This window comes from Semicossyphus pulcher, unplaced genomic scaffold, assembly GCF_022749685.1.
Source record: "Semicossyphus pulcher isolate SPU_LCO1_2020_fin unplaced genomic scaffold, fSemPul1.0.p SCAF_17, whole genome shotgun sequence".
Taxonomy (NCBI): Eukaryota; Metazoa; Chordata; class Actinopteri; order Labriformes; family Labridae; genus Semicossyphus; species Semicossyphus pulcher.
Window position 1 is genome coordinate 20,441,449 of NW_027211681.1, and position 511,273 is coordinate 20,952,721.

Genomic DNA, 511,273 nt, shown 5'->3' on the forward strand with positions numbered 1-511,273 from the left:
TTTGTCTGTCCCTCCCCCAGTCTGTGCCTCCCCCCCATTCACAGGGTCTTTTTTAGGCTGTCACATGCATTTGAGCGGTGTGTGTCTTCAGACTTCAACTCACATTCTGCTCACATCTTGTGTAAATAAATCTATGCTAACCAGTGATTCCTAAAACAACGTTCAAGCTCTGGTTGTTTCTGCGCTCCCTCCCTCTCTCCTGAGACTCTCAGTCTGTTATGTATCAGAGCTCCTCTGATTAAAAGCCAAAGCAAAGGTCAGACTCTGCTGGGTAACGGAGATATCGCCTGACTCCAGCTTTACTCTCATACCCATCGCTCTGATAGCCCTGGCTGATGAGCCTCATGTTACATTATGTGGAACCAGAGTGTACGCTTGGCCTTCAAGCTGTACATCAGTCTGACATAACTTCGATCCTCTGCTTTGCAAGAGGCCGTCTCGTGTTCGTGAAACTGCCCCAGGACATCAGAAGAGCATGTTTGGATTATTTCCCCCCCACTTCATTTTTTAGATTCTCCTCCATCTCCCTCTTCTTCCCCCTCTCTCCGCTAATCTTCCAGCTCACAAGGTCTCGACCCCTTTGCTTTGCAGTATACACACTCAAACACACACAGGCGCCCACACTGAGAAAATAAAGAAACAGCATGTCAGCAAACGGCAGTGTATTTCACCACAGAGCACAGAGCCAAGGCACTGGGAAACAAAAAAACATAACAGCAGAAGACCTCCCTCTTTTCATCCTCGGCCTCCATCCTGTTCGACTTACAAAGTCAGCCGCCTGTTTATTTGTTTCTTTGCCTTTTTCTTTTTTCCCAGACTTCTTTTTTTTTTCCTTTTGTGGTTCTTTTCTCTCCAGTGCAAAGACGAAACTTACAAATAAACTTGTGTGAGTGGAAAAAGGTAGGTTAGTTAACGACAGATGCTGCAGCGTCGCTGCAGTTACAGTGGTACTGTTAGACAGAGTGGTGTTTGTATTGTAAGGTTACCACATTACACACAGTGTCAGTCAAATACTTACAGTATTCTATGTACAAGATGTATAAACATGCACAAAAAGTCAGTATGCAAACACAAACACATACATATTACACAGTTTAATACAGTATGATAATAAGCCGAGTGGAAGTGCTCATGAATGGAGGGGGTTCTTTATATTCAGGGTGGGGGGGAGCGGTCAAGCTGTGTCCTACTGCTGCGTACCAGAATGCTCGTTGGGAATGACATCATTATTTTCACTTAAACATCTTATTGAGGAAGAGATCTGAGGAAAGGAGGAAGCACATGGGTTCAGATTCATACATATGATTCTGGTTGGCGGGCAGGTATCCGTTATAATCAGATAACAGTTTAGATAGTGAACGGTTTAACCACCATCATAAATCAGTGCGTCGTGGGATGTTAAACTGTATCTTACTGAAGCCCTGAGCGGACATGCATCCACACATTGTATTTACTCTGTTTTCCCGTGGTGACGAATCTCGACGCATTTATCTCATTATCTCGAGATAACAACGCTAGTCATCTCGTGATAATGGATTTATTTCAAGGCGATCCAGAAAACGAAATAGTCACTGTGATGTCACAGACCACAACATGCCATGCTGCCATTTCCCACGCTAATGAGGCATGTTCAGCCTGTTTCTATATTTGTTTTGTGCTTTGTGCAACTCTGGAGATATGAGTTCTGATCATGTGACGTCACAGTGGGGCAGCGTGAGATAAATAAGTCGGGAACTCGAGCAGACAACCGTAAATTATTTCGGATTACTGGAAAACCGAGTAAATAAAAGATATGGATACATGTCCGCTTAGGGCTTCCGTAGTATCTAACCAATGCAGCAGCACTTTTTCTTTATGCTACATTGCCAGCTAACTCTCACTGTAGAACTAGGGCTGCAGCTAGTGATTATACCGGTGATTTTTTAGCCACCTGGGGGCATTGCAACAAGATGTAAACAACACTGACATGCTGACAACTGAATCTTTTCTGCACGTCTGCAGGCTTTTGTGCATGGAGTTGCTGCCACATGATTAGCTGATTAGAAATATGCACTAACAAGCAGGTGTAAAAGACCTAATTAAGTGGCCAGTGAGGTTTATTATTAACTTATAATATGGATAATAATCGAATTAGAAAGCTGCTTCTTATTAGTCCATGTGTTCCTGTTCACCTCATGAGTGTTATATCAACATTCACACCACTTTTAGATGTGGTTTGTACTACAGCAAGTTAGGGCCATTACAGGTAAAAAACTAAAACAAACATTAAATAAGGAGGGGACGGGATACTTTAAATAAAAACGCTGTATTTTGGTAACTTTTTGAGTTTTTACGCTACATATTACAACCCCACCCGGATCATTATTTTATTGTTTGTTTGTTTTATTTTACCCACAATGGCCCTTCTACACCATAGTAACTCCTGAGATAAATTACTGGTTCTCTAACTGCTAAATTCTCCAGCGTTTGCTGCTGGACAGGGAAGTGTGAATTATCTTCGTTCTGAAAAACACTGCCTGCTGCTTTAATGAACTATTTTTAGGGGCTGTGCGACCAAAACAAAGAGGTGAAAGATACTAAAACAGTCTGTGTGGCTGAGGGGAACTGAAGTGTTTATTGTCAATCCCCTGCAGGATCATCACCGTGAACAACCCCTTTCATATTAAACAGTCATCCTATTAAGTGTGACACATTTCAGTAGAGACGATGACAGCTTAAAATGAATTTCCCAACAAATAGTCGGAAAATTCAAACACATTCAATTCACAATGATGTAACTCAGGAGAAAAGACAGCAAGTTGTCTTATTTTGTAAGGGGGGGCCTGCACGTTTGTTGGATTAATGGCCATAAAACGACTTTAAAAAATGTTGCTAATTAATTTTGTGGATTTATAGATAGTTGTTGCAGCACAGAAGATCTAATCTGTGGTGTAACTGACTATAAATCATACCTAATACAAATGGATGTTGATTTATTATTAGAGAGATACTTCCAGAAAATACAGGAATAACAGTGCATCATCTGCATAATGCTTTAGTTCATTTTGGCTTGTTTTGGTCACTTGCTGCAGTTTCGTTTTAGTTTTTTACTTCCAGATAAAGAAGTCCAAAATAGCCGCTGGCAACATGACAATAAGGTAATTTACAGTTCAACCCTGCCGTGTCCCCTTCACTTTTACTGCAAAAAAGAAGAGGAACAAGTGGTGTAACCGAAAGCCCGAGTGTAAAAGGGATATTTATGATATGGCTAAATTTAAGGCGAGGCTATTGTGGGTACTTCTACTGATGGGAAACTGAGAGATGGACCACAATTCATGCAACAACAGGAGCTGTGTGTGTCTGTGTGTGTGTGTGTGTGTTAAACTAAAAGAGTCTTTAATTTAAGAGTGTACTGTTTCAGCTGGAGAGAGAGGAGAGGAACAATCCGTCTATTGTGCCCGAGAGGGGGAGAAGGAGGACTTGTTATCTGCAGCTGTTCATCTCTTGTACGATGGCAGGGGAGGAGAGGTAAAGATAGAGAGAACGGCGAAAACCAAAAGAAAGATTCATCTCTTTTCTTTTTTAAAGTTCACTGACAGGAACACTTGTGCAACCTTATCACATAACACAGCATATGACCAGTCTGAGCCCAAACCCTCAGCCCTCTGCCGCGATCACGTGTACATCGGGACAAGGCATTCTTCTTCTTCTGCTCGCTCCAAACTTTCCTTTTTCTTTCTTTCCCTCCTGCTTAAACCGGCAGCAGTCTGACTTTGTTTAGTGACAGGGTTGTCATTAATATATATATATACATCAGAGAAAAACACACTTTCAGTGCTCAGGTTGTGTATTTGGTGTTTTTCTCCTTTCTTTCTTCTTTTTAAAAACATTTTCTAACCTGTTTACAAAGGCGATGACACGTAAGAGCTACAGGAAGAAGAAAGAGACTGTCTTTCCAGCATACACACATTTATACAGGTTAAACGCAGGGTCTAGTCCTCCCTGACCCTCACAGTTTCCACAGGTAGGCCAACAGCGCCACAGTTTTCATGGCTCCACAGGTTCAGAGTTCAGTTTAATCCACACTGTATGTCGACTCCACAGGTCAGTGTTAATGTGCACTTACGAGCTGTAGCGTCAGAACGCAGCAGGCCTGCTCTGTAGTCCTCCAGGCCCGCATTCATGGCATCGTTTCACAGTTTAAAGAACAGAGTGAAGGTCACTGCAGCATGATGTCTTTGAGGTTTTCCTGCAGGATGGTGTCCTTGACGGCGTGGAAGACAAATCGGATGTTTTCCGTGTCTATGGCGGTGGTGAAGTGGTGGAACAGCGGCTTCCCCCGGTTTCTCCTCTTACGGCTGAACGACTGCACCAAGAACGCCTGGAAAGAGCAGAGCAGGGACACAGACAGTTACTTACTTTCTATGGTCATCTGATTTCTTATCTGAAGTCATCTTGTATATGAGAAACCCTGCCGCTATAATCAACAAGGAGACTAGACCAAACCTGGTTCTAACTGCCAGAGTTTTTCCGTCCGTCTCTTGGCTGAGGTTTCTAATCTGCTCTCAAACTTTAGACAGAGAAACAGTTATGTTCTGAATATTTCCAAATAAATACAAAAATAGGATTCTTATAAAATGTAAATGAATAGAAAGTATTTTTTCTTGCCTATTTCATGTGAACTCTCCGATACGTCAGAGGTGTCATATTGTGTCATGGCATTTAAAATGTGTAAGAAAAAGATCCCAAGCAAAGTTATGGCCTTCTCTGTTTGTACACATATTTGCCGAACTTAGTTTCTATAAGTCTGTAAATGTGAATCAATTCCTTTAAATCTTCACATTTTCAGCTGCGTGCATTCCTCACAGCATGTTCGGTGTCATCTTATATACATCCCAATCAAGGTGATGATCTAATTCAGTGTGAAGCAAGACACACCCAAAGGCGGTCTAAACTCTCGCATGGGAGGGGAGGGGACAAGATCTCCACAACCGACCAAACCAACCACATTTTTACTCTTTTGCTGTTTAGTCTCCGCACTAATTTTTGAACCCCGAAAAACAGAAACTTTTGGAAGCTTTGCTAAACCCTGTTTCAGAGGCTAAAACTGAGACTTTATAAGCTGATGATACAGACATCCAGCTTTGCGTCCTGACATGTACTTTCCTGATTTGTAGGCTCCTATCATGTCACTCTTTCCCGGAGGAAAAAATCAGCCCTGATTCCAATTACACCATTATGGATAACAATTTACAGGCATTGCTAACCTTGTTGTATATGTTTGCAGCTTGTTGTACAGTTATATTCTGTGTTTTATAATGCTACTGCTTTCTACCTGTACAGCAGGAAATCTTTTATTCACGCAATTTGCAAATTCCCATGTGCAGCAGTGTTTTTTTGTTTTTTTTAAAGATTCTTTTTTTGGCTTTTGACTTTATTTATAGGACAGCTAAAGACAGGAAGTGTGGGAGACATACGCCACGGAGGACTGTAGCCTCTAAACCAGCATGCCATGTGCAGCAGTGTTATTCCTGTTTAAACCAGCAGGTTCATGCCCACTGTATGAGAAAGGTTATGTTATATGATGGACATATGATGATTTTGTGCATAAAAACATACCGACTGTGAGCCTCTGTGTTTGTGTGTGTGAAGTATTCATGCTCAATTACTCAATTACATAACGTATGTGCGGTGCATGAAAGCACACTGGGTTCATACAAAGTAGGGGGGAGTAAGACAGTGCTGTTTTCATTGTGTGTGTGTGTGTACCTGTACGTCCTCTAGCCTGCGCGGGTCTCCTTTAAACTCGGGAAAGTACTTCCTGATGTCCACCGTGCGAATCTTTTCCACCAGCAGGTCTGTTTTGTTGAGGAAGAGGATGATGGACACGTTGAGGAACAGCTTGTTGTTGACGATCGTCTCGAAGATGTTCATGCTCTCCACCAAACGGTTCGTCCTCCGGTCCTCCATCAAGACCTGGTATCACACACACACACACACGCACGCACACGCACAATAGTCAATGTTTTTATTCAGGTTTTATCTGCACCAATTACTGATTCAGTCGTCATCATATGACTCTTGATTTGAACCGCGGCCACGACTGAGGGAACAATCGAGTTTCCACAACCGACCACAAAGAGAGCTTTGTGTGGATCTCAGAGGTTGTTTCTTCCTGATCTTTTTAGTCCATTTCGTAACTCTTTAAGCGATTATTGATCAGACTGCGTGGCCAACCTTTTAATATCTCAGCCTCACATGATGAGAAATGTTTGTGTGCTTGAACGCTACCTGATCGTACTCCGACGACGAAACCATGAAGAGTATCGACGTGATCCCGTCGAAACACTGGAACCACTTCTGCCTCTGCGACCTCTGACCTCCGACGTCCACCATCTTGAAAGGAATCTTCTTGATGATGAAGTCGTGCTCCACGATGCCTTTAGTGGCCTTCCTCGCAAACAGAATGTCCTGCTTGCTGGGGATGTAGCTCTGAAAACGGAGGAGATATAAACAGTTTCTCATAAAGATGTGAAGACAAATGAAGTGGACTCAGAATGTAACTCATCGCTGTGACTCACCAGCTGACCGAGACGATCCAAGTTATCCAGGAAGTACTTCACCGACTCACTCTGCAGACAGGAAAAGAAAGAAATCATTACACCCACAGAATAGGAGTGAGTCATCATTTATATCTTACATAAATCCAACATGAAAGTCCCAAATAATCAGGCTAAATCACTTCATTGGATTATCAGAACCTGTTCTTTCCTTGAATTCAGTTTCATGGAAGCTTCATTCTGCGGTTACTGATTTAATAAAGCATCAGTTGTTGGTTTCTCCCAGATCAGCAACAATAAACATGAGATCAAACACAATTACATCATCCCGTCATATTTTTTAACAACAAACTCTGCGACTCGGTAAGTTATTACACGGACCGGCTTCACAAACAGAACAGTGTTTTGGACCGAAGCGACTAAGGGGACATAAATGATCATAAGTGGATTCTGTTTATGTGACGCACGCTTCATAACCACATCTGCTTTACTTGTTTGTTTATAGATCAGCTTCTCTCAGTGAATGCAGATGTTAAAGCTGCATTACTCAATACTTTTATACTGAAAACAAATCAAACACGCCTTTAGTAGTTTTATTTTACAAGAGAATTAGCAGCCATGGCGGATATAAGTGAACTATTTTGCTTTAACGGCGAACAAACTCTGCCTTCATCAAGCCTGTTTCACCAGCATCGTTTGTTTTTATGGAATAACCTCAAATAAACCCGCTGTACTCTGCCAGTGCAGCGCTAAATAGCAGGATGACGGAGCTAGCAGCTAGCTTGTGAACATAACGGAGCACTTAGCAGCTTAAGAAGCAGAAATTTCCCTCAGGAGTGGAACCAGGAATAAAGTGAAACATTCACAATTCATAAATTCATGCAGGGAACACAACCACGACTGTCTGCAAGATGTGTCGATATGCAACCGTTAGCTAACACCTTATAACTGCTTTATAAGGTGATAATATGTCATTGTTCCACTGCCCCAGAAGAAGAAGAAGCCAACATATATTTATGCAGGGTAATAAAACCTGCAAAGACAAGACATCCCACACATTACATACAGATTATTATAGTCCTGACAGTAAGACAGCTGTTGATAGATCAAAATAAATAATTAATAACATTTAAACATTAAATATGGATGAGATGGTGAATGGAGAGACACTGCCACAGAGTCTGAGAGCTGTAATTAAAGCTAGACGTGAGGAAACTTCAGGTCATACTTCTCTCACTGCTCAATATCGACAGTCCTGATTCAAGTCACATGTTTATAATAATCTTTATGATTACAAGCAGCAACTTTACCAGGAGGAAATCTATCAAGATCATTAAAACCCCACGCATCTTATGATGCGGGCTGCACGGTATCGCCTCACAGCTAGAAGGTTCCTGGTTCGAATCCCGGTTCAGATGAAGTGGGCCTTTCTGTGTGTGAGTTTGCATGTCCTAACCATGCTCGGGTACGGGTACTACGGCTTCCTCCCACAGTCTTAAGACGTGCTCATTAGGTTCATTGGTGACGCTAAATTGCCTTTAGTTCAGTGTGAGCGTGAAAGGCCGTCTGTCTCTGTGTGTCAGCCCTGTGATTGACTGGCGAGCAGTCCAGGGTGTATCCTGCCTCCCAATGACAGCTGGGACATGCTCCAGCCCCCCAAAGACCCTGAGCAGAATAAGCGTTGTAGATAATGGAGGGAAGGATGGATCTTATGATGTTATCTTCTGAGTGTCTGCATCTTCTAAACCAGGCTGAACCAGACTCCATTCAGCTTGTTTGGATCCGTTCCGACACCGAAAATGAAACTAAAATCAGCCCAACATCTGTAATGGGTGTCCCCTGAATTTCATCAATCAGCAGACCCTCATTTTAAGCTCTATGAATGCCCCACATGTATGTGTTATGTAATATAAATGTCAGAATAGGCTCTTTAAAAACATGGTTTTACACTGATGTTATTTGCATTTGTTGGAGATGCTAAAAGAAAAGCCCCTCCACCGAAACCTCCACTGAGTTCATGATGAAGCTAGCCAGCTACCCCAGGTTATAGCTGGTCCCCAGGGCATTAATAAAATATAAGCTGTGTGTCAATTCAGGGGCTGCATCCTTTGAAGGATGCGGTCTATGAAGGATTAGTCATTTGTAAACTGTGTAGACCGCTAAAGCCAACTGTAATGAGACGGTCTCGTCTACAGAGGATTTCCTGTTTGCATCACCAGCTGATCCTTACCCTTGCTGCTCCCGTCGCCTAGCAACCGGTAGCTAGCTGGCTAACTAGGGAACCTAACTAACAACATGTAACTTATCCTATTATATCAAAGATCATTTGTTTCAAGGCCCCTTTTTTTAAACATTAGTATCGCAAGCAATTCGACTGAGTTGAAACCAAAAACTTTTACAGTTAAAAGTTTATTCCTCTTCCTCTCTTCACGCTTGAGAGTCCGCCATCTTGTTTGAATTGGCGCGCAATGAATCTCGGGATACGTTGGGCCACGAACGATGCACCTGATGGATCCTTCGTGGCCCGGGAAAAGGAGGATGCATTTGTCGGCGGCATCTGAAGGAGCCTTCGAATTGGGACATCCTTCGACATGCTGCTGTGAGGGATGCAGCCCCTGAATATGATGGTATGCTAGCTAACATTAGCTTGATAACATTAAGGCAACCACAGTGTAGGGTTATCAAAATGTTGCTATTAAAACTCAAATTACTTGACACCCTCATTAAGTTTAACGTAGCCAAAGCACAAAGTAGCATCAAACTCGTGCATGCGTACACAACAGTGGTCTGCATTTGTTGGTTACAGCTTTTTAGGGCTGTGTTTCTTATTTCAGGCAGAAGTTAAGTTTGTGTTTATTTCCTTACAGTGTCCTTACAATTAGCAGACTCTTGAAATCTGAGTTATGTAATTCATCACAGTGGGTAAAGAGTCTATATTCCTTCCTGTTGTCTATTGTTAAGCAGTAATGTGGTTTTTACGGCAATATTCTCTTCACAGTAATGGATCCCACAGCTAAGAGATGTTTACAGAAGCTGCTAATTGATTTTCATACTGTTCAGAAGAGAAACGTGGGAGCAACAACAGCGGCAGCAGAGGTCCGCACTTTAAAGCACGGCAGCAGGATGTACACAGCTGCTGCGGGGTGTGTGTATTTGATTAGCAGTAAAAACTGGTTCAAGCTCAGTTACACCTCCTCTTTATACTTTTAAATCCTGATGATTCACATTCAAACTATAAAACAGAATCTCTCTCTTCCTCCCTCTTTCTCTTAAACACACACACATTGAACAGGAAACAGCTGTGTGTGTGAAAACAGAGGGGAGAGACACGGGGGAGGGAGGGATTAGCAACTGGGACAGAACACAGATCATTTTATCACACACATGCACACATCTGAAACTAACAACAATAAACCATTATTCCTCTTTAAACCCACAAGAAAAACAACTTCTTCCCCCAAACTCTGCAGATTTTTAGTTGCTCCCAAAGTAACGGAACAAACTCTTTTCTCGGGCTGCGGAATAAATCTCTGTCGGCCCTGACATGTCGCACAACAACCAGGAAACGAGACCCCTGTGCTGGTGAGATGCGACCCCGTGACCCCGCCGCTGACCTACAGTGTCACCGCAGAAGGAAACACAAAGCCGGGGCGCTCTGATTGGCTCGGCTGGACGTGGACAGGAGGAGGAGGGGCTGGACGGAGGGAAAGGCAGGGAGAGGGGAATTCCCAGAGATGAAGGGATACGCAAACAGAGACAGAGACACACACATGTGAGCACAAACACACACAGATCCTTTCCACAGAGGCTTTAACTGCCATCAGCAGAATTTAGGAGCCTGATTAGTCAATGCAGTCGAGTCATAAAGCTGAATATCAGAATAAATTCATTTTATTGCACCAAGGATGAGTCTTAGCCCCTTGTTATGCAGAATTATAACTAGTAAAGTGTAGCTCTGTGTGTGTGTGTGTGTGTGTGTATGTGTGTGTGAGTTGAGTAAGGCAGGAGGAATGTCTCCATTCATGGCGTGTATGGGCAGATTAGGGGCTTTATCACAGCAAAGACCTGAATAAGCTCACATTCTGCAGTGCGTGTGTGTGTGTGTTTGTGTGTGTGTGGCCACAGGTGTATTGGCATGTTTTCCTGGGTGTGCCACAACTGTTTGACAAGTGCAGTTCAGAGCTGACATTGGTGTTGTTGTTCAGGTGAGGTTCTCGTGTTGATAACCTCTGATATGTTGACAACCTCTGTTGCAGGTTACAACAACGGTTGCATGTTTTACGTCGTCTTAGAGTCAATGGCGTCGACAACGAATTAATGATGATATTCTATCAGGCAGTGCTAGAGAGTCTAATCAGGTGCAGTATCACAGCTTGGTTTGGTCACCTCTGGTAAACTTATTCGATTGATTCACACTGCATGGAAAATCATTGGTGTTAAAGAGCACTTATCCATGCAGAGTATTTATCAACAGGCTACTTTTGCGAAAAGCCAATAAGCTCATCAGTGGCACGTCTCACGTTCTGCAAAGGGAGTGTGAGCTGCCACCCTCTGGTAGAAGATTTCGAGTTCCTCGCTGCAGATTAAACAGATTCAAAAATTATTTTATCCCCGCGTCGACTAAGCTTTTAAACAGTGGCAGATAAAAGCCCGAAAAGGACAGAGGGTTTCACTGTTGCACTTGATGTTGCTCATTATGTATTTATCTTCAGAGTTGCTATTTGGCACTGATATTTCTTATTAACACCAGGGTCATTTTGATGCCTGTTTTGTTGTATCATGTGTATTCTGTTTTGTTGTTGTTCTCTTTGTTTATGGCTGCAGCATGGGTGATTAGCCCAAGATAAATTTCCCACCTGTGGGACAGTAAAGTTTATCTTGATCTTTTATTTTCTGTCTCTAATTTAATTACGAAGCTTTCTGCAACTTCTTTAAGTTAAGAACCAATATGTGATCAATCATACAAAGCTTTTAGTTCTTAAATATTCTTGAAAAAAGTGGGGGTTGGACCTGGCTCCCAGCCTATAAAAATCAAGGTCATTATAAAAGAGACAGGTAGGCAAAGCTTACTTGGAGGAAAACATGAAGAAAAACAGAAGTTTTGACCCAACCTTTGACCTTCTTTATGTTTGATCAGCAATTTGGGTGCAACCACTCTGTTTTTTGTCTTTAAATAAACTCTCTTTTATTCATTATTCTCTATTCAAAATGTTGTTTTTAATTGCTTTAATTAATTGCTATATAATTAAAAACAAGTTTATTGTGATGATTATTATTATTAACTAGGTTTTAATAATCTGGCTAAGCTACTTGTACTTCTTCAGATGTACTTTTGTTGTATGGATTTTTCCAGTCAAGTGATCACTTTTGTGAGAACAATGATGTCAAAACTGATAAAAACTGATGATAACATGAAAATAAGACCAAAAAGGGAACAATGTTTCCTCCTCCATCACAGATTTAAACACGTATCTCACACGTGAGGAAGCTAGGAAAGAAGAACTTCTAAAGAGAGAAACAGAACAGCCAAACCAAGAAACTAGAATATACAGACAGATTTTTCCACTCTTCAAACACTCATAGATAAAGTTACATAATGTATATACATTAGAGCTAACACAGCGTGCTACAGCGGCAGACTTCCAGGCTGAAATCTCATTTACTCAACCACATGGGGGAAGTGTGTGTGTGTGTGTGTGTGTGTGTGTGTGTTCCAGCATTTATAGCCTCTTTACATCTTCGAAGGGCTTCAAAGTTCCCTTTACAGTTACCTTAAACCTCCTTCACTCAGGATGTGTGTGCAGCTGAAGACAACAGCAGCAGCTTACCGTCACAGCGTGACACACAGGCCTGATTTTGGTGTTTGTATCCTATATCAAACTGTGTGTTATCTGGGTGTGGTGGGAACACAGAGAGGCCTGCGAGTAAACAAGATTCTTGCATGCGTTTGCTTTCGGTTTGTTTTTCCGTCCACTATCTCCTTCACTACGTTTTCTCTCTCTCCGTCTGTCTCATCCCCCTCTTCTTCTCTACTTTCCACTCCATCTCTCTCTTTCCCCTATCTCCCTGTCAGCCTGTGGCCCAGCTCCAGCCGTGCCTGGGAAAAGCTGACTGTGGTATCCCCGGAAAACCTCTCAGAGAGCAGAGAGAAGGGGGAGGTGGAGATATCTAACTCAGCACATTTACACCACAGTAGACATTTTGGTTTTCTTTACTTTGAATGGATAAGGCTGATGTTACAGTTTATTTTTCTTATTGTCAACAAGTCCAATGAAAAAACCAAAACCACCACTTCCTTGGTTCATATATCCCTGAAGAAAATGTGTTCCCACCGAATTTGTAAATCATCAGAAAGTGTTTCAAATAGCCTGTACACTTTACTTAAAAGGAGGGGGAAGATGTAGTTCTCAGCTAATAGGAGCAACATAAGATAGTTGTGAATTTTTGGGGACTATTTTCACATTCAGCGAAAAAGGGGAATTCTTTTATATTTTAAACTCTGCCTTATCAAATTCAGACTCTATGTCATGCTTTCTTTGCTCTTGAAAAACATGAATAAAGCAAAATAATGAATACATGGGCCAACAACATTAACTTACTATGTATTTTTCCAAATAGATGTCCTAGATATATAGATATATCATAGATATAATAGATTCCTGTTTTTACAGGAATCCAAACAAAAGCAAACACAGAAAGTAGACCCAGGGTTAACTATAATCTTTTATCTCTGTTTTTGGACTCCCCCAGCTCATGAGGGAAATATCTGACTGTTTATATGCTCCTTTATGCTAACCAGCTAGTTGCTAGCTGTGCCTGTCTGCTGTTTGGTGCTAAGCAGGTAGTTTACAAGGGATTATTTTAGTCTGGTGGTCAAAAGGAACCTAAAGTCAAACAGTCAAATTGGAGCGATAAAGAAAACTATTAGCTAATATGCTAGCTAACAGCAGAACTGTGTGCTTCTGCGGCATCTTGATAGCTAACGTATCAACTTCTTGTTGTTCGTAGCATGTATAAGTCTGTAATTCGTTGTTGAGTTAGCATGTATGAAGAGAAATAGTAGTTAATGACAGATCTTTTTTTACAGTTTTGTCATCGAAGGGGATTAAAAAAGAAAGAAGAAATGAGTGCAGTAGCTTGTTAAGGGCTTGTCGTGATACATTGTTTAGCCTTAGTCACATTTCCTTTAGCTCTATACAACAACAGCAAGGTTAGCATGACATGCTAGTCAGTAAAAAGATTCCCATGTTTCCTGGGTCTCATATTCTCAGGTAAGGGCTGACTTTACAGTTTTGTAAAGTACATTTTAAACTGTTCAGTTAATGTTTTTGATACTGCTGCCTCCTGGTTATTTATTAGCATTACCTTTTAAGGAGAGACCTTCCCTCAGAACCAGATACACGTGGTCGGGGACAGGCTGCTTCTGCTTCTCCTGCTGCACACTTATCTAACTACATTGTTGCCTTGGACACTGTTTGTCTCTAAGTACAAGACTTCTTTGATGTTGGAGATGAGACATGATTCCTTACATCTGTTATTTTACGAGGTGTCAATTGGTAGCTAGCAGAGCTGTAAGCTAGCAGTATGACTCAGCATTTTCAGTTATGTACATTTGTGGGCTTACATTGTGCCTTTTTGTTTGTAGTTGCTTTTTATTAAATAAGTATATACTTTGTTAAAGTTTTAAAAGTGTGAAATTCTTCAACAAATATTGAGAAGTGTTCCGCTTTGTGCTTATTAGAGGGCTTACAACCGTTAGCTAACCGTCTCGCTTTGAATATCAGCAATTCAATGCATATAAAGAAAGGAAGACATAAAACCCTTTAAAAGGTCTTCTTTATTTGATATATAAAGGGTATATTGAACCGGGGAACATAGAACTCTGGAAAAAATATCCTTCCTGATTTGTTTTGGTATGTTTTATTTGCTTTAAAGAGCAATCGTTAATCCCACGACCACCAAAAAGTAATAAAGTCTTCTGGGTCATCTCAAGTCAAAAAGTTTTAAAGGTTGAACATTTTCCTTTAAAACAAATTTAAAGTACTGTGGCCAATGTCGCCAAACGAAACAGTGATGTGCTTTAAAAGTTTCTTATAACAACACAGCTCTAAGGCACAGGGGAAGAAGATATATCAGGCTTTGCAGACAATACTTGAACTTAATGTAGCTTTTGGTTTTAAAAAGAATTTGATGACGATACCAAATAAATCTGAATATCACCAGCCTTATCCTTTAAGCCACGAAGATGTCTGAAAGCCTGTGCAGCTGTGCCATTGGAGCTTTATCATACGGCGACTCCAGATAAGACGAGGCAGGCTGCCCCGGAGCTGTGCACTGACGTCTCACACACACTTACAGTATGTTAAGTGAGAGCGAGCCCGAAGTGGCTTCAGCCTGACTCCAGATTGTTTTGTCACTGATAAATGTGGTCAAAGGTCAAACGTTCAGCTCTGAACAGAAAGTAAATCTGCTGTGTCACATCTAAAACAGTACAAATAAACTATCTGCTGCAGCCAACACAAGCCGCTCTAATGACAACACCAGCTGCTGTGAGACATTCGCTATGTTGACAATGTGGTTAGTGATCATTCATGACATTCTGTTGAACCATTCGCTGTCATTAACAGTCTGTCTGGCCCTTCGCAGCAGATTTGTGGACTTTTGTAGAGTTGCTCGTGATACCAAGTGGTTCTCCAGCTGCTCTGTTGTTCATAAATTGTTCTTTGAGCCACAGTAAGTGGCTGCTTTGAACAAATAGCTGTTTGTTTGAGGCAGCAGAGAGAGATGAACTCAGATATCTTGGGGGGGAAAAGTAAAGCATGGTCTTGCTTTGTGCCTGTTTTAATATAGATTTTGAAAGTGAAGCTTCTGCTTTTACTTGCTTGCTATTCATCGAAATATGTCCCTTTGAGTTTCCTGGCAATGTCCTTCACTTCCTGTTTTTCAGGCATGCCACTTATCTCACACATGACAGGTCCAACCAGAGATGCTTTTAAGATATCAGCAAAAAGAGCATTAAGGCAATGAGCTGAAAGATGCTACAAAAGAGCCTCAGAGCTGATGGAAACCACAGAGAAAGTGATCATTGTCTGCTACGAGAGATTCCTTTCATATTCACACACAGTCATTTGATCCATTGTTAATACAAAATATTTACAAGCCCAGCTTTACAGCTACACCAAGATTAAATCATGGAATATGCTTCTCTTATTGGCCTAAATTATAAACTGGCACAACAGCAGAGAAAAGCTCTCACAGAGCAACTCACATGATATAAATTTGTCCCTTTTGATCTACTAAATTTTCTCCTGCAAAAATAAAAAGCAAGGGATACATTGCAAGTCACGGTGTGCTCAATAAACAGTGAAGACAGCACTGGAAGTAGATGAAAATTATGTCAGGCTTTCTCACCTTCCTCTGATCTTTTTCTAAGTGAAAATGTCCTTTTATCAAATCCTGCTTGAAAGATTCTTTGGGGCATTTTCAATCAAAAACGCTGCCTTTTGTTTTCCGTCTGCTCGATGTAAAAAAGAGTGCAATGTGACACGGCAGATGAAACTCCACAGGGCTTCGCTTCACCGGCTCCACTTCCAGTCAAGAGAAAAATAATTACATCTTTGGAACGTCTCCAAACAAAAAACGTGAGAGATAAGTTACACGATAAAACAATAAATAGTTCCACAGGCTTCACTCAGAGAGCTGTGACCTCTCTCCTCTTCATCTCTGATATTAACCAGTTACTGTGATTTTTGTGACTCTTGATCTGGTTAATTAGTTACTATGAAGACTGCAAAAACATTTACAGTAAATGGCTGCTTTTTTTGGCATCATTTCCCAACTGAACTTGAAATTCGACTTAATATTGGAGAGTAAGAATGTGTCCCAAACATGTTTCCTTTAAAGAAGAAATGTTTAACTACTTGAGAAGGCCGTTTTAGATTTTCACACCGATAAATACGTTGAGTCATGATCGGTCACTCATTGGACGCTCTTTGGATACTTTGAACAGTTAACTGTGAAGCATCAGGTCAGCCGGTGAGTAATCTATGACTGGTGATGACTCCTGGTCAGTGAATAAACGGGAGGCTGGTTTTTAATGTGGACAGTCATGGGGGGATTAAGGGTAAGAGGTTCATTTAGATTTATAAAGACTTTCGGGACATGCGGCGTAGAGTAGTAGGATTCCTTCAACTGCTGCATGAGCTGTGTAAGACGTTTTTTAAGGATGGTTTGTTATTGTTACATTTTTCTGGCATCCCATTATCCTTTAAGACGAAGAAATTCATTTATCATTCCAGATGCGGATTTATACAAAAAAACATCCCAAGGCACTGTCAGTCATCCACCCACATTATTCTTAAAAGCAGGCACCATAACAACCTCTCACTGTGCTGCAAAACTTTGTCCAAAAACACCCAAACTTCTGCCTTTTGGAGAAATGTATAAGAAATGTGAGTATAACCTTATACATCCTTAATACAGACTTGGGAGTTGGAACACACTGATACTGAATCAATATATTGATAAAGATGAAATAATGACTGATTGTTTGACCTCCAAGCTACTTAAGGGTTAAGAGTTGTTCCGATACCAATAACAGTTTTAGAGGTGCTTCAGATACAGCCTGAAATGTGAGCGTGGGTATCAACAACTATGTTAGTCTATGTGCGGATCCAATACCATAATACACCATAATGACAGGGCTGTCAACAAATATTCGAATATATAACCGAATTGCACTAAAAAACGGATATTGGATTCTTAAAGTTAATATTCGATGTGGGAAAAAATCAGCACTACCGCGGCTGCCTCGCGAGCTCTCTCGTGTTCCCATTTGTACTTGTACGCACTCTCTTGGTTACGGAGCATCTTTGAATGCACACAGCGTCACTTTATATGTTAATAATTAACTTAATTCTAGCTGAAACGAGCTAAAACAACAACCGCGTGGCGCGTAGTAATGATGGCGGAGGATTCAAATCCCAGCAAGGCCAGCGAGAGAGAGAGAGAGATTCTCACCCCCAGCAAAACAACCATATTTCGGAACAGACATGTTTATGTTTAATAAATACACCTGTCACAGCACAGCTCGCTTGGAGCGCTGAGTGTCTGTTCAACCGTAACCTCATTATTTTATTTGTTTATTTTGCAAGGTGTAGGAAGCCTGTGTTTATCTCTTGTTTATCTCTTGCATGTTTATGTTTAAATAATAAATAAATAAATATATCTTTGCACGCAAGTTTGTCTCATTGTATTGGTACGGCCTATTGTGGACATATTGCGCAAAAAGAGATATTCAAATAGTTCGAACCTGTGTGTTTTTTTCAGAAGAAATAACAGAACGTCATCTTTTGACAGCACTAGTGCAGATCCAATACCATTACTCAGCAATAATACATAGCAAGGCTGCGACTCGCAAATGCTGTTTAAGAGTTACGGAGAGGAACTTACTCCAGGTAAATCATCACATGGGACATTGGCAAACCTCAACAGCACAGTGCTAACAGAGAGGGTAACCTAAGTCAAAGCTAGCAAAATGTTTGCAAGCAATTTCCCCATGGTAAATGGACTGTACATAGATAGCGCTTTTCTAGTCTTGCGACCACTTAAACCACTTTTACACCACGTGTCACATTCACCCTTTAACACACTGATGGCAGAGGCTGCTATGTCAAGTGCTCAGCTGTCAATCACTCATATCCTTCACACAGATGACTATGCCACCGGGAGCAGTTTGGGGTTCAGTGTCTCGCCCAAGGACACTTTGACATGTAGACTGAAGGAGCTGGGTATCGAACTTCTAACTTTCCGATTGAAAGACGACCGACTCTACCACGGAGCCACAGCGACCCCATCACACATTTGAGGTTGTATTTTTTTCATGTAAAGTTTAAAAAGTTACGTTAAAATCAGGGTATCTCCAACGCTCTTTGGCGGACACATGACGTAAAGAGAGGTTCTGGGCCCCAGCTACCGCTAACGTTAGCTTAGCTTGTTTCTAAGTGAGCCGCTTTCAGTTCAATTTAAATAACTTCATTTATCCGTTAGGAACTTCGTCAGTGTGTATACAGTTCACGTCTTTCAGTGTAGTAAGCCAGGATATTCAGCAATGATAACAACCATATCACATTCATACAGGTCAGTATACAGCACTAAGATAATAATATATCGGGGTTTTATCACACTGGTATTGGAGGGTTACTCTACATTGGACAAAACTCATGTCTAGGCAGCAGAAATTTGTATCCAAACATTTAAACTGAAAGGGAAATAAAGGGGGAAACTGTGTTATGGGTATAATCTCACCAGTTGGAACTCGGAGCGTCGTGCGTAGGCCTCCTGTATCCCCGTGTCCGCCCACAGCGCGCTCAGTGCCATCACATACAGCTGGAACTCACTGGGCTCGACCCCCGAGCCGCCCACTCGTCCCTCCCACGACATCACCAGCATGCCCTGCTTCTCGTTCTCACAGCTCTGCCAGCTGATGCCCAGCTTGTCCCGCGCGTCCACCAGCACGCGCATGCCCTGCAGAAAACACACAAGCAGAGCACATGAGCCCGGGTGCGGTGAAGGGTTGTGACAGCTGCGTTTTTTATAATGTCAGCAATATTCACCCACCACACAGAGGGAGAAAAAACTTATACTGCATGTGCTGCTTCCTGGGGAAGTCTGGCGTTACTGGTAAACATGGAGTAACACACACAGACACACGCAGACATGTGCGTGTGTGTGTGTGCTGGTGGTTTTCTGAGGAGAAACATGTGGTCTGATCTGTGTGGGAGGTCTTCATTTGAGTGTTCAAACTAACCAACTTAGAGAGGGAAAGATATTGAATGTTCTGTGTCTGGCTCTCCTTTTCTGTCTCTCTCTTTTAATTAAACCTTTTAATTAAAATTTGTTCCAGTATAAAATCTTTTGATCTGATGGGCAGAAAATTTGGTTTAAGTCTTTCTTAAATCAATCAGACAATGAAAAAAAAATCTTAACTTTATTTATCCCACTAGGGGCTGTTGGATTGGAGCAGCTTGTACATAAAAAACATGAAAATAAGCAACATACAGACAACAAATACATTTCATATGAGAGTTTAAATATGCAATAAGATCTTAAATTAGTAGTGACAAATAAATACACTGATAAAAATTTTGTGATCCTTCCATCTATCTTTATCTAATTTCATTTATTTACTCCCTCATCTTAAAGTTGTAATCTCAATGATCTCAGTTTCATTCTTTTTGGCGGCACCTATGGCGATGAATGGTAATTGCGGGAGCACACTTCAAGATATCCAGACAGTGTTTCATGTGTGACGTCCACGGTTGGCTCCGGTTGTAACTCTTGATTTTCCTCGCTGACGGTCGCTTTCCTTTTTAGACTGTTTGCTTCATCTGAGCGTCGAGTTTGTTTCTTTTTCTTTGGATTCTCACTTATTTTTGAAGTTGTATCTGTAGTCATCGATCTTTTATTTGTTTGTTCAGCCGTAGTAGATTACTGTTTACTCGCAACACTTGCAGAGAGCGGAAAAGCAGCCGCTTAGCTCCGCCTACCCTCTCTGGCAGACCAACCACTGCTGGCTGATGGAAAACGCGTCACAGACACCCAGTCTGTAATACTGCAAATGCAAAGGCTTCCATGAGTGGGCCATAGGCTCAATCACTATTGTGTTACCTCATTAGGCGATAGATAGTGACTTAACAGACATTTATTACATGAAAATCTTCGAGATTACAACTTTAAAGTTCAAAATCTGCTGTTTTATTGATCCAAACAACCGAGGCCTCAGCAGCAAACAATATCAGCAGACTGCTTAGTGTTTCAAAGGTCACAGCAGGTCAAGGCTTCTGAGTATACGTGTGTGTGTGTGTGTCAGTGAGTCACCGTCAAGTCTGCTCAAGTTTATTTGCACAGCTTAATATCCCAGTCAGTGAACTTTACAGGCCCAGCTGCCACCCCGAGCTCAACCCCGTCGCTACAAAGACGAACCAAAGAGAGGAATAAACGTGGAAGACGCCTCAGAACAGCTTCAGACAGATACGACAGGCGCTGTGGGTGTGAAGAGTCAATCAGATAAACATAAAAGCAAGTTGTAACGGATGAATTTCTCACTAATGCAGCTACTATGTGTGTGTGTATGATGCTCTTTTGTGACTAAGTGCGTCTGATCCCTCATTTAAGGCTTTTTGGCAGACCTGATGGATCTTTGTTTTTGCAGTAGAGATGAGTAAAGACTGACAAACCAAACCAGCGCTGAACACAAAGACACACATGTAGCCGTAATGTGACACACATGCAGAGAGAACAGCAGCATGTGTGCGGTAACAGAGAGTCAGTGTGAGTGCGCTCTGAGTCACATGCACTCATGTAATCATCTACAGTTCTTGCGTCTGTGAGCAAACCCTGAACCTTATCAATTTACCAATCTGTGTATTTGTTGCATAATCCTCTGTCGTTTGTCTGTCTCTCTTCCTGTGTGCCTGCATGTTGCTCCTACTGGTTAGAGCAGCAGAGGAAGATACATCGATTCATTGATTGAAAGGAAAATAATTGCAAAAAGTTTTGAAGATTTGGGACCCAGTACTTAAAGACGAATGTTGTGTGTCCAGTGTTAACCACCTTGCTGCGTATTTCCTCCCTTGTTTTTAACATCGATATTCATTCTTTGGGTCTGGGGGCGGGAGGGTTTCTCTGCTGTGTTTGTTTTCTTTCTAAATGAATGTTCTAATAAAGCAATACACGTATTTAAAAAAGCCAAAAATATCAAACCTTTATTGGTTTTAGTCTCTTAAATGTAAGGCTTTGCAGCTTGTCTTTGTTTACACTGTTTGTCGGACAAAAAAAGCATTTTGAAGACGTCACTTTGGGCTAAGATAAATTGTGATGAGCAGTTATTTTTACTCTTTTTTGACCTTTTATAGACCAAATGATAACTTGCTTAATTATTCAAAGAATAGGTAGGTCAATCGTTAATGAAAACCCACCTTGTCGCTCAATAATAGTAAGTGTCAGTAAGTGTGTCTGCATTTCTACAACAAATACATCCATCCATCCATCGTCTATACCGCTTATTCTTTTCAGGGTCACGGGGGGGCTAGAGTCTATCCCAGCTGTCTTTGGGCGAGAGGCGGGGTTACACCCTGGATTCATCGCCAGTCAATCACAGGGCTGACACACAGAGACAGAAAACCTTTCACGCTCACACTCATGCCTACGAGCGATTTTAAGGTCACCAATGAACCTAACGAGCACGTCTCTGGACTGTGGGAAGAACCCGCACGCTCGCACGGGGAGAACATGCAAACTCCACACAGAAAGGCCCGCTACGTCCGGACCAGAACCAGGAACCTTCTAGCTGTAAGGCGACAGCGCTAACCACCGTGCAGCCCACACAACAAATACATTAGAACCATAACAAGGTGTGTACTGTCCTAAAGGCCCCTCAGACTGTTGGTAGGAATTCAGCCTTCTTGTGCCCATGACTGAAGGATAATACTGGTTTTCCATAATAGTGTATGAATCTGGAAATTATTTTTTATTGCCGCGATCAGGTGATCCTTGTCAACTTATTCAGTCAAACAACATCACATGTCCGTGTCGTATTTGAGAGGTATTTGCATCCAGATTGTTAACAGTCATAAATATCTCACCTTAAACTATTAGACTGCAGGTAAATACTGAAAGTCTATGCTGTCATTTTGCTGCTCTACAGCTCAAAGGGCATTTTATAGATGCTTTTATGTTTGTTATGGTGGAGTGTTATCAGCTGCCATTCAGGTGTTAAAGTGCAACTAAACAATTCCTATTCCAAGCTCAAGTGTATCTTCCCTAATCCCAGTTTTCCCCTTGTGTTTACACTTAAATTATAATCTCCTTGAGGAGGACTCAGAGATGATAAACATGACAAAGTTTGAATTCACAAGCTGATGAAACCGCACAAATGCTTTGGTCTCAGTGAGCCTGTAGGTTTGCCTGACTTTCCTATGCTCCAAAGGGACATACTTATGAGGATTGTGTCCTCTAAAAGACACAGCCTCTCTCTGTAAAGGGCTGGGGATGCTAGATAATTTGTTCGTAGGAGTTGTGGCATCAGCATGTTTTATATCAAAAGTTTTATGGTTTGAATACAGTGTTTCTTTTGTGTTGAAATTGCCAACATGATGCTGGGCCACAAATTAAGAAAGAGAGACATAGAGATATTATTATTGCTTTAAGAAGGTTACCGAAATGGTCGGACACAGTGCAGTGCAGGGCTTGAATGCTTTCTGACAAGCACCTTTAAAAGAGCACCTTTAAGCAGAGCGATGCACAGGCTTGCAGGGGAAACAGACTTTGAAACAGGACCTCCTCTTGCCTCAGTGTCTGACCACATGAGGCCAGATAAACATGAACATCTGATGAACTCACAGTCATGATGTGTTTAATGGGATTATCGTAACGGCAGTCGACAAATCACAGCTCTTTTTAATTAATAATCACTATTTAACTGATACACCGTGCCTGCTTTAAGTCCACTCAGGACATTTAGAGACCGAAAACATCCCTTGCTTTCCAGTGCACTGTCACACAACAAACAGAAGAACAAACCTCTTTGATTGGTATGTTTAGGACGCTACAAACAGTGTCTGATTTATACTTTATCACAACTTTATCTCGTCCTAATGCCTATGTTTCGAAGGATGCCAAATCTGCTGAGTGTTCAGGCTTCAGTAGCTAAATGACAAGCATTAAGAAGCTTCTAAAAATGGACCGGATGAGTAAGTGACGGAAAAAGTGTTGAAATAAGAGGATTTGTCCAACCTGAAGCCAAAATGACAGGAAACTGGAAGATAAAGGGGTGAGAAACATCAGTAAATTGTCCTGTTTGTATAAGATTAAGAAGCTGCTCTAACAGTGAACTTGGCTAATCCTCCTTGATTGATTAACGTTTGGGGAAAAACACTTCATTAAGCATTAATGAGCAACAAACAGGGAGAATTAAGTTTAACAGATGTTTTTAAGTTCCACTTTAACTCCTGAGAAATTAATAATCCCACTTTGAAAAGGATTATAGCAGAGATTTGTCCGTTACTGGAGGTATAATAACTGAGCTTCAGAGAGCGGGACCACACCTGAACTCAGCCTGTGTGTTATTTATTTTTATAATCCTCATTATGCTGCACACCTCTGTGTTCTCTCCCTGTTTAATCCCTCCTTCCTCCCTGCTTTGTTCTGCTTCTCTATCATTAGGCTCCCATGAAAGAGGGGGAGTTGTCTACACCTGGCAGGTGAGGCTGAGCATCCACCAACGTCTCAAAGCACACACACTGCTGGTCAGGTTATATCCCACATAACAGATCCCGGCTTTTAATCATGATAAACGCAGTTTACTTTACAGCTGAATGAGTGCTGCAGCGACAGGTGTGCGTAGAACCCTGCGATGAGTCAATAACTACAACCCCCCTGCTGTGCAGCCAAACATTGTGCAACCCACATTTCTAGATGATATCAAATATGTCAGGTATCACAAGATACAACTTGTATTCAATGGGATGGTGCAGCCTCAAATATACACAGTCTTTGTGTTGAATAATTTACGGATTTATGGATACGGCAATATATCGTCGGCCTGACTTGTGTAATACAATAATCGACAGGCTGGCACCAAATATCAATATTTTAATTTACAAATATACGGCGCTCTAAACAGATTTGCCTGTGATTCTGACTCACCGCGTCACTACTTCATGACTCCTCGGGGAGGCGCTTATGACATGAACGGCAAATTAATTGGCAGAAGAAGAAGCTGACAGCAAGATACAAGAAGAAGAAGACAGCTGGCTCATGTCGGACAGCAGAGAAGTTAAGAGATGCGCCAGCCGCTTTCAAATCCAAAGTCCTAATTTGTTTACAGTTGTTTAACAGTTATGTAAATTCAATTTACATATTGAATTTCATCTCAGTTTATGTCAAATTCTGGGAAACTGACACCAAATTGCAGTGAATAAAATCATGAATCCTGGACTTTTTTGTATTATTCAGTTTATCAGATATCCTGAATTTCCCCTCTGGGGATCAATAAATCATTATCTTATCTTATATCAAATCAAAGTTTATTTATATAGTAAAACAACCACAGTTAACCAAAGTGCAGTACAGGCTTCAAAAACATATCATTATATATCATATTGTTATGTAATCATCTTGAAATATATTAAATATCGCAGAATCGCTGTATCATGATATTATCGTTATCGTGGGCTGCGCATTGTATCGCGAGTTACCCTGCGATTCCCACCTCTAATGTAAACATCATACAATACATAGAAGCTTCCAGTTGGAACAATCTGATGCAGACTTTATCTGACTATAGAGGTCTGGTTTCAGCTTGTCTTCAATTTCAGTGACAGGAAACAGAATCTTTTGGGGTTTTCACAGTTGATCAGACAGTCGGCACGACAAGCAAGAAGTCAACTTCCTATCTGGGACATTGTGATGAACCCTTTTATATTTTCTGATATTTTATAGTCTTAATAAGTTAGTCCATAACATAATCCAGTAATCAGTGATGGAAATAATAGTCTTAATGTTGTTTGATGCTTCATCATTTGGCGTTTGAGCCTCTTGATTAAATAAAACAAGCAAATAGAAGACGTAAATTTGGACTTTTTTCAAACTTACTGACAATTTAAAGAGTGCATCATTGTTGGACTACGATTAACAGACCAGTTAGTCGTCTATAACTGCCACTAGCAACCCTAACCTTTTAAGGCTGATGAACAACATTAGGGAGGGGATGATTCAAATGCACATTTCACTTTATATCTCTGAATGTGGGCAGGTCATGAGATTACTCGCAATGTTTGCCTCTCCTATTTCCTCCTGCACATGACGCATTGTGTATTTTTTTCTGGGGGTCAAGTGGTGGTGAGATGTGTGTATTGAGGAGGGGCTTGTGTTCGTGATATGGGCCGAGACAGCACCGCCACTGTATGCTGGTATTCAGGGGAGGCTATTGTACACTGCTGCCTTGTCTGCGCAAGAAGTGCAGCTCTTATCATCCTCGTCTGGGCTGTGTGGCACTCAGGGCGGATGTGCTCATCCCTCAGGAATAGTCTGGTATTGTTAGCTGGTGAAGGAGGCCCAGCCATGACAGCAAACAAAGGGACTGCGCGCGCACACACACACACACACACACACACACACACACACACACACACACAGAAATACACATACACACCAGACTTGTGGATAAAAATATGTACTATGTCAACAAACTCCTTTGTGTGTTTGAGTGAATGTGTGTGTGAGTTAGCCTCAACTGTGGGATAAAAATGTCAATATTAGAGCTACAACTAAATTTCTAATTATTTTTACTATAGATTAATCTGCTTGCTATTTTCTGAGTTAAGTATCGATCGCTTGATCTAAGAATGTCAGAAATGATGAAAACTACTCATCAAAGTTTATGATAGCTTTTGTTGATATCTTCTTGTTGGCTTACATGTTTGAAAAACAGAACAAAGCGCAAATATAATATGTTTTCTATCATTAAAGATGAAGAAAAGTTGGCAACAGAAAGGTGGAACTCAATTCCCACCCAAATCAGAGACTGTACCTTTTTAAAACAAAACTTAAAACATGGCAAACCAGTCATGTGATCACTGATTTTAACCTTAGTAGGGAACCGTCCTCCAACATGGTTAACTGTTTGTATTGTAATGTGTTTTTTTGTTCTTCCTGCCAAGGGACCACAGATGTAAATTAGCTATATAGCTAACTCTGGCCAACCAGTTGTTTTTGTGCATGGCCCCTGTCAAATAAACGAATAAACTAAACTAAGAAATGCACAAAATCTTCACATTTCAGAAGCTGGGCCTGATGAATTGTGGCTTAAATTTCTTTTAAATGTGCTTAAATGGTTAATTGGTCATGATATTTGTTATTGATTACTTCTCTAATTGGTTAATTTAGCCCTAGTCAATAAACTTCCAAAAACTAATTGATTAATCGGCTCATTTCTCAGATCAGATCTCATGTCAGTAAATGTCAGTTTCTCACACATCCCTAAGTTTAACATGAGTTATTTATCATTCTTAGATAGGTTTTATAAGTTATCAACAAGTAAATTATCACTTTAAACACAGCAACAATCCGGAAACAGGAGTTGACAGCAAAGATTTTCAATCTTGTCCAAACTTTGGACTCAGGGCTGTAAAAGTTGGTCTGCAGGCCTCATGTTGTTTATTTCTCATTAAACATTGTTCTTACCTTCAGTATATTCTCATAGATGGTGTCCCTGAAGTCCAGAAGTGCTTTTTTATCAAACTCTTGCCCGTTAATGATGCGCATCTGTTTGAGGAATGTGGACTTTCCGCTTTCTCCTGCCCCGAGCAGGAGGATCTTCACCAGCCGGCGGACGGCTCTCCTCTCCCGGGCGAGCATCGCGTCTATCTCCCGGCTCCTCCGCTTCGCCTCCCGCTCCTCCGCCGCGTCCCTCTCCCGGCTCCTCTCCTTGCTGCTGCCCGGGTCCCGGCTGGCCTCGGCCGGGAGCAGGCAGCGGCTCAGGGTGCGGACCACTCCCGACATGGCGAGTCGTGGGAAAAGTTCACCGAAACTTCTGTGGGAAAATGTTCATTATAGGATGTGACCTCTGGGGTGGAAAAGACCCAGTCCGGTTACATCCAGCTGATAAGTAACACGTTGAGAGCGGATAGTTTAACAAAGTCTACATTTAAATGTAATGGGAGAAAACGTTATCTAGTCTCCAACCGGCAGACAACCCGAGTCCATCTTGGTTAGACCGCGCCATCAACAATAAACAGTCTGGATGGAGGAAACAAAGCCGGGAAATGTTCAAAAAGTTGAAAAAGTTCAGATGTTTTAGTCCGTCCAGACCCGAGAAAGAGATAACAATTTGTTCTGAAGTCTCCAAAGTGAAACAAAACTTACGTTACCATGTAAAGACATACACACTTCACCAGCCCAGCCAAGCTCTCCATACACAGCCAGCGGGTTTGTGAACTTGATCAGCGGAGAGAGAGCAGCTCCTCCGGGCGGAGGAGGGACGGCCGGGCTGACGGAGGGGGCGCCGGGGCTCTACCCGGGATCACTGTTAGGGGGCGCCAGCGGACGCAACAGATAGGGAGTTACAATCTGGAGTGAGAGAGAGATATGGTAAATTTAACCCTCGTCTTTCCCCTGACAAAATGAGGGGCTGATATTTTGTTTAATTGTTTCTGTCATTAAATCCTTGTTAGCTTCTGTCACAGCAGCAGCTAATCTTCTAATGGGCCAGACATGAAAAAAGTCAAAGTACAACATTAATAGCAAGTTTCAAACGAAAAATGTCATAAATAATAAGCAGCTGGTGTTCCTTATAAAACAGAACCAAATTAGTCACACCAAACTGTCAGTACATGGTTAAAAATATCAAATGTAATAAACAAAGTAAGAAAAAGGATGCTCAAAACAAATGAAAAGGCTACATGTTACAAGGCCTACACAACCATACATAAAATCATGTCGACATGATATTATCATAGTGTTACTACTTGGAAAGTAGAACATAAATATATAATTTATTTACATAGTACTTGATACAGATTCAATTTTGGGTTAGAGACCATCTCAATCTTGTGTTTTGGTCATGGTCCAGAAACCGGTGCCACTGAGCTGGGACACAACCTGCCCACTTTATATGCAAGCTGTGATTACATGATCAAACATAAATAAAAATACTCCAACGTAGCATAACATCAACTGAAAAATAAAAGGTAGAAAAACTAGATTTTGACACAGGAGCAGGGGATTTACTATTAAAGTTTGTATCACATTACTAAACACTTTTGCAATCCATCAAATTACCACAAAGCAAGTCTCACATCTTGGGCCCCAAGTGGAAGCTGAGCATACGGGACCTCCTAATGCACTTCGTAAACCACAAGTAAACTCACACAAGGGTGATAGACATGACTCTCAGTTCAACTACTTTGACCTTAAGGCAGCATGTGACCCTGAATGCAGTAGCAGTGCATGAAACTTGCAGCCTTATATAACCTGCCTCTGGCCCTGACCTCGGCCACTACCAAAGTGTAGGGAAGTCTGGCCTTAAACTTTGAACAAAACTCCAAAAACACAACAAATTACTTACAAATAAACATTCTCACTTCAAATATAAGGTACTTTTATTATTCTATTTACATGTCAAATCATAGGAAATCTGACCATCATATTAAATAACACTGAACACCCCTCCACTAATTACTACTTGGTATGTTCCAGAACTTTCAAATTGGGTGGTGGTTTACCTGGTGGAGTCCTTAGCATGTTGGAGGGGAGATATGACAGCAGAGGTAAGTTACATGAACATATTCTTTGTCGCACAAACTAACAACTTTCAACATTCAATCATTTTATCATTAGTTAAACATAAAAGTTAAAACCCCCCATGTTAAGCTAACCAAGCTAGCCAAACAATTGTGTGTTCTGGCTGAGAGGTAGCAACCATGTCTGCAGAGCAACACACAATACAGATTAAAAGTTATCATCATTGTTAAAGGCACGCATGTACTCTATATATATATACATATACATATACGTATATGTATATATATATATATATGTGTGTGTATATATATGTATATATGTATATATATATCCACCTTCTTCATGCACGTTAAGTATGACATTAATCAGACAATATTTATTCCAGAACTATTGTATTCTTGATTACAATCTACAACAACATCGACATGTGTATAAACATTATACTGTATGTTGTTGTTGTTCATTGCTGCTCTTTATTTACATTCTTACAGTTAGCTGCTTGTATGAACATCATAGTTGAACATTTATGTTTATCCGTCTTTCTTCAGCTTTGTTGTCCTTTTTGGCTGGATGTCTATTTCTATCTTCCTGTAAATTGTTCTTTGTGTATGTCATTCAGAGCAACAAAAAAACATGCAGATATTCCTTGTATGTGTGCACAGACACATGATCGGCCAAAAAGATGATTCTGAAAATGCTACAATTCGAATCAATCAGAATCTTTTTTTGCCAAGTAGGGGTACACAAACAAGTAATTTGTCTCTGTGTTTTTGGTGCATAAGAGTAAAAATGGAAATAAAATCGGAGACTAAGTTAACAGATAAAGTAGTCCTAGAGAACCTTAAATAAATAGTATAATATAAACATTACCATATAAAGTGTGTGCTATAGAACTATTTGGTGTGTGAAAAGAGCTGTTTAGTTTGTACAGGAATGCGCAAGATGTTGCTAAAGGATTGTGCAAAAGTTTAATGTATGAAATACAGACAATGTGCAATGAGGAGAGAAAATGACACGGATGTGTGTTAAAGTAACACATTAGTCTTATGTGGATGATAAAATACCATTAAACCTAAATCAAATTAGATCAAATTGACTTTAATGTAAATTGCAAATGCATGTAATGTGCTGCTAATCAATCCATATAATCCAGGCAATATACAACATCAAATAGACTAAGAATCAAGAGGAGCAGCAGCTCAGCCTGGGGTTGTACTTGGCGTTTTTCAATGTGATCAAAACATTATCGAAAAAGAGAGCAGCACAACCAGGAACTTCCCAGTTAAATAAAGGTTTAAATTAAGGATAGAGTAGTGATGAGATTGGCATAGTCTGCATATCTCTCCTGCTGGTTCCTCCACCAATTGTCTCATTCAATCATCACAATGCCTCCACACGGTCTCCTCTTCTCTGTCAAACAGCCAGAAAAGCCAGAGCATCCGTTCCTGCACAAACCGATCCGTGTCCCTGGGAAACTTCAGCGTCTCAACCAACGAGGCAACAGGAGACGCTCGGCCTGCCAGAGGAACTAAGCCTCCACAGGATCCAGGCTGTTCCCGGGCCAGATTCACTACAAGAATAATCTGCAAGTCTCACGCCAGGCAAGTCTGCAGACCCTAAGTACTCCAGCAGACCCCCTTCTGCCCACCAACATGTCTGCTGTTACTAACATGGGGACTGCGAGCCAGAGGAGGTGGTCCCTGCAGAATCCAGCCAGCTGGACGAGGCGCCAGACATGGAGGTGAGGCGGTGTGAGGGGGGAGTAAGATCCACCGGCCAGAGTCCATTTAGAAACATTTGCATGGCTGCAATAGACATTACAGAGACGCAAGCCTAGACGTCATTTCATATCAAATGATGTGAAGGAATAAATAATCCAAAAATATGCTCGGTCGTTGGTCAGGAAAACAGATGTCATCAGAGTTGGAGAAAACACAGTCCCTGAATACCAATTACTCAGCCATTAAAAATGAACACACACTGGATTTAGATGGACTGTTGAAAATTACCCATTTTTTTCTCCCCACTATTTCCTGTCTCACTTAATCACAAATGTTTCTTTATTGCACCCAATCAGCAGTGAAAGTTTGGGGGTTATAAAAGAGTTTAATGCATCCATATTGCAGTAAATGGATTAGTGTTTATTAAAAGATTTCAGGTACTATCTTATCAAACCTGCTCTTTTTCTTTGTCAGATAAATGAACTCTTATGTCAAACAATTGAGAAACTATAGCCACATAGTTGTCATTCTTTGTGACCCTTATTAAAGACATTTCATTCTAAAAGTCAATCATGTGATTAAAGTAAGTCTAAACTCCTTTAACTGGAAAAACAGCACAACTAATATATGGCAATGCTAGAATCGAGTTGTTTGATTGCGCTCACCGTAGACACTCTAGCTGTGTCCCAATCCAGCGGCTGCAGCTTACGAAGGCCGTATTTGAAGGCCGATTGCATTACAAAGGCGCGTCAAAGGCTGTGCCAATTCGAAGGTTCCTTCAGATGCGGCCAACAAATGTGTCTTCCTTTACCCTGGGCTGTGAAGGATCCATCGGGTGCATCCTTCGCGGCCCAGCATATCACGAGATGCATTGCGGGGCAATTCAAACAAGATGGCGGACTTTTAAACGGCCCAGGTATACACTTTAAAATGTAAAAGTTTTTGGTTTCAACTCAATCGAACATCGACACGTTTATGAAAACGAAAGGGCCCTTGAAACAAATTATCTTTACAATAATAGGTTAACTTATGCAACGTTATTTATGCTAGCTAATTAGCCCGCTAGCTACCTGTTGCTAGGCGACAGGAGCAGCGTTTGGTGACACAAGGGTAGACCAGACTGTCTCATTTGAGTTCGGCTTTAAGTGTCTACGCAGGCTATGAATGGAGCATCCTCCGTGGACCGCCTCCTTCGAAGGCTGCAGCCCGTGGATTGGGACACAGCTTCTGACTTGTTACAGTTGAAACTGAAGCAACTTAATGGAATTCAGCCTTCATAAATTCTATAAATTAAAGGTGAATTTTGGACCTGTGCTTTTCAAATTATGAAATAGCAAGATGTCATGAGTTAATAAGACTAATTATTTGTCCATTTTAAAAGCAATTTTTGACACACCAACTCTGAAAATAGATGCGTTTTTAAATTTACCACTAATGACTTTAGTTGGATTTTCTGTGTTTTGTTTTGAGTGTTGTCTGAAAGCACCTCAAGGAAATATTTTGAATGCAATTGAAAAAATTTGGATAGCAAAAAAAGCCCATGCTTTTCTGCTAAGATTTGTAAAGCATGAGGAAAGAGGAGCGAGAATTTGTCGAATGAATGTTTCGAATACCACAAATACAAATAGAAACTATTTACTGACCCATTGTCCCATTTTAAACGTGACCAAACAAGCCCGGGCTCAAAAGGAAAGGAGTAAGAGAAAGTCATAACAGGGCAACTTTTGTTTTAGTAAAGATTTTATTCAGATAAAAGTATTTATTGTTTGTCTTATGGTTGACACCCCACAAGCTCTAGTCGCTCAGCATCTTCTCTCCTCCATAATCTTCACTCCAGACATGTTTACATTTAGCTTGAAGGCTCGTGTTTAATATGATATGTACATATTGTACACGTGTATAACATTTGGTTCCGATTTAGTAATCTGATTAGACAAGAGGCATTCCATGAGGGGTATCACTGGGACTAGTCACTCTGTGTATCACTCTGCCTCAGCCAGGTGTTCTGAGTACTGTTAATTAACATTACAGCAGACCGTGTATGTTAACATTAATCAAGCTGGTACCTCTGAATCACACAGCAGACTCTTATATCACTGGCTGATGATAAATTAAAACAAACAGATAAATGTACATGATAAAAAACTGCCGATCTGTGGTAACCTGGAGATGCAGAGTGCGGGAGAATGCAAGGGAGTGACGTTGTACTGAATATCATCACGGCTGTTATTTGGTTGTCGGCACGAGGCTGCTTATTTTATTGAATTGTCTGTCCTGGAGGAGGGATTCCTCCTCTCTTTCTCTTACTGTTGTACTTTTGTTATTACCTAGTCAAAAAAGTTATTTTAGACAAAGGCATAATTTTGGGGTAAAAAACTAAATAGAATTAACCTAATCTCACATTGTCCCCCTTGAAAGTGGAGATTAATGCTTAAAAAACATCCAACAGTTTTTTCTTTTCATTTTTGAATGTAAAAAAAAAAATCTTGCAATTCTAACTTTGTCTCGACAGAGGGCGCTGTTAGATCAGATTTAAAAGCAAAAAACAATCTGCTGCCTCTGCCCAGAAAAAGTCTCCGTTTTAACTCTCAGTTAAAAATAAAAGGAAGTGAGTGTTGTCCAATGAAATGCACCGTCAGCGTGCAAGCTTTCAAGAAGAGTCCGTTAGTCACGCTCAGAACATCATGTTCTTTATTGACTCAATCATAGTGTTGTGCAGGACGTGACCGCACACACAAACACGTGCAGTAAGAGCGAGTTATTTCATTAAAATCCCTCGCTGATTTAAAAACCCCACAGCTGCGACAATCCATTGTGTGTCTGCACATAATATTTGTGTGTGTGTGTGTGATGAAAAAACAGATGTAAGATTAAAATTCATCCAGACAGCGACACACTCTTCTCATGTAATTAGCCTAAAAGCCTTTTCATCAGGCCTGGAACAACACAAATATACACACACACAATAATGGACACCACCGGAGTGTGCTTATACACGCTAATATTCTACACTCACCTCTTAACACTGCTGCAGAAGGCCTCCATGTAATGGTACTACTGCATTTGCTGTGTGTTTTTGTGTTATTTAAATGCTAATGAATGTGGAAGGGCACGTTGAGTGGTGAGAAAGTGTTTGTGTGTGTGTGAGCGGGAGAATAAGGAAGGAGTAAGCACGGAATGAGGAGAACCTTGACGATGTATGCGTGTTTTCTCTCTGCAGCTTCATCCCGAAGTATGTTTACCCCTCCTCTTCCTCGTCCCTGTTTCTCCCACTTTGCTCTGATGAAATATTGTTATTCAGGCACACTGTCTGAATGCCTGTCTGACTTGAAGTACTTTGGCACCAAACACACCTTTTTGTACCTGACTGAAATTCCAAATGCAGCCGTTAGAGGTGATTGACAGGCCTGCACTCCAGTCAGCGCTACATGCCTCTCTTCTCCCCTCTCTAATGGCTGCTCGGTGTCGGAAAGATGAAACCCAGTGGGCTGAGTGGCAGTCAGCGCTGACGATTTGAAACTTTTGTTTGTGTTTGAATTTGATTTTTCTGGTTTATAACACCCTGCCTCTTATTTTGGTAGTGTTTTCTACTATAATAAACCTGTAAACAAAAAGTTAGAGTGGCTTTAATCAAGACTTTTAAAATCACAAGTGACTGTGCAATGTCAGTGTGTCACTCATAGGAGCTCCCCCATTTAGTGTCTTTCAGCTCTTGTTTTGGTTCACTCTTACTGGTCTCATGCTTCTTTTTTACTACCACAATTTAAGCTAGCATTCCTTTTCCTTTCCCATACTCATTCTCTCCCTTAACCAACAGGTTGCGTTATAAGTGGGTGATAGGTGGTGTCCAAGGCAACCACTTCTGTTAAGGGATGGTTTCTCAAGCTTAACATACTGTAGATGGCTTCCTTGACACCTCTTTCAAACCAGCGGTCTTCTCCGGCCAGGATGTGAATCTTGCCGTCTTCAAAGGAGCGTCCTTTGTCCTTTTTAGATGTAGGTGGACAGCTGAGTCCTGACCTGAGGAGCTGGCTCTCCTATGCAGTCGTTCTGTCTCCCTGATTTCGCTACTTTAATAAGTCAGTCAAGAGGAAATAAATAATTTTGGACAATCTTATCTATGTTTAAGTGTTCATCAAGCGAAAATGTCAGGCATTTAAAAGTTACAGCTTATTAGATGAGAAAATCAACTAGTTTGAAAATCTGTTGAGCTTTTTTTGACATTTTATTAATAAATGGTCGTTGATGAATCTGCAAAGTAATGGACTGATGAGGTATGAAAGAATCTAAAGCTGCAGATGATTCACAGATGGTTTAGTTTGTGGCAGACATCTAATTCTTTTATGCCGCTTGTGGATCTGCACTGATCTATATGTGTTGATATTATAACTAATGATCCAAACATCTGAACTAAACTTTGAATAGTTTTCCAGGTTTGGGTCCATTGATTTTCTCACAGTGGAGCCAAGGCTCTGGCTGGTTCCTCACATTAATACATGTGAACACTGTATTTCAAAACCTCACCACCCACCAGGCTTTCCCCTGCAGGCCAGAGTTTCCCATTTTTACACTTGAGGCATTAAGCTGGCTCTGATTTAGAGTGAAATAGCTTTGATGGAACGGCAGAGCGAGCACCAGATCCTGTTTGACTGAAATTATAAGCAAGAAAATATCAGGAATGTAAGGTCAGAGCTTTGTGCTCTTTCCATGCAGTCTTCTTTCTGGCTCTTCAGACATTGTGTGAAGGGTGAAGTACTCGAAGAAACACGAAGGATTAATCACAGAAAGTCAATAAAAGGAGAACAAAGCAAATGTGATTCAGTCGGGAGATGTTGGTGTCAAGTGTCCTCTCAGGAACTTGGCTTTTAGTGAAATGGAGAGTCACTTTGCAGATTTGAGTGGTGAGAGAAGATAGTTTGCACCATTAGGGAGTCAGTAAAAGAAAAGACTGGGTGGAGCCGATTGATTTACAGGCAGGAACTTGAGACAAGGAGCTTAGCAAAGAAGAACAGCCTTGTTTTCCCCTCTAAGAAGAGAGAGAGGGGACAAAAAGAGTGAAAGCAAAGACTCCAATAGAGCTAGATTTAAAGCCCACAGGTGTTTCCACTTAATGTGACTGATTGGACCTCTTTCAGGGCTTTGTATACAGACGGTTCTTGTTCCAAATCTCCATCAGTCTCTTCTCTTGTTAGTTTTGTTGCACCTGTTTGAGGCAAAGGAATGTCCATTTTTATTATTCTTTCAGCCTCATTATGCCCCAAATAAACTAGGTCATATGACATGTTGCCCGTGTCTGAAGGCGAACCTGTTTATACCTGTTCGAGTGGCTGCACTGGAAGATGAAGGGGAAATTGGAATCTTAATCAATCTCTCCCAGAAAATTGGGTATTGTAGACGCCAAGTGATGATTTATAAAGATGACTTTAATGGCACACACTTTTTAGAGAGTCAGTATTTCTTTTAAATTTACTTTTGGTGTTAAAGTCAACGGTAACAACAGGAAAAGGTTGGGTGAAGAAATAAAAATAGCTGACTGCTGCACGAAGTGTCTTTTATTGAGAGTAACCAGGTTTCAGACACAGTTAGAAATCCAAACAATCTCTTTGTTAGGGGCAAATTGAGGCTTTCGTTTTACTTCAGAAAGTTAAAACACAGCTGTAACCAATAACATTAATACTACCTGCATTTAATATATTTGTTTAAATTCCTGGTATGGCTTTTTTACAACAGGAATTTGGTATGTCATGGCAAGAAAAGTTCAAGTGTAATTTATTAAATAAATAAACTGAGCTCATTTGATTGTTTATCATTAACAATTAGATTACATGTGCTTGTCAAATGTCTGCTGGGGTTCTTCTAACGCCCTAGCTTATTTTAGCCTATTAGTATCTGTTAATTTACCATGCTTGTGATTTGTTAAGCTCTAATGCATTGTTTTTTAATGTACCTTATTATTTACAGTTAAAGTAATGCAATTTCCTGATGCCTCTGAATGCAGCTTATTGGTTTACTTATGATAACGTTGTATGAAGTCACCGAAGTCACCCTCACGCACATACATTTTTGCATTCTGCCCTTTTCATTGGTCATTGGTCAAGTCAAAAACAGTTAATGACGAGATGTACTGTATGTTATGGTTAGGACGTGTATGTTTTGACCGTCCATGAGGGTCTCATGTCTAGAGAGGAGCCCTGTCTCAGTTAACACTTTCCAGAGTTTGTGGATACTGTTCTGTGTAGATTTGACAGTTTAGCCAACAGCCGCGCAAACGCAAAACTAGCTCGTGCTCGAACGTTGGAGTGCTCGAGCTTTGGTAGCAGTTAGCATCTCGGCTAACTTTTTTTCTAAGCTAGCGCCCTGTAGAACGTTGGCGCAGTAAGTAACGGACTTTCTTCAACCGCCAAGGAGCTGCTTGTGAAGGAGGATAAAGGACTGTTAACAATCAGACTGTTCATGGGTGAGTTGCCAAGTTTTGTTCCCATTAACTGTTCTTCATATTCAGTTTTAGCTTTTATTATTTAAATTGACCACATTTTGTTTGGATTAATGGCAGCGTTATTAGTTAATATCCTGATGAATACCAACATCAATCAATAAAGACAAAATAATTGTGATTATATTTTTAGGACGGAGATCAAAAGTGACAGAATTAATGTTTAGATGTAACAATTTTCTTCCAAAGTCTCTTTTTACTCCATATTTTTCGAGAAAATTATATTGTTAAAGGATGATTTAACTTGACTAGGAACCAAAATCTCCCAAATTGTCCTCCAACTTGTTTCTACATCGACCCAAGAAAATTGAGAACTTTATTTCTGTGACCTTCAGGTCGCTGCAGTGTAAGATAACATGGAGGGAGGCGTGGAGAAAATGTGAGGGAAATGTGGACCATGGAGAGGTGAACAAGGAGGTGAGTGATTACACATGAGGGAGAGACAGAAGGTGAGACGGACAAATGACGTTTTTTATTTTCACCTCAGAGAGTGAGAGATGGAACAGCTGGCTCCTTGCACACACATATGCACAGACACTTTTCTTCCCTGTTTCCATCAGTTGAGATCATGTTGAGCACTGAGCAAAGAGATCAGGATTTTTGTGTAATGGATGTATTTGAAACGCTGTGGGTGAGCCTGTGTGTTTGATTAGTTCTCTCACTACGCTTTTATACTCAAGATCATCACTGTGACACTGAAACACACACACATCTCTGTCTGTGTGGTTGTGTAGTTCTCTATGTGAGAGTGTGGTAAGTGTGTTGACTTGTTCCTCCATTGGAAATCTTATCTCCATTTACTTACCTCTTTTATTACTGTGTGTATGTGTGTTTGTGTTTACTATGTGCTTCCATGTGTATGCCAGTGTGTGTTTGTGTGATGAGGAAAAACTGCCATTTGGGGAAAACCAATTTCCCCAGGTAAATTACATAACCCGCTCGCTCTGAGATTTAGCCTAACAATGAATTTATAAAGAGGAAAAATCTCCTCTTACACTCACACACATTGACACACACTAGTTATAATATCCTTGTGAATATTATCCATTTTCTCTGGGAGGATCAGGAAAGCTTGTGTGCTGTTTGGGGCCTCCAAAAGTCCTCACAAGTTTAGATAAACCTTAGCGTGTGCACCCACTTTCCCCTGGGACAGAGTGTAATTATGAGTTTGGCTGGAGCGGTTTGTTACCTAATAAAAGGAAGATTTCTGGGGAAAATAAGGAGTAGAAAATTAAAGTGCTGGAGTGTACGAATCCTAATTAAAATAATGGAGTGTTTATGGTGTCTAGGACACACAGAGGGGAGGACTGGAGGGGAGGAGAGGGGGGAGCAGGGGATGAAGAAGTGCTGGCATTAGAGCAGGGAGGGAGAGGGGAGGGACACAGTGGCTGAGGAGGGAGGGTTATCATATTTTCACAGGAGTTTCCCCATTTAAAATCTTCATTAGGCACGCCCTCACTTTATATTTGTTCTCAGCTCCTCCATCACGTCGCGGCTGCCTCTGGTCCTCGGCTGTGTGGAGCGATATACTCCGCCTCAGTGTGTGTGTGTGCGCGCGTGTGTGAGTGACAGTGTGTGACAGAGCGAGCAAAGCCTGCACGTCCAAGTACGAGTGCGTGCTGGCTCCTGATTATCCTTTTGAGTTTATTAATTACAACTCTTTGTCATTCATCCAGGTTCTATCTGTCGCCACACAGAACGCCCTCCCCGCTTCTCTGCCATCTCTTTCTTTAATTCCATTACCTTTCTGTCTCCACTTCTCCTCCTCCTCATGCTCCTCACCCTCCCTCTCATGAGAAGCGCAAACAGCCCCTTTGCATCAAAGAACAAGAGACTTTAACGCGTGAACAAATAATTTGCTCTTCTCCACAGTCTATCTCTTGCCGCTGTCACTCCCGGACGAGCCTGTTGATTTGATCATCCTTTCTTCTCGGTAAATAGGCCTGTCTGACTTTAATCGTTTAACACACATAGGCAGAGATATAGATCTTAATCTGTCTAATCCTGGATTACAACTCGGTTATCAGACGCTGTGAGTGAGCGTGTCTTTGTGTGATATTTGAATAAGTGAGTGTGGATCTTTTTCCAGTGCATTAGACTCTTAGGCCTTTTTTGTTTGGATCCCGATTGCTTCCACAAAGTAGTTCATCTCTCTGGGGGAGGGTCCACATCAAATTGTAAAATACACATGAACAAAACACAGAACTTGAAATCAAAACAAAGAGAAACCTGACATATTGGTATCATAAAATGACCAATATACCTATTCTCCTGACAAGCAACCTTTTGCTGTCAAGCAAGAAGCGACTGTTGTCTCTCAGAAAAGACAGAAATAGCGTGTTGTTAGGGCACCACGTAACCTCAGGAAAGAGTACAGAGTGGATGGTTTTCTTTGACACAGAAGAACCTGGTCTTGTTCCTACCTGTGTCCATGTTTGTGTTTTTCCCATGTCCTTTGCTAACCTTAATCAAGAAGTTTTTAGTTGCTTGAGTGTATGAGTAGTTTTTGTAATGGTCACATGTGTTCCTCTGGATGTTACAGGAAAACTACATTGCTTTGAGATATAAGGAGTTGTAGGAGATATTCCTTAGAGGGTAAAATAAATATTGAATAATAGAAACAAACTTAACGGTGCAGGTTATGTTAACGATCAGGACAAACATGCAGGTTACGTGATAGACATTCCTGCAGATGGTTTTATACTAATTCACTGATCAGCAGTGCCATCATATGCACTATCAAGTTGGCAAAGGCAGAAAACAAGAAGATCGCAAGCTTATTATCACTGATATACATTATGCTAGACTTAGAATACTGATAATGATTAATGTTTTATAAAGAAGGAAATGCATTCATCGGAGGATTTGTTAAACCTGAAGGAGTGGGTTTGAGTTTAGGGAGTTACACTGAATGTAAACATAAATTCTGATTGTTTACAAGAACAACTCCACAGGAAACTTTAATAGTTAACAGACCTGTTGAATATATTTCCTCCCTTATAAAACTTGTGATGCTATTATTATGTTTCCATGTGGTTAGACGCATGTTCTTATCTGGAAATATCTTCAAATTTGAGAGAAAAATGTCCAGTAAATTTGGATTCTACGATAAACATTTGGATTTTGGTGCTCAAAGGTGAAGTTCACTCTGACCTCACATTCGTTTGGGCCATACCTCAAGAAATTGTATCCAATATGATACAATGATAAGCTGATAAAATGTTTAACCTCAAAGGTCAACTTGACTGTGACATGAGTATTTTCTCATCTCGAGCTTGAGGTCTCATTAACCTTTTTAAGGGAAAATCTCTCTGATTGGACTCAAGAATGAACTAATCAGATTTTGGTGGTCACATTTCAAGGACACTGTGACCGCACGTCAGTCCCATCATTGTGAACACAATATTTCAGCAGGCCTGGAGGGAATGATTTTACATGTGGTACATTGGGCCTCCGGCAGCTGTTTGTTCTGCTGTTTCCAGAAGGGACGACTGACAATCACAGGCTCTGCAGAGAAACACTTCAAGAGGTGTTCTCTACTCTCTGTGCGAACTCTCCTGTTTAATGCATGCCTACGTATGTCATTGTTTTGTTTTTAGGGTAGTGTAGTCTCTCAAATATTTTTAATACAAATATCTCCCCTGCCCTGGCCACAGGCACACTGTCATTCTGTGGGAAACACTGATGGATCAAAACTGCAACTGGATCAGTTGGAAAGAGGCAAACAACGAAGCGATGTTTTTAATATTTTAATCCTGCCTTGTTGACATTAATGATCAATGGCTCGCAGTCTTTTTCTTTCTTGCCTTAGTTGCAGCATCTCTGATCTCCTTTGTGTGTTACCACCACCAACTGTGGGTTCACAGAGAAACATGAAAGCAGCAGCAGGATTGTTTATCATGTTTCCTGCAGGAACGTGAGACAAAACAAGGTCCCACTGATAAAAACACTGCTCCCTAGTGTTATTAATGATCAAAACTCCACACAGTAACTTTAATAAAGTGAAGTTTGCAAACCCCAAAGAAAAGTTATTTTAAAAATGTGAGTTGACTGTTACTGTTATTTAAAAAGTCTTGAATCTTGAAGTTTAATCATACAGAAGAGACTTCGAATTCCCACAAACTGTCAGCACTCACTGGCATCATGCACAAAAAAATGATCAACATTTTTATACTGAAGGCTGAAGCAACCAATCAGAAATCAAACCTGTCATTCAAATCACAAACACTTAAGATGATTGCACCATCCATAATTGATGAAAAATATCTCTAAAATTAGACTAACATTGCGTCTTCAGATGCTTGTTTCATTTTCTTGATGTTATTTTAATGAACTATTGACTTGTAACAACATATTAAAAATGTATCAATGTTACTTTCAGTGACTTTTTGACAGAAAATCTATTTCTGATCTGTTTTTAATTTGAATATTCCAGGCACAAGTAGCCCCGCAGAGAAGAGAAAACAGTCAATTAGTGTGTTTACTTGAAAAAAACCACAGTACTTGACGCGTGTAATACCAATGACATAAACCAGTGTGGACTAGTTCTTCATAAAGAGGTGTGCTGTCCTATTCCAGATGACGTTTTGCATGAATAATATAATTTATGTAAATGTTAATTATGCCTCCACAGCTATCCATAAAGGTTGTTCGCACACACACACATTAGCACAGAGAACAATGAAGAACTAATGTGGCTGACTGTTAGCTAGTCTGTGTGCGTGTGCAGTGTGTGTGTGTGTTTACATCATAAGTAATGTATGTAATTTGGCACTCTATGTATTTGTATGGATGCAGTGTAAAGATATTTGTTTTCATTAACAGCTCTGACATTTTCATTTTGGAGCTGAACAAATCAGTCCTCTCTTCCTGCAAACTCCTCGTCTCTGACAGCCCAATATTTCACTCTGATAACACTTTAGAGCGCTCTTTGTGTACATTGTTGAGGCATTCATTGTGAGTGCGCTTGTTTGTGTGGAACTGCTCGCCACACAAACACATGTATGACCTCTTTCCCCTGTCTGTTTTGCAAAGGCTTCAGCTTTCCTGCATGACTGAACACACACAATGCAGCTGTCCAAGTAACCCGCAACAACCAAAACACACCCGTCTCTGACCCACATGTCTGTTATTGGTGCCTGTCGCCGACCAGACAACACACACATTCTCACATGTCACTTCAAACGTGTGAGAGGTGAGATATTTTATAAGTAAAACATATTAAAGAAGTGACATCAATTTTTCAACAGGCACTTTTGTCCCTTATTTGGAAAACAGTCTTATGGAGTAAATTCCCTCCTCTTTTCACCCATGTTTATTGCCTGACATATGCTTTAGGATCCTCAGGTTGATCTTGAACCCAATCTGCCTCCTGATAATCATTTAATACCAGCTTGAAACTGAAAGTGGGTCACTTTTGTTTTTTATTGTCTCAGATAATTTAAACTCTTTACACATGCACTCAGCCCAGTCATGACAAACCCATTTTTGACGTTATGTATAGGACAGCTGAAGAGAGACGGAACATATTGGGAGAAGAGAGTAGGGAATGACACACAGGGAGTCGAGCCTGCATCTGATGCGTTGAGGACTTTATCTTCTGTATATGGGGCGCCTGCTCTACTGACTGAGCTAAACCAGCACCCCTTGAAACCCTTTTTTTTATAAGGGTAACCCCAAGGGCCAGATGAATAAAACTCAATTCAGCAGATTCAGGACTAAACTGTGTGTGTGGTCCAAGACAGAAGTATTCATTTGCTGTCTTTTCTGGCAGATTTAAAAAGCTGCAGGTATCGTAAAATCCGTAATATAAGACGCAGTCTTTTTTTGGGGGTATCCCAGAGGGAAAAATGGTTTTAACGGCTATTTAGTAATGAGTTATTTCAATGTATTTTCATTTGAAACGCATGAAACACACACAAATTAAGGCCTACAATCTGTTTTGGCCATGTTGGGTTTACAATCCAGCTAGCTACCGTTGCTATAGTTGAGCTCAGCCTACGGTAACGTTGATTGCTGTGAGGGTGGCGGCTACACTGGTGATCACGAAGGTGAATGTCTGTGAGGAAACTTGAGCTAGCTTATAGTGCCATTGTCTAGGTAAAACATCGTAACACAATAAAATACCTCTCACTGCATTTTATACCGTTATATTGGTCGCACCGGTATACAGGAAGCAGCCCGCTTTTTAGATGAAAAAAAAAAAGTATTAAAAGTGCGTCTTACACATTTTACGGTATGACAAATTCTATTTAATAAATCTGAAACTTAATGGGACTGGAGCCATGCACATAAGCCATTTGCCATGAATGGATGCAACACTCTTCAACATCAGTTTTCATATCAATTATCACCTTGTGCCTGTTCCAACCTTCAATTATCTTGCAAGGCAGCTCAATGTCTGAGATCACCGGAAATTCAGCCTTGATTAGGGACATAGCCTCCCTCAAAACTCCCTGCCTCAAATGAGTGAAGGACAAAATCAAGACTGACAATATACTGTATGTGACGACCTTTAACTTATTTGACATTGTTAGTTATGATTTATGTCACAGGGGGAATCACGTGTCCTAGCCAGTAGACAGATTTGATACAGCTGATGGAGGCTTGTATCTTCACCCAGCAGAGTTGAGCCAAATGTAATGATTGTATCATTTTGTATTTTTATATTCAGCATATATTACCATATATTAGTACTTTTCATTATGACCCCTGCCCACTCATTGCTGTATTTTACTGTTCCTTAACCACCTCTGCATGTTTAAGTTATCAACAGATACTCAGTGACAGTGCATACTGGATGTAGTCACGTTGTACGTGATACGTATATCACGCTGTATTTTATAAAGACACTATAATTGAAAGTCCCAGGGTGCTAGTTAAAGGCAGGTTTTAGAGTTAAATACATTGTGGATGAAGTTCTTCAGTTGTTATCACTGGAGTCAGACAAACACTAATGAAAGGACTCTGATGTTATATAAAGAGAAAGACCCCTGCTGCTGATATGACTTTGCTGATGGGAGTTGAGAGAGACTGGAAGCTCTGAAATAATGGCCTTTTAAAAACAAACACAACAAAGGTTAATATTTCTCTTCTTTCTATCTTCTCGAGACTGCACTTACAGCCTTACATCCTTTTCACTGTGAACGTATCCCTATATATAGACACTGCCCAAGCCTTACCTGCATCTCGCTTTCTTCTGATTCAGGAGGGATCAAAAATCAAGCTAGCTTGATTGTTCAGAGCTGGTGGAGAACAGGCCCATGTCAGTCTGTCTTTGTAGTCAACTGAATGTATGCAAAGTAAACTCAGACAGCAACTCACTGTCTGTCTGTCAGTGCGTCCACTCCCCGTTTTTCTCTTCATGTTTTAATGAGTTAATTAGCGGTGGAACATCATGAGGACTGTTGTCAGGCGGCTTCAGGCTGTATAAACACCACCCCGAGGACTCCACAAAACCACATACACTCATTCTAATGCACATTCACACATAAGCATCAAATTAACATTTAGAAAGAAAAATATCAACAAAACCAGGACAACAGAGCGTGGTGCCGAGCCAAAGTCTTCAAAGTCGACTTCTGACAGAATAGTTGATGAGTCAGAATAAAACGGCACCAAAATGAGAGGGTGAAGGCAGAAAAACAAGAAAACATTCTCTCTCTCTCTCTGTCTGCCTCTGTGTGTGTGTGTGTGTGTGTGTGTGTGTGTGTCAGCCCTGGCTTTCATGTTCACAACTATGTCAGCAGTAAAGAAGAGGGGGATTATTCTTTCTAACTTCTGTGATTAACCAATAAGGATTGAGGCTTTATGTTTGTGCATGTCTGTGTGCAGTTCTTTTAATAAAGAAGCACTTAAGATGTTGTCTTTTTGGAGTTAACAGCTGTTTTTACACTTAAGTGTGTATATGTTGTGATAAAATAGCCAACAATGACTTTCATTGTTTGCTAAAAAATAATAATTAAAGTGCATTAAAAGCTTAACTATGAAACAGTCTGCAAAGCAAATAATGGACTGATCGCCAGTCAATCACAGGGCTAACCCTTAGAGACAGACCTTTCACACTCACATTCACACCTACAGGCACTTTAGAGTCACCTCTTAAGCGGGGTACACACTACAAGATAATCGGGACGATTTTGGGCCCGATTCCCCCCCTTCCGACAATCGTAAGCAAAGTCCCGATTTTTTGATGTTTCTAAAGATTATCCCGCCAGATGTTCCTGTGGTGTGATGGATGTTAAGAGTGATTTAACTTGCCCCGATCTGCTCGGAAGAACATCATGGCTGCACCGATTTCAAATCACACGTTCAATATTTAGATCCGTTATCCTGCTGTGTGGGGGGAACCCAGAGGACAGCCAAGCAAGCACTCTGTGGAGTGTCACGTGGAATGAAACAATAGCCATTGGGGAGGCAAGCTGGCTGAAGGAGGAAGCACAACAGTCGCAGCCATGGCGACAAAAGCAAACGGGGAGCATAAAGTAACATGCACCACTTCACCCACAGTTAGTTTCTGGACTTTTTATGGAAAATTCAGGAAGAAAAAATATTAATCATCGCCTACTCTTCCTGCCCATTGTCTGCCATGTTTGTTTTCTCTCAAGTCTTGTTTGACCGCAAGGGTCAAGATTGCAAGATTTCTAGTTGTGAAAGTCAGACTCTGGTTGTTGGTGAATGGAATCTGTTTAAGTGTGTGGTATGCTGTTTTGGCGATTATATATCATCATTTTCAACATCTGTTAAGATTTGAAAAATCTTTCACTGTGGACCAGGCATTAACCAAACAAGCATGTCTTTGGACTGTGGGAGGACGCCGGAGTACCTGGAGGGAACCCACGCATGGACAGGGAGAACGTGCAAACTCTACACAGAAAGGGCCCCCAGCATCCAAGCCTGGATTCAAACCAGAAACATTCTACCTATGAGGTGATGGCGCTAACCACTGCACCACCATGCATAATGTAACATAATATAGTATAATATATATACCGTATATATAGAAATGACCCCTTAAAAAAACAAATATGGCATGTATCACATGCAATCTAAGTTGAAGTAGTTTCTTTATTTTGCCCAGTAAATGTGTACATATCTGAAACCATTGTATTTTATGTCTGCATCAGCCTGTAGGCATAATAATATAATCATTCCACTGAGGGAAGGACTTGATGGTCTCTGTAATGACGTAGAAAAAGTGAGTGCATATATCTGCATCTGCAATTGGCAAAATCATGTTATTAGATATCAGATATCGGCAATAGTGCATTATTGTGGGTCCTAATGGCCACCACTAAACCTGTCACATCAGACACATTTCTTACATCGTCAATCCTTCTTTTTTAATATGTGGATTTGATTTACATGTAACTACAAACAATGTAGTCATGTTGACACTGTAGTTCTTTTTGTACCCAAAAGCAACACAGTGAGACAGTCGGAGATCAGTTAACCAGTCACACAGGCAAACAAATCCCAAATCAGGTGAGCAGGGTCTGAATTGGCAAATCAGTTATACAAACTCGAAAACGCTGGAGAGCTTGGCAGAAACACGCGAGACACTCTGGCAGAGAGCAAGTGAAAGTGGAGTGGTCTATATACTGAGGGACTAATGAGGGAATGAGCTGCAGGTGAGGGGATGGATCAGGTGAGGGGAATGAGCTGATTGCCAAACCTAAGAGAGTAGCAGGACCTGAATCAACAGGAGTTAGTGATAACGCAGGACCGAATTCAAACAAAAAAAGAGTTGGTGGAATGTGTGACACTTCTGCCAATTCCAGACTCAGAACTAGTCAGAGTCAGAAGCTGAGGAAAGGTTTTGTTTTGGCTGCTCATTTTAATTGTCTGGAATGACACAATGCAACAATATACCAGCCTCCTTCCCATTGCTGTTTGCCAGATTCTCTATTGTGCCAGTGTAACCAGTGTTCATGCCTGTCATTGTTTCTGGCTGCTTTTGGTCTTTGCCTGCTCCCTTCTTGGGTTTAATTGCCTTTGCTGTCTGACTGACCATTTATGACTTTAACCAAGAACCTGTAAACCGTATTTACGCACACACACGCTCATTCCTGCTTTTGAGTCTCACTGTGGCTGGCAGAATTGTTAGACAGGTGCTTATGAAGGATGTTTGACCTACATGACAAAACAGAATCTTCTAAGAATTCACTAAATTTAAAATGTAGATCCATCATCTTTCTTGCAACCTTGAACTTATTCCCCAGCATTGATCATTTTTTCATTTATTTGTCTCTCCGTTTCAGTCTGTACATAATAACAATTTGTAATTTTAAGGGATTTATGTGTATGTAGCAGACACTTGACCGAACCAATGACTAGATGGACGACATGTCTCCATCTCCTCTCGTTGTACAAAAGTGAAGCCAAAACACCCCCTGAAGTGGGCGCTGCCATCTTGTGCATTTGGAGCCAGAGTCTGGACCGTAGAGGTCTGCTGGTGGAGCCTCGGTATTGATGTCCCGCCCATTCCACCAACCAAAATACACATTTAACTTACCGAAAAAGCAGCAAAGATCCCTCATGTTGGCGTATTTAGCAGCAGAACAACTTCTTGTGTTGGTCTGAAGCAGATATTAAAGTTTATGTAAGCTTTAATAACTGTAGTGATTGTTTTAGTTACGTCTCCTCTCAGGTTCCTCCTCTACTCTGCTAATCCGGAACAGATCGTCTGCAGGAGCCGTATTTGTCAACAGAGCTGTCAATCATCCTTTTTACAGCATCAAATAACTAATTAAAAATAAGCGTGTCAGGGAAATGAACACTTGGACATAAATCAGCATGACAAGAACTAACTGTAAGACAAATCATGTTTGAGAAAAATGTATTTGACATGTATTTTGATTTTATAGTTTGACTCATGTCCCATCTGTTAACATGGAGGAGGCGGGCTTTATGAGCTATACTGCAGCCAGTCAGTAGGGGGCGATAGAGAGGGTTTGGCTTCACTTTTAAGGAGCTGTCATGTCGTCCATCTTTTTATACAGTCTATGTACCAAACACAGAAATTGACCTTTTCCCTGATAAGCCTGTATTTCACTGATGAAAACACTTATTTTGTCACTGTCTTTCTTGTTATCCGTAAAGATCACCTTCCCAGACATTATTAGGCCTCTAGTGTTTGTCCTCTTGTTAAAAGAACCTTAGATTTTATGAAAGTAGACCTTTTATCATCCCAAACAAATCAGTGAGATGCTGAATTGTCTGCCATTCGATTGCTGTAGAGACACACAAACGCTGGACTTGTTGACGTCCCTCAGAGGTTTCTTTTATAAAAACTTTGTAAGGAATCAGTCTCTGCTGCAGCATCACATATGGTCGCATTTCTGTGTTTATTCCACATCTTGTTTTAGTGTTTATATGCTCGGTTGCTCCATCATCGGTGTCTGTTTCCAGCGTTTTGAGTACTGCGGGTTTGACAGACATCACGAAACCGTGTTTAGTTATTTATATGCAAAGCAGAGAGAAGGAGTAAACATCAACCGGAGTGATACAGTTCGCAGGAAGGGATATAATTGGACAGAAGGCTGCTGCTTGTGGATATGCAAGATTGCTTTGCCAACAGAAAACGAGAGACGCGCACACGCATAATTCAGACACCTAGACAAAGACGAGAGACCTTATGGGAGCTCTTTAGCAGAGGTCGAAGGTAAAGCTGATGCTCAAAGAAGTCTATTCATCAGAGCTGAGCGGGGGCTCCGCTGTTCCTCCCCTGCAGGCCGTATAAGAGGAGGAGGCGGAGAATCGTCTGAGGAGGTGAAAAGAGCGCGTGGTTTTCTGTTGCTGCAAGTTTGTGCGTGGATGTATGCACAGGAATTATAAGAGCATTATTTCTTGGCTGTATTTGCATATACAAATGCATTAGTTTGTGTTTGTGTGGGATAGGAAGGAGAATTTGCAGGTATGTGCAAATGAATGTGTTGGCGTAGAATAATGGTTGACCGTGTTCGGTGACAAGATCATAGCATCATAAAAATTTCCATAAGTCCATCCACTTAATTTGTGTCTGCCGGCATATCTGAATATTTTCCCTCAACACAAAACAAACACAGCAGCTGCTCAACCCAGAAGGAAAACTCCGACGTTTGGGTGATGGCTAAGATTTATTTTTTTAGGTTCATAGGATCAACAAGGCAAGCACGGAGTTAGCCACAGCAGTCCTGTCTCAGCATCCACCCACACATTTGATAAACTGGTAGCAATAGTGGGAGGTTATTTAGACACATACAGTAACATATTCACTTTGCTGTTGTAGTAAAAAGTTGGACATAAACTGCGCTAATTTGTAAGAAGGGTGAGTTGGATCCAGCAGCTGTGGCCGTACAGCTTGTTGATCCTAGGAACCATGGGGTAAGTAGATAATGTCTGCACTTTAATCCTGAGGTACACCATTACTTTAAAAGTTGGTATTTTCCCATCAGAGCTCTACAAATGCTCCTATTGACACAGTCTGTTCCGTTAGAGATGTTCCATTAGGGATGCACTATTTTGGTTTCCCACGATGAAATAAACATGATTGACGGCTACATTGACGTTTAAAATGCGTGCTCCGCCCGTAGAAAACTCTGCTGCATATCACATTAAGCACTCCCTAAACTAACAGCCACTCCTCCAGGGGGCGATTAAGAGGTTTTGGCTTCCCTTTTTAGGGAGCTGGCATGTCATGTCATGAGCGTCTACCTTGCAGCAGCAGTTTAGAATGGATGAATAAACTAGAGAGACGGTTGAGAGAAAGTGAAATGTCTGGAACAGAAGACGAAGAGCTGGCTCCGCGAAACGGCTCGTCGTCGGTTGTTTGGATGTGTTTCGGGTGTATAGGACGAAAGATCAAAAGAGCTTTTCTGTCAAGCTGTTTCTCCAAGGTGGCATTACGTACGGTGAATGCAAAATGTCAAGTAGAAACACAAAATGGTACTGAAAGCGTTGCTCTGTTTATTTATATGTGAAAGTACATTTAAAAAAATGTTGTCCAAGGGTGCTGGTTTGGCTTGGTTAGTAGATTGGCACCCCTTGTATAGAGGCTACAGTCCTCGACACACTGATCGCAGGCTTGACTCCCGGTCTGCTGGTCGTTTGATGCATGTCATCCCCCACTCTCTGCTCCCCACATTTCCTGGCTCTCTTCAGCTGTCCTATTAAATTAAGGAAGAAGCCAAAAATAAATAAATAAATGTTGTCCCTAAAAATCATGATTAATAATCGTGATCTCAATCTTGATCGTGATTATATTTTTTGGCCATAATCATGCTGCTCTATGTACCGTATCATTTCTGCCTTCCATGTATCGATTCCAATACCCGAATTTGCGAATCAGCCAATACCCATCCGATACCTGTGCGATGGTCTGACAGCTCTAAACAATGACAGCACACAGCAGTAGTTGGTTTGCCAGAGACTTGGCAGAAGCAGTGTACTGTTTTCTCTCGTCTCTGCTTAGTAGCGAGTGCACAGTTACTATGGCACAACGATGGATCTCTGTCAGTGAGGTCCAAAAACCCACCTTTAATTACCACTTATCTTTCCTCATGATTGCTACCTTACTAAGAATAGTGAATGACATTGATACAGCTCATTGTAGGATAACCAATAACATACTACAACTGTTAAATGTACGTTTCTTTGAATGATATTAAATACTAAGTAAACCTTGCTTTTCAATGTTTTATCATACATATGTAACACAAGGTTAAGAATGACTCATTTAGTGTTCTTGGCAACCGTCACCGCAGTAAAGCACACACTCCAACTTAATTATAAAGTGAAATGCAAATGTTAATTTACTCTGATTATCAGGGTCATCGTATACATACCATTTCTGTACAGCTTATCTAAAGAGCTTATCTTGCATTGCATGCAGACCATGAACTACTCAAGATGCTGAATATCTGTTTTTTTTTATCATGTCAGATTTCTACTTCAAGTCACGCAATTTCATCATGTTCAAAGTTGTTGAAGCAGTGAGCGAATAGCGGCTTCATGCTTCAACAGCACTCAAACATCTTTAACCTCAAAAACCCTCCCCAGAATCTTATTCTCCATTATAGCATGACCCCTCTGTAAGGCCAACCTGTAGTGCAACAGAGTGAATCCCAGCTCTTTTCTGTATGGTTGCCCCTTAGAGTTGAGCAGTGTCTGCTTGCCATCACAGGTTGAAAGTGTCTAATGAGTTGAGAGCACTTGAAACAAAGAGTGATTTTCTCATTTAAACCGCTCAGATTGCTTCATCTGAAGTTCGTGTTGGAGGTTTAACATTTCCTCACCCCTTCCCGTCAACCTAATTTTCACTCGCTCTTCCTACCCAGCCATCCTTTTCTGGCTAGTTGTGGCAGCGCATTTAAAACGTATAAACTATGTATAGACTTTAATCCTAGAATCTGTTTCTCGACAGATTCCACTTCCTGGTAAACAAGGAGGAAAAAAAACACTAAACATAGATTCAAAGTCGGCTTTCTTTGGTCGGTTATCCTCCGATTTCAAAAACACAAAGCTTGAGCTGTCAACAGCAACTTCCATTCCCTCTTCTTTCCTCTTTTTATCTGGTACAAACAAACACATCAGCTTTGAGTGCTCCAATCATATCCAACCAACACTGAGGGAAGAGAGAGAGAGAGAAACATGAAAAGGGAGAAGATGGAAACAGAGTAACGCGCATACACACACTTGGGCAGCGGAGAGTGAAGCAAAGGAGGCTCTGGATCGAGGCTTAAGAGCTCTCATACATCATCTCATTACCTCTGCTGTGTGCATGTGTGTTTTCACAGTTCTCGCGCGTTTCTGTGTTTGCTTCAGCTTGTTGTTGCATGTTTGTGTTCGTGCGAAGATTTGTGCACGTCTTGCATGAGTAGCCAGCAGACAGATGCTATTATTTGCATGTAAATGTTTCCCCTGCTGAATTTACAGCTGCCATCCATCATCAAAGATTCACACTGTCCTCTATCGGGCAAACGCTGGTCTTACTGCGCATTCTCGCACCAGTGGACTGGTATCAGGATGAATGTTGTCAGAGACTCAGAACAGGGCTGCTGTGACAACGTGGAACACTGAGCACTAAAGATGACTGGATGAATGATGGGGGGACACGGCTGCAGTTGGAGACAGTGGTCGATAACATAATACAGAACAGCTGACAGCAGTGAGGTCGTCCTGCCCAGTCTGCGTCAGGGATGATATTGACAAACGGTCAGACTCTGTTCCAAATTTTCTTTTGACAGTCGAGTTAGAAAGCATCTGTGGTTTAAAGTTTGACAGCTCTGAGGGTGAGAAGTCTTTGCTTCTCTGTTCAGTGCTTGATGTACGTTGACAATGAGAACTTGCTTACACCACGTCTTCCAAAAGCTTGATCCTGCCACTCAGGATTATTTTATTAGTGTTATATGTAGTAGAACTTTTTCACTTTCACCATCTTGTGCAAAATTACTTTTTATTACTATCATGTACAATTCCGTTTAGGGCGCTGGTTAGCTGTCGCCCCGAGCTAGAAGGTTCCTGTTTTGAATCCCGGGTTGGATGTAGGGGGCCTTTAGGTGTGGAGTTTGTCACAGACAATATACAGTGAAGGTTCTCAGTCATCCAGGATTACTGTGATTTTAACACGAGTTTGTTGTTCACAATGTTTCATTCTGTATGGGAAAAATAAGGCTTTCCTTCGCACCTAGTCTGCTGCTCTGCTCAGCTGTGACGCGCCATCATGCCTGCCGCCTAGTGCTGACTGAGTTGTTCAGTTTGCTATGTTCCAAAAAGCAATGGATAATTTTTGTCCGTCTTAATGTGTCTGTTCAAAATGTTCTGCTTATGTTGGTAATGGTCTTTTTTGTGCTGGTTAATAGGTGTAACCACGAGTGAGGTGGCTGTTACATTTCTTGACTCCAGCTGTATTTTGGTAGACCGACTGAGAGCTCGGCTCTCATGTTGTCAAAAATGACTATACTCTGTTTGTCAGGAGGTGTAATGACTTTAATATTGGAGTCTATCAGAGTACATATACACCAATACCAATATATCTGCAAAATTCTAATATCGGCTGATAAAATTCGCTGACCAGTAAATTGGTCGGGCTCCAGATACAACTGTAATCTTATGGCAGACTTCTTGTCTATGGCCATAATCTGCAAAGCCTTTCCATAATCACACAGAATTCTAAAAGTCCTCTGGTATGTTGTCATACACTAGGAAAGACTGCTTTTAAATTCTTCGCACCGAATGCTTGGAACAAATTACAGTGTACCTTAAGGTTCGACACTCTGGTTCCAATGGGTCAATTTAGTAATCTTGCCAAAAGTCTGACTGATTTCAGTTGTGATTTTATTTTTAACTTCTTTAACTCGTTTTAATTGACCTTTATTATTTTTATGGCTTTCATTGTATTATACCTGTTATGGTCATTTATTAATTGATATTGTACATTTAAATTGTGTGTATTATGTTTTATTGGACTATTATGTACTCAGGTCTCTCATGAAAATGAGATCTTGATCTCAATGGGGCTTACCTGATTAAATAAAGGTTATAAAAAAAAAAAGAGCTGCAAGTCCGTTTGCATTTACTGTAGTGGCTACTTAAGCGCATATGTAGAAACACTCTGAACAAGGCCACCTGTCTAACAGTAAGAGGAAAGTGCTACTACCAACTCAGTGAATGTAAATAACTGTCACCTTTACTGCCTCTTCATTGTGGATGTCACGGATTACTGTGAGCGTGACCAGACGGCAAGTTTTCACATGTACAGGTTTTTTGATTTGTACACGTGCTCGGCTCTAACATATTTCTCATGTACATAACAGCTTGGCTGCGCACACGCATGCATGCACACGCGTACGATGCAGAGGTGTAATATGTCGTGACGTGTTTGAGTGGAGCGCAGAGGCGGCGCGAGTGAAGCTGGGAATGTCTTTAATGTAACACCTACTCGTCTACATCAGAGACAAACAAGTGGAAGACAACACTGCTTCAGACAGGTTTACAGACTCACTCACACCACCTCACAAGTATAACAGTATAACACAACACAGAAAGTCAGAAAAGAGAGCAATGCCAGAGGAGTAGACTAAATATTCAGCCGTGATCTCATATTCCGATACTGAATAATCATCAAAAACAGACATGGAGACGATTTAGTTATTATGTGATCGTTCCTGCTGTAGGAATTAATATAACACCACCAGTGGAAAGTAACGCATCTAATGGACTGTTTAATCTTTGCAGAACATACAAACACAATAACCTAACTTTTACACAACATATAAAAAACTACTTAAAACTCTAAAAAGCTTCGTCTAATCATTCTGTGCCACAAACTTAAAAGCCCTAAAACTTTCTCCCAAATGTCGTGCAACTTCTAACAATCCGAGAATCTTCTAATAGATTATTTGGCCTTGTTTTTGTTTTGTCAGCTTACTCCCCAGTGATTGCGGATCATTACTGCAGCAGTGGTTGGGACTGCACACTGGCACCCGGGGTCAAATGAGCTGTTGTGCAGAGTGAATGGAGGCGCTGCGATCTGTAGAGAGTCAATGAGATGACACAGGCTGTAGAGACAGAGTGAGTGATAAGAACGGGATGCTAGTACCCTTTTTCCTCTCCTCGCATCTCCCTCTGTTTCCACTGGAGCTCACGATGAGTCTGTGAATCCTTTATATACACTCTGCTGGTTCAAGTCTCTGAAGCTGATTGGAAGGCTACTGGACGACTGAAAGGTCAAACTATTGATTGCCAAGACTAACTGGGGCCAAAAGCTGAAAAAGTACAAGTTCTCAACTTGAGGCCAACTTAAACTTCTAACCAAGAGTCTGAGTTGTCTTTAGTCTCAAACAAGTTAGTAGTTGAACATCAACCTGATCTTTATGTCACCCTGCCTATCCCCCAATGCGTGGTGGAATAGGCTGGGATATCAGCTATAGATCATGGGTGGATGGATTCTCCACAACCAAACGACCTAGGGAAGTGGTTTTATAAGTGGATGGCAAAAACTGTGAGGCAGGACTAGTTAAAGAGGGGGCATAATCCTGTTTCACATTTTAAGACATATATGATTTTACAATGTTGGATGTTCAAACTAAACGTGGGTGAAATTTCAAATCTGTAGCTAAAAGTATGTTGGAGTAATCCCCTGCTAAAAAGTCTGCAGGCTGCTGTGAATGCCAAGTTTTAGACAGACTTCTCCAGACGCTTCACTTTGTGATGTCACAAAGTGGAGGAACTCTATATTTTGGCATCTGCCCGAGACGCAGCAGAACTTCCTGCCCATGGCGCAGTTCAAGGACAAGCCCATCTAGCACTCTGCTCAAAGGCTCTGCTCGTCAAGCCGGATAAGAATGTCTTGGAGAAAGTGTTTCTTTGGCTGTGAAGGAAAGACATCAGTGTTTACTTTCCCAAAGGACAAGAGCACCAGTGTGAGAAAAGTTAGGATTTTTTTTAACTGTCAATTATGCAAAGTTACGCCACAGGTATCAGTGAAATATGAAGCTTGAAATTAGCATAATACCCCCCCTTTAAACTAGTTAAAAATATTGACACAAGCACATGAATGATTGACGAGAACGAACTGTACTCCCTATATTAGCATTTAGTATCTCCGCTACAGATTCAACAGCTGTATCCACTCCCTGTTGTATTGGTGGGGGAAAAAATCCGTCTTTAGATAACCTCAGTTTCATTTCCGCCTGCCATTGTCACAGGGATTGAACCTTTAAATGGCTGCTTCCTTCCACACACCGCTTCCTAAAGTAGTCACACATCGGAGGAGCGAGTACTCGGTATGCAGCTCTGAGACGGAGCCATTTAAACCTCTTCGACATCTGGAGAGAATGTGAATCAGTTTCCCCCTATATCATGGACACAGATACTACTTTAAGTGAACATTCAGTATTTGGGTTGTGCTTATAGACACATGTTGCTTATTAATAAGAGGAAGTTGAATGTGTGTGTGCAACAGAGAGAGAGAGAGAGGAAGTGTGTGTGTGTGTAATTGGGGATTCTGACCGGTTTGCTGGATCATTCAGCGGCAAAACAACTGCAACGGCCGGCTGAACAAACCCATTACTCTGGCTCAGTGCTTCTGACGCACACACACTCTAACACACTCGCACACACACACACGAACGATGACCCGCAGTGACTTGAGAATGCCACATGACTTGTAACAGTACACACTCTGTGGGAAAGGGCAGGGAAAGAAAGAAGAGGTGGAGTGGAATACAGAAAAAAGTAGGGAAAGGAGCGTGAGGAGAAGTGATAGTGGATAGTGGAGGTGGAGAGAGATAGAGCGTGTGTGTGTGTGTGAGAGAGAGCGAGAGAATTTATTAATCCTCTGTCTGTGCTTTGTCACCAGAGGGGGGCAATATAATATTTCCCATTCACTTTTCGTACACACAATTACATGCAACCCTTCCTGCCCTGCACTATCATCTACAGGTGTATGTGTGTACGTGATGGTTGGGAAGGTGTGGGCATTAAATTGAGCGATGGAGTGCTCTTATTGATTTCCACAGTAAAGGAAAAGTAATCTTCTCTGGGCTGGGCTCAGTGTGTGTGTGTGTGTGTGCTGTATCGCTCTGTGATTGAAACAGTGATCAGAAAATGGTATTAAAGATTTTATAGGCTCTCCCCATAGATTTATCACTCAGAAATCAGTTGAAAGCAGATTATAATTGCAGCAATAAAACCCACAACAGTGTCCGTACGGTCCACGCAGACGCCTCAGTGAGCGTCTCGTGCTTTCATTTGTGGGGATACAGAAGGTTTCAGGTCAGGTTTCCTCAACAGCTCTTAAATTGCTTTCCAGTGTGTTGGTACATGACATTTTTCAACCCGTAGAAAGCAGAAATACGTCGTCTGCTTCAGAGAGCAAGTCGTACGGGCGAGTGAAGCGTCATTGGCTTGTGAGACTCGTAATGCTCTGTCTGCATGTGAGAGACATTTTAATGTATTATACACACTTGCAACATCCTCACGGCCTCTGCCCCACACAAACACAGACTAATTATGGACTAATTATTCTCCCTCTAGACTGTTAACAGTCCATCTCTGATGCAGACTGTAGCTGTGTCCCAGTTCAGGGGCTGCATTCTTCGAAGGGCGGATTTGACGGCCGATTGCGTTCAAGCAGCTCGTCAAAGACTGTCCCATTTGGAAGGCTTCTTCAGATGCGGCCGACATATGCGTCCTCCTTTTCCTGGGCCACAAAGGATCCATCGGGTGCATCCTTCGTGGCCCAATTTATCCTTAGATTAATTGCGCGCCAAAAACGAGACGGCGGACTCTTAAGCTGCCGAGGAATACACTTCGGTCGAGGACTGTAGCCTCTGTACATGGGGCGCCTCCTCTGCAAACTGAGTTTAACCAGCACCCCACTTTTAAATGTAAAACATAAGAAATTATCTTTAAAATAATAAGTTAAGTTACGTGATGTTACTTATGACCTGTTGCTAGGTGATTGGAGCGGTGTTTGGAGAGGCAAGGGTAAGAGTGGGAACAGCTGGTGACGCAAACGGGAAATCCTCCGTAGACCAGACTGACTCATTTCAGTTCGGCCTTAGCGGTCTACGTGGGCTACGAATGACTCATCCTCCATCCTACGAAGGATGCTGCCCCTTCGTGAGTTATTAAATCACAAAGATATATGTTACATTTTTTTATTATGGACAAGGGAAAAATCATGCCAATAGCCTTTCCCCCCAATATATTGTATTTTGAAGGAGTTAGTTTTCCATCTTCTCCCAAGGAGAGAACGCATTAAGTGAATGGATTACCGCATAAATATAGACTGTAAGTGCAAATTAAACATCAATTTAAATGAAATAAAGAAGATCAGTGTGGCTCTAAAAAAGGACAGATGTTATTTCAGTCTCCCTTTCCACCGTTTCAAGTTTAGACAAAAAAACAAGGACAAACAAAGATACTAATATTCAAACGATTCATTGTTAGGGATTGGTGCAACAATTTAAATGGTTCATGCCATGCATGAAAGAGTTGCAGGTCATTTACCACGTTACAAAAGGGGACGCAAAAAGAAATAAATCAGGCCTTTTATTTTTTCTCAATTCCAATGAAACACAGAGGACCTTAGTGCTGACACATAACCAAGGTTAACTCAATGTAATCTGTTTTATGTGTGATTTATCTGTCTGTACATAGTGCAGACAGTCTGTCCAGAGATATTTGTCTTATTGATTTAACAGCACATTGTTTCTGTAATGGATCAAACGTGAGAAAACTCACATTGTTTAGAGACATGAAAACATATAAATCTCCTTATAATGGATAGTGCTGATGGGTGAGGGTGATATACAGTGTGTGTGTGTGTGTGTGTGTGTGCGCGCGCTGATGTTTGGACATGTAGTCCCATCGAGATAAAGAGTTTGTTTTGCACAGAGGGAAAGTGTATCAAGATAAACAGTGAAGCATTAAATGACATCCGATAGATTAGAAAGTAATTAGCAGCGATCTTTACTTCAAACAAGTTAGCAAATTACCTGAAACATATTTCACTTAAATGCTGCAAAAATCAATGTTTTCATATTACGAACAGATCAAATGACGAGTGCTCATAGTGAACTATCACTGACCTTTGCAGGCCCTCTCAGCTCCACAGAGTTTCAGTATCTATAAGAAGATTATTTACTGTTTTTTGCATTCCTCATCAGCCTCACATCCAGCAGCCACAGGAAGTGATTGTCAGGAAAAATAAAGCTCTAAAGACCCACTTAACTCTACATGCTCGGCCCCACACAGCAGACGGACTCTGTTGGTTTGGTGACTATTAAATTGATATTCCACGCGGCTTCTTTCAGACATAACAGCGCATTTATGTAAACATTTGTGTGCTTGTGTGTGATGCAGAGAGCAAGAGCAGGTTAAAAGGGACATTTTTGAGAGAAGGAACACTGCTTTGTGTCCGCACAGGCTGCACCGCTGGATTTTAAAACATCATTTGCTGTTGTGGTTAATTAATGACCATAATGTGTCTGAAGGACGTTTTCCCTGCTTTTAACAGTTGTTCCACAAAATGTCACATCACATTTAACTATTAACATGAGAGCTCTTTCTGCTGCCTGTTTCTTCAAAGTCTGACGCGCACAAGCATTAAATGACACCCTCGTAAAATGTTTTACTGGATGTTTGCACATAAACATTGACAAGATTATGCTGTCATTAGAGTCTAAAAGTGGCACATGTCTACTCGCCAAATATAAGTTAAAATCTAGATATTAGGGCTGCAACTAATGACTATTCTGATCAGCCAACTAGTCATCGATTATTGAAACGTTTTTGTCCATTTAAAACCACAGACAGACCAAGTGCTGACATAAAAAATAACTCCTATTACTGACATGCTTCCATGATAAACAAATCTCGCTCCTTTTCTTTGCAGCGTAGAGTGCGAGACGTTTTAGGACGCGATGGTGTTGCATCGGCCGCCACAATTCTGTTATGTTTTGTTTACCTGTCGCTTCCTGGTCGCTGTTTTGCATGCGCAACTCTCAGCAGAGTTACTTATGTTGAAACGTTCGATAAGGGCGACTACACTGTACGCTTACAGAAAAAAAGCTCATCCCATCGTGAAACTTAAGTAGCTAACGCTAACCACCGTTAGCCTAACTACCTTAAAACGAAAATTCCTTCAAACAGGTGTAACATTTGGTTATTTATTTGATTAAAATCTACACTTCTTGAATGCAGTAGGCGGTGAACACCTGTCACTTCCTGTCCTGCCAGTGGAGGTGGCCTGCCAGTGGAACCTGCAAAGGAACCGGCCTGAGACTGCAGGTCTGCAGCCAGACCCATCTCCACCCCTCAGCAACTCAACTATAAGAGGTAAGCCACTGTTTTTGGTACCAAAATTCCCTACAAACTCTTATCATTACAAACCATACTTTTATTTATCGTTTTGTTTTGCATTGACTCTGCACATTGGTGCCAGCATGTAATGTCAAAAATGTATTGCAATTTTTGATCGAGCTACACTCTCCACCATCATTACGCTTAGCTTATTTTACTAGCTAGCTAACTTAATGAGCCCTCAGCAATTATAGAGAATTCCACGCACATTGCCGGAGTAGATGAACCTCAAATGAAAAATGAGGAGCACAGACCCTTTTCATGCAGACAAACTGTAGCCCTCTGACTGCCTCGGAAGTCTGAGACCTAATTTCATGCTGCAACGGTTTAAGAGAGTGAATAAAATGTGAATGAATGACATTTAAGTCGTATTTGGTTGTGTGGATGGTATTCACACACAGTTAGAGTTATAGAGTACATAGAGTTAAGACATTAGGGTTCATGCAGAGTGTGTGTGTTAGTCTGTGTGCACTTAATTCATACTGGTGTTGAAATTATTACACAAGTGTGACCAGGTCTGATGATGGCCTTCGTGACCTTTATGTAAATGTGTTGTTGGTGTGTTTCCAGACATGCAAGCATCATGTTATATTGCTGTTAGATTAACATAAAGGGCTGCATCTATGATTTTAGCAGCCAAAAGACCTAACTTACATGGGGCGAAACTTTTGACACTGTACTTGTGTCACCAAGGTTTTGCTGGATGTTCATGTAAACATCCAGGAGGTGTATTCTTCTCAGAAAGAGGATATCACATTATGCTTTCATGAGGGTCCAAAAGTAGCACGCTCCACTCGCCAAGTGTGATTTAATATCTACATAGGCAAATAGAGATATGAGTCCAGCCACCATTTGTGTATTGCTGTTGTCAACTCTCATCATTACAGACCAAAGCTCCGTTGTGTATTTGTTGAGAAGACTTTTTCACTGATCATCTGTGGTCTCAAAACAGTAGGATGTTCTGCAGAGTTTGCCAGATGGCTTGTAATATCTATCTTTAGGAGTTAATAGTTCTTCACAGGGTTTGTCTACAGACCTTAACAATTCAAATTATCTTCTAGTTTTCATCATGACCACTCTTGACTTTGTTACAAAGATGTTGATATTTTTTTAAATGATCATTTTGCACAGAAAATGCAATAGGACTATCCATCCATTATTTATACTGCTTTTCCTGTTCAGGGTCGTGGGGGGGCTGGAGCCAATCCCAGCAGTCATTGGGCGAGAGGCGAGGTACACCCTGGACTGATCGGCAGTCGATCACATGGCTAACACAAAGAGACAGACAACCGTTCAAGCTCACAATTTAGAGTCACCAATTAACCTGACTTGGATTATGGGAAGAAGCTGGAGGGAAGCCACGCGTGCACAAGGAGAGCATGCAAACTCCACAAAGAAAGGTCCTCTGCTTTCAAGCTGGGACTCGAACTAAGAACCTTCTCGCTGTGAGCTGCAATAAGACTTTATTATACATGGATATTGGTAGTGTGTAGATTTTTTTTTGCACACCCATTACAACATGAATAATCTGACAAAACCAGCTGTGGGTGGGAACCCCTTTACTTCAGGACTAATTTTGTGTAGTAGTTTGTCATTATCTTGATTGAAATAAGGGTCCAATTACTTTCAGCATGATACCTCTGATGCAGCAACAGCACAATGAAGAGTAATAGCATAAAATACTTCCACAATCTGCATTAACATTTCACCTTGATCTTTGTCCTTCAGAATCACAAAACAGCTTCTTTCAAGGCTCACTGTTTTCCATATCATCACAATCATACAGGAAGAATCCACAGCAGATCCGGGTGACAGCGTGATGCAATAATATGCAGATAAAAGACATTTAGAGTAAAACCGGGGGTTCTCTTTGATCGTCGGCTAGACAAGTTGACAGCGTGCTCTCAGTGTGACTCCTCGCTTCTGTGCTCTGTTCCTGCATGTGTAATCAATGGAACTGTCTAATTACACCACACTGTGGTTCAACAACTGATTTCATGTGTTGTAGCGACACATTCACTTTATTGTTGATTACATCTGCTTTGATTAGTCAGCCTACAGTTTACCTGCCGCGGGGAAGCAGGTCTCGTTTGTGTGATTACCAATCAAACAATCAGAACAGCTATTATGAACAGCTATTATGCTATTATGAATTATTCCTATTCCACTGTCACTCTCTCTGTTGTTGGTTTGACAGGGAAACTTTGTGCTCTGCAACAGTGGAAATATTCCTACCACCTGCATGCTGGTGACGTTTTATTTAGAGTCTGCAAACTGTTTGCAGAGCTCATACTGTGATTCGCAGCATGAGATCATCTCCCTTTTGCTCCTTTTGACACATTACACTATTCAAAACAAAGCCTTACTTGTGACGCATGCAAGTCCTTGTAACAGGTCTGCAGAACTAGCAAACTAATTAGCACTTTGTGATTAACAGTGATCTGCGTAATGTGACACTTTCAGCATTTGTGAGCTGAATGCTTGTGAATCAGTCCGATGATCAAATATTCCTTCTGCCTCTCACGTTCTGATCTTTCAAATGGGCACATTTCATCAGAAGCTGTTTTTGTTTTGGACAGGAGGATAATTGAAGATGACACCGTGGGGTTCCTGAGCTGAGGCTCTCTGGGTAGTCGGAATATATTTTTGGGAAGTGAAGAGGTGAGAAAGTAGACGAGGCAGTCTGGGAAACAGTGAAGCTCATTATATTTAAAATATTGAATTTTACAATTTGCAGTGATGAGGAGCTCTTCTTAGTAATGGTCCAGCATTACTGGGAAGAGCCTGGGTCAAGAGGTTCAAAACTGGATTGGTCCTCTGTAAACACACCTGAGAGTGTGGAGGAGTTATGCGACAGATACTCAGAGGGGTTTCAGCCCAGCCTAGGAAAGGTGGCAGGGATCAAAGCTAAACTCCATGTTGTATCAGGGGCCATGCCTAAGTTTTGCACTTGCTACAACATAGGGGAGTCTGTCTTTGGGATGTTTACAGTTGGCGTGGCCCATTCACTATAGTTTGTAATCACCCCATCTTCTTCCATTTTGCTTAGCTCTGCTTCTACTTCCTCGCTAAGTGCATAAAACACAGATCAGGGTTTGCAAACCTTAGGCAACTCCTCCACACTCTTCTCTTTGCACATTTGAACTTCTACTATTATTATGAAATTACCAGTTGTGTGTTTTTTAACAACCAGTTGGCTAATTCTCATGTTCATATTTCGAATAATAGTTTTGTCTTAACTTTTATGAGTATATGTCACTGCAGAAAATGGGATGGGATTTTACCACAACTATTCTGATGTTGTACGTTCTGTTTAATCAAAGCATTCGTGTTAACACGCTCGGCTTCCTTTTAAGCAGCTTTCTGCTTTGATGTAAGTCTCTCACTGTCATTTATCCATTTGTTGCAGTACTTCTCTGCTGTGTCAGATTTAATTAGACACCCACATGAAAGAACTATTGTACAACCTGTGCTTGAAGAAGTACAGTCTGTGTCACAACAAAAGGTAGTACATGTTTGTGTACCAGAGAGGGAGAGGCACAGATGGAGAGTGGTGACAGCATTCTTTATGTTAAAGTCTCGAAGTTCTCAGTTTAGTTCTCGTTGGTAGCACCTATGGCGACATAACGGTAATTGCGGGAGCACGCTTCCCAGATATCCAGACAGTGTTGCATGTGTGACGCCCACGGTTGGCTCCGGTTGTAACTCTTGATTATCTGAGCGTTAAGTTTGTTTCTTTTTCTTTGAATTTTCACTTCTTTTTGAAGTTGTATCTGTAGTCATCGATCTTTTCTTTGTTTGTTCAGCCATAGTAGATTACTGTTTACTCGCAACACTTGCATAGAGCGGAAAAGCAGCCACTTAGCTCCGCCTACCCTCTCTGGCAGACCAACCACTGCCGGGTGATGGAAAACGCATCACTAACTGGGCGCCGCTTATGATTTTATTCGGCGCCACAGACACCCAGTCATAATACTGCAAATGCAAAGGCTTTCATCAGTGAGCCATAGGCTCAATCACCATTATGTTACTTCAGTCAGCAATAGAATAACAGACATTTATTTACATTAAAATCTTCAAGATTATTACTTTAATGTGCATCTCTATTTGGTGTTCTTAAAGGGACAGTGCTCCATTCATAGAATGTATAACTAATATGCAGCATTTTTTCTTGTCATGATAAATAGAACCTAAGAGTTTGATTGATAAATCCATAAGTAAAAGATAAAGTACATCATGGCAAGTTGATTGGGTTGCATGGTGGTGTAGTGGCTAGCACTCACAGTTAGAAGGTTGGAATCCCGGCTCGGGAGTCATTCTGTGTGAAGTTTGCATGTTCTCCCCGTGCATGCGTGGGTTCCCTCCGGGTACTCTGGCTTCCTCCCACAGTCCAAAGACGTGCTCGTTAGGTTAATTGGTGACTCTTAATTTCCCATAGGTATGAATGTGAAAGATTGTCTGTCTCTATGAGTCAGCCCTGTGCTTGACTGACAGGGTTTTTCCCCTGGACTGGATTCTCGCCCAATGACAGCTGGGATCGGCCTCTTTAATTGAACGAATCAATGCAGCAAAACGCAGCAAGATTAGACTACAAAGAGAAAAGAATACATTAAATATATATTTGCCTAATTTATACCAGACCTTGGGAACAGATAATGAAAACAATTTCTGCTCCGTTGTACAGTCATTTCAACTTCGTATTGGGCCACGAGAGTTTAGATAAAAGTGAAGAACTGAGCGTGCTTCTAGATAAACAATGTACAAATTAAGAAACTCATAGAAAAGATGCGAGTGTGAGTGTATGCAGGAAGATAAAGAGGGCGTATAGAGGTTGTCTGATATGGAAAATGATTTGATGCAACACACACGAAAGCATAAATATTCACCCACAGCTACTTCACACTCTCGCTGACCTGTGGCATCAGCATTTCATCAGCTTGTCTGTCTGCGCTACAGTGAGTGGACACTCAGTGGACGTTATTTTCTCATCACCCACGCAGTTTGTTTGAGTTCCTGCGGCTGTAAAAGCGATGCGAGACACTGGGGACTTTGCAGATCTTAATAGATTAAAGGATGACGCACAGCAATGAACTCGTGGAGAATAAAAAACGGCACATACAAGTCATTAATGACCTGCTATGACTGCTGTTGCACTGTGCTGCTAATGTGTGTTATGCTATTATTTGTCTGATCCCTGATTTAATTTCCAGCGCTGAAAGCTTCCTAACACCGCTGTCACTTTGTGCGTAGCAGCAGCTCTGCTAATTTCCCTCTCTGTCCCCTTTGTGTCATGTCTCAGTATCAACTACTGTGACACACACACACACACATGAAAGCACACACACAGCCACATGCACACATCCCAATAGCCCGAGGAAAGCCCGGAGCAACTCCAATTAACAGCAGCGCACACTAAACAAAAAACGCAAACTCCTCTGTTCTGAAGATTTTGAAAGACTTTTAAAAGAGGTTTAGACTTAATTCTGGAAAATTCTCCCTAAAGTAACATCGCACAGAACACACACACTCACACACATGTAAGCACACACACACTGCCACTGAGAGACGTTTGATTAGTGTCTTTTTGATGACTTTTTATCTTCATCACTATCGTCATCATTCTCACCTCCGCTGTCATGAACACCTTGCCCTGGAAAGAAAACACACTTGGCACATTCAAACAACACACACACACACACACACACATACAGAGTCTAATGGAAGTTTGAATGTGGGTGGATGAGAGGAATAACGTTGGAAGGGAAGACATGGAGGGCCGGATGGAGAGACAGAGGAGAGGCGGAGGGAAGATTAAGGATGAGAGGAAAATAAGGAGGTGGGAAACAGTGGCAGGAGGGCGTGAGGGCGGAAAGGGAGGTGCATGGTGTTTGGAGCAAAAGATGAAAGCGATTAAAGAGTGAGGGAGTTAAATAGGAGGAGGGACGAGAGCGACTGCGGTTAATCCATCTGAATTGGAAAGTAACAAGTGAAGGAGGGAGATGGGAATAAGATAGACAGAGGAAGAAGCCTCGAGTGGTGCCGGTGATGTGCACGATGAATAATGGAAGGACAGAAGGTGCATAAGGAATTGAGATGCTAAGTGACGGGAGCGACAGGCGGGAGGTGGAGAAGGGAGAAGGTTGAATCGGGATTAATAAAACAGCGAGAGCATCTATCATCCCACTTATTCCCAAAGAGTGCAGAGAGAATGAAAGGTATAGAATAAGGAGGACACAAAGGGACGGGAAACACAAAAGAGCGTTCTCGGAGAAGATTCAAATTAGATCGAGCGAAGAAAAAAGAAGTTTGACATGAGGGACAAATCTTATTAGGGTACGACTATTGTCTAATTGGACAGGAAGTGTAAATACAGCTGTCAGGCTAGTTTTTTGTTAGGCCGCTCTAACAGCTGATTGGTTGCAGGCTGTTTTCAAAGATTTCTTAAAGGACTAGTTGGGAGTTAAGATCTCCAGGAAGGTTCTCAGTCATCCAGGTCACGGTGTTTCAAAGTTTAAATCCAAAAGGCAACTGGTTGAAGTTCTTGAAGACGTGTGCCTTTCATCCTAAAGACGGAAGAAGCCTTTCGGATGAGAGGTGACACGTCTTCAAGAACTTCAACCAAGTTGCCTTTTGGATTAAACTTGGAGATACATTAATAAACCATAAAAAAAGGCCATAAAGCGCCACAAATAATAATAAGAGTCGCCTTAAAGCCGACAGAATTAACATTAGACAAGAAAATCCACCCAGGCCTACCCAGACAGGTGGTAAGATCTGGGTTCTCCCCCTTACCTTAGGCAACAGTAAAACTGAACACTAACGGATATAAGTCTGTGCAAACAGCACAAATGGACCCATCAAACAAACAAACATAACAGTAGCAAAAATCTTCATCAAGTCCATCACAGAACACAAACTGCTGAAGGTGGTGGAGAGGGAGAAGCTGGTCCTTACCGTCCCCCCTTTGCAGGCACAGAACACAAGACATATGAAGAGTCAAAATACCTAAATGAATTATCATTACCAGCATTGGAAGCGTGTAACAGGGCTAATATACTTATTTCTGAGGGCCTTATAAAAAGATGAAATAACCTGTCTTTGTTTGAGTTCTTGTGTTGTCCTTCACTGGCTTGAGAGTACTATTGATCTAATATCTCATCAAATTCTAAGAAAGAAATGTCAAAGACACATCTTCTGTTGGTTTGCTTTAACCTTCTCTCAAAGGAATTGTTGGGTTATAGTTCACTGAAGCAATCATGTAGGAAGTGCGAGTAGAACTGGGACAAGTACAGTCTTTAACCCTTATGATAGACTGTGTAATGTTATCTATTTTCTTTTCTTTCTTTTTTTTTACAGTAAGACAAAACTAATGAAATGCAGGTTGACACTAATGACAAACATGGTTGTTATTCCAGTTACAGTAATTGGTGGTTTCATTGCGTAGTTTACAGATGTTAAGTTCAGTAAATTCCTTTATTTACAAAGAGTCTTACCTGCCGTGGGAATCTTGTAGGGGGGGCCGACCCCAGATTAACTATGTTAATTTAATTGTGACAAGTCATGTGAAATGATTATGTGTTTAAAATGGACATGCGTTATTTGAGTAAGCTGTATGTTTTACAGATGTTAGCACTTAATGTATCCAAGAACACTGTCAAGCCTGATGAGTTAGTCAAAACTCAAACCAGTTGAAGAAGCCTGACTCTTTTATTTATTGTACCCAGTGGCAGTACCTATTCCATTCAGTGTATTGAACTTAAAATGAGTGAGTATTTTGAATTACACACTTAAGTACGATGAACTTAGTTAAGTAGTTAATCACAACTTAAAACTCTCCTGTGTCGACTCATTTCGCTTGAGGAAACCGATTACCTTAACATTTTTAAAGTTGCAGTAACACAAAACAAATACCATAAAACTCGGTGTATAAGACGTACTTTTAATACCTTTTTTTCATCTGTTTATAGAAACATTAGTTGTTTTTTCAATATTAACATTTTGATGTAAAATTTTATGGGGTTTTTTTCAATTTTTTTGTCATGATTGCCATTGCAGCCGCCACCCTTACTACAATCAGCTTTACTGTAGGCTGCCAGCTACCGCTAGCTACCACACCTATTAGATTAAATAAGTTGATGCAACTAAATGTAATCAATTACTGTTCCAAAAATTAGTATCACTTTAAATGAATGAGTAATGAGTAACTGATAATTCATTGGGATGAGTTGCGTCAACTTACTTCTTTTATTAAGATAGACCCTTCTTTTTGCCACCCCTTACCAACTTTGCTTAAAGGGGGGTATTATACTAATTTCAAGCTTCATATTTCACTCTGTGATACCTGTGGAGTAGCTTAGCATAATTTACAGTTAAAAAAAACTCCTAATTTTTCTCACACTGGTGCTCTGTGCAGGCCCTCATACAGCCTCTGCCTGAAACGACTCAGTCAGCTCTGTCCCTTTAAGAAACCCCGCCCCTACTAGTCTGCTTTCTTCTGATTGGCCAGCTCTCCGAAGCCTCCAAAACCTGGCGTTCACAGAGAAGCCTGGGCATTACTCCAACATACTTTTACCTACAGATTTGAAACTTCACCCACGTTTAGTCTGGACATCCAACATTGTAACATTATATATATATGTCTTAAAATGTGAAACCGCATAATACCCCCTCTTTAAGCTCCAAACACCTACTCTCTGGCCGCGGTCTCTTCCACACAACAGTGAAAAGCCTTCATTGAGTAAGTTGAACTCTAAACTTAAACCGTGAAATTGATCAGATGTGACAATACGAATGATTTAATATATCCATATAATGACGCCTTTTCTGCACTTCCATTAGCCGTTGGAGGGTTCCCTGCATGAGAGGTGACACTTAAGTTAATTAAGCAGCCTTATCTGTGGTCCCTGCGCTCCCAGAGAAAGAGACCCCTTTGAATTGACGATAGCTACGTAATTACCCTTTATCTCCTCTTAGGGAGGTTAGGAGTTCTTTAATGAAGAGCAGTTTTGTTTAAGAGAAGTGGAATATAAATGGTGGGTGCAGACATGTGTGTGTGTGTGTGTGTGCATGTATAATTGATATGTGGGTATTCTCCACATGTGTGAGTGTGATCGGGGTGACTCCTTTAAATTTTAATTATTACTGTCCGGTGCGATCATTGTCCTTGAGCTATGAAATTAAATTCTATATACCCTTCCACACAAATATCACCAGTCTCTCTCTCCAAAACACACACATGCACACACACTTTCCTTACATACTTCCCCAAAGGCAATCTGTGCTGCTTCTTGTGATTTCATCAGCCATCTTAAAATCCGGAAATTATACACAAGATTCGGCCAATGAAATGGAAACAATACCTCTGAAACATAATCCATTTTTTTATATTGATAGCCTGCTTTGTAGTGTCTGTAAGTTTGCGTGTGTGTGTGTGTGTGTGTGTGTGTGTGTGTGTGTGTGTGTGTGTGTGTGTGTGTGAGTTATTGCCTCAGATTTGCAGTGTTTACTTCAGTCTTGGGAAGGACGCCACACTCCTCTCTTAGCCTTGTAATACAGCGTTTGGCTCGTGCAAAGAGAGCAGCCTCATACATTACAGAACCCGCCTTTGTCCCCCTCAGATCAGCTCTTTTTAATGAAAAGGCAGATTGTGCCCTGACCAAAGAGGCCTGGCAGCAGTTATGATAGACTCAAATTTAAGCTGCCGACAGAATCAGAATCATTTAACAAAGAAAAACAGAATTTGTGTCGGTGCCATCACATTATTCAGTCTGCGGCTTGAGCTTGTCACTTTATGCTCTCCTCTTGAATGCTGCTAACTGAAAGCTGTTATCTACATTTTTCCCTCTAATTGTTTGGACATGCATTCTACTTTTCAAATGTATAATTCTAATGATAGACTGGCTCAATGATATATTTTGCATTTTTATCTTTAAAGTGGCTGTGAGGAGTTTTTCACTGGCTATAAAACAGTCTGTTTGCTTTTGTGGGTCACATAGAGGCATCAGTATCAAATTGTGTCTATCAGCTACATTATTAACTGTTTCTATAAAGTAATAAAGACGAGCCAAAACAGCCTTTATTTAAAACATTTTCCACTAAAAAGATTCACAGTGAGTGATGCATTTGACTGTTTAAAGACAGCAGGAGATTTTTCATCAGAAAACACGACTTCCACACGTACAGGACAGGTGTTGCAAAGAGATAAGAGGTACCGCTTTTGTCCACTGGGGTCACCAAGATTGAGAACACATGAAATATCCTCACAGTAGCTTTAAATATACAGTTAAATATACATTGTTGGACTGTTGACAGTAAGGTGTCGCCCTGAGTAGCTGGGGTGTTTGAAAACTAAGCCCTCCAGAAGCAGGACCAAATGAGGAAAAGAGGAAACGGTATTATAGAGCAACAAAGTCAGGGTAAAGAAGATGGTTGTGTTGAGGATTGACCCATCCCTCAACTCGAACCTTCTCTCTACAAAGACGGCCAAAGCCAACCAAATGAAAACATGGTGCCCGGAGCATGGAGAACGAGAGGGAGAGAGAACCACACGCTGGGGATGCCAGGCCTTAAACGCACCTGTGACTGTGCAGGGAGGCCCTGCCTACTAAAGATCTACCACAGATAAGAGAGACACAAAAAAAGAGGAACATCGTTTTTTTTTACGAATCAATTCTCATTTGAATGACCCAATATTCATTCATAAATCCAGAGATTGATCTTTAAAAAATGTGTAAAAACTTGTCTGATCACTCACGTTTCTGAGCACTCCTGAACGCAGCACGACTCAGCGCGTCCCCCCGAATCACGGCAGTGACGGAGACAGGCCCGGACTTGTTTACTGCACCTACTACGGGGACATCAGTGATTGTCGACGGACTCTTTTTATCGTGTGTGCGCCCATGAATATGTATGTTAGTTTTACACTGATGTTTATGTTACTCTTTTTTAGCGTCGGCTTTGGCCGCGAGTGTATTTTTGTTCTTTGCGCTATGAGATCTCGTGGCCAAATCTCACGCAAGATGAAGCCCAGTTAATCAAAACCATGAGCCAGATGTACAGGCTTAAATCGGAAACTGGAAAGAGACAGAGGGTTTCTGAGAGGGCATGTCAGTGTTGTAAAATGATTTAGTATTGTAGCGATACTTTTGCACTGTACAAATAGTGATATTGTGTGGATGACACACTTTAACAGGCAGTGCTATAAGAGGAACCAAGCACATTTGACTTTCCATACTAGATGTTATTAAAGTAAATGTCACATTCAGAAATACAGCATATGTTCAGTCAGGATGCTTTCAGACTGACACATAAGACAGCTCTTTTGTTGTTCTGTAGTGAAAAAACTAAATGTATCTGCTTTAAGTGAAAAAGAGAAGAAGGGACGGAGAGGAGAGAAAAGTAGTGATGGGCAGAAGACAGGAGTGCAGGAGGAGCTGGATTGAGGGTTTAAAAGAAGAAGAGAAGTGAAGGAGCCTTTGATCAGCGGGGGGAGATGAGAATAAAGTCGCCTCTGTTCCATTACAGCCCTGTTGCTGCGAAAGTGTGAGTGCGGTGTGAGACTCGGCGGGGCTTTGTCACACGCTGAAAGGCCTCGTGGCTCATCCAGGAGACTTTAAGGAGTCCGGGCTTTTCAGTGAAGCAGGTTTGATATCGACACGGTGGTGAAATGGACCCTATGATTTCTTAATTTCTTATTCTCTCTTATTTTTATGACGGAGTATCTCTGCAGAGACACATTTGGGAAATAAGGAATTGAATTGTGTCATTTAGCTATCAATGTATTGACCTCCTTCACTATAAAAATGAAGTTTGTTACAACGTTTCAGGTTGGGGTATTATTTTCTCAGAGCAGCACTCACGTCAACAGAAATCAATAATGTTTTCTTTCACTTTTCTCCCTGCTGCATGTTAAACAGTCCGTTTGGCCCATACACTCATTATTCACTCATATTTGTCATTTAGCAGTTTAACACACACCAACAACCTAAAGTTACAATCCTAAAGATCTGTGTTTGTTATCTTTTAAGGAACCTAGGATGATAACTGTGGCTTTGCTTTTTCTACTTTCTTCATTTGAACCTTAATTCGTCTTTGGATTAACACGTGTTTAAGAAGTTTCATCGACTGAGGAAATCTTTTCTTCGTTTGTTCGGCCATAGTAACCTTAACCATTCTCTATTTTAGCAGAGACCAGAAGAAAAAGTATGCTTCACACTTAATCGAGTTGAACAGCGAGTCAGTTGTGTTAGCTCCACCAACTACTGCTGGGTGATGGAAAACGCTCCGTTAACGTTTGTGCTTCTCAGGGGAAAGATGCCACAGATACTTATTTTGTAATGCTGCAAATGCAACGGGGGGTGTGGCTAAACCATTATTGTGTTACTGTTGGTTAGGACTACACGATTATGGCCAAAATGATTATTTTTGATCAATATTGAGATCAAGATTATTAATTATTTAAATTTTAGGGACACATTTTTTTCACATTTTGGTACTAATGTAGCATCAAACTAAGATTTACCTGAATTTGATGGCTCTTCTAGAGGCTAATAATTGGTCATTTCGGTCTGTCTTTGGGAGTTGGGTGGATAGGGTGTCATGCTGTTGCGGGTGTCTGACATGATGCTGGACAAGGACGGGGTGTAGGAATGTTACTCCTCCTGGCCTTCAAACTCTCATCATACCGCACTTTGTTGTGTTTTTTCAGCTGGTTGAACAACTTAGTTGTTTTGCTTTGCAGTGCAGACACAGGTTTCATGCACTCTTTGCATATTTTTTCTTGCTTAACATCACTCGCCCTGAACACGAAACACCTCCAAACAACCGACAACAAGCCGTCCAGCTCTTCATCTTCTGTTCCAGATATTTGACTTTTGCTTCTCCCGACCGTCTCTGTTGTTTACTCTTCCACTCTAAACTGCCCCTGCGAGCTAGGCGCTCATGACCTTACATTCCAGCTCCCCCAAAAGTGAAGCCAAAACCGATTGCCCCCCCGGGGGAACCAAAACAGTTTGTGTTACAAATGAATAATTTCCAGCCTCAAATTAATCATTCTTCTACATGATTTGTGAACTTTTTTTCTTTGCTATTTGTTGATGGCATCGCTTCCCGACCTGGAGCTCCAAAAACCCCAATGGGTGACAAGATAAACCTGATGTGTTCACAAGATGAAATACGTTTCTGCTGCTCAAATCCTTTTTGATTAACTTCTCTCAAACCTTTGCTTTTCTTTTGTTGCATTCTGAAGACATTTGTACAACATGTATTTATGTAACAAACAAACAGAAAAGGAACATGATTATGTGCTTAAAGGTGTCACATCCAGAACATATCAGTCTGAACCTGTGAAGAGGAGTTGTGAGCACTTCCTATGACAAACAAGGTTGGGAAACTGATGTTTAGAGTAGGTCTGCACAATACATCGCATTTATGGGCATTCGCAATAAACACAAAGCAAAAGTCTTAATTTATCGCGGTGAAAAATTATTTTACATAAACAAGCCACAAATGTTTCCTATTAGATGGAGCCGTGGGTATAATGGCCGTGCTTTCACACCATTTTGATGCGGGCAGATAAAGCCCAAGCGAATCAGCAGCCCTTAGATTAATTGGTGTTATTTTAGTGATGAAATAAAAGCTGTTATTTGACACAGAGAGCTGGGTGAGTTTGTGGTGGAGGATTCCAGGGATGATGGTGTTGAACGCCGAGCTGAAGTCCACAAACGGGATCGTCGCGTAGTCAAGGCGATGCAGGATGTAGTGCATGTTGACCGCAGCATCCACTGACCTGTTTGCCCGGTCCAGCAGGGGGCCTGTGATGTCCTTCAAGTGACTCAACACCAGTCTTTCAAAGCGTTTGAAGCAGGAGAGGACTTCACACATCCGGGTGAAGATGGGGGGGCCAGCTGGTCAGCACAGACTCTCAGGCAGGAGGGAGACACACCGTCAGGTCCTGGAGCCTTCCTGATCTTCTGCCTCTGAAAGAGCTGACACACATCCTCTTCACAGATCCTTAATGCAGGTGAGGATACATCCAAAACTCTACTAGAGATCACATCACCCCAGTCCTTCAAAACCTCCACTGACTCCTCATCCAGCATCAGAATCCCTCTCCTCACCTACAAGGCCCTCCACGACCTAGCCCCCTTTTACATCACTGACCTCCATCACCAATACACTCCCACCCACGACCTCAGATCCTACGACGCCAACCTCCTCACCCCTCTCACGTGATCCAAGCACCGGACTTGTGGGGGCCAGAGCCTTCTCTATGCTTGAGCCCTCTCCCCAACACCTCAGAAACTCTTCCTCACTCCCCTCTTTTAAAGCTGCACTCAAAACTGACCTGAACTGAAATCTGCTTTAATCTGTGATCCCTCATTATGTTCTCAATCACTCATTATGTTATTGTTGTAATGGATGCTTTTATATACACCTATATTTAACTGTAATTCCTGTACTCTGATTGTTAGGTCTAGGCTTAGTTTTCTAATAGTGTGCAGGCCTAGTTTAGAGCAGTTGTTTTTATTTAAATTTAGTCTACTTATAAAAACCTGGTCCTCTATCTGCACTTCTGCAGCGTTACAGGAGCTACAGAGCAGCGGATCGGGTGATGAATCGGAGATCAATGGCTCCTGACAGCTCCTCCACTAAACAAAGGGGAACTCTTGTGCTCCGTCTGTTTTTGTTTTTGCAGAACTTGTAAATGTTTCAGCAGTAATCTATATGCCATGTACGACACGGTGCCTCGAGCAAAGGTGGAAAAGCTACAACATGCACTCGGACTGTGAGGTGAAGTCATTATGTCGTGATCTGTCCTGCCCACAAAGACATTACACCAGACTTCTGCAGGATTTCTCTTTGCAGTCTATCCGTCTCCCTAACATACTCTCTTTCCCCCTCTTTTCCGTCTCCCACCCATCTATCTCTCACTCTGTCCTCCTTCCTCTTGTGATTTTCTCCTCAGAGGCCCAATAATCCTGAACTGGAGGATTTCATCTTTTTTACGCTCTAACAACAGCATGAGATGACACCAAAAATATGAATGGGAAGATATCTACTAAATCCGACTCTATCTGTCTCGCCCTCTATCATCCAACTGTGCGTGTGTGTGTGTGTGTGTGCGCATTTTACAGCAGTGAGTACAATGCTACGGAAACAGAGAGAAGATTGAAAAGGGGATGATGTAAACTAATCTCTGTTAGCGGGCTACCTCTCCCTGGAGGCAAGAAGTTCATTTCACACATACTCAAACTGAACTCTCTCACACACACACACGAACGCACACCACATAAACACAGTATGAAAGCTTTTTATTACTTCTAACAGAAGATACATTTAATAACTTACTAACCAACCCATGTGTTGTGCGTGTACAACAAACATTACAGACCCTACATTCAATAGAGGAACAGATGAAGATATTAACATTGCAGTCCTGAGTTTGGTTTGAATGTTTCCTGTTTTATTTTGTAAGTTCTTGCCCCGTGTGTCTTGTTTTACTTCCTGCCCTTGCATGTTTCCCTCCGGTTTGATTGCCCTCATTAGCTCCACCTGTTCAGCCCGGGCTCTCCTACTCACACACCTGTTGTTCATTTCCTTCTCCAGCTCCCCAGCATGAAGCCAGATGCTGTGTCCGAAACTAACGTACTGCCTACTACATACTCAAACAGTATGTACTGCATACTGCCTACTAACCTGACTATTATGATGCCGTTGGCATCATACTCAGAGCCGTCTTCTCCGTATCACGTGACTTAATCGTTTACGTATGTCCGGTCTGATCTCCGGTCCATCTCTGCCATAGTAGAAGCTGAATAGCCGCAATGCTTTTTGGGGCGGTTGAGTACAACCAGTGAGCTCCCGTCTCATACTCAAACATCCGGGCCGATCTAGTATACATCCAGGCATTTCTCGCATACACAAAATTGCATACTATGAGATGGGAACGCATGACAATTTTACGTCACGGTTAGTATGATTAGTATGATAGTATGCGGTTTCGGACACTCTGAGACTCTTTTCATAGTTTCTTGGCCGGTTCATTGGATGTGTTTTCCATGGTGTTAAACTCTAGCTTGTTCTCTTTCTGTCCCAGGATCTTTTTCATTCTCCCGCCTGCCTATCATACCCGGACTCTGTAAGCCTCTTTGTGTTGTCATTTAAAATCTCTTATTTTTGCATCAGCCTGCCTGCTGGCCTGCCTGGTCACTGTATGAAATTTGGTCCGGTTTCTCTGCTCTCGTGCATTTCGTGACAATAAAATGCCGTTGATAATGGGCTTTAAAAATGTCGGGATGTTTATTATGAAGAACAGTGATACACATTGTTTTGCATTCCCAACACGATCGATGATTTTCAAATTGTTACATTAAACAAATGTAAGAGACCCAAGGGTGTAAAATAATCTACTTTTTGTCAATGAAAAAGAAAAGAGACAAAAATATGAATCTGTTTTTCCCATTTAAATATCATGTTTAACATCCCCTCCTTAAGTTTTGTTTTTATGCTACAAATTTGTAACATAAAAAAAGCTTTATTAAGATGTTAATAAATCAAACATAATGCCACAGCATTCTTGCTAGCAGCCAATTTTTTTAAAGAGGTATTCATGCTGAGCCTTGAGTCTCAACCTCATATCAGGACCAGAGGGCTTAAACGCTGCATTGTGTGCTTCGCATTTCAGTATTATTGCATGCTCCTTGTGAAAAGTGAAACGCTGTGCAGGTCTTGCAAAATGTTCTTTCATGTTCTGTATTATTTGTTTCCCCTGTAATATCTGCTCCTGTAATACAGGATTCATTGGAAGCAACCACAGAAAACTTTTAGTTACAGATATTTTTAGGTGCTTAAAACACAAAAACAACAGTTGCATTTAGCTTTAATTTCCAGAACAAATAAAGTTAGTAAATTGTGATATGTGGACAAATTAAGGGAAAAGACTGAAAAAAATGGTTGGGGCGCATTGTACTGGCTAAGGTTGGGTCCACATGTGTTTTAGGAGTAAGGGTGACTGCAAGTTAAAACAAGGCTATGTTGAGTTATAGTTTCATCCTCCAGGATGGCAAATCCCACTACAGGACAATAACCATCTTACTTCTCCTGCCTGATGGATGAGAGCCCGGCCAGGTCTGGCTCCATCAGGTAGCCCCTTGAGTCTTTGCCTCAAGTGAAGGAGTTCACGTATCTCGGGCTCTTGTTTACGAGGGTAAAATGGATCGTGGTTGGTGCAGCTTCAGCAGTAATGCGGGTGCGTTGCATCAGACCGTCGTAGTGAAGAGGGAGCTGAGCTTGAAGGCAAAGCTTTCAATTTACCAGTCGATCTACGTTCCTCACCTTCACCTGTGGTCATGAGCTTTGGGTAGTGACCGTAAGAATGAGGTCGCGGATACAAGCGGCTGAAATTAGTTTTTTTCCTAAGGGTGTCTGGGCTCAGCTCAGAGATAGGTTGAGGAGCTCAGACATCCGGAGGGGGCTCAGAGTAGAGCCGGTACTCCTTCGCATCGAAAGGAGCCAGTTGAGGTGGTTCGGGCATCTGATTGGAGGATTTCTGGGCAAGTCCAATTGGGAGGAGTCTCCGGGGCAGACCCAGAGCTCGCTGGAGGGATCTGGCCTGGGAACGCCTTGGAATCCCCCAGGAGGAGCTGGAAAACGTTGCTGGGGAGAGGGATGACTGGGTCACGTTGCCACCACGATCGAACAAACTTTCTCCATCCACAATATTGACTTCTGTCTGTTGAGTACCAATCTAAAACTCTCTCTTTCCCTGGTTCAAAATCTGTTAACCTTGCTGCGCACAAGTCATTGGAAAAGTTTTCATTTAAAGTAACAGGAGCCTTTGTACAAATGTGGCATTTAAATCTTTCGTTTCCCCCTCGAGACTGAATGAAGTCCACCAGCTCCACATCCGTCTTATGGTATTTGAGAAACTGTCTAACGTTACCTCTCGAATCGCAAATCAATACTTTTGGCCTTGTTAAGAAAGTTATGTGTTGTTCTGAAGTGAAGCAGTTTTCTCTTGGAGGTAGGCCCGAGGGGATTTCGGCATTGTTTTTAATCTGGTAAAAACAGAGCTGAAGTCAAGTCAGCATGTTTTCTAGTTTGGCAGTTTTTTAGATGTTTATCTTCTGCTTTCAAGTCTACTTCTGTTTTGGTGTGTGCCTCTGGTTATACAGCACATCACAGAGGACAATACACCAAAATACATGCTGGGAAAGCACAATAGGCTTTCATAGTATTATAGTCCCTGAAACTGAAGCAGCGAATTAAAATTCAGCCGTCCTTTATTTTCTTACTCACACCTACTCTTACATGTCAGAGTGTCTTCTGTGAGAAGGCGCCGTTGTGTAATGAAACAGCATCTATGGTGGCCCGTGGTCCTCGAGTTCCACATCTCGCTTTGTTTCCTCTCCTGCGGACAATCTAACTCCATCGTAGGTGTAAATGAGGTCCTGATTGGACGGCTGGAATGGAAACCAGCTGGGCTTCTGTTCCTCCATGTTTAAAGATTGGCCTGTTACATGTTAGAGGGGAGCGACGGAGATTTTAACCGCTTAAGCAAGTAAGGGTGAAAGGGAGAGAATTATGTATAGTGAGATAAAGTGTTTTCAATTGAATTCTCAACCAGTGCAGCTGAGACCACTCGTGCACACACACGCGCGCACACACACACACAGGCTTACACACGTCATTCTCCAGCTGCATGTTAAACCTAAATGCTTGTTAAAACCAAAACCAATCAGATCTCCTCCTGGGTGAGAGGGCAGGTGTTCAGCTGTGGTTTGCAGCTAATTTGGATGCTTGTAGGTCTGCGCATGCGTGTGTGTGTGTGTAGTGGGAAGTCCACCTTCCCACGCATGATGATCTTCAGGGTCAGGTCGTCCACTGAAAAAAGGACTGATAGATTCCCGTAAGCTTGCGGTGCTTTGGTAACCCAACGCACACACAAACACTCTATTTACTGGAGGCCATCAGGTCCTACAATGTTACAGCATTAGTCCCAAAATTATGATTACTACAAGAACCCAGAACAAACACACACTTTCCCTCTTTGTGCTTCCAAAATTTAACACTCCACACTGTTTTTTTTAAAGGGACACATTTTTATAGAGACAGACCGTCTGGCCTGAGGGGGGCAGTGTGGCTCTGTGGTCCAGTGGGAGACGAGAGGAAGAGGAGATAACAGATCCTCACCTTGTATCTTTAACCCCTTTTTCTTCGAGTCTCAGAAAGCTTTGCCTCACACACACACACACACACATGCACAGCGTCAGAACGGGACCCATGTGTCTCCCTCGAGTCCTCGCTTTGTCGTTATTGTTGCTGCTGCCTTCAAGGTCTCCTAAGTTCTTTTCTCACACAGTGAAGTGAAGGGATTAACTTGTTGGGCTTTCAAGGACTTATGGTCGAGAACAAAAAATCCTAATGGTTGCGTTCAGATGCGTCATGGTTCAACAACAGGATGACTAACAGCATATGGGGAATCTAAATCAATACCACACAGTCATAGTAACAAAAATACAATGAATCATTGTGTGCTTTCATTCGTGTGCCATTAATCGGCAGGAGAAAACTGTCTTATCTCCCTTATCTTTACTGTTCACTTTGTCAGGCATTGACATGTGCTCGGCTCCCAGCAGATTGTTTCTGACAACTGCAAAGGCAGCCTGTGTGTGTGTGTGTGTGTGTGTGTGTGAGCGATGTGCGTGTATGTGTTTTTATGTTTCAGCAGAAGAGGAGCAGACATGTAGAGGGTAGAGGCAGGAGAAGAGGTGGGGGTGACATGGCGCTGTGATGTCAATATGTGACAGATGTGCATGTAGAAGCATGTCGGGGGGGTGTACACGCACCAGTGACCAGCTCGGCCAGGTGCATGCATGTGCACTGTTAATATGTGTGTCAGTTGGTGCGTGTGTGGTGTAACCCTCAAGTCATGCCTTCACGCATGACGGTAAAAAAAGCGTACATTTGTCTTCCTCTTACACACACACACACACACACACAGAAATGCTGTTAGACTAAAGGGAACAATGATTATTTGCTTTGATAAAAAAGTTGAGACTCTAGCATCAGTGTGTATGAAATGAACAGTAGTTTAGCTTAGCATAAACACTGCAAACAGGGAGAAACAGCTAACCTGGCTTTCTCTAATTGTAACAAAAAAGCAAACACTAGAGGACCGTGTATTAGCAATAGTCTGCCGATACCATTCGATCACGATACGATGGTTTTGATTAAATATATTGCGAAGAATTGTGATACTGTAAGCAAAGCAATTTGTATGTAATTTTAGTTAAACCGTCATAGATGTTGCTCTCTTTACCTGTCTCCATCCTGCAGCTCCCTCTATCCCATTTTTGGGCAGATGTCTGTTCAACATGAGCCTGGTTCTGCTCGAGGTTTCTACCTGCAACTCCATGAAGACCACTTCTGGCCGGACTTCTCCGGACAGTAGATGGGCGTACCTTGGTCCCACTGGTTTCTGCCTGTTCTGAGCAGACGGCACTGCTGGACATCTTCCGATTTCCAAATAAGCTTGATGTGTTTTTCATCTGCTGCACTAAGTTTCCTTGGCCGACCACTGCGTCTACGATCCTCAACGTTCTCTTTGTGCTTCTTCAAAAGAGCTTGAACATCACATTTTGAAACCTCAGTCTGCTTTGAAATCTTTGTCTGGGAGAGACCTTGCTGATGCAGTATAACTACCTTGTATCTTGTTGCTGTGCTCAGTCTTGCCATGGTGTATGACCTGTGACATGAAACTTCCACAGCCTCAACTTTTGCACAGTACTGTATATCTATATATATAGATTTTAAATTTTGCCAAACAGACAGGTTGCCAAGGGTGATATATTACAGTTCATGTGTTATCTGTAGTTAACTTTCTGTCACAAGCCACTGTCCCAATAGTCCCCATCAGCAGGAGGAGAGGCTGGGAACACACCCCCGGCATGATAATCGAGTAGGGATCACCTCAAGTCCATATCGGTCTCAGTCCATCTCATCCCCAGGGAGAATTTGATCGTCTTGTACATGACATTTACACAGCACATTTATGTCGATGAAGTTTTTACAGCTAAGCGAACTGCAATGCTTGTCTTGTGGCTTGTTGTGTAGTAAAGGTATCTCGTTTCACAACTTCAGTATGTGTTTGAATGAAACAATATCTTCAACCTTTTGTGTTCATCACTTTGTTTAAAGCAGTTCTCAGCAGTTTAGGGAGGTCGGTGTGATGGTGCTCACCTATCTTTATGTACAGCTACTTCCTGTTTGAAGCGCTCAGCTGCCTCACTGATTGGCTGCCAAATACAACGGGAGATTTGGAGTGGAAAAAAATATATTTATATGTATATGTTTTATGACCTTTGTTTCCATCTGTTGTCTGTGCAAACACAAAACAGTGTAATAAGAGCCTCCGCTTGGGGCAACCTAATTTTCGTGACCATGTTTTGTTATAATTGGTGCATTGTGTTTTTTTCCGGCTCTATAGTTCTTGCAAATAACCTCAATGATTGGACACCAACAGCTTTCTGTTAGCATTCATAAATACATATTGATAAGCTGTAAAACTATACTGAAAGGTTTTATAGCTCATGTTTGTGCTACAACGTATTGATCGGAGCCAAACAAAAAATAAAGCAAAATAAAGATCCACTCTAATGAGAGCTCAGTAATTAACACTGTGCAAATGAGCATCTGTGAAACTGATGGCTGGGGATCAGCGATTAAAGGTCAGGGCGCGGAAGGACTTCTAACTCATCCTGGTCGTCTCTGTTCTCAATTCAAGATCCTTCTTTTTGTGAAACCAAAATAACACAACTTTGCTTTCCTGACCTCAGAAATAGTTTACCTGATTTCTCCTCTTCCCGTGGCTCACTGTTGATGACACTGTACCTGACACAAGGAGACATTAAGTCTCACTTCGCTTATAATGTGCTGTATTTAGAAATGTGTCTTTGTGCTATTGAATTGTGTTTCTATTCCGAGGTGCGTTTGATGTGTATTCCTCTGCAGAACGAGCACCCTACAGAGAGGAGAAAGTCAATAACAGTATTTTTAAATCACAAATGGAACACTTAGTACAGTCCATGTGCTCGCTTATCAGTTTAAATGCACTTTATACTGTGTATCATGTGTCGTTAAACCTGTTTTGAGATAAAGAGGAGGTGCAGGAAATGGGGAAAAGGGGGGAAAATGAGGAGGAAGATTCTGTTTGTCATCCCCACAGGAAGGAGAATATATGTCTTATATGGCGGAAAGATGGAATTGGTTGAAAGTAAGAAAAGAAGCAAGCTTGCGGGAGGACAAGTAAAGGGCAGCAGGGTAGAGAGATAGAGGGAGAAATGGCTGGATGGGAAAAGAGGGAAATTAAAGCTCGTGGTGTGTTTCCCCTCAGGGCACGGCATCACTTTTCTGTGAGATCACTGCAACGCCATCCACACCCTGAAGACTGGAAGAGCCGGGAGTGAGCGCCTGTGGGTGTCCCCCTTTACGAGTGTGTGTACAAAGACATGCTCTAACAGGCCGGTGGGTGCAAGCACAGGCATGCACACAAACACTAATTAAGTGGTTGTTTATGTTTTTGCAGCCTCTTCTTTTACTTTTTCGAGCAGTTTGAGTTCTGTTTTTGTGTTCCTTTTGTGTTTGCTTTGCTTTCATGTGTGCTTTCTGAGTGCACAGTGTCAACTCCATCTCCTCCTCCCTCCCAGTGTGACGCCGGGTATCTGTGTGTGATTACAGGTGCAAAGAGCCTCCATAGCAGCCCGGCACTGCAACTCTCCGAGACCAGTCCCGATGCCCTGCAGTCAGGCCGGACCCATGAGGAGCCGGGCAGCGTGAGGCGAGGCGAAGCTCCAGATCCGACGTCTTCTTTGTTGCTGCAGGGATGACACGCGGCGGGAGCTAAGAGATCAAGCACATACACACACAGAAAGTAAAACAAACAAAAAAAATCATAGACCCTCAGACTCATCCACCAGCGCGCAGCATGAACATTTCATTTAGTATTTCTCTCGCTGCCCATTCCACACAGTGACCCTGAAATCATCAGCATTTTCCCTTTTCCCCAACTTCAATAGCCACACTCTCTCTGCTCCCTCACTTACTTTTCTTCCCTATCCCTCCATGAAAGAGCCCTGAAAGACCAGACTATGATTTTCACACCCCTTTCTATCCACTTGACTCACTAAAAAGGGATCCCTCTCCACGGCGATTCCTTCCTTTCTCCCAATGGTGTTACACCGATCTCCACAGCCCTCCCTGCCTTTTTGAGTCCGGTACAGGTGTGACCTAAGTCCTTACAATTCCCTTTTCATTTTATTTTCACTCCCTCCCTTTTTTCTCAACATGAAAGGCTTCCTGCTACCCTCAGATCACCCTCATCCCCGCTCTTTCTTCTCAGTGCACCCTCACCCGCTCTTTTAGCCCCAGGAGAAGCTTGGATAACAGGTGGAGACACTGGTTTTCCTGGATCAAGTTACCATCTGAAATGCAAGAATGCAGCATCACCCTGGGCTACTATGAAACCAAACAATAAACCGCACAGACGCACACAAAGGGAGACTTGGTGAAGCCATTGTAAGTGTTTCTCATGGAAAAGTTTAAATCTGTTGATTTGCTTTTTATTTTGCATCTTTCTCTGTAAATATTTTTCTCACCAACAAGAAAAGGAAGTAAAAGAAAACTGAGTAAGACACGGAATAATTCCTGTGTAGAAAAAGGCATTCAGGCGCACAAGCATGAATGGACAAACTGTAAACACACACGCTCACGCAGAGCTCATTTCACAATGAGTGAGCATCTTAAGGTTCCTCACAGCCTTGGCTTTACATTACAGCAACATGCAAAGCCTCCACACAAAGGCCTCCATATTGGCCCATTTATGTTTCTACGCACAACAGAGGATGTATGTGAAATTGATGGCCGCTATTCACTCAGCCTAGGTGTGGCACACATGCTGCGTCAAAGCTTGATTCATGTCCAGCAGCCTGCGGCAATTACATGCCAGTGAAAGAGCAAAAGAATAACAGCCATTGTGTTGATGGAAAACCGGAATTCAAAAAGCCACGAGAATAAGCAATTTATGTTGATAGTCAATGTCCCACTGCTCTGCTTTAAAATCTTCGTCTGCAACCACTCTCCCCTATTGTGCGTCTCTTCCCAGCACTTCACTGCTATGACAGGTCAGTTAATATTGACATTATCTCCCTCCACCACCATGACAGCTCAAGCTGCAGGAAGCAGCTCATTAGCTCTGCATGGGCTTGTACGTGCGTGCATGCGTCGGTGTGTGTGTGTGTGCACGTTAGCATGGTTGATTGCAGGACTGAAGGCATTAGCCTACTCAAACAGGTGTTAAAGAGACAGGGGACCGTCCCAGTGTTTGCCTCTGAGAGAATAACAGAGATTGGTGTCATCATTCAGACCGATCATAGAGCCCCCTGCGGAGGTCATCTCGTCGCTGCACTTTGAGTCTGTTGGAGAGAGAGTGGGAGTACTGTGTGTGTTTGCGTGTGTGGGGTTCAGAATGCAGAGTGAGAGGAGACAGATTTGCCAAGCAGATGACGTTCGATGCCGAGATACCGTTTTTGTCTATGCACGTATCAGAGGTAGATATCCATTTGAGGTGGACTAACATGATGACTATTGTGTGCACAAATGTGTGTGTTTGCAATTATATGTGCATCTCTCCCTCTCTCGGCGAGAAGCCGTAACAGGATGCTTTGTTGATAGAGTGCAATAGATGGACTGAGGGCAGAAAATGCAGTGGTAATTGTACTGGATACACAGGTAATTGGAAGCTAAATTGGCTTCAGAATATGAACCTGTGAGCGCTCAGTCAGTCTGTGTATTGGAACGAGATAACCAACTGTGTGTGTGTTTGGGCACACAGAAGGGGACACATACAGACTTGAATGATTAATCAGAACTGGACACGTTACAGAATGAACTCACTAATGTAAAGCAAAATGAATGCTTGGAGAAATGATTACACGCTGCTGTGAAAACATTCAGTTTTATTAAATCTGACATTTACTTTATTATTTATCATCTATATTTGTTTGCTCCCATGAGTCATTATTAAGGATGGTGGGTGCGGACAATATGCTGATGTCTTCTTCTATTAGTGTGGTATGTGGAGTTATGTGCTGCATGTTTTACATTCAGACAAATACTTAATATTTGCACTTATGTTGTTGGATAGTTGCAGAAATTCTTACTATACTGATATGAATTCCACCAGTCAAGCCGTGTGGTGGTAAAACAAAATTTTATGTTGAGAATTTTATGGAGTATGGAGGTTTTTCCACAGCTTTTGATAGTATCTAATGTCTTTATTCAGCATGGGGAACCTGTTCAGGCGTCATCATGTGACCTAAATAAGGAACTTTGGTCATGTCAAATTTATCCTCCTAGTTCCCTTTGCCGAAGAAAACTCTGAGGCTAATGCCCTGAAAAAGCCTAGTTTGGGAATCTTGACTTTATGATTTGAAATCATAGGTAAGTTCTTTATTATATTTTTTTTCTATGCAAACTTAATTAGTTTAGTTTATTGTTTAGTTTGTCAGGGACCATGTACAACATACATTAGTCTCACTTAATGTTAGGAGATGCATTGCACCAGATTTAGCTGATTAGCTCATTTCCATCTGCAGTCCCTGGGCAGGTAGACAGGTAGATAATTGGCTTATGATTTCTTTTATTGTAACACTGGTTTGTCATTTTTTGCATTGCTTCCCTTCCCGTCCCACCAGTGTTTCCCAGATGCACCATAAGAATCCCAATTTGAACTGGAAACCATAATATTACTGCTATGATAAAGGCAGAGTTGAACAACTGGTAACATTAATGAGGAGGTAGGTTTTGTTATTTAAAGGGAGGGTATCATGCTAATTACAAGCTTCATATTTCACTCTGTGATACCTGTGGAGTAGCTTAGCATTATTTACAGTTAAAAGACTCATCATGTGTATCACACTGGTGCGCCGTGCAGGCTCTCATACAGCCTCTGCCTCTGAAACCTGGTGTTCACAGCAGCCTGCAGACTGAGCTGAGAAGCCTGGGGGTTACTCCAACATACTTTTACCTACAGATCTGAAACTTCACCACGTTTAGTTTGGGCATCCAACATTGTAACATTATATATATGTCTTAAAATGTAAATCCCAAATTAATGTCAGTTTTAAAACCTCTTGTCCTACAGCTCTCATATTAATGCCAGTCCGAGGTTCACTCTTACTTGACCTTATTTTTATATCACACTTCTCTGGTTGTGCCATCGATGGCCATTTCCTCTGCAGAAATAAAGCCTTAATTTCCTGGGCCATTGTATCCAGTGGCAGACAGAATTGCAAAGTGAAAGCGAGGCTTATAGGAAACCAATCTAACGGAGATGGTGCCATTATTCTGTAGCCATTACATTCTCCAATCAGCATTTATTTTATAAGTTAAAGCAGAAAAATGTCTATAACCACTTTTATTTAAAGATTACAGTGAATAAATGATCCTTACACCAATCAAAGATTAGGCACATGTAACTGGATCACTTTAAATTGTCCTCATCCCATTTATAACACTAGATTTAGGATTTAGGTAGTATATCAGCACGTCTTGGTGTATCACTAAGCTTTGGATAAGTTGTTCCTTTTTATAAATAGTCATTGGGCAGTTAAATCTCGTATGAATAACTGAGCAGTAATTTCAGACTTTCCTTCAAATCACTACTTTTTACAAGGTTTTTTATCAAATAAAAATCTGGCCCGATTCACCAGAGGGTAAAATATGGACAACTTATTACGCTGAACATTTTCCTTTATGAATTTAAAGGCCTCTTTCAATTTACAATTCGGGTCAGTTCTGGAGAATATTTTCCCCCGCAGCTAAATGTGTTAAAATGCTGCTAACATTCAATCACATAACATTACTGCAATATCCATGACCTGCCTGGGCGGGAACGGGACAGAGAGCGGAGGAGAGGGGATGACACGGCTGAATTAGGAGAGTGGGCTCATGGAGGAACAGGGCAGGAAATCTGAAAAATAATCAGGAACAGTTTGAGGTAGATAAAAAATAACAGGGTCAGAAGTGAGCAGGAGCATCATTGTGTTTCGAGCATGGTAATTTATTCACTTTCATCAATACTTTGCACCACCTCAAGGGCACCGCAGGGAGTGGGAGAGGGCTGTTTAAAAAGCTTAGAAATAAAAGCAACTCTGTAAAGTGAGACAGAAAACATAGTTGTTTCCAAGTGAAGATGCTGAAAATTTGATGGTATCACAGCAACTGGCAGACATCCAAAGTTAGGACGGTCTGTCACTGTCTCCAAACACATTACTGCCTGTCTGGTGTGGACAGAGATGGAGATGGGTGACTGAGAGGGGGAGGCGGGAAGGGGGAGAGCCAAAGGTGCAAAGTGTACTGGCCAGGCAGGGAGGGTGGAAAAGGTCAGCAAGGTGTGCAGCTGCTGAAGTTTTATCACCTTGTCGGTGAGGAAAAAAATCTCAGAGGAAAAGACATGTAGGGCTTTGGCTTTTTGTGTTGTGCAGTCGAGCAGAGACATAGAGAGGACCCTATGGCTGACACATAGACAGCTATTAAGGATTTTCTGTTGTATTTGTGACAGAAATACTGTTGAGTGACAAAACCAACTTAAAATGAAGGTGGCATAGTTTCTACATGTTTCTGGGATTTTACTTTAGCTATTAACATCATTCTCACAAAAGTTATCCGCTTATTGACAGTATTGACGGTGGTAGAGAGGACTGTCACTCCAACTCTCGCATAGGTGGTAGATGGGGTAAAGATCAGGGTCCCCTATTGATGAAACTTAAAGTGGTTTAAAGATCCAACTTTTTCAAGAGTGCAGGTTCTTTACAGAGTGTAAAGAATAACATTGAGGTTGTCTTTAAGAGCAGCTTTCAAGTGATCTCATGATAAATCACATTTATCTTAAGAGCAGGAAAAGCCAATCAGAGACAAAGATTTACTCTGCCACATTTTTCATTCTTTAAAAAATCCTGGAAATAACAATCTAGTATAAACAGATTAAAAATTGTCTGAAATGTTCTAATCAATTGCAAAAAGTTGCAAAAACACATTATGTGTCATGGTCAGGGTATTTTGTACTCTCAGTGCAGAAGATGTTCAGGATCTAAAGGAGCTCCCTTACATTTTTTACTTTTATTATCTATTTGTGCGAAGGGCTAAAAGTGAAGGATTTTTATTTTACCTGTCAAAACTTTGAATGGAAGTGGTTGAATGAATGTTATGGTGACTGGCAAGGCCAAATCATATGATTAACATAAGAGGCATTTTCAGGTTGTCCAATATTCTATTGAAAATGTTCCCATTGTGAGCCCCCTGTATAATTATAGTCTAGTTCTGGTTGCAGTTTTGAACCAGTAGATGGGGATTTTGGTGTTTTAATGTGGAATCCAGAGCACCGTCTGAGGTTTGGCACGGCACACTGAGCAGCAGGACCTTTTCATGGAAACTCCAAGCAGCATCATCGCTGCTTCACTGGAAACAGAAAGTTGAAAGCCAATTGCCAAATGAGCCTTGATGGAAAGATAAATGGATGAGCTAAGGTGAAGGTGGTTAAGGAGAATGTGTTGGGGACAGCTCGAGGGTGGAGGGAGACTATTTGGCCACTCAGGGGATGAAAAGTCTGCCTCTGAGGATTTATTGAGGCAATAAAAGATAAGGTCACTGTGTTGTAGGCTTTAATATTAATGTGCCATTTAATGACCATCACCATGGAAGAAACTAGGTTATCGCCAGTGCTTTTGATAAAGCTCGGGGCAGTTATTTTGTTTGGAAGCAAGTGGTTGTGTGTGTAGCTGGACCACCAGTGGGACTTCAGAGAGTTCCTCTTCAGTAAAATAATATACACTCGAATCTCTTTGAAGTTTGCAAGCTGAAAAATCACCAGGCTATGTTTTTCTCATTGTAGTCCTGCCTTCAACTCCCCCTACTATTTTGTAACACAAATTCTCTTTTAAGTAAAATACAGTAACTAAGCTAATAACGTTAAGCCCCTTACATTATAAATGGTAAACTGGATAGCTATTTTTGTGGGGGGAAAAAAGTAATTTCGTTATTCAACTTTGTGGGGGGTTGGGGGGCGCCGTCCACCGCGCTCTTAGTGCTGGCATTACTCCCGCCCCCCTCGTTCGGACTGTCCAATACAAACAGTGAGAGCTCTCAGCTCGACCAATCAGCGACAACGGATGATAGTGAATGGAAGTTAAGTTTTTGAGTTTGGGATAGATAGGGAGGGAGATTAAACGGAGAATGTAAAACAGAAATGGGGATATAAGCGGATAAAGTCAGATTCGACTCATAAATATTACCTTCCTGCTTTCACACAAAACTGGAAACGCAGTAGCTATTTGAATACGGCTAAACAAGAGCCCCCTCTCTCCCTTAAGTCTGTGTCGAAGAGGGTGGCAGGTGTTCAGTTGAGGGAGACGCATCGCCTCGGACGGCTCCCTACAAGCCTCAACAGTGTGTTGAGACGGAGAAAAACGGCTAAAACGAAGGTAGTTTTGGACTTACACTCCCGTAAGTGTAAAGGAACAAGGAAACAAGTTGAAATAACCGTTTCTTTCCCCCTGTGGGCTTCTTTGTAAGGACCGTTGAAGACTGGATAAAAAAGCGAAAGGCTTCAGTGTCGCAGTTGCAGCGGTGAGTAACGGCTGGCTCGTGCTTACTTTTTGGCTCGTGCTATCTCCACTTAGCCGTTCTATGCACAACAAAGAAGGAAGCATAAACTGCCGGTTTTTGTTAAGAAACTTGTAATACGTTAATGTTTTTGCTAACCTGTTGTGTCATTTATCCCTGTAATTCGAGACGCGGAGCATTAAGGCAAGTTACCCTCTCTGGTATCCGATGTGAGAGTCCCCTTTCTGGGAGAGTTGTGGATCATTTGGCCCCGGGGGTTAACCGATAATGAGGATATCTTACTTTGTTTAACAGACTGCAAACCACGCTTCTCCATCCCCACTCCTGGAAGAGACTCCGAGCTGTCTGTCAAGTTTGTTTGCAGTCAAAAAAACAAGGATATTCATAGAATCAATTACCGGATTGATTTTTTTAAGAACATGGATGCATGGATGGATAATTTAAGTGTTCTTTTGCTTCCCTGTTAATGCGACCACTGTTTAAACAGCCGAATGATCCGCGGGACAAATCCCCGGTGAAGACATCAAAACAAGCGCGGATTTGATGTCGATAGCAGGAGAATAAGCCGATAAGTCTAAAACACACTCAAATGTATTAATTCCTTGCTCGGATCAATCCAAATGAAAATGAGGTACCGCAGGACGCAGAAACACGCGGACTTCGTCACAGCAGAGAGAGATTATCGTGTCGTTACACCGTGAAGCCTGACTAGAGAGGGTAAAGTCTTTCTTTTGGTGAGGCAACCCTCACCCCACCACCCCCTTACTCCTTCTCCAGCTGCCTACTGAGTTTTGGACACCGGAGTTGGAAAGTCATATCGGGGAGACTATAACGACCGGGGGCAGCGGTGGACTCCCGGAGCTCGGATCTTTGCTTCAGCGGGGACAGCGCGGAGGTGCACCGGCGCAGAAGCTCTTTCCTCTCCGCGTGCACTTCTTCCCATTCGTGCGCAGGGCAATACGAGAGGGAGAGTTGCAGCAAAGGAAAGCACAAGCGGACCTGGGGACAGCAGGTCAACGCCTTCCCGCATGATGAAACAGGGAATTTTGTACTCTGAGGAGCCCCCGGAGCCTACGACAGAGGGACCCTCAGAGGGGAGCCGGCAGAAGATGATGGGTACAGCTACGACCCGAAGTAGGAACCGGTGTCCGCCTCTTTTTCTCCTGCTTCTTCTCGGCAGCAGCTGCCACATGTTGCACGGCCAAGGTAAGAGATTTACTCCCAAGAGACCTGGGTTCAAATGTCAGATTATGGACAAAGGAATGTTTCAACATAGATATATCCATCCTGTGGATGTTTGAAGGGTAAACTGTGCATGGATAAGTACATAGTCTGAAAACACAAACTGGCAGACTCGTTTGTCACTGGCACCATGGTGAACGGGGAAAGTCAAATGACTCCTCAGCTGCAAACAAGGGGTGTGATTTATTAGAGCAAGTAGCAGTTTTCCCCAATTTTTTTTGGATGTCTGTGCAAGATGGGAATGAAGAAGTGTTTTTATTAGGCCAGCAACAATGTTTTTGGATAAATTATGTCAGATTGATTGCTTGTGTGAGTGACACAGATTAGGTGGGAGGTACCTACTACAGTGCATTTATAACATTATTGTTATGAATATGCATAGATTGTAGGATTAAGGTATTGAGGATGCGTATGGGGAGGGGTTGTTGCAGTTTCCAAGCATTGATAATCCTCCTCTTAGTCAATGACCTGCTTAACTACATCTCCTGATTGAGCACAAATGCACAAACACATAGACACATTGAGCTGTGCAAAGCGTATTAAGTGAAGTTGGCTCCTATTAGTCCAGTGTCATTGGCCCTTTAGTGCTTGCAGGTGCCCACATTAGAGTGTGACTTGTGGCTGCAGAGGGTTCAATGTGTGGAGTAATTGTTGAATACTGGGAAAAACTCCAGGCAAGTATGATGAGATATTGATTCTTGACCAGAGCTGTTTGTGGAAATTGTGCGTTGCCATGTTACATGTATTTAGGTGCCTTTTTTCTTTATTTGTAGCTATAGAAAGAGCGATGGAGAGAAACTGTGGATAATTGTCTGAATCTGTGTGTGCTTGTGTCTTTGTATGTGTGCTTGTGTCTTTGTATGTGTTCACGCACCTCATGGGATCATGTCAGAGAGGCAAAACAAAAGCTCAGAAAAGGTCAGGCTGGTGTCGGCTCACAGTTTTCTCTGGGTCACAGATGGCGTGGTGGGCAGAATGTGCGGCTGAGACTTGGGGTCATGTGGAGGAGGGGGTCTTAGGAATGTCTGTGCCTGTGTGTGTGTGGGAGTGTGTGTCAGAGGTTGGGGTGAGCTATTTGTGATCGCACGGAGAATTTCTGTGTGCCCTTTAAGTAAAGGGAAAGTGCGAAAGAGGGAGCACAGGTAGGTGTAGGAGGAATGACGAGGGAGGCAGCGTGGCGACGAGGAGAAGGAGGGGGTGTGAGAGGGGAGCGGCACGGAGGAAGGGGTGAGGATAAAAGATGGAGTGAGGGGGAGCAGAGGGGGGGAATGCGGCGCACCATGCTTGTCACTCAGAACGCCGTGCCTGCAGTTCAATCGATGATGACGGCATGACAACACCTCTGTGTGTGTGTCAAAAGTTGCTCTCCTCTCCATTCTTTCCCCACTCGTCACTCTCTCCCTCCCTTCTCCCTTCCTCCCTTTTAGGTGTTGAGGAGGAGGTGGGAGACGGAGGGATGGTGCGGCTGCAGAGTCAGCTCCTTCCGTCCTCCCTCTAATGTCAAGGTCTCAGCACCAAAGTTACCACACCACCCCTCATTCCCCACCCTCTCACGCACTAGTGTTCCAGCTGTCTTAACTCGAGGGGCGGGGGGTACCCGGCTGCAAATATACCACAGGATAACTGACAGGGGTTGTGTTTGTATGCGTGCAAGGGGGTGAATAGGAAATGAGTGAAAGAGATATGGGATGGGGCTGGTGGTGTAGGTGATGACGGGGTGGGGTGGGGTTATTGATTTGATAATCTGTGCCAGGCGGCCAATCAATGGCTGTAGATTCTCCAGGTTCCAACCCCACTATCCTGTGCATTTATTAGGATGTTTAATTTTAGTAGAAAAAGGATGAAATTCATGAGCCAGTGTTGATCCCTCTGATCTCCTCCTGACTCTCCCCCCCTCCTCCCCCTCTCACTCTTCTCCCTCCTTTCTCTCTGTCAATCGATGCCCTCACCCCTCCTCATAAATGCAAGGCTTTATATGAGCCAACTCTCGTCTCTGGGAGCACATTTAAATAAGCTCATCGATCTTTCATTTTAGAGTTTAAGTGACGGCAGCATTTTACTGTCTCTCTTTTTTCCTCCTCCCCTTCCTCTCCCCACTTTCTCCACCTCTCATCTGCTCACCTCTCCACCCTCCTTTCTGTATTCATAACTTATAACTCAGCCCAACCCCCCTCCCCCTCCCCTTTTTAGTGCCTCCCCGTCACTGAGTGGGTTCTGCTCCACAGCTGTTTGACTGATTCACATTTCCAGCATGGAAACACAGAGAGCCTCTTTCTACACTTCATATTCTGACTGAGGTCACCATGGGTCACATTCATAGACTGTATAAATAATGGACGTAGTCTCAGTGACGTCACCCATTGGTTTCTGAAGAAGTGTTTTGAAGCCCGAATTGCGCCGCCACTGGGGGTCGCCATATTGGAAATGCCAGAGCCGGCTAATCCAGAGGCAGGCAAAGAGGCGGAGCGCGACCGAGCTTAAGCCTATGGCTGAGCTATATGGGCGGGCCACATGAATCAGCCAGCTACGGCTATGAAGCTAGGCTACATGCTCCTCAGCGTAGCTAGCGGTTATTATCCATAGACTGTATAAATAATGAATGAGCTAGTTTGACTTTGCCAGCAGGAGATTCTGCCAATCAAGTGATCCGGCACCTATGATTTAAGGCTTAATATAATTAAAAGGAGTGTGTTATAAAAAAATTCACCCCCCATACAGTAATCTTGAACAATAAAATTAGCTATTTATAACAAAACCGTTTTTTGTACCAGGCTGTAAACATGTTTATTTCTGCTGTAAAAATTGGCATTTTCCCAGCTGCTGTAATGTTATTTCTTGCTTTCTGGAGCCAGCCTCAAGTGGCCACTCGAGGAACTGCAGTTTTTTGCACTTCCGCACTAGCTTCACTTTTCAACACCGAAGGTTGCCACTTGGTCACATTTGGTGTCCTTCAAAATGTAAATCGTATTCTATAACACTTACACGGAGTCCACAATGCCTTTCTATCCTTCATATAGTTGCCTTCAAATGAAAACCGTGCCAACTCCTCAGCGTTTTCAGTAAAAACCTTGAATTCAGCTGTGCATTTTGGAGATTTTTAACATGATTTTCAAGCTTTTTAGAAACAGTATTCATAGAGTAGTATTGAATAACCTTAAACGTATGAATGTCAAAACTCAAAAGACGCCAATGTAACAACAGAGATATGGACTGTTAAGTTTAAAATGCCTAGTTTATGATATTGCCCAAGTTGCTAATATGGATAATGATCATTGTAGTAGTACACAGAAGTACACAGAGTCTAATATAGAAAATACAGCTTGTTGCCACTAAACTTGCCCAAAGGTAATTGCAGTAAGATGGGGCTGGAGCATCCCAGTTATTAAACTGCACTTCTTTCTAGTATTAATAATTATTTGCTCATCACAGTTTTTAGCTCTTACTAAAATTTGTGTCATGCTTTTTTTTCTGATTCATCTTGGCCAAGCAAAGACTTCCGGTGTGGATCTAAGTGAATCTATCAGTGTAATTAGGTTCGGTATGACACGTTATTGGCTCAACTGAGCGGGAGCTCGATCCTGATTGGACGCATGCTTAAGCAAATTTAGGTCACTGATAGGACTTTTGTGTAGTGGGCTGTGTGTGTGTGCAGAGTTCTAAGCGTGGTGGTAAAACCTAAATCAAAAAAGACTGGCATGCAGTTTTACACATGTGCACACGGCCACACACACATCCACACACAGTCCTTCTCTCTCATCAGTGTCAAACAGTGAAAGCGGACTTGGAAATTAGCTTAACCACCTAATGAGGAGAGGATGAATTAGAAGCCTTGTCTAACTGATTATCCTTGTCTCTGCTGCAAAACCTCACCTTGACTCTTTCACTTCTCTGACACTCTAATGAATCTTATGTCTGTTAAGGATTTTTGTATTGCCTTCTAATGAGGGTGTCACTTTTTCTGCAGCAACCTTTGCTTGCAGATATAAAAACAATATATTTTAGACCAGTTACAGAACAATTTGTTAGAGGCTGTTAGCCACCGGATGTGTCATAGCAGGCACCATTTCTTAAGCATGCAATCTTGATGTTTTTTCTAACCAATTTGTAACAGTTGACACGTTCTTTCTGTGCTCACTAACACAAATGTATTCCCTCATTTAGAATTGCGGAGGCTTCAGGAGAGACTTTTCTGTTTGAATTGTGTGAGTGTGTGCATGTGCATATGTATCGGAAGAGTGAGCGGCAAAGGAGAGGACAGTTTTATGTGTGTGTGTGTGTGTGTGTGTGTGTGAGAGAGTCTGTGATAGACGTCAGGTTAGTCAGGTCTAAGAGGAAGTGAGGTCCCTGGTCGGCTTCCTTATTTCCTGTCTGTCAGGAGAATCAAATCACCACATTTCTCCAGCCACCTGACAGCTTGTTGCGTGAGTGTACGGGCCTGTGTGTGTGAGAGGGACAGCGCATGTGTGTGTGTGTGTTGGGGGGGTCTACCTGTCTCCGTGTGCAGACCTGGTGAGAGATTTGAGTCTGACAGGACTGCGGACTACATACAGAATGTGTTGCCAGCAGGTCTGTGTTTGCGTGTGTGTGCGTGTGTGTCACATTGATGCTAACCCTCTCTCAGCCCTAAGTGTTTTCTTCTCACAGCAGAAGAAGTGGCAGCCAGAGTCTTCTAATGGAAAATAATCACCTGTGTGTGTGTGTGTGTGTGTGACATAGAGAATGAGTGTTAGTGTGTGTAAAGGAGTGCATCAGTTGCATCTATCTACATGTGCTCACACTAACTTGTAGTAAAGGTTTATATATATTTATATTGAGCCTGTTGCTGAGGTCATTAAGAGGTCAGCTGTTCTTCTCCAGTAGTTTTTTTTATTGTGGTCAGTTCCATGTTATATATTGTTAATATAAAGCTTTAACTTTGTGTGCGTGTGTAGTGTTGACACGTGTGTGCTTCTGCCCAGTCAGAATGGTTTCCTATCTTTGCAGAAAAGATGCAGTTTAAGAGAGTTTTATTAAAAAAACAGCCTTCAGAGCCTTGCAGTATGAGCCAAGTGGGATTCACTGTTATCTCCATTTTCCTTCCTCTTTTTGCTTCTTTTTTGCTCATCATTTTTTTATGTTGCTTCCATCAGTTTCACTCTTCCTCTCTTTTGCTTTCTTCTTCTTTCTTCCCTCTTTTGTCTCGCCATGAGGGACTAACGAATCCATTGCTGCAGGCCACACAGGTGGAACAGCGGCTGTTTAGGCCTTTGTGTTTATTATGTAAGATAGGGGGAGGAGGTTGTTATTGATCTGTCGTCAGTACATGTGTGAGGAATGAGGGGGGCAAGGGGGGGATTGCACAAAAGCTTATCTTGTACTTTTCAAGATGGTTCTGCAGCGAGAACTTCCAAGTAAAGCAGAACGCTTGCAAAACATGAACTCTATTGATTGACTGAACAGCAAGACATCACAAAGCAAGCAGACGAATATTGAGATTGGCAGGCAACAGAAAGATAAGCAACTTCACATGCACACACATACACTCACCGATAAAACTTTGTTTGTTAACGCAAGCTTAGGTGAAGTGTATGTCCATGATGACAGCACAGTGGCTCCACTTAGACTGTTGTGAAAGTAATGGATATGACAGAATTAGGTTTCCACTTGGTATTAAGTTCTGTCTTGGATGGCTAACAATTCTGGAAATATGTGTATTTACAACTGAAACGCTTAGTTGATTGTCCAGAATCATCACATATTTTGATTGTGCTTGAGTCAACTTTTAATAATAAGCAATATACATAAATATTAATTCATCTATTCATTAGCTGTTCTACTTTTCCCAGCTGACATTGGGCTAGTGGCAGGGTACATCCTGCACAGGCCAGGCAGTAAATCACTGGGCATATAATCATAAACACTTTCAAACTCACTGACCCTTTTTTTTTTAATGTCAATTAAACTCTGACTAGCATGTCTCTGGACTGTGAAAGTAAGCCGGAGTAACCAGAGAAAACTCGTGCAGTCAAAGGGAGAATATGCAAACTCCCCGCTTAGTGATCAAATCCAAGGTAATGCGATGTACAAATGCTCTGAAAGGGGAGGCAGAACCTTGACGAAAATCCTTTATTCATTTTCTGAATTGTTTGTTTTCGAAGTGAATTATGTCTTATTGTTCCTGCTTGGCACCTTTTTAGTGTATTGTCGTCACACAGCATTCAATGTAATCACAAAAAGTTCCCAGAAAGTGCAAGAATAAACCAAAGTTACAAAACACCTTGTCAAGTGTTGAGGTATGATAGGATATAAGTACTAGAAAATGCCAAACACCCTCAAAAACGTGACACAACAGGTTCTTTACTGTGAGAATATCTTCATATCTCACATTACTGCTTTGTTCTGATTTTTAGATAAGCCATGGATGATGAAAAGTTATTTCCAGTGTTTTCAAATGAGCTGCAGCCGGAGAAAGATGAGACCAGAACTAATAAATGAAACCAACAACCACCGTGACACTTTCATCATACATAGTACTTTTTATGGGGCTTAATGTTATGGAGAACTTTGAACCCAGTGAGGCTGAAAAGCAGAGCAAAGTAGTGCACAGCCGAGTGCCTCTAAAAAAGGAGCAAAGGCAGCCACATGAGGATTTATCTCTAATCAAGGCTATAATTACATGGCTCCCACATGTGGGAAAATGTTTGTGAGACTCACTTTGCCCTAAATACTGCAGGTTGTTTACTGTACAGCATGTTCCATGCTTATATTAGATATAACCATGTGACTTTTTTATCACAATATTTCTCAAGAAAAACACACCCATGGGAACAGTTTACTTCCATTTTTCCAAGTGGAAAGAGGTTCTTACTAAGTAATATTTTGTAGATGGTCTAAATTATATGGACATCAGGGAACATGCCTTCAAGAACATTTGAATGAGCATTTAATGCATGGCATTAGTGGATTCAAGATACAAGAGTTAATTGTTAAAATAAATCACATTTTATTTAATACAGACTTCTTTCATTCTTTGTTCTGCTTTAGTGGCTTCTTTATGCAAGCAAGGCTATGTTTTTCTTTTCACATCCCTCACCTCTAGTAGAATTTCACTGTTCTGGTGCTATAGCCGCGTATTTAAGTGTGTTGTTGTAAAACAAAAAAATCATTTTCAACAGACCCCAGTCAAAGGCTGTTTTTCTTCTTTCTGAAACGAGAAAATCAGGTTAGGAACAGGCACCATAACACCAAAGTGTTGTGTCATGTTGTGTTTTTGCATTCGGGTGATCTGGTGGGTTGGAACGGAAAATGTTGGCATCATGGGTCACATTTTTAAGAAATAACTGGTCATAAATGGCCTTTAAACTGGTCCGGAAAATCGGAATGAAACGTAGCTAAATCCTGAAAGGTGCACTTATTATCATTTTGTACATAATACTTTTTTTCAGCAGATATTGTAAAGCAGATTTCACACACTGCAGGCTACACAAAAGAAAAGTACTTAGCTTTGTAGTCACTATCCCTTCAACTGGTTACAGCCTGTGATATTGCAAATGTGGTAGTGGTGTGATAGCTTACAATATACTCATGTATGTTGTGTATGAGCACTGCATTTACCACTATATTTACTACTGTATATACCACTGTATACCAGTATATTCAGATGCATTCCACACATATTACATCTTATCCACGCATTACAGTTCATGTGATAAACTGTAAGAAGGGCATATTTACTTTACGAGTTCAGACTCAGTTTAAAATGGTTTCAAAATGAAATATCTCAGGTTTGAGGTGCCTGTGACAGACATGGGAACAGATTTTTCTATTTACAGGAACAACTGTTGGAAATAAACTTGCAGGTGGCTGGAGATACATCAGAGAGACACGCTCACTCTCTCTCTCTCCTAACACCTGGGAAATGCCTTTAACACCCAAGCCTTGTACTGCCAGTCATTTAGTGGCAGCAGTAGATTAGTTGAAGGCTCTTGAGCAGTCTCACAGTGGGGTGAAGAATGTGACTCTCTCTTTCCTCCATGAGAATATTTCAGTCAGTGTTTGGATTCGAACTGGCAACCTTCCACTGGATCATACCTCAGGCTGTCTCTCTTTCTGTCTCCGCTTCTTGCAACTTCTCTGTCTCACTTTTCTTCTGTGCTCTCAGTTTGCTGTAGTCATTTCATTTTTACTGTCGCATACGCACTGTGTGAAGTGATATGGAGTAGAGACTGTTCATTTGAGGTAATTCAAATGTGCCCCCTCCCCCCACCGTGCTCCCGTGTACCATGCACCTGGCCGAGGCTCTTAATTTGTTTGTTTTCATTGTGGTGCGGCCATCAAGCTATTTGAATGGGATCTTTGCATAGGGAATCTCCAGTCACGGAACATTACTGAGGTCAGGCTGGGTTAGGTAGAAGTGCAGGAGTGAGCATCATTGTGTGTGTATCAGAGCAGCATGATTTACTTGTTCAGCGCAGGAGCTTTACCCTGCTGCAGGTGTGTGTTCTCATCTTGCTGCGTTTGATCTGCCACAGGTGTTTGAGAGACAGTGTGTGTGTGGGTGTGTTTGTGCACACTTATATGCGTATGGTGATTTATGCTATAGGCTTAGAGCAAAAAAAGAGCCTTTTTGATCTCATCCAGGAAAAGGCAGGAAGTACTCCACTGTATGTGTGTGTGTGTGTGTGTGTGTGTGTGTGTGTGTGTGTGTCGGGCGAGAGGTTTTTACCTTAGTCCTTTGATCCATATTAGAGGTGGGCTCTGTGAAGCCGGCCAGCAGGATTGGCCTGTGCTACAGATGTGTGTTCACATGGGTGTGTGAGTGTATGTTACAGAGGGTCTTGGCCTGAATCAAAAGGTAGAGGCTCGTGTTTGAACTGCATGCATATGTGCATCCATGCGTGCGCAGCACACAGCTTAAATCCCTGCTGTTTTGCATGTTGGGATTCGCTTCATCAATGATTTGATGTCTTAACTCCCCTTAGTCTCCACACTGAATCACAGTGTCTGCATTTTCCACTGCTTGTTATCTCAAATAGCTTGAGGGACATAACGACTTATTTGAATGGCTAAAGAGGGCAGACTTCAATATCCACAAAAATAATGAGCAGCACTGAAAACAGCACTAAATCTATTGTCTTCTCATTTTGTATAGAAATCCTGATTTGATTAGGTCTCCCTGTTGGTCTCAACTCAGGGACTTAAATGTTCAGATTGATATCCTGTAAGGAACTGGGAGTGCTGCACTGGTTACTGAATACTCTATATATACTGTATATATTCACTGTGTTGCAGAATAATTTAAAGCGTACTTTAAAACAGTATACTGATTTAATTCCATCAGTGGTTTAAGTTTGTGCAGCTGCATTTGTCATTTTACATGTACACCCCAGTGCGTTAATTCCATTTCTGGAGCTCCATGCAGGGATAAGAGGCTTTCCACAAAAATGAAGCACTGCATTAGGAGCTGGCAGAGCTCTGAAGCTGTGCAAACCATCAGCTGTATGACCTCACTCTTACAATCCGTAATCATATTTGCACAAAGCACCAATCATTTTCCATCAAGACAATTAGGAAATCTTGACAAGCTCTCATTCAGATTTGGATCATTAATGAACATCGAGGCTGATGGTTAAGCTGTCTACTTCTATCTTCTGCTTCTTTCCCCTTCGCTGGTGTCATTTCTGATTTCAACAGAAACTGAAGTTGTTTATTACCCCGCTCCACAAGAAGAGGGGGGAATTCCTTCTAGTGCAAATACAGGAACACAATGCCAACCCTAAAAGTAAAAAAAACGATCCTAAACACGGCCACTCTGTACTCTGTAAACAAAGTTTGCAACAGGAAATGAACTCATGTGTATTACAACAGCTACATCAGGAAGCAACAGTCCAAACGGAGCAAAGTATGTAAATCATGTTCTCAACACAACAGACCCACAGAGCTACAGGATCATGAAAGGCGGGAGACTGTGTACTTCTTTGTGAATGTTTGTATGAATGCAGCGTAACTCTTTGTTCTGTGTAGCTGCATATTTCTGACAGCTGTAATACAGAGTGTGAGCGGTTACACTGACACCTCCAATGAGGTATTTATACATATTAACTTGTTACATACCTAACAAAACCGGCTAGTTTTGGTCTCAGTTTGTGTTGATGTAAACACAGGGAAACATCCTCTGTATCTGCCATGATATCAGCCAGGATTTATTTTTACAACGAGAAGTACTCGAGCCACCTAGAAATGCATCAGCGCTTTTGATGATGACTTTCGAGCAGGTTTAAATTAATATTTAAAACTGAATAGCTTAAATATCCCTGATGACTCCAATGTATTTTTCCTGCAACCTGAATTAAATGTTTGACTGACACGGTGATGGGTAGATAATGACTAGGATGAACTTTTCGTTATACAGGAGAGAAGAATGGTGATGTTGATTGATGGAGGAGGAAATGAATGGGTACAGATAGATGAAAAGTAATCAAAGTAAGTAATTCAAAGGGAAAGTAGATGGAACGAGAGAATAGGTTGTCAGTTATGGGGTCACCAGAGTAGATGGATGGATGTGAGAAGACGGCGCAGAAACGGACAGACTTAATCAAAAGAGAGTCTAGGATACTTAGTCAAGACGGATGAAGTGAGTTCCACAAAGAGAGAGAGAGAGTAAGAAGCGAGAAAATGGTTTGTTGACTAATGGATTCACTTTAAATATTTTTATACCATTCTTCTAATTCCCCTCTTTCTCCGTTGATCTTTCTTTCCAACCTCTACACATCATTCTTTTTTTGCATTCCCTGCCTGCGTTACATCTTTTTCTCCTTTCTACCACTATTTCTCTCCTCCACTTTCTGTAATTGGGAAGGGGCGGTGCACACACATTCATCTCATTAAGTGCGTATACCACACACACATACCATTCTCACAGACACTTTGTTATCCTGTAGTGAAATGAATCTGTGTGTGTGTGGATGGAATTGCAAGTCATCTCTCACAGGATTCACTTTATCTTGTGAAAGTGGGAGCAGAAAGAGAGAAACAAATGAAAATAAAATGAAGGCATTCGAGCGGAAGAGAGAAATTAATTATCCTGTTTGCCTGTTGATGCAAGGACTTCAATAGTAACCCTACGCCATGCTGCTGTCGAGCACACACAAGTGAGCCTATCAGGAAACACGCGCACACACTCGCACACAAAGATACAGACCCTCTCACACCCTCAGTCATGTTGAGTTATAGTCCAACCTGGAGGCTCAGCTGTGTTTAGTATGGCGGCCATGTTTGACTCAGCAGAATGTTCCTGACAGGCAACAATGCCACTCAGTGCTTAGTTTGAGTTTTTAACCTGTCATCACATTACTCCACCGGACATGACATTTAACTCGGATATTTTTTGTCTGCAACAAATCAGCAAAGTAAATTGTATGTTAAAATAGAGTAATAAAATATGCACAAACTTGATATTTATAACTTTTATGTGCTGCACAAGTTACATACATTGGTACTTTAGTTTGATAGAACCAGCATTATAATGGTTAAATTACATTGTTCATGCAGGCCCTCCCTAGATTACACCATGCATCTTGTGCTGCTTTCACATGACAGCGTAAAAACAATCCTTAATGAATTTTAAGTTTAATTATCCTCTCTTATTAAAAAGGACGTGAAATTTATCAGATGGATCACTTGAGAAACAAAAGACTGTAAATGAGCCAATTGGCTTGACAGGAGCATTTTTTAAATGATGATAGCCACCCAGTGTTTTCCTGAGAATTACTTTGTTCTCCGGTGGCAGTGGGAAGAGAGCCAGGCTGATGTGTGTGGACGCTGCTGAACCCTGCATGTTGAGCTGTGAGTCAAATCTATCAAAAGTTTATAGACCAGTCATTTCCTTATAAAAATGGTTCTTGGCCAAAGTCATGTGTGCCCTGTAAAGAGTTTCACAGCCTCACAAATAAGCTCAGTCACTTGGGTTCCTACATTTTAAATAATCTATTTGAATACTTTTGGGTTTTTGGTGAAGCTTTTTTCAGCACATTGAAAATGTCACTCTGTGGAAATATGTAGAGCTGTTCCGAATACCTTTTTTTGGGGGCGTCGAAGCTTTGGCAGCAATAATTTTATTGGGAAGGGAGGGGGGGGAATTTCATAATTTACTTACACTACATCCATGCCCTCCGAAGAGGTTGAAGTGACGGGGCTGCAAAGCAAGCGCTTGGCTTCAGTTGCCAGCTGCGGATAACGCACGCATTTCCTGTCCACCTTTTTGGAGCTGTCCATTTCTGGCTCTTAGTAACTTTTAGTCTCCTTTTGTTGGAGCCATGATGAAATTTTTTGTTGGTTTTATGTTTAACACCGTTGACCGTGTATTATCCTGCTGTTCTGATAACAAACACCAGGTGGGGCATCATGTATAGTGACTCTGTCTTTTGTTACCGTCAGTGTGCCATGCCTGGTCGGTTCAGCTTGCTTTATGTTTGATGAATGAAAACAGCGATGTCATATCATGGACATTGAAATCGGCCATTGATAAAGTTGTTTGAAGGCCAACAAAGAAAGGTGAATAAATGGATCAGAGAATGGAAAGATGAACAGCGCATGGACTAACCCTAAACCTAACCCGTCGTCCACACCTCCTCCTTATTTAGGTATTTAGGGGTGAAAAAGGGGGGGGGAAATGATACAGATTTTTGCCGTTGATTACCATGACGATGATTGAAGCATTCGTGTCAGCCCTAGAAAGATGTATTTGTTGTGATATCTTTATTTGCAGTGTGTGGCCTAAATGAATCATTTAGTGCGAACTGAATAAATCCTTTTAAACCACTTATTTTAATGTAAGTCATGTTACTGTAGTTGTTGCCAAAGTGCTTTGACGTAATATTCTTCTAATTTACTTTGACTTCAACTGTGCTGGAGTTTGATGATTTATTAGATGTAAATTCAGCTAAATTTTGTTCCTTAAAGAAGCCGGCCTTGATGCCTCTCCTGGCCCATTAAAAGATCTGTTCCTTGTAAAAAGAGGATGAGAGGAGCTGATGTGATTGGCCTGTATTGAAACGAACACCAACTCCAACTGCTGAAGCTGCAGTCTTCCTACTAATAATAATCAACTCGTCCTCGTCCAACACCTTAACATTTTTACCCCTTTGTTCCAAGTCTGTGCTTATACTAAAAGAGTCTATGTGACACAAGCTTTTACCACCAGGTGCGCAATTAGGAGTCTTGGTTAATTGTGAAAGCAAATGAATATTGCTGAATTGAAATGTCCTATTTCATAAAGACAGCACGAGTGGGACTGTCTACAATGAGAGTGTACCTGTATTGGGCTTGAGATGGGCTGATATATGTAAAAGAACAAAGCTGCTCAACACACCTAATCAGTCACGTTGTAAAACATTCATTCATTGCTCAAGACAAGACAGATTGGCCATAGTCATCATTATTTCCCTCAGGATAACCAATGATAGATATTGTCAAGGGGATACCATATTTTGCACTCGGCACTATAAATGGAAATGAACAGGTTCTGTGGCTCTCAATAGGACTACCTAACTCGTCCTACAGTCTTCCAGGCCCCTGACATGAGATCTTTTAGCTGAAGCCATGAGGACTGTTTACAGCTTAGCTCTGCTCTGTTCTGCATTCACGGGCGGCAACCCACCTGCTCCGTTTTGGAGATCCAATTTGTACCAATCTATGCTAAGTGTGTCACGTAGTGGCAAAAACAAGATATGACTTGCACACTGAAACCACAAATTCTCATTCGGCCGCTTTACCATTGGTATTAAAACAGTAATCTATAATAGGTCTGTGTAGTAATATCATAATGTTGTCTGAAAGGCGCTGTGTGGGGTTTTGCTCCAATAATCCACTGTTCTAAATGTCAGTCCACGGCTCCAGGCAAACATTATGCTGATTACTGCAACCATCATTTCTAAACAGCTCTTCATGCCAGGCAAACACACCTTGAATGGCCTCTGTGTGTGTGTGTGTATCCGTATGCGTGTGTGTTAAGTTTTTTGCTTGGAATTTACTGTTCATGTAGTTCTTGGCAAAAACTACTTCATAATGTGCTTTCAGAGTCACTTTATCTGACACAGTGGCTTATTAGGATGTCACTTGCTCATCAACGCGTGTGTGCGTGGGCTGTGTTTGTACCTTGTGTATTTGTGCATCAGGTGTGCGGATAATTACAGTGTGTCTGTGTGTTAGTGTGTGTGAATGGGCTTCTAAACCACCTGCTTTCAGCACGTTTGACCCTATCACCGCTGCGTTTTCGCACCTCCCCATCTCGATTCTCTCCCTTCCTGTCTCTCTCTCTCTCTCTCTCTTACATGTCTTTCTGTCTCTCTATCTTTCTCTGTCTCTCGCTCCCCTCACTTCATGGTCTTCGTGTCCATCGCTAGAATAAATCTAATTAGCTTGTAACATGGATGTATTAGGCTTGCATAATGACACAGCTGGCCCTTTCTCTCTCTCACAATCACACATTCACAAGCACAGCAGATTAGTCGCTCACCTGTGTTATTATAAATGAATAGAGCGCGGGAGATGGGGTGCACTTTGTTTTAGGTGTGTATTGGTACAAGGTCAATTTATTTGTGTATATTCATATTTCCACAGAATGACTCCGACACAATGGCGAGCGTATTGAGTTAATGCATCTCAAAAATGAAAAGATCTTTTATGACTAAGATAACTGTGAGAAAAAGTAGAGCAGCAGCTATCAGCTATACAGATGGAGACACACAAAGTCAAACGCACGCACACACACAAATCAGGAGCCTATACAACCTAGCCTACGCACATATGGGTTTAAGAGGACTGTATGGATCCACTTGGATGGAGAAATACACTTTATTCTTCAGTTGTTCAATTTTCTGCAGCACAATTCTGCTGAAACGGTAAACTGGGTAGCATTGCAGACACACACAGAAACACACACACACACACACACAAACAAACAAGTAAACTAAGCATGAAGCACACAAACCAATACAGGTTTTTATGCTAACTGAAACGCAAGACACATGTCTCCGTGGTCAGTGGTTTTTCTCATGGAAGCACAATAGTAATAGTATAAATTTTTCATGTTTTTGTCGGAGCACACAGGCAGAACACACACCTACAAAAATGTGGTGACAAGCATTACGAGGGAGAGGGAGAGAAGCTCCATGCATCACAGCATACGCAGTTTACACTCCAAGTAGGAGTTGTGCAAATCCTTTTTCCTTTTCCCCTCTCTCTCCTGTTATTTGTCATGCTCTCTCTCCCCTCGTGGACCGTTTGTGTCTTTCCATGCTGTCACTTTCCACCCTCCCTCTGTGGTGTCACATTACAGTCAGTCTGCAGGAACTTTCCTTTTTCCTTTTTCATTTCTCCAACTCCTCTCTTCTTGCTCCGTCTGTCACCTCTCTCCCCCCCTTCCCTTCCCCTCTCACCCGCCCCTATTTCCTTCCCTTTAATCTCACTTCTCGTTTGTCCCTCTTTGCCTCTGGGTCCATACAAGGGGAAGGAGGTGGTAACCCATCCCAGAGGGGGGATCCACTAACTGCAGCCTTTGGCACCAGCTGTCTGTCTGAGGCCCGGTGTATCTCGCATGCTTCTGGGTGACGGCTTTTTTCCTTATGTGTGTGCGTGTGAGAGAGAGAGAACGAGAGAGAGTGAGTGAGACAGAGAAGAGGGTGTTTGGTGAATGTGGTCGGTAACTCTATCTTTGAGGACATGAAGCTAAAAGCATTAGGTTATAACAACTGCCAGGCCTGGCAGCATTTGACAGGGCTTTGGGTAAGGATAGAAGGACAAATGGGGTGTGGTGCCTTACAGCTGCGTGTGTGTGCGCGTGTATGTTTGTAGCCCATTCCATCAACGCCATTCCCTGTGTGAGCACTTAGTGATTACGGTGGCCCAGAGTTGTTAATTTGTGTAATCAGTGTTTAATTGGCATTGAGGAAAACACATTAATCAGAGCAGAATAAGTCTCCTGCTTCTTCACGCAGTCATTCATTAGTCTGCTTCAATCAGCCAATCACGGACGGCCTGAGAGCCTGGCACTCTGGGCTGCAATCACAGTTCCACTAAGTCAGAGGGATGGCATCTTATTGGTCCCACCATGTGGCCACAATGCTACTTAGTGAGCACAATTACTAAAGTGCTAAAGCCTGTGTTTCAGTGTGTTTCTTCTGCAGTCAGCACACTTATTGCCAATAATTTGATGTGGGAGTTTGTTTTTCATCTTCATTTGTTGGAGTGCGTGTGTGTGAGAGAGGCGCGTGTGTCTCTGAGGTATAGAGGCCTTGAATCTATAATGCTCTCCAGTGTAAAAGAGCTTGTGTAAATGTGGGTGGGTTTATGTTTTGTAGCACTTTAATGTAGACGCATGCTGCATTTATAAATGTATCTTACAGGCCGCAGACAGAACGCACACACACACACACAAACGCACAAAATGAGAAGTCAACTGTAAACAGGCAGGCTATCAAAACTGTAAAGCCACAGCAGCGGGAGCGATGATAGACGTTAGATTCCTGTGAGCAGAGAAAACTTTTCTCACTGTGGCTCTTAAATCCTGCTGCTGTCCTACAACCAATATGTTTTACCAGCTGTTGTACAAACACACTCAGACAAACACACATCACACTTCATATAATGTGGGCAGGATTTAAACGTCTAAGCTGAGAGCCTGGAGAATCAGAGGGCTTTTCCTTCAACGCTACTTCATTAAAGTAAGGGAATATTTCTTGTAATTTAATCGTACACTGCGTGTCTGTTTCTGTCTGTCTGTCTGTTTTATTTGTACAAAGAAGCTGGCCTGGTTCTCTTAAGCATTTATTATTACTGAGGAATCAGAGTCAATACAGGCGGCACAGGGGGATGATGTTTTCGGAGAATTCAAGGATAATAACAGTGCATGCTCTATTATATGTTTGGAATGCACTGAATGCTGCCATACACAGCAGTTGTTTTTTGTGGACTGAGCTGAATACAAAGCATGTGTTTTGTGCTAATTCTTAGATTTACTGCTTTTGTATCAAACCATAGGCATCTAGATTTGCCAGTTCTCCCTGACAAAAAAAGCCCTTATTGCATATTGCTTCTGTGTTCTTACACCTAAAAGGAATTGAGCCACTTTTTATGTAGATGTCCAATCAGTATTGATGGTAAATGTAGTCAATTGAAGCAATACATTCCTCAGTGGGTGCTTTACTGAATGAGAGGTGAGTACTTACTAAAAGGTGAGTTCTTCTGCTCGCAATTCATGCCGGCAGTGTCTACATCATCGTTCATGTGCGGTTCACCAACTAAGTCAAGTGCTGTTGGCCGGAGGAAAATTAGGTTAAGCTGTTTAATTCCCCACTGAAAGTGTTGCTCGAGTTTTATAATGCATCTTCAATTCCACAAAACTGTGCCCTCTAAACTCATCGTTGTCATCATTGTCTGTTGTTGGCTACAGCAGCTGTCTTTACACTACCACCCACTTTTATTGACCAGTGTAGAAAAAGGGCTTCAAACTATTGCAAAAAAAGAATTATAATAGAACGGTGTGTGCAAATGGATTAGGTAGAGGCTATGTTCAGACTGTGAGGAAACTTTCCTGAGCGTAATATTGCCACTTTTACGAGCCCTCCCCTTTGCCCACTCAAGTGCAACAGAAACACTTAACATGCACCCAGGATCAGCAGTGGGTATTTGCTAAGAGCTCCTTATTTTCCAAAATTATAGATTGGACATTTCAACCCAGGCAAGCCCTATTGTTCCAGCGAGCAAGCCTGAGGTGGAAAAAATGTGTTTTTGTGAAGGCAGCAGTAAGTGTTGAAGAGCTGCAGACTGAGGAACGCAAGAGGAAATAATTTGGGTTCTTAGAAATGCAGTTTAACGTGTCCTTTCTCCACCAAGTTGATGAGCACATCATAGGAACACACTGGTCCTTCTTGATGCTTATAATTGGACGGGGGATTGGATTGTCTGCTATCTATCAAGCCAGTGAAGCAAAGCCATTGTAAAACTTTCAAAGGAGGCTGTGCAGTAGGGGCTTGAAGAATTCGATAACAAATATGAATGGGGTTGAATGATGGTGCTGACAAAATGGAGGTTTTTATGTGCCTCTAGAGGAGCGGGGGAAGACACAGGTAGGATGTACTTACTGCTTAACAATAAATACCTCTGAGACTGAGGGAGGACTCCTTTCCTTTCAGTAATGATGGGATTATTGTGACACATTCAGGCATGTTTTACAATCTGTAGCTAACAGTCCAGAGTCACAGGACATGCAACACGACAGGCTTTATAAACCTCAATGTCTTTGTCTTAGGAGCATTAGTCGTTTTAAGTCGGGTTGTTTGTTTGCGTGGATCAGCACGGCACGGTTTGTCGACTGCTGATAAGTAATTGAGTTGAAGCTAAGGATGGTGACGCTACATCTGGTTAGCTTAAAGGGCCAGTACGCTGATTTTCAACATCAGTCCTATCATGCTTTTATGAGGAGCGAATGCCATTATGGTAGAAAAAAAATACAATTTGGCTCTGTGTATTTGGAGGACGCTATGAGCCCTGGAAAACAATGCCACCTACGTAAAAAGTGTCATCTGGCGGAGGCCAGGGAGCTTGCTAAACTACACTTTCTCGATGTAGTACAGCCGCCTCCGAAGTCATGTCTCGTTCAGAATCGTCAGGTTTGAAATGTAGACTGCAGACCTGAAGGTTTTTTAGATTATCCAACGATATATTCTCGTCGTATTTCGGATTCTGTACTGCTCTGAGACGTTGCCCGCAGCAAAAACGGTATTATGTCACTCTAGCGTCTCTCGCTGGGCCGTTCCTGTAGGAGGGAGGGGCGCAATGCATGCTGGGTGTTGTAGGAATGTAGAATGGGCGAAAACACAAGCTTTTTGTACAACTTTCTACACAGCAATGTCGCCAATTTCAAGTATCATTGCTTCTATTGATTACAGAGAACACCAGCTTTGACTGACAGTGGCTTTTGCAGGGGCGAATTGCTCCTTTAAAATCTCACAGGGATGAGAGTTTTCTCTGCTGTGAGCCACATTCAACTCTAAAAAAACTGTTTTTTTTCCTGTTTATACTACTACTTCTACTACTACTACAAAAAAAAACCTACTAGATAATCGCATGATGATCTTAAATAATAAAGATCATCATTATCTGTGGGTGAATAAACGTGTTTTGCTGCTGAAGGAATAAGCTGCTTTTTAAACAAGGTACCATTTGGGAGCAACATCCCTGTGAAGTTACATCTTCATCTTTTTGTTGTAGATTATATGTTTGCATTAATTGGCTGCTACACACAGATAGGATTTTGTTTATAAGAACATAAAACCAAGGCTATGACACATACACTCCAGTGTATATCAGTACTTTGTTTCAATACACAAACATAAGATGTTGAAGTATTTTTCGTACCACTCTTTAACGACGTCGACTCAGATGATTAGTAGAGCTTCAGCTATCTCTAATTTAGTGCTCCTACGTGTGTGTATCAATGTGTGTGTGTTTTGGCCTGCTTGTTAGCACCATGCGAGAACTAAAGTGCACTTTTTAATTACAGCTCTCAGATAATTTAGAGAGGAGGGGAGAGAGAGAGAGCTCAGGAGGGAGAGAGGGAAAGTGGCGGAGGAGGGTTGGTTTAATCTCACAGTTCGTTTCACCCGTTGCTTTTGGTTTTATACTTCCTTTTAAAGACGTAAATCGCTGATCATCCTCTAGAAAGGCAGAGAGAGGGAGAGCGACTGTTTAGATTAGCGGCAGGAGTTATATAATCATTTAATCAGATTTTAAGGACATTAGCCATCATTTTCCTCTCTGTGATAAAGAGGTAAAAACACGAAGGAGTACACAGGGAGGCCTTGCAGCCAACCATCCGTACATCTGCATTTCAACAAATTAGGTCACAGTAGCATGTATGTGTGTGTATGTGTGACTGTGCTTCAAGTGAATAACTTTTTATGCTCGTCTCGTAAGTACATCTGCTCTCAAAGACTTAGCAGTGTTTATCAGATGCGCACAGTTGGAGTTTTCCATAAATAAATAACCCATGAATCCATTCATTTAGGCCTACATGTACTGTATGTCTGACTATCTAGCTTCAATACTATGCTGATCTTTGTGTCTCTATTTGTGTCACTGCATTAATTGTGATACATCATGTGTTTACAGGTTGAGGGGAACTGTGAATAATTTCTGCGCTGCTCGTTTCGAACGAGTCTCGTAGGAAAATGTGAGAAAAAGGAGAAAGTAGAAAACAAGTGAGAAGCTCAAAACTTTCTACTTAGAAAAAGGAATAATAGATGGAGAATTTTCCTGTCCTTTCCAGGCCAGTAATTCCCTAATAGGAAAGCAATCATTTCTGGGGATTTTTGCCTCCCAAATTTCGCTGGAAAGAGGCATGAAATGAACCTGCAAATTAAAGTGTTGCCAGTTATTTATACACACAAATTGAAACTCTGCACTCTCTGTCGCTGTGTTTGACTTTCCCGACCTCCTCCCTCTGCCTATATGGGAAGTTGTACATCCACGAAATGTTTTATGGAAAGAGAAAGAGAAAGTGGGGATCATTAAAAGAAAAAAACTTTTTTTCTCTATTCATGGAGAATGGGAGGGTAGAAGAGTCAAAGATCTAAAAGCAGAGGGGGGAATGCTTCTTTGTGTTCCCATACCGTGTGGGCTGCAGGACTTTAAATAGACACGGATATGCATCATTGACTCCGGGCTCTATTCTGGTCTTTCATGTGCGGATGGTTGTGGGTAGAATCTTGATTGTTGTGGAAAAGGTCGGCTCTGAACTTTTTCTTCTGACAGTTTGTATGTGTGTCTATATATGGGGATAGGGGAATATGTATAAGAGTGCGTGCCTTCGCACCTTGGCCACAAACAGGAGTGTTAAAACCTCTCTGGCGGTGTGTGCGGACAGCATTTTCACTCCTCTCTCCTCCCATCACCTACCGCCGCTCTCTCCATCCTAGAGGACATGTTCTGAGACATTTACACCCTGGTTCTGTCCGTGTGATATTTTCTCCCACCCCCATCCCCACCCCTGACGCCTGTTTTCTCCACCTTTTCTTCTGTTCCCTCTTCACTCAACATGCCTTTAGACACCCCGCACACTCCCACCCCATCAACTAACCCCCTGCCTCCCCCTTCTTCCGCCTCCTCTGCTGTCGATCCCTCCTTCCCTCCTGGGTTCAGGTATGTCTAATCAATGTCTAAGCTCTTTAATCCCCTCTAGATGCTGCACTGCTGTGTGTGTGTGTGTGTCTGCAAGCGCCTGTGTATGCGTGTGTGCTTAAAAGTGTTGCCCTTGTATTAAATGCAGACACAGAATAAAAATAAGGGAAGTCGAGGTATGAAAGCAGAGGGTAGGACTGTACTAACCTCAGTAAAGAAGCGCTGTGAATGAATTTGCTTGCAAAGTAATTCATTTGCTAGAAAGAGTCACTGTATTCCAGTTATCCATCTTAGAAGATTTGGTTCAAACCTAAACATGGTCTGACAGTTTGATGTACAATTCAATGTCAGTGTGATTCTGCTGTCTATTCATATCATTGGGTGTATATATATATATATATATATATATATATATATATATATATATATATCTATATATATATATATATATATATATATATCCTTATGAATAAAAGTGCTTTAAAAGAATCATGATCAGAAATAGAAATAGAGTTTCCTTTACACTGTTTCTGTTTGTCTACCAGCAATATCGCTGTCATGTGATGATGTGACAATGTAAGACAGGGCAGCGTGATTCCAGTCCGTCGGCTGCTCTGAAGCTCTCTGCTCCAGTGGTGACTGTCAGTGAAATTAGCTAAACCGCTTTTGAACCAGACGGTGGTGCGATCACCTGTTCTGCTGTCCGTTGTGATTGATTCTTTGGCCGACAGCGCTGTCGGCAGCCAGGGAGGTGAGACGCTCTGTGGTGCGCTATAGGATGTAATAACTGAAATGAACACGCACATTTACTTTGTCTGTGTAATAATGTGGTGCTCTTTGCATCGCACATGACACAGAGAGACAGTAGAACTCTAACGAGTCTAAAGATAGAGGAGCTAATTGTGCTGCAGAGTTGAAAAAAAGTCGTGGGTGTGTGTGTGTGTGTGTGTGTGTGTTTCATGCATTTTATTAACACCTGGCAAACATCTGAAAATTCAAACACCTATATTGGCTCCAACAAGCAAGACCCTATAACCTCTGAGTTTAATGAAATGTCCGCCATTATAGATTAAGTGGTAGAAAAGCTTTGTGAAGTTTGTGACAGCAGTCTGGCAGCAGTTGGCTGTTAAGGGCTTAGGGGTCCTGTAGTTCTAATAGCTGGGTTTGTAGTCTACTTATCCAAGTCAATGACAAGGTCATCCAACGCCCGAACCATCACTTTCTCTCCCTTACACTAATCCGAATACTTTATACTGATTTATTAATCTCTCTCACGCTCCCTATCTGTGTGTGTGCTGTTGAGGCCCAGGGCAGAGCACAAGCTTATATGTGCTTAACTATGGTCTCAGTTCAACTCTACTGGATTAGCTCCTGTCCTCTCCTCACGTCACCCCTTCCTTTCCTTCTCCGCCATTCCAACATTTTTCGCTTAGCCGAGACCACATCTGTTTCTGTTGCCATTCATATGTATTTATTCACACTTACTGCAGCAAACAGATTTTTTTTTCTCTTCCTCTCCACCAGTCTTCTCCCTCTCTTCCTCCTCCACATCCTCCTCTCCCTCTCTCTGACATATGGCAGTGTGATATCCACAGCCGCAAGGCTGTAATTTATTTAGCTAACGATCTACACCACCTCCCTGAATAGAGAATGAAGGTCTTGTCTCTCCTTCCTTCCTCTTCTTCCCCTCACCGTCTGTCCCCTTGTCTTTTTTATGATGTGCAGCACTGTCTCCCTGCCTCACCTGTTGTTCTAACCATGTAAACCAGCACACACACACACACACACACACGCACACACGGACACACGCAAACACTAGCACACTCTTGTTTAATCTAATTAAGCAGGAACATGTTTTCTCAAGCAGGCTGTAAATACTGAAACTGTATTAGTGGAATGGAATTAGGAGCTGCTCTGTGTTGGTGTGTGTGTGTGTGTGTGTGTGTGTGTGTGTGTGTGTGTGTGTTTATGAATCTGTATATAATGATTCGTAAAAATGCATGTATGCATCTGTGCATGTACGTAGGTTTGGTAACTCGTGTGTAAGATGTTAATTGCTACAGGGTTTTGTACTGGTTACATGACGGAACTAATGAATGCAACATGAAATCATGTCACTATCCCTGTGTGCAAGAGTGTTTATAAAACATGCATCTGTGTGTTATTTATGTGTGCATCGGTGTGCGTGAATAAGCGAATATGCTGTGCAGCATTGCAGTATTTTTGGCTAATATAGAAGGATCAGACCAGATTTGGGGTTTTGTCTCTCTGCTTGGCTGCCTTTTTAGCAATTTGGCTTTCCCTCTCACTCTCACTTCCCCTCTCTTACATTTACACCTTCACGCGCACACTCTCGCACACGTATCCATTCTCCAGCTCTCAATTTAATCCCTTAATTTAACATTGGTGCGTAGCAGACACACACACCTCGCCTTCATTAGACCCAGGCTAATTTCCAGCCGCTCTCCACCTCCGGCCTGTGGGTTAGGGAGAGGTCATAAGAAAGTTTCTGATCCTCTTCTCTTGGCAGGTTTAGCAACAGAGCCTCCCTCAGACTCAGCTGGTATGTGTGTGCAGGGATGGGAATTGGTTGTTAGTGTCAGTTTGGATCACATCAAATTATAACAGACTGCAAGTTTCATTAGTGGCTTTATTCAACAGATTACTGATGATGCCCTTCTGGGAGCACTTTAAGCATTATGCGAGTCCGTGTTTGTATAAACGTGTGAATGGGTATTGGTAAGAAATAAGGAAGTGTCTCTCCTCTTTTGTCTGTGTGCATGTATGTGTGTGTGTGTCTAAGTAGGCCAGTGAAGCAGTTTAGTTTGAGTCCTGCTCCTAAGAGGCAGCTTAATAAATTGCTTTTTCTCCGAATCAAATCAGTGGAGGGAGATTTGATTGGGATCCATTTCTTGACTTTGTGCAAGACGGAGTGTGTGAGGCGTGCATGCATGTGCGTGCCTGCGTCTGTGTTGTTTGTGACAGGTGCTGAATTGAATTGTATTCAGCCTGTTTTTATTCCCTAGACCAAGAAGAAAAAAAAAACGGCTTCAGAAGGAAGTCAGGTGTATATAAAGCTCTCCTGTAAGAGGTGAACGCCTTTCTTTCTCGCTCTCTGAATGAGTGAATGTGTGTCCGTTTACATTCACGTGTTTTTAATGTCATTTAGGGCCAAGCTGAAGTCAAACTGAAAGCGAGTAATAGCTAAGTGTTGCATTTACTCCCAGTTCAACCTGCAATCATTTTAATTTGCTTGTCCAAACCGGGCAGCATTTGTTTGCTCTTTACTAAGCAGTCCTGCACATTTCTGCTCCGTCTGTGTGTTTAGTTAATGTTTGTTTACATCCCTAGCTTCAAATGCGGAGCATATTTCTAGCGTGCATGTCTTTGTATGTGTGTTATGTCTACGTATGTGTGTTTGTGGGCGAGTGTGTGTGCATTTATCTGCATATCGGAGTTGTGGAGTTCATTAGCTATAACACTTTACTTTATGGTTCGCTCCCCGGCTGTGGACGGTTTTATTTCAGAACTAATTGGCAGTATAGATAGTGGTGTGTTTGTTATTTAAAATCATGGTATTTCAGTGTATTACCCCGTGTAGCTGATTGACTTTCTCATTCCCATGACAATTGCTGTCAGAGAATATTGTTACCGCTTTATTGTTTTTGCTAGTGTTCATGCACTTATATGAGTGCTCCTGCAGGGGGGGAGCATGTGGATGTGGGAGGGCATGTTCAGTCAGAATGTGAGGCAGGCCATTGCAAATGCAGATCAATGCAACTATTAGCAGTTATATTGATCTAGAGCTCTGTTAAGCCTACTAAACGCTGATCAAAAAGTCCTCCAATACGTTACGAGCCCATAACCCTCCCCCATTCCCAATCCTTTTACTGTCCCCATCACTCTCCTTATTATTGCTCTGAGTCGGGCTGAGATGGGAATCTGGAAGCTTCTAACATAGCTTGTATGATATAACTGCAGGAAGGTGAAATATTATATCAGTACAATAGCTTTTCCAATGATCCAGTGATACAGGGCATTTATTTCAATTTATTCCAGACAAGGCTTGCTGCAGCGTTGACTCAAAAGTTGCTGAAGTTAGTTTGAGTTATGGCAGCTACTGATGTGTACAGGTTTTGGGTGTTCTTCCTTGCAGAGGAACGAGATTACAATGGCAACACGCACACAAACATTAATACACACAGACACACATGCACAGCCCAACCCCTGGCCAGGGTCCCATCCAAGGTATTAGGGGGTCTTAAGAGGCAGAATTCACTAATGACTTCCTTTATCTCCTACACACAGCTTTAGACCTGATCGCTGAGGCTCTGCACCCTGCTCCCAAACACACGCACATCCCAAAATACCATGGGTGCATAAAAACATAATAGCAGTGTTGGCGGGTCGGAGTCTTTCTGCTCAGCTTTCTTCTTTATACTTTTTGGGATATGTTTGACTGCGTATTTGCACTCTTATGCACCAACTCACACGCACACACAATATTTGCACACCATATAATATCACATCTAGCGAAGTAGTGCTTTTAGCTGCAAATCTGTTTACCCTTATGGCCCCTCTAATGCTCCTTTTAAACTCCACTCGACAAAAAAGTCTCCTCTCCTCTCCTGCTTTGGTATTGGTTGCGACTTTTGTTTCCACTGCTCTTCAGTTTGTATTTTTTTAAGACGCAAACTAATGTGCCCTTGTGTAGGTACAAGCAAGGAAACACACACTAACAGCAGCAGAGTGGTGGCAGCCATGGCTTTTATTTAAGAAGCTAAGGCGAGGATTTGGGGTAAATAAGTCAGGTTGGAAGATGAGATGAGTTGAGATGGGGAGAGAGGAGTAGAGGAGATTTGGGGGGATGAAGGAATGAGGGCAGCTAAGCCTGGTTGCTCATCTAGCCAGATCAAAACATAAACACACACACTCAAACACACACACACACACACACACACACACACACACACACACACACACACACACACACACATACTGTGGACATAATTCCCCAAAAATACTGTCATATTCTATCCCCTGGACATGCTTAATGATTTGTAACCATCAGACTTCATGGGCTGTGTGTTAACCTCACACCTCTTTTGTTCAGGGAGATCTTTTCTCTGCACTCCGAGGAATCACTCTGCTGCTACATGCCACTGCGGGGGCTTACATCAGATAAACCTTCTGGCTTCATATCAGATGTAAACATTCCTGTGTGGAGGAGTTCAACCATCGATATCTCTTCATCACACAACGGACAAGCTGAAGTGTGTTGGGAATGAGTATCTCCCGCACAGTAGAGAGAACTGTCTAGATGGTATGAAGACACCTGCTCTCAGATTTTACTCTTTAATCGCACCACAAATACCATTCTTCCCTTTAGCGTACCTTTTTTTTGTAAATGACTCTACTCTGGTAATGTGAGCAGGCTTCTGTTTGCATGCTGGCAGAAAATTGCTTGATATGGGCAATCTCTAACCAACTTCTATCTACGATTTGGCTCGTCTCCCTGATCTCCGTGTGTAGGGGTTTGCTTTTTGGCACATGTAGCCCCATGAGCCAAAAAACAGACTGATTGTGATGACTAATGTATGACTGATGAAACTAAACCAATATCTGTCTGGCATTTCTCGCCTGATGCCTTTTTTGGAGACATGTCAGAGTCATATCTGCGTACAAAACATGGTCTAATCCTGAAATGTTTGCTATCAGGGGACTAATTATTCTATTGTGTGTTAATCATCTCTGGAAGGATGTTTGGCAGCACTTGTTTGGCATAAACCTAACTTCTTATCATGCATATTAAAAACACATTGGCTCTTTATTTACTTATTAAAGCCTTATCTTGCATGACCATACTCTTACTATCTTAATTTGCTTTGCTCAGTATTGGCCTTGTAAGATGGAAGTACTACATCACTGAGCAAAGCATATTAAGATCATAATTCATGCACAACAACTTCCTTACTTTCCATAAATAAGAGGTAATAAAGAGAACATTGTGGGGAAACTCTTAGTTAATGGCTGAGTAGTTGTTAAATCTGGTAGTGCAGAATAAATCATTAATAAGTAGGGGTGGGACAAAATATCGATACGGCAATATATAATCGTCCTGACTCGTGCAATACAATTATCGATGGGCTGGCGCCAAATATCGATATCTTTACTTTGGCGCTCTTTACATATTTCCTGCGATTTTCTCTCACGCGTCACTACTTCATGACTCCTCATGGTGGCGCTTATGACATGAATGAGGGTAATGTGAACAGAAATGAAGTGGCATCATTATATGATTGTCTTGCTATAAATCAATTATAGCAGAATCACTGTATCGTGATAATATCATGGACCACGTATTACGTATCGCATCGTGAGTTAACCTACGATTCCCACCTTTATTAATAAGTGTTTTATAATGACTAATAACAAGCTAATATGTAACTAGTCTGCATGCTAATCAGAGACAAGTTAATGGTTAAAATGTGCATCCTAAGGAAAAGTGTTACTGGATATTTTATGAAGCTATAAAAAAGATTTAAATCAAGTTAGAGGTCAATGAGAGGTCAATGGGCTCACGTTTCCACCGTCCTCTTCAGGTAACACCTCACCACCCGCGAGATTTCAGAGCAAGACTTCTGTTTCTGGTTACACAAAAAGGATCTTACTCTTTAAAAAAAGGACGATCTTTGTAGGGATCATATCCGTACTGTTGTTGGACACCTGGAGTAACAACCTGAGTCAGTTGTAAAAACAAGCACTTTTAGTGGACGCACTTTGATCGGGCGCAGCTGCCCGCGGGGGTTTACTTTGCAGCCATTGCGGTCGTATTGCGGCTATGGTGGAGGCCATCTACTGGACCGATTCCAAAATGTTTGTTCCTATGAGTCATTTCAACTCCCAAATTTGTAAAAAAAAATAGGGCCCAGGTTTAAAAATATCGAACTTCTCCTTTAACAAATATATTACTTTAAATGATAAGTGGATTAATTGATGAGCCAATTGAAAGATTTCGATTTTTTCTTATCAAGTCATTATTCAAGCAACAGTGCAAAAAATCTGCTTAGCTTCTCAAATGTGGCCCTTGTTTTTATTTCATTGTAGGACTGTTGGTCAGACCAAATAAAAAACAGTTTGAATGTCATGCTGGGCTCAGGAACTACGTGATGGGTATTTTTCCACCATTTTCTGACAGTAACAGACTAAGTGAGTAATTGAAAAAGAATTGCTAGTTGCAGCCTCAGGGACCGTTTAGGCATGCCATCATTCTCATCACCCCACATTTTCTGTCTCCTCTACACTGAGTGTTGAATTTCAGACAAAAAAGACCCCCCCTAAAGAATTTCTCATCCAACTATTTCACCTGCCTGTGTCTCTGTGTATGTCTGTTATTCATTTATTCACTCGTTCATTCACTGATAATTGGTGTTTTTGAGACGAAAGGCAAATATTGTTCCGCTTCAGCATTTAAGAGCCACTTTAAAAAGAATGAATATCAAAGCTTTTGTCAAGGTGAAGTTGAGATAATAATACGATAATTCAGTCCTGTCTGTATGTTTATTTTCCTGTGATTGTCAGAAGGTAGTTGGCTTTGTATTCAGATGTCACATAGCAGTAGGGAATGTGCAAAATGGGCTACAATTGGAAAAATGAGCTCTAAAAACAGCTCGGATCAGTAGCCGTCCAGCAGGGTCGGGGAGGCCAGCCTAATTAGATATTGGCTGAACGTTGTCAGCCTCAACATCCTTCATAGTCATTATAAACTCAGCAAGAGAGAGCAGCTGTTACGGCTGACAGTTCTACAATGGACTCGTTTTGTGTGTGTCGAGGTTCAGAGGTAGCTAAATGTGGGAGAGTTTAAAAGAGCTCGGTTAGTTACGCGTGCACCCCAACTCCCCTGTGATGTGAAATAGAAAACTGTGATTCATGCAAAGGCTTTCAAACTTTCCTTTCTCTCTGTGTGTCTGTCCCTCTCTCCGGCTCGCACTGGCACACGGCCTGCTGAGAGGATGGAAAAGAATACACACACTCATACACATATGCAGTCACACAGAAAACTGTGAACTCCACTTCTGCCATTTTTCAATCTCTCTCCCGCAACTCTTTAGTAGACTGGGTCCAGGACTCGCAGCCCCAGGGTGCTTTTTTATAGCTTCAAACCTGGGCTGGTTTGTGTGTATGGTGGGGAGTTTGTGTGAGTCTGGGTCTCTGTGTTGTTGCAGTGTGTATGTGTGTTTGTGTGCACGCACACTCCAGGAGCACTGCTATCTGATCCATTGAGATGAATGGCCTGTCTGTATCTCCTCTATACAGCTGACACTATCAAATAGCTGCTGCCTTTCTCTCTCTTTTACCCTCTCTCTCTCGCTCCCTTGTGTAACCCTTTCGCCCAATGGTCTCCTCTTACTCTATTGCGCCCTCATTTGTTGTTTACAAGTAGAGCGAAGGATGACTGGCATTTTATCTCGCAGACGAGAGAAGCTACAAAGATATAGGAGACAGAAAAAAGAACCAGAGAGAGAGAGAGATTCAAAGACGAGGAGGTGGAGGAAGTCTCTGTCTGCTAGCATCTGTTGCTGCAGGGCACAGACAGAGAAGTGTGTGTGTGAATATGTGTGTGACAGTGAAAGGTGTGATGGTCAGGATTAATTCAGACAGACCATTTGATGCCTGAGTGATCCTGGTGATCCTGTTTCACCTACAGATGCGTAGTCTTTCTGATCCTCCTTCTCCTTCTCTCTGACTATTGCATTATTATTATCAGCTTGATGACTCTGTTTTTAGGGTCACTCGATGAGGTGTTGTATGTGAGTCAAACCACTGGCTGCTGTTTTGTTTTGCAGTATCCATGGTGTTCTCATTTTCCACACCTAGCAGCATTTTCATATTTCCTAAAAACCCAACTTTATTCAGAAAGCTTCTCAGACATGAAACACCATTTATGATTTACAACACAGCTAAAACAAAGCTGATTAATTTAACATCCTCTGACTCATTGTGCTCATGGAGGCACTGGGAGATGTTGTGAATTCAAATCACGGAGAACATAGTCGCCCAAAGGAACACAAACGCACCAGTGTGTCTGCGTTTTATGTTAAGTGTTAAACCCACTTATCATCTTTGTTAGAACGTTGTCATTCTAATGAGCTGGTATTTAATTCTTTATTTCTTGTTTCGTTGCCTTTGCCCCAGTAGCTGGACGCAGGTCAGCTCGGTTCACTCATTCGTTTGTGTTTGTCGACAGCGATGCAACGCTGGCTGTCTCCAGTCTTCTACATTACTTAGCCCTTTTGTGCAGAGTTGAAGGCTATGCCTCATTAGGAAACATTAGCAGCTCAACTGGGCCGTAATAACAGCTCCATAAATCACACTGTTCCACCATGTAGGTCTTACTAGTATTACGAACCGGTATGAATTATATTCCACAGGTATCGCTGCATGTCATTACACTGGATTCAATCCAGTGCTGTTAACAACAACACATGAGTGACCGAGTGCTTTGTTTGTGATGGACTCATTCAGTGATGTTTGGTTTCACACTCCTCATGCTGCTGCAGGCTGTTTTCCCAACTCCATTTACTCTGAACTCACATATCATGCCCTTACAAATTACCCACAGTCTTACACATTGTGTGACTCAGCCTCATGTATGTTCACAAGTGTGTGTCTGTGGGCTGATTTGCTGTACTGTACTGCGTTGGTGATAATCTCTGGTGTTATTTCGGGTGTTATACAGGGACTTGAGTTCTGTCTCTCCTCTTATGACTGTCAGACACTCTAATCCTCTTTCCTTGTTATGCACTCCTCTCCTACTCAGTCCCCTCTTTCTTTCTGTCTCTCTGTCTGTTTCATAAAGATATATTTCAGAGTGTTCTGTCAGGTTAGGCCTGTCTTAATAATCTAAATACTCTTAGATTGCTCTCTTGCAGGGAAAACATTTTAACCGAGGCTAACTCAAAACTAATGTTTCCATTCATTTAAAGCCGCTGAACCTCAGCAGGTAAATTCCCGGGTAACTGATTTGTGCTGGAGTGAATGACGCTGAGTGGTATTGGTTGCTCAGTCAGCCATGATTGTATTTACATATTTTTAATTACCCCAGAATTCGTAGCAAATTGGTCCTACTTAAGAGAGTCAACAACAAGACAGCTTTGTGAAGTGGATAATATATATGTGAGGTCTTACTATTAGTGAAATCTAAGCCTTTGTCTAAGTTGATGTCAGCCAAAAGAATTAGCCTTTGTCTCTTTAACAGCCAGTATTGTATCATTTCATTGCCTCTTATTATTTTTGCTGAAATCGTTCTCTCACGCAGCGTCACTCACCTCTCGCTTATTATTCTCTCCTTCTGATGTAATTAAAAAAACAAAAGCAGTTTTGTCTTTTCGTTGTTGGTTGCACATTTATTAGTCTTGCTCCGTGTTTTGTTTTATTGTGAAACTGGGTGTGTCTGTATGACAGGCGCCTTATTTGATGTTTACCTGTTGTGTACTAATTACTCATTCATAAAGCAGCTTGTGTTTTTTAATTAAGCTCGCTCTCAGAAGCTGTTGTCACAGTTGCGCCTCTCTGACTCTTTAAGAAGAGGCACAAAAGCTTCTCTTTCTCTGCCACCTTCCTTCTCTCTGCTTTCGATCTGTTCTGCAGCTGACAAGTAATTTATGAGCGAGGGAGAGAGAAAGGAGGGGGCTGCTCTCTGACACAGACCTGGCGTCAGCAGACACACGCGCACGAACAGACACACACACACATGCAGGGGGTAAATCATCACCTTGTCTGTGTAACTGATGGTTGAGTTCAGAGGTCAGTGACCAATACCTGACCTTTCTTGATACCACAGATGACGTGTGTCTCAGTCTGTGTGCGTGCACGTGTGCGTGTGTGTCTTGCTTGTAAGTGTGTTTATGTCTGCCATCTTTGCTGGGAAAGGGTAATCAGTTTCCTTGTAGAGGTGATTTAATCTGTTGGTCACGTGCACTGGATGGATTCATCACAGGATAGATAGATCACTGTCACACACACATACACAGACTGAGACACAGACACACAGAGCAGGTAATTTATATGAGGTTAAATGCTGGGTCAAACGGCAGATCTCTGGCGCTGACCTTGAGGTCACTGGCGGTACTTCCACCTCCTACCTTCTTCATCTCTCTGATAGTCCTGTCATTACTCATCAGTCCGGCGTAAACAACGAATCCAGACACACTTCCCACTGTTTCCTTGTTGCGGCTCAGTTTTAAGCTGCAACTTTATCCCAGTGCGTTTGTGCTACTAGGTGTGGGAGGACTCCCCTCTCTTCAGGGAGTGGGACGAGATTGTAAAACCATAAAAAAACCAAGAAGGTAAAGGGGGTCATGTGTTGTCTCGTTTGTCGTCTTTGTTTTTGTGAAGGCTTGCTCAGCTTTTGTGTGTGTTTTGTGTTCTCTCTGATCTTGCTCTCTGGGTAGTTCAACGCACAAACACTGTGTATTTATGTTTTCCTAGCCTGTGTGTGCATTGTGCTTTAAGTATATGCTAATGTTTTTATCTCACTGCATCCAATCCTATTTTTTTCGGAGCTGAAACCTTCTGAAATGTATTTTTGGCTTTAGTTGTGTGGTAGCATGTGTTTGTGTGTGTGTGTGAGTGTCAACTCAGAGATCTAAGCCCTAAGTCAGAATGATAGAGTACAATAACAGTCTTTGTCTCACCAAATTATATGGAAAAACCCTCAATCTGCATTTGTTTGCTGCTTTCTCATCTCACTCTTTGCACTCTTTCACCACACAAACACACACACACATACCGACACACACAACCTGACCCAAAAAGCGAAGGATAAGAAGTTCCGGATTGGGAAGAAGTGAAAGGAAGAAGCTTTTTTGTGATGAGTGTGTGGATGTATGGCTGTTTGAGGCGGTTTTGTTCTTTATTTTTCTAATTATAGGCCATTGTACAATAACGGGATTGCCTGCTGTGGAGCTGTGTGTGCATTCGCTTGCTTTTGTGTGTGTTCATTTGTATTTCCTCACACACCAACGTGTTTATGTCTTTTTGTTTATTATCTGCATACGCGCCATTACATTGCATATTTAAATGAACATATATTTTTTGAAGAGTATTCACCATCATGTGTGTTCCAGCTTGAGCACATTGTATGTGTTAGTGTATAAGCATATATATGCATGTGTGCTACAAGCAGGATGGATCGCAGGCTCTTGACTCTTGCCATATCAGGCGTTCAACCTTCTTTCATGTCAATTAAAGCAATTAAGGGATTAAGTATGTGAATGGAGATTAGCATGAATTACCATATCTAAGAGAGGGACAGGATTACTTCTTCTATTCCCTCTCTTGCTTTCACCCCTTCCTCTGGCTGTACCGTATCTTAAATTCTCTCATTTCTTAAAGGAAAATCCTGAATTATAGATCAGGATTTATTACAATTTCACACTGTGTTTCAGCATCATTACAGGTCAGAAATACTCTCAGGGAGGTCCATACAGTATATCTTTTTAGATGTTTTAAGGGATTAATCATTCATCTATCCATTTTCTATACCACTTATCCTGTTCAGGGTCGTGGGAGGGAGGGGGGTTGGAACCTATCCCAGCTATCATTGGGCGAGAGAAGGGGTACACCCTGGATTGATCGCCAGTCGATCACAGGGCTGACACATGGAGACAGACAACCTTTCGTACTCACACCCACACGCCACCAATTAAACGAACGAGCATGTCTTTGGACTGTGGGAGGAAGACAGAGTACCCGGAGGGAACCCATGCATGCGCACTGTGGTTCGAACTAGGAACCTTTTAGCTGTGTGGCAACAGCGCTGACCACTGCACCACCGTGTAGCCCAGGGATTTATCAAATATGACAAATTGATATGGAGACGTTGGACACTTTGTTCGTATAAAAAGGAGATTTTTCTTTCTTAATAAGTAAATATATTTAGTTTTTGCAGTTTGATAAATGTACTATTGAACAGTAGCAGTGGTACATGAAGCAGCTGAATGTCATCCACTTTGCTGTGAGTCTTCCAAGCCCATCCCACAGTGTCTCCACATCACACGTCCTCACCGACTACAACTGGCTCACTGTCGACAGCCTTGTGGTGTAACGCACCACGGCCTGCATCACACTTTCTGAAAAGGAGCGGGATACTTTTTGCTGCTTGTGCAGAGTTCGTGATCATTACTAATGATGATGATGATGTCAGGGTATTCACACCTCACCATGTCAGCTTCTGCCGACATGCTGGCAAGACTGCAGTTAGCTTTGATCACAGAAACAGATTAGTGCTCTGAATCAAACTCGGGGAGCGCTACAGAGGAGCAGATTCACGAGGTAACAGGGTCAAATGAGGACGAGTCTCAGCCGAACATTACCTGCCTGACTGATTGACAGCGGCTATATTAGCTTTGTAAGTTTGAATATTCTCATACTGTGGCTATCTCTGGACTTTCTCCAAGTTCGACCTTCAGTAATATCGCCACCTCTTTAATTACACAGCTATCTACGGTTAAGGCAGGCATACAGTTCTGCAGCCTTGTTCATTTGTTCTCACAGCAAGTCAAAAGTTTGCATCTGCATGTCTTGAATTCATCCCTCGACAGTGATGTGATCAGTAGTGATAGTCTGAGTCTGACGCACGTTTTTGTTTTTAAAGCTTGCTTGTGAAAAATCACACTATAAAACAAAGAGCAGCCCTGGGGCAGTGCTAATCCTCCCGCCTGTGAGGCTAAAAGTAGAATGTGACAAGAACAGGGAGAATTTCACAAGCTCTTGCTGGAGCTGAGGAATTGCGTCTACTTTATGATGTCAGCAGGCTGATTAAATGCTGGAAGAACACAACAAAACGAATCAGCCCAATAACCATGATCTTGTGGATCCCAAATAGTAACTGGCACTTTGCGAGACACACACATGGCTGCACTGTGTGTTGCCTCAGGGGAACATCGGCTTTAAACAACATGCTTACATTTCTACTACATCTGAAATGTAGTATAACATATGTTCACCTATTTTGAGTCTTTCAACAAAATGTATCACATACAAAAGTTTCTATAAGGCAGATTCATGTTTTTATGTTCAAAATGTGTCATGCCAAATAACACTGACATCTTTGTTTGTGTGGATTAACAAGAGCAGGTCTCATACAGTATATAGGGCTGGGTTTAATTGATTTTTCCAATTTGAATCGATTCTCATTTGAGGACCCAATATCGATTCATAAATCCTGAGATCAATCTTTAAAAATATGTCTAAAAGCGTGTCTGATCACTCACGTTTCTGAGCGCTCCTGAACGCAGCACACAGCCGAAACACGGCAGTGAGGGAGACATGCCCCGACTCGTTTACTGCACCTACTACAGAGATATCAGTGATCGCCAACAGACTCTTTCTATGTGGGTGCGTTCAAGTTTTGCACTGATGTTTGTTACTTTCTGTTAGTGTCAGCTTTGGCCGAGAGTGTAGCATGTTGTTATACAGTATCCCTTTCCCCATAACTTAGTCTCATGTGGCTTTGTTCTTCGTGCTATGAGATCTCGTGGCCAAATCTCGCAGAAGTTGAACCCCAGTTTGTTTAATCAAAGCCATGAGCCAGATGTTCAGACTGAAATCTGAAACTGGAAAAATGTTAATAAGCTGTCTAATTCATTTTTAATTTTGTGTTGACTGCTGTGTGTTTGTCATGTTAAAAAAAACGTACATGATGTAGCTTCTCTGGGGTCAATTCTAATTGTAAACATTAAACATTTTGCACCAGGTTGTGCGTTGATATTGTAACTGAAATACCTCGAACCAAAAAGATATCGAATCGGATCGGATCGGAAATTGAATGGATTCGGGACCTTGTGAATCAGAATCGAATTGAGAAATCCTTACTGACCAGCCCTACTCATATGCATGTGCAAATTGGAGTTAAATAGTCTTTATAAACCTCTGCCGCTTAAAAATAGTGTTACAATTTACTTCAGTTGCCATTAATATATTGTAATTGGGAAGGTCTCCAAAGTACAGCATATGTATGGAAAACACTCCATTGATAACTGTGAGCATAATGACCTCTGAGCTGAAGCTAAAAATATTCCAAACATCACTGTCATTAAGAGGCACAGCCCTTTCATTGCTCTCTCCATTTAATGAAACAAATCATTGAGGGACTTTGTGACTTTGCTGAATGCTTCCACCTCTCAAGAGTTCTTCACCAGAGAACGTGCCGACATCTTTAGAGGATCACCCTCAGTACTTTCCCATCACCCGCACTGTCTGGCTTTTTTTATGTTCTTTTAATGAAGCATCTCCAGACTTTACTTTTGATGATATCACAGACAGCAGTTTGAAGTTCTCTTGTGTTTCTAAGAAAAGAAAGATGCGCTCATTTCCACAAATTTTGACTGAACTGACTGAGCGCATTCCTTTCATCTTTAGACTGCCTGTTTCTGTTTGAGGTCTGTTTCTTTACCCTGTGCATCTATTCATCTATTTTTCCTGCTTGTTTTCCCGCTCAGCTGAACTGAGAGCTGAAGCGCTGCTGTCGAACTAAAATAGAAGCCAGAGAAAGGTGGTTCACACCTGTCATAAAGGAGTTTTTATAGAACCTCACATAAAATGTAGATTAAAAGTGAAAGGGAACGAGGGGCAGTCCGAGGAGCTCGGTCATTTTAGCACATTGTGACCGTCTGAGTCCGGCTATTAAACCTTAATGATTCAACGACTGTCCCTTTGGATGACTGAGACGAAAGGAGAGGACACGTTGGTCATTTTAGCACTTTCTGCTCTGTGCTCCATCTCTTAGTAATGATCTCTAACCTCAATGATTCATGGCATATACAGGGACACAAACAGCACAAACTCGCTTGCATACAAACTTCAAACACCTCAGAGTGCTTTCACCTGAGAGGAGACTCCAACAGGCCTCTCCCTCCCTCTTTCCCTGGCACTTCTCTCCTTCAGCCTGCCATCTCGCACTTTCCTTCCTCCAACCTATTATTACATCATGAAGTAGCCTCTGACAAGTTGAAGACACTCTTTAACTTCAGTTGGCTCTGACTCCTAGAGGTGATTCTTAAAGCAGTGTGTGTGTTGGTGTGTGTGAAAGAGAGAGAGAGTGAGAGAGAGAGAGTTGCTTTAATGGGCATTTTGTGCAGATCTCATCTCCTAATCGCCTGCAAAATTGATTGTGTTGCCTCTCTCATCCATCACTTCCTGGACTACTTTGACCACCTTTTTATTAGTATGCATATGCATATGAGACATTTCAATGATGGGCATGTATAGACCCCTTTCCTGTCTGTCTATAAGAATCGTTCACACACATCATGCACATACACAGCTCGCACAATAGGTCTGCAGAAAGCACTCATCCACTTTTATTCAATAACACATGCTAAAATGCATTAATTATGCCTGCGCATGCATTTCTTCTTGACGCAGTCCAACAATGCAGCATGAGTGATGACGTGTTGGATCATAAATCTGTAGCGCTGGATGAAATGTATGTGTGTCGCTGAAGGCTGTACCAGCGAGGACACTGGATCTTTCTCTGAGTAGGGTAAACATTGCTGGAGGCTTGACACTCACCCCCCAGTTCCTGCTTCCTCTCAAGGCGAGATAAATTGTCTGGCATTTGAAGCCCCCTTTGATACAGGCCGTTTGGGTGGGGGTGGGGGGATGGGGGGAGATCATCAAATCACAAACAAACAAATACACTCTGACAGATAGAGGGGCAAACCCTCGTGCGAGCCGCGCGTCTGTCCGTGTGAGCGGTGTTGACGTGCAGTTGTGTCGGCGATCGGTGTGATTCTGATCCACATCCTGTCTGTTTTAATGCTGGGGAACAACTCCTGCTTACACCACAATCACATCACATCACATCAAATGTCATTACATCTCTTCTGATCGAGGGCCGTCATCACAACACCGCCCATGTCACAGACTCGCTCCTTTTGTGGTCTTCTTCTTCATTTTCACTGTCCCTGCCACACTTCCTTATCACTGCCTACATCCTCCACATCTGTCCTCCATTATACCCCACTATCTTTTTTTCCTCGCTCACACTTATTTGATAGCTTTACACACACATGCATTCTCATAGGCACACTCAGGGGAGCAGACAATAGGGTGATAGACTGCCAATTGAGTAGTTGGAATAGCTCCCCGCTGGTTTGAATGTGTTTAAGTTCTTAATAGCTGCAAGTCAGCATAATCCACTGAGATAAGCACTGCGTTATATAGCAGTGCACAGAGACACACAGAGCACTAACACACAAACACACTCCTGTATACGTCATGCACATACACACTCATACACAGGGGGGTTTGTACTGCGTGTAGAATAGCATGAGCGCTTAAATTTGCCTCAGCACTTCTCAACCTCCCTCCCTTATTTCATACTTTCATGCCTCCATCCGCCCCCCTCCCTACAACCTCCACCCATCACAATCTGTCTCGTATATTTTTTTTAAATGTCTCTCCTGAGTTTCAAGCAGCGTTTTTTTTCACACTGCCAGAGCGCTTTCTGTGACTGTTTTGTATTTAGGGAGGAGGAGGAGGAGGAGGGGGCGCTGAAATGAACGTCAAATGCTTTTTCAGGCCGCCTGTGCTCCCATCCAGAGAGCTGCCTAGACTGCTTCTTCCTCAGCCACTGTGCGTGTGTTCCAGTGTGTGCTCACTTACATTTTGTCACTCTATACTGTAGCAATAACCCTGACACACACACACACACACACACACACAGACAATTTCAGCACAAACAGGCTGGTAACATTCCTTAAGGGAAAAGGCTGGCGTGTGCTTGTCGACCTCATGCGTTCCTTGGGCTCCAGGAAAATTGTGGTTTTGGGGAAATTGATATGCTGAAGCGTGACTCTCTGCATGTGCTTGTGTGCGTGTGTGTGTGTTGCATGGCATGAGAAAAAGATGTCATGATGCTGACACTGTCTAATGACACTGTCACTCCTTCTATCTCTTGGAGCTGTCACAGACAGAGGCGGTCTCTGAGACAAAAAACAAAAAAGAAAGCCGACAAGATGTTGCAGCTTTCTGGGAGTTTTCAGCGCTTCGCTGCTGTGCAACTACGTTAAAAATATGTGTTTACTTCTGTGATGGGTACAGAGTTCACTTTATGCCTCATTAGTGAGAGAGAGGAAAGATTGGGGAGTATCTGAGGGAGAGTGAGTGTTTTGAGACGTGTGTGTTTGTGCATGTATGTTTGTGTCCAGCACCAGATAGCAAGTGTACGAAGCTGATAAACAGCATTTTTTTAAGAAAACTTTCATCAGCTTCTGTTGCTGAGGAGGAGGGCGTATGGTTTGTGCTGAAAGAGTGATGTGCGATTGATTGGAGACAGGGTTTCTCATGAACTCTGATATTTCCGAAGCATGCTTGTTAAAGTTGTGTTGTCGGGGGCATGTTAGTGTGAAAAAAATGTGTTCTTTTCCTTCTGTGTATTCTGGATGATAATCCTTGTGTTGTGCAGGATTATCTGTTTTAGCCGTCCATGTGGAAAATACATTGTTCTTGTCCAAGTGCCACATGCTATTCACTTTGAGTAACTGAGGCGGTGCTTTCACTTGGCCCCACAGTAGCTTTTGTACGCTTTTATTTTGACAGGATTGTTTGTAGAAGGGATTCTACCGTTCACACAGTGTTCACTGGCCCCGCAGGAAGTCGGAGGTTGAAAGCATATCCAGTTTTTCATGTGTTTTTTTTTTACCCGGAAAGATCTTTATGTGCAATATAAGTAATATGATATACATTTATTGCTGAACATATTGGCTGTCCATGTCTTTTAAAAAATGTGTGTGATTTCTGTTTATGTTGCCGCTGTTGATAAAAAAGAGCTTCTTACGCTTCCTGCTGAGATAAATATGTATTTCAAGTCCACAAGTGTATAGCATCTCCTGGGTTCATTGCCCCCTAAATGTCTCGCTCACTCAGTTGCTCTGAGTGAGTATGCTGATGAAACACTCGAGAAAGAAGGCAAGTTATATTTTGCTTGAAATTATTTGGATATGAAATGCCACTGAGATGGGTTCTCTTCTTAGCTGGAGGTTTGAATGCAACTTTCTGACATTGTGTGTCTGCAGACAGACATCCTTGATTTTTTTAACAGCACGTTGTCTGATCCTTTTTTATAGAGAGATAACAGAAGACAAACATTGTCATGACCCCCTTAAAGTTAGTCTCAGAATTAAAGTGACAAACTGAGCACCACATTTTCCAGTTAAAAAGTTGTTCTTGGTGAAGACAAAGTAGCAGTACAAAAAATGTATGTTTTCTGTCTAACAATTGCACGTTAGTCATCAGCTGACATTGTGCATAAGTTAAAATAAAGCTTATAGTAATGAAGGGCTAATTTATCAGACAGGTTCTGGTGTTCATATCTTACTAACGAGAATATGTAGGGCTTTATGTGGGGACCTGAGTGCACATTGAGTTTGGAAATTATATCTACCGTGCGTGCATCGTAATGCCCCTTTCTTTATACAATAGAACATATTTTAACAGAATAAAGTTTCCCGGCTTAGTGATAATACATTTTTTAGTCACGCACATCCAGCATCTGTTAAAATTGAGCTATTCCCTTGATTAGGATGTCCTGAGCTAAGAGTGTGACCCTGTTTAAATGTTCTTGTTCTTTCATATCTCATTTGTTTTTTTCAAAAGGTCTGAAACTAACCGAGAAGAAAGATGGCAGGTGCAGATTCATAGCCTTTAATCTCCAAACCATCCTAATTGAACATTTGCAAAAAACAGGCTCTTAAGTTGAACATGAATGTGTGTCACATAATGGAAGCAGTTATAGCGTTCAGGCTTAACCTTCAAAATCCCATCAGTGTAAACAGCAACAAAAAAACACCACTTAAGCGCACTTTAGCTGTGTCTCAATTTAGGGGACGCATCCTTTGGAGGGCATATTTGAAGGCCTATTGCGTCACAGCGGCACGTCGAAAGCTGTCCCAATTCAAAGGCTCCTTCAGATGCGTCCTCCTTTTCCCGGGCCGTGAAGGGTTGCGTCCTTCGCAGCCCAGGTTATCCCGAGATTCATTGCGTGCCAGTGCAGACGAGATGGCGGGCTCGTAAACAGTTAAAGTTTTTGGTTTCAACTCATTTGAATAGCTAGCGATACAAATACAAAGACCAAAGGGACCTTGAAACAAATTATCTTTAAAATAAGAGGCAAAGTTACGTTGGCGTTATGCTAGCTAGTTAGCCCGCAGCGTTTCGTGATGCAAGGGGAAGGGTGGGAACAGCTGGTGACACGAACAGGAAATCCTCCGTAGACCAGACCGTCTCATTTCAGTGCAGCTTTGGCGATCTACACAGGCTACGAATGACGCTGCCTTCGTAGACCGCCTCCTCCAAAGGCTGCAGCCCCTGAATTTGGACACAGCTATGTCGATGTTGGACAGCATTACTGCTTCAAATGCTGAAGTGATTATTTACAGCTTTCATGAAAGCCCTATTTTCCGCTCATAATGTTGTATCACCAATAGTTACACTTGAATATGAGGAGGAAAAAGTCCTGTTTAAGAAGTTTAGTTGATGATCATACCAGATATTTCCTGCTGGTAGACTTGTGCTTAATGGACTTAAATGTAAAATGTACATTTTTATAGACATATGTTTTGAGTTTAAACTCCTTGTACAGCACCTGTTGGTTTGAAAGGTGATTCTAAAAAGTTTCTAACTTGCTCCTTTTGAGGGGACGACAGGTACAGATAAAGTCATCATGGACCAAAAGGAGAAACCGTTCATGTCTGTTAAAGGGATCTCTCCTCTCAACCCTGCTATTTACTGAAATGCACTTTGTCTTCTGTGCGGTTTGAAAGAGGGAGAGAAGAAGTAAAAGTACAGCGGGTAAAATGTGAGCCTTTCCTTGTGTTTAATTCCTTTCCTCATCTTCTGCATGCTCTTGAAGTAGCCCTTACAGCAGCACAGTAGAACCATTGAATATTTACTCATGATTCCGACGTTAAACTTGACACAAACCTTTCACCGTAATCTCTCCAAATGATACGAATGACAGTATATTTTGTGATCGAAAGGGGCCAGGGAGAAGAGAGATCACAGCGAGAACATCAAAAACTCAGGCTCCTTATTAATTTCAATGAGATCATAGCGACAGCGAGGTGCCCCCACAAAAGGCTCTAACTTACTCCAGCACAAAGTTTATCCTGGCTCAACTTCTGCTGCAGCACAGTGCAATGTCACTTGCCAATGAACTCCATCGCCCATTTAAATACCTTGTCCTGTGGTATTAAACTTTTGGAATTGCAGTCATTTAACTGTTTTGCTTATGAGCAAAGGGCCGGAGGAGAAAATAATTGCTGCTGTAATAATTTAATAATAATTTTAGTTTAACAATCCTGCCTCAGATGAAAAGACTATAAAACCCCTGTGCTGTCTGGGTGATTGATAAGCCTTGAAACTTGATTTAAACATGACATTAAATTATAATAGAGTACTTCAGTACTTGCAAAAATGAGGCGCTGGTTTGCCAACACTTTGTTAATGCTGTTTTCAGGGACACAAGCACTTAGTCTCTCCAACACCCCCCTCTCCTCCGTGGGTGCTCTCAAGTGCACTGCTCTGCTTGTGTCGTGTGCTGGTTGGCAGATAGAACAGCCGTCTTCAACTCTCAGTTCTCAATGAAACGGCAAATCACTGTTACATGTGACTCTAATAAGCACTGTCAATGAGTCTGTAGTAATACCCACCTTGTTGACACTTTGCAGATTAGCACTCAAGTTCCGGCGCTTTCCACATTAATCTTCTGTGCAGTCGTTGTTGATGCTCGCAGCAATGGTAGATTGTACTACAGCTCAACAAACAGCATCAATTCGCCTCCTCCATAAAGCTTAAGTTCTGATATAGGAAAGTGTCATTTTACAAAACGAGTACAAAACATGCCCTCCCCTATCAATACAGCATATTTCCCCATTATAAACTGCAGGCCCAGACTAATGGTCAACCAAATTATAATTAATAATTAAATCTCGTACTGATTTGTTAAACCAAATGGTTCTACACTACATGACACATATACTACTACCTGGTTTTATTACCTTCCTTTAAGTTTATTCTGAGTGACTGGAGGATTTTAAATGTCAAGTTAGAGTGGTGTTAATTCATCAGAGTCAAAAGCTTTTTTCTATTTTCAGGATGTAGGTTTGTCGGGTAAGTGCGTGTCTAGCTCTTACTCTTTCATTCAGCTGGCTCCAAGGCCACAGCGCACAAGGTGCCCCCTCCCTCCCCGTCCTTGTTAATGGTTGTATAAGTGAGAAGCGGGAGCCGGGGAGGCGATTGTCATATCCCAGCGGGCTGAGCAACAGATGGACCATTCCACTACCCACAATGCCTCCCTCATCCCCACGCTGACATCGTTGTCTTCATTAGCCGCCTCACAGGCTACGACCTCATCTTCTCCTGCCGCGCTCCCGAACCGCTCCCTCCTCACCTCTTGCCATCCTCTTACCCTCTCGCCCATTTTCTCTCACCTCCTCTCACTTTCTCCCTTCACCCTGCTGCACCTCCACCTGTCCGTCAACCCTTCATTCTCCCATTTGTCGCTCCTCTTAACAATCTATCTCTGTCCTTTTCTCCGCTTACCATCTTTCTTTGCTACCCCTCCACGCCCTGCTGCTCTGCCCCGACTCCCTCCCTCCCTTACCTGTTGCTCCCTAACCTTTACTCTCATCTGTGCACCTCCTTCCCCCTCTCTTCCTCGTCCCTCCTTCCCTCTCCATCTGTTTTTTGCTACCAATCCAGCCAAGTGACCTCGTTCGTGGTATTATGGGGTTTCCCTGCGGGGGTTACCATTGTGGTCTCTGACAGGTGTGTGTGTGTGTGTGTGTGTGTGTGTGTCGCCTGCAGGCTTTCATTCAGCATGAGCGATTCGTGATAGTGCAGACAGCCATTCAGGGCAAATGCGTCTCCTCTGTCACTGACTTGGAATACAGTACTTTCATTCAATGATAACCTTAACCTTGGCCACTGTAATGTGTGTGTGTGTGTGTGTGTGTGTGTGTGTGTGTGTGTGTGTGTGCATGAGACAGTGTGACTATGTCCATGTGGTTTGGAGGGGCATAGAAAATGAGCTGCCATAACTGGTTATGTCTCATTATAACACGTCTTTAAGGCCGCAGAGCCACAAAATGAGCTATTTTAGCACAGTTGGCCTCACTCTTCCCGAGAAGAATGGGACATTAGTGCACCGTCACACACACAGATACACATCCACACACACACACACACACACACACACACACAACGCAGACTTCAACTGAAGGACTCCGGAGCTGTGTGTCAATTATAGTGATTTTGTTTGTGTGTGTATTTTGGTGTGACAGCACTAAAGACAGTATTTAAGTCTCTCTGACAACTACAAAGAGCATTGTGCTGCAGACCTCATGACAACCTCAAAAGTTCCCAGCAGCTCTGAGACGACAACAAGGATAGGGAGTTTTGCTTTCATCACACCACTTTTGTGCGCGCGGGCTGCAGGAGGCGGTGCAGAGGGGTGAGGCAGACAGTTATTTTAAAACAGAGAGAGGGAAATGGGTGGTGGCGGGAGGTGAGGAAAGGTTAGGAGGCAGTACATAAGGGAAATTTAAAACTGGGCTTTTGTTTCTGTTTCTAACTCGTATATGTCTAAGTCATCAAACAAAGACTGTGATTTAAAAGATCCAGCAGGTGAGAAAAAAGAGACAGAGGGCTGTCTGATCAGCTGTGTCTGTCTTGTATCCTTCAGATACACAGAGAGAAAACTGAATGGAGCAACTGTGATGGATGGAAGGAGAAGGGATTTGCAGAGTGGATAAATGTTTATAAAACAGGAAGTGAGGAAAAGTGAGTTGTCGGTCATGTTTGAACAAAGAACAAAGGATAGGAAGTAGGATTTAGGATTGGGCGGTATCCGAGGTTTGATACCTTTAATACTTCCACAAAAAAAAGTATTATCGGCTAACTTTAAGAATAATGTTGTGTGGGGGACTGGAATACAAATTCAGCTGCTGAATGCTGAGTTAAAAGGTCGATATTATACAGTCTACTGCTGCAAACACATGTTCTCTCTTTAAACTCAAAGGTTTAATAATAACTGTCACTAACATCACAATGGAACAGCAAACATTCCTCAGGCTGCTTTGTGTACCTCAGCACCCCATCAGTACAGGTTACAGAACTGAGCCTTTGTGTTTCTTTGTTTACCCAAAAGGCAATTATCATTGTTGGTTCTCAGCCTTACAGCAGGCAGCGGGAAATTGATTCAGAGATGAGTATTTCCATGGCAAGCAGCAAGCATTAGTCACATTTTCAAAGGTTGTGTGAAAAAACAGCACATAAAAACTTTTGTCATTTATATCCCCTACAAAGTAATCAATCTTTGATATAACAAAGGAATGGATTTTCTTTCCAACAGTGGTTGTTCTTCTGTCCTATCGAGCATTAATCACTGTGCAACAAATGTGAGAAAAACAAACAAGTTTTGAACTCTAACAGAACATGAAAGTTGCAGTAATTGGAGGTGATTAGGGACGTTTGTTTTTTAAGATAATCTGTATTGAAGTTTTCAGCTTTCGTTCTTTTGGAGGTACCTATGGCGATAAACGGTAATCGCAGGAGAACACTTCCCCGATATCCAGACAGTGTTGCATGTGTGACGTCCACGGTTGGCTCCAGTTGTAACTCTTGATTTTCCTCGCTGATGGTCACTTTCCTTTTTAGACTGTTTGCCTTCATCTGAGCGTCACATTTGTTTCTTGAAGTTGATCTGTAGTCATCGATCTTTTCTTTGTTTGTTCAGCCATAGTAGATTAGTGTTTACTCGCAACACTTGCAGAGACCGGAAAAGCAGCCGCTTAGCTCCGCCTACCCTCTCTGGCAGATAAGTCCATAATAATACTATATACTCCAAATGCAAAGGCATTCATCAGTGGGCCATAGGCAGATAGTGACTTAACAGACATTTATTTCCATGAAAATCTTCAAGATTGTTACTTTTGTTACCCTTTTCCAACATGTTGTCAGTTTGAATTTGACATCGCTACAGCACACAGCAGCTCAACAAAGCAAGGAAACATGAGATAAACAGAGCAGGTAAATGAAAGGTCACGGTGTGCTGGCCTGCAGTACAGACACACACTCCACAGCCGTGCATCTGACCCTCCTTCCCTCTTGTTTTCTTGCTTGACAGGATGGCGAAATGGGAGGGTTGATGGGGCCACTGGCCTCTATGATAGGTGGAGGCAGACATGCGCAACACAGACTGACTCATGTTTTTCTATTGATACCAACTATGCATGAATGGGCACAGGAACACACATTCGCAAACAAACACACACACACACATACAAACATGAGCAGGCAAGCACAGTATGAGGGCAGGATAATAATCTTGAATTCTTTGTACCTGTGGGAGAACACGCATCCGGTGATTGGCTCATTTTTCCTGCTGCATCGTGGGAGACGTAGCAGAAATGTATTTGTGTGTGTGTGCAGGTATGTTGTGTGAGAAAAAGGATGTGTTTGACTTTTATGAAATTGCACCTTTTTTGTGCTCCTACCTTAGTCTTTTAAAGGTCTTTGCCATTTTGTGGGTCTCCCAGTGCGTCTGTGTGTGCATGCGACCCAGTGTGCGCGTGTGTTATTTTCCTCCTCAGTTAGTGTGTGAGGCAAGTGTTGGCAGATTGCCAGGTCCCGGCTCTGCACCCAGTAGACGTAGTCTCAAATGGCAAGCCCAGATGCTGCGGCTCACAGCCCGTACACACACAGCACACGCACACATACACGCCACACATACCCTTCTCTCCTCTCTTATTTCAGGCTCTACTATACCTCCGTTCCCTGTTTCACTTTGTGTCTGGTTTCTTTCTTGTGTCTATAAGAGAGAGAGTGAAGGAGAGAGGCGGCTGAGTGTCTCTGTAGCTGCAGGATGGTGTGTGATAGGCAGCTCTGATAAGTGAGGAAGCCGGACTTTGATCTCCCGTCTTCGGACTGACTCAGAGACTCGAGAAACGCACAGACACAAACTCTCATTTTTGAAATAGGTCCTCCTGTGATATCACTTGTGACGGGAGAGATTTAGAGAGGATACTTGGCTCGTCTTTCCTCTCCTCCTCTCCTCTCCACTAGCTTTTTCTCTTCTTTTCTTCTCCCGCCTGTTTCCTCTTCTCTTCTTTCCAAATATGTCTGCATCTTGTTTCCTCATGTCTTATCTCTTCTCCACTTGTTTCTTCTTCTCTCTGTCCTTTCCCCTTCTCCCCTCTTGTGTCCTCCCCACCTCCATTTGTTTCCAGCCTTCTCCTCTCCATCCTCCACTTGTTTCCAGCCTTCTCCTCTCCATCCTCCACTTGTTTCTGCTTTTCTTGTTTTCTGTCCAATACTCCTCCCTCTCATCTGCGTTGTCCTGTACTCTCTTCTTTTTTCTCTCTCCTCTACATGTGGTTCCTCTCCTTTAGTTTCTTGTCCTCTTTTCTTGCTCCTCTCCTCTCCTCTCCTCTCCCCTTTTTCCCTTTTTGTCCTTTCTGCTAGTTTCCTCTTCTCTTCTTTCCAAACGTGTCTACATCTCTCCTCTCCTCTCCTCTCCTCTCCTCTCCTCTCCTCTCCTCTCCTCTCCTCTCCTCTCCTCTCCTCTCCTCTCCCCCTTTTCCCTTTTTTGTCCTTTCTGCTTGTTTTCTCTTCTCTTCTTTCCAAACGCGTCTACATGTCTCCTCTCCTCTCCTCTCCTCTCCTCTCCTCTCCTCTGTGTTGCCGATGAGCTGTGAATTCAACCCTCAGACTTTCCTGGCCACAACACACATTTTGCCACCAACATTTTACGACTTCTTTTGATTTGTTTATGTGTGTGGTTTGCTAGGGGACAAAACACCTCGCATTGTTGCGTTTATAAACAGCCCAGCACTGTAGCTAGAGTGTTTGTTTGTGTGCTTGTATTTTTGTTCCTTGTGTCACATGTATTTCATGCAAACTTTTCTTTTTAGTGCCTCCAGTTTTTCCACAGCCCCTCTAAAGGGAAAGATGCTAACGTTGTGCAGAGAAGTTACGAGTCCAATAATGCTAATTCTGTCTCTTTTTCTCTCCTCTCCCGCCCTGCTCCTCCCCCCTGCTCCGCTGCTTCGTGCTGGTGCTGTGTGCTTGGACACATCTGCTCCTATAGGTGAGTTGAATTTATCTTCCAGTTTAGTGCTGAACTAAGGAGACCTAATTTGGAGGCCTTGGGAACACAAGCGTTGTGCCTGAGTATAAACACTGTCTATAAACTGTTCATCGTGTTTTGCTTTAAATTAGTCCTCATAAAATCTTGGCATATCATCAGTTAGAAAACTTCCAACTCAATTTTGATCACCAGTAGTAAATTACAACAGTTATGGTGCTGTGCTCACACTGCTCAGTAGCTATGACCACTGCCTATAAAGCGACATGTGTCCCTGCTGAACTGTGATCAAATACTTGCTCCAATCTGTCTCTCTGTTTGCTTCCCAACTCTCTGAACTGCCTGCGTCCCCCGAGTTCACCAAGAGTCATAACAGTGATTTATAATTGTGATCACAACATCAGCATGGTAATTGTGATTATGACTTTCGGCATAATTGCACCGCCCTCTTGCACACAGAAGTTGGAGTTGATGCAGCAATCAGCAATAAAAGCCTTTTCCAGTTTATGTAGACAGAAATACAGATTTTATTGAGAACTGTCCTTTTTCACTGCTTTCCTCTCATCGTGTCATGATACTTGTTCATACTGGGAGATTTGTGTGTAATAAAAATACTAAGAAATAGTAACCCTGACAGTGTTCCAAGAGGTTATGTGCTTCTGTAGAGGGCCTCCCTGACATGGAATGGGGAGAGAATGAGGCATGAAGTGCAACAAAGTTGGCCGGCTGGAATCGAACTGGTGACAGTTGCAGCTGTGGCCATGTTGCATGCGCTGACACAATTAAATAAATCTTTGTATTTTAATTGACCAACATCAGATTGATTATTTAGTTATATTTAAGCAATAACACATGAGAATGGGTGATGTTATACTTAATATCATCACAGTTGTGATTTGGTAGTAGGCACCAGGCCACAGATAGTCACAGCAGTGCTGATTAGGGATGCACGATATTATCGGCACGTTATCGGTATCGGCCGATATTGGCTTAAAAATCGGATATCGGCCAACACGCTGATATCCGCCGATATAATTAACCGATAAAATAATGGGCTGCTGCATACTTGATTAAATGCCCGACCTCGGCACAATGTCCCCGGCGCGAAGAAGACCTGCGTGATGACGTCACGTAATCCTACCTGCAGCATGAGAGAGTTAGAAGCCAAAATGTCCGTGGTGTGAAAGTTTTTTAAAGTGTCCGAAATAGAAAGCAAAACTGCTGTTTGCAATGACTGCTCAGCTTCAGTGATGCGAGGAGGAGCCAAGGCAAAGTCTTTCAACACTACAAACTTGATTAACCATCTCAAGACCCGTCACCCCGACCGTTGTAACAAATGTGATAAGAGGATCACCATTATACTGTACGCTAATTCCAATACAGAAGAGAGTTGATGATCTCTGCAATGAGGTGTGCGGGAAAAAAATATCGGTATCGGTAATTGCCTAAATGAGTTGTAAAATATCGGCATATCGGATATCGGCAAAAAAATCCAATATCGTGCATCCCTAGTGCTGATAGTCAGTAAAATATCACAACCTCCAGTGTAATATTGCTTTTATACAACACAAGTGGCAAATAGTAATAAAAAGTAACAAGTACTCCACCAGCTCAACTAGTTCCACAACTTAACTGAAACTGAACTTTTGTTGCCAAGCAACCCAAACATTCTCCTGCACTCTGTGTCTACAGGTTACCGCAGATCAGCTGTTTTTTTAATCATGTACATTCATCTGTATGTTTTAATTTATCAGTGTGATTCAGAGGTACCAGCTTGATCAATGTAGACATACACAGTCTGCTGTAATGTTTAATTAACAGTATTCATAACACCTGGCTGAGGCGGAGTGATACAGAGTGAAAAGTCCCAGTGATGATGTTCATACATCACCACTCATGGGATGCCTCTTGTCCAATCAGATTACTCGGTCGGATCTAACTGTTTAATAATGGTATATATCTGTAACCGCTTACATGTTGTCAAATACGCACCTACTACTGTACTGCTGAAATATGATGCTTGTGTACAGTGAGAAATGGAGTCGTCTGTCCTGCAGAATGAGCAAAAACATTTTCATTGAGGATGTGGTTACAATACCAGTGGAATAATAGGTCATCTATCTTTGCACTACATTCTTACCCTCAGGTGTGCATAAACTACAGGTTATGACCTTCTTTTAAGGTGCAAACATGTAAAATGATTGGTTATCTTACTGGGCATGGGAAGCTGTTTATTGGTAAATGCTGAAAAACATCCATATGGTGCATCAATAAATGCTATCCATATGCTGAAGAGAGAACTGTTTAAAAGAAGCAGATGCTGCTGATTCACATCCTACCGTCAGTGTTTTTCTGATGAGGATTGATAGGAGCGGGTGGTCCTGCCATAGCTCAGTGATTTTATGCGAGGAGAGATCCTGAGAATGGATCTGTGCGAACTACTGCAGCCATTATGTTCCCGTCATGGTATTATTCATATTCCTGTCACCTTTATGATTAGATTAGCACTTGCGTTGCATAAACTTGCAAAGTTCTGTAGACACATTTAGTGCACAGAGACACTTTTGAAAAAGTTCAGTGAAGACTTCTGCCCTGAATATATAACAGAAGGACTGTTTGAAGGCACGCGGTAAATAGCTCCAGTCGTAGAAGAAGGTATTTTTAATCAAAATGACTGGTCTTCATACAGTTCATCCTACGACTGGGCTGACAGATAAAGATAAAATACCATCTGCAGCGGTTCAATCATATATTGATTTTTTCAAAATTACTCTGACAGACTCTGGCACAAGGTCAGCAGCTATTTTGCATTTTCTCCTCAATTTCTCTTCCATTTATATTACCTGAAACATTTTCTCAGCTGGGCTCATTCCGAGGGGACCAAGTTTATTTTACACTTCAGTTAACAGTGTCTACTCACAGCAAGAAACACAAGATCAGCTTGGTTTGTATCTTAAGTTTATACGTGACCGAGAAAACAATCTAACTTTTTTGTCTATTAATTTAAAGGAGCAATTCGCCCCAGGAAAAAGCCAGTCAAAGCTGGTGTTCTCTGTAATCGATAGAAGCAATAATATATTGAAATTGGTGCCATAGCTGTGGAGAAAGTTGTACAAACAGCTTGTGGTTTCACCCATTCTACATTCCTACAACACCCAGCGTGCATTGCGCCCCTCCCTCTGAAAGGAACGGCCCAGCGAGAGACGCTGGAGGGAAATACTACCGTTTTCATGTCAAGGACATTTATCCTGATGATTTTGAACGTGACATGACATTGGAGGCGGGCGTCCATGATCGAGGAAGTGTAGTGTAGCGAGCTCCCTGGCCCTCTGGCTGAGTCTTTCCAGGGCCCATTGGAGAAGTGGATAACGTCCCCCAAAGGCACAGAGTGAAATTGCAATTATTCCTACCATGATGCCATTAGCTCCCCATAATGGCATGACAGGACTGAGGTTGAAAACCGGCAAACCGGCCCTTTAAGATTAGGTTAGAATTGATTTCACCTTAGACTAGAGAATTTTAAGTCATTACAGTCTGTTATATACACTTACATGTGGAGACTCTAAGCCTTAATATGGAGTTTTGGTCCAGTTCTAGATAACATACCGATGATTTATGGGATTTTTACGTCTGTGTGCGTGCATCCTTATGTTGCCGCATACAGCCGGGAAAACAGCTCAGAATTCCAGTGAACTCTGCAGGCCGAGGCAAAATGTAATTTCTGCCACTGAAACTATTCTCTGGCACCCAATTTGTACTCATTATAGAGTCATGGCTCACTGTGACATCACATGACAGAATGTGAACTGAAGCACTCTCGCCTGGAGTGCCAACCGAATTGTCACTTTACTGGCATAAGGTCACCGAACCTCATCTGCATTTTTCATAAAAATTGGGGCCAGAAGAGTTTCTCAATGATTCTGAAAGTGTTTGCAGCGATATTAGCTCTCTAATTAGATATATTTCCATGGAAAATTTGTCAGATTGTGGGATGGCTTCTTAAGCATATTACTTTACTGGCATCATAAAGCCTGAAGCCCCGAATGTTCATTTGCAGTCATTATGTTAATGGCAATTAGTATTGACTTTAGCTGCTTGCTGGTGAGTGGGCCAACTGTTTGCAGGATATTACAGCAGCCATCACTGAGAGCAGTATTTATGCTGACGTAATCTTTACACTGACCACATACAGAGCTCTGGACACAACTGACACCTGTATGTGTGTGAGTGGATGTGCTGATGTGCATTTGAAGTGCATTGCGTACTACTTTGGCAGGAGAGAGTGTGTGGGTTTTATGAAGGGTGCATTACCGGACAGAGAGCACAGAGAGAGAGAGACGGCTCTCATTCACCGTGTGTGGGTGTGTGTGTGTGTGTGTGTGTGTGGGTGGGTTACAGGATGGAAAGATGTTGGCCTGGTATATTACCTCTTTGGAATATTGTAAACAATTATTAGCATGTAGAAGGAGATATTTTATGTGTAGGTTGTTGGACAAGAGTAGTGCTGAAATTATTTTTAGAAATCAAGGTTTTTATAGAGTGGAAATGCTGAACCAGCAACATTAACATGAGGTTACTGAATAATTGTGGGTGTTTTTGAGGTTTGTCAGACAGCCTTTTAATAGGCCTACATATCTATTGTAACGATTACACCGGACTATGTTCACTTGGATTCAGGCTGAACAATAGATGACAACTTTATGTGTCTGTTTATTTTTCAGTGTAAAAGACCAGGATGGTAAAATTAGGTGAGGCCAGCAGGGAATACTGGTAACGTGAAAAGTCGACCTCTAATTAGGGTGGGGACAAAATATCGATACGGCACTATATCGTCATCCTGACAATCGATATCAAATCGAATCAAATATTTGATTTACAAATATACGGCGCTCTAAACAGATTTGATTTTGACTCGCCGCGTCACTACTTCATGACTTCCTGTGGTGGTGCTTATGACGTGTATGAGGACAACGTGAACGGAAATTAATTGGAAGAAAAAGAAGTTAATCAGATATCATGATGTATCAATATATGAATGTGATGCAATATTTCAATTATCGTAAAATCGCTGTATCTTGATATTATTGCTATCGTGGGTCATGTATTGCGTGTCGTATTGTATCGTGAGTTACCCTGCGATTCCCACCCTTACCTCTAATTAATATTTTAACATTTGGCATCACATGAAGCGCCCTCATACCAGGAAAAAACAAGGGTCTTTATATGCTAATAATCATTGCTGCCTTTTTGTCGTTCTCACGCCGTCCAAAAGGTGCTGTCCATCTGCCTGCATCATATGAAACAGCACGACTTTGATGTTAAATGTAGATCAGCTGCCTCTTTTTATGGCTCCAGATCAACCCTATCTTCTTTTGTCTTGTAATAAATGGGCTTTGACTCTTGCTATGGCAGCAACTCTGCTGGTACAGTGTTGATAACACGCTCGAAATAAAAGGCAAAACAACAGTGAGGATGGCTGGTAGGAAACGTGATCACTGTATGCTTCAAACTGTGTGAAACTGCTGACACTGACTACCGCCGCAAGCATGAAAGAAATCAGAAGAGGAGAAATCAGACTTAAAAGATTACTCAAACCAATTAATGCTTATCAAAAGTTTGCGATTAATGACTTGACTTGTAGTTGACAACTAATCAATTAATCAGGCTGGTGCCATTCCTTTTCTTGAGTGTGTTCTGTTTCACAGCGTTCTCTCTACAGCCTTGTTTCCATCTGTGTTGTTCTTTTTTCTTTGGTCTTGTTCATCTCTCATCTTCTTCCCTCAGTCTCCCTTTCATCTCTCCCTCTCTCCCATCCACTCTTTCTGCTCTTCATTTCCTCCGTCTTCCTTCATTCTTTTGGTCTCATCGTTTTCACTGTTTCCATCTCTCCCACTAATCCGCAGAGGACTGTGCCGGTCTGCTCTCTGGGATTGAAGGAAAGAGGGTTTAATACCCTACCTGAATTTGTGGGTATGCGTGTGTGTGTGTGCATGTGTGGATGTACGCGAGAAGCTTTTTGCATGCTTGCGTGCACACCCCTTTGCTTGTGTGAAATAGGGAGATATTGGTCTGAATGTATAAGAGGATTCAATAGTGTGGTGTTGAATTTTCATTTCTCCCGCTGCAGAAGGAGGACGCGGCAGCGAGACGAAGACAGGGAAACTTTGTCTTCTAGTTCAGAGCTGTAGACGCAGTAACAGACACGCACACTGTTGGAGCAGTGTGAATGATATATGGAGCTCTCGTGTGTGATAAGCCTCATCCAGCACTCCTTCCTATTACTCCTATTTTCACCCCCGTTGGAGAGCTCTGTGCTCTTGTTAGCGGGTCGATGAGGGCAGGAGCAGGGGCAGGAGGAGGAGGGCTGACTGCAGGCTCTCAGATGATACCACTCATTCTGTTAACTCTCCTCTTCCTCCTCTCTCCCACCTCTTTTACCTCTTTCGCACACTTTCCTCCTTTCATCTCCCGGCCAGTAGAAATTACTTGTCCCCTTGCAAGGGCGCATCATCAATCCCATGATTCATAGCGTGTTGCCAGCGTAATGGCAGCTGCTTTGATTGAATCGAGGGGGCGCGTGCGTCTGTGTCTCTACTTGGACACCGTTTTGCGTGCGTGAGAGATGATTTCTGAATGAAAGGTTTATTTTTTTAACCTTTTAAAAGCATCCTGTTTGTCTGCCCTTCACCTCTAGCACGCGCTCCATCTCTCCCCCTCCGTCTCTCCCCCTCCATCTCTCGCCGTATCACCCACGCTCTTCAGGGCTGGAGTGCTGCGTGTTTGCTTGACCTCCCTCCCTTGTTTTTCTTTTCTTTTCTGCAGTTTATCAGTCCATTTCGGGCTAAATGCTAATGCTGCAATAAATTGTGTGTTCTTGTGTAAGGGGAGCGCTCATAATGGGTAATACAATCAGAGAAATGGAAGGGCTTTTGCTCCCTGTTAATTCACTACTTGCTAATGCACGTCTCGCTCCTCTCTCCCATTTGTTTCTCTGTGTCTTCTCTTCTCATCTCCTTCAATATAATTTCCTCATTCAACCAATTCCTGTAATGTTGTTGCTTGATGTTTTCTCTTTGTCTGCTCTCGGTGTTTCTCCCTTTGTTGTTTTTCTCTATGTTGAAGTCTCTTACCTGCAAAGATGAAACACTTTGATTGGATTGAAGCAGTAAGATTGATGTCAGTGGGTTTAGAAGAAGTTGATTGAGGTTGGACTACATGTCATAAACACCTTGTCTATGTGGCGTGTCAGTCATTAAGCTTGCACTTCGTAACAGACGTTCATTTTCACTTTCTTCAGTTGCTTTTTAGTCATCACTGCGCGTTAGTAACTGTCGTAATGTATTTTTCCACTTTCACAGCTACCACATCTAATGGTTTAAATTAACTGTTGATCCCTCCTGATATCGGAGCCTACATTTCACAACACACGTTGGTGTTTTCTGCAGTTTAGTTTCACAGACAATCAGAACTACCTGTTGCAAGTACGCATGAAAAACAGCAGTTAACTCCATCTAAAAAGGGTTATTCTGGTTGCTTCTTTGAAATTAGTTGATTTTTTGATCTTGTTCAGTATAAAATTTCAAAGTAGATAACACCCAAAGTCATACCTACAAGACTCAAAGCGATCTCTGCTGCTGTAGCTGTTTTAACGTGCATTCATACACACAGGCAACCTCCAATTCGAGGTCTTCATCGGTCCAAACTTTTGTGCCGGGACCCAGACACGTGCAGAACCGAGAAACATTGGACCTGACCCCGGCCGGGTGAAACAGACCTGATCAGCACCAACTTCCCATCTGATTGCTTTTAAAAAGTTACCATTAGTCAGTCAAAACTAAACTTTTTGTCCTACCTAATGTGACGTAGCCTTCTCCCCTGTGCTGGCCGTGCATATAATCCATCCTCCACCAAGAAAGTTCATAAAACGCATCCAGGTTTTCTGTTATCCATGTTGTGTTAATAAACCGTCACGCAGACGGATGACAAATGTGCGGCTCGTTCAGAAGCTGCTGGTTTTACCTCTTTGTATTCGTTTTCCTTCAGCTTTTTTTTTCACATCAGCGAGGAAGGTATCCATCTTTACCGGCTCTGGCTCTAACTTTTCTCTGAACCTGCAGTCACGTGACACGTCACTCAACCCGTTGCTCTTTCTTCCGCTTTTTTCCACTTTATTTCCTGCACGTTCTCATCCGAATGATACATAGTTGCAAGTTAAATTACACACACACGCACACATACAGCACTTTAATCATGACCAACGCTTTTCTAATCACCACCCACTTGCGTATTACACATAATGTTGAACAGACCCGGAAGCGGGGGTTATCGAACGAGTCCCAACCTGGACCCGTTGTGTGCCCATGTAACCCCTCGATTCCACAGGATCCGTCTCCGGCGCGTTCCGTGTGCGCCGCAACCTCCAGAGTCGATCACGCCCATTCAAGTCAATGATCGTGATTCCACAGCACGCACCGCGGTCCGTCTCCGGCGCGTCCCGGTAAGCGTCTCTCCGCTCTGCTCCGCTAAAGATACGCGCCGGGTCCATTTTTGACGGAGGTCGCTTCAAACACGCGTCAAACTCGACAGAGCAGATCGTTCCAAACAGGAAGTTACACACGAAAGCAGCATACAGCATCCGGTCATTTCAAAATAAAACACCATGTTCAGACCGGTACAGACTCCCGTTTTTCCCCGTTTGTTTTAAGATCAACACACTGAAATCTCGAAGAAAGAATACTTTAAATTAAGTAGTGTACTCCTCCATGGTAGAAGCACAAAAATCACGGAATGATTTCCAAATGAGCAGATAATCAACCTCGGATGTGCAAACTTAATTGTAGTTTGTGTGTTGCTCTGCTTACATTGATGTTATCGCGTGATTTCTCAATTCTCGTGCGATAATGTCGTTCTCCCGCGATCTTGTGATCTCACGAATCCAGCTGCTTGGGCCAGCGCTCCACTGCACTGCGGACCAGACACGCTTCCTGTGGGCGAGGGCTCGCGCCGTTGACGGATTAGAAATGCGCCGCAGACGGAACGCGCCGCAGACGGATCCTGTGGGATCGAGGGGTAATACGTGGATCCGAACCCGTCTGGGACCTCTACTTCCAATCCTCAGACACATTACATATCAACTAACAAGTAGTCATTGCAACACTATGTCCCCAAACTCAGCCGTTGTATTCTGAAATCCCTCCTTTATTCATTCACTCAATACTCTTCTATAATGACTCATTACGTTTCTCTCTAGCGAGCAGTAAATTGATATTTCTCATGCGATGTGATAATTTTATACATCACTAAGTATGTACTTTTTCCGTAACTCTTTCACACTTCTTTACTCATCTCACTTGCCGTGCTGCAGGTCAAATTTAATCTAAAATCCATTTAGTCCTCAGATAAAAGCCATTATCCCTTTTGTACCTGTAGGGTACCTTTGGCACATTCAAATTTCACACGCTAACGAGTGGGTATTCATGCGGGGAGAACAGCTGAATAGAGACTAATTTTAAGCAATTATCTTTTGAAGAATGGTGAAAAAGATGTGAAAAAAAAATTACCCGCGTGTTATTATTTGTCCTACATCTAGTTCCTTGCTTTGACGGCTATTAGCGATGAGGTCACTGGTGTCAGCTGAGCAGCTGATTGGACCGATAAGTGTTTAACCTGGGTTCATCTTACACAGTGATGTCATCCTCTTGACACTGTATTGATTTCCGTGGTTGTGTTGCTGCCACAATCAGTCCTAATACAACCGCCAGGTAATGTCTGTCTTTGTGATTAGTGTGTATGTGTTTGTTTATGTCTTTAAAAAACGGAGATAAGGACAGGACGACAGGGAGAATTAGATTGTCACAGATAACTCTGTCCCTTGCAGGCGTGCCCATATATGCACTGCCCTCACACACACACTCTCTGGGACACACACACACACACACAGGATAAGTGTGGCTTTGCCAGGGTGTTTAGACCAGTCGATAGGTAATCAGCTTGGCGGGTATGTAACAGTAGTAATTCCCTCCTACCCACCACTCGGCCTTCTGGGGGAATTAGAGAGGTGTTGTCAGATATCACCGCAAATTGGAATCCTCACACACACACACACACACACACACACACACCACAAACTGGCAGAGGAAAGGCATTGGTGCAGAGTTGAATGAGCCACATAGGACTGGGCAGAAATTACTTTTTCCCCTAAAACAGAACAAAAAAACAAAAGCGTGAGAGGAGTTTGTGATTTCTGAAGTTTAGTTGCTGAGTAGAATATTTCGTCCCTGAAGTTGGATCTATTTTATCAGCACATCAAAGACACTACCATCAGTGTTTTCATCACGTATTTCAGATGTCATCTTCAGGCTGAGCTGAGAAGATAATTTGCTTAAAAGTCTGTCTTGATTGAACGATAAAAGGAAGCACGCAATATCAGAACATCTTGTCTCAAAAGGAATTAAGGAAGCATTTAGGTTAATGAAAAAGGCAATTGTGTTAGATTGACATCAGACAAACCGAGGGATAAGACAGAAGGATATCACTTAGTATTAATAGACAATCCGTCCCCTTTGTCCCGCCGAGGATTCATCTCTGTTGTGGCTGCGCAGTCTGACCGCTCGCTACACCTCCCTGTGCTTCCGTCTCTTTCATCTCTTCTTCACCTCCTCTTCCGTCTTTCTTTATCCACCCCCTCCTCCACTCAAACAGGCTGCTCTGGTGACACCCAGCACAAGTTAAAGCACACTGCCTGTCTGTGTGATGAATGGATCAGAGGGAGAGAGAAAGGAGACGAGGACAAGGGAGGCAGGGGGAGGAAAAGGTCACAGTGTTTCCCTGAATCAAAACCTCCAGTGTTTGACCACAGAGAGCGCTGGTGTTGATCTTCAAGGTGTGTCGCGTCCCTGACACCACATGGTTGGCTGGCTGCTTATTCATGGCAGGTTTAGTGTTTTTGGGGGAGTGGAGGAGGAGGTCAGACCAGGTGTTACATGAGCTAAGGGAGTCACAGACAATTTTATGGTAATTTCCTGTTTCCTGCATGTAAGAGGCAGAGAGCCAATGATAGAATTACTGGTAGCCTGAACTAACATCCTGACTTATTCACACCGTGATACATAATGAGTTCTTTGTGTTCCATTCTCTCTGACTTTTCCTTTTTTTTCTTGCTCAAGTTGTCTCAGCATTTCATCACCCCTGAGGATTTAACCCCTTTTTTTAAATACTTGTACTGCTTTGCATATCACCCAACTTATGCTGCAACTATTAGTCACGCTCACGGAGGGTCTTTAGGGATGGCAATGTTGGCAAAGTCTTCCTGTCGTTCGGCTCAATGCTCTTGTTCAGACTAATATATCTCAACAACTACTGGATGGATTGGCATGAAGGTTTGCACAGACATTTGTGGTCCCCGGAGGGTGCGTCCTACTGATTCTGCTGCATTTCCTCTGGCATCACAACAAGTAGGGTTTGCTGACACTACAGTATATACTGTGCAATGGTATACATGTGTTCACCAGTAGATATCCAGACAGTGAAATTGTCTGAACGGCTTATTTGGCTTCAGGGAACGGCTTACTTACAACTCAGAGGAAAGCTGAGAAAACAGTAAACCACTTCGGCTAACAGACATTTATTTACCATAAAATCTTTGGTTAGCGCTGACGCCAGCAAGACAGTTCCTGGTTTAAATCCCAGTTTGGACGTAGGGGGCCTTTCTACATGGAGTTTGCATGTTCTCCTTGTTCATGTGTGGCTTCCCTCCAGCTTCCTCACACAGTCCAAAGACATGCTTGTTAGGTTAATAGGTGACTCTAAATTGCCCGTTGTCTGTCTCTATTACCGCTTTGCCACAAAAATTAGGGCGTTGACGCAGGTTTTTCAGACCCGGGAAGACCTGTCAATAAATGCTGATTGTCTCTTTTCCCATCCCCAGTGGAGTATACTACTTTTGGTGTCTTTTCTGCTGCGTCTACGCCTGATGTCACAAACATGCCGGAAACAGGGTTAGTAAACAACAGTAGGCACAAAGACTCTTTGATAAGCAGCATGGAGGCCAGTGAAGATGTTATGGTCTTTGTTGTATCTATCACTCATTCAGTCTATTTATCAAACTCGGCGCCGACAAATTTGCAACGATATTCGAGCGCTGGTTGGACGGAGACGAGCGGAATTTGTACTATTGGCATTTTTGGTTTTAAGCAAGGTATCTTAACAGCAATAGGAGTGACTCCTGTGAGATTTGGTTAAGACCTTTGTATACCACTGAGAATGAATTGTTACCTGCATAGCTTCAGCATGTTAGCATCCTGTAGAAAGCATTTATCTTAAAGCACTGCTGGGCCTGAGTACAGCCTCACAAAGCTGCTAGTATGGTTTCCTCATACTGCACGGTAATATTGGCATAATACAGATTTTGTCCAACCACTCTAAACCCCAAAGTGTTGTTTCAATTAAAATATATGCAACACAAAAAAGAGCTGTAAATCATTATGAGAGAGCAAAACCAAAAATCATTTCCCCTGAAAGATGCCCGAGATGATTGCTCTATTATCAAAATGTTTGATTCAGCTCTGCCAACAATCTGAACGACGGAAATAAGCAATCCGTCTTTATCCTCATATTCTCAAATTCATCCCCTCTATTAATAGACTTGACATTTTCTTCATACACATGCACCTTCATGTACCATAATCTCCCACACATAACCGTAGCAAGGTTTAAGATAAATGTACACAAACACACAGACATGGCCTCTAATTAAAGTTGTTTTCCTCCTTGCTCCCACAATGCATCACTTTTCTTTATTTAAGGGCTGTGGTTGCGTTGTTGTGAGAAACCTGCTGAGTAGCTGTGCAATTGCGGTCAAGTCTTTTACCTCTCCCACTCTTCATTCTCTCTTATTCCCCTCTGCTGTGCTTGCTTTTCTCACCTTTTCCTGAGTACTCTTTATTATTTAGTGCTTTCTATATACTCTGGGGTTAGGTTTGTAATAAAATAGGAACTCACAGGTTGGCCATTGTGCAGAGAAGTCATCAACAACAAGATTTATGAAAGAATACATCCATTTTTATACACAACACGTGGAGTTGTCTATGTCTACTTATGGAAAGTTAGATTGGCATCATATAAGGGTGACAAGCTTGATAAACAACAACAAACATGGATCCCAATTCTATTTTATAACTGGAGAGGTTGAAACTGAAATTACGGTTTTTCCTCGTCTGACACTGAATGTAACCTAAATGTTTTTCTTTTCTGCGCCTCCTCTGAAATCTGTGTAGTGTACACACTGAGTCACATGTACCTGGCACCTCAGATAAAGAATGTGTCATTAGTGTTTAATCCCTGACTATTTTTAATTGGAGAATTGCTTTATATAGGTTGTCGTCTTGACTCATAGTGGTTGGCGACCTGAAATTTTTACTGCAACAGCCAAAATTACCCTGAACTGTACAGGCGGTGGGCGATTCATTCCAAGGTGCTAATACTAGCTGATTAGCAACTGTGCCTTTTCTTGCTGGTGGGTTTTACAAGAAAACTATGCAGTCACAAAGATAGATGTTATTGACATCATTAAGCAGATTTATTTTGAAGTTATTTAACATTGGCAAACAAGAGTTTCATGTTTTTGTAGAGCGGGTTCTATGATGGATCTGAAGCTGCTGCTGACAGTGGAGCTAATGAACCAGCTGTGTGTACTGAAGGAACTGCTCCAGGTATCAGTCTTGCACGGTCCTGGCTCTGACATCCAATTCTGAACACCATCATACATCTCCGTCCTGTTGGAAAGACTGTGGACTCCTAACAGGTTTAGAGTTTGTACGATTTCAAAAACAAAAAATAAATAATGATGAAAATGTTAAGTAAAACTAGCTTAAATAACACCTTACTCACAACTGCTTAGAATCAGTAATACCTAGGCACATTAACATAAACAATAGGGTTGCACCATATTGGAAAATGTAGTGTTACTTAAACAGTATGTCATCTGTATGGTGACGGTAACTTTTTAAAACTAAAGATCACTGTCTTCTACTTCCTGTCGGCACACACAACCTCACGCCACGTTTGCGCTGCAGGTGTAGCCGCTAAAAGCAAACAATAGCTCCGCGAACAGCCCGAAAACCTAGCCACAGCCTGAACTAGCACTGGTAAGAGGTGCTGCTGATAAAGGGAATACATGCACTCATAAGCCACCTTGCATAACTGAGCGTCTGCCTCGATCATCCAGCCGACGGCATGCGCATGTTTACAGGCAGGTTACACAGAGACTATGCTGCACAGCGGTCAGTTCTGTACAACTACTTAATACTTCTTGCCGTTCCCTCCTCTAACGTTGCATCCTAACCCTGACCTCTCCAGGCCTTCGTGATAATTTTCTGCTCATTAGATATAATAGTTATGGATTCCACAGTCTATTTACAGAACAAGAAGATGGACAAGAGGAAGACATTTAAAGAAAAATAAAGCGGGATGGTGGTGTTGTTAGGGAAGTATGGGAATAATAGAGACAACAGCAAAGAGGAAAACTAGCATGAAGACAAAGCAGTTACATTAAAGGCAAGAGGGAGTTTAAGAAAGGCACAGTGAGAGGAGGAAGAAGAAGAGGGTGTTGTAGAAAGCTAAACTGTCTACTCTAGCAGGGAGTAGATAATAACCCTTTCATAGTTCCTTTGGGAGTGATAAGTACAACCAGAGCAGGGATAAAAAGAAAGGAGGAGTGTGTAAATGAGAACTAGTTTTTATAAAGCTGTGGATGGAGCTTTAGACCAGAGACCTGCTTTAGACCTGCTCTTACAGCTTCTGTGAACTGAGTTTAACCAAAGCTAAGTTTAAAGAGGCTACCATGACTAGCTTCAACAAAAAAAGGTTAATTGCTGAATGTGTATTATAAATTGGTGTTTTTTCGTTGTTTTTTTGTTGTAATTTTTATGTTTTCTGCACAGGAAACTAAACACTCTTCACCTGCACCTGTTGTTTTGATCATTTCTGAATAATTTCTAATTCCAAATCACTAAATTCATCATCATGTCATGCTCTTCACTCTGCTGCTCTGAGTTCCTCATTTCTCCGGTGTTTTTGTCAAGGGAACAACAATCCTGCATCTTCTCACACCGCAGAATTAGTTTCCACCTGATGTGGTTTAAACCCTGTTTGCATTTTCTATTCTGCGTTGAAGGAAGTTAGTGTTACTGATCAAGAATGACTTATTATGCTTAATTAATACACTTAGATGTTTCAGTGTTTACATTGTGATATGTCTTTAAGTTGTATATCTAAACTTATACAACAGTTAGTTTCAACCAAGCAATCTGATTGGACAAGAGGCATTCCATGAGTGCTGATATAGAGCACAACATCACTGGGACTTTTCACTCTGTGTATCACTCCGCCTCAGCCAGGTGTTCTTAATACTGTTAATTAACATTACAGCAGACCGTGTATGTCTACATTAATCAAGCTGGTGCCTCTGAATCACACAGCAGACTCTTATTACACTGGTTAATGATAGATTAAAACAAACAGATAAATGTACATGACAGAAACAGCTGATCTGTGGTAACCTGGAGACACAGAGTGCAGGAGAATGTTTGGGTTGCTTGGCAACAGAAGTCCAGTTTCAGTTAAATTGTGGAACTATTTAAGCAGGTGGAGCAAAAAATAATCTGTTGATGATTATTGCTTTTGACTACTATTTTCCGCTTGTATAACTGTTGTATAAAAGCAATATCACACTTGAGGTTGTGATGTTGCACTGAACATCATCACAGCTGTGATTCGGTCGTCGGCATGAGGCTGAAGGCCAAATAGAATTGATGCTTAATTTTCTACAGGGATTTTTAAAATATTTCTCAGTTTCATCATTTATCAACTCTGAGGTAATTCATATGCTGAACTTTATATTGCTGACTTTAATAAAGTGGTTGGACTAAATTTGGTTTCTTTTCATGCCGGCCTTTACTCTTACAGTTACTGCTTATTGAGTGTCCCGTAATCATACCAAGAGCTTCATTAAACCTACAAAACTTTACAAAACCTTTTTCTATAAGTTCAGATGAACTAGACGAGCGAAGACCTTTTACAGAGCACTGTTACACAGTAAAAGCCTCACAGGAGCCTTAACAGGCTTGATCCCTCACTCTCCCAGTTGGCTGTTTATGTGAAAAGACCTGCAGGAAAGGTTTGGTTTCATTCATGGCAGCCTAACAAAGAAAACAGCAAAGTGGAAGCGTTTAAAATAATAAGGGAAGAAAGCTATCTGTATTGACAAAACAATTTCACACGAGGTGCATTTGGCTGCTGTTTGGAGCTTTCAAACGTCTGACAGGTTTTCCTCGCCAGATGACGTTTTGACAGGTGTCACGGAATTGGAGATCTTCAAATCTCAAATATATTTAAGATTTTCTGGTTCACGTTGACGACTGGCAAACTCCATCTGGTGAGGAAGATGTACGTTCTAATCAAAAGTCCTGAGCAGGCATTAAGTCGACCTCGCGATGCGCTCGTTTTGTGTAACAACTTTTGATTTTGTCAAAAATAAACCTTCAGTTTTCAAGAACAGCTGTTGCCACGAAAAAAGGAAATATCAGGATGACAGATGAGTGAGTGTGGCATGACTTATGTTGGACTGAAGGAATCAGTGATGCACAATATGTTGATTCCATCCTGTTATCTCCCCAACCTGCTGTTTTTTTTTTGCGTTTATTCTTTTCTTTCCGCTCTGATTTGACAGTTTAGTTTTGTAGGATGTAATGAAAGCGTTGGCAGCGCAGCACAACCAGTGGCAGGTGGCCTTACGCTGCCTCTTCCTGCCTCAGGAGGAGCCTGTCTGACTTTGCGTTCAGTCACTGTTCAGAAACAACCTTCACTAAGCCCACAGTGAGAGACAGATCTTACTCAGTGGACTTGCAAGCTGTAAGGAAGTACACAGACGCATTATTAATAACCCACTCAAGAGAATAGTCCCCACTATACTTGACACGACAGATAAATGGCAGGAGAAGAGTATTTGCGTGTGTGTCTGAGCCAGTGTCTGTGTGTTGGACGGTTTGTGGAGGTTAATATACGCCTTGTGTAACGAGAGGGAAATTGCTTTATGCTGCTAAGCCCTCAGGCTAGAACATCACAGTTATGATGAACAAGAGTTTTACAAAGCCTTCACTTAAGAGGCTGCCCCCCCCATACACACACGGGTGCACATACGCACAAACATTAACACACAAGGGCATGCATATTTTCCTATTATATCCACACACACACAACGTTACCCTACATGTGAGCCTTATCCTCTATCATTTTGTGTTCAGACAATGAGTATGTCTGCCTCTGGCATGTGTGTGTGTACGTGTGTGTCATTGTATGAGTGGAGCTGTCACCGAGCAGATTGTCCCATCTCTCATCATGGCATGGTCGTAGGGTCGGGTGGGGGGGGAGGGAGGGTGGGCTGGGGCAGCTTGATGTCTTTGCTGATATAAAACCCTGTCAACTGAAGACAGGATCTTTCACTGCGCGTGTGTATGTGAGTGGGTGGGTGGGTGTAGGGTGTGTGCGAGACTGCCGGTCTCTGATAAGGGCCTGCGTCTGTCAGGCGGTTAGGCCTGTGAGGACCTGATTGAAAGCAGTCTAAAAGGTCAAAGTCAGGAGTCAAATCAAAGTATCTGTTTAGTGATTGAGATTTGGCTATAAAGATGTGCCTTGGAATACACACACACACACAGGTGCACACACACACACTCATTTCAGGGATCAATAAAAAAGGGGACATCACTGTAATTCAGTGTAACAATAATGAATGTTCCAATTAGGCTGCACTCGGCAACACATCCTCACAGTACAGAATTCACAACGAGGCGTGCTTGAGCATGTGCGTGTGTGTGTTTGTGAGATGTATTTCTACTGTACCATCTATCTCTGTCTCTCCCGCGCTCCAACATTCACAGTAGGATTGCAGCTTATTACCTGTCTGTGCTGTGCCGTCCCGGGGGCCGGCCGTGGGATATTGCTGCTCAGGGAGCTGCCGCGTGTAGGTCAGAGCAGCGCTGGGCGCCTTCTGCTGCTGTAGACCACACGAGCGTTCCCTACAGCTGCAAGATGACGGCTCAAATTGTTCTCCGTGTGTTATAATGGTCTATTTGTCAGACAGATTTTTTATTGCACGAGTTTTATTCAACTTTATTTTACGATATTTACACTTGAGCAAGTCTTCCAAGTTGAAGATAAAAGAAATGTCAACACGTTTCGACTGCCAATCCCGTATTTGTCTGACTGTGTGCAGATCAGTGGTTTGAGAAGAGTATGTAAATACAGCAACTGTTTAAATTCAAGGAGGACCGTTTTTTTTTTTCAGTTTTACTAAACTCTGTGTGACCGTGTGTTTTTCTTAGACTTACACTCAGTATTAACTGTATGCAGTATCTCTCACTGAATATGTTCTCAGATGAACCTGGCATTAGTGAGCTTTGATATGAGCTGGATCAAATTTATTAATCGGTGGTTAATTGTTAAGGTCTCTATACAAGCAAAAAAAATCACTTGATACTGCTACTCAATGTTAAGATTTACTGCTTTGAGTGTCGGTTTAGCTCAGCAGTTAAATCTCCTCTCATATACAGTTCTGATGTGGCGACCCTGGGTTCGACCCCCACCCTCAGCCCTTTGCCACATGTCATCCCCCACTCTCTCTTCCTCTGTTTCAGACACTATCCTCTCTGTCCTCTCTCTCAATAAAAAAAGGTCAGAAAAAGAAAGCAGATTTACTGCATTTCTGTGAAAGGAAATGGGATATTTTCAGGCTGTTTTTAAGACATCAAAGTTTACAGTTTCACGGTGGTGCAGTGCTGTCACCTCACGGCTAGAAGGTTCGAACACCGGTTTGGGCGTAGTGGGCCTTTCTGTGTGGAGTTTGCGATTATCTCTGTCCAAGTTATAATCGGATCTCATGTGCGACTTAGCTAGATGGAGCTGGGTGACCTGTCATAAGCAAGATGCTCTCTAGTCCAAAAATGAAATGCTGTTTGTAGTGGCACTATTATCTTTCTGTAGTACCTTTCTGTAGTACTTGTAAAGCACATATTGCACATACTGTGGAAGACAGTAGCTCAGTCTGTAGGGTCTTGGCTTGGGAACCGGAGGGCTGCATGGAATTAGGGCTGGTAGCTGGAGTTGTGCTTGTTCCTTTCCTGGGCACTGTCAAGGTGTCCTTGACAGTGCCATAGGGTCCTGTTTGTGCATGCCTGTATTTCAGGCCTATGTGAGTGTTACATTTGCCCTCGGGGTAATAAAGTGTCTTCTAAAGAGTGCATTAACATCTGATTGATATTTGTTTACATATTAAGCCAGACCAGCCTTAAACAGTTAAAAGTTCAGAGTTTTAACACACCCTTTTTTCTTATCCAAGTTAGATATCCAGTAATAGATTACATGTAAGTACCAAGTATAAAAAGGATCTAAATGTGAGTTCAGTGAACAGGCCAGCAGCGTGCAGCAGTTGGATTGTTAATTGGGCCGTGGACCCGACACATAATGAGGTCACTGTGTATCTACGTGTTCCATAAACTTTACTAAAAAATGCAACAAACTTTGCAAGCTTCTGAAAAACAACCATAACCTTTGTCTCTCTTTGACTTCTCCTTCCACAGCCCCCTGTGTGTGAATGAATAGTGGGTTGACATTTTGCGAGTCTCGCTAAGGAAAAGAAATCATTTTGGGCGGTGCTGAATTTGTCTGCTTCTTGTGCGAAATGAAAATGTTGTCCCTGTCACCGCAGCTATGACTTTAGCACCCACACGGCACAAGAGTGATTGCAACATTCCTGCTGTATGTGCCAGCGTCTGCTGAAAAGATCCCGGGAGAGATGAAGGTTTGCTAAAAGTTTTAGCAGCGCCGATGCAGAGGTGCTGTGACTCCTGCTCTGCGGCTTCCCATTAAGTTTGTTTTTTATGTTCGGGTAAGATAGAATAACGTGATTTGGCTATTTGTGTCTGCTGTTCACATCTTCTCTTTTCAAACAGCGAAACATGTGCATGGACTCAGCTACAGACCTCAGGCATACAAAGCAGTAAACAAACAGTGGCTTGTTATTATCACAATATTAGAAGTCTTTTGTCATTTACTTGCCTTTACTTTAACCCCCTCCAGCAAATGTATAAGTAGATAAAAGTGAAACTGCTCTCCATCACAATCCAAAATAATATGTTGTATAAAGCAGGGGAGCTTAAACTGACAGTATGACATTGTGTGCATATAAACGCGCACATTTTGCAGAGTTTATGACTAATTTAATGTAATAAAAGTTTGAACAACACCATCACTGTTCATCTCACGGAGGTTGTCTTGAATTTCATGATCCATAAGTCAACACCAGTTTACCTAAAGAGAACATCCACAACTTCTCACTTGTAACGGTGCATTTTAGATTTATTTAAAACAATTGTACTTAAAAAATACTTAGAGGATAATGGAGTCGGATGCATTTCACATTACTCAGCACAGATGTGACGACTCACTGTGCTGCATAAATCATGCATCTGTTCCGCGAGCAGCAGACGAGTTACACTGTGTTTTCTGCTTGAGGTGTTTAGTGGTTTTACTGCTAAATGATAATGCTTAAGACTCTCTAAGAACAAGTCATAAACATTCAGATGATGCTTGGACATTGTGTTGTATCAGTTATGCAGTATACTATGATGATCAGGGAATATGTACGCATACAGTTTTGTTTAGGTTTCTTGCCGGAGGACATATTTGTTTCCTTTTATGTAACAAATTATAAGTGTTATTTTCTGAAATGATGTGCTTGGTAGCGAACGTAACATTTTTCTATATTTCATAGATTTTTTCGTGTAAAATGAACCGTCTCCCCCTCATGTGCCTCTTCAAAAACTGGACTTTTACTTAAATCTTGCTCGGCCCCAGGAGTTTAAAAATGGTTAACTCGTATCATTGAGGCAGGAAAAGTATTTTGCTCCACTTTTGCAGTGTTCATAGTTTCGCTTTAGGTGTTTTAAAACTGTTTCAATATGCAAGAAAACCTCCTGAGCCAACAGTCGCTCTCCACAGAAGAGGGAGCTGCTGCAGAGCTCCAGCCGGAGAGAGAGACTGCAGAGCACGGAGCACTGGCTGCCAGGTCCCCTGCTGATCTGCTTGATTAATTAGACCTAGACTGTATCAAAGTGATATTTAAAGTTTGTATGCAAAGAGGCCTCCAGTAATGATAGCAGTTGTTGCAGTATTTGAGCAGTCGTTGTGCATGTTTGCTTTTCTCCTCACTTGAATAAACATCAACTGTTTATTCCCATATCACTCATAACCGCTATGAGACTGATTTAAGCTACTACAGTCCTCTTTTAACATTTAGTCCTTTTAAGTCTTAATTTGACGATGTCATTTTTAACTAACTGAATCGCAGCTTGCAGAGTTTCTTGTTGTTTTCTTTGTAGATCAGAGTTTTGGCTGAAATCAGAGCTTGTGGAGACTTTTTGCATAAACACTCTTTGACTTCTCAAATCACAGGAGAAAGCCTGGTTTTCCAGCTGAGTGTGACTGTCAGTCTGTGCCAGAGGCAGAGGTGTCAGCATGCCAAGGACCAAAACATTCAAATGGTCTGGGCATTTGTCTCTCCTAACATGCCTCCTGTGGAGCAGTGGTTCTTAAAGTTTTACGCTTTTAGTAAAATAGCAGCTTTGAAATATTTCAGTAGAAAATATTTGTGGTAGAGAGGAAAAGCTTTTAAAGATGGTGGAAAGGACGAGCACAGCGGGAGGGAGGGAGCGGGTGATCACGGACTGAAGTGATATAAAGCTGATCATGAAACCTGATGCTCCTCTACAGCTTTGTGTTTATCACTGAAATATATGAACTACACAGCAGACTGGAGTCTCTGTTAACAGTGACAGACAGAAAGATCTGCGTGATTAACACACTATGATGAACTGATCGCAGGTTACAGCTCCTGCTCTTGTCATTCACAGCATGTGGAGACGTACTTTATACTTTACAGTCTGTGCACAGAAACACGGACAGATCGCGACCTCGTTGAGCCAGGCACAGAGCATGAGAAACACACAGATCCGTCTCACAGATCACACAGAAGAAAAATACATTTGAATACTGATTTTTGCTGTCGATTACCATGGCGACGGTTGAAGCATTCGAGTCAGTCCTAAGCCGTCTTCAGCACAACACACGCGTGTGCGTCTCTCTCTCTGTTTCTTCGCAGGGCATGTGTGACTTTCAGTCGGTGGGAGGTTGCCCAGTGCCACTAGTTAACCGATCAGGGATGGTGTCCTTCTCGGATGGATTAAAAATAAAATGGGTTGCCAAATATACGGCCGCGATCTACCTGGGCGGGCCGTCCAAGTACAGTCTATGTGTGGGAAACTCTGAACATTATATAACTATACTATATATAACTGTTTTTTAATATACTTAATATTGTACAACTGATTTATGAATTATTACTTGCTGATATGTTTTAATGTGACATTGAAATACCCCCTGATGTACCCCAGAGTACCTCTTAGGGCACTATGAGAAACTCTGCTGCAGAGCTCACTGTGAAGACAGAGCGAGAGAGGAGTGAGGTTTAGAGAGAACACAACAGGTGAAGGTGAAGACACACTACATTATGCAAAACAGAAACACCATCCATGAAAGGCTGAACGACATCTTGGTTCCCTCTTTATTATGCCGACTTTAGATTAGGCTCCTCCCTTCTCCCTTCACCTCCAAGCCATCTTCACCAAGCACACTATTGTTGTGTTGTTCCGCAGCAAACCACAGAGCACATGTGCCTGTGTGTCTGTGCGAGGGAAGCGAGTCCTGTCGCATGTGTTCGTTTATCACGTTTGTTTATCATGTGTGCCGATAAGCCTTTCAGACGCGCTGGCAGATGGGTCGCGTGTGAAATTACTTTTTCTTTCGCTTTCCAATAACTTCATATAATATCTTCCATTTCTCTTCTTCTCTTACCGTACGCTCACACTCATCGCTTTTATTTCATGAACACACACACACACACATACAGTCAATTACTCTCCCTCCCAGACATATATCGCTTCACTCTCTCACCCTTTATGTTCGATCAATCTCCCCCTTGTCTCTCACAGGCAGCCAATAGCGGAGCTGATGGCGTAAAGGCCATTTTCTGTGAATCAGAGCGTTGTTGTGTCTCTGCCATTAGTTATTCATGAGCTCTCCTGGCTCAGGTTTGTATACCTGGATCGGCGCGCGGTGCGTTCAGGAGATGCAGCGGCTGACTGTGAATGTGGATTTAATGAGAGTGTCACGTTTAATACAGGCATGTGATGTCACCAGGAGAGAAAGGGGGGAGGAGAGGGAGATTGAATGCATGTTTATCTCGTCGGCAGACTAAAGAAAAAGCAGGTCTCGACCCGCGCCAATTTATTTTGTTCGGCTGGAACAGAAGATAGATTATCCCAGTCTGTGAATGTCTGTTAGAGTTTTCTAGACAGAAATGTGTGCACCTGTTGATGGTACCGCACCTGTGCTGCGCGACTACAGTATTTCTCTGAAGCCCTTTGTCATCAAAACTTAAAGGCAGATCTACATAATAAAAGGTAAAAAATAAAGAAAGATGGAGAGATTGAAGCGATGCAGCGAATGAATAAAAGTGCTGACTGCGTGAGGGTGGGGGGGGAGATGGAATGCTTCATCATCGGCCTTGGCTTAATGACAGCACGGGAGGGAGAGAATGAGACGGAGGAGAGGCAGAGGGTGAGGTGGAGATGGCTGGGCAGCAGGATAAGATGAATAAGAGAAAGAGAAGAGATTGAAGAGGACGGATCTTTGAGAAATGAGTGGGCATGAAGTGAGTGAGGTTAGAGGTGGCGTGTCGGTATTCACCTGTAACTACTCCACTTTGACCTGTAGATCAACACAGCTGGACCACAAAGGAATACCACAGACATCTGCTGTGTCTCTTTTCTGTAGTGTAATCATATCATATTTTATATCCTTAAAGTGGTAATCTTGTAAAGGTGGTAGTTTGGTTCTCTTTGGCTGCACGTATGGCGATAAATGGTAATTGCGGGAGCACACTTCCTAGATATCCAGACAGCGTTGCATGTGTGACGTCCACGGTTGGCTCCGGTTGTAACTCTTGATTTTCCTCGCTGACGGTCGCTTTCCTTTTTAGACTGTTTGCTTCATCTGAGCGTCGAGTTGTTTCTTTTTCTTTGGATTTTCACTTATTTTTGAAGTTGTATCTGTAGTCATCGATCATTTCTTTGTTTGTTCAGCCATAGTAGATTACTGTTTACTCGTTACACTTGCAGAGACCGGAAAAACAGCCGCTTAGCTCCGCCTACCCTTTGTGGCAGACCAACCACTGCTGGGTGACGGAAATGCGTCACTAACTGGGCGCCGCTTGTGATTTTTTTCCACGTAAGTTGCTTCTTACGCCCAGCCTGTGATACTGCAAGGCTTTCATCAGTGGGCCATAGGCTCAATCACCATTGTGTTACCTCATTTGGTGATAGATAGAGATTTAACAGACATTTATTTACATTAAATTCTGCAAGATTAGCACTTTAAGATTTAACATGTACTGCAAGATACCTGCAAAAATATGTGCGCGCGCACACGCACACACATACACACATCTCCCCACATTGACTTACAAATTGCCAGAAGACTCGGGGAGATGAAGCTCTGAACTTTGAATTCCTGAGTAGCTTTGAAGTTTTCAAACATCTCTCTTTCACTCTCTCTTGTCCCTCACCTGTAACGTGTGTGTGTTTGAGGGGGGGCAGGGGATGGGGAATGGGGGGGTATCTGGCTTTTGTAATTAGGTTTATTTTTATCTCTTCTTCAAGCTGTTTGCTCACAGCTGCAGCTTTCTCTCTTACGAGGATTGACAGTCCTGACCCCATCCCCCCGTGTATGCATCTAGATGTACTGCCGGCTGTTTATCGTGATCCTCACACACATCTGAACATTATTTCTTGTTTCGGAGAGGTTGACTCAGACGGATCTGTGGTCATGCTGCTTTAAAAGATGTCTTACACACAGACACTTCTGAGTCAAACTGTATTGTAACCTATTTAAACACCAGAAGAAGCTTGTTAATGTTCTTTATTTCCCTCAGTAAAGAAACAGCAGCTTCTGGCTTTTAGATTTAAGATCTGAGTAGCATGAAATCATTATCCATTGTCAATAAAAACTGAGCAGCAGTTTAAACAGGGTTGGAAATATAGACAGCATCTCTTGCTCTAATTTAATTTGGCCTGTCTTATTTTAGTCCAGTGATTCACTAACGCGTGTTCAGGGACACACACACGTTCTCAGTGTGTCTCGCGTGACATGAATTCAGGTTAAGCAGAGTTTGAATGAGTTGTCCTGTCTCTTTGCATTACGCTCGATGACTGTTTTCTATTCTGTGTGTGGATACTTTTAAGATGTTGTTTTTGTATTTTCTCTTGAGCCCGGGCCCTGAATCTGCTCAGTAACCCCTGAAAGCTTCATTGTTTCCCAACTGGAATTGAATCATGCATGTTTTTGCGGCTCTGATAGTGAATGTTTCTGCAATATCCTGCAGTTTTCTACCAGGCTCCAGCAGAAAGTATTTAGATGCATGTTGTATTTCTGCTGTTGAAGAAACCTCTGTTCTAAGAGAAAGTAGTGCCTGACTCGCCCACCATCCTGCTTGTTAAACCGGCACAGCATCTGCTATTAATGACGTTTTTTTTGTGAAAATGAGAAGAATATTCTCGCAAACAAGCGCAACTCAACTTTGCCTCAAAGAATATTTGTGACAGCAAGATAATTAAAGATATTTTCCACAAGCGTCTCTGTTAACCACCCTCGCAAGCGCCTGTTAAATTCTCATCCAAAAGAAATCTAAAAATATCCACTCCATCAGCTCACCGACACGCCGGGAAATTGAAAAGCTAAACAATGAATTATTCGTCAAACAATGAGCACAAGACGCTTCCAACACTTCTGTCTGTGCCTTCTTAGTCATTATCAGCTGACTTGTTTGCTATTACTGGAAACATCTGTGCTGGGCTAGGTTTGCCTCTGACCTTCTATGCGCGTCTATATGTGTGCCTACGCTACCTCATTGGTGGAAGCGAGTGAACAGTCAAGAAAGAAAGTCATTTTGTATCTTGGCAAGGACATTTGTCAGTGTTATTGAATTAATTTGAGTCTGTAAAAGGGAACGCTTACAGAAATGGAGTCTGCCCTTCAAACAGTGTGTCACTTTGCCGCCCTCGTCTGAGGCGGGAGGGGGGGGGGAGCTGGGAGAACGAGGGAGACGGGGGAGACGTGGCGTGTACTGCAGTTGGTGGCAGATGTTGTCATTGTGGAAAGGAGGAAGCACAGGAAGTAAGCATCCGCACTTGTGCACACATACTGGAGCGTATGGACTTGTGCACAATCAGGCATGAACACAACAAACGCCTCCCACGCACCTGAAAACAACAAATTAGTTAAAGTGTGTGAAAAAAAGGGGGCAGAGGGACAAAGACGGTGAATGAGTCAGTTAGTAGTTTAGGTTCTCGCGCCCACACACAGAAAGCAGGTAAATGTTATCGCCAGAGGATATAACATGCACCTCTTTTGAATAGAGATCAGCGCTTCAGTCCGGCTCAAAATCAATGCTAGAGGCTGGAGATGAAAAGAGGATGGAGGTGAGCACAGGGCAGTGCATGGCGGAGACTGATGAAGGCCCATCTGATAAAAGACTGGAGAGGAAGATGAAACGATGAAGACTGTGGGACAAAGTTCAGCGTGTGTGTTGAGGATGGACCCTGGAGACGTGCTCCTGGTTCTTGCTTGAATATTTTTGGCACCGGTACAAATGAGCAGAGCATAAATAAGTCATCCCCAGCACTGACGTAAGTGTTTCCCCGTGGGGTTGATTCCACACATATATTTCCTTTGTGGGGTCTGTCGGTAACAATCCAGCTTTCAGGTGTAAAGGTATGCTTTAGTGTGTCACTCGTGTTTCACAAATAGACATGTAGAAGGAGCTTATTCAACCAGGACGTCTATTTTAATCCTCTTTGTCCACTGGATATGTGATCACATTCACACCACAAAACCAAACAAGGTCAGGTATGATTATTATAGGTCACGTGGCACCCGTGAGAGTCACCTGACCTACATTAGGAAGTGGTGTGAAAACAACCTGGCAGTCAGGATGCATCGTAGGCAGCCCGAAGCCTTTAATATTTAGAGTATCTGCACATAATGCCCCAGTGATTAAACACCTTCTGAATATGATGTCTCTTCCCCAGGTGGCGTGAACTTAACCACTCACATGTGACCTCAGATCCCCCCATGTGACATCTCGGTGTGAGTGACGTCCAGAGGTTTAGAGGGGTGCATTTTAAGTTGCTCGGTTTATACGGCAGGACTGGCGGAGGAAGTTGTATTCGCTTTATTTCTTTCTGTCTTAAATATTATTTATAGATCTTTGAGCCTTTTTCAGCGCAAGTCTGGACAACCTGAGCCCCGGGATCTCTGAGCTAAAGCTAGAATTTTAAAAAAGACAATGTAGAGGGAAACATAAAAGATACACCGCTGTTTAGGATGCTCTTCCTTCCATCCCTCTGCCGAACTCTCCTGCTCCCTGCGCGTTTGCCCTCCCTCACCCTTACTCCGCACCTGCACTCCTTTGCTCAGATGACCTTCTCAAACACCCCCGCCTTTCCCTTTTTACCTCTGTCTGGTCTGCGGGGGTGTTACGGTGATATCCCGGGCGCAGCGTTTTTGATCTGCGCCTTCAATAATGAATGAAAGGATACGATTCGTCAATCACTTCCAAACCACGTAGGCCCCACAATGCCCAAGGTCAGGACAGTGGCAGCTGTCAGAAGGGATGATGGCTAGCACAGACAGGTGTGTGGAGAGGTGACGCGCGCATGCACCTCACGTACGCGCTAAAAGAGAGGACCTGGGCTTCGCTGAAGGACAGGGAGACAAAAAACGTCCCTTAAATTTCAGATCCTCTCCTGAAGGCCTGGAGGTGTGAAGAGATATGGATAAGGAAAGAGCAAGACAATTAAAATCACAGAAAGTACGAAAGCCAGAATGAGAGAGACGGAAGGAGGTTAAGTGATACTGTGATTCACTTTCTCTGAGGTCCATTTGGACTTAAGGGGACCACACATGACTTGTTCTGATTCTGCATGTGGAGGTTTGTGTGCGTGTGATGAGCGTGTTTTGAGACGGAGCCTGGAGTCATGTCAGACTATCACATCATGTCTGAATGCAGTTGTGTTTGTGAAGTCTCTAGATATCAGTGAAGATCTGGGTCGAGTATGTGTGTGTGTGTGTGTGTGTGTGAAGCCCAGTGGCGGCGATGTGAAGGTGGTGTAGTGATCGTGTCCGACAGGTTCAGGAACAAACTGGTATTGCCTCCACCCAGCTTATCATGGTGGCACGCACACCACTTAAAACTGTCCCCTTCTGTTATCCTTTTTCAGATCCATCCAAGGACTCAACACTAGCTGACTGATAATGTATGTGTGTGTGTGCGTGCGTGTGTTTGTTTTCTACCTGCAGAAAGACTCCAGTTTTTAATGAGGGGATGTAAATACTCAGGAAGAAGCGCAGCGGGGGAGGGGGTTTCTGGGGGATAAAAAGCGAGCGCAGAAAGTAAAACAGAGGGATAATTATTGTTTGCGTGTTTATTTGTCATTCAAAAGTACGCAGGCGGTTTCGCAGTCACTTGAGCACACAACTTTCCTCAGCGAGATACGAGGCTGCTGTTTAAGTGGGATATTTTTATTCCCCTCCCTCCCCGCTCTCCCATTCACCTCCTCTGTCCTCCTGTCCGCGTGTTTGTTCATCAGGAGATACGAGCTGACAGTTGTTTGTGTGTGCGTGTGTTTCAGTGTGTGCGCGTCCGAGCAGATGTGCCCTGCAGTGCGGCCCACCTTTTAAATGTCACTGATCACAGTCTCTTCCACCTGATTAAAACCCCCCTCCCCCCCGATCTCCCTCCCCCATGTCAGCCTTCCATCTCTCCTCTCGCCGCAGCCCTTCTGCCCCATTTCTTCCCCTCCTTTACCTCCCCCCATCCATGGACCTGCACTCCCCTGACCCCTTGGGTCCACGACACAACTCCCTAAGACATGCATGGTTGAGACTGTACACACTCACACACACTCTTATCATACTTGCGATGACAGAATGTGCTGTTTTGCTGCACAGAAGCAGGTTACAGCACATAGAAGTCTTGTTCAATTAATGTACAACATATTAAAACCTGACATTTCAAGTACACACACTGATACTGCCAACAAATTGGCATTTTAAAATTACATTTCCAGCGTTTCCCACACATGGACAATACCTGGTCGGGCTGCCCAGGTATATTAACAACCGCCCACGTACATTTAGAGACCAATTCTATCCTATTTGTTATTTTATCTGTCCAAGATTGTCATTTACGTTCAATTAGCTTCTGGACATCCTCCCCTCGCACTCTGCCCCCACCGTATGCTGTTGTGAGCAGAGTCTCCACACATGCTTGTCAGACGAACACACAGACGTTCACTTGTCCCTCCTGTTCATGAACTGATTGAGGTGGGATGTCTCATGTTAAAGGACCAATATGTAACATTGACAGCTAGCGTCTAAAAAGGGTACCGCAGTCCAAATTCAAAATATTGGAGAGCGTTGTCTCCCCCTGTCCCCTCCCCGGATTCGAATGTTCCAGGGGAGGCTTATCAGTCTGCCCCAGGGCCGAAGCTGCCGCTAGCTTCGGGGCTAACTCTCGTCACTTTATACACACAGCAGCGAGCAGGACGCAAGACGCGGGAGCGCGGCTTACACACACAGCCTTACTGTATGGTCGTTATTTTCAGTTACTGATAACGCTCTAACTCATGCGCACACACTCACTTCCTGTCTCTCTCACTCACTTGCTCCACCACCAACACTCAACCACTCAGCTTTTCCCTAACTGGGCTACGCTTCTAGTACAACACGAAGCTCGCGCAGGTTGCCAGGTTGAGGACACTGAACCTACTCGAGCGCGAGATGTGCGCTTTGACAATAACAAAGAACGAGTCCTGTGTGCCAATTTGTTTCATATCTGGCAACCCGGGGTGACGAAATGGGCAGTGGGCGGGTTTTGCGCAGGCCAAAACAGACACAGACGTTCGGCAACGGGATTGAAATTTCAGGAGGAGAATATACTGGCTGCAGCACTGTTGTCAGAGTATTAGTTACCTTAATCTCTGATGACATATCATGGTCATTTTATGATAAATTCCAGTAAATATATTACATATTGTTCCTTTAAAGATGAACCTTGTTATGATGCTGTTCTAAAAGAGTCTAACTGCCGCTGTGCAGTGCCGATGTCGCTCATCACCACATTGGTTTTGATTGTTTCAACATGCAACGCTTTAACGACGAGCCTCCTGCGTGCGTGGCCCACCTGCTGCTTTGAGAACAGACTCTTATTTCTTAATATCAAGGCAACTTTCCAAATATGTTTCATCTTACCAACCTTTTGTTGTGGAGGTTATTTAAGAATACAGCACCACTCTCAATAGTACCACTTTCTGTGACACCATAAACACACGCACAGCCAATGTCGACACTGTTGACTTTGGACTGTTGTCATGCCTGGATTGTTGCCACAGCTTTTATGTTCTCATGCATGGTTGAGTGTGTGTGTGTATGTATGTGTGTGTGTGTGCACGTGTGACATGTGCAGGCAACATGTTTTGTGGTCCGACATCTGCCAATCAGCACGCCAGGATCAGTCACTCATCTGTCACCTGCTTGCAGACGGCTGTCAGTCAAAGCTTGTGGAAACGGTGATTGGAGCAGGCAGGGAAGGGGCTTGGAGGAGGGGGCTGTGATTGGCTGTCTGAGCAGGAAGAGACATTAGAGAGAATTGTAAGTCTTAAAGGAGAGATGATGTTTCTTGTACGAAATATGACATTTAGTAGCCAAGTAAAGCAGCTGCCAACTTGGGAAGTCCTATACTCACATCCTGTTTTCCACACCTGTCACTCTGCTTCATCTGACAATAGATGAAGAAGTGAAAACACTTTTCTCTCACTGCTGTTTTCTGTCCAGGAGCAGTACTTCTAGTCCAGGGCTGTTCACTTCCCTATGGACTCACTATCTTGCAGCCCAGTCTGTTGGGATCAGCGGATGAGCTGCGGACTAGTCAGAGCTGCTTTGATTTTATCGTCATCAAAGGAAGGAGGTGTTTTGTGCTCAACTTTATCTTCTTTGGTCAGTAGATCTCTTGCGTTAGAGCTGATGGGACCAAGATACACTGATCCCATCTCAGTCTGGGCCGGCTGGTGTTGACATTCAGGAGATAAAATCATACACTGTGTGGTGCTAAATGAGTCTGATCGTTTGTCTTTTCATCACGACTGGAATCAGGACTGTCAACACCACTTAGCAGGACAAATGATTTAAAACAGAAAAAAGCAGAGTGGTGTGCCACGAGAGGGAATTATATTATAATCCGCCTCATCAGGTTTCAGGTCAGGGCCACAGCGCAGCTGAAATTCACCTCACTCTTGTGAAGTTTGCTCCCCTGCAGCTCTCTCTGCAGGGGTAGAGTTCTTGTTGCTGGCATCTCTCAGCCTACCATTTCATCCAAAATGGGCAAAAATCAATAACTGTATGTATAGATGGACGCCGCGTCTCCACCTGCTCTCATTGTTCAAAAGTAAACCCGTAATACCCCCAGAAGTGGGCGCTGCCATCTCTCGCATTTAGAGCCAGAGTCTGTACAACAGGAGATCAGCTGGTGGAGCTGCAGTATTGACCTGCCGACACTTCTGCTAACCAAAACACACACATTGAACTTACCAAAGAAACGGCAATGATCCCTCATGTCGGCACGTTCGTCTTGTGTTGGTCTGAAGCAGACGTTCACAGATATGGAAACTTCACTGACTGCCGTTTCTCCTCTACTCTGCTGATCCGGAACAAATCGGCTGCAGGAACCGTATTTGTCATCAGAGCTGTCAATCATCCTTTTTGCAGCATCAAATAACTAATTAAAACTAAACTTGTCCGAAAAATGAACACTTAAATAATCAGCATGATAAGAACTAACTATAATGACAGAAACCATGTTTGAGAAATGATTTTATAGTTTGACTCATGTCCCATCTGTTAACATGGAGGAGGCGGGCTTTATGACCTATACTGCAGCCAGTCAGCAGAGGGCGATAGAGATGTTAAGGCTTCACTCTTAGGGAGCTGTCATGTCCTCCATCTTTTTATACAGTTCATGACGAACATGTGTTTTCTTTTTTCTTTCCCATGCAAATTGCAGCATAAGTGAGAAAATCAAAAATTAGACTGTTGATTGTCTTTTTTGGAAATTCATGTTCTCCAATTTCGAGTACCTACTTGTCTTTTTCGGTTACAGTGATCTTAATATCTGATATCAGGCAACCTCATATGAAATATTAAGTTGCTAAGTTCTGATCCATTAGTAGTATGTGTTCTCCCGACTTGTCTGAACTCTTCGATGGAGTCTCATTTCTTCAACCCTCCACTTCATATTGTTCAATTAATTAGCCCTTTTTTTGGACCCTCGTTTTCTAACTGGTAGTAACATGCCAAAAACTCGTCCCGTAATTCTTCCTCTCGCCTCACACACTGTCAGTCCAATTAAGTGTTTTTAAATGCCTGTTGAAACAAGCGCTGGCAGACTTATTAGATTAAAAAGGAACAGAACTCATTTGCTCCCTATAATCAAAAAGACTGCTCTTACCATGGGGGGAAAAAACTGCTTAGCCTCGCAACTTTTAGCAGCTTATTCATAGAAAAATTACTTGTAATAAAAGAGTCTGATTTAGTTATTTTCTCCCCTTCAACCTCGTGGAAAAAATCCATGAGGAAGTGTAAGTGTGTGTGTGTGTGTGAGAGAGAGAGAGAGAGAGAGAGAGAGCCATGCTATCAGTGCATCAGTATTCATAGACTATAGCCAGCCCTGCTTCACAGTAGGGGGGTTCAGCTCTATGAAGATAAAGTGATTTTTCTGGAGTGAGCGACCCCTTATTCTGACCTGACACACGCACACACACCCACTTTATACATGCGCACACACACACACACATACACTTTGTACCTACGCATACACACACACACACATCCAGTAATTAATCAGTCCCTGCTTGAATGAGATCCACAGCTCAACTAGTTTCATCCCCTCACTCTCTTATGTCAGTGTGCTCTGAAATGCATTCACTCCGCGGGGTTTCTCTGCATATCTCAAAGCAAACCGGACCACCTAAAGGTTTTTCTGACCGCCTCAACCAAACTGCACAATTTTCAAACCTGCAGAATATAAAATCAGCAGCTTTGTCTCAGATTTTACCCCGACAGCACCTTGACCTCATGTCCAGACAGAGAAAATCATCCCACCACAGCTGTTGCAGTAAAATTCTGAATTAATTTCGGGATGTTTAATGCAGCACAGTGTAAGAATAATGATCGTTAGTCGCCCATTTGTAAAGGACAAGTCATTTTAGGGCCTAATATAACAGAGACAGAGAGGAGAGGAGCCCTGGAGCAGCGGCCATGCTCCCCTTCTCCTTCTGTCCTTGCATCCTCCTCTCCTCCCTCTCCTCTTTATCACAGACCTCATCTCCCCGGCAAATTGAATTCCTCCCAAGAATCTGCCTAAGCAGCTTCACCAGAACTGCCCGATGGCAGTGATGTGCGCATGTTGGGTCGGGAAGAAAGTGTGCGTTTGTGCGTGCGAGGCTGCCTCTTGACTTTCCTGTCATATTTAGAGGCCGAGCTCTCTCTTAGGCCACGGTCGTCTTGAAGATGCGCACAAAAAACAGAGACCTTGAGCTGCCGCAGACTTTGACAGAGATGAACCGAGGGGCAACGAGGAGAAGAGGGATGAACAAAGAGAGGGGAGGTGGTCTTGACAGACAGGTGGCTGGACGGTGCAGCTTGTGATAAGAGGAAGACTGTTAGGGGGGAGAGAGTGACGCGTTGACACTGAGTGACAGAGAGACAGACAGCGGGGACGAGAGAGAGACAGAGCACATTGGTGATTGAAACATGCTGTTAGCTGACCTTGTTCCTCTCTGATGTGGACTCCTCAGATGTGCCTCGATCTGTAGCTCCTAATGGACTCTCTTTAAAGTGGACGAAAGGATTAAAGTGCAACTAGGGCTGTCGTGGGGGGCGGACGCAACAAGCAGCTGCACAAAGTGGAAAGAATGAACAAAGTGGAAGATAAGTGGAGAGAATGGGGGCAGGTGAAAACGTCCACTTCTTCCTATTTGTACAGTATCTACAAAGCACCAGCCTTTGTTATTCATATTTGGCTGATGGGGCTGAGTCTCTGCCGCTCCCGCTCACACACACACACACACGCACACACACAGGCAGGCAACGGTGAGTTATAGTGCTGGTCAGCAGTATGACATTGGAGTCTGCATTGCCAGCCATCGTCTGTAGAAACTGAGTATTCCAAATAAATCTTTACGTTCACATGCACGCACACTCTCTCTCTCACTCTCTCACACACACACACACACACTCACACTCCCGCATAAATCTATCTTCGAGGGAACACTTCCCTTCTTCTTGTGCACGGTGCGGGCAGCTATCAATCTAAAAGAGAGAAACGGGCAGAGAGGGGGAAACAGTGGAAAGAGAAGGGGAGAAAAGGTGGCCCTGAGTCATCCGCAGGGAATAAGGGAGTAGGGAAGGAAATGGAGATGAAGTGAGAGGGACTGTAGGAACGACAGAACTGAGAAAGTTGAAAAGGCGGGGAGGAGAGAAGATTGAGCTGACGTGAAAAAGGGAAAGAGAGAGAAAGAGAGAATGTAAAACTCCTGCCTGGGAGTAATGGACCTGTCCATACATACTGTAGCCAGCAGATAAGCCTGCCCCCTCTCACCTTGTTTGAGTGTGTATGTGTGAAGATGGTTGATGGGTTGAATAAATCTCATTGTCTACAAGCCGCCCCACTCTACTCCCACTTTACACCCCACTCCAGAGTTTAGTTATGTCCATCAAGGCTTCAGCACGTCCTCACAGGTCCTGCAGCTCGCTCCTGTGGACACACTCTTTAGCCTTGATGCCTCTATGCTGAATGCTGCTGAGCCAGGTCTTAACACCTGAGCCAGGAGTTAAAGACTGGATGGCATTGTTTAGACAGCAGCTGCAGCTCAGCTCGCCAGCAAATTCTCCTCCACAGGCAGGGCGTGCGATTTCACTATAGTGCAATTGCTACGCTTGAATGCTTTGGAGTCTAGCAGTACAATAGATGTTCTCTAAGTGAGAATACGCTCTCTCCTGCTGTAGAAGAAGAATAGAAGGAGGTGCAGAGCTGTAGCTGCGTATCAGCTGGTCGGGCCCGTCGGCTTGTTTTGCATTTGGATTTAAAGTGACAGCAAAGAAGAGTTTGACCTTTGTCTTATGAAAGCCTAAAGTGCTGTACACTGGCATTTGATGCACTTCAACTGAGGCCAGCAACACACAGCAGATGCTCTGTGGAGACAGAAGAGGCATTTAAGTTACGGCGTGTCGTTCCGGCGAGTAAATATGATGGAACTGCTGCTTTTCTGCACCGTTGATGCGCATCACTGCTGGGAAATAGGACACGTCGCTGGCACACTGATGCATGTAGTCATGCGCAAGCCACTGGTGTGTGGGCTTACATTACAAACAATAGATGTGACGGTTCTGACGTGAATCATATGTCACACATGTGTTTCCCCTAAGGCTGCAGCCTTATGTATTATTTAGAAGTAATGTCATCATTTATGAGATTGTTTGACAAAGCACACCTGGGGTAATCAGCTGTAATTGCTGCTGTTACAAAAGTAATAATAGATCCATCTAAGTGTAAGCTTTCTGGCAGCAGACACTTTGTATTGCTTAAGACATGTGGGTTTATCTGACCCTTCACAGGAGAATTTTGGAGAGGAAACTTTCCATGAACAAGTGTGTGTCTGAGGGTTTTATGACCACGTTCCCCGGAAGAGACGTAGAGGAAGGCTACGACAGACCTCTCTAATGGAGTGGCAGGTCTCCAGAGAAAGTCCTGCTAAATCCTGTTAGATGAGGCTTGTCAGATTTTGGTCCTCTCTCTATCTACGCACACACGTCCTGTTTAAAAATACTCCTGACTAATGACGGTAGAAATGAGAGAGGGATAAAGGTGAAGAAGTCAGAGTCTTGGCTGCCGGAACAGGAGAGAAGTACAGTGCGTATAAATAGGCACAGTTTTAGCATTCCTTTTTGCTGCTGCTTTGATGCCAGGTGTCTTTATGTGTGAAAATTTGTTGTCACATCTACCTTGACATTTAAACAGCTAAATGCTGCCTGCCACCATTACTACACAATTTGACAGATTCCGGAAAGCAGGTACATTGGTGTGTCGCTGATTTGTTCCTCACAGAAGCTGAGGACAAAACATGAATAGAATTCTTTTTCTCATTTTTTGGTGGTGGATGAATACAGATGAAATTTGCTCTGTTATCCAGGCTTGAGCAATGCAGACCCTTTGCAGATAACAAAAATACAATTTTTTTTCCTCTTGTCTGGCAGAGGTGGCTCCCTACCTGCGAGGAGGTGGACTGGGGCAGCAGGTGGTGTTGGAGGGAAACAGACTGGTGCTGACCTGCCTGGCTGGAGGCAGCTGGCCTTTGCAGTACCGCTGGACTCTGAACAACAGCAACATCACCGACTGGACACCACAGTACAGGTCAGTTGTGATCACCTACTAGCTTGTTATGTGTCCAACATTTTGTCATGGATCTCTTTGTTGGCTCCTTCTGCCCGTTTGTCTCCTGAGGCTCCGTGTCCAACATTGCGCCTTTTTCTGGCACAAAGGCGCTGGCATGGCGCTGAGGAGCGCTGGGATAAAGCGCTTGTGCGGTGAGAGAAATTACACTGCATGCTGGTTTTGTTTCTATGACAACGATAAGTTTAACTTACTACACAGCTAACAACAAGCTTACGCGTAGGGCGATAAAAGCACAGCACTTAGCCGCAACGTTTAGTGTCCAGCCGTTCTGCTCCCACAGTGGGCTTTTCGGTCTCTATTGTGATACTGTTTGTGGACAGAAACGGCCAGAGCAAGTTGCTCCTCCATGTTTGGTGGTAACCAGGGTGACGAGTGCCTCCCTTTCAGATTGTTTGCCAGAAAGACAACACCAGCGCTTTTCTGAGAAGTTAAGAGATTTTCAACTTGAAGCGCTCGGAGTGGCCGCGCAGAAAAGGCGGAGCGCTCTGGGTGCAGCGCTTTTCTCTAGACGGCTGCATGTGGCTGCATACACTCTGTCCTCATTGGGAACAATTGGAGAAAGACTAGGTCAAAACCTAGTATGTGGCTGACCGCATCAGGTCACTGTGCGCTTTTGTGGGCAATGGCTAACGTTAGCTAACGTTAATTCAATAAAAACTTACTAACCACAACAGAACAAAACAACAAAACATCCAGTAAGACGCGTTAATGATCATGTAGGACTCTCTCATTGGTTCGTTTACGTGTCTCCGTTGGCGCCAGAACTTGCGCTGCTGAACAACTTCCGGGGCACTGAGTGAGCTCTCCAGCTATGGAGCTGTCACTCAAAAACTCATTAGCCAATGGGGATGCACCCCTTAAAGAACCCGCCCACCCGAGAGGTTTGTGCCAGAACTCCAAACAGAAAATCAGGGAGCGCAAACGAGACAGCTGGGAGCGCAACCGTAAAGCCAGCAGTGAGAAAGAAACAAAGGGAACTGTAAACAAAATGATATTTTATGCAAAGAGTAAAAGACCAATACTTTACACAATTACACAGATAATTTGTCTGCAAGTGATACGTTTTAATTTTGAGATTACTTTTTTTTTGCTTGGGTGAGTTTTATTCTCTTTCAAATTCGTATTTTTGTTTGATATTTAAAAAGTTTTGTTTGATTATTTTGGCTCAAATCTAATTCCGTAGGAGCAGCCCCTCCTACTCCCTGAGCAAAGTATCCAGAGCCGTATAGACAGAGAGTCGCGTCAGTGGAGGTCCAATATGCTTCATGATCTGCCATTGTGATGTCGCAACTCTCTCTCTCTATGGCTCTGAAAGTACCGTCACTCAATCAGTCAGTCAGTCAGTAACATACAGACCCATGTGTAGGGCTGACTGCGCCAGTCAGCCAAAAAGACATGGACATGGGACCTTCTTTCCTCGCCCTTCCTTCTGAGAGTCTTCCCTGTGTTCAGTCATGCCTCATGCATGGAAAAACAGCTGGCCGTAAGTGATGGAGTGTGTTTAGAGAAGGTCAGAACATTCAGACAGTTGAGCCAAAGTGAGATTAATAATTACATTAGCACCATAAATATGTATATGGTCTGGGCAAAGACGAGGAGAACCAATCAATATGTCTGAGCTTCTCTTTCTGCCTTTCTCTCTGCGCCTCTCCCTCTCTGTCCCTGTGTGCGTTGCTTGCTAAGAGCTAAGCAATCCCTCTTGGCAAAAAACGCAGCTGTGAAACAAAATAGTTTTTCACATCATTCAGAAACGGAGGAAATCTTGGGGTAACATGCAAACTGAGGGAGGGAGACGTTGAGCCAGCATTTTGTAGGCAGCGCTTGTGCGAGCCAGGAGGCGTCGCGCAGCTCTGGACTGCTCTCAGCGTTCTGGCTACTTTAGTTTGGTGATGCCGAGGCTGTGCTGAATTGGCAGGGTTTGTGTGAATGTGTGACCATCTGGATTATGTGTTTTCACTGATAGTTTAATGTAGCCAGGTAGAGAAGCTAACGAAAGTGTTAGTGGATCTATCCCCAGCTCCTCCTGTTCATTACATTTAGCCAGAAAAAGTGTCGAATAATTGCACGTTCCAATTTTCAAAACGAGTCCATTCTGAAACTCAAACGCCCCAGTTTCCACACCTTCTTTTTAGAGAATAGTCTGCTGTTTAATTTACTGGACAGTGAACAATGAGTCAAATCATTTACATTTAAGGAAACTTGTCACTTTGTTCACACATTGTGAAATGTAATCAACACTTGACGAGCTACATTTAAAAAAAGAGAAAGAAGCTGCATTCGCTTTGTTTCGAGGAACACTTTGGACAAGGCCACTGCATCGCTTTCAAAACTGTATAACATTTCTGGCAGAGAAATTAAGTTTCTGCAAAGATTGCCTTTTGAAGCCAAACTTTGTGTTCATTTACTGCTGCCTAATTACTGCTAAAAAATGTAGCAACATGCTCCTCCTGCTTCCTCATTCAGCGCAGACACAACAGAGCGGAGACGATTCAGAGAATGCTCTCTATTTCTTGGCTAACAGAGAATGACTCATGGGATGCTTCGGACATATAGCCCAGTTTTTCAGTGCTATTGCACATGAAGAAATAGTAGGTAGTAAAATGTGTTCTCCCCCTGACAACATGACAACATCACACATTGCAGAAATAACATCTAGCTGTCTTACTTTAAAACCTGACTGAAATTGCTCTTATCTTGAATCACACAGGGAATTTAACTTCACACGCACGGCTCAGGGAAACCATTGCTCTGATCTGGACCCGTCAGCATCAAACATAGTGTTCAGTGAGAAACATAAATGAAAACTGGGTGGGATTACAAAAACATGCAGTGACAGCCGCATTACACGCTTATTAAAAAACCTAATGGGACACAGACCAAGACAGAGAGAGAGAGAGAGAGAGAGAGAGAGAGGGATGCTGTGTTAGGAAGTGTCCAATTTCAAAATCTGTTTCAGGATGAGAGCTGCTGTGTAATGTGTCACTCCTGATTCAAATGGGATCGTGTGTATGTGTTAGTGTGTTAGTGTGTGTGTCTGGGTTTGTGTGCGTTGGCAGCATTCACAGACAGCCTGGGAGTTAAATACTTGGCTGTCCTGGTATTCATAATGAGCCCCAAAGCGATGTCCAGTTTTACTGTGTCTATCCAGTTTGTGTGTACTGTAAGTGTGTGCATGTGTGTGTGTGTATATGCATTTCTGTGTTTATCCAGCACAGCACCAACCTAGATCCTATGCCAAGCTTCCCATTAGTGAAGCACAGTCCATTAAAGCCCCATTAACAAGCCCTCTTAGAGAGAGAAAAAACATGCACGCTGTGAAAAACATTCTCATACACAGCACAAACACACACGTAAATACACATATACTGCGCATATGCACCACTCCACCTTCCCCTCTGTTTCTGAGAAATGTTAAAAAACCTCAGGCCTAATTCATTCTCACATAGAGGTCATGTAGAGAAGTACACAAGAGGGCGTACATATGGCCAAACAGACCTCCCCCTTCTTTCCCTTATGCCTCGTTGTCTCCCAAAACTGCCTTCCTCCCTTTTTTAATCGCGTTTATTTACAGCTCAGAGATTAAATAGACCCTCATAACCGTACTTTTACTTGTGCTTGTCCTTTTTCAGGTTGTCTGTGCCGTCTCTGAGGAGGACTGATGCTGGCCTGTATCAGTGCATGGTGAGGAACAGGATGGGAGCGGTCATACACAGGAGAACAGAGGTGCAGGTGGCCTGTAAGTACAGTTTCACAGTATTAAGACAAGAAGCCATTATTGTCATTTTATACAGAAAACAACGAAATTGCTCCTAGCAGCGGTGCTTAAAAATACATACACATAATCATTCCTATTCCACAGCACACGCCAATTATAAATCCATAAAACAATAAAACAAGGCAGGTAAAAGTGCATTGATGTAAATTGCCTGAGAGCTGTATTACAATAACACCATTATATGAACTGTGATGTAATGACTATCAGTGTTATTTTTAATGAAAGGGATCTAGCTGCAATTTGAACACAACAAAGTCCAACTGAAAGCGCAATTACCGTAAAATCCGGAATATAAATCGCACCGGAATATGAGATGGAGACGCAGTTTTGGGGCATTTCCCAGAGGGAAAAAGGTTTTCTATCGCTATTAATTAATAAAAACGTGTATACAAGTTATTTCAACGCCATTTCAATTTGTTTTTATTTGAAACAGATTCAAAACACACACAAATTATAGCTAGAGGTGCGGTAGTTGAGCTCAGCCTATGGTATTGTTGATGGCCACAACTCGGGTGATCATAACGGCACATGTCCGTGGCAAAGCTTTAGCTAGATTCTAGCGCCATTGTCTGGGTTGAATACAGTAACACAATGAAATACCTCTGTCTGCGTTAGGGCTGCGTGATATTGGAAAAATCATACATTGTGATATCTTTTAGTTCTGCGATATTTATGTGATATTTATTGCGATTTAAAATAATACAAGAAATGATACCGGATATACGCAGTGTGTTTTCATGTTTATATAAACAATGAACAATCATGCTTTTAAGTGTGTTTGCTTTTAATAAAACAAAACCCCCTCCTACTTTTATCACTCTTGGTTCAGACTCTGACACCCGCATGAAAAAGTAAAGAGTGCCGTTGGAGGGACTTCTTTATAAAACAAATACTAGACTTGTGGGCTGCAGTCGTGTTATTAATACAGTATGTCATCAGATGTATGTTTAATCAGCATGATCAGCCCCGTGACGGTCGCTTTGTGAAACAAAAAATCACGTCTCCTGCTTCCTGTCGGCACACACAACCTCAGGCGGTGTGTGTGCTGCAGGTGTAGCCGCTAAAAGTAAACAGCACGTCCGCTGCGTGAACTGTCCGTTTAAGTAGCCCCAGCGTTAACCAGCACCGTCCTGTGTTGTGAATAACGCACATGCACGCATTGCAGTTGCGGTTGTTAAACAATATACTGTGCTGACCTACTCTGCATTTTATACTGGTATATTTGTCGCACCGGTATATAAGACAAAACTGACTTTTTAGATGGAAAAAAAAATATTAAAATTGCGTCTTATATACCGAATTTTACGGTAGTCATCCGCTTGCAGCCCAGCATTATTTCACTCTCAATATTTTATTGCACTAAAAGGAGGGGGTAAGGGGCTTCAGAATATACCAGATATTATCTGACACAATTTTTCAGTTGGACTTGAATATTTTATTGTATCATGTCTAAAGCATTTAAGCACTAAAATATTTAAACACTAAAATATTGAGCCTACAGTCAACATGAAAACGCAAACATGACTTGATATTTTAAGTCTAACGCACGGTTACATAAGCTTTACAACATTAAATCAGTTTATTCCTCAACTGCAGAGCTGCATCAGTGAATTCACAACAATGACAAGGATCGTTTGTGTAAACTTGACTGATAACAAGCCACCTTTACAGCGCCGACCTGAAACAGAAAGCTCTGCGAGTGTTGGTTCAAACACATTTATTGAGAGGCTGTTTGAACTACTAAAGATTGAGGTTTCCAGCTTACTAACTGACCCTGAGAGCTTTTCCCATCTTAAATATAATCTCATTACTGGATGAAAAGTATGTCCTGAAATCTTTAACCGGAATGCGAGCGGACAGGAAACGGTCTCGTACAGTTGATTCAGAAAGACGCTCAGAGTTTGTGTGACTGACTAGCGCTTACATGTTCCTGACTGGCTAACGTGTTAGTGATTATCTCGCCAGCTACAATGTTTCATCTACCCCTGCGAGTGTAATGCTCCGTCTACAAGCTTCCAGAACCACATAATTCATGATGGCACGGATGTATTCTGTTGTGCCACTTTCATGTGTGAAATGCTGCTTCTTGTGATTTCATGTATTTGCATTAATATTCTTACAGTCTAAATCTAATTTAACACATTGGTATTGATGCTCTTCGTAACCTCCCCTCTTCCTCCTCCAGTTTTGGGGAACTTCTCCGCTGATGAGCAGAGAAAGACGGTGACTCAAGGCCGAGCAGCCATCATCAACCAGCCTCCCCTCGCCTCTTTCCCCCGACCCCTGGTCACATGGTACAAAGACGGGAACAAGATAATCCCCAACAACCGAATGTAGGTGTCTCTCTCTCTCTCTCTCTTTAGCAAACTGTAACAGTTATATATGGAGACTTATGTTCCCACACTGGTTCAAAGTGGTACAAAATACCGCTTGAGATAATTTTAATTTTCCAGTTCTTATCCCTCAGTGGGTTATTAATTAGCGTGCTAGGGAAGCACAAAAGTTCCTTTTAATCCTTGCAAAGCAATTGTTATGAATAATAAGCCATTTAGATAACTGACCCTTTTCATTAGACATCCCTACAAAAGACTTAAGCCTTCATCAAGAGAGGATAAAATTGAGTTTTCAATGAATCCAATCTTTTCCCCTTGTCTAATCTACAAGGTTATTAAGTAATTTTAGGTGCACGGAAGATGTTCTGTTCTATTAATTGTAGAGCAGAGATATGAGGGTCCCTGGACGTGTTGTGTAAGCTGTGTTTCACACTCTTTTGTTTCACACTGTTGTCGGGCTCCTTTTGAAATGCCTGTAATTTGCATATTATTCAGTAGCTGCTAGGACTAGTCTCTGTGTCGTTATGTTGAAAAATGTTCATAGAGTGAATTAATAATGTAATTATTCAGACGGAGAAAGGAAATATAGGTCTGTTGTGAAAGGTTTTGTGCTTTTGTTCGAGGCTGTACATTAAATTATCGTAGAATATGTACCTGTTTGAATCCAGTCATCAGTGAAAGTAGATGTTGCGATACGGACCTTCAGTGATTTTATGAGGCTGCTCTCACACTGTGAGATAACTAACATCCCATTAGGAACACTAACTGCACTCTGGTGTATTGTTTAGTGAAATTGTCGGTGGCCTTGCTGCACGCGTAAATGGCAAGACAGCAACTTTTTACTCCCTTAATGACACCAACTGGAAAGTGCTTCTTAGAAAGCTTTGTGGGAACGTTTTTTATACAATAATTCTTTTGTTGTCGGTTCACATCCAGTTTGACTTTTTATTTGGACGAACATGGAGAATCGCCCTCCTGTAAACTTAATGTGGCTTCATTGAGTTTGGCTTTATGACAGTGGACTGCAATTATTTTACTCCTCACGACCCTGCCTCTGTTGGAAGTGTTTACTGTCACAGCATCACCACTACAGTGCTCGAGCCCCTCCTTAATGTCGCACCAGAAATGTCAGCACTACTCCTCTGCCGCTTGCAATTAAAAACAAAAAATAATAAACAAAGATAATATTAAATCCCTTAATGTCCAACAAATGTGCATTTTCTGTCAATTAGTTTAATAGCCTGTTATCCATATCAAAACAGCATTGACAGCAGGGCATAAAGAAACCTCGCCTGGATCCTTTAGTTACATTTTTCACATTCTAGAGACACTAATGAATCCAGGTGCAGGTCCAGCCTCTGTTCAAAAAGAACAGGAGCTATGCAGATGAACTGTCACATTAGTTTAGCAGAAGAGCAAAACATCTGCTGCTGATATTAGCATGATGAAAAGAAGATGATAAATGTTGAGTTGCTGATGAAACAGTTGCAGCAGCAGATTTGCAGAGCATTTAGAACACAATATGGTTTGTCAGTGAGCAATTGGCTGTCACAGTCTGACAGGTGAGCAGAGAGCTTTGTCCTCCTGATCACAACACAGCTGATGCTGTGGCCTGTGTATGTCTCTACATTGGCTCCATTACTCTTTTCCGTTTATCTTGATTAAGACGGGAGAAAAAGTGATAAGCATCCTGATGAATAAGTGCTCACTGCATGCGTTTTATTATCGAGATATCGAGAACCCATTACATTCAAGGTTTCCTTCTGCCCTTTACTGCAGACACCGTTAGTTTCTGCTGAATACCTGGCTGCCTCCGCTAAAGGAGCATTAGGAATAAACACTTTTTATGAAATACAATATGACTGGGAATGATAAACAGCAAAGGCCTCACATTAACTGTAGGAGGCATTTTATTTGGACCATATGCACAGTTTTATGCGGAGAGAGGGAGACATATCACCCCTCTTCATTTGCCCATCTCAATTAACTCTCTGGAGTGTCTAGGACGGTCTCTCCCCTCTTTGAATAGATGAGAAAGAGAAAAAGACAGAAGCTGAGACAGAGATGGATTCAGCAGTCAGGATGTCACAGCACATCAGACCGCTAAATTAATTAGGAAGAACATTTCAATCCTACGAGCAGTGTCCGTCGAACTCTACCTCAGGTTTTCTAACTACAGTATCAGTGCAGTTGAGTGCATTGGTTAGCCACGGTACACTGTAACTAACACTAACCCGGCTGCTATTCCCAGCTTGGTTGGGTCGGAGGCCACAATAGGCTCAGCAAGAGTTTCCTAACAAAAGCTGTTCTCACACGTTTTGTCTGTAGGTCCTTAAAGTTGTAATCTCCAAGATCTCCGTTTCGTTCTCTTTGGCGGCACCTATGGTGATCAACAGTAATTACAGGAGCACACTTCCCAGATATCCAGACAGTGTTGCATGTGTGACGTCCACGTTTGGCTCCGGCTGTAACTCTTGATTTACCTCGCTGACGGTCGCTTTCCTTTTTAGACTGTTTGCTTCATCTGAGCGTCGAGTTTGTTTCTTTTTCTTTGGATTTTCACTTCTTGTTGAAGTTGTATCTGTAGTCATCCATCTTGTTTTCTCAGCCAAAGTAGAGTATATGGGGACGGCTGTGGCTGGTGGTTCGATCCCTGACTGCTACGGTCACATGACTAGAAAAGCGCTATATAAGTACAGTCCATTTACCATTTACCATCACTGGGCCATAGACTCAATCACCATTGTGTCACCTCATTCGGCGATAGATAGTGACTTAACAGACTTTTAATTCAATGAAAATCTTTGAGATTATTACTTTAAAAAGTCAGAAAGTCAAACAGCAACATTTATTGATTCTTGTAAGTAGAGTTTTATTTTAGCTTAGTAGACTCATAAGGGGACAGCAGCGTGGTGCAGCAGCTAGCACTGTAGCCTGACAGCTAGAGGGCTACTCCTGTTTCGGACACAGTGGGCCTTTCTGTGTGGAGATTGCATGTTCTCCCCCGTGCACGCATGGGTTCCCTCCGGGTAGTCCGGCTTCCTCCCACAGTCCAAAGACATGCTCCTTCATTTTCACTTCATTGGTGACCCTTAATTGCTTGTCATTGTGTGTGAGCGTGAAATATTGTCTGTCTCTATGTGTCAGCCCTGTGATTGACTGACGATCAATCCAGACCTTGCCCAGTGACAGCTGGAATAGGCTGCAGCCCCTCTGCACAATCCTTGAACAGGATAAGCTGTATAGATTGTAGACTCACAAGGTTCTGCTTTTTTTTTAATGTTTTTTGAACTGTTCAGTAGTGTACAGTAGAGTCATGTTCTTTTAGTAGGATTAGACTCTTCTGGGCTGACAATCCGACACCTCACTCAGTAATTCATTAATGACTAGTTGTTTATTCTTTATCAAGACTTCTGTCCAAAAACTGTGAAATAAAAACTATAAAGCAGTGTTAGCCTGTGTTTTTACAGAATTGATATTCTTATTTTTGTCTTTCTAAAAATCAAATTATTCTGTGTAATGTCTATGCAGGACAAACAAGTATAGACTGATCACTTTCTGTAGTCCCAATAAGGTGCCATGTACACAGTGAGCTACAGTGATGCTGGCGTTTCATTTTAGCCTGACTGGTGTCTCAAATTCAAGGCTTGTGAACTGATTCCTATATCCATGGCAACGAGATGAAATGACAGCTGGTTCTGCCACTTGCAGCATCTGGTTATGGTAATACATTTTTGTGTTATTGAATAATTGCAATCACATTATAAGATGCAGAAAATGAATGCAGAAACATTCCATCCTCGTCATTTGAACCTTTTTTTAACCTTTCTTTCACTCCTGCTCTTCTACACCACTAACTTAACTACAAGAAGTCAATCTACGACATCATTTTTAAATATTAATATCATCCAGATGAAAATCTTCATCTCTGCATTGTGAGATGAAATATTCACTTGCTTCCACCCCGACATTCACAGTGTGGTGAAGATTCATGCATAACACTTCCTTTGAACCCTCACAGAAAAGACTAATTTACACCTTTCTTCACAGCTCCCCTCTTGTCTCTTCAAGACATGTCGTCCTCTCCCGTTCCCCCTCTCACCTCCCCGCTCCATCTCTCACTCCTTCTTTTCTGCTTCTGAATTATTCTTCCTCCTGCTTTGTTTTCGGCGTTCTCACTCTTTCTCTCACTCTGCCGCCTGTCGTTATCATGCCACAGGATAAACTGCTGCAGAATCTATAAACTTCTGTTCCTGAACAAACTGTTTAACTGCTGCGGCGTACACACAACACACACACACACACGCATGCACAAACCGTCTCTCTAGGCCAATCTCGGTTTGCGTCTACCTGGCTCCAAAGTCTCTGTGCGCTCATGCGTGTCGGAAAGAGAGCTGAATATCTGCACGGCCCCTGCGCGTGTAACGGTGTGTGTAAGCGTTTGTGTTTGTGCGCGAGGTTACGCTGGCTGATCCCGCGGTCCGGCGAGACGGGGCCAGATGGCGCCTGGCGGTTGGCTGTCTTCGTGGTGACCGCGCTGATGATGTTGTTTATGAAGTTTATTGATCCGATATGCATCGCTCCCAGAGTCCCCAGCCCCATCTCGCTGTCTGTCTTTCTGCCTCTCCCAGCGCTCTCAATTTATGTCCGTTTGCCTGCCCCTGAGCCCAGTCTGCATATCTAACACACATGTAATTCCCTCCCTCCATAACCTTCACTTCCACACACGCACATCCTGTCTGTGTGCGGACATTCCCCAACTCCCCAGCCCTCAAAAAGCTGTCCAGGAAAGAACCTACAAGCTGTCACTTCCCACACACTCCTCTCTAATCTAATGGAGCCTTCACTCCCTGCCCCCTCCATCTCCCTGCTAGTCTGCCATCTCTCTGATTTGCCGACCCTCTCCTCCATCCATCCAGCAAATGTTTTCTTCCCTTTATCCTCTTATATCCACACGGGCTCTGAAGTTCAGACATATTGTCTCTTTTCTTCTGTCTAGCAGCAGTCAGAAACAACTGTGGGACGGTCCTGATATCTAAGTCGCTGTGGCTGATATATATTTTAGCTGCGACCTGCAGCCCAGGTCGAGAAGAGCGAGCTGCTGCTTTTAATTAGCTCTGAGGCCTGTGGCAGATGGACGTGAAATGACTCTCGTAGCCGGCAGCTTGAGGAGGACAGCCAGGATGAGGAGAATTAGAACTCTCCTTTCTTCTTCCATCAGGGACGCTGGGAGCTCAGATTGATCAAATAAAGGCAGTGATCTATGCAGAAGCATGGCAGGGAAGACGGTGAATATTTCAGCTCCTCGTTGAGAAAGAGCTGATGTCACAGGTGGTCAGTGTCAGGTGGAGGGCTTTATGGGAAGTATTTCTCTTCATAGACCTGGCCCGAGCAGCCATATGGCGTGGAGGTGTGTGCGCGTGTGTCTCCAAATTCATTCATTTTAATTTGTCAAACACCACTTTAACAGAGGGAGAGATTCATTATTCTGCCTCTTTCTAGCTTACACACACACACACACACACACACACACACACACACACACAGCAGAGGTCTGAACAGAAGGAACTTCCTCGCTGTCTGAACTTTGCAAGCAGATGTTGTGTGTGCTTGTGTCTGGGAGCTTGTGCGCATATGCATGTGTGTGTATTAGACAGACCACAAGATCAAGAGACGAAGAGCGACACTTGAAAGGAGACTGAAAGGATGTGTGGGCTCAGGCCTCACCACATGTTGAAAAAACACAAGCGGCCATTTGAAAAGGTCTTCTACCCACCGCCGCCGCCGCTCTGCTGCAGTTCATAATGACTCCGTTTCTCACGGCAGCCAAAGGGGAGGATCAAAGTGACTGAGAGAGAGGCTGAAGAAGACACAGAAAAAAAGTTACAGGAAATGAATATGGAGTAAAGAGTTTAAGCTCATCTGAATCCAGTGTGTCTGGAGCTTAATCTCTGGAGCAGCCAGAAGCTCAGATACTGTATGTGACTTTCCTCTCAATATGATTTACTTACTTTGGGATTACAAAAACATCCCAGACATGTGGGATTTTAAGACATATGGCTGCACGCAGAAGAACAATATGGCAAAGTTTTCTCTACGTGCATGCTTTTTATTCTAAAATCCTGTATTTCTCTCTCTTTGTGAAAGATTTCACTCAGTTTAATTGCATAAATTAACTTAAATATTCAGCAGATGTCGACTCTTATCCTACAGTAAAACCTATCTTCTGCACTGCTACTTTTATTACAGCATATAAGTGAGTTTAATCCATCGTTACATGCTTATCATCATATTTTATTTTACTGACTATGTCCTACATGGCAGACGTTATTCAGAAGGGTAAGGCGTTTATGTCCCACATTATCCCAGTCTGTCTGCTCCAGCTAACCTGAACACAACTGGGATACTTTTCATGCTGCCTAGAACGACAGACAGAAGACTTTATTGATCTTACGGCCATATCAGCAGGATGACATCATTTAACAGGGACAGTGCTATGCCAGAGTCATGGTTCAAAAATGCTTTGTCACGGCTGCTTGGCATCTAATGGAGACATGAAGTTTATGGGTACCTTGTGGTGTCTGTCAGTTACCTTAAAGGGGCGGTATCTTTTAAATGGATATTCTTATATTTTCATGGGTTTATTGTTCACAGTGAAAAAGTGAAAACTGCATAATTCCATGTTTTTAACAGAATTACATTTTTAAAAAAGTCTCCTCAGAAATGGACCGTTCAGCTGCAGGTTTCTAATGTAGAACCTTGCTTTCGCTGAAATCGACCAATCGTCATTCACCGCCATTCAACTCAGGCTTGTAGTCAAGTTAGCCAAACCGCCAACAGCGTTAGCATCACTTTGTGTCCCGCAAGTAAGACAAGTCGTTGTCAAGACTTCAACTTACCATTCTGATACCTCCTGGCAATTCTGGCTCATGCATATGAGTTAGAGTGACTCCAAAACTGTCAGCCAATCGAGGCTAAGGTCTGACCTTTGAATGGCAAAACGGCTTGTTCGTTTCAGGAAGAAGGAGAGTCACCAAAAAATAATGAAATTAAAATGTGTACAATTTTTAAAATGAAACAAACTTGACCAACTTGATTCAAAAACATTAGAATAATAATAAGAAGCATATTAGAATATTAGAAAATGGATTGCAGAGCTAAAATACAGGTATGTCCACTTTAAGGTACTTTGTGTGTTTGCACAAGCGTTGGTATTTGAGGACCTGTGACTGAGAATGGGCCGAGCTTCCTCCTTTGCTCTTTTCATAACTATTTTAACCCATTGGACTGATGTCGTCATGATTCTTGGGAGGACAGTCTTACTCGTCGATAACCCCCACACACACACACACACACACACAGCTCAACTGTAAGGGGTCATTGGGTACCATTTGTCGAGAAAGTTGAAATCAAATCACATCCAAAGCCAAATGCAATTTTCTCCAGACATCTACAGCACATTTCGGAAACAGATTTCACATACTTGCTGACATACTACATAGTATGTTGTCAGTTGTGGTCATGCAGTAATTACATTATGGTAATATTTCCTACATTAGCTTGCCAAACAGCCTCGCTCTCGCAAAGCAATCTACTTGATAAACAGGCCAAATCACCAATCTGCCTTGCCTGGCAAAACATGCCCATGTATGTCTTCATTTGCTGTCTAATTTCCGGCTCTATTTGATGCCTGTGTATTAATGCCATCTATTAGCCTGACGACCTTCTGGAAAATATGGGATTCATAAGATGAGTTTAGTCTGATTTCTGTTGGGGGCACGTGCTGCTGTCCTCTCTTCAGAATCATAACACCTCTGTCTTTTAATTGACAGCACAAATAAGGCCTGTCAGGAGTAATTGTAGTCATTAGTGTGTTGATTTTTATAGAGCTACAATAGGACATGTCTCCTGTACATGAGCAAATGAAGAGAGTTGTGTTAAAGTTAATTGCTTCTCTGTCACTAATGGCAGCAAAGAGCATTTGGGCAATGATACCCAGCTGTGAAATAAAACAACATACAGGGATCTTTTTGACTGCCTGTCTGAACCTGGTATTTTCCAATTTACCTCCCCTCCTACTCTCCACTCCTCCCCCCCTCCCCCTTCCGTCCTTCACGATAATTGAATTGCTCCTTTGGTTGCCTAATGTGGCGGCAAAACAGAAAGAAAATTCTCTACTGTAAACTCATCCATTTCCACTTCAGTGTGTCACTCCTGTATTTATTTCAGTGGACATATGTTTGTTGCTCTGTCTCCCTCCTGTCCTCAGCCCCTCCCTCACTTTGTCCTTCTCTCCTGTCAGGAAGCATTAAAGGTTGTTGATCCCACTTCAAGGAAAAAAAATGCTATTCCTGCTATTCCTCCACTCTTGACCTTCATTTGACCTCAGGTATTTAAAGGGAAATGAGATCGATTTCATACATTTAAGATCAAAGCAAAACTTGGGGAATGGTTTTGCCTTTGTGTCGTTTCAACATCGGTGAATTAAATGTTTGTCAAGCTTCATGTATTAACTATTGGAACTTGGCCTCATTAGCTTTTGAGTGCAGCAGAGTCTAAAACTTTTATAACTGAGTCAGAGACTAAATTTGAATGAACAGGAAAGAAATTCTGCGAGCAGCAAAGAGGGTTCTGCTGGGACAACTGATTCCCACTCAATAAATACATGCATGAATATTAGATTTTAGTCAGATGAAAAAACTACAAAATCAGGGGGAAGTTTGGTTAAAGGCAGGAGTTGCTGTAGAGGACGTCAGCAAACTAACAAGGTCAAGTTATAACGGCCACGCTCGGATGATTATGATTCAGCATCGTTTAAGTGGAAGCCAAACAGCTGAATGAGCCTGTGATTGTGACGCCTGTATGAAGCAGCTGATGCCAATCAGCTAATGCAAGCGCTCTGTCTGACCGGATGCCGTGTTCCACTGGGTTTAGATCACGCATGTGTACGTTCAGGATCAGACAGACAGCAGCGTCATGGGTTCAAAGGGACACTCTGTTCATGCAACACACGGTGCTGGTGAAGAAAAACATCTATAGTGATGAATATGAACTAGTCATGATATATCATTTTATAATGCTGCCAGCTTTAGAAGTATCCGGATCATTTTGGAAACTTTAAGAACCATATAGTTCATTACTTCAACTTTTTGGCTTTTGTTTTTCAAGTTAGAATAATTTAAAGCCTAATAATAATGTATAAAGCAGTTTCATGGTTATAGTGTTTCTGTGACGCTCCTCAGTGGAAACAGGAAGTAAGGAGGGGCTGCAAGCTGGACTAACACCAAAGACATTGGCTAAGTTTTCAGGGTACAATGCTTTTAGTGTTCATCGTTTTCAAGGTCTCTAAAGGGAGCTGAATTATCCACAGACGGCTCATCGTCTCCAAAACTAACAGACTTACTGATTTGAATAAAGCCGTTTTAGTTAAGAATCAGTCGCCACTTTCACGTTGCCAGTTCAAGGCGTGACTGTTACGCCTCGTCTTTAATGTGAAACGCACAGAGGTAGAATAGTGGGGCAAAGTCGTTCCGCCTCTGAGCCGGCATTAGAGGTAGTAACAGAGTCAAAAGGGCGCCAGTGTAAACACTGGCACCCCAGCAGGGTGAAACAGCGCCTTGTGTGTGTATGTGAACCTCGTGCCTCTTTTGCCTCCGTAATGCCAGAAAGCTGTGTAAAAAACACACACACTGGGGCGGCTTTATGTCAGCATTGCTTGGTTCACTGTAAAATGGCAAAGCTTCTTTACAGCGCTGTGTAAAAAGAGCTAGTGTAACTCTGATGCTCTTTGCTGGGGCTTTAGGGGCTGTGAGCTGAGGTTTTTTTTCTCCTACACTTACCAGTTTTCAAATCCCTTGTTTGGTAAATTATATGGTTAAAAACAACCAAGATCTAACAAGTGATGGAGGCGGGACCAGACCGTAAAAAGTAGTCTGTTGGAAATGTGTAACTGTCAAGAATGCAAGCTAAAGCTGCTGAATTACTGGTTGTTGTCACGTTTATTTCTGCTGTGTGATGGGCTGCTAGATATATCTATATCTATAAAAAAAGTTAATCATAACCATCTTCAACATAACTTGTACTACGATCCCACACTGAGATAGTTTCATTGCCCAGCCGTACGGTCTACTCTACTTTTTGTTTTTGTCCCATGTCACGTCAGGTGCTGTTTGCCCTTTTGCTAACCTATGTGTTGACTTGACACAGTATACACCGTTAGTGCAGCTGTAATCGCCCTGAGTTTCTTTTCACCTCACAGAGTTTTAACAGCAGAGCGCGATGTGTGTTGAGGCTGCTCCTTTTAAACCCCACAGCGGAATAGTGAGATAAATCTTTCATTGTTTTAAGTAAAACAGTTAAATTGTTAAAACCATGACTTGTCTGTATGTGTGTGTATTTGTGTTTTTACATGCGGCGTATCCGTGCGAACATGCATAATGTATTAAGTTGGTATTCCTGCTCATCATAACATAACAGCGTAAATGGAGCGATTTTCTAACCTCACTTTTAGGAACGCTCCATTGCCTCTGTACAATGATGTCGATGTCGTAACATAGGTCCACTGTCTCTGCTCGTACATCTGCTCGCAACAGACTGCTTGTTGCTAAAAAACATGGCCGGGAGCGACTTCTTCCACCGCAGCGCTGTTGTGCATGAATTTTGCAGTGAAGAAATCAGATGACTTATTTAATATTTAATGTCATCACTGTACTGCACAGGGAGAGGGGGAGCGACACATGTGGCAGAGGGAGGCAGGGAACAAGGGGTTGCTTTAATTGCATTGCATTTCTGGTAATATTATTCATTGTCAAGGTGGAGTGGGATAGAATTGCATTATGAAGACAGCACTTTAGGGCCTGCTGTCGGACTATGAATATTCATTGCTTATTCTGCCAAAAGCAATTTGTTGTAGCTTTGTTTGAAACTGTTGATGTGTTTTCCAAGTCTGTAGGCTGAAAGGAGACCCTCACGCACGCCGTGAGGTAAAAACATAAAGTTTTTAAATAAATAAGACATTCTCTCCTTTCTTTGACGCAGAATTGTGTGGCTGTTTTAAAGGTGAGAGCACCATTATCTTCAGACTCCGTCTCACAGTCAGATATAAGTGTTGTTGTTATAACAGCTTCAGAGTCTGGTCGACACATCAGGTGATTCTGCGTCTCCTCTCATCTGTCCTTAACTTGTGTCCTTTACTTCTGACTGTGCTCCACTTTCCTTCTTCCTCCAGTCACTTTTCTGAAACAACAAAGCTGCAAAGAAAACTTTTTCTTTTAAAGTGGAGAAGACATTAACTTTGAGGCTGTACTTAATGACTCTCCCGAATGACAGAGGCTTACTCTGCCTTCACACTCAAGGGAAGGAGACAAGCAGCGGGAGGGGGACAGGGAGGAGGAGGGGTAGAAACAAAAAGCTCCCTAAACTACAGGAGTGCGACACAGATGATTGCATCCCAGTTGCAAAAAAAATGCGACTATTAACCATGTTTTTATTTCCTTAAAAATGTTGAATTTTCCTCAGCTAATAACCCCAGCTGTAACTGCCCTTTACATTATATAAAACCCCCAGCCCTGGTATTTAAAGGCCATCTGTATCATGTTCAGGCACATTCTCTTAAAACTATGATTGAATTCACGACGGCTTGTTATTTGATCTCAGTCATGTACTGTAGGTGTTTGGATTTCAGCAGGGAGCTCAGATTTATGACGTCCTACTCGGGCTGCAGAACCATCATAACTCACTCTGAAGTTTGCCGTGCACTCCGCTTCCCAAAAGTCCACACTTGAACGATCAGGGCATCTGCAGACTCCTTTCTTCTGCCTCCTGCAAGAGACAAACTCTTCTGCTTTAAAAAGGGGGGAAAAAATCCTTTTTAAACATCCGTATATCCATCTTGTTTGTTTTTAGTCATGCTGGTGGCATGGCTTTATGAATGGCAATGTTTTTCGGCACAAGTTAAATCCGTCTGAAATACCTCAACTATTGAATGGATCATAGTAAATCATACGCACGTCGTTATGGTCCAAGAGGAAAGGGTTTTACTGGTTTTGATGATCAACACCTTTTCCTGTTTTGCCCCCTGTGATAAATCGACTTCATAGATTGGTACTAAATTTAGTTGACATGCTGATAGTTTCCCAGAAAATGAATTCTAATGTTTTTGGGTATTCCTTGACATTGGTCGTGTTTACAATGTGTCACCTCATTTTTAGGCTAGAGGGGGTTGGCCTACCAAGTAGCACAGCCAGTGTTTAATTAAGGGATGGCCGAAGTGATTACTCCAAAATGGATGCGGAGAGGTTACCGCTTGAGGAAATGTTTGAGTGCCGCAAGAGAGAGGACAGGTGGTCGAGTTCTCCTCCTTTGTTACCAAGTTTTGATTTCAAGTTGAAGTCACAGTGTGTATGTTGCAAATGAATGGTCAGCAGAAGCACTGACGCCAGGACGTGTTGGAGCACGGAAAGCAAGCTAGCCGATTGAAGACCATCGGAGAGGTGCCGGACGGGAAGTCAACAACAGTTGGGCCCATTTCGCTTACCTTTAGCCTGGCAGCCAAATGTTTGACACCAAGGTGCTAAATGCTCGGGCAGCTGAGTCCTGGAAGCCTGAGATGAGAGGTCCTAATGTCTTAATGACGGTTTGATGAATTGCAATGGAATTAGTACAAATATTATTGGTCCCAAAAGAGAGTCCCTTTTACTTTTTCTTTAGTGCCCATCGTTAGGTTGACATTTTGTTTAGGTTGACAATATCTTATGGCCTAATACCTCCAATTGTAATGAGATTCCCATCAGCCTCAGCCGGCGTGTTTTTACTGGTATTCAGGCAAAACGCTAACTGGCAAAAGTTATATGGTGAACATAGGAAACAATAAACCTGTGAAACATCAGCATGTCGGCATTCAAAAGTTTGAATTCAGCTCAAAGCAACAAAGTTGTTGATCACTTTCATACCCGCTGAAGTGCCTTGAAACGTCTGCGTGACATGACATGTCACAGTGCAGACAAGACTACACACAGATGCCAGCTAATGAGCAGAGGCTGTGATTTCTTTCAATACTGGGTGTAAATTGAGCTCTAATTCCTCTACATGTAGAGTGTGGCTGCTCTTTAACTCTTGCGCGTTCCCACATGTGTGTGTGTGTGTGTGTGTGTGTGTGAGCCTGCGGGTTCTGGGTTTAGTGATTCTCTGTTCATCTATTTTTGTCTGCCAGAGAGCAGCTGCTTCTGTCTGAACTGATGACTCAAAGAGAGACAGAAAACAGAGAGCGAGAGAAGTGTTTGACTGCGACTGCCTGTGTGTGCGTGCGCGTGTGCGTGTGTGAGCCCGTATAGCTCGTGCTGATGATGATTAATCCTCAGGATGTTTATCTTTGAATGGTGCCGTGTCTTTTGTCGATGTCTGATCCGCCACTTTCCCTCTTTCTCCACCTCTCTCTTCATCCTCTTTCTCTCTACTTGTGTCGACCTGCTTATATCCTATATCATCCCAGGAATCATTATTCCCCCATTAAATTCTGAACTAACACACTCCCACCTGACACCTTTTGTGTGTGCATGCACGCGTGTGTGAGCGTGTCCTCTGTCTAAAGTCGTTAAATATTCTAAAGACGGAGGCCTCTTTTAATTATCCACTAATCACACTTTTAATTACCTGCCACGCACACATCCATCACTGACCAGACTGTACACACACACACACACACATCTGTCATTGGAAAAAGTTCTTAACCTATTGATGAAACAAAGAGAGAAGGCAATGGAGAAGAGTGCATAAGAGAGCGAGAGACAGTGCGGTGAAGAGTTCTGAAATGTTGTTATAGGCTGACAGGTGATAACCACAGGAGAGACAGAAGAAACCTCTAAACAAATTAAGAAAATAGGTTGTAACACGCTTGTCTCCAGAGATGATCTACATTCTTTGTTGCTTGTTTGTGTTGCCGTCCTCCGCTGTGCCGGTTTATCTTTGGATTTCTTAAGATAAACATCCACAGGGCTGCCAAAACGGGAAAAAAATTCTGATTGAGTGTTTAAGATCCCAGCCACAACACGACATCCCGAAGATCAGAGAGCTGGATCAATAAGAAGAAGGTCACAAGTTTCTTCTTCCTCAAAGACAAATAAACGCTGGATTTCAGAACTTCCTGCTCTCGGGAAATTACGCTTTCTCTTTCTGCGCTGCAACCTCTCTGCTCGTGCGCTCACGTGGGAGTTTCTTGTTTATGACTCGGGGCCTTGTGTCAGGGAATAAATGCGCTCCCAGTGTTTAAGGTGACGACCCAATGTACTCTGTTTTTAGTTCCAACACTTAGCGATCCATCCTTATTGAAGGAAACTCTTTTTATGTCTTTCTCTCAAGCTTTGTTAGTTTTTACTGCAAGGTCGTGCTACACCTTTTCTATAGATTGAGTCATTATCACCTTGGCACACGCTGGATAATTACAGTGCACAAGCGTCCAATACACACTTCCCCACACAGGCACACATCGGTAAACATACTCTAACACACACAAGCTCTCACACATCGTTCACACACACCTCTGCCTCTAATTCTGTGCTGCTGCAGAACCAGCATTCAGAGCGTTATTTATGTCCGCCTGGCCGTTTTGCACTTGTGCCTCTTGGGTAATTTCCTGGCTCTGAACAAACCTGCTCTCACCAAAGTGGGTGGAGTTGGAGCGGAGGTTTGTTTATGCCAAGCAGGTGGCACGAAGCAATTCTGGTGCCTTTTTAGCATGAAATTGAGTTTACGTTTCCGTCTGTTTCCACAAAAGCAAGCGCAAATTTTGTGGCCACAGTTGGTGGAGGCGGTTACATGGAGCTCTGGAAAATCACCTCTCTTGTGCGTTCACTTTATTTTGTATTTTGTGTTTTTTGTACATATTTAAAATCATCATAAGAGAAGCCCTTACTTGGTCAGTTAATGTGTCCTTCACCAGTAGACACACACACACAGAGACATGCCTGTGGTCCCTTCTGGCTCATGTGTACTTTAGAGTAATTCTGAAGATGTTGTGTTTGCCTACTTTAAAGAAGAAGAAAAACACACAGCAATCTCTGTCACACTGTTTTGCTTTGTAGAAGGAGCAGGTCAATGTGAATGATGCATTCACTGACAATATAGCTGCAGGCTGTGTGCACGCCAGAAGATCTATGAAAGTAGGTGTGTGTGTGTGGTTGTGTTTGTAACAGAATAATGTAGATGTAATGTAAAATGCTTGTGCCTGCGGGCAGAATCATTTCTTGTGCATTGTATTGATTTCCTATCAGCATGGCGACAGGTGTATCAGTTAAAAAGCCTTGTTTTACAGGAGATGCTGTAAGTGTGAGGCTGATAATAAAGCAGCAACACTCTGCTTGTTTGCTTCATGCAATTAAAACTGACCTTTAAAGCTACAGGAAGCAATTTGTCTACATTTGAGTAGTAGTGTGAGAGTGTGTTTTTATAAATGATCACTGTGACCCTTTGTTTACATACTCACACACACAAACACATTATATCTATTATTTATTGCTTTTCTGATGTCAAATGGCTGTACTCAACACGGAGATCAAGCAATAATGTAACTATGCGCAGAGAATAACTCATGAATATTTTGACTCTACGACCTTCTAACCAGGGTTACGCGGCTTAATGTAAATAATTAGATGACATACATTTGTTAGCTGTAACTGATTTTGCAACCCTTTGACCTGCTACCTTGCTAAATCATTCGCCTCCAGTGCTTCAAGATGACAACAATGATGTTAATTTGGTGCCTTCACAGCCACACGAATGCAATACATATCTCTGGAACAAATTCCCACGCTGTAACCACGAGCTAACGACTTCCATTTGAGTGGCCTCGCTAGCCAAGTGGGAACACTGTATACCTCATCATTGTAACATCGCTAGGTCGGTTCTGACTAGGGATGCTCATTAATAATTGATAGCTGACCCTCGTTAGCTGATCATTAACCGTTAACTGATGGGGTGTATTTCCACAAGCATAAACAAAAGTAATTGAAGATAATAAAAAAATGTATTAGCCTACTTGTAGTAGGCAGTATATTACTTTAAATCTTTTAAAGTAGTGTCATGAGAAGGCCCATATTAAAGATGAGAGTCGCTCATAGGAGGGATGAACCACGGACCTCTCTCTCTCTCTCTCTCTCTGGTCGAAAGTATATCTGGGTGGCCCGCCTTCATATGCTAGTCTATGTGTGGAAATCACTGAGGTGTAACATGGAAGGCAAAGTTTGTAATCCTTCATAAATGTTTATGTCATTATATTTAACAGTTTAACTGATGGTGTTAATCGGCCAAAGTCAGTTTTGTCGGTTGGCGGTTGAACAGTTAATTATAAACATCATTAGTTCGACCAGCGGCCTTTTTCGCATCTTCACTGCAAATAAAGGTGAAAATTCCCCCAAATAATCTAGAAGGTATCATACATGTAACGGATAATGTTACAATGTTACATTTTCAAGTATCGTGAGCAGGTCGTTATCGTGGAATGGAACCTCAACAGGGTGAGCAGGACGCCGAAGTGAAGCGGAGGGGACTTGTCTTCATAGTTTGACACAAAATATTGATTTGGAAATTATTTTATTCATTTAAAAATGACTTTATGTATTTTTTCCGTTTGAAAATAGTCCCTTACTCGCAGTGAGAGCTGTGTCCATAGCAACGGTTAACTCTAGCCTTCTTAAAAGGAGCTAAGCTAGCTGTTTTTACTCACATTAGATGGAAACATTTCCACTGATGGTGAAGTACTACAAGTTGAACAGGACTGCAGGAATCTGTCTCGTCACTGACATTTTCTTTTCCATTCACCGTCTTTAAACACCGCCGTATCCCGTACTGTGTTCTGTTACATGTTAGTTCATGTGCCGTCTTTTTGTAGATCTCTCTGTCGTAGCCTTCAGTTTTTGCATCGTGTAACCTTTATTGCTTTCTCTCCGCTGTTTTGTGTCTTTTCTTTGTTTCCCTCTGTAAACAGACCGACCTCTGATTTACTGGCCTTCTTTCGGCTGATTGATATGATTACAGTTAATCTTTATAGCAACGGTCTGTTATCGAGAAATAGCAGACCTCGGAATGCTGTGATTAACCAATCAGAATCAATACAACATCTAACACAACCTTCAACACCAGCTGTGTGTAAGTTATAACAATGAGCTCCAGTTCTGTCTGCAGATAGAGTAACATTGTGAATTCCAGCTTGTAAAGGAGGAATAAAACCCGGCGTCTGGAGTCACAGTCTTTATTTCAGGTTCAAACAGTCATGTGAACCAGAATTAGAAAACGACGTGTGAAGATCACAGCCTCTCTGTTCAGCTGGGAGAGACGGGGTTTGAGAACAAGGTGTGTTTCTCCAGCTGAGAGAGAGTGTGAGACGGAAAGACAGTGAGAGACATCAGCGCCAGTTGTGTGGTTAATTGGAAGCAGACATAATTAGTGCTAATTAGGATAATAGCCATTCGTCTAGAGATCCATCCACCTAATGGGACTACAACAGTCACTGAGCTGCACACTCACACAGGCGCACATGGAGCTGTTACCATCAATCCAACCTCCTTGTTAGGAAAATGTCGTCTCGTACTGTAGATTTATTGTATGGCCTGTTATGTATTTGTACCATGAGAAGAAAATGTTTTCCTGTGTGATTTTATGTGAATAACCGCTTTATGTGTGCAGCGAAATGACAGGCAGACGTAGAGCAGGGGTAGAGAGGAAGCGAGTCATGGAGCTCCTGTAGCTGAACAAACAGAGAGGGGAGAGAGAAGTCTCCCTCTTCTATTTACCCAGCATCCAGCTTCATCCCTCTCTCCTCGCCCCTCTTCCTGCCTTCACCTCACCCTTGCCCCGCTTTGCTTTCCTTTCCTGTCTGTACCGCTGCCTTTCCACTTCTCTCTGCCTGTCCCTCGGCTATGCCAGGGGACATTAAACAAACGCAGTCTGTCCAGCCGCCCTCTCTAACTCTTGCATATAAACACTCACACACCAATTACTTTCCAACCGCAGGCCCAAGGCTGTGTGTGCACAGCTTCCTCGACTGTGTGTGTGTGTGCGGGCACGCTCTTCCTCTGCCTGTGTGTGTGTTTTATGTAGGACTTATTGGCAGTGGCAACTTGCCAAGCCGCTGAACGTACCACAGAAAAAGTCTCCCTTTCTGTGTCCGTTTGACCGTTTGAAGGAACTGTAAAGGTGATTGAGGAAGCAAGCCTGTGATTCAGGCACTGCGTTAATTGCAAGTCACAGAGCTGCAGAGTGTGTAGGGCAGAAGGTAGGGAAATGTTTTCTGAGTCAGTGAAGGGGCTGTTAAAATCTCTCACAAACACATTAGCGTTCATTACTGTTGTAACCTCGACCATCATTCTTTTTTTCCACTCTTTCTCCCGCTCTTTATTGGTCTCATGTGCAGTCACATGTGCAGGCTGTATTTCTGTGAGAGGGAAATCACAAAGACTCACCATGCAGAACTACAACTTTAACAGAGGATGACCTTAGATTGGGTTATGAGTTATTTAAAAGGTGTGGACTGCTTTTGACGCGAGAGAGGAGAAGTGCACACTGTAAGGGCCAAATAGGAAGTCATTACATTTGAGGTAGCTGTAACACACACGGCAAACCTCATACTGTGACAAATCCTAATACCACAGCATACAGTGATATTTGAGATTATAGTCTGCTTCCATCTTTGTGCCAACAAAAAGACCCTGTTCTGTTTCACAGTTACAGTCAGCATAGAAAAGGTTCCGTGTGGAACAACTCGCGTGCAGAGAGCCCTGACCTCTACCCCATCAAACACCTTTGGGAGGAATTGCGACACTGTCTGCAAGCCAGGCTGTATCAACATCAATGCTCGGCCTGACCGGTGCTTTTGTCACTGAATGTGAACAAATCCCTACAGTCACAACCCGAAGTCTGCTGAAAAGCCTCCCGCAACAGTGGAGGATTTTGTAGCAGCTACTTGACGGGCGGGACTTCAGAATGAGATGTTCAGTGATCTGGGGCTCTGATGAAAGATCGTCATTATCATAGTCATCAAATAGTCTACTAGCTTTTGTTCTCAAGTAGTCCATTAATTGTCTTATCAGACAAAAAAGTGTACGCCTTTAAAGGTAGAACAAGTAGGATTTATTGGTTGCAGTTTGTAAGCATAACCTTCAAAGTTTGCCCTTCTTCCCCAGCTTAATAACACCAGGAGCTTCCTCAAAGATTCAATCTTACAATCTTGCTTCTGGTGGTTTTTAATTTGAGTCGCATACTCAAACCTGAAATGTTATTACTGGCTGGGTATTACACACCTGCAGACCAAAGGATGGCACTACGGCTGCACCATGATGGCCAAAATGACACTCACTCACTCACGATCACTTTTATATAAGCAAAGCATTGCTTTTAGTTCCAGTTTGTGCTACATTCAGGCTCGTGTACACATTTTGCATCAAACTAAGACTTAAAGACTTGGGTTCTTTACCTGAATTTGGTGCATCATGGGTAATTTGAGTGTGTCTTTGGGAGTTGGGTGGATCGGGTGCCTCGCTGTACAGCGTCGTTGTTATGAATGTCTGACTTGATGCTGGACAAAGACCGGGAGTAGTGACGTTATTCCTCTTGGCCTTCATACACTCATCATGCTGCACTTTGTGCTGTGTTTTTCAGCTGGTTGAACAAGTTAGTTGTGTTGCTTTGTGACACAGACACTCTTTGTACATTTTTCTTGCTTAACATCACTCACCCTGAACCCGAAATACCTCCAAACAACCTTGAAGAACCATTTCGGGGGACCGGTGTTCTGGTTTAACGAGAGACGTGCTGTCTCCCTGTTTTAGCGTAACAACAAACAGCATTCAAAACACGACTAAGCTTTTGTAGCCTACATTACACATTTATACAAACACTTCACAAGGACAGCTACGTACTCTCGTCCTGTTTTCAACAGCTGCTCTAAACTACGGCCACCACAGACTCATTCAGCTGAAAGTCACCACTTAACATGGTCACTCGTTGAACCGAAACAGCGGTCTCTGTTGTTTACTCTTCCACTCGAAACTGCCACTGTAAGGTAGGCGCTCATGACAGCTCCACCAAAATTGAAGCCAAATCTCTCCATCGAGCAGCTTGTAGTTTAGGGAGCGCTTGATTTGATGTGTGGCGAGTTTTCTACAGGCGGAGCATCTTAAACATCAATATCGCCATCAAAACATGTTTAATTGTGGGAGGACAAAATCATGATTGTGATTAATGTAAGTTTAATTGTGCAGCCCTTGTTGACATCCAGAAATATCTTGAACGCTACAAAGTATGCATAGGCAGACAGAAGGCCTCTGCAGAAACAGACGCCACCGCACACTTCTATGGGGTCATAATTGATGATTAAGAGGCAAAATAGTGGAGACTATATAAAATATGTGTCCATGTCCTTTGTCTGCTTTGGCCCTACATGGCCTAGATTATACAGGCTCCCAGACAAAGGGAGGCTGCGTGTGCGTGTGTCTGACTGTATGTCTCTGAAAGAGCCCAGTGGGGGCCTTTAATAACAAGAATGTTTCCCTGTTATCATTTTAATGTAGTCCAAAATGTTTTGGCCCTGATTCAAATTGGGATAGACACAATCCAGTCCATCTAAATAGTTGATGCACATTTGTAATGCATCAGCAGCCCGCTTCCATTATTTCCTCTCATTTGGTTCAGCTCCAACGGGCCTATTATAGAGATGTGGAGATGTTTTGTGCATGCTGTGTTTTCTCCCTGTTGTTGATTACAAGATAAAAGCGAAGCCGACATTTTTTGTTTAAGGGATTTATTGACAAGTTTGGAACAAACGCTGAGGTCCTACAGGAGGAATGCCAATGAGAGTCCATGTTGTTCGTGCCGCACCACCCTGCTGGGAAGTAGAAGGCTCATAATAAAAAGGCTCACAGATTGAGCCACTTACATTTGACGTGTTTCAGCATATGGTACATTACTGAGGGGGGGTTTATTTAGAGAGAGACTCGCATTTCTTTTAAGCATCTGGTCATTAATGAGACTGCAGGCCAGTTTTATTCCTGTGTTTGCAAACAGACTGATCTAAACAGACTTTGACAGCGTCAGAAAACATGAATGACTTAGTTGCCATCTTTTATTAAGCTGTTTCAAAAGATCTGTCAATCAAACTCAGGATAACAGCAGATTTTAATCACCTGTTTTGAGTAATGACGGCAGAGCTACTCCTTTGTTTTGGCTAGAATCGTTCATAACAGCCGAGCAGGTGAACTGGTGGCATTAATAGCTACTGTGTTAGAAAACCACAATCTCCGCCTTCTTTATAAAAAAGAACCTTATCTCTCGAGACCCACACAGAACAAACCTCACTGTCGCAACAATGACATAATAATATGACCCAAGTTTAAATCTCAATTTAGCTTGTAGGCTTTTTTTCCCCTTCGCTTATTTGGCATTCAGAAACTTGAACAAATGTTTTTTTAAAGATAATTTTTCGAGGCGTTGCATTTTGTCTGAGCAAAGGGGATTAAAGAATGTTCAGCTAATATACTGTAAAACAAATCTCCCACCCCAGGCTGTGTTAACAATAGCTCAATTTAAACTATGCATGGAAAATCACTAAAGCAGTCACTGTCACGCTCCTGGCAGCAGAATGTCAAGAGCCGCTGGCAGTGGTCCAGTTCTCAGTCTTAACTCAGTTAGACTGCTTAATCCCATTACAAAAACAAATCTATCATATTTTCCAAACTACATAAAACTGTTGTAGGAAATTGGCAAAGTTCTCCTCATTGTCTTTTTTTTCCTCACTGTATACCGTTACTATAAAGAAGTGAACAAACCCCATATCATCAAAGACTTCCAGCTTCTGCTCCAACCCAATTTACCCCAAAGCGTCACCACAGCAACCGGCTGGAATTACCATCAGCCACTAGCAGAGAGCATCCTTTGAAATCTGTGAAAAATCCTTCACTGGTAGCGTTTTGTTCACAAAGAGTCGCTGTGCATTCAAGCTCAGCCATCACAGGAGTGAAACCCTTGATAGATGAATTGCATATTTATCCTCATAGAGTCCAATGAAGCTAACAGGAAAAGTTTGTATTGTTTTGTCAGACCAAAAGACAAGGCACAAGTGAATTCCCCTCCAAGTTAAGGGTCTGTAAATCAATAAAATTAGAAAGACCAAAACAGCTTTACTGCTTGGGATGACTTGTTATGCTAATGCTGCTACAGCTTCTTCTTTTTTTAATATCAGCCTTTGCTTGCAGTCTTGCAGATAAACAGAAGAAAGAAAAAAAAACACCTATCAAAGCATATATTGATGAATACGGTACAGAAGCTTCCCACCTCCGCTCTGCATTCAAAACAACACTCTCTCTGCAGCTGAGTTTTATAGTTAACAATTACTTTAGGACAGAGAACACCGCACCACAACTCAAGCTGACAGGTCATTCTGAGAGCAGGAATGCTAAAAAAATTTGAATACCTACACCCGCGGTAAAGTTTGTAATAGCTAAATTCTAAGCCGGATTTATACCGCTCCGCAGACACACACATGGTGCGGCGTTCAGCAGGTATGAACCTGCGTACGTTAACTGTCAATCACACCAACAGAGAATCATGTGTCCATGTACTTACACACCAAAGCAAACATCCGGTTTAAACGGCTGCAAGGAGCAGTGAATGCTTCCAACTGTGTGAGTGCCTGTGTGAGAAGGTGTGTGTTATGAGTGCAGTGTAATATGTGGGTGTCTGGCAGCCACTTGATTTAGGAATGAAGCTGCCAAAGAAGCCTGCTGTCTGGACACGGTTTACAGTGGAGGATCCCTCCTTCTGCACTGCCGCCGCACTCCTCCAACCCCGGGCCTCTGTGTGTCAGGCGCAGAGTGCTTTAAGACGGTGGCTCGCTGCCTATCGCAGATTTTGAGGGAGGGCAGGCGGGCCGAGGTGGGCTTCAGTTGGCAGGAGAGGCGGTCTCCAGACACGCACACAAACGCTCTTACACGCACTTAAATATGTAAAAAAAACACAGTCATTCATGCGCTGCCTCGCTCACTCATCCTCTGGCCTGCGACATGTGTGTACTAATTAGCTCTTGGCACACTTGTATGTGTGTGTTTATGTGTGTGTTTTGCAGTCAGTCTTGCAGTGCGGACACCCGTGAGTGTTTATTAAATGAATCCTGGGGCCAGACACTTAATGAAAGACCAATCTGGCGTGGTGCTTTGGTTCAAAGAGCTCAGGGGTGGAGGAAGAAGGGGGAGGTAAGACAGGACAGTTGTGTGGAGTGAGGGGGACAGATAGTGTGATTAGAAACAGCTTGAAGAAGAAAAATGCAGAGAAAATTGGATGAAACCAAAAAAAGAAATGTGCAGATTGTAATCTTAGAGAGAAAGGAAAATGGGCTTTGAAAGCGGCTGTTTTTTATTATTCGAAGGGGGATGAGGGATACAAGGAGCAATGCAAGAGGAGAGGGGAATAGGATGTAGTTGATTACTGTGTTTTAATTTTCTTCTTCTGCCTGAGGATAAACTGTCACACACACACACACACACACACACACATATATATATACACACACGCGCACACACAAGCAAGCAGTCATGCACAGTTTAACAATCGAGTTTGTCTTTAATTAAAAGCAGGGACATTTTCGTCAAGTTTAATTAAATGTAGAAGTAAAAGAGTGCAGAAACTTGCATGTTGAATTTATGTTTTATTAACTGCATAACCATTCAGTCTAAATGAAAAGGCTCACGTAAGCAGCTCATATGCACATCTATGCAGACGCCTGAGGGTGCGCCTGATTATATTGTAGCTCTTAGGATGAGATGCTTTAGAAACCCTCCGGCTACTCGGAACAAATAGGAACATAATAATTATTTTTTAAGTGATTTTCACACAAATTGAGGTCCTCTAATCTCTGTTGGCTCGCTTCATATTGGCAGACTTAATGTGTTACTTTTTCATATGAAAGTTTACAGAGAACCAAGCTTTAGACCTCGAAATCTGGAACAAATGGGAGTTGGAAGCAAATCTGTGTCATCACAAGTTATTTCACATACAACTGGTACAAATCAGTGACTGTTCATAAAGATTGAAGAGGCATCTTCATCTGCTCTCATTGTACAAAATTGAAGCCAAAATGTCCCCCCGTGACAGATGCTGCCAGCTTGTGCTGACGTAATTTGGAGCCAGAGCTGTGCAGTCAAGATCGGCGGGTGGAGCCGCCGTAGCCACTTACAAAAACACACACTGAGAAACAAGGATGCCGCACGTCTGCGTGTTTAACAGCAGAACAGCTTCTTGTGTCGGTCCGAAGCAGATGTTCACAGATATGTAAACTTCAGTGACTGTAGTGATTGTTTTAATTATGGCTCCTCTCGCCGTTCCTCCTCTACTCTGCTAATCCGGAACAGATCGGCTGCAGGAGCCATATTTGTCAACAGAGCTGTCAATCATCCTTTTTACAGCATCAAATAACTAATTAAAACTACTCTTGTCAGAAAAATGAACACTTGGACGTAAATCAGCCTGATAAGAACTAACTATAATGACAGAAACCATGTTTGAGAAACATGTATTTGACGTGTATTTTGATTTTATAGTTTGACTCATGTCCCATCTGTTAACATGGAGGAGGCGGGCTTTATGACCTATAATGCAGCCAGTCAACAGGGGGCGATAGAGAGGGTTTGGCTTCACTTTTAAGGAGCTGTCATGTCTTGCATCTTTTTATACAGTCTGTGGTAAAAATATATATGAATGAGGAAAACTACAACAAGTAGAAATACTTGTAACTCATTCACTTGTTAATAAGCCATCTTACTGTTTTAATGCACGGTCCCGCCCTCCCGCTGAGCTCCTTTCACTTTGAATCTTAATAACTTCGCTCCACCCAGGCTCTCTCCTCCAGCAGACACTACAGGCAAGTGGAGGCACGCCTTCACTGTCTATTAATCAGCATGTGTTGGGTAAAATAGATGTGATAAATTGCGCTGGTCAGTGCACTTAATGAGCTTAACAGCTATTAATTGCATTATAGACTGTGGCGAGGGTGTAAAATCTTTCCTCACTGTGCGATAGGTGAAAAAGAGAGGAGAGCAGAGAGGTTTGGTGAAAGCCTCTATTTCAGGCAGTGAGATGCAGCTGAGAGCACACACCACACACATACTGTACATCAGCATACACACACACACACACTCACACAAATAATGTCAGTGTTGGGGTTGTGGGTCTGGCTCTTGTGGATGTTCTCCTGGGAAATCACACTGAAAAAAATTAGACCTGAGGAATTCTGTGTGTGAGTGTTTGTGGGAGTGTGTGTCAAACTGACCAACGTCCTCCTCCATCCCCTCCTCTCCTCAATCAATTTGTTGTTCAATCAATAGCTTCTATCTTCATTTATTGCATATACAGATAACTCCTTTACTGTGTCACTGGGTGCGTACTGTAAAGGACTATCATGTTCTTCTGTGCACGTCATTACAGACATCTCTAAGCTGGTGGATCACATTGTTTAAGCTCCATCTGATGGTGCAAGCATGCTGTTTATAGAGGTGGAGCTTAAATGGAAAGCAGGCGGCATATGAAGTGTATTATGTGATTATCAATCATCAGGAAGTCAAGAAGCTGTGCTCAACTTCAAAGTGTTGCTAAAGACAGTGCAGACCTTTACACTGTATGTATCTGGACTCTGCTACAAGCCACATTAATGCCTCTATCAATAAGTCTGTAGTGTTTGCAGTGTGTTGTTGGTACACATTATATGGTATCGACTCAAATCAGCCTAAGTGGCTCAAGTTCTTTTTATGCGCCTGCCGAATGTTGGTCCTCTCTCTCCGTTTCTTTGAGGATGTGCAACTGTCAATAAAGCTTATTTAAATTTGAAAGGTCAGTCTCTTGCAAAGACTCGACAACCAAATGAAGAACAGAGCTACTTAGCATCAACAGGCTGCCACAGGTCCAGTTAGCCTGAAGAGCTCTCCTTTGAAAGATGAAGTGCTCTCAACCAGGCTGCAAACTTTGCCACTGAGGCTAATATACTGTACAGTGCTTAATGTAACTAGTCTGTCAAAAGGGGCACTATGTGTGAATAATTTAAGCTTATTTTGCACTCAAGTTGAATTTTATTCCACATTATTGAATTGATATTCACGTGAGCAGAACATGCACACCAACCAAATACAATAAAACCCTCTCGCCTTTGCGTCTGCTGAAAATATCGTTCAGTCAGGAGAGACGTCATGAAGAGTGAACAATTATTAAGTTTGGAAAGAATGAAATGTGCAAAGTCTTTGGCGGTTAGACCCCACTGTGATGCCCTCATGTACTTGAAAGGGTAGAGAGGCCGAGAGCAGGATAGGATACCCCCCGATGGAGTCTAGACACTTCTGGTGATGAAGACAGGATGAGCTGAGGAGCTGGGCTTGGACACTGAGATGGATTGGAGGTGAACAGGGTGGAAGTGGGTCGCAATGATCCAGCTGAAACAACAGACAGTCCGCGGAAGAGAGAACAGATTTAAAATTTGACAGCAACAGGATGATTGGTCGACAGACGTTGAGGCTTACTCTGGTTGGTTTAGTGCTTAAATAGTATACGCCCATAATCAGCTGATCACCAGACAGGAAGGGAGACAGAGAATGTGACATGAATGACTGATGGCTAATGAATGAAGTATGAACCATAGACTGTATGAAAAGATGGACAACAAGCAAGCTCCCTAAAAGTGAAGCTAAAACATCTCTATCGCCCCCTGCTGGCTGGCTGCAGTATAGGTCTTAAAGCCCGCCTCCTCCATGTTAACAGATGGGACATGAGTCAAATTATAAACTCAAAATACACATCAAATAAATGTTTCTCAAACATGGTTTCTGTCATTATAGTTAGTTCTTATCATGCTGATTTATGTCCAAGTGTTTGTGAGTGATTTTTCTGACAGGTTTATTTTTAATTAGTTATTTGATGCTGTCAAAATGGTGATTGACAGCTCTGTTGACAAATACGGCTCCTGCAGCCGATCTGTTCCGGTTTAGCAGAGTGGAGGACGATACACGAGAGGTCATTGAAGTTTCCATATCTGTGAACATCTGCTTCAGACCAACACAAAGACGCTGTACTGCTGTTAAACACACTGATTTGAGGGATCTTTGCTGCAAGTTAAGTGTGTGTTTTGGTTAGCGGAAGTCGCTACGGCCGCTTCACCTGCCGATCTCTACTGCGCAGTCTCTGGCTCCAAATGACGCAAGATGGCAGCGCCTATCACAGGGGTTTTTGGCATCACTTTCGTACAATGGGAGCAGATGGAGACGCGTCGTCCATATATATACAGTCATTGGTATGCACAGTCTTCCTGCTTGAACTTATGCTGAGCTACATTTCTAGAAATAAACACAGCAGTATTCAGGCTCATGCATACTGCTTGATTATTTATGTAGCTTGAAATCACAAGTTTGTCCAGTCGCTTTAAAATCTAAACACAGCATGCAATATGTGTAGCTGTGCTGCAGGGGCACAGGAACAGACAGACCATAAGAATAAAAGACAGTCATCTCACTTTAATATCCTTGATTCTCCCTTTGGTCATATTGATTTTATTTCAGTGTCAGCGCTCAGGTTAGAATATTGGATGATTTCCATTCACTGACACGCCGAATACGCACTTCACTAAAAACATCAACCTGCGCTTCCTGCCTGGCGGCTTCTGTTTCCAGACACACGAGCTCAAACACATGAAAATCTGAGCGCAACAAATTTATTTCTTACGCCCCTCGACTCCCTCCTGCTCTCCTCTCCCACGCCGTCTACCTCCAAAATCAACTCTTGCTTTGATGCTCCCCTGAGCAGCAACAACGCAGACTTACGTAAGAACAGCCTTAGATTGAGTGCCTGTGTTGTGTATGTATGTATTGATTTCTGCTGGTATGTGTGGAAACAAGTACGGATCAGTGTACGGAAGGAAGAGGAAAACAAGGAGAGTGGCCAAAAAGAATGAATGAGCCACATATCAATCTGAGACAGGAGGAGAGATTTATTTAAGCTCTCTGAATCCTCTTTCCCGTCTGATGACTGTATTCAATGTTTTCTTCTCCCAATACTGCATTCTAAATGATCCATGTAGTAAACACTCCTTTCATCTGAGCCTTAGTTTGAGGAGTGTCGGAGACGAAGCAGCATCTTTTGGTTTGTTGTCATTGTGCTTTCTAATCCCTTGTTGTGTGTGTGTGTGTGTCTCGTTTTTGCAGAACAATCACTTTGGACAATCAGCTGGTCGTTCTTGCAACCACTGCGGCGGATGCGGGACGTTACCACGTGGAGGCGGTGAACGAGATGACGGGAGAGAACATGACGAGTCCCGCCGTCTACCTGAGCATCTCAGGTACAAACTCTCTTTAAGGTTTGAGTGAGTCAGAATCGGTTCAGTTTACATCTAATGTACCAATCCAGCATATTTAACTCTCCCTGAAGCACAGCTTTATTCCATAATCACAGACGTCTGAATGTGGATTACAAGACTTTTATGCTCTTTAAGAGTTGCTGCTTGCTCATTATTTGATTGTACTTCCCGTTTTCAAGCTTTTAGGGAGGTTGATTGAGCTCTCTGTGCTGAATGAATGTAGTTTACTAAAATATAAGTAAAAACTCACAGCTTTAATAGAAGTCTCCCGTTTTTCTTGAGCTGAGGAGGCAGAAGTCGGTTTGATTGGCAGCCTAATTACTGTTGACAACCCGCAGATAAGACCTGAAAATGATGATGAGCAGCAGAGGATATGAAATGTTGATTAAATACGCGTCTGACACTCCAGAAAAACAGATGTAGCCGCCTTAATTTTTCACACATTATTATTTGCAAGCTGTTTGATCCAAATCCTGGAGATCCTGACTCGGATCCCTTAAGTCGAGGGGCTTGTTGATATTATATGAATGAAAGTTTAACTGGGTTAACAAGTGAAATTGACGTGACACGGCTTCATTGTTCCTTCAGAGATGACTCAGCAACACAGCTGGTTGTTTAACCCCGGGTTTCTACCAGTGCGTTCCACGTCTAGTGGCCTCCCACTGGGCCTGAGCTTTAAATGTCTTTTAAAGAAGTTGTGTAAACTCCAGACGCAGTGGGGCGGCTCAGCTGGAAACATAGATATAATTGTTGGAGAGGTCACCGGAGACTGTTGTGCAAAACATGAATGCACTACAGCAGGTCTGACATCAGTGCTCTTTACCCACACTGTGCATGAGTGATGATCAGCTATTGACCTTTTTAACTAACACTAGATGGAATCCTTGCTACCCCACTGATGTAGGGTCTTCCTGACAGGGGGCCCAGCCCTCGTCAAAATATACTTGCCACCAGGTATGACGACTTCTCTGGGGGAAACTCTGAATGCTGTCGAATCGTGATCATAGTGATATTAAGGCTTCTTCAGTTCTGACTGGTGGACAGAGCTAGAAATATAAGCCTCTGTAGGTCATTAGTATGCTAACAGATGTTGGGGAGTCATTACCCTTGGCTGTTGACCTGCTATCCCTGAGAGTCTATAGTACCCTCTGGTGTTAGTGGATCACATGACCCTGAGTGTGATTTCAGGCAGAGAATTCAAAACGGCATCGCATGTGGGTGATAGGTGGTGTCTTAGGCCACCACCTCTGTTAAGGGATGGTTCTTCCAGCTCAACATAAATGGCTTCCTTGACACCTCTTTCAAACCAGCGTTCTTTCACCAGCAAAAAGCGAAAGTCATGGCTAAATCTGAGAGGCTTTAGCAAATTGATTGAAGTCAAGCAAAGGCCACAAGAAAGAAGACATTCAATAAAACAATTGTTTCCCTTTGATGCTTGATCCCAGCGTTTCACCAGTCTGGAGCCTGATCCAAAAAGGGACCAGGTGTGCGACTCTGACGCATTAAAATCTAAAGGGGCGCAGTAAACTCACCATCTATGCGTCCCGGGGGAAGCACCTCATCTTTCCCGTACAGAACGAAACAATATGTAGCTCGTTTTATAAATCACAGTAACCAGCAGAAGAAAGCTGGCTGTCAGAGCACCGCTGTTTCAGCCCTCTAACCGCGCAGACTCGCTACATGCTCGTTTAGCCGCTACAGCAACAGCAACGAGCCCGTCACCACAGATCTCATTTCAACAATTAAGGAGACGAACTCAGTGTGGTTAATAAACTCACATTTCCACCGCTCATGCTGTGTTCACTCATGTCGATGATGTTTTACCGTCTGGGGGATGAGCTGTTGTTAAATAAACAAAACACACTCTGTGAGCGGGCTGGGGTGGCGGTCAACCGCCGAACCACAGGGGGGCTTCAGTGTTCCGACGCGGTTAAAAAAACTGTGACAGCCCGAGATGGAATCCTTGCTGCCCCATTGATGTGGGGTCTTACTGAGAGGCCTTGTCAAAACATACTTGCCACCAGGTATAACAACTTTTTTAGGGGAAACTGTGAATGCTGTTGAAGCATGATCACAGAGTTTTTTATACCCGCCTTAAGAGTCAAGTTTTATTATTGCCTTTAGTCCAGCAACATACAGGAAAAGTCTGAATTACTCTCAGCTGATATGTTTACCTCTCGCTTGGCATTTGTTACTTTAACCAATGAGAGAAAGTCATTGTTTGGCTATATCCAAGAGGCTTTAGCCAATTGATTGAAGTCAATCGATTCCCACAAGAGAGAAAGCATTCAATAAAACAGTTGCTTCCCTTTGATATTTGATCCCAGGAGTTCACTAGTCTGAAGCCTGATCCAAAATGGGACCAGCTATTGGAAATCAACCTTTGTTATCGTGACATTATTCTTTTGTTATTCAAACTAACACTGAGATAATTCAACATCAAATGAAACACTTCTTTCACCAGTGTTGCTCCAGATGTTGCTGCTATTAGTGGTGTTAAGAGAATTAGAGTGTTTAACTGCCTGTTTTAGAGACTTTTCATTAGATTAAAAGTTGTAGTTATGCTTGTTCCATTTTAATGAAAACATCCTGCAGTTAATAAATAACTTGCAGCCCTTATTCCGGCTACATCACAAGAAAAGTTTGTCACACTTTTGCCTCGTCCTTGTTCCTGCCTCGGTCACGGCCTTTATCGCTGTATCTCTTTATCTCTGTAGCCTCCTCTCCATATCGTTTCTCCTTGGAGGCCAGAGGATAGACTCTACTGTCTCAGTCCTTCAGCTGAAGTGTTCACTATGGTTAAATGAGAGGAGGAGGAGGAGAGGGAGGGAGGGAGCGCTCTGTCCCTTGTGGCTGTATAGACTTTTAATTAGATTCTCTTTACAGGGCTGTATCCTTTGGCATCCTTTGTCACACATGCACACACACTCACACACACACACACACAATGACATAAATATACGCACAGCACCTTGTTACTGCTGTCAGAGTGGAGGGCTCCCTTGGGCGTTTTTCAGGGATTCTAAGGGTATAGTTATGTTTCACTGATCAGTCTGCGGCCATAAATTTCTGCGTGCACATGTGTGTGTGTGTTTGTCTCTCTTTATATGTGTGTATATTCTACAATAAACATTTGTCGGGTAAATAGCCTTTGTTATGAAGCATCAAGTTTGATTGAGTTACCTGTCGTGGAGATGGGAGAGGAATAAAGGAAAGAGGAATGAAATAAAATGTGAGGATATAAAGAGAGCGTCAAAATGACGCAGGGAGAGAAAAGACAAATGAAAACAAACAAATCAAATGTGGAACCAACGTGTATTTCCTCTTGGTTTATTTTTTATGTGAAGCCTCTAAAACGAACCTCTAGCAGTCCTCTGGTTGCCTGGTTGGTGTTGGGAATGGAAAAGATAACATTACATGTGTCTGCACAGAGCAAATTGCACTGATTACACTGATTATCACAGATCATATGCTGACCAGCGAGATGACAACGCTTAGAGAAACAGTATTAGATATACTAACAGTTACACGTAATCCATAGTGCAGTGCACACTCTGAGCAGCAGACGGGGGGTGATGATGATGGAGATCGGCCATGGTTTGCTAGCAGGAAATTTAAGGGATAAAAGAATCCATTTGTGCAAATGACATTTAATGGACTTTATGAGTCGTTCACCAGGTTAACTGACGCAAAAAAAAACGTGAATGAACGAAGCGGCAACCTCCGGGGGTGAAAAATGAAGCCAATGCGGAAGTGCAAAAAAATGCTGATTCTCAAGTGAGCACTTTTTTCATTCAAAGTTTGGACAATTAATCCGTCGCTCTGTGGGATTTATGGAACTTTCTGGTCGTGCAGGAAGTAAGTGCTCCATCTCTCTCATCTGTGAGTTAAATGCTGGTATGATTGTATTGATATATTTTAGCACTAAGTAGCTGGTATACTGTGCTCGCCATAGCTGGCTTGTCAGCCTGTTCAGTGTTTATCAAACATTTATTTAATCGTCGGCCTGTAAACAGGAGTCAGAAGTTGTTTGCTTTTCCCCGGAGAGATTACAGCGGACCGTAGTGATGACAAGTTATTTCCCGTCACGTGTCGACTCGCCGCTATCTCACCGGGCGAGCGAGGGTGAGTCCGCCACTTGTTTAGTCTGAAAAATAAACACCTACAGCCGGTCACCACCACAAACAGAATCTACTCCTGGGAAAGTTAATCTAGCTCATTCACAAGCTAATGGATCAGCCACAGACAGACTGTTTAACTTTGATGACCTGGCATTTTTCAACCACTCTCATCCAAATGTGGTCACTTCAGGCTCCAGTAAACCAACATGGTTGGTTATTTCGGCTTCTTTTCCGCAGTCGAGAGACCAATTGGTGGCGTCACAGTGGCTACTTCCATTATTTTTACAGTCGATGGAATGAACTCATGAAGATTGTGTTTTTGTTGTCTCCCCTCTTTTCACTTTCCATTCCATTAAGCAGCCTGTACAGGATCTGAAGACAGGTGTTCACAGCTGTCTTCTGATCCTGTACAGGCAAATTTCAATTTTCAAAAACGTTGTTTTTCTTTTCAGAATTTCTTCAGTATAAATTAGATCCCATTTTTCCTCATCAGAGAGGAAGAGGCAGGAAGGATTGGTAGATGAAAAAAATAAGTGAGTCGCTAATGAAGTGGGTCATATGTGTCGACTGAGGATACCAACAACCTGTCAAAGTCAGGGCTGCTGCTGGAGGAAGCTCTTATATGTCTGTTACACACAGCCTCGCACGCCCACACAGAACCAAGCGCAGCCATTAACAGTTACCGTTGCGTTTGTAAGACCTGCTTGTCAAAGTCGTGCTGAGGCCTGTGAGAGTCGAGGAAAGTTGTGCACAGCCAGCTGCATGACCTGCCTACTTGACAGATCAATTATCTGCATGTCCCTGACCACTATCCTGTAAAGGTGGGCGAGAAGGCTGCAAATATAAAGCACTGACTGTCGTCCGTGGTCGAGCCGGAGCAGCCACAATTGATAGCAGCTCAACAGCTCGGTGAGAGGTCGCACGCTGTAATCACAGGAAGTACAGACCGCCTCTAAATACACACTCCTGGAGCTTTTTATCGCTGCAGGCGACTAACAGAAGGTGTTTTCAGTTAGTTATCGCTGCAGACTGAACAAGACAGACAGAAGTTTAATTTCGCTCATTTATAGAAGAATTTAATTAACAAGATGCTCTAATATCAAGCAAACACAGCAGATTAAGTCTACACAGACATCTGAGGGAAGGAAGGTTGGATTTAACGTGCAGGTCTGGTCAATTAGTTACAGTATACATTTAATGTGTGTGTGTGTGTGTAGTAAAGAGAAGAGAGTTTTAATGGCCTCAGGGTATTCCTTTTGGTGACAGGAGATGAGGATCCCAGGAACTCCAATTAATTAAGCTCCATGCACCTGCTATCATCTCTCCCTCTCTGCCTCTCTTAAGTACACTCACACTCACACACACACCTTTTCCAGCCTGTCAATCATAACAGCAGTCAGTCTCCCTGTTGCCCAGAAGAGTGTGTGCACGTCTGTGTGCTTTTTCTTCAGTTCACAGCGGTGGAGGTCTTTGTAGATTCCAACATCAGACCATTAGAGCAGCAAAGTATCCCCGAAGAGAGAACTCACTGTAGACGCTCACACACACACACACACACATATGAAAGCACACAGACATGCAAATGTACACATGCAGAACATACTAGAAACACTCAGCGTATCTGGACATCATCAAAGGCCTGCGCTGCACAGATGAAAGGAACGAGACAAAACAGTCTGAGAGCTCCACAACCATAGATGAAGAAGTATGATCCCACATGCATGGAGCTCATATATTTAACATCAGGAGAGAGGAGAGGAGGAGAGGAGGTGAGGGGAGAGGTCGTGCAGGGTAAACAGGAGAAAAGAACAGAAGGCGGCATAACAGAAGAGGAGAAGAAAGCGGGTAGGATGGATGTACACGGGTATAATTACTGCAGCACTTTAAACGCGATCCCAGCTTTGGGCTCAATAGTTGATCAGCCGCCTTTATCTTTCCTATAGAGAAGACTGTAATGTCACGCCTGTTAATGACTGCTGAGCTGCAAAAATAGCGGAGGATATTACAGCTTACATTGAAGCTTATCAAGTGCTTCCTTTTAGACAGAGTGCTCCAGCTGCTCAGCGATTTGCTTCACAACATAACTGATCAGTGCTGCGGAGGCCCAGGTGTGCTGACGTCAGGTCCCTAAACACAATATTTTTTGTTGCACTCTTGTTGCCTCATAAATGCTCAACAAACCGGTTTGTAACACGAGCTTTCTTATATACACTTGTAGCGCCAAGCTGAGATGGCCTTTGTGACATCATGCAGGTTATTTCTCAAGCTCCAGTCAGACATTTTACACCTCCTTTCACAGGCTGAGTAGCATCTCCCATGACTGCTGAAATGATCTTGATGAATATAATGTGCAAAGTTCCCTTTAAAACCCTCCTCATGCGGCGCCTCCATAATTACTGCACGGCGGAAATCAATGCAGACTCCCTGCAACAAAGTTACTTGAAACAAGTTCTCTTGAACGCGAGAAAGTTGGAAGAAGTTATTTGAAATTTTTCCGCAGCTCGCCTTTGAAGCCTCAGAGCTCCGCGCCGTAATGAATCGAGCTATAAATTTGATTCTGCAGAATAAAGAACAGAGAAAATCAGAAGGCAGTGGTGTATACAGTGAGGCATCTGAAAAGAGCACAAGTCTAGAGAATGGCAATCACAAAAGCAGAGCGGATGAGACACACTGACACAGAGAGAGAGAGAGAGCTGGAAGAAGAGCAGAGGGATGGTTCGGCTGCTGCATTCTAACATAACCTTATATCTTCTCATAACCTTAATCATAGTATGTGTGCGTTAGGGAGGGAGTGGGAGTCTGAGTTTGATTACCTCGGCTTGTTGATTGGAGGAGAGGCTGTCTGAGTTTGATTACGCCTCCTGTCGAAGACTCCCCTTGTGTCTGCCGTTTAGCATCACTCCCTTTCTCAGGTTTGCCCTCTTTTCTCCCCTCCGCCTCCTTCGAGCGGGGTGGCCTGTCGCCCGGCGGCCTTGGGGTGACAGAGTGGTCGATGTCAGGAGCTGGAGAATAGACTTATGTAGCATCTGACTCAGCTGACCTCAGGATAACCCACACACACACACACACACAGACACGTAGCTTTACATATACACATTGTATTGGTTAGGAAAGCTGAGGAAAAACAGAAGACATATCAGGAACACTGAAACTGTTTGTATAAGTGTGTGTGTGCTCGCTGATAACATGTGTGTTGTTGTTTTTATGCACGCCTCTGTGTCCCTGTGCCATTTGTTCTTTTTTCTAATCTTCCCTCCCCTCCAGATGTTTCCTTTCCACATCACTGACTCTTAAATGAGAGCCTGCCGTGGATTCTGCGCGTGTATGTGTGTGTGTCTAAACATCAGTATGTGTGTGTGTCTTTGCTCCAGGTCCCATCCCAGTTGTTCTGTGGCGCGTCTAATTGGAGGTATTTTAGTGTCCCTGGAGAGCGCGAGTGTGCCATTGTGTGTTTGTGGGGTGGAACCTGTGTGGTTTGTGTGTTTGCACACATTAATGCGTGATGCAGTCCCAGATCCATACACCTTCCAGCGCCCTGTTTAATACCTTGAATGTAGGATGGCAGTTAGTTGTTTCCAGCGCTGCAGCTCTCATCATGTGCTGTAGTGTCTTTGCATTTTGCTGCGTCATGCCTCTGTTGGCTTCAAGGAACCCCACAGAAACCTCTCTAACCATCATGGCAACATAACGATCTGTGCCACAGTCTGCCTCAGTGTGCTCTGCCTGGGTAGACAATCCGCTGCCTCTGGTGTGAGTCAGGGAATAAGTCTCAGGAGATTTTAGTCAAACCAGCGAGAGAAGAACACCGGCAGACATGTGGAATAATGATTCTCTCCCAGACTTTTTGTCTGGTGACCCCTTAAAAACAAAAACCACAGCCAAATTGGATGCTGTGTTCCACCCCCCTGATGAAAGCACAGGTGTACGCACTGAACAGTGACACTGAATCTTTTCTCTCCCACTCTGCCTCTCAAATGACTGCTCTTAATTAATTACCGGCAGAATGTGTGGCCGTGTTCAGAAGCAGCTGCCAATATTTCTCATTTAACAGCCAGATAAAAACGGCTCAAAGATTTCACAGTTACAATCAGATGCTGTGAAACTTTTCTCGTTTTAGCGAGCAGAGCCCGGCCCGCATGGGATCTCTTTTTCTGTGGGTGCTAAAGTATGACCGGCAACAGCAGCAGCATGGAGATTAGAATCGTACCTGTGAATGTGACTGGGAAGATGATGTTAAAAGTTGATATCGATTATACTAACGTCATTTACAAAGCGGTTCCATGTGTTTATGCTACAGGCAGAATAAATTAGATTACACTTGAATAAACACAAAAAGGAGAGAGCTAGGTACCACACATTACACGTGGGCCACTTGATGCACCTGTTGCTGGCTACTTCATGAGCAGTTGTTTGTGACAAACAACAAAAATAATCCCTCAGGTCCGATTCAGTGGCTGGTTCCGATGAGTTTTATTCACTGTGCAGTGGAGAGAGATGTTGTAGGAAACCTCTCTCTGGCTAGAGTCAGCACTAGTCAAGAATATATTTAGGTTAACAGGAAACAAAGGCTGAACAAATGGTTTAAGCTATTTCAGATAAAGCAACACAGAGCAATACACAACAGAGACAAAGTGGCATAACATGTCAGCTCTGGCTAAAAGCGGGCAGTCAAGACGCATCATCATGTTCTGCCTGCTCGTCAGCTCCCCTACGCCTCTCCCCTGCCCTTCAGTACAGATTGCTAATTTACAATAACCTCATTCTCTCATACATTTTGGTTAGAATACATTTGAATTATGTCATGAATGAACAAACATACATCATGAATGTCAGTGACTGTTTCATACACCTGTTTCTGCGCGTTTACAACTTCAGCACCTCGGACAACGCCTGAAAGCTCAGCGGCGCTGTCCTCAAGTTTTTTTGGCTGACTGCCAGGGTCAGCCCTCCACATGGGTCTGTATGTGACTGACTGAGTGACTGACTGACTGACTGACTGACTGAGTGATGGTACTTTCACAGCCGTAGAAAGAGAGAGTTGTGACATCGCAATGGCGGATCATTCATGGGGCATATTGGACCTCCAATGACGCGACTCTTTGTTCGGGGAGTAGGCGGGGCTTCTCCTCCGCTGCTCGGCCGCTGTCCTCACCTACATCCGCAGTGTAGGTGCAAATTTGGTTATTATTGTTAACGGAAATATACTAAAGATATGTGTCTATGGGTAACACACTGAACCCCAAATTGCTCCCGGTGGTATACTGATTGACAGTTGGGCACTTTACGTAGCAGCCTCTGCCATCAGTGTTTTAATGTGTGTGTGAATGGGTGAATGTGACGTGTAGTGTAAAAGCGTTTTGAGTGGTTGCAAGACTAGAAAAGCACTAAGCTATATAAATACAGTCCATTTGCCTTTTAACAGTAAGCTGAAAAACATTACTCATTATGAACAATACTCTTAGCGTCAGCTCTACACTCTTAAGTATATAAAGAGATTTCAGTGGAAGCGCTCTTATTTTGGTCCTGACATTTTTGCCTTCAGCCTCACACAGCCGCTCTCGCAGCAAACAATTTGATCAGATTCTTTTGAAAACAGACTTTAGAGACAAGAGAAAACACCACATGGGTTTCAGACGCTGCCGTGTGTTCAGGCTTACATGCCAAATAACTTCACAATTTTGGTGCACACCAGCTCTCATTTTGGGACCATCTGTGATTGCTCTTGAATATCACATGTTTAGTTTAGTGTTTTGGTTCTTTAATGAACTGAAACAGCAGAAGTTGCGCTGTTCCGTCAGTTGTAGCTGGACTAAAATGGATTAAAAGCTTAATATTCATCAGTCATTTTCCTCGTGGTGAGATCATTTAGTAGATCTTTTTAAAGTAGACCAAGTTTGTAGGCAACAAAAACATTTTAATGGAGAGAAAGATTGTAGTAGCCTGTAGTGAAGATGGAGCTTTAGGACTCCCATGCCTATAAATTGTGAATTAGTGTCTTAAAAATCACCTAATGGTTCACAAGCTGTGAGGAAACATGGTCCAGTCTGAAGAAGAGGTTGTGTAGGAGGCCTGAATCTGTCCACAAGCTATGTAGATAACCAACCTGAAGGTCACTTAACAGACTCCCTGATGCATTTAATCGAGCGTTAACCTTGAAGAATGAGTAAAACCACTATTTTGTAGTTTTGTAGTATTTTTACAAATGTTCTTCCCTGCAGCCTTGTGCTTACAAGAATTTGAAAGATCTAACCTTGTGATGACACATCAGGACTGCAATTAGCCTTTTTTTGTGCTGAAAGTCTCATTTGAAGTCCACAGATGTGGAACACACACACACACACACACACACACACACACACACACGCATACAAAAAGGCACTAATACTCAGCCGTTCTGATAAAGCAGCTTGGCTAATGAATCAGTGCTTTGATTAATTCCTGCTACCACTGGTTGTGTCTGGAGTGATTATATTTAATATTTCAGCTGCAAAGGGATCAGACTTCTCTCCGTTGATCCCAGTCTCCCCTCTCTGTCTGTTTCTTCCGTCTCTCTCTCTCTCTCTCTCTCTCAGTCCCTTCTCTCTCTCCCTCGCTCGGTGTAATGAGGCTCCTCTGTGCTTCTATAATTAAAACCCCAGTGTGCAGACAGAGAGATGGAGTGACAGGAGGATGGACAGGAAACTGACTCATGGACTGTGTCAGTATGACAAGCCAACTGTGTGTGTGCCTCTGTGTGCATGCTCTACTTGTTCCACCTAGTTATGGATGTAATTGCAAAGCGTGTTTTACAGCATGATGAAATGGATTAAGACGGATGCCCGTGCATTCCGCTTTGTCAGAGCATTTTTCAGACGTACGCCCACTCGAAACCGTCTTCAAATCCTCTTCCATTCATGAGTAAAGCAGTCAATGGACAAAAAGAAGGCAACAAAAGGGAAGCCAGTCAGAGAGGTGTCCTGTGGGAGAGAAGACAGGCGAGGAGTCACAGATGCTGGATGGAACAAATCTTCCAAAGAATCAATGAACAGGCAGAGGAGCTAAAGAGGCCGGGGCACAACGGCAAAATGAAGCTTTTAAAAGTTTTATTGTTCAACAGGTTTCTGCCAACATTTCTACAGCAAGGCACCACCTATACTCAGGGCACAGGAGTTTATGAATCATCGTCCAAAGTTGTCTTTCACACATTTTTGAGGATGTCTTCTTTTTAAGTAAAGATCAACTCTCAATTTTCCTCACTGACTGTCGGCCTTCCTCTGAGCGTCGAATTTTCACTTATTTTTGAAGTTGTATCCGTAGTCACAAGAGGAAACACAGAGAACCTCTCACTACCTCTGACGGTGAGAGTCAGCTCAGAGCACTGGAACCCAAGGGAATATGTAGCATTCGCACACCTGGTCTTAATCAGGGGAAATTAGACACACACACACACCTGACCCTACACTGAGCTAATTCCCTCACCAAACTCAATAGCTGTGTCCCAATCTAGGGGCTGCGGCCTTCGAAGGCTGTATTCGAAGGCCGATTGCATCACAGCAGAGCGTCGAAGGCGGTCCCAATTGGAAGGCTCCTTCAGATGCGTCTAGCAAGTGCGTCCTCCTTTTCCTGGGCCACGAAAGGATCCATCGATGCATCGATGGATCCTTCGCAGCCCAACGTATCCCGAGATTCATTGCGCGCCAATTCAAACGAGATGGTGGACTCTTAGGCGGCTGAGGAATACACTTTAAAATGTAAAAGTTTTTGGTTTCAACTCAATCGACTAGCTAGCGTTACACATGTTAAAAATAACGAAAGGGCCCTTGGAACAAATTATCTTTACAATAATAGGCTAAGTGAGCCGCTAGCTACCTGTTGCTAGGACGCATAGACGCGTTACTTGCTGACAAATGCTTCTATGGCTAAACAATGGTTTGCTAGGTAACAGCCCACATTTGATTTTGTGGTGTAGCTTATTGATGAATAAATGCTGGTACATTAGAAGTTGATTGGGCACATATATGTTTTTATTGAGGATGTAGTGGTGAGTCATTGTATGTTTTAAAAGGATCATGGCTGCAATCCAGTGTATGTGTGTGTGTATGTGTGTGTGTGTGTGTGTGTGTGTGTGTGTGCATCAGTGTGTCTTGCAGCAATAAGAGAATGAAGCAGATGGGATTATGTGGATGCAGAAATGCGTTGTCATTGTGTAGGATGTTGGCGTAAATGTAGTTGATGCACCATTGATGCTGACTAATGCACACATCTCCACATAAATACTTTGAAAGGATACAATCTCATCCGCCTAAGGGAGACGAAATGCACAACCACACATGAACACACACACACACACAGGATGCTGAATGAGGTGTCAAGTGCGCAAATAAGTAGCCTGGTGCTCGTGGTTTTAATGATCCTGTCATTCACACGGTTGTCCCTTATCGCCACCCGGCTACACGCCCTCCAACAAACGAGTGTGTGTGTGTGCGTCAGTCTGTGAGTGTGCATGAACGTTAATATTCAGAAAAGGAGCTTCACTCCAGCTGAGGCTTCACGTTGAACGCTTTCTACATGGCAACAGACGCTTTACAGTCTTCCCACTGTGATCGGTGGTGGAGCTTTATTTTGATAGTTATCACTGTTTGAAAATGCGGAGGCTCCACGACTCCAAACTGAGCAACCCGACGGGATACGCTTTTCATATGCCAGCTTGTATCAGCACATACTGGATATATTCAAGCTTTCCATAAACAGCTTTCACAGTATCCCGAATATAAATGAAATATTAGAGTGCATGTGAACACGCTGATTGTCTCTGCTTGTCCATGCTTCCTGCTGGCTGTAACAGGTTATTGGAGGAGCAGGCCAGTCAGCAGATGTTAATTTGAAGCAATGGGAGTGGAAGAGAGAGAGAGATTGAGAGAGGAGCTGGTGAATGATGGGTCGGGGGCGGCAGAGGAAAGATTGGATTTAAGGAACAGAAGAAAGATAAAGGATGAGTAAATAGAAGGAGAGATGATGAGGTGCTGAGGAAGGGGAAATATGTTCAATGACAGAGGGAAGAGGTGAAAAGAGAGGGGTGATTGTGTCATTGGTTCCTTGATATGTGCCTGCCATGTGTTTATAGGGTGATACGGATATAAATTTACTATCATGGTGTAAATTGAGAACCTGTTTAGTTTTGTTGGTAGCTGAGGAGGTGGAGCAGGTGCTCCGCTAATCAGGTCGTCTCCTCCCGTCCACATGACAAGCTTGTGATTGATAATAAACTCAACCAAGATGCATCAATTTACCGTTAATACCCAAACTCAGGTCTTTCACAAGCGTACATGTACTGTGAGACATTTTTAACTGGTTATATACGGACTAAATTTAAGACTGATTCCTCTATATGACCAAAAGGAAATCAGACCATCAGCTAGAAGATTGTCTGTTCCTATATGTAGTCATTTTTTATGCCTGTTATCGCTGCCACCAGGTCGAAGAGAGTACCAGCATGCACTCTGAGAGAGAGCATACGTTTCAATCTGCCCAGTGAGTAGTACGTTAGGCCTGGCCCCACACATGACAACAAATAATGAGAGATAAACAGTTATGTTCCTATAGTGTGTCGAGAGCACCAGTGGCCAAAGCAGCCCACCACTAAGTAACAGATTCCATTCACCGACAACCAGAGTCCGACTCTCAAAACTGGAAGTCTCGCAAAATCTCTCGCTTTCAAACGTGACTTTAGAGTAAACAAATATGGCGAATTGGTGATGATAGTTTTTGGACTACTTTTGACTGAAATTCACTAGTAATAAAAAACTATGGTTGAAGTAATGAAGACGGCATGCACACGGGCTTCCTCCTTCAGTCAGCTTGCTTCCCAATTGGCGTTCGTTTCATTCCACATGACAATCCACAGAGTGCGTGCTCGGCTGTCCTCAGGGTTGCCCCCGCATAACAGGATGTTTAAAATTTAGGATTTGAAATCGTGTGGCCCCAATGTTCTTTCGAGTAGACCGGGGGAAGTAAAATCACTCTTAACAGACCTCACACGACAGGAACATCTGGCAAGATAATCTTTAGAACCATCAAAAAAACTGGACTTTGCTTGCTCAAAATCAGGCTTGATAATCTTGTAGTGTGTACCCCGCTTTAGTCGGTTAAAAGGAAGCAAGACAAGCAGATGAGATGTACTGCTTTGTCCACAGGGGTTGCCAAAAAGCGACACAAAATAAAAGTTCCTCACACAGTAGCTTTAAATCATAAAGCATTGCAATAATAGAATTGTAACTCTTTATTCCAAATCATATGAACATGGATAAAGCAAGACAGGCTGGCCAGTACAATTTCACCTTCTTACAACAACAAGCGCACTCTTTCCCAAATGGAATCACTCATTTCACAGTCTTCACAAGCACACATACAGTACATCCCATTTGTTCATTAGCTGTAGAACTGACGCAACGGGCCTGACAAAATGTGTGGGTGGTGTTATGTACCGCACTGTCTTCATTTGTTAAAGCCTCGCTAAAATACAGCCACGCTTCACACCCATTTACAAATTCACTCACACAGCCACACAAGTGTTTGTGTGTTTGTCCTCTTGTCCCCTGCGCTATCAGCGAGGACGTTAGGCAACGTTTTTTTATCAGGGTTTCAGGGCAAACAAAGTACTCGCAAAGAATTAGTGAGGGAAGCAGAGATAAAGAAAGTAAAGGAGGGTGTGAGGCCCAGCGGAGAAGAGACGAGGACAGAGAGGGATCGGGTACCGGAGAAAGTCAAAGAAAAAGAGGCGAGCAAGTGCGAAATTGGTAAAGCTTTGAGGACGAGAGAGATGGATAGGAAGGAAGAAAGAGAGGCAGGGTGTAAAAAGCTGAAGATTGAGAGGGGATGCTGAAAACAGGAATAGATCAACAGGGCCTTTAATCCAAAAATAGTTTCCGCCCTTCTCCTCCTTCCTCCTCATCCCTACTTACCTCCCCGACACTCCCTCCTCCTCCCCCGTCTGGTTGTTTGGAGTGATTGAAGAAAAAAGGAGATGTGTGTAGCCCTCACACACACACACACACACACACACACACACAGACATATTGTGATCCACACCACAGACAGACAGATGATGTCCATTACCAGGCCGCGCTGTCCGGAGCCAGGCGGAACAGCTGCAGCCAGATCTTACTGATCTATCACTGTTTTAATGAATCTGTTATAGCCAGGCCCGACCAATCAATCTCTGAGCCACTTAATCAATCAAGCCATTAATCAGACACAGACCCCAACGGTTCCTGCTCCCATGAGCGATCGCTTTACATACATACACAGACGTACAGACACAAACATGCACTTAAACGTACAGACAGCGAGTCAGCCGGCGCAGAAGTGATTGTACGAGTAAGATCTGCTTTTCTTGGATGCAGCAAAGAGGAAGTTAAAGAGACAAACATGCTGGATAATTACATTTGGTTATTACTTTAACAAGAAAGACACCTGAATGAGATTATATAGCATCCAGATGAACAGGATATGTTAGCAGAGGAGATCCTGCAGGACGCTCAGAGTCATAATCACAATCAAATGATTCACTGATTTGTTTTCTATATCCTGTGTTTTTAATTGGGAAGAGAATTTGCCTTTCCGATGTGAGGCTTTGCTCAAATTGACTATATTGGAGGATTGGGCAGTTGGTCCAAAAAAAAAAAAAAAAAAAAAAGCAATTTGAAAGGGTCACCTTGGGGTCTGGCAAATTTTAATGGACATTTTGTAATACTTTCTGGCATTTCATAGGCAAATAGCAAGGACACAAATTGTGATTGTCGGTCCAATTTAAAAATGATTTGGCCATGGAGACCGTTTGGACCAAGTAAGAGTGACTCTGTTTCAGTGTCTTTTTAGCTACATTTTGTGTTATTTGATGAGCTGCACAATATTGTTATTTTCATGTTGTTTCAGTATCAAGGCAAATTAACTCAACCACACTGTGATACATGTTTTTTCTCTGTTATACAAAAGGAAAACCTTCCCATGTCAAGTCGACAAGAAAAGTCCTGCTAATGTTACATTACTCTACACGCCTTCACAGCAGCACATAAAGTGATCGCTGTGCATGCAGAATCTGTGCATCACATGCCTGTAAACATACACGCATGCAACATGGCTGCTGTCATAAGTTGCTAGAACAATCTCATTTCCCCTCTCTCTGTCAGTCCATCCATCATTCCATCCTTCCATCCGTCTATCCATCCTGTCCGACCATCCATCAGTCCATCCTTCCATCCGTCCATCCTTTCATCTATCCATCCTGTCCATCCATCCGTCCATTCTTTCATCCATCCACCTTGTCCATCCATCCGTCCATCCTTCCATCCATCCATCCATCCATCCATCCATCCATCCGTCCATCCTTTCATCCATCCATCCTGTCCGTCCATCCATCAGTCCATCCTTCCATCTGTCTACCCATCAGTCCATCCATCCATCCTGTCTGTCCATCCATCCGTCCTTCCATCCGTCCTTCCATCCGTCCTTCCATCAGTCCATCCATCCTTCCATCCATCCATCCATCCATCCTTCCTTCCTTCCGCCAGTCTGTCCGTCCATCCAATCACTGTCACCAATTTGACACTGGGAAGCTGGAGGCAGGCCGCTATGTTTGTCTGTAAAACATTAGTTTTAGGCGTGTCAGATGGCGCCATTAACCGCTGGATGATTGTAGTGCCATGAAAAAAGCCAATGCAAGCACAGATATGAAATCTAGTCCCTGTTATATTTTGAAAATGTAGCGGAACAATAATCCAGCCTTGGACTTTGCCTTTTATGTAGAGAACTGTGGAAGGAAAACAGAATATGGAACATCAGTTTTTGCAAAGAAGGTTTGAGGTAAATATTTTGTCAGCTGTAGCCGTAGCTCGCGGTTTGTTCTGCCTCATTCCATGACGTTTCCTGATGACTTGTTTTGTAGATGTAGGTCAGAACATAAGTCACTCTTTGTCAGAATTTTGACTCAACTTGTCTCGGTCATTAAAGCTCTACATCAGCTGTCTCACAGTTTAACGTAGGTCTGCTGATTTTGACTGAAGACCAAAGATCTGTTAGTCATCCTCACATGACATCACACAGTTTAAGCAGCCTGAACTGAAAAGTAAAGGTTAAATGAACTGAGAATGATCCTAAATTGCTCCCCTGAAGAATACACTGTACACTGTGATAATGTTGTGGTTTAATTATTGTGTGGTTTTCTTCCAAGGAGTTTCCCAGCGGGGATCAATAAATTCTTAATACAGTATCCACACTTTTACTCCGCTCTGCAGACTGCGAGTTTGTGAGCCAGTGTCTGAGCCTTCGAGGAAGTGCCCGAGGAAATGCCAGGACATGTCGCCCTCCACTGATCCGTCGCATTCCTCCACGCCTCGTCCCTTTACTCGCTGGCGTGTTGTAAATGAACGGACTGTGTCAAAAGCAGAAGCTACACGGGGAGCCGCGCACGCTTAGCTGTATTACCACTTGTTTGTAAAAGAGGCACTTACAATCCAGCGTCCCCTTGTATGTGAGCTTTGTTTACTCACGCTGAGGGTCTGTGACACAGTTCTTCCAGGCTGTAGGACAAAGAAAAGTAATCGTGGAGATGGAAATGCAAGGAATTTGTGACAGTGAAAAAGGAGTGCGAGATAAGGGATCAGCCTGCAGCATTCCTGGTAAAGAAAAGGTGATAAAACGTGATTTAGTAATGATGCGTCTCCTCTTTCCTGCCTCTCCCGGTTCTTCCTCCATCTGCTATTTCACCCGAGGTAATGGGCGCACAGCTGCCCCACATCACTGCCTTTAAAGCCCCACCTTTTGGCTCCGACTTTCCCCTGTCTTCCCCGAGCCTTTCATCACTCACTTCTTCTCTTCTGCCTTTTTAATATTTCTCCCGCAGGATCAGAGGCTTCATATTCCAATCTGTCTCCTCTATCAGAGCTCAAACTTGCAGCGGCAGCTCTCTTCTTTTGAATTGGAAATGAAGTCTCTTTTTTCATGCCATCATTAGGCTCACAGTATGAACCGAACATCTTCATTTATTTCCCATTTACATTACATAGCACTCTTTCTTTTTTAACATCTCCTTTGGCCCTCTGTTTCTTTTTAAGGCTGGGTGTTTGTTTATCATTTCAATGGAAGATTGTTCTATTCATCGTCTCATTTCTTGCCTCTTGAGGTGACGGGAGTAAATGTTTAACAAGGGTTTTTATCTGAAGCGCAAATTTTAGTGCACACGTCTGTTTGGGAAATGATAAAGCTTAAGTGTGTAGCGACGGGATGACAAGAGAGGAGAGTGCGGATCATTTAATGTGGAAGAGAAACTTTTCTCCTTTCAGACGGAGAGCAAAGAGAATGTCAAAACCTGGTGACATTTTGGATTCCATGCCCGGATGATTGACACCAACTTTTACCTGCATGTGTACCGGAGACTGGGCTGAGAATACTGGCTCTGTGTGTGTGTGTGTGTGTGTGGGTATGATTGACATGGTAAATTGGAAAGGTCAACTGCTGCTGGTGTTTTGGTACAGGCAGGCAGTCAGCAGAAGCATGCAACCTTCCCAGAGCCCACATTTATGAAGGGAAAGAGAATCCGAGAAGACAGCGCTCGGCTCAGGTCGAGGGGAGGAAGAGGCTGTGTGAAAACTCAGTCACAAAATGTAATCCTGCACACTTCTGTTTATATGCTGTGTATAAATGATAGCCCTGCTCAATTCTGGTCAGATTTACAAAGAGAGACGGAGAGAAGCGTACAGACTGCGAAACACTATCTTGAGGGTCCATCAGGAATTTTCTTCGAGGTCTGAGGTCAACGCAACTCTTGTGTGTAGATCGGCGTCCTTGTGTCTCTCTTTGCAAATGTGTCATTGTTGGAGATTGGAGTGTAACATTTGTGCAGCTGTTTGAATTTCAAATAGGCGTGCGTCCGCTGTGAGTGTGTTTTAAAAAGGAGAAGCAGGAACAGAGTGGAGGACGAGTGAAAGATTGACAGGCTAAATTGGAGCGGTTAGGGTTTTAGAGGTTGAACTCTGGTTTTAAAACAGCAGAGAGAGTGAGAGAAAAGACTCACACGTGTTGCCAAAAAAAACCTGATCCTTTTGGCTTTTGGGGTGGGGGGGGGGGTGACAGTGGATGCAGATGTGGGAGGATCGGGGAGGACGAGGCAAAGCTGAGCAGGGGAATAGATTGTCACCAGGGGCGAGGGGCGTCTGGTTGTTGTGTAGATGGAAGGATGGCCCTGCAGGGGATGTTTATTTGTCGAGAGGAGGGGAGGACGGGCGAGTCATGGAGGGTTTGGGGGTGCTGCAGCACTAAATAGGTGACCCACAGCTGGGGACTGAAGGGTGAGCACCTGCGCAGGTCAGCTGGTAACACAGTGAGAGCACAAACAAAGCAGCCTTTACACCAACACAGGGACAGGTGTGAGTTTTTGTATCGAACACATACATTGTACTTATTCCCACAATCACAACGGAGGACACACACACACACACACACACACACACACACACACACGCACACACACACAGAGGACATGTTGACCTGCTTGTTTGTGGGTCCTTCAGGCAGCTGAATACACAATACTGAATTCATGAATACAAATCACACTCAAGGCTGAGACACACACACACGCTCGTATTCTCACATCACCTCAAACTGTATTTTTACACATGTCAGCCATGATCCTGTGTGTCGGCCTGTTTCATCTAAAGTCAGCACTAAGAGTCGGATCGTCATTGACCCGCGCTACAGTAGTTATCTCTGCCGCGGAACGCAAATCGATAAACAAATCGATTAAGACAACAAATGCTCCGAGGCACCGATGAGAGTTCGGAAAACAATGAGCCAAGTGAAAGTGAGTGGAAAACGTGTTCAGTGAAGTCAGCTCCGCGTACGTCAGATGCTTTGAACACACTCACACACTCATGCTCGCGCTCCCTGATGTCCCCGGATGTCCCCATTGTTTCTCTGCTCCCATTTGAAACTGAAGATGACTCAGTATGACACGTCATTTGAATACACACACTGAGTTGTATGCCCCCCAGACCAGAGCCTGCGTGTTGCTGATTGTTCGCCTGTGGGCATTCGGGATTGTTTGTGTGTGTGTGTGTGTGTGTGTGTGTGTGTGTGTGTGTGTGTGTGCTGTGTGACCTGCTTTTAGACTCTCCAAAAAAGAGACTTCCCACTCCTGACAGCAGAAACTGTGTTTTAGTTGAACGGTTGTGATTAAGTGTGTTATTGAAACATGCAGGCTCTGGTTTTTTATGATGCTTTTGCCAATGCGTTCTGAGTTTTGGAATCATTTCTGACACGATTATAGTGGAAAATAAACGATCAACATCTTTCAGAAGTTTGGAATCCCCTGTTATACTGGTGTGTTTCTTCTTTCCTTCAATAATGGCTTTTAAAACAGATAAAAAGAGAACAATTTGGAAACGTCCATTTAGTGGATTTCCCCACAGTGTTGCAATGACAGGGGAGAATATTCCTGTAAATGTTTCCCCTCCATGTGAATTAATATCCCAGTCCAGAAAAGGAAGTGATCCTAGATCGTTACAGAACCACAACATTTTTTGCAGTCGGACTCTAAATCTTTCTTCTTTCAGGGCTTTGATTTAAAAGGTGTAAAACTGTGATTAAAAGTGTGTTTAACTGATATCAATTTCAATCGTCCTAACTCTGGATGAACATTCAGTTTCTATTTATGCGTATTGAAAACAGCTTTGCTGAGGTAACGTCTGTCATTTCCAGCTCGTTGGAGGCGTAATTGTGCCCTTGACTTTGAAACAGGAAGCTGTTCCTTTTGAAATCTGCACAGATTTTATTTCCAAGCTTCAAATTACTCAATAGCAGGGTTTACAAGGAGCCTAGAATGGGTCTAAAAGCCCAAACTGAATAAAAATGCTCCATATAAACACCTCAGTCAGCATAAAAGAGCCCAAACCGATCCATTGGTTGCAGAGGAGTTGATTAAAGCTTCTCATAAGACGGTCAAATGAAAAATTGTACCATGTAAACGATTTGACCCGATCACGTCCTGCGTTCCTCTGCGCATGCCCTCCGTCTTGATGTAAATGCATCATGATGTTTTACAAGATGGCGGCGTCCAAGTTAAACTCAGAGAGAGAGAGATTTTCAATTCAAACATTAAATCAGAATCACAAATACTTTATTTATCCCTGTGGTAAATTTAGGAATGAATTTAAAGACCTGCCACCTGCACAACGCTCCCCTTCTTCCAGCGATGTCTGGCAGGAGGAGGCAGGGGCAGTACTAAGCTTGTCCTTCGCAGAGGAGGCCCTTGTGCCCGTCTTCTCCTCCCCATTGCTTCCAGCAGCAGTAAGCATACATCGGTGTCACGCTGGTGATTGCTTAACAACACAACGGCAACTACTGTGCTGAACAGTCGATAGTGTCGGTTTCGGTGAGTTGTAACAAAAGAACATCAAAAAATCTTAAATCTCAACACAACGGAAAACCAAAAGGTAGAAAAAAAAGTCTTAAGTCTAAAGTTCCAGGTTAAAGAATAATCTAAAGGACAAAAATCAACAGAAACACACGGGGAGCCACAAGGAAACAGGAAACAGGAAACCAGACCAGAGAAGACAACGAACTAGCAAAGACACAGAGGAAGGCAAAAGACTTTATACACAGGGGATAAACAGGGACAGGTGAGACTAACTAACACAGGTGAAAACAGTGAGGGCAGGGTGCACAATCCAAAAGGCGGGAAAAGAAACAAAGGAAGGAAATAAGACAAGACATGACAAACAGGGACAAGAGCTACAAAATAGAACAGGAAGCACTAAAAACCAAACTCAGGACTGTGACAGTAGAACTCCAGGAAATCATCTCTAAACAATGAAACACAAATGAATGACATAACTCAAGACAATAACACGGAATACATTAAATACACAACTGGGCACATGTAAACACCAGATCGTGATGGATCACACCCCATGTAAGCAGTTGACTGGCTTCCAGTCGCCTCTCGCATCAAATTCAAAACCCTCTCCTGCCGACCTGAACGCCCTCATCCAGGTCTACACTCCGTCCCGCCCACTACGCTCTGCCAATGAAAGGCGCCTGGTACTCCCATCAAAACAGGGCCCTAAGTCTCTAACTAGACTCTCCTCCTCAGTCGTCCCCAAGTGGTGGAACGAGCTACCAAACTCCACTCGGTCCACAGACTGCACTTAATGATACTGATTCTATTGATGATGATGACATTAAGGATGTTGGTGATGTTGATTAGGATATTCATGATGATGATGCTGACTGTATTGACCTTGTTGATGCTGCTGATGATGATTATAAGAATAATTTATTTTATGCACTGCCTGTTGGCACCAGTGTCCGGTCGCACTTGAAGCTGTTTGTTGGCTCTTACCCACTTTGTTCCCTCCTGTCTTGATCGTTGCTTTGGCTGTGTTAACTCTCAGATGTGCGTCACTGTGGACAAAAGCTAAATGAAAGTGTAACATTGAAACATTGTTCTCAGAGGCGTCTCTAGTCTCTTTCTGCACTTTTAGTTGAACCATTGTATCCTGTTTTCTTCCTGATGTACAAAGCGTTGCATTTTTGCAAACCCTTCATACAAAGTAACATCTATTTGGAAAGAGGACATTTTAATATCTCAGAGCATTACAGAGCATTCAGAAACATAAAGTAGACCTCTCAGACATCTGATTGTGCTGAATCAAGCTTTTGTGATTCAAAACTATTGAACAGTAATGAATATGTTTGAGTCTGTTAGAATCCAGTGCATTGTATTTTGCGGAGATTGTATTCTCCCTCGTCTCCTTGAATACCAAGAGGTACTGAGTTTCCATCCCATCTTTATTTCTTTAACAGGACATGTTTCTGTATCTGAAGCTTTTCTCTCCCATCCTTCAGCTTTTTTTCAGTTTGTCTTTCAGCTGCTTCCTCTCTTCTCTCTCTTCATCGCTTGTCTGATACACATCGTGCGCCTCTTTGTGTCCGTGTGTCCCTCAAATAGGCTCCTGATGCTGATTCGGTCAGTCACAATCTAAATTAAGGCCCTGATGCACATTTTTCTCCACGCACACACTTACAGATCAGAAAAACACAAAGACAGAGAAACACACACCAAGTTTCTAAGTTTTGAGCGAGTCTCTGAGCAGCTGTGTGGGAGCGCAAACGTGTATTGTGTTGATGGATGAATGGTGAATGCAGATTTTCTGCCAGTAGAATGTTAATGCCATCACTTTCTAGCAGTCTACAGTGTTTCTACCTCCAGACATACAGCAAGAGGGGGAGAAGAAACGAGTGAATGAGGGAGACAAAATTTGCTAGCTGGCACTTGATGGATGGGTCGCAAACAGCTCTCCTTCCTCTGGACTTCATGATAACATGCCTCGTCTCTCTGTCTGTTCCTCCCTTTCATCATTTTCTCTGTCTCTTGCTCTCTGTTCTCAGAGTGGGAGTCTTGTTTTCTGTGTGCCTCTTTAACTCGGAGACGCCTCAGAGCTGCTGATTTGTGAAAGCCCGTATTTTCTTTTCGCTCTTTCTAATGTGTATTTGCTAAATGTGTCTTTCTGCTGCACCCCGAGGAAACACTTGAAATCTAAATTATATCTCTCCTGTTTCCCCTCTTTTCTCCCCACTCCCTATCTCCGCCTTTGTCCCGCTTCTTTTCATTTAATTCTCTTTGGCTGACGGACAGTTGGCAAGAAGAACCGTGGGTCATCAGGTAAAGAACCCATTTGCATTTACATTATGTTTCCTGCTCTTTCTTTCAGGCATATTCTCTCTCTCTCTCTCTCTCTCTCTCGCTGTATCTAAACAAAGACAAATATTGCCGTGACCCTTTGCTCCTACCAGAGGGTCGCAGCTAAGAACTGCTCGGCTCCATGCTTCGCTGAAGGTCACGTTGGCGGCGGTGGCGGGTACATCCTGTCAAAGATGTTTCGTGGGTTCCAATGTTTCTGGCATAAAGCTGCTAAAAAAAAACTACAGCTGGACACCTCTGACCTCAGGGTCAGCCTGCTCCAGGCCTTCAATCAAAGATGATGTAGTGAGCTATCTGGTTTACAATATGGAGGCAGTGGTAAACTTTTATATCAGGATCCATTCAGTACAAAATATCTGGCTCGGTTAACATTTTGTTTTGGTTCAGCTGGTCCTTTGAGCCAATCAGGCTAAAATAGTCTCTTCGGCTGTGTTTGTTGTTTGGCAATCTGGTGTCATTTTAGATCCTAGTTTGGTAGCGTTATGTTCCTCTTGTACATTTTAGCAACACCGGTCAAAGACTAGACCAAACAAAACCTGATGCTTGACATCGTTTAATCCAGGTTGAGTCAGCCTAGTTATGTGGAATGGATATCAATCTCCACGTGGGAACAGAGCGCTCACCACAACGGAAAATTCGGGAGTGCTGATCATAACTTCCTCCCGAGAGGGATGTTAACTCAAAGCCTACACGTGGATGCTTTCAGGTGCTTTATGAACAGTAGGGGCTGGAGTCAGTTTAAAACAGGCACCCCATGTACAGAGGCTACAGCTTCAGCCGTCCTATAATTAAAGGCAAAATGCCCAAAGAATAATCTTTAAAAAAAGAACAGCTTTCAGGCATTTACTGCATATAAGAAGTGGACGTAGCCACCAGGTCTTAAAGGTGAAGCCAATGTGGATATGACCTACACCTAAGGCCAGCAAGGGGCGACTCCACTGTTTACAATAAGGATTCAGATGGTTTTGAAGTCTGTTAGAAAAGGAGCCTTCTTCTCAGTTGATTTATGACCTCAGTGAACAGTTTTTAATGAGTTTAGAGTTTCAATCTCCAGTTTAATGTTGATGTTCTTTTTGGAAGTTACGGTCCATTTAGAGAAAGATAGACCAAAAGCAGGATGTGTGTTAGGGCATAGCTTCAATTTGATTGACAAGTCGCTGCCTCAGCTACCTGTCAATCAGGATAGAGGCTTGGCAGTACATATCCACCATCTCTTCAAAATATGGTCACAGCTACATCCAAAAAACTAAGATGGGGACAGTCACGACACCAACCTAAAGATGCAATCTTGAAGCTCTCAGATTCTTTCTCTTTGAGGCACCTTTAGTGGTAAACAATTAATGCAGGAGCACACTTCCCAATTTAACCAGACATCTACAGTTGGCTCCCTTTGTTACGGTTGTAACTCTTGATTTTCCTCGCTGACGGTCGCTTTCCTTTTTAGACTGTTTGCCTTCATCTGAGCGTCGAGTTTGTTTCTTTTTCTTTGGATTTTCACTTATTTTTGAAGTTGTATCTGTAGTCATCCATCTTTTCTTTGTTTGTTCAGCCATAGTAGATTACTGTTTACTCGCAACACTTGCAGAGACCAGAAAAGCAGCCGCTTAGCTCCGCCTACCCTCTCTGGCAGACCAACCACTGCTGGGTGATGGAAAACCCGTCACTAACTGGGCGCCGCTTGTGACACCCAGTCATTTCATCAGTGGGTCATCGGCTCAACCACCATTGTGTTACCTCATTCGTTGATAGATAGTGACTTAACAGACGTTTATTTGGAAGAAAATCTTCGAGATTATTACTTCAAGGCTTGAAAACAATGGCACGCAAACAATAGCTGATGTCATGGTGGATACGTCCAGTTCTATTTTTACAGTCTATGCTTCCAGCCAAGCCAGGTGGCAGCAAATCAGTGAGCAGAGCACAGACAGCATAAGTACACCGCCATAATGACAAGGGTGTGTAGAAAATTGCTCTTGCCATGAAAGATTGGTGGCAGACTGAAAGTTTAGTATCTGAACCAACTCCTCTGGCTGTTACATCAGACATGCTAGCTCATTTTCCCACAGCATCGCCTGAGCGTCTGTTACCTGAGCCGCTGAAGTACGAGCAAATTCACGCTGGGCAAAAGCAATTTGAAATGCCACAAGAGTGTTTCTCTCTGCTGATATGTACGCTGAGTCACAAAGAACATGGAGTGCCTGAGTCCCGCTATAATGTTCCCTCATGGGTACAAAATGTCATAATTATATTTGCCCCCTTTTCCTGCTAGAACACAAAATGGCATGTGTCACTGTCGGGTGGGGATGCTTTTCGGGAATATATGCAGAAAAAAATAAATGTTTTCCTCCATGTACCAAAATAAAAGTTTGCCGGCGTGTAGTGGCACCCGCCCGTCTCTCAGCGCAGCGATGACGAAATGTTACCTCATTATGTCATTGTGGGTTTTGTCAAGCAGCCCAAAAAACCGCAACTACTCAAAATTAATCAAATAATAATCGAGTGCTCCTAAGAGCTCAAACCCTGCCCCTGCCTCTCCATCACCGCGACACACTTCCTGTTTCTTCCTGTCTTTCTTTGCCGTCCCAGCGTCTCCGTCTTCCATCAGTCGCGAAGGGCGATGACAGAGATAGATAGAGGGGTTGGCAGCTGAAGGAAGAGATGAATATTTAAAATCGGGCATCTTTCTCGGTCCTCTCGCTGCTTCCCATTGTCTGCGTCTATCTTCCCTTGGGGGCTTGGATCTTCCACTCCTGGTGTGGTGTGGCTTTAAAACTGTGTGTGTGTGTGTGTGTGTGTGTGTGTGTGTGTGTCTTGGCTTGCGGTTTTATATTGGCATTCTAAGGCAAGAGTAGTCAGACGATGACACTTAGCTGTCAGCATGCAGCATTAATGAGCGCAGTGACACGCACAAACACTCACCCCGCTCTCATACACACACACACACACACAAGGTATTCTCAAGAGAGAGAGCGGCAAATGATCACCTTCTCCTCTCCGTTTATTTTTGTGTACTCTCCAAAAAAAAGGCTGTAAAATATTCAAAAAAAGCTCCACGTTTTCCTCTCATTTCCAGTGTCCTTTATCTTCCTTTATTTTACCCTCTTTCTGTCTCCCTCTCTCCATCTCTCTCTCTCTCTCTCTCTCTCTCTCTCTCTCTCTCTGTTGTGAGTTGCGGTCTCAGTGTGATTTGTGTTAGTTGGCTGTGAACCCTGCAGACACCTACCTGACAACTCTATTAATACACAGTCCGCTAACACCGCCCTCCTCCTGTGTGCGCGTGTGTTTGTGTGTGTGTGTGTATGTGCGTTCAAACCCTTAGCCAATCCCTCTGCTCTCTAGGTCTCTGCAGAGATTTGTTTGAAAGGCTTAAAACACACAGATCATACACACACACTGGCTGACTCACTGACACAATAGGGAGTTTGGAGTGACTGGCAGATTTAATAGGAGAACAAGCTGTAATCTGAGAGAATCCATTCGACGAGGGATTACATTCTAATCTGTAGATGGAGTAGCCTTTCATCTCTCTCTCCCTCTCCCCCTGTGTCTCTCGCCCTCTATTTATCCATCTCTATCTCTTCCCTGCCCTAAAGCTGCATCAATCCTTTCACCAGCCCTGTTTTTTCAATAGTTCCCATCCTTTTTAATTTAATTTTTCTACCTCCGCCGCACACTCACACAGCTGTGTCACCTCTGCAGCACTTAACTGTCAATCAGGAGTGATTGCACTGATGAGAAGAGCATTGTAACGTTGCAGTGGCTCTTCGGTGCTAATTTGCACCCATGCACGCACACACAACATGAATGCTTTTTCCCCTGTCCTCATCTATTCTGATTTATTTTTTTAACAGCGCTTCTTTAATCATCCCTTTTCCTTTAATGAAGCTTCTCAGCCTCGAGTTGTAGTTGTGATTTTTCTCCTTTCCCCAAAGCCCCTCCTCGCTTTTCTTCCTGCCCTCCATCACTCCCAGACTCTCCATCCCTCCGCCACATGGTGTTTCTCATTTGCTAAATGAGGAATCCAATAGAGTTAGATTAAACTTCTGGACTCTCTTTGTAGAATCTTTACAGGGAGCCTTTTAGCTGCCACAGCTTGCTCGCGCACACATAATACAACACAGTCTGCCAGTGTGAATATTTCTCCATGTTTAAGACGGGGAGGGCTAATTTGATCATCCGTGTTTAAACAACAAAAAGGAGGAGATAAGAGGATGATAGGGAGCGCGGGAGGGAAGACATGCTGAGCGGGACCGGGAGATGCAGACGAGATGAAATGATACGAGAGTTCCCTGGAGAAGGAGGATGTTAGACGCGCTGACAGAGGGAAAAGAGGAGCGTAGATCACACAACCATATGGCATTTTGCTTTCCCCTCTTCTTTCGCCATCGCGTCTGTCACTCCAGGAAGAAGAAGACCATCTGCACAGTCTCCCCTCGCTTTTCCCATCTCCGTTCTCTCTCCTACGAGTCTTTTCTCCTCCCTGCATGCTCTCTCTTGTCACACAGGTGTTCCTGCTGGCCTCATTTGTCTGTCTGCTCTCCTCAGACACACGGCCCTACTTAACAGGCTCAGTTCACATCCCCTTGTGCTCATTATCGTCGGTCGCTGCTGCCATTAAGCCTCCACTGATGGCGACTAGTCCCTGCCTGACCTCTGCCTCCAAAATTGGACAGCTAATGGACACCCTCCTCTTCCTCTCTCCACATCTACCTCTCCCCTGTCTCCCTCTGCGTCTTCCACCCACTCCTGCCACCCGTCGTCTGACACCAGACCTTTCAAATGTGAACAAATTGTGCAAGAAGTTACTCGCTGCACATTGAAATTAAAGCCTTATCAGTGTTGGGAGAAACTGGGAGAAACTGGGAGTGATAGAGATCCACCATTACTTCCCATTTCTCTTTTTTGTGTCACTTCACTTATCTTCCCATTAATGACACAACCTCTACCCTGAGCCGGAGTGTCACGGTGTCAAGAAGGTACAGTGGATATGTGTGTGTATGTGTGTCATTTGCCTGTCTTCCTGTACCCGCATATCTTATTCCGTGTGACAGTGGGATATGACTTTTCAGCTCTTCCTCTCTCTGATTAAAAAAAAAGAAGAGAGATAGAGAGAAAGAATGAGAAGGAGGAATAAAGAGCAGGGAGTTAATTACCACCTTTCCTCCTTCCTCCCTTCAAAGGGGAGATCAAAGCTGCTCCTCGCCTCCCTCTGTCTTCCCTCCGTGCCCCCCCTCTTCCTTACACCCCCGAACCCTTCACCACCCTCTATCAGACCCAGCCTGTTAATTTGAAGTCCCTGCTCCTCCCTTATTGGAGATCTACATATTCATTGGTTAGACATGTGGGAACTCAATGATCTTCACACATAGCAATAAGAGTTAAATGTCGGCCAGCTCCAGCCATGTTTTAAGACGTATAAAATGCTCTGCCTGAAATAATAAATTGTGTCTGATAAGTTTTTTCTGCAAAATACGTTTGATTAAAAATCCTCCCAAGGCATCTCCTCCTTCTCGGTCATTACAAATTCACAAATCTGCATAGTCCCCGCCCACTATGCAAATTAGCACCCGCCAATCAAAACACGTCTCTGCCATTGTTTAGTGGCAACTTGTTGAAACTTAGTTAGCTTGAAATAAAGTAATTAGTAGTTACGATGGTGATTAAAGCTGGCTCGCACATTGCCCAAGTGGTTGCACTCGTACTTGTACTCGTAAAATTGCACCGATGCAACCGCACCCGATACCAGTTTACAGCTTGACGTTAGCCTCCCGTTAATTGAGCAGGTAGGCGGAGCAGGAGCAGTGACATTTTTCAGAAAGAGGCTTAGTCCTCACAGACAGCACTATACACTCGCGGCCAAACTGAAGCTAACAGAGTGTAAAATAATCATTAAGGCAAACTAACTTACATATTCATGGTTGCACTTATGTCAGTGCAGTAAACAAGTCCGGGCATGTCTCCCTCACTGCCGCGTTTCGGGGGGATGCGCTGTGTAGTGCTGCATTCAGGCGCGCTCAGAAATGGGAGTGCTCATCACGTGACCTTTTTTACACTATATGTGGTATGTTGTGTTTTACTGAAATCCACTCAATGTGTTATAAGTTACACCAAAGTAAGATGTGTGGCAGTGTCATGTTTGTTTGTTGAGTAAAACAAAGTTGAGTGTTAAAATGTTGCAGTTGCATCATTCTGTCAATTTGCTTTGTTACAGTCAGAAAGTGAGGAACATCTGATGAAAATGATGATGCTATTAAAGTCATTATGAGAACTGTAATGATATTATAAAGTACTCTGTATCGGCAAGTACCCAAATGTAAGTACTTGTACTTGTACTTGGTCTGAAAAAAAGTGGTATCGGTGCGTCCTTAATGATATGCATAGCGTCACCCCGTCCATTAACGGGATTGGCTCCTTAGGTTTGTGACGTCTCAAACCTGCCAATCTGAAAACGTGTTGTTCAGCCTGTCCTTGGTACATTGCAGTTTAATAGCAGGCAGGCCGAGCCATGGAGATGACTGCTGATGTTGTCCCTGATATGTCTTATAGCACATGAGGAACACCACATGGAGATGTTTACAAGGTTAAACACTTGACACTGGAGCTGGTCTTTAAACATATTTATATTGCCTCATTCTACTGTTTTTATACTATTTTGCTGAATTGATGTTACACCAGTCAAACTGTTCACAATCCCAGTGGGCCCATTTCTCATGAGAGGCCATTCACCCCATAAATCATACTCACACACTCCCAATCATAATTTTATTTGCATGTACTGTACACCTCCATACTGTTTTGGGCCATAAATCATTCTTCAAATATTCTAAACCTCTCTAAACACTATCATCGAAACTCGCACACGGCATCACAATGTCTCCAATACATCATCATCCCCTGTATGGTAGTGAGTTTCAGACAGTAATGTTGTTTATAAGAGAGAATTATGGCGTGTTTGTGTAAGATTGAAAATGTGTCTGGAATCAGAGACAACAGCCGTTTAGGGGGAGTGAAGAAAGTTTAACTCAAACTCTCTTTCTGTTCAGTCAAACTCTGACAAACAGCTGCTCTCTATCACATATGCTGTCATTATCTGTTATACACTGTCAGTCTCATACTATAATCCCCCTTAGACCATCATTCTTTCATAATCTATAACTCTCTTCTGCTTGAATCTCCATATTTACAACACAGTGTCATTCTGAAATTGTTACAATTTCATTTAGCAGATGCTTTTGTCAAAGTGACGTACATCTGAGAGGTAATACAGGGGGGGAACAAAGTCAGTGAGTTCCAACAAACAGCTTCACGTGTGATCGGAAACAGGTGCAGACCAAGACCAGGCAGGTTTACACATACAGGAGTTTGACTTGGTGTTAAACGGTAGTACTCCTGCTGTCAGGGGACTTAAATATAATAGGCTGAAAATAGACAATAAGAATGAAATATAAAAAAGCAATATAATACTAAATATGTACACCAGCTGATCCTAATCGACATCACCAACATCCTCAATGACATCATCATCGTATCTTGAGGGCAGCTGTGGCTCAGTTGGTCCCTCAAGTTGGTCGTCTCTTAATCGGAAGGTTGGGGGTTTCGATCCCTGACCGCTACAGTCACATGTCGAAGTGTCCTTGGGCAAGACACTGAACTCCAAACTGCTCCCGACAGCATAGCCATTGGGTATGAATGGGCATAGATCCTGATTGGAGATTGGCACTTAAGCCTTTACCATCAGTGTGTGAATGGATGAATGTGACATGTAGTGTAAAAGCGCTTTGAGCGGTTGGAAGACGATATACAGGTGCGATTTGTGAAAAAATCAGAGGGGGGGATGTTTCAGAAAAGTTTTATTTAAAAAAAACGGATATCAGAACTCTGTTCTTTCCTCATGCGCAGTTGCGGACACCTAGGGGCTGCGAAACCTGCAAAAATGAAATCCCCCTTTCAGCACCATGGAAAGCGCCACATGGTCAGGCGTGACAAAACACTTATTTACAAACAATAATATTGAATAGAATAAAATTAAAATGAAATAGGCTAGCACAACATGCTGTCAACACAAAATGAAAGAGGCTAAAGTGTGTGCCGACTTGTCAGGTTAAGAAAACAGTCGGCTGTGATGACTTCTGTCTTCTTTTTCTCCTTTCCTGTGGCGTGGTCATCTGTGGCATGTCGCCCCTCTTTTACCCACATCTCTGCGTATCTCTGGGCAGGGAAGGAAGATAACCCCCGGTCCATTTACTGAGATGAACAGCAGGCTGTTCAGCGTGGAGATGTTCATTCTATTTCTATTGTCTGTGAGAATATGGTTCATGGCACTGAATCCTCTTTCACATTCTGCTGTTGACACAGGGAGCGCGGAGTCAGCGTGCTTTGCGCAGATTCTCTCCTGTGACACCTTTGTGGAATTCCTTGAGGAGTATGGGACTGGTCGCAGCCTCACTAGCGAGAGTCTTGAGTACAGTGGGAAGTTTGTCGTCAACATATAGGATGCGCTTGTCGGATTTAACACGGTTGTCAAATCCCCCCCGGCAAATCGCACCCTGGCTATATAAGTCCATTTACCATCTCCATCATCAATATTATCAATAGTATCATTATTATTATGTATTTTTTCAATAGGTATATTTGTGTTAGTGTGTGCTAGTGTGTGCGTGTGTACGTGTGTGTGTGTGTGTGTGTGTGTGTGTAGCTGTGTCGACACCGTACCAGTGTTATTGTCTGCAATTGAATACCTTTTTTTTCAAGGCAAAACAATATACCTAATAATTTTCAAACATGACAGTTTGATCAACACAGATTTGTTTGGTTTTTACTTGAAAACAGGACATGAGAAAAAAAGAATATTGATGAGAGTTCAGCTTCTTTGTTGTTGCACAACAATAAGACATATAATACATATAATATATATGAAATGAGAATAGAGTCAGTTGGAACAGAGTTGTCACCCAATCACTTTATTCTACTCTTTCACAAATGCACCATGTTTGCGATTCATGTCCTAAACTGCCTCTCATATTTTCTCCGTCTGTCACAGATCCTGAATCGGAACTCGTCGCTCCGTCAATTGTGATCGGACCAAAAGACACTACAGTGGTGGCCGGCAGCGAGGCGACGCTGGAGTGCATTGCTAATGCCAGGTAAACCTCTGTCATGTACATGCACGCACACCAAAGCCTGAACAATTAATCAGTTAATTTCCTTCTGGACAGCGCTGTTTTCTTCCAGGGCAATTAGAGGACACGCGTAGTTCACACGCTCATAGAACGCACGACAGAAGTTGGATCACAATCCCACCTGACATCAGCGGAGTTCCATAACACACCCACAAAGTCACAGTGGCCCATGCCAAGTACTCTATATCATGTACAGATGTTTTTCCAAGCAACAGCAAATTCTACTTCAGTTAAAAGTTGCCATAACTCAGCTGAAATCACTTTCTGCTCATCCCTCAGATAATACATTCCTCCCTCTGTATCCCATAAAGGCAGCTGAGCACCGCCTCTGTGTATTCAGAGTTAAACAATGCGGTGTATAAGATCACTTTGGGTGGAATCTTCTTTCTTCACCCCAATGTTTCACCTTATTTCTATGTATTTAAACACTCTACTTCTTTGTATCTGTTCTGTTATTATGTATCACACACTTTATTCATATTTCTGATGCTTGAGGACGGAGAAATAACTGCAGGGAAAGTTTGCCCATTTTTCTACCTCCTTCAGGGAGCACAGCACGGCTCAGCCAACTGTCCTGGAAGAAAACTGCGTTTGGATACCCACAGCTACATCCTCGCCCAGAAGAGAACATTATCAATACTTAACATGCTATGATATGCTCTCAGTTAACTTCTTGTGCATCAAGCGTCGGTGGAAAAGGGGCCGAGGCTGCTTTGACCGGATAAAAACACTGTTTAGCTGAATCATCGGAGCTAAACGTGTGATATATTCTGCGCTGTACTTGCTTCACATGCTGTTTCATGCGTGGACTATTTGTACAGGGTTTTATCTTGGATTGTCTTATTTGGACTGGGGCAGTCCAGCTGCTCTGTTCACTGAGAGCTCAAGTCCCATTAAATGTTACTCTGCTGCTCTTGACCAGCACTTGACCACTTTGTAGCACTCAAGGTGCAGTAAGAAAAAATCAAGTGGCTTAATCTGTAACACATAAAACAAGGTGGAAACATACTTAGAGTGTAAGAGCAATCTAAGTAACAACATTCAATTCTATTCAAACAAACAGGTATAATTGCGACAGAAGAGACATTTTTGTTACATTTAACAAAGTTATTTTTGGTCTGTGGAACCAGCTACAGTGGTATTCTCGCTGCATTTCCTCTGGCAGAAACAATCCACTTGACAGCGGCTATTTTTGATATCAGAGAAGCACCCAGTGAAATACTCTCACTCCAGAGGGATAACTCTGCACCCAGGGAACAAAACTGAAACCGAACAGCCAAGAAGAAGAAACTATTCTGTTGAAGTTTGCCAGAAAGAAAAGTGTGATCAGTGAAATCAAGTGCAGCGCTGAAGTCTTGGGAGCAGCTGCTATCCATATCCATTAACCATTAATCAGTCATATGCACCAAAGCAGTCCTGGTAGACTGCTGAAATAATTAGGAGTGTGATCAAAAACAAGCTTTGCCAGGAGGCCTGCTAAAGGGCTGTTAAATCAGCTTCTGCTGTTCTTTTGTTGTGGACGAGACCCACTGCAAGGGCACATTAGAATTTTGACAAGACCAGCTCCAGTCATGTTTTCAGACATATAAAATGCTCTGCTTGTGTCTGATATGTTTCTGCAAAATACGTTTAATTACCTTGCAAAAATCCTCCCAAGACATCTCCTCCTTCTCCCTCATTAAATATTCCTGAATCTGCATAGGCCCCGCCCACTATGCAAATGTGCAACCACCCCCTCTGTTGCGCAGAGCTCCACTCAGCTAGCTTAAAATGTAGTAATTAGTAGTAGTAACGGTAACATTAGTAGTCAGTAGTGCGTTTGCAAAAATTACGGTTACAGCTGGCTCGTGCGTCGCTGAAGTGGTTGCCATAGGTTGCACATAATGATATGCACAGCGTCACCCTGTCCTTTAACGGGATTGGCTCCTTAGTTTTGTGACGTCTTAAACCTGCCAATCTGAAAACGTGTTGTTCAGCCTGTCCTTGGTACGCTGCGGTTTAAAAGCAGACAGGCCCAGCCATGGAGATGACTGCTGATGTTGTCCCTGATATGTCTTGTAGCTCATGAAGAACACCACATGGAGATGTTTACAAGGTTAAACACTTGAGGGGGGGGCTTTAAGTACCTCAAGATTTAGCTTTTCAACAGAGAAGTGTATCGTTAAAACAGGCCTTTTATGTCTGACATTATATTAGTTACAGTTGGAATCCATATTAAGTGAACTTGGTTGTACGTCCATCCAAACAATCCACACTGGAGTGGTTGTGCATGTGACTTCTTCAACATAATGGCTTTTAATGAGTTCAGTTATTCTGCTGAACTGACTCGATTTACATCCAAAATATTCGTCTTCTTTTCTTTCCTCCACTTCTTTCACCTCACCAACTTTGCACCATTCACCATGATGTCGCTGAATCACCAGCTTTTCTTCACCTCCTCCACATCACTTATTTTGACAGTCCTTAAGTAGTGCCGTCTAATGTCATCAAAGAAAGTGAATGCTATTAGAATCAAAACCAAAGGATGCAATTATACTAAATCAAAACTTTGTCAAATGAATGGCCTCTGAGCTCATTTATTTTGGAGGTATTAATTCAGCTGCTTCTACTTCACAAGCAGCCTCCTAATCCATCCCATTTAATTACCAATTTCTGTCATTGTTTGTTTAATCACTTCTAATGAACCTCTGTAATGTTATTTCATCAGTAGGAGTTTGTTTTTCATCATATTAAAGTAAAGTGTGTCTGGACAAATCCCAACACTTAACTGTGACTTTTTTGCTGTCCCTAACAAAATGCACCCCGGTGGAAGTTCCAGCTGCTGGTTACATAATCAGCTGTTTTCTTTGTAAATCAGCAGCAAATTGAAATTCTGATTGCTTTTAAGAAACGCATTGTTGCATGAAAATGCACCCAAATAATTTGACCTGCACTTTTAACAAATAGATACATCCATCAATTATCTAAGGGGGGGCTGGAGCCTATCCAAGCTGTCATTGGACGAGAGGGGGCGGGGGTACACCCTGGGCTGATCGCGAGTCAATCACAGGGCTGACACACAGAAACAGACAGCCTTTCACACTCACACTCACCTACGGGCAATTTGGAGTCACCAGTTAACCTAACAAGCATGTCTTGCACTGTGGGAGGAAGCCAGAGTACCCGCAGAGAACCCACGCATGCACGAGGAGAACATGCAAACTACACACAGAAAGGCCCCCAGCATCCGAGCCTGCATTCCACCGAGGAGCCTCCTCGCTGTGAGGCAACAGCGCTAACCACCGCACCACCGTGCAGCCCGAATAGATACAGCTGTGTAAAGTTGGTTTTACGTGAATACACACATAAACATGAAAGAAGGTGTCTTGATGTTGTTTATCTGAAACAAAATTTCACTTTACATGAAAAGCCATTCCTCCCCTCAAGATCAAGGGTAACTGAGTGAAGCCCCTTCATGCTGAGTAGAGCCGACTGCTCTGATATACAGACTGTCATCACTCATTTCCTGCCTCATTGACACATAAACTGATGGATTTAATATGCTGTAATTGCCTTCTGTCACTGTTTTTTGTTTGTTCGGGGGGGAGGGAATTCACCCCTTATCCAATTTTTTTTCTTGTTTCATATTTGTTCTTCTCTGCTCTCCTCTCAGACCGGTCGACAGCCTCACGGTGTCATGGAAGCGCGATGGGCGCCGGCTGGCCGGTGGGCGTCGGCTCGTTATCCCTGCCCCTACCTCTTCTGACACGGGGTTATATGTTTGTGAAGCATTGCTTAGCAACAGCACCACCAAACCTGTGGAGGCACGGGCGCAACTCACTATATTGGGTAAGAGAAAAAGGCAGCCATTCACACACTCACACACGCTCACATACAAACGTCCTAACATTATCCTGGGTATGCCTGACCCATCAAGTCTGAAGCCCCCAAAGTGTGCCATTCATTTCTGTTTAAACCTTCCTGTCGTCCTTTCCTGTGCATTTTATGCTCCCAGCGTTGTTTCACTTTCCTCCTGCAAGCGTGATTGTGAACACCGCGGGCTGTGAGACCGCCAACTACAGGACTACTCCAGCTTGATCTACCGTCCACAGTCACCAACAAACTGCCCATTGTAGTCACAAACAGCTGTTATATTCATGCTCACACCACTTCATCCATGCATGTGTGTTCTTTTACTTTCACACATTAGGGAGCAGCACAGACACACATGCCTGTTTGCCCCGCCGCTAAATTAGTTTTGTTCCCTGGAGTGGCCAATCAATGAGAGAACACTGAAAGCACTCAAACAGGAGCGCTCTCGTCACAATTCGCTCCCGTCCTCGATGTGCGTGCGTAAATGGAAAACAACGCGCACGTGCACGCGGGCAGGGAGCTTGTGATTGATGAAGCGCAACTTTTTTTCTCACCCAGTTCGTCAGCGTCTTTTTGATCTGCGGTGATTGCCGGAGCGAGGGAGCACCTTACGCAGAGAGAGCAAACTACCCACGCCTACAGAATACTCACAAGCAGAAAAAGGCCTGCCTGAATATTTATACCGCAGTAGCCCGCTCTCAATCTACCGCCAACTTTTGTACCTCTCTCTATCTCGCTCTCTACGTTATCTTCCTTCATTAGGCCAACAGGGCTGTTATGGCCTGCGTGGCAAGGACGAAGTCTGCATACATTGGAACGTATCAGAGGAGTAGAGGCAGAGGAATGCACTGGTGCTGACTCCTGTTTCTGCTGTGGGCTCAACAGGCCTTGATGCCATGAAAGAGATTCCTTAACAGAATAGTGAATGCGTCTTTGTGAAAGACACAGACAGCCTCAAAGGTATTCATTATTCAATTTCATTTCTTTCTACCCAGATCCACTAATCGGAATATGTATGACACCGCATGCCTGTGTTGTGTACTGTACAGACTACAGCTGCAAACAACCATATATCTGCTGTTGTTCTCCATTCTTGTTTTGCAGGCACACAGCAGGGAATCAATGAAAGCTCCAAGCTCGAAACCAAAACACCCAAACGCTCCAAAATCAGTTTTGTTGTGCGTCGAGGTCCTTACACTCACCTCACTGAAGGCGATTAATGCACCTGTGTTATCGGTGTCACGCCACACGGCTGTTATTCATCTCTTGTTTTCCTCTTCTCCCCTCGCTGCACGGCTCGCTCTCGCTCTCGCGCTCTTGTCAGAAACGGTGCAGAATTCCACCATGCACAATAAAGATAGGAGATGTTTGGGTTTAAAAGTTACCACAAAGTAGAACACAACTTTAAAGACAGTGTCGAATAAATGCAGCGGCGACGTGGGAGTCTGCTCCTTTCCACACACAGTTTGTCTTTTGTTATTGCCACCTCAGTTTTCCCAGCCACCGTGTGAAGCAAGAGAAAGAAATTGAGAGAAATAATACAGGCGCAAAGGGATTTATTCTTTTACTCTTCAGCCTACAACAGCATTAAATGACAGCAAAGTGTCATTATATGATATTTTTAAACAAGCTGGAAAAAACAGAAATGAGGAACAGGAACTTCTATAAAAATGGTTTCATCTTGTTCAATCAGAATTATATTATTACATTATGCACACTCATTATTTAGTTGAAACATTGGACATTTCATTCTCCTCAGAGTCATTTCTCAGTAAACAGGTGCCACTCTTCCCGAGATGCCAGACTGAAAATGAATTAGCCAGACTGTCTCCCTCTCCGCCTCTCTGGGCTCGCCGTGTCAATATCTGTCACTGAATATTAACAAATGTTTTGAAACAAATGGAGCATAAGCAGGAGTGGGTCATTTCTTTCCCACCATTTAGCACTAAACACCAAAGGGCACATATTCACTTTCAAATCAAGGGAAGCTAGCGTTTAAAGCGATGCTAGTGAAGATGTTTAGTTTTGGCAGCGAGGTGGAGCCGTTTAAAAAGAGGGATTTTACCCACGGGAGTGTCTGCAGATGTGTTTTTCTACTGCGTGTGGTCGTTTCAAGGCAGAAACCCTGTCCCGCAATGACACTCAAGACAGTGAGGGCCGAGAGGGGGACCCATTCTTATTCTGCAGGGCTGAGTTTTCCACTCTTCTCACTTAAAGAGTAAATACTTCTGGAGGGCAAACGCCTTTTTAGGGCATTATTAGTATTTCAGATGTGTAGCACACAGCAGGGGATGTTTTTAGTTTTAGATATTCAGTTAGAGATGTTATTTTGTCCATATGTTAATAACTAATGTGTATATTTCGACAGCTTTACACTTTATTTCCTCACATTTTTATTCTGCAGGGCAAAGTTTTCCACTCCAAATCTCTTTATATACGGTCTCCGTTAAAGAATAAATACTTGGAGAGGGCAAACTACTCAAGTTTCTTAAGCTCTTTTTGGGAAGCATTATTAGTATTTTGGATGTGTTGCACACAGCAGGGGATGTTCTCAGTTTTTAGAATTCAGTTTGAGATGTTATTTTTTCCATATGTTAATAAATAATGTGTTGTTTATTTCGATTGCTTTACATTTTGTTTCCTCACATATTTATGCAGAACCACCTTCTCTGACTGCTCAGCCGAAGAGGAAGATCCTCGGGGACCTTGACAGGAACGTAGATATCCCCTGCGTGGCTACAGGTACGCATAATTAAACCTATTATAAGGAGTCTGGTTTAAGTGGTATAAGTCTCAATGTAATAACTTAAAGACACGTGTACAGAATAGAATCAGCACAGAGATACACACTCTGGGGATCAGATCAGATTAAAAGGATAATTGTTTCTGTCCAAACTGGCTTGCAAGATATTTCCTATCAATGCAAATCCAATGTGTGTCACTTTGCGTAAAAATTCAAACCTCACCAGTCGTAGTTTGTTCTGAAAAGTGGGTCAAGTGGGTGTGCTGATAAAATGACAGTCTTGTTAGATGTTCTCTCTCTGTTTGCTCGGACAGTGTTGACAGTATTGAGCTGCGGTGTATGAATAGTTACACAAACCGGGAGTGTTGTCCTAAAAAGCACCATAATGTTGGAGGATATCCACTTGATTTGAAAAACACAGACTACTGAAGCCTCAAATTGGCTTTAGCAGAACTTTAAAATGCTTTTTTAACAGAATTGGAACTGCATATATTTTGTCCCCTTTCTCTGCTGCTGAAATTGCTTTAGGAATGGATCCAGTAAATAGAAGGAATGATCACAGCACTGATTAGCTCTCAAAACAAACTAGCATCAAAGCTTGAACCGCGCCTTAAACTAGGCTGTATGGCATGTGTGCAACATGTGACCCCATCTTGAGATTAAAGTGTTCATACCAAGGACTGTATATGTAGATGGATGACACGTCTCCTTCTGCTCTCATTGTACAGGATTCGAGTCAAAATAGCCCCTGTGGCGGGCACTGCCATCTTGTGATGGTGATGTCATTTGGAGCCAGAGCTGCGCATTAGACATCAGTGTATGGAGCCGCTGTAGCCACTACCGCTAACCAAAACACACACTTAACTTACGGAAAAACACAGCAAGGATCCCACACATTGGCGTGTTTAACAGCAGAGCAGCTTCTTGTGTTGGTCTGAAGCAGATGTTCACAGATATGTAAACTTCAGTGACTGTAGTGATTGTTTTAGTTACGCTTCCTCTCGCCGTTCGTCATCTACTCTGCTTATCCAGAACTGATCGGCTGCAGGAGCCGTATTTGTCAACAGAGCTGTCAATCATCATTTTTACAGCATCAAATAACTCATGAAAACTACTCCTATCAGAAAAGTTAACACTTGGACCTTAATCAGCATGATAAGAACTAACTATAATGACAGAAACCATGTTTGAGAAAAATGTATTTGACGTGTGTTTTGGATTTTATAGTTTGACTCATGTCCCATCTGTTAACATGGAGGAGGTGGGCTTTATGACCTATACTGCAGCCAGTCAGCAGGGGGCGATGGAAAGGGTTTGGCTTCACTTTTAGGGTGCTGTCATGGCGTCCATCTTTTTATACAGTCTATCGTTAATACCAGTAGTGGGTGACCTCACTCTGAAAGCCTGCGGTCACAGAGAGGGGTGACTATCGACAGCTCGCTTCAAAGGCTTTCAGGACTGAACTCAGTTGTGATGAAAGCTGTCAAAAACTGACAGAATTATATCTGTTAAGAATAAAAAAAAGAAGAGCTTGACCTACTTTCTAAGCTCCGCACAACTTGGTCGATCAGGGTGTAATGTAGGTGTGTTTCCAGAAGATCTGACGTGACCCCCTTACTTCTTACTCTTTATGCACATGTAATAACATTTGCTGTGCAAAAATGGTTCCTTTGTCCTTGGGTGACTCTTGTCCTTACAGTTTGCTGAGGTTTGGTGTCTTTCGGTATGTGAGAGCTTATATATGGCCTTCATTGACAGCACACTCGTGATTGACATGCTGAGACAGAGCCTCAAAATTGCACTTCTTCACAAACTCTTGTTTTTAAATGGATTACATGAGAACATTTCTCTGAACAGGGTCCGACAAAGCTCTGAAAACTGCAACATAGTCCTTTTTTTCTCCCACTCACGCTGAGCCAGTTTAAGTTCCTCCTCAGTAATCTGATACAGTGACAGTGTAATTAAATAGCAGGGGCCTGAGGGTATGAAGAGAGAGATGGAAGCTGGGTGGAAGAGAGAGAGACAGATAGAGCGAGACAGGGAGGGGGTGAAAAATACCTCACACATGTCTGTGAAAGGTTGACACCAACAGATTTGGTAAAAGTGTGGGATTTATACCTCTTTTTCTCACATGCACACACGCACACACACATGGATTTGGAGGGTTAAGAGAGTAATTGCATGATCCCTTCTCCTATCATATCTGGCTTGTCCATCAGACAGGTGGAGCTGACACTATAGCTATCTGGTATGCCGGTCCTGCCTGCATATTTTATTCAGAATGTTTTTTGGCCCCTTTTGCCACCCTTACCCTGCCACCCACACCCTGCAATCAATATATTATTAGCAGTCATTATGCCTGCATGCATATTTATAGCGACAGAGTGTATAACAGACAAGACGGATGGGTGAAAAAAGTTTGTGTGGCTCTTTTAGTCGGAGTTGGAATAGTTTGCTCAGCAGTGAGGTCAGCTGGCTTGTTGTTTAAAGAAAATTAAAAATGTCATTTTCCATGTACACACACACACGCACATGTGTAGGCTTGCCCCAGCCCAGGATAGAGTGGTACAAGGATGCAGTGCCTATTTCCAAACTGGCCAACCCTCGCTACAAGATCAGCGCAGCAACCGGGCTGACGGTGCGCCGGGTTCAGCCAGGAGACGGGGGAATATTCCAGTGCATTGCTCGCAACGCTGCCGGAGAGATCCAGGCACACGCCCAGCTCCTCGTCTCCAGTGAGTTCCTGTGACAAACACACAGTAATACATACATGTTTACTTCTGCTCTCAGGTCTTTGCCTTAAGGAGCCTTCAGCTGATGCCACTGTTGTCTTTTTCTTTAACTTTCTCTCTCACGTATTTGAATTTACTCTTCTTCCTTTTCATCTCCTTTATTTGTCACTCTTTTTGCATAAGCATTAATCTCTCAAGAAAGCTTTTATAATCCAGATTATTTTACCAATATATTGGTTAAATGTCAGAAAATAGTTTTAAAAAATTGTGGAAAAGTTTCTCAAAGCCCAAGAATATACGATCAAATTGCCCTCAACCAACTTAATATTCTCTTCACAATCAACTAATACAGGGAAGAAAATGAAATTGTCACAGTCAGGAAGCTACATTTTTGCTTGAAATAAAATGTTCATTTAAATAAATGTCTGTTAAGCCACAATCTATCGCCAACTGAGGTAACACAATGGTGATTGAGCCTATGGCCCACTGACGAAAGCCTTTGCATTTGCAGTATTACAGACTGGCTGTCTGTGGCGACATTTGTGGAAAAAATCACAAGTGCCGCCCAGTTAGTGACGCGTTTTCCATCAGTCAGTCAGTGAGGAAAATCAAGAGTTACAACCGTAACAAAGGGAGCCAACCGTAGACGCCTGGTTAAATTGGGAAGTACGAGACAAGTATGAGAGAGTGCAGTATAAAGGCTGCCAAAATGAAATGGTCACAGTAAGGAAGTTATGATCAACTTCAATGATAGTCAGTAGGTGCATGTTATTTTTGTGTCAGTTGACTTATTTCTCAACTATTTGTTTCAGGTGTATTGTTCTTATCACCCACTTTATCCTTTTGCCAAACCCTACATGCGGACTGTTGCTTCAGTCACTCACTTTAACTTGAAAATCACGTGCCCGGCATGCGGCTTTCTTCTCAAAGTGAGTTTCATTCAGTGAGTTTTTTCAGAATGCCGATCCAATCGCCGCCCAGCTGGAATGAAAGACTGTTTTGTTTTTGTTTTCTGACTGTTTTAGTTAGAATCAGTCACACGTTCTGCCTGAACTTCATATTTTGCCGTTATATTTGTCCCAGTAGATTAAAGTTCTGTTTAGCGAGCGTTATAATTAAAAGTCCCCATGAAAATTGAACTCGCCACCTTTCACATTTATGCACACTCACGGAGCACTAAGTAATGAGTAAAACCTCCATTGATCAAAGAGGAAGCACGTGTTGTTAAATCAAAGCTGTCATCCTTTCTTTTTCCATTCTTCTCTTCTGTTCTTCTGTAAGCTTCCCTCTTTCTGCACTCATTTTCCACTAATGACCTCTAAGAAACCAATCAAGTCTTTCCTCTCATGCTCTCTCTTTGTGCTTCAGGTGTGGCCCCCACCTTCACATTACCCCCGTCTGACCAAACAGTAACTGATGGGAACATTGCCCTGTTTACCTGCCAAACAAGTGGAGCTCCAAAACCTGCCATCACCTGGAGGAAAGGTAACAGAGCGCACACTCATCAGTACACACCGACATCGAGTGTTAGTAATTAAAATGTGCTTAATTACTTTATTAACCTAAAGGCTATGTTATTATTTCCTCTCTCTGTGTCTGTGTGTGCAGGATCACAGGTTTTAGCTAGCGGCTCCGTGCAGGTTCCCAGGTTCACACTGCTGCAGTCAGGTGGTTTGGAGGTTCAGCCAGTGAGCTTCCAGGATTCAGGAGACTACACCTGCATCGCCTCCAACTCAGAGGGAGCCATCAACACCACGGCTACACTCACCGTCTGGAGTAAGACTCATACGCACACACACAATGAAACAGTTCAATATACATTTGCTTAACAGACTAAAACAGACATGGAACACTTAGTTATCCGTGGATGTCCAATCGCATTAGCACAGGCTAATGTGCAGCAGCGTGATTGGTTATCGATGCAGTAGGCTGGTGCATTGGTAAAATAATCATTTGATTGGCTGTGGTAAGAGGACGATTGATCAGTTGGTAAACTAACTGATTTTTTGCGTACAAATATCTTGATAGCTTTAGATTAAATGCTGTTGAATTGGATTAGCCTCACAGTCGTCTGTTGTGCACGGTGTTGTTTGAAGACTGTATCTTTAAGAGGCCTGGTCACATGCTTTGATATTGACGCTTTAGGGACATAACAGATGCCTTCTACACGGCAACCATATTTATTTTTACCATTGCACTTTTCCTCTAGGTGATAAAACATACAAAGCACCAATAATATGATGTTTGTGAGTGAGACAGGAAACAGGAAAATGCATGAGTGTCCGTCGTTCAGAGCTAAACTTTAGACTTATAAATGTCCCATTAGTCTGGGGCAGGGCACCCTAAGTGTACACATAAACAAGACTGTGTGTGTTATAGGACATAAGAGAATTTCACTTCAGCCTCTAAAAATTCTCTTCTCATTATTTTCATCCTTTCTGTATCCCTCTTTGGTATTTTGCAGGTCGTACAGTCCTCTCTGTGCCTCCAACAGACCAGCGTGTCATCAAAGGAACCACTGCTATCCTGGACTGCAATGCTACACATGACTCCAGAGTTGATATCAGGTACCTGCATGTCTGTTTGTGTTAAGTTCCATGCACAATAACTCATAAAACATCTGCTTGTCTTTTCTTTATTACACAGATTAGAAATATTTAGTTAAAAGTACATTTATCCGTCCTCTATTGTAGCTTCAAGTGGGAGCGAGGTGGTGTGGTGCTCCTTCCCTCCAGTGGAGGCCGCGTGTCTGTGCGCCAGGGCTCCCTCACTATTGGACAGACGTGGTCAGGTGACATTGGGGATTACACCTGTACAGTGACATCACGGGCTGGCAACGATTCCTGCACTGCACGCCTCGAAGTCATGTGAGTTACATAGCTGTTTTAACCATTACCTCATTTCTTTGTTGTTTTCCTCTGGCACGAGTCCTCCCAAAGACACCACTCATTTCTCTTTCTTTACAGATTTAACAAATCGGATAAAAGGTGTTAATTTGTTAGCTTCAGGTTCTGTAAAAGGGATTTTGTTATCTTTAGACAGAGCAAAGATAGATGTTTCCCCCTACTCCAAGTCGTATGCTAAGCTACGCTAACATACTGCTGGTTTTTGCTTTAAGTACCGTTGGTATGTCAATCTTGTCCTGAAAGAATCTTGTCCTTAAACAACGAAAACAAAACGAATGTGATTCAGACAATACTGACAAGAGTGCAGAAAACAAATATAAAAAACGCAAATACCAAGGGTCGCAATGTCAAGTTGCTTGTTCAAATTTTATTTGTTCATATGCACTGAATATCATATTACTTTTACATAATTTATATGGTAACAGAACAGGAGATCATCCAATAAACAATCAATTAACCTTTAGTTATACTCGAGAGATCATTGAGGGGCAACCCTCATTTACAATGATATCGAGAAGCAATTAAAAGACAGAAAACAAAGCTTTAAAAGAACTACATGAGCGATAGATAAAAGGTTTTCTATTCTGACACGAAGATGAGACAGTTAAAAGGAGGACTAAAATAAAGGTGTGTAAGAAAAACCCTAAAAAGAACTACAATAGTTAAGTAAGTTCATAATTAAATTGGAAACAAATAAGATAAATAAAATACACTCATATGAACAATTACAAATAGAGGTTGGGAGGTTTAAAAGCAGATTTCTAAAACGTCCAGATGGTGAAAATGTGTTCTTCAAGGAGTTGTTGTAGGTTGTTCCAGGAGCCAGGTGCACTATAACTGAACATTACACTGAGCAGTCTGTCCAAGTTCTGACCTAACTAGAGGAACATGAAGCAGTAACCGGTTTGTACAGCACGTCTAATAATATAAACGAATAAGTTCTTTAGGGTTAGATGGTAATTTTCCAATTACAGCTTTATGTACAAAAAGGTGGAAATTAAAGTCTCTCCTGGAGAGTGGGCCATCCAAAACATGAGTATTTTCTTCCTCTTGATAAGACACGACGCCTTTGACTTTTTGTGCTGTAATCAAATGAGAAAACAAACAGCCAGTCCATAGGCAGCAGCGGCCTGATGCAAAGGGCAGATGTGATCAACAGGGAGGATGCCAAGCATAAAGAAAGTGTCAGCTAAGTGTTAGTTCATCACTTGTCTAATGAACTAATTGCTTGTTTCCAATAATAGCCATGTTCTCTCACGAGTCAGACACGGTCTAAGCCTAGTCTATACAATAAAACTGTAAGGTAAGCCAAAGTGGCTAGTGAGTCACTATTAGACATTAGTAATAGTAGTGTAAGGTCATATCGGCTATCAGGTACCCTGTATGTTGCATGCAATCCTCTCCCTGCTCTGTGATTCCACAGCTGTATTAGTCTGAGTGTGAAATGTGTACATGCAGTGTGTGCATTCATGTGGTTTAGGGGAGCACATTCCCCACATGTCACACTGTGCCTCTCATACGAGCTGGCATTCCCGACACGTAGATTAAAGCATGCCTGACATATTTTAAGTGTATCCCATGCTCTGATCCTCATAGCCTCATTACAGCCACTGTCAGAGAATGCTATCAGGTAGCAGCCTATATATTGTAATAGACACTTATATAATGTATTAAGAGCAGGTACTTATGATATATTAATACAGTTTGAGGGTGGGAGGGAGGTAGAACATTCTTCGACGAGAGGGCACACGTGTCAAACTCAGAGGGAGGAAGAGGGTCTCTGTTTTTGTCTCTACAAAAACACGTTGGGAATGAAGGGATTTCTTTACAACTGTGTGTGTATGTGTGTGTGTGTGTGTGTGTGTGTGGGCACGTACGTCCACGTGTGTGACTGACATTCTCGTTAGCTCAGTATCAATGGGTCACAGAGGCTAACAGACGCTGGCGGCTGAGGAGACAGACTAATTACCAGCAGGTTATTGGTTCAAATCCCGCAAGACCCATCCCTGTGTGCGTGAGAGTGAGTCTATACGTTTGTGCGTGTGTGTGTGTGTGTGTGTGTGTCTTTCCCGTGTTCTGTGCTAATGTAGTCCCTCTAACATTCTCTAAGCTCATCCATTAATTAATATGATCATGTCAGCTCGGAAGAGAAAACATTCTCATTTCCCCTCGCTCCCTCTCTGCTTCATTCACCGCCGTCCTTGCATCTTCTCGGTGGTGTACGACTCTCCCCCTCCCCTCCTTTTAACATTACGTCACATTCCTTATATATCTCTCTGCCTCACACTCCTTCTCCCTTTAATATCTGACATCATGCCCACTTGACACAGGAAAAACTAGAGACTGAATCATGTGATAAAATTACCAAGAGCCAGCTTCCTGTCAGAGGAGACTTTGCGAGAATATTCACTTAACCATGATTGTTAATATATAATTAATGAGCTTATGAATATAAAATGCAGATAGTTTAGGCACAAGGGAACCAGTCTTTCATCATGCTCTCAGGGTAAATATGTTTGTTTTCTCTGTTGCATGCTCTGTTAAGATCTTCACTCCTGTTATCTCTGCTGGCACCTGTAGCTCTCTCATCGCTGAAGCTGCTCCGATCTGCCTTCCATTCTTTTAAGCAGACTCAGGATGCACTAAAACTGTTATAATCAAACGTCTGGACACATGAATAGAACTGTGTTGCTTCTTTGTTATTATTATAGTAGGGGTGCACAAATATCCACAATGGGCAGCCAAACGTCTTGAGAGTTTCTTTTCAATAGATGAGCTGGGACATTCTTGCTGCAAACCACATACAGAATATATTATCACAATAAAAATATGCAAAACAGCCATCTTTAGCAGATAACATTCACTAGAACTGATCCGGGAGCAGACCCAGGAACCAACCTGGGTATTAGAGCCAATATTATTCCAGCACTCATATTTAAAAGACAAACAAAACACAGGAAGTAAATATCCGTCTAATGAAATGTGTTGGCACAGTGTCACAGACTTGTTTATGAAGCACAGATGCATAAATGTGTGTTTTCATGTTCTGACACACTCTTGTTTAGATGTGGATGTTAAAGGAACAGTGCAACATTTTGGAAAGTATGCTGATATGATTTTCTTGTCAGCAGTGAAATGATAAAATGAGACTGCTATCATGTCTATGCTTCAAATGTGTTGCTGCCATGAGCACCCTGTTAGCTTAGCATAGTAGAAGGCTGGAAAGAGAGGGAAACAGCTAGCCTGTCTCTGTCGTAAAGTGATCATCTTGAAGATTTTCATTTAAATAAATGTCTGTTAAGTCTCTATCTATCACCGAATGAGGTAACACAATGGTGATTGAGCCTATGGCCCATTGATGAAAGCCTTTGCATTTGCGGTATTACAGACTGGGTGTCTGTGGCGACTTTCTAGGAAAAATTCACAATCGGCGCCCAGATAGTGACGCGTTTTCCATCACCCAGCAGTGGTTGGTCTGCCAGAGAGGGTAGGCGGAGCTAAGCGGCTGCTTTTCCGGTCTCTGCAAGTGTTGTGAGTAAACAGTAATCTACTATGGCTGAACAAACAAAGAAAAGATGGATGACTACAGATACAACTTCAACAATAAGTGAAAATCCAAAGACAAAGAAACAAACTCGACGCTCAGATGAAGGCAAACAGACTGAAAAGGAAAGCGACCGTCATTATCGTTTATCACCATAGGTGCCGCCAAAACTGAGAACTTCAAGATTACAACTTTAAGGAAATAAGCACCTCTAAAGCTCACACATAAGTAGGCTTTAGGTGCAAAACATAAACATGTGTCTTTTTGGGGGGTTATGTGCTATTTCTTAGTTGGGCACAGTAATATTCTGGTCTGCTTCTTCTCCTCTTGTTTCTTTACAAGCACTTGTAGTGGAGAAGCTTCCCTGCAAATAACTCCCTGTTTAACCACAGCTTGAAAGTGATTGAGGGCGCAGGTTTAGCTCAGCGGTTAAATCAGCGGAGGTTCCTGGTTCGAATCCTGGTTTGGATGTAGGGGGCGTTTCTGTTTGGAGTTTACATATTCATGCATGGGTTCCCTCCAGGTACTCCGGCTTCCTCCCACAGTCCAAAGACATGCTCGTTAGGTTCACTGGTGACTCTAAATGGCCCGTAGGTGTGAGCGTGAAAGGTTGTCTGTCTCTGTGTGTCAGCCCTGTGATTGACTGGCGATCAGTCCGGGTGTAATCCCGCCTCTCGCCCAGTGACAGCGTGGATAGGCTCCAGCCCCCCCGCGTCCCTGAACAGGATAAGCGGTGTTCCCCCACATGTCAGATTATTCTTCCGTAGACTCTGTTCTGATCAAGTTGTCGAACAATTACAAACTTCAGTCTGATGTCTTCCTGTTTTTCTTTCAGTGAGCTGCCGCACTCTCCTCGCTCTCTGACCGCCCGTCTCAACGACTCTGACTCCCGCTCCGTCCTCCTGTCCTGGCTACGACCCTTTGATGGGAACTCCCCACTGCTGTACTACTTGCTGGAGCTCTCTGAAAACAGTACGTGTGTGTGTGTGTGTGTGTGTGTGTGTGTGTGTGTGTGTGTGTGTGTGTGTGTGTGTGTGTGTGTGTGTGTGTGTGTGTGTGTGTTTGTATTTGAGTGTGTTCGAGCGCACTTTATGATCCCTGAGCGGCAAACAGCTGTTCACTTGATGTCTACCATGCACTGACACACACTCATTTACAAGAGGCAGACATATGGAGAATGGTGTTCCTGTGTAAATGTACATCCAGGTTCCCTATAAATAAACTCTTATTGTCCCCCCTCCCTCTCTCCCTCTCTCCCTCTCTCTCTTCCTCTCTTCCTCTCTCTGTCTCCCACACTCTATCCCCCACAGATGTTTTAACAGCAGGCTGGCTCTTTGTCAAATGAGCATTAGAGGAAGTGAGAGCGAGAGGAGAGAAGGGTTGAGGAAGAGAATGACAGGAGAAACAGATTGGAGGGAGGTGTCTGCACAGTCACTCTTTCTCCCGCTGTGAGCTCAGGGGATGGAAGGATTAGTGGACGTATCATGTGAAGCCGAGCACTTAGCACTTGACTGAAGGAGCTGGACTGATGGCCAAATGTTAATGTTGTTTGACGTTTTTAGTAATAGTCATTCTGATCACTTTCAGGGAGACAGCAGGAATATGATTGGAATTTTTCAGCTGTCACTATTTCAGCAGCTGGTTTATATCTTCTACAAAAATAGGCCAAAATAATGACTCTAAATGTCTGGTAGATTTTGGTCAAAATTGAATCCCGACAGTGAGGAGCACACTTTTGAGCACACTGATTACCAGCTGTGTGTGTGTGTGATTATTTGATGTTTGGACTTTATTTTAGAGGGAATGGGCCGTTAGAGAGAGAATGTGTTTTCCTGTCAGACAGCGACTCTAATACACTCGCTGGGCTCACTTTAAATGGCACACATACTATCCTTCTCACTGACACAGACACACATGTGGCTGGTGCGATCATAACGGCGCATCTGTTTGTGGGATCTTCAGGAGAAGACTGGTAGATAAGATGGCAACAATGTGCAGAAGCATCCTATTAAAGGACCAGATTTTCAACCTCAGTCCTATCATGTTATTATGGGGAGCTAATGACATTATGGTAGGAAAAAAATACAATTTCCCTCTGTGCCTTTGGAGGACGCTATCCTCTTCTCCAATGGGCCCTGGAAAACCTCCGCCAGACTACGTAAAACGTCTAATCTGGCGGAGGCCAGGGAGCTTGTTAAACTACACTTCCTCAGTCTAGGACGCCCGCCTCCGATGTCATGTCTCGTTCAAAATCGTCAGGTTTGAAATGTAGACTGCAAACCCGAAGATTTCTTCGACGAATCACCAGTATAGTCTTGACATATTTCGGATTCTGTACAGTTCTGAGCCATTGCCTGCAGCGAAACAGTAGTATTTCACTGCAGTGTCTCTCGCTGGGCCGTTCCTTTCATAGGGAGGGGCGCAATGCATGCTGGGTGTTGTAGGAATGTAGAATGGGTGAAACCACGAGCTGTTTGTACAACTTTCTCCACAGCTATGGCACCAAATCTTAATGATTATAGAGAACACCAGCTTTGACTGACAGTGGCTTTTTCCAGGGGCGAATTGCTCCTTTAATAATCCTCTTCCCTCAAAACTTTCTTTCTTAATGCATCCTGTTGTTCTTCTTTCCTTTACAATTCTCTCTATCTTTACTGCCTTCCCTTCTTGCTTCGTTTATCTCTTCCTCCCTTCTTTCCTTTTGATTTACGGGAACAGAGTGTCCCTGTGTCTCTGTTTGTCCTGCCTTAGCCAGATAGTATCAGCCTGTAATCTCTGTGTCTTCTGTCTAGACTCACCGTGGAAGGTCTACCTATCAGAGGTCGAGCCAGCGGTGACCGAGGTGCCGGTGGGCGGGCTCACACCTGCTAGGACCTATCAGTTCAGACTCTGTGCCGTCAATCAAGTGGGCAGGGGTCAGTACAGCGCTGAGACGCAGAGGTAAGAGCGTTATATGTGCATTCAAAGGCACACTCCTCCACCAGCAGCTTTACTATACACATTCACAATACGTCTTCTGAGGCACGCTGCTGTTTCACTGGTGTGTCTAAAAAGCATGAAACCACTTCCTCTTTTTGGAGAACACACTTATATGTGAGAATTTTTTTAGTCCATTCCAGCACTGTGTAATAGACTCGGTCACACTGACTCACGCAAACTGGGAATGAATAAACTGGAGCTTTTCTACATTCAAAAGGCACAGTGTATGCACACCCATCCGCTCATTTGTCAATCCATGCTTGTGTGTGTTGTGTGAGCATGGACGGCGACACAGGATTCAGAATGGGGATAAAACAGGGATGGATTCTAACAAGGCGAGCGTCCCTTGTTGTTTAGAATCCATTTCCTTTTGCAGTGAGTAATTTATATTCATCCCGTCCGTGCTGTGGACGTCTGATTGTGTGTAGATGTGTGTGTGTGTTTCCCTGCTACTCTCCTTCCAGAGCATATAGTGACTAAACCACAAAAATGATGAAATTAACTTGTGTGTGTGTTTGTGCGCGTTAAAGGGAGAGCATGATTTGGCCTGAAAAGTAAATAGATTGCTGTGCAGATGTTTTAATGTTTGTGTTTGTGTGTGTTTGTGTGTGTGTTCATCCCAAGAGAAAATCCTAATGGGGATAATTATGCTGCCGTAGCACTGATGGAACTGGATAGAGGGGAAAAAGGGGGGTTGGAGGAGGTGTGGCAGGCCTCTTAACAATTTTGCCTCTGAATTGATGCATTCCCACAATACAACAGATGTGTCCGTGCATTGTAAAGTAGACACACACACACATAAACTCACACAGACATTGTGTTTGTCTGGCTGAAGACAGTGACCATAAGCAGACGCCAGTTGTAGTTCTGCCAAATCGACACTCTGCAACATCAGCAGCTGTGAACGCTGCGTCACACATTCACACACCTCAGATTACACTCGCCTGTCTTCTCCTATTTTCTCCTCTCCTTTGTTTCCTCCGCTGAATCTTTTTCACATATCCTCTTCTGCTTATTATCTGTCATTACTCTTCTCCGTCCCCGCTCCTCTCTTCTTCCTCTGCATGCCCCGACCAGTGTGTGTTGGTGTGAAACCTAGTCCACACTCCAAAGCTGGTTGTAAGAGGCACTGGAGGATAGATTGGATTGATCGTCACTGGCGGACAGACAAGTCATCACTGGTCAGTGTATCAGAGCAGATGGATACCTTTCTGCTTCAGTGTTTGTCTCATATGTAAACGCCCGCTCTTTGCTGTTCATATACTGCCTTATTAAAACACACACACAAGCAGTCACACATGCCAAGACCTGTGCTGCAATTGACACGCACAGATAGAGGGAGGCAGAGGAAAATGTCCTGCAGGAGCGTTGAGCTCCAAACGAGAAGGAAGACAAAATGCAGTCGTTCTGTATGACTAAGGGATCGGGGCTCAGAGGGAAGAAGGAGCTCATAATATTGATGACAAAAAGCCTTTATTAAAGTTTGAACCTCCAGCTGCTTCTTCGCTCTCCCATTTTCTTCCGGTCCTGATTGGGATCTTTATCATAGCAGCATTTATTCAGACGTTTTTTCTCTTATCCTCCTGCTTGTGACATCACCCTGCCGGTCTTTTCTCACTTTCTCACGGGGTTCGCTGTGGCGCTGGGAAAAAAGTGTCCCGGCAGATTGACACGCATTAAGAGTGGGTGAATGAATGGCATGAAAGCTGATAAAACATTACCTCTAAATGCAGGAACTCCTTTTAAGAATCCAATCCATGCCATCTGGTGTTTCACGCACACACACACACACACACACACACACACACACACACACACACACAGTGTATTCATGCATTACCTACACTCACACCATTAACATCTATAAAGAGAGAGTATCAAAAGGCTAAGGACAGATTATTCGTAAATGCCTTGAACTCCAGGCATCATCAGAACTTACAAACATTTTCATTCCAGCTGTTCAGTCCGTATCAGAGCACATCAGTCTCAGAAATTAATCCTTTCATGAGGAGATTTAAAGAGTTACAGGAGATGTTTCTCAGTGTTTTCCAACAGATAAATCTTCCATTACACATCTGTGTTTAACTGTAGTGGCAGCTATTCTCAGTGTGTTTATACTGTAGCATAGAGAGGGATTTATTTAGTTTATACTACAGAGCAGAAGAATCAACACAATTACAGAAGACAGACTCTGTCAGATTAGCAAGAGCTAATTGTTTGTCCAGTAAAATGGTGGAGATTACAGGCATTTCTTTGACTTTGTCTGATTTCTTTTGTTATCAACACACAGAAAAAGTAGATGGAAATACAATAATGACTCAATCATTTCCTACAACAACAGTTCTTGCTGTGTTTAAAGCCCCCCTCAAGTGAAAATCAAGTGTTTAACCTTGTTAACATGTGGTGTTCTTCATGTGCTACAAGACATATCAGGGACAACATCAGCAGTCATCTCCATGGCTGGGCCTGTCTGCTTTTAAACTGCAGTGTACCAAGGACAGGCTGAACAACACGTTTTCAGATTGGCAGGTTTGAGATGTCACAAACCTAAGGAGCCAATCCTGTTAATGGACGGGGTGACGCTATGCATATCATCATGTGTAACCTATGGCAACCACTTCGGCGATGCGCGAGCCAGCTGTAACCATCATCGTAGTATTTGCAAACTCACTACTGACTAACGTTAACATTACTACGACTAATTACTACATTTCAAGCTCGCTAAGTGTCAACAAGTTGCTGCTAAATGACGGCAGAGACGTGTTTTGTTTTCGGCTGTAATTTTACCAAAGGAGAAACATTGCACATAGTGGGCGGGGACTATGCAGATTAAGGAATTTTTAATGAGGGAGAAGGAGGAGATGCCTCGGGAGGATTTTCACAAGGTAATTAAACGTATTTTGCAGGAAAAACCATATCAGACACATTTTATTATTTTCACATTTTATGTCTTAAAACATGACTGCAGCTGGTCTTTAAATATGCTGCATAGACCCCATTAGTTGGGATTTTGAAGAAGAGATAATAAGCAACATCTTTGCAGTACACAGAGCTGAGCAGATATGAGTGATGTAAGTGGGTATGAATCAGACTCATCTCTTTAATACATGCTTTATGTAAAATACATGGATGTGATCTTTCTCTGTTTCCAGGACTGTAGAGAAACAAACTGTTTATGTTGTTGAATGTGATTCAACATTAACCCAAAACCAGGTAAATAACAAAAGAATGAGACAAATCTGATGATGTTTATTTGACTTGAATATTTCCTGTAACGTATTTAAAAGTTATTTATGGTTATTTGAGAGACTTAAGATAGAAAAAACGTTATTTCTGTGCCCTGCTTATGCAAGTATAAGCTTAATAAATTGAATTAAATAGTAAGTTCACAGTAGGGAAAGATTTATGTTCGCACCTTGAACGCTACTTACTAATGAAAAGGCTTTTATGAAAACTTACATTTTATTACAAGGATATTAGTTTATTCACTAAGTGTTATTTAAATTAACCTACAAAATATAAAATAAGCCTTTATTTATATACCGTTAAATAAACCAGCACTTGCTTTTCCCTCTCCAGTGTCTTAGCATACAGCGCTGCAGGGAGTTAGTTACCTTATTAGCTGCCTCACAGCTAGAAGGTTCCTAGTTCAAATTCTAGATTCAGATCATCACAGCCATGAATCCTGGTCCGGACGTAGGGGGCCTTTCTGTGTGGAGTTTGCATGTTCTCCCTGTGCATGCTTGGCTTCCCTCCCACAGTCCAAAGACTGCTCGTTAGGTTCATTGACTCTAAGTTGCTCGTAGGTGTGAGTGTGACAGGTTGTCTGTCTCTATGTGTCAGCCCTGTGATTGACCGGCGACCTATTCAGGGTGTACCCCGCCTCTTGCCCAATGAAAGCTTAGATAGGCTCCAGCCACCTGTGACCCTGAGCAGGATAAGCAGTATAGATAATGGATGGATGGATAGTTCCCTCATCTTGAAGTCACTGGGGTTCTTTAAATAGGTAAGCTGCCTGAAATAAGTTCTCAAGTTCTCAAAAGATTTTTATGTTTGATCTTTGGCATAAAATACCTCTAGTAGTAGTAGCCTACATATAGGCATTACCTGCTCAGTTCCACAGGGCGCAAATGTTTACATCCCAGGATGATGGCATATATCCCGAGGGGGACATACTTGTCTTTAATGGCAACCAATCCAATTGTTAGATATTTCAAAGTGGTGGCCGAACGAACCAACTGACTAAATGTTTTTTGGTGGCAAGGTTTGTGGTAAAAAGTCATTGATATTTTCACCCGGACAACACCGAGCGCCAGCTTCTGCTAATATATTGTTGTTCATTTGAAGCCACACAAAGGTAAATCAGCTGTAACAAGCACTTCTACCATCGATTACTCTGTTTGTGAAAGCTCCAATGAGCCTTCATTTAGCCAAACGGGTAAAATGAGGGACTCTTTTGTTTGATGCTTGTGACAATTAGTGTTAGTGTCAGATATGGCTGCAATTGCCAGTGTTATTTACTTTGTGTTTAAAAAGTGACACAAAAGAAAGCTTGCAAACATAGTGCAAAAATGTTCCTACTAAAGGATCTATATACTACATTAAAAACGGATTTTAAACCTGTGATGTTTGATGTTTTGTACATTACAACAGAGAGTCTAGTGTCACAACTTTTTTTGAAGCATTGTCACTGGTGGTAAAAACCGTCTGGAAGGTAATGTGACAACAAATGTATTTTTTATTGAAGTGACAAACATCAAGCACATAAACACAAACGTGTGCCTCAGCTGGTTTTGATTCAATGTTAAAAAAGATTCTTTCTTTCCCCGACAGAGTCTCTGTCGTGTGTCACACTCTTCCGTTTGTGCCGCTTTCAGCCTCTGGCTAAACAGCACAACATTTAAAGCAGGCACGACTTACAGTGTCAAACAAGAAGGAAAATAAGCTCATGTGTTCGGCTGCTTCTACCCAACGATGCCACATCTGGTTTCTCTCTTCATCCTTTTATTTGTGTAGCCTCTGCTCGCTTCTCTCTACTTCCTGCTCTTACTGTGTCTAAATGTTAGTATCCTGTTTGAAAAGAGGCAGACTTCACATCGCGGTAACACCATTAACTTCAAGAATCTGCGAGCGTGTGGACTTAGTGAGAAAGCCAGTGGGCATTAAACTGTGGCGAATGACACAGATAGAAAGTTTTACTAATTCCCACAGCATGCGGGCTCGCAAAATACGTGTCCCAGCACCCTTACTTTCACTCACACCCTGAAAAACATACGTATCCTGCAGAAAATGTCCTCTTTTCCTTAATAACAGGGGACAGAGAAAGTGTGTCAGGCAGCGCTCAGAAAAAGTTTCTGGTTGCGGTACATGAATCGGTGTTGGTACGAATGTCTGAAAGGTGTTTGAGTGGATTTGCAGCGGTGTAGGAGTAGCTTGGCTGGGGTTTGTATATTTAATCTCTTGTGTGAAGTTGACGTCCTCATGCTGAACCCACTGTATGAAATATTTACTAGGAAAGGGTTTGAGAGGGAATTAAAGCAATTTACAGAGTTTCTGCTGTCGAGGGGAGGCGTGTCAGTGTGCGCTTGTGTGTGTTACATTGCAGTCAAACAGCGAATGACCACATCTGTTTAGTACTGTACGGGTGTGTGGGTGTTTGTGTAGCGTGAGTTTGTGTACATGCGTTAATGTGCATCATCAATTTCAGTCAGAAGCGGTGGCATAGATGAGGATTATATATACCCCATTTCCAGACGGCTACACTAATGCTCATCTCATTCACACAAGGCCCATTAGCCCATGTGTGTGTATGTGTGTGTGTGTACATGTGTACGGTCGCAGCACCTGGTGCTGTCTGACAGTGCCCAACCTAATGGAAGTAAAGCGCAGCTGTAAAACCACTGGCCTGTGCTGTACATCCGCCTGTGCACGTCTCCAGCTAACAGCTTTCACACCCCTGCCTTCACTCAGACACACACACTAATATGTATGCACACACATTTATGGGCACATACAGAATCAGACACACAAATACAGAGAGCCGCACCACAGCTAATGGCTCTATAGCTCATAGGGAATCATTCAGCGAGACATGGGGCACAGAGGGGAAGCGAGGGGAGGGTTGGAGGGAGGTAAATCTGCAGACATAATCCATGGAAGGGAAAAGACCAACGGATGTAGCAGTGTGTCTTAAGCTGGGGGAAATTTGTTTGGTGTGTTTATATGTGTGTGTGAGCACATATGACTCTGATTACGTTAGCTGAGCTGCTTACAGTAAAGCCAGAGGCCGACCAGCTCAGCCCGGGTGCTTTGCCAACCATGAGAGGGCCGGGAGCTTTAAACACGGGTGGGGCTGCAGAGGAGGAGAGGAGGGAAGGAGATGAGTAAAAGATAGAAGGATGAAATAATTGAGGTCAAAGGACATGGTGGATAAAAGGTGAAAGTTTGCAGAAAAAATGTAGAAGGGGATCAAAAAGTCGAAGGAAAGATGGGAGCATAGAGAGTGACTGGAAATTAAAAGACAAGCTCTTTGCTCATTCTCAAGTAAAAGTGGTTTAACTGTAATTTTCTGTCGCGCTGTGAAGCTGTTCTATTATGAGGTTTTGTTTCAGGGTTGAATTTCAAATAGAAACTGTCTAAACAAAGACTGCTGGTGTATAAGCGGAACATAAGTAGGAAAAGCTCAAGTTGAAGGGAGAGATAGAAAACAGAATATAAACAGTGATCTGCTTCTCTAAATGCCTGTTTGTTGTTCTAAGCTGCCAGAGACAGTGATTTCACTTATACCGAGTTCATGAAGGCGAACAGGAAGTGATGCGTTAAACATTCCCATCAGCGGCAGCGCTGTTTTGTTTCTAATAAATGAACAATAGAGCCAGAGATGAAAAGCAAATGCATTTAATGAAATCTCAAGATACACCAGGAGAGCAGGAGATGAGGCCAGAATTCAATAAGAATTCATCACAGCTGCTTAAGTTGTGAAATGAAATTCTATGATAAGCTGCAGATCGTCCCGTGTATCTGCACTGACAATGATCATTTGTTTGTAGACAGGCCGACCCCCAGACTAGAAAAGACTTAGATACTCTTCAGAGAGAGTTGCATTGAAACAGTTTTTCAGTCTACCTACCTAACACACCGCTCCTGTTCAGACTGTCCCCGTATGTGATGTGTTGGACAGCAGAGGAAAAGGACAAATGTTGTGCCCACACCTCTTCAGTGGTACTGATGCTCTCATTACAGGAGGCCTAAAAAACTTAATCAGACTCATTTGTCTCTCTTTCTCTCTTTTTTCTTTGCGTGTGTGTGTGTGCTTTAGATTGATGCTGAGGGAGGAGGCACCCAGCGCTCCTCCGAAGAACATCGTAGCCAGTGGGCGGACGAACCAGTCCATCATGGTGCAGTGGCAGCCTCCACCAGAGCCTCAGCTCAACGGAGTCCTCCGAGGATATGTACTCAGGTAGGCACAAACACGCAGACGCATACACACATGATGTACGTGTTTAGCTGCAAATCATTGCCACTGAAAGGTGTCCATTTATTATCATTATTTGTTCTTTATTTTAAATCCAGTGATAAAGTGAGTACACTCTGGGATCTCGTCTGGTATGTGCATATAGATCCAGTGTTTTGTGCACGAGATAAAAAGCTCTATTAAGATTTACCATGGTGCGCCGGTTTAGCTGACCGGTTAAAAGAATCTTGCCTGCTTGTCTAGCCCATTAATAACTTCAATAGGAAAGTGAAATCGAAGTTGGCCAAAGAGATCGCATCATTGAACATTAGTTGTGTGCATGTATTTACATAGCAGTCAGTGTCTTTCTGCTTCACTGACGCGCAGCAGCGGCGAGAAATAGACTTGACGCGTAAAAAAAAACAGAGCGGAAGAAAGTTACTTGTGTTTACGCTCGCCTCCCGCGCAGCATACGCGGCTGCTCGAGATTGCAGCATTGAATACCATTGGAGCAGATCTGTCCCGACACACGCGTGTCAAAGAGCCGCTTTAAATACGTTGCCTGCGTAGATTCACTGCAACATTCATACACTGATGGCAAAGGCCTAAGTGCCAATCTCCACTCCAGGATCTATGTATTCATACCCGATGGCTGTGCCTTCGGGAGTAATTTGGGGTTCAGTGTCTTGCCCAAGGACACATCTATATGTGACTGTAGCAGTTAGTGATCGAACCTTCCGATTGAAAGACGACCGGCTCTACCACTGAGCCACAGCCGTCCGCTGTTAGAAAATACAAACACGGAATTTCACATAATTGAGCGACCATATCTGGCGTTTTCTGACACTTTACAGATTAAACTGTACTCAGTGGGTTGCAGCAGCAGTCGTGTATGAAAATGTATATATCCAAATATATGTGTTTTTGTTTCTCTTCATTTTATTCCCATCCATAACTACACTCTCATTCACACCACGTACCTCCTGCCCTTGGTCAGATCTCTTTCACTCTGTTGTCTATTGAGAGTGTGACACACTGGGTGTAATCTAAACTGTCATCAGCTGCCTCACTCAAATTTGCATATAATTGTCGTCAGGTCTTTATCCCCATCCAGTGTGTTATCTGACTCCACTCGAGAAATCAGTTGAAAATATAAATGCACTGTAATACATCTCCACCGGATCATTTCAGCTCTATCCCCTCCTCCTCTCCTCCTCCCCCTCCCCTCGGCGTGAGTGTCAGTGTGTCAGGTGGAGAGAGAGGAAAATGGGGTTATCTCCTCTCCACTACAGAGATGCCCTGTCAACCTCCGGCGCCCCCATCCCTTTGTAGTTGTCTGTTTGTGTGAATGAGTGTGTGTGTGTGTGTGTATACAGAGTGCATGTGTGATGGAGCGCTGACTCAGCCGGTAAAGCGACTGAATATCCAGTTACACTGAATATGCCCCATATTAAAACGCTGACATGTGGATTATTACTCCATTCAGCTCCATCAGATATGTACAATACCCAAGTGGTATTACACTCCCTGTCTCGACGGGTCATATATCGTTTTAAGTGGACATTTATATCACCTCTACTAAAGCAAAGGCCTTGAAGGTGCACTATTTAGAGATGTCTACCAGGCATTGAAGGTTTTTATTCTTTAGGGATTCTGATATAATTCTTCACACAATGGAAAAATCCTTCAGTGTTGCATCTCTGCCTGCTGAGGAAGTATTTCTATGAGTACATTTGGTTATATTACAGTCATTCAACTTCAGTTTTTTGGCAGCGCCGTGCATATATATTTATCTGGAGCCATTCTGAGTATATTTTCCTGCCAAAGGACACTTAGAAAGTGTCGGTATTAAGAGCCAAAGATGGAACCATCAACCCCTTCAATTATTGGCCGATTTTCTCTGCTGACTCACGTCCTTACTTTCTCACTTGTGTAGCAACAATCCAACGTTTACAAGTGCGTGTGTGTGCCTGTGTGTGTGAAGGTACCGTCTGGCAGGGTTGCCAGGGGACTACCAGGAGAAGAACATCAGCAGCCCAGAGACCAACTACTGTCTGCTGAAAGATCTGATCATCTGGACACAATACCAGATCCAGGTGGCTGGGTACACCGGAGCGGGCCTGGGCGTCTACAGCAGCCCTGTCACTGAGTACACTCTGCAGGGAGGTGAGTAAAGACACGCACATGCATATATTACATTTTTGTTGTGGGAAGGAAAAAGCATCTGTACAAAGAAAGTTTGGGCAGTATACCAAACATCAGTCCATGCATACACACAAATTACTGAAATTAGAGTAACGATTTCTATAATTGCTATATCTGCATCGAAATTACTAACATTACCTTCATGTTTTTTTCAGTTGTTTTGGCTCATTTTTCAAGTAAACAGAGAGAGCATTTCTCGTAAATGGTTTAGCACCTTAAAGCAAATGACAATGAACAATTATTGGTTGTACGTGTGTTTTGTTTAAAAGAGATTAGATTTGTTTAGCAGATTAGATTACTAGATTACTACTAGGTTAGACGTCTGTCATTGTTTAAGGCATCACTGGCAGGTTAGTCTATGAAATTTTCCACATAAATCCTATCGATATAGAGGGGCTCAAAGTCAGCTAAATTGAACTTGAATTGTCAGGCATCCAAACAGACCGAAGCGACAGGATGTCCAGATTCTCCGAGCACTGTAACTTTATTTTCTTACTAAACTACTGCATAGAGTAAGGCTGCTTTGTTTCTACAGGACATGTTTTGTTATTGTTATTAATAGTTTATTTGAAGAAAAGGGACAATGTACATTAATCAACATTCAAACAAAATGCAAATGCACCTGAGTTATGTTGTTGGCATCCTTAAACGACAAAAACAATTCAATAGGCACAATACTTAGAAATATACTAGTTTGTGATTAAAAACATACAATACAGAAAATGTAAAACACCATGAGTGAATAGAACTCAAATCAAAGGTGATGAGCAAACAGTACAAGCATTACACTTAAAAGAATGATAAGTTGGAGACTCTCTTATTGGCTGTTGTACTGAATTCCATTCCTTTGATGATGCTCAGAGGGAAAAGACAGACTGACGCCGGGAACACACTGGATGCCGAAGCGCTGCGAAGCGCTGCGCAACGCTGCGCAACGAAAATCGCGCGCGAGCCGGAGCACTTCCGTTCACACCAGACACGCATTTCTCCGCGCTGGTCGACAAGCGCCCCGTTCCTCAGCTGTCGTTTACTCACATTTGGAGCTGTTTTTTAATCATGCTCTCTCTCTCTTGCTCTCTCTCTCTGTTTACGTGTGTGTTTTGACACCCCGCCCGCACCCCCTATAGCCAGTCCACTGTGTGTCTCTCTCTTTCTTGTGTGTGTGTGTGTGTGTGTGTGTGTGTGTGTGTGTGCGCCTGTGTCTGTGTCTATGTCCATGTGTGTGTGTGTGTGTGTGTGTGTGTGTGTGTGTGTGTGTGTGTGTGTGTGTGTATCTTCATCTCTCTCGCGCTCTGTTTAGATACTGACAAATATATAAAAGCACACAAATATAACATCGCATTTGTCAATCGCGGTGTTTTATTTTGAAAATTGTTTTAATTTTGAAAATTGACCGGATTCTCTTGTTGTTTCATGTGTGACTTCCTGCCAGGATTGACGCGATCGCTCGCGGCTCGCGCAAAAAATAGACCACACGCCGAAACGATCGCTGCAGGGTGCGAGCCGGCCGCGGAGGTGCGTGCCGCGGCGCGTCTGGTGTGAACGACACAATCGGTTAACATGGGCGCCGAAGGGAAACGGGCTCCGCTCCGCGGCTATTCGCTTCGGCGTCCGGTGTGTTCCCGGCGTGATGCAGATTTTCTGAAAGGGTTGTGCAGTCCCCCCTAGCTGCACCTATAGTTCTTCTGTTTGCGTTAGATTTGAAAATGATGAAACCAGACAGAGGAGGAGGAGCTAAACCGTTCATAATCTTATAGACTAGGCAGATATTTCTGTATTTGATGAGGTTTTCCCGGCTAAGCAGATTATATTTCTTTATGCTATGGCAAAGATAAAAACTGAGTGGCTTCTTGTCTAAAGTTGTAAGTGTGTAAGTTTATGTAATGATTCCAGTGGTTTCAGTGCTGTAAAGTGTGCATTGGAGCAGCTTGAGAGACAATAGGTAATGTGGGAGAGAACCATTGAGAAGAAGAATAACTTAGCTGCCTCAATTGATAGAAAGCTTCTGGTGAACCTGAAATGTGCGAAAATTGAACTTTTCTTTATTGCAGACCAAATACTGAGGCACCATGGTTTTGTTCTCTGCAGCGCTTTTTATTTTTTACTGTATTTCACTGTGTTGTGTAACCATTACACAGGAAAAAAAGACTGTAAAGTGCAAATCTAATTGCTCTGATGCTTTATAAAGTGTTTCCTAAAACCTTGGACTTTTAAAATCAGCATTCACTTTGATAAACGACTTCAGTCAGTAAGTTTGGTACAGTAGGTGTTTAAAGTTAGTGCAGACATGAAGGACAAGCCTTTTTAGAAATAAGGAGATAAAGACACACATTCAGAGTCCAAACAAACGTCTAACCACACGGGTTTAACACTATGTCAAAGGAACGTGTCATTTTGCTGTTTGGTGTTAACATTCGTGTTTTACTCGATGTATAAGTTGTTATGGGTCATGCATCTTCACTGCGGAGAGCTTCTGTATTTATGTAGGCTGTAGAATCAAATGAGACATCTACAGAACTAAAGACTGCCCAAAAGTAGCTCCTTCTTGCTCCTTGAGTCTCTAAATCCTGGATGAAAGCAGGATGTCAGCGGTATGATGGCAGCAGGCTGTAATACTGAATAAACAGACCATCCTTAACTATTTTTACTTCATTTCGGTAGCGATCAAACGACTGAGACCACAGTCACAGGAAGAAGCAGCATCACCGCAGGCTGCTTGGTTTCACTGTCACTGATGGGATGAGGCGCTCAGCTTAGAGAGGAGCCGATTTATGCAGTTCAGACTTGTGTTGAAGTCGCCCCTGAGGCACCCCCTCAAAGGCAAAGGAGCTTCAACCAATTGGGAGGGGACCCCAGGGGCGACCCAGGACATGCTGGAGGGAACACCTCTCCATCTGGTCGAGGAGCGCTGAGGGACGCTAGAGAGTAAGCTTGAGGAAGTTCTCGGGGAAAGACTGCTCCATAAATATATTATTTAATAATGTGTTAATTGTGATAAACATGGCGGCTCAGAGGAACAAACTTATCTAATCAAAAATACATGCAGAGGTAGTGAAAAGGACAAATGTCATTGATGACTGTAAAAGTAGACGAGGGGAAGTTTTGGTGGGAGTAAATCTTCTTTAAACACGCGCTCCTCTCTTCCTGACTTTTATTCTGACAGTATATTATCATCATTACAGATAGGCTGAGCTACACACACACACACACATGAGCACATAAAACTCACAGTCATTATTACAAGAGTTCAGAACAGGTTTATAGACTCGGCAGAGGGAGTTAGGCTCATTAATTATTCTAATGTGGTTTAATGGGAGTGGCTGCGATGGATTGGACATTTTCTCTCTCTCTCACTATCTCTGTGAGGACGTGTGTGAACTAAGTGCAAGACTCTGATAACACCGCTCTTCCCCGGATCTCTCTCATACGCGCATACTAAGATTCCCCCAGAGGACAGAGTTTAGTGTTTTATCTGTAGCTTTGAGCTGCGAGGGGTTAGAAGCCGGTCCCCGGGAGTACAGTCAGCAAGGCAGGGGGGATAGAGAGCATCTTTAACATAGATTAATCTTCTCCCTCTCTGTCTTCTCATCCTCTGGTTCTTTTTCTCCCTCACTATCTCTTCCCCTCCATTTTTCACTAGTTTTTGTTTTGGTCTTTGAACTTTTCCACTCTGTAGTCTCTCTTCTCGCTGTGTGTCGTCTGGCCTCTTTGGCTCAAATATAAGATGTAAAGGGCATTCCCATCATGCAACAGTGCATTATCGCTCTGTGGCTTTCTAGCATCAGCATAAACCCCTTACAGTGTAAGCACCGTAACATGTGCCCAAAGACACACACAAACACATGTGTATGAACAGACACACGTCTAACAGTCACACTCTGTGGCTTAAATGTCGTCGTGGATCCTCTTGTTGATAGATTCCATATAATGCAGAAACTTTCAAACATAGTGACAGCGTAAAAATCTTGGAGTGGATGAAGTAAATCTGTGTCAAGCCTGTGTGAGGCAAACACTACATATTCAGCCCTTTTTCAAGTTGAATAAATAACCTACATTTCAGAGAGAAACTGCTGTAATATACAATGTATATTCAACACTCTCTCTGGTAAGACATCTCCCATCTTATCTCTGTGCACTCTGTCTACTCTGTCTCAGTCTCTGGTGGATGATGAAAGCCTCGCCTAAGTTTTTACACTGTTCAAACAGACTTATTGCTATTCTGCTGTTTACTGTATAAATTATTATTGTTCTGCTTTAGTGTGACTGCAAATTCTTGTTGTTGAACATTTTATTGTTGAATCTCTGAACTGGGATTCAAATTTAAACACAGGGAACACAGAGTCTTAATTTATCATGGATTGTAAGGAACATTATTGATGTTTCAAGTAGTAATGGTGCACCCGGCACTAAAATATATAAGGTATAATGTATAGTGAGCAGGTTGTTATCACTGAATGGAACCCCCCAACAGTGTCCGCATCATGGTCCTGCTCACTTATTACACAGCTTTTTACTCACTAAATTAATTATTTGACACAATACATTTATTAATTTATAAATGATGAAATTTCCATCTAAAAATAGTCTGTTGCACTCACAGTGAGAGCTGCGCCTTTAGTAAGAGTTAACTCTGTAGCCTTCTTAAAATGAGCTAAGCTAGCTGTTTTTGCTCACATTAAAATGAGCTAAGCTAGCTGTTTGTACTCACATTACAATGAGCTAAGCTAGCTGTTACTTCTTAAATTAAAATTAGCTAACCAAGCTGTTATTACTCACATTAAAATGAGCTAAGCTAGCTGTTTTTACTCATATTAAAATGAGCTAACCAAGCTGTTTTTACTCACATTAAAATGAGCTAAGCTAGCTGTTTTTACTTACATTAAAATGAGCTAAGCTAGCTGTTTTTACTTACATTACTATGAGCTAACCCAGCTGTTTTTACTCACATTAAAATGAGCTAAGCTAGCTGTTTGTACTCACATAAAAATGAGCTACGCTAGCTGTTTTTACTCACATTAAAATGAGCTAAGCTAGCTGTTTTTACTCAAATTACCATGAGCTAAGCTAGCGGTTTTTACTCACATTAAATGGAAACATTTCCTCTAATGGTGAAGTAAGACACGGTGAACGTGGCCGCAGGAATCAGTGCAGCACCTGATCTCTTCACTGTCTTTTAACACCGCCATATCCCGTACTGTGTGCTGTTTAATGTTTACTTCATGTGCCGTCTTCAGTTTTATAGAAGTCTCTGTCGTAGCCTTCAGTTTTTGCATCGTTTAACCTTTATTGCTTTCTCTCTGCTGTTTTGTCTCTTTTCTTTTTTCCCCTCTGTAAACAAACAAACATCAAATTTACCAGAATTCTTTTGGTTGATTGATTACAGATAGTACCCCGGATTGTGTGATTAGAGTTGCATCCCTTGCAACGGTCTGTTATCGAGAAATAACAGACCTTAGAATGCCGTAATTAACCAATCAGAATCAAGTATGTAACATACTGCCGTGTAATAAAGAAGAACTGATGTATGTGTGTGTAAGTTAAAAGGACTCTGACTTAACACATGAAGTTCAGTTAACCCATCACAAGTCGTTCTAACCATTTGCATTTTGCTACATGATTCTTCCATCTAATAAATTGTATGTTTTAATTATAAGTCATGACATACAATGCAGAAACACCATGCAGATTATAAAGCTTGACAGGGCTGCTTGGTATGTAAAGGGAGAGTGATTTGGCTACAGGACTGAAGCCACAAATCCAGTGAGTCATCTAAGTCTCTATCTGTCCTCCTGAGGTCACTGACCACAAGACTTAATGGATTTAATTCATCATTTTAGCTGTCTTTGTGAGCTGTCATTGTTCAGAACCAGATCCTGATGAGGCAGTACTGCAATCTCACTTAGTCAGTGCTGAGCTGATAGTATGCAAAACAGGTGAATGCAAAGTACAATAGATTAATTTTATTTGGAATTAAGGTCATTTCACTGCAGTGTAGCAGTGTAGGTTTGGCATTTCACTTTTGCAAGCCTCGCAGATATATTAAATCATATGACTTCATCTCAACAAAAGATATTCAAATGCTGTGCTCTTACAGATATTATATGTACTGTTTAACCGCTACTTGTTGAAAAAGTAAAAATATTGCACGGGTTATTTCTGCAGCTTACAGCTCTCTGTTATTTTCCAGTGTACCTGAACACTCATCCTCATCTTCTCCATGAGCCAGCCGCAGCTAAATGTCTTGTGTATCTCTGTGCTTAGTTCCCACAGCCCCGCCGCAGGAAGTGGAAGTTGTAGCTATCAACTCGACAACCATCCGCTTCACCTGGAACCCTCCGCCTCAGCAGTTTATTAATGGCATCAACCAGGGATACAAGGTAAGCCTCTGGATGTGTGTTTGTGAGTTTGTTACAAGACTACATACAACTGTGCTAACACAGGTTTGTGTAAAGTTCAACCAAGTAAAAGATCTGAGTGTTCTTTGGTTTATATGTGCAGGATCTAACCGGAATTTTGTATGAGATTGAGTTCTTTGAGTACTTATTTATTCATTTTATTTGTTAGTTAATGATGCACAGAAATATAAGGGTAAATTAAAACAGATTGAGCACAAAAATACCTCTCAAAGAGAGGGAGTGATGTTGTACAAGCACTCTGCTGCTGTGTTTGACATTGGATACTATATACAACATACTGCCTACTGCGTTCGGTGGTAGTATGTAGTAAAGAGCTGTTCAAATGTATTTTGCAGTATGAAACATCAGGCGCCAGTTTTCGGTTTTGAAAGCGAAAGTAAACAATAGCCTGCCAATAGCAAAAAGCTGCTTCAGAGCTCTTCAAGAATGCTGCTGCTGTCTGCTATTTCAACTGCTGCTGTGACGTTCCAGCGCTTTGCATTGTGGGATACAGCAGGCGAGGTAGACTGGTCCGATGCATACTGGAGATTGTTTCCGAATCAGTACGACATCCGGGTATTTTTGGCATACTGCACATTTAGCTTTTGTTTGCATACTGCACACGACATGTTGGCCAAATCAGTACGTACTGTACATTTCGAACACAACATGAGTCTACATGTTACCAAAGATCAGCTGTTTTTATCATGTACATTTATCTGTAGGTTTTAATTTATCACAACCAGTGAAATAAGAGTCTGTTGTGTGATTCAGAGGCACCAGCTTGATTAAAGCAGACATACACAGTCTCCTGTCAAGATGATTAACAGTATTCAGAACACCTGGCTGAGGTGGAGTGATAGATAGAGTGAAAAGTCCCAGTCATTTTGTTCTCTATATCGCCACTCATGGAATGCCTCTTGTCCAATCAGATTAAATGGTCCGAACTAACTGTTGTATAAATTACAATAAGAACAGATGCTTATAAAATGAATTTCCTCTTTTGTGTGAGTGTGAGTAAGTTTTCTGAAAATCCCTGTTAACCTCTTCTTGGACTTCGATCTCAGAGGTCACATCTCAGGATGCACTTCCTTTCTCTTGTTTACTCATATTGTTAGCCGAGCCAAGTGAGGGATCAGCTGCAAGGAGAAGTGAAAAGGAATGATGAAGGTATAAGAAAAAAGTATGAGGATTAAATGGAAGAAGAGGAGGAAGAAAATAAGGAGCGAGGGACTGAAGAGTAATAAGAGACAATAATAAAAAAGCAGGATAATGGGGAGCAGGGTGAGAGCAAATAATGAAAAGTGCGAGTGATCTATATGTACTAGTTCTGCTATGTGATTTATTTTTCACTTCATTGTGGCAACCAACCCCTAAGGAGCTGATTAGCATGACAAAGAAAACACATCGCATTCTTGCTGTGCGTCACTGGATCTGTGTGTGTATGTGTGTGTGTGTGTGTGTGTGTGTGTGCGTGTTTGTGAGTGTGTGTATGTTGGTGTCTTTGTTGCTTGATAAATACTGGATGGCTTTCCATCTGTTTGATGTGGCTCTGTGATGTCGTCTCTGTGTACCAGCCGTTACCCCTCCAACTCAGTCGGGCCCCGCGGCGCTGCCGTGCACATGTGGGGGTGCGTCTTTGGGCGTGTTGTGCTGGTTAGAGGACGGTAGATAATGACATTAATTAAAAGAGGATATGAAGCAAAGCCTCATCTCATCTCATCCCCCCACAGATCACTGACTGTATACAAAACCCTTAATAACATAACCCAACAGTGAGTGTCTGAGGCGGAACCAAAGAGCCTCCTCTGACGACGTTCATGTTGTCAGATTACAACTTTTACACAGTTTGACTTCAGGTCACATTTTATGTGTTTATCTCTCTGTCTCTATCTTTCCCCCATCTATCTCTGTCCATCTATCCACCTATGATCCATCTATCTAGCCTCCAACTATCTATCCATCTTTCTATTTATCATTTATCCATACATCTATACATCCATCCACAGTAGCTATCTATCTATCTATCGCCATCCGTCCGCCCGCCCGGGCATCCATCCATCCATCCATCCACAGTATCTATCTCAGGTTACTGACTCTCATGAGGGAGGTTTATTCTGAGCATACAAAACATCATTGTCATGAAACAGACTGCATTTTGCCTGAAATCTCCAGGCTTCTGTCCAACACACATAAAGGTTGCATTAACGATGTGCTGACAGGGAATTATACAGAAAATATTAAACCATAAGTTGCCCTGTCTAAATCCATCTTTGTGAAGTGTTTACCCAGGACCTGAGCTAACACACGTGGCATTAGAGAGATCAATCTCTCTGTCCGCTGTGCACCAGAGTGTACTAGTCCTTGTATGGTGGTCCACTTGGGGACACATCTGTCCTTTATTGTGTTCTCCAGCACAGTTTGGGTTTCCATTACAATCTGATCTGGCTCAGAACAGTCATGTTACTATAGCAACAACACACCCAATCTCCTCAGCACCCTTTAAAAGTGAACTGGCATCAGTTGCTTGAGGGTGCCCGATCAGCACTCTTTTACTGCACCCAAACTGTACTGTGCTGATAATAAATTACAATAGAAAACCTTATTTTACCATGACAGGCTGGGCGCAGTGCGGCACCCTTCAGGCAGAGAGAAAAGCAGCCACTCAAGCGTCTCTGGGTATCAAAGACTTTTCCTTAACAGGAGATCCCTGTGTTTTAGATTAGATAACTATTGTACAGTAGATTGTCGAGATAAGATTAAGCAGTGTGTGTTAATCCTGAACATTTCTTTGTTTTGGTGTGTGTATTTGGCACTGTAAAAGTGTTTTTGTTACCACAGATTTCTTCAAAGTGAAATGTGTACTTACAAACATCGGGGGGGCTGCACTGCTATAATCCACACCACCCAAAAACCCAGCAGGGGTAACTGGCACAATGAATACTCACTGAATAAACAGTAAATAAATTACAACCACAGCTCCAACACGAGGCGAGTCCAAAATGACTCCCTTGTTTACTCATTTACCAGTCCCTTTACAATAGAAACATTATAAAATACTCTGTAGTGAGCAAATTTTTAACACTTGTTCATCATCAGTTTGTGTAATCACTTAATGTATCAGTTATATGGTTATTTTCAAGTCACAGCCAAAGACATTCAAATCCCTAAAGGGGAATTCTCATTTGTAATTGGTCACAAAAATTAATCGCTCCATGTTGAAATCGTTCAAATCTTACAAGTATACAAGTTATAATCTCGAAGATTTTCATTTAAATAAAATGATAAAATAAATGTCTGTTAAGTCACTATCTATCGCCGTAACACAATGGTCACCCAGCAGTGGTTGGTCTGCCAGAGAGGGTAGGCGGAGCTAAGCGGCTGCTTTTCCGCTCTCTGCAAGTGTTGTGAGTAAACAGTAATCTACTATGGCTGAACAAACAAAGAAAAGATGGATGACTACAGATACAACTTCAAAAATAAGTGAAAATCCAAAGAAAAAGAAACAAACTCGACGCTCAGATGAAGGCAAACAGTCTGAAAAGGAAAGCGACCGTCAGCGAGGAAAATCAAGAGTTACAACCGGAGCCAACCGTGGACGTCACACATGCAATTACCGCTTATCAGCATAGGTGCCGCCAAAGAGAACAAAACTGAGATCTTAGAGATTATCACTTTAACACTACTGTAGCATCCTGGAGTACTTCCAGTATTTTCCCAGCATGCTCTGGGGCGGACTTTAAATGTTCAGGTATTGTTAAGGAGCTAATATGCCTTTCTTATATTTAAGTTATGTTACGGTGTGTTTGTTGATGTCTTTGTGTTTAGACATCTTTAATTTCACATTCATGTTAGTGCGTATCATAAGTGAGTGTTCCATGTCCAGTCTTGACTGCCCTCCCTTCGACAGTGTAAAGGTGTGTGTGTCTCGCACTGTGACGGCTGATAAGGTTGGCTGTTCCAAAGAAAGCTAACTTCCTCTTCATTATTGCTAAACCTTCGGCTCGCCACACTATAGATAGAACACACTCTGACAGAGAGCTGACAGAACTCCCTTTTTGTAAAAGTAAATTGTAGAACAAAGACGAGTGAAACACAAGTTTGCATGTAGAAAGTTTGAGAACATTACAGGAACTGATGGTATCAGTAGTGAAGCCTTAACCTCTTTGACCTCTTTGCCCTATGAGTCTGTGAAGGTGTGTCACAGTCATTAGGTTTCCTCTCCTAACTTCACAGAGTTTTAGCTTTATTCCAACACTGTCCACATGTTGCAGCTATAGTCGAAGATATGGTTAAGATTAGGGACTAGCTTTAGTTTTAGGCTGATCACGAACAATTGTGGAAAGAATTACAGTCAAAAAAAACTTCCAGAAAATGTTGATGCTTTGAGACAGCAGGTGGGAAAATGTAGCGAATGTAGGAAAAGCAATGAGAGCACAGAATATTAAGTGATTGTGCCTACAGGAATTTTTATTAATATTGCTACCATATCATAGTGTTGCCTGAAGGTTTTCTCTTATTGCGAATATATAAATGTGGTCTTTTCACTGTTTGTCTTTGTGGCTTAAGCAGCAACGTAAACTGAACTGCTGTGAATATAATTCAAGTGTCACAATATAGAAAAATAAACCTTCATTCGATGTTTAGTTTGACTGATAATTAAAGTTAGTGCTCGTCCTCAGTTGCTGCTGTGACTGATAATGGAACTTATTTTGAGTGGTACATTCGTATGTAAATAAAAGCTTACATTTTTATTGTTTGTACAGCAGGGAATGAAACATGAATGTTATTAATTATTTACACTTTCCTGACGGGGGGGTAGGGTACCAGCCATATTCAAGAAAGATAGACCACAGCCCATTCTATGATACAAATAAGTTTTGTCTCAGAAACGCAGCATTTGGTAGCCTGAAGCTAAAACTGCAGACAAAGCAAAAAATATCGAAATATAACAATTATCTTTAAAATGTCAAAAATAACCTCCCCTCTCTTTTTACACAGCTGATGATGTGGCCCGAGCAGTCTCCGGAGGATGTGACCGTGGTAACCATCACGCCGGACTACCCCGGTTCACGACACACGGGATTAGTCACCGGACTCCAGAAATTCACCTGGTACTACGGCTCCACCCTCTGCTTCACAACACCTGGAGACGGTCCCCGCAGTCCACCCGCCCTGCTGCAGACACACCAGGACGGTAAGAGCACACACACACACACACACACACACACACACACACACACTTCGACGTGAATAAAACCAGGACAGAACACTCTATCAGCTCCCCTGTGAATAGTAATGAAAGTGTATTGACTCGCTCTGTGTTCAGTCCAGCTGTTTCTGTCAGTGTGATGCACAGCTGTGCACACAACCTCTTTATACCCACACTGCCTGTTTTCTCTCAGGCTCTCGCTTTCTTTTCCTTTTTAATCTTCTTGTTTCTTAGTTTCCCCTCCTCTCTCCGCCTTTCATTTTTTTACTCACTCAGTCTTTTTAAAGGGAATTGATTCATATGTTTTCAGGCATACTGATATTTATAGCCCACTGTTCCATGGATAAACATAATAGCTGCCACTCCCAGTTGCAAGTAAGCATGCACACAGTCGCCGAATCAAGTAAACACAATAGCCTATAGGCAGACAGACAAGCAATTATTACCAACCAGCAATTATTGAGTGGGAAAGGGATATTAGCAGCCATGTGTACACTCACACACACACACACACACACACACACACAGTCCCACACGTACACACCGATATTGATTGGGCGCTGGGCGTGTTGCAGGGTTAACGGTGGGTGTAATTCTTGCTTGATGATAGCTTTTTGTGTGTGTGTGTGTGTGTGATTGTGTGTGAGTATTATTGAATGTCTCAGATGAATAGCTTAATCGCTCTGCAGGGAGAGGGGTTAGAGAGGCATACATGAAATGAGAAACGGCGGGCATCCTTGCACCTGTGTGTGTGTGTGTGTGTGATGGTCAATGAAGATGGGATTAGGGGGTTGTGTGTGAAGTTGAAGAGCAGGAGGTAATGGGCCGTGTAGACGAGAGCTGTGTGTGTTTGTGTGGAGGGAAGATTACAAAATATCATTTGAAGTGAGGTTACTGTTGAAGAAGGCCAAATATGACAAAAATGATCTGTTTAATGTGTTTTTTGTTTGTTTGTTTTTTAGCCCCTGGACCTGTTCGCCACCTGAGCTTCACCGAAATCTTGGACACGTCACTCAGAGTCAGCTGGGCGGAGCCTGAAGACAAGAATGGCATCATCACTGGTCAGAACATTACTAAATTTAAATGAGTCAAACAATCACTTTTTATTTATAAAGCACCAAATCATAACCAAAATTATCTTAAGACATTTTACAAAAAGAGCAGGTCGTACTCTTCGTTATTATCCACCATGAGGAAGTGCTTTTGGCAACAGTGGCAAATAAAAACATGCTTTAACAGGCAGCAACCTTGAGCAGAACCGAGCTGAGTTTAAAACCTCAAACAGACACTCGTGACCACCTCCACCTCTCCTCCATAATTAAGACACTTCTGTTGAACTGTTTTTTTGTCCATTGACAGTTGTGATGAGAGAAAAAGGTTTTATCTGATGCAACACTAGATGTTAGTTGGCCAGATTTTTGATCTGATTTGCCCCTGAGGTCAGCTCAGGGTGTTCCCAGTTTGAACTAAACAGCTTGTCTGCCTAAAGGATCCTGTTGTTACAGACATAATTGGATATTGACTGGATCAGAGTCAACTTAATTTCGATTAGATATAAATGACTTGAAATCCTGTAGTGCAAAAGAACAGAGAGGGAATGATCAGAATCAGAAACACTTAATTTATCCCCGGGGGGAAATTTGTGCGTTGCAGTTGCTCAATACAGATTAGAAGTATGAAGAAATATAAAAAATATAAATAGAGTAAAAAATATGTAAAATATATTATATACATTATTTTTTATACAGAGAAATGTAAGAAAAAGATGTAAATTGTATATAAAGAATATGTAAAAGCTGTGTATACGTACATACCGTAAAATTCAGAATATAAGTTGCATGTAGTGCAAGTTATTTCAACACTATTTCAATGTATTTTCATTTCAAACGCATTCAAAACACACAAATTACAGCCTACTATCTGTTTTCTCCATGTCTAGTTGGCAATCCTGCTAGCTACCGGTGCTGTAGTTAGCGGTAGCTGGCAGCCTACAGTAACATAGATTGTTGTGAGTCTGGCGACTGCCATGGTGATCATGACAGTGCATGTCTGTGACGAAGAGTTAGCAACGATCAAGTTAGTTTTCCAAGCTTAAAACAGCGAGGAAAACAGCACTGCGGCATATTGTAAATATAAGACGTTGTAGCGGCTTGGACCCGGAAACAGTTTAATGCGAAGGTGTGATGTCACCACTTAACAACCGATAACTTTAGCTCGATTATAGCGCCATCGTCCGGGTAAAATACTGTAACACAATAACATATCTCTCTCTGCATTTTATACTGGTATATTGGTTGAACCGGTATATAGGACGCAACCCACTTTTTAGATAAAATGTTTTTATTAAAAGTGCGTCTTATACACCAAATTTTACAGTAAGTAAATATGCGAATTATATACACACTGAATTATATATACAGTGAATTCTATATACATTTAATTCACACGTTCTGCGGTGCATCTCGGGGGAATGAGTCTGTCACTGAACGTGCTCCTGTGCTTAACCAGCTCATCATAGAGTGAGTGGGAGACATTGGCTGTGTTCGAAATGCCGTACTATATACTACATACTACATACTACGTACTATATACTGCACACTGCGTTCGGTGGTAGTATGTAGTGTGGAGGAGCTTTTCAAATTCATTTTGCAGTATGCTACACCAGGCGGAAGTAAACAATAACCGCTGCTTCTTTAACTATAGCGCCCCCTTCTGCTGGAATGCTGCTGCTGTCCGTCATTTTAACTGCTGCTGTGACTTTCCAGCGCTTTGCATTGTGGGATACAGTAGGCGAGGTAGACTGGTTCGATGCTTACTGGAGATTTTTTCCAAATCAATACGACATCTTGGTATTTTTGGCATACTGCACATTTTGCTTTTATTTGCATACTACATATCAAATCAGTACGTACTGCTAGTATAGTATGACATTTCGAACACAGCAAGTGTCTAAAATGACACGTAACTTAGACAGCATCCTCCTCTCTGACACCGCCGTCAGAGAGTCCAGCTCCATCCCCTCAACATCACCGGCGCTGTGGATCAGTTTGTTCAGTTTATATATTCTATATAGTCTAAGAGGAAATTACCCTTCTTATCACTTAATTTATTAACCCTGTAAACCTTTTTCTACAGTTTTAGTGCTCAATTTGTAGTTTCAAGTCTTCTTAAAATACAGCATGACGTTCATTAAGTAAATTATGGTTCCAATTAGAGTAAAATAGACACTAAAGCATCACCTTCAGCCAAGCAGCAATGAAGGAGGAGCCCTAAACTTCTTTAGTTATTCTTGACTAGTCTTTTATTCTTGTCTGGCTTCAACAGACGTCCCCTTGTCCCTGACACTGTGTTTGTGTTCATCTGATTCATCATCAGCTAATCCCTTTTCTCCGCAGCTTGTCTTCTCACATTATCTCCAACATGCCCTCATTCCACGCCTCCCATCACCCGGGGTGTTGTTTTTGTGGCACATCGCAGAGCTTCAGGGCCCTTTTTTCCTCCCAATTCATTTTGCCTCAGCTCCTCCACGGCGCTGTTAAAACAATGGCGCCGGTGAACACAACAGGCTGCTGCGAATCGAGCCATCACACCGTGTGAATTGTGCGTGTAGAAAAATGTGTCTGTGTGTTGACGTGGCCGCACCACGTCCAACAGTCGTGAGGTAGAAAACAGAGCCACGGTGTAACAGCGTAAGGCAGTGTTGGCTTTACATTAAGCTTACACACCCAGAGGAGTGTGAATATGCTTATTCAATCAAGGTCACCTTCACATTCACTCCTTTCTCCTCAACCTGCTTTTCATCCAGCACCTGGTGAGCAGCGAGACAGATGAGGGACCATTCACTCTCTCCAGGGCTTTACACAAGTGTGGCCTCACACAAACACACACACACACATTTGAAGGTGGTGGAGGGTGATGCATGACTGTTAAGATGCAAAGGGACAGACAGGGATTTTGACTGTAGTTACCCCTCCTGCTCTCCTTTCCTCCTTTTTGGCTCCTCTCATTATGTGTAAGTGTGTGTGCTTGTGTGTGTTTGTGTGTATAAATGTCTGCTCATGTCTAAAAGCACCTTTATTAACCCAGCGTGTGCTCCACCCTGCAGGCTATGTGTTGTGGTGGGAGGTGTCTGGCGTCGACTCGAGCCGTGAGGAACGTTCGCTGTCCAACTCCACCCTGCAGTACCAGCTGACCGGCCTCACCTCCACCACTGCGTACACACTACAGGTGGCTGCGCTCACCGCTGCGGGACGGGGCGTGGTCACATCCTCCACCATCTCCACTGGAGTGCCACCAGGTACAGTAAACACACACACACACAGGAGCTGGGGAACGTGGATGTGTGTGTGTAGCAGAGTAAATATGACTGATGAGCTCTTACGAAGCCATTGTCTTTCCCCAGGCTGATAAGTGGCTGTTACTGTGCATCCATGAATCATCACCCACACAAGCAACACACACATTCACATGCACAGCCACACACTAGAGTTAGTCATTTACAGCAGAGAGCGTGTCAGTGTGCTGTTTATTTGTGTGTGTACTTGTGTGCCGGCCATGCTTTGTGTTCAATATAAGTTTATATGATTGGACTTGGTCCAAGTTGCAATCATTATTAGTGCTGATTAACTGCAAATGGCAAAGTGGAGGGAATGCAGCGAAGAGAGGGGGCAAGAGACAATCAAAGAAGAGGAGTGAAGAAGGGAGATGGGATAGAGAAACGTAATGAGGAAAGAACAGAACACAAGAAAATGCAGTCGCCAAAGAACAGAGGACCAAAGTCTCTCTGAAACGGACGGAGGGGAAGCGTACAGCAGAATTTTTGTCCTAACATTTCCTGATTACTAATTTATGAATAAAAGCAGAAAAAAGCTGAAGCAAGATGGATACCGACAGTTCTTAGATTCAGAGGTTACTCATTAATTCATGAAAGCAAAAGAGTGAAGGAAAGACGAAGGGCTTGAGATTAGGAAAGAGAACTAAAGAATGAGCAGAGAGAGAGAGAGAGAGAGAGAGAGATCCACCAAGCATAGATTCTTGTCTTGTTTATTTATTCATGTATTCATGGAGTTGAGAGAATTTTGTCATTCATCTGAGTGAGCCAGCTGATATCAACATTTCCCCATTCTAACTCTTACAAGTTCTCTGCGTGCACTTGCAGAGCAATGGTGGCTGATAGCTGTAATTTGTGTTTGTGGAAAATGTACCTCACTCTTTCTTGAACAAACACTGCCTTGTTACCGTAATAGCTGGACCCATTCAGGTTATATAGTTATTTAACGATAAAAGATCTTCTCTGATATTCAACAAAATCCATCTGTACTGATGTGTTACAGCACAAACCCTTTGATTTACAGATCTGTATTCTTCCATGTTCAGCAAATATGAATACAGAACAGGATGGATTACATCAGATAGCACTAAAGCACTTATACCATCCAGGGATAGCTTGTATTTACCAAACACAGTGAGGAGGAGCGTTTGAAAAGTGGGTCTGACGCACTCCGTCTCTTTGTGATGGAGTGAGATCATTTGGAGCAAAGTGGATGGTGATGATTAATAATGATGTAAATGCCCTGAAAAGAAACAAGCTGCTGTATGTTTCTTTTGTTCAGAAGCGGTTTAAAAACAAAAGAAAGCGGAATGAGGATTTCTCACCTGAGTCACCACAGCTGTTGTCAGATGTGCTGCCTGGCTGCCCAATGCCAATTCAATTCAACTCAGGAACTCTATCCAGAGCCAACTGTGAATTGTGTGCAGCATCTGAAAGTTGGAGTTGTAAAGCTTTCTTTGAAATATTTAGTTCCAGTTGAAGCGTGCATACAAAACGTATGATTATTCCTCTTTGATTTATTCCAGCCTCACAAAAAAGAAACACCACAGGAGAAAATAATGACAGTGTTCTCGTTTGTTGTTAGAAGTGACTATTCAAACTTTTAGTCAGTGATGTTTAGCAGCACAGCAGCATTGTCAGAGATATGTAGACGTCCTGTAAGCTGAATGATTTGATTTCCAATCGTTCTGTCTTTCAATTATTCATATCTTCTTATTAGTACTATTTGCCAAATCAGGAAGACATTTACTCTCTCATCATTTTTCTATCTAACACTAAAAAGCTTTCCACAAGTTATTGTTCCTACGTCCATCCATCAATTATCTATACCGCCTATCCTATTCAGGGTCATGGGGTCCGTCAGCGATCACTGATGTCTCCGTAACAGGTGCAGTAAACAAGTCCGGGCATGTCTCCCTCACTGCCGTGTTTCGGGGGGATGCGCTCTGTAGTGCTGCGTTCAGGTGCACTCAGAAATGAGAGTGCTCATCACATGACCTTTTTTACACTATATGTGGTAATGTTGTGTTATACTGAAATCCACTGAATGTGTTATAGGTTACACGAAAGTTAGATGTGTGGCAGTGTCAAGTTTGTTAAGTAAAGCAAAGTTGAGTGTCAGCAACAGTTGCATCATTCTGTTGATTAACTTTGTTACAGTCAGAAAGTGAGGAACATCTGATGAAAATGAAACATGCTTTAGAAGTCATTATGAGAACTGTAATGATATTATTAAGTACTCGGTATCGACAAGTACCCAAGTACCCAAATGTAAGTACTTGCACTTGGTCTGAAAAAGAGTGTTATCAGTGCATCCCTACTGTCTGTAACTTCTTTGTTGCAAATGGAGCTGCTGTGATGCAAGAAGAATTTCAGACTTGGTCCGACATTAAGTATTTATCTATCCATCTATCTATCTATCTATCTATCTATCTATCTATATTGTTTGTACAATATTTGCATGGAAACTCCCTAAAAGGCAGCAACAACACAAACTCAGTAGAGAGGTTAATTTCAGAATTAATTAGTTGAGGTGACACAGGGCAAAGCAGCTCCCACCTGTCACTAGGCAACTAGGCCTAAATATGATTCAGAAGGGTGTTTTCTATAAAAATTCTCCCATGGTATGTTTTTTATGAAAAGAGACCAAAGACGTTTTATTTAGCAGGTTTATTTCTGCTTTAAGTTGTACATTTTAATGGTAGCTTCTTTGTGGATTTGACTCTCTTTTTGGAAACGGTCTCAAGTGGCCATTGAAGGAACTGCACTTCCAGCGGTTGATCTAAGTGTGGACATTTGTTAACCTAAGGTGTGAAGGATTTTAGACAAAGTGATCAGACAGATAATTACTCATCAGTCAACTTTTTCCTGCAGCTTGAAATGGACTGAACAGATCATCCCTGAGCTTAGCCTCACACGTTTTGAGTTTCCTTTCCCCGCAGAGTGCTTGTTCTGTTCAGCTTGCCACAGCTGCCAGCCGCATTGCACATTTCCTATTACTTGTTAATGCTATAGAGATGGAACAATGTTAGAATAAGAATGGGGCAAAAATAATTTATGAGGCTTGCTGCCTACTCAGACATTTATTGGCCTTAAATGGACTTTAGTGAACAGTGCATTTAATTCACCTCTCGCCCCCACTAGTGTACAGATTTATCTCTCTGTATTGTAAAGTGGACCTTGGGAATATGAATTAAATTCCTCTGACAGAGAGAGATATACAGCCAAGACATAAGTGCCTGTACTTTAGTAAAATTAACACTTTTTTCTTTGACCAATCTTTTGTTTTCCTCCTTTTATGGCCAAGCATGAACACATGAACACATTCTTGGCTCCCTCCTTCTAGAAGCCATTAAATCAATATCAACTTAACTTCTTTCTTTAACATGTTTTATTATCAGTGTTTTTGCAGTTGTATTAGAGATAAGCCATGTTGCAGATGTGACCACATACAATTATCCACTGTATGGAAAAATCTATAAAAACACCATTTGCGTTTCTTTTGATGCTTCCTATTAGATGTATTTACCAGGCTGTTAAGCTACTGTCATTTTTCTACTTAAACAAAGCGCTAACCTCTGCAAATGAATTCTTATTGCACCTGGTTGTTGCAGCAGTGAGTGAAGCAGTTTTCAATCTGTTTTCTGCAGAACTTCCTGGTGCACCATCCAACTTGGTCATCTCCAACATCAGCCCTCGGACAGCAACACTTCGGTTCCGGCCCGGTTCTGATGGCAAGACCCCCATATCACGATGGATAGTAGAAGGCCAGGTCAGTGTGACTGTGTTTTTATTGTTCTGTTGTCATTTTGATTAATAAATTACAGAAAATTGCGCATCACTCAACTCACTCTGTTTTATCCCCTGGCCTCATACATCTCTGATCATACAACTGTAGCAGCTTTGAAAACATGATGGAAACACATGACACAACGTTACCTGGCTTTTAATGTTTTATTATTTTATCCATTTGAGATCAGTCAATAAATAAGTGGACAATCTGAGCCCTCACTCTCTCCCCCTCCAGTAGCCTACCTGTCATGAGCATGGTCTATACACACGCTCTGCAGAGAAACACACACACAGACAGGTGTGTCCCTGCTGTAAATCCATTGATTGAGCAGCGGTCTTTTCCTTTTCAAATAAACCCAAATCTGTCGCTGTTTTAAAGCACGTCAAAGGTGTCGATGTCATTTGGTAACGATCGATCGTTTTGAGACGCTACGTCATTAATAACTCGCGTCACACGTGCTGTGAAAACTGAATCCTGAGAACGTTTAATAAAACAGCCTGCTGACAGAGACAGTCAACATAGCAGACAGAGAAAGGGGGGCGGGGAAAGCAGCTGTGTGCAGAGGTGCAGGTGTGTTGAGGGGGGGCTGATGGTATACAAGGTGATCAGATTATAGTAGTTTGTGAATTAACACTTAATAAGGTGAAGAAGAGAGTACAATTAATGTGTTGATGAAAGATATAACCATTTCGAAACAGGTTAATGCAGACTGAGAACGTCTTTATAGCCGCTTTCCCACTGGTCAAAAAACCCGCTAACACCTGGCTTTTTTACTTAGTGGGAAAGGTTTTCAGACCCAGGTCACATGACTCTGCAGGAGACCCAGGTAATGAGCTCAGCTCTGATCAGCAATGATGGTAACACAAAACCCATGTTGAAACCCCTGCTAATCTCCTACACCTCTCCGGCGTGAGCATACTCCTCTGCGACGCCTTGTCTTCTCCGCTACGAATCCCCCCGTCTCCGTCCAAGCAGCGCTCGTACATTGTTCCAAATTTGTCAGCACCGAGTTTGATAAACAGACTGAATTAGTAATAGATTTAATAAAGACCTAACCACCGTAACATCTTCACTGTTTACTAAACCTGTTTCGGGGCGCGCTTGTGACGTCAGATGGTGACGCAGCAGAAAAGAGACCGACAGGCGTATACTTCACTGGCAATGGGACAGGAGACAATCGGCATTTATAACTGAGTCTTCCCGGGTCTGAAAAACCTGCGTCAACACGCTAAATTTAGGTGGGAGAGGGGTATAAGTGATGTGGTGCTTCTCACAAAAATCTTATTATTATCTTGATATTTTTTTAATTGCCTATAAAAAACACATCAGGAGGAAAACCTATGTTGTAGCATATGATCTTTCTTTTGAACAGGTGGTGAAAGAGGACAGGAAGGTAGACGGGTGGAGAGTTGTCTACCAGAAAGACAACCAGCCAGATGCAGACACGCTGGAGATCCCTGACCTCACTCCTTTCACCCAGTACAGGTGAAGTGCTCCCACACACACACACACACACACACACACACACATAAAGTCACTCACACACATTTCACTCTCTGCAAGTTTCAGCAGTATTGTGAGACTTAGGTGAAGCTAGATAAATCACACAGACACAAAGAGAGACAGTTCCATCTGAGACTTTTCTGTTTGTCAGCATCTTCACAGCTGCTGCATGCAGATCCTTATTACCCTCCCGCAACTAGCTAGAGGGGAGGAGAGCGGAGAGGGTGATGAGGAAGCGGGAAGGGCAGGAGGGAGCATTGAAGAGCGTGAGGAGACAAAGGGATACGATAGAAGGAGAATAGGAAAGAGAGGAGGAGAGGAGGGGCTGGTAATCCCTGCTCAAAGGCCGTTGGGAGCCTGCAGTTTACAAACATGATCTATCGTCACGCCGTACAGCAGCCGCTCTTCCTCTTCTTTCTCGCTCTCTTTTTCTCTATCAATCCCTCCGTCTATCTGCTGCATGTATCCGTCTCTCTATCTGTCTCTGCTTCATGCTCTTTGTATCTTTGCCTTCATCTGTAATGGGATTGCGGTGTGTTTGTGTGTGCACACTCAGGGATTATGTTGTCACAGGCGACACGATTGGGACATTAGATGAAGTGATGCACTTGTCTTTGATTCTTTAAGTCCCTCTTTACACCTCGCTCTCTATCTCCCAATACAGGGACGAGAACTCATAGATGAAGTCTCTCACACGCACTCCGCTCGCTCGCACATTTTATCACTTGCAGCCACACTGAAGCGTGGCTGCGTTTAGAAGAGTAGCAAACGCTCCCTCGTGACTCAATGTGTGTGCGTGTCAACAGGTCTGTAGAGCTGTATCTTCACAGCATCTTCAGACAACTTAACAATATGTTCGTGCCCTCTTTCATAAATGCTTTTGTGGAGAGTTCCTGCTCGAGAATGCCATGGAATAAAACTATTTTTTTTAGTTGTAAAGTGAGTAACACAAATATCGCAAATGCATTTTCGTCTGTCTGGCGATATCTTTTGTATGATAAGCAGCTGTATAATGATAAAGACTGAACGACTCATTTTTAACAGGTTTTTGATCTCCTGCACTAACACTGTGCAATCAATTGAAAATATAACACACCTGCTGAGCCTAACTCCTGTGTCCAACTTGAGGTCTGACTTATTTTCTGGTTGAAATGTGTTTGAAAAGCCACTGCAGGAATTTAATATGTCACTTTTATTCTATTTGGGGACTCAAAAGAGACATGTTTATTAAAGAAAAGACCAAGCTGTGAAGGCGAAGGAAGCATGACCTAGAATGGATTAAGCTTCAAAAACACTTAATATATTACCCATAATGCAATATTATTATCGTCTTCCTTTCAGGTTCTCCTTACAGGGTAACAACCAGAACATTTAATCTCCACAACCCTATTTTGCAAGGCAGGCTTCCTGGTATATATGTGCTGTCTGCAAGCCTGTGGAGATTACCCCTGATGATGTCACTATGACATGTGACAAACTGATGTTTCTTTGGCAAATCTTTAAGAAGAAGATAACTTTCAGAGCTTATTTATTGTAACCAGCCACCTTATCACATTGCCGACATTTCTTATAAAACATTTTCATGTTACTATATGATAGTAGAAATATATATTATGTTGCTTTTCAGTTGATAGTTTACCATTAATGATGTCCCTCTCCATGGGTGCGGCCATTGTTGTGTGACTTCAGAAATCTGATTCTCTGTGAAGTCGGGGTAGATGAATCTGCCCCGAGTTTAAATGGCGGAAAAACTTGAGCTCCCAGTTGTCTGGAACGCAGCATTAGGGCATGCTGTATAATCAGTGGAGTGTCCCTTTAAATGTGCTCTCTGTTCTCACCAGGTTCCGGATGCGGCAGGTGAACATTGTGGGATCCAGTCCCACGAGCGCCCCCTCCAGGCTGATTCAAACCCTGCAGGCTGCCCCTGACACGCATCCCTCTAACCTCACCCTGCTGTCTTCAACGCAGACCAGCGTGCGCTTCAACTGGAAGGTACTGAAGCACATTTAACTCTGTAACACATTAAAACCCTACAATCATTTAAACAGTGCTCATTAAACTGATGGTTCTTTTCTTTGTGTTTCTTTTCTCTGCATCTATTTTATTATTTATATTAGTGCATGTGTGCGTCTGCGCGTGCATGTGCAATCGCCAGCAGCATGGCTGAACAGGTTGGGTGCCTGACAGCCTATAATCAGTGTCTCTCCTTGTTATCAGTGCTAACACTAATCTGTCACATTTCTCATTCAGTGCGTGGACTGCTGGCAGCAAAAACTGCAATGTGATTTTCTCCTTACTGTCTTTTCTTTTTCGCTCTTCGTCCCTCCCTCTTTCTTTTACCTCCCCCCCTCCCCGCTTCTATTATAACATAAATGGAGAGCAGAGTATTTTCCATTTAAGAGTTGGAATGAGAAAAAGAGCCTGTCAAATCAGACACAGACACTGAGGCGCTGTGGGCTACCTGTGCAGCATGCTAATGGGATTTTACCTGCATGTTAGCGCCCGTCCTGAGCAATGCTAGTTTTTCTGCTGTAATGGAACCATCACAATGGTTTTAGCTAAGGCTATTATTCTAAGCTGCATATTAAGGGTAATAAAGCTAATGTGACATTCTGTATTATGGCTCCTAAATGCTAAGCTGAGCTAAATCACTGGGGTATTTAAAACGGCTGGATGTCTCACGTCCTTATCTGCTGCTCAGCACAGAGCAGCCACTGTGCAGTGTTGGTTAAAATCTTCTCCTGAATGATGCACTGTGAGCAAACTGAACTTCTTACTAAAGGGATATTTGGGCATGAATTATAGGTGGTTGTGACTTTAATGCATAATGGCATGGTGGTTCAGGGGCCGAGTAGAGCAGATGAGGTGACAGAGAAAATAAAATATAGACAAAAGGACGAAGGGTGACAGGAAATGTGAGTGGAAGTAAGTGAAAGAGAATGACATGAATGAGTGTGAATAAACCAGGATAAAAGAGGGTCACAGACAGAGAAAGATCTGGGGATTGGCTGTCAAAGGGAAGATGACAGTAAAAGGCTTTTAGACTGTACTTCAGAGTTTGACACAGGCACATAAATAACTGTAACAACAGAAAAACCATTTCCTCAATCAGCTCAGTATTGAGTTATGCCGTGATACATTTTCTCACAACTGTCTTCCAAAGTAAGAACAATTTCTGTTATTTCACATGAACAATTTCTGAGAAGTACTTGATTATGTGCATATAATATGAGTGCAATGTGCTTATCTGATGAATATGAAACTGCTGCTTGCTCGCCTTTACTGTTGGTGTGTTTTGTATGCAGGAATGTAGGACCTAAAGTCGTATAAAATACATTTCTCATTAGGGGTGCACAATATTGGATTTTTTGCTGATATCTGATTTGCCGGTATTTTCTGACCCTTTTTGCCGATTGCCGATTTCGATACCGATATATTAGGCATATGTTTTTTTACACCTAATTGCAGAGAACATCAAGTCTCCCCTGTAGTGGAATTGATATCATGCCTACTCTTATTGTAGTGGCCCGCTGACAGATGCAGAAATAACATAATACAGTGCTTTTTAAAATGCACACATTCACTGTGCAATATAAGAAAAGTACTTAAGCTTGAGTTATGTACAAAATGCCTTATTTATGTGTATGTAACATTTTCTTTCCTTTTTTTAGGGAATCGTCGAGCATTTAGGCAGAATTGAAATTGTTGTTTTATCGGCAGAAATATCAGCAGAAATTATCAACAGAAAAATGACATATCTGCCTATTACCCTGAGGGCACCACTTCAAATAAGCTATGACAAACTGTTAAATATATATTAAGATTCACAGACAACAAGGTTCTGTGTGTTAATCAAATTATCATTCTGTTAATCCCAATGTTATCAAAATGTCCTTTTGTTAGCCATCCTTCCAGCTCGTTTTCTGTGTGGATGGTTCTTCTTTCATCAATCAGGGTCAAAATTAATTAATTTCTCTAAGTACGACGCCGGCACAGGGTGGCCAAGTGCTGACACATTATGAGATAATTGCACTGTCAAGGATTGGCACACTGGTGCTCATTTAATAAATGATTGTATAAAATAGTGCATGATTTTATAAATATACTTTTAATCAGAGTTTACTCTTAGTCTGACGCTAAACAAGGTTGTATTTGTTTTTTAAACATGTATTACGTAACAAGCATGGGTAATGTGGAGTGCCCTTTTAACTGTGCTCTACGTATATTTGCTAGGTTAAGAATGCAGCAGGTGAATATGACCCTGTGAATATATATTTATATAAAGCATAGATAGCAGTAAATATATAAAGTGTTTGTCTGTAAAGTATATCCAAAATAACTACAATTTAAACTGACATGTAAAGAACTAAACCAGAGTATCAAACATCTAATCTGCTCTGTCTGTTTGTCTCCCTCCAGCCTCTTCCAGCGTCCGAGTACAACAGCAGTCCAGAGACTGTGGGATACCGTCTGCGTGTGTTGAGGACAGACGGCCAGGGCGAAGACAGGACCGAGGAAGTGGAGGGAGAAGGGGAAACCAGTGAAGCAACAGTAGGAGGCCTGAGTCCCTGGACCCAGTACCAGGTTCAGATACAGGCGTACAACTCTATAGGACCTGGACCGTGGAGCAACACTGTGGCTGCGCAAACCGCAGAGTCTGGTACGAACGCAGACCTCATTCATTCCTGTTTCTAAATGTTCAGCAGAGATGTCTTTTATGAAGGCGGTAAGAGATGACTAGCAGGTGAAGAGTAAAGTGCTCTCCTGTCGTCCCACCACCTCTCTCTGCCCTCTCTCAGCCCGGCTATTTCAGTGAGAGGAAGATTGACAGAGCGAGGAGGAGGAGGAGAGGAGGTGATTGAGATAAAATCAAAGATTGTCTCAGAGAGCAAAGTAGCACAGAGGTGTGTGTGTGTGTGTGTGTGTGTGTGTGTGTGTGTGTGTGTGTGTGTGTGTGTGTGTGTGTGTGTGCGTGCGTGCGTGCGTGCGTGCGTGCGTGTGTTCGTGCATGCGCAGTTTTGCATGCGCAGTTTTGCACCTGTCAGACAGTGGACCTCTGCATGATTGAACATTTACTGTCAGTGGACCAGTGAACAAAAAGAGGACAGTATAGAGGTCCACTGTTGGTCGTTATTCTCTGAACTACGTTCTTTATTTCTAACCCTCTTACCCATAGAATGTATAAAAATATGGACGACATGACAGCTTCCTAAAAGTGAAGCCAAACCCTCTCTATCGCCCCCTGCTGACTGGCTGCAGTATAGGTCATAAAGCCCGCCTCCTCCATGTTAACAGATGGGACATGAGTCAAACTATAAAATCAAAATACATGCCAAATACATGCTCAAACATGGTTTCTGTCATTATAGTTAGTTCTTATCATGCTGATTTACGTCCAGGTGTTAACTTTTCTGACAAGAGTAGTTTTAATTAGTTATTTGATGCTGTAAAAAGGATGATTGACAGCTCTGGATCAGCAAAGTAGAGGAGGAACGGCAAGAGGAGACGTCCCTAAAACAGTCACTGCAGTCATTGAAGTTTACATATCTGTGACCGTCTGCTTCAGACCAACACAAGAAGCTGTTCTGCTGTTAAACACACAGACGTGCCCGATCTTGACGTTTCTTTTCTCCACTAAGTTAAGTGTGTGTTTTGGTAAGCAGAAGTGGCTACAGTGGCTTTAACCGCCAATCTCAACTGCGCAGACTCTGGCTCCAAATGACGTCACCAGCGCAAGATGGCAGCGCCCTGCTCGGGGGGTATTTTGGCATCAATTTTGACAGCAGGTGGAGACGCATCGTCCGTCTTTTTATACAGTCATTGCTCTTACCACACTGACTTTAGTGCGATATTGTTATGACTTCAGTCACACACATCACTTGAGTCTTTTGCTCAGAAGAAATTTGCCCTTGTGTCAGAACATTCACTGTGGTTAGAAAGATTGGAGATTTTATCCTTTATTTGTGCAAAGCTACTGATATGCTCAAATTCAAATATCTCTTTTGATTAGTATTTTTAACATACTTCAAATGACAGTCCCATCATTCTAGTTTGTTCATACACTGGCATCTCACACCAGAGAGGGAAGACTTACCAGAGAACAGGTGGATTTTGTTGTCGCTTCAGCAACAGGCCAAACTGTCGGTTTAATGACAACTGGCTTGCTAACAAAAGATATAAAAACAGCTTTGGAGAGGAGCTGCAGAAAAGAGGGTGAACAGCTGGTAGAGTAAACAGAATGACAATATATATTGATTGCAGTGGGTATAAAGGAATTATGTAACCTTATTTTTTGCTATTGCATTGTAGTAACAATTTAGATGTGATGATAAAGGCTTTTAGAGTCTGGAAACGTTTGCAGATTCAGGTTTTCACTTCTTTTGAAGAGTAAATGCAAGTACCTATGACAGAGGTACAAAACATTTGACTCTCTAATCAGGTGAAATCCACACACAAGGGTGATCACCTGCTGTATGTAAGTGGTGTTGTTCAATCAAAGAGAAGTGTAGCGGTTCAGGAGAGGCTCTTGTCTCTCCCAGAAAGTCTGTCTTCCATCAGAATAATGAAAAGCAACATTCACAAAATTCAGGTCAATCGTTCTCACACAAGAGGTGTTATAGGTCATGGACTCGCGACATCACTTTATGCGTGCGGATCAAACACACTGGCTTAAATAAAGTCATATTTGTTAGTAATTATTTTCAGTGATAATGACTGCAGGCGTGAATGTTGGTTTTTTTAATTTCATTTCTTTAATGAGGACTTTTTTTTTTTACATCGTTTTCTTTTCATGATCATTTTTTCTTTGTTGACAAAATAATGAGTTTTTGTTGATTGAATGATTGATTTAGTGTTTGTCTCACCGCCTACCCTCTCTGGCAGACCAACCACTGCTGGCTGATGGAAAACGCGTCACTAACTGGGCGCCGCTTGTGATTTTTTCTACAAAAGTCGCCACAGACACCCAGTCTGTAATACTGCAAATGCAAAGGCTTCCATCAGAGGGCCATAGGCTCAATCACCATTGTGTTACCTCATTGTGTCAACAGACATTTATTTAAATGAAAATCTTCAAGATTACTTGAAATATTTAAACCATGAGAAAGAATGTCATACCTACTTTATTGTATGTATTATTGATTTGTGTGAAAACAACAGCACAATTATTCATTCTGCCTCGTATTTGGAGCACTTATATTTGTCTCTGGGAGCTTTATTGATCCTGATATCGCATGCAGTGAATTTAATCCTATCAAAAGCCTCCATCTGTGTGATTTTGCTCACTGTTTCACAGTTATAATTACAACCCTGAAAACCCCTCATGTTTTGTTGCACAGCATTAAATTAGAGTCCTAGAGGCCTCTTTTTAACACCAACATGTCGTCATGTTTTGGGACCCCGCTCATGAGGGGAAAAGGAACATTTTGAGAGAAAGAGCTCACATTCTTTTCTAATTGGCTGTTTTATTGTCAGCTACAGGTCCACGTTCTGCCTGGGTTTGTCTGCTTTAACAGATTTTTTGTGCAGCTGAGTATGTGATTGAAGACTTTCATTATACCTGGTCTCATTCTATTGTTAAATATTATCAGGCACTCAAAAAGGGCCGTTCAGGAAACTTTCCTTTTCTCTGACAGTCAGAGGAGCTCGCTCTTGATGAAGGTGATTTTCTTGTATGAGATCTTTGTCTTTTACAGAACCACGTACAGTTTTTAGCCACTGGCAAATTAACTGGCATTAATAATGATGAGATAAGGTAAAGATGAGCCGGAAATATATATAATTACCCACCCTATAATCCCAGTGATCGAAGGACTAAAAAACTAATTGTAAGAAAGCTTTTCGTCTAGGATCCATACGCATGTTTCCCCATTACAAACAAAGATGTGGCTTCAACCAGGTCACAGATTACAACAGGTACAGATGAAAGACAGCCCTCCTGTGGTGATTTGCAGCATTTAGAAATCATGTAACTTATTAAAAAACACTTGATTTCAAACCTCTTTTACAACCTGCCACAGGCTTATAACTAATATCTCTTGCTTAAATGAAACAAAGACGTGCAGGGAGAACTGCTCGTTAGTAGGAAACACTGATCCTGACTACACCAAAAACCTGCTGTATGATAATATTTAGAATTTACTACTACAGGGAAGCTAAGAAACTTTAGGCTTAGTCTCGAGAGAAAGCACAACCCTTTGTTTGGCCGTACAGGGACTCTCCTATAACCTGCAAAACTGCCAACCTGCTTCTGTACCTATATGTATCGTGTTTAATATATGTTCTTCACTCACATGAAGTTTGCTGCCTATGGAGGCTCCTCTTTGATAAATAAACATGCATGTTTCCAAGTTTACAGAGCATGTGTCTGTGTGTGTTTTCTAGTTCCATCCGGATCTCCGGTGAATGTGACTGCTGAGGCTGTGAGCTCCACCAGGATCCTCCTCGCATGGACCGCTCTCCCTCTGGCACTGAAGAACGGGGTCATACTCGGATACAAGGTGCATAAAAAACACTCAAACAATCCCATCCTGGCACTCTCACTTGACCCCCCTCAACCCATTATCACTTCCTCCAACACCTTCACACACTCTGACATACAGACGCACGCAAAATCTAATATAACAGGAATATGACGTAAGAGCCTGAAACTGCTCGAGTTTGTTTTTTTTCCTACATTACTGCTTTGAAAAGCACCTCGAATACAGTGTGCACGTTTGGAGGCGTGCGTGTTATTGTGCGCATTTATATGAGAGAGGCTTTAATTTTTAATACCCTTTCATGAAATAGCAGCTTGAATCATGTTCTAGGAGAAACAATGGCCGGATTATTCATCTTTGGAAAAGTACAATAATCCACAAAGCCAGCTGTTTTTGAAAGGTGTTTTGTTTATCTGACATTTAAAGCAAAAACTACAGCCTAGACAAGAGATGGTCAGGTGATGTTAATAGTCTCCATTACTATAAAAGTCTTTGATCCACAACATAGCCCATCCTTGTCTTGTATTTCCAAACTAAGTCGGAAAAGTCTGCCTTGCAGGAACCCCCAGATGGTGGAATACTTGACACACACTGACGTGCAGGTTTCTAAGAAAAAGCTGGATAAATACTGTTGATGGAGGAATGAAAGGTGCACTCGTTCTTGCCTGAGTGCACCACTTACCAGCAGTCGCATCCCTCCTCGCTCAACATGGTTCCACCTGCTTTTTCAGGCTCCCACGCACTCCCTCCAGGGGTTTATTATAATGTACCCCACTTCCTTGTTTGATTTCAAAGTAAAGAGAAGGCATGTAGCAGTTATCTCTATTTTTTGCGCTTTGCTTTTTTTGCTCGGATGTCATGAATGAACAAAGAGAACGCGCAGGCAAAATATTTCTGCTAATATAAAAGTGGCAGAGTAAAGCTCTTAATCGCCTCCCAAACAAAACATGGCCGACAAGGAGCTTTAAGAGGGAGGAAATGTATCCTCACTTGTTTTGACATGGTTGTGTTATAAACACTTAAATCTACAGAGTAACAACAGTCAGTGACGGGGTGATATAAACCCGTACAATCCAGTATTTTAAAAACGTGTAAAATTCAGGTCATATCATCCACTGTGCCGGAAGCACATCACACCCCCCACCTGTGTGTTTTTATGCCCTCCTGAGGATCACACTGAGCAGGAAGGCTTCTATGTTAATAGACGGCTGCCAGCAGCCGCTTCTCAACACCTTCCATCCCCTAGCAGATATTAAATCGTTCTCCTGCCACGCACTCCTTCTATCTATTTCTGGTTTTTAGACACTTAAGAGCTGACATGTTCCTTCACAATTGAGAGTTCACGCACATGAGAATTCAGAAAGAAACATTCTTATTCCTGCTGCAAGTGAAAGAGCAGTGTGTGCTGATAAGTTTTTTTGTTTCACTCGTGTAATTGTTATTTCAGGATAAGTTTAGTGTTGTCGCTTTCCTTTTTAGACTGTTTGCCTTCATCTGAGCGTCGAGTTTGTTTCTTTTTCTTTGGATTTTCACTTATTGTTGAAGTTGTATCTGTAGTCATCCATCTTTTCTTTGTTTGTTCAGCCATAGTAGATTACTGTTTACTCGCAACACTTGCAGAGACTGGAAAAGCAGCCTCTAAGCTCCGCCTACCCTCTCTGGCAGACCAACCACTGCTGGGTGATGGAAAACGCGTCTCTAACTGGGCGCCGCTTGTGATTTTTTCTACAAAAGTCGCCACAGACACCCAGTCTGTAATACTGCAAATACAAAAGCTCTCATCAGTGGGCCATAGGCTCAATCACCATTGTGTTACCTCATTCGGCAATAGATAGTGACTTAACAGACATTTATTTACATGAAAATCTTCACTATGAAACAGTATTCACTGTGGATGCAAGTTATGAACACTACACTGACATGGTATCCATCACCTTATGAAGCTTTTAGAGCTGAAAACAAAACTTAAAGCGGCTTCCCTGCAGTGGCCAGAAATAGAAGAGAGCAGTGACAGTGAACCAGAACTGTGGGCCAGACAGCCAAACATAAAGATCAAAGTCCCTTTGAAGCTCCTCACAGGTGAGGAGAACTGCAGAGTCAGCAGATGATAATTGGTGGGTTCATCACCACAAGCAGCATATTTCACACAAATTGCTACTGTGACTTATTTTAAGTATCGATCACAGCAGGAGCATCTTAAATAGGGAGGGAATCAAAGAATTAAGATATTTTTGGACAATCACAAAAATGAAGAACTTTTACTTTTAAGTCACCAGCGCACTTACAGAGTGTAAACAGCAGGATCTAACTCTGAACATATGTTGACCTTTTATATGTATTTGTGATTGTGTTTAAAAGTGTGTCTCTGTATTCCTGTTTCTGTGTGTCTGTGTTCAGGTGTTATACAGCGAGAAGGAGTCAGAAGGTCCCCCCAGTGTTCAGGTGGCAGAAGGAGAGCGGAGCGTGACGCTGCTCCTCGGGGCCCTCCAAAAATACACGATGTACTCGCTGCAGGTGCTGGCTTACACACGGATGGGTGACGGGCCACCCAGCAACGCCATCCTGCTCAGAAGCAAAGAAGATGGTAGGATCTCCCTCGCTCTCTGTCTGATCACTGACCTTTCATGTCCCGCAGTTTGTCCAACACTTTTGTCTCCTTCTCACCTCTGTACCCGTTTTTCACCTCTTCACACCTCTGCTGTCAGCTCAAGCAGAAGCATCTTTCCCCCACTTCACTGATCATTCACTGGGTTCAGACTCCTGCCACAGCCAACACATGCAGAACACATCGTGTGTTAGTGTGCACCATGTGTCTCTTCAGATGCAGCCATGGAAGACTCCTCAGGATGCCATGAACCCTGGTCTTCCTGTTGAATAATAAAACACAAGCACACAGACATAAGCCCTTTTTATCAATCAATCAATCAAATTGTATTTGTATAGCGCCGAATCATAACCAAAGTTATCTCAAAACACATTGCAAAAGGAGCAGCTCTAGACCGTACTCTTTGTCATATTATTGAGAGAGAGACCCAACATGAATCCACCATGAGCAGTACTTGGCAACATTCGGCAGCAGTGGCAGAAAAACGTCCTTTACCAGGCAGAAGCCTCGAGCAGAACCAGACTCATGTTCAACGGACATCTGCCTCGACTGGATGGGCCAAAGAGTGGGATAGAGACAGGCAAAGAGAACAACAACAACACATGCTCTTGTTACATCAACTAACACAGCAGATAATACAGACTTATGGTTACAATGTCAATAATAATGGTAAAAATATGTAATATTAACAAGAACAGAAATGATAAAAGATAATAATATAGATAATAGTAATTGTAACAGTTGCTGTCTGTTATAGCCATTTGCAACAATAATAGTGATAATGGAGAAGATAATATTAATCATAGCAGGTAAGTTAGGTCAAGCAGCTTTAGGATTAACATTAAAGACCCCCTCCAGTGAAAATCAAGTGTTAATCCTTGTAAACACCTCCATGTGGTGTTCTTCATGTGCTACAAGACATATCAGGGACAACATCAGCAGTCATCTCCATGGCTGGGCCTGTCTGCTTTAAAACTGCAGTGTACCAAGGACAGGCTGAACAACACGTTTTCAGATTGGCAGGTTTGAGACGTCACAAACCTAAGGAGCCAATCCCGTTAATGGACAGGGTGACGCTATGCATATCATTATGTGTAACCTATGGCAACCATTTCGGCGATGCGCAAGCCAGCTGTAACCATCATCGTAATTTTTGCAAACTCAGAATCAGAATGCCTTTATTGTCATTGCCTTGTTAAAACCACACAACGAAATTTGGACTGCTACTCCTGAAAAGTGCTCAACACACTCACTCACACATTCACACAGTAATAAATAATATATAATGAATAAAAAGTGCAAGCTAATGTTAACGTTACTACTACTAATTACTACATTTCAAGCTAGCTGAGTTTAACAAGTTTCCACTGCAACGGAGGGGGCGGTTGTAAATGTGTACAGTGGGCGGGGCCTATGCAGATTCAGGAATGTTTAATTAAGGAGGAGATGCCTTGGGAGGATTTTTACAAGGTAATTAAACATATTTTGCAGAAAAAACATATCAGACACAATTTATTATTTCCAGCAGAGCATTTTATATGTCTTAAAACATGACTGGAGCTGCTCTTTAACAGTTTAAATAGTGACAATAAAAGTACACTGCTGTTCTGCCACAGCCCTGTAACAAAGCTCCGCCGTCATGCCGCCTTTGTCATATTCGATGGACCAAGCCGCCCCTGTGTGTGTTTTTACGTTACGTTGTAGAAGCAAAACGTGCGCGAGGTGTAAACAAACAGCGCGTGCTTCACATACACACACACCCACAAACTACACCGCTCACACTGATGCCATCTCGCCTCTGTTACTACCTCTGATGCCGGCTCAGAGGCGGAATGACTTCACCCCACCATTCTGACAAAGAGAAAGAATTACATGAACACACACACACACACACACACACTCTCTCATCCTCTATCAAACAGTGTCACGTTTGAAAAGTTTTTCTCATTTCAGGATGAAATAAGAACAGGGCAAGTCAATTCCCCGCAATGTATAATGAACCTCCATTCTGTCACACATCAGTCACACATACACGCATACTTTACACACACACGCACACTCAGGAAAAAGGCATTTATGAAAGAAAAGTACAGTTTCTAGATTGTTTCTGTGAGAAGTGGCTCGTAAAAATGTAAAAGACGCTCACTTAATGTGTGTGTGTGTATCTTTTCCACATACATACTGTTGTCCTAACTCATTACAATATAGCTTCTTAAGATGAAACACTGCTCCTGATAACACCATTAAAGGAGTCTTTTGTGTGTCTGTATGCTGATTTTATTTATGCTATTACAGTGTTGTTCTGCTGCCAACTCCCTCCTCTGATCCATTTTTTCTCTCCAGTCCCAGGCCCCCCTGTCAGGATGGTGTTTCCAGAAGTTCGATTGTCATCAGTTAGGGTGGTTTGGCAGCCACCCACACACCCCAACGGCATCATATTAGGTACGAAAACAATCGCACACACCTCCCTGGAAGCAGTTCTTAGAAAGCAACACTGAAATCCTAATCTGCTTGTACTGACAATAGATGTATTTACAGCTGATGAAGGACAGAGCCCGGCTTATAGATGGAATGACTTAGCAGGTTTTAACACACGCAGAGGCACACACACAGAAACGCACACACACACACACGTCCCTGCAATCTTTCAAGGGAAGAGAAGAAGTAAAAGCCGTAAAATGGAAAAGAGCTGATGCTGTTTTTAGCTTTCAAACAAGGGTCAGCTCTCCCCATTACAGCTCTGAGGTTTGTTGGTGTTTATGTGTGTGCGCGTGTGTGAGAACGAGAGTGTCAGTGATTAAGCTGGTACCCGGGAAAAGGGCTATTATGGCTGCCGAAGCAAGACACCTCTCCTAATGCATTCACGGCCTCATACTTTATACAAACACATATCAGTTGTTTCTGAAACTGCACATCACAGCGTACAGAGAGAATCAGAAAGAACGGATTAATGAAGAGGAAGAGAGGCGAGGACGAGGCGAAAGGAATGTGAGAGCTGCTGAGCTGGAAACAGAGAGAACAGAAGGGGAGAGGCATCAGAGGGGAGATGTATGGAGGTGAGAGGAGGGACAGGTGTGTGTGCATCACACACGGGGGGGAGAAAGGGGTAGTGTTTGTCCTCTCAGTGGGGGAGGGAGTGGAGCAGGACAGTGTGAGTGATGTGTGACTGTATGGTAAGGGGGAGGACATTTAGTGCGACACCACTCTGTGACAGAAGGATGAGTGGGAGGGCAAATAGCTCTCTCGATCACACAGAGACACGGACACGCAATACCTGCTGTGTCCTTGCTGAGAACGCTGTGTGTGTGTGTGTGTGTGCACAGGCTGTGTGTGTGTTTATGCAGATACAAATAACTGTGGTGTATCAGATTCTTTAGTGCTCATGGCGGCCTCATTTCTCCTTGGGTTCACAACCCAAAGGGGACTGACACGGAAGGTGGACAGGGGAGATATAAGACCGCAGAAGGTTCACAAATCTAATTTGGCACGAGCAGCGGGGCATTTGTTTTTTCACATGACCTCCCCATGAATATAATGCAGCCTCACACACACAAACATCCCTCTGGCAAGTACAAGCTGCACCCCAGCTCCATACTTACTATTGATTATAATCAAGTTTGTCCACACACTAAATCATACATGTCAAACTCAAGGCCGATTGTACAATTATATCCGACCAGTGAGATCACATGTCTGTCACAACTGGCCCTCCAGTGTGCATCACTGCGCTAAACCTCCAGCTTCATAGAGAGCGTGTGATCATGATGATGCAGTGAGAGCTGAACAAGCCGAGCTGCGCCGGTGGGAGACTCAGATGCAGCGAGGAAACTTAAGTCACTTTTCAGGTTGCCAAACAATGACAAACCACGTCTCCACCGCTGTGTTCCCAACTGCACATTTTGCTGATAAACTGAGCACACTTTCAGACTTTGGAGCTCAGAAATGTAATTTTGAACACGTCAGTAATCCGTTTGCAGTGGACGCAGAAAGAGCACCTGTAGACACCCAAATGGAGCTGATGGAACTTTATGTAATGGCACACTCAAGGCAAAGTCTGACTGTGGGCGCACTTCAGTTCCCATGCTTCATCCCCGAAACAATGCCCCAACTCCGCCTACAAGCTGCTCAAAAGCTCTGCATATTTGGAAGCACATACCTGTGAGAGCAACTTTTTCTGTGATGAAGTGGAACGAAACCTCACACAGGAGTCGTTTTAGATGCACACCTTCACTCTTCGATTTCGTTAACAAGTGATAGTTTTCTGACTGTTTTTGATGCCTGTGATGAAACTCTGTTATTGGAAATGACTCAGTGAAGAAAACTTGATCTCTCATTTCTTTTTTTCGATACCCTGGGTTTGCTCTGGATTCTGTAATATGCGTTCATAAGTTCATATTTCTGTATGAATAATTCAATTCTGGCCTCCTCTGTGATTGAGTTGGACATCCCTGCACTAAATCCTCAAAATGTTGTACTCAAAGAAACCAGCATACATACTAGAAACAACTGGATTCTTGTCTGTGTTGTTGATGCATTCTGCTCTGAGCTGCTCTCAGCTTCATTTTGTCTCTTCATGAAGTTTAATTGGCTGTGGCATTTCAAAGCTGCAGTTCGATGCCCCTTCGCCCCTGGATTTCAACACTACCTGTTGTACCGCACACATTTATGTAAACTGTCAAATAATACACTGCAACAAGAACGGTACTCGTTGTACACAGTGCAAAGCAAAAGTACAGAAAATGTGGTGTTTGCACATTAAAGCCCATAAATTCAGAAGCCATTCCAACAAAGTGTGGTAATTAAATCAGTGATGCTCGGATGATTTTCTTCTATATACGAGAAGGAAAGCATTGCAGATAAATATTACAGATGAGAGCAGGAGCAGTAAACACAGGAGCGAATTAGTGCAGCAAATCAAGTCATCATTATTCTCACTTACTCCAATTAATGCATTTATAATCTTGCCATTTAGTACATCTTCAGGGCTTACTGAACATTAAAATCTAATATAAATGCATTACAAAACAATCCATTAAACACTTTAAGGAAACTGGGAAATGTTAACCAAATCAATTAAGACTGTAGGAGTGAAAAGCCCTTATTATGAATCTCAAGCTTTTAGCTCTGAAGGTCTACGTGTTAGTGTCAGAGAACGAGGAATGTACGAGCATTGAAGCAGCCTCAGTCGCCAGTTGTCTCGATGGCTGTTATCTTTTCATTAACATGACAAGGCCGTCGAGCAGTTCACATAGAGAAGTTTGTATGGACACATTTGCATTGCCTGAAAGGGGCCATATCTTTTAAATGGATATTCACATATTTTCACATTTTTGGGTGCTTATTGTTCAAAGTGAAAACTGTATAATTCCGTGTTTTTCCAGAGTTACATTTTTAAAAATGTCACCTCTGAAATGGGCCGTTCAGAACAGCTGCAGGTTTTCTACGTAGAACCTCGCTTTCGCTGAAACCGACCAATCATCGTTCATTGTTCACCTCAGGCTGCCTTCTTGCACGAGCTTGTTGTCAAGTTGTTGTCAAGTTGTTGTCAAGATTTCAACTTACCGCTCCGATACCTCCTGGCGATTTCGGCTCGTACATAAAAGGCCGAATAACCAATCCTAGAGCAGCCGTGTTTTCTACATCTTGACAGTGACGGTGCAGTGCGACCGCTGTGTGTGGGGGAGGGGCTGCGCGGTCACTCCAAATACTGTCAGCCAATCGTGGCTAACCTTTGAATGTCTACACGGCTTGTTCGTTTCAGGAGGAAGGAGAGTCACCGAAAAACAATTAAATTAAAATATATTTATACGAATATTATATATTAAAACGAAACAAAGAAGAATAACAGACCATTGATTGCGTAGCTAAAATATGTCCCCTTTAAGATCAGAAGCAGCTTTAAAAAACAAAAACATACAAGTCACATGTTTGACATCTCTTACATCACACAGTCACTTTGTAATGGAGATTCAGCCTCATGTATCTGATGGCAGCAGTGTCCTAATGATATTCAGCCCAGAAGATAACGCCGTGCTCTGACCCAATTGTTTAGATGCAAGAGGATTTGTTATCGAGCTGTTATCCAATAATCTTCCACACGCTGCGTTCACATTAATATAAAATCAGACTATCTGATGAGATTATCACCCACACAACCAGATTAGGAGCAGATTATCGTCGTAGCTGTTTTACTGTGAACCAATCGCCTCGGCACGCTTGTGTGTTTGTGTTAGTTTTAGGCTTGTGTGTATCTTGTGTACAAAACTCTTCATATTGAGAACTTTTGTGAGTAGCCAGTGGCCTGTGGAAAGCTATGTCGGGGTTCAGTGGGTTTGAGTGTGAGTGTGTGTGTGTGTGTGTGTTGAAGGGTGTTAGAGTTATTATATGGCCTACTGCGCATGAGACGGAGAAAGAGACACAAGCCGTGTTCACCAGGGGTCACAGTCAAGGGGACAGAGGGAGGATGTATGTTAGTATAATGTGTGTAGGGGAATGTCAGTATATGAGCTGTGACGCGTGTGTGTTGGCTGGTGTTCAATGACTTTAGTTCTGGCTCCAAACAAAAACAGGTACTGATAGCAAAGCTGCATGAATCAGATATCCTTAGAACAGATAAGGACTGTTTCAGGAAGTGTGTTTTTACTCTCTGCTGAGGAGAAGAGAATGTGTGGTGCATGGATGCTGCTATGTAGTTTTGTTTTCAGGCTTTTTTCCTGCCTCATATTGCGCTCCCTTTGATTCCTGTGGACTCTGTGATCTAAAGTAGGCCACAAACACACACACACAGACGCACATCCACACACAAGACCGTCACACAGATTTCATTTGTCTCCGTTCCCTTTCTTTCTCTTTCTGTCCCTCACCAGGCTACCAGATTTCATACCGCCTGGACAGCAGGGACCCTCAGCGCTGGACCACAGTGGAGGTGGGCTCCAATGCCAGACAGTTCACCGTCACAGGACTCTCCCCGGACCAGGCCTACGTGTTCCGGCTCACTGCTCGCACCGCCGTGGGCTGGGGAGAAGAACAGGAAGCCTTAGTCGTTACCACTGAGCGTAGAGGTAAACACACATACACATATACACTTAAAGGTATAATCTGGAAGATTTCAGTTTCGTTGTCTTTGGCGGCACCAGTGGCGATAAACGGCAATTGCGGGAGCACACTTCCCAGATATCCAGACAGTGCTGCATGTGTGACGTCCACGGTTGGCTCCGGTTGTAACTCTTGATTTTCCTCGCTGACGGTCGCTTTCCTTTTCAGACTGTTTGCCTTCATCTGAGCGTCCAATTTGTTTCTTTTTCTTTGGATTTTCACTTATTGTTGAAGTTGTATCTGTAGTCATCCATCTTTTCTTTGTTTGTTCAGCCATAGTAGATTACTGTTTACTCGCAACACTTGCAGAGACCGGAAAAGCAGCCACTTAGCACCGCCTACTCTCTCTGGCAGACCAACCACTGCTGGCTGATGGAAAACGCGTCACTAACTGGGCGCCGCTTGAGATTTTTTCCACGAAAGTCGCCACAGACAGCCAGTCTGTAATACTGCTAATGCAAAGGCTTTCATCAGTGGGCCATAGGCTCAATCATCATTGTGTTACCTCATTCGGTAATAGATAGTGACTTAACAGACATTTATTTACATGAAAATCTTCTAGATTATCATTTACATGTTGTCTAGTATACTATCATATCTGTGTCTTTAGCCATGCAGAACCCAAACCTACCCCGCACGCATGAACTCTCAAGCTGCAACAAAACATAAGGTACTAAATGTAGGTATAAGCTTGTGTGGTTCCGCAGTCCTTGGGCAGGTACTTACTAAAAACATAAATTTGCGTGCATTAACTTTACAGAATTTATTTTACAGGAGAAGAGAAAGCTACAAGCACACATCTACATACTCACAAAAATGAAAGTCTGGGCAAGTTTAAAGTAGATTTTGCAAACGCAGTATGTTGGATGTTTAAGTCAGAGTTTGAAGCAGATCAAGGGGTTCTGCTCATCGCTAGGAGAGGAGTTGGAAATAAGCTCCTCCGCAGTAGAGAAGTAGCATTGTAAACTATCATAAAACATGGAGAGAGAAACATGAGAACAACCTGGGATTAAAGCTTCTCACTCTCAGTCTAATCACTGCTATCAAACTCTGCTTTCAGACTTTTAGTGCATTACATTTAACCCGAAAAACCTTCATTTTGAATATTTTACTGCTCTGAACGATGTGGTTCTACATGAACACACAATTTCGTACTGAGGGGAGAGCTGATTAGGTTATTTCACATGAGAGGGTTGTGTTTTTATCAGCACTCTTCTTACCTGTTTGATGTAGGCGGGGTTTAGTTGGGACACACATTCTTTCATGCACCAATTATAATCTAGCAGCACAAGTTACTTGCTTGTGTTGCCAGTACTGGGTTTTTGACAGTCATCCATTATCTATACCGTTTATCCTGTTCAGGGTCGCGGGGGGCTGGAGCCAATCCGAGCTGTCATAGGGCGAGAGGCGGGGTACACCCTGGACTGATTGCCAGTCAATCACAGGGCTGACACATAGAGACAGACAATCTTTCAAGCTCACACTCACACCTACGGGCAATTCAGAGTCACCAATGAACCTAACGATTATGGTTTTGCTGTGGGAGGAAGCCGGAGTACCCATGCTCAGGGAGAGCATGCAAACTCCGCACAGACTCCCTACGTCTGAGCCGCGACTCGAACTAGGAAGGTTCTAGCTGTGAGGCGACAGCACTAAAACCACTGTACCACTGTGCCGCCCTTTTGGGGATGTTATCTTAACTTTTTTTACTTGTATCTTTTGAAGCATCACCGTTGAATTTTATTGTGAAATGCTGAAAGGTCGTGCTTATCAAAGATCTAAAGGTTAAAAGACAAAGCAGCAAGAGGTATAAATGACGAAATGTCTAAATGCAACAGAACCGTCATTAATGTTCCTTTTTGCACTTTCCCTGCTGTGGGTCAAAATGTCAAAAGAAAGCCGGCCTATACGGATAAACAATGTGACGACGATATAGCCTCTGGGGACAACAGTGAGCATGACGGGAGTGTAGCCAGCGATAAGCGATAAACGACTTCCAGTCAAGACTTCCTTTTCCACATTCCTTTTCTGCTGCATTGTTGAAAAAGAAACAGGTCTTGCTGAAATTTCAACCTCATGATGCAGATTAGTAAAAAGTAAAAAAGAAGCTTTGTCAGGTCTGTCCTCAAGTAGGAGAAGAAAACATCTTTTAAATGCTCGTTTGTTGAACGGAGGTCGGATTGATCATTACTGATGGAACCGAGGAAGTCAGGAAATCGCTTTCGTGACACAACGTCAAGGGAATTGATCTCAAGTTGAATTTTAGATCTAGAACGGATTGTTAGCTGAACTTGCTGCTTGATGTCTGTTTATAGAGATTAATAAGAAGCTAAATCATCATCAGATGACGCTGATGGGAGCCGGGATGTCTTTACGGCACATTACGTTCCGCCTGCTTTTGCTCTCCACATGGGCAGTTTTTCCTGCATACGCCGCAGCATGCTGAAATGTGATTGATCAGTCTTACTTGGACTACAAGCGCAGTACAAACGGAAACCAGAACACTTGCCATCCCTAAAATCCACGTCCCTGCATAGAGATTTCTGATGGGGTAGTTTGGAGAAAACAACAACAAGCTGCCAAGTGTTAAATCTAAAGCCCCTTTTACACTGCCAGATCAAGGTGGGACTATTATGTCTCTGTTACATTTCATCTTCTATGTAAAACGCACGGAGGCAGAACGGTGGGCGAAGTCGTTCTGTTTCTGAGCCGGCATCGGAGGTAGTGACAGAGGCGAAACAGAGGCGAAGTGGCGTCTGTGTAATCGATGCGGAAACAGCCCTTGTGTGTGTGTGTGTGTGTGTGTGTGTGTGTGTGTGTGTGTGTGTGTGTGTGTGTGTGTGTGTGTGTGTGTGTGTATGTGAAGTATGCGTAGTTTGTTTACGCCTCGTTCACATTTTGCTTCCGCAGCGCCAGAACGCAATGTAAAAGCACACAGTGGTGTGGCTTTAACAGAGCCAGGAACAGAATGATTTAATTGTGAAACAGTATTAAATCACACTCTAATGGTTCCTGGCTCATTTTGTTTGTGTAAAAAATTACTTCTCTACATTCCTGGATAACTCAGCAAGAATAATGGGCTCTAAGGCTGGAAGCTTTGACTAATGATCAGTTAAATTTGCTTTTTTATTAACTCTCAATATATAAGTATAATGTATCTTGTGTGGAATTTGCACCAAAGCAACCTAATAATTCGTCCGGAAGTTCGCATTCAATTATCATAATGCATGAGGATGTAATATGTGTTTAATAAATCAGGTTAGACATTAAATTTGGTTAATGAGCCAATTTTAAGCAGGGGTGACTTGATTTATATTATTCATTTTACCTGTGCTCTTCAAAATGTTTGCCATTAGGAGGGTCTATTACCGGAGACGACTGCAGTTACTTTATGGTTATTTTGTCCTCTCTGTTCCTATTAACTTTCAAATGGCCAAAGATTATATTTGGTCACTTATTTCATTCTGTGGAGCCGGTGAAGGAAGAGTCTGGAAAGGTTAGGTGGAAGTTTTAGCATATTAAAATTTATGATCTCTGCAGCGTGACTTAGAGGTGTAATGAGTTCTGGTTGATGTGAGGTGCGCACAGATATAAAGTTAGAGAATGAAAAAGAAGCAGGAGCTCGGGCAGGTTATCAGAGCTTCTACAACGAGTAGTTTGTGGTTGGACATAATGAATCCATTGGTACTGGACAATTAATATAAGCACAAGATTTAAAAAAGTATGACCTTTTTCCATTTGTGGGACATGCAGAACAAGATGAAATGACATTTAGAAACTGTAGTGGATGAAGAGCTAAATGTAGATATGGAAATTGGCGAGTATTAGCCCTCCTGCAGGGGCATAATGAGAGCCAGGAGTTCTCAAACTGCCCGGGGGTCTCTGCAACAGAATCAATTAAAAAGTGGCCGCAGCCTAGCCAGGCTGGTTAAATCCTCATGAAAAGTTATAGTTATTAGACCAAAGAGAATTATGACCTTCAGAGTGTTAAAACCACCAACTGGACATGGCAAGCCTTTCTCACAGTGGCTACTTTCTCATAGCGCCATGCTCTGTTGTGGGTGGGTGAAAAATGGAACGAGTGTAAGAACAGCATTGTGTTAGAAGGCGAGCAGGAGAAGCCATAAATCCTGGATTATAAACCAAAGAAAGCAACTTTTGATCAGCTCTATATGGTGATTATTCTTTTCAGGGGAGCAAAAATGTTGCCAATTTACTTTAAAATTCAAATAATTATTATCCGTCAGCGGATTGGCGATTCTGAATCGCCTTCAGGCATGAATGGTTCTCTGTCTCTATTTGTCAGGATCGTGATTGACAGACGATTTAGGGAACTGGGTGTATCCTGCCTCTCGCCCAATGTCAGCTGGGACCCAACCCTACCTCTTTCATCACAGGGAATAAACTGACTGACTATGACAGACAGCCCATGCCTATGGCGAGATGTTGGAGGCTGAGCAGTGACTGTAAACTCTCCTAGGACAGTTTTGTCTCCTAAAACCTCTAAGAGAAGAAGTGTATCCTCCAACACACAGTCAGCACCGTGACTCGACTGTTAAAGAGGAAACGCTGTGTGTGAGCAGTGCAGGTCTTTTTCCTTCAATGTAGAAACAAATTAAAAGTTTTGATCCTCTTCAGATTTAGTGAGACTTTTATCTCATCTCGTCTAGACTTGTGCAGATTTCTTTCTTCCTGCTTCATTCAGCTGCTTTTATGGCTTCGGCTCATTCAAAATTACGCAGCTAGTATTTTGAATGCTGCCAAATTATTCATTATAACACATCTTTTAGTATCTCTCACAGTGATACGTTTTATACAACTATCAGAAGGGAAGATTTTACTGATGCTGTGAGCTGCAGCAGTCGTATTGTAAAGCTGGATCTCTCCTGAAGTTATTGAAACTTGGTTAACTAGAGTTCATGGACACGTACCAGAGTATGAATGTTATGCTTGCTTGCTTCTTGTTCTGTAGCGTTATCATATCACGGCCATTCTGTGTACTTTACCATGCTAGCAGAGTCTGTAGCAACATGCGTAGTAAGCTAAAATGTGCTAACGTCAGCCCGCAGCAGTACAATGCTAGCTGCGGTCTGTTGCAGCTCGAGCTGTATCATCTGTCTAGATGAGCCTGTACAGGCCTACCATCCAATTTCGATTGTTTGCTCTGTTATAAATATGTTCAATTGCTGCTAGTAGAATATGAATGAATAGAAATGTCTCCGAAGCGGTACAGCAGAATAGGCCAGGCGGAAAAAGTAGCAGGCTTTAGGTTGGGGGAGGTGGAGCGTTTCTTTTGATTTCATGCTGGTGCTCAGATGCGACATCTAAAGGACATAAAAGTTGTATATTAAGCCTTTAACACTTCAATTGTTGTCTTTAATTGTTGACAGTGTCCTCCAGAATCAGAATTGCATGTTAAGAAACTGGAGGTTCCCACCCCTTCTGTTTCATAGGATAGGATATCAGCCAATCAAGCATAAGGGCCTGTGTCCACTAACAGCGATTTTTGCGCTGGCAGGGCCTATTTCTATACTGAATCAATGCAGTTCAGCATCCTCAGCGCAAGAGTGCCCTCAGCATCAGCTGGTTTTTGTCACTTTGCTCACTGCACTCACAATTGAAAATAGTTCAACTTTTGGAACACCACTGCACTTCTGCCTCACCGACCAATCAAAATCAAGACTTGAGAACTTTGTCAACAACAATGGTGGAAGAGAAACGTACCGCTGCGTTTTTTGAGGGTACAATTTCCAGGTGTAGAGCTGCTGCCAACACCAGGACACGATTCCTTTACATTGTTTTTCTTTGTAAAATTGCATTGAATTAAAGCAAATATTCAGCACACAGAACGATTTAAAACAGACTTAACGGTCACTACCGAGGAAAGTGGAAGTGCCGCCAGACAACTTTCGTAACCTAGCAACAGTAAGCGCCAGCGAGAAGCGCTCTGAAATTGAGGTCGTGAGCGCTGTCTGCACAAAAAGTGGTATTAGTGGACACAGGCCGGCCTCATCACATTTAATTGACCATATTGTTTGTAATGGGAGTCAATACTGCAGATCCATCATTCATATATAGTACATCAATCAATGCAAGTTTGACGGTCAGTGTTGTTACATGAAAAGTTTTTTACATTTCTATCCCTAAATGCAGTTTCAAAGCATCAGTTGTGGAAAACTTAATCACAAATACAGCGTGTTATCCTCTTTTTTTTAAAGCTAGATTTTGTTATTTAATGTTTTGGGGGCCACTTTGGGCAGCAGAGTCAAGCTGCACAGTAAAGATAGGCAGATAGATCCTTGGAGGGGGTCAGGAGGAGTTGAGAAGAATGTCTCAGCAAAGTGAAATATCACTTTACAAAAGAGAAAAAAAAGAGCTTCTGGTGTCTCTGTAAGCTAATGCATGGGTAACTTTGGTTTGAACGTAGCTCTCAGCCTTTGATATATGTCATCCCTGATCCCTCTCTCCAAATGTCTCTGTCAGGCGGCACCGCGTACGTCTCGTAAAGCAAAGAAAATCTACAAAAGTCCTGACATTAAAATGCGACAGTGAATTGAATTTTTATGAAATCCTGGAATCACAATGTCAGATATTCTTCTGGGAGCTATTAGCTTGTGTAGTGCATTTTAATTGGATCAGATATCATGACGGCCGCATCATTATCAGGATTCCTACAGAATAGAATTCAGTGGTTCCACTTCACTAACATAATGGCCCATTCTCACTGTGAGATAGACTGAACAGCCTAATAGAGATTTCTTTCTGATGATGCTGAAGAGACCAACTTAATGCCGAGAAAAAGAAGATTTGCTGTTTGAGTGTGCGGGGCTGTGTGCATGTGTGTGAATGGATTACATTACCCAAAGTCCTTCTACAGAGATTTATCTGTGTAGATTTTTGTCTAGAGGCTGACAACTGATAAGGAAATGTACAACGTGCTGCAACGCATTTAGCAGAATAAACCCCCCCTACAACCATATCTTTGCTCTCCTCCAGGTCGACAGCTTCATCTCTACTGCTCCCTTCTGCCTTGCATAGCAGTAAACAGTCGTGTAAGTGCTGAAAGGGAAACACTTGTTCTGACGATTATGAGTTTATTATCAGAGCACGATCTTAACTGGAGAAGAGACAGGGAGGCATAGATGGTATCAGTGAAACGAAGGGAGGAAATAGTAAAATCTTAAAGAGACTGAAGAATTAGGCAACAAGGGAGGCAAACCTATTTGACTTAAATTAGATGTGATGAGGATGAATGAAGGAAGGCCAGCCTGTGTGTGTGTGTGCATGTATGAGAACATACTGTTCGTGCAGATTAATTAAACCTCAGAGTGAATCAATAATGCTTTTACTCCTAGACTTAATCGATAACCTGATGCCCACTGAAATTACACAGAAATGCCCCCAACAGTGTGTTCTTGTTTGTGCGTGCATGCATGTGTATACATGTGTCTACTTATCACACAGCTACTGCCAACACAGTTGTACATGTATATTGACTCCCAGAGCCATCTTTCATCGTCTAATTGAGTCATGAAGACAAAGACAAATACACGCACAAACAGCCACAATCTGTGGAGACATTGTTTCTTTGATGCTGCAGTGGTTACATGTGTTGTACTGTTTTAATATGTATGCATTAGAGCAGTCTGCATAGTGATGTAAATGTGTTACTTCGAGCAGATGGTCTCTGAGAGTCTCTGTCCAGGTGACAATTCATATCAACATGTATGGCTACAGATTGGATGCAAATGAAAGGAAAGCCTGAATTAATAAGTAGAGAAACACATTGAATCTAGATGTTTTTATACAGGGAACAGTTACAGTCAAAGGAATCAAAGTTACAGTTGACTCTCTGCAGCTAAATGAGTACTTATACATCATGAATATGAGCAGCTGGGTCCCTAATCTTCCCTTTGTACATATGCATGTGTATGACAGAGACTTAAAGCAGAGGAAGTAGATACTGTATAACTGTGACAGCGCAGTAGACTTGAGAAAAAAGTAGAAAAGATGCGTCCTCTAAAAACATAATATCATCCAATGTCAGACTAAAATTGATACTGAACTACCTCCTACTACATTTAAGATAAGTGTGCTTAAGCTGCTCTGGAGTTGTTCTTATCCTCCAACGATAATGTGTTTGCCACGGTGTGTAAATGTCCTGAACTTTTTTGTTCATATTTTCTGGATGCAGCACTGTCTTCACTGTTGGTTGTGTGCTCTGTCCTTTAACTTGTCACCTTATCTCTATTTACAGGGACGTAGATTTCAGGGACAGCAAGTGTTCTGGTTTCTGTTTGTCGTACGCTTGTAGTATGAGTAATATTGTCCTATCACGTATCAGCAGGCTGCGGCGTGTGCAGGAAAAACAGTCCGTGTGGAGAGCAAAAGCAGGCAGAAGTAATCCGCTGTAATGACATCCTAGCTCCCATCAGAGGCTATCTGATGATGATTTACCTTCTTATTAATCTAATAAACAGACATCTGCATGATAACAGCAAACAATGTGCTCTACATCGAAAATTCAACTTGAGACAAATTCCCTTGACGCTGTGTCACGAAAGGCGTTCAGATTTCCCGACTTCCTCAAATGCATCAGGAATGATCAATTTGATATCCGTTCAACAAATGAGCATTTAAAAGCAGTTTAGTTCTCCTCTTGAGGACAGACCTGACAAAGCTTCATTTTGACTTTTTACTAATCTGCATCATGATGTTGTTATTTCAGCAAAGGTACGACCTGTTAATTAAAATAAATCACAAGAAAAACTGGTTATTTCTTGACTAGAAGTTGTTTATCGCTTACCGCTGGCTAAACCGGACACGCCCGACATGTCCATCGTTGTCAGACTATAGCCGATGGGATCGGGGATTGCTTGTCACCTTTCGTACACATATAAAGCTCTTACACAAAGTATCTGTCTAGGATGAACAAAGCTACAGACACGGGGATGTATGCAGTGGAATATGGTTACAGTCACGTATTAAACTGCAAATGACAGATTGTATTTATAATTGAATGTTTAAAATGAATCAGAACATCAACTCAAATCTTCTTTTAATGAAAATGAATTAAAAAAACATTAGATAAGTTGCCCTATTTTTCACTCTCCTGATTATATATTAATTCCTCTGTTCTTATTCTTGTCACATCAACGTTTCTCTCTCTTCTCGTCTCCTCCCACTCTCTTCCACTTTCTCCTCTTCCCTCTTTCCCCCTCTTTACCACATCCACAGAGCGTCCCCAGCCACCCAGGAAGTTGTCTGCTCCTCAGGACGGGCTTGAATCCCGCCGTCTCCGTCTGCACTGGGTGACAGGTAGCTCAGGCTCCTCCCCGCTGAGGTACTTCACTCTGCAGGTCAAAGAGCTGCCCAGAGGGGACTGGAACACACACACGGCTGACATCCCCCACAACGTGACCACCTGGACTGTTGACAGGTACACATTTGCTCATGCGTACAGTCACATACGCACACACGTCTGCTTCTGAAGCAACCGCGTAGTAAAATTTAAAGCCGGATGACTGTCTTCTAATGGCAATCAGGCCATCTCAAGCATCCTAAAGATTTCCCCTCACTGCTTTTTGCTCTCGCTACAGAGCCATAAATGTTTGTTTAGCAGAACATGCTGGACTTCAACTTGTTAAAGCAGTCTGTAAAATATCTTGTGTGTTTATGCTTCCCTGGGGAGAGGACTGGACAGAGCGAGGGAGATGCTGTAAATTCTCAAAGCAAACAGTCAGAACACAGAAGGAAAAGTTTTATTTATTTAGCACACAGAGTTCTGAAAAGGTTTTTTGGAGCAAAGGAAAAAGAACATAAACCACCAAAAAAAAAAAACACCAGGGAGAGCGGAGTAATCATAATCACTGCAGAGACGCGGAGAATCTCAGTCACCTAATCACACAGGCACAGCAGGAAATGCTCTCTGTTTCTGTAGCTTAATGCTTTTTTTCTTCCTCCATCTTCATGCTTAAAAGTTTCTCTGTGCCACTTTTTCATTCTCTCTCTCTACAGCCATTTTTTTTTTACCTTTTCATATGTCATCTGTCTTGTTGTCACCTCCTCCTTTCCTCTCTCCCTTCCTCCATCAACAGCAGTAGCTTTCAAAAATCATAAGACATGACGGTATTTTTCCCCTTCAGCTTCATATCCACTCATCCCCTGGAAGAGCGAGTCCTCCTATAGCATGTCTTCCTTTCCTGTTTATCCCCCCATCCTCTTCCCCCTGTTGAGACTGTCATTGTGGCAGCAGGTAATAGTGGTCAGACTGAATGACTCCTCCAACTTCCCAGACAGCCTGAGCCGCAGAAGTATGATACAATTTCAGATGTGTATAGTGTATGTCCCCATCATGTGTGTCCTTGTGCTTCTTGGCTGTTTGTGTGCACTATTTTCCGAGCTATCACAGGGCTATTTGAGATGCTGAAGAGTGTTCTCTCAGTGTGTCTGCATCAGCCTGTTTCGACCCGCCTCAGGGAGAGTCTATCTGCCATCATGGTGGTGCTGCGGTTGTTGTTTTCCAGCCCATTCTATCTCTGAATGCTCTCATTACGGCGCCGTATGGGGGAATTAGCTAACATCTCCACATGCTCACGCTCATGCTTACTTGTTATCTATCCTTAATTGTCGTTTTCCACCGAGACATCTTTGGAACCGAAAGTCCCCAGGCCCATGCACACAAATGCACACGCATGCATACAGGATTGTCACACTTTCAAACACTGTCCTTAACATCCTCCCTGTGCTGTTGGTACCCCACCTTCTTTCAGCCTGGTGCCTTTGATGTTCTATTCCTGCGATACCCACAAACCCACAGGGCTTTCTCTTGTCCCTTATTGTGCCTGGCTCCATATTATACAAGGAGACACTTGAGCAGCTCTCCTGTCGCCCGCTGAATGTCTGACTGGTCTTTTGTAGTCTCCCAGGGTCTCTGTAAATATAGATGGACCTTGTGAGAATATGTTTGAGCAGTGGCTTGAAGAGGCTGGAAAAAGTGCTGTTAATAATAATAATAATAATAATTTACTGTGACAAAAGGTTAGATCAATGCAAAGTTAGGAATTATGCCACAGCCTGTTCTGTGTTAATCCATTTTAATCAGTCAGCGTGCAGGAGAGTGTATTTAAGCTATTAGCATGCTATAAGGCAGCATAGCACACACTTGTTCAGCGGGTCCCTGACAATGGGTGCATGTTTGTTGGGCTGATTGTAAGTGGCTCTTGAGTAAAGTGTTTCGCAAAGGACTGATTGAAATCTGTGCTAATTAATGCATTCACCTTGTACAGAGGAGAGATGCAGATATAATGTTGTGGTAGTTATTCAAGACCCAGTCAGCTCTTCAAAAGCCATCGTGCAACATGTCTATGAGAGGGGGTGAAGTTAGCTATTGTAAGAAGTATTTTTAAAGGGACCACTTGGGTTGATGTAGAGCCATGTTTTCATGAGCGGGACGTTGTATTGTTTGTATTTCACAAGCTGTTGTCTTTGCGAAAGAAGAGACAACAAGTAAACAATGGATTGTCAAATTCTTCCAAAGAAGACTCTGTACAAATGTCTTTTGTTTGCAAGCTCTTATGGATGTTCACAGTGGTCTTCATTTAGAAACCTGCAGTGGAATTAAAATCTGTTTGTCCACAAAGACAAATCCACTGCGTCATTTAAAGCCTTGGCACTGCTGCAAAAACATTCTAAGAAATGTCTCACCATTATACGACTTTCAACTTCATTATTGTACTATGACGCTGACAAGCTAAAAATAGATCGTTGATAATAAAAACTCTGACGACATGGATGTTTTGTTTTCGAGACTAAAATGTTAGTGGTGAATTTTTCCTGAAGGCAAGGCAAGTTTATTTATAGAGCACCATTCATACTTAGAGCAAGTCAGAGTGCTTTACACAGTTAAAAACAGAGCATTAAAAACATTTAAAGAAAAGAAAAGCAAAATATAGCATTAAAATGTCAAACAGGTCCGGTCAGAACAATACAACAGTATATACTTCTACTGAACTTTAATTATAACTTGTCAGTTATACTTTTCCTTTGTATTATGAGAATAATTTTCCTCTTGGGTCCCATACTCCTCCTGCAATAATCGATCTTCCATTATATTTTAAAGATAAGAAATAGATTAAAATGTAAGATCAATTAAAAATAATTAAATATCAATTATAAAGCTAACAGATTAAAATATAGATCAATTAAAATAATTTTAAAGGTAATAGATTAAAATAGAAGATACATTGAAATAAGTCATTAATATTAATTAAAATAGCAGAAGTGAACTGAAGCAAAAACAGGAAGACAGAGAGGGAAGGGAGGGTCAAGACTAAATCTAAAATAGCTGCCAAAATGAACACTGGTACAAATCACGTCAAACTTTTGTAGCTCAGCTGACTGACAAGCTAATAAGAATGCAGCTACAAGCGTGTAAAACACCTGGAGAAGGCATGTGCGTGTTTCTAAGGGGAGGCGAGAACACGCAATGCTTACACACTGCTCATCTTCCAAGTAAGAAGAAAACATGGTGCCTTTGATTATCAATTGGCACATCAACCTAAATGTGTGAAAATGTAATGTTTTCGTTACTGTTTGCATTTTTGCATTGGCTCCAACTGGTTTATTTGCTCCAACTTTTTTCCTACAAATTCTGAGAGCTGTTATAAAAGTCTTGCGTGCAAAACAGTGAGTGTAACGACTGGTCAAGATAACAAAAAGTTTAGAACAGAATACTAATGTTTTAACTTAGGAAGAGTTCAGGAATCAATGTTTGGTGGAATCACCTGGTTTTTAATTACAGCTTCTATGCATCTCTGCATGCTCTCCACCAGTCTGTCACAGTGCTGTTGGGTGATGTTAGGCCACTCTTGGAGCAGCTCGGCTTTGTTTGATGGCTTGTGACCGTCCATCTTCCTCTTGATCACACTCAGAAGGTTTAATGGGGTTCAGATCTGCATTGGCCTGACCATGACATGTAGAGAGATTTGATGATTTAAGGTTAACTTGGAGTGGTCTCTTAGCTTTTGTCCGGAGCTGTAGATCAGTTGGTTTAGTAATAAAATCACATTGAAAAGATGTGAGTAATCCTGGTTAGGCAGTAGATGTTGCAGCACTTTAAAAGGACCATTTCATCAATTAAATTCTTTGCAAAGATATATTTAAAATAAATTAAAATATATATATATGTATATATTTTTAATGATAGATGAAGTTGTTCCTCAGGCTCCCGTTTCCCTGATTTACAGGCATATGTTCACTTAGAAGAGAGACAGAAGGATTGATAGATGATTAATATGATATTTATTTGCTTTTGGCTTCAATCAGTGTGTTTTTGTCTATAGGCTGAAGCCGTTCACATCTTACAAGTTTCGGATGCTGGCCACCAACGATGTAGGAGACAGTGTCATCAGCAAAGAGACGGAGGCTGTAACTACTCTGCAGGACGGTGAGAGACTGGGGCGAAGAAGAGAACACAAGGAAACGTGTTGACTTGAAAACATAATAGAGACGGACTCTAACAGGAAGCGTGTCTGAATGTCTTCTTCTTCCTCCTCACTCCCCCTCTGTGTTTTCATTCCAGTGCCTGACGAGCCTCCAGTGATCCTCGCAGTGAAACCAACAACCACTACCTCAGTCCTGGTGCAGTGGAAGGTATTTTCAAACTACTGATAAACACTGATCCCAGATATACACATACATCATACACAACTTTGAGTGCAGGTTAATCACCTGCTTGGAGAATGAGATCCCTGTAGATGTAGTGTTTGCAGTGTTTTTACGTCTGTGTGTGTCTGTGGATGCAATTATCATTATTTATTAAACCAGGAAAGGTCAGAGGGCAGCACAGACAGATTGGAGGGATGGCGAGAGGGAAGGAAAGACGGACATGGGAGAGAAATGATCAAAATTTTAATGAGGATATACCAGCGGGAGTTTGTTGGAGGGCGAGAGAGGAAAACATGAGCAATGTCCAACAACAGAGAAAAAGCGAGAGAAACAGGAAAATGGAGCGCGTTTAGAGCAACAGTGACGTGTGAGTAGACGGTAAATACAGCCTGGCTACTTCACTGCTTGTCACTCTTTCACTTCTCTTTGGAAGTGTCGTCTCTCACTCCTTCTAGCCTTATGTCAAAGCAGAGAGAGGCGATGAAAAACAAAGTCACCAGCAATTTCATCATCCTTTACAAGAGTGCCAAAACCACTGAAGCATCACTCTGTCTGTGCGGGTTACAGCCAGACCAATCCGCCAGCCCTTTAAAGTGGACTCTGCTGATAACATACTGCTCTGCCGGCCCGCCAGCGTCTTGTCACTCATCTCACTTCACCGAGGAAAGGAAAATGAGCACAGTGAAGAATCCTCCGAACTTTCTGTGTGGGATCTGGAGTACTAATACTTCTCTGTACGTGCTCTTCTGTGCTTCCTTGCATGTTTTAGCGCCCCAGTAACGACAGCGTTAACGGGGTGTTGACTGGATACCGGCTGTACTATAGAGAGCTCCCAGTAAACGCCTCCACTGTCACTGAAGCAGAAGTCCAGGCGACCAAAAACAACACCACAAGTGCCCTCATCACATGTAAGTAGTACTGATACTTATGTTATCTGTTCACTAAGCCCTTGCCTGTGCTTAGTATCTTCTGCCAAATGCAGGTGTCAGTTTAATCATTTTAAAATCTTGGTAAAATGGAAACTATCGCTTCTTGATCGCTAACAGACAAAAGCAGGACAACAATTTCTGTTGAAGCTTTACTCTCTTACTTGTTGTTAGTTGGAGGTTTTATTAGCTGTAGCTTGCAGACAAATCCAGCTAACGTAGCTCCTTCTTCTTCTTCTCTTGGTTTACTGGTGGATCGCACACAACTTAAAGGTGCATACCGCCACCTACTTTACAAGAGTGTGTAACATCATGTCAATTTACTCACTACTTATATTCTTCCCATCAAACGTGTGTCATTTAAGAAAGCAGCCCTTCTGCCCTCCTCATGACAACGTAGCTTCTGGAGTTGGGGACTCCCTAAAAACACGGTAATTGCAGGACAGTGCACGCATCGGCAAGCCTCACATGTGGAGCGCTTGGTAATGTTTGTCCCACGGGGCTATATAGAATGAAGTTACCCGAGTCTGAGGGCTGTAACCCCAACTTCAGCAGTTTGTCAACAAATTCAAAGTGAATCGCACCTTATGTATGTACATGGAAGCTGTCCTGTAAGCTCATTTGGGCGGGGCATCTATTGATGCAAGACAGAACACTGATCAGAGTACAGACCCCCATCTGACTATATTTTTGTCTAAATCTCAATATATTTTAGCACCCTTTAGTTGTTCATATTTTCCAGTATAACATTATGATGGTCAATTTGAGACTTTGTCGACAGTCAGCTAGAAGTCATTTGAAAATCTGCAGGGAAGTCTAGTCACGGTCATAGTCGTGAGCAGTACAATGAGCTAGAATCTAAGTGTATCTTTGTAAATCAATGATCACAAAAAAATGCAAAATCCTCTCTGTTTGAAGTTACTTTGACATAGGTTTAATAGGTGGAGTTAAGGCAAAGATTAGGTTAATAAACAACTTTTTAAGTTACGGTTTTGCTAGCTTATCCGAAAACTGCCAAGCCGAGCCACATGCGAGCCGATGAGAACATTCTGTGTGACGCAGGAAGTAAGGCACCGCCCGGGAGTAATACCATGTTTTTAGGGAGTCCCTACTGGAGTTAGTTAAAATCACATTCTCCACTTGAGTTATAAAATGTCCAGCACGCTCATTCTGTTATCAAAACACTATAAAAAGCTCTTAAATATCCTTCTGATGGCTGCTAAAAGACTGAGGCTAAAGCTTCATGTCCCGGTGGAACAGTCATCTTCCTGACCAGCTGCTGGTCCAAGTAGAAGACATGGCTAATAGAAAACAGCATTGTTGTTACATAGTGTATATTGTATGTTTAATAAGGAGGAGAAATGTAAAATCAGACTGTTTTTTTTGTAACATTACAAGAGAAAAGGCTTAAACGATTAAGCCCAACCATGTAGTGGCACACTAATCCTTCCTCAGATAAGGTTTGCTGGGATTACTATCATTTTTAACATCCAATAAAGATGCAGAACCGAGCTGTTAAAATTTGCCTGTTAGCGAGCTTACATCTTAGTTAGCGAGACATGCTACCAATTTAGTCTGACATTCACAAAGAAACATCTTTCAAACCTTTCCCTCTCAAACACAGTCATTTTGTTGAATGGCGTCATAATTGCACAGTTTATTGTTGAACATGAGACATTAATTGATTTCCTCCCCCTTCATCTTTTCTTCCTCCTCTGAAGCCAAGAGCACCTTCAAGACAGTCAGCAGTGCCTCGCTAACAGAGTTTGAGTTGACACGTAAGTAATTTAAGATGCGACTTGGGTTTCACATTAAGTTGAACTCTGCATGCATGTTGTAAAAATGTAAATGGGAGTTGTTGTTTTTTTTTCTTTGTAGAGCTAAAGAAGTTCAAACACTACCAGATTGTTATGACGAGCTACAACATCATCGGAGAGAGCCCACCCTCCACTCCGGTTGAGGTGTCTGTTGGAGAAGCAGGTAAGTTCAAGCAGAAGAGCGCTGTTAGACTCGTCACCATTTGTAGCAGTCAGTGTTCATTTTGGAGGCTATTTTAGATTTAGTCTCAGGCGAATTAGTTTGAGTCATTTTTACCCCTTATTCCAGTAGTTGTAGTCAAGTTTTAGTCGACGAAAACTCAAAACATTTTAGTCCAGTTTTAGTCAAAATGTTAGGACTGTCAGGATTTAATACAGAGCATCATGTCCGCTTTTAAATATTGTTTAATGGGTGAAATCTCTAAGTAAGGGGACCTTGAGTAATGTTTTGTTTGTAAAATCTGTTTTGTCCCCTTTCTGTCAGTCTTGTGCTGTCTGGTGCTTTCGTAACCCTCCCTCTCTTCTCTTTCTTGCTTTGTCCTGTTTACGCCTCCTGTCATGCTCTCATTGCCCCTTGAGTGACATTGCCTTTGAGAGGCTGTGTTTGCGCGCGCGTGTGTTTGTGTGTGTGTGTGTGTGTTAGAGAAAGAGAGAGAGGGTTTGTCTATGCGTGCATACATGTGGACACATCTGAACGCCGCTAAGAGCTGCACAAGGTCGTCTATTTTTTAGTGATGGCTGAACCCCTTTTTAACTTTCACCCGAGGGTCAAAACAAGGATCCATTACACAGATGGGAGTGCAAATAAATCACTCTCACACACTCTTACACACAGACACACACTACTACAAGGCATGATGCACATAAACAAGAGAGCAGGTGAACACATTTGCACGTTATGAGAGTGATACCCACAAGCATATTTTGCAGTTTTCTCTCATAATCTCGCCCTCCCTCCTTCAGACCAACGCTGCATCCATATTCAAGGGGTGTGTGTGTGTGTGTGTGTGTGTGTGTGTGTGTGTGTGTGTGTGTGTGTGTGTGTGTGTGTGTGTGTGTAGGCCGTGCATAGCACATGCAGCGGAGTGAGAGGTGAGGATAAGCAGGGTAAGCAGGAGGAGGAGGTAGAAAAAGGCTGGAGGGGAATGATGAAATGAGGTGATATGGCCTTTTTTCTCGCCTCAGGTACACAAACTTGAGTGTTGGTGCATATGTGTGGTACAGTGGTGTAACAAGGTACTGCCTTAGGCCCATTCTAATTGGAAGGGTAGAACATATCTTCCTCGCTTCCCTCTCTCATACCCTGCTGCTCACACGCTCACGCTGAAACACTTCTCTTTCCGCAGCTCCATCGGTGGCCCCTCAGTCTATCAAAGTGTCAGCCGTGTCTCCCTCCATCCTGGAAGTGACCTGGGACACCCCCCCCCTCGAGACCCAGAATGGACACATCCAAGGATACAAGGTGACACGCAGGAAAACAAACACGAATACACTCAGGCGTACAGATGGTTGCAGTGTGAGCACCGAACTGCTTCTGTGTGTGTTAAAAACCTTCAAATGTCCTATAGAGAGCAGACAATGAGACAGAATTAAGTTAGAGGAAGAATCTGAATATCTTTAAACGGCTTCAGTATCACTCCTCTGCCTCTCTCTCTCTCCCCCTCGACTCCCCTGTCCCACCCCCTCGCTCTTAGTACTTCAAACACAAGGTTATCTGTCCTGCTTTAGACACATTGATTTCTTGAGTAGAGGGAGGAATGGAGAAGAAAGAAGGGAATGTAATATTTGCAGAGTGTAGGAATGAGATGAGCAAGTGATCCCTGTAGAATCCTGATTAGAGAGAAAGGATGGAGGGACCACATTTAAACTAGCAGAGCAGACGGACACAGCGAGGGGAGTACGAGGCAGAGGGGGTTAACAAGATTAAGACGAGAGAAATGGAGCAAAGAAAGAATATTTAATGAGTTTATAGCTTCTGACTTCTGTTAACACTCCTACTCTGTTAGAGGAGGAGCACAGACAGCAGGTAGGTCTGAAGGTATGCGTCATTGCAAATGTCTTTTTCAAGCTGAGGTTAACTGTAATACTCAGGAGGGCTTGTTAAAGACCTTGAACATGATAGGTTAGGAGTTACAAGTAGTCCTGTCGAGTGGGAAGGTTATCAAATCTTATCATTAATTTCATGTGAAGCACTTCACAACCGAAGGTTTTCCATTTAGAGTCAACTTCAAAGAATTCATATTTTTTAAGGCAAGGCAAGTTTATTTATAAAGCACCATTCATTCATAGATCAATTCAAAGTGCTTTGCACAGTTAAAACAGAGCATTAAGGACATTAAGAGCATGAAAGAAATAGGACATTAAGCCAAAACAAGACATTAAAATACAGAATGTATTAAAATATAAGATCAATAAAAAGCTTTTAAATAAAAAAAAAAAAAAATTAGGACGCAAATTGAACTTATGGGAAGTCAGCAGTAAATAAAGATGTTTTAAAGTCCAGCTCCCGTCATGTTTTCAGACGTATAAAATGCTCTGCTTGAAATATTTAATTGTGTCTGATATGTTTTTTCTACAAAATACGTTTAATTACCTTGTAAAAATCCTCCCAAAGCATCTCCTCCTTCTCCCTCATTAAAAATTAAAACATTTCTGAATCTGCATAGGCCCCGCCCACTATGCACATTTCCAACCAGCCCCTTCGTTGTGAAAACAAAACACGTCTCTGCCGTCGTTTAGTGGCAGCTTGTTGAAACTTAGCCAGCTTAAAATGTAGTCAGTTGTGAGTTAGCAAAATTAACAATGACGGTTACAGCTGGCTCGCGCATCGCCGAAGTGGTTGCCATAGGTTACACATAATGATATGCATAGCGTCACCCCCGTCCATTAACGGGTTTGTGACGTCTCAAACCTGCCAATCTGAAAACGTGTTGTTCAGCCTGTCCTTGGTACACTGCAGTTTAAAAGCAGACAGGCCCAGCCATGGAGATGACTGCTCATGTTGTCCCTGACATGTCTTGTAGCACATGAAGAACACCACACGGAGATGTTTACAGGGTTAAACACTTTCACTGGAGGGGGTCTTTAAGACCTGTTTCAAAAGAGCTAACCATTTGAAGAAAGCCTCAGGTACTCCAGCAGTTGTTCCACAGCTGAGGAGTGTAGAAACTAAAAGCTGCCTTAATACTTATCAACCTCAAGACCTTTCAAAAGAGGTCAGTCATTTCTAAAGACTGTTTAAAGATGAAATGTTTCATGCTATGCAACATCCATACGCTGTCTTTCATGAAGACATCGCACATGAGATCAAGTCTTTGACAAAGAGGTGGTTGGAAAACCATTCAAAGTTCTTGATCTTATCAAAGCATCTCATAATGGTGTTCGTTCATGACATCACCAAAGCATTACAATAAACTAATCCTGATGGTCTCACACTCTAAACAAATACAGAAATAAACCATCTAAACAGCTGAGGAGGGGATTAGAAAAGGCCTGGATTTTTTTACTACATGGTTGTTGCCTAAATGGACCTAACCCCCTTCATGCAGGAGGCATTACATTCTGGTTTTAAATTGAGTATATGGATGACTTATTCTGTATCTCATTATTGTAAGTGCATGTGGAAGGACAGAGATGGTATAATGCTGCCCTCAAGTGCTACCCATAAGCTGCTACTTCCATGTTTGGTAGGAGTAAATATAGCTGATGGTGCTTTGTAGTGCTTTCTGTGAGGAATAATAACAAAATGGACCTCTTTACCAAAAGTAGCTCTTGGCTGTTGTTTTACTTTAAAACCAAACTGCACAGAGACACTTTACGATGAAACAAACACAATACAAACTTCTGAATACCATTTACTTGAAACAACAAATAGAAGCATGAAGAAAAATCTCTTTCGACATCGGTCTGAATACAAATAACATCCCTGCTGAACAGAAGGTATCGCTGAACATCTCTTTGTATTCATGCTGTTGGTACGCACTGAACCCACAGAGGACAACGTACAAAGGAAAGTAAGTGACAGCATTACACTGCTACCTGTCGTTGAAGACAATAATCCATAACCAATGGTCCATAAATCAAGCAACATATAGAAAAATGCAGACTGACTGTGTGCGCTGTTATTTACAAGTGATCACATCAGGTTTGTTTTCAGACATCACCAAACTATCTGCGTGTTTTGTTGTGGTAATGACTACATCCACACAGGCTGGTGATGCGTCTCTTGATCCATTATCTTGCCATTAAAACAATCACAGGTCAGGGCAGGTCCCAATGAGGAACTCCTCAGCACACTTGACAGACTCAGCGACAGAAAGCCTGCCCTTTGCATCGGCACTGATGCACCTCTGTCACTCTTGATTTGATGTCGTTGTTGTGTGTGCTAATTGGATTTGAGGGTCCAGAGGATGCATACAGATGCACATCTGCTGGAATCTGAATGTAATTGGATCTCAAACCACTGACAAATGTGGCCCGGGTCGCATGGACAAAAATTGCTTATATTTGTTTTTCTTGTGCTGTTTTTTTTGCTGTCTAGACTTTCTGAAATCAATCGGGTGCAATATTGACAGGTCAAAAACTGATTGAGTCTGAACATGGCAACAATGTCCAGTCCTTTTCCTACAGTTTAAAAGAGCTGAGGAAACATGTTCAGTGTGATTAAATATTTGCTTTTCTTCTAATTTGCCGTAAACTTAAAGTGGTAATCTTGAAGATCTCTTTCATTCTCTTTGGCGGCACCTATGGTGATAAACGGTAATTGCGGGAGCACACTTCCCAGATATCCAGACAGTGCTGCATGTGTGACGTCCACAGTTGGCTCCGGTTGTAACACTTTGATTTTCCTCGCTGACGGTCGTTTTCCTTTTTAGACTGTTTGCTTCATCTGAGCGTCGAGTTTGTTTCTTTTTCTTTTGATTTTCACTTATTGTTGAAGTTGTATCTGTAGTCATCCATCTTTTCTTTGTTTGTTCAGCCATAGTAGATTACTGTTTACTCGCAACACTTGCAGAGAGCTGAAAAGCAGCCGCTTAGCTCCGCCTACCCTCTCTGGCAGACCAACCACTGCTTGGTGATGGAAAACGCGTCACTAACTGGGCGCTGCTTGTGATTTTTTCGGTAAATGTCGCCACAGACACCCAGTCTGTAATAGTGCAAATGCAAAGGCTTTCATCAGTGGGCCATAGGCTCAATCAACATTGTGTTACCTCATTCGGTGATAGAGACTAAACAGACATTTATTCAAATGAAAATCTTCAAGAAAATATGTTTAAAATACATCAGCTACCATGAGAAGAGGTAGTCAAACAGCTATGTTGCTGTTCCTTTTTTCTTAATGCTCATGTGTAAACAAGATACTTTGTCTGCTTCATATTTAATGCATGAAGCTCCTGCAACTGTGTAACCCTGCTGTTAGAGTGGATCTGATACGGCTGTATGTGTGGGGAGAGTTAAGGCAGGTCCCATGTCAAACCAAGCCTTTCTGCTGGGCTCTCAGCTGTTGTGCAAGATAGTAGAAGGTGGAAACATTTCCTCGACATTCAGCCTGGACTATGCAACATGCAGCAATTTGTAAAAGTACTGTTTGAAAGCAAGCAGCTGTAGGTTTAAAGAATCTCACCGTGGATTTGCACTTGTCCGGTACCTTTAAGAGCAGCAGGCAAGCTGGTTTACTGCATCATGCAGATTTTACTACCAGATATGCATTTATATAGGCTGTTTACTGGCAGTAAGCTATCAAGTATATTGCTTATCTTTTTTCCACTCGTTATATACAGTTGTTTAATTAAAAGTATGTGACCTATGCCACTAAAGAAGTCACTCTCAGGATTTCAACAACACATTTTATCAAAGTCAGTTAGGAAGCACATTTCTCTTATCACACAAGTTATATAAAAACTAAACCGTCTTTCTAAGGTGCCGGAGAGTCACAGAAAGAACATTCCTCAATGATAACTAATGCAGAGCCTGAACTTTAAACCTGCTTCATCAGAATATATTTTATTGAAAAAAGACATTTTTCAGCATCATTAAGTTGTGACATTAACAAGCTACGAGCTCTTAATATTGATGGCATGATACCGGCTGCAATAATCGGGTGACCTTTGTTCTATTAAAGCTTACAGGGATCGGCTGAAGTAGCCCGTGTGTCTTCATTACTGACTGGTGTCATGAAAGTTAATGGTCAAGTCCATGACTATGGACAGTTTACAAGCAAGGAGAGTCTAAAAAGAGACAGGGAGAGGCTTGTAGGCCAGCATGAGGCGTCTTAAAATGTTACACACAGACTTTATTCTTTATTTTTCATTCTTCAATTATCATGTTTTATTATTATAGGGTTGGTCATGTGGGGTTTAAAACAACTGTGAATTTATAATATAACACTATTTACTATATTTTTTGGTCTCCCAACCTGGAGTGACAGACTAGCTAAACATCCATATTTGATTAACTACAGATACAACTTCAACAATAAGTGAAAATCCAAAGAAAAAGAAACAAACTCGACGCTCAGATGAAGCAAACAGTCTAAAAAGTCAGTGAGGAAAATCAAAGAGTTACAACCGGAGCCAACCGTGGACGTCACACATGCAACACTGTCTGGATATCTGGGAAGCGTGCTCCTGCAATTACCGTTTATCGCCACAGGTGCCGCCAAAGACAACGAAACTGAGATCTTCGAGGTTACAACTTAAATGCTGTTTACAAGTTGGAAAATGATAATTCCAACAATTCTGAGAGACGACAACACAATATGATGCTTGTACTGCCAATTTATGTGACTGGACATATGTAGATATATTGTTTCTAAGGAAAATGTACACTGACTAAAGTTGTGACCAAGTAGTCTGAAGTTTAAAGTACGATGAAGAGATTGGAAACCTGTCTATATTAGTTATTATATTAGTAATATATTTTGATGTGAAATAGTTAAAGTGTTTTATGTATTTCTAGACCAGACCAGTGGTATCAGCAACAAGAAATAACACCAACATTACCCTTCTGTAAAACTGTCAACACCAAAACAAATCTCTCCAAAACCAACGCCTGCTGCTTGTATAAAAGAGCTTGTATTTTATAGGGATCGATTAGGGCAGCACAGGAGGAGAGGACAGAAAGTGAATAAAATAAATTGTTGGCAGAAATGAAGTGAGAGAGAGGAGAAAACAGGAGCAGGGGGAGTCATTAGGAGGAAAACAGAGGCAGAGTTGTTGACAGTGTTCTCCTGTGTTGCAGATCCACTACTGGGAGAGAGACAAGCAGAACCAGAGCGAGAAGGTCAAGGTGATTTTTGTCCCAGACACCCGTGTGCACCTCACCAACCTGACCAGCTACACACCTTACCTGGTCACTCTGACGGCCTTCAACACGGCGGGAGACGGCCCTCCCAGTGACCCCCGCGGGGCCCGCACCATGCAGTCTGGTAGGGAGCAGGGGACTTAAATCCAGATTAACAAGCATCATGTTCAAGTCTTTTTAATAATTCATTTTCTCATCCTCTGTGTGCTCCACAGCTCCCAGCCCGCCCAGCTTCCTGTCCTTCTCAGAGGTGACGGGAGGAAGCGTCAATGTGTCCTGGGGAGTTCCTCTCACTCCTAATGGACAGCTGGAGGGCTACAGGGTCAACTACCAGCCCACTGCTCCTGTACAAGGTGCAGACACATCCTTTACACACACACACACAAAAACATAAATCGAGGACGTTCTGACATTTCTTTTTCTGTTTTTCTGTGTGAGAGCAGGAGTGAGTAAAGTGGTGACAGTGGATGTGAGGGGCAGCTGGCAGCGCTGGCTGAAGGTTCGAGACCTGATCAAAGGAGCGACGTACACGTTCAGCGTTCAGGCTATGACTGTCAGCTATGGACCGCCAATACAGGCCAACCTCACTGCTCAGCCTGTGCAAGGTAGGAATGTGTGTATGTGTGTGTGTCTACTTATGTTTTGTAATTATCATGCTGTAGTGACAGATATCTAGAGACACATCTAACGGTTTCAAAACTACCGCTAGGGGACATGAAGGGTTAAGACTTGGCTTCCTCTTGGGTTAGGTTATTGGTTGGGGTTAAGCAAAACAAGTCAGAAATCTAAGCGCTGAGCAGCTTTCGTGACACCACGTCTGTCATGGTTACGAGTTAAACAAAAATGTGAGGACCCAGATGCAGACTGAAATAATGGATTTGATTAAATAAAAGCCAAAAATGCACAAACAAAATCTAACTCCAACAAAAGACAAAAAGGAAAATCAAAAGGCACAGCAATAAACTCACAAACAAAACCAGGAACAGGTAATCCAAGAGACACGAGGAAATCACGGCACGAAGACAATCCAGAGTAAGGTCATGGACATAGACTAACACACGATGGAAGACATAGACTCACGTATGATGGATGACAATGAACAGGCAACAAGACAGGGGAGCACAAAGACTAAATAAACTTAGGAGGTGAGGCTAATCAGACACAGGTGAGACAATCAAGGGGCAGGTGAAAACAATCAGGGCACAGAATCAAACAGGCGGGAAAACACACAAAGGCAGGAAGTGGACCAACACGAGAGACAAGGTGACAAAGTAAAACAGGAAATGATCGAACCAAAGAGACACAAGTGAAATACTTAACTAAACAAGACTAAACACTGACAAGAACACAGAATAAACTAAATACAAAACTAAATGATGAAAACTCATGACAAGAGACAAAGTGACAAGGTAAATCAAGAAATAACTGGACACCGAAATACAAGACAAAAACCTAACTAAACTAGAATGACTCATGACAACGTCAAGTCAATTTGTCTCAAGATGTAGAGCAGATTGTTAGCTGAACTTGCTGCAAATGTCTGTTTATAGAGATTAATAAGAAGGTAAATAATCGTCAGGTAGTCGCTGATGGGAGCCGGGATGTCATGACGGAGCATTACCTGCTTTTGCTCTCCACACGGACTGTTTTTCCTGCATGCACCATAGCCTGCTGATACGTCATTGGTCAATACTAATCGGACTACAAGTGTACTACAAACAGAAACCAAACACTTGCCCTAAAATCCACGTCCCTGCCCTGTAAATAGAGATTATACACCATGAAAAACATGTACTTTTAATTCCTGAGGTGATATATGTAAAATTGATGGAAAGTTAAACGATTATATGTCCTTATTTTTCAGCACATGGTAGAAAATCTTAGTTATGTCACCTGAAAATGGAAGATCATGTCTCGGTTGTACTTTTATTCATGTGCTGTAATGTTCATGCATGTGTTTACTCTTTATTTATTTGATAATGCAAACTTATTTCATATATTTTGTTGTTACATTCACACCAATAAACCAACAAACTCTCACACTACAGGCTCCCCTGGCTCACCTATGGAAATGTCCATCACCAAGACATCCTCTGAGCTGACTATCCACTGGACGGAGGGAGAAATCGGTGCAGCTCCTGTCGTTGGATACGTCATTGAGGCTCGTCCCTCAGGTAAGCTCAAACACAGCTCAACCACTGACTCAGCTGGGACCTTTTCATCATGAAGAAGGAGGTTAACAAAACCTCATTGAGCTCAGCTTTGATGAGCATATGTGTGATAGAGAAAGTGAAGCTGTTTGAACACTCTGTGGACAGATTGGAGACTCTGTTATGATTCTGCTACTGGAAATAATATCAATACTCCTTTTATTAATAGTAATAACAGTTATTAACATTATCATATGAACTGTAATTTTACAATCTGACATTTAAAGTTAAGTAATTTTTGCAACCCCTCTCTCCCTCTCTCTCTCTCTCTCTCTCTCGCTCTCCCTCTCTCTCTCTCTCCCTCCCTCTCTGCAGATGAAGGAGTGTGGGATTCCTTCATCAGACTCCTACCTCCCGGCAGCAGGTCTGTTTCAGTGCCGCTGGAGCGCCTGAGGTCAGGGATCAGCTACGAGTTCAGAGTCATCGCTGTTAATCGCTATGGTTACGGACAGCCAAGCACACCCTCTGCTGCTCTCGCTGGTAAACATGAACACACACGCATACACACACTGTGGGTGATAGTACTGATTGGGGTTTGACTGAATCTCTTGTCAGTTGGAAACACTGTTTGAAGTTATTGTAACGTGCTTTTGTGTCTGCTGCCATCTAGAGGCAGAGTCTCACAACTACAGCTGTGCAAACGAGGAAAAAGCCTTGTATGCTCTTGATTTCAATCTGTGGCACGACATCCAGTTTAGATGTTTATTTGAGAAAGAAAAAAACATCATTAAGTGATAGAAATGCATCCTGCTGATTCAAGTGTCAAGGTAGTTTTCTGACAGTCGGACAACAAAGTGTGAAAAATAAGTTATTTATAGGACTAACTAGCAAAAGAAATGTTTATACCTTCCTCATCGTTCCTCCTGTCTCGTTCTCTCCCTCCTGTCTGCAGCTCTGTCGGATCGTCCCTTCTATGAGGAGTGGTGGTTCCTGCTGGTCATGGCTCTGGTGGGACTCATCCTCATTCTGGTCCTGGTCTTCACCCTGCTGCTACATGGACACAGCACCAAGTACAAGGCCTGCGGCACAGGTGTGTATCTCCACTGTAATATAAAGCTGTATAGTCAGACCACCTGGTGACATGTGGTATTATTTTTATGATGGCTATTGGCAAAGGATGTTTTTTCAGTCCTCTTAGTTTCACCACACGCACCCGCTACTGATTTATTACCATGTATTCCACCTTTTTGTGATTCTGAAGAGTTGAGACATGCATTACTTCACTTCTTATGTTTGGAGAGTGGAATTGCCTCGAGCAGTTTTGTTCCTGCAGGGACCACTGACACCTGTGAGGCCGTATGATGGAGGAAAACAAGGTCAGCCTTGTTCCTTCAAGGCACACAGCACCATGAAGCATCTCAGGATGAGTTTAGTCCCTGAAGCCCAGCTGTAATTTGTTACAGGTTCTGAATATGGCTTTAGATGAATGCAGAAAATATGCTTTTCAATTTAGAAATTCTGTCCATGCCATTTATGCGGACAAATATCTCAGGAACACCTGGAGGGAATTTCTTCAAAGTTGGAAGAAAAGTCCACATGGACTCAAGGTGGAACTGATTGGTGGTCCAAAGCAAACTAACATATAACTATATAACTAATTCTACTTTAATATTAATTTAGGTCATGCTAGCTAATTTATCATGCTAGCTAACTGGTTATGTTGATTTAGAAATGTACAGGTTACATAACATAGACTGGCTAATGTATAATGAGGTTACTTTAACTGGAACAAGAGTGTCTGCTGTTCTAGCATGTTAAAGAGCAGCTCCAGTCATGTTTTAAGACATGTAAAATGCTCTGCTTGAAATAATAAATTGTGTCTGATATGTTTTTTCTGCTAAATCTGTTTAATTACCTTGTAAAAATCCTCTCAAGGCATCTCCTCCTTCTCCCTCATTAAAAATTCCTGAATCTGCATAGGCCCCGCCCACTATGTAAACACCTCCGTTGTGAAAACAAAACACGTCTCTGCCATCATTTAGTGGCAACTTGTTTAAACTTAGCTTGCTTGAAATGTACTCATTAGTAGTTACGTTAACGTTAGTCGTCAGTAGTGAGTTTGAAAAAATTATGATGATGGTTACAGCTGGCTCGCGCATCACTGGAGTGGTTGCCATTGGTTACACATAATGATATGCATAGCGTCACCCCGTCCATTAACGGGATTGGCTCCTTAGGTTTGTGACGTCTCAAACCTGCCAATCTCAAAACGTGTTGTTCAGCCTGTCCTTGGTGCACTGCAGTTTAAAAGCAGACAGGCTCAGCCATGGAGATGACTGCTGATGTTGTCTCTGATATGTCTGTTAGCACATGAAGAACACCACATGTTAACAAGTTTAAACACTGGAGGGGGTCTTTAAGAGAATAAACTAAAGCAAGTGAGATAAAAAGGTTTTTATGTACAAGTAATATATCAAGTTCCCTAAAGAAGTGAACCCTAAATAAGTCTGCGAAACAGGTGAAACCAAGTATGTTTTAGCTGTTTTGAAAACATTTTTGAAGGTGAAAAAAGTCATAATATACAGTTTGAACTCTGTGTGAGTGTGAAGAGAAATTAAAACTGGGAAAAAACATCAATGATTTTAGATCTATACAGAACAGGAGGTTGTGGTGCACTTCAGCCTCTTGTGGCAGTAATGAGTATTACAGCAACAAACTCATTTTATAAAAATAATGCTGGCCATAAAAAAAGTTCACCCATGTGAGTTTTTCTGATGTGTTTCCCAGCTCCTCTTCTAAATGTTGGCTCTTCATGTTGTCAAGGTTCTTCTCTCAGGCTTCCTGTGTCGTCCTCAGCAGTTCTCTTACAGTCACTTTGGGCGAGTGTGTGTGTGTGTGTGTGTGTGTGTGTGTGTGTGTGTGTGTGTGTGTGTGTGTGTGTGTGTGTGTGCATGCCAGCCTCTGTAATACAAAGTGAGCCCTGATAAGTGCCGGTTACATCAGGACAGCTGTTAATCTAAGCAACCTCTGAGCAGCTAGTGACAACAGAGTGAAGGAGGTGCTGCAGGAGGCAGGACGAGGAACACATGTTTAAACAGGAGGGAAGAATGATCCGCACTCACTGGGCAACAACAAATGAAATGTTGTGACATTGTTTCCTTTATTGTGATTTTTATGGTTCATATATTACAAATGTATTCTGTGTGCCTTTTTGTGCCACATTATGCTCCCTGGTTTCATTTGCTTCTCGTGCTCAGGCCTGAGAGGTAGCTGAATGCACAATAAGTTTATCGCTGCCCCTCACGAGTGACTGAACTGCTTTAAAATTTCTGACACCATTCCTGGGATTGTCCTCCAGGGAAGCACATGTCCACTGCGGAGGAGTCAGTGACGCTGGACAACGGAGGTTTCACAGCTCTGGAGCTCAACAGCAGAACGCTCAACACCAAGAACTCCTTCTTGAAGAAGAACGGCACCAGGTGTGCACTCACTCTTTCTCTCACTCTGGATATTGTGAACTGTATCGTTCATATAAAGATTGCTCATGTGTGTGTATCCAGGTCTCCTCCCAGGCCCAGTCCAGGTGTTCTTCACTACTCAGACGAGGACATCTGTAACAACTATAACGGAGCAGTGCTCACTGAGAGCACCACCCTCACTGAGAAGCCCACTGAGGTCTCTGAGTCAGAGGTAGGCCTCTCTATCTGTCTGTTTCTCTCCCTCTCTCTCTTTCTCTATCTCTAAATCCCTCTCTTCTCAGTCTATCTGCCTCTCTGTTCCTTGGTCTCTCTTTATCTATTGACCTGGTAGGAAAGAAATCTTTGTCACTGTGTAATCTGGTAGTTAGTTGGAAACATGCCATGTAGCTGCAATAAAGAAAAAAACGGAGCAACCTCAGAACGCTGATCCCATCTATGTCCAGAGCTGGAGACATGTATTTCATGCCATCCCTCATCTCTCTCTTCATTTCCTGTAGGCAAAGAAGTGGAGAAAAAGAGAGAAATGGCTATCAAACTATAAAAATCTGACCTCTGCTGTGTGTTTGTGTTTGTATCCAGTTAACAGACAGCGACTACGAGGACGAGCAGCCCAAGCACTCGTTCGTCAACCACTACATGAGCGACCCGACCTACTACAACTCCTGGAAGCGGCAGCCCAAAGGCCTTAAAGCCATCAGCCCTCCTTTTACCTACGAGGAGTGCGCCACAGTGGACACAGAGCCCTACTACCAGACCGTGGTCACCCAGCACAGCACAGGTGGAGCATACACACCCACAGGGCAGCCCGCGCACACACACGTCAACCCCAACACCAACCCGCCGGGGTCTCGCACGCCTGTGACGGGATTCTCCTCGTTTGTTTGACTCTAGAGACAAAATCTGCACAAATTGATACACACAGACGTACACAAAATGAAGGAGGGGGGCCGGTGTGTGTTTGGACTAAAGGAGACAGAGACGGCGGAGAGGGGAGGACGAAGTGATGAGACGTGCACGGACTGGTGACCAACAGGCCTCAATGCCCCAAAGACTAAACCAACACTTCTCACTCGCCTTCTCCCCTCGTTCACCAAGACCCTCACTGTGTCGACGGGCGCGTGCGTGTGTGTTCCTCTCCTACTCTTTTACGCCTCTGTGTCACTGTGCTCACACACACAGTTACTGTTACACTTACATTCACTGTGGCATATGCCACCAGATATTCTCGCCTGTTCCAGAGACTCTCCATCGAGAGCTAAGAGCAAAGACTACAAGAGTCTGTTTGTGTAAATGTGGAGGAGGGCATTCAACCTGGAGCTGAAGGAACCTGGGATTCCTGCACAACGCTTCTTCATTTCTGTATTTACACTTAAGTTCACAAACACGCATATGCACTCTCTCCATCGGGGAGAGATGAACTTCAAGGTTGAGGAGAATAATTAAAAGGCGGCACAGAGGAGGGCAGCTTCCGTTGACAGACTGCACACACGGAGCTGTCAGCTTTAAAATACAACCACACAGAGGGAAAGAAAAAATAACAATCAATAATCAGCGTTTTTAACCTTAATAAAGGATGGAGGGCGAGCGTGGAGGAGGCTGTTCACAGTGAGAGTGGTGTCTGAAAGCGATGTGTGATGTTTGGAATATATGAAAAACAAGTTTTTTACCGTCTACTGCCTGTTGTCAGCGCTCCTTATACCACAGCCTCCCAAGCCATAAAGCTTGCACTGAGCCCGACCCCACACATTTCATCTCAATCCTATCCAAACGTAATTTTTTTTACAAGTTCGAGTGTGCGTTTGAGTGTGACACGTGTGCATGGAAGCCTGTTCATCCGACTCTGTTGTTCACTGCTGAGCAAAGCGTGCCATTGTACGTATGTTTGTATTTTTAAGATGGATTTTGTACAGGGAAACCCTTTTTACTTGTGTGCTGTTGTATGTAGTTCGGCCATGTTTGTGTAATTCAAAGAAAATAGTGAGAATCAGCACTGGAGGACGTCCTCAGCTACACTGACCGATGAGAGGGAGAACAAGGTAACGAGGAGATGAAGAGATTGTTCAAGAATCATAAACACAAGCAGCAGTGGATGAGTGTGGAACAAGATTACAGGATATTTTACAGCATCATTCTTGTTCAAACTGAGTGTCATCAAACTTTGAATCATAAGGTCTCTCTGTCTGCACCCAGGCTGACACGATTGTTTTGTACCTCTCTTTAAGTGCAAACTGAAGTCATTTGTTCCTTTTTTCCTCATGTATAATTTAAAGGTTCTTCTCCCTCACTCTTTCACGCTTGTTTTGAGTCCCATGCAGTGTGTGAATAAATGGTCATTGTTTAACAGCGTGTCTTTGTGCTCTGTTTTAGTCCCGGGACAGTGAACACGTCTCCTTGGATCTTCCCCTACGTTAAATTAACTGAATTAAAGATGTGCCTTAACATTATGTAACTGCCTCACTGACCCTGAACTGCCTCACTCAACTCTGCAAACCCAGCCTGTAAGTGTAAATTAAGGTAGCAAATAGAGGGAGGTGCCAGAGCTTTATCAGTTGTTTTGCCGCCAGTGTTTTTCTGTGTAAAGAGACTTTTTCCCTGAAATAGTTTGTCTGTATTCGAGGAAACTGAGAGCAGCAGTTAGTTGAATTATTAAACAGTTATGTAAGAGAGAACTCAGCCGAGACAAAGTGCATTCACTATAACAGAGGTGTGCACCTTGCTAACTGCCATATGTTGTTAAATAAAGGGTTGGTTCACTCAAACTACAAAAATATTTTATGTGTGCTTTGTAGCCTTTTATTTTCCAGGTTGTGAGCTGTTTGTCTCTGAGATTTCTGCCTCCACCTCAATACAATGGAGGTAAGTGCAATTCAAGAGTTTATTTGTCAATCATTCACTTTAACTGTTACCAAAGGCCACTTGACAACAACACAACAAGCACATATCTTTATCACATATATATTTAAAAAGAAATGTTTCAATAAAAAAAAAAAACAAGTTAAACAGCTTAAAAATATGGAATTGTAAATCCACATAAATTCATTAGAAGTTTCATAAATGGCCCACTAATCAGACTAGCATAACTTCAATACTACATCATATTTAATTGACGATTGTAGTAACTTTTATTAGTAATTATTTGGTAAAACTATGAGCATATAGCATCGTATGCATTGTTATACAGTAAATTAGCGTACTAATCAGTATTTAAAGTAGACTACTTAAAATGACCCCAAGGCCAATTACAAGATTGATATGTTGCTTATATGTTAATATTATCCACAAATGCAACATAAAAACAGATGCAATGATGCCCGTATAATTCAGTGGCTATCTGCATGAAGAGCATTGTTTGAAGAGAAAGGGGGTTATGTTTTATTATTTGTTTAGTACATGTAAGTATAACTACTACTCATCTGCAATAAAACCCACAGGGAACAATATAATTTTTAACAATTTGAGCACACATAAAAGGCAATGTCTTTCTTAACATGTAGGGAAGCCTATGGCGCTGCACCTTGTTTTTGTCACCCAGGAGTGCACTTCTGCTGCATTCTTTTATTTATTTTGCCAAATCCTTAATACTTTTATGCTTTTACTTGAGTGCATTTTTGAATGCACGGCTTTCTTCTTGTCATAGAGCAGCCTTTATTTACGGATGTTGATTGGTTACTTTAACTTGAGTGAGGATCTAAATACTTTTATCAGCTGCTGAAAATAGCAGGTTTGGTTCTTTAACCATTGTCATTTGTCTCCCGACCAGCAGGGGGCGCTGTAGGGGGATGCAACTAACCCCGGGGAATTGTTGTGGTGTCCGGAAGAAGAACCGTCAGCATGGCGGATACATTTTTACTTCATGCATTGCCTTTCAATGTTTTGATGTAAACATTATACATGATTATTGTCAACAACAAACTGTAGCCCTGCAGAGAGCAGTACCTTCAGATAATAACGGCTGTTTCCACACCGCGCGGCTCTGGGAATGAGGCAGCCGTTGCACCGCTGGCTAACGTTAGCTGTCTGTGTGTACACGTCGTGACTTGTGACCCTGTTTGGTTTGGTGAGTTTTCGTCTCCTCCTCCCAATTACTCATCTCGATACGCATCCTTACTTTCTAAGCTCTTCGTTTACTCAATACAGAACCAGGAAGTGTCAGTTAGACGTTGTAGGAGACGGACATTTATGTGTCAATGACCGTGAAATACGACGGTTAAGAAACCGTTGACACAATGTGGTCGTTAGTTTAGCTTGTTGTGGTCTCATTGTGAGTTTACTGTGGTTTCGTTGCTGGTAATGGTAGATTTTCTACAAACAAAAGCCTCACAACGACAGCTAAACCCCTTGTTGTGAAACCATTAACATCTGTAATCCCGTACCTGCTCAGGGGCCCCTTGAAGGCCCCCCACCCCCTGACAGAGTCCCAGTCACGGTAAATCCCTCATAATTGCATTGGTGGACCCCATATTTCATTTTAAAGTACCACTACCATTGATGAAATACTCCATTACAGTAAAAGCACATTGAACACTCTTCTATACATGGAAGTATATAGGAATTATTTTAATATTACAACCATCTACCTCTTGTATAGGGCCGGGTGATCTGGCCAAAATCCTATATCATGATATAGGATTTTTTAATATCTCAATAATGATATAGATCACGATATAGCATGTTTTCTGGTTATTTAACAAATAATAAGTCCATATCAAATATCCACATGGCAAAGCCTATTTTTGGATAATCCTGTGTGAATTAAATACTTGACTGTTAATAAGATTCCATTTTCACTTGGTCTCAGTCCTTTTCTGCACGTTAATGTCCATTTAATAAACACGTCTCCCTCTGTGGTTTGCTCCAGGTTCACGTTGTCAAAATGATGTAAAAAAAAAAAGCCATAAAGCAGTTCAGCCGCTGGTTTTGTGACATCATGATAGACACGATATAGAGAAACACATACGATAGACATTTTCTTATTGTTTTAACGATATATTGTCATATTGCCCAGCCCTACTCTTGCATATAACAACCTGATTCATAACAATATTTATCTCTGCACCTTTGCACTGTTCATTGCACTTTTGCCTATGGTCTCCTGTCTGTAAGTGTTGTTTTTTTAAATAATGTATATATATTTATATATATTAATACTTTGTAATAAATATTTGTATCCATAGGCCTGTATATTGTAGTTTTAGTTTTTAGTGTCTGTGTTACCTTTGTCTAACCTGTCCTTGTTTTTAAGTGTAGCATGTCAGTTTGTGTGTCTGTGCATTGATAGTTAAGAAAAACCGAGTCATATTCCTTGTATGTGCCACATACTTGGCCAAAATAACTGATTCTGTAATTAACGTAATTAATTAAAATATCAATAGGAGTAAGTAGTGTAGCTAGCCAAGGCTGAGCTACAATTAACTGTTATACAGTTGAGAACAATGGTTGTCATGCTATCGATCAGGTCCCTCTAAAGAGTCAAAAAGTTCACTTTAGTAATATGGTAGGAAAGACATTGTTCATATTAGACCATTGTGCTGTTTTTGGCCCAAAGCTATGACTGAAATAAATATAAGTGGTAGAGAAGAAATGTTTCTCTAGTGAACCGTCAGATCAATCTAGTGGAGTAAAATGTGTGACATTTCCCTCTTAATAACAGTGGAGTAGAACAATACAGTAGCGTTAAATGAAAATACTCAAGTTAAGTGCGCAGAACAACAAAAGTGTGCCTTAGTGCAGCACTTGAGCAGATCTGCTTACCAGTACCTTAGTTTCTCTCTGTCAATTAAAACAGCAGTAGTGTTAGGCTATTTGTCAGTTATTTTCCTGTCAATCAACATTAGGGCTTTATGGAGTGACCTCTTAATCACATCCACCAATGTTATGTAAATATTAGTACTTGTTTATTTATCAAAGGTCAAAGTCTTACAGCTTACTAGCTGAGGCTTATTTCTGTTTAGCTGTTTAATTCAGATTTGGATGATTAAGTATGAATGCAACACAGCAAAGATGGATACACCCAGCTGACATCAGTGTTATGTTCAACAAAAGTCCTGCAATAAAACTTGAATTCATAATATAACTGGTTTTATTGTTCTAATTCTTTGAGTTTTAGAGTTCCTGCCTAGAGGTGTTTCTCTTATATGTTGCAGGACTGTTGTATTAGACTACATTGCTTTTAGTTAGGAGCTCTAATAATCCGTAAGTTGAGTGTATATTATAGTTAAACAGAAGTGAGCCTAAAATTAATTTGTATTTGTTTTTCACAGTTTTTCTTCACTGTCTGAGTGCGATGAAACATCAGGAGCCAGAACACGGACCAAAGAGCGTTACATCTTAATTCAGTGACTCTTACCTGAGTCAAAGAAGACGTAAATTAAGCCTCAGTGAAAAACACACACACCAAAAACTAAAAATGGGTGAAGTGACTGTGGAAGTAGATGAGGAAGTGACGAAACAGGAGCCACTTCCAGAGCCACTGTTGATAATCCTCTCCCCTCCTCCACCCTTTTTACCAGGGCCTGGTAAACCCACCATGTTTTGGCATAAGTGGCTTAAAGCTTTTGAACACTACATTGAAGTGCTTGATGTACACGTGCTCAGCGACTCCAGCAAGTGTTCGCTCTTACAGAACTGCCTCGGCCCAGAGGGTCAGCGTGTCTTTAAAACACTGATCCACAGGGAAACTACGTATGCTTCAGCCCTCTCAGCGCTTACCGAATACTTCACCTCTGATCAGACTTCTCAGATGTACCGCCTTAAATTTCATCAGAGGGCTCAGTCGCCCGGAGAGACTGTGGATCAGTTTGTGTTTGCGTTAGAAGAACTGCTGAGGCCCTGCAACTGTGGAGACTTACAAGACAAACTAATCCTTGGTCAGCTGATTGAGAAAACAAACTGCCCACAGCTCACGGAGAGGCTGTTGTTGGAGAGGGACACTCTGACCTTGGACAAAGCTTTAGTTATTGGTAAAGAGGTTGAATCTGCCTTGAATGAATCTGAATTGTTTCGTATTCACGAGGTCAGTGTGGACATCGGAGACGATTTAGACCCTCCTGTTCCAAAAAAGGCCAAAAGAGGGCGGCCTCGGAAAGGAGAGAAGAGGGAGAAACATTTCACAAAACCAAACTTGATGAAAAACTCAACAAGATCATCTAGATATAAAGATGATTACTATTACATGAATGATAAACTATATTTTAGTGACAAAGAGGATAATAATGCAGATGAGACAAATGTTGCTTCAGATAAAGCCAGCGATCAGACAGTCAACGATGATGATTCAGCCTTGTCATCATCACACAGGATGAAAGAGGAAGGCTCAGACAAATCAAGTGATGATGTTGATGAGGATGATGAGGATGATGATGAAGAAGATGAAGACTTCATCATGTCTTCAACAAGACTTAAGGGCCCCTACTGTACCATCTGTATAAACAGACGCTTCAGAGATGTACACAAGCTCGCCCGACACATGAGGACGCACACAAAGGAGAAACCATTCAACTGCCCCGTCTGCGATGTGACCTTCAGCCAGTCGTATCACATGACCCGACACATGAGGAACCAACATGGCGCAGGTCCCCACGTCTGCTCCACATGTGGGGAAAGTTTAGGGACCCACACAGAGCTACAGAGTCACAAGAGGACACATGCGCCAAGAGTTCTGCCGTGTCCCACCTGTCATGAAAAATTTGCTAAGGAGAGTGCATTATATACTCATATGATGTCACACAGCAAAGACCTGTCCAGCCAGGCAGAGGGACAGAGTTCACAGGAAAGTGACGAAGGGAAAAATGAAGGGAAAATCCAACCATGCAACACAGATAATCATGAGAGTGATGATTGCAATGATATTACTGCTGAGAACGATGCAGACTCTGGTGATGATGACTCTCCGGATAAAGGGTCTGAAGTTATAGTTAAGACTGAAAACTTAGACACAGACGAAGCAGAATCTGAAAATGGAGAAACGCAGAAAGAAAAAGCGGCCTCAAAGGATAAATCAAAAGCCCATTGCTGTCCCATCTGTGTCAACAGACGCTTCCGAGGGCCAAACAAACTCGCGAGACACATGAGGACCCACACGAAGGAGAAACCGTTCAGCTGTCCGGTTTGCTCTTTGACCTTTAGCCAGTCGTATCACATGACCCGACACCTGAGGAACCAGCATGACCTGGGCCAGTACATCTGTGCTAAATGCGGGAAAAGTTTAAGTAGCTGGCTGGAGCTGAAAGCACACAAGAAGACTCACGCTGTTGAAGGCCTGACATGTCTTGCATGTGATAAGCAGTTTAAAGAGAAGGCTGCACTTGTGAGTCATCTTAAATTACACAGGAAAATTACCGGCCCTCGAAGCCTCATCTGCAACGATTGCGGCAAAGTATTTGGTAGAATGTACCATTTGAAAAGGCACATAATGACCCATCGCAAAGCATCCAAAGGTGAGTGTTACACATGTCCAGATTGTCAGAAGACTTTCCCCTTCCCTGAAGACCTAAACAAACACCTGGAGATTCACGTGAAAGAAAACAACGGGACTTGTCCAAAATGTAACGAAAAGTTCGGTAGTCCTGAAGCACTCGAGGCGCACATGGGGGTTCATCAAAAGTCGTACACCTGCAACACCTGTGGGAAGAAGTTTAAGGTGGAGTACGCGTTGAAGAAGCACGAACAAGGCCACCAGGATGAGCAGTACTATTGCTCACTGTGCCGCAAACGCTTCATCAAGCTGTCTCACTACAAGAGGCACATCATGGTGCACGACCGACGGGAATCCAGATGTCCACACTGCGACAGCGTCTTTCTACAGCTAACAGCTTTAAAGTATCACCTGCGGACTCACACAGAAGAAAGACCGTACCAGTGCACCTGCTGTATCGAGACCTTTGAGGAGAAGGAAGATCTGGATCAGCACTGTCTCAAACACAGGAAGTTCAAGAGGGAGCGCCCATACTCGTGCACTCGGTGCAATAGTGCTTTCTCCACACTGATCGAGCTGACGGAGCACATGGGCTCTCATGAGGGCGAGCAGCCACAGAACTGCCCTGTCTGCGGCAAGACATTCCTGAACAAGAACAAGCTAGAGAAGCACCTGAGCATCCACTCGGGGGAGAGACCCCACCTCTGCTCCATCTGCGGCAACGGCTTCGCCTCGGCCGCCAGCCTCAAGCTGCACATCCACATCCACAGCGGAGAGAAACCCTTCCAATGCTTGCAGTGTGGCAAGAGCTTCAGGTCGTCCAGCGGGCTGCGGCTGCACAGCAAACAGCACCTGGAGGTGCGGCCCAGCTACGAGTGCCCCGAGTGTGGCAGGACGTATGGCCGCATGACAGAGCTGAAGATGCACCAGCGCTATCACACGGGGGACAAACCGTACGCGTGCACCTGCTGCAGCAAACGCTTCGTTAGCAAAGACAAACTGAACGTTCACATGAGGATCCACACAGGGGAGAGGCCGTACTCCTGTCCCCACTGTGGACAGACTTTTACACAGACCGGGGACAGAAACAGACACATCAGTAAATACCACTAGTTAGAGGCTTTAGTAACAGAACTGGAATGAAGCTTGGGTTGCTGCTTTTTAATGATCCTACCAGTGGTTTTGCATGTTTGTTGGCTTTTGTGTTACATGATAAAGTCCTATAACAGGAACCAGCACAGCTTTTAAAATTACATCTGTTCTTAATTTAGGAAATTTAAGTAACTGGATGGAACTGAAATTATTAACATCAAGGGACGTTAAAGCCTTTTGTTTAATGAAAGAAGCAAATACTTCTCAAATTGTACACCTCTAAACACTTGCACAGTGGCAAAAAGAAGTTGACAAAATGCAATTGAAAATTATCAAAAAGTAATTAAAGAGAAGTAAAAGGCTCAACAAGCTTTCCAAACTTGAAAGGTGTCCATTCTTGCTGCTACCGACACATTTGGATGGTGTAAGAGTTTCTAATCTATCTGGTCGCTATTATAAATGATATGTTTCAGGTGAAAATTATCGTTCTGTGTTTTTTTTACTGCTGTTTTGAAAAAGTCCTGATGTCAACAGTACCTTAACTGAATCACTACACTTCTGTTTACATTTTGCTTTTGTGTCTGCTATCTGAGGCTCCGCTCACTACTCGCATATAGCGCAGGAGACCACCTTAGGATTTGGATTGCTTTTAGTCTTCTGGTTTTGAATTTTTTTGAAAACATAGCTCATAAATGTAGTGCTTTTTGTCATTTACTCCATGGATACTGGACTAAAACATGCAAAACCACTGCTTACTGCTGCTGTACAAGCGTTTAATGTGGCCATCCTAAGCTTCACCCCATGGCCTTTTTTCTATGTCACTACATCACCACTTAACACAAAATATCTGCATGAGGATGTATCACTCTCATAACCTGTGCCTGACTCGCCCTCCACAAACAGAACTTTCTTATTCAAGGACACTAATGTACATACGAACTCACACTAATAACTGGAATGTGAATTACTTTTTGACATCAAGAACTTTAATGTCCCTCCATTTGCCTTGTCGATGGTCGACATCACTCGAGTCTGTGGCTACAAACCGGATATAATCATGGTCACTCAAATGACACTACAAGATTTCAGTGTTGTCCTCTCTGCCACAGTCTGTGATGTCATGATATTAATGTATGTTGTTTTTTTTCTTTCCCTTTTTATGGTCTTTGTTTAAGCTTCTCTGTAACCAAACATTTTGTACCTGTGCTTAGAAAAGTGCCATAAAATGAAGCTATTACTCATGTAAGGAGGTTTATGATAACATGCTATTGAACACGACTAACACATTTTATCATAACATCAATATACACTGCCTGGCCAAAAAAAAGTCACCACCTGGATTTAACTAAGCAAATAGGTAAGAGCCTTCCATTGGAGAACGACTGCAGTGAGTAAAATGTTTCAGTTGTTTAAGCCTGACTGATGCAGTGAGTAGCTTCTCATTTCTTGAACAACCTTGTCGCAAGACGTATCCTGTGGTCGTGGGAAAGATGCGACTCGTCATGACTCACGCGGCTCAAATTGTGAAAAAGGGGTTCAGGGAGCATCATTTTCACACATGGATTGGCTGGAGAAGATTTTACGCAGCGGTCTGACTCTTTGCGAAAAAATTAATGCAACTCTGGGCGGAAATAAATGTTGTGACATTGCATAAGCTTATCAAAACGATGCCACAATGGGGTCTTCCCCCACTCTCTACTCCCCACATTTCCTGCCTCTCTTCAGCTTTCCTATATAATAAAGGCAAAACGCTACAAAAAATAATCTATAAAAAAATGATGCAGTAATCAAAGCTAAAGGCGGTCCAACAAAATATTGAGTGTGTGACTGTTTTTTTGGCCAGGCAGTGTAGTTGAGTTAAATTCCATTGACACATACATGCAGAAAATAACAGAACATAACTGAAAGTGGTATCACACACAGATAAATAATAATTTCCTGAAATGTAAGGAAATTGTACCATAATTGAATTACATTATTAATTAATTAATTATTAATTAATTACAATATTTTACTTTGAAAATAGATAATATTACTGAAAATGCTCATTCAAAAATACAAAACAATGTGAACATAAGTAGAATTTTATCATCTGATAGGGAATTTATGAAGTAGCAGGGGCGGAGGCAGTGAAAGTAATTGAAAACAGACCGTCCACATGAGGGTGCTGTGGACACTAAAAGCTTGAAGACAAACAAAAATGATCATTTCTCACAGGACAAGATTGTCTTAAGATACAGTACAACACTCTCTTTATGTAAAACTATGTAAAGTGCACATTTAGTGTAAGATAAGCAACAATATAAAGCAATTACATCCAGGTCTAAATAATATAATCTATATTGGTTGAATTTATTTATCAGCTCATACTGAAATTACACAGAAGACAAAGATAATAAATGTGTTCTGTGCTTTCTTTACTACATGTCAGAGGGGACAAATGTGCTCCATTACTTCTATCTGACAGCTGTAGTCACATGTTGCTTTGCAGAATTACAGACAAATGTGGTGTAAAATGTGATATGTACATATGTGATATGTATATACACACAAACACATATATATATATATATATTTTTTTTTTAATTATTTAAGTAAGTGAATCTGACAGTGTATTCTACCAGCAGTAATGCGTATTTAACAGTGTGACAGTGGTATTTTATAAAATTAGTCAATTAAATTTTTTTATTATACTCTTTGTTTATTTATGTATTAATCTCACAATAATTATATTCTTTTACACAAAAATGCAAGGCTTTACAAAGTGATGCTTAAAGGAAACTTTGTACTAACCATTCATTATCTTTAAAAATATGAATAAACTGGTTACATTTATGTGGACACCAGCACACAGAGAGATAAAGGGAAACAAACACATGGATCAAATCGCAAAACAAGCCTTAAAACGGGATACAATTGTTACAAGACAACTTACCAAATCAGAAGCTAAAGGAATCATCAAAAGAAACATTATAAAAAAGAATGGCAACACTGTTGGGATACAGAGAACATAGGTAGACACCTTTATAATTTACAGCAAAAAGTGGGTACAGTGAGCTGAAAGAAGCACAAAGGAGGAAAACATCTTAACAAGGCTCAGAGTGGGTCATACAAGACTCAACAAAACATTGCATCTGATAAATAAAAAGAAGAAGAAACAGTGGAACATGTTATTTTACAACACAAAAAATACTCTCGAGAAAGACAAAAATTAAAGGCAGACATCAGGAAGATTGGAGAAGAAGAAGCTTACTTTAAAACATTTAATTGAAATTGGATTGAAGAGATTATTGTGCTATTTGGGAGAAACTGAGTCATTAAAAATAATTTAGATGTATATATTTAATTAAAGGGTAATAACTCTGGTCCACACTCCACAGTACTTGGCGTTAATGCGCCTAAAAGTTGAGTGCCACCTGCCAAATATCAGAAGAGGAGCCTTATCATCATTGGTGAACATCCAGTCCGACAGGTGGCAGTATGACCGTTAGTCGTCTAGCTAACGTAATGTACGATACTCTGTTTACAAACAGAGGAAGAAAGGTAAACGTTAGCTCGGAAAAAAAACTTTATACTATTGAAGAAACTGGTCCGTTTATAGTTTTATGTATATATTATGCTGTCATCAGTTTCGAAGCGACTGTGGTAATGTAGCCGTATAAGGAAGTGTATTGCGTACCCGTCGTCTAACGTCTAAAAGCTAACCCTAATGCTAGGCTATGCTAAATGTAAAGCTGTCAATGGTAAAGCTAGATAACGCCTAGCTCACAACAGGCTAAGCTATTTTTTTCGTTAATGCTACAAAAGCTTGTTTGCCTTTCATGAAAGCTTAATGGGCGCATTTTAAAATGTTATGGGAGAATAATGACCGTGAAATCGTGTATCAGAAGTGACTGAACCTAAAGCTAGCTTCCTTAGCTAGCTGTATTAGTACAGAGTTCACTCAAATACCAGACTCAGTGTGAAGATACATACATAGAAAAAGAGGAACACCATTGACTATGTTGCTATAGCTGGAGCATTACTGCTGTCCTTAGTTAATAGGAGTCGAGACTGACTTTCATTGAAGTTGACCCTTGACAAAGCTGCAGCTACAGTAACTACTTATGGCTGCTTTGGGCTTTACTCCTGCTAGTGGGCAGGATGTTTTCAGCATTGAAACAACCGAACAGTCCAGGTCCATAACCGTTAGTGTACTCAGTGGGGAAGAGGTCAAGAAGTTCTATGAAAATGTATTAAAAGATGATGAAGATCATGATGCATCAAGGAGTACAAGCAGCAAGAAAAGTCATGACAGAGAGCATCAGAGGAAGAGAGCAAGGAGGAGAGCCAGGGCTGCAGAGAGGCAGCAGCATCAAACTGATTCTGTGGTGCAAAGAGGGAATAATGGTGATAGTGAAGGAAACCAAAGAAGAGACACAAACAGCTCAGAGAGGTCCATGGAGCTCCTGGGGCTCAGGCTGCTGCGCTGTGCCCATGAAGGGGACATCTCTAGCCTAAAAGATCTGCTATCAAAGGGGGTCGACATCAACTTTCAGGTACAATACTTAGTGCTCAGATTGATTTTAGGTAGAGGAAATAGTTTATCTGCATTTGTTTTGAATCCCAATTGTCCCCTCTCCAGGATACTTACTTCTGGACGGCGGTAATGTGTGCAAGCTGGTCGGGACAAAGAAATGCGGTGAGGCTGCTGCTGCGACACGGGGCGGCCTGGGTCGGAGTGGTTGATACACAGGGCAGGGATGCGAAGGATCTGGCACTAGAAGGTACGATGGAACTCTGAAAAAAACATTACATTTCAGTGTTTTGTGTGCAGTGAAGTTGAACTCATTCATATCTTTCTTTCCCCCCCAGCGGGCCATAGTGAGGTGATGGAGGAGTTGGAGAGCTATGGGAGAAAAACACAGAAAGACACAAAGCCCAATAGCAGGTGATCACTCTCTAAGTTTCATACACTTTAAACTATATAGAGCCAAAAATCATATTATTTTAAGTAAGCTTCTTCCTAGGGGAAACAGAACATAACCTCCTCTATAAACTAAAAATTGCAGCACTCATTTAGTTGCCAAAATTTGATCAGAATATTTCAAATATACGAAACTGTCCTTAGATTTATACATAAAATATCTAGGTAAGAAGTAGACAATGAAGCAGGAACTTGGAAGAAAGCTGTTAACATTATCATTAAAACATTTATTTGTGAAATGGTACATATCTTATTTATTCATTGGAAACCACCAGAACAACAGGGCCCCCTTGGTCTGAGGCAGGAATAAAGCATAAATAGCATAAATAATGAAATTAACATACAAGAGCCAGACGGGAAAAGGACGTTATATATATTTGGGAATTCAAAATGCTGGTAGGCTGTTAGCAAACATACCTGACGTAGATGGGGCAACAAGAGATGAACTACAAGCTCGGGAGTCAGAAACACTGCATGTCTCTGCCTGTGTATGAAGCACTTTAGATGTTTGGACAGATTGCTCGTGTTTCCGCCCTTACAAGTAAAAGTGTTGTTGCACTTGTGGCAACGAACATTGTCGTCATCGACTCTGGTGAAGTGTAACCACACATTTAAATGTTTAGTTCTCTCGGCCATCATCCCGAGCAGGACCTCTTGTGTGTGCGCGTGTGTGTGTGTGAGAGAGAGCTGCCCCTGTGCCTCGCACACAGGCTCTGGCTTCTGGATTGGGAATATGCATCACAGACGCATGTCTGCAAATTAGGCAAGTTAGAAACGATTAAATATGCAAGATAACGTTTTTGTAGCAAAAATAAACAGCAATGTATTTTCTTAATTTCTCCAGTACTGAAAGCAGAACCGATAACGTCGGAGTTTATCAATACTACGGTCTTTAATAATTCAGCCCGGGGGCCCGTTTAATACCGGGTTACCGTACCCATCCCTATTTTTTTGTTACTTATCAGCTGACACACATTTTAAAGACAAGATTTGTCCTCTTCTAGTCTATTATATTCCGAGGTAACAAAAACACAACAATGCTTATTTTCAGGTGGTTATACACAAATGAATACATTCTCATGATGATTAGATTCAATTTCTGCCAATAATAATGTCAATAAATCCCTCTAAATGTTACACACTAGAGCTTTAAGACAGACATGAACAATTGTGAACCTGTTCCTTTAACATTTGTCCCCTCACTAAAGTCTTCTCCTCCTCTGTCCTCAGTGCTGCCCAGCCTCAGTGGTGCAGTGTGTGTTGTAGCGAATACAGCGGCAGCTTGTCGTCGCATCTCTCCTCCACTCTACATCAGTTCAGTCTGCGGCGTCCATCACCCACCCCCTACTACTGCCTCCCCCCTTCCAGCAACAGCTACAAGATGATGGTCCGGAGCGGCTGGAAACCCGGGACGGGGCTGGGGCCGGAGGGAGAGGGGCCCAAACAACCAGTGCCAACTGTGCTGAAAAGAGACCAGACAGGCCTCGGGTATGGAGAGACGAAAAGAGCCAAAGTTACTCACTTCCAAGCCAGGGATCGTGACGCAGTGAAACTACCGTCCAAGGAGAAGGAGGGGAGAGGAGGAAAAGGACAGAGGAAGGAAGACAGGAGGAGAAAGGAGCAAAAAGATAAGAACTGGGAGAGAGATTTCCGTGCCTCTTTTTATCTTTGACGCCTCCTCCAGTGACTTTTCTACACTCCAAAACTCATCTAAAAGTTTCTCTAAACCAATAAACCGCTTTAATATTTTTATCTACACCTGTAAAGGTGTGTGTGTTTATCTGTGGGGAGGTGTCGTCATAATAAATACATTACCTCTACCTCAAAGCTGATATTGGGTCCATTTATGGAGTCGGTTGTGCTGCTGCAAACCGGTTGTGCAATGACAGGAAGCCAGAATTGATTGAGATCAGTTTAATTGTGATTGTGTGTACTCTGAATGACCTAATATGGTGTGTTTCCTGTTTTCCTGCTGAGACTCAAAAGGTGATGTCATACATTTTATTTACAGCCAAAGACCCATGTTGTTCTGTTGTATATGGTGGTGAAATATAAACCATAGTTAAGACGTCACACTCCTTTATTTGCGAGTCCTTATAGAGGTGAAAGATAAGCTATCTGAAGTTGTATCTGGTATTTCTTTTGAGCGACTGCAGTAATGATGTGAGAGTTCACCCTAGTTGCTGCTGCAGTTCTTGAATGTAGAATAATGTTGTGCAACCAGACAAACCAACGGTGAACTTTCCCTTTGTAGCAGCTCCAGGTAGCTTCTCACCTAATTCAACACACCTGCAAACATGTGACAGATGAGTCACATGTTTGTGCCGTTCTGGCATATCAGCATGTCAATCACTATCCATTCCTCATATTTAGCCAAGTAAAACCCTTTCATCAGTTTAGATTGTGACACTGGAAGCACTGGACTCTTTTCTCTGGTTATGTGTGATGTGGGTTTGACATTGTTCAACATTTTATTCATGTCAGCACAGCTCGCAAGCCAAAACAGAGACCTTTAACCCCTAATGACACAACATGAGGCCGGACTTTCCAAAGTCCAGGCTGAGGAACTCAGCTGACCGTCATCAGACCTCCAAGACTACTGAACTACTTTCTACCAGAGTCAGTGTCCTCTTTTAAAGCACAACTTAAAGCCTGATTCACAACTTTTTTAGATTAAACTATATCAAGGACCAAGTGGCCAGGAAATTACCTTTTTTAATCCTACGGTTGTTTTGATATACACAATATTGCATTCAACAATTTGTCTGATGAAGTTATACAAAGTTAAAATTTCCTCTGCTGTTAAAATGTTGAATCATATATTCATGTCTTGGCCTTACAACAAACATAAGCATGAACAGGCCAAACAGCCTTCTGATAAAATGATTTTCTAATAACCAAACAATGCCCTGTCTTTTTATTGGGAGAAATAATCTTACAGATATTTTTTAACAGTTTTTTGCTTCTAACAAATTAAGGGGCTTGATTATGTTCAAAGGGCCTGATTTGTACCACAGGCGCCTCATTCGATAGGTCTGACTTACAGCCTCTATACAGATTTTGTCGACAAATTTACTTGAAGAAGCACAATTCAGAGTCTATGCATCTTAAAACTTAAAGTTTTAGGAACATCACAAAGCCTGTATATGGTAATCCCAGATAGACAGTAAAGTGTTATTAAAAAACGAATGTAATTCAGTGCAATGCAACACATCGAAGTACAGCACACCATTTGAGTCATCACCTAGACGACTTCAGTAGTGAACTGAATATTTAAAGATGTGATTTTACATTTCATTACACATTACAAGTGTTTATCTTTTTATCTGTTGTCATTAGAGATTTTTCACCCATTTTCTACTTTTCTGTTTATCCCAGTTTGGTGTAAAAACATGCGCAGTTGTTGATTTAAAGCTACTACAAGTTACTTTAGCTTGGATATTCTGCATTCACTTGTGTATTAAACCAGTCACAAAACTGGGCTACAGACAGAGGAAATGGCATCCCAAAATAGAAGTGCAAAGAGATGTTATCTACAAGGATACAGCTCCAAGAGCAAGAGAACTCAACTTTCAAGTCAAGAAAATTATGTTTCAGACTTCTGATTGACAAATAATTATCATTCAAATAAAATGTTAAAGTGATAATCTTAAAGATTCTCACAAGAAGAAACTTTCATCATATGCTCTGTTTATTAGCTGACAGAAACCATCAGTTTATTGATTAACTCTGCATGAATCTATGATGACCATATCATCAATGCAGACAGGAAAATATACAGTACATTAAATATAAATTCATATGTATGTATATGTGTATATAAATACACGAATCAACATTCACTTTAATCATTTCTGTTTAGATTTAGATCAGACTACAAACGTTTAGTACAGATGAGAAGTGACAGGAGTGAACTATGCAACCCTTTCCGTTACAAACATTACAAATGTAGACGCATCTCTCTGACTGGCTAGTTGTTTGAACGTGTCACCACCTTTAGCTTGATTGGTTTTAGGGGTCCAACCAGGCCTTCAGGGTCCATCTTCAGAGGGATCTGTGAAAATGACAAATTGAGTCATTTAGAAACCTTCTCTTGAAATTTAGCTTGTCGTGTTTCTTAATGTGTTACTATGAAACCTTAATATGTGAATGTTCAAAATCACCTCGGTCTCGTTGCAGACTGAGAAGCTGTAGTTCTGCAAAACTTCCACCAAGGCCAGTTTAACCATCAGCAGAGCAAATCGCATCCCAATACAGTTCCTTGGCCCGGCCCCGAATGGCAGGTAAGAGTATGGCTGGATGTTCTGCTTGTTCTCTTTGCTAAACCTTGAAGGAAACCATAAAGCACAAACATCGCATTTAACAACTGAACACGTCAATAAGTCAGTGATAAAAAAAGACACCGTCAATATCATGTTTTGTAATTTTTTAAAGTTGCCTTGACAATTTTTACAGCGTCATCACGAAGGTGTACAGTACACACATACACGCTGTGGCAGCTACCTGTCAGGTCTGAACTCTTCGGGCTCCGGCCACAGCTCGGGGTCACGGTGCAGCGCGTAGACCGGAACCATAACAAGCATGTCCTTTGGGATGGTGATTCCCTCGACCTTGACAGTTTCTTTGGCTGCTCGTTCCAGACGTGGAGCTGGAGGGTAGAGCCTTAGGACCAAACAGCAATATTTATTTCATAATGTACGTCTTTATTTCGCTAAACATTCAGTCGAACAGCCCAATACTTTCCAGTGTGTTCTGGAAATACATTGTTGTGGTTATCATCACATTTTTGATTAGCATGCTTTAGCATCGCTCAAATGTAGATCCTGACCTGTGAAGAAAGTTGTTGATGCTCTTAAATGACGGGACTGTGAAGTCAAACCCACACTTTTACCAATGTCGGATCCCGTCGGCTGCATTCTGACGGCGATATAGCCTCTGGAGACAACGGTGAACATGCTGGGTGTGTCCGGTTTAGCCAGCGGTTAGCAATAAACGAGATTTCCTTTTCATCGTGCTGCATTGTTTACAGAAAAGGAACCTGTTTTCCTTGTGACTGACTTTAACGGGTCTTGATGATGCAGATTGGTAAAAAAGTACAAATGAAGCTTTGTCAGGTCTGTTCTCAAGAGGAGAAGAAAACTACTTTTAAAATGCTCGTTTGTTGAACCGAGGTCGGATCGATCATTTCTGATGCATTCGAGAAAGTCGGGAAATCTGAACACTGAACGGCTTTTGTGGCACAGCGTCAAGGGAAGTTATCTCGAGTTGAATTTAAGATCCAGAACGGATTGTTAGCTGTTAGCATGCAGATGTCTGTTTATAGAGATTAATAAGGAGGTAAATCATCATCAGATAGCCGCTGATGGGAGCCGGGATGTCATTACGGTGCATTAGGTTCCGCCTGCTTTTGCTCTCCACACAGACTTTGTGTTTTTTCTGCACATGCTGCAGCCTGCTGATACGTGATTGGTCAATATTACTCGGACTACAAGTGTACTACAAACTGAAAGCACTTGTCATCCCTAAAATCCACGTCCCTGCCTACAGATTCTACATTTCTATGTAGAATCTATAAATAGAGATTTAGTGCTGTCAAAATTGGCCAAAAATGACGTTCGATTATTCCTTCAAAAAAACCCACATGTGTTTGAACTATTCGAATATCTATTTTTGCACAATATGTCCACAAGAGGACATAACAACACAGCGAGAGACAAACTTACTTGCAAAGATATATCGATTTAAACAGAAACGTGCCTTTTTTTTACACCTTGCAAAATAAACAAATTAAGTAATTAGGTTACGGTAAAGCGGACATTCAGCGTTCCAAGCGAGCTGTGCTGTGACAGGTCAACATACTTACACCTGTCTGTTATGCTGGGGGTGAGAATCTCTCTGTCTGGCCAGGCCGGGACTTAAATTCTCCGACATCATTACCGCACGCCACGCGGTTCTTGTTTTAGCTCGTTTCAGCGAGACTAAAGTTAATTATTAATGTATCATAGTGACTTTGTGATGCATCCAAGGATGCTCCTTAACCAAGAGTGCGCGTGAGGACATACGAGAACTTGCAAGCTCGCAAACAGCAGCGATAGGGCTGATTTTTTTGTCACAACGAATATTAATTGTAATATTCGAATATCCGTTTTTTATTACAATTCGATTATATATTCGAATTTAGAATATTTGTTTACAGCCCAATAGAGATTACACTTTTACCAATAAAACTGCACTAAGCAGATTTTCAAGAACTTTTGGCAGCTAGCCTTCGGCTGCCTTGTTTCTGGCAGGAAATAACTGCAGACAATTTTTAATGGTGGATTTAGGATAAAAAAAGATATCTATATATTCAGTAAATCTTCTACTCCATTAGACATTTGATTCAGTGATACAACTCGAAACAAATCCTAATCTTGCTTTGGCACCAGAATGGCTGAAGCCGGCTCATTACCTCAGAGACTCATTGACCACGCTGTCCAGGTACTCCATCTGCATCAGAGCTTCATATTGGACTGGACCCTGTAGAGGGGTTACAAATAACACTTTGATTAAACACAATCAGACTTTGAAAACTAGTTTAAAGATGAAAGGAGAAAAACATGAAGACCTTATTGGGGAAAGTGGAATCTATTTCCTCTTGTAGACGCTTCATGACTTCAGGGTTTCTGGCCAAAGAGTAGGCCAAGAAAACAAGAGTGCTGGCACTCGTCTCGTAACCGGCAAACACTAACATCGTCACCTGAGAGATGATCTCATGATCAGTCAGACCTGTAAGGATGGGATGCATGAACAGGGAGGAAGATGTGCGCAGGCATCAACCTTTGGTGATAAATCATGAGGGTACATGTGTGCTTCTGTAACTGACGGCATTCTTTGATTACTTTTATTCTCCTTTTCTGTCTTGTGTTCGGCGTCAGTCTGGGTGTCGATCATATTTTGAAGGAAGTCTCCAAAAATCTGAAAGCAGCTCGGTTAGTTTTTTTCGATTTGTTAAATGATCAAAAGACTAAGATCATATCGCCTGATCTTTTTAGGAAAATGAGGTTGTTCAATTTTAACTTTTGTTCTGAGCACCTTAACTTCAGTTCATGTTGGCTTAAAGGTTGAGTTTCAAAGCTCACACTTGAAATATTAAACGTTTATCTGGTGTCTAAGATCATGTGATATGATGGAAAGTTCCTGGAAACGATACAATGATGGAAAATGTGTCCATATTGCCCACCACTAGTTGTGTGTTCTGTTCAGACCTTTTGTGAGCTCCCATTGCGTTCCTCTCTGATCTTCTCGATAAACTTTTTAAAGAACCTAGTGGAATCCTTAGAGAAGAAGGATAAACCCATCAGCTCAAAGAGAGGAAGAAGTACTGGAAAACACCCTGAGAAAGGATACAAGGAAAACATTTCAAATCAAAGTCAGCAAACATAACTATTAATGCTAAAATAAGAGGAGGTGTCATAGAAGAGCAGTTTTGTACCCTGTACAATGAAAATAAAGATGGGGATTCTGAACAGCTTGGAGGCATGGGTGATAATGGGACTTTTGGGTTTGTTAATCGTGTCCAAATCCACACTGAACGTGCAGCTCGCCATCACATCCAGACTGTAGGGGCCAAAAAAGCTGTAACACAAACATCATAAGGATCACTGGTCAGGGTCGCCGCAGCTCGATCCTAAGCCAGCTGTCATTGGGCGAGAGGCAGGTACATCCTGGACTGATCGCCAGTCAATCACAGGGCTGACACACAGAGACAGACCATTCATGCACATATTCAAACTGGGCAATTTAGAGTCACCAATCAACCTAACGAACATGTCTTTAATTTTATTTTCCATTTTCCCAACAACATAACCACTTTACATTACGAAATGCAAAAAAAACAAACTTTGTTTGTTGCCCATTTTTATACAACATCCCCCAAAATACCTAAAGTTTTTGTTTAAAACCAAAATGAGAAAGACAAACAAACAAATCAAAATGTAAACATAAATACACACATTTGTACAAACAAATAGATGTGTCACAGCTGTCTATAGTCAATCCACAATGTAGTTAGGTCAGAAGTATTATAGCTTAAAGTGATAATCTCAAAGATTTTCATGTAAATAAATGTGTGTTAAGTCACTATCTATTGTTGAATGAGCTAACAAAATGCTGATTGAGCCTATGGCCCACTGATGAAAGCCTTTGCATTCGCAGTATTACAGACTGGGTGTCTGTTGCGACTTCTGCGAAAAAAATCACAAGCGGCGCCCAGTTAGTGACGCGTTTTCCATCACCCAGCAGTGGTTGGTCTGCCAGAGAGGGTAGGTGGAGCTAAGCGGCTGCTTTTCCGCTCTCTGCAAGTGTTGCGAGTAAACAGTAATCTACTATGGCTGAACAAACAAAGAAAAGATGGATGACTACAGATACAACTTCAAAAATAAGTGAAAATCCAAAGAAAAAGAGACAAATTAGACGCTCAGATGAAGGCAAACAGTCTAAAAAGGAAAGTGACCGTCAGCCAGGAAGAGTTACAACCGGAGCCAACCGTGGACGTCTGGTTAAATCGGGAAGTGTACTCCCTCAATTACTGTATAACGCCAGTAGACTTAGACTCAACTTTATTGATCCCTTTGGGATGACTCCCTCTGGGAAATTCAGTCTCCAGCAGCTTATACAGTACAATACAATAGAAAAGAATCAGCACACAGAGGGTAAAAAATAAAGATCAAAATATATATATCTATCGATATATATATATATATAAAAAGTACAAAATTAGATAACAAAATATATAAAATATACACTCTTAGAAAATATACAAGTAAACAGTGGGTAATTGACCTGGTATTTAGTTCGATTAAACTAAATTAGGTTATTGCACTGTGGTGAGAGATTATTGCACATTGACAGATTTTTATTGCACATATGACCCTTTGAGAAATAAATAAATATTACTATTGAATAAAAGAAGATAACTACTATTAACAGTAGTTGGCGCCCAAGAAAAACGAAACATAAATCTTAGATTGTCCGTTTAAATTTTGCAAATCTCATAAAATCAGTATGTACTGTTTGTTCTTTTTTGGTCTCAGATTTGTTGAGTGATCTTACTGAGCTTTAAAAGAGGAGGATTTGTCGGAATATGTGTCAAAGTTTTAAGGAAGGATTTTCAGTAAAATCTTGAAAATCTAATAAAAATTCTTATCATTCATTTCTTAAAGGAATAATTAATCATTTTTATATCACTCTCATGTCTTGGTGGTAGAAGCAAGAGCCAGCAGTCGGTTAGCTTAGCTTAGCACAAATACTGGAAACAAAGGGTTATTGCTAGCCTGGCCTCCTTAAAAGACAACACTTATTAAGACGATTGTTGTTGTCTTGTGGCTGACAAAACCATGCTTTGTAAGTTTTAAGAACCATATACAGTTTATCATGGTGTTACTCACTCTTTTACAGTAATTACTTCTTCATTGTGCGCCTTGGGCTGCAGGCTGGCTTTCAGTTTGTTGGAATGATGTTTCATGATGCTAAACATCTGAGACAAAAGAAAAGTGCAAAATGAACACAAAAACAACAATGATGACGTTTGTGTTGAGAAAAATTAGGACAAACAACAACTATTACCTCTTTTTGTCGGCCGGAGGTGAAAAAGGGAGTGAGGATGTTTCGAACTCGCCTCCATGGACCATCTTCAAGAATACTTACCGAGTCATAGATGTCCCCGTTTAGACGAAGGTTCTGAAGAGGCACAGTGGTCAGCATGCATGTTTATTTACAAATGAACCATTTGTGGTAATTATGCGTTTGTGCATCTACTATGTTCAAGTTCAGGGTTTAAAGCGGGATATTCTACAGTTTTTCGCTGGTTATGAAACAGACTGAAATTAATTCTGATTACTCTATATGACCTACAAGAGCGAACCAGACCATCAGCAACAAGATTTACTATTTCTATATAGTTATTTTTAATGCCTGAAACCGCTGGTGGGGGGGTAGGCTTTGGGTGACAAGTGGGCGCCACTTTATTGTACTGAAGGCTCCAGGATTTTTCTTTGAGTCTCAATATACTATTATATTATTTCCATTTTAGCACTAATTAGCTTTTGCATGCCAAATCTGTTAGCTTATTATGCTAGGGGTAATGCTTGCTAGCATGCTAACATTAAAGTCGAGGTGAAATGTAAAATGTCATTTTAATCCTTTTAGATCACATCCCCGGTAATTTTATGCATCTATTTGACAATATAGGCCAAAAAAAATACAGAAAATCCATTTCTTCGTATTCTTATATCAAAATCCGATAATTTCTTCTTCCTCTAAAAAAAAAATCCTGTGTGCTTACGTAAGTTAGCACCAAACAATTTCAACCAATCAATCTGCAACATTTAGCCACAGAGCACCAAGAACGCTCGGTCAGTTAGCTAGCTACTGCGCTGTGGAGAACGTCTGTTCTCCACAACGCCCACTTCTCAACGATCAAATCAAATCCCTCCAATGATATGTCCCGCGTGCACGTCCCGTTTCACTCGGAAATACGTCACGATACGAAAGCTAGATACTCTCAAAATGCCGTTTCAGCTCAACTTTAACACAACACAACCTCTTCTAACAATATACCATAGGACCATAGAAAAAGACCAATCCAAAAAATGTATTGTGGAGTTGAATATGAGCATTACAGCCTCACGCGCCCCTGAGCATACATAGGTTTTAACTGTCATTTTAAGGGGAGTCAATATTTGAATGACTTCATGTGAACAAATCGTGATAGTTTCAGCATAAACATTCACTATTTTTATAAAGGGAAAAAAGTTGACTTTTTTTAAAATTTTTATTGCAAACTACCTTTAATTTGAAAACTGGACTAACTATTCAAAGCACAATATATAAGCAGCTCTAATGGATGAACAAAGGATCTTCTGTCAGTGTCTCTTGTGTCTCTGTGTTTTCTCACCCGTCGGTTGGTAAAGTAAGTGAAGCACTCCTTCACCAGGATGGTTTTCAACATTTCAGGCTCCATCACAACCAGCATGGGCTTCTTGAACTCAAAAGCACTGGACATTGAGACAGTATATTCATCATTATATCCATCCCTCCATTAGCTGAAGCGCTTGTCCTCAGAGGATCTCGGAAATATTAGAATTAATATTGCCAGCCATTGACACTAGTAATGACACAAGCAACCAAGTGAGAGCTTCAAGGGTCAAAGCATCATACTTTATCAACAGACAGGTTTCAGATGTTCTTCTGTTTGCACTTTAAACAGCTTTGTAGACTCACCCCCACAACCTCCCATACGTCTTCGCAGCCTCGTTGTCATCCAAGTAGTAAACCTTGAAACAAAGATAAAAGACACATTACTTATACTTCTTATAAAAACATCGTCTGTGTCTTTAAATCTAAAAACATATAGAAATAAGTCTTTTAAATGTAAACATACTGGGTTGTGCCTGCCAACAGAGCCAAGATACATCAGCGGCTTGATAAAAGGGATCCCCAGCTTCTCAAATACCCCAAAACTGCTGTAGCCGTACCTGCACGGAACAGAAAACATTCGGTTAGTCATGCTTTATGTGTACGACACTCAGCAATAAGCTATAAACTGCCTTCATTTAAGTGACCAGTTTCACCTGAAGTACAAACATTTTGAATAAAATCCGTCTCTTATCCTTACATGACAAATAAGCAGATAAATGTGACGAGCAGAATCCATGTTTCGTAAGAGAAAAAGGGAAGGAAGCCCATGGCTGCTTCTTGCTCCTCAGAGTCGTAGAGCTCAGCTAAACTGAACTGATCTCAGCAACATTCAGGAGGAGTGGACTGTTCTCACTGTGTTACACAACAACCGGGGACTCTTGCCAACGCCTGGGCAGCTTGAAAGGACAACAATACAAGTGCAACACCCATGGTTATATGTCTGGACATGTGTTTGAGTGAGTGAAGTGCGGCTCAATAACATTAAAATAAGACATTATTATTATTATTAAATGAGCATGTATTAGATATAACTTATTTGAACTTTGTGTGCATTTCTTCTTTCGCAACACAAGCAATATAATCATTTAGATCGCAAAACTGCAGCGTCACAAGTGATAGAGCTAATAAAGCATGATAATAATAAATGCTTCTCAGACTCTTTCTGTTGATGATTAACATAGCGTCGCCGGCTGCCATTGGTTCACCTCCCACACACTTACTCACGCAACAGGTTTGTGCAGCAAGGAAATAAAAAGCCTGCTGTGGTGACTTGGGGCTTTAGTGGAACCTGTGCCGCCACTGACAGAGGAGGGAAGCCTGCAGAGATGGGTTACCTGTTCTTCTTCTCCGCCGAGACATGGACCCTCCTGGTTGCTCTCGTTACACTGTTAGCTGTGTAAGTGTGTCCCGGATACTTTGAAGTGTTTGTGTGTGTTGGTGTGATAAAAATCTTTTCTCATACCTCTGTTTGTTTGTATGCACAGGTTTACAATGTGGCCGTACAGCACATTCAAGAAAATGGGAGTCTCCGGGCCCACACCCATCCCTTTTTTCGGCACAATGCTGGCATATAGAAAGGTTGGTAAATGTAAATTTTGAAGCTTAACACCACAAATTTACACCTAAGTGTACCTGCTTAATCAGGTAAATATTGGTACAAAAGAACACCTGAAAAAGTGGGAACATAAAAAAGTCTGTTTCTGGTTTAGTGTAGGTCTTTTCTGGCCTTTGTGCGTGTGAACTACGCCTCCTGACAATTGAATGACCCTGTGGTTACAGTATGTATGACAGAGTTCAAAGATCTCATAGGGACTTTTTTGTCATTCATCACATGAGCTACACAGCTTTACAGCAGTGTTCCAACAGTCTCTGCCTGGGTTTGGACATTCTTTAAAGTGAAGATAAAGGGATACCTGAGTGACTGGTTTTGTAGATCAAAAGATTTACCAAATTAACATGCAGCAATTAGCTCATGTTTCCTTCAGCATGTAATGCTTTTAGTGTTGGGGGCTTACATATTTTAATGCCAAAAATATCCATTAATTTAAATTCAAATGATGAAAGGTTGTTCATTATCTGTATATTATTATTCTTGGATCTAGGGATTCACCAACTTTGACTACGACTGCTACAAGAAATACGGGAAAACATGGGGGTAAGTCTGCATGTCGTGTATGTGTTTCTGCATGCTGTATATCTGATCTCCTCTTACAGTGCTCTATAGAAAAGTAACTATCTTTTTTAATCTATTTATTCATATTGTGTTCGATATTTTCAGCATTTACGACGGCCGTCAGCCCGTGCTGTGTATCACAGATCCATCCATGATCAAAACTGTTCTGATAAAGGAGTGTTACTCTCTCTTCACCAACCGCAGAGTACGCACACACACCATATGACACATTCAGTCTCTCATTGTGATTGCTGCTTCCTAGCTGAACTCTCCCTTTCTCACGCTATTACAGAACTTCTACCTGAACGGGCCCCTGTACGATGCCGTGTCCATCGCTGAGGATGACCAGTGGAAGAGGATCCGCAGTGTCCTGTCTCCTTCCTTCACCTCAGGGAGACTGAAGGAGGTAAAAGCCTATTCTGCTCTGGACCTCCTCTGTGCTTAATAACCTGTTGAACATAATGTTGTCAACCAAGGCCTGCGTTGTAACACAACAAGATTCTCTCTGCAGCAACGGCTGGTGACTCCTTAAAATTCTAAACAATTTCTTTATCCCCTTTATCGTCAGGATGTCTGGAATATAGACTGTATTTAAGTAGTAGACTTTGCCGCTGTTCGTTTGTGGACTACCATTATGAAGCTATGAGGAGGCTGGATACCCAAAAGGCCAGTTCAGTGGCTGGAGTTACCTGAGGTGACTCCTAACAGACAGCTAGCGACACCCACATGTCCCTTAAAGCCACCACCCCCTTATCACGCATAACTTTAAGCCTTATCATAATGTAAATAGATGAGTCGTACAACCGTGCTGGCTTTAACTGTTGTTATGAATGTGGACTGTAGCTATAGAGACCAAAATCTTTTTGCACCAGTCTGTAAACAAGTTTATTTCTGCTGTAAAGTTGGACATTTAAAGCTCCTGAGAGGAATTTTCAGTTTGTGTCGATTTGGCGCCCCCTGTGGACAAGGAAGTACCTATTATATCTTCTTGTCCTGTACGCGTGTAAGTGTTTTTTAGTAAAAAATGTCATCCTGCTTTTAACGTTTTTTACATTGTCCACGCTGTGGACAATGTAAAAAAAAAGAAGCTGTTTCGCCTTCGTGCTGTCAGTCTGACACCGACCCCACGGCAGCAGTTTTAGGCACTCAAATATATATAGAAGTAATCCGTCTGGTCTCACTTGCTTTTAGAGTTCATATAGATGCATCAGTATTCATTTCAGTCTGTTTCAACTCACCAAACAACTCTTTAAAAAGCTTTAAATATGGTGTTCAAGTGGGATTAACACACTTTTGGAGCCTCAAGTGGCCATTTGAGGAACTGCTGTTTTTGGCACCTCTGTATTGGCTTAATTTTTCCACCTGGCTGGTTGAACCACAGATCTAGATACATCATTTTTCTGTGTATTACATTCTCTGGTATTTCATTAAGCCTGTCATGTAACTGTCTTTGTGTTTCTCAGATGTTTGACATAATGAAGCACCACTCTGCTAACCTGATCAGCGGCATGAAAAAGAAGGCAGACAAGAACGAGCCCTTAGAGCTGAAGGAGTAAGAGCACTTTATATTCCAACATGTTTCATTCATGCAAAGTTATTTCATACAATGTTATACGTTACCTCTTTTTAAGAATAGAAGGAAGAGGATATCTCTGATGCATTTGTTTGCTCTTTAGGTTCTTTGGACCCTACAGCATGGATGTAGTCACCAGCACAGCCTTCAGTGTAGACATCGACTCGCTCAACAACCCCTCAGACCCCTTCGTCACTAACATCAAGAAGATGCTGAAGTTTGACCTCCTCAGCCCTCTCTTCCTCACTGTTGGTACAGAATTTTTTTTAAATTTTGCCCTTCACCTGGCCGGTAAACTGAAAGTATCTGTGCTAGATAACAGACTTCACTGTCTGTCCTGTGTTTTGATAACTGTTGCTTTCTGCTTAATTCCAGCTTTCTTCCCCTTTATGGGTCCGATACTTCAGAGGTTTGAGTTTTCCTTTTTCCCTTCATCTGTCACGGACTTCTTCTACTCTGCGCTGCAGAAGATCAAGTCTAATCGAGAGGCCACCAAGCAAAAGGTACAGCTGTGTGTGCATGTGTGTGTGTTTAGTGTGCATCAGCAGAATTGTATACATCATCAAAGCTGTTCTCATGTGTGTCCTTTTAGACTCGAGTGGATTTCCTTCAGCTGATGATTGACTCTCAGAAAAACAATGACCCCAGTGGAGCAGTACATGAGAAAGGTAGCACACATACATAGACATACAGTATCTACACACATATGAAAGCTCAAATTAAAGTAACACTGAATCTGTGTGCTGCCTCCCCAGGTTTGAATGATCATGAGATCCTCTCCCAGGCAATGATTTTCCTCTTCGCTGGCTATGAGACAAGCAGCAGCTCTCTCACTTTCTTGGCTCACAATCTGGCGACAAACCCTCATGTCATGAAAAAACTGCAGCAGGAGATCGACTCCACCTTCCCTGGCAAGGTGTGTTGGGAGTGGGGAGAGGAAAGTGTTTGAGGAAGCAGGAAGGTCTCAAAATGACAATTCACCCTGTGGACTCGACACTCGTACAGCATACGACATCGTCTGTCCTTAAACTCCAGACTCATATTTCTGATATATTTTGACCATATAAAGTTAACAAGCGTCTTTACACACCCAGCAGGCAGTTTCTGGGTCATAAGCAGCAACTTGAAACAGAGATTAAGCTACTTGTTTAATGTTGAGGAGTTAAATCAACAGATCAACTTGCTTGACAGGCAAGTCTGGACAAGTGGCCATTGAGATTTGGGAGGCGCACAGACAGTCCAGGGGCTGCAGCCTTCGAATGCCATATCTGAAGGCCGATTGTATCACAGCGGCGTGTCGAAGGCTGTCCCAATTTGAAGGCTCCTTGTGTCTTCCTTTTCTCAAGCCGCGAAGGATCCATCGGGTGCTTCCTTCGCGGCCCGGTCATTGTTCAAATAATAGTTTGACATCTTGGGAAATATGCTCCATCCAGTAGGTGGGTTAGCTTAGCTTAGCATTAAAACTAGAAACTGTCAAACGGCAACTTGTATTTATATTTTGGTTTTGTGCGGTCAAGATATAAAGAATTAGAACATTTGAGGTGCTTTGGGAAGATTTTGTCAACAGGCACAGCCAGCCTAGCTGTTAGCCAAGTCTACTCACCCTTTATGCTAAGCTAAGCTAACAGGCTGGTGGTATCCTCTGATTTAACCCTTTAAAGAGAGTCTGTGTGTAAATGTACTTCCCCTTCAACCATCACTGTCCCTTTCAGCTCGTGTTCTTTGATATATATGTTATGTATGTATGATATATATTTGTGTTTATATTGTACATGTGTGTCTGTGGTTTGTGTAGGCTCCAGTGGAGTACCAGGCTCTGATGCAGATGGAGTATCTAGACAGCGTCATCAATGAGTCCCTCCGGTTGTACCCCATTGCTCCACGTTTGGAGCGTGTTGCCAAGGCGTCAATGGAGATAAACGGCCTTGTAATTCCGAAAGGTATGATTGTCATGGTACCCACATGGCCCCTGCACCGGGACCCTGAGCTGTGGCCCGAACCGGAGGAGTTTAAACCTGAGAGGTACAGAGATAAACACCTTCAGTGATTACCCTAGCCCTGCAGGCCGTTGCTGAAATCCTGTTATTACTAATATTTTTGTGTACCTGCAGGTTCAGCAAGGAAAACAAGGAGACCATTGATCCGTACACCTACATGCCTTTCGGGGCCGGGCCGAGGAACTGTATTGGGATGCGATTTGCTCTGGTGATGATGAAACTAGCATTGGTGGAGGTCCTGCAGAGGTACAGCTTCACTGTGTGCAAGGAGACCGAGGTGAGAGCACAGATGACTCTTTACTCTGCTTATTGTTGCTTTTTTAATTGAGTAAATCTGTCCCGTACACGGTGCCAGTTTGATAGTGATAACAAGGGTTATATAATGTCAAAGACATTGATAAGCTGCCCGTTGCGTAAGGTTTCTACCCTTTGTGATAGTGCCAGTTGTTTGCAGACGGAAAAAACAAGGCTGTGTTTTTAATGTCTTGTTGACTTTGATGATGCTCATTTACTCTTCACATGTAATTTCCTGCCAGATCCCGATTGAGATGGACATCCAGGGTCTGCTGATGCCAAAACGTCCGATCAAACTGAAGCTGGAGCCACGACCCGAAGTCGCAGGCTAAAAAAACAAGATGAAAGAAAATCATTTATTATTTTATTTCTTGTTTTATACAGACTCATTGTGAATAAATACCATGTCCATTCTCAGTAGTGGAAACTAACAAAGTGCATTTACTCAAATACTGTATTTAGTATAATTTAAGCTAGTTGTACTTTACCTTTGTGTTTCCATTTTGTGGTACTTTATAGGACTTCACTACAATTAAAAAGGAAATATTGTAGTTTTTATTCCTCTAAATTACCTTTAGGTATTACATACTTCGCAAAATCAAACCAACACTTCAATATGTAAACAACAAATAAATCAAAAAGATTATTTTTTGGATGTATAATAGATAAGATAAAACTTGTAACGCCTGTGTTAACAATAAAGGAGAGTTTGGATCTTTCTCATGCACACTGTCATTCTTATACATCGTGTGATCACTTTTAGAGCAGCTTGCAGACGCTACATAGCATGTAGGATGATTAATGGTAAATGGACTGCACTTATACAGCGTCTTTCTATCATCTGACCACACGGGGCGATTTTTCACTACCTGTCAGCATTCACCCTTTCACACACACATATCTAGTGCCATGCAAGGTCACTAATTAGCTAATCATTCACTGAGCTTCACACGCTGTAGGCTATGCCTCCAGGAGCAATTAAGAGTTCAGTGTGTTGCCCAAGGATACTTCCACATGTAGACTGGAGGAGCTGGGGTTTGAACCCTGCCTCTGAGCCACAGTCATGGAAGTATAACTATAATTAAGAGAGAATAGTGAAAGTACTTGTGCGGAAAAATGTTATGCTATATTATGCTTTTCTATTCCATTATACAACATATTAATTAAAACTGTAAGATTATTATTATCATGCATTGGTGTAATGCAGGATTTTATGGAGCTAATTTTTTCCTTATTTGAATGATGACTGCAGATTATGATTATTTTCATGATGGATTAATCTCCCCACTATTTTCTCCATCCTTCGATGGAGAGCTGGAACCATGCAATAATTGTTATGATGATTATAAAGAAAGTTACCAATCAATTTTCTATTTATCGTCTTATTGATCTACATCTCCACCAAATCCATCACCACAGCAACCCGCTATACTCTGACCAACTGCCTCACTCATATAAAAACACAGATGCAAGCCAACTTCCTCCAACTCAACTGTGACAAATCTGACATAGTAATCATCAGCCCCAAATCCCTCACTAACACCAGCCACGACTTGCGCCTGACTTCTGTCTCCATCACCGCACATCCGCAACCTTGGAGTCATTCTCGACAGCTTTGAACAACACGCCAATCAAATCACCAGGACTGCCTTTTTCCACCGCAAAAACATTGCTCGTCTCCGTACATCACTCTCTTTCTCTATTGCCGAAACTCCATGCATTCATCACATCCAGAATCGACTACTGTAACAGCATCCTGTATAGTTCAATCCTCAATAAACTCCAATATATACAGAAGCTCCACTGGCTCCCTGTTCCACAACACATCCAGTTCAAAGTCCCTCTTCTCACCCACAAAGCCCTCCATAAGCAGGTCCCTTCATACCTCACAGACCTCCCGCCACACTCCCTCCCACAGCCTCCACTCTTCTGATGCGAACTTCGTCTCTCCATCCTTCAGAACCAAGCGCCAAACCTGGGGTGACAGAGCTTTCTCCATAGCTGCCACCTGCCTTTGGAACTCTCTACCCAAACACATCTGAGACTGTACCGACCTGACCTCCTTCAAATCACTGAGCAAGACCCAGCTTTTTAGAACTGCTTTCAACCTCTGATGCCGATTTTATTTTCATAGTTTTAATTGTTTGGTTTCGCTTTAAAATGTTTGAAAAATTTATATTCTTGTTTTCTTTATGTAACCCTCTTTGAAGTTGTTAAAAAAAAGTATAAAAGTATCTTTTGATTTTGAATCGTATGTGGACATTCCCTTTTTTCTCAAGCAAGTTTTTAATAACATCAATCAGCCTCAGAGTGACCTGCATCAATGGACTAAACAAAGGATATAACGGTCACTACAAGCGTCCTGACATACTGCCTCACAGTGTGGTATGCTTTACAGAGGATAATCAACACAGCACAAAGAATCATCATCTGCCCTCTTCTCTCACTCCAAGACATGGCTAACACCTGCTACCTCTCCAGGGCCACAGACATTGTTAAAGGCCGCTCTCACCCTGGACACCACCTGTTTGACCCTCTGCCCTCAGGCAGGCACTACAGGTCACTTAAAACCCAGACTACCAGACTTGTGAACAGTTTTTCCCCAAGGCCATTCACACTGTTAATCAACACAAAACGAACAGCTATATAACACTCTTACAACAACACCCTCACTACATCTTTTCTTTACAGCAATAACTAACTGGAACTGAACATAACTTCTGTGGACTGTGTACTTTATATGTCTACCTCAGCTGAGTGTGCTTTGTCTGTGTGAATGTTTTTTAAAATACTGTATGCAAGCGTGTCTCTTTATCCTTGAGCAGCAACAAGGAGCGGCACACGTAAGCGTGATGTATCCTGCCATAAAATAAAGGCTTTAAATTCAATTCAACAGAACATGTTTTTTTTTATGTTTGAGGTAGCATCTTTTGTCCTTTATGGAAAAATATTTTGTTTGTAAAGTGACTAGTAGTTAGAGGCATGACATTTCAGTAATAAAGGACATTAAGCGCGGCTGTTGATACTGTGTGTGCCTGTGTAAAACTCTCTCTGAATGTTTTATATCACAACAGCGCCCTCCTGTGGATGCTCTGTTATTTTTTATTTTGTGGTCCTGCTCCGTCAAAGATCCATTATCCGAGTTTTTCCTCCATCTTGTTCTTTCCATGTTTATAAACAGAGGCTAGAGATAAAAAAAAAAAAGAAAGAAAAAAATTCTGAGTTGGGCAAACCAGCTTCACAGCAGACACCACATGTTCTTGGGGGCTGGGATGACAAGAAAAAGTGCTAGCAACCAGCTGAGCATAGCTTCAATCTGTGATATCACACCAAATCTGACAATTAAATTCACCCTTTTAATTTATCTTCATGAAACTTCATCTTAAAGAACGCCATATATGGACTTTAATCCCTGTTTATACAGTATGTTTTAACTGGTATGTCTGTTTAAATTTAAAGTGCCTTATTTAATTCCATCAGCACTGATTTAAACCTATTCAGATCCACAATCTACAAAAAGACATGAAAGTGAAAGACGAATTAACCGACAGCTTTGAATGACACCACACTAGATCACAAATCTCGAGATACTTCTTCGGTTTCCTGGTGTGACGACATGAACTGTAGCCTATCGATCGAGGTGCCCAGATGTGGCGTTCAGGGAGGGGAATTTGCAGCCTTCATTGCTGATATACTGTAGTTTATCCAGTGTCAGTGATCGCCGATATATATTTGTAGTTCATTTGTAAAAACTATTAGTCCCACATGGCACGTCTTCTCTCTGCAACATAATTCTCCAATAAACTGTCGCACATTATTCTGCAAACCAAAAGGATACGATAAAAATTAAATATACTAAATAAAGTCTATGTCCAGCCCCAAAGATCTGTGCATGTGGGATCAAATATGCTTACGTTGTTTTGACAACTTCATACTGGAAACTAAGTCAAACATGTCTACTAGTTTGCAAAATAAATATAACAGAAACCCCAGAATCCCTGAACCAAGAGGAGTGGAGTTTCCTTGTCTTTGATTAAAAAATGGGAGCTCCCGAACTGAACATATAGTTTTCTTGGTACTAAACAATTGTTTAATGAGGAGACATTTGGAGAAAAGTCCTGTCTTGTTAATGTGCTTTAACTAAACAGCAGTGTGAGCGATAACCTGTGTAACAGCAGCGTACGAGGCGACCTTGAACGCAGCACAAGTCCCGTTCCTGAGCATACTCCGGCCCCGTTCTTGCACCGACCCGGACTCCATGTTGTTCCGACAGCCACGGAGCGAACAAGTGCTCTGGCCGAAAACTCTCACGTTGCAACTCTGTGTGCGAGAAGTAAAGTGTGTTTGCGCGTGAGTGTGTGTTGACCCTCCGAAAGAAGATGGCAGACTACCGGGAAGACACCGGAGCTCGAGCCCTGCTTGCTTTACAGTCGGCACCGTGCAGTCCTGTGCGTGTTTCGGTGACCTCGCACGCCTATCACCAGCCTTCACTCGCCCTCCTAGGTCCTCCGATGATGGAAGCCCGGGCCGACGCCGGGATTCTTCCCGTGCGCCTCGCTTGTCCTCCTCCGCAGGCCCTGGCCAGGCTCGAGGGCCGGGACTTTGAGTTTGTCATGCGCCAGAGGACGGTCACCGTAGGCCGGAACTCGTCTCACGGATCAGTGGACATCAACATGGGTCATTCGAGCTTCATTTCAAGGCGACACCTGCAGATCACCTACGACGAGGCGAACGGTTTCTCCCTCCGGTGCTTGGGCAAGAATGGCGTGTTCGTTGACGGGGTGTTCCAGCGGAGAGGGGCGCCGCCGCTGCCGCTGCCCAGAGAGTGAGTGCATTTAGTTAGCATAGCTGCTATCAACAGGCTAATTATGGTAACAGTGGTTGTTGCAGGGCCACTCAACCTGTTTAATGTATGCATCAACTTATGAACAGATAGCCTTGGAACTGATGTCACGATATCATTTGTTTCCCATTTAAAGTATGCTTCCGGTTGATTCAAACTTAAAACCACATCCTCAAAATTGTATCTGAACAATTAAATAACAGCTCTTAACAGTTTTCGCGTATAGACTAGCTTTCTAAATATTTTTACAGGGAGAAAACCAATGGCGTGCAATCAAAGAGTAGACCTCCGTCTTTAAACGGCCCAACGGGGGACATATTCTGACAGGGATACAAAGTTTACCATGACACCCTTAATCAGAACGGTTTGAATTGATCTGATTATGTGTTGCTTCGGATAAGTGTACTGTAACATTGCTTTGGAAAGTGAAGCTGTTACTCATAATCTAAATGTCTTAACTGTAGCTGTAAAATATGTTTGTTATTATTTTTCCCTAAGAGTCAAGCGAAACTTCGCCTAGCTTTTTGAATTAGTGTAAACCAGCAAGCTAGTTTTAGCCGTTAGCAAATGTAGCTTCTTTTGGCCCACCGACAAGTCACAGCGCGAGCTAGTTAGCAGCGTTTTATTTGAAAGTGCCGTTGGTTGGTATTTCACTAGAGATTTGTTGCTATATTGCAATAGACATTTAAATATCAGAAATTCTAACACTTTTCACATGAAAGTCTTTTGGCTGGTAAAAGTCGTGATTCAACAGTTTTCAGGCGCTAATGTTTCTGCTGTTGAGGCTGTTAGTCGACATGTTACCGTCACATAAACATGAGTGTAAACAAACGCTCCCTCTGCTCACGAGTTTTGTTTGAAGAGGTGTGTTTGGTTTGTATTTAACGTTTTTTTTTTTAATCAAGGGGAGCAACATGGTGTATAAATGTTGTTTTGGCATTTAGCATTTTTGCACCATAGTCAAAATGTAATATTTCACCTGCACGTGTTCGACTTAGACAGCAACTGTCTTAAAAACTTACAACTTTGTGTGTGTCAATCACAGGGTGGAGCGGAAGGAGGTGGTTGCAGGGGGAAGGGGGGGTTTGTGCCCTTATCCTCTCTGATTGGCTGTAAATACTGTTTGGGGGTGTGTCGTGCATTGAACAGGAAGTACAGTCTGAAATGACATCCTCATTGCAGGAGCACATGGAGTAAACACAAGACTTACAAACCAAGGCCATATCCAGCACAGCCATATTCCCATGTGCTGCTCTGGCTCTCCTGTCTGTGTCTGATTTACACAGAATAAGCTAAAAACTAAAACGCTTTAATTTTAGAATATGACAATAATTATTTTAGTTAAACTGCTAAAATATGTTACTGCTTTGCATCACACTGGATAAATTAGATGATTTGAAACTACTTAGCAGAAAATACTTCAAATAAACAAATCTTTACAGTTTACTTTAAATTGAGTACAATACAGCACAACACTTGTGTCCATCGTATTCAAATAAAATCTTTGAATATCTGTGTTTTAGTCTGTATAATCTTGATTTGCCTAGAGACTGACTATTATTCCTATTTGTCTGTACACTGCAATATCCTTGTTAGGTTTTTAGATAACACTGAGGTCTGGACAAGAGCTGGAAGGATTCATAATTTAAAGAAAAATAAGTGGCAAGTGTTTGATATTTTTTTGCCCCCAACTTCCTAAATTTAAGGATTTGCTGTTTTTCTTTGTCATTAATGATTGTAAATGAAAAGTCTTTAGGGTTTCCGAATGTTGGACAGAAAAAGCAATTTGAAAACGTCACTTTGGGCTCCTGGAAATTGTGATTAGTTGTCTTCACAATCTTTGACATTTTAATAGACCAAACATTAGTTGTGAAAATAATCTGCAGATTTAGACTCTGACTTAGCCTCTTGGAGACTTCAACATCCATGTTTTTCAGAGTTCCTCTGTATGTCTGTCTTAATGCTTTCATCGCTGTATCCTTCTTGTAACATCCATCTCCTCCAAAGTTCACTCGCAGGCTGCAGTAGATTTTATTCATTACTCTATTTTTGTTGCATTAACCCCCTATTTCTGCATTTCTTTTCTGCAGCAGTAGTTTACACACACAAATTAGGCATGATGTGTTTCTTAGACTATGCAGTTTGAAGTATAATTATGGCAAAGGAGCTTAATTTTAGTCCCATTGATTAAACCCTTGAACCTTCTTCCACTGTGTCTCAGAGTCTCTCACATGCCTGCAAGCAAACACTACTCAAAATGTCATGTGAGTTCTTTGAACAGTTGCTTTCTTTTTGCTACCCGGGCATACAGCTGGGACTAGTGAAGGATATCAACAAAAGTGGTTGTATGCACAGTCTCAGCTGTGGAGCCCTGAAGCTGCTTCAGTGCTGCTGCAGGCCTGTTTCCTCCCTCACTAACACCTTTCTTGCATGGGCACTGTTGTTGGCAGAGATATCTACTATTGTTTTGGCAGCCTTTTTTTTTTCAGGAGAGAACTTGTAGAGAAAAGATGGAACATTTTGCCAAAATTTTAATTTGTTTTTATTAACAGGGAGCTTTTAGCCTCAGCTCTGCACCCATAGAGCGAGTAGAGATCAGTTCTTGCTCGATCATTTTTGTTCAGACGGGATAGTTAGGTCACAAAGATGTCACTAGTCTGAATATAAGACCTTGCTGCCTATACTTACCAGGAAAAATGAAACCAGATTACAGTAGTCATCAGGCACACACAGTTATTTTCCAGGGTTTTGTTAAGGCTTGAACTAACCTGGGCTTGGACTCATCGTTAGGTTATTGTAGCAGTTGTCAAGACCTGCTTAAAGAAGAGGAAATGCAGGTTAGCGGGTGGTGTGTTGATTCTACACACCAGCCTTTTGTCTGCAGAGGGTGTTGACTTAAGATGTTGTTTATATTATAAACATTCTGTAATAGCTAAGGGGGGAGGTTTTATTGCTTAATTTACGTATTTCTAGATGATAGAAGATCCTCAATTGTTGTTGAGCTCATTTGTCTCCACTGTGTTTTGCTCCTGTTATAACTTGATCTTTGCACATTCTATAATACTGTGCATGGTGTATTTGCACATCCAAACTCACTGCTTAGTATATCAGTGTTCTGTTGTCTATATTCTCTCTACAGTGTAGTCTATGTTTATATTGTTTAGTCGTAATTTTATAATAACAAAGGATAGTAAGGTTTTTTTCTTCTGTTCTTATCAGTGTATTTGAACATTCTGTTGTTGCTGAGCTTATTTCGCTTTGATACATGTTTCTCTCTTATTGTTTTTATGTAAATGAACCGTGTAATGCCTTCATAACCTGCTGCTGTACTACAATCATTTTCCAGTTTGGGAACGATAAAGTACCGTTACATCTGTCCACCACATGTTGTTTTCTTGGTACTGTAAATGTTGACATTTTTAGTTTTCTTTCCACATATTTTAGACTTGAGGGCTTAAAATATGAAATCTGTTATGTATGTTTATCTTGTAAATTCACAAGACAACTTGAAAAACTCTATCTCGTAAGGAAGATCATGTTATGTAATTTAAAGAGCTCCAGCAAAGCAGCTCCAGTCATGTTTTAAGACATAAAATGCTCTGCTTAAAATAGTTTTTTTCTGCAAAACTTAGCTAGCCTGAAATGTAATAATAAGTAGTAGTAACGTTAACGTAAGTAGTCAGTAGTGAGTTTGCAAAAATGACGATGACGGTTACAGCTGGCTCGCGCATCGCCGAAGTGGTTGCCATAGGTTGCACATAATGATATGCATAGCGTCACCCCGTCCATTAACAGGATTGGCTCCTTAGGTTTGTGACGTCTCAAACCTGCCAATCTGAAAACGGGTTGTTCAGCCTGTCCTTGGTACACTGCAGTTTAAAAGCAGACAGGCCCAGCCATAGAGATGACTGCTGATGTTGTTCATGATATGTCTTGTAGAATATGAAGAACACCACATGGAGATGTTTACAAGGTTAAACACTTGATTTTCACTGGAGGGGGGCTTTAAATCTCCAGAAATGTAGAATATTGTGTTTAAATGCTTCACTCTTGAGCATTATAAAGAAGAGAAGACACTAATAAAACGTTCTCTGTTTCTCTTTTCTCCAGGTGCGTGTTTCGTTTTCCCAGCACGGTAATCAAGATCCAGTTCATGTCACTCCTGGAGCCGGAGGAGCACAGAGAGAGGGAGCAGCCCGCGCTCCCCCCTCGCCCGCTTCTGCCCCACATTTCCCCTCTCAAAATCAGCATTCCCACAATGCAGCAGCACGAAGAGCACATCCGGGCGTTTGGCTCTCCGTTGCCCTCGCCCACAGGCACCATCAGGTAAGGACAGAAGCACAAAGTGACATGAACCCCAGCAGCGTGTCATACACTCACTTCATAAATGCAAAACAGATTTTTTCAGTTTTCTATAGCTATTTTTTTTATAAAGACGTGTATACAAGTTATTTCAACACTATTTAAATGTTTTCATTGAAAACACACAAATTACAGCCGACCGTCTGTTTTCACCATGTCGAGTTTGCAATCCTGCTAGCTACCGGTGCGGTGCGGTAGTTAGCAGCTTATGTCAACGTTGATTGTTGTGAGGGTGGCAGCTCCACTGGCGTTAATCACGTCGTATGCCCGTGACGAAGTGTTAGCTAGCTTATAGCGCCATTGTCTGAGTAAATACCGTAGCACAAAAAAATACCTCTCTCTGCATTTTATACCGGTTTATTGGTCGCAGCGGTATATAGGATGCAGCCCACTTTTAAAATAAGATAAGAAAAATGTATAAAAAGTGCGTCTTATACACCAAATCTTACAGCATATGTACCTGTATATGTTACTCAGTGCGTGCATGTGCTAATATTGGCTATTGTATGTGTATGTGCAAGTGTGTGTGTGTGTGTGTAATTTGACTTTATAAGCAAAAAAAAAACTCTCCCTGAAGCTTCTTCAAATTAGCAGTTGTTGATTCGATTTGTGGCATGTAATGAACGGTTCATGTAACTTCTGATCTCATCACCGGGGGGGTTTAGAAACCTTTAGGACCTTTTATACACAGTAATTAATTTGCTAAATAATTGACAAATCAAGCAATACTTAAAAATATTGGTTCCTGTAATTTAAACATTAGTATACAACATTTTACTTGGTTTTATATTTTATGTTTGTGTTGGCATTGCAGGAGGTTGCTTGTTTTTCAATATGTGAACCAGTGATAGATGGACATGAACATAGACTGGAAAACTCTCAGCAAACAGCCCTTTAATAGCTCAGTTTTGTCTTTATTTTGGGCTGTTTGCCTTCTTAGCTTGTCTCAGGTCGACTTTGAACGAAGAGCCTGCAGTGTTTCAAGCCAAGTGCTCCATGTGCTCATTTTCACTGATCATATCCTGTGTGGCTGAAGGTGTGCTCATCAGCTGCTGCAGTGTTTCTGTTAACATGGAAACCTGCACTCTAATGAGCTGTGATAGCACATGTTTGAAAATCACTGCTCTATAAATGTATACAGCATGTGCATCTGGGAAGTGGTGATGGTGCTGAGTGTGCCATCTGCTGGTGTGTTTCCGCTCCTACATCCTACATCCCACCAATGTAAGCCTGTGTGTGCCTGCCTTATATGGAATGGCTGCAGCTTCGAGCGTTGCGATTGGCTGTGGGGCAGATTGTTTTGCCTGTAGGCCGGTTTTCCGTCCATTCGTGGTTTCCTTTTTTCAGAGCCCCCTACCCCTCCTTCACAGCCCTCAGCTCCTGTTCTCTCGCACGTGGACACACAGATACACACACACTGACACACACAACACACATACAGTAAAGACGCTTGCTCATACATCTCGCCACCACTTTCACTCTGTGGCCTTTTTCGGGCAGATTGTTGTGCCACCTTCCGTAACAGCACCCACAACCAGCACATACAATGGAGGAGTATTGTGTAAAAGCACGTGCTCCCTCTTAAAACAACAACAGTGTCACTTCACAGGGTAGTAAAAGTCACTTTTCCTGTTTGGTAACTTAAATCAATTGTGTACAAAAACATTCCTCTGTCAGCACTCACACTTGTACTGCTGGCCCATGTGCACACACGTAGACGTGTCAGGGTGAACGGTTGTAGAGAAAATCCTTACTGTCTTATGGAGGAACACACAACTTTTAATGAGGTTGAAGTATGTAAAGTTACAGATAATATTATGTTTCTGAACTTAAATGTCCCCCACATACGAAGTTTTTGTTCGTCTTCATTCATCTTTCAACGCTGAGATTACTAAGTCGCTCTCAAAACACAGCCTGCAGCTTCCTGCAGTTTCCTCGGCCAAAAAATACAAACATATTCTCCCTCTCCCCGTGTCTGTGTCTGTGTCTGTGTCTGTGTCTGTGTGTGTGTGTGTGTGTGTGCGCGTGCGTGTTGCTCTCTGTTGCTGAAGGCAAATCAAAGCACACTGACTCTCCCAGAAAGCAGTGTTTACTTTACTAACAGAAGCAGGTGTGTGTTGTATAACTCGCTGTGTTTTCTCTCTGTTTTGTCTCCCAACATGACCAGATAGAACCTGGTTAATAATTAACATACTTTTGAGTATTTAAGCTTATTGTACGTTTAATGATCACTTTATGTGTTTAGAACAGCCTGGATCTGAGCTGGAAAGGTTTATAAACTTGGGTTTGTGTGTGTGGGAGATTTGGAATTTGTAGCTTCTTACTAAATCTTATCACTGATACTGAAAGCTTATATTTAATTAGATATTTAGGTTATGTAATATTGTTTAAAATGCCTTTTTATACATAATTGCAATGAAATAATTTAGAAGAACATAAAAAATTTTTTTTTTATGTATACATTTTTTTTATTCATTATTTTCAAATTGCATACAGTATTGAGTAACATACATCTATGATGTTTTGTAGTTTCTTTCCTTACTTTTACATATTCACCATGTTGGTCTCACTTTACAAACTAAACTGCTTTTAGGACTTCTTTGACAATTATTTACTTTTATTTATTATTAGGGATGCATGATATTATCGGCACGTTATCGGTATCGGCCGATTCGGGCCTGAAAATGACATATTGACTAGAGATAGACCGATGTGGTTTTTTCAGGGCCGATACTGATACCGATTATTAGTAGTCAAGGAGGCCGATAACCGATATTTGGAGCCGATGTTCATTTGAAAATATTGGCGTCAAAATTTTGAATAATACAAACTCCAACACTTAACTTTGTTGAAATGCCTTTAAGCATATGTTTATTAAACAAACAAACAAAAAGTGCAGGGAGTTCCCAGGGTCAGCAGCATCTCTGATAAAGTTAACTGAAAATTTACATAAATAAATAAATAACTTCCTGAAGTTTTATAAAGTAAATAAAACAAAGTTAAATAAAATTTGCAAAGAAATTAACTTTTTCTCCTCTCCGCCGTGTGTGTGAGCACTCTGCATGCACGGCTTTCACTGCTGATTGGCTGTTACCCGTGCCATGGCTCTGTGTGTAACCAATCAGTGCTGTGGGTGGGACAATGCTGGAGACAGAGTAGTGACTGCAGACAGAGAGGCGCGGCTGCATCAGAGCCAAAATAACCCAGTTTTATTTTTATTTTTTGAAACTTTGAATAACCCAGTTTTAAATTGATCTCTTATCGGCCGTCGGGTTTAAAACATTTTTTGCCGATATTTTCCGCCGATAAAACAACGCTTTAATCATGCCTAAATGCTCGATGATTCCCTAAAAAAAGTTGGATGAATATTATAGTTTTATTTAAAAGAAAATGTTGCATACAAATAAATAAGGCATTTTGTACATAACCAAAGTGTAAGTACTTTTCTTATCCTGCCCAGTGAATTGTGTACATTTTAAAAAGCACTGTATTATGTTACTTCTGCATCTGCCAGCGGGCCACTGCAATAAGAGTAGGCATGATATCAATTCTACTAGAGGAGAGACTTGATGTTCTTTGCAATCAGTATCGAAATTGGCAATCGGCAAAAAAGGGTTGGAAAATATCTGCAGTTCAGGCTGATGTAAGGGACTGTTTTAATGTAAATAAAGGCTTTAGGTGAAATGTATAATACACACGTTTATGGACCCGAATTAGAAAATCACTTACCATAAAATCTGGACTATTAGGTTCTCTATAGCTATTTATTAATACAAATGTGTATACAGGATATTTCAACACTATTTCAATTTATTTTCATTTTAAACACATTCAAAACACACACAAATTATAGCCTACCATCTGTTTTTCTGTCATCTGGCTCTGCATTTCATACTGGTTTATAGGATGCAGCCCACATTTTTTGATAAAATGTATTAAAGTGCGTCTTATACACCGAATTTTACGGTAAATGCTAGGTTATATTTGTCAAAGGTCTACCCAAACAGACCAGATTTCTAAGAACTTAATACTTAGTTAAAAACAAGCTGCTATGTGATATTATGCAACTGTGACCACAGCAGTTTTCACTCGTGTTGCTCCTTCATTAAGAAGAAGACTAAAATTATTCTTGCTTTATTATTTTCATACTGTTAATGTATGTGCTCCCTTAACCACCACTTCAAGCCAATAACACTGACTGTCTCCTCTCCTCTGCAGTGTTCCCAACTCATGTCCGGCCAGTCCACGAGGAGCAGGGTCTTCAGGGTATCGCTATGGACGCAACGTGACCCCTGACCTCCAGCTAGCAGCAGAGTTTGCAGCCAAGGCCGTTTCTGAGCAGAGACGAAGCATCACCGAGCAGAGAGGTGGAGGAAATGAGCCGCGGGGGGAGTCGGCGGGTGGAGACAGCCCCAAGGTGAGGACACAGTCACATCAGAATGAGTTCACTTCCCTCACAGAATTCATCATTTTAACTTAAGAGAGGCTTCTTGAGCAGTTTGTGATTTAGGATGTGTAAAACCTAACATTTGTGTCTTGTTCATCCAGGATGAGTCCAAACCACCTTATTCCTATGCACAGCTGATTGTCCAGGCCATCTCTTCAGCCCCGGACAAACAGCTGACTCTCAGTGGCATCTACGCCCACATCACCAAACACTACCCCTACTATCGCACTGCAGACAAGGGCTGGCAGGTAGGCTCTCTGTGTAAAACATCGTGTAATGGCTTTCCATGGTTTGTCCTGAAAATCCAAAATTCACAACACGACAGAATTGGAAGGCTAGCTTGGTAACAAATTATGTTTGCATGATGAAATCTGAAGACTTTTTAATAGTTATAGTCAATTATTTAAGATAAAAAGAAATAAATTCTTGACTTAAAGAGGAGGTGTTACGCTGTTTCACATTTTAAGACGTATATATAATGTTACAATGTTGGATGTTAAGACTAAACGTGGATGAAGGTTCAAATCTGTAGGTAAAAGTATGTTGGAGTTATCCCCAGGCTTCTCAGCTCAGTCTGCAGGCTGCTGTGAACTCCAGGTTTCACAGTTTTTCTACATGCTGCACTTTGTGACATCACAAACTTTGTGACATCACAAAGTGCAGCCTCAGCAGGCTTTGGAGAGCTGGTTAATCAGAATAAAGTGGGCTTGAAGGGGCGGGGTTTCTTAAAGGGACAGAGCTGACTGAGTCATCTCAGGCAGAGGCTGTATGAGGGCCTGCACAGAGCAGCAGTATGAGAAAAATTAGGAGTTTTTTAAACTGTAAATTATGCTAAGCTACTCAACAGGTATCACAGAGTGAAATATGAAATATGAATATGCTTTGGTTTGGTAGTGCTTTTTTCCCCCCCGTTTCCAGTGACTAAATACTTACTTTGCCTCCCCTCCAGAACTCAATCAGACACAACCTGTCTCTCAACCGCTACTTCCTGAAAGTGGCCCGCTCTCAGGACGAGCCTGGTAAAGGCAGTTTTTGGCGTGTGGATTCTGCGTCCGAGAGCAAGCTGGTGGAGCAGGCGTTCAGGAAAAGGCGGCAAAGAGGGGTGGCTTGCTTCAGGACGCCGTTTGGACCTCTCTCTTCGAGGTAAGTCTGTCACCTGTGGCTTTCAGCAGCACAGGCATGTGTGCACATTAGGGCTGTAACTAACTATTTTTCAATTATTGATTTATCCCAATTTGTTTTCAAAATTATTTGATGGGTCATTAAAATGTCAAAAAAGTGTGAACAATTTCTCAATTATAGTTTTCCAGAGCCAAACATGACGTCTTCATATAGCTTCTTTTTCCCCAAACACCAGTAAAAACCCCAAAGACTTTACAGCTACGATCATAAATGAGAGAGAGAGCTACAAATCCTGACATCTGACAAACTAAATCCAGCCTTTTTTGCTTAAAGAATTACTGAAACAATTAATCAACAATCAACTAGTCAGATGTTAATTTTCTTTCTAATGACTGAATGTTGCAGCTCTAATGCGCATCCACACACACGCCTGTCAGACACACTGAGTCACATGCTCTTTGGCTCCTGATTTGACTCTGATAACCCTTTCTCTCATCTCTCTGCCTCTTGCTTCTGGCTATCATTTGATTGGATAGAACAAAGTAAGTCTTTCTAGGTGCTGGAAGTGAAGGAGCTCTGTATGTCGCTGGAAGTCTCTTGATGTGTTGGTTAATTTCTTTGGTCCTTTCTCTTCCCTCTCGTTCCTTCTTTTTCAGGAGTGCCCCTGCATCCCCGACCCACCAGGGACTTCTCTCTCCTCCATCCAGCGGGCTGCAGACTCCTGAATGTCTGAGCAGGGAGGGCTCTCCCATCCCCCACGACCACCACGAGCAGCTGGCTAACAAACTGGCATCTGTGCCTGAGTACAGGTACTCTCAGAGCGCCCCAGGTGAGCCATACAGGTGCACATACATATACGCAAAATACATCCAAAGATGCACACATGGAGGCTTTCATATACAGTACGAAACAGGTGAAATTGTTGTTTGTGTCTGTGCAGGATCTCCAGTCAGTGCTCAGCCTGTCATCATGGCTGCCCCCCATCACCCTGTAGGGAAAGCCCTTGCTTTAGTTCCAGGTGGTGGCGGCCAAGTGCAGCCCATCCACCTGCTGCAGAACCCCCCTCAGTCCTCCGTCACCATGGTGCGGGTAGTGACCAGCGCCCCTCTTTCTTCCAACCCCCCGAATGGGTACAGCGCCCCCTCTGTTGGAGGAGCAGAGGGCAACAGTGAACTCAGAGGTACGGCCATGGCAATCTGTTAGAAGTAATGTTTCTTCATAAGTTGGGGGCTTTTATACTGGTTTGCATTTCTGCAGTATTGTAAAGATATTTTTGGTTTGCTTTAACCCATATATATTTTAGTGAGAGTGTGTTTGTAATCATGTTCGAGCTCTGGAGGACCACCTAAAATATTATGACAGTATTATATCTAATAATGAAAGATCTAAGCCTAAGATTGGACTACAATTTAATATTCATTGGACTGTTTGTCTTGTTGGATTACTTGAGGGTACACTTTCTTGTGTTTGTATCAGAAGCCCAGCTGAGCAGAGAGCGAGTGATCCAGACTGTGGACAGTGCGGTGCAGGGCGGGGAGGGGAGGAACTTCGCCCCTGGTTTACATCAACTACCTGTTCGTGCTGTTACCCAGAATGGCAAACACACCACTGCTGTTGTTGCAGCCAGCCTTGCTAATGCATCTGGTAGGATTTTTCAACAATCTCTGGCTTACACATGTAGCAGTCACGATGATGAAAATAGATTCATGTTTTTACTTAAAGTGATAATCTCGAAGATTTTCATTTCATTCAGTGGTGATTGAGCCGATGGCCCACTGATGAAAGCATTTGCATTTGCAATATTACAGACTGGGTGTCTGTCACAAGCGGCGCCCAGTTAGTGACGCGTTTTCCATCAGCCAGCAGTGGTTGGTCTGCCAGAGAGGGTAGGCGGAGCTAAGCGGCTGCTTTTCCGGTCTCTGCAAGTGTTGCGAGTAAACAGTAATCTACTATGGCTGAACAAACAAAGAAAAGATGGATGACTACAGATACAACTTCAACAAGAAGTGAAAATCCAAAGAAAAAGAAACAAACTCGATGCTCAGATGAAGCAAACAGTCTAAAAAGGAAAGCGACCGTCAGCGAGGAAAATCAAGAGTTACAGCCGGAGCCAACCGTGGACGTCACACATGCAACACTGTCTGGATATCTGGGAAGGGTGCTCCTACCGTTTATCGCCATAGGTGCCGCCAAAGAGAACGAAACAGAGCTCTTCGAGATTACCACTTTAAAATGTTTTTTATCTTCATAATAAGGTATATTTCAGCATGTTGAAACTTACTCCACCTGACTTCTTTCTCCTCTCCAGGCCTAAGTAGTCCTCTCCAGATCTTGGCTGCTCAGGCCTCCAGCTCCCCTCCGGTGCTGGTGAGCCGACAGCCCAATGCAGAAACTCTAGCTGAACAGCCAGGCGAGCCCCAGGCCAAGCGGCCGAAGATGGAGGACGATGGTGGGACTGAATCTGCTCAGCATCAGGTCACACCTGCCCAGCAGCCCGTCATCGTTGCAATGATGTCACAAACCCACGACCTTCGGAAGTAAAAACCAAGGGCCTCTCACCAGGTACCCGACGGACAGCCTCCTTATCGTCCCCTAACTGCTTCGCCTTTTATACTCATTTGATATGACTGCAGCCGACTCGGCCAAAACGTGTACAGGCAGCCTCTCTCAACAGAAGGGAATTCAATTATAAGGAACATATATTTTGGTCAACAATAGATGAAAACCTTTTCAAATACATTCTGAATGTATAAAGTAAATCTTTCAGGAGTTTTTCAGCTTTACAGTCTTTTTTAATGTGATCCATCATTCACTGACAACACAACACGAGGACTTTTACCTTGTGACAGCATTATGCATATTCAAATCATTTCAGCACTACTTATATTATGTGAATGTTGGATTATACATCAGATATGTTTCCTCTTGTTGATGGATCAGATGCATCAGTCTCAGGCCAAAGAACTCACCTCTCCTGCACCTGTGATAAGAGTCACTGTTTGATTTAAAACCAGGGAATGTGTGTTCAGAGATTTAAACATGGCCGACATTAACAGAAGAATCTGTGATGATCAGAGACAGACTATCCTCTAGGTGTGGACAGAAAGATAAGAGAGAACATGGCTGCATATTTTCCCAGACCAGGTCGATGTTTGGGAGACTGTTAAGAATGTGATTGTACTTTTCATAAGGCAATTCTTCCGGTTGTCTCTGTTAGAAAAGAAACATGTTAATACTGAGGTCTAGACCTGAATGTGAGGCGTCTCTTCTTCTTGCCGTCTCACACGACAAGAAAGGGGTAATGTTTTGGAAGAAGAGGCAGGAGGAAATCCAGGAATAACAAACCCAGGACTTTGCAGTTCTCGCTTCACTTCAGCTCAGCGTGTTTGTCAGTGTGAAGCTCCTCAGATTCAAGATGGTCGGCGTGATTGGGCAGAGTTGGAGCAAAGAAAGGGCAAAAAAAAAAGAAAAAAAAAAGAGGCAACTATTTGGAGTTGATTGAAGTGGAGCTAACCTAATGTAGACAAACTGATTGTTTTAATTTAGTCGTTTCTTGTTTCAGTAGTGGTAAAAGGAGAAATGGAACAGCCTGTGCGTACAGTTTTTGTTTGTCTTAGCACAGAAAAGCATTATTGGAATAATCCTTAAAGCCTTAAATATTTCTACATTTTTTTGTTGTCATTTTATTTTAACCTTTAGACAGCTTTACCTTTTTTAGATTGTTAACACAGCGCTTCTTTAACAGTACACGATCAGCGACACTACAGTGGTGACAGTTATGTTGCATCAGTAGACTTGTATCGGTTTTATCAGGGGAAGGGGCGGGACCAACACATGACCACAAACTCATCTGCTCTCTTGTCTTCTCTTTCTTCCTGTTTGGTACTTTTAACATCTTTTCCACACTTTGCTCCCCTCTCTTTTGCTTTTAACTCTCTTTGCTCTCTCCCAGTCTACCTCTGTCCTCCTCCCTCTCCTCAGCGAGCAGTCTCCAACTTTGCCGTCTCGAAAGAGGCATCAGGCTGTCGGCAATTCCTGTCACAGACGCTGCCTTGATCAGATATTCTCCAGCACTTTCTCCCCCCCCCCTCTCTCTCTTCACTCATTCTCACTCTGCCTTCAGCTTTCCCGAATGTCCTTGCACAGGCCTCATTTTTAGCTGGCAATCAGGCACATTTTGCGCAATATTTCAGTGATTGTTGTTGCACAGTACAAAAAAAAAACCACAAAAAAAAATGATGCGTAATGATTGTATGCTGCTCTATCTGCTAAATGACAAAGCGATTTAGAAGGTATTTTTTTCTCATTTTGGAAAAAAGAAAAAATATTTTGCTATGTGTAAAAACAGCTGTCATCAATACGTAAACATTCTGGAAATAGAGAAGTATATGTATTTTTAAATGTTCCTGTTTTTGTGATTTGTTAAAATGTGTAGCACAAATTAAAATTCCTCATTGACCTAAAAATAACGTTGTCTTCCCCTGTGTGACTGGCCCGTGTCGGCCATGTTGGGTTTCGATTGATTTGGTGACAATGCAAGTATCCAACAATCTTTATTCTTAAGTACCGTCATTTTTTTTAACTGTATAAATAGTGAACAGAGAAGAATTGTCATGCATCAGATCAAAGTCATACAAACTTCCAAATGCACAATAATAAACTGTTACTGCAAAATTTAACAGAATGAAAAAGAGAGTAAAACAAATCTGATGGAAAAAAGGAAACGATGTTTGCCCTGACGTCCGAACATGATTAACAATAAGACGTGGAAATAAGCAAATAGTGTAACAATAACAGGAAAACAGCAACGAGTATAGGAGTAAGTGCTGCTAGGACAAGTTAAATAGTCAATCATTTTGGTCAAAAATCAGGTGAAACATTTGCAAGTGCAACACATTTGACATTTTACAGATTTTGTTTAAAAACAACCAAAGGTGCATCCCAAAGTTAACATGAGGGACTTTAAGCAGCGACGACTGAGGGACGGCTTCAGCGCCCGTGAAACATTCCAACAGGTTGCCGTGGTGATAGAAATCTAATATCACTAAGCAACGATTTGTAGCAACGGCTACTTCTGCTTCTTGCGAAAACAGCTACAATGTCTCTTAAAGAGCACTTGTTATATGCTTTAGAGGACATTTTAATAACAGATTAGGAGGTTACGTTACTTATATGAACAGTTCCAGAGTGTTATAGTAATATATAATATAATGACCTGCTTACACTGACGTTTTACTGACTACGGCAAACCAGTCTTTCCCCCGTAGTAGAGAGCTAGGCAAAGTGGAACTTTTTTTTCCTAAACTCTGTAGCTGTCCCTTCACCTGTCACTGCTCAAAGTCCCTATTGAAAATTGTTGCCCCGCTGTCCTTCAGTGCCTTGTGTGGCAGTCACATCTTATTCAGAGTCAGTGAACATCTCGACCTGCAGCTGTGCAGAGGGCGGAGGGTCACAGCTCCTGACTCGGTGATTCAGGGCGTCTCAGGGGAGCAGAGCTGAGGTCAGAGCAGAAAACTCACTAAGCATGGCACTTTTTTTCCCCTTGCAGTGACCCAGGCTTTGAATCAAGGACTTTATAAATGTGACCTGTGTTGTTCTAGCCTGAGCTCTATTAAAAAATTTGTCAGCCAAATTACATAAACAAGCATGTCCTTTCTGGTACCTAGCCATGCAGAAAGTTTTGGCTTAACCTGTCTAGATTTGTAGATATGCCTTTGGCATGTCTGCGTCCTCCAAAATATAATTGGGATGAATGTTATTTTGTTTTTTGTGCTCATAGAATTTAATATTTAGTCAGATTACACAGAACACTTCTGTTGAATTTACAACAAAATCCAGCAATATAGGGTTAGAGACTGAAATGTTCGGTAGTAAGAGAGGCGTAACAGAGGTGAAACGGCGTCTGTGTAAACAGCGGAGCCAGCAGGGCCGGACAGCGCTGTGTGTGTGTGTATTTGAAGCACGCTGTTTGTTTACATCTGTTTGATTTGCTTCCACAATGCCGGAACTTGCTCGGTCCAATGTAAAATAGCAAAGGCTGCATGATGGCGGATCTTCGCTACAGCGCTGAGGCGAACCGCAGTGTAAAAAGGGCTATAGAGACAGACAACCTTTCACACTCAAGTTCACACCTACAGGCAATTTAGAGTCACCGATAAACCTACCGAGCATGTCTTTGGAATGAGGGAGGAAGCCGGAGGGAAACCACACATGCACGAGGAGAACGTGCAAACGTCACACAGAAACACCCCCCGGGTCTGAACCAGGATTCAAACTAGGAACCTACTAGCTGTGAGGCGACAGCACTAACCACTGCACCACCCTGGAAACAACAGGATGTAAACTATAAAAGGATTTGTAATTTGGGTGTTACCGTTAAATCAAAATAGCAGCTAAGGACCAGTGTGAACAGTTATATGCAGTTCTGCAGTGCAAAAGTTGTGTCATATTGAAGGGCTTGAAAGAAATAAAATTTACAAACCCATAACTACACCTGTCTCATTCAAGACAACACAGTTTCCTTTTTCCATCAGTAGGATTCAGTTTTTACAGATCAGTATATTTCAGAAAAGAAAGATTTAGTAGCTCCCCAAATGCTGTTTCTCTTTTGAATGTCCAAAGTGTTGAATATTTACAAACAACTATTTACACTTCTTAACCAGATGCATACAGCACATATTCACAACAACACACTGGTTTATACGCACCAGGATTGTGCATCAGAAACTCTTGAATGAGGCATGTCTTCTTGATGATCCAGTGATTAATAATAAAGTCCCACTGCTGCTGCACGTCTCATGTGCACGTCGCACCTTAATAGTCCATCTCTTTTGCAGCGGAGGTAAAGTCCAGTGAGGTTGAGTGTGAAATGGCAGAGCTGGGCTGTAAGTGTTGACATTCTTGAGATTGATTTCTCTGCCTGTTCAGCCGCTCTCCAGTAAAAAAAGTCAACATTCGTACTAAAGCGTTGAGTCTGTTGAGCAGACGGTGAGTGCTTTGGGAGCTGCTAATAAACAGGTTTATAAAACATTCCACGTTAAAAGCACTCAATGTGTAGGACATCCAGGATCACTGAGGCTCTTCACTTTGTCTGCAAATGCTTTTAGTATTTTAAAGTACATTTTCAGTTCACTTTGTCTGAGAGCTGGGTAGCAGTTCTTTCATGCTACTTAACGTCTGCATTACTAAAACAATTACTCTAAAAACAGTTGGAAAAAGTCCAGAGTGTGCAGGTGCTCCTAGGGCTGACAGAGGAGACGTTAAACCTACGATCTACTGTGCTTTAAACCACATCAGACTGCATACAGGCTGGGTAGAGCTCGCTGATTAATTAGGCAACTTTCCTCGCAGCATCTTCCTTGATGTCGCGCCGGGTTACAGATTCTGTCTGTCACACAAACCCAGTAGGAGTCAGCGTGAGGGGAGCAGGTCTGGCAGCTGTGGAGAGGAGTCGCGGAGCGTCGTCTCCGGTTTGATTGCTTGGCTTTGTGCTGTCGCTGACGCTGGGTTTCACATTCACATTTAAAGCCACGTCTCTACCCGTGTGTGAGTGTGTGCGTGTTTGTGTTTACCCTGTTCATCTGTGCACACATCTGTATCCGTCATCGTCCTGCCGTCCTACGTCTTCAGTCCTGTGTGGTGTGTTGTGCCTGTCTTTGAGGAGCTCAGAGGTGGTCAGCAGGAGGAGGCGCTGATCTTCTCTGAGACGTCGGGGTCGGACTTGGCCACCAGGAAACGAAGGCGACCTCCTCCCAGACGAATCAGATCCACCGCGCTGCGAGGAGGAAAGAGAGAAAGAGTCGAGTTACATGAAGCTCAGCAGAGACAGAGTCAGGATGAAGGAGCGTCACTGGCAGGGCTCGCACTTATCAATCAAAGTGATCAATTGGTTTAAAAGGCTGACAGCCATGGTGATGGTTAACATTGAAGGAAGACTGCTCACTCTGTCATTAATGTCAATATCACCCAGTAGTATCATTAATCTCCCCCTCGCCTGTAGTTGTGTTCACAAACATCCTCTGTACCTCTGGTAGTCGGCTCCGATCAGACTGGTCCCGTTCACGGCCAGGATGCGATCTCCGATCCTCAGCCTGCCGTCGGAGGCAGCAGGTCCGTCAGGGATCAGAGTCCGGATGTAAATGCCCGGAGCGTTGAGAGGAGTGTGCTGCAGGAAGGAGAAGAACCATGTGTTGTTTATTATTCAGGTGAGCGTCTGATAGAGCTGATTAACAATTCAATTCATACCACTGCCAATGAAAATACATTGCTGCTATCTTGTTCTTTTTAACAGCCTGAAGGTGTTCTTTATAACTTCTACAGGACACTTTATGAAGCATGGTGATCAGCGGATACACGCCAGCTCTTAATCACGTCTGTTTCATGCTGTGTTACCACTTAACTCTGGCTGGTGAGACATTCAATTTACAGTGACATTAAGCAGAGAAGAGCAGCGTCTTTGCTTAAATTTATTATGAAAATTATAGGTGACAGCCGATCCACTAATAGAGGAACTAAACTGTAATGCCTTTTTGGAAAACGGATACAGAGAGCTGCTCTTTCCTTCCAGTGTTAAAGTGGTAAAAGCCTGTTAATACACTTATGGGTTTCCCTAATTTACAATAAAAACAGACTTAGCAGAAGAAATGCCCCCTCTGCCTCATTAATTATACATCAGGGCTCCTCATTATGTACTTCCACTTGCAGAACATCAGTATTGTGATATGTTGCTTGCTGGATTTTGGTGCCATCTTTTGAAAGCTTTAACTTTGTTTCTGAACTTATTTATATTGTTCTACTACTTCAAAATAACAATTACACAATATTTAGCTCTGAGCAAGTAATCTGACTGGACGAGAGTGGCGATATATAAAGAACTACATCACTGGGACTTTTCACTCTGTGTATCACTCCGCCTCAGCCAGGTGTTCTGAATACTGTAAATTAACATTAAAGCAGACCGTGTATGTCTACATTAATCAAGCTGGTACCTCTGAATCACACAGCAGACTCTTATTTCACTGGTTAATGATCGATTAAAACAAACGAATGTACGTGATAAAAAAACAGCTGATCTGTGGTCACCTGGAGACACAGAGTGCAGGAGAATGTTTGGGTTGCTTGGCAACAAAAGTCCAGGTTCAGTTAAGTTGTGGGACGAGTTGAGTTGTTGGAGCAAAAAATAATTATCAGTTGTTGATTGTTATTTTTTACTACTATTTGCTGCTTGTGTAACTTTTGTGTAAAAGCTGTGATTCGGTCGCAGCCGTGATGATATTCAGTACAACATCACGACCTTGAGTGTGACATTGCTAAAACAAATACCACATTTGTCCAAATAATTATTTAAAGGTGACATATTTTAGCTACGAAATCAATGTTCTGTTATTCTTTTATGTGTTTTTGAATCACGCTGGTAAAGTTTGTTTTGTTTTTTAAAAAATTGTACGCATATTTTAATTTTATTACTTTTTCAGTGACTGTCCTTCCTCCTGAAACCAACAAGCCAACAACTATTCAAAGGTCAGACCTTAGCAACGATTGACTAAGGGCCCGATCAGACAGGACGCGTTTTAGCAGCTGGGGGCGGCTTTTTTGTCGTCGTTTTCAATGAGGGGCTTTTTGGGTGCTGCTTTTGCGTTGCAGAGCGCCTCACGTTTTTCCGCTCTGCGCGCCTCCCGTTTTTGGGGAAACGCTCCGAGCGCCTGGAGTTGAAAAAACTTCAAGTCAAAGCAGAAAAGCGCCCGACGTCATGGGCGTTTTTTCTCATTGTCCAATTGGATGAAAGGAGAGGCGAGCCTTCTGTCAGTTTACAATATAACGGTTAGGTTAATGACAGCTATGATTCGGTGGTTACCTTAACAGCAGTAGAAAAAAAAGGCGCAGCGAGATGCTCTTTTCTTAACCATAGGCTTCAACAAAAAAGGCAGTGCGGTGCCCCTCGCAATTTACAGCCTGTAAAACGTGCACTGTCTGATCGGGCCCTAACAGTATTTGGAGTGACCGCATAGCCTCTCCCCTACATGTGTGATCCCACGTGGGGGAGCGGGCGCACTGCACTGTCACTCCAAAGTTCCAGAAAACATGGCTGCTCTGGGATCGGTTATTCAGCCTTATATGTACGAGCCAGAATCGGCAGGAGGTATCGGAAGGTTGAGTTGAAATCTTGACAACGACTTGACAACAAGCTCATGCAAGAAGGCGGCCTGGGGTGAATGACGGTGAATGATGATTGGTTGATTTCAGTGAAAGCAAAGTTCTCCATAGAAACCTGCAGCTGTTCTGAACGGCCCATTTCAGAGGCGACCTTTTTAAACATGTAATCCTGGAATTATGCAGTTTTCACTTTTTCACTGTGAACAATAAACACCCAAAAATTTGAAACCCATGAAAATATTAGATTATCCATTTAAAACATATGGTCAAAAAATCATCACAAAGTATCAGTATATATTATATTAACCTTGACTATCAGCTAAGATAACAGGTAAGACTTGCGTCTACTCACCAGGCCGTCTATGAGTCCCATGCCCAGTCCGTACGGTCCTTTGTCCAGTTCCACTACAAACACCACACACAAGTCATCAGGGAGGGGAGGGGCGCCAGGGGAGGATACAGGGAAAGGAAACTCACACCCACTAATACACCCTGCAGAGGACACGGACACCCAAGAGCACGAAAACACACACACACAGACACACACACACACAGACACAAAGACACACACAGGGTCTCTCTATGGGGTCGGACACACATAAGAAGTGTTGCTGTGCAGAAGACACACAGATACAGTGGCACATGCAGAAATGCAGCTGATCTCACACACAAACATGTGATTCTGACAAGAGCCTGCAGATGTCACACTCACTACACTGAACAGGGGAGGTGCTGCTGTCATGAGAGGAGCAGAGCTGACCAGCCAGCTCAAGCTTTTCAACGACACAGAGTGAATATCTGAGGCTGTATTTATTGAGTTTGGGCCTCTGGGCTGCTGAGGAAGTCTGAAACAACCAAACAAACACTGAACTATGATAAAGTCTTTCCTTCTTACACATCCAGCTGAGCTTTTTATTACATCTGTCTCTTTACGTTGGTTTCATGTCTAATATTAGCTCTTGTTTTGGCTCTGTATAGAGAACAATTGTACAGCACAACATTGTTTACTAGCTTGTTGCTACATCTATTTTCCTACCTTTTCTGAAGATTATTTTATGGCTTTTTGCCTTTATTATATAGGACGGTCGAAAAGAGACAGGAAATGTGGGGAGCAGAGAGTAGGCGATGACATGCACCAAATGATCGGCAGACCAGGAGTCGAGCCTGCGATCAGTGCGTCCAGGACTGTAGCCTCTGTACATGGGGAGCCTGCTCTACCGACTGAGCTAAACCAGCGGCCCTATTTTCCTGCCATACTCTGGGTACAGTAGAGAATAGTTCTACAGAAAACAACTCCTTCCTGCAGCAACAAAATATACCTACAAGAGCCCTGAGACACAGTCTAACAGTGAGTGCTGTTAAACCAAAAGCATGAGCTAAAAGAGGCCAACAATGTGTTGGGGATAGTTCTGCAGGGTCCTTTTTACAAGTGACTCCTTTTATATTCCTTGTAGTGGTTTAATCTGTTGTGATGAACAATATTGAATCAGTCCTGTTGCCTTTGATCATGAATGAATGAAAAAGCACAATGGACACTGAGCCATAAAACACAACATGCTGAATGTAACAAATGTTACTGGGTTAGTGTCTGTCTGAATACAACTTCAAAAATAAGTGAAAATCCAAAGAAGAAGAAACAAATTCGACGCTCAGATGAAGGCAAACAGTCTGAAAAGGAAAGCGACCGTCAGCGAGGAAAATCAAGAGTAACAACCGGAGCCAACCGTGGACGTCACACATGCAACACTGTCTGGATATCTGGGAAGTGTGCTCCCGCAATGACAGTTTATCACCACAGGTGCCGCCAAAGAGAACGACAGATCTTCGAGATTATCACTTTAACCTCATCTCACCCAGCATAAAAAATGTTCCAAAGAGTTCCCTGCAGTGAGATTAACATTAACATTTTAATTTTGTAAAGTTAATAAAGGTGTCTGAATTAGTAAGAAAAATTGTTCAATTCGATTCGATGTTCAAAAAAGGTTTCAAAAAGGGAAAAACATCAGGGCCTGTTTCTGGCTAAAAGAAACAACCTTAGCCTGGGTTGTTACTGTGCTTGCTTTTAGCATGCGCTGTCCATGAAATGACTAACTGAATAAAGGACTATCATACTTTTTCATTAAACGATGTGGTATTGAGGGAGGAAAAAAAGACTGAATCCTCGATATTGTTAAGAATAAACAGCAACGATAAAAGCAGCACATTTGGGGTGGACGAAATAACAAGAACACCATAAAATATGAGATCTAGTAGAAAAGATCTGCAGACAAATACTACATAAGTAAATCATCAAGTCTGTAGGGAAATGTTTAAAGCTTTTTCTGTTCCTGTTACTTTGTCCACCTCCTGTGTGTTGTTCAGCCTACCCTCCAGTCCGTTTGTGATGAGTCCGTTGGTCTTTTTACATTCTGCCAGCGTTCTGCTCGCACAGCCGTTAATCTGGGTGTTGGGGCCCGTGATCAGCCCTCCTCCTCCTCCTCCTCCTCCTTCCGGGTACAGCGGGGTGTTGGGAGGGGTCAGGAGGCAGGAAGGGTCTGGATTTGCTGTCCGGGCATGGTGAATGGTGCCGTTCCTTCTGAGGCTGTGAGTGTGGGATTGACCCGATGGTCTGTCACGTCCTCTCTCCTCTCCCGTCTCTGCCGTCACCTCGTCCCCAGGAGCCCCAGAGCGAGGGCTGCTGTGGGCCGGAGGCAACAACTCCCTCTGTGTTTGGGTTACACAAAACGACTGTAAAAGACAGTGTGAGGTCTAAAGGGACGGTGCAATGATTAGAAACGGGATGGAAAACATTTTTCTGCTGTTTTTCCTCCAATAGAAAAAGTTAACTTCCTGTTGGGGTGTTTGTTCCTGGGTCTAATTAAAGAAGATAAAAGTTGTTTTTACTTAAGATCACCATTTAATGTATTTGTAAATGTATATGTTTCTGTGTGTGCATATATGTGTCCATATAAGGGGTGCAGTAACACTAGGGATTATGGTCTAGTCGGCCGTTCCCACTAATTAGACAGCCTAAAGACTAATCAGATTAACCATGATTTAACCATGTCTAGGTTTCTGTGAGTGAGTCTGTGTATGTGTGTGCGGCTTGGCCGGAGTAGAGGCTTTTTTGTCTTTCATTTATGGGATTATGAGGAACTCCTCAACAACCACAGCTGCTGAGGCACATGGCCTGGATTACTGCTAGGTGTGTGTATTTGACAGCATGCATTCTGTGCCTTTGTGTGTGTGTGTGTGAGTCTTTCTGACCTGGACGTCGGGCCAGTCAGCTGTGTTGGTTCCGTTGGAGTGTGTGTGCACGCTGGGAGTGTTGGTGTGCGTCTGCGTCTTGGTGCGGAGCCCCCACAGGTAGTGTCGGATGTAGAGCAGCTGCCTGTAGATGCTGTCCTCGATACACTCGCTGTCCAGGTCCACTCTGAAGCCGGAGCTGGGCAGCACTATGGGAGGGTGGTTCTCAAAGCTCTCCAGGAGGTCCACTAAACACACACAAACACATGTCGACTCATCTGTACACATGTTCGGCAGTGAAGGCCTTATCTATGGTGGCTGTACAGCTCCCCCATCAGCCTGTCGCTCTTTCTGTTTAGCAGCTTTCACACCTGAAACTCTGCGAGGACTGCACAGACATTATCTACATGTCATTTACAGCTTAGGAGACTGCTAGCTGCTAGTTAGAGTGGTTAAAAACAAAAGTTTGGGACCTACTTTTTTTTGCCTTTTTTTATAGGACAGCTGAAGAGAGACAGGAAATGTGGGGAGTAGAGAGTGGGGGATGACATGCACCAAATGATCGGCAGACCGGGAGTCGAGCCTGCGATCAGTGCGGTCTGTAGCCTCTGTACATGGGGCCTGCTCGACCAACTGAGCTGAACCAGTGCCCTCTAAATTTTACATAATGGAAATGTATCCTGATTATTATCAGGTTTTTATTATGACACTGAAGTGTTGTTACGTATTCACATAAAATATGTGATTCAGAAATCTAGAGAAGCTTATATCCTGGTTTGAAAAGGGGACTTAAGGTACCTTTACACCCGGGCCTCATTTTTTTAAACATATTTTTTTACATAATGACTAAAAGGTACAAAAAGGCTTTACATTACTTCAGGCGGCTACAAAGGGGGTGATGTAATCCTGGACACTGATGTCCATGTTCTCATTCATTTGTGATTAACCTTCACCTGCTGTACATCCCTTTAGAGAGAAGCTGCTCTACAGCCCCTGTAACCATTAGAAAGATGACCTCATTCCTTTTGTTTTTTTAAAGTTTTTTTTCTTTTCCATTTTTGCCTTCATTGATATTAAAGCGGAGAAGAGAGTGGGTCGGGAGTCACAGGCTGTAGCCTCTATACATGGGGCACCTGCTCCACCTACTGAGCTAAACCAGCTCCCCCGATGACCTTATTTCAAACATCACCTCCACATGTTTTAAGACATGTAAGGGAACCCTGCTTTAAAGTCCAGCTCCAGTCATGTTTTAAGACATATAAAATGCTCTACTTGAAATAATAAATTGTGTCTGATGTGTTTTTTCTGCTAAATACGTTTAATTACCTTAAAAATCCTCCCAAGGCATCTCCTCCTTCTCCCCCATTAAAAATTCCCAAATCTGCATTGGCCCCGCCCACTACGCAAATATGCATCGCCGAAGTGGTTGCCATAGGTTGCACATAATGATATGCATGGGGATTGGCTCCTTAGGTTTGTGACGTCTCAAACCTGCCAATCTGAAAACGTGTTGTTCAGCCTGTCCTTGGTACACTGCAGTTTAAAAGCAGACAGGCCCAGCCATGGAGATGACTGCTGATGTTGTCGATCATATGTCTTGTATTAAATGAAGAACACCACATGGAGATGTTTACTAGGTTAAACACTTGATTTTCACTGGAGGGGGTCTTTCAATAATAAATAGTGTCTGATATGATTTTTCCACAGACACAGAAGAACTATGAAATGGAGAAAAGGATTCTCCTACATTCTCAGTAAATGTGACCTGGAGGTTTCAAGTTTCCACATCACACTTGTGTGCTGATACTGCATCAGCATTAGCTTCAAACTTAGCAGTGATGTCATAAATTCTCTTTTACATCCACGTGTGAAATATAAGGTGATCCCAGAGACATATTCCCCTCTTCAGCAGATGAAAGTGGAAACAGACCTCTCCTGCCAAACTCTGCACATGCATCACTCTGCACAGCTCCAACATCTCATTGAAGTACTTATAGGTGAAACACATTTCTGAGTGGAGTGGGGCTTTAAATATTACAGTATATACGGTAATACACTTATAGGCTAAGCGTTCACTCTTACAACATGAGGGCTTTGTTTTGCAATAATCCATCTGGTCTGGAAAAGAAGCCGTTATTTACTCGCTCATAGATCCCCACACTCACCTGTTCTGTATATATACGCCTCATCCTCGCTGCTGGGCTGCCACGCTGGGACAGGGCCTAGCTCTGCGGTGAGCTGGTACTGGGTGAGAATCCTGTGCAGCTGGACCGGTTTCAGGGCCGGGTGCTCGCTGGACAAAGCTCGCCAACTTGACTGCACAGGGAGAAGAAAAGAAGGAGGAAATGAGGAGAAATTCATCAGCAGTCCTGTGAGCTTTTGAAGCCATGCGATCATGGGAGGTGAGACGAGGCGTAGACGGTCACAAGAGGATCCTGGCTAAGACATTATCAATCAATAGCGGATCAGAGTGACGTGCTTCATGAACAACAGTTCTGTCGCATGTATGCAAAACAGTTGAGAAATTGATTACAGCTCATCAAAGCTCTCTCTCCTCTAGAATGAGTATCCTAACAGCAATTCTTTTTACATGAGGGCTCGATCTACAGCTACGGCTGTTTTCTTATTATTGATTGTTGAGGTGTAATAAGTAGGATTTAGACTTTTTACAAATAAAAATATAAATCATCACTTATGGGCCTCTATACATGTGTGTTGGTAAGTGTGTGTGTAGACCCTTGTGAGACCCTTCCCTCTGCATCTTTTCTGTTGTTTTGCTTTGCACGGGATGTTTTCAGGAGGGGCGCTGTTGTGGTTCCCTGAGCCAATCACAGCGTACAGGTGAGTGTGGGAGTGGTTCAAATTAGCAACTGGGCCCCATTCAGAGCGGCGAACATGGCAAAAGAGCGATGCAGAGTTGGCCTTCTTTCTGTTGGATCAGAGGTTAGCATGCTAGCACAAAGGTTACCGTGATGCTGTCGGTGTTACCTCGGCAGGGTGGGCGTGTTCTGGCACGAGAGAATGAGAGTGAGCTCATGGTGACGAAGAGCCCAGGAGGAGGAGGGGCCCAGTTTGAATGTGTTGTTGACAAAATGCAAGAAAAATCCTACTTATTATACCTTTAATCTTTTGATTATCTCTTGATTAATCAATTGTTTGTTTTGTCTAAAAATGTTGATCAGTGATAACCTAAGCCACGAGGATGTCCTGAAATGTTTTGTTTTGTCCACAACCTAAATAAGTTCAGTTTACTGTCATACTGTCACGGAGCATAAAAAACACCCCAGACAATATTTACATTTAAGAAAGTGTGATCAGAGAATTTTTCCTCATAAAAATACTCGATTAAATAGTTGATTAATATGTAAGTAATTGACCAACATCCAGCCATCATCTATACCACTTATCCTGTTCAGGGTCGTGGGGGGGGGCTGGAGCTGATCCCAGCTATCATTGGGTGAGAGGCGGGGTTACACCCTGGACTGATCGCCAGTCAATCACAGGCTGACACATAGAGACAGATAAGCTTTCATGCTCACACCCATACCTACGAGCAATTTAGAGTCACCGATGAACCTAACGAGCATGTCTTTGGACTGTGGGAGGAAGCCGGAGGGAACCCAAGCATGCACGGGGAGAACATGCAAACTCCACACAGAAAGGCCCCCTTCATCCGGCCCGGGACTCGAACTATTAACCTTCTAATTGTGAGGCGACAGTGCTAACCACTGCACCACCGTGCAGCTCTAATTGACAACCAGTTGATCAATTTTGGGATCTACTGACTGCATTGTTTGGGTAGAACATATTCTATAATGATAAGCTTGCTGAAGTTATTTTTATTTTTGATAATCCTGTAAAACATAATAATTGAAATTGTGTGTGTGTGTGTGTGTGTGTGTGTGTGTGTGTGTGTGTGTGTGTGTGTGTGTGTGTGTGTGTGTGGTACCTGTGTGAGCTGTTGTGCGGGCGTGGTCAGTATGGACACAGTGCTGTTGAGTTTGGTGAAGAATTTGTCGGCCAGATGTCCCAGACCGGACTTGCTCGCCCACTCCATGACCATCCTCAAGCACGCCTGAATCTGCAGCACCTTGGAGCGCTGGAACCAACCCCGAGATGGACCTACACACACACACACACACACACACACACACACACACACACACACACACACACCAGAAGTGAGTGTTTGGGTATTTCATCAGAGACACTGCAGTAGGTTTCTATTCTTGGATGTGTGCACGCATGAGAGAAAGGCAGCCTGAGAGCGGGACTGTGTGTGCCTCTGTGTGTGCGTTACAGGCATTAATTTTTAAATAAGTTGATATTGACGTCAGTGAAACAACAGCAACAGCCACCCGCCGCCTGCTCCTCGCAGAATACAAATCGAGTGCTGCAGAGGGGCTCAGCAGACTGGGGTCTGTGTTTTACTGCACAACAGAACCAGCCGGCGTTCCTCCCTCTGTCAAATCCTTTCGTTCTCTGTTCACCTCTGAAAGAGGAAGTTTTGTGGTAAGTTGAACAGGCGATAACTTTAAATCTAGCATTTGTCAAGCTGGTGTCCCATAGTTTGTCAATCTGTCGTTCCCTTACCTCACTGCAGCTATAATTCCTGTTTAAGCTTTCTGAAATACCCCCCAATGTGAGCTCAGGCTTCTGCTGGGGTTTGGTGCAAACAATGACAAACAACTGGACTAAAGGATGGCATCATTTCAGATGTTTCTACGCTTAAAGACACCCGAGTTTCTGTAAAGACGTGGAAGGAAGACGGTTTTTAAAATGTGATATAATGAGGTGGTATGTAAAATAAATGATCTCATACACAGAGGAGAGATGTAGAAAACCTGGGAAGTTAATATTTCCCATCTTTACTCAGCAAGTAGACAGAAACAACACAAAATGGAACTAAATACAGTAAACAGACTGCAATGCAAGATTTTAAATATACATCTAAGCCTATGCAATGTAACTTTTTATCATATGGGGTTATAACTAACAATTACAATAAGAGACCACTGTACAAATGCCGGTTCCACTATTTATAGGTTTGTGTTTGTGTAAAATGAACTTTTGTTTTATTGTCAACAACATTTCTCCTACTTCAAAATTAAAAACTCTCATTGAGGTCTGGTGAAGAAACAAAACAATGCAAAAAATATGTTTTTCAGAGCTTGAATAATGCAAAGAAAACAAGCTCATGTTCATGTTTAAACAACAGAATACTAAAGTATAAATCAGGAAGAGTTCACAAATCAATATTTGGAGGAATAACCTGTTTTTTAATTACAGCTTTCATGCACCTCAGCATGCTCTCCACCAGGCTCTAACACTGCTGTAGGGTGACATTAGGCCATGTGAACATCCATCTTCCTCTTGATCACATTCAGGAGGTTTTCAATGGGGTTCAGATCTGGATTTGGCCGGCCATGACATGAAGAGAGAGAGATGGTGATTTAAGGAAACCTTGGATCGTCTTATTTTTTCTAGATTTATATCGTTTCAGTTTCTTAAATATCTGATTTATGATTTGAGCCTTTAAATGTTATAGTTTCCTCCAGCCTATGGTTACATCTTGAGCTTTGTTTGACCAACTGTTGAAAAATCAAAGATATTAAGGTTTACTATCACATTAATCTGTAGTTTAGTAGAATAAACCAACATCTGCAGCAAGTTCAGATAACAACTGGAGATAAATTCCCTGACGCAGCCGTTCAGCGTTCAGATTTCCTGACTTCCTGGGACAAACTACAGTGTACCAAGGACGCATTCGTTCATCCCACTCTCAGTCAAGCTCATTAATGGGCAGATTGTTCAGGATGGACGGAAATGACCAGGGGCTATGTGACGCTGAATTTGCACAGAGATGAATTGCACTTTATGTGACTCTGCTGAGTATTTTATTTATTATGTACTGCTCATTGTTATTGATGACTATTGTATGTGTGTAGTGGAATGTTGTTGTGGGTGGAATGTCCTGTCTGCAGCAGACCCCTCTGTCTGAGACAAATTTCTCCCACGGGAGACAAATAAAGATACTTGACCTTGACCTTGACAGGCTGAACAACACGTTTTCAGAGACGTCACAAACCTAAGGAGCCAATGCCGTTAATGGACGGGGCGACGCTATGCATATCATTATGTTTAATTTATGGCAACCACTTCGGCGATGTGCGAGCCAGCTGTAACCGCCATCATAATTTGTGCAAACTCACAAATGACTACTAACGTTAACGTTACGACTACTAATGACTACATTTCAAGCAACGACGGCAGAGACGTGTTTTGTTTACAGAGGTCATTGTACGAAACGAGAAACATAGCACATAGTGGGTGAGGACGATGCAGATTCAGGAATGAGGGAGAAGGAGGAGATGCTTCGGGGGGATTTTTAAGGTAATTAAACGTATTTTGCAGAAAAAACTTATCAGACACAATTTATTATTTCAAGCAGAGCATTTTATACGTCTTAAAACACGACTGGAGCTGGTCTTTAAAGTCAAGAATCATGAAAGAGATAGCAATCTATTTGATACGCTCAGGTATGTGTAATTAACATTCCCATTTCATAGAACAATTGCCTGCATACTGACAAAGAAGTCTTTCAGAGAGTCTTAAGAAGATTAATTTGTGCATGTGCTAATGCTGATACAAAGTGAAGAGTCAATCATCAATCAATCAGTGCCAGATTGGCCCCTGAAAGTTTGAAATTCACTACAAAATTTCTGTCTTCAAGTGAGACATGAGAACAAGCTTCAGGCAGACAATGGACTGGCAGCATTATATGTCGACAGCACACACACACACACACACCCCTTCAAATATTCAGCCATATGTTTTGGATGCACACACACACACTCCTCTCTGTAATAGGCTTATGTCTAGGCATACAGTAATCTATGTGTGAGGCTTCGCAAACAGACGAGACATCACTTAACCTCTTAGCAAAGGTGTCATAATGCTTCACAGCAGCTGGTTTCCAAACACACACACTCGTAGAATCCATCGTATATCTCAGATAAACAGTCGGAACAACAAAGAGCGACACATGAGACGTCACGACAACCTCGTACAAACGCACAATCACACGAATCCATGACAAAGCAGAGCGTCTGCAGAGTGTTATTGGATTTTCTGATCAGGTTTTCTTCCTGGGTTGCTCTAATATCACGGTAACAGTGTGTGTGTGTGTGTGTGTGTGTGTGTGTGTGTGGGTTGCAGAGCGCCGGGTGCAAACGTCAGCGTTACCTGCTCTAAACTCACTTTGCTGTTACCATGGACACCATCAGCGGAGAAATATAAATGAGCGACAAAAAGGGGAGCGAGGGAGGGAGAGGAGGAGAAGCCAGACAGACGGAGAGAGAGAGAGGGAGGTGGAGAGGAGGTGGGGGACAGGGGAGCCTCTGCATGAATATAAAGGTATTTCTCCTTCTCCCTTTGCCAGACATGTGATCTCTGCTGTCTCCACCGGCTAATGAAGACATATGGCGTGTGCGTGAGTGTGTGTATGTGTGGCTATAGATACACAGGGAGGGAGTGGAGAGGGTGGAGGTGATAAGGTGGTCGGACACGCGGATGTAGCCGGAGGTAAACGACTATTTTCTGTATTTAGACAAACTAATAAACTATTAACAAGGTCGGCACAACAAATGAGTGACCTTCCAGCCTTCTACCCTTTTCCCCTCTTTCCCCCCGCCCTTCTCTCTCTCTCGCCTCCATCCAATCCAACCTCCACTCTTCTCTGTCTCACCCCCTGATGGCCAGATGGAAGGAAGGAAGGCAAGGAGGAGGAGGAGGAGGAGGAGGGGAGACAGGGAAAGCAGATAGGCGAAGGGCATTGAGGACAAATCTGGGTTAGTCACTGTCAAAATGCTGACAAGGACACAAGGACACTCTCTCTGTCGCTCTCTCTCTCTCTCTCACACTAACAACTGTACAAGCCCTGAGGGAGGTCTAATGGAACAGAGAGTGTGAGCGTGCATGCTGTTCGCCCTACCTTTGTCCATCAGCTGGTTAAAAAGCGACACGTTGGAGAAGAAGAAGAGGTAGGCGAACATCTGAGCCTGGATCTCAGGGTGGACCTGGTAGCCCTGCAGAAGCTCCTGAGCGTTCTGAAACACCTGCACACATGCACATGTGTAAACATACAGAGGAGCAGAGAAACACCGTTGTTGCATACGTCTATCAAATACGGACAAAATCTGTTCTTTGAAGTAAAGTGATGTTTACAGCGATATTCAAACTAAAGACCTTTCATGCTGCACTATATCACCAAATGGAAATATTGTTGTTTTTTGTATAATTGTACCAATAATTGTTCAAAGTTCAGCCTCATTTATTCTGTAACTTTGGAAACTTTAAGTTACTTCAATTGAAGATAATGTCTTTGGAGTTTGGCCTGAATGGTGGTGCAGTGGTTAGCGCTGTCGCCTCACAGCTGGAAGATTCATAGTTCCAATCCCGATTCGGACGTAGGGAGATTATTGTGTGGAGCTTGCATGTTCTCAGTGTGCATGTGTGGGTTCCCTCCGGGTACTCCGGCTTCCTCCCACAGTCCAAAGACATGTTCTCTCGGTTAATTAGTGACTCTAAATTGCCCATAGGTGTGAATGTGAGCGTGAAAGGTTGTCTGTCTCTATGTGTCAGCCCTGTGATTGACAGGCAATCAGTCCAGGTGTCCCCCCACCCCTACAACCCTGAGCAGGATTGATAATGGGTGGATGGTTTGAGTTTCATCAAAGTTTGTCTGCACGGCACGAGTTTGTATCATCAGTGATTTACTAACAGATCGGTTTTCAGGTTCAAAAGGTCTGTCTTGATCTTTGCAGATATTTGTCAGTTAAATATTTTTTGTTGCATGAACCAAAGTAAAGAAAAGTTGTGAACAATTCACTCAGACCTGTGGACTACGGTGCATTATTTTTAGTACAATCTCGGAACCAGTTGATTATCATCTGGCGACGATAAAGCCTCTGGGAGCAACAGCAAACATGTCGGGCATTCTGGTTTCTTCCAGCCCAGACTTCCTTTTCTGTGCGCTGCATTGTTTACAGTCCAGTTAGCAACTTCAGAAGCGACTGTGTGTTCAGATGAAGTGGAATCCATCTCCCCGGATATGTCAGGAAAATAAACGTTGTCATTTCTTGGTTCATTAAATCCCCCGGAGAAGCGCCTGTTCATCTGTTTGTGGTGAGTTTCACAGAGGCTGGACTCTGGCTTACTTCAGCGGTATGAATCCGAAAAAGAAACTTGTGATTTACTTTAATTAACGGGTCTTACCGTTGCGGAAATAACATCATGATGCAGATTAATAAAAAGTAAAAATGAAGCTTTGTCAGGTCTGTCCTCAAGAGGAGAAGAAAACTACTTTTAAAATGCTCGTTTGTTGAACGGAGGTCGGAACGATCGTTGCTGATGCATTCGAGGAAGTCGGGAAATCTAAACACTGAACGGCTATTGCGACACAGCGTCAAGGGAATTTGTCTCAATTTGAATTTTAGATCTAGAACAGACTGTTAGCTGTTAGCATGCAGGTGTCTGTTTATAGAGATTAATAAGAAGGTGAATCATCGTCCGATAGCTGCTGATGGGAGCCGGGAAGTTATTACAGCGCATAACGTTCCACCGGCTTTTGCTCTCCACACGGAATGTTTTTCATGTATACGCCGAAGCCTGCTGATACGTGATTGGTCAATATTACTCAGACTACAAACAGAAACCAGAACACTTCCCGTACTACAATTAGGTTGTGCGCTGTACATAGAGGTTATTTATAGTAGAAAAACTTTGTTTCAAGAGCATCAGTGTGTTTGGCAGTTATAATGAGCTGAACAGTTTCAGCATTTCACAACACAGTTTGGAAAGACAACATTTCTCTATATCATTATTTATTTAACAGTTGCATTTTTTTTTGTCCCAAAATAACTTCATAATTTTCTGTAAATGTCTGTTATTTCAAAATAAAATCCCCATATTTTTATGTCCTTAATTCCCGTCTGTACTTATTTAAGTCTTTCTGTTACTCCACTGCAAAATTCATGAACTATGTGGGCAAAATATCTGTAACATTACTGAACCCATAAACTAAAATTTATGATTTGTTTATTGTGACTTGACTTGGATGTCTGAGCTTCACTGTGCAGAGTTGATGACCTTCTTTTTTCATCGGGTCCTCCTTCTGCTGTCCTGTGTACATTTATGCAATAGACTTTCCTGCCAACATGTCTGCCAACTTAGATCTGCAATGTTTGATTATGAGACAAATGGATTTATCACGTTTGTTAGAGTTATTTTCATGATCCTGCCAACCTTAACTCTTCTATAATACAATACAAGACATGTGCCTACCTGCAGCACCCTGCGTACAGGTTCAGGAAACCCAACACCTCCTTTCCAGCAGGGCTCAGAGCTGTCGACTGGGAATGGATTACAGTCCAACAAACCTGGTAACACCACATACAGAGCCTGGACACACACACACACACATACATGCATGATGATGGAAGTGATGTGAAATTGCAGAAGTTTAGTTTATTCATAGTCTTATCTCATCCAGTCATTTATTGTGTGTGTGTGTGTGTGTGTGTGTGTGACAACTCAATCAGGTCCTCTGTGTGAGTGAGGGTCTGTTATTACTCATCCAGCCTGTTATTAAAAACAAGATTAAAAAGAGTCTCTCTCATTTAGAGGATGGCACTGTTGCAGCCTTGACAGATTACCTTGGTGATATAGTAGACACACTGCTGGAAAGTGTACATGATCACTTCCTCTAAGATGGTCATTGCCTCCTCATTGGCTGATATGGTGGCAGATAGCAGCGACTCCTTTGACCCTAGACACAGACAGAGGCGTGCTTAAGAGATATATACTGAGAGGGAGGGAGCGATGCTGTTTCACTATCTACTGTATGTCTGTGTGAGTAATGACTCTTCAGCTGAGTTGTTTCCTCATCATTCAGACTCTGTGTGTGTGTGTGCGTACCTTGCAGTGTCTCTATGCTGTGTGTGTACGCCGGCGCTCTTTGCTGTATGAAGTAGAGGATCTCGATGGAGTTGGACATCCAGAAGAAGATGGTCTGCAGGTCTGGGATCAAGTCTGAGATACTGAGCAGAGACAGGGAGGCTGGGTCCTGGCTACATGCACGCATACACACCGAACACACACACAAGCGTTAAGCACAGTAAGGCTGACATACTGACACACTGAACACACTGACATATATACATATAGAAAAATGGTACTTGAGCACATGTGCCCTCTTTCTGTTGAAAGGCGATACTCACTGCTGAGCTTGCTTCTGAGCCAGCTCCTTTGTCTTCTCCTGCAAGACACACACACACACACACACAAACGTGCACACACACACAGCAATTAAGTCCTCATTAAAATTTTAGGATGTGCGTAGGAACACCACACTTCACAGCACTATCTCTAACCTGCAGAAAGAAACACCACTATCATATTGTGGCGTTTCTGACGCACTTTCATAATTACTTTGTGCCCTCCCGGACTAAATACAAGCCTCTGTAATTATGAGATAAAAGAAGAGATATAAACGGCTCAGTGAGGCAGGACAACTCTGCTTTAAACATTTTACATACACTTTAGGAAAGATAAAACCTTCAGGGAAAAAGAACTTTGTTTTTAAATAAATATGTTGAAATACTAGAACGACTTCTCTGTATTTCCTGACACCAATCAAAAAAGGACTTTAAACTTTAAAGTATAGTTGAGCAATATCACATGAGAGGGAGTGATGTGCTGAATATCATCAGGCTGTGATTCTGTCGTAGGCACAAGGCCGCAGGCAAAAGTAACAAACAACAACATCACTTTTTGCTCCACCAACTCAACTAGTTCCACTTAACTAAAACTAACTGGACTTCTGTTGCCAAGCAACCTAAACATTCTCCTGCACTCTGTGTCTACAGGCTACCACAGATCAGCTGTTTTTAATCATCTACATTTCATCGGCGACAAGATTGGTTATTTCTATATAATGAAACTGCTGGTGGGGGGTGGGTGTCAGACGAAGCGATTAACTGCACGCTGCCTTTGGGCCCGATCAGACAGGAGGCGTTTTAGCAGCTGTCATTGTTTTCAATGAGAGGGACGCTTTTTGCGCGCTGCTTTTGCTTTGCAGAGCACCTCACTTCTTTCCGCTCTGTGCGCCTCGCGTTTTTGAGGAAACGCTCCGAGCACCTCGAGTTGAAAAAACTCAAAGCAGAAAAGCGCCCGACGTCATGGGCGTTTTTTCTCATTGTCCAATCGGATGAAAGGAGAGGCGAGCCTTCTGTCAGTTTACAATGTAACGGTTAGGTTAATGACAGCTAATGATTCGGTGGTTGCCTTAACAACAGTAGGAAAAAAAAGCCGCCCCCAGCTGCTAAAACGCGCTCTGTCCTATCGGGTGTTTACTTCCACAAAAAAGGCAGTGCGGTGCGCCTCGCGTTTTACAGCCTGCAAAGCGCGTTCTGTCTGATCGGGCCCTTTGTTGACATTTTCAAGGGCAAACATTTGAAGTCAGTGATTGAAGAAAGGATGAGATTTGCTCCACTTAAAGTTCCCGTGAGGAACTTTGGGTTTGTGTTGATTTTGGCCCCCCCTGTGGACAAAGCCATACCTCTTATCTGTTTGCTGATTTTTTCCTGTACATGCTTGAGTGGTGGTTTTTAAACAAAAGCTCTCATCCTGCTTTCTTTAACAGTGGGTGGCACTCAAGAGCACGAAACTGAAATATTCGAGATTGTATCTTTAAGCCCATCCTTTTGTAAAAGTAAAATACTGGTGTATCACATACTTACGAATTGAGTTACATTTTTTATTCATCTGTTTGCAAAAAACAATGCCTAAAAGTTCACATCTTAAATAAATTATAAAATAATATACGACACGGAAAAGCAGCGATTCATAACATCTGAGAATCTGGAACCACCAAATATTCAGTATTTTCCCTGTTTTTAATGACATCATTGATTTGTTGCATGTTTTAACAATTTTTTTAATCCATACAAGCTTGATTTGCACCTTAATGCCAAACTTAATAAATAGTGGCAGAGAAACAATTCATTGTACAGAAAGAAAAATATATGTGTGCATGTGTGTTTGTGTAACACAGTACTAAACATGTGATATGCAACCCTGTTTAAATATTCACCTGACCTGACATGGCTGACCAGTTTCTCTCCGCAGGAGGTCGTCTTAAGTAGAGACCAAAGAACCTCAAACAGACAGACAGACAGGAACAGACAGACAGGGAGACAGGCGGACACTGACCCATGCGATGGTCTGGATTCGTCGGACAATCTTGAGAAGCAGTTTTCCGAAATTCCCAGGTGGGAAGGCTGAGGCAGAGTGTTGTATGCACAGACACAGCAGGTAGGCAGGCGTCAGCTTATGGTCATCTCCTGCGAGTGAGATTAAAGGGTCAATTCAGCCAGTTATGAAAGAAAATATTCTGACTGACCTTGATTGAAATCTTTCTGAACACACATTTTCTGTGTCTGTGTGAAAACAGCTAACAGTGAGGTCTGGAGAAGCAGGAACACTGATTGTAGAAACAGATGCTGCTTTCATGCACACATATTATTATATATACCCTTTAACTACAGAGAAACAGGATGAAATAGAACTTGTTCTCTCAGGAGGTACACAGTGTAAAATGCTCTTCTCACCACTTTTTCTTGTTTCCTTTTTGTGTTCAATACAAGGAGCCAACTGAACAACCCCCAAAACCTCTGTGCAGTGAACTGTACCGCTGTATTTTTCTGTTTATCGACAGTCTCATTCTAACCTTCCTGTTGTTCTGTTTCCAATTTTCCCTGCTAAATTTAAACTGACTTTAAGGAAAATCAAGAGTTTAACCTTGTAAACATCTCCATGTGGTGTTCTTCATGTGCTATAAGACATATCAGGGACAACATCAGCAGTCGTCTCTATGGCTCGGCCTGTCTGCTTTTAAACTGCAGTGTACCAAGGACAGGCTGAACAACACGTTTTCAGATTGGCAGCTTTGAGACGTCACAAACCTAAGGAGCCAATCCCGTTAATGGACGTGGTGACGCTATGCATATCATTATGTGTAACCTATGGCAACCACTTCGGCGATGTGCGAGACAGCTGTAACCGTCATGCAAACTCACTACTGACTACTAACGTTAACGTTACTACTACTAATTACTACATTTCAAGCTAGCTAAGTGTCAACAAGTTGCCACTAAACGATGGCAGAGACGAGTTTTGTTTTTGCGACGGAGGGGGCGGGGCCTATGCAGATTCAGGAATTTTTAAACAGGGAGAAGGAGGAGATGCCGTGGGAGGATTTTAAAGGTAATTAAAAAGCAGAAAAACACATCAGACACAATTTATTATTACAAGCAGAGCATTTTGTCTTAAAACATGACTGGAGCTGGTCTTTAAAAATTCTGTTTACCTCCACTACATCTGCCCGAAATCTAATACAAATCATCCAAAACTGCCTTCATTTCAAGATACCACTAGAGGTTGGTGATATTGTTTGCTGGTGAAATAACATTTTATTTGCATCACAATGAATCCACTGGAATAAAAACATTGCTTCTATAATCATTATTTTCTTTGTTCTATTGTAAATCAGTGCACATACCTCCAGGTTCTATGAGAGACACAATCCTGTTCAACAGCTGGTCTTCATGAGTCTGATCAAACTCCAGCTGAAGCCTTCTTTTCTGACCTCCTCCTCCTCCTCCTCCTCTTCCTCCTCCTCCTCCTCCTCCTTCCCCTCCTGACACACTAAGGGGCCCTGACGCTACCGTTCCCCCGCTGCGAGGTTTCACCAGGTGAGGTTTGAAGCTGCGTCTAACTGCTGGAACACTCGACACCTGCGCTGCTCTGTCCTTCAGAACAGAACCACACATCTTACAAGTCTGAGCCCCGCCCTCTCCCTCTTCTACCCCCAAGTCGTAAAGCTGCCCCAGGGAGCGGAGGCGTGCCAGGGTCTGAGCAGGCAGAGGCTTAGCGCCCGTTGGGTCCTTGTACAGGAAGATGTAATGCGCTCCGAAGGACAGGAGGTCACCGTGTCGCAGCGTGGTGGAGCGCTCGCAGCGGGAAAAGTTCACCAGGACCGTGGCGTGCAGAACCGGCTCGACGGCAACACAGAACCGCTGGCTCTCCTCCTCTCCTTTGTTGTTGTTGTTTGCGTGACGGCGGGGAGCGGGGACTCGGCGCAGGCGGCAGTGGAGGGGCAGGATGTCGGGAGAGAAGAGGCAGATGTTGGGGCGAGCTGATGGGGTCTCCTGACCGACTGTGTGCTGCTCTCTGTTCAGCAGGTAAACCAAACAGTCCTGCAACACACGACAACAAATATGACTCAAGCTGGGAACTGGGAACATCAGAGGAGCACATTAATGCAGGGTCACTTCTTCCCAATCCTCACCTGCCGATTGTATCCCTGTAGCAGCAGGAGGTGCGGGGACTGGTAAAGCGAGTGCCTCACCCCTCCTCCTCCTGGACCCCCCTCCTCTTTCCTCCGCCCACTGGAGGCTGCCTCACGCTCTCGAGCCCTTAAGGGTCCTGGCAGGGTGGAGTAATACCGCTTGGGCTCGTCTCCAACTCCCAACTGCAGACCCATGAGCACACACACACACACACACACACACACACACACACACACACACACACACACACATGCAGGATTTAAGGCAGGATGATAACAGGTGCATGAATAATAACACTCCATTATTCTGAAAAGCGTCAGAGTGAGGTCCCACCTGGTTGAGGCTGGTCTCGCTGAGGCTGCGGCAGAAGGATGAGTTGCTGGAGCGGGGCAGGGTCAGCGTCCCCTTCGCCCTGTTCCTCTGGAGCTTACGAGCCTGAGCATTAATATCTACAGGGAGGAGGAGGAGAAGGAGCAGGCGAGAGAAGGGCAAGAGGGAGAACAGGAGGAGAATAATAAAGAGGGGAGAGAGAAGTTGAGGACACAGAAGAGAAGAGAGGCAATGAGAGGAACATAAGAAGAAAGTGTACTATAATGTTACACATGCATTGTTGGCATGTATGTTTGACTTGTGAGTGAAGGGACGTCTCAGGCTGCAGTGACACAAAGTGCGTAACAGTTATGACAGTGTGAGCTGAGTGGAAACAGAACCGGATGAGGTAGATGGCGCCCGATGGAGCAGCACATGTGGCCGACAACAGTGAACCTGATGGAGGTGGACTGAGCAGCTCCTCATGCGATGGCTCACACAGATTTACAAACACACACTCACACTGGTTGAATCACTTGGCAAATGGGGGTGGCGCTGGTGACAACGCAGGTAGAGGTGGTCTCCATGTTAATGACTTGACAGCCACCCTACCTGAGGCCAGTCCCCACCTTTAGAGCTGGACTGAACCACTCGACCACAGCGCAGAGGGGAGCTCCTGTGTTTGCCCAGCCCGGACCGACCCATTAGAGCCGCCAGGAATTGGGAGGTTTTGGGCCCTGGAGCAGGGTGGGAGGGGTTATGAAGGAGGGGAGGGGGCAGTCGGAGAGAATAACCCCTCACCAAAACACCAAGCACAGAATAACCCCCGTACACACACACACACGCCAGGAGAAACACATGCACTGAGGAGCAAAAATAAGTCTGTGGTGCTTCTAGTGAAGAACATCAGCAGTTAGTAAGAGGAGATACACAGTTAAAGGTATGAGCTTCAGGATTTCTTTACGTACATATCACTGTTAAATTAGTCAAAATGTTGTATTCAGAGTCCGACAACAATCACATTATTCCTTTAAAGAGGTAATCTCGAAGGTTTTCATGTAAATAAATGTTAAGTCACTCTCTATCGCCCAATGAGCCTGTGGCCGCTGATGAAAGCCTTTGCATTTGCAGTATTACAGACTGGGTGTCGGTGGCGACATTCGTGAAAAAAACACAAGCAGCGCCCAGTTAGTGACGCGTTTTCCATCAGCCAGCAGTGGTTGGTCTGCCAGAGAGGGTAGGCGGAGCTAACACCTTGTCCTAACAGCATGTGCCAGTCAGACATCGTGTCGCAACGGACACTCGCTGTCCACACTGCATCCCTCAAATTTACACTTCAATTACGTCACGTAAACAAACCACATTGCTATCAGCTCAGCGCTGGAGACTGGAGTGTATTACAAAGCAAGATTAGAGGGTAACCCAGAACTGTTGAGGTGACTGAGTTTTCCTGAATGTCAGTGAATGTGTTAGATTACAGAAATGTCATGTGAAATTCTTCCCTTTGTAAAGAAAGACAACAAGCTCTGTTGAGCAATTGAAGTAAAATAATATCAAGAGCTCATCCCAGCTGCTGGGCATTCTCCCTCCAGCCAGCTGCAACTTTATTTAGATTTTTGAGCGACAGGTATGAAAATAGAAAAAGCACGTCAGGATCAAAACGACACGTCGCGTCGTGCTGCGCAGCGCTTCGCTCGCGGCCAGTTAGGACAATCCAACAGAAAACAATGTAATTAAACTGATTTTGTTATTGACGCTCGCTCGCGTCACATTCAGTTAGGACAAGGTGTAAGCGGCTGTTTTTCCGCTCTCTGCAAGTGTTGCGAGTAAACAGTAATCTACCATGGCTGAACAAACAAAGAAAAGATCGATGACTACAGGTACGCTTGCCTTCACTCAGATGAAGTCTAAAAAGGAAAGCGACCGTCAGCGAGGAAAATCAAGAGTTACAACCGGAGCCAACCGTGGACGTCACACATGCAACACTGTCTGGATATCTGGGAAGTGCGCTCCCGCAATTACCGTTTATCGCCATAGGTGCCGCCAAAGAGAACGAAACGGAGATCTTCGAGATTACCACTTTAAATTGAAAACAGCAGATTATAGAATAGAGATAGCTGCTTTGTAGTTGATAAAGTTAATTTGGCTGTGATGCGTTCATGTAATAAATGAAAATCCTAACGTACCTTTAAAATGCTATCTCATTGTAAAAAGTGTGTATTTTAACATAAAAATCCACACATGTGCATGCACGCTCACACAAACACACGGGGAGAATAAAAGAGGAGAAGTGAGAAACAGAAAGAGGCTCCGGGCTGTGTGAGGTTTCTAAGCACTACAACACAAAGAGAAAAGGTTAGTGCGAAAATGAATGTGTATTAATATATATTGTTAATAAACCAGTATTATCCCAGAGGGCATTCTTTGCTGTGATTAAATTTTTGTTTATATTTTTAGACATTATGCAAAAGAGGTAAACGCTGCAGCTGTATAGATGTAAAATGTTTCTAAGGACTGTAAAAAAAAGCTTTGAAAGGGGAGGGTTGGTGATGACTTTCATGTTTCTTATTGTAAACAAATCAAATGAAAAGGCAAAAAACCAACAACACATCTTATAAATAGCATTGTCACCATGTTGGTGACTTGTCTTTCAAAATGTAGCCACGCCCTAAAGCACACTCTGCTTTATCGTCTATTTTATTCCAAGTGCGACAATCATTTACAAAATTAACTTGATGCTGTACCGTAGAACACATTAGACTTAGGACCACAATTGTGGTAATAATTCAAGGCAGAAGTAGTGTCATTTTCCCATAAACTTCTATATAATATAATTGGACTCCTTTTGCAGCCAACACAGTCTCCAAGCACTAGCCATAACAAAGGATGCAGGCTGTGTCCACTAATGATGTTTCTGTGCTGGCAGCGCCCACTACCTCAATTTCAGAGCGCTTCCGAACGGCGCTTACTGTTGCTAGGTTACCAAAATTGTCTTGCGGCACTTCCGCTTCCCTCGGTAGTGACCGTTAAGTCTGTTTTAAATCGCTCTGTATGCTTAATATTTGCTTTTATTCAAGGACATTTAAAAAGAAAACGTAAATACGATGGAGAGGAATCGTGTCCTGGCGTAAGCAGCAGCTCCACACCTGGAAAGTGTACCCTCAAAAAAAAAGAAACGATTAGCTTCTCCTCTGCCATTGTTGTTCACAAAGTAGATATCTGAAGTCCCACCCCTTCTTAATTTTGATTGGTCGGTGACGGAGGAGTGACACTGACGAGCACGGCGGTGTTAAGGCTTCACTTTTCAGTCCTCCAGGCTAATTCCACTTCTTTTATGCAGTCTATAGAATCAATCTGCGGTCGAAAACAGTTCCACACAAACAGTATTTAGTTCTAATTTATGAGTAATGATTGCTAAATACTGCAGCAGCCTTTTTAAAATTCCTTGGCAAACAGTGGAAAGAGGCTTTACGGTGATTAAACACAAAAAAGCAGAGACCTGTTGCATACTCAAAAAACTGAGCGCATTAAATATGCTTAATGTTTGCACATGACTAGGTGCATGTGTACCGGCATTCTAATCGAGGGTTTAAGGACAGGGGGTGTTAACACTATAAGGCGTGAAGAACAACAGACAGAGTAGGGAAGTCAGAGAGCATTAAGGGATGCTTTAATGAGTCAGAATTTTTGGTCTTTTCATGAGATTTGTTGTCAAAAAGAATCATTTATAAAATGACAAATGTAACCTTTTTGTTTTACCCTTTTAGGTCGGTTAATAATGCCATGTGTACTAGTCAAAACATGTGAAACTACTCCTCTGTGCAACAATAAGAAAAAAAAGATTGTTGACTGGCTCTCTGGCTGCCACAGAAGTTGACATAGCAACCAGTCAACGCTGGCATGCGTTCATGAGAAATGTTAGCGTGGCTGTGAGGCTGAAAATAGTTCCTTTCTCTCTCTGAACACTGTTGTTGTACATTAACAGGGTGTTTATTAATGCCTTAATCGGGATGGCACAGAGGTGAGTGTGTGCAACTTTTAACGATTCAGTAGAGCAATCATCCTAAAGGTCATTTCATGTTTCTAAAAGAGACACACATTCGCACAGCCACAGATTACTGCATTGCAGATGCTAAGTCACAGAAGTAGATTTAAAGAGTGACATTTGTTTACACGTTATCATTTCAAATTTGTGTACAGAATGGAGTTAACATGGCACTGAGTGTGCACTGCTCATGTGCGACATGGATCGTGGAGGAAAATGATGTTGCATCGCTGTAGTAGAAATGTGTCATTCATAAAAACAGTAGAGTACCCACACCCATCCACACCTCCACTCACACAGGATTCAGCTTTCACTCAATCAATCGACCAGCTGTCCAAGCATTTCTACTGCACTGTGTGTGTGTGTGTGTGTGTGTGTGTGTGTGTGTGTGTGCTTCTTTAAGTGCACAATTGCACATGCAAGTGTGTGTGACTCTAATAAAAACCCAAATGAAGCAGAGTCTTTACAGGACAGCACTTCCACATTTAAATACACGGGTAATCATCCAGGAACAATGTCTCCTCTCCAGGATAATAACTGTGACGGGAGCTCTTACTCTGCATCTCCTCACACACACACACACACACGCGCATGCAGACAGACACACTGCAGAGGAGGTAACGAGCTGTGCTTTTCTGCTGAGTTTGACATGTCAAGAAAGGAAGGGTATTAGACCAGCTGCTGTGTGCGCATGTGTGCGTGTGTGTGTGTGCTTCCTCACCAGCAGTGACGGTATCCTTCTCCTTGGCGTTGAGTTCCTCCACCTCTGCTCTCCTGCGCAGCTCAAATCTGCGAGCGTGTCCTTCTCGGGGTTTCCACAGCTCTTGGAGCAACAGTGGCTTCTCATTGTCCCCCAGCGCACGCAAACACTCAGTTCTCCACCCCCCACCTCCTATCCCGCCTCCCCCCTCCAAACGTCCGATAACGTCACACAGGACGTAAGAGTGGGCAGCATTCTTGTTGAGCGAGTAACGGTCGAGCGCCTCTTTCACCAGTTCCTGCGCACTGGAGCGCGGCGTGGCCAGGACGCTCTTGTAGTTGGCACCAGCACAAATCTCGTCTCCAAAAATCTTCAGTACCCCGGGGGCCGAGCTCTGCGTGGAGAGCTCTGCCGGGTCGTCCGTCGGCCGCTCTGGGGGCTCAGTTGTCGAGTGCCGGTCCCCACGAGTGTTTGTGCCGGCTTCTACTGGGACACGGTCTCTGTAGCTCAGAGTGCGGTACAGGACCTGGTGAACAGACAGATAATACTGAATTCATTGTAAGTTCACTTCACAAGCGTAATGTACAGCATACATAGCATGCATTATACTGTATATTAAAAGGTTGGTTCATCAAAATCACTCTCAGATCACCAACTCTCAGATGTACGTCGCTTTGGCATGAAATTGTAAATTGGATTATTCAGCGTTGGTTTTGCATAATCTTCTTGAGAAAAATGAACGGTGCAGACGTGGAGCTGTCTCAGTGTTGCGCGTGGAGTGTTGTTGAATGTTTCCATTTAGCGATCCATCACTTATCATAAGGCGGTGTAATCTATAAGGTAACCAGGACACTTCTTGCTTGAACAAGTTTGTAGTGTTGAAAGACTTTGCCTTGGCTCCTCCTCGCATCGCCGAAGCCGGCGTGTTGGCCGATATCCGATAGTTCATTTTTAAGCCAATATCGGCCGATACCGATAACGTGCCAATAATATCGTGCAGCCCTAGTTTCCATAATATTGCATTTCCTTTTATTTGTTGTCTCTTCTACAAATCGCTGATCCGATACCGTGCGCTGCAGGCGTAGGTATACAGGGCCGCTGCGCGGCGAAGACATAGTGCTGAGGGAAGGGGCTGTCTGACTTCAATGTGAAGTGGTGACAAAAAACTAAAATACAGCGTACACTTAAACTGAACTGTTTGTTTATATGGGAGACTCTTTTAAGTGGCTAAAGTACGTGTTACTCCTGACCCAGTCTGGAGCTTCTCCTAACGGGCCGTGCTGACTGACTCACTGCAGGTTAACAGAAATGTATTTGTGGGGCTGGAAGCATTGGAAAATCACATTCAAACAGGACCAAGAGTCTAGAGCCAAACTAAAGCTGTACTCACCCATAGACTAGCTCAAAGCAAAATATTAACAATGTGTGAAATGTTAACATGCAGATGCTTTGCAGAAGTAATGTCTACCATAATCGTCATATCAGCTTGTGCGAGAATGCTAACATTTGTAAGCACTGGTCAAGTTTTGACTTTATGGTGGTGGTGATACATTAAACAGTCACAGGATTGTGTGAAGCAAATTTGAAGGGAATCCATCCAATACTTATTAAGACACAAAATCACAAATGTGAAGTCAGAGGATCAACAAAGAAGGATGTTTTATCCCTTGGACATTTTGTGCAAATCCATCCAGAGGATATTGAGATCAGTAGAGTCGCACTGCTAGCATGGCTAAAATCTCAACAACGATGCATCTTTCCATCTTTCCACACTCGATAATCCAGTTTAAATTTACAGATCAGAACCAACGCTTTAAGTATTAAAGTGCACAATCTGTTATAAAACACATTTAGGTATGATAAATGATAAATGAGCTGCACTTATATAGTAACAGTCTTCTGACTACACTGCATGTCACATTCACCCTTACACACACACATTCACACACTGATGGCAAAGGTTGCTTTGCCAATCTCCACTCAGGATCTAAGCACAATCATAGCATTCTGGGGTTGAGTGTCTTGCCCAAGGACACTTCGACATATAACAGTCCGGGATCGAACTGCCAACCTTCAAATTGGACTGAATCTACCACTGAGTCACAGCCACAGCCAAATCACTAAGAGAGTCTCTTGGGATTGACTTGGTTTGAACCAGATGGCCGTGTGTGTGTGTGTGTGTGTGTGTGTGTACCTGTGTGAAGGTCCTGCTCTGGCGTTTCAGGCGGCTCTTGGAGGGGAGGGACATGCTGGCCCCAGAGGAAGAACCGTAGAACATGATGCCGCTGGTGCTGGCTTCACAAACTCCACAACTGGTGAACAAGGAAATAGATTTGAAAAGCTTAATGTAAATCGACACCTGTGAAAAAAGTCCATGCATACATGTTGGTGATGGACACACAGATTCATGTTACACTTACTTGTGGAACATTTGCAGATCTGGAAGGTAAAGAAAATCTCCACTAAATCATGTAAAATGTGTCCAACGATAAACAGATGATGCCAAATAACAAAAAACTTGTGTGTGTGTATCTGTCAAGTACCTGATGTTCGATATCGTCACTCCAATGTGCAGCAGAGCCAGGTCAAAGTTTACAGTTGAGCGTCAGATGCTTTGCATTATATTTCACTGTCACCTTTTACGCTGAAGAAGCAGAAAAAGACGATGTTATTGTCAGCTTACAGCATCGCTGGAGAGTCCCTGCTGAGTTCTGGTTCAAGGAGAATCACTGCTTTTTCCAGACTGTCGTAGGGTTTAACATAATATTGCTACGACTTTTAGCTTTTTACTGATTTATTGACAGAGCTCAGCTGTTTTAACGCCAAAGTCAAAGTTTCAAACCAACATATTATTGCCTGCCAAAGACATGTTATGAGTTTGGGACCATCTGCAGAGTTCTGAACCTTGTACAGCGTCCAACAGGGTAAAGTCTTGAATTAAAACTGGACCTTTGAATAGAAACCAACTGTGCTGCTTTTTTTTAAAGATATAGCTGTGTCTGATTACAGATACATTATACCTTCAAGAGCTCGAGCTGTACAATACCCATACCTGTATCAGGAATGCATCTAATGAAGCCTCAAATGCAGCATCAGGTATTGGTGTGTATACTTGTTTTTTTCTTTTCCTAAACAGGAACCTAAACAGCAACGACAAAAATAATGGCTGTCACTGGGCGCTGGTTTGGCTCAGTTGGTAGAGCGGGCGCCCCATGTACATAGGCTACAGTCCTCGTCGCACTGATTGCAGGTTCAACTCTCGGTCTGCCGATCATTTGGTGCGTGTCATCCCCCACTCTCTACTCCCAACATTTCCTGTCTATCTTCAGCTGTCCTATAAATAAAGGCAAAAGCCAAAAAAATAATCTTAAAAAAAAATAAAAAAAAATAATGGCTGTCACTAACAACTACTGTTTTAGAAAAGCAGAAAGTTCGGGTAAATCATCAAGTGCGATAGCGAACAACAACAGCGTGGTGCTAGCTCAGAGTGTAACGTTAGTCAGAGGTAGCAAAATGTCAGCATTTGAAGTTGATATTATTAAAACAGGTGAAAACACAAAACAAAGTCATTTAATGTTAATAATGGGTTTTTCCAATGCTTTAGGGGGAGCCTCAAGCCTTGCTGCCGATTCCGCTATCGCTAACGTTAGCCTAGCTTGTTTCGAGGTGCTCAGCTATTTTTAAGGTTTGGCTTCCATTACCTGAGACAGAACAAACAACTATCACATTCATACAGGGTTAGTAGAATACAGCTATTAAAATGTAATAATAGTATGTATATTTGGAAGGGAATTTGCCAAGGAAAAACTGGTGTTTTGTAATATGCTCGAATAAAACAGCTTAGCCACAAACGCTACTTAGTGCAGCCTATAATGTATACAATCTGTAAGGATGCACACTGTGAATTGTAATCAGCTGATACTGGTCATTTACCTGCAGAACTGCCTTAAATCTGCACTCCTTCTATCTGCCAGCACGGGGTGCCTCCATTGGTCACAAAAAGATGAGCCCTTTACAGTTGAGTTATCAAGCAGTAAACATTTTTCTAGTGGGTTCATTGTCTCAATAGCTAGATTCAAGTCCTTCTTAATACACCATGATATCTGTTTTGGAAATGATGGTCGCATCAAGAGTGAAATATACAATAGACCATGATATGCTTTACGACCATGGTTCTCAATTGGTGGGTTGGGACCCAAAAGTGGGTCGCAGAGCTGTTTTCAGTGGGTCATGGAAGTGCGCTTTTATTTTGTGAGATATGGGTTTCCTATGACTTGTGTGCAGTGGAAGAGTAGTTTATTCACACTCCATGTATCCACTGATTGGGTAATCCCAGCTACAGTTACATTCTTGATTTTTGAAGAGCCCGACAATAGTTGCATTTATGTTGCACTTTTTTAGTTTATTTCTGTTTTAAAAAGGCTGCTTATTGTATAAATTGTAGAGGAAATATTTCCTGCTACCTGCTGGTCTTTTTGGTTGACTATCATGCTGCTGTGTTTTGTGAAGCTGACATACTGTGATGTTTCGTTCCGTCTCAGGTCCAAACGTCCAAACAAATTTGGGTTGTGATTTGTTTTTAAGGAGGTGGTGGTGGGTCCTGAGGTTAGACCAGTTGAGAAGCACTGCTTTAGGACATTACTACATTGTGATTGACAAGTCTGCAGAGGCAACCTAGCCTCCTCGTCATTCATTAATTCATAATAATGAACACCCCATTGGGCCTTATCCCTTTCTTACAGCACTTACAACCTTCTATTCAGACTTAGAGTACACTGGATGCATTTAACCAGCGTCTTATCTTATCTTTTAGTTGTTCTGTACTCATCCCTACATTTCATAACATTGGTTTATCATCAACAACAATGGGAAAAATGACATTCACTTCCAGCGTTAAGCATACCACAAAGCAGGATTGGTTCTTTAAAATTATTTGGAGAAAGGAGAGCTGATTTTAACATTTTAGATGGCACTGACAAACTTCTTCATGACCACTCTCTTTTAGACAAATTGTTAAATTAATATGGAGAAAACAAGTTAAGAAACAAAAACAAAGTAGGGCACTGGTTTGGCTCAGTTGGTAGAGCAGGCACTCCATAGTCCTCAACGCATGGGCAGCAGCCTTGACTCAGACTCGCAGCCTTTCTTTGATGCATGTCTAACCCCTCTCCCCTCTCTCCTCCACAATTCCTGTCCATCTTCACTGTCCTTTCAAACTAAGGCAAAAGGGCAACAAAACTCTTAAAAAACAAAACAAGTAGTTTAAAAAAGCCGATTAAAAGTTTCCAAAGCCTAAAGCAACTGCTTCAGATTGCTTATTAGTCTGTACAAAAAATACCTGCACACTTAAATTCTGTATTTTATATCAATCAGTTGTGTTTATTTTGTCAAAATATCATATATGATATAATTACAGTGAAATGTAATCCTGTTAATTCCATCATTTTGTGCTTTCAAGATAAACTTGAGTAATCTACATTTTTAATAAAACAGAAAACCAACAAAGCCTCACATCTGAACAGTTTGAACTAACAAATTTATAAATGTCTAATATTTTAGATTTTTGCATTTTCTATCTTCTGATTGTGTGTCACCCTGCAGTCTTGAGAAAATCTTCAACTTGATTAAACTAATTTGACAAAGCATGAATGAAAAAGTATACCACACTGTCTGGCTGCATCCAGGTCACGCATTTGATCTCAATAAACAGGTCTGCTTCATGCCGCTGTCTCTGCAGCAGGCGAGTCACGCTTCACTCCTGGTTGAACTATTTGACTGGTGAACACTTTTCATGCAGGTACATCAAGAACCATCAGCTGAACATTAAAGCAGTAGATTTGTCAGCAGCACTTCATGCAAAATGCAACTTCTGCAGCTGTCCACTTATACAGTATATATCATTTCTTTTCAGCAAATATTGGCAGGCAGCCTAAAAGGTGTTGTTGTAGCTGACTCTGCAGCCACTGGTGGGATAACGTGACTATTTTAAATGCCTGCTAATCCACAGTAATCTGGCTACTTGGCCGCAGTTAACTCAATCCTGGGGCCATCCAACTGCACACACAGACACTCACATAGAGAAAGAAACTGAGATAGAGAGAGGCCTGAATTTTGCATTGCTAGGTTGTGTTTTGTGACTCAGGAGGTAGTGTTACAATTGGTAATCATGTCACACAGTCTGCAACTTCTCCAGCACATTTTTACCTGCTGTCTGTCCTTGCCTTAGACTACGAGAAGGTCAGGTATAAAGACTGCGCTCAATACAATTGCCAGCCATGACACCCAGGCTGTGTTATACTGGACAGAACTTGTGACTGCCGTGGGTTTAATCGGTGTCAGTTCGTCTGTTTACGGCTATGGGCTCACTGGTCGTCAGTAGCAACCGCCGAAGCAACAAAAGGCAGGAGAAAATCCTCAGAAATTAATCCGCTGATGAGTCGCGAGGCGCGGCTCTAAAAAGCTAACTGCCCGGCCTTTAACGGTCCGCAGGTGTGCCTAAAAAATGTTTCGACCTCGTGACAAACAATGATGAGGGCAATTAGCGTAACACGTGAACAACACTCAACAACAATTAAATAAATTAGCAGCTCATAACTACGGTTGTGGTATGAAGCTGTGGTTCGTCTGCTCGTGAATAAAATAGGTCCCTGAAAAGTTGAGGTGTGATTCCAGCAGTGACAAGCCCAGTCCCCTGAGGGCTCCGCTGGGTGTCTGTTGTACTCACGCTGCCTGCAATGCGCGGCTCCATAGTGCTGGGGAATCCTTCTTGGCTTCTCTCTCATTCCGTCTCCCCTGCAAAATAGAAAATCCCAGGAAAATTGTGAGGGGAAAAATAACCCAGCTGCTCTATTCCGAGCGACACCCAGCCGTCCGGGGCTCCCACCCACATCCCCAAAACAGCCCGTTAACTTGGACGACAGCCAACCGCTGAGGGCTCCTGTTTCTGTGCGCACATCTCCGCCGAGTGTCCAGCAATGCCCGCTGCCTCCGGCAACCGCATTCCCACATCCACAGCGGTTCACTGCCGACTGCCGAGCCTCAACGGAAACACCCGAGCTCTTCGCGATGTCTCACCTCGGCGCACCTGCTCTGGCACCCGAGTGTATGGAGACACTGCCGCCTGGCGGACACCGGCGGTAACAGCACAACATGAAGGCAGTGGCTTAATGGTGAGGCATATTTTTTATTTAATTTGAAAATGGGGAAATTATATATGGAATAACTGGCAATGAGAGAGTGAAATAATCATCCAATCAGGTCATTACTGTGTTTTTTTCCTTCTTGATTATTTTATTTATAATTTCATAATTTAATGGCTTCATTACTTACACTTATTTTATCTGATAATTACTTGTCATTCTGTTAGTTTCGTCAACATTTTAGTTTTGTCAACATTTTATATTTTACTCTATTTCTTAAATAATAAATTGGTAAGTTTATTACAAATTATTTGGTTTATTTCCAGCAAAGTATATTTCAAAATCCAAAACTTGATGTCTGATTCTCTTTGAATAAAAACCCTCTGCCTGACCTTACTTTAGTGTCCTTAATAGAAAAGTTTGATTGGAAAAAAAAGGCTGAAAACAAGTAAAAATATATATATATTTCAATACCTTTAGAAGTCAAAATACTTTGAGGCTTCTGAAGATCATACTCCTTATACAACCAATACAAAGATCATAATTATTTTACTAACTTGTGAGCAGAAACTGCTGCAGTTTTATCTTCAACAGCTGCTGTAGACAAAAAGTTATTTTGAGGTGCTACAATATAAAATGTCAACTCCAGAAATATACTGCATGAAAAACTTTTTTATTACAAGAGAAATAGAAAAGATAAAAGCATTGTTGGCATCATATAGGCTTGTCACAGCACAAAAGCACCACAGACACAAAATAAAACAATTTGAAATATAGAGAGAAAGAATATATGAGATAATATAATCAGTCTTGTACGATCAGAAAGAAAACACCAGCAGCACTGAGAACAGAGTCAGCAGCTCCACAATCACAGAGCGTCTATAAACAATGTACAGAGGGTCCATGAAGGCATCATGGACAGTTTATAAAACTCTATACAAAGTCAGGTGGGCACTGTATGTCTGAATGAGACAGATATAATAACCAAGACAAGACAGACACACGTAAAATATTCAAATACTTCATCTTATCGTCTCCTTAAACCTGCAGGTGGAGCGAGACTAAATACTGGCAATGATAGGCTATAATCCCCCCAGAGTGCTCCAAAACAGTAAACACTCGAGCACTTTGTGTTTCGCAGAGGCTCAAGTAAACACTTCGAGTACAAATACTAGAAGTTACTCTTAAATTTGAGAATATATCTGGAGTTTGATTACAAATTGACATATCTACAATGTGACAGATGGAATCCCTTCTTCACTTTGACAGTAAATTTTTTCTTATATTTAACTCCACAATGACCAAAAAACTAAGTGGTGAGCAGTGATTATAACAAATATTTGTGTTACTTCCAGGTGACTTTTAATCCTGGTCTCTTTGTGAGTCAGACATCTCAAAACGTCATGAAAAAACTGGTTGAATTTGGTGTTTTTCTGTCATTAGATGATTTACTTTTTGAACCCTACAGTAAAATGATGCATTCATAAGCTGGTTGGTAAGTTATAACTGCAAAAATGTTGCGTTATTGAAGAGTGATCATCGTGAAGTTTTGAAATAAAAGTGTATTTGAGACCCCAAGACCAACAAAGGAGACAGCTCCTGCACACTTGCTCCTTTCATAAAAATGTCAGTCCCATCTCTTTGCTCACTTTTCATTTCATTTTTCTCCTAGATGTCTTTTGAAAAAGTGTAATGTTTTGCCATAGGCTAAGGCTAATTGATCTCACAAGTGTTTATCACAGTGTATTTTTGAGGAAAATCTGAATTTAAATTTTGTGGTTTCTGCAGCAAATTTAGTTTCATACTTCCTAAACATAACATATAAACGCCCCTTGTGCTATCGCATCTCTTGTGGTGTTAAATAAATCTCTATCTGCCTTAAAGTGTCTCCTTATCTCATACATAAGTAAAGCTTGCAGACAGCTTTTGGGACTCCTTGCCTTACTTGGGAATGTTAGTAAGCAAGTAAAGCTGTATGGAGCAGTGCCAGCATTGAAGAAAGCAGCTATTTGATCATTTTAGTTGCTGCAGACAGCGCTCAAACAGCCGGAGCAGCTTTAGTGGTCCTTGAATGTGGCTTCACAGGCTTTTAAGCCCAAATGATCCAAATCCTGAGAGACAGACGGCAGAGAAAAGATGTCCAACAGGAGCAGAGATTTTTACCTTTTTTTCCACACCTATGAATATACTGAGACGGTACAACCTTTTGGTCCTCTAGCCATATTTATCACTCTATGAAAGCTTGTCCGATATATCGTGTGCCACATAAAGTTTAACACTGAGAGTACATAATACTTTAAATATACTTTTAATGTGTTCAAGGTACATGCGTCACGTGTAAACATAGACTCAGCCGATTGGAGGCTTTGGATTCATGGGAGTCAGATAGTATAGCACACACACACACACACACACACACACACACACAAGCGAACACGCACATACATACACACACACCTGAGATGGCTTAATATTGGGCCGGATTGTTCAACAATACTATAGCTTCAGTTTCCTTTCAAGTGTGAGATGTTTATGGTAGTAGTGTGCTATCAGTAACGGCAGTAAGTCTGGCAGTGCTGGATCAGACAGTGGTTCTCCCCTCTGCTTTGATAAACTCTATCTAATGGGTCCAATTCACCGTATTCACACGGCGGCCATTTTCCTCTTAAGCCATGCTCAGGTTGGGAAGCTCAAATGCGGTCATAATGTTGTGCATCTGTGTTCCTTTTTCTTTTTTTAGAACATATAAACGTATGATCTCGCTTGCTAAATTTAATTTATCTTGATTTATCAGCAACTGAAAAGACAAAGATTGAGAAAATCATGAGGGGCATGGGGCCATATTCCAAGTTAAACCATTATTTATAACGCATTTGCTACCGTCAGACAACAGCTAACATTAGCATTCAACCAATTACTAGCAAAAGTTACTGTTTAGACTTAGACTTAGACTCAACTTTATTGATCCCTTTGGGATGACTCCCTCTGGGAATTTGATAGTCTCTAACCATGTGAGAGGAGAGGCATAACTTACTAGCTAACGGTCATGTCAGCTAGCTAACAGTCAAGATAGCTAGCTAACATAATTTTAGCTAGCAATTGGTTTTTATGTTAACATTTGCTGTTGTGACTTAGCTTTCTGTACAAATGCTGTTTTAACACTGAGAAGTGTTAAAATTATAACAATTTGACAGATTTCTTACTACTTTATATTATACAGTATATCTTACTCCCTCTACTTATGACAGTATAAAAGCTTTGGAGCATGATGTCAGTGGAAAATAGCTGCCATTTGAATATGGTGAATTCATTTGGTTGAAGAAGATGATAATCAGCTGACACTAAAAGTACATCAGAAGAAAATATAGATAAAATCAACATATAGTGTATGTCATTGATAAATATATACGGTATAAATCTTACTGAGGACATTTTCACTTACTAAACCTATAACCAACAACAGTAAACTATTAGAATTCAGTATTTATGCTTGATAATCGACCGTGTCGAGCCTGCTAAATGTGGAAGCACACAGGTAAAGTCTCCAAGACTAAAACCATGAACATCTGCATGTTCAACACAAGAAAAGATCTTACTACAGTCATGCTTGATTTGGAAATCACAGTAAATCACCAACTAAAGCATCTGCTGTTAAGCCGTAAAGTGTCTTACACTGTAATTAGCACAACTAATAATAATAACAGTAATAAAACTATCTAGCGCTCTGAATTGGAATAGTAAATTACTGATGTTGCAACCTCCTAAATATAGTTAAACTCAAACAAACACTTTCTATTTATGATGATAATGATAGTTAAAATAATGTCCTTAAAGTGATTAAAGTATTGATATTAAGGTCAGCTGATTTTAAACATTGTCCTCTTCTGGACAATAAGACAATGCCTTCAGTTCAGCTTCTGGACACTGAATTTGGACGTACATCACATATAGAGATATCTCCAAGAATACTCATTTAACCCCTGATCATTGGAATGAACCAAAATCCCTGCAAAAAAAATCACTTAAATGTGAACCAAACACGACTGGTAAAACTAAAAACAAACACTGGCTGCCTCCTTTTGAAGTCCAGAGTTTCAGGCAGAGAGGTTGTCTCATCAAAGTCAGACACAGACACAATTAGAAAAAACAACGTACTCATTCTTCCCAGTGTCATACAATCCATTGCATGCCGGGAAATAGCATAAAGGTGCATTCAAATGTCCTCATAAAGTCAGGAATAATCACATAAATACATTATGTTGACCAGGTATGTCAAACAAAAGGATTGCAGGGTGATGTAATTAATAAACAGTACTATGTTAGCATTGTCGCATTAGCATTTAGCTTAAAGCCTTGCTGTGCCTGTAGACTGTATATAAGAAGTGTACCTAGCCTCTGGTTATTTAAACTTGCATTGTTTGTAATGGCTGTCAGGGGGAGAAAGGGCAGAAAATAAAGCATGATATCAAATTTTAAAATGTTGGTCCCATTCAGAGTGAAATTTACAATAAATAAGGATATGCATGGCTACCTGTGATTGACAAGTCGCTACCACAACTTGTTAAACCAGGATAAAGATATAACAATGCGTATCCACCATAGGGTCCAAACTGGGTCAACTCTGTTTCCAAAAATCAAGATGGCGACGGACAAAATGCCAAACTCAAGGCCTCAAAATGGATTTTCAAAAACTAATCGGTGACCTCACAGTGGCTATGTCCACTTCTTGTATGCAGTCAATGCTGCAGTCCATTTTCCGACTAATTCATCACAACTTCCTGCTAATGAACATGGATTTGTCTGACTTAATGAGTTGTGTAAGATCACCTGAATGCACCTGTAGTTTTCATTACTGTGAGGATATACTGTCTCATTTGGGAAGGAGGTACCAACTATTTGCATTCCAGAGTAGGCAGACAGCTCACATCATCCCCGTAAAGTTGCTCGAATACAGGAGCTACTTCCTGTGAGGTCAGCGCTGATGTCATCTGGAGGTCTGGACCTGATTGGGTGGCTGAGCATAGAGGTACTTCCAGATGGCGTAGTAGTGTATGGCTGCACCAAAACCGACAAACAGATGCCAGATGGCGTGAGCGAATGGGACAATGCCATCACTTTTGAAAAAGACCATCCCGAGACAGTAACAGGCTCCGCCCACCAGCAGCTCACACAACCCTGACTGCTCCGGCTGGAAAGAAGCAGAAATTTAATAAAGTTTCAAAGACATTACATCCAGGAAATGACAAAACCAAATCAAAGACTGAGTGAAACCAAATAATGATGCTCACCATGGAGAGGATGACCAAGGCAGGAAAAACTCCCATCACTGTGTAGCAGATCAACTCCATGATCTTATACCTGATACAGAGAGGAAGTTTGATGCATTAGATTATTCTTAAAGAGGGGGTATTACGCTATTTCACAATTTAAGAAATATGGATAATGTTACAATGTTGAATGTCCAGACTAAAAGTTTCAAATCTCTAGGTAAAAGTATGTTGGAGTAATCCCCAGGCTTCTCAGCTCAATCTGCAGGCTGCTGTGAACGCCATGTTCCCTGTTTTTTCTACACGGTGCACTTTGTGACGTCACAAAGCGCAGCCTCAGCAGGCTCTGGAGAGCTGGCCAATCAGAAGAAAGCGGGCTTGTAGGGCTGGGGTTTTCTTAAAGGGACAGAGCTGACTGAGCCTGCACAGAGTTTTTTTAAACTGTAAATTATGCTAAGCTACTCCACAGGGGGACCAAATCGTGGCATCTCAACAGTCCAATTCTACCCGGGGATACTCTCAGTGAACTCTCACATGTTTTTATGTGAGCTGTGATGCTGCACCTCCTTTTCTCTTTCCTCCTCTTCACTGTTTCTATGTTCGGCTCTGTGTAGGAGGCTTCTCACCAGTGGTCTTTTGTGTTTTTAATGGTGGGTAATATTAAAGCTACCTAGGTTTTTGGACTCCTGTTTTGATTGCCTTTGTCTTTGTCTGTGTGTTCAAACTAGATAGAAATAAAGTTCTCAGATTTGTTCGTCTGCCCCACTAAATTAATACGTGTAAAGCTACCAGTGGCTGAGAGAGGCCTTTATTGTGAAAACTTGTGATGACAATGACTTTTGCGGCCAGCTAACAGTACCAAAAATGTTTTCAGTATAATCTCAAAACAATAGATTTAGGAATTCCCTGTATTTTTTGTCCTCTTTGAAACTCTGCATGAATGAAATCCAGTGTTTAACAAAGCGTGTTAAAGTGGAGTCGCTCAGAAAACAAGGACTGTTGTTGTATCTTGTTAAAGATTCAAAAGATAGAGTGTGAATTGCTGTTGAAATCTAAAATGGGTGTCTGCTTAGTTTACACACTTAGAGGTTTAAATATTTCAAATACCAGGGTAAAAAGGGCACTGGTTTCAGATCAGAGGGCTACACGTTTTGGCTATTTGGAGGGAAAAACTCAGATTGGTGCATCCCTATACTTACTGATGATACCTGAAGACCATGAGATGCATTTGTAAGCTCAGAAAAAGTTCCTTCGAGTTGAGAATCATTAAATTAGATTAAATAAATACAGAGTTGGCCCATCACTGATAAAAATGTTTGAACTGACCTCTCATGGAAGAAGAACACGTATGTTGTTCCAAAAGAGGCCATGACCCAAACCAACCAGCGCATGTGACACGTCCAGGGACCCAGCTCCCGCAGGTTCAGCCTGGTGAAGCACAGACAGGAACAAATAACTAAAAAGAACTGTATATAAACACTCACTGCTCATATAAACACACACACTGAGCAGGTTAGCTTGTTTACCACGGGGCGTAGGAGGCAGCGATGAAGAAATAGATCACCATCCTGTCACACATGTGGAAACATTGCTCCACAGACCTGCAGAGAGAGAGAAAACAGACTCATTATAATTAACTGACACTGTTTATACAAGCAGCAACTGTGTGTTTTAGATCACTTAAACTAATCTGGAGTGTGGGGATTTATGTTTGTTCCAGTGTGAGTCTGTAACTTTAGTGCTCAGGCTCTGCAGTTAATTAAGAGGCCATGCACTCCTCTTTTTTCCTATAACCATGTTTATCATCTGCAGTATGACAAAAAAGTCAAAATATTGTGTGTGCATATGTGTGTGTGTGTGTGTATGTGTACCGTAGGTGGCTCTTCTTCCAGGCCACAGTGTGGAACAGGGTGGAGATGATAAAGAGCGAGCTGAGCCCCGCCCCGTACACCCAGGCCGACAGCCGCTCCCATCGGTCCTCCGACTGGAAGTGCAACAGTGAGCTGCCCAGCAGGCTGGGGATTATCCATAACTAAATGAATCCATGACATTAATGAAACATGAGACGCAGATAGGAGAAAAAAACACAGAGAGGCATGCAGGATAAAGTGAAATCTAGTGCAGGATGTAGGTGTAGATTTAAAAGTGTGGAGGTGTTGCTTCTTTATCCGTTATGTAATACTGCTGCTGGATATATTCTCCTGTTTTCTCTGAGTGGCGTTTAAACTGTTTGAGGTTAATGATCACTTTCTGTGGTCTGTGTGTGTGTGTGTGTGTGTGTGTGTGTGTGTGTGTGTGTGTGTGTGTGTGTGTGCAATCACCGCATGCGTGGCACAGTTGGCAGCATGCTCATATTCTGTGGGCTGGTATCTCTTGTTAGGAGGAACACGGTTGTTCATAAACCTGTAAAGATCAGAAACAAACAGATTTCAGTGTTTAGACTTCAATGATTGTTTGATATCTTAACTTTATTTTCTTCTTCATGTCCTCAAAACATGTGGGAGTTAACCTACAAGGTCATGCAAGTCAAGTATATACAGTAAAAAAAAGGGGAGGGAAAAATACGTTAAATCATTGTTGATTCAATCGACAGAAAAATAACCTGAAACAAATTAGGTGATAAATTCATTGTTTTCAAGGGGAGGTATGTGAAGAGAATTACAATATTTAAGTGTATAGACTTTAATTAATGTTTACTATCTGAACTAAGAGACATTAGTCATGGCTACATGCAGCAACGAGACGTACTGTACACACTAAGAGAGCTGAAAATGACAACATTAGAATAAACAATATTGATTTCTGTCCTCAGAAGCAGCGTTTGTGTGAATAATCAGGATTTTATTTGAACTACACTTTTTCCTCTTCATGTCCACAGATCATGTGAAACATCTTTAATATTTCTCTCTATTTGTATCTCAACGATGCTCAGAAAATTTCCCCCCATCCTCTCCTCTCGCTTAGCAACGCTCGATCATGCTTCAACTTGTTGCCATGACTGCTGTTGCCTGGCAACAGAGGGGTAACCACGGACGGACTGATCCAGGAGGTTTCTCCCGATGATCTCTTTAATAAACAATTCACATATTCACACACACACACACACACACACGTATAAACTCAAATCTATTCCTTTGAACGATGAACGCAAACAAACAGCTCAGGAGGTAGCACTCCATCAGTGATGTCACTGTTGTCATGGAAACCTCCGAGCAGGGATTGTCTTTTTTTTTTTTTTTTTTTTTCTCTCCACACCAGAAAACTCCTCGTTTCTTTCATCTCTCTTTCCCCGTCTCCTCCATCTCCCCTCGCCCGCTCCCCGGCCACGTCTCCTCTCTGCTTCCCGATGATTAAATTAACATGCAGGAACGCAAATGGACAAAGACGTCTGTGCAGACACACAAACCACACATGGACACACATGTACGCGCACACACATACATAAAATGAGAAATCACAACCCCTCCTTGTTTTTATGCTGCATCTTGAGGAGGCAGATTTCATAAGAGACCTAGATTTAGCGATGCCTCTTTCACACACACACACACACACACACACACACACACACACACACACACACACACACACATTGTTCTCAGATTGGTGGGACGCCATCAAAGGGAACACCAGTCAAAATAAAACCTCACATATATGAATTTCTGAGCATGGGACAATAATGAATTCTTTCAAACCTTCAGATGTTTCATCTAAAGGTGGAAACACCAAAGATCAAACACATAACAGCTTCACACACATATTTAAATGCACGAAGCCGAGCGTTTTTTGTGTCGTCTCCTGAGGAAAAAAAGATCAAACCCCGCCTGCAGTTTAAGTGGAGTGATGTTACCCTTAAATGTGTCGTTTTATCTCTACCTCTGTGTTGTTGTGCAATTGAGTGAAACAGGAGAACACGATGTTTTCCTCCTACACATCAGCTGTTTCCAACCTTTTTTAATCATTTATGAAACGCAGCTGATCCAGGAGATAAACTGAAGCACTGGCAGAAGACGGTGAAAGAATCATTGAAAAAATATCTTTAAATATGTTTTTTTTACTTTCTCCTTATTTGTGCTCGTTAAGCGGCTGCTTTTAGAACGACACTCATTCAGAGTTATTAATACTAACTGACCCAGCCCAGAAACACACCGTCCTGTCCCAAATAAGAAGCTCCCTCTCCTTTTATCCAACGCTGTCTGTCTGACTGACTCTCTATTTCATGTGTGTGTGTGTTGGTGTGTGTGTATCAGTGCCAGGCCCAGCAGGCTTGGCCGGGTCATTAATGACTTTATCAAGCTGGCTGATAATTAGCAGGCCAGAGGCCAGGCGGGCAGAGACACACTAAGTGGACAGAAGGAGCAGAGCTGCGGAAACATCCCGAGAACTCGTCTCATATGACAGCCGGATGGACAGCAGGGTCGTCCCTGCTTCACTTGTCTTATTGAACCGTAAAGACCACAACCCACAGTTACTGCTGAATGTTAAATTAATATTTTAGCCTTTTTTTATGGTCAGGAAAGTCCTGCTCTTTGAGCACGTGTATCCAGTGTGTACAGTAATAAAAGGAAGGAAAAAATACCCTCAAGTAAAGTGGGAAAAAATAGCTTCTGCAACCAATTTGATGATAATTAATTTTAATCGCGTTTTTAAGAAAATATTCTCTGGTTTTAACTTTTTAAATGTTTGAATTTCCTGCTTTTCTTCTTGTTATCCAACTAACAAACGAATATACTTAGGTTTTAGACAGTTTAGACAGAGTGTGAAGTGATAGGAGAGTCAAGAGGAGGTATGTAATTATCTTTATGTTGTGTGAAAAAACCTTCCGAAACCGGAAAAATATTAGAAGAAAAACATTGCGAATGATTCATCATCAAATGTTGCAGATTCAGTTTTCTTCTGATCGAAGAATTACTTAATCAATTATTGGCTTCATCCCTGATGCAAAGATGTGAATGATGGGAAAAAAGGACAACAAAGAAACAAGTAGTTTTCATATTTAAGCAAAATAATCACCTCCCACCTTCTTGAATTATCCTGTAATGGAGTTTAAATATGGCCGCTGTTCCAGTGTCAGTTTATAGAAAGAGAACACTACCGGGGATATACACAACAGAACAGATACAAAGGTGTTATCAGTCCTGATTTTGAATAATGGATTAATCATTAAAGTAATTTTCAAGCATAAATGCCAAACAAACGTTTGTTCCAGATTCTTAGATAGGAGGGCTTGCTGTTTTTCTCTGCTTTATGTCAGTGTTAATTCTCTTTGGGATTGGGACTGATGCTCAGAAAAACAAAACGTTTAAAGATGTCACCCTCAGCACTGTGAGAACTTGTGTGGGACATGGTGTACTGTTTTCTTTCTTTTAACAGACCAAACGATCAGTTAATCGAGGAGATCAATCAGCACAAAATTAAGATAATTTTTAGTAGCATCCCTATATAAATATATACAGTAGCCTAAATACCCAGTCTCCACTCTGGGATTAATAAAGGGATGTGTATATCTCTATAGTCTGCTCTGTTTGACCTCTTCAACTCATCCAAACCCCCATTTAAGACAGCCAGACCCAGCGAGCTTTAATGTGCAAGTCTAAATACAAGTCACACAGAGAGAGAGGATGTGTCTGTATGACCTACTGTGTGTTTAAAGAAAGACTGTGCACACAGAAAGACAGGAGAGACAGCAAGATGATGATGATGATGAGGAGGAGGAGGAGGAGGGAAGTGGCAGGTGTGTGTGTGTGAGTGTGAGAGAGAGAGAATAATAACGCTTGTCAGGCAAATGAACCTTTCGCTACACGATTATTACATCATCATCTAAGATATGTTGAAATATAAATGTTGACTTTCTGATAAGCTCGTTTAAAAACCGTCCCTCCTCCTCCTCATTAAAAATCACTATCAGGCATAAATATTTCACATTTATCAGCGGTTTCAAAACATGACTCATGTTATCAGCTTGATACAAAAAAGACATTAAATGCTGACACTTACCTTACAAGATTCATTTACAGGGGAAATCAGCAACAGTTGACAGCAGACAGACAGTAAATGGCTAAAGCCTGAATCCCCTCTGACTGTTGAGCGAATAACCGCCGATGTTCGATCAGTTCAGTTGGTTTGTAACGGTCAGTTCTAATGTAACGTAACGAACACCGTCGTTTCCCCGGGAACACGTCGTCGTCGTCTTATCCTCATCTCAAGCAGCACCGGGAGACGGATTCATCCCGACCCAGCTGCCTCCAGAGGCTCCAGTCCGGAAGTGTGGGCGTCGGGGACGGTCTCTGAGGAGAGACAGCCGGTTTCTCCTGTACTGTGGTGGTCTCTCGCTCTCTCTCTATTTCTCTCTCTCTCTCTCGCTGTTTGAGCTCGAGCCGCCAGTTCACCTCATCACGACTCGGAGAGCAGGGTTGTTTTTCATCACTGAAGGCTGCCACATCGTTTTCTAAAGGGACTGATTCATGGCTGAGGGGAATCTCTGCCGGTTTGTTCCTGCGCGCTGCACTTCCGGGTTCTGCCTCTAGGTGGCGCTGAAGGCGTGTAGGTGAAAGCTAGTTGATGATATAATATAATTATGTTTTTATGTTTTAATAATTTATGCAGCTTAAAAAGAACACAATTGACAGTGGCATCCCATTACTTAAGTTGTAATAAATTAATAGTGCTGCTGTCCTGCTCTGGAGGATCTTTGTAAAGTCTAAAAATAACCCGAGATGATGTCATAGTGATGTCATCAGGGTTATCTCAGTAGGGTTTAGAGGCTACACATTTTTAAAAGAAAGCTGCAAACTTGAGGTGTGAAGCAGAGTTTAAACTATAAAACACAACAATTAAACAGTTTAGAGCTTTATATCTGTAATTTTGCAACACACTTATTGCTTGAACAGATTTATAATCACCATTTGTGCTATTGAAGGAGGTTAAAACAAGCGTGTGAGCATAAAATTGATATGAATTGATATGCAATACTTGCGTAATAAAAAGTTTCACAACATCAACCAAACATTTGCTTTCAGCCGCCATCTTTCTTCATAATATAACGTTATCTTAGCAAGTTGTACACCAAAATGATCTCCTTCTTTAAGTTATTGTTCCACTTTCGAGGGGGTGTTGAATTTCCCCAGTCTGGAACAAATGTTTTCCTTTTATTCCTGCCTATTATTATTAGGCTTTAGCCACCCGGATGCCACCAGTTGGTTTTTGGACAATTGTTTTATTCACAAACAAACGCTGTGACCATCTTGGTTTAGGGACCCAGAAGTGATATTTGGATGAGTGAGTGGACTTGCATTGCTTTGTGATGTCTGTATCCTGGCTGAAAAGATTATGTGGCTTGACTTGTCAATCACAGAAAGCAACACCCTATTTTACTCTGAAGTGGACCATTTTCCCCCAACCGTCTTTATGCTGTTTCAAAGCAAGAATTAACTGTCAGAATAAACTTCCTCATTTTTTACAACCTTAGTTAAATTACACAGAGGCACCCGTAAAGAGCAGCATTGTTAAGCTCTGTAACAGCAATCATTTATTAAATGCATATTATGACCAGCATAAGCTTTTAACAATAACAAATTCTGCAGCCTTTCATTGTGATTAACATAAAATTCCAGCTTTAAGCGTTCAGCTCAGACTGAGCTCTCTGTGATTAAACTAATCTAAGTCATTAAGTACCATTTGCAGACTGTGGTCAGTTTCTCTGTTTACAGTGCTGAGTCTAAAGAGCTCAACAAAGAGCTTCAGAGGGATTACAATCACCCACTGACCTGAGTCTGATCGTTTAACTTCAATATAAAAATACCTGACTAAAAAAGGGGCAAGAAGCTTTGTGTACTAAGGCAGCAGTTTCCTTCATATCTCCAGAAGCGAATATGTGGGCAGAGTGATGCCAACTTTACTTCATACTTCAGACTATCTTCAAGTTCTTCATTGCAGACTCCAGAGTCTGAAAAAAGTGAGTGAAAGATTCAAAAACATGTTAATATGTCTTGGAAAACTTACCACATCAGTGTAACTGTGTAATCTGTGTAAGGTGTCAGTGTGTGTGTGTTACCTTGACATCCCAGAGGCCCATTCCTCCATCCATGCCGGTGGTGCAGAACTTGGTGCACTGGTTTCTTCCTCCTTCCAGCACTGAGATTTGGCTGAAATATTGTTTAACACAAGTCAGTACTCTGCGCACAAGCATGTCAACTTGTAACAACACAGAAACTTTTAAACAGAAATGATAAATTAGATATGATAAGAAAAATTTGGGATTTCATATAATTAAGTGTCATTCTATGAAATGCTGTTTTCTATACACACTTATCAGACGTATCATTTACTCTTTACATAGAAATCAAAAAGAAATTAAACTCCCATCAGGTTTGAAAAAACTATCTACATCTTTAATCTAGTCTCAAAACGTGCATTTTCTCCCCTCTTTACCTGATGCTGTTCTTGTGCAGGCTGTTCAGGTCCTTCTCGGTGCCCTGGCTCTCTGAGGCCCGGCGGTCCAGGTTCTGGAAACGTTCCCTGGCACTGATGCCCTTCTGGGCCGCCTGCTTAGGCACGTCCAGCTTTCCACCAAATGTCAGGCTGCCTTTGGCACCATCGTATACAAACAGCACCGGGTAACAGTCATGACCCTGAAGGAACAGAAACACATGAGGATGCAGTCAGGAAGATACTCTGTATGGATATAATATCAGTGCAGTGTTAATGTAATGAACTTGTGTCTTAAGTGGTTGTAATATCAAGATACAGCAAGAAAGCTCAAAGACAAATTAATATAATATTTCAAATCATTTTGATCCTTGTTACAGGTGTTCCCATGTGTCACAATGGCATTCTTGTGCAACCACTAGGAGGCGCCAAAGTTGAATTGTAAAACAGCGAATTTAAACGAAGTAATAACACCTTTTTCCTTTCATAAATGAAAATATAAATTCATATAAAATAAAGCGAAATTGAATAAATCTAGAGGTACTGTTTTTACTGACTTACTTGGTCTGGTGTAACCATTAGCTAATGGTAGCTTTTGTTTGCTAGCCTTAGTTAGTAAACTTAAGATTGATAATATTTTATTCCAGCTATGTAGCTGTTATTACAACATAGTTCATGCTGACTTCATGGCCTGTGTTACTGCTCAGTAACATTTTAGTAGCTGATGTTACAAAGAAAAACATGTACATTTCTTTTTAAAAACAATCAAAGAAATAAAAATGACATTTATAAAGTTGTTTTTTTATATATCTATCTATGCTGATTTTGTTCTGTACGTGTAAGTGGTGGTTTTTAAACAAAAAATCTCATCCTGCTTTCTTTAACAGTCATTTGTAAACAAAGGCAGCGTGCAGTTAATTGTTTCGTCTGACACCTACCCCCCGCCAGCAGTTTCAGGCATTAAAAAAAAAAATATATATTTATATAGAAATATATAGAAATAATCAATCTTGTCGCTGATGGTCTGGTTTGCTTTTGTAGGTCATGAAGAGACATCAGAATTAATTTCAGTCTGCTTCATAAGCAGAAAAAAACTCCTCACAGGAGCTTTAATATGAATAACAAACTCATTCTCACATTAGAGATATAAAGAAAGACATAACTTGGTAACACTAAATTTAACTGTTAGAGTTTGTATGAAGACTCAGTGCTGACATGTGTTGTTTGTTTAAAGTGCAGACTCTTCCAAAAAAGTGTTGTAGTTAATTGTAACATGTAATAGATTTTAGTGAGTCGGACAGAAACAAAATAAAGAGTAAACGGAGGGATAAAATAACAAATGAACACGTTCAGAATAAACAATGAAATGAATTGAATACTCACAGCTGCTATGATGCTGTTCTCAGTGATGAAGGTGACACACAGCAGAGGCAGCGTCTCAGAGCTCAGACTGTTCACCCTGTGGAGTCACAACAAAGGTCAGAGTGCACATCCACAACACGCACATAAAAAAAACTCACATACACAGGTACGCTGCCCCGCCCTCTCTTACGTGCCGGTCTTGCCTCCCTCTGCCACAGACACCGTTGAGTCGTGGGAGGTCCAGGCCAGGCGGTTGCCAGAGTGCGAGAAACACACGCTGTGCACCCAACCACCGCCTCCACCTGAAGTCTGATCTGCAGCTCCAGTACCTCCAGATTCGAACAGCATCTCCCCGAACGGCATCTTGCTGCCCCAAGGAGTGGGGCCGGGCTTCTCCTCCACCTCCTTAATGTAGGCGGAGAACACCCTGTGAGGGCGAGAGGGGTCAGGGTGAGAATGAGACACAAGGAGGAGAGAAGGTGAGCTCTACTAGGAGGTCCAGACAAACTATGTCAGTTTGCTTTGTTCTACTTAAAGTGAAGTGGTGATAATAACATTCTTTGTGGATGTAGGCTGAGTAACCTCTAATCTCTAAGTGTCCCAAGTTCTTTTACAAATGACAATAAAGATCTTGATTCATGAACCTTTTTATTTAGAAATACCTGCATTTGAAGTCACAGGATCCAGCAGCCAGCAGGACATTGTTGGGATGCCAGTCCAGACTGAGGATGGTGGAGCGGATCGGCTTCTTGATGTGCTTACACACCCACCTGCAGGCAACAACACAGCATGCTCAAATCTCCTAATGTGTGCTTAATGATACTCCCATGCAGCCTTAAGTGTAAATCAGTGGCAGGATGGTATCCTCTAAAACCTCACCAGTCGTTTTCCTGCTCAAAGTAGCAGATGGAGATGAGGCGAGAGCCGCTGCCGACAGCGAACTTGTTCTCTCGAGGCGACCACGTCACGCAGCGAGCGGCGCGGTTGATCCTGAGGATGACCAAGGTGGGCTTCCATGCACCTTCCTTTAGGGTCCACACGTAGGCGTTACGGTCAGCTCCACAAGTAACTATACGGTTGCTGTCTGGAGCCCAGTCAATACCTGCAGGAGAAAGACACTCGTAATGATACTTCAACTCTATGCATCAGTATATTTAAATGCACATTTCAACATTATGGAAACTAAGCTTTAAGCTTTACTTTCTTTTTTTAAAGACTATTTTTGGCCTCTTATGCCTTTATTTAGAGGGAGGACAGTGGATAGTGTGGGAAACAGCAGCAAGAGAGTTGGGACGACACACGGCCGAGGGTGGGAGTCGAACCCAGGGCCGCTGCATCGAGGACTATAGCCTCTGTATATGGGACACACGATTTCACCACTGACCTAAACTGGCACCAGCATTTTTACTTTCACACAAATTACTGATAACACTCTTTACTTGACAAAATATTCATTTGGAAGATGCTGTTGTCTAAAAAAAATTGCAATATGTGCATTTAGTGGTAGACAGTAGCTCTTTCAAGTATGGATTTTGGGCTGGTAGCTGGAGAGGTGCCAGCTCCTTTCCTGGGCACAGTCGATGTGTCCTTGAGTAAGCCACCGAATCCCCATCTGCTCGGGGCGCATGTCCATGTGCAGCCCCCTCATTCAGACATCTCTCCATTAGTGCATGTCCATTAGTTCCTGTTTGTGCATGTGTGTATTTTGGGCCTAAGTTTGTATCAACAGAGTGAAAAAATGTAATGTCCCCTCGGGGATTAATAAAGTACGTCTTCTTCTTCTCAAATTTAAGAGGAACAAGAGCTTAATGTTGCTTAAAAGCTGGAAGTGCATACCTCCCAAACAAACAGTTCAAATTGTGCTGGAGATACATGACTTGTGATACTACGGAAGCTAAAGCCTGGAGTCCTTTCATGTGTGCGTGCTGATATGTTGAGCCTATGCAAGCACAAAGACTGGAAACGGAGAAACCACTCAGCTGTAGTGATCATGTACAAGTCTCTGCACCTGCTAGAACACTTTGACATGACACCACAACTTCTTAAACTTTGGGTTTTGTGCAGAGTAAACAACAAGATATAGTGTGTTAATTGATGACCTTTAGATAAGCTAAAAGCTGGATTGTGTTACACTTGGATATAGCCAGGCTAGCTGTTTACCTCTGTATACAGTCTTTGTGCTAAGCTAAGCTAACCAGCTTCTGGCTCCAGCTGCGTACTTACTTACCATACAGACATAGAGAGGTGTATGGACCTTCTTCTCTAACTTTTAAAGAAGAAGAAACATTTGTATTCATCTACTGAAATGTCAAACTATTCCTTTAAATCCTCCACCTTGACCGCCAGTCAGAGTTGTATAGGCATGTACAGGTTCATCAATATTTGAATCCAGGAAATGCATTCACTGAATCAAATCATGGATGCAGTTATAAAACAATTTGACAAGTAGTGTAAACTTTATAAAATGTGGTATCTTCTGTAAATCACTGTGTCTGCGATTGTGTCTCACCTGTCACCTGCCCGTTGTGCTCCTTCAGCTCGTGGATCTTGCTCCACTTAGCCCCATCCTTCTTGTAGATGTGGACCTCGTGGTTGTTGGGGCACAGGGCGATCTCTGAAGCACAAAAACAAACTTCAGCTCATTGTGCATCAGCAGAGAAGATCTCAACATATAAACAGGAAATGCATTAGTGTGAGGACAAAGTACAGATTGTAGATTGTAGTTCACGACGGGCCGATCAGTGGAGCAGAACGCAGAGCAGCTGACTGAGTGCATGAGAACAGAGAAAACTAGAGAACTACAGTATGTATCGGCCTGCAGGCGGCACATAGACACATGGTATCTTTAAATAGACAATGTGCGACCTTCCTTCCCATGGTGTTGTAGCAAACCCTGCACATGTTTTAGTCAGCAGATGAGTCAGAAGCAGTGTTTGTGTGAGTGCAGCGGTGGGGGTGCTTCAGTGTGCATTTTTGTTCAGCCTGCAAGCGGAGCCAACTAAAGTGTTCAGCTTGCAAGTTGAGTGAAACTACAACTGTATGACTCAAGGACGCGACCAAAGCCGCTTGTTACATCCGCTCTGCCCAGAAACCAAAGCTCTGATCAAAAGAGCCAAATATGGCTTTAGTTTCCTGCAGCTAACGGAGCACAAGAGCCTCTCAGAAAGGCCCCCAGACGCCTCCCTCACTGTAACAGGAAACAGGAAATACCTTCTCCCACCTGGGAGCCAATCACAAGCCTCCGACTGTTACACTACTTGCTCTATGGCGCTGACACCCGGTGAAGCAAGATGTTCCATGATGTCTTTGATTCAAACAGTTTAAAGCGTAGACGATTTATAGTCACTAAAGGGGGCCAATCAGAGAAGGCGAGCAGACTCACGGGTCCGATCTTTGTTCCAGGCATGGCAGCTAATTGGTTCCAGCAGGAAGCTATGGTACGACATGGCCAATCAGAAGTGAGAACGAGGACCAGGAAGTGGTGTGAGGAACCAGCGGCTGGTGGGCTGCGAGATATCAGTCAGGTCTAGAAAAACAGAAGTTACAAGAGTGTTGTTATAAGGAAGAAGCATAACGGCAACTAAATACACGACAAAGTTAGTAACGATGATTTAATTTACATTAAATAAATTATCAGGCTGCAATTAGAGCAGGTCCTGACTATTTTAAGGAGGTTAGGAGGTAAAACCATCAACTGACTTTAACTTTAAAAGCAGAGAAAAACACACTGATCTCACTCAGGTTGTGTTAATGAAATCCAGACTTTCAGAGGCATGAGAGGAATGATGCAGGTCAAGGCTAACACACATCCCTCCCCCCAAACAAACTTTACAGCTAGAGCACACACCCAGGAAATACAGACAAACATCTCCATCACAGTCACAACTTATTTTACAAGCACTTATTTCAAAGTTTTACATAATAAAATCCACGCTTTCTGAGCTCTGAGTGAGTGCGTTTGAGGTTTAAAGTGCCAGTTGCAAACTTTTAGCTTCTCCCTGAAATTGCATTACACTTACAAAGTGTGTGTGTGCGTCATGTCAAAGCAAACTCAGTCAACTGTTAAATATTTTCTAGGCTACTTACCCTGAGGGCCGGACAGAGATGAATATGTGAAAAGCTGCAGTGACAGAGAGAGAGAGAGGGAGAGACAAAGGGAGAGGCAGAGGAAGGTGGCAGATCAAACGGAGATGAGGGTGTTCAGCTCGCGGACTCTGGCCAGTCAACGCGAACGTCAACGACAGAGTGAGCTCAGGAAGAGAGAGGCTGAGCTGAAGAGAGGGAGGAGAGGTCAGACGGGGAGGTGGAGGAGGGTACAGTGAACACTATAAGGGGAGAAATACAGGAAGTCTATGCAGGCGTACGCTGAAGGCAGAACAGATCATGGGTGTAACTTTTTAAAGACATGAGAGAATGGGAGCAAACTTTGAATTTTTCAACAGAGCCAGAGGGGGAAAGAGGTGAAGTTTTTAAAACCAGTCAAAGGAGCAAGAGGGAGGAGGAGCGTGGACACAATACAATGTTTGCAAAAAGGAGGAGGTAGAAACCGAGGGGGAGAAAAAAAAAAAACTATGAAGCATGAAAGACACGGAAAAGAAGGGGGAGGGACGTTCGAGCACTTCTGCATAAAGAAAGAGGAACAAGGAAAAGGGGAGGGAAGAGAAGTGAGCTGAAAAGGGGGGAGGAAAGGGAGGCGTCAGGAGGAAAAAGCTCACTGTTGAATATATTTGCTCCAGTTTTGTCGTGTACTTTAGGTTTTATTACCTTAATTTAAACAGTTCCCCTCACACTATTTACTGTTTCATGTTTATCTCTTTTCTGTCTGTGCTTGAGTAGATTTTCAACCCCTTCTCTTAATTCTCATTTGGCGGCACTGACAGGGAATGAAAAGCCTACAAGCTACTGCTCAAAATGAAACTCTATATTCAATATCATGTGAAGAGCGAGAGGTGCAATGAGGTCAGTTCTCTCTTTTCTTTTTTTTCAACAGGGGAGTGTAAGGAACTACAATGACCCAGAGAGGCCTTTATACAACACTCTATAACAGGGTTATATAACTTTTCTTCATCCATAGAAAGTGGTCCTGATCATTCTTGCAAATTAATTCATCTGTATATTTAAGAATAAAAAGGGACTGACAGTTCTGCTTGTACAGAGAGGCAGAGGCCTCTCTGTAAATCTGTCCTCATTACTGTATGTATAAACTTATGTATTAGTGAAATATAACCCGTTTTCTGATCTATTAAAGTGATAATCTCAAAGATTTTCATTTAAATAAATGTCTGTTAAATCTCTATCTATCACCAAATGAGGTAACACAATGGTGACTGAGCCTATGGCCCACTGATGAAAGCCTTTGCATTTGCAGTATTACAGACTGGGTGTCTGTGGCGACTTTTGCAGAAAAAAATCACAAGCAGCGCACAACCACTGCTGGGTGATGGAAAACCCAGCAGTGGTTGGTCCGCCAGAGAGGGTAGGCGGAGCTAAGCGGCTGCTTTTCCGGTCTCTGCATTGTTGCGAGTAAACAGTAATCTACTATGGCTGAACAAACAAAAAAAAGATAAATGACTACAGATACAACTTCAAAAATAAGTGAAAATCCAAAGAAAAAGAAACAAACTCGACGCTCAGATGAAGGCAAACAGTCTAAAAAGGAAAGCGACCGTCAGCGAGGAAAATCAGGAGTTACAACCGGAGCCAACCGTGGACGTCACAGATGCAGCACTGTCTGGATATCTGGGAAGGGTGCTCCTGCAATTACTGTTTATCCCCATAGGTGCCGCCAAAGAGTCCCCCTTTTTGTTTTTTTAGCGACTACTAGTTTTGAACAATTAATCAAAATTGTATCGAAATCACAACATGGCCTACTGCAACTTTCAAATGGCAGGAGGTGCAATATTTGTTAAAGGTAAAATGTAGTGCTGCAGAGATGTCCTGGCCTACACATCACACACAGACGCAAGTATCACATATCTTGGTTTGGTACAGATCCCCATGAAAATGACACCATAATCATTTTGATATGTTTTAATGTGTTATCATTCCCTTTAATGTTGCAAATCATACTGAAATTGCAACATCCTGTAAGTCAAAATAATCGCAGTTAGATATTTTTTTCAACATCATTCAGCCCCGGCGACTACTTTAATCCAAACTGAAATATCTCAAGTATTATTAGATTAACTTGAATTTTGACTTTTTTTAACATAAATTATCCCAAAGAGGTCAATGAATCCATGACTTCAATGACTTCCTCCAATTACCTTCATAAAAAACCCACTCCCCTCGCTCTCACCTGTGTTTTGTTAACTGATAGGTGGTAGTACAAATTAAACCTGCTAACCATCAGTATGTTAGCATCGTCATTATGAGCATGTTAACATGCTGACATTAGCATTTAGTTTGAAGCACATGTTCCTAAGTACAACCTAACAGAGCTTGTAGCACAGCTGTAGACGTTGAGTCTTGTTCAAAAGCCAACACAGTGCAACAAGAAACATCTGTGGCTGTGTAGAAGAGTAATGATATGAACCCAGTGCACTACTACAGGTGCTTCTCCAGCTACTTCCTCGTATACTTTTGCAAGTGTGTACTTAAGCCAGCTAGAATTAAAAGCAGTTAGATCTATGACAAAACACCAGGTTGTTACTTTTAGTGACCTTACTGGTACAAATGGTCATTTTCATCTTACCTGTGAAAAACAAAACCATTGTAACAGAGGCCCTGAATCTGAAAGTGATGTACTGACAAAGAAATAGTAGTAATACACATCTGCTTAAGGTACCTGGTTCCACGACATGTGAGAGTCACAGACAAAGGAAGAGAACAATCAAGTGACTTGTGTTCTGTAAATGTATTTACTTTATTTCATGTCTACCTCATGATCAGTTACATAGAAATCCTCCATCTTGTATGGTTTTAGTGAAGTAGCTACAGAGCCTAGTGCTGCACAGCCGTGACTCCGCACAGAGTTTAGACAGCTGCTTTCTCTCTCCACCATCAGATGCTGTACAGCTCTCTACAGCTAACCAGCAACATGACCTCCGAATATCAACAGCCGGGTCCAAATCTAAACATGATTTCACCTGCTGGAGAATAAACTCCAGGAAGTAAAACTTCACATCCTTCGATCTACTAAACATTGATATTCAGAGATCATGTTAAGGTTAATCTGTGGTGAAATACAGTCTGATTTTTGGATAAAACGCACCTTTTAGTGTTCAACTTTTGGTACAGGAGGTTAGAGAACATAAAAACACACATTTCACGTCACGTTTTAATACGTGTCAGAGGACCTTCCCACTTTGACACCTGGTTAACCTTCATTTAAAAACAAACAAAAAAAAATCAACAGTGATGTCACACGTCAGCTCAGAGTGTAGGTGTAGTGTGTGTGCGTGTTTGTGTACTTTAGTGTGTGTTTGAGAGTGTTTTCACACACCCACAAGAGTGTGTTATGGTCTGATCAGTGCTTCAGCAGACACTCGATAAGGTGGTCAGTTATGTGTGTTACTGGCTGCGTCGCAGGAGCGGAGGGGGTGAGGAGGGAGGAAGGAAGGTGGGGGCGGGGCCAGGGGAAGAAGTGAGGCCGCAGCGTCTCTTCATTCATTCATAAGATTTCTTCACATGATGCGGAGACCCTGGATAGAAGCTTCTAGACTCTAAGGACGGAAACACAGAAACACAGGAGAGTTAGCGCTTGGAAAATGAGTCCATGAATAGGTTTGCTGATCTGTGTGTGTATGTGTGTGATTGTGTGTTTGTTTGTACCTTGAAGTCCCAAATGGTCATTGCTCCATCAATGCCTGTGGTGCAGAACTTGCGACAATCCCTTTTGTCTCCCTCATAGATAGACACTTGGCTGAGGGGCAGACATGCAGACACATACAGTTTTAAAGGAGGGAAGAAATTTAGAAAATTTAACAAAACTGCCCTGAACAGATTGCAGTGTCAAAGACAAAATTCTGATCCTTACTGGAACTGTTAGACATGAGGAAAGTCTTTCTGTTCAACCAAGAAACACCCAACATGAAACCACAATGTGTTGTTCAGCTCTGTCCCTTTAAGAAAACCCCGCCCCTACAAGCCCGCTTTCTTTTAATTGGCCAGTTCTCCGAAGCCTGCTGAGGTGTCACTTTGTGAAATCACTAAGTGCAGCGTGTAGAAAACACTGTCTGAAACCTGGCGTTCACAGCAGCCTGCAGACTGACACTTTTTTAGCAGGAGATTACTCCAACATACTTTTACCTACAGATTTGAAACTTCACCCACGTTTAGTCTGGACATCCAACATAATACCCTCTCTTTAAATATAGAATTTTTTATTGATTAATACTGTGAACAGACCGAGCATTGATGGTTGCTCCTGTTCCTATTTTTGCTAAGCTAAGCTAAGCAGCTACTGCCTGTAGCTTCATAATTACAGAACAGGCAAACAAGGGATAGTATGTGAGCTTGTTTCCAAACATGTCAAACTGTATCAAAAGGCAAACAACGCCAGAGCAAGAAAAGCAAGCAAGCAAACAAAGCAAGAAATACCATAAACAAGACTTTTCCTTGCATACAATGTCTTAACCTGGTCCGACGTGATCATCAGTGCTCGGCTTCAAATGAGCTCCTGCTGAACATCGTGTTTATAGTGGCACAGCAGATTCAGCACAAACTGCCGAAAGCTCAAGCTTCGTAAGGATGGATTACTAAACCAAAGTAAATGTTTTCTACATCACGGGTGTGGTAGAGTGACACCTACTAAACCAAGGCAATTACTTGGGATGAGGCGGTGAACTTAATGTAATGTGTACACGACTGTTAAGAAAAACAGGAAAGTCTTAACCACAGGCTACATATTCTTTAAAAAGTACTCCGGTGTGCAGAGTTTTGAATGCATGTTTTAGTTGCAGAGCCAGAAATAAGAAGAGTCATAGGAGAACATAAAACCACTGAACTTCCAATATCATTTAATCCAGCGAATACTTCTGTTGCACACCACAGCGTCTACGTAATGGGTAAAAAAAACCTTTAGGTCGTAGTTAATTAGGTTAACAAAGCTAGAATTAATGCAGTCTTTGGAACTGAATTAACCAACTCTGAAAACAGAACTCTTAAATCTTCAAAAACATTTAAAAAAAACAATCTGAACCTTAAACACAAACTGATGTTTCCTATGCTACATTCTGGTTCCCTCCCAGCACTGATGCCAGTTAGCGTGACTCACGTGATGCTGTTCTGGTGCAGAGTGTCCAGGGCAGTGTTGCGGTCCTCGGTGGTGGCTCTCTTGTCCATGTTCCTGAAGCGCTCCATAGCAGAGATGTTCCTCTGGATACTCTGCTTAGGGAGATCGAGCTTTGACACAAAAGTCAGCGCTCCACCATCGTCGCAACGGAACAGCATGGGGCAACAGTCGTGGCCCTGGAGACGCAGATTATAGATTTAAAATGTCATTCATTACTTACTGTATATTTGTGCATGGAAACATGTAATTATGTGTAAGTTTTATTCTTACCGCAGCTACTAGACTGTTCTCTGAAACAAAAATGACACTGAGAAGAGGAAGGAACTCCGTCTTCATCTGTGAAGGACTAAACACACAGACACACACAGAAATTAGTTATAGTCTTGAGATTCAACTTGTTGTATTGTACCTAAAGATTAAATAGGCAGATTACTACAGAGAAAGAATGTTTTTTAATCGAAATCATGGCAGTTTTGTGACTAAAAACAAAAAAAGGCTTCAGCTTTAAAAGCTGCAGTGTGTGCAGATTTCCAGTCAGAACTTGTCTCAATCACCGCCCCTGCAATTCATGTCACCTGCAATTTGTTGACAACAGCGTGTCATTATGCAAGTGTAGCCTTGGATCTGCTTCACCTGGTGCTTATCTCTCTCCCCTTATTGCCACAATGAATATATGATCAGATTACAAATTAAGACTTGTGCTCCGAGGCCAGTGATAGAGAACAAATCTGAATGCATTCTCATGTTAGGAAGGAAAAATAAAACGCATTCATATAGAAAAATGTAATGGATTGCTTTTTTATCATGATGAATGCGTGGGAAGAGATTAGCATTTTATGTAAGAGGCTACTCAATTTTTTTATACTGGAATTAATTTATCTCCTGATCTATACCTGATCATTTTTAAGAGTAATCTCACCATAATATCCTCATGTTTTGGGACAAACATTGTTTCTATCTTTTCTGTTCTTAGATGCTGTGAAAACCAAAAGGTACAAAGTCCAGTACTAAATGATATTCTCCCTTTTGTATTAGTAGCCAAACCCGACATTTGCACCTCCTGCAATATTTGGATATAATACAAAAAATTATACTTTTATACTTATATATTTTTTAGAATAGTTACAGTACAATTTACAACTCTTTTCATATTATTTCATTAAGTTTATTTATATGAAACTCTCATGCTCATTGGATTCAATCTGTGTTAAGCTGTGTTAAGTGAGAAAAAAATTAAATAAACTCTTACAGGATCTATAAACAAATTTAACGCAATGTGGTCCCCCTTCTTTTCTTATGTGGTTGTATTTCCCTGCGGTCCCAGAGTGACGTATATGTATAAACGTTCACTTACTCTTTTAAATATGAGATGAAATTTAAGATTTTAAGGACTGTAGAATCTTATCTGGTTGACCTGTAAACAATTACATTTTTGTATTATTGTTTAGTATTTTTCAAAATGTTTGATTGTTGTTGTTTCACCGTTTGTTTGTTTTTTCTTTTGTAAGGGTGTCCCCCTTTTTTTAGTTTAGATGTAAAAAATTATATTCGTGCTTGACAACTTACTAGCGCAATTAACGTAGAATTTTCGCGTATGTTACAAAATTCTGTAAAAAAAAGTATTTATAAAAGAACAACAAAAAACAAACTTTAGTTTTAGACCTCAAGCAGCAGTATAGAGCACTGTCTCTTTGAGAGAGAGCCTGTTTTGTATATTTCAAACGTGCACATGACGGAGGATGCAGGCCTGATACACCTTTCTGTGAAAATACTTCACTGATCTACAGGTGGCAGTAACACGCCAAAAAAATGCAGTAATGCCACTTTAATTGGACTAATAGATATTTTGTGAGGAAGGAAATGCACACACCACACTTTTGTTAGGGCTGACAGATACACACCATGAGTTTTGGTGAGTGATACTTTATCTTAAACATAACATTTGTTGGCCTAAACACAAACTCCACACCTGTAACCTGCTGGTTAAAATTATAACCCTCTTTGTGTGGACATGAATATACCTTGCAGTCTTAGAGCTGTCCACCACAGTGACAGTGCTGTCATGGCTGACCCAGGCCAGGCGGTTACCAGAGGCTGAGAAAGAGACCGAGTGGACCCAACCCCCTCCACCTAACAAACACAAAAAGCATAAAAGAGAGAGAGATCCGGTAAGGCCAAAGGGACACTGCGTGAAAGAGGATTTTAACTGTCACATTCAAAGACACAGATACAGACCCGCTCCTCCAAATTCTGCTAACACAGCCCCAAATGGCATCTTGCTGCCCCAGGGTGTGGGGCCTGGTTTCTCTTCCACCTCCTTAATGTAGGCTGAGAACACCCTGGAGGCCAGAGGGGGAGGGGTGGGGTGAGGAAAAGCAAAAAAAACAGAACGAGAAGCAAAAGAAGGAAAGAGTATGATCACAAGTTTTCAATCTGTATCTTTTATTCATAAAGTATCTTTATCTAAAGATTAACTTTAACGACATTTACCTGCATTTGAAGTCACAGGATCCAGCTGCCAGCAGGATGTTGTTGGGATGCCAGTCCAGACTGAGGATGGTGGAGCGGATGGGCTTCTTGATGTGCTTGCTCACCCACCTGAAGCATTTTTAAAAAAGCACAGATGTTTTCATAACAGAGAATAAGTAAAATCTTCAGAACATCTACATCATATTTAAGAATGAATGGAATGGTAATTTACTCTGGTACTGATATACCAATGTAATGTTCCATAAGGAAGGCAGCAACAATTTGTGACTGTAGTTAAGTACGACTAAAATGTTTCTTCTTCTTCCATATGACCAAAAGAAAAATAAAGACGAAGAAATGATAGACAAAGAGTTTTCTTACTAGTGAAAAATTTTTTTTTTTAGCATAAACGCAGCTCTACACATAAAGTGTTGTTGCCGTGTCCCAAAATAATAAGTACTTAATATAACTTTTACAGAAAGATACGAATAAATATAAAGAATGAAAGTATGTGTTGTTAGTACAAAATACTCTCACCAGTCATTCTCAGACTCAAAGTAGCAGACAGAGATGAGTCTAGCTCCACTGCCAACTGCAAACTTGTTCTCCAGTGGAGACCACTTGACGAAGGTGGCGGCTCGGTTGATCCTGAGGATGACCAGTGTGGGCTTCCATACCCCCTCCTTCTGGGACCACACATAGGCATTACGGTCTGCTCCACATGTCACTATACGGTCACTTTTGGGAGCCCAGTCAATACCTACAAACACAACAAGAAAGAAAAAAAAAAAAAGAATAATTACTGACCAAGAATCATCAACATAAAAAAGATGGCACAGTCTAGAACTGAATAACAGTTTGTACAGATAATCCAGAATCACACGTCTGTCAACTGTGATTCAACCAGTGTTGATGACAGTTCCGAACACACTTGTTTTGTTTTTGTGAGGGTTAGTCATAGGAACACGTAGGAGTGATGCATCCCATTATTTACTTAGAAACAGTATGGTAATTACCTGTTATGTGTCCATTGTGCTCCTTCAGCTCATGGGTCTTAACCCACTGGTTGCCACTCTTCTTGTAGATATGGACTTCATGGTTATTTGGACTGATGGCAATTTCTGAAGGAAAAAAAAAGATAAAAACCAGCAGGTTAACAGGATTAAATTACAGATAGGTAGCAAACAAGACCAGTTTCTGGTACGGGCAAAATATGAGCTTTTTAGTCTTAACAGAAGTTGCTTGGAATTTTCCACTTGCACAAGTAGCTTAACTTTATTCCAACACACACCTGCCATTATTTTGCCCTTTTTGCAGCAGTACAAATTAAAACCTTTTAAATGGCAAGGAAGTCAATAATACGTCAATGAGGCCTTAAAATTGCATTCAAGCAATCTTATTTTTTCTGCAGTAGATTTAAATAAAGTCTACAGAGAGTAACTGGACTAATCCATCTAAACCTCTCAGTAAGTTTCACAAAACTTAAAAATACATAGTGAAACAATATAATTTGCGTGGCTGAAATCACCCTGCTGATTTATAAATAGAAACTATTGTCATTTGTTTCCAAAGGCATTGAGTGCAACCAGTGATATTATGACTGGTATGTGGCGTGCAAGTTGGTCGTGGTGCATTCAAATAAAGGAGGAAATGTGTGAGGCTTACGTGTCCTGTCGCGGTTCCACGCGTGGCAGGTGATGGGTTCCAACAGAAACTGATGAAGGGACATGTTGTCTGGGTGTGGTCCTTAAGTGGAACTCTGCGAAGTCACACAGCAAAACTTAGTTGAGCAACTAGCGACTAGCTGAACTGAACTTTACTCCTATCGGCTATAAAACTACACAGACTGGCGTGTATCTATATATAAAAAGCGGTTTAATAACTTATTATAGAAAGGAACAGCAAGTTAACTGTTTAATCGATTAAAGCGATAGACCAGACGACAGTTTATTAGCTGTGCTGGCTGGGTTACATTTGCTACATATTGAAAGGCTTCTTCAATTAGCCGATGTTAACGTTAGGTTAGCTATATTATATTACCAAGCTAACGTTAGCCACCTTACTTTCCCAACAATATAAATGTATTTTCTATGGCACGCCAAGCTAAATACTTTAACGAACTGAAGTTGACTTGCCTAGCTTGTTACCATAATATTATCATGACTAGGTTAGTTCCTTCACTCGGTAAAACGTTAACACTAGCAAAACATTACTAACGTTCCTAGCAAGATAACCGTTTAGCTAGCTAGCGCTAACTGTTCGCCGGTGTTTTATGGGTCAGACAGACTGACTGCTAATTTTGAAAGATATAAAGACGTGTTGCTGTGCACGCATTTACTAGAAGGCCTCCCATTTCTACATCAGACCACGGGTTTTCCTGGGAGGGGATGCCTTTACTCCCGACGATGGCTACTCCATTAACCGTACATTCAGCTAGCCCTCATGCTAACTTACCTCGTCAGTCCGGTTCTTCGAGTGTGCACTCTCGTTAGCCGGCAAGCTATGTTACGCTCGCGGGGAAAGGTTAGATCAGGAATGGACCTGAATTCGCGGACTCTGGGCAGTCGACACGAATTCGTCCGGGAATGTTGAGGGAATGTCAAGACGGCCAGTAGGATACGACCGGGAGCATCCGGCAGCTAACTCGGCAGCAAAACCCGTGGATGCCTGGCTGACAGCTAGCTTAGCATCATCACGCTAGCTGATACATTCAACTGAAAATCCACATCGAAGGCTCGGAGACCAACTACGACGACGAGCACGGGAGAGCTCCTCTAGTGGTTCAAATGGAAACATCCAAAGTGGCCTAACCGGTTACAGATATACAAAACATCACCATCTAGTGCATAATTTTGAACAAAATAAGCAGGGCAGTGGCTATTGCTGTATCAGAGTGTCAAGCTTTAATGAACGAGATGAGGGAAGAGCCCCAGAATCCGAGGGCCCCTGAAAGCCACAAGTTTACAGCTAGTTTAATGTAGTTTGATTGATTGTAGGGCGCTTTTTTGGAAGTTTATAAGTCCACTTTGTGCGACTGGAGTTTCTTTATATGTATACTTTATTTCCCTTCATTTTATAACACAATAAACATGAGTTCACTCAATTACATTGAATGGTGTACGTAGAAATTAGTCACAGAATGGTACATTTTCATTTACATTCACTAACATGTTTCAGAATTGCATTGAGCTATGGTTTCAGCCATCACGCTCATCTCTCACAGAACTCAACTTTACTCTAAGTGGAGAAACTTTATAATCTCAATGACATTTGTTATTGTTGATGCAATGCCAGCCACTAACTTCCGCAATACAATTTTCAAGTACTGTAAGTAACTTTTCTCCAACACACGCCTGCCATTCTTTTTCCTTTTTCTTTGCAGCAGTACAAATTAAAACCTTTTAATTCGCAAGGGAGTCAGTGACTTTAAATAAAGTAAATTGAAATAAAGTCTGCAGAGTGCAACTTCTAAAAAAATACACATAAATAGTGTCTGATTCATTGTTAAGGTCATCCATCCACTGATTCATGGGTAATATGTTTTGAGCCAATCAGAGAGAGCAATTAGTTCCTCACCATTGCACCTGGACCTGCAGATGAGTTGCTGCTAGCTGCAAACACCAGAACGCATTCAGTTTACTGCTGTCTTTTTTTTCCTGTGGCAGGCTATATCTTAAATGGAGTCATTATCAAAAGTGGATGAGCCGTTTCCTACTCCTCCACCGTACTTCTTACCAGGTAAAATACCCTCTCAACCTTCTTGGTTTACACATCAGTTTTCACTGCTAAAAGGAAATTCTTTCTATGAATTTGTTTTTTTCAGATGAAATTCAAACACAGCAAGATGTGAGGATCTACCACATCCACTCACCTTTCACTCCTCCTCCACCACCTCCCTCCTTCTCATTTTCTCCTGGCTTTGGCTGCTCCACTCAAAATAACTCCAGTCTACAAGGTGCGTGCCTTCCATTTTCTTTTTTCTCTTTTCTTTAAGAGTTATTTTAAGTGTGGATTGTTGAGTTCCCTGTCCATTAATGGCACTTTTTTTGTCCCAAACTATGTGTTCATTGTGATTATTTGAAATTGTACACACTGACTTAGTTTTGTTGTTTAGATGAACTAGGATAACATTCAACAACAAAACTATTTCCGTCATACGCATCATGAATAAATGCTTTCTTTAGTCGTACATTCCTGTTTTTATTGCTTTTTTTAGTCCAAAATATCAAACAGTGCTGATCAGATCATGTTAAAAGAGACATATTTTAGCAATGCAATCAGTTTTCTATTATTCTGATTATTTTTTGAATCAGGTTGGTAAAGTTTTTCATTTTAAAAATTGTCTACATATTTTAATTTCATTGTTTTTCCGAGCCTCTCCTTCCTCGTGAAATGAACAAGCCGTTTAGACATTCAAAGGTTAGACCTTAGCAACGATTGGCCGACAGTATTTGGAGTGGCCGCGTAGCCCCTCCCTCACGTGTGCGATCCCACGTGGGGGAGGGGCTACGCGGTCGCACTGCACTGTCACTCCAAAGTTGTAGAAAACATGGCTGCTCTAGGAACAGTTATTCCGGCCTTATATGTTCGAGCCAGAATCATCAGGAGGTATCAGAGTGGTAAGTTGAAGTCTTGACGACTTGACTACAAGCTAGTGCAAGAAGGCAGCTGTTCTGAATGGCCCATTTCAGAGGCAACCTTTTTAAACATGTCATTCTGGAAAAACACGTAATTATTTAGTTTTCACTTTTTCACTGTGAACAATAAACCCCCCAAAATGTGAAACCCATGAAAATATGAGCCTATCCATTTAAAAGATACGGCCCCTTTAAGGACGTCAACTGTTAATCATAAGACTGGAACTTGTAATGCTGAAATGTTATTTAAAAATAAGCATATCTTTTCCTTCCCCCCCATGTCTTCTCTCCAGTGTCTGCTCCTCCTCAGCCAACTCCCAGGCCGAAGTTTGTGAGCTATGAAACTCAGCTGTATCGCTACCCGGCTCTGGCCACCTGCCCGTCCTGTCAGACGCAGGTCACCACACAGGTCACCTACCAAGTCGGCACTCACGCGTGGCTCATGTGTCTGGTGTTTGTGTTGTGCGGGTGAGGAGAGACTCATTCAAACAGCTAAATCTGCTTAATCTAATTACCCAGCATCAATCACAAACTCACACACACACTCACTGAAACACTCTTGTCATGTTTCTGTCTCACAGGTTGCTGTTTGGCTGCTGCCTGATCCCATTTTTTGTGAACCATTTCAAAGATGCCTATCACACCTGCCCCCGCTGTCGACGGGTCCTTCATGTACACAAGAAGACGTGCTGTGAATGAACACGCACGTCCTTAACCACCAACAAGTGAATATAATGTGTCTTCTCATGAATACAACGTATGCAGGCCTGTTTCAAAGCCAGTCAGGATATCTTAAATAAGTAGGTTTACATGTTTAAATGTATTTTATATATATATATATACATACAAGGAGAAGACATGTTAGCTTTTGTCATTTAGAACTTAAAGATTTTAAACTATTTTAATTATGTTTTGTAACAAAATCATTCAAATAAATGTTTTCTGTGGCAATATTTTTCTATGTATCATGTCATAAAAGAAGTGCACACATCACAAAATCAATGCTAATGTTTTACGGCTTCCTTATATATTTTGTATACATATTTTACAAATCATTTCTAAATGGTATTGTACATTTATTTTTTCTTTATTTTATTACATGTACAGATAAAGAACTAATGAACCTCTAGATTTGGAATAGAATTTCATAAGAATTATTAAGATCTATCTATTACGCTTATCCTGCTCAGGGTTGCGGAACAATCCCAGCTGTGATTGGGCGAGAGGCGGGGTACACCCTGGACTGACCGCCGTCAATCACAGGACTGACACATAGAGACAGACAACCTTTCACGCTCACACTCAAAGACAATTCTGAGTCACCAGTTAACCTAAGGAGCATGTCTTTGGACTGTGGGTACCTGGAGGGAACCCCTCGCATGCACAGGAAGAGAAGAACATGCAAACTCCACACAAAAGGCCCATTACATCCGAATTGGGGTTCAAACTAGGAACCTTTTAGCTGTGAGGTGACAGCACTAACCACTGCACCACCATGCAGCCCCAATTATTTAAAGGAGCAGTTCACCCCTGGAAAAAGCCACCGTCAGTCAAATCACTAGAAGCAATAATATTTGAAATTGGCGCCATAGCTGTGGAGAAAGTTGTACAAACAGCTCGTGGTTTTGCCCATTGTACATTTCTACAACACCCAGTGTGCATTGCGCCCCTCCCTCTGAAAAGAACGGCCCAGCGAGAGACGCTGGAGTGAAATACAACTATTTTCCAGTCAAGGACATTGATCGCTGCAGGCAATGGCTCAGAGCGGTACAGAATCCGAAATACGATGAGAATATACCGGTGGATCGTCTAAAAACAACAACAAGAACAAGACATGACATCGGAGGCTTTTATCAAACTGTTTTCATGGTCAAGAAATAACTTTCATGCTTCACTTAGACCTGCTTTCAACAGACACTTCCCAGTACAGACACTGATTCCCAGCTCACTTTCTCTCTAGTCATCATTACAGCCAGAGTGGATTAAGCTGCATGTGCACTTGCACTGTGCGTCCAGAGGATTAGAAATGTGTGTTTATTTTAGATCTTTGAGCCTTTAGCTCTTGAGGTCGAACACGCCTTCTGCAGCGTGCCACGCCCCGCCCTCCTGCCTCTCAGGTATAAGCTTTCTGCTATACTCCAGAGTAGAAGAGCACCGGTGGATCCCTGCAGCGACACACAGCCGTCCCCTGCATGGAGGAGGATGCATCAGAGGATCTCGCCTCTGTCAGTGAACCGGTTTCCTCCTTAGTGTCCTTTTCTCTTTTCTTCAAACACTTTGAAAGCAAAACTGAACTTCTTTCCTATTTGATCCTGTGTGTGGTCAAAATGCCCTTCATCCCACCGGTGTCGATTGCTCGCTCTGTGTCAGGACTGACCGGGAAGGAGAAAACTATCAACAATTCTTCTTCTTTTACGTCAACTGTGTCCAACACAAAGATCAAGAGAGACGAGAAAGGCAGCTCTGTGAAGGAGAGACTGACTTCAAACTTAAAGCAACTTGGGAAGAAGAGTCAACCCAGGAATCATCTGCAAACCACCAAAGGAGTGTCAGGGGCCGAGCTGCATGCAAACAGAAGGGACAGAGTGTTGCCTTCATCGCAGACTGACAGTGTCCCTGCCTCCAGCTCGGGGGAATCCCTCTCTAAGCCCCAGCAGCACAGACACACGAGCCAGAGCTCCATTAAGAGTGAACCGGAGGTGAAGCCGAGGGTCAGGCACCAGGAGGAGGCCCGTTTCACACTGACCCTCACACCTGAGGCCATTCTGCTGCTGCAGAGGAGGAACAGCGAGAGGCGTCAACATTCAGCCTCCAGGAACGCAGGAAGCGTTTCCGGAAGCGCCTCGGAAACCAGGCGCAGGAGGGAAAACGTCTCGAAAAGGCATCAGCCAGCCACGCAGAGACACAGCAGAGTCGTTAGGAAAAACAGCAGCGAGGCTGAGCTGGCAGACATCAGCACGTTTGTGAAAATCTCACTGCTGAATGAGAAACACAAGTACGATGATGTGGAGTACGAGGACGAGGCGGACTACGGAGTGGACGAGCGTGTGGTGCTGAAGTGTACAGAGTGGCTCAGAGGGTTGGAGAACTCGCCGGTGACGGTGGGGAACAGCCTGAGTAAGAGTACGAGCAGAGTGAAGAGTTTTTAGAGGTGGAATAAGAAGTCCGACCTGAGGATGAGCTGCAGTTTCTTTTACCTGGAGGATGTGCTTGTGTTACTGGTGCTTTGTGTTTCTCTCGTAGAATCAGTGAGACTCACTTTACAAGTTTTTAAATATAATGGAACTAAAAGAGAATTTTGGCAGGTCCTACTTCCTGCTTTTTTGTCGTCTCAAAGAGGGGACGTGAACCTTAGCTCTGCACATTTGAACACCTGATAAGTACAAACCATATTTTGCCAAAAAAGAATCTGAACTTGGTTTAAATTTAAAGCAGCACATTTTGCAGAACATTCTACGAGTAATTCGAGGTGAAAGGATCAACTTAAATGTCTTACAAGTGACTTTGTGGGAAACATATTGCCGTCTATTTTCTACCAGGGTGGGATGAAACCGGTTTCCAACATGCTGACATGTGAAACGTGTTTTCAGAATAATCTGTTTATGTGTCCAGTGTGTGCAGAAAGGATTCTTTATCTACTGATAACATGTAACGCACTGGGAAAAACAACTCCTCGCTGATAGTGCTGCTGATAGTGAGGTGGGAGTGCAGACACGGGATCTCCTCAGAGAGATGGACATCTTTCTAAACCACTTCACTCCCATGTCGTTTAACTTCCCATAGTTGCAATGATCATTTTACACTATGAAAAGAGGGATACGGATCACAAGCTATTTATTACATTGTACACAAACTTTATTTTGAAATCTATAGCTCCTAATACCTCCAGAGACTCCAAATCTGACTATGTATGAGGGGACGTGTGAATAAATAACGCAAAAGGCATCTGGAATATTTCAATTTAATGCAATAATACAGCAATAAAAATAATTTAAACCTGGGTTTAAATATTTCACTCAGTTTTAACACAACAGCTTCAATAACAAGCTGGGAAAAGATAATACAGAATATTCTTACATGTGATACTGTCCGTCTGAAAGAAGATATTCGTCATGACCTGCAATCAAGCTTTACAGAATGAAGAATACACATTTAATGAACTTAATGTGAATAATTATTTTTGTACAAATTTTATAAAGTTTGTAACAAAAAAAGATAAATTCCACTAAAAATAAATTGATCGTTGCTTCACTTTTTCTGCGTGTCATAAATAAAAAGGCTCAAGCTTTATGCACTGACTGGTATTTTTTTACAAACTAAAACAGGCCTGATAAAACGTGGATCGTTCCTTTACTGTAGCTAATGTTAACTCAGTGTAAAGAGCTTAGTGAGGACTTAGACGTCGGCTTGGCGGTTGCTGTACGTTTCCCTCGTGCGCTCACCGAGTGTGCTTAGTGGAGGCTTATCCACCTGGGAGTCAAATGTTACAACACGTGCGATTGTTTGTGTGTGAGAGCGTGAGAGAAAGAGAGAGATGTGTGTAATGTTCGATTGTGATTTTGCATAATTTAAATGATCACATAAGACAGCTTGTTTCATCTGGTCCATATATACAGTATAAAACATCACATCTCCAGTCTTGTCTTTCTCTCCAAATGCTGCCATGTGTTTCATTTGAGGCCTGTTAAATAAATAAGATGAAGACACAGTGCATGGTGTATGGATACTTGAACAGATGGACCGGCATCATTTCCAGCGGTTGATTCGGCGCAGCTGCACGTAGGCCAGGACCATGCAGACCAATATGATTCCCAGCAGAGCCACCTGGTTCTGCCAGAAGCCCCACACGGAGTAGTCGATGCCCTGGCTTTTCAGGAACAGCTCCCCTGGGATGCTGCAGCACACACAAGAGAGAAGCTCAGTATATGTGTGTGTGTGTGTGTGTGTGTGTGTGTGTGTGTGTGTGTGTGTGTGTGTGTGTGTGTGTGTGTGTGTGTCATTGTGTTTAAACCACAGACTGTATAAAAAGATGGACAACATGACAGCTCCCTAAAAGTGAAGCCAGAACATCTCTATCGCCCCCTGCTGACTGGCTGCAGTATAGGTCATAAAGCCTGCCTCCTCCATGTTAACAGATGGGACATGAGTCAAACTATAAAATCAAAATACACGTCAAATACATTTTTCTCAAACATGGTTTCTGTCACTATAGTTAGTTCAAATCAAATTATTCAAATTTCCATTTATTTTTAATTAGTTATTTGATGCTGTAAAAAAGATGATTGACAGCTCTGTTGACAAATATGGCTCCTGCAGCCGATCTGTTCCGGATTAGCAGAGTAGAGGACAAACGGTGAGAGGAAGCGTAACTAAAACTAATCACTACGGTCATTGAAGTTTTCACATGTGTGAACGTCTGCTTCAGACCGACACAAAGAAGCTGTTCTGCTGTTAAACACGCCTACGTGCGGGATCATTGCTGTTTTTTCTGTAAGTTAAGTGTGCATTTTGTTTAGCAGAAGAGGCTACGGCAGCGCCACCCGCCGATCACTACTGCGCAACTCTGGCTCCAAATGACGTCACCATCACAAGATGGCAGCCCCTGCCTCGGGGCCTATATTGCCATCAATTTCATACAATGAGAGCAGATGGAGATGCATCGTCTATCTAAATATACAGTCATCTGTTTAAATGAGCAGCTTTGTCAAGGCTCTGCACTCACATGGTGGTGTTGGTGTAGAACAGCTGTCCCTTCATCTCGTTGATGAATGCAGCCTGAGAGAGAGAGAGAAAGTAGGATGAACAATCTCCTCGCTACAGATAAAGACAGATTAAATTCAACCTCGCTAATCTCACTCTCACAACCACACCCCACCCAATTCTCCATATCTCACATTTAGTCCGTAGTTGAAGATACTGATCCATTTCAGCCAGGAGAGCCAGATCAGCATGGAGTTAAGATTGACGAGAAAACCACCAAAGACCTTAAGCAGGAGGATAAAGAGCAAAGAAGACGGTATAATAAAATACAGTATATATTCAAGAGTCCACATTATATCTTAGTATCTTAGTCATTGTGTATTATGTGGGTCTTGGCGCCGCACCATCATGAAGACAAACGGTAGAGCGATGAGGATGTTGGCCATGGCGAATGAAGACACACTCGCTGAGACGAGGAAGGCCAGACCGACTCCTGCCAGGCTGACCAGAGACATGGTCAAAGCGAAACACATGAAGGCTCCAAAGGCAGGCTTCAACCCTGAAGGTGTTCAAATATAAATGTCACAAGGATATTCTCCATAAAACAAGAACGTGCATTGTAAAAAAGATCAGAAACAGATTGTTGCTTTAACAAGTTGCTCCCAGTGGAGTCTGAGGGGTCAAATGAAAGGTTCCAGACAAAAAGCGATCAACAGTCGGAGCTTAAATTTGTAAAGACATGGAAACTGGAATCAGGCAGCTTCCTGTCATCTAGATTTTATGTCCTAAAACTTGGCAGCAGATCAGTGACAATACGGGCTGCGTCAGGGGAGTCTGCTCCTCTGTATGAGACAATATTGTGACAGTTTGTGGTAGGTAAGTGTTTGTCAATGTAAGATAATTACCCATCATATAGTAGGCGATGGCTGAAAACACAAAGATGGGGATGATGCGGTTGGGGATGAGATCAGCAAAGATCTTGGACAGGAAGTAGACAGACGTGCGGTAATAACCACTGGAGTTCTCATGACTGGAACAAACATTAACAAAGACAAACACATTAATATAAGAACTGTGATGTATTTAAAAGCATGGGATTATTAAGAACTTAAAAAATTTACTGACAAAACTTATCAAAAGTGTATCATATTTAATGTTTAATTAAAAAAAAAAAAAGTCCCACAAAACAACAAATAAATTGATCATAATAACATTTCAGGCCTGATATTCCTACGCGTCATAAACACACAATAGTTAGTTCTGAGTAATCTGATTGGACAAGAGGCATTCCATGAGTGCTAATAGAACAACATCACTGGGACTTTTCACCCTGTGTATCACTCCGCCTAATCCAGGTGTTCTGAATACTGTTAATTAACATTACAGCAGACCATTTACATTAATCAAGCTGATACCTTTGAATCACACAGCAGACTCTCATTTCATTGGTTGATGATAAATTAAAACCTACAGATAAATATACATGATAAAAAACAGCTGTGGTAACCTGTAGACACAAGCTGTGTCCCAATCAGAGGGCTGCAGCCTTCGAAGGAGGCGATCTATGGAGGATGCGCCATTCATAGCCTGTGTAGACCGTTAAAGCCGAACTGAAATGAGACGGTCTGGTCTACGGAGGATTTCCTGTTTGCGTCACCAGCTGTTCCCGCCCTGACCCTTGCGTCACCAAACACAGCTCCTGTCGCTTAGCAACAGGTAGCTAGTGGGCTAACTAGCAAGCATAGTTAACGTCACGTAACTCAGCTTCTTCTTTTAAAGATAATTTGTTTCAAGGGCCCTTTCGTTTTTTTAAACATGTGTAACGCTCGCTATTCGATTGAAGTTGAAACCAAAAACGTTTACGTTTAAAAGTGTATTCTTCGGCCGCGCCATCTCCTTTGAATTGGCGCGCAACGAATCTCGGGATACGTCCGATACGTTGTGGTCCGGGAAAAGGAGGACGCATTTGTTGGCCGCATCTGAAGGAGCATTCCAAAACAGACAGCCTTCGGAAAGGGACAGCCTTCGATGCTCCGCTTTGACGCAATCGGCCTTCAAATACGCCCTTCAAAGGCTGCAGCCCCGGGATTGGGACACAGCTACAGAGTGCAGGACAATGTTTTGTGTTGCCTGGCAACAAAAGTCCAGTTTCGGCTGGTGGAGCAAAAAATAATCTGTTGTTGATTGTTACTGTTTACAACTATTTGCCGCTTGTATAACTGTTGTAAAAAAAAAGCAATATCACATGAGAGAGAGGGCGATGCCTGCGCCCTCGTGCCTACAACTGAATCATAGCAGTGCTGATATTCAGTACTGAATTGCACTCTGTGACACTATTATATTTGGACTCTATCTCTAGTATATGTTTTTCTGCAGTAAATACTCACTAGATTGCATAATGTGTATCCACAGCTAAAAATAGTCCCAAACAAAAACAGTATTGATTCCTGTTTGAGTTAAATAAGCTAAAAACTACAACTGCCCAGCTGTTTAAGGAAACTATATTCTTATTGGGGGTAAAAAAAACACACACTAATTCCTGCTTTTTAAATGTAGAAGGCAAGGCACAGAAAGAAAGGTAGCACTTAGGACTGAAAAGTATTAAGGAGATTATCGACCTGGTTTTAGTAAAATAACAGAATTTGTCTTGAATAAAATTTAAATTCTGTTTAAAAGAGAAACATGATCCACATAAATCTACCCATGCATCTTCGTCATGCATCTTTTGCATACGCTTCTGCATCCGCCTGACCTTCAACACGCACACACATAACTCTTATCTCTCACTCACATGAAGATCGCCCTCTCATTGATAAAGAGTTCAACAGCGGAGAGATTCCCAAACACCATGTTGATGATAAGGAAGAAGAAGGCTCCAGTCCTGTCGTGAAAGAGAGAGAGAGACGTGATCAGTCTATCTGAAGGATACTTAAGCAGAAAATGTCAGCAAATGTCATCCTGACGTGAGTTTTATTTGCATTAAATTGCCCATATAACTGGATCACAGAAGTTGTTTCTTCCTCTTGACATTACGGGTTCTTATGTCACTCATTTACAGTATTGCACATTCAATTCAGCAATTAGACTAAAGCTCTTGCACACTAGACTTTTTCCTAAAACATGCAGTAATAATAAACCTCCTGAGGAAAAGAGGACACACTGAGGAATAAAGCAGACACACTGTGGTTCTGCAGGTTCTGTGTAATGTACCTGTTCTGTAAGCCCTCGGGCAGCTTTAAGGGCATCTGATAATAAATGAGTCCCACCAGAATTGCAAAGAAGATGTTGAGAGCCAACTGGGCGTAAGAGGTCTGCGGGTTCCTCAGAGTGTTCCGCATTGTCCTGCCACACACCACACGCATCTGTCTCACACACAGACACACACACACACACACACACACACACACATGGAAATAGTTTTTTATGAGCATGATGACAGTTATAAACAGGGTGCATTCAGCGGGCAGCCAAGCAGAAGTCATAAAATCTTGCTGGCACCGTCATTAAACTCTGAGACATAACATCATAAGAGCACTTCTATTTCTACTCAGCTCAAAATCAATAACAAAGGAGGCTTTTATTCCCTAAAATTGATAACTTTTTGATAACTTTTAAATGTAAGAAACATGTTTTGTCTCATGTTTTTAATCTAATGAATGGCAGAGTTGTCCGACCTGATAGAGGAAGGATGTAGCATAGTCGGCCGCCTTGTCTTGACCTTTGGCCCCTTCAGCTATACTCCGGTTCACATGGTCCAAGTCCTTCAGCATGTCCTCGCACAGTTTGGACTGACGGTACTTGGATGCCAACTGGTTTTTACACTCCACTGTAGAAAGAGACAGAGGCCATCATACATAAACATAATGAAGATAAGATAAGAAAATATGACGGTCATTATTGCTTCTAAATTAAGCAGTTATGTAATTTACAATGGCGAACATTATCAGGGCGTCTGAGCTTAAATGTGTTTTGGCTTATTGAAATAATATTTAAGTCGTATTGACTCCCTGTCAGTGTGGTCATTACTGTGAGGTATCCAGGAAATCAGCTCAACTCAGGAAAGTCATTGCAGCCAGCAGTTCTTTAATGAATAGTTACTCCTCCTCTGTGTTATGCTAAGCTAAGCTAATCACCCCCAGATTCTAGCTTCTCACATATTGCAAAGACACAAAATCGTATATTATTAAATTTTAAGAGGGAAAAAAAGTGGATTTTTTTAATCTAATATATTATTATCTATATTTGTACATGTGGCAGATTTTTAACTGATATGTTTCATTTTGAAATAAACTTGTTAAAATGTTGCAAAATGTCTAAAAACTTAAAGGGGGGTATTATGCTAATTTCAAGCTTCATATTTCACACTGTAATACCTGTGGAGGAGTTTAGCATCATTTACAGTTAAACTGTACACTGGTGCTCTGTGCAGGCCCTCATACAGCCTCTGCCTGAAACGACTCAGTCAGCTCTGTCCCTTTAAGAAACCCCGCCCCTACAAGCCCGCTTTCTTCTGATTGGCCAGCTCTCCGAAGCCTGCAGAGTTTGAAACCTGGCGTTCACTGCAGCCTGCAGATTGAGCTGAGAAGCCTGGGGATTACTCCAACATACTTTTACCGACAGATTGGAAACATCCCCCACGTTATTATATATACGTCTTAAAATGTGCATAACAGCATAATATTCCCTCTTTAACTTTCTCTTTAGCCTAGATATATTTTTCGTCTGCTCTGCAATGTACGAGTGTGTTGCGTTGGTGATACCTGCAGCAAGTGGTTGTAATGTTGATTTAGCCTCTCCGTTTGTGATGTCCATGAAGAAATCAGCTGGGTTGTCGAAGGACTCAATTTGGTAGCCTGTACAAAACATTGTAATAAGTGTCTTGGTGAAAGAAAACAATATCCTTACATAGCATTTGGGAATATAATAGAACAGTAGTATAATACATAAAGAACTGTTTATATTTCCTTTCATACTGAGGCAGTAGAGTATTATGTATGATTATTGAAATATATAAAGAAGCTAAATATGATAGCTGACTGTCAAGCTTTAGGAGTTCATATGGAAATGCAATATCATCCAATTTGTACTTTGTACTATCATGTTTTACAACAGCACATCATACTGAACACACACATACCAAGGTCTGTGAAGTACTCCAGTGCCTGGCCTGCTGCTCCTGCGAACACCACCTCCCCTTTGTGCATCAGAGTCAGGTGGTCAAACTGTCTGAAGATGGAGTAGCGTGGCTGGTGGATGGAGAAGATCACAGTCTTACCTCTTCTGGACAGCCTGAACACACACAGGGAAATTTGTTTGCATTCATATCGTTACAGAAAACACAAAACCAGCAGTCGATCTTGCAGATGCAGCTGATTAGCGGGGCAGCAGTAATAGAGATGTTGGTTGGTGCTGCTTAAATAAAATGATGTTAATTAAAGCTGACAGTGAACAGTACATTGCCCGCTGTTTTACCCCGCCATCTTCAGCAGCTTTTTATGCTTCAGTCGTTTCATTCGTGCCTTATGTGTGGGGATGTGTTGCCTAATGCGAGATTAAATAGTAATTGCGTTGTACTTTTGCAGCAGGCCGATGATGCAGTTTGCGGTGTTAGAATCCAGGCCGGTGGTCGGCTCGTCCAGAAACAGCAGAGACGGAGAGGTGATGAGCTCCATCCCGATACTGCAGCGCTTCCTCTCACCTCCGGATACGCCACGCAGGAACTCTGTCCCTATCTGCACAAACACACACACACATAAACACACAGAAAACACATGTATCTCTGGAATTAAAATTAAGAATATCACCAAGTTTGGACTGTTATTACTAACAACAGACCAACAATTATGTCTATCTATCTATCTGTCCATCCTTGAAATGAACACACACTTTTACAAATTTTAATAGCAAATGAAATACTCAGAGGTACAAGTCTGTCATCCCAAAGTAAGAAGACCAGCTAAGTTTAGGGACCTATTTAATATCAATATTCTTATTAAATCTGATTTATATAGATTGAACAAATCACTACATATTTTTGAGTCTATGATTACTCTACCTTAGTGTCTGCACAGTCTGTGAGGCCCAGGTCCTGTATGATGGCATCTACTCTGCTGTTTTTATCTGAGGCCGAGTGGTGCTTGGGGTTGAGACGCAGGTTGGCACTGAACAGGAGGTTCTCCCTCACACTCAGGGTGCCCATCAGGATATCATCCTGGAAGCATTCGTGATAAAGAAGCGGATTACTCACAGGAATCCAAAGTCCAATACTGTCAGGGAAAGAGTGTTTTTGTATTTGTGTACCTGAACCACGTAGGCCGAGCTGAGCCTGAGTTCAGACGTGACGACTTTGCCGTCCACTAAGACTTGTCCCTGCTTCAGTCCAGCAGGGTTTTTCCTGCCTGCGATAACATCCAAGAGTCTGAAAGAAAAGAAAGAAACTTTAATTCATGTGTTTTGGGTTTTATATGTATATATATATGTGAGACAGTGCCAGTGTGTTTGCATGTACGTGATTATGTTTCTTACGATGTTTTACCGCTTCCAGTAGCACCCATGATAGCATTCATCCCAGGTCTCATGATGCCACTGCAACATCCAATCAGATCATGTCAAGTTGATTTAGTTACAGTGAACACTTTAAAGATATATATCTTGAAGATTTTCATTTAAATAAATGTCACTATCAATCGCCAAATGAGGTAACCCAATGGTGATTGAGCCTATGGCCCACTGATGAAAGCCTTTGCATTTGCAGTATCACAGAATGGGTGTCTGTGGCAACTTTCGCTGAAAAAATCACAAGTGACGCCCACTGCTGGGTTTTCCATCAGCCAGCAGTGGTTGGTCTGTCAGAGAGGGTAGGCGGAGCTAAGCGGCTGCTTTTCTGCTCTCTGCAAGTGTTGCAAGTAAACAGTAATCTACTATGGCTGAACAAACAAAGAAAAGATGGATGACTACAGATACAACTTCAAAAATAAGTGAAAATCCAAAGAAAAAGAAACAAACTCGACGCTCAGATGAAGGCAAACAGTCTAAGAAGGAAAGCGACCGTCAGCGAGGAAAATCTAGAGTTACAACCATTACAAAGGGAACCAGCCATGGGCACCTGGTTATGTGGGACATATGCCCCCATTATTACCTTTTATCGCCATTAGGTGCCGCAAAATAGAACGAAACTTTGAGATTATAATTTTAAGGGTAATAAAACAATTTATTCTGAGAATGTTTTCTATAATTACCGTGATTAACTGAAGCTTTACAAGACAAAGATAGCCATGTAAATAGCAACATTCTAGTTAATGCTTTAAGATTTATAATCACAAGTTCCATATAAAAATCAATGTTTGCTCAGCTGATAACTGACTGCTTTTGGTTAATGAAAGCTGTTGCTGCGTTTGTGATAATTATATTCAAATGGCCTACTTAAGTGTTACCATGGCATATACGGAAGTATTTCACTACTTGTTCGATCTCTCAAATATATTGTCCTCAGGCCACAACATCCCTCAATGTGAATAAGTTGATGTCAGTGTAACAATAATTGTACAATAGTCATTAAAAGGAAGAAGCATTGGAACTAGAATCTCTAATGTTGTAAATTTGGTGCATTTTTAATGTCTTTCATGCTTTGATTCAGTGATTTAACTTGTTGTAGATTGCATAAAAGACCATGTCTCAAAAGCTCTGTAACAATACAATGGAAAAATCCTTGAATATATTCCTTCTGGCTAAGGATCTGATTGCTTTTTAATTTTCTATTTCAAGCTCAGCTGAACTCAACAAACAATAGATAAATAAGTTTCTGTAAAATGAACAGTAATGCTAATATACAAATTCAATTAAATGAGCCAAAAAAAAATTTCAAGTTTGATCTTATAATTTATAGTGAGATATAAAAGTAAGTAAGTAAAACAATACAGGGAAAACATTGAGTGCATATGCATCCACACTCATAATTAAATATCACATCCTACCTCACATCTTTGAGGATGTATTTTACTGGACCTCTCTTGCAGCACAGTCTTGTCTCCTGAACATTATAGTGCAAGTTGCTGAACGTGACAGTTGGTCCTCTTTCCTGGAAATAGTCCTCAACATCGTCGACCACCTGCTCCTTATTAGACATCTTCAAAAACAACAGAATTACCAGCACAGAGAGAGAAATACAGAAAGAGGTTCAGTCTGTCACAGACACCTGTGCAGTCTGGTATGGAGAGAGAGACAGAGAGAGACAGGTATGGAAGCATATAATCAGCACGTTCCTGTTATAAACGTATATGATCTGTGGACTCTCTTAATCTGCAGTCAAGAGGTGTCATATGTCAAAAAGATAGTGTGACATTGAACTTTCAACTCAAAATCTTCACCTGCAGCAGTAACTGCAGCCAAGTCATATTACAAGCTATGTAATAACATGTCATAATAACAGAAAACCATGATAATCTGTCCATTGTCAGTACCTGTTCTTTTGTATTCAGGATCACAGAGGAGCTGGAGAAAGGGCAGGGAAATGTCCCGGACAGGATGCATAAAGGCTGAGGCCCGGGTTCTGTGCAGGCTATTCATGTGCTTCCACAATAGATTGGGAAACACCATTCCTTCATGAGTTTTGTCAGCATGTGTGTTTTGCAAATACTGCGCAAAACACATTTACTGTCAGGATTTAGATTTTCCTTAAAGATTAGATAAGGTGAGATAAGGTAACCATTGTTGATCCCACATCGGGATACATGTATTTGTTGAATCAACTCAATGATGCATCAGCTCAAGATTTAAAACTGGAGGAAAGGAGTAATTGATACTCTCCTCCTCTTACAAATGAAAAGCTGAATTAAACAACACGAACATTGATCACATTGGCTGTATATTCTGTGATGACGAAATAGAAACTACGGATCACTTATTTTTCTTCTGTCTTTATGGTAATACTTTCTGGTGTGATATGCTTGATTGGCTAGAATCCAAAAGCCTTTCTCTCTCCCATTTTGGCAGAAATAACATTACATTTGGAATCCTATTGGAGGTTAAGAAAACTGTTAAATACTTTTTTTTATTTTAGGTAAATGTTTTCTCCAAATGTAAGTGTGTTAAGACACAACCCTTATTGGTGTTTTTTTATGAGAGAACTAGCACTGTACTGCTTAGCTTACCCTTAGCTATCTTATTTTATTTTTGTTTATTTAATTTCTGTCTTTTATTAGGTCACAATTTTGTTTACATTGTGTGCTCCGTTTTCTAAAAAGTCTACTACTAAGGTTTCACTACTGAAAAATCCACATCTCCACGGCCAGGCTGCCCCCTGCTGTAAGTAATGCTGTACTGCTTGCAAGAAAGAATTTCCTGGGTGGGATCAACGTTGTTTTTCTCTGACCTTTTCTGTGTTTTGCTGTTGTCCAATCAGGCTTCGTGATCGGCACTGAGAACCGCCTAGAAACATCACTGCAGCCAATCACTATTCAGAAAAGCGAGAAATGGGCGTGGCTAGTTCGAGAAATTCTTAGGTGTTGTCATCGCGTTCTTCAGTTTGGTGTGCTTTACACTGGGCGTGTGGGCGAAATTTAAAATGTTCATTATGCGACTCTAACAGCAGCTGATTTTTCCTTTCTTTAGATTATTAGGGTCTTGTAACGTATTTTTCTTATATTATAAAGAAGAAAGAAATTTAAGGAACCTTCGAAAAAACCCTAGATTTCACACGAAGTCTAGCTCTAAGCTACTAGCTAACGCCTCGTTAGCTATGGAGGAGAGGAAGGAGGAGGGAGAAGCGGAGATCCAAGAGCACGGCCCCGAACACTGGTTCTCCAAGTGGGAACGGCAGTGTCTAGCAGAGGCCGAACAGGGTGATCCAACCGAGGAGGAGACGGAACAAAGCCAACAGAAACTCTGGCACCTCTTTCAGAACTCAGCCACCGCAGTAGCACAGCTCTACAAAGGTCTGTACCAAGCTAGCTGGCTAACTGTCAGTGCTAACGCTAATGTAAGCTAATCCCGCTAGCTAACGTTATCGCTGGGCGGAGAGACACACAAAGGGCACTGGCTAAGCTAACGGTGTTAGCTATTCGCAGCAGTTTCCCCACAGCATAAACAGCGGGTTTTGTTTTCGTGGTTGTGCTAGATGACACTGGAATATGTTTTCTTTTAAATAACGATGTTGTGGTTCCATTCACCATATCGTGACCCCGTTCCTTTGCTAGCTGCTAGAAGCTAACTTGAACTCACTGCTAACACTAGCAGTCGCAAACAGCCGGTCACCGTGTCAGGATGTGGGACAACAGGGCTGAATGTGGCTCACAGTGGCCTGAGTTGACAGAGGTCCTCCAGGGCTAAACGGATTGATTAGCAGTCGAGCCAACTGGCTACCAAAACACCGGCTAACTTAGCCGCTTGATTTTTACTTGGTTTATCACACTAATCATTGCTGTTTGGACGAATATGGCTCACAGTGAAATGTTTTTGTCCACAGTTACCTAGCCCGTCAAAATGGCGATACACAGGGAGGAGTTTACCGACTGAAAACAACTCGTTTGTTGACGGTCCAACGCATTTACAGTGAACTGTCGCAGCGGACTGGTTGATGTATATAATTGTGCACAAACAGGTTTAATCCAGCATATAGTCCAAGTTTGTTCTGTTGGTGACTACATTGATATAAATATCAGGCACAAAATGGCGAAAGGATTAATGCAAAATGATCTTTAAGGCTGGGTTATACCAACACGGCTCATTTTTAAACCTGGTTAAATCATGGTTTAACTTCATTTAGTTAGTAATTACTAATAATAAAACTGATGTCTAAGATGCCCCTTTCAACCATTCAGATTTGGTTATAGCTGACATATTTTGCAACAGGATCTTGTCAAGCTTTGTTTACAGATTATTCTGATCACCCTCAACTGTATGTTCAGTCTGTAACACTTCTGTGTCTTCTTAATGTAATACAAGTGACTGCACTGTGGAGGAACTGTAAGGACAGCCTCTGCAGCTTAGATGTAAAGATTTGCAGATAAGATTGAGCACCTAAAATTGTATTTGGTACAGGTGTACTTACAAACCTTAGTTAAGAAGAGCTAAATGTGCCGATACCTAGATGTTTGTCTCAACCTGTCTGTTGTGCATCACTACTCTTCTTACAGCCCATGGCAATTAGTTTTTTACATGGATGTCCTAACATACAGCCCTCTGGTTGCTACTTTCTGACTGCTTGTGCTTGAGTTACTCTTATCAAGATATTTAAGCTTGAGAATGGAAATGTGTGGTTCATACAGCAACAATGTTTTTGTCAATCTAACTCTTCAAAATTCAATTTCCAGATAGAGTATGTCAGCAGCAAGGCCTCTCGCTCTGGGTGCCCTTCCAGAATGCAGCCACAGCGGTCACTAACCTGTATAAAGGCAAGTAATTTTGACTTTTAACCATCTTATGCATCTTTTTTTGCTGTCTTGGAAGTATGACACAAATGTGTATTGCAATGTTCAGGTTTACTAAAAATCCTTTATCTTTGTGTGTCATCAGAGAGCATGGAGGCCCGCCAACGAAGCTATGACCTGGGCATCCACTTAGGCTACCAGCGTAGGAATAAGGATGTGATTGCATGGGTTAAGAAACGTAGAAGAACAATCAGGCGCGAGGACCTCATAAGCTTCCTCTGTGGCAAAGTTCCACCTCCACGCACAGCTCGCGCACCACCCAGGGTCGCCATGGTGTCTGCAAGCCGACCTGCACCGCCAGAGACGGGCAGCTCTGTGGAGACTGACCTGCAGCCTTTCAGAGAGGCCATAGCACTGCATGGTAGGATATAATGTTGAGCATGAAGCTGTTGTATTAAAAGAAAGAGATACTAAAGTGCATACAGTTTGCTGTTGCTTCATGTTTAATTTTCTTATTTCTAGGCCTCAGTGGTGCCATGGCGAGCATCTCTGTGCGCTCTGGTCCTCCTGGATCCCCAACTCACCCCGCACAGCCCCTCAGTCGCCGCAGGAACGGCCTGCACGACGTAGACCTCAACACCTTCATCGCTGAGGAGATGGCACTCCATTTGGATTCCACGGCCAATCGCAAACGAGGCCCTGCCCCCTGTAGTGATGTCATCACAGACTCGCCCACGCATAAACGTAACAGGATGCTCTGAACTTTTCAGACACCACTCATCCTTCCTCTGTCCTCTCCTTGGTGGCCGACTGGACAGCTGACGAGGACTGATGCCTTGGCCAACCATTGAAATCTTCCTCCTTTTCATCTTAGCTGCAATGCAGAAAATAAAGGAACTCGACTATTACCAATCCACACATTTCTTCCCTTCTTTATTTTGCTTTCACCCCTTTGTGTTGATTAACAAATCCCCTCCAGGGTAGTGTTTCCTGTTTTTGCCCAAAAACTATTTTATGTTTGGTTGCCCTCATTAGATCTGACACAGAAGTGAGCACATGTCACCCTTACAATCTTTAAAACTGCCGAATGTTGCTTTTAGACTTTGTTTATTTAGCCGGGCTCATATTGTGCTTCTCATCCGATAATCAAATGAACCGGGCCATTGCTTACTGTTTGCAGTTCTCATCCCTCAAGCGTACTTCCTCTTCCTCCTCTGTGGAGTGTTGGCCAACCCAGACTGGACTGAAACGCGGACTCCTCGGGAGGCTGAACCACCTCCCCGCTGTGTGGCTCGACTTAAAGCGCTTGTCAGCGTGTGTATCTCATTCTGCTGCTGCTCTGTGTGTTCGCGTATCTGACAGCAGAACTGCCACTTACTGTGTTGTTCTTGTCTTTGCCTTTGAGAAAGCTGCTACAGTATCTCTGGTTGTTGTGCAACAGTGAGTGTGGGTGTGTGTGTGTGTGTGTGGGAGCGAGTGTTTGTGTGTGTGCCTGTGGATGCAGGGTTCTGGCAAATTCAGCGCCCACTTGACCGAATAACTTCCTGTTTAATTAAATTCATCCTATTATTTGTTCTTTAGTTGTTTTCGCAGCCCGAATCAGGGTTTTATCACAAAGCAGGTCAGTCCAATTTACACCCGTGATGGAGACATTCGTGACTGTCACAGTTAACTGACACTTTGAGTAGTGGGCTGACAATAGATGGAAAATCAAGACGTATTTTCAACTAGATTAGAACCCATTTTGCTCTCTTTTTTGCAGCTTTCTAATCACACTGTTACTCATAGGTATTGTCATGTTTACAAATAATAAACACTGTGTCCCTTTGAGCAACAAAGTACATTAATTTTCTTGCATCAAGCGCAGTAACAGTGTTTCAAAGCTTGCATGTTACCGACTTTATGTTTACATTTGGCCCATTGATGCGAGCTCAGAGTCGTCATCAGTTAGTCTCTTGTATTTGAGAGTTAAAACACTTTGACACTTGTGGTTTAATCTTTAATCTATAAAATAAGAGATGGCAGGCGGCTGTGGTTATTTAATTTCAGCAGGTCAACTCACGATGGACGATGGTTCAGCAAGGCTTGAGGCACTTGTTTTGCAAATTTCACACACTGCTTTGTGATACAATCTTGTGTAATGTGTGTAAATAACATGTAGGTGCTGTTATATGTGGTACATATTGTAAAAAGAAGTGCAAATCCATTGGGATGTCCATGTACAATTCTGACATTAAAGAAAAATACAAGCGTTAATGTAAGTTGTGTGAGTTTCTACCAGCTGGATTTTAAAGCTAAAACGTCTCGTTGGATCACCTGCACGACGTTCTTAAGTCAGCGCAGGATTATATTAACTCTAAAAGGGTCTTATGAATTACCTCAGGCCAGCCTCAGGAAAAAGAGGGAACGGGGTGCGATGAAGCGGAAAAGCCTGAGAGTTTCAGCTTTTATCTTTTCAGTCAAACTCCGTGTAAATGTCAGTCTCAGTCAATCAGGTCCGTCTTTCTATGAAAGAGCCTGATATTCAGCTGTTCTGTCATCAGTCGCTGTAGGCCGAAGAAGCAAGTAACTGAAAGGAGAATTGCACGTTTGTCGATGTAAACTGTCGACAGAATTTGGACACATTTTTGAGACGATTGTGCAATCTGACTTCACCAACACAAGGGGGCGACACAGACTACCTAGTTCACTTAGGCTGCTGTTTGCACTGACGGGCCTTAAATGCCTCGTTAAGAGATATATAAATCCAATATTGAACATGCAATGTTTTGCACGATAGAGTTAATTTTTTTGGCCAAGAGGATCTTTTAATTTGCACAGTGAGCGTTACTGTGAGATTGTTTCCATCCTTCATTTGTTAAAGTGGTTAAAAAGACCAATAAGCTTCACTCATACATTTTAAGAAATCAGTGAAATAAAGTATTAGATGCTGGAATAGAATCAGCTACAACAACAAGGGGGACACCAGGATGATAAAATAATTCAAACTGTAGCATTTCAGGTGTCGTGTGAGGTGACGCGGTGCATTAGCGTGCAGTTGTACTCACTGATGAGTAATTACAGGTGGCTATGTTCTTCACTTAGTCAGTGGTACCTTTTAACACGAGAGAAAATGATTGTGATTACGCCTAACCCTGCTTATTAGGCAGTTTTTGAAGCGTACGACCTCTGCCAGAAAGGTTTTCACTCCTGCCTTTTAGTCAGAATGAAAAAGCTGAAAAAGTACCGAAGAGACTTCGATTTAATTAGCTGCAAATGAAGCTCATGAGCACAGAAGAGGCTGTTTTCTGCTTAAGGTTAGCACAAACACCAAAATTAGTTTCTTTCTCCACACCTCTCTGTCCAAATAGGCCACAGCCATTTCCACCTACACACATATTCTCACACTTTTTTTAAACACTCCTACAAATTTCACCCAGTCTTTAGAAAATGCATGCACATCCCAACTCACAGCACTCAGGCAAAGTGTGATGCCAGTTCACCTCTATGATGCACAATGGAAGCATGATCATTTTCACTGGCCAGTCTGAGTCTGAATGTCATGTGATTTAGGGATAACATTACGTGTATTTTGACGCAGATCTGAAGCCTGATGCAGATTAAAAAACCTTCTTTGCTATAAAAAGAGCGTTGTGTAATCTGGGCTGATGTCTGAGCACCAATAAGCCGTCTGAGTCTTGATGGGAAACAATATTCTGATGTACTACGGACTGCTCAAACTGTATGTATAGATAACTCTAAATAACGACTGTGGGCTTGTTTAACCATCATTTTCCCTCGGACAAATTCTTGTTGATGAAACTGTAAAGTATTTCTTGCATAGTGTAAAGTAGATACAAAGCACGGCCATATCCCAATCACTCTTCCCCATCTATCCACCAGAATTTCATAATCATGACAATACTTTATCCCTGGAATAAAACAGGAATGTGCCGGAGTCTGGTTTTGAATTTTAGTCAAAAAACACAGCAAAAATAATATTTAATCAGGCTTTTTTTTATGCCAGGTGCAGTTGTTCGCGCTGTTGCCTCACAACTAGAAGGTTACTGGTTCGAATCCCGGTTTGGACGACATGGGCCTTTCTGTGTGGAGTTTGCATGTTCTCCCCCGTGCACGCGTGGGTTCCCTCCGGGTACTCCGGCTTCCTCCCACAGTGCAAAGACATGCTCATTAGGTTCATTGCCCATAGGTGTGAGCGTGAAAGGTTGTCTGTCTCTATGTGTCAGCCCTGTGATTGACTGGCGATTCGTCCTGGGTGTAACCTCTCGTCCAATGACAGTTAGGATAGGCTCCAGCATCCCCCACTCTCTACTCCCCATGCTTCCTGTCTCTCTACAGCTGTCCTATAAAAAAAGGCAAAAAAAACAAAAGTGCACATCATTGCAGGTGCACATCATTAAGTAACTTGTGTCAATGATAGCATACAGTCGTAACGTAACAATTATAACAATGATGAAAACAATTAATTGACCTGCAAATAAATGCCTTTCTTTACCTCTAACTTCCTCCCTCTCCACTGGTCTTTCCCTGAGTTGCACAATAAAAGTAAGGATGTGTTTGAATAGTTCTTTTCAAAGTAAGTCAGGAAGAAATAACTCAACTTTAAACTCAATATATTAATGGAACTATAACACAGCCGCTGAAATACAGCGGGTATCGGGCTCATGTCCTTACCACAGGGCAGAGAAATGAATTATATATCTTGAGCTAGAAAAAAAGACCTTATCTTGCTCTCTCTGAAAATTAAGACTCATTTCCCTTCGGCCAAAAGAAAAATGACAAAGACCTCCCCCTTTCTGACCCTCTTCCTCCCCAATTAACTCTCATTAGGACAAGAGATGTTCAGATACCATTATTTCCTTCCTGATACTGATTCTGATACTTAGAGTTGAGGACTGGCCGATACCATAGACTGTATAAAAAGATGGACGACGTGACAGCTCCCTAAAAGTGAAGTCAAACCCTCTCTATCGCCCCCTGCTGACTGGCTGCAGTATAGGTCAGACATACGGGATCTCTGCTGTTTCTTTTCTCTGTAATATAAGAGTGTATTTTGGTTAGCGGAAGTGGTTACAGCTGCTTCACCCACTGAGCTCTACTGCGCAACTCCGGCCCCAAATGACGTCACCATCGCAAGATGGCAGCGCCCAGCTCGGGGGCTATTTTGGCATCGGTTTCGTACAATGAGAGCAGATGGAGACGTGTCGTCAATCTATTTATACAGCCATTGGCCGATAGCGAGTACTCACTCGATACTACTGTGAATAAAAAACCTTCATAGTATTGGTGGAAAATCCCTGATTGCTGACATTTTGCAAACACTACACACTCTGCTGATGCTTTTATATGGGGAGCTAATGCCATTATGCATTTGATTAGCTGTTACTGGATAGGCAGTGTTGGCAGTATTGGCGGCTGATACTGGAACAACTCAAATTAGGATGAAAATGAGTCAAATCTGATGTCTCCCCTTGAACAGCTGAGGCCGTTGCAGGTGTAAAGTTGCACGTCTCTCTCTGATCTGACAGCTGGTTTGACCTTTGTTCTTTAAACTAAGCCGTGCCGTCTGTCTTCACTAAACCACCCAGTCGTAAAGGAGGTGCCAAAGCCTTTAATGTGCTGGAGGAAAAGCTCCCAGGTCAGCAGTTCTTATTGTTCAACATTTACCCCATCTGAACGCCACAGTTTGATCCCCTGACTCCTCCAGTCCATCACCACAGAGGAAGATGAAGAGCCGCGCTGTCTTTCCGCCACATCCAGCGAGAGTATCTGTTCTGTCTTCCCTCTGCCATCGCTGCACGCCCGCTTTTGTTTCATCATGTATCTGAAGGCTTTTAAACGCTGCTATTTGATGGAACTTTTTGGAAGAGGAGCAGAGCTGACCGCAAGCTGTTTCACACTTCAAAAGAAGCACTGTGCATGTGTGTGTGTGTGTGTGTGAGTGTGTGAGGGAAAGAGAGAGGGAGAGAGAGAGAGAGAGAGAGACATGAGGTGAAGCAACAAGTGTCTGAATGTTCCAGAAAAACCCCTCGAAGACGGCCATCTGGGCTGCTCTGGTATCAGCTCACACACTCATAAACACACACATAAAGGTGTCTCCTAGGATGCCGTCTGGTCTGAAGGAGAGAGTTGCTGGTGCTGTGTGTTTTGAACCATTAAACACACGCACACACACATGCAAACGTCCGCTCCATCATAGCAATTGTGTGCCTGTGTGGGCTTGACCATTAGGGAGTCTTCAATGGCAGACAGCTGGCGATCGATGATGCACCAGTTATCCCTCGTGTGCACAAACACACACACACACACACACACACACACACACACACACACACACACACACACACACACACAATGGCTGATGGTAATTGCTGCACCAGGTTTGTGTTAATTGATAGAGGACAGCACTCACACACACACACACACACACACACACACACATCAGCACATTAGCACATGCACATAAACAGAAGCCAATCAGGCAGGCTGAGAATGAGTCCCCAGAGAGAGCGATGGAGGGAGGAGGTGGAGGAGGAGACAGGGAAGGAGGAGAGGAGGAGGAGGAGAGGTTAAACACTCCCGGGAGACGGCTGCTACAAGTCAGGGCTTTTAGTTTTTTTTGTGCACACAGGGCTTTGGTAGGTGAAGAGTGCGCGGCGTGCATGGAAACACAAGGTCTGAGAGATTGACTCCTATTTTTGGGGGCTGCTGTGCCGCCGCCTCCTCCTCCTCCTCCTCCTCCTCCTCCCCCTCCCCCCGTGCCTCCTTTTTTCTCCCCCACAAACATAAACAGGAACACACACACCAGATCTTCAGAGCTCCCTGCGCACCATCATGTCCCTGTCTTCAACAAATGCCATGAAAAAAAAAAAAAAACCCACGAGCTGATCACCATAGCAACACGTTATATATCTTCCAGCAATATTTATCCAACCCAGAGAGGGAGGGGGGCATGGTGGAGGGTGGATGGTGGATGGAGAAGGGAGGTAGAGGTGGTGACGATAATGTGTGTGTGTGTGTGTGTGAGGGGGGGGTCGTGATGCAACTCCTCAAAAAAAAAAAAAAAAAATCAAACGGTCATTATAGAAGAGGAGGTTGCAGTTCCGGTGTTTGGCCACAGGGCGGCAGCAGCGTCCAGCAGGAGGAGGAGCAGCAGCTTCTCCAGGCAGCATCACTTCAGGACCAGTGGCTTTGAGTCATGTGCCATGCAGGGCTCGCAGGCTTCAGGTTTTTCACCCCGAGAAAATACTACACCAGCTGCAGATTTGTCTTTTTATGACACGGTGTGCTGATGAGTGAAATTGGCTTTTTTTTTTTTTTTGATGGGACAAGAGAGGCTGGGGGGGGGGGGAAGAGGAAGAAGCCCCAGTGTCCTTTAAAAAAAAAACATCCATGAGTGGGATGCTTGGCACGCTTTAAAGGATGTAGGAAATGATTGAAGAAAAAGAAAATGAATGGAGGGGGCACAAAGAGAGCAGGAATGATTGCAAGGTTCCCCCTCCTCCCCAAGCATGAGGATTAGATGTTGTGCTGGCTGCAGACGGGTTTGGGCTTGATTCTGTACGCGTGTGCACAAGAGTGTAATGTGTGTTTGCTTGTGTGTGTGTGTGTGGGTTTATTTTTTGGGCTCAGGAAGCAGGTTAAGCGAGGAGGGGAGAGAGAGAGAGAGAGAGAGAGCGGAGAGAAGAAAAGGAGGGAGTGAGGAAGAGGAGGAGGAGAGGAGGGAACAGGATGAAAGGATGTAGGTGAGTCGAGGAGGAGAGAGGAGGCCTAAATCCTCGGTGAGCTCCTGGGAGAGAGCAAGGAGATGATGTGAGAAAAGGGGGAAATATCGAAAACAGGAAGAGTCTGACAGCGCGTGTGTGTGTGTGTGTGTGTGTGTGTGAGTGAGAGAGAGAGAGAGCGAGAGACATGTACACAAGAGAAGAGAGGGGGTAAAAAGTGTAAGTGCAGCGCGAGTCTCCCTGCTCACAGGTTTATATAGAAAAACCCAACAGGACCTGACAAGAGTCTGATAGGATCAGCTCCTCTATGTGTTCACTCACTCATACACACCTACACACTTGCCCTCACACACACACTCACAGTCCCACTTGCCCTCTCTTCAGCTCTGCTCCATTTTTCCAGCATTCTGTGCTTGAAGTGATATTTCTTTTTGGTACATTTTAAATTTTTCAGCAGGCTTTACCTGGTGTGACTTTGTGAGCCATTAGCCGTTGACAGCGCCCGGGCCTGGACGGACGCTCGGCGGGTCGATCGCTCAAATCCACCAATAACTTTAGGGAAAAGTGAAGCCGCAGAACGGAACACGTTGTTTTCAGCTCGGTGGTTTTAAACATCACACTGTGTGCTTTTATTTTGGAGGTCAAGTATGAGGAAATGTTGGACAAAGGCTTGTTGTCGAGTGCTGGTTTGATTATTAAAGTAATATATCCAAACTACAGTACAAAAACCCCTTTCCCTCTGGTCAAAAAACCCGCTAACACCCAGCCTTTTTGCTTAAGGGGTCAAACCCGGGTCAAATGACTCTGTAGTAAACCTGAGTAATTATCGCCTCAGCTCTGATCGGCATTGATTGGAACACAAACACGTTAATCTCCGCCCCCTCTAAATGCTATGCTCTGTCTGTAACTTCTGCGACTCCTTGTCATCTCTGCTACAAATTCCGCCCGTCCCCGTCCAAGCAGCGCTCACACATTGTTCTAAATTTGTCGGCGCCGAGTTTGATACACAGACTGAATGAGTAATAGATACAATAAAGACCCAACCACCGTAACATTCACCTTTTACTAACCCTGTCTCTGGCGCGTTTGTGACGTCAGACGGCGACGCGGCAGAAAAGAGCCAGACAGGAGTATACTTCCTTGGCAATGGGAAAAGAGACAATCGAGGTCTGAATAAACCTGTGTCAACACGCTAATTTCGGTGGGAAAGGGGTATGAAGGTGCCTCACAGCTGGACATTATGCACAGACTTCTTGTTTAGTTTGCTTTGCTGTTACTTCTTCATGTCTTTTGTGTTTTTTTGTTGCCAAAATGACAAGATAACTTAAAATCGTTTGCAGTTTCCATGTCTGTGTGGGGCTTTGCTGCTTCTCTCAGTATTATATCATTGTCGTCTTTTAATCCTTTTGGCAGGGGGTATTTTTTGCTCTGTACTGAATAGCCAACAACAGTAGACAGATGACAGCAAATGTGGCAGGAGAGAGTGAGACATTGTGCCTAATGGTCGGCGCCCGAGCTCCTACACCGCCAGGACCTGTCATTTTATATCACTGTAATATCTGGGTTTTCTGACCGTCGGTCAAACATGGCATGCCATTTGAAAACACCACCGTGGGCTGCGCGAACTATGATGGGCTTTTCTATGTTTGACTTTTTTTTTTTGATGAAATAATACACCAGTTAATTAAAAGAACAAACATTAAATAGTCTTTAAAGCTGCAATAAGAAAGCAGTGAAATGAAAGAGAATGATCAGCTAGCTCACAGATCTGAAAGGTTTGGAGTTTTTTAGACTCTTTCACCTTGACACGATAAAATCAATTAATTATTCCTTTAGCCACCTAAGGTCAGGTCAGGAGTTGCCGACACGCACTGCTCATAAAAGCCCGCACAGAGATTTTGTCTGCGATAACTGAAACATAATTAATTGAGCTACAAGCTGTGGTTGACTTTGTAACAGAAAATAAATCAAAAACAGGTTTTAAACTGGTTTCCAAAAACTGTTGCATCTGTCGTCTTGCACTCAAACAGAGAAAATCTGTCTTCCGTTAAACCTACTGTGCGGACCCTTTAACCTGTTATGAAACACACTGAAATCATTACTGATGTCTCTATATGACCTGCAAAAGCAAACCAGGCCATCAGGAAGAAGGCTGATTATTTCTTTACAGGTATTTTGAATGCCACTCACCGCTGCCACGAGGTCGCTGTTCGATGAAGTGATTCACAGCGCGCAGACCGGAAGTGCCTTGTTTTTGCATTTTGCCAGGCAAAGTGTCACAGTGAGTGGTACGTTAGCAGTTTGAAGGAAGCAGGATGAGATTAGAGAATATAACAAGCGCATGTACAGGACAGGATCAGCAAACCTTATAAGATGTGCTGCTTTGTCCACAGGGGGCGCAAAAATCAACATGAATTGCAACTTTCTTACAGTAGCTTTAAAGGCCAACTATCAGCACAAACTTCACACACAGACATCGGGTAAGTATCCGTCTTCTTAAACCGACATTTAAAATGCTCATCTTGAAATAATAAACTCTGTCTGATAAGTTTTTTCTGCAAAATCAGTTTAATCACCTTGTCTCCTTAAAAACTCCTGAATCTGCATAGGCCCCGCCCACTATGTGCTAAGTTTCTCCTTTGGTAAAATTACAGCTGAAAACAAAACACGTCTCTGCCATCGTTTAGTGGCAACTTGTTGGAACTCAGCTAGCTTGAAAGGCAGTATTTAGTAGTGGTAACATTAACGTTTGTAGTCAGTAGTGAGTTTGCAATCATTACAATGATGGCTACAGCTGGCTCGCGCATCGCCGAAGTGGTTGCCATAGGTTACACATAATGATATGCATAGTGTCATCCCGTCCATTAACGGAATTGGCTCCTTAGGTTTGTGACGTCTCAAACCTGCCAATCTGAAAACGTGTTGTTCAGCCTGTCCTTGGTACACTGCAGTTTAAAAGCAGACAGGCCCAGCCATGGAGATGACTGCTGATGTTGTCCCTGATATGTCTTGTAGCACATGAAGAACACCACATGGAGATGTTTACAAGGTAAAACACTTAACAAACAAATCTAAGTAAATAGCTTGATCCCATTCAACGTCCATCCATCCATTATCTATACTGTTTATCCTGTAAGGGGTTGCGGGGGGCTGGAGCCAATAGATCCTGGAAAATTTAGAGTCATGATTATGTCTTTGGACTGTGGGAGGAAGCTGGAGTACCCAGAGGGAACCCTTGCATGCACGGGGACCCCCTGCGCCGGAACCCGGTTTCAAACTAGGAACCTTCTAACTGTGAGGCGACCACCGTGCAGCCCCCAATCAATGTCCCAGTCACAGTATCACAATTAAACTCAAATACCAGTTTTTACTACATAAATTGAAACCTTTCAGTCACAGAAGCACAGCATGCAACTTTACTTTTGTATTCAGTGCTCTCATCAACCTCATTTCCATCAACAAAAGGCAGCCATTTACAGCACAAAAGCTCTAAAATACACACTGTATGCTACCTACCTAGCACCAAACAGCAAACAGACTGTATTAGAGGCCAACTGGTGAAAACAGTGGAGCAATTAAAAGCCTTTACTCCTGATGAGGAACATCACCGAACAGGGCGGCAAAACCCTGCAAAAATTGGTATGTGTGGTTGAATACATCAGAGGCTGTGCTCCACCACACACTGCCACAAGAACATTTACATAAATATGTCAATCACCTGATATAATGGCTGCTTATCTCCGCTGCAGTCAAGAGGAATGTACCGCATAGTGAGAGGATCAGGTAGAGCTTCCGCGTCCAAGCCTTCCTAAATGTGGACACTGTTTATGCCGCAACACCCCCTTCCTATTCAAGATTCAAGAAGATATAACTTTACTTACTTATAACTCAAATTTAACTACCATACGAGCATTATATTCATGCGTGCCTAGTATTTATTCTTCTTCTATTTTACGTCTTGTCTGCCCTGCTATAGGAGCTCGCTGAAATACATTTCACCAGGATGTTGAGGCAAATAAACTTAAACTTAAAAGAGCTGAATATTTCCCAGAGGAGTTTTGTGGAGACCGAAACACAAGACTGAAATATTGGACAGAATATTGGACTTGACATTCATCAGGTGGAAGAAACTTGACTGCCACCTGAATTTGTCCGTATGCAGAAAGCACATGTGGCGATGAAATATGTTTTGTAGCTGCTCTGAAAGGCAAAAGAGTGAGACGGAATCATCATTTAAATACAGGATTAAGGCTGTGTTTGTTTAAGGCAATATTTCCTCAAGGGTAATCATACAAACACTTCAGTTCATGATGTGCGCCTGACTTGTTCTGCTGTCCCCGAGTGGCCCAGAAAAAGTGGCCGAAACGACCCAAGAACTTGCTTGTTGACATGCATGTTGAGTGAAGCAGAGAAAATGTCTATAAAGCCTGTTTGAGATGAAGCGAATACAACAGAGAGGTGCGAGCAGGAAAAGGTCCAGTGCAGGAGGAGCTTATATTCGTGTGTCGGAAAGCATCAGAGTGGTACAAAAAATCCTTTTGGTGACTCAGGATGAGGAGGCAGATCAAACCCAGCTTTGCTCAGCAGGTACAGGGACCCACTGATCCTGAGCGAGATTACTGTTTTGAAAGTGGGAGGAAAATTTCCAGGAACTCAAAAACCTGCCAGACGTATAATTTAGGAGGAAGTAGTCGAGGATTCGAAAGGGTCTGAGTCCATTTCCCCTGTGGAGGTCAGTAAGAAAGCTTGTTAGTGGAAAGGGCATAATTTTCACTTCAGCTTTGGGGGAGAGATCTACTGGGAACGGCTCAATTTACTACAATTATATTCATCACCGGCGAGAGCCCTGTGCTCTTAATGGGATATTATTCATGTGCGTAATATACTGCACATACTCTATGTCTGACTATTAATATGACATACTGACCTGAACCGTGAACTGGGAGAGGGAGGGGAACACTGACTGCTCTGACTAACACTGCACCAGAGGACGTGTAGGCTTTTCTCGAACCTTGTTAACAGAATATGAAAATTATAATTGCTGTTTTAAAATTCACAGTTTTTCTGCTGCATTCACTTGGATTCAGACAGACTGTACGCCAGATGGACAACACCTGAACGGCATGGGAAAAAGCAAAGAAATAGTCCAATGTAAAGTATGGCAACGAAACACACCATTATGTGTTGCTTACAAAGAGTGAAGGACAATATCCATCCTTCCCTCTGTTATCTATACCACTTATCCTGTTCAGAGTCACAGGGGGCTGGAGCCTGTCCGAGCTTTTATTGGGCGATTGCCAGTCAATCACAGGGCTGACACGAAGAGACAGACTTATTAACCTATTGTTTCTTGTATAGTCTGGTGTTGCATGTAGCTCCAAAACGCAGCTTTCTCTTGATACTCGGTTGCTAAATTCAAAGTAAAAACTCCTGTCAAAAACATGTCATTCATTTATTTCCAACAGAGATAGAGAAAGTAGAACTGCGGTTGGTGTATCCCCTTGGAAAAGGAGATTTTGTGTTGCTTATTGTTGTCCAGATGTGTTTTCTTCTTGTGTAAGGGAACCACATAATGTTTAGTTGTAAAAAGTAAAAGGGCGGCAAAAGCAAAATGTTTTAACTTTGGACGGCAATGGACGTCTACTATCATTGCTTGGATTCTCTCGTCTAATTTTACTGTCCTGCTGTCATTCATTAAAGTCCAGTTTGCCATCAACTGTCTGCCTGAATCCACATGAACGCAGCATTAAACGTACAGTTTATTGTGCTAATTAATTAACTAATAAACTTTTGTTATGTTGGCAGGAGGGTTTTCTTGCGTTGGACAGTTTCCCCCATTCTTGCAGTGTTTATGCTAAGCTAGGCTAACCAGTCCTCACTGACGTTGATCTTTTTATCTCACTTTTCTAAACATACTGTATATCCTCAATATTTATGCAGTTTTGCAGCAGATGAATGAGCTGTTTATTGTGAAATAAAAACATGTTGTTAAAGGAGCTATAATTGGTGTTTAAACAATCACAAAGGACCAAATGACAGTGTGAAAGAACTGTGAAATGAGTTGCTCTTAGTGATGATCATGAAGAAAATCTGCAGCTTCCCTCAGCTCTGAGGAGCATTACAGCGAGTTTCAGCACATTATTTAGCTGTCCAACCACATCTTCACTGTTTTGGTTCGCTCTCGCTGCTCACATAGCGTCATTTTCAGCTGCAGCAGGAGGCTATTTTTAGGTTAAAATGCCCCCAACAAACCCGCTCAGCACTAAATGGCAGACAGGCAAAGTTAGCGGCTATAGCTGGTGAAAATAATGGAGCATTTAGCACCTAAAAGAAGCTGATATTTCCCCTGAGGAGGTGGTAGAGAACAAAAACAGAGCTAAAAGAGGGACTTACATTTACCTGGTGGCCAAATGAGTCACTGTTTGCTAACAACTTTGCTTCATCAGCTTAAAATGTGATATGTCGTGTTCACAGCATGTGCTTGCTAGTCCCAAGTGGCCAAATAATCTTTATTGTAGATTTGACCTAGCAATCAACCTAAAATGACTAGCTTTAGCATCTAAGTTACAGTGTATTGTCGCTAACATCTGTTGCCAGTAGCTGTGTTTAAAAAGTGTAAGCTAGCAAACTGGGATCGATATCCGGTGTAATCTATCTGCTGTGATAAAGGCAAAGATAAACTCTCTCTAATGAACTTAGTGGTCTGCTGTTCCCAAGTGGCCAAAATAACCTTTATTGCAGATTTAAATTAGCAATCAGCCTACAATTCCTGTTTGCTAATGTTTACCAGCTTTAGCAATGTATTATGGCTAACATCTGTTGCCAGTAGCTGTGTTTAGAAAGTGTATGCTAGCTAATAAACTGTGATAGATATCCAGTGTAATCTATCTGGTGTGATAACTAAAGGCAAAGATAAATTAGCTCTGTAATGAATTTAGTGATCTGCTGTTCCCAAGTGGCCAAAATAATGTTTTATTGCAGGTTTAAATTAGCAATCAGCCTAAATGTTTGCTAATGTTTACCAGCTTCAGCAGAGCTTTGTGGCTAACATCTCCTGTCAGATGCTGTGATGTGTTGAAAGTGTAAGCTAGCTAATAAACTGTGATAGATATCCAGTGTAATCTATCTGCTGTGATAACTGAAAGGCAAAGATAAACTCTCTCTCTAATGAACTTAGTGGTCTGCTGTGCAGCTGTGTGAGCGACCATAATGTCTGAACCACAGCCTGCAGGGTCTCTCTCTGTCTGTTTCTCTTTCTCTCATACGTCTGAGCAGTCGGGAGATTGCCATGGACACTCTATAGAGTTAATTGGGGGAGATAAATGATTTATATGAAATATTGGGGATGACAAGTCTCCATGTCTTCTCGTAAAATTGCACCTGGGGTAAGTGGAAAGTGCGGGGGAGGATGAGATGTATCCTGACATGCTGTTATGCTTAAAGGATACGTCCTGAATTTTTCAAGCCTATCTTTACACAATGCTGCTTTAAGAGTATGTATGTAGAAAAGGTTACTTGTCACTGTAATCATTCCTCCTCTATGCTGGCTGTAAAAGAGCTGTGACTCCAGTTAGGGACAATCGAGGAGGGACAAAATCCACAGCCTTCTAGCTTCACCAGTCTGCATGTTGAAGTGTCCTTGGGCAAGATGCTGAACCTTAAATTGTCCCCAGATGGCCTAAGTGCCATCAGTGTGTGTAGTTTAGCATTAGAGTAGATCCTGAGGAGAAGGTTGGCACCTTGCAAGGAATTCTGCACCATCAATTTATGCACTGGGTGATTGACATGTTGTGTAAAGCATTTTGACTGCTTCGAAGACTAGAAAGGTGCTGTGAAAGTGAGTGAAGTTCAGCAAAGTTTAGCCAAAGTACAATGTTCACTCTCTGCATTTCCACAGTTGCTGATGGTACAGTTAATTATCATCAAGTCATCAAACTATGGGAAAAGCAAAGTTGTACACAACCTTTTTTTTCCCTTTGCGTAAATCAGCAACCTTCCTTCTTAAAACTTTCTGAGGTCAATATGACGGCCACAAGCTGATTAAATAGACCCGTGATACAGGTCTTTATTACACAGCTGTGTTAAATACTTGATTGTAAATTGGTTAATTATGGCATTCAGAGGTCTGTTATGTCTCGATAACAGACCGTTGTTATGAAGAACAGACCGTTGCTAGGGCTCTATTTAGACAATCTGGAGGACTAACTGTAATCATATCAATCTGCCGAAAGAAGTCCGGTATATTTGGCGTCGGTCTGTTTACAGAGGGAGAAAAGAAAAGAGAAGAAAATAGCGGAGAGAAAGCAATAATGGTTAAACGGTGCAAAAACTGAAGTCTAACAGAGAGATCTACAAAACTGAAGACGGCACATGAAGTAAACATTAAATGGAACTCAGTACGGGATACGGCAGCGCTTAAAGACGGTGAACGGAACAGAAAATGTCAACAGACTCTGACAGTGACGAGACAGAAAACCTACTTCACCATCAGTGGAAATGTTTCCATTTAATTTGAGTAAAAACAGCTAGCTTAGCTCATTCTAAGAAGGCTAGAGTTAACCTTTGCTATGGACGCAGCTCTCATCGTGAGCGTAAGGAACTATTTTTAAGCGGAAAACGTAAAGATAATAATTTATAAATTAATAAAATAATTTCTAAATCAATATTTTGTGTCAATTGATTTTTTAAGTAAAAAGCAGTAAAATAACTTCTTCAGAGTGAGACAAGACCCCTCCGCTTCATGTCGGGGTCCTGCTCACCCTGTCGGGGTTGATTTCCCTGAAAACAACCAGCTCACTATACATTTTCCCTTGCATGAGAACTTGAATTTGGCTGCAGTAATTTGCAAAGAACAAAATGTGAGGAAAAACAAAGGGAACTGTTTTTGGTGGGGCTCCAAGCAACTTGCCACGATATGACGCTGTGAATGGAAGCTGTGCGAGCTTAGCTCCAGAACATGAGATGAGGCTTAGTGGAATTTCAATCAGGATGGCTGACTATATTGATGCTCATTCATTATTTACAACCGTTATTTACATTCTCTCTCTCTCATTTTCAACTCATGAGCTGTCTCTGGGTGTTTCAGTCCCAGTTAAACCAATCACAAGTTGATGAGAACTCATCAACATCGCTGTCAAAGTGTTAAACCGTCTCCCTCTGCTGCTGTCAGGTGTCGTTTCAGTCAAATCAATGGGACCCTCCTCCACCTGTTCACCTCCAGTCCTCATCACATTCAGCACCCAAAGGTCTTTCCATCGTGCTCATGAGAAGTCCGGCACCACATCACATCCACTTAGATCTTCAGAACTGCTCTTCGACCTTTAACCACAACCATCATCAGTGTCTAGAGACTCCATCATGGGGAGATGGGGTCATTTCGCCATGTCAATAACGAAGCGTGATGACTATTTAAGCCTCCTTTCTGTAGGTCTCTCCTGATTGTAAAGATGTATGTTGGAGAAGTGTCCATTGACTGTAAAACTGAACAGATTCAGTTGCACATGTTCCTTGCCCTCCTAGTGGCAGCGCTACTTGTTTAAACTACATTCCTCCGAAGCAATTTGGTAATGCTGTTTTCAGTTGCATCGACACAAGCTATTTTCTCATTGAAGGTGCAGCTAAGCAGATCTTTCGACTGCAATCCGACGTGAAACTCCTATCAGTAAGTGATACCACCCCGTACGCAGACGTGTATGTGTAGTGACAGGTGAGGCCTGCAACGTCTCTGCTGCGGGAGAACACACAGACACGCAACCTCGAGTTTACTTGAAAGACGGCAGATGGTGAGGACAGAGAGGAAGTGATCCCACGGGAGTCGTCCTGACCGAACATTGAAAGTACATAAACAAACAACAGAGAAACAATTATGTGTTCAGCCCACTGAAGACGCTTCTTTCAACCAGGGAGAACTCATTCAGGTAATTCCCATGTAATCACTGTTATTGCTAACGCAGCTAACTATTACAGCTCCGTTTGATTTCAGGTTAGATGTCGAGGCTAGGGGGGTTTAAGATATTACCACATCACTCCTCAAATTTCTGCATGTAAAATAAATCTGTGATGAGTGATGAGTTTGGGGCTTGGAAGCCAAACACAAGCTATGTTCTGCTGCTGCAATGAACATTTCAAACTATTACAAACGTTATTTAAGTAGTTTAAGTAGTTTTTGGAAGAAATTGATGCACCAGACAAGAACAGTGTTGGGCAAATTTTACTTTTTATACCTGGTGTCGCCTGCATAACTCCCTGACTGTCAGATTGTGGTTTTAGTTTCGGAAAGTTAAAAAAATGGGTGATGTGTTTCACCTTTCTCAGACTGTCCTTTCACTGTGTTGCAGTAAATCTTTGCCTTCAGCCTCCTCGGTGAGGCCGTACACTGCAGAGCTGTAAATAAAACACTCAGCTGTAGATCTTCAGACTCAGGAGAAACTGTGTTGAATCTGTTCTGACCACAGAGACGTGGACCGACAGTTTTTCCTCACACAGATAACACAGTTGCTCAGGGAATTTGATAATCCTGTGTAAATGTATTTTGTGGATTTAGAGACGGCTTATCCCTGTTTTCCCCGAGGTATCCTGTCAGAGGTACAGCAGGAGAGCGAGGTGGCGCGGTCACTGCTATGAGCCTTCAGTCGTCTTACCGTCACAGGCGGAGAGCTGTGTTCACTCTCCTGGCGTCAAGTCAACCTAAACCCTGGAATCCCACAGGAGCATCTGGAAGAAGTTGGAGGAAGTTTCAGGGGAAGTTGCCAGAAGGAAGTTGTGTAGTCTCCTCTGACCAGGATAAAGAGGAAAGGAGGGGGCATGGAGAATCATATTTACAGTCACATAATGAGGTTTTCTCTATTATCTAACTGTCAGCTATCTACTCAGCCAAGTCAACCAATTAATCATTCTATACATTTTATTTTTAGACCTCCAAATCACAACAAAAGTTATCTGAAAACTACTATAGAGAGCATGTTTAGGCAGTATTTATAGAGACCCAATTTTGGAACCCGTTGGCTATTGTCTGAAGAAGATTCGGGTGGGTCCGGTTTAGCGTCAGCGTTTAGCGATAAGGACTTCCAGCCAAGTCTTCCTTTTCTGTGCGCTGCATTGTTCACAGTCCAGTTAGCAACTTGAGAAGCGACTGTGTGTGCAGATCAAAATTGTAGTGAATTTCTCCCCTCCATATAAGTTAGCAAAATTAACCCTGTCATTTCTTGGTTCATTAAATCCCCCAGAGGAGCGCCCGTTCATCTGTTTGTGGTGAGTCTCAGTTTCACTGTAAAGTAAGTTACACAGAGGCTGCACTCTGGCTTACTTCAGCGGTATGAACCCGAAAAAGAGACTGATTTTCTTGTGATTTACTTTAATGAACGGGAAGATTCAACATCATGATGCAGATTTAAAAAAAGTAAAAATGTAGCTTTGTCAGGTCTGTCACCAAGAGGAGAAGAAAACTACTTTTAAAATGCTTGTTTGTTTAACGGAGGTCAAATCGATCATTTCTGATATATTCAGTCGGGAAATCTAAACACTGAAGGGCTTTTGTGACACAGCGTTAAGCGAATTTATGTCAAGTTGAATTTTTGATCTCGAACAGATTGTTAGCTGTTAGCATGCAGATGTCTGTTTAAAGAGATTAATAAGAAGCTAAATCATTGTCAGATGACCACTGATGGGTAATGTCATTACGGCGCATTACGTTCCGCCTGCTTTTGCTCTCCACACAGACTGTTCAACCGTACTACAACCGTACTACAAACGGAAACCTGAACACTACCCATACTAAAACTCCACGTCCCTGCCTACAGATTCTACATAGAAATGTAGAGATTAACAGAGACCCGACTGAATCCAACATGAGCAAGCAGTTGGCATCAGTGTCGAGGAATAACTTCCTTTCAACAGTCAGAAACGTAGAGCAGAACCAAATGCATTGGTGGACAGCCATCCGTCTTGACCAGCTCCTTAGATTCACAATGATTCAAAATCCGGTGCAATTTTTCCAACTGTTTACACACATTAAACGTATTAAATACTTGCATTGAAACAGGAAGTCGTGTCTGAAAAGATTCGAGATCAGCTGTAAAACAATGTCTGACCTGTGCTCTGTGTGTTGTTGGTGGGAGTCCACCTTTAATTACTCCGCGGGGTTCATCTTTAATGCTTAAACAAAGGCTTTTGTGCCGCGCTGCAGCTTGAATTATGAATTCAGAATACATAAGTGAGTATCACAGCGCCGTATTAAAGTGATGATCTCCTTATTCATAGCTGATGTGTCTGACCTCAAATTAAATCCAGCTTTCAAAGACGGTAAAAACTGACCGCTGCTCCTTGACTTTCACACTCTGATAAAAACGATCCATAAAGTAAAGTAATACTTAAATATGAGTGTACGTGACTTATCTGTAATTCATGCATTATTAAGTGCAAGACTCAGCATGAATTAATGTATGAATAAATGCATGGCTTATGAACTCATGAGGGTCCATGCTAATTAAGGAGTGTATATGTTCACTTCATACTTGGAACATAAAAAAAAATGGGATTTAATGTCATTAACTAACACATGTAAGTGATTCATTAATAAGGCTGTTGGATCAAATCCTCCCTCAGCATTTCTTCATGACGGCTGGGATCCAAGTGAAGACACATTTTGTCGGAGCTAACAGTTTCAGGTCTTCCAATATTTTACACTTTTAAACGTTTAAAGCGCAAATTTTATACAAATACAGACAATAAGGCACAATGTAATGCCACAAATGTACGTAACTAAAAATGCCGAGTCATACTGCTGGCTTACAGCTCTGCTAGCTACCGAGTGACTACTTTCAAATGTTCTTAAAATAACCTCAAGGAATCATATTTCTACCTCTAAAATCAAAGAATTCAAAAACATGGTACTTACAGATAAATAGTGTTGTCTTATCAACAGACAACCGTCTGGATGCTACAACAAAACACCAACAACATTTGCGACTTAGCGGGAGGCTGCTAGGCTAGGCAGCTAATTTGAACAGTCAATTCATATGGCTCCAAATTCAATATAAAACGTAGAAGTTTGGCGTAACATAGTTAATTAGCCACAACATAACAATTCTGCACAACGTGAACTTCCATCCAGCTCGTTTAACACTGACCTGAGAGCAGATTCAGAATGTTTCAGCGGCAGCCATCTTGGGCCCGATCAGATAGAATGCGTTTTAGTAGTTTCATTGAGAGGGATGGTTTTTGTGCGCTGCGCCTCACGTTTTTGAGGACACGCGCCGAGCGCCTCGAGTTGAAAAAAATTAAAACAAAAAAATCGCCCGACATCATGGGCGTTTTTTCTCATTGTCCAATCGGATGAATGGAGAGGCAGGCCTTCTGTCAGTTTACAAAATAATGGTTAGGTTAATGAAAGCTAATGATTCGGTGGTTGCTTTAACAACAGTTGAAAAAATGAAGCTGCTCTTTAGGCTTCAACAGAAAAGGCAGTACAGTGCGCCTCTGTCTGATCGGGCCCTCACTGCTCCTCTGTGCAACCACTGTATAAAACCAATCCTTATTGAGATAATCAGTTGTGATGGGCCCGGCTAAGTCAACAACAGCTACAAAGTGTGAATGGAAGGGTTTCAGAAACATCCAGAGGAGCTATAAAACAGACTTTGCAGAAGAGTCTGGTCCAGGCTACTGAACATACTCTGTAGTTTATTTTGAGACATTCGTACACACGCCATCCTGCTGCTGTAAGAACCAGAACAGCAATGTGTCGTAAACAGGGGTAAAGCCCGCGGCAAGCTGTGTGAAGAAAGTACTGGGTGTATTTTTTTTTTTTTAAATATGACCTATCTTTGTGACCTGTTTTTAAGATTTCAATCCTCAATAGGAGCAAACATGCCGGAGCTGAAATCCACAGGGAGAGACAGGAAGTTAGTAAAAAGATACAAACTTAAACAACATGGGAATTGATGACAGTAAGAAAAATACTGAATAAGTTTCAGGGTTTAGATTTGGTAGTTTTCTATTGAGAAGAAACAGGAAGGCAGTCACAAGGATGTGGTCGGATCTGCCTAAGAAATGGTAGAGACGAAACACGTTGCCTTTGTATGTCTCTGTGAAACACTCTGTTTTCTGTCTCTCTAAAGCCCTTTTCACACATTCACCTCTGACAATTTGCAGAAAATTTCTACACAGTCTGCCCCTGACATTTTCCAGAGTTGCCATTTGTCACAGCGGGAGATTTTCAGGACGTGACGTAAAATGTTTGCTGCGGATGTCACAGTGTGATGTTTGTGCTGCCGTTGTCATGACATTGCTTAGTTGTGTGTTTAGTTTATATTCATGGTCTGAAATAATTTGCTGTTTTACTTTGTCGTGTCTCGTGCTGATCTGCTTCCTACCTTTGTCTGTGTTTTCCTGCTTGTTTGTTAATGTGCCCTGCCTTTATTGTTTTCACCTGCGCTTGATGACCCTCACCTTTCTGTATTTAGTCTTTCCCCTGTCTCAGTGCCAGTTTGTCTTCGTCTCTCACCATAAATCTTTGTCTATCCAGTGAAACTTTTGTCAACCCTCATGAAACCTCTTGTCAAACCTTTCTACCCTTGTTACCTGTTTAGATTCCTCGTGGCTCCCTGTGATTTTTGCCTCGTGTTTTTACCTGTTTTTTTGATTGGATTTAAGTTGGACTTGGGTCCGAACCCGACCTGTTACAGGATATTAATGTGTTTTGTGAGTTCACAGTGACATTGACCTTCAACCACCGAAATACAATAATTTAATCCTTTAGTTTGAGGGATGTTTGAAGTAATTCCCTCAAGTTATTCCTGAAAATGGGATGAAGGAATGGAGAGATGGACAATCTCAAAACATAATGGCATATTCCTCACCAAGGTATACGTTTCTGAGAAGAGTTTGCAGCTAAATTTAGGGATTTTTTTGTGAGAAAAAACATTATAAGTTTTAAAAAGTCGGGTCACTGAACACTTTTTGTCTCAAAGCAAAAATGATTCACAGTTTAGACCAAATTAGTTGAGCTGCTAACGATGTGAGGAAAGAGGAGGGTATAGGAAAAGCAGCTGTAACTTGTAACATACCAATGCGTTCAGTTTCACCTGTGCTTCACAGTGTTTCATTTTCAACGTCTCTCCTCTTCGTGCTCCTTCTTGACAAAAATCTGCTTTCATGACAAATTGCTAAAACTTGTGTGTGTGTGTTCTCGCAGTGATATCATCTTATGTTACTCTCAGAGTGTGACAAGTTTGGTCCAGCTGTCAGCTCAAGTTAAAGCTAGAACTTCATGCCGGTCCGTGTATGAAAGTGTGTGTGTGAGTGTGTGTGAAGCAGGATGCTGACGATGCTGAGTCCACTGGGGTACAGACTCTATTAGGCTTTTTAAAAGAGCTGTCATATGCACGCACGCAAACAACACGCACACACACACACACACACACACACTTTCTGCAGGTACAGAACGCTCTTAAACAGTGTCTCCCTCTCTCTCTCCCTGCTGTGGTTTCCTAAGATGGCCGTCATCGCTGTCACGCTGTTGCAGGTCTGTGACTGACCTCTCTTTGATGAAATAAAACCTGACAGATAAAAAAAGGATCAGGACAGCTGGAGAGTCTGTGGGGTTCTAATATCTTGTAGGACACAAATCTTTGTCCATGTCGTCACACCTCTAACAGTCCTAATTTGACGTCTGCCGCATTCACCGTCCTTCTTATTTCCTTACCTTTCTTTTTCCTCTCTCTGTTGAGCAGCTTTCTTCTGCTCTCTACATCTCTTTTCTTCCTCTCTCCTCCTCCTACGCGCGCCCCCTCACCTCTTTTCTCTCGCCGTTTGATCAGCGGAGCAGCATCTCAGCAGGAGTATTTAAGGAAAGAGAAGCTCCCCTGCTTTATTCTCTCTCTCGTAGGCCTCCGTCTTACATCTCTCTGTGCTCTCCTTTCTCACTTTCACAGTCCTTCTTCACTTCTAATTCACACACCGTCTTATCTTTGCTTCCAAGATTCCTCACAAAGTATGATTTAACACAGTAACCACCATGTATATACGTGTGTGTGTGTGTGTTTTAAGTGCAGAGAGGGTACAGTAGTAGTATTTAATTACACAGCAGGAGTGTTGCCTCTGAGTCACTCAAACTAATCTGGCCTGAAGGTGCAGCTCCAGAGACCTGCAGTGTGTTTGTGTAACTTGTGTAGTGTGTCTATGTCTGTAGATGTGAAATGTGTATCTGTGTGTTTAAAGAGTAAATATGTACAAATATTATTATAATTCTTTCATTTTTTTATGTTATGTTCAATAACTCAAAGGTTACTCACAGAATTGTATCAGTAGTGTCGTTTTACAGTTCTACGGAGACCCTGAGGTGCCAAAAGCTGAAAAAGATTGTTTTAATTATCTTGTGGGAACAAGTTGATTATCTTGTATAAACAAGTTATTACCTTGTGAGAACAATTTATTATCTTGTACGCACAAGTTAATTATCTTGTACGCACAAGTTAATTATCTTGTGGGAACAAGTTAATTATCTTGTCCGCTTAAGTTATTATCTTGTGGGAACAACAATTAACTTGTTCCCTTAAGATAATTAACTTGATTATCTTGTGGAAACAAGATAATTATCTTGTACACATAAGTTAATCATCTTGTGGGAACAAGATAATAACTTGTTCCCACAAGTTAACAAAGTTGTTTATGTTGTACGCACAAGTTAACTATCTTGTACTTTTACTTTCAATACTTAAGTACATTTAATATCAGACACTTTAAGACTTTGACTCAAGTAATATTAGAGCAGCTCAGGTACTTCATCCACCACTGGAACTAAACTGGGCTTGATATTCTCTCTAGCTCTCTATTTGCTCAACTCATGAAAGGCTTTGCAGTGACTGAAAGACATTTAACGAAAATATTTTCTAAGTATTGACTAGAACCTATGTCAAACATCCATCCATCCATCCATTATCTATACTGCTTATCCTGTTCAGGGTCATGGGGGGCTGGAGCCGATCCCAGCTATCATTGGGCGAGAGGCGGGGTTACACCCTGGACTGGTCGCCAGTCAATCACAGTCCTGACAGTCACGTTTACACCTACGGGCAATTCTGAGTCACCAATGAACCTAACCAGCATGTCTTTGGACTGTGGTAGGAAGCCACAGTGAACCCAGGCATGCACAAGGAGAACATGCAACATGCAAACAAACTCCCTACGTCGGACTCATGATTCGAACAGGCAACCTTCTAGTTGTGAGGCGGCAGTGGGAACCACCGTGCAGCCCCATGTCAAACGTTTTTAAAGATGTTTCCGTAGATACAGATCCCAAAATTCCCTGAGTCAACAAATAAAACTCTAAATATTGTGAAAATTCAAACACAAGAAAACTCAATTATGTCCATCTCATAGCACAGAAACAAGGAGTCCTGGGGTTAATTGTCTTCTCAGTGTAAACAAGTGCAGCGGCTTCAGTGACATTTAGGATTCTTACACAACGATAGCGTCAGACAGAGTGGAAATAGTTACTCTGAAGCTACTCAAGAAGAAACAGAGCTTTTTACTTTATGTGTTCATATTTTTAGCATTCAACATTTTGTAACCGTCTGCATGTTGTTTGTGGCACACTACAGGAGGCTTTAACGTGTGTATGTACAGTGTGGTATATAAGCAGGTTGTTAGGACTTTGTTTTTCCGGGCTGAATCTCCACATCGAGGCTCAGGAGACGTTACACAAGACAAAAATTGTTCATTGGATGCAACAACCCTTCTCCCCAAGCCTCTGAACGACGCCTGACAGCCTCACACACCTCATCAAGTATTTAATGCAAACTATGTTTCATGCATGGCGGTCTGTGTGTGCTGTACGTCGCTCCTTATGTGTGTGGGAGAGAGAGAGTCTCACACACAAACACACACAGATGAGGCCTCCAGAGTTCAGCTGGCTCTGCCCGTTGCCGAGAGCAGCGAGCCTTTGTGTGGCACTGCACTGTGGATATTGTTAGACGCCAAGGCCGTAAAGAGAGTGAAAGAAAGAGTGAGAAAATAAAGGGCAGAAATTGCGTAATAGTTAGTGACAGCACAGATGTAAAGAGACACATGAACGGATGTAAAGCAGAAGAAATGAATGAAATGTTGCATTAACAGTTTGTTTCATTTAGAGAAAAGATTATTTATGTCGCTTTAAAAGATTTCCTGTCACAATCACAGCAACTGTCTGTGTTTCCGAAGACTGTTAGGGGTCTATTAGGCCTGGCACTGACAGGCTGCTGTGTAGCCAAAGGACATCTCACATTACACAACAAATTCATGCCCCGGTTTCGTCCTGAGTGACAGTTTTGCGTGTCGAGCGCTCACACCAAAGACCAGCGAGTGCAAAAGCAGTGAGGTGACAGAGCTCCATGATGACCTGCTGATCAGTGAATCCTGACTCATCCAGAGGCCGCTGCTTTCTTTAAATCATCATCCGGACAGTTCAGAAAGGACAGACAGTCATTTTTAAAGATCGCTCTGACGTGACCTCGCATGAACCTCCTTACTTAACAGAAATGTTTTGAGGGAAGGACACGAGGAAGCGGTAATGTGAGAAGCTGTTAGGGGTCACAAGGAGAGTTAAGTAGTCGCTAACTGTGTGTTCAGCGAGTGTGCACATTTTCACCCTGTGGTTTAATAGTGGAACCCATTCAGGTTTATCTTCCTCATACAGCTAGAAACCAAACGGCGTCATGTCTGGGTTCATGATATAATCTGAATGTGAGTCAGTTTGGTGAATTTCACCTCCTTCTACAGGAACAACAGGTCTCTGGATCCACTTCACTGCTGCCTCCAGCATCATGAGGTCGACCAGCGCCCAGTTAGCTGAGGCGGTTCATTATTTCTTGGATGGACACCAACTACAGGCATTATGTTTCAGCTGCAGAGCATCTGTCCATCTGTCTCCGCTGAGTGGGAGTTTCACTGTAGGAAGCAAGTCACACATCGGCTGAAATCAGGTATATAAGAGCTTCATGAACCCAAATCAAACACTTTTTTTCTGCAATTTGCAATAAATGTGCCTCGAGGATACCAAATAAACAAGATTATGATGCTGATTTGACAAAGTGGGAATTAATTCTCTGTCTGGTCTTCTTGAAGGACGAGACAATAAAACATTTACATTTACATAATTTGAGTTGCCCAGCACAAATGAACATCATTACATTAATTTGTATGTTTTGCTCCCCAAAAGTTTCAGTCGGAAGACAGTAAAAAGTTTCTTTACCCAACTAAGCACATCCAAGCACAGCCAACAATAATTACTTTTTTTTTTTACGCTTACCTTATTAATAGATTCTATATTCCTTCTAAATATTTATGTTCCCCCGAGGATGAAGCTTAGAATCTTTTGTGCAGCCCTGATTTTTCCTTTAGTTCCACCTTAAAGAGGGGGCACTATGCTGTTTAACATTTTAAGACATATATATAATGTTACAATGTTGGATGTCCAGACTAAACCTGGGTGAAAATTCAAATCTGTAGGTTAAAGTATGTTGGAGTAATCCCCTGCTAAAAAAGTCTCAGTCTGCAGGCTGCTGTGAACGCCAGGTCTCAGACAGACTTTTCCAGACGCTTCACTTTGTGATGTCACAAAGTGGAGGGACTCTATATTTGGGCATCTGCCCGAGACGCAGCAGAACTTCCTGCCCCTGTCACAGTTCAAGGACACGCCCACCTAGCACTCTGCTCAAAGGCTCTGCTCGTCAAGCTGGTTAAGAATGTCTTGGAGAAAGTGTTTCTTTGGCTGTGAAGGAAAGACGTCAGTGTTTACTTTCCCAAAGGACAAGAGCAGCAGACATTTATTTCAAATCAAAAAAGTGAAGTGAACTTTTTGCCGACAACTCTGTAACACGGCCACAAGGTAGGAGGCGTGCCTCAAACACTGAGCTCTGCCCCTCCAGGTTTCGGAGAGCTGACCAATCAGAAGAAAGCAGGCTCTTAGGGGCGGGGTTTCTTAAAGGGACAGAGCTGAGTCATTTCAGGCAGGGGCTGTATGAGGGCCTGAGTTTTTTAACTGTACATTATGCTAAGATACTCCACAGGTATCACAGAGTGAAATATGAATCTTGAAGTTAGCAGAATACCCCACCTTTAAGGCTAAAATGTTGTTTGGATAGAAATATCTTCACAACTGTTGGATGGATTGCCGTGAAAATTGGTGCAGACATTGATTCTCCCCTCAGGATAAATTGCAGTCACTTCGACGATATCCTGATGCTTCATTAGCGTCACTGCTTGTTCAAATTTGTCCTATACTTTGGCACAAACACAAACAGATGTAGGCCTCTTTAAACTGGTAAGATAAAGCTCCTTTATCACGACTAACAGCTCCTGGTTACAGATCTGACAATGGTAAATGGACTGCTCTTATATAGCGCTTTTCTAGTGCACTCAAAGTGCTTTAACACTGCATGTCACATTCACCCTTTCACACTCACATTCACACACTGGCGGCAGAGGCTGCTTCGTAAAGTGCCCAACTGTCAATCAGTCATCACATTCACACACACCAATGGCTATGGCATCGGGTGTCTTGCCCATGTAGACTGAGGGAGCTGGCGATCGAAAGCCGACAACTCTACCACTGAGCCGCAGCCGCCCCATAATGAGATGCATACAAAGCAGAAGAAACCAGGACGTAGGTTGCTGTTATGAGCAGAACAATGAAAACCGTCTCTTTGTCCGACGTGAGAACAAAAGATCTCACCGAGTTTGCACTTCTGGAGGGTCTGCTGATGTGGATTCTTGGGTGTAGGTGTTGATTGGAGCAGTGACCGGACTTAGGCGGCACTCGACACGTATGGTAAAAGTTTCCACAGGTTGTTTTTTGCCACAGTGTGATGAGGACACAGGGGGATCACTTGAAATGTACTCTGCTTGATCGCTATATTTTCCCAGCATTATTTAAGCAGATGCACGGAAGCTCTTCAAAATGGAAAAAACACTTTTCATGCTTCACAAAAACATTCTTTCCCCCGTCGTCTCTTGAATACATTATTGACAGAAACCCATTAATGTCCTTTTCTGTGGCTGCGGTCGATAGAAGTGAATGCCTGCCATTAAAATGACAGGTCAAACGCAGAATGTCAACAGCACATTCACGTGTGATGAAGTGGCAGAGCGGCCGGCCTTCACAGCCTCTCTGATTGCTGAGAGGTGTCTGATTTGCATCGGCCCCTCTGCTGGCCGGGGTTCCTCGTTCCTCTCGCAGCTACAGGTGTCCAGCTGAGCCAGGTGTCAAACCAAATGGCAAACACAATCAGGCGCTCCAGGTGCACCTATAACTCTCATGTCACCTGCTTCTTTATGCTTTCGGCCGCCCACTGCAGGGAAATGTGTTCAAAAGAATTCACATTTCTGCATAGTCGATGCGGATGTCACTAAATGATTACAGTCCCTTTTTGTTTGTGTGCAGCATGAACACATGCACCATTCTTGCCCCCGTGACCACACACAGCTAGCGAACAAAACATTGCATGTCTCGGAGAGGATTCGGATGGCTGGGCCCTAAATGCTGGGTCACATTGTACTCGTACTAAGAAAGTCAGGCAGAAATCTGCTCTCTCTCTGTGTGTCCCAGGAGGAGGAGGAGGAGGAGGGAGGTCTGTAGCTCTTGAGCCAACTGACTTGTTAGCAGAGCTGAAGGGAAGAAGAAGGAGACTGGATAAAGCTTCGGTGGTGACCTGCTCCTCCAACAAATTTCATCGATGTTGGGTCGTGAGGTGCATTCTTTCCACCATGAAGATGATTAAGGTGACATTAAATATCGGATGGATTGTTAAGAAATTGGGTATGCATATTCACAGCGACCACAGGATGAATCTTTGGTCATCTCCGGGCTTTTTTTCTATACCACCTGTCCGATATTAATGACCCATTCCCATTAGACTGAACTCAATCTACCCATCGGCTACAGTCTGACAACGTTATAGCCTCTGGGGACAACCGTGAATATGTCGGGCATTCTAGTTTAGCCAGTGTTTAGCGATAAGGACTTCCTTTCCCGTGCGCTGCATTGTTCACAGTCCAGTTAGTAACCTGAGAAGCGACCGTGTGTTCAGATCAAAAGTGAAGCGAATTTCAGACCTCCAGATATGTCAGCGAAGTCATTTCTTGGTTCATTAAATCACCCGAAGGAGCGCCCGTTCATCTGTTTGTGGTGAGTCTCAGTTTAACTGTAAATAGTATGTTACACAGAGGCTGCACTCTGGCTAACTCCAGCTTTTCTTGTGATTTACTTTAATTAACGGGTCTTAAGTTTGCTGAAATAACATCATGATGCAGATTAGTAACGAGTCAAAGTGAAACTTTCTCAGGTCTGTCCTCGAGAGGAGAAAAAAACTACTTTTAAAATGCTCGCTTGTTAACGGAGGTCACATCAATCATTTGTGATGCATTCGAGGAAGTTGGGAAATCTAAATGCTTTGGCGACACAGCATCATGTGAATTTGTCTCAAGTTGAATTTTAGATCTAGAACGGATTGTTAGCAGCACTTGCTGCAGACGTCTGTTTATAGAGATTAATAAGAAGGTAAATCGTCGTCAGATGATGGTGCATTATGTTCCGCCTGCCTTTCCTCTCCACGTGTACTGTTTTTCCTGCATACACTGCAGCCTGCTGACACGTGATTGGTCAATATTACTCCGACTACGAGTGTACTAAAAAGTGAAACCAGAACACTTCCAGTAACAAAAATGCCCCTGCCTACAGATTCTACATTTCAATACACCATATTCCTCTGTCCTACGAATCAGCCTACATGAGTCTACTTTCTGATATTCCAATTTTTGTCAGCATCCTTTTTAACAGCTTTTTTCATGACTGGTTTTAATCACTGGGTCTGTTTGGTTTGGGTAGAAGGAGACCTCTGTGGATCATTCAGCTTCCTGTTAAAACTTTGTGCACGTTTTGAGACTCGTTGTGTAAGCTTTCCAGCCTGCCTTGCTGTTGCACTGGGTCGCTCTGTGTACAATGATGCAGCTAAAAAGAAAAAGTGCAGATATTTAACTGACAAAATGGGTCTGAGATTACTCAGGGTGGACTGATTATTCAAATCTTCGACTTTTAAGTTGCCCTCTCTTTCCCACCAGCCTGCAAAATGTACATTAGTTAGCATGTAAAGAAACTAAACTAAGACAGTGACCAAGGTTAACATTTTAACCTTCTAAAGGTCAGTGTAATCATAGCTACATTTGCACACTGATGTTAGCATTTGCCGCAAAGCTAAATCCTGAAAGCCTCATTAAGCTGGAAGTGGGTGTTGGATCTTTGTCTTGTTTACGATGAAGATACATTCAGGGCAAAGCGTCAGTGTCAGGAGGGTCCAGGCATTGAATCACCAACCCTTTGACTAACGGCCAGACTGCTCCAACACCTGATAAACAGCCTCCCCGGCGAAGACTGAAGGACAAAGAGAGGATTTATAACAGAAAGTTTTACAAACTGGTGCAGGTAATCTAAGAACAGCTGCAAAGAACGACAGAAATAAAGCTGAGCCTTAAGCTAGAAGTGTCACAGGAACTCTACAAGACAGATCAGCACTCACCTCCATCAGGTCAATACAGCCACCAGCAATGTTGTTGTCTGTCAGGGAAAAATGTTCTGAGTCTCAGCGAGGAAGGAAGTTTGTGTTGCAGCAGACAGGAGCAAATAATGTCTCAGTGATTAAGTAAGAAAGATCTGACGCAGGCTGAGTGCTCCCCACCGGCGGCAGCACACGTTACAGTCAGCATGAAACTCCTCAAACACCTTGGACAGCTCCCGCTCTGCTGACACGTCTACAATCAGCACCACGGACAGAGTCACAGCACAGCAGCCTCTGTGCAGTCCTCTACAGAGGGAAACAAAGTCTAACGTCTTAATGTTCGACTTCTTCAACAGAGTAAGGCTTGGATTATTTTTGTGTGTTTACAGGAACAAAGGCTCATGGGAAAAAAAGTGGGTGAAAAAGTCGCCACAGTTTGAGGATTTGAGCGTAATCCCAGATCGAGTGTATGGTGCCAGTAGGGAACATGCAGTGGTAAGCTTTAAGCTAATGGAAGGAAAACTTTGTCCTTGTGAGCTTCCTACTTGTCTTCTACTACTGGTTCGGCATAAATTAATAAAATTATCTAAGGAATGGAAGGAATGTTCTCTTACTGTGAGCTTTTTGCGTCCATGCGATGCTCTAAAAAAGTAAGTCAGGGCCCCACGATAGCCAACATGGCAGAGCATGGAACAGTCGTTTAAGTGTGTCCAGAGCAAAAGCAGAGTACATTTTTTGAGCAATGAATTTAAAGTGCTAATTTGAAGATCTGTCGTTCTCTATGGCGATAAACAGTAACTGCAGGAGCACACGTCCCAGATATCCAGACAGTGCTGCATGTGTGACGTCCACGGTTGGCTCCGGTTGTAACTCTTGATTTTCCTCGCTGACGGTCGTTTTCCTTTTCAGACTCTTTGCTTCATCTGAGCGTCGAGTTTGTTTCTTTTTCTTTGGATTTTCACTTATTGTTGAAGTTGTATCTGTAGTCATCCATCTTTTCTTTGTTTGTTCAGCCATAGTAGATTACTGTTTACTCGCAACGCTTGCAGAGACCGGAAAAGCAGCCGCTTAGCTCCGCCTACCCTCTCTGGCAGACCAACCACAGCTGGCTGATGGAAAACGCGTCACTAACTGGGCGCCACTTGTGATTTTTTCCGCAAATGTCGCCACAGACACCAAGTCTGTAATACTGCAAATGCAAAGGCTTTCATCAGAGGGCCATAGGCTCAATCACCATTATGTTACCTCATTCGGCGATAGATTAACTTAACAGACGTTTATTTAAATGAAAACCTTCGAGTTTATCACTTTAAAAACAGAGTTTATATATAGAAATTCTTGCAGCTGGACACATTTTTGTCGAGCAACAGGACTCATGCTTATCAGGCGACTCAAATCATGCAAATTGGTGTCATTCCTGCTACTTGAAAAACGCTGATGCTGTGACGTTAAAGCTCATTAGCGTCCGATTTTTCCAGATGTCCTGAGATTGATCAAAAACATCTGTCAGGCCTCCATTCAAAAAAATAAAGCCTTTCAAAAGTTGTTTGCGTGTCCTCCTGCAGTAACTCCTGACCTACCAGTGAAACCGCCTCGAGCAACATGAGGTGAATGTTTGCTTTGTTTTTGCTCTGAACACACACACTGACGCAGCAGCCCGGGCCTTTTCCTGAACCGCTCTCTCTTCCCACAATGCTGTCTCTCTTCATCTGTCACTTTCTAATGAAGGCAAAATGCCTGGGACAAAAAAATAAGCCGTTGATGTTTAAAAAGCAGCAGGGTTCACTACACCAGCATAGATAACTCAATTTTTAAACATCTGTGTGGTTACAACTCCATAATTAATGTCCTCAGTCAACTGTGCAGAAAGGTCGGTTTACTCAACTGAAAAACATGTTTGACGCTGACAAGTACTTTAACAAATCGCTAACTCATTTTTATTTTCTAACTTAAAGAGAACACACAGCGAGGTGTGAGTTTCACTACAAGTCACATACACCTGATCCATTACACAGAGAGTTTCTGTCTTTCTTTAACGGGTTGGTCTGATCTGAGGGTGTTTATAGTTAGTCCATTAGTCATGTGACTTTAAGGACTTCATGTAGACTCTATCTGCTGAGGAACATTGTGTAAAGCAGGGTACACACTACAAGATAATCGGGCCGATTTTGCGCCTGATTCCCCCCTTCCGACAATCGTAAGCAAAGTCCTGATTTTTTGATGTTTCTAAAGATGATCTTGCCAGACGTTCCTGTGGTGTGAGGTGTGTTAAGAGTGATTTTACTCCCCACGAACATGTCACTGTTTACGATCCGTTATCCTGTTGTGTGGGGGGAACCCCAACGACAGCCAAGGACGCAGTCTGTGGAGTGTTACGTGGAACGAAACAAATGCCAATGGGGAAGAAGCTGACTGAAGAAGGAGGCACAACAATCGCAGCGATGGCGACAAAAGCAAACAGAGAATAAAGTAACATGAACAGCCCGTGTTCACGACATCTCCACCACGTTCTTCCTGAATGTTCAGTAAAAAGTCCAAAAACTATCATCGCCAATTCTTCCTGTCCGTCGTCCGCCATGTTTGTTTCCTCTAAAGTCTCGTTTGACCGTGCGATTTTGCGAGACTTCCAGTTGTGAGAGTCGGACTCTGGTTGCTGGTGAATGTATCTGTTGGTGTGTGGTGTGCTGTCTCGTTGCTCTCCACACACTACAGGAGCAAAACTGTTCAATCTATGATGATATAGCGTCATGTGTGGGGTCTCATTTTCATCATCTGTTAAGATTTGAATAATCAGCAGCTAGCTGACCTTGTATGAAAGCGGTTTTGTGAAAGGTTGTTTCTAAGATGAATAATCCACCTTCTATGGTAAGATCTTTATATATTTACTCTAAATAAATAAATAAAAAAAGTTACTCCTGAAATTTCAAGGTATTAAAACTTTGATTCGAGCCGGGCTAGCTGCTTCCATGCTATGCTAAGCTAATGCAGTCGCCTCCTGCCTCCATCTATGTACTCAAAGGGGAGCCCCATCGATTTCACACATCAAAGTTTGTTTACAGGTTGAAGAGAACTACGGAGCGTTCAAAGAGCCGTGCAGAGACTTTTGTAGCTCCAGAGGGGGTGTGTGAAGTCCGTTCGTCGTCTCTGCTAGAGGCTACATTAGCTGCTACTAGCATAGCGCTTCAGCATCTTCAAGCAAACAGCCAGCCGAACAGCTGCACCGCGGGCATTTTGAGTCTGACTCTGTTATATGAGTGCAGGGCTAGATATGAGTAGTATTCTTCAAAAGTCCAGGGATGAGAGTTGTGTCAATCTTCGCATGCAGCTCGTAGCAAGAAAGATAATTAATCAAAGAGACAAATTATTCTATTAAGATATGTTATTCTTGCCAGGGTTTAAAATAAGTCCATCCATCCATTATCTATTTACATTACATTACCACTTAAACTGTTCAGGGGCGCCAGGGGGCTGGAGCCTATCCCTGCTGTCATTGGGCGAGAGGCGGGGCACGCCCTGGACTGATCGGCTGTCAATCACAGGGCTGACACATAGAGACAGACAACCTTTCACACTCACACTTTTATGCCTTTATTAGGATAGGAGGACAGTGGATAGTGTTGGAAACGGGGGGATGACAGGCAGGGCATGAGTTGAACCCGGGGCCGCCGCATCGAGGACTATAGCCTCTGTACATGGGCCGCAGATTTCCAAATAGCACTTCAGAGTCACCAATGAACCTAACAAGCATGTCTTTGGACTGTGGTAGGAAGTCGGAGTAATGCATGGGTTCCCTCCATGTAC

General features: G+C 42.4%; 14 protein-coding genes across 16 annotated transcripts; 7 read left to right on the top strand and 7 right to left on the bottom strand.

The window, feature by feature from the left end:
- Positions 1–647: 647 nt before the first annotated feature.
- Positions 648–27,506, bottom strand: gna12a (guanine nucleotide binding protein (G protein) alpha 12a). The gene is made up of 6 exons (XM_069665280.1): positions 26,784–27,506; positions 18,846–19,064; positions 6,561–6,611; positions 6,271–6,471; positions 5,749–5,955; positions 648–4,360 (listed from the first exon to the last, which is right to left on the bottom strand). Exons 1-6 carry the CDS (start codon positions 27,099–27,101, stop codon positions 4,199–4,201), a joined length of 1,158 nt encoding a protein of 385 aa, XP_069521381.1. The 5' UTR covers positions 27,102–27,506; the 3' UTR covers positions 648–4,198.
- Positions 27,507–90,610: 63,104 nt separating this feature from the next.
- LOC138594264 (protein sidekick-1-like) lies at positions 90,611–342,883 on the top strand. The gene is made up of 45 exons (XM_069665307.1): positions 90,611–90,788; positions 175,666–175,822; positions 179,494–179,600; positions 181,825–181,972; positions 210,190–210,323; positions 243,238–243,340; positions 247,029–247,204; positions 249,887–249,970; positions 252,512–252,706; positions 254,072–254,188; positions 254,312–254,479; positions 255,168–255,270; positions 255,397–255,570; positions 259,989–260,125; positions 261,946–262,093; positions 269,451–269,591; positions 271,570–271,751; positions 278,052–278,167; positions 283,187–283,382; positions 284,360–284,458; positions 287,503–287,694; positions 291,378–291,499; positions 292,893–293,005; positions 294,865–295,015; positions 297,443–297,683; positions 301,406–301,521; positions 303,898–304,084; positions 306,449–306,547; positions 310,972–311,166; positions 320,438–320,639; positions 324,544–324,647; positions 324,783–324,853; positions 325,638–325,776; positions 327,516–327,572; positions 327,673–327,774; positions 328,958–329,073; positions 334,851–335,037; positions 335,129–335,266; positions 335,357–335,518; positions 336,962–337,087; positions 337,439–337,603; positions 338,016–338,153; positions 340,422–340,542; positions 340,624–340,753; positions 341,122–342,883. The coding sequence occupies exons 1-45, from the start codon at positions 90,611–90,613 to the stop codon at positions 341,425–341,427; spliced, it is 6,543 nt and encodes a 2,180-aa protein (XP_069521408.1). The 3' UTR covers positions 341,428–342,883.
- Positions 342,884–346,848: 3,965 nt separating this feature from the next.
- LOC138594265 (zinc finger protein 585A-like) lies at positions 346,849–351,374 on the top strand. The gene has a single exon (XM_069665308.1). It carries the CDS (start codon positions 346,949–346,951, stop codon positions 350,066–350,068), a length of 3,120 nt encoding a protein of 1,039 aa, XP_069521409.1. The 5' UTR covers positions 346,849–346,948; the 3' UTR covers positions 350,069–351,374.
- A 2,155-nt stretch (positions 351,375–353,529) lies between these two features.
- On the top strand, positions 353,530–357,871 carry gpank1 (G patch domain and ankyrin repeats 1). The gene is made up of 4 exons (XM_069665187.1): positions 353,530–354,585; positions 354,672–354,813; positions 354,902–354,977; positions 356,244–357,871. The coding sequence occupies exons 1-4, from the start codon at positions 354,154–354,156 to the stop codon at positions 356,683–356,685; spliced, it is 1,092 nt and encodes a 363-aa protein (XP_069521288.1). The 5' UTR covers positions 353,530–354,153; the 3' UTR covers positions 356,686–357,871.
- An 815-nt stretch (positions 357,872–358,686) lies between these two features.
- On the bottom strand, positions 358,687–366,786 carry LOC138594183 (cytochrome P450 3A27-like). 2 transcript variants are annotated; one of them, XM_069665184.1, is made up of 15 exons: positions 366,670–366,786; positions 366,436–366,529; positions 366,276–366,328; positions 365,950–366,049; positions 364,620–364,733; positions 364,442–364,530; positions 363,613–363,663; positions 362,488–362,630; positions 362,261–362,388; positions 361,895–361,970; positions 361,621–361,781; positions 361,465–361,532; positions 359,517–359,675; positions 359,177–359,339; positions 358,687–359,067 (listed from the first exon to the last, which is right to left on the bottom strand). In XM_069665184.1, exons 1-15 carry the CDS (start codon positions 366,738–366,740, stop codon positions 358,984–358,986), a joined length of 1,554 nt encoding a protein of 517 aa, XP_069521285.1. In that variant the 5' UTR covers positions 366,741–366,786; the 3' UTR covers positions 358,687–358,983. The 2 variants fall into 2 exon arrangements, with proteins under 2 accessions (XP_069521285.1, XP_069521286.1); XM_069665185.1 differs by lacking the exon at positions 363,613–363,663.
- A 480-nt stretch (positions 366,787–367,266) lies between these two features.
- LOC138594184 (cytochrome P450 3A40-like) lies at positions 367,267–372,728 on the top strand. The gene is made up of 13 exons (XM_069665186.1): positions 367,267–367,368; positions 367,457–367,550; positions 368,075–368,127; positions 368,251–368,350; positions 368,438–368,551; positions 369,609–369,697; positions 369,822–369,970; positions 370,094–370,221; positions 370,311–370,386; positions 370,474–370,634; positions 371,514–371,740; positions 371,830–371,992; positions 372,252–372,728. The coding sequence occupies exons 1-13, from the start codon at positions 367,298–367,300 to the stop codon at positions 372,339–372,341; spliced, it is 1,515 nt and encodes a 504-aa protein (XP_069521287.1). The 5' UTR covers positions 367,267–367,297; the 3' UTR covers positions 372,342–372,728.
- Positions 372,729–376,285: 3,557 nt separating this feature from the next.
- Positions 376,286–391,611, top strand: foxk1 (forkhead box K1). 2 transcript variants are annotated; one of them, XM_069665182.1, is made up of 9 exons: positions 376,286–376,834; positions 380,963–381,178; positions 385,433–385,631; positions 385,763–385,909; positions 386,611–386,804; positions 387,440–387,612; positions 387,724–387,963; positions 388,260–388,427; positions 389,092–391,611. In XM_069665182.1, the coding sequence occupies exons 1-9, from the start codon at positions 376,389–376,391 to the stop codon at positions 389,322–389,324; spliced, it is 2,016 nt and encodes a 671-aa protein (XP_069521283.1). In that variant the 5' UTR covers positions 376,286–376,388; the 3' UTR covers positions 389,325–391,611. The 2 variants fall into 2 exon arrangements, with proteins under 2 accessions (XP_069521283.1, XP_069521284.1); XM_069665183.1 differs by lacking the exon at positions 389,092–391,611 and having other exon boundaries at positions 387,440–387,625; positions 388,260–388,346.
- radil (Ras association and DIL domains) lies at positions 391,320–422,902 on the bottom strand. Its single transcript, XM_069665181.1, has 19 exons — positions 422,819–422,902; positions 420,646–421,150; positions 416,509–416,616; positions 415,904–416,019; positions 415,570–415,752; positions 414,781–415,477; positions 413,433–413,563; positions 411,440–411,477; positions 411,138–411,289; positions 410,876–410,988; positions 410,505–410,621; positions 408,154–408,277; positions 404,110–404,282; positions 402,326–402,476; positions 400,182–400,408; positions 399,302–399,638; positions 397,288–397,340; positions 394,808–394,947; positions 391,320–394,557 (listed from the first exon to the last, which is right to left on the bottom strand). The coding sequence occupies exons 1-19, from the start codon at positions 422,900–422,902 to the stop codon at positions 394,458–394,460; spliced, it is 3,549 nt and encodes a 1,182-aa protein (XP_069521282.1). The 3' UTR covers positions 391,320–394,457.
- A 5,513-nt stretch (positions 422,903–428,415) lies between these two features.
- On the bottom strand, positions 428,416–439,274 carry LOC138594644 (monocyte to macrophage differentiation factor 2-like). Its single transcript, XM_069665814.1, has 7 exons — positions 439,025–439,274; positions 435,352–435,433; positions 434,902–435,062; positions 434,557–434,631; positions 434,357–434,458; positions 433,052–433,121; positions 428,416–432,951 (listed from the first exon to the last, which is right to left on the bottom strand). The coding sequence occupies exons 1-7, from the start codon at positions 439,036–439,038 to the stop codon at positions 432,748–432,750; spliced, it is 708 nt and encodes a 235-aa protein (XP_069521915.1). The 5' UTR covers positions 439,039–439,274; the 3' UTR covers positions 428,416–432,747.
- Positions 439,275–440,517: 1,243 nt separating this feature from the next.
- On the bottom strand, positions 440,518–447,077 carry arpc1b (actin related protein 2/3 complex, subunit 1B). The gene is made up of 10 exons (XM_069665954.1): positions 446,903–447,077; positions 446,199–446,342; positions 445,326–445,430; positions 443,696–443,918; positions 443,479–443,586; positions 443,007–443,243; positions 442,838–442,913; positions 441,458–441,657; positions 441,081–441,171; positions 440,518–440,972 (listed from the first exon to the last, which is right to left on the bottom strand). Exons 2-10 carry the CDS (start codon positions 446,260–446,262, stop codon positions 440,934–440,936), a joined length of 1,143 nt encoding a protein of 380 aa, XP_069522055.1. The 5' UTR covers positions 446,263–446,342; positions 446,903–447,077; the 3' UTR covers positions 440,518–440,933.
- A 2,576-nt stretch (positions 447,078–449,653) lies between these two features.
- On the bottom strand, positions 449,654–457,255 carry arpc1a (actin related protein 2/3 complex, subunit 1A). Its single transcript, XM_069665922.1, has 11 exons — positions 456,975–457,255; positions 456,186–456,279; positions 455,537–455,641; positions 455,058–455,280; positions 454,542–454,649; positions 454,287–454,390; positions 454,073–454,181; positions 452,322–452,397; positions 452,034–452,227; positions 450,590–450,680; positions 449,654–450,480 (listed from the first exon to the last, which is right to left on the bottom strand). Exons 2-11 carry the CDS (start codon positions 456,247–456,249, stop codon positions 450,442–450,444), a joined length of 1,113 nt encoding a protein of 370 aa, XP_069522023.1. The 5' UTR covers positions 456,250–456,279; positions 456,975–457,255; the 3' UTR covers positions 449,654–450,441.
- Positions 457,256–461,484: 4,229 nt separating this feature from the next.
- LOC138595022 (uncharacterized) lies at positions 461,485–462,306 on the top strand. Its single transcript, XM_069666341.1, has one exon. It carries the CDS (start codon positions 461,485–461,487, stop codon positions 462,304–462,306), a length of 822 nt encoding a protein of 273 aa, XP_069522442.1.
- Positions 462,307–463,903: 1,597 nt separating this feature from the next.
- On the bottom strand, positions 463,904–472,982 carry abcg2b (ATP-binding cassette, sub-family G (WHITE), member 2b). Its single transcript, XM_069665966.1, has 15 exons — positions 472,831–472,982; positions 471,383–471,442; positions 471,158–471,275; positions 470,913–471,068; positions 470,432–470,589; positions 469,995–470,146; positions 469,618–469,710; positions 468,532–468,683; positions 468,068–468,219; positions 467,649–467,738; positions 465,763–465,887; positions 465,262–465,416; positions 465,052–465,141; positions 464,880–464,932; positions 463,904–464,051 (listed from the first exon to the last, which is right to left on the bottom strand). Exons 1-15 carry the CDS (start codon positions 472,980–472,982, stop codon positions 463,904–463,906), a joined length of 1,854 nt encoding a protein of 617 aa, XP_069522067.1.
- A 1,413-nt stretch (positions 472,983–474,395) lies between these two features.
- On the top strand, positions 474,396–478,479 carry hapstr1b (HUWE1 associated protein modifying stress responses b). The gene is made up of 4 exons (XM_069666754.1): positions 474,396–474,789; positions 476,167–476,247; positions 476,369–476,644; positions 476,746–478,479. Exons 1-4 carry the CDS (start codon positions 474,594–474,596, stop codon positions 476,982–476,984), a joined length of 792 nt encoding a protein of 263 aa, XP_069522855.1. The 5' UTR covers positions 474,396–474,593; the 3' UTR covers positions 476,985–478,479.
- The last annotated feature ends 32,794 nt before the right edge of the window (positions 478,480–511,273 follow it).

Bases quoted from the DNA above. Each gene is read 5' to 3' on its own strand.
- radil (XM_069665181.1), bottom strand. From the start codon at position 422,902: ATGTTCTACGGTTCTTCCTCTGGGGCCAGCATGTCCCTCCCCTCCAAG. The intron at 416,617-420,645 runs GTGAGGAAGCAC...ACCCTGCTCCAG, and splicing joins GAAGGATACCGTCACTGCTG to GGCCCAAAACCTCCCAATTC. The intron at 408,278-410,504 runs GTAGGCACATGT...GCATGTGTGCAG, and splicing joins CTGTACGCAGGGTGCTGCAG to GTGTTTCAGAACGCTCAGGA.
- gna12a (XM_069665280.1), bottom strand. From the start codon at position 27,101: ATGTCGGGAGTGGTCCGCACCCTGAGCCGCTGCCTGCTCCCGGCCGAG. The intron at 19,065-26,783 runs GTAAGAACAATG...TGTTTTCTGCAG, and splicing joins TCTATGAGAATATACTGAAG to GGCATGCGCGTGCTGGTGGA. The intron at 5,956-6,270 runs GTAGCGTTCAAG...GTGTGATACCAG, and splicing joins CGTCGTCGGAGTACGATCAG to GTCTTGATGGAGGACCGGAG.
- abcg2b (XM_069665966.1), bottom strand. From the start codon at position 472,982: ATGTCTAATAAGGAGCAGGTGGTCGACGATGTTGAGGACTATTTCCAG. The intron at 468,220-468,531 runs GTCGGACAACTC...TGTGTGAGACAG, and splicing joins CTACATCCTTCCTCTATCAG to ATGCGTGTGGTGTGTGGCAG. The intron at 464,052-464,879 runs GTGAGTGCAGAG...TGTGTGCTGCAG, and splicing joins TTCTACACCAACACCACCAT to CATCCCAGGGGAGCTGTTCC.
- LOC138594183 (XM_069665184.1), bottom strand. From the start codon at position 366,740: ATGGGCTTCCTTCCCTTTTTCTCTTACGAAACATGGATTCTGCTCGTC. The intron at 362,631-363,612 runs GTTGAGTCTAAG...TTTGTGTTACAG, and splicing joins ATCCCAAAGGGATCAATAAA to CTTTTTTGGCCCCTACAGTC. The intron at 361,533-361,620 runs GTCTTCATGTTT...ACCCCTCTACAG, and splicing joins ATTCCACTTTCCCCAATAAG to GGTCCAGTCCAATATGAAGC.
- LOC138594264 (XM_069665307.1), top strand. From the start codon at position 90,611: ATGATGAAACAGGGAATTTTGTACTCTGAGGAGCCCCCGGAGCCTACG. The intron at 324,648-324,782 runs GTGAGAGACTGG...TTTTCATTCCAG, and splicing joins TGTAACTACTCTGCAGGACG to TGCCTGACGAGCCTCCAGTG. The intron at 335,519-336,961 runs GTAGGAATGTGT...CTCACACTACAG, and splicing joins CACTGCTCAGCCTGTGCAAG to GCTCCCCTGGCTCACCTATG.
- LOC138595022 (XM_069666341.1), top strand. From the start codon at position 461,485: ATGCCCTTCATCCCACCGGTGTCGATTGCTCGCTCTGTGTCAGGACTG.
- arpc1a (XM_069665922.1), bottom strand. From the start codon at position 456,249: ATGTCCCTTCATCAGTTTCTGTTGGAACCCATCACCTGCCACGCGTGG. The intron at 454,391-454,541 runs GTAAATGTCGTT...TCTGGCCTCCAG, and splicing joins TCCTGTGACTTCAAATGCAG to GGTGTTCTCAGCCTACATTA. The intron at 452,228-452,321 runs GTAAGAATAAAA...CTGCGTCTCCAG, and splicing joins AGAACAGTCTAGTAGCTGCG to GGCCACGACTGTTGCCCCAT.
- gpank1 (XM_069665187.1), top strand. From the start codon at position 354,154: ATGGCTGCTTTGGGCTTTACTCCTGCTAGTGGGCAGGATGTTTTCAGC. The intron at 354,586-354,671 runs GTACAATACTTA...TCCCCTCTCCAG, and splicing joins GGGTCGACATCAACTTTCAG to GATACTTACTTCTGGACGGC. The intron at 354,978-356,243 runs GTGATCACTCTC...CTCTGTCCTCAG, and splicing joins GACACAAAGCCCAATAGCAG to TGCTGCCCAGCCTCAGTGGT.
- hapstr1b (XM_069666754.1), top strand. From the start codon at position 474,594: ATGGAGGAGAGGAAGGAGGAGGGAGAAGCGGAGATCCAAGAGCACGGC. The intron at 474,790-476,166 runs GTCTGTACCAAG...TTCAATTTCCAG, and splicing joins AGTAGCACAGCTCTACAAAG to ATAGAGTATGTCAGCAGCAA. The intron at 476,248-476,368 runs GCAAGTAATTTT...GTGTGTCATCAG, and splicing joins GGTCACTAACCTGTATAAAG to AGAGCATGGAGGCCCGCCAA.
- LOC138594644 (XM_069665814.1), bottom strand. The intron at 435,063-435,351 runs GTGATTGCACAC...GGATTCATTTAG, and splicing joins CCAACTGTGCCACGCATGCG to TTATGGATAATCCCCAGCCT. The intron at 432,952-433,051 runs GTGAGCATCATT...GCTTCTTTCCAG, and splicing joins CCTTGGTCATCCTCTCCATG to CCGGAGCAGTCAGGGTTGTG.
- LOC138594265 (XM_069665308.1), top strand. From the start codon at position 346,949: ATGGGTGAAGTGACTGTGGAAGTAGATGAGGAAGTGACGAAACAGGAG.
- arpc1b (XM_069665954.1), bottom strand. From the start codon at position 446,262: ATGTCGTACCATAGCTTCCTGCTGGAACCAATTAGCTGCCATGCCTGG. The intron at 443,919-445,325 runs GTGAGACACAAT...TTTCTCCTGCAG, and splicing joins GCACAACGGGCAGGTGACAG to GTATTGACTGGGCTCCAGAC. The intron at 441,658-442,837 runs GTGAGTATTCAA...CTGTTCCTTCAG, and splicing joins AGAACAGCATCATAGCAGCT to GGTCATGACTGTTACCCGGT.
- foxk1 (XM_069665182.1), top strand. From the start codon at position 376,389: ATGGCAGACTACCGGGAAGACACCGGAGCTCGAGCCCTGCTTGCTTTA. The intron at 376,835-380,962 runs GTGAGTGCATTT...TCTTTTCTCCAG, and splicing joins CCGCTGCCGCTGCCCAGAGA to GTGCGTGTTTCGTTTTCCCA. The intron at 385,910-386,610 runs GTAGGCTCTCTG...CCTCCCCTCCAG, and splicing joins CTGCAGACAAGGGCTGGCAG to AACTCAATCAGACACAACCT.
- LOC138594184 (XM_069665186.1), top strand. From the start codon at position 367,298: ATGGGTTACCTGTTCTTCTTCTCCGCCGAGACATGGACCCTCCTGGTT. The intron at 370,222-370,310 runs GTACAGCTGTGT...GTGTCCTTTTAG, and splicing joins GAGAGGCCACCAAGCAAAAG to ACTCGAGTGGATTTCCTTCA. The intron at 370,387-370,473 runs GTAGCACACATA...CTGCCTCCCCAG, and splicing joins TGGAGCAGTACATGAGAAAG to GTTTGAATGATCATGAGATC.